Source organism: Equus przewalskii, chromosome X, assembly GCF_037783145.1.
Source record: "Equus przewalskii isolate Varuska chromosome X, EquPr2, whole genome shotgun sequence".
Classification (NCBI taxonomy): Eukaryota; Metazoa; Chordata; class Mammalia; order Perissodactyla; family Equidae; genus Equus; species Equus przewalskii.
The window spans coordinates 6242593-6725504 of NC_091863.1; the positions used below are offsets into that span (position 1 = coordinate 6242593).

At 45.7% G+C, this 482912-nt stretch overlaps 4 protein-coding genes, 1 long non-coding RNA gene and 1 pseudogene across 40 annotated transcripts; 4 read left to right on the top strand and 2 right to left on the bottom strand.

The window, feature by feature from the left end:
• The first annotated feature begins 19976 nt into the window (after window positions 1-19976).
• LOC139081088 (uncharacterized) lies at window positions 19977-22175 on the top strand. Its single transcript, XR_011536056.1, has 2 exons — window positions 19977-20116; window positions 22057-22175. It is a non-coding gene; the product is annotated as an uncharacterized lncRNA (long non-coding RNA).
• Window positions 22176-37904: 15729 nt separating this feature from the next.
• Window positions 37905-248697, top strand: TBL1X (transducin beta like 1 X-linked). Of its 21 annotated transcripts, none has more exons than XM_070604923.1 (19): window positions 38091-38267; window positions 119687-119760; window positions 159706-159844; window positions 185074-185265; window positions 188188-188276; window positions 198505-198612; window positions 222223-222368; window positions 225209-225467; window positions 228086-228218; window positions 228621-228762; window positions 229744-229807; window positions 229940-230037; window positions 233243-233303; window positions 236954-237075; window positions 239486-239560; window positions 239948-240075; window positions 241792-241957; window positions 244136-244237; window positions 245252-248697. In XM_070604923.1, the coding sequence occupies exons 6-19, from the start codon at window positions 198555-198557 to the stop codon at window positions 245276-245278; spliced, it is 1581 nt and encodes a 526-aa protein (XP_070461024.1). In that variant the 5' UTR covers window positions 38091-38267; window positions 119687-119760; window positions 159706-159844; window positions 185074-185265; window positions 188188-188276; window positions 198505-198554; the 3' UTR covers window positions 245279-248697. The 21 variants fall into 21 exon arrangements, with proteins under 21 accessions (XP_070461019.1, XP_070461028.1, XP_070461024.1 ...); XM_070604924.1 differs by lacking the exon at window positions 38091-38267 and adding an exon at window positions 38960-39009; XM_070604914.1 differs by lacking the exon at window positions 38091-38267 and adding an exon at window positions 39810-39948 and having other exon boundaries at window positions 222187-222368.
• A 2541-nt stretch (window positions 248698-251238) lies between these two features.
• Window positions 251239-299952, bottom strand: GPR143 (G protein-coupled receptor 143). Of its 2 annotated transcripts, XR_011536009.1 has the most exons (10): window positions 299580-299942; window positions 296914-297023; window positions 295862-295956; window positions 289712-289804; window positions 286968-287077; window positions 284866-284974; window positions 281712-281829; window positions 280089-280332; window positions 252245-252434; window positions 251239-251359 (listed from the first exon to the last, which is right to left on the bottom strand). XR_011536009.1 is itself a non-coding variant. In XM_070604932.1 (9 exons), exons 1-9 carry the CDS (start codon window positions 299887-299889, stop codon window positions 252340-252342), a joined length of 1284 nt encoding a protein of 427 aa, XP_070461033.1. In that variant the 5' UTR covers window positions 299890-299952; the 3' UTR covers window positions 252021-252339. The 2 variants fall into 2 exon arrangements, 1 of the variants encoding a protein (XP_070461033.1); XM_070604932.1 differs by lacking the exon at window positions 251239-251359 and having other exon boundaries at window positions 252021-252434; window positions 299580-299952.
• A 17735-nt stretch (window positions 299953-317687) lies between these two features.
• On the top strand, window positions 317688-446311 carry SHROOM2 (shroom family member 2). 15 transcript variants are annotated; one of them, XM_070604938.1, is made up of 11 exons: window positions 317688-318001; window positions 380935-381086; window positions 392300-392428; window positions 395444-397757; window positions 399022-399119; window positions 406728-406880; window positions 426295-426894; window positions 431340-431864; window positions 432995-433166; window positions 440616-440888; window positions 443532-446311. In XM_070604938.1, exons 1-11 carry the CDS (start codon window positions 317852-317854, stop codon window positions 443796-443798), a joined length of 4833 nt encoding a protein of 1610 aa, XP_070461039.1. In that variant the 5' UTR covers window positions 317688-317851; the 3' UTR covers window positions 443799-446311. The 15 variants fall into 15 exon arrangements, with proteins under 15 accessions (XP_070461039.1, XP_070461034.1, XP_070461036.1 ...); XM_070604933.1 differs by having other exon boundaries at window positions 317722-318001; window positions 440619-440888; XM_070604935.1 differs by lacking the exon at window positions 406728-406880 and having other exon boundaries at window positions 317722-318001; window positions 440619-440888.
• A 5553-nt stretch (window positions 446312-451864) lies between these two features.
• On the top strand, window positions 451865-458220 carry CLDN34 (claudin 34). Its single transcript, XM_070604949.1, has 2 exons — window positions 451865-452003; window positions 457257-458220. The coding sequence occupies exon 2, from the start codon at window positions 457279-457281 to the stop codon at window positions 457924-457926; it is 648 nt and encodes a 215-aa protein (XP_070461050.1). The 5' UTR covers window positions 451865-452003; window positions 457257-457278; the 3' UTR covers window positions 457927-458220.
• A 3057-nt stretch (window positions 458221-461277) lies between these two features.
• On the bottom strand, window positions 461278-481331 carry LOC103544555 (THO complex subunit 7 homolog pseudogene; annotated as a pseudogene).
• Window positions 481332-482912: the final 1581 nt, after the last annotated feature.

Here is a 482912-nt window from a genome sequence, read left to right on the forward strand (position 1 = left end):
GCTCTGGGATTTCTCCTGCCCCTCCGAATGGCCCGCAATTCCAAGTGTGCTCTTGGAATCATGGAAGATTCTTCAGGTTTTCAACATTTCCTGTGAAAGAACCAGTAATTCCTGGAAGGAGTGACTCTTCGGGCCTTATTGAGTAACAAGGAGAAAGGAAACTGGATGTACAGCCCGCAGGGGCAGACCCTGCCCCACTGGATCTCAGGCTTCGAGAGGGATGCAGGGGCAGAGGGCAGGGAGGAAGGAACGCTGGACAGGGGTCGTCTCCTTCCTGTGTTGGGACATCAAGCACTCAGGCCTGCCGGTGCTCATGTGCTCTCTCTCCCTTCCTCCTCCTTCCCTCTCCCCTCCCTCCCTTTTTCCCTCCACCCCTCCATCCCCCTCCATCCCTCCCTCTCTTTCTCTGCTCCCTCTCCCCTCTTCATCCTCCTTGCTCCTCCCCCAGTCCCCATGACAGACAAGACCCAGAGGGCCTCATCATGCTTAAATAGAATATAATCCCTTTACACTCACTTAGGTGGCAAAAGACTCCTCACCTGTATTTGTCATCTTAAAACAACAGACAAGAGCATGCCTCCTAATTCGTTTGTCAAACATCTACATAGCGTTCCCTGTCAGCCTGCCACTGTTCTAGACCCTCCTGCAAATATGACCTCATTTCATGCTAACAACCCCTGAAGGAGGTGCTGTTTCCATCCCCACTTTACAGATGAGAACACTGAGGCCCAGCGGGGGTCAGTGTGTAGCTGGGGTGTGTCCCTGGGCAGTGGCTCCAAACTCCATACCCTCAACCTAGAGGCGGCTCCCCGCCTCTGGGGGATTCCTGCACAATTAGGCAGAGAGCTGGAAAGGTTTGGGTGTTTCACTATGAAGTGGTCTTCTCTGAAAATAAAGGGTGTGGGTGTGAACTGAATTTTGCACCGTGAGTTTAAATCGAGAGCCGAACCTGAGCTCAGAGCAAGTTCTGAGTTCTGCCTGCCCCCTGGGGTTTCCATCCTGACCAGAAACTAAACCCCAGACCGACTGCCCCCCGACTCTCCCATTGCAGCCTGAGTCTAGTTCTGCTGTTCACCCTCGCCCTGCCAGGACCCGCGGGAGAGCCAGCTAAGACGACAGGCCATCGCTAACTGTCCAGTGATACCTTTGAACATGAAACTCCCACTTAGTGACATTCCAGGTAAATTTTAGTCCATACTGTTTTCAACTTTGAACCTTTATTCTGCTTCATCCGTTCTGCTGTATTCGACTTTCCTGCTTCCAGGGTTTCCAACATGTTGTTGAATTTCAAATCCCTTGTCTGTGTCTTGCTAGGAATCAGCAAGCTCATAATTAATAAGATCTAGTGAATTTGGACTCCACTGATTTGCATTACATGATGATTTTGACAGAAGCTGGGCGAGAGTGATCCTTCACTCCATGAAGAAAAGGCTGGCTCATCATTTTAATGGCGTAAACATCGCGGGGACTAGATAAATCGACTTTTCACGGCCTGGACCTTTGATGACCGTTTCCATGTATGTAAACAGCACATGCTGTTTCATCTATGTAATCATAGCTGATCTGTGCTTTTCAAGACTGTCACTTTAGCTACCACATCCTTGGGTAATACTAGCAGCCTCTTATTTTTTCGCTTTGTTGCTACATTTGCGTTGGCCCTGTCATCTCGTCCCCAGAGCCTCCTGCAGCCCACACAGACCCGGGAATGGGTAAACACCTTCCCATCTCTTACAGTCCTATGCATCTTGCGAGTCAGCAGTTCTGAGATGCCGGATCCTTTACGTAACCACTAACCCTGGGTGGAGAGACTGCTAAAAAGGAGAAAAAAGGTTTTCTGAATCAACGAGTAAAACCCTGCTGTGAATTTCCTAAAGATAGCATTGACAGGATAAATAAATATTCCAAAATTGGAAACAGAGACATTCGAGATAAAGCCTCCCATTTCCGGAGACAGTGAAGGGCCAGAGATTTATATTCTAGTCTGAGAAAAAGAACTGGAAATTTCCAAAGTGGACATGAGCAATGAGGAATCCACATGCTGGTGACATTGCGATTACCTTTGAATTAATTGTTAGGAAATAAATAAATATAAGGATGTGGCTTTTGAGTTTTAATATGAATTTTCAATAACTATTTAGGAATAATTAACTAATTCAAGACAAGTGTTTTCAAAAGTCTATTAGAACACAGCTCTGAAAAATTAATTGGCACAGATTCTTCTTGATTCTCCTTCTAACCAAAACAATAAATTATTTTTCATGCATTTAATAAATATTAAATAACTAGAAATTGGGTTTTCCCTTATTGTGGTGCTGATATCTTTAGCATGCATCCAAAAATGTGACATTGGATATTCCAGTTTTATTCCTGGGTTCTAGCATGGTAATTAGTACCTCATTTCCCTGGTTTTCCCCCCCAAGCTCCCAAAAAAGTGCCACACTAATTTTGAATTATTCTCATTTGTTCATTAAAGCCAGCCCTCCAAGGACATCTTTAAGATGCCAATTTATTAAACTGGATTATTATATGTTCTTAAAGAACATATGTTCGTTAAGAGTAATTGTTTTAAACTATTTTAAACTCAGAACTTTTCCATGAATTCATAGCAACCTCCCAAATAATCTGACTCGCTGTCATTTTATCCTTATTCCTGACCCACCCTTTTTGAATGAGCACAGACAAGCAGGAGCCATCCCGTCAGTAACCTCAGAGTGCACGGAATGAACACGTTCCAACGAGAGATGAAAACTTTCATTTCTGGTTGCGTACTGCACTGCATCTGGACAGCTGTGACTTAACCCACCTTGGCATCCAGTAAACAGTTGAGGCCTAGACTAAGGTAGGCAAATGGCGTGACTGGAGGCCCCCTCTCCCCTATCCAGAGGGGACGATCTTGGCGGCCAGGAGCCATGTCACTCAGCTGTCATCCTTGGGGCAGCCCAGCACCTGGGGAAGAAGCTTCCCTGGCAAGGTGGCTGCACGGATGCAGAAATAAACCCGTGTCGCAAGGTTGGCACCTGCCCTCCACGTCCCAGGCCCTCTTGCCCACCCGAGCCTCCTCTCCCAGCCTCCTCCTGTTCCCCAACAGTGTTAAGGTGGAGGTGCTGTCTCTGCAGTGCGAGGACTGAGTTAGGGTGACACAAGCAGCAGGAGGAGGCTCAAATGGCCAGACGGGCTCGCATTCAGGCTGCGAGGACACTTGTGAAGTCTTATCAGACCCATCTTTCAGGTCAGGAAGGTAAGACCTACTGAAGTTGAAGGGACTCCCCAAGGCAGCCTGACTCTAAGAGACCTGCAGGCGCTGGAGCCCAGGTCCCCAACTTCCTATGCTTCTGCCGTGAGACCAGGCCAATGAGTTTATGTCTTGATGTTCATGGCTTACAGGAGAATGAGACCAGTAAGAATGTTCCAAGGATATTTGTACGAGCACATTCAGCACAGTCCATAAAAGCAGGGGAGGGATGTTGTTGTATCTGTCTCCCAGGGCTGCCGTAACTGGTACCGCAAAGTGGCTGACTTCTCACAACAGGAATCTGTTCTCTCCCAGTTCTGGAGGCCAGAAATCCGAAATCAAGGCATCCTGCAGAGCCATGCTCCCTCTGAGGGTTTGAGGGGCGAATCCATTCCATGCCTTTCCATGGCTCCTGGTGTTGCCAGCCGTCCTCCGTGTCGCTCAGCTTGTAGATGCATCGCTCTGATCTCTGTCATCACACCGTCTTCTTTATTCCTGTGTGTCCCACGTTATCTTCTCTCTGTGCACGTCTGTCTCTGTGTGTCTTCTCCTTTCCTTATAAGGACACAAGCCATATTGGATTAGAGCCCACCCTGAGCCAATAGGAGATCATCTTAACTTGATTACATCTGCAAAGATCCTATTGCCAAAGAAGGGAGCGTTCACAGGCACTGGAGACTGGGACTTCAGCATGGCTTTGGGGAACATACAATTCAGCCCATAACATGCCAACAGTGATGCTGTGTGTTTTCTCCTGTGCTCATTGGATGACTTCAAGCTCATGGAAAACATCTTGCTGCCCGAGGCTGGCCCTACCCATGGAGACAGCAAACAATTTCTTGTAGGTCCTTACAACTTAAAGGTCACCAGTTGGCTCTAGAGTCCCAAATCTATCTAGGGACACTGCTAAATATCTCACAAGGTGCAGGATGGCTCCCACCACAAAGAAGGAGCCAGCCCAGGACATCACTAGGGCTGAGGCCAGAGGAACTGCCTCAACCCAGAAAGGGATTTTTATGAAACTCTCCTCAAATTACTTGGTTTGAGGAACCTTCTGTCTTCTGCCTAGATGGACCGTGTGACACTGATTCTTTTAGTCCACTAGCAAAGGACACAGAGCAGGTAAGTTTTGACAGTGGATGGAAAAGGTGTCAGAATGTCTGGGATGCAAGAGGCTGCCTGATTGCACAGAGCAGATCTAGCAGAGAACATATGGTTTTGAGCTGGCAGATCCAGAATACAGAGACGTCAGCCCCAGGGAGAAGCAAATCTCCTAGAAAGGAACAGAGGACAGCTAGAAAATAAATGTTTGCGCTTAAAACTCTGCTAGTGAGTGGGCCAGCCTGGTGGCGCAGTGGTTAAGTTCGCACCTTCCACTTCGGCGGCCCGGGGTTCGCAGGTTAGGATCCCAAGTGTGACCTACACTCTGCTTGGCAAGCCATGCTGTGGCAGGCGTCCCACATATAAAGCAGAGGAAGATGGGCACTGATGTTAGCTCAGGGCCAGTTTTCCTCAGCAAAAAGAGGAGGATCAGCAGCAGATGTTAGCTCAGGGCTAATCATCCTCAAAAAAATTTAAAAAAAGAAAGAACGAAAAAAAAGAAAATCCTAACAAAATAAAACCCTATTAGTGAGAGTAGAGCACAGTTAGAGGTGAGCTGCTGTGAGAAGGGATGACCTACAGTTGACTCGAAAGCTTGACTTCTCGGATTACATGGGGTGACAAAGACAGGAGCAGGCCAGTCGGAGAAGCGTCTGGTTCATTAAATAATTTGCGGGGCTGAATTGTTTGTTTGTTTGTCTTGACTGCACAAACTGCTTCTCTAAATGGATGTTAGGTTTCTGCAGGATTCTCCTGCCCACTTTAACTTTCCACCATCTTCTTTATACATTTCATATTTGCTTGGTTATTTTATTTATTTCTTCAAATGCTTGGATGTATGATTCTAAATGTCAGCAGAGCGTTCTTACAAACCCAGGCCGGCTTCCAACACTGTATTTTGTCAGTGATTTGCTTGGAACACGAAACGTATTTTTCCATGAAATTAATGTCCTAAAATGGTGGGCTGTTCCAGGCCAGCTGACAAAATCTCCTCGTACCCACACTCTCCCCGAGGACATAGCAATAGCAGCATAGAACCTCGTCCGCTCCTCTCACAATGTTTGCCTGGAGAAACGCGTCTGGCGGGTGATCCAACCTGGAATTTCAGATCCGCATGTGCCACGATTCTGTATTGGGTGAGATGGAGGGCCAGGGAGCAAGGAACCCTTCAGCAAACACAAGTAGCTTCTGTCTCCTAGCACAGGGGTCCCAGCTGAGGCACCAGCAGCAGGCATAGGGGTTTCAGAGGTCTGAAAATTACAAACCGAGGCAGGGACTTTTCATGACAAGAAAGACAAGCTCGAATGGAGGGAGAGGATGAGTGCCGTAGGCAGAATAAAGGTCCCCAAAGATGTCCACGTCCTGATCCTCAGAGCCTGTGAATCTGTGGCCTTCCATGGCAAAAGGGACTTTGCAGATGTAAGTTACAGATCTTGAGTTGGAGACAGGATCCTGGGTTATCCAAGTGGGCCCAACGTAGCCACAAGGGTCCTTAGAAGAGGGAGGCAGGAAAGTCAGAGAAAGCGAAGGAAATATGAGGATGGAAGCAGACGTCAGAGGCAGAGATTGGAAGATGCTACACTGCTGGCTTCGAAGATGGAGGAAGGGGCCAGGAGCCAAGGAATGCCTCTAGGGCCAGGTGCCTCTAGAAGCTGGAAGTGGCAGGAAAACAGATTTTCCCCAAGAGCCTCAAGAAGGAACCAGCCCTGCCCATCCATTCTAGACTGCTGGCCTCCAGAACTGTAAGAGCATAAATGTGTGTCATTTTAAGCCACGTGAGTTTATGATAATCAGTTACAGCAGCCATGGGAAACTAACGCAGTGAGGATTAAGGCTCAGCGATGGACGATGGGGGAAGCAGAGGATGCGGAGGAGGCGTGGAGAGCATTCTTTCCTCCCTCCTCCCTCCTGCCACCTCCATCCCCCCAGCCACTGTGCTGAGGCAGAGAACTCAGAAGAGTGGAGGTCCCACTCCGCCCCCAGGCCTCCCCTGCACCCCTCCTCTCCTGCTGGCTTTCACCACCACCCTCTTGACCCTTCACTGTTCTCAGCACTCACTCTTTATTTTCTTTAGTTTTTTTTGTTATGGTAAATATACATAACGTAAAATTTGCAATTTTAACTATTTTTAACTGCAATTCAGTGGCATTAATGACGTTCATATTGTTGTGCAAACATCACCAATATCCATCTCCAGCACTTTTTCATCTTCCCAAATGGAAATTCTGTAACAATTAAGTAATAACTCTCCATTGCCTCCACCCCTCCGCTCCTGGTAATCTCTAATCTGTTTTGTCTGCATGAATCTGCCCATTCTAGATATTTCATGTAAGTAGAGTCATACAATCTTTCTCCTTTTGTGTCAAGATTATTTCACCTAGCATAACACTTTCAAGGTCCATCCATGTCGTAGCATGTATCAGAACCTCGTTCCTATTTTTGGCTGAATAGTAGTCCATTGTGTGGATAGACCACATTGAGTTCATCCATCCATCTGTTGATGGTCACTTGAGCTGCTTCTACCATTTGGCTATTGTGAATAATGCTGCCATGAACACTGGCATAGAAGTATCAGTTTGGGCTCCTGCTTTCAATTCTTTGGGGCATATACCTAGAAGTTGAATTATTGGATCATAAGTAACTCTATGTTTTTGAGGCATCACCAGCTGTTTTCCACGGCAGCTGTACCATCTTACATTCCCACCAGCAGCGTACTAGTGTTCCAATTTCTCCACATCCTCGCCAACACTTGTGATTTTGTTTGTTTGTTTGTTTTAATTATGACCATCCTAGTAGGTGTGCACAGCACTCACTCTTGATATAAAAACACAGCTGAATATCTGCACTGGATGCTAGAGAGCAGGGAACTGGGTGAGGAGGAAACACAGGAAGATTCCAGGAGGGAGGTCTTCAGCACTAACAGCAAAGGGGGCGGGGGTAGAATCCTCGAGAGTCCCACAAAGGAGCCCTTCATGGGTATCAAGCACAGGAACAGGAATCATAAGCTGAGCCGTGGGCTTCCCTGATCTTTAGGCTTGCCAGAACATGGAGGCCCAGCCGTCTCCCTTCACCGGCATCTGGCGGACCAGCACAAGGAGATGCACCTGCGCATCTTTCACTCTATGATGATCTTCACAGAACAGGAGAACTCAGGGAGAAAGGGGCCATTTTCTGCTCAACTGACATTACTATTTGATGGGCCTTAGTCTCTGAGCATCACAGTGGGCCATCAATTAACTTGTAAGATTGTCCCTACAGACTGGATCAATTTGTGGCTGGAGAGTTGGAGAGAGTGGAGATGTGGAATCAATAGGCCATTATGCAGCCACTTAAGAAAGCTACTCTGCCAGCAACACGTTTTCTGAAGAAACGTCCAAGAGAAAAAAGCAGTACATTATACTGCATAGCATGTTGTGGATCAGACACGATCACCAATTCCATGGACCATTGAGGAAGTTTGCCTAGTGGTCTTTTTCCTCCGTTATCATAATAGACAATTAAATGAGAAGCAATTTTACATCTGTAAAAGATACAAATAGAGAAAAATCTATAAGACTTGGGTGTTTTCACAGTTATCTTTTTTTTATTGTGGCAAAATACACATAACATTTACCATCTTACCCATTTTTAAGTCAACAGTCCAGCAGTGTTCAGTATATTCACACTTGTGAAACAGATCTCCAGAACCTTTACATCTTGCAAAACTAAAACTCTATGTCACTAAGCAACTCCCCTTTTCTCCCTCCCCCCAGACCCTGGTAACCACTGTTCTACTTTTTGCTTCTATGAATTTCAGTACTTTAGATACCTCATATAAGGGGGATCAGACAGCGTTTCCCGTTTTGTGACTAGCTTAATGTCCTCAAGGTTCATCCACGTTGTAGCCTGTGATAGGATCTCCTTCTCTTTTAAGGCTGAATAATATTCCACTGTGTGGCTAGACCACATTGTGTTTATCCATCAGTGGGCCCTTGAGTCACTTCCACTGCTTGGCTATTGTGACTAATTCTACCATGAACATGGTATATCTCTTCAAGACCCTGTTTTCAATTCTTTTGGCTACATATCTATACACCCAGAAGTGGGATTGGTGGATCATATAGAGTTATCTTTTGGGACTACAAAATGACAAAATTGTCAGTACGAAGACCAGTTGACAAACTATATTTATGCACCAGAGGGGAGCTCATCGGAGGGAAATTTTCTAGCTCCTTTTATATCTCATTTACAGTTTATCATGAGGGTTATTTCTTTTTTAACTTGTTATGGGAGAGTACACACAGAAACCTATAAAAACTTTAAGTGTACAGCTCAATGAGTTTTCTTAAACTGAACACACTTGTGCGACCCACACTCATGTCAAGAAAGAGGACATTACCAGACCCAAGAAGTTCCTTTCCACTCATGACCCCCAAGCATAACCCCTCTCCTGATCTCTCAACCTACGTAAGCACTGCTGATACACTATCATAGAGAAGAAAAAAGAATTTAAAAAAAGAAGAAAGAAACCTGAGGTTGAAGGGCCGGCCTTTCCTTTAGCTGAGTGACATTAGGCAACTCGGGTGACAGCTAAGTCTCAGCTTTCGGCTTTCCACAACGGAGATGCTCCTAACCGCCCAACTGCGGGCCGGCTCGGCTCTGTCACGAGGGCCAGAACCTGGTTATCGAATTTTATCACAACTAAGAGAAAGCAAGGTTCTCTTGGGGTTTGATGTGATAGAATTTCAGGGTCCATCCTCTCCTCTTGGGGATGGAAATTCTAGAAGAGCACTTGTCTCTCAGTCATGTCCACTCTCTGAAGCTTACTTGGGATTTTGCAGTGGGAGAAAGGAAGCGGAAGGAGAGACAGGATCTAAAAGGCCTCCTTCCTGTCTCGGAGGGGCCAGCCTCAAGCTAACGGGAAGGGAAGAGTGGGTGAATCAATGCCGTACGAAGGGAACGTCAGCTCTGCTGCTGGCCGTTCTTTGTTAGTCCAGGTGGCTCTTTAATTTTCAGGTTTATATTTAGCACAATTTCTGAAAGTCTCATTAAGTGAGGCATGGACTCATTCCCCCACCTGTAGGTGTGTGTGACTTGGGAAAGCTTGCAAATCTCCATAAATAAGTAGGGAGTGAGCCCACCTGAAGAGCAAGGATTGTCCACACCCAGGCTGAGGCTCCCCGCTGGCATGAGGTGATGCCCACGATTGAGATCTCCCCCCTTTTATACTGAGGGGGCACGGGCAAAGCCTCTTGTTTGCCTCCAAAGGGAAAACAGTCCCTGGACACATGGCACTTTGTGGGAGAACACATTTCAGTGAACGATCACACGGCTTACCATTAACCATGATGTGAACATAAACAGAAATGAAGATTAAAAAGTAAAAATAGCTCAAATTTATGTGTACTTTGTAGATACAGAATTTATACTTAATGTTTCCTCAGGTTACCAAGTCAGTTTTGTAGGAAAAAGAAAATCTTGCTATCCCCATCTTACAGATAATCCTAGTGGTTAATTGGCTCGTCTAAAACCACCCAGTCAGTAAATTGCAGGGCCTGATCTTAAAAAATGGATCTATGTGGCTAAAATTAAAAAGACCAACCATACTACACATTGGCGAGGATCTGAAGACACTGGAATTCTCGTCCACTGCTGGTGGAAGGTAAAATACTACCACTTTGTTCATTCACAAACTTTGTTTCTTAAGAAGTTAAACATGTACCTACCATGGGATTCAGCCATTCAAGTTCTGAGTATTTACCCAAGAGAAATGAAAACATAAGCCCATACAAAAACTCAGCTTTATTTGTAACAGCCAAAAACTATAAACAATCCAAATGTCCATCAATAAATGAGTGGGTAAACAAACAGTAGTACATCCATGCAATGGAATATTATACAGCAATAAAAAGGAATGAACTATCGATACACAAAACAGTGTGGATGAACCTCAAAATTATGCTGACTAAAGGAAAGAAGCCAACTGAGAAAGAATATGGATTGTATAGTTCCATTTATAGAAACTCTAAAGATGTGATGGAGAGCAGAGCAGTGGTTACTTGGGAATAACGGAATGGGGAGGGGCTGAAGGGAGGGATTACAAGGAGCATGAGGAAACTTTTGGGGGTGTTGGCTATTGTGATTGGCAGAATAATGTTCCCCCCAAAGATGTCCATGTCCTAATTCCTGGAACCTGTGAGTATGTTACTTTATATGGCAAAAGGGAATTACATTTGCACAGGGAATTAAAATTGTTAATTCTCTGACATTAAGAGAGAGAGGTTTTCCTGGATTATCTGGGTGGGCCCAGTGTAATGACAAGGGTCCTTAAAAGTGGAAGAAGGGGGCACTGGCCCTATGGCATAGTGGTTAAGTTCGTGCGCTCCGCTTTGGCAGCCCGGAGTTCATGGGTTCAGATCCCTAGTGCGGATTCACACACCACTCATCAAGCCATGCTGTGGCGCTATCCCACATACAAAATAGAGGAAGATTGGCACAGATGTTAGCTCAGGGACAATCTTCCTCACCAAAAAGAAAAAAAGAAAGAAAACTTACAAAATGCATCTTCATTGTGCTGCTTCTTTCCATTCTGACACGTATGCTGAATGTATAGGAAAATCACCCACATCGATGGATTTTCTTGTGCACATTATGCATTATAGATCAATATATCTCTTCTCCAGTCCACAGCTCTGCTCACACTCGTACCTGAGGGATACTGTAAACTCATTTGACATATCTGACTGTGGCTTACTTATGAGAAAGCCTGAGACAATGATCTAACTTGTTGATAACATAAATACCTGTCTACAGTTTTTCTCTCCTCTTAGATATTAAGATAACTAAGTTATTAAATTGCATCAGAAACTGAGCTGGAAATTGTCATAGAGGTTATGACCGAGGCCGGAGCTTGTCAACAAGACTGAAAGTCTAAGCACCTCTGGTATAAACAGGAGCTGGCTGCTGCAGAATTCTTTCTGCGTGCGCCCGTGTTCATCATGGGTGTACTTCATTGGAGTAAAGTGGAGGTAGGTCTGTAACAAATTGTTAGCTTTGAATGTAGCCTTTGAGTTAAGAGTCACGGGAACAGGCAGGTTCCAACATGCACACAGGTGGGATTCAATCCTGGTGTGCCAGGCAGGGGCCTGCAGGAAATGCATGGCATGCACAGAAGGGTTAATGGAAGAGAGTTGAATGAGGGGGCCACGTACAAAGAAAGGTGAGTGGCGTCAAGGGAACCCGACTAGAAGCTGGAGGGTAAGGGAGCTGGGTGTGGGACACTGTGTTGTTGGCTCTCAATTAACTATTCCTCCTGGCCCCTGTCACAGGCTCCTGTAGGTCCCCTTTGACCTTAGGCTTCATCAAATGACTTGCTTTGGCCGATGGAATGTGAGCAGATGTGACGTACGCCACATTTAAGCAGAAGCCTTAAATGTACTGGAGTGGTTGACACACTTGGGCGTGTGCCCTTGGCCTTGAGAAGAGCAGGCTCCAGGTATGGGAAGACGTGGCACTGAGCCAAGTCCAGCCTGGCAAAGCTCAACAGGGCCAAAGTTGATGCTCAGCCTGTGTGCATCGTGAGCAAGAAATGAGTGGTAGCTGCAGCAGAAGAAGCTCACACAATACACCTGGTGATGCAGTTCGCAGGGACCAGCCTCCCTGGCACACAGCAGGGTGCAGCAGGGCTCTGAATGCACAAGGGGGCCACTGGAGAAGAGCCACCATGGGAGGTCATGGTGGAAGAAACCTAGAGAGATTGCTTCCACGGGGGCTGAGTGCAACAGACTTCAAGCCATGTGGAGGAGGTAAACCTCACAGGCTAAATGAGGGGAGGAGTGAGGAGCAAGGAGCAAGGCAAAGGCTCTGAGCTGGAACAGCATCGCACTAACACTGGAATTTGTCTCCCCGCCTGACTTTCCACTGGATCCATATTCCAGGCTTCTGAGGAAAGGGGCCACCACAAGGATTACATGAGATACTCTGGGCTTCAAGCCGGGGCGATGTGGTCCCCTTCCAGCAGAAGGTCGCACATACAAGACCACCCCAGCTTTGACTTGTGAGGGCTGGCAGTACACCCAGGGCAATGCCCAAGGGAGAGGGTATGACAACCGCACTCTGCATGGCACAGTGGTGACCCCAGGAAGCTGTCTGTGACAAGGCTGACATTTCCCCACCCCTCTATACATTCCTTCACGTCAGGAGCCCAGCCTTGCCCCTCTGTAGACCACAGTAGTGGGCACGTTCCCAAATGTGCACTCGTCAATGTTTCCAGCGGTGGGTGTGCCCCACCCCCTCACCAAGAGATGTCATGGAGATATGAAATACGGTCACATGCCTGTCACCTTGTTGGATTCTCTGCATAGCTGATGCTGGACTGAAGCAAGAAACAGATTTTCTCATTTGTCTTGGTGGCGGTCTGACTTCATCTTCACACATCATTGGAGATGAAATCTTGCTGAGGAGTTTGATTTTCTAAGATTTTACCTTGGGTCCTGCACAGGAGAAGTACAGGGTCTTAAACAGGAAGGCATAGGTTAGCACGCAGCGTAACAAAGCGCTCTGCTGAGGAAGTGACACTGATGGTGACGTCTAACCGGCTGACACAGGCAGAGGGTAGGGAAGAGCATTCTCGGGAGGTGGAATCGTATGTGTAATTCCTGAGAGAGGATGGAGAAAGGGCCCGGTCCCAGAGGGTAGAGGGGCTCAGGAAACATGACACAGGAGGCCATTTTGTCATTCCGCACCTACACTGGACCCCCTAAAAGGGGATGGGGAAGCCAGCTCTGTGCTTAGAGTCAGAATCATCCAGAACCTGGTGGCCATTCTAGCTTTAAGAACGAGCGCAGCCTGGCTCCCACCCCCAGTGAAGCTGATTTAATTAATTGTTCTGGGGTGCGGCCTGGGCTGCGGGATTTTTTGAAGCTTTCCATGCTCAGCCAAGATTGAGAACCGCTGACCTACAGTAGCGGCTCTCCAACCTCAGCGTGCACCAGAAGCACCTGGAGGGTTTGTGAAAACACAGATTGCTTGATCCTACCCCTAGAATTCCTGATTCAGGGCTTAATAATGTGTGTTTCTAATCATTCCCCAGGTGATGCTGACGCTGCTGATCCCAGGACCACATTTTTAGAACCATTAATGCAAGAGGGGCAGGAGACACCTGAGAAAGACCCAGCTGTAGGTGCTGGGGGTGGGGAACCAAGGTGGGTCTACTGGTGAATAAAAGGTGGCAATTCCAGGAAACCTGCAGCGTTGGGGGGGGCGGGGCAAGGGAGGAAGAGAAATTCGACGTGGCGCTAGTGGGTGGGCATTGCTAGAGTATATACAGCCCGGCAATTGAAAGTGCTTCCCTCCAGGAGTCCTAGCAGGTGGCCTGGTACAGAGACATCATCTGCAAGAAGCAGGAGCCATGCCTGGGCCATGTCCCAGTCTCTGGAGGCCAGAACCAAGGCTGTCCCTGAGAGACAAGGACACAGAGAACTGAGCACGGCCCAGTCACGGGGCAGGTGGTAGCAGAAGGAGACAGGGCCTCAGGAAGAGGGAGAGACAGACTCCTCAGAACCCAACTAGCGAGCAGGTACTGAGAGCCAGAGCTGCAGGCGCTGCAGGTTCAGGCTCCGCGACTCATCCTGAGAAGCCCAAGCACCGCCCACTAAGACTTTGGGGGCCAGGAGTTGGCATACATAACCCACCTCTCCCTCCTCCTCTGGTCCAGCTGCTCCTCTTTCAGTTTACGTAATAGTGCTTCAGGGGGACTTGGGGAGGGGAAGGCAGCATGGGGTGGGAGGAGGAAGCTCTAAAGAAGTGCGGCCAGTTCAAAGCTGGCCCGGAGTCCCATTCCCCTATTGTGCGCACCTTTTGTGATTCTCTCCCCTTTGTAGTTTATTCATGCGACTTCAGTGGCGAGGGGGTTGGTGGGAGAGAAGTCAGACGGATGCCCTGCAGAAGGCCTTCGCTCTCACTTCCCAGACGCATTAGGGGGCTGCTTGATTGTCGCAGTGACAACACCCACTCTAAGCTCTTCACTTCCTCGAATCTCAACCCCAGGCTCCCGGCAGGTCCCCTCTACTCCCCAGGAAGGGCAGGTCCCTGCCCAGGGCTCCCCCACCCCTCTCTGCAGGCCCCCGGTAGTGCACTCCTTCCACACTAGTGTCCTTCCTTGGGCTTCCCGCTTTTCCAGGCAGGAATCATGTCCTCAGTGTCTCGGGTTTTCCTGAGCACTTAACCAAAAGTGCTCTTGCGATCCCTCAAATGTTGGCTAAATGCACTGGCTATTGATAATATTCTGATTGCAAGTTTCCGCAGCATGTCGGTTCTCAAACTGTGCTCCTCAGACCAGCGTCAGCATCTGCTGGGAACTTGTTAGAAATGCAAATTCTTGGGTCTCCCCCAGACGTGTGGAATCAGAAATTCAAGGGTTGGGGCCCAGCCACCTGGGTTTGACAAGTCCTTCCAGAGATTCTGCTGTGCTTTCAACTTTGAGAGTCACTGCCCTAGCCTGACGTTTTGTGGGGATTTGGGGGTTTTTTTGAGGAAGATTAGCCCTGAGCTAACATCTGCTGCCAATCCTCCTCTTTTGCTGGGGAAGACTAGCCCTGAGCTAACATCCGTGCCCATCTTCCTCTCCTTTATATGTGGGACACCTGCCACAGCATGGCTTGCCAAGCGGTGCCATGGCGGACATGGGATCCTAACTGGCAAGCCCCGGGCTGCCGAAGCAGAACGTGCGCACTTAAATGCTGCGCCACCAGGCCAGCTCCCCATTTTGAGTTTTGAGGCAATCAGCCCCTTAATACTTCCCAGGTCTATTACCCCTAATTTTTCGGTGGTTGTTCTATTTTGGATTTTGCACTGAAGTCCTCAAAGTCATATAATCACTACTGTGTCTGCTCACGATCTCCCTGATCACTGAGAGACATATTGCGGTGGAATCATAGTGGCTCCAGTCTGTCGAGCAGTTACTGGGCACTAACCATAGTGCTGAACGCAGAAATCATCTTCCTCTCAAATAGGCCCTGGGGGAGAGGCAACATCAGCCCCGCTTTTCAGAGGCAGGATCTGGAGCACAGCCGTGTCAGTCCCTTCTGCGCTGCATCCCCACAGCCAGCCAGGCTGGACTCAAATTCAAAGCCAGGCTGTCTCGCTCCAAAACTGGTGCTTGTAACCCCAGACTAAATAGTCTCGGAACCTTGGATTCTGACTTTTAAAAGGCACCAACTGTTTATTGCATTCAAATATTTTGCCATAAAAGCAGCTGGATGGAGCTGTGGTGAAGTTCCACCAGCGGAGGCTGGAAGAGCATTAGACGGGTTCCTTCCTGTGGTTTTGTTCAACCACGCAACGCATTTGTCCTACAAGCTTATTTGTGGAGCTTATTCTTTTTGTTCTGGGAAGACCAACACCTCTCTAAGGAACAGAGCAGACTGTGCCAAAAGGGCATCAAGGCCTTCCTTGTCGGCGTCGTTGTGGCCGGCTGTGAAAGCCACCGGGCCTTTCTACTCCGCTCCAGGCTCCCTGCTCCATCCACCTGGCCCTGGAACCAGCTTCTACCTCTGCCTTCACGCCACTTTGCCCCCTCCCAGCGCCGGACGCCCTCCTCAGGGGCTTCCAGCTGACCCTTCCCTTCCACTTCTCGTCTCCATAGCATTTGGAGCACCCACTAACCATCTCTCTGATGTTGGATGTGGCACCACTGTTGTATTTGTGGACCCCAGCAAACACTGGCCATTCCCTCTGCTGCCTCCTGGCCCTCTTGGCCGTCCACCGATAGGGAGTTATCACCTAGGGCCTGAGCACCACGAAAACTGAGGGAAAGAGGATCAAGTCCTCTGCCGCCATCTTTCTTCCTCCTCTGAGGTTCTTACCTCAGTAACTGACTGATTGCATTAGGCCCTAAAACGTTTCCATTTTTAGGACTTTCCTAATAAAATGGTGAAGTAAAGCTATAAATCTTTGTCATATTTGTTTGGATTTTTCCATTGTGCTAAAATATACACAACATAAAATTTACCATTTTAATCATTTTTAAGTGTACAATTCAGTGGCATTGAATGCATGCACAATATTGGGCATCTTTCACCACTATCCCCTTCCAGAACTTTTTTATCATCCCCAACTGAAACTCTGTTCCCATTCAATAATAAGTCCCCGTCCCTTCCACCCCTCCCCCAGCCCTTGGGAACTACTATTCTACGTTCTGTCTCTACGAATTTGCCTATTCTAGGTACCTCGTATAAGTAAAATCTTTTTGGATGTCTGTCTTTTTGTGTCTGTGTCATTATTTTTGGAACAAGGAAGATAGTGATAGGTGTGGGGGCAGAGGGTGGAGAGCGACAAATGGAATTAGTCAACGGCTAGTGACAATGGGTCCTATGTGAGTCCTTGTGTATGAGTTATTTATTGCTCCAGAACAAATTACAACAAATGTAGTGGCTTTAGACAAGATACTTTCATTCAGCTCGCATTCTGTGGGTCAGGAGTCCAGGCACAGCTGAGCTGGCTCCTCTGCTCAGGCTCTCACAGGGCTGCAGTCCAGAGGTCAGCTGGGCTGTGCTCTCATCTGGAGGTTCAACTGAGGCAGAATGGGCTCCCAAGTTCCCTCTGTTGTTGGAAGAATTCATATCTCTGCAACTATAGGATTTGGGTCCCCAGCTTCTTACGGGCTGCCCTCGGTTCCTCGCCACATGGCAGCTTACTTCCTGAAGCCCCCAAGGAGCTTCTCTAGAGGTTAAACTGATAACTTAATCACAGGAGTGACAACCATCCCCTCTGCCATAGTCTCTTGTTGGAAGCGAGTCACAGGTCCCACCCACACTCTGGGGGACACTGGGGATGGGAATCATGAAGGCTGCCCGGCACACCTTTGAGGTGGGAGAAATAGTCACAGAAAGCCAGCGAGGGGGAAATTTTGCTCCTTCCTGAGTTTTCCTGAGGTTGCCCAAATTCAGTCATCAAACCTCAAAGAGATGCAGTCAGACCTTTCACCCCCAACAAGATGGGGCACTAAGTGTTTTCTAAGAGCTTCTGATGGAGGCTGTATTGAAGCAAGACCAAGGGAAAGATTAGTTTTGTCTTACTTAGTCATCTTCCTCCACCTGCAAGTTTCAGCCCCAAAATAGCTTGGAAAAAAAAATCCTGGGTTATTTACATTAGCTATTTTTAACAACAGTTCTGTTTAAAACATGCAATATCTCCTGAAGCCCTGTTAGAGCCCACTGAACCTGTAGCAAGATGTTGTATTTATTTTTGTAGCTATTTTCAACTGCTTAGAGAACTTTTTGTTTCCATCTGAGCTTTTAGAGGAGGCGAAGCAGGTCAACATGTCTGGCTGATTTGTCAACTGGCTGTGCTGGGTTCTTAATAAAATGGTGCTAAATTCAGAGCTACTTATCAAGTGTCTCTTTTCATGTGGCTCAATTTTTCCATTACTTGAAGCTCCCAAATGCTAATAAACCCTTAATGCACTATTTTTGGTGGGAATGAATGCATTATGCTTTTCAGAGTTGATGTTTTCACATTACTTGAAAACACTCTGCAAGAGAGGAAAAGCCACCCTCGAAGGGCATACATTGGATTTTTGTCCTATTGATCTGAAGCTGTTTAAGCAGAGAAGGGGGAGGAGGGGAGAAGGTAACTGCGACAAAGGGGAAATACACCCACAGATTCTGCCCACTTCTTCTACCTGCTGTCTTTTGGCTACAGGTTCTTTTTACATCTGTTTGTTTCACAACCACTAATCGTACATTTTCAAATGGATCTAATGAAAAAGATGTGGCTGGAAGACAGCGAAATGACTCTCTAGGACTCTCTAAGAGAATACACTTGTTGCTCATCCAGCCATAGTTAGAATAAACATTTTTCCATAGAGTCGGTTGAAACCAAAAGCCCTCATTAAAATCTGATAGATTTTATAGAACATATAAGACTAATCTACAGTGAGAGAAATCAGAAGTTAGCAAACTTCTGCAGGAGTATCGACTCAGAGGGGAATGAGGGCCCCTCCTAGAAAAGCTCCATGTCTTGATGTGGCTGATGGTTATGCGGGTGTACACATGGGTACAGGACACTTTCTGTATGCAAGTTCTACCTCAGGGTTGAAAGACAAAATTCCAGCCTAACCCAAGGCTGGTGCAGTCGACACCACAACAGAAAGGAAAACCAGTGACTAAAAGTCAGTAGAATCATTCAGATCCCTGATCTAGGCTATTCTCCCCTCCCCACCCCCACCACACCTCCCTCTGCCATCCTCTCCCCTCCAACAGTTATTTGTATTGGATGTTAGCATGTTGCATGTATTACTTTATGCTTTTTCAACCAGCTTCTGGCACAAAGATGTAGCATGTTAAGAGTTTAATATCTGATTACTCATATTTCCCTCCTCAGTGTTTTCTAACTCCATCCTTCAACGTAGGAGAAGAAATACAAAATGCGTCTCTCCACCTTGCTCTTGCCCGACAGGCTCTTGTCAACAGCAGCTGCCCTGTACTTCTGGGAACAGTAAAACCAGTGGGTCCATGTGGCTTTTAGTACGCTACAAACGAATCTGATATTGCTTCTCCTCTTTCTACTAGCTAAATTGTTATCTACTGCTCCTATTAGGGAAAAAATGGCTCTTTGCCCTAAGAAGCTCAAGCAAACAGTGTCCAGGTTTCACTCTGGATGGCCGAGGGGACATTCTGACAAATGCCTGGTGGGATCTGAAACTACACACTCGAATATGTATGTTTGCAGTGGGTCTTTTGCGGGCCTGTTTCTCTTTGCTGTCTCTGAAATTAACTGCAGCCAAATAGCATGTGGAAGAGCCTTTTGTGTTTCTGCAGTCCAACAGGCAAGTCATTTTTGGTTACTTTTTCGAATATTAAATAAATTTTATTTTGAAAAAAGAAAGGTTTAGATTTTAGTGATTTCAATGGCGCCTTTTCCCTGCTTTTTAATTAAGAGGAAATTCACATAACATAAAATAGTAACTGTAAAGTGTACAGTTCGGTGGCATTTAGTATATTCACAGAGTTGTGCAACCCTCACCTCTATGGAGATCGGAAACATTTTCATATTCCCAAAGGAAACCTCACACCCGTTAAACAGCCGCTCCTCATCCCGGCCGCCCTTGCGCTGGCTCCAGGCAACCGTTAATCTGCTTTCTGTCTCGAATGATTGACCTGTTCTGGACATTTCCTATAAATGAAATCATGCCTTCTGTGACCTTTTGTCTCTGACTTCTGTCGCCCAGCACATTCTTGGGGTTCGTCCAGGTTGCAGCAGTGTCAGTCATTCACTACATTTATTTTTAAATGAAAATAACTTTAAATGACAAATTAGAATTGGAAACATACTTTTGGGTGTTCAGCCATTAACGGAGCACCTACGACGTGCAAGGGACTATACTGCACCGAGCACGATGTGAAAGTTGTTCTCTCTGAAAGAAGCCAGACCCGGTGGTGCGGCGAGCTAGGACAAAAGCGCATGCGTGCCCCACCCCCAGCCCCGCTCTGACGTGTTTACCCTCGGGAACCATTAGAGGGAGGTTCCCACAGCGGCCGAAGACTTTCACCTTTGAGGGAGTTGTGCTCCCTCCCCTTCCACCTTTCTTCAGAGCAATGTCCATTTCCCTGGAAACCACGGACGTCATTTTAGCACTGTGATTTTAACACAGGATAGGTCATAAAGGAGAAAGCAGAGCCCTCTGATTATCCTGAAGAAGAGTGAGCACCGAGGAGCCCTACATGCTCACAGGGGAGAAAGGACGCAAATGCAAATAGAGACAGCTGCTGTGTGCGATGGCACAGGCGACCTGGCTTTCTCCAGGTAGAGAGGCGGCCCTGTAAGGCTCAGAGCTGTGAAAGGCCCCAGGAGGCCACCTGAGGGGAAACGGGCCCTGCCAGAACAGTGAGACTTGGTGGGCAGGGGAGTCTGGAGAAGGCAGGGTGATGGCCTTCGTGGCCAAAGGGAAGATTTGAGACAAGACCTGGCTGCAAGAATACAAGACAAGGGGCAGGCCATTTTGTTTAAAGTCAAACATTTGTTTGGAAATGAGCATCCGGTAGATGTCATAATTGGTCCCTGTGAAAGAGAAGCAAGAGGAAAGAAACCCTTCTACTTTCCTTCCTCCAACCTCCCACAGCCACTGTCTGATTCCTAGCCTGCTCTGGCTAATGTGGGAACGATCACAGATGACCAGTATGAGGTCTTCCTGCACCCACAGGCTGCAGGATCTGGCTTGCCTTATGACTCCAAAGGAATTTCCCATCATGCCTCTTTTCCCATTCTGCCCTTACAGGACTCTTCCGACTCTCTCAACAGTTCTTTAGTGTGGAGACTTTGCTCTCGGTGTTCTCTCTCTCTTCCACACATATCTTCTCTCCCCGTGCCCCTGTGGCAAGCTCTTCCTCACTCTTCCAGACCCATCTCTCCAAAACGCAAGTGGAGTGGCACCCTCCTTTGTATCCTCACCACGTAGATCATACTCTTGGGATAATTATTCTATCAAATAAGACATATTACCCCTGCCCGACTACACCTTGGACATTGCAGATGATGCTGGAGCCTCAAGGACCTTCCAACTTAGCTGGAGAAAACAAGATATAGGGTGAAAACCTCTGCTGAGATCAAAAGCAGAGTACAGCAAGTTACCCACGATTGGTGCCGCCCCTCAGTGTTCCAGATCTTCAGGGAAGATAGAAATAGCCCAGTGCAATTTTAAAAGCAGTCAGGGAATGAAGCAGGTGGGGAAGAGTAGGGAGGTCATGGCGGAGCAATTGAAGAACAAAGACACGCTAGAATTAAAGCCGTAGTAGATGATGGGCACAGGCAGTTCCAAGAGGGTTGGCTGAGTCCATTGTGGGTAATGAGGTCCTGGGTGGGGGCGGCGGGGACTGAAATGAGAGGGCAGGTGGTAGACAGGCTGCAAAGGCAGAGGGGCTGGAGTGGACAGCTGGATTGGATTTGTTGGGGGTCGGGAGGGAGAAGTAGTCACAGATGGTTTCAAGGATAGAGTTCAAGTTACTGGGAGAATGTTGTCTATCTGCAAAAACTGGAAATTCAGAAATGGGGACAGCATTTCCTCATTGGGTGAAGGGCGTGATTTGGGCCACATTGTTACTGGGACGGGATGGGTACACACCCCCAAGCCCCTCAAGGCTGAGTCACCCACCTTTGGTGCTGGGAAAGATGACAGCAGCATGACGCACACAAGAATTATGGCTGCTACCAGGCACGGAATGTGACACCAGTCACATTTGTTTATGGAACACTTAGCTCTTTTGGGGGCTCCAAAGACTAACGCCTGTACACCCCAGATGTTACATATTTCTATGAACAGGCTAAATAATGCATCAGCCTCCACCAGACCACTCCTAGCCGTGGAAACGGTGTCCTACTTCTAGCTCTAACAGCAGTTCAGCAAAGTGACAAACACTGTTCGCAGGCCTGCTGAGCTTCTCAGGAGAGCCCCCTGCATCTCAGGATGTCCTCTTCTGGCCATAGCACTAGGGTCAAAGATGCAAATGCTGAAATCCACAGCCCGGTCCACCCTCTCCAACAGAAGACCAGGAAGGATCTCTTTACTGTTTTTATTCCTGGGGAGGATGGGGCGTGGGTAACTACTGGTAGACGGTGAACATAAACCTAACCCCCACCCCTGGAACCTCCCAGAAAACCAGCCAGCAAGTTAAACCAGGTTGAAGGAGTGGAAACAATGGAAGGTTCCATGTCATATAACAGGTTTATGCTACTTTGATTCTTTTCAGGCCAACACTGCAATTCGGATGGTCTGATTTGCCAGCCTCAACGTTTTGGTCAACATCGTTTCCCTCATTACCTGAAACGGTGGAACATCATAAAGTCACGTGAGATGTGCCTTTGAAAATTAGATGTGGGTTTCTTTCATTTTAATATTTCTGCACTTCATTGAATGAAATTGTAAGTAGGGCAATTTCAAAAAGAAAAGAACACAGAATTGTGAGCTTTTCAAACACCCACTAGGCAAAGTCCAAATTTAGAGAAATAGATGAATTCTTATGAAATTAACCTTTCCCACACACACACTCAATTCTCCCGTTTACCACTCACAACTTTTCTTAGTTAAGTTTGTCTCCTACTAGAATATAAGCTTCTAGAAGGTAGGACTGTGTCTTATGGTTTCATTCTTTCCCCTACAGATCCATAAATGTTTGTTTGAACAGAGTTAAACTGACATTACTAAAAGTGTTTTTCATTTCAGTTTGTTTATTTTTGCTAGAGGATGCACTGAATTGCTATTTTAGGAAGAGCTCATTGCTTAGGAAGTCACAATTGTATGAAGTGAAGGAATTTCTAAAATCGTCCAGACCCAGTAAGAAGTGGTAACTAATGCAGTTTGGACGGTTGGGTCCTTCTTTTCATACGAGTTTCAGTTTTCAATGATTTTAGTATAAATATATACTGACAAAATTTTTACCTGCTTTTGAAATTAATTTATCCAATTGGTATTTCCAGTCATAAGTATTTTATAGGGCAAATAAAATATACAACTTCATGCTTGTAACTCCATTGCTGCCATATTTGTGCCACTTCTGAAATTTGTACATAGGTTCTGGCAGTGCCGTTTTCTTCACGCCAACTGAATGAACAGTTAAAAGAATCTAAAGTGTTTAAACCTGAATGATTTTTTGAGGTTGTAGGAGAAAGATCTCCTGCGGGAGAAAAAACCCTTATCTTTTCCGCTTGTATAGACTCTGACACAAATACATAATTTAGAGAGGAAAAGCATAAATTAGCACATGTATATTTTTGAGCTAAATTAATTTTATGTGTAATCTCTAATGCAATTTTCGCAGTGGTCCAGTGACGAAAGTAGCCAAGGGTTATTATTACTGCTGTGTTGTGATCTCCTCCCTATTTACGAAGGGAAAATCTTTGAGTTCAGGCGGATTGCATGATTTGCCCCATCCACCAGGCTATGCAGTGGCAAAGTCAGGTATCCAGGCTCTCGGCTCTGTGATCTGGTGTAAAATATTAAACTCGGATCCTTCACAAACCCAAAAGGGTTTGCTGAGTGTGCTTAAGTAGAAGCTAGGTCCTGAGAACTCAGTGGAAATGAAGCCCTTGGAACTGACGCAGTGAAATTAACCATTCACCTGTGGGGGCGGAGAAATGTCGCTGTGGCTCAGGAGGGGAAGTGGGCGGTGTTGGAGTCCAGGCCCTGCCTGGCAGATTGCAAACCATACTTGGTCTTGCTGGAACAAGATGACCAACCCACGGCTAGCAGACACTGCCAGCCTGAACTGGCTGTGGGGATTTCTCAGGGCGCTGCCTTGGAATTCCTTTGCCCCTTTTTCTTCTTTCTGTCCAAATCCTTTGTCTTCTTCCTCTAAGTGGGCAAGAGATGGCATGAAATACTAGGTACATCTCTCCTTAGTCATTTCGTTTTGTTCTATATTCTCCTTCAGATAGTTGTTTCTAATCCCCACCTCCTTCTTTAGACCAGTAGTCTCTGGTCTCTCCCAGTTTAGTGTTTTTCTGGGATGGGGGCCAAATGTGTGTTAGTTGGCACCCCTTCCCCATCCCTCCTCTGCTGGGCCCCCCAGCAGGATGGCAGAGAATGGGGAAGTGCTGTGTGTTCAATGCAGGGGGGGCCTGGGCTGTCTTCCAGCTGTCCACACGTACCTAGGGGACCGCAAGTGGGAGGGGCTGAAGAAGAGAAGGGTGGCTTTGGGGTCAGTGGCCACAGGCAGCTCCTCTCTCCTTCAGGGTAGGACCCCCTCCGCCCCGCCCCGGGGACCCTGAATTCCCTGCTGGCCAGCAGCACTGTTCTCGGCCTGAAAATGTTTCTGGAGCCTTTGCTGCCCCTCCTCTAGAAACACCTTTCCCTTCTCCAGCTCCTTGGACACAGTCACTGAACAGCCCCCTTTGAATGCCGTGATGATGTTGTCGGTGCACGAGGGCGAAGCAGGAGCCTCCAGCCACGGTGGTCAGGCTCACCTGTCCCCCAGGGATGGTCAGGTTAGCATGCCCACTCGAGGTGCCTGCAGAAGGAGGGCCTGGCTAGGGGCATGGCAGCAAGCGTGCAGCCAGCCCAGAGGGAGAGCAGGGGCTGGTTCCAAGAACTGTGAACCCTGGGGTCTTCTGCATCTGTAGTGGCCGCCCTTGGGGAACATGGACACATCCTGGCTTGGGAGGGAGGTCCTGGCCAGCCCAGGATTGCTGTCCACTCCTCTCTGTGCCGCTGAGTGCATTTGATGTAAAACAGTTGTTACAACCAAAATTGAAAGGCCTTAGTGGAGTACACGAGAGAGAGAAGGAGGAGGAGGAGGGAAAGAAAGAAGGAAGGAAGGAAGGAATGGAGAGAAAAGAGAAAGAGACAAGAAAGGGAGAGAGAAAAGAGATAGAAAGGAAGCAAGAAGAGAAAGCAGAAAGGAGAGAAGAGAAGAGAGACGAAGAGAGAGAGAAGGGAGGGAGGCTTGGGAGCCATCTGAGCCACCAGCCGGCAGTGAGCGGCCCTCAGCCCCTCAGTGCACAACCGCACCAGGCCGCTGGACCCTGGCCTCGAGGCCGCCACCCCTTGCTCGCCGCAGGGAATTTTCCTCCCTCCCTCGAGGAGAGAGAAGCTGCTGACCGGTCTTCCCCAGTAGCAGATGCGTGACTGCAGATTTCCTCTCCATCCTTGATTAAATGGGCTCTCAGGACCATCAGACCCAGATCAGGTGACCTTGGCTGGAGGGAGCCAGGTGCCTGATCAGCCTGGTGCCCAGGCCTCGGGAGCCAGGGCCAGACCATGGTGGGGAGGGGAAGAGGCCCGAGGTCTTTGGAACCACAGCCCACCTGCACCTCTTTTATTCTGCACTCCTTTTGCCTCCAGTTGGCCAACTGCATGTTTTCATTTTTGTGAACATGCTACTCTGCTAACTTGTAACTGGTGTGGAGACGGCTTTGAATACCAGACACGGTTGAAGAAGCTCTTTCCTTCATCAGCATGGCCACCGATGAGTGGTGTAGGTCCACACCCAGCAACCGAACCAAGCCACCAAAGCAGAGCAGGACAAACTTAACCGCTAGGCCATGCAGCCGGCCCCTCTGATGCCACCTTTAATTCTCTTTCTCTTTATAGTTCTTTCCCTCACTTTTTTTGTTTGTTTATGACAGCTTTATGGAGATATAATTCCAATACTGTTAAATTCACCCTTTGAAAGTGTACAATTCGGTGGGTTTTTCTTATATTCGCAGGGTTGTGCAACCACTATCCAATTCTAGAATGTTTTCGTTACTTCAGAAAGAAACCCTGGGGGCCAGCCCGTGGCCCAGTGCTTAAAGTTCCAGGTGCTCCACTCTGATGGCCCTGGGTTCACGGGTTCGGATCCCGGGTGCAGACCTGCTCTACTCATCAGCTGTGCTGTGGAGGCATCCCACATATAAAGTAGAGGAAGATTGGCACAGATGTTAGCTCAGGGCTAATCTTCCTCAGCAAAAAAAAGGGGAGAATTGGCAACAAATGTTAGCTCAGGGTGAATCTTCCTCACAAAGAAAAAAAAGAAGAAACCCTGGGCCTATCCCCATGGCCAAGTGGTTGAGTTTGCGCGCTCCTCTTCAGTGGCTCAGGGTTTTGCTGGTTTGGATCGTGGGTGCGGACATGGCACCGCTCATCAGGCCATGCTGAGGTGGCATCTCACATACCACGACCAGAGGCATTCACAACTAGAATCTACAACTATGTACTGGGCGGTTGGGTGGGGGGAGGGCTTTGGGGAGAAGAAGAAGAAGATTGTTAGCTCTGGTGCCAATCTTTAAAAAAAAAAAAAAAAGAAGAAACCCTGTGCCCATTAGCAGTCACTACACATCTTCCCCTCCCCCCAGCCCCTGGCAACAACTAATCTGCTTTCTCTCTCTATGGATTTGCCTATTCTGGACATTCCATATGTTATGGGCTGGATTGTGTCCCCCCAAAATTCATATGTTGAAGTCCTAATTCCCAGTTCCTCAGAGTGTAACCGAATTTGGAGATGAGGTCTTTACAGAGGTGATGAAGGTAAAATGAGGTCATTAGGGTGGGCCCTGATCCATTGTGACTGGAGTCGTTATAAGAAGAGGGGATGAGGACACAGACGGGCACAGAGGGACAACCGTGTGAGAACACAGGGAGAAGATGGTGTCTACACACCGAGGAGAGAAGCCTCAGGAGAAACCAGCCCTGCCCACACCTGGATCTTGGATGTCCAGCCTCCAGGACTGTGGGGAAATAAATTCCTGTTGTTTAAGCCCCCGCAGTGTGCGGCGCCTCATTATGGCAGCCCAAGCCGACTGCAACACTTATAAATGGAGTGATGCAACACGCAGCTTCTTGGGTCTGGCCTTCCCTCACTTTCCGACCGGTTGACAGCCCTCCTCCATCCTACCCCTCACTCTCCTCCTTTTTATCCCTCTCTTGGGGTCTCATCAACTTTCTTCTTTGGAAAGGCTCTAGTTCCTCGCCACTATTGCCAAACAGTCCCAATGGCCACTTATATCCTGGGACAGCAGCAAGAAAAACTTAAACATATTGTTGAGGCAGAGCCAAGACACTAACTTAATTTTTAAGATATAGGTTATAGGGGCCAGCCTGGTGGCGCAGCAGTTAAGAGCGCACGTTCCGCTTCTCCGCGGCCTGGGGTTCGCCGGGATGGGTGCAGACATGGCACCACTTGGCAAAAAACCATGCTGTGGTAGGCGTCCCATGTATAGAGTAGAGGAAGATGGGCATGGATGTTAGCTCAGGGCCAGGCTTCCTCAGCAAAAAGAGGAGGATTGGCAGTAGTTAGCTCAGGGCTAATCTTCCTCAAAAAAAAAAAAAAATGTAGGTTCTAAGTGATCTGAACTTAGTGGCTCAGAAACATAAGTTGTGGCATTCACAAACACATTTCCCTACCACTTTCATTTTTTAGCTTCGAAGATTATTTATTTCTAGTTCTCTTCATAAATGACTTGGATTTTCCTCCACGATATTTTGGATTATATTCAAGGCATGTCGTAAACATTTTCATGCAATTTACTCTTGCAAATAAAAAAGAAATTCTGCTTGGTGGTCCTATGTGTATATATCTGATAAATTCAAGGCAATTCTCCAATTCCGATATAGCAATTGGGTTCAGCCAGAGAAACAACTGGTAGAAGATGCATGCTATGAGATTTATTGCCGGGACTTGGCTCGTGCCATTGTCAGGGGTTGGGGGGCCCGCAAGTCGGAAATTTGCAGAGCATGCAGTTAGGAAGGGCAGGTTGGAGCTCTCGCGGGAACTGACCGAAACTACCGTCCCAGGAGAAATTTCTTCCTTTTCAGAGAAACCTCAGGCCTGCTCTGAAGGCCTTGTACCTGATGGCATGAGGCCTACTCAGATCATCCAGGATAATCTCTCTTGCTTAAAGTCAACTGATTACGGGCCTTAATCACAACTACAATATACCCCCACAGCAACGCTTAGATTCATGTTTGTAATGATTGTGTCTTCCCAAAGAGGTGTGTTCAAGTTGTAACCCCTGGTTCCTGTACAAGTGACCTTATTTGGAAACAGGGTCTTTGCAGATGGAATCAAATTAAACGAGGTCATACTGGGGTAGGGTGGGCCTCAGTCCAATGAGGGGTGTTCTTGGGAGAGAAAGGAGAGGAGATTTAGATACACACACACACACCCATACACACTCACGCACACGAGGAAGAAGGCCATGTGAAGATGGAGGCAGAGATCGGAGTGATGCAGCTACAAGCCAAGGAAAGCCAGGATTGCCGGGCATACCCCGAAGCCAGAGGAAGCCAGGAAAGATGCTTCCCTAGAGCCTTCAGTGAGAACAGAGCTCTCTGGACACCTTGACTTTGGCCTTCTGGCCTCTAGAACTATGAGACAGCAACTTTGTGTTGTTTTAAGTCACTCAGTTTGTGTTACTTTGTTACAGCAGCTCTAAGAAATGGACATCATGTTTGTGGGAATAACTTTGGGCTGTGGCTTCGCCAAGGTGACACATCAAAAGACCCCAACACTTGCATTCGCTTCCCATCCCTCTACCCTAACCCTCCTCTCAGCTCATATTCTGGTTTGTGGAAAAGACAGTTTGAACAAAGGAACATGAACATGTTGGCCCACAAAAGAGACAGCAATAGAGCCGGGCGGGGGGTGGGGGGGGTCGGTGCCCACATCTCAACGGAGCGCGAAGTACACTGAGGGCCTGGGGTAACCGGAGGAGGAGCAATTCCCACAGGAGAGACAGGAGGCAGGAGCAGGCTGGACCATTTAGGGAACAGCACGGCTGGTTCTGGTGGGGTGGGCAGGAACCCACCTAAGTGAGAGGAGATCAAGTCTCCCAACTCTTATTAATTTTTAATTCGTCTTTAAATAGACAAGAAATGCATGCATGTATCTATCCTCTGTCTGTAGGGTTTAAATTTTTTATATAAAAAGTTTTTCTTGTCTCCTCTCCAGAGGTCATTGCTATTCTCCAGTCATTTCATTCTCTGTTTCCTAAATGTGTGATTGTGTATATGTGCACAAAGAGAAGTGTTTTATATTTAAAAATAATTCTCTCTCAAGTCAACCAAAATGGAGCATTTCTAATTTGTTTAAGCAAACTTTTTAAATTTTAGAATAATTTGGAGTCACAGGAAGTTAGGGCTGAGAGCTCCCACTTACCCCTCACCTCACCCAGTTTCCTCCATTGTTAACGCCTTAATTTCCATGGTCACAACTTAATTTGTCACAACTACAAACCCATCTTGGTCCAATGCTGTGAGACTCTGTTTGGATTTCCTGTTTTTCCATGAATGTCCTTTTTCTGTCCCAGGATCCCATGCAGGCTGCCACGTTGCATTCAGTCATTACATCTCCTCCAGGCTCTCCATCCTTCTTTGTTTTTGATGACCTTGACAGTTTTGAGGGATGCTCGTGAGGGATGCTGTAGAATGTCCTTCAATTTGGGTTTGTCTGATGTTTTCCTCATGAGGAGACTGGGCTTATGGGGTTTTGGACATGCTTAAGTTGTTATTTGCATTTCATTGCATGTATAATGTTTCAAGAAACATTAGTGTATCTTAAAACTAGAATCACATATTTAACACAGTAGCCATAATACCTATCTTTGTCCTCTTTATATAAAAATACAGAAAGTCAGGGGCCGGCTCTGTGGTGTCGTGTTTGAGTTTGGCGTGCCCAGGTTTGCAGGCTCGGATCCTGGGTGTGGAGCCACACCACTCATCAGCCATGCTGTGGTGGCAACCCACAGATAAAGTGGAGGAAGACTGGCACAGATGTTAGCTCAGGGCTAATCTTCCTTAGCAAAAAAAAAGAGGAAGATTGGCAACAGACGTTAGCTCGGGCCAATCTTCCTTGGCAAAACAAAATACAGAAAGCCATGCAGTCACCATGTCATATTCTTAGCTTATATGTGAAACCTTTCCATTTTCAACTTCTCCATTCTGGGAAGAACTTTAACACTTAAAAATTCAAACCACTTTGGAATTATCTAGTTATCTGAAAAAGTTATTTTAGTCATCCAAGGAGACCTCTGCAAAGGAAAACTACCCTTTTTGGAGCGTACTTCTCGTTTTCCCAGTCCAGAAAGCATTCCGTACTTTTCAGCCACTGCTCAGATGATTCCTTGGAAAGCTTCTGTCTGCTGAAGTCTGCCACATATCTGTGTGCTGGTGTGGGCTTCTGTGGGTGGGGGGAGTTCTATCCTAAAGAGTTATTTCTAGAAACGTGACTGATTCTCACTGTTATCTGAGAAGTATATTAAAATGTTCTTTCCTTCTCATCTCCCTTGGGGACATTTTAAGATTGTACATGACGTATATCTGATCTTATCAAATGGCTGTGATCTAGTGAAAACAACAGCAAACAAGAAGACTTCCTCATACAGGTACTGGAGAAAAGCCCTGTGGTCTAATCCCACTGAATTTGATGTGCTTTCCTCAAATTTACTGGGTTTTCTTTTTTCAATTTTTTTTTGAGGAAGTTTAGCCCTGAGCTAACATCTGCCGCCAATCCTCCTCTTTTTGCTAAGGAAGATTGGCCCTGAGCTAACATTGTGCCCATCTTCCTCTACATCACATGTGGGACGCCTGCCACAGCATGGCTTGATAAGCAGTGCGTAGGTCCACACCTGGGATCCAATCCAGCGAACCCTGGGCCGCCAAAGCGGAACGTGAGAACTTAACTGCTGTGCCACGGGGCTGGGCCCCTTTTTTTTTTCTTGAAGTCAAGTTTATTGATGTGTAATTTACTTACAGTAAAGTCCACTCTTTTAGAGTACATTTACTATGAGTTTAGACCTACATTTACAGTCCTGTAACTAGCACCCAAATTAAGATACAAAACAGCACAGTCACCCCCTAAAAATTCCCCATGGCCCTCTGAAATCAGTCTCTTTCCCGACACCCAACCCCAGCAACCAAAGATAAGTTTTCAGGCCGAGTAGTTTTGCCTTTTCCAGAAAGCTATATAAATGGAAGCATGGAGAACGTCGCCCTTTGAGACTGGCTCCCTTCACTTAGCGGTTTACATCTGGGATTCCTCCAAGCTGTTGCACAGGTCCAAAGCTGGGGCCTTTCCAGGCTTCGTTAGTCCTCCACCGGATGGATATACAGCATTTTGTTTATCCGTTCTTCTGTTAAAAGACATCTAGGTTGTCTCCAGGTTTTGGCAACTCTGAATAAAGCTATTTGCATCCAGATTTTTGTGTGAACCTATGTTTTCTTTTCTCTCGCGTGCCTAGCGAGGCGGGAGTGCGGGAGTATATACACACGTGACATACATCTGATCCTATCAGGCTGCTGTTCATTTCGTAAAAACAACAACATCAAAAAGTCTTTATGACAAAGCACCAAAGAAAAATGCAAATGCTCCACCTCCACGTAGTTTCACCCGTGCTTTTCTCGAACCTGCTGGATTCTCTTTGTCAATGTGGTGTCGAGCTCAACTACGTGGGAGATGACTTCTGTGCAGCAACCATTTACAAAATCATCCTCTCTCCCATGCTTGTTCTGTACAGCGAGTTTTAAACACTGAAACGCAGAAGTGGAAACAAAGGGAGGGGGAAAAAAGCACAAAATTCCTTATAATGAAATATGCTTACCAAAAGAGAGAGCGGGGAGGGACATCTTTTGAAAATTACAGTCTCCTGTTATTTTGTAACCATAACAGGCTGTGTTGTTTGGGGAAAATCGGAACTCTTGCCTGCCGTGTGCATTCGGAGTGGACCCAGGCAGCGTTTCCTCTTGTTTTGGGTGTTGCTGGGTGGGTGGGCTCTGAAATAATTCACTGATGGGGAGGCAACGTGGTCGGTGTCAGGAAGGCCACAGCTTTGGAATCAGAGTTCCTGGATTTGAGTTGGCTTTGCCCTCCCTTTAGTGTAAGCCACTCTACCAGGCCACTGAGCAAGGTCGAATATGGCCCCCTAAAGATGTCCATGCGCTATGCCCTGGGACCTATGAAGATATCACCTTCCATGGCAAAAGGGGCTTTGCAGATGTCACTAAATTAAGAACCTTGCAATGGAGAGATTACACAGTTTGGTTTATACAATTTGGCCCAGTCTAATCACCAGGATCTTTGAAATTGGAAGAGGGAGGCAGAATAAGAGCAAGTGGGGATAATGCGACATGAGAAGGACGACCTGAAGGAGGTCATGTGCCAAGGAATGCGGGCTCTAGACGCTGGAAAAGGCAAGGAAATGGTTTCTCCCCTAGAGCTTCCAAAAGGAACCAGCCCTGCCGACACCTCGATATTAGCCCAGTGAGACCCACTTGGGACTTCTGACCTCCAGGAGGCTCAGATAAAAATTGGTTTTAAACCCCTAAGTGTGCGGCAATTTGTTACAGCAGCCATAGGAAACTGATACAGCCACCAAGCTCTCTGAGACCTGACATTCCTCCTCTGTAAAATAAATCTGATCATAATTGGATCTCCCAACCACTTCATAGGTTGCTATGACAATGGGTGAGGCCACCTTTGAACATGTTTAGAAAACTGTAAGAAAACTTTGTTAGATAAAAGAAACATACAGTTCCTCTCACCTCGATTCTTCATTCGCTCACCACTGTCTGCTCCCATCAGGATATACTGAATTTCGCTGAATCCCTCTCATGACCTTTCCCCTCTCTGAGTGGGTGGCTGTGCCGGAGGCTCCAGGCATTTCTGTTCTTCTAGAATCCATCACCATCCACAAATGGGGTGAGCTTGGTTCCTAAAGATAATCTATGCTTCTTTTCACCATCTATTTCTTCCTCCTTTTCTTAAATATAAAAACAAGGTGTTCCTTAAATTAACTTATTCTGAAATTTTTTTGAAAATACACTATAATAAAGAAAAAAATTTCCTCGGAAGATGTTAACAAGTTATGTGAGAAAGTGTGAATCATTCAGTCTCCTAGAACAAGGGTCAGCAAACTTTCTGTAACAGGCCAAAGAGTAAATGGGCCTAGGGTCTGTCTCAGCCGCTCTCTGTTGAGCCTGTGAGCAGTAACAGAATGGGCGTGTCTGTGTTGCAATGAAACTTTATTTATGGACACCGCAATTCAAATTTCATATGATTTTCACCCATGACAAAGTGTCATTATTCTTCTGACTTCTTCCCAATCTTTTAAGAATGTATCCTTTGCTTGGAGACTGTGCGGAAACAGATGTGGGAGCTGCTGTCTGCCAAATCCCGTCCTAGAGCAGAAGCTCCACCAGGGCGGGGGATTTCGCCTGTCTTAATTACTCCTTCCCAGTGCCTGGCAGGGTCAGATGCTGTCTTTATCCAACATTTTGATATTTTGCTCATCATGGAGTTTTTCGGCATTGATTTTGAGGTTTTAAATTATGGTATTATCATTTATCTTGAGGAGTAAGTTTTTGGCGCCCCCTTAAACTCACTTCCTCCTGGTGTTCTGGCCCATGTCCCATGGGAAGGGGTCCATGGTGGTGGCGTGAATGAATCCAGGTCGGCAGAGGGGCAGTCGCGGACTGTGAGCTCCAGCTTGCACCTTCTCCTGAGGCAGGAAGGTGCTAGGGGGAGATTTCAGGGGCTCCGTGGAACTTGCCTGCGGGAAAAACTCCGCAGCCTTATGATCACTAACCGCTAACTGAAATCTAGCATTTCTGACAACTATAAATAGAGTATGGAGGACGAATGACAGTGGCATTAACAGTATCTTTAATTTGTTACCAATTTGTCACAAATAGAAGTCCAATACATTTTCAGAGCAGGTTACAGTGGGAGCAGATTCTCTTTATACTCAGCACTACTTTGAAATGACAGAAGTTATTAGAACCAGCTCTAGAACTTTCCATTGGAAGTATTGAAAAGGAAGCACATATATTACTATAGTAGAATTCTAAAAGATATTTGATAATTATATTTTGACATAATGGGTCACTTTATAATTGTATGTATTATTTTACGCATTTAGTCCAGTCTTCTCTGAATAGTGGAGATAAAAATCTCTGCCCTCCAGTATTACTGGGAGAATCAAATTCGATATTGTGCATGAACACTGTCGTGCCAAATGCAAGGTGCTTTCAGGATGCAGATATAAACTGAATGTGACATTCCAAATGGAAAAAATAGCAACAAATCACGTGCATTAGTTTGGTAGGGCTGCCATAACAAACCACCACAGGCTAGGGGCTCCAACAACAGAAAGTTATTTTCTCACAGTCTCGGAGACTGGAAGTCTGAGATCAAGGTGTTGGCAAGGTAGGTTCCTTCTGTGGCCTCTCTCCTTGGTTTATGGACGGCCATCTTCTCCCTGTGTCCTCACCTAGTCTTTCTTCTGTGCATTTCTGTGTCCTAATCTCTTTTGTGTGTGTGTGAGGAAGATTGTCCTTGAGCTAACATGTGTGGCCAGTCTTCCTCTATTTTATATATGGGACACTGCCACAGCATGGCTTGATGAGTGGTGTGTAGGTCCACACTTGGGATCCGAAATTGCGAACCCCAGGCCACCAAAGCAGAGCATGTGAACTTAACCACTACGCCACAGGGCCAGCCCCCTAATCTCCTCTTATAAGGGCACTAGTCGCATCGGATAAGGGTTTACCCTAGTAACTGCACTGAAATTGTTTACCTCTTTAAAGGTTGCATCTCCAAATACAGTCACATTCTAAGGTACTGGGGTTATGACTTAAACATATGAATTTTGGGGGGAAATAATTCAGCTCAAAACATCATATTAAGAAAAAGGATTGAGTACCTACCTGGGTCAAGGGGAGAAGAAGTGGCTTTCACCTGCCTCATCTCTCATCCATGGCAGGTGATGGAACTCTTTGTCCTCCCTCCTCCTGGTTTCTTCTCCGAGTGGACCTCACATGCTACAACCTTGTACAACCAGTTCCCTTCCTAGTTTCGGTTCCAGTCTCTCTAAGGAAAATTAGAAGCAAAACTCCAAAGCAAAGAAAGGCCAAAGGTTTGTAAGCGAAGTTGGGAAGCACACTCCCCTTTCTTGTTTCATAAGGGAAGCTCGTGGTGGACACTTACTCAAAGCAAAGATGCACTCCTACAAACATCAAGGAAAGATCATTGCTGTGTCGAGCATATCTTCAACTTCAGAGTCTTGGGAGAGCAAGACCTTACTTCTATTCAGCCTATACATACATCTGGAGGTTGCCGAATTACACTTCCATGTGCTTCCCATTCTAAAGTAATCCAGGGAACAGACATGAATAATTTGCCAATCAGGAGAGGGACTTTATGCATGGCAAATAGTCAATACCATTGCTTTTCAAAGCAACCTGGGACTTTGCTTGGCCTTTTCCACTTGCACCTGGGGATCTGTCTATACTATCTGCTCTTTCTTTTGAGTGGCTCACATATATCACATGATGAATTGGGCAGGGATCTTACTTGACCTTTCCCCAACCCCTTTGCTAAAGAGATGATCAGATCTCTTCCAACTTCCTCTAGTTGGTAAAACAGAGTAGGAAAGGAAAGGGGCAGGCATTAAGGTTGTAATTTCACAGTGAGGCGGGTGGATTGCAGAAGTTTGGGTCGATCTTCGGAGTCTCAGGGCTTTCTGAGTAGGCCAGTCATAGAAACAAACACGGGCCTACGTGTTAGGACTCTCTGAAAATAAGGTGGGTCTGGGGAAAATTAGATATTGGATTCAATGAACACTGGGCAATAAGTCTCATGAGAAGTTTAACACCTCTTCCTACTGTCTTGTGTCTTTTTTTTCAAAATACTAGACTTTTTTTTAAGCACAGTTTTAGATTTACAGAACAACTGAGCACATGGCACAGAGATTTTCCATATTATCAGCCTCCCCCCCCCCCCCCGTTTCCAGTGTTAACATCTTTCATAAGTGTGGCATATTTGTTACAATTAATGAACTAGCACGGGCAGGGGCCATGGTTTACCGTAGAGCTCACTCGTGGTGATGCGCAGTTCTACGTGTCTGGACAAATGCATGAATTGCATGTATCCACCATGACAGTGTCATACAGAATAGTTTCACTGCCCTAGCAATCCTGTGCTGCACCTAGTCACCCCTCCCCCCCATCCCCAGAACCCCTGGCAACCACTGATCTTTTTAGTTTTGCCTTTTCTAGAATGTCATACAGTTGGAATTATACAGTACGTAGTCTTTTCAGATTGGCTTCTTTCACTTAGCATTTAAGGTCCTCCATGTCTTTTCACGGCTTGATGGCTCATTTCTTTTTATTGCTGAATAATATCCCACTGTATGGATGTACCACAGTTTGTTTATCCATTCACTTACTGAAGGACATCTTGGTTACTTTCACTGTTTGGTAACTGAGTAAAGCTGCTATAAACATTCCGGTGCAGGTTTTTGTATGGACATAAGTTTTCAACTTAGTTAAGTAAATACCTAGGAGCAGGATAGCTGTAAGTGCTGGTATGACTATGTGTAGCTTTGTAAGAAAATGCCAAACTGTCCATGCCGTTTTGTATTCCCACTACTGATGAATGAGGTTTTCATTGCTCTGCATCCTGTTAGCATATAATATTGTCATTCTTTTTTTATTTTGGCCATTTTAATAGGTGTATAGTGGTATGGAGTTGTTTTAATGTGCAATTTCTTAGTGATACATGGTGTTAAGCATTTTTTTATATGCTTATTTGCCATTTTTGTATCTCTTTGGTGCGTTCTTTTCAGATCTTTTGCTCATTTTTAAGTTCGATTGTTTGCTTATTGTTGAGTTTTAAGAGTTCTTTGTATATTTTGGATACAATTTTTTATCAGATATGGATTTTGCAAATCTTTCTCCCAGTCTGGGCTCGTCTTTTCATTCTCTTAACAGTGATTTTTGCCGGGCAGTTTTTAATTTTAATGAAGTCCAATTGGTCAATATTTTTCTTTTGTGGATCATGCTTTTGATGTTCTATCTAAGAACTCATTGCCAGGAGCTGGCCCGGAGGCCTAGTGATTAAGCTCCATGAGCTCCGCTTCAGTAGCCCGGGTTCACAGGTTCGGATCCCAGGCGCAGATATATACCACTCATCAGCCATGTTGTATCGGCAGCCCACATACAAAAAAGAGGAAGATTGGTAACAGATGTTAGCTCAGGGTGAATCTTCCTCAGCAAAAAACCAAACCAAAACAAAACAACTCCTTGCTAGACCCAAGGTCATCTAGATTTTCTCCCATGTTATATTCTAGGAGTTTTATACTTTTGTCTTTTACCTTTTGAGTTTATTTTTGTGAAAAGTGTAAGCTCTGTGGCCAGATTAATTTTTTTTTTTATTTTGCATATGGATGTCCAGTTGTTCCAGCACCATTTGCTAAAAAGGATCTTCCTTCCCCACTGAAATGGCTTTCCTCCTAGGTCAAGGATTAGTTAAGTCTGCTGGTGTGGATCCTTCCTGCCTTTAAGGAAAATTCCGGCTACTCCTTAAGGGGAATACTGATAGCATTTGTTGCAAGCAGCTTCTTATATTCCAGGTCCCCCCAGTTAGCAACCAAAAATCATTGCTTAGAACATAGACGTTGGGCAGCGGGTCCCTGTGGAAATCATCGCGGCTCACGTCCTGCATATTAACCTTTGCTTTGGCCAGAAGGCGCTAGCTCCTTCCCTGTTCTACTTTCTTTCCTCTTTTCATTGTTTTCTCCCACCTTATAAGACTGCACATTTGAAAAATCTGCAAAACAGGTTAAATGAAATAGTCTACCACCCACCTACCACCCATCTAGCATTTCAGGAAGAGGAATTTCGGTGATGTTATGATAAACGTAAGGGGTCTCTTTTCCTGTCTGCGGTCTTACCAAGTCCCCTGGGGGTCCTAGGAGTCTATGATGAAAGCGCTCCACTCCTTACATGCAAGAAGACCCTTGGAATTATTGGGACATAATCAAACAGCCAAGGTGCATTCTGAGCTCCCTTGCAGCGTTAGTTCTCGAGGACCAGCTGTAAAGACTGGTCACACTGGATCACGTTTGGGGCGAGGATTTCCACCACTTTCTCATACTTTAAGTGATTGGCATCTGCCAAGTAATCGAAACATACAAAGAGGCCTTTTCATCAAGTTCAGTTCGGCATTTCCAGGCAGCTAAAGACAAGCGGGGCTGGCAAGCCAGAGGGCCAGCTGGGCTGCGCGGCTACTCGAGAGTGTGCGGTAGCCGAGGGCCGCGTCCCCGTAAAACCAAGAGCAGTAATGATGTCAACTTGTTATTTACTTTCCAAATCTGAATGACTGAGCAAGGCGAAAGGAGAATCAATCAACCACAATGTGACCCTACAGGCGGAAAAAACGCAGCGCTCCCACCAGCAGGCGGTGGGGGAAGGGAAGCACGTGTAACCGGGGCAGGGTTGCATCATGAGCTCGCTCGGGTTTTCTATTGCACCCTTGGTTTTTCGATTGCATGTAATACCTCAGCATCAGTCTGCACGAGCCCAGGGAGCCCGGGAGCAACGACGGGCAGGCTCCAGGAAAGGCCCCACCACGTCCTTTTGGGGGGTCTTGAATGGCAACTGACACATAATAAGACACAATCTATTCTGCTGATTCACAATTATGGAGACTGTGTAAGTGTATTTTTTATTGATGTGCTCTAATAATGGTGTAGCAACAGTCGTTTTACATCATTGACGTTTTACAGCAATATTTGGCAGGGTAATTTTTAGGTCTGCCTTTTTGAGGAAGGACTAGCCCCTTAAAAACTCACCTGGGGCCCCCTCCCCACAACAACCAGAACAACAAATGGTCCAGTGTCCCAGAAAGGAGCAAGTGAGGTTACAGTTTAAAATGCTGAGTGTACTGGGCTCTTGGCGCGAAGCTCGTTATACACCAAAGGGAGGGGCGAACTTACTTTAAAATATTCCACAAAGCAGACCCCAGAGGTGCTGGGGTTGGGGGTGCGGGTATCTTTAATTGAATTAAGGCCGCGAGCGGGGGGCAGTTGTCACCAAAGTGGAGGGAAGGAGGGAGCGCTGGGGACTTGGGTGCACTAGGGCTCGGCCGAGTAAGCCATTGCAACATGAAACACTTTGCAAACGCCAGAGGTCTGAAGCCTGCGGGTGGGGGTGGGGGGGTGAAGAGGCCCCGCGGGCCCGGGTCCCCCCAACCCCCCGGAGCCCCCACAGCCGAGCTCCTGGCTTCCACCCCTGTGTGTCCGAGTTTCTTTCTCCCCAAGCATTTCTGCCTCTTCCCGGGAGGGGTTTGCCAATGTCGAGGCTCAACCTGAGCCCCAACGTTTTGGGGTGGGAGGAGACACCATCGGGGCGTCTTCTAGACGGCCGAGTTTGAGGGAGCTGCACCCTTGGCCAGGTTGCAGGGGGATCTGTAGAGGCAGCCGGGCGGCGTCTTTTTTGAGATGGGGGAGGGTAACATTCTAGCAGCGGCCGGGCTCCCCTCTCCCCTGGAAACCTCCGGGGTGGTGGCCCGAGTTCCGGTCCCCTCCAGGCTGTGGGGGAAAGGCTGCGTTTGGGACTGAGTGGGGGGCAGGCCCGGGTTCCCTTCATCTCCAGTGGAGGCCACGGGGAAGGGACAGGGTTCGGAGCAAGGAGGGAGAGGCCGGGGTTCCCCTCACCCACCCTAGGCGTGGGGGGCAGGGGAGAGCTTGGGGAGAGGGGCTGTGTGGGGTCGCAGGTCCCTCTGCCGTGGGGGAGGGGCAGGATTGGGACGCGGGGCCTCCCTAGAGGCCGTGGGGGAGGGGCCGTGGGGGGGGCGCAGACTCTCTTCCTTCGCCGGGGGGGGGGGGGAGGGGCAGGCCTCTTGTCCCCACTCTCCGAGAGGAGGGGGGGTTTGGGACGCGGCCCCCCGGGGCGCAGGGGAGGGGCTGGGGGGAGGGGCCCCTGGCCGTGCTCCCGGCCCGGGTCTGCGCGCTAGCGGCCGCTCCCCCCGGAGGTCACTGCCCGTGCCGGGCCCTCCCGCCGTCCCGCCCTCCGCCGCCGCCGCCGCCGCCGCCGCCGCCGCTCCCGCCCCAGCCCCCCCGGCGCTCGGGAGCGAGGAGCCTCCAGCGCCCCCGCCTCGCCGCCGCCGCCGCAGCGCCCTCGGCCGCCATTCGGCACCCGAAACTTTCCAGCGCCCGCGCCTCTCGGGGACTCGGCGGCGGCGGCGCTGGGCGGCCGGGGCGGCGGGGGCGGCTCAGGCGCCGGGCCCTCGTCGGCCGCCGCACGGCCCGGGCTCGGCGACGGCAGGCCGGAGGGAGGCGCGGAGCGCAGCCGGCGCGGCGGTGCCGCCACAAGTTGCGCTGCCCGCGGCGAGGTGAGTGCGCGGGGCTCGGCCGGCCGGGCCGGGCCGGGGCGAGGGACGCAAACTTGTCCGGTTGTCCGGCGGGGGGCTCGGCGATTGGTTCCCCCCGGGGGGCTTCCTGGCGGTTCCGGACGCCTGCCCGCTCCGGCCGCCTCCGGGGCTCTGGAGGGGCAGGTCCCTAACTGTCTGTAGGGCTCGGGCTGGTGTGCGGCGCGCTCCCTGCAGGCTGAACAATACCCCGAGGTGGCCGTTCCCCAAAGTGCCGGCGCGTCCGGGGCGGGCGGAGACCGGAGGGGGCTCCATTGTTTTGGGGAGGGGGAGGCGGTCGGTAAGTTTGGGGAAGCGCTGGGTCTCGCCCTCGGTGCCCCTTTGTCTGCCGATCGTGGGCTGGCGGGGCGAACCTGCGGCGCCGCGGGCTACCCCCGTGGGGGAGGGGAGCCTCATTCATCCCCGCGCCGGCCGGCGGGCCCGCCCCGGACCAGGTGGAGGCGCGGCGCCGCGCAGTGGAGTGAGTGGCGGGCGAGGCTGCGCTGGCCCCGCGGCTGCTCAGTTTCCGAGGCGCTGAAACTGTCAAGGAAGTCGGGAGCACCCCGGCCCGAGCTAGGGGCCCGGGCGGGGGTCCACATCGGTGGTGAAGGGGGCACCCCTGGTCAGGCGGAGTCTGCAGAGCGCGGCATTGGGAGGGTGCAGACCTGTTGCTCCCCGGCTCGGGGGAGGGGGTGCCCCCAGATCCGCTTCCTGGGTCCTGCTCCCCAGGGGACTGCCCCACTGAGGGGGTCGTTACTCCGAACAGGGTGCGGGATGCGCCTCCGGGTGTCGGTGGTCGATGGGTGTGTGACAGTTTGGGGTCGCTAGAGGCCCGCTAGCGCTGGGATAGGGCCTGGACTTCACGTGCGTCGCCCGTGCGCCGTCAGGCCCCGGCCCGGGCTTGCTGATTGCACGGCCGGCCTCGCGTTCTCTGAGCTAACAGCGTTGGAAATTCCACAAAGTTAGAATGGGAGGTGTTTTTTTTTTCCTAGTTGGTAATACTGTGGAGCAAAACCCAAAAAGAAACAAAAACCCACCTCCTATTGCATCTGCAGCTGTTTCTGCTTTGCATTGTCACATGTGGCTTGACCTGACTTCTGGATGTTTTTCTCTCCTGACGCGCCGCCCGAGTCCCTGGTTTAACCTGGAAGGGGAGGAGGAGGGAGAGGGAGAGGGGGAGAGGAGCGCCCTTCTAAGGTCCCAAGTGGTGGCTTTGGGGTAGCAGATGGCTCTTGATGATTTTATGAAAAGTTTACTACTAGTCATTCCTAGGATAGACGCGATTGGGGCGGGGGGCGGAAAAGAAAGGAAGGAACCAATAATGTTGAGTATGGAACAATTAAAACGTTAAGACGATGGTTTTATTTTAAAGGATGTTAATGTTTCAAATGTGCTGCAGATTTTCGTGGAAAACCACCCAGCTGACTGACTAATCCAGGGATAAAAGTTGAAGTTCATCATTGACCCACTTATTAAAATAGCCCCTTGAAGGGATTCTCGCTGTTAAGTGAACACACACCTGTGGGACAAAAATGGACATTTTTGATGTTTTATTTGGTGATGTGCATTTTGCCCCCTTAGTGGGCTCAGAGACTTAATGTTTGCTAGTAGTTTTAAAGAAGATGCAGTTTGCAAAGAATAATGATCATTTTATTATGGAGATATCTGAAAGTGAATGTTGCAAAAGCTGGGGTCCTTTTGTCAGTTATGTGAACCAGATCAGTAGCTGAGTGCAACAGCATCTTAGTGAGGCTTCAGAAGTGTGCCCAGCTGCTGCTAGATGCCATGTATTCTCTAGGTCCCAAGGACACCAGGAGCAAGGCAGGCCCCCGTGAGGGGACAGTGGGGCATGAGGGAGAGGCTACCTCACCACCAGCAGGGCCTGTGTCACTGGATCCCTTGGGGTTGGCTCTCGTGCTTCTGTCCAGGCCATGGTCAGTCCAGGAATTATCATTATCAACACCCCCATTTGAATTTCACACGCTGATCCCTCCATCTCCCAAACCTTACCCTTCCTGGAAGCTGGGGTGTTTTAATGGACTGGGTAGAGAGTGCATGGTGTCATAATTGGTTTTGAATCTTACCTTCATCTTTTGGGGCCTCAATTTTCAAATCTGTGTGATGGCATCAAGATTCTGCCTGGATGGGCTGTTTTGAGGGTTTAAATGGGCTCCATAGCTTGCAAAGAGGTGACTAGAACCCCCGAATCTAACTCCATCGTGACAGGTACTGCTTAGCTAGAAAAGCAGCCTTTACCCTCCTATGGCTTGAGCTAGTGAAAGGGCTCACCCTGTCATGCTCTGACATTGACCTTGAAGGCCTGCACCTCTTCTGGGCGTCATTTTCTGTGTGTGTAAAAATAAAAAGGGGAACTGAAATCGTGGTATTCACTGGGTAGTGCAAAGAAGGAAAAAGGGAATATGTGTAAGGTTTTTGAAAACTGTAATGCTGCCTGTAAATTTTAGGTATTGCTATTGTACAAATAGAATGATTGTCTTAGGTTACTTGCATGCGATGCACTGAAGATTTTATAGGTGCTTAACGCCCTGCGTGTAGCAATTATTTCCATTCTGCAAGCAGAGGAGACTGACGCCTAAGGATGTTAAGTAACTTGCTGATAATACATAGTGGAGGGAGGATTGTCTCATTGCCCAAGCCCAGCTTTTCAGCTTGGCATTATTTTGACTTCCTGTCTACCTCGTGTGAATTTTCCCATTTGGAGACAAAAGCTCTTCAAATTACCCCCCCCCCCCACACACACAGGAGAATCTGTGTTGAAATCTGCATGTACATATAGAGAAATCTCAGCGGAATCACGAAGTGAAGGGATTGTTTTCTTCTGTAGCTTCATTGCCCAAATGGTAACCACTATCCACAGGTGCATATTTAGGTTCAAATTAATTAAAATTCAATAAAATTAACAATTCTGTTCTTTCAGTTGCTCTAGCCATATTCTTGTACTCAAGAGCCGCATGTTGCTCGTGGGCACTATATCGGACAGCGTAGAACTTGCAGAAGGTTCTGTTGGCGGGTGCTGCTCTCTAGTTACCGCAGTGAAATAGTAATAAAGGAAACAATGAAGAGAGTTAGTGTACTTTTTTGTTGGGGGGGGGGAGAGGAGAGGCTAAAAAAGTTTGGAATAATTCGCATGTAGACCTTAACAAAAAGAAAGAAAGACCCATTTCAGCCAGCGATTTGTCCAGGAAAGTGATTTCAGTGGATGGATTCTTAACCTGAAATTGACAGCTGTGGTTTTAGCTTGAGGTGCTTTGCATCAGTTTGAAATTAGAAAAGCAGATCTCCAAGCCAGAGTCCCTCACTGAGTGTTTAACCTTGGGCAAGGCATTTAGTGTCTCTGTGCCTCAGTTTCCCCATCTGAAAAATGGCATAGCCCTTCCCCAAGCTGCCTGCCTAGGTGAATTGTTGTGAATGTCCTTTGGGATGGTGTGGAGCCCCAGGTGTCACCATCAGTGAGGCCCTGGTGTGGGCAACTAAGAGGTGGGCCATTTCTGATGCGGTTAGACCCTTATACCTCGGGCTCCTCCCCTCCCCTGAAGTTGAAGTCCTAAGTATTAAGCTTCAGTCTCTTGAGGTCACAATCTTCCATATTAAAAGGCTGATAAAGAATCCTTCCAACAAAGTGAGACTTCACAATAGTCACAGTATTTAAGAAAAATGGCTGAGTACTCGCTGTTTCCTGTGCACCGGGTCCCTGAGTGAGGGTGTTATTTTTATTACTTACTTGATGTGTCCTTTGCACAGTTCTTTGTATTTTTATAGCAATGGGTTAGAAATTGTGTTTGTAAATGAGGATGGAGGAAAAACCCAATTTTGTGTCTGTCAAGAGAGGTGACTTCTCAGTTGTCCTCACTCAATTCCTCTCAGCACTCTGGTGTGAAGGGCCAGCCTTCGGCTGAAAGGGTGTAAACACCTGGGATGTCCTCGATTCTCTTCCAGAGGTGGGGAAGGGGTCTCTGCAGAGGGAGGCCGGGCCAGAATAGCTATCCCATGGAGGCCCTGAGCGTCAGGAGTTCCTCTCTCTGTTACCTGTTGGGTTGGAGAACCCATCAATTCAAACCTGGGCCTGCTTCCTTTCCCAGCTTTCCTCTGGGGTGTCAAGATTGCAGGGCTCTGCACACGTGGCCTAGAGGACAGTCACAGTTGCTCTGCCGTGGGAGGCGAGACGTCCCAGCTGTGGTTTCCGGATACCTTGTGTTAGCCCATTGGCTGAAAGGATGTGGAGATTCTTTCCCCCTTAGGAAAAAAAAGTAGTATGCCGCATCCAATAAGTTGTTAATCTTTCACCACCAAAGACATTTGAAAAATAATTTCAATCAGGAAGCAAGACTAAAGTCATTTTGTAAACACTTCTTTTTTCAAGTTGGGAAGATAAACTTTTTTTTCCATCACTATTTTTAGTGTGAAGGAAGTCACTGGCCCTCTTGAGCAGAGACTGGATGCGAGCCTGCCCCTGGGGTCTTGCCCTCCTTGGCCCTTCCCTCCTCTCCATCCTTTCCGAGGGGCTCTGCCAAATGGACTGCACTGGCCAGACTGGCAGAATGAGGTCCAACAAAACCAAAATAAAAGCTGGATGTGGGAAGAGACTAACAAAGTCAACATGTTTATAAAGGGCAAAGAGAGCCTAGACTGAGAAAATGAGTTTAAAACCTCAGGGAAAAATGCAGTCATTAAGGAATTCGCTCCCCCGGCGGCTTCTTGACCAGGGAGCGGGCAACTTGACTGAAGATGGTTGTGTTCCCCGAGCTGGCAGCCTTTTGCGAGGCAGATCTGTACATTATCACAGCTATCAAATATTTATTGCCAATCCGCTGCCTGATTGAAGATTGCAGAAGTGAACTGGAAGCCATTAAAGAAAGTGAATTGGAGCAAATTTAAAGTTTGAACAGAGGAGAGAATATTTTTGTGTTACAAAGGAGGTTGGGTACCATTTTCGTTGCTTTGGTTTGTTCTTGGCAGATGGGAACAGAGAGATGGAGATGGGGCACGACACACAGGTTCAAGAGAAAGGGAAGTCTTAAGAGATGAAAGTAGAAGAGATGGTTGTTTACCAGAGTCGCATTTTCAACATTGACCTCTAGAATCTTGCAGTCAGCGAATGGTTCTCAGTTGAGGCAGTTTGCTCCCTACTGTCAATGGGCAGTTTTGGTTGTCATGAGTCGGGGGAGGGGGATAGTGGGTCTCCTGGCATCTGATAGGTTCTTGGATGCTACTAAACATCCATAATGCACAAGACAGCCCCCACCACAAAGAATGATCTGGCCCCAAATGCTGGTGATGCTAAGGTGGAGAAACCAGCCCTGGATTATACAGTCCTGATTTGGTCAAGATCCATAGGGCAGGTGGAGGCCAAGAAAGGATATCTGTCAACTCTGTAGTTCTCAAGGCACCCGTATGGTTTTTTGGAGTACCCCGGGAAGTAAATTACAACATAGCACCCATTGAGATGACAAGAGTTGCAGCTGCTCGCAGGAGGGGGAAGGAGGAGTTGGCAGTGAAGGGACTTGAAGGACAGTAGAAACAAGGCCAGGAGGTATTGGGGGAGGGGGCAGCCGCCAGTTGCTGAAGCTCTGCCTCACTGCCAGTAGTTTAGAGCCTCTGATGCAGGTACATCTTGAACGTGTGTTTTTTGACTTCTTGGTTTTACTGATGTCGTCACAGATTTCCTAGGTCTTACTTTTGGTCAGCTTCTTGGTCCTTTTGGTATTTATTAGGGAAAAAACAGCACCTGTGTAATGTTTGTGCAGATCCTCTTTGTACCCAGCGGTTAACCTGGAATTTGGGGTCCCCCGACCATGCGGGGTGCTCAGGAACTTTGGAGGGTGGGGCCACGTGAGCATCTGAAGTTGTCGCCCTTGCATGACTCTGGATGCTGCTTCAGGCTCCATCCCTTCCTACGACCGAGTTAGCAAACACTTTGGAGCAACTGGGCGCTGAGGAAACACTCTTCCAGATATCAGCCGGAGGGCCGAGTCTGGTCCTGCTGCCTGCCAGGGCCTCCTGAGCCAGCCCGCGCCTGATGTCCAGGTGACCCCCAGAGGAGCTCCAAGCCCAACCCTGGTGGGGGCCTCCTGGGCTCCTGGTGGTCATGGGGCGGGTGACACGGCTCTGAGGGAAGCCTGGTTTGTAGCCAGCTGGCCATGCACTGACTGCGTCTTTGGGCAGATCACTTACCTTCTCTACCATTAGTTTTCTCATTGAGAGAAAGAGAAAATAAAATTTATTTCTCAGGCTTGTTGTATTGAAGGAGATAGGATTATTTTCATGCGCGGAGCCCAACATGCTTGTATTTTCCTCCCCTCTGAAGTTGGAAACTGAATGTGAAATGTATCTTTATAATGATGGTCTCCTGCAGTTGCTTGCTTTCTTACCTTTTTTTTTTTTTTACCCCTTTTATGTTAAGTTTTAGGGCTAATTTGATATATTTATATAATTTTCTAAAGTATTATGTGATGTAATTGACTTTTCCCTTTCGGTGTGTGGTTTTCTGAATTCAGCGCGTGTATAGATTTGTGTAACCACCATCATAATCAGGATCAGAACGACTCCATCCCCCAGCGATGCTGGTGGTGCTCTCCCTCTGTGCTTCCTCCGCAGTCACCCCTCTCAGCCCCCGTCAGCTCCCTTCTCCAGGTCCTGGTAATCACATTTTAACTCAGGATGAAATGCCTTATGGTGAATCCCTCCACTCTTCTAGCACCTTCCTTGACACTTCTCTCTGATGAACATGACGCTTTTGCACACTCGGGCCCGTGTGCTTTCCTCAGAACAGCAGGATTTGCACCGTAGATATTATCAACAGCAAGGAAAAGCTAAGCCTACCACTGCGGAATATTTATAAGAAGCCATAGTGAAAAAATACCAGGTGTCTTGTTGGTGCTGCCAAAGATTGGCTGTTTTTCTTATGTATTAATTCTGGCCGCCAAATTGGTTGAGATGGGACATTTTTTGATGGACTTTCAGAGACTGGTTCCCAGATCTGTCTGCACAGTCCCGCCGAAAGATATTTACTGTGTAAAATGTGTCAGAAGGTTACAGTCATGTCTTTAGTTTCAAAAACAGGACTCACAGGTTAAGAGGTGTTGCGCTTTTCCCAGTGGGGTAATAATGTGAATATAAAACTGCCTAAAAATATTAAGTTGTATTTGCATTAGTTTGTTGTAGAAATAAAATGAGTTCCTACCTCTGTGCTTCTATGAGTTTGTTAACCTGTATTTTCCTTTGGATCGTAATTTCGCTATTAGTGATCTATTAAATGTCATGTCTTCTAGAAGAATCCTTGACCTGGTGTTTTGGCTACTTGCGTCCTGCCTTGGGTGGTCTGCCTGCTTGTGTGGTCATTTAGCCCGTGCGTGTCCTCACTTGGAGAGTGAAAGGGTTGACATGTGGATCTTGAGGCTTTGCCTGCCTCTTGTGTGTGAGGATTTTAATCTGGAAAGGGGACACTACTTAGATGTTGGGTAGGCCTTTTTCTTTTCTTTCAGGCTGGTTAAGGATTATGGTGGTTTTATGCTAACTGAAACTTTGGGTAAACTGACATTTATGTCCCATGCATTGAGTGTCGTTTTACCCACGATTAAAATAAGAAACATTTAACTTAACATTGATTGGTTAGTTGCGTATTTTACTTAAAAAAACAACAGCAAAACAATCCAGCAATTCAGAAGACACTTTGGGCTGTTGGATGTTTCTGAATAATTCTCGTGAGCGTTGTAGTTTCCCAATCTCACAAGACTGTGAAATAGGCACAAACAATGCTCACAGCAGAATTCAGTGTTGATTCTTGAAGAGGGTGTCTGCCTTGAATTCCTGTCATTTTTTTCCTATCGTGGTGGATGTAGCTGGAATGCATAAAAGAAAACACGAGAGTTTTCTTTGCTTGCTTCCTTTGAGCCTAGAACCTAGAATATGACCCCAAATAGTCAGCACTGAGCACTTTCCTTTCTGGAACGCTTGTCACCAACCCCCAGGGAGGAGAATACAGAGGCAGGAGGAAGTGAGGACCCCCCCCCCCCCCCCGCCACCTGATCACCTTCCCACTCTCCAAGAAATTGAAGACTTCCTCAAGTCTGCTGAGAACTGGGCACCCAACATCATCCATGCTGGAGCTTACTGTACATGATGCCATTTTATTTCTTAAATCAGTAATAACACATACTTTAATGTGGTAAGACCATAGAAATCATCATTAAGAACTGGAGAAAAATTCAGCACCACCGATGAGCCCTTTCCCATTCTGGTGCCCTGTGGGTGATTCTTAGTTTTAGCCAGGTCCACTGTGCTCCACTTTTTCTGGTTATCTTGACATCCATTTGAAGATGAGAAATGAGAACGTGGAGTGGAGGTCTGTTACCAAGGTCATGGGATGCAGAATCTGTAGCAGCAATATGCAAACGTGTTTCCCAGCATCTATAAAGTTCCAAGTGGTCGCAGCCTTCTAGGTTGTATTTCAGAAAAGCAGCTGAGCAGAGAACTGATGTGCCTACCATTTGGTTCATTTAGAGCATGGATTAAACTTGGGTCTTGGCCTTAGATTCTTTTTCCAACGGAATCTTATCAGGCACTTTAATCCCACACAACTTTAACGCCAGCTCTGTGTTGGTAAAGACTCAAGTATTCACAATTATCAGCTTGCAAAGGGTGATTGCCAGTTCCTGACAGTCACAGGTTAGTCTGAGAGACACGGTTTGTTTTAACTCCTAATTTGATTATGAAAAAATATCATATTAGGTTTGTATTTCTAAGACCATGGGTGATTCAATGCCAGTTTCAACTGTTTCCAGGGATCTGTAACGTAATACTTCAAAAAGCCTAGCCAGAAGAAACAACATACAGTGTTGGAGGTGCACCCAGCTTAGAAGTTGATGAAAATAAGAATGATCTCATGTGTCCAGTGCATGACAGAAATTATTGTAGACCAGATGAGAACAAGAAGAGGCCTGTGGAAATTAGAGTTGCCTTATGAATTTCATGGGACCTCTGATAAATTCTCTGATAAATTTCATGGGGCTCTGAGTACATTTCCTTTAAACCAATAGTCTCTACATTTTGTTGTGGGAGTCGGGAGAGGAGGACCCAAATGCCTTGTCTCAGGATTTAATGCCCAAAGCGGTCTCCCGAGTGGATTTGCTGTCGTCTGGCAGGTGCAAAGTGAGATTGTTAGAGTGTGGGAAGAAACTATCAGAATGTCCACTGACTTTTTATCTAATACTGAAAAAATGACTATTTTTGTGGTCTATGAAAAATGCATATAGTGTTAGTTGCATGTTGTACATAGTTAATAAAGAAATGACATGAGTTGGGGGCACATGCTTAAAACTTTTTTCTGATAGGGATATGCAGTGAAAAAAACATTTAGACTTTACCCCAGAGGTGGGGAGACGGGGTGATATTGAAGTCCCTGAATGCAAGTGAGATACTTGGCTTCTGCTGCCAAGTTGTGTGTGTGGGTTGGTGGGTGTGTGTACGCACGCACACACGCGTGTGCACATCAAGTGGCTTTGAGATCTATGAGCTTAAATATTGGACGTCACTCCAGAGGTGCAGCTGTTAATGAGGTGAATAAGGGAAGAAAGAAGATGCAGTGACAGGGTCCTGTGTGCACTTTGGATCTACTGGACTTTTTGTGCTTTACAAGCTGAAAAAATATTGGTGTTTTAGAACTAGATGACAACGTCTCGGTTGCAGGTGCCTGAGGAAGCTTTGGAACAATGCTGTGCTTTTGAAGCATTTCATGCCTCTGCAGTGTTTTCATAATCACTTCATGCTGTTTATAAATCAGCTGCTTCCATTGATGTTTTGCCCTTGGGGCTCCTGAGAACCAGGCGTTTTGTTGAAGAAGAGGTTCAGACTTGAAAAGACAGCACCAGGAGCTAGTGCGGGAACCGGCTTGCGGTAAAAGTCCTTGGGTGCCTTCAGCCTGGCTGTTTGCTGTTTTCTTCCCAGAGACATATTTCATCCATCATAGTTGTTATTAAATTTTTTTTTTTTTGCATTTCACATTAGCGACTTTTTTGAGAAAAAGCTGTCATTTTAGTTGATGCTGTATTAACTGGTGTTAGAGGGAGTAAATAAATATAAAAATTATACTACCCAGACCACATTGTGGGCTATGGAGGTAAGAAATAGGATTCACCTGCAAATTTAAGGCCTCTGCCTGGGCTCATTTGCTGAGAATGGCTCAGGGTTTGGTTTTCATGAGACTAAATGTCAACCACAAGTAGTTCCAGGATTTCCACACCAGCCGTTTTGTTTATTTGTTTAACTTGAAACGGTGGCTGTGTTAGCTTGGGTGTTTGTGTCTAATTTTTGGTGTTCGTGCCTATTTTCCCTCTGTGAATATTGAATTTGCAGGGTAACTTGTATATAAAGCCAAGGGCGGAGACTGGCACAGGGCATTCAGAAGCCTACAGGTAACTATTCTTGTTCCTTTCTACAGACCAACAGGACACCTGGTGTCACATGTCATTAACACTCTACTCGACATTCATTTGTCCTTTGGTAAACTGCAGTTTTTATCTTCCACTCAAAAAAAGACCGGATTGTTTCTCTTTATGGTGATGTTCAGAAGGCACCTACTGTAAGGGAAGAGAAGCAGAAAGTAGAATTTTTTTTTTTTTGAGGAAGATTAACCCTGAGCTAACATCCGTGCCCATCTTCCACTACTTTACATGTGGGACGCCTACCACAGCATGGCTTGCCAAGTGGTGCCATGTCCGCACCCGGGATCCGAACCGGCCAACCTCGGGCCGCCAAAGCGGAATGTGCACACTTAACCGCTGCGCCACCCAGCCGGCCCCAAGAAGTAGGATGTTTTAACATCTGTCCTATGCACCTTTGTCTCTGCTCTTCAGAGATCAACACTGTTAAGCTCTTATGCCAGATTGAGTTGTGAGTGTCTTTGGGAATGTGCTTTATCTGTCCCTGAGCCTGCCCCTTCAAGAGAAGAGAGAAATTACACACAGTATTTGGCTTTCAGCTAGACTTCTTGAGCCTTGTCCAGTCTTGACTTCATATTGCAAGCAGGTCAACCAGTCACCAGTGAGTCGCTTCAGCTCTGGACCAGAATCCTCTTCTGTCTTTGTTGTGGAGTGACAACACTAATAATTTTTCATGTGATTATTTGCCAGTCATATTACTCTGCATAAATATTTCGGAGCTGTATCTCAGAGACTGGCCCTGACCTGAGGCTGTTCTCAGAAGCCCACACCAAAGTCGATTCTATTTCCTGAATGCGTACCTAACACGCTCATGAAGTGCAGATAGCCATGTGTCATTTCTGGGAGCGTGAGGCACAGGCGTAGAAGCAGGAGTGTAGGCGAATAGTGGGGCCTGATGGGAAAAGCCAGCAGGACGTTAAATCCGCGAGTACACTTACCTTCGAGAGAGAATATCAAAGCAGACGAGTGTAGAGTGTTGTTGAAGTGCCATTTACATAATTCAGATCAAGGAAGGCGGTTACTTCTCCTTAGGAAGACTGAGTTAGTAAAATTAGCTATCTTTATTTTTCCACAGAAATAAAAATCAATTGCAGCTCAAATAATCGTATGTGAAGCTTTGTAATTGGAAATTTGAAGTTAGCAAAATTATATAACCCTGGTTAATTACATTAGTGTACTCAGACTAAATATAGAATAAGATTAGCTCATGGAAATATTTCATTTTTATCTCAGGCAGTATAGCTCGTGTTCACCCAATAGTTTCTAGTTATATTTTGTAATTTTTTGATCATTCTGGAAGAGTTTTTCAGACAAGTTAGTTGAAACAGGAGGCTGTATGTTATCATTATTTCCTAATTCATGTGTACATATAAGAGGCACACAGACTAGGCTGTCCTTCGTGGATTTGCATTTCCTGGGCACTCTGTGCTCCGTGCCCAGCGCAGGTGAGGGAGAAGCTAGGGCTCCCGCTTTGCTGCGGGGCCTTGGCTGTAAGGGAAGTTTGGGCTCCATTCATAGTTCGCTATCTAAAAGTAAATGTTCAACCTTCTCTAATTTCCTGTTGTGTTTGCTTTTCCATTGGATGTTCTATATCTGGACGACAAATGTGTTTTTCTGTGTGGGTTTCCAATGGCCCAGATGTTCATCGGATTGAAATTTGTCTGCGTCCACACCACTGGGTTGGGCATTTGGTAGCGTTGGGTGTTTTGTAGCTCCTGGATTTGAATTAGACATGTAGATTCAGGTCAGGCAGTCATTCCCTCTGCAAGCCATGTGTTACTTTGTTTTGCTCGGGTCTGCTGGAGGTGTTTGCTTTGCCTTTGGGTTGCTGCAGAGGCCGGCCTGTGGTGATGTTTAATTTAACGTAGAACTCTCAAGTCCGACTTAAGACCAAGTTGATTTTCTAAAACAACTTCATTGAGGTATAAATTACGTGCCATAAAAACACCCATTGTAAGTGCACAATTTGTTGACTTTTAGTAAATCTACCCAGTTGCGTGGCCATCATCATAAACCAGTTTTGGAACATTATCATTTCCCTGTGTGATCACTCCCATCCATTTGCTGTCAATCTCGGCTCCCACTTCCCAGCCACAGGCAACCACTAATCTCCTTTCTGTCTCTAGAGAGTTCCCTTTGCTCAGAACAGGCATCTGTGTGCTTGCTTGAGTTTACCCGGTGGTGAGAGAGACATTGTGAACCTTCCCGCCCCCTCCCCAGGACCAGGGATAAGTGGGGAGGCGGGGAGGAAGGCCAGGATAATAGCATCATGCCGTAGTTTCCAGTTTCGTCTTCTGTAAAGTCAGGACAGTGACGGAATCGTTGCAGGCCTTCAGTGTGGAACCATGTGGGAAGTAATGGGCTCAAAATCTGGAGGAGCTCATCATAGCGGGGCCTGTTAATGGTGAAGAATTGTGCATAAAGGGCCCCGCTGAACAGATGAGCAGCCTAGGAAAGGAGCCTCTACAGTGATGGGCTCAGTTCCTGGAGACCCCAGCACACAACCACAGGGCAGTCGCCCTTTCCTGCTTCCACCTGTCTTTCTTCTTGAAATCCCCTCCTTGTTTCTTTCGTGGCATTGAATGTTAGGCTTTGAGGGAAGTTCAGTCTTGGCAGGGGGTGTGCCTTAGCTCAGTGGTCCTCCACCAGGGGCTCCATTGGGGCCACTGGACGAGGTCTAGAAACCTTTCTGGTTGTTACAAATGGGGAAGGGGTGCTCCCGGCATCTAGTGGGTAGAGGCCAGGGATGCTGCCAAACGCCCTACACTGCAGAGGATGTCCCCCGTGCCAACAAACAGTAATCCAGCCCAAGAGATCAGGAAATCAGGGCCGAGGTCAAGAAACCCTGCCTTAGTAGCTTTGAATCTCTGGGGGTAGGTTTAAATGAGGTACTTAAGCTCTTCAGTAAAGACTTATTGAAGTTGAAGGGCTAAAAATGCCATCGGGCTTACAAAAGAAGTACAGGCATCTTTCAGTCTGCATCCAACCCAGGGAAATAGGGATTTTTCTAAAGCAAAGGATAAACAAAATTTTTGGAGCCAACTTAAGAGGGAAGAAGATTACTTTCAACCCCTTTAGAAGTATTCATTTACAAATAAACAGTGAAATTACAATGTAGACAGAGAAATCTGGGGCTATCTCTTGGCTTTGATCTGGGAATCAGATTTCATCTTTATCTGTTCCCAAAGAACTGAAAAAGGAGAGAGAAGGATCCTGACCCTGCAGAAAGAGTCTAAAAATTATGTCTGTGAATGGACGGGGCTGCTTCCAGCTGTCACCTTATCATGGAAAGTGTTTCCATAGTGGCTGGAGGAGTGGCTTCTGTGAGCCTAACACTTCTGTGCATCTGCCTATGGGCCTCTTAGTTTCTATAGGATTTTCTGTTGCTCCCCTGAAATCTACACAGTGTCATAAAAGCCAGCCCACCGCTGGCCCCCAGGGCTGTGCCCTCTGCTTTACCGGCTGCATTTTGTTTTCTTGGGCCGATCTGCCTTTGAGTCCCCTGAGAAAGTCAGGGCCCCCGCCTCGGCCTCCCAGCCTGCACACCCGCCTCCCCTCTCCCCCTCAGGCCTCCTGCGAGAGCTGCCCCTCCTCCCTGCAGCTCTGGTTCTGCCGGGTGGGGCCTCCTCTTCCCCGCGCCCCCTGCACCCTGCCTTGCTCCTGCACCTTCCTCTGAACAGATCTCTTTTCTTGCTTCTTTTTTTCCCCGTTTCTTTTGCCTGTTCTAAGCTCCTCCTTTTTCCAAGGTAATACATGATGAGATGCTAATTTCCATGAATTCAAGCCATGGGGAATTCTCTCTTCTCCCTCCTCCTCTCGCAGGATGACCAATATTAACGTTAGTCCACAGTGTGACATTATAGATTCTGTTTCTAGCGTGTTCAGCTGTCCATGTACAAATATCTAGTCTTGTGTTTTTATTTAAATGGGATCATATTATACTTGTTTTGTTCCATCCGCTGTCTTTCTTTTTACAACTTTATTAAGGTATGATTGAAGTACTGTAAACCAGACATAAAAAAAGATATTTGTTATCTTGATTGTGGTGCTAGTTTCACAAACATATGTACATATACAAGATAACAAATATTTCCGTCACTCCCAAATTTCCTTGTGCCTTTCTGGAATCTCTCTCTGCTTCCCTCCACCCCTGCCTCCAGGCAACCATTGATGACTGACTCACCAGGACTAGCTAGGTTAGTTTACATTTTCTACAGTTTCATACCAGTGGAATCACACAGTATGTATGCGTTGTTTTGCCTGGCTTCTTTCATGCAGCGAAATGATTTGGGCTTCATTCATGTGGTGGCCATGTATTACTAATTCCTTCCTTTTCATAGTGGGGTAGGATTCCATCGGATATGGATGCATCACAGTTTATCCATTCACCAGTTGTTGGACATCTGGGTTGTTTCCCATTTTTTGGCTATTATGAATAATACTGATGTAAGTATTTTTGTGGCCATACCAGTGGTTCTCGGACGGCCATTGTGTGCCGGAACGCCCTGGAGAGCTTGTTAAAGCATGGCTTGCCAAGCCCCATGCCCAGAAGTTCTGATTCAGTAAGTATGGGTGTAGCCCAAGGCTCTCGAATTTCCAGCAAGTTACCAGCTGATGCTGATGCTTCTGGTGTAAGGACCACACGCCCTTTGAGGGCCACTGCCTTAGAGGAAGTCTTACACATTTTGATTGTTACTCCTTTGTTATTTGTTCTAAATATTTCTCTTCTAGGAGCATTTCTTGTCCTGTAACATTGCTTGTGGTGGTTGTCACGAAGCTTCCCATTTTTGTGGTTGAATGTGTGAGTCTTTTCTTTGGCTTCCTTATGTGAGGGGGCTGATACCAAGAAGAACTCGGGGTTGGTGGGTTGGGGTGTTGCTGTCTCCAAAACGTCAGCCATGATACCCCCATCGACAGGGGTCTCCCCTCATTGGACTCTTTCAGGACCTGACTTGTGCCCTCTCTCTTCTGTTGCAGATTGCTGGGGTCACTTTCCGAGGAAATGGCCCAGCAGTGCGGTCAGCACCACCCACGTTGGGCAGGCTTGGGCCCAGGCCCTGCGCCAGCTGCTCCCTGGTGCTGGGTGTCCCCGGAACTTGAGGGTGAGGCATGGCTGCTCACCTGCCTTTCCTCTCACAGGGAGACAGATCTGTCCTTTCTCCATCCTCCCATCTCACACAGCCAGGCCCAAACCAATAACCGTATATTCTTTTCAATATGTATTTCATTTTCATTTCAGTTTGCTTTTCAGGAGTCTAGTCTGGGTCAGCTAACTTGCAGCAGCAGACGTTATCAGTAGATGTTTAGTACCATGTATTTGTTACAGTTATTTTTTTATTTGGGGGAAGGTAATTTATTTTAGAGAGCAGCTTTAAATTACTGAGAACTATTCTTTTTGCAAAAGCATCTTTCTGAATTTTGCTCCTGAGTCCATTGCATATACTACCTCAGGCCACCTTTTGCTACTGACCTCAGCTTATTCATTTCCGAATCGTTACTCAGGACAGTTGTGGAGTGTATTGTTGTGCAAGATTCCAGCCTTGTTAAGTAAACTCATCTCCTTGATGAACGTTTTCATCACTCCAAAAAGAAACCCCACGCCTGTAAAGCCGTCACTCCGCAATCCCCCTCCCCTAGCGTCTGGCAACCGCTGATCTACTCTCTGTCTCTACAGATTTACTATGCTGGACATCTCCCATAAATGGAATCATGCAGTATGTAGCTTTTTGTGCCTACCTTCTTTCACTCGGCACCGTGCTGTCGAGGTTCGTCCCTGTGGTAGCGTGTGTGGTTCGAGTTTCCTGGTAAACGTTTTGTGGAAACTGGGTAGTCCAGGAAGGCTTGGAGTCGGGGGTTGGGAATCGAGGTGGAGGAATGTTAGGGGATGAGTAAACCACACGCACGGGCTGCTCCTCTCTCAGATTACATTTAAAATGGAAAATGGTTCACAAATGGAACATTGTTTATTTCCTGGTCAGCTTCCAATCTGGCATCAACTGTCATCTTCTTGCTGCTCTCTCTCTTTAACTCTTCCATCTTTTCCTCTAAAGATCAACATAGAAAACAATTTGGATCAGTTAAAGTGGCAACTGCTGACCCCTCTTCCGTGCTGCATTTTTTGGTGGGATTTAGGAGGTCCTTTCTTGGGAAAAACCATGGGAAGCTTGCATTTCCGAAGGGGGTTGTGTGAAGTTGCTCTGAGGTCATGGGGTTCCGACCAGCTAGACTTTGTCTGCTTTCTAGGGCCTCCCCAAAGCTACAACCCCGACTTACACGGTAACAGAATCATAGTGCTGTTTACTTTTCTGAATTTATGAGCCTTATGTCTGCGTCGGACGGTTGTTACCATTCTGGGGGCGGGTTGGAGAAGATGGAGGCTGATTTTTCTCAAGCCATCTGTGGGACTCAACTTTCTGGGGCGTCTCTGCCTACCACGAGGGGCTTAATTGGTAAGGCTGAAGGTCATGGGTGTTTTCTCAGTTGATCTTATAAGTGACTGTATTAGTCTCTTCTTACTGCTGTGACAAATGACCACAAACTTACTGGCTAGAACAACTCAAATTTATTATCTTATCGTTCCAGAGGTCAGAAGTCTGATGTGGGTCTCACAGGGCTAAAATCAAGATGTCAGCAGGGCTGTGTTCCATCTGGAGGCTCTCAGGGATAATCCATTTCCTTGCTTTTTCCAGCTTCTACAGGCTGCCTGCATTCCTTGGGTTGTGGCCCCTTCCTGCATCTCGTAAGCCTGCAGTGTAGCATCTCTCTGACCATTTTTCCATAGTCATATCTTCCTTTGATTACAGCCTGCAAAGATTCTCCACTTTTAAGGGTGCATGTGATGACACTTGGTCCCACCTGGATAATTCAGGATCATCTCCCCATGTCAGGATCCTTAACTTCATCCCATGCGTAAAGCATAAAGTCTCTTTTGCCAAGTAAGGGAACATTTCACAGGTCCCAGGGATTAGGGCATGGGCCTCCCTGGGGGCCATTATTCTGTCTTCTCATTGACACTCTTCAATGAGAGACTTATTTCCTTTGTTTCCATCTCTTAATTTGTTCCTCTGAAGCCTGTAGGGTTCGTATATTTATTTAGTGCTCGCTTTTTGTCTCTTGCGTGATTCAGAAATCAAGGTGCTGTGGAACCATTTGGTCTGTATGCCTGCCTTTCCCTGAGGTGCAGCCACTCCTTGATCTTGATTGACCTCTAAGTTGAGCCAGGACTCGTTTTCCATCTTGGAAAGAGCCGGGATTGTTGGTGCAGCTTGAGGACACACTCGTATGTGTAGGCCCCCTCTTCTTCCCAGGCCACCCTTGGTTCAGAGATGTCTTGGGGACTCTGCCAGAGCCATTTGCTGGACTTGATGTCTCAGCGTCTGAGTCAGCTGTGGGAAAGACCACCCTGGCATGAGCAGAGGCAGCATGTGGGGCCCGGCCCCCAGGACTTCAGAGATACCGTATGTAATTTTTATGGGGCCTGAATTGATGGCCAGTGGGCTTGTGGCTCCACAAAACTGTGGCAGAAGACAGGTAGGGATAGGGACAGAAGACTCATAATAATATAATAATACCTACTTGTTAATCAGCATTTTGGTTCAAAAAATATTTTGGAAGTGTATTAGTCAACCTTCTGCTATGCCGAAGTTAGATAACAAACAGCCCGCAAATTGAAAGGCTTGCAGCATGAAGCACTTACTTCTTGCTTTCTATTCAGTAGGTCAGCTGTGGCTCTCCTGGGCTCAGCTGGGTGGGTTGAGGAAGGCTAGGTCAGGCTCTGGACCAGGTTTAGGGCTGAACTGTGTCTCTCTTCACTCTAAGGCCCGTGGACAGCTAAGGCACGCCTAGGGCATACCGTGTGGTATAAGAAGAAGGCAAGTGAAACCATGCTGGCACATTTCAAGCCTCTGCCTTCAGCACCCACTGACATCCTGTGGACCAAAGCAAGTAACATGACTGGGTCCAACATCCAGGGGTGGGGAGGGCTCGTCTAGTCAGGAGGTCCTGCAGAGTCTCACGGCAAAGGGAGTGAGTATATATTTGTATTACGGAGAGAGAGGAGGGAGGGAAGAAGTGGGATTTGTGTGTGCGAGGGAAGATGACCCCAGTGGGTGAGAGTGGATACACCCAGTTGCATCCAGGAGAAGAGCTCTGTAGGCAGATGTCAGAGGCAGCAGGTGCTTGTGAAATATGTAGCTTTCTGGGTACCATCTTTGAACAGTGGTTCTCACCTGGGTTGGGGGTGGGCAGTCATGTCCCCCAGGGGACATTTGGCAGTGTCTGGAGACATTTTTCGCTGTTACAACTAGCTAGGGGAGAGTGCTCCTGGTGTCTAGTGGATGGAGGCCAGGGATGCTGTGCAACAGCTTACAATGCACAGGACAGGCCTCCCCTGCCCTGCCCCCCTCACCCCCCACCCCACTCCATGGAATCATCTGGTCTGGGCCCAAATGTGGGCAAACAGGCAATTTCCAGGTGATTCTCATGTACTTTGCAGTTTGAGACCACATCTTGCGGGGCTGCCCCACCTGGGAGGGGGAGTTGGCGATCCTTTCCATGGAAAGACGTCCAGACTTACTGAGGAGAAGGGACTTATTTACTGTCTCACAGATGGCTGGGTAGAGGCCAGTTAAACCCCAAGGCTCTTGGCTAGGTCTCTTTGATTTCTGTGGTTTTTTATCATTTGCTTTGTACTGTATTAATTCTTTGAGTTTTATTAATGCTTTACTATTGCTCAGCCTAATAAATAGACCATTTATTTGGTGTTGAAAAATCTGTTTTTTATTAGGAGATTTCCCTTACGAGCTTAGTATTTTTTTCTCCAAGTGGCCTTTTGCCAATTATTTCTCTTACGCATGTATTTTATTTTCCTTTTCCTCACCAGCAAGATCGCAAGTTCTTGATGGCAAAGATCACGCCCTAAATCTCCGTTCTGCCCTGCGCAGTAGTGAGCAGATGGTAATTGTCCGTCAGTTGCTCATGGTGTCCATTGCAGTGCACACTGCACTCTGTGGTTAAGGGTCATTTATCAGGTTTCCGTGGACCAGCCTTTTATACCTTGCTATAAATCCAGTTTCCAATCTTTAGGGCCCAGTAGTTAGCCTGTTGATGCTCGGTTGCTATCTGGCAAAAAGGAGGCTTTGACCTCATTGGAGGAAGGGAGCCATGTTGTTGAGAGGCTGACAGCCTCATTCCTCCTCCTGCGCTCGTGTGGTTTTGTTTTGGTGATTGAAATGTTGGCGGTATGAGTGTAATCGGGGTACCCCTTGCCAGCAGGACACCACAGTGCAGCGCTGTGAGTTAAAGTCTCTCTGAGCCCCACCTCCGTTGTGTACAGCAAGCGAATATAGATTTTCTTGTAAAAAGCCAGTTGGGGAAGCGTTTGCTCCAGAAGATGCTGTGTCACCTGGAATTTGCCATGATCAGGTCAGCCAAGTACTGCCTGCCGCTTGGAGCTACCAACAAGTTGGGAAAATAACTTTGTTATGAAGAACTTTTTGTTTTTCGCTTGAGTAATGTTTAATTGAAATGGGTCTCCTTGTATGTATCTGCGGGACAGTAGTGTGAGAGCAAGGCTTTTGTTCTGCCTGATTCCACACGGGGGAGAAGACATTTACTGGCTTAGGGGATGCAGAGAGAGGGTCAGGGCCCTTGGAGCTGGTTCCATTCTTCAGTTTTCTTTTTTTCTTTAATGGGACATAATTGACATATAACACTGTGTTAGTTTTAGGTGTACAATACAATGATTTGATATATGTATACATTATGAAATGATTGCCGGAATAAGTTTGGTTAACATACGTCACCATACATAGTTACAATTATTATTTTTTCCCTTGGGATGAGAAGATCTACTCTCTTAGCAATGTTCAGATATACATAACACTGTTGTTAACTGTCATTACCATGCTGTACATGACATCCCCAGAACTGAGTCATCTTATAACTGGAATTTTACACCTTTTGACCAGATTCACCCATTTTCCCCACCCCCTCCTCCTGCCTCTGGCAACCACCCATCTGTTCTCTGTTCTTTACGAACCTGTTGCGTCACCGCTCTTCTCCTTGGCCCTTGGGAAACCAACTTGGTGTGTCTGACAAGCCAGATGGCCAGCAGTTCACACATAATAAAAGAGGAGATGAAAGTGTAAGTATGTGAGTGAAATTAGGAGGGGGGCTTGGCCTCGCTAACAGATGAGGAAGGCCCTTTATGTGGATCCTGACTGCCACATTTCCACGGGCAGGTCTAGCAATTTCAGATGTCCTTATGCTGCCGATCTGTGCTTTTGTCTAAAATAAAATTTATGTAAAAATGAGCCGACCTCTTGAGAGTTGAAACTTAGCAGTTAGAAAACCAGTGTCAGTTTTGGGAAAGGAACTCCCACCTCGGCAGATCTGGCCCTTTTAAAGGCATCTGGCGTGTCACTTGCGCCCAAGAACTGGAGCTGGCATCCACTTAGGAGGAACTCAAACTTCTCTTTCGGTTCTGCATGCTTGTATCAAGACGTTTTGAGTATTAATTCCTGTCACATAGCAGGAGAGGGTTCATGTCATCCCTGTATGCAGAGAGTAGAATGTTGTTGAGATTGGGAATAAGGGTGTGTGGGGGCTGTATGTGTCTGTGTGTGTGTGTATGAAGGGGAGAAAGGAACGGGATGATGAAACCATTTGGAGTGCAGGGAATATGTCAGCAAAACATGCTTGCAAGGGTAAATAATAAAATTTTGGCAGTAGGCTGTGTTTCTGAGCTGTGACTCAGAGGGGGTGATTGAGAGAGATTCCAGTGGTCGTTTAATCCATCCTGCTTCTTATCGGTGCCACAGGACAGTGTCTCAATTCAACTTTCCAGAATACTCTCTAGGAATTCTTTATGCTCAATGGAGATGATATTCTTCCACTTGCTTCCCTGTGCTTAAAGGAACTGGGAGCTGGCATTATCGTCAGATGAGCAATCTCCATGTCCCTTTGATGGCTGTGTCCTCCTTAGTGGTGGGATGCCCATGATTTTCCTGCCTACTCTGGCTTCTTGCAGGGCACCTGCCCTCACGGTCCTGCTGTACAACACCTGTAATGGGAAATGAAGACTTTTGGAGATAGGTTGATTCTCCTGTATGGAGGTTGGGGTTATTTGAGCCAATGTAGTCAGTTCCTGAAGTCATCTGTGATTTACTGGATTAAATCAAAGAAGACCCATGTAATTATAGATTTTCATTTTTTGGGGTCCAATATCCAGACTAATGTATCCCTGGAAAGAACCCTCGAATGGGAACAGAATTACTGAATTTTAGTCCTAATTCTGTCATTAACCACCCTTGTGACACTGGCCCCAAGAGAATAAAAGAGTCATTGTCATGTTTCTCCTGTCGACTGAGACCTTGCGTCGTTGCAGTACCAAAACACGCTGGATCGATTTTCAAGACTGTCTGCAGCTCCTAGTTTGACTTAGTGGAATTACAGGGATTGCTCTGCCACTCATGCTGGTAAAAATCGCAGATGATGCAATGCAGTGGCTAAAAAATTGTCTTTGAGATCTTCTCTTGTCACCTTATAGGGAATGCTCTATAATATTTACGTTCACTGGAACTTCTAGTGACTAAACTGCCATGAACAGGAACCAGGAAATGCCACCTTCCAGCAAATTCTGTCCTGTAGGGTTGTCTTATAATGAGGTGTGAGAGCATTTCCTGATTATCTAACCAAGTGGATGTGACATTAAAGGCCGATTTGGAGCCTGTCAGAGAAAATCAAGTTCAGACACTTAGTCTAAATAGAAGTAAGGAATATGATTGCCTTTATCTCTTTCTCTTAGTTCTCTTTGGAGGATGCACGAGCTTGTACCTTGGTGACAAACTCCACATATAGAGGGATATTTTTTCCCCTGAGAAGTCTTTGGATAGTCAACTCATAGACTATTCAGTGTAAAACCAAAACAAACATAATTCTTTTGTATCGTTAAAATATTTAGCTTGAGAAGCTTCATTGAAACTTGATGATGTCTTGCGAATTTGTGTAAGGAGGATTAGGTACCTTTTAAAAAGATTCCTTTCTGTTCGCTGTGCTTGGTCCTTTTCAAGTTTGGATTAGAACAATTCTCCAGGAAAGCCGACGTGTTAAACTGTGGTTCACTCTTAGGATCACTCACATTACAAAAGAAGTTCTACCTTTGGCCTTTGTTTTCCGCTCATTTGCTTTCTCGGAGACATTTCCACAGCTGGTCTTAGAGGAGCTGTGGAACAGGAAGCTTTAACAGATTTTTTCGTAACCAGCATTTGCTTCTTGCCCTGCATTTTTGCCATCCATTTTCCACTTAAAAAATGGAGACGCGTTCCAGAGCTCCTCCTGAGAGATGCTGAGTCATGGAACTTGCAGGGGACTGCTGGCATGCCTGGTGTGACAGATGGGCTCGAGAGACATCAGCCGACATGGGGAAAGGATTTATCTCTGCGCCCCATCGTCTGTGCTCATTCTCGTTGGCTCCAGCTCTTTCCTTTCCTAGCTGCCCTTGATGTTCATTTGAACGAAATTTCACCTCTACAGAAGGGCTCTGGGCAGAGATGCCCGCCGCGCCGTGGCCTAGCTGGCTCTAATGTTGTGAAGGGGCAGGAATGACAGAGGAATGGGGAGCAGGGAGAAGTGAGCAAGGCCGAGGTGACAGTGACATGTCATTCTGTTAGAGACTTGGAGGGATGTCTGTGGAATATGAAAACATGGTAAGATTGTTTTAGGTCTTTTTCAGGTCGAGTGGAGATTAGTCCCGTGGCTCCATCTTTGAGTAGGTTTTGTATCCAGTTGATTCTCATCGTTCTTGGTAGCTGTGTGTGAAGTCACTGAGACTGTAGACACTTTGCTCCTAGGGGAAATACAGGGTTAGGTCCCTGTCAGCCTCTGGTCACAATATTTTCATCACCCAGTCAGGACATAATCTTGTTATATGTGTTTCTGTTTGAAGACGCTTTATTGAATATATCTTGTTGATTCATTCACAGTGAACTCAGCCAACAGTGCTGTAACTTGTAACCTTAGGAAGCTTATGTAAGACACATATTTTCTCCGTAAGACACACCCCAGCCTTCGTGCCCTTAGGAACACCAGACAGCACTTCAGCACCATGCTTGGGGGCCATTCTGAACAGTGACATCACCAACAAAAAGCACAGAAATGCGAAAAATGTGGCACTCGATAGACCACGGAAAGGACACTTGTTTACAGTCTGGAAGCTGGAACAAGAATGCAGAGTGCCGTCTTGTTCAGCCTCAGCTGGGAACGTGTGCTACAGTGACTTAACTTTTCCCGTGCTCTGCACGTGTCCTTGAATGACCATGACGTGCCCTGGGTATTGATGCCGGGGTTACAGGTAAGTTTTAGCAAATAGGCAGATTCACAGATCCATAGTGTATATCCCTGTGCATTAGATACACACACGCATATTTATGTTTTGAGAGAGATTTTAACCATCTCAAGGCAATCAGCATTATAATAGTTCTGTCTGTTTGGCCCTCTGGAGATGGAGTTCGGGGTGTAGATGTTTTAATGGGGGAGAAGACCTGAGAAAGGTAAATGGGGGACAGGATTGAGTACGGAAAGCCTCTGGACCTTGAAGCATATCTGATAAAGTTTGGAGCAGCCAGACGCTGAGCTTTGGAGCAGACACTACCTGTTAGTTAGAGAGAGATGGCCACGCTCAGTCATGGGGCAGCTCAAGAAGAGCAAAGCCAGGGTGGATTAGCAAATTCTTTCTTGAAAGGAAATTAGGAGTTTTGCGCCTCCCACTGTTACAGTTGGTAAACCAAACTTTTGATTTCAGTTGTATATATAAAAAAAATCTTTTGCACCCATATTAAGTTGAACTGATCAATGTGGCTGTTTTTGATCAAAAGTCGTCAACTACTGTCAGTGTCTAATGGTTCAACTCAACAGAATCTTTTCATGGTGTAATGATGCTATTTGAAATGAGGATAACACCACTGTCATCTTCGCTAGTTGAGGAACTCCACCGTACCTCATCTGAAACGTGATTTGCCTCACAGTGGAAGCCAGTCAATGGCATCCGAACTCACTGATGATTCTTGGTTGGTTGGTTGGTTGGTTGGTTGTATTTGGATGGCCCCCTGCCCCAGATTATGGTGGAAAGGGAATCAAGGTATTAAAAAAAAAATTGTTGAGTTTATGAGTAGGTGTTGCTGGTGTGTATATATTTAAGGTTGTTTTCATCCATGAAAATGAGCTTTTTCTGGGCAGCTCCTTCCTTTTCCTTCAGGTTTTGTGAGTGCTGAATACTGAAGTCCTGTATTAAAATTCCATTATTGGAGGCCGACCCTGTAGCCAAGTGGTTAGGTTCACGCGCTCCACTTCGGTGGCCCAGGGCTTTGCTGGTTTGGATCCTGGGCGCGGACCTGGCACCACTCATCAGGCCATGCTGAGGTGGTGTCCCACATGCCACAACTAGAAGGACCTATAATTAGAATATACAACTATGTACTTGGGGGCTTTGGGGAGAAGAAGAAGAAAAGAAGATTGGCAACAGATGTTAGCTCAGGGCTAATCTTAAAAAAAATAAAATTCCATTATTGAACAAATGTTTTAAGGAGAAACAACAGCCTTATGACTACAGCTTCTGAAGTGATAGGAATATTAAGTAACATTAGGTTGAACATGTAACTACCAGTGTATGAAGTAAATAACTTCTCAACTTGGTTTTAAAACCAAATGAACATAGTTCATTTCATTAAAAATATCCAACTGAAAAAGGATGGGTGGCATCTAATGGTAAAGTGCTTTATTCCTATTTAGAATTCATATAGATAAGTTCTATAAGCAATTTGATCTTTTCTCTTTCAGGTGAGATAAATCCTGAGAGTCATTCTTTTTTTTGGTGAGGAAGATTGGCTAACACACCAATCTTCCTCTTTTGTATGTAGGTCGGTGCCACAGCTTGGCCACCCATGAGTGGTGTAGGTCTGCACCGGGGAGCCAAACCTGGGCCACAGAAGCAGAGCACGCTGAACCTAACCACTAGGCCACAGGGCCAGCCCCTGGGACTCATTCTGTAAGAGATAGTCACCCTTACTCTACATTTGTAGGTGTGGTCCATGTCCTTGAACCAAGAATCACCGGGACCACGCACACCTGTAGTTGGACAGAGTTGGGTTTGTTGACTTGTTGCTGTGAGGAGACCATGGGACATCTCAGTAGGAGGATGTTAGGAAGGACCTAAAAGATTTGGGCTTGTGGCAGTGATTTGGTTAGGGTTTAGGGGGTAAAGGGCCTTGTCTGGTGGTGGTGGTCTCTGAAACTGTTGATGTTCCAACAGGAGAACGCCACTGCTTAACTGTGAGTGCCAGGCCAGGTCCCAGCGGTTGGCAGCTGCTTTTCTCTTTCAGTTAATACATATTTTATAGAATAGATGAGTGACTGATTGAATGGATGTGTGCTTAAACATCAGAAACATCCAAATAAAAGAATTGTCCTAAAGGGGCTTCTTAATGATCACTTTTAAAATAATGCATTGTAATATGCATCATTTTAAAAAGCATGCGTTGTAACAACTGGATGTGGTCCTGGTGTCATCTCTTAGCCTTTGATGCTAACAGAAGACCAGCTGTTTCCTCCAGACCCCTATTGATGAGGGCAGTGGAGCATGATTCAGGATTATGGAAACCTCAGCCTGGGTGAAGGTTGAGTTGTAATGATGGCACTTCTTTGGTTCATATTTTAGAGCATTGGGTATATTCTTTTTGATATTCTTGTGAATATTTTCTTAATTTCATTTTCAGATTGTTCATTTCCAGTATTTGCAGAATATTAAATTTTAATGCAATAGAAGACTTTTTTCTTGCTAATTAGAGGAAGACATTTTTTTCCTGGTCCACTGCCTGTGTTTGTGGCAATGAGTTTTTATCGACTAGGAAGACCTTTATAGGGTTCATTTATGCCCCTTGAGTTTGCTGTTTTTAGTTCTTCAGAACACCAGGAGGACGCCCCCGTAACAGAGACTGTTTTAGGTTTTTAAAAACGTATTTAATTAGCTTTTTATTTTAAATGATTTGTTTTGCTTAATTGTAGACCACAAGAAGTTGCAGAAATAGTGCGAGAGGTCCTGCGTGCCGTCCCCCAGCTTCCTCCAACGGTGGCATCTTACCTCATCTTTGAGCAGTAGGGAAACAGGAAGTCACCGTGGTGCCATACAGTGAACTCGTCCACAGTCCTTACTGGGAGTTCACCAGTGTGTGCGTGTACTCATTTGTGAGGTACATTTTAAAGATGAGCGTGTGTAATAGCTTCTCTTTCAAAGCTTAAATGGAACATACGTTGAGCAGAAGGGGACAGAATGAGTTGGGGGCGATACACAAAAACCCAGTAATCATCAGCTTGACTTTTCTTTTTTTTTTTTGGTGAGGAAGAGTTGCCCTGAGCTAACATCCATGCCAATCTTCCTCTAGTTTGTATGTGGGTCCCCACCACAGCATGGCTGACAAGTGGTATAGGTCTGCACTGGGGATCCCAACCTGTGAACCTGGGCTGCAGAAGTGGAGTGCGCCAAACTTAAAGACTGCACCATGGGGCTGGCCCCACCTTAACTTTTCTTAGTGGCCAAAGTGGATGGGACAGGTGACAGCACCCCAGGAAGGCAGGAGGTTAAAAACTGGATGTGTTTGCTGCTCCTGCATGTAAGGGGCATGCTACTTTTGTTGTCGGTACTGAAATAAGACAAACTATTTTCCCCTCAAACTCCACGTAGACTGATAGAGACTATAATGGTGGGGGGACCCTGCTTATCCCAACCTGCCATCACTGGTCCTGGGTTCACTTACGTAAGCAGTTCACACATTCCTTCATTTGTAAATGGGCGGAACAACCTCTTTTTCCGCCTTCGGTGATGGTAGTGTCGGCTTTGGTAGGATCCACCCCACTTAGACCTCACTTTGGAATTTCTCTCTTCTTGTCTGCTGGGGCGGGTTGCCACTCGTCTTGCTAGGGGACTGGGGATGTGAACTCACCTTGTAGCAGACCTGGGTCTCCCGGCACCGGGACTGTGGCAGGATGGTTTTCTTTCCCACCTCTCTTGCCGTGAGGGTAATTAGATTGGAAATGGTTAATGAGTGTAATGAGACACCCCAGAGTTGTGTAGCTGCAGTGTGGGGAGGGGATGGCTGCACTTTGTCCGCAGGGTTAGATGCGAGCTGGTCAGGAATCCAGTGTGGTAGCTTTGGGTCTGGCGATCGAGAAGCTCCTATGAGCGAGGCGTGGAGTGAAGTGGCAGGAGCCTTTATGACTTGGAGAAACCGGAGCCAGGCTCGTTGATTGGCTTGCACCCGTGAGATACGATAAGACTGGACTGGGAAGTTTGTTGTGAATGTCATCGATGCCAAGGAGCCTGTCAAACGTTTATGGTGGCTTGGGGGCTAAATAAAAAAGGGTTTAATAGACAAACCTATAGAGACAGAAAGTCAATTAGTGGGGGCTGGGGGCTGGGGGGGGCTGGGGCTGAGTAGTGACTGCTCGAGGGTACCGGGCTTCTGGGGATAATGAAAATGTTCTAAGGTTGGTTGTGCTGCTGGTGGTTGCACAACTGGGTGGATATACTGAAAGCAGTTGAATTGTACACTTCCACTGGGCGAATTGTGTGGTATGAGATTTGTATCTCAAAAGCTGTTTAAAAAGGGTTTGGACCACCGCTTTCATACTTTCAAGCATGCTCTTCAAATATCTCTCGTGATCTCGTGCGGTCGAAGCTCCTTCTGGTACACAGACTCTGTGTAACTTCAGTGCAGAGACAGCAGTTTCAGAGTGACTAGTTCCAGAAAATGTGTCCTTGTCTGTTATCTCCACACGGTCACAATTAGGAACGAGGCGTCCACAGGGAGCGGTGAAAACATGGCTGATATCAGAGGAAGTGGGGCACTATCATCTCTTTATATCTTCCCTCTTCTCTCCCCTTCCCCTCCCCAAAACAAACAAACAAACAAAAGACAAAGAGAAAGCGAGAGACTAGTGGCACAGCTGAATATGCTCCAGGCCTTTAAGAGAACTCAGTACGGGAGGGAGGGAAGAGAAAGCAGAAATGTAGCCGCCCACCCTTCCTCATCAGCCAAGAGAGAGATGAAGGTAGAGATGGCAGAGGGCGGACACTAAAGCATCAATTGACCCTTCAGAATTGGGGGAAAGTTTGAAAAATGTGGTCCCTCAAATCACCCTTATCATCTTTGGTGAAAGTGACATAGGCGGTTCCCTCACTGAGTGTTTGGGGAGAATGCGGGGGAAGTTTACAGTGCATGTGCTTGCACAGCCATCACCAGTCTCTGTTGCTCTCCGATGAATCTTGCTTGGAAATGGTTAGAAGCCCATAGTTTGAAGTAATATGAACTATTTCTCTAGTCATAAACTTAGCAAGATAAAAAGCACATCCAAGTGGTCACTTAATATTTCCCAATACTCTGCATTTTTGTCATGAGCTTTGTAGAATTGGGCTGGTGCTTAGTTAAACTAAAAAGGGAATGGTCGAAATGGCACATCAGGGTTTAGTCTCCTGAGGAAATGTTGTCTGAACAGCCGTCTTTTGCAACTTTGCAAAAGTTAGCACATCTTTGTTATGAGTTATAAATGCTGCACAGTTGCAAGGGAGAGCAGAAGAAGCAGGCCCAGGGACTGAGAGAGGAGAGCGAGGAGGAAGAGCCCCTGATAGAACCAGTTCCCCTTTTGTGTGTTTGAGAGTTTAATCCACCGCCAGGGGATTTCTGTGTCACTTCCTGTGCTGAAACCAGAGTGGCCTGTCCTGCTTTTGACCTTTACTGTGTGAACCGTGGCTTCATTCATGTGTACCTGGTTCATTCTCAGTGCCAGGGTCCTGTCCCTAGATTGACACCTGGACCTGAACTTTGGGGCTCGAATAGGGATGTAACTGAGCCTTAAGGGAGACAAGGATAAAAATCATTAGTAGGTAGCCGGGACCTTTCTGGGTGTCTGCTCTGCACAGGGCAATGTCCTAGGCACTTTCTGTAGTTCCTTTTGAGCCTGCACGACAAGTCTGAATCATTGGAAAGACTCTTCCTGTTTCACGAGTGGGGAAACTGAGGCCAGGGCAGTGACGTACCCAGTCCGCAGCTCTGAACTGTGGAGCTGAGAGCTGAGTGGTGGCAGGTGGGTCAGTGTGACTTGAAGCCTGTGTTCTTTCCAGGACACTACTGTGCTTCTACACTTTGGAAGGTTTCCCCCCTCATTCATGGCCCTATTCAGTCTTAAGATTCCACACTACCTGCGGGAGTCTGTGGTGGATGGTACAGTGGGTAGAGGCCAGGGTTGTGTACATGGGAACCCTGAAAAAAATGAGTGTCCGATTCCAGAAACATCTCTGAGCCAAAGCTTGAGACAGGCTTCCTTTAAGACAGGGGCCAAATTTGGCCCGCCACCTGTTTTCGTACAGCCTGCGAGCTAAGAATGGTTTTATATTTTTAAATGGCTGAAAAAAGAATAATATTTTGTGACACATGAAAATGATATGAAATTCAAATATGAATGTCCACAAAGTTTTCTTGGAACACAGCCACACCCGTTCATTTCTGTGTTGTCTAGGGTCGCTTTCTCTCTACAAGGGCTGTTGCAGGAGAGACCCTCTGGCCCCCGGAGCCTAGCAGGTGTACTCTCTGGCTGTTTACAGAACCAGTGTGCAGTCGCTGTGTGCTTTCAGGCACGTACCACCTCTCTGCTGTGACTTGCACATCCTCCTCTCTCCTGATCTTTTCCTCATTTGCCCCCTATTCCCATCTCACCTTGCTTGCTGAAGGCTGATATTCCACAATTAGAGAGTCATTTGTTTCCTATGAAACTTTGTCCCAGTTAAAATGCCAGTCGTCCCGGGAGAGGTAATACATTAAGCCTTACTGGCTATTTATACCACAGGATTGGAAGGGATTGTACTGGCTTTGTCAGAGCAGAGCAGGGCTGTTGCATCAAATGCAGGGGTACGGGGTTCCCCCATGTGTGGCAGGATAAGAGGGAAGGCTTAGTCATCCAGAAGAGGCCTTTTTGGTTCATCGCTTACTTTTTCGCGTCCCTCTCAGTCACCCAGAAGCTGGGAGTGTTCGTGGGCGAAGGCCTCAGCTAAGCTCCTCTGTAGGAATTGTCAGCTTCAGAGAGCCACCTGTCCTGAGGACACCCCACCTGCACCGGAGAACCCGGTGACAGCTGCATGACACGACTGGTGTGAGCGGAATTGTAAGGCAGGGCCCCCAGCTAGGAAGTGGTAGAGCTGAGATTTGAGATGGACAGTCTTCTGCTTGTCCTCTGGTGCTCAACTACATTCTAGCACCTTCTGCGGAATGCCAGCTTAACATACTAAGGATGATGACCCATTAAAGCCGAGACAAAGGTGAGAACACGTGAGGGAGGTGCCACTAGATTTATATCTTGCACGTGGTACATGGTCCCCCATCCATGGAAGAACTCCGTTTCCCCCCAGAAACAGCATTACAGTTGAGATGCACAATACCACAGTGTACGATTGGCGCGTTGTGGCCTCCTACTTGTGTATTTTTCATGGCCAGTTTACATTTCAGTTACATTTGCAGGCTTTACAAGGCCATGCTAGACTAGCTGAGAACTTGACCGTATTTTTATAGCCTTGTTTCCAAGAGAAGAACATTTCTGAGTGGGAAGCCGATGAAGACTTGGACTCTATCCCGTTTGTAATTTGGAGGCCGCATTAATTTCAACATTTTTTCCTTAAACTTGTTTCGTTTTGGTGTACACAGTAGGAGGGCAAAGTATTCTGTTAGCTCCGGTGTCTTTGTAAGTGGCTTCCTTCCTTCGCATTTTCTTTCTTGACTTCTCAAAGCATTGGTAACGTAGGCTGGAGGGATCCACGTCTTCCCGTTGGGCAGAGGTGTGGAGAGGGTGTTGGGAGGAGAAAGGATACAGATTAGCTAGAATTTAAAAGCAATGGTGACAGCCCAGGTAATTTTTCATACTAACCTACTTTAAAAGCTGCCAGAACAACTGGAGAGTGGAAAATCTCTGGTTTCTCTTGTCCTGCTCTGACAAGATCTAAAAATAACTCAGTGAGGAGATGGGCATACGGCCCTTTGATCTCCTTGGCCTGGGATATTTCTTGGTAGGACCAGAGGCTTACAGGGACCAGGTGCTCTCCACTGCTTGCTCTGGTGGTTGGAGTTGATGGGTGGGCCAAGAACTGTAATCGTCCTTCGCCGTTGAGCTGTGTGATCTGTCCCTGGTTTCCATCGCTTGTTTCTCTAAATATCCTCTCCCCACACTTTCCCTTTACGTAACTACAAACTGGAATATGTGTACGGAGGACCCGAACAAGACAAATCACACCTTTATACCAAGAACCGTTGGGCTGGATTTGTTAGCTGTTTATCCAGTGCCTCCTGTTCCAGAATAAGTAGAACAAATCTTTGACCCCCCCAGAGGGATTGCAGATTAGGTGAGCAACACAAGGACAGGATTTGATTTCATTTCTAATAGAGGTGTCAGTGCCCTGGGGCTCTGGAGAGTCAGTTGGAAATCTGTGGTGGAGAGCTGCTGAGATGGCCTGGGGCGAGACGCAAGAGCTGGGGAGGAGCCTGCCTAGGGAGAGAGCTGCAAAGGGCTTGTGTCCACAAGAGCCGGAGGAGGGACCGGAGAGGACCAGGCGCTGTCAGGGCTGACTGCTGAGGAGTTTGGCGAATCCAAGTTTGGTTTTCAGGGTCGGAGCCGTGCGCCTGCAGCGGGCTGAAGGTAGCCTCAGTGGGATAACAGGTGAAAGGATGGAGACGGTGGGTGCATATGTCTCCTTGCAGAGGTCCAGCCCTGAAAGTCAGGGGAGAAGTCTGGCTGGGAAGCTAGTGTGGGGGAAGGAGTTTTAGAGAAGGGGAGGCTTAGTGGTTGGGTGAAAACTAACGGGAAGTGAGATGTTGAAGAGATAAGATGAAGGATGGGGAAGGGAAGCGGATCTCCTGCAGGAGGAAAAGTGTGAGGTGTTGATGAGCCTTGGAAAAGGAGGAGCAGGGCCATTTCTCTTGAGACAGACGAGAAGGCAGTAAACGTTAGGATTTTTGGAAGCAGAAAGGAAGATGATTCCTCTAAAAGGTTTTACTAAGAGATGACTGAATGTGAAGGTCTTAGTTTTCAAAGGGAGCTGGAGTGTGGTGGGGAGTCCTGGCTCAAAAAGCCAAAGGTGGCGGGACCAGCTGATGCAGGAGGCAGACAGGCTTTCAGACTGTACTTGGGAACACAGGTTGTGTGCTTGGGGCTGAGAGCTTGCTTGGTGGCCAGTGGCGACTTCCCCTCTTGCTTCACACCCTCCCCTATCGCCACCACTGCTTAGAATCAGAATAGCCCTCGTTTAATCTACTTTAGATAAGGCTAATTAGTTTGGCTTTTAACAGCCAGTGGACTGGGGCATAAAGCAGGGCAGACTGAAAGGGCTTGCATGAAGATGGTCGAGCTTAAGGCTGTCCAGGGGAACTCTGCCACCACGGAGACGTTCTGTATCCACACTAATGGACAGTCTAGTATGGGAGCTACTGGCCACATGTGGCTGTGGATTCCTTGGACTTCTGATGAGAAGGTAAGATGAGGGCTCCTGTCATATCCGAGTAGGATGGTCTGTCAGCAAGGCCTCCAGGTGCTGTGGCTTGGGTAAGGCTGAACGAGGCAGGTGGGGAAGTGGCCACGACTGGGGCGGGGGGAGAAAAGGCCCAGATGCTCATGGCCCCCACAAACCAAAGCGGGTTCCCTATATTTACCCGCTTCTGTTTTTGATTGCTTATTAATTATGCCGTAAATGACGGGAGGTTTGGGACTGTGATTTTGTTCTTGGTCTGGTACTAAGCCTGGGAACGTGATCTGCACCAACAGCCTTCCGATGATTCTTTGTGTCGAAGGCCGTGGGGAATGAAAGCAGTGGGAGGTGAAGTTGAGCTCCTTGCATTTACGGAGGGCGGGACACCTCCTCCATGCCAGTCAGTTTCTCCGGCGCCATCTCTGAATAGCGACTCTAACCAAGCCCTCCGCCGGCTCTGTTGACATTCAGCCTTGAGGAAGGAGAAAACCATCTCATAGTTTCCATTTGTGAGCAGGGTTCTCTGAACGTGTTGAAAACGGGGGCTTAACGTTGTGAGCTCAGCAAGAATTCATGTGGTTTGGAATTTACTTAAAACTGCAGGTTTTGTAAGGAAAGAAAATCCCTCACCTCTGCCTTCTACAGCCTCTTCACTTGCCTTCAGTCTAGCACTAGAAACACAAACAAAGCCTTACCAAAAAATCAACAAAACCGTTCTCTTGATTGGCAGCTTATTGCCCCATTTCCGCTTCTCCGGAGACCCTCCCACCTTGCCCTCTTGGACCGCGTGCGCCTGGCGCCTGCTCCACGTGGAAGAAGCTCTTCTTCAAGGTCACCCAGGAACGTGGCCTCGGGGTGCCCTGGCCCTGCCCCCAGCCGGCCTGCCTTCTCCCTGCCCGTTCCCGTTGTCCCTGGGACTCCCCCAGCACGCCGGTGGCCAAGCGCCCAGCAAGGGGGCAGGCGCTTCAGCTGGTCCCCTGCGGTGACGCTGAGGGCAGACTGCTTGTGCCCAGGGCTTCATTATTTGTCGCGGAGCCAGGGGTCCTGAACCTTCTTTTTTGTGCGTGGATCCCCTTCAGCTGGCTGTTGAAGCCTCAGAGGCTTCTCAGAGTAGTGTTTTCAAATGCCTTAAAAAATAGGCTCGCAAAGGAAGCGATTGAAGTACTGTCATCATGATATTAGAAACGATTTACTTGTTGAATAGTAATATGTGCTTTCCCCCCTTTCGCTGTTTTATTGTGGTAAAACATGCATAATGTAAAATTTACCATCTCAATCGTTTTTAAGCGTACGGTTCAGTGGCATTAAGTCCATTCACATTGTTGTGCAGCCATCCCCACCATCCATCTCCAGAACTTTCTCATCTTCCCCAACTGAGACTGTGTTCCCATTAAACACCAACTCCCCACTCCTCCTTCCCCAGCCCCTGGCACCCACCATTCCACTTTCTGTGTCTATGAGTTTGACTGTTCTGGGGACCTCATATAATGAACTCATATAGCATATGTCTTTTTGTGTCTGGCTTATTTCAGTTGGCATAACGTCCTGAAGGTTCATCCATGTTGTAACCCTGTTTCAGAATGTCTTTCCTTTTTAAGGCTTGAATACTATGCCATTGTGTGGCTAGACGGCATTTAGTCCATCTGTACACCTGTTGATGGACACTTGGGTTCCTTACACCTTTGGGCTATTGTGACTAATGCTGCTATGAACATGGGTGTGCAAATATCTCTTTGAGCTCTGCTTTCAGTTCTTTAATGTGTGCTTTTTAAACCTTTTAAATAACACAATCTAGCAGTGGTTTTAACCCCTGCCGTCGTTTTGGAGTTGTGGTGTCAGAATATTTTAAAGTATCTGAGGGGCCATCTCCATGGCTGAGTGGTTGGGTGCGCACGCTCCACTTTGGTGGCCTGGGGTTTCGCCAGTTCGGATCCTGGGTCTGGACCTAGCACTGCTCGTCAGGCCATGTTGAGGTGGCATCCCACATAGCAGAACTAGAGGGACCTACAACTAGAATATACAACTATGTACTGGGGGGCTTTGGAGAGAAGAAGGAAAAAAATAAAAAGTATCTGAGACATCCATAACATGATATGAAAATGTCTACAATTTCTCTTGGTGAAAATCTCAAGAGTCTGCTAATTCCATGAAGGTTCGTTGCCTGCGTTTCTAATGGAATTCTGTGAGAGGGTAGTGACAATAAAGTTCTTGCTCCCTGCCGCCCCTCCAAGTTCAGTGACTCCCCTGCACTTTGGCCTGCACGTACATTCCAGCCAAGTCAGGAGACTGACTTTCCCAGAACACAAGTGGAACTGCCTGCCTCTGTTGCTGGGGGAGACTCCATCCCTCTGCTCTGTGACCTTCGACTAGAATCCCATCCACCGCAAACACCTGCTTCTCCAGCGGCTTCTGCCTCCCCCCAGTCATTTCTTCATTCGTTTAGAGGGATTTGGTCCATACTGTCTGTTAAGCGCTGCCCTAGGTCCTAGGGATACACAGCAGTGAACAACACTGAAGAGGTTTGTGTTGCCATGGCGTGCGTAGTCCAGCCGGAGAGGGAAAGAGAAGCAAATATGTGCACACAAAGATTCTTGGATTACAACACTGATAAGTGGTGTGGGGAAATCCAGGCGGCCATGAGAGCCAGTGGTCAGGGCCCCTTAATTAGTCACTGAGGAAGAGACATTTAAGATGAGGCCTGAGGGATGAGTGGAGGAGGAGGAAATGGCTGGCTAAGGAACAGCTTGTGCAAAGGTCCTGAGGTTGGCCTCGAGTGGGTGAGCAGAGGGAGGGAGAATGGCCAGGGCCTCTTTGCCATGAATCTGTGGGCTGTGTTAAGAAGTTAGCTGTCTTGTCCCGAGAGTATTGGGCAACATTGATGGGGAGGAATGACTAAATCTGCACGCTGAGGTGGAGAATGACTTGAAGGGAGTCAAACAGGGAAATGCCCCTAGTGGAATATTCTAGAAGTATAGTTACTTGGATGCGGGACATGGAGAGGAGGGAGTCAATTACAGACAAAACTTGGGAACTTGTTGGGTTTCTTGATTTCCGCCAATTGTGAGAGATTTCCCTCCTCTTGTCTCTCCTTCCGTGGAAGCCCATAACACTATGTATCACAGTTATGCGTTTATATTCCCATCTTCAAGTGTAGTTTTTTGTGTACTCCTAAATTCCACTTAGATTTGAGGTCAGGGACTAACTTTCCTTGCTTTGAATATTTAAAACGTTCCCCCTAATTGTTGAATTGCATGTATGCTTTTTTTGATCCTGCGTTCCTAGGTGCTTGGACACATTTCTCAGTGGGAAAGGTGAAAACATCGCTGACTGGTAACAGCAGATACTGTGGGGAGCCCCCTGCGCCCACGCTCCTGTCACTAGACTTTCCCCGGAGTAGCCAAATGGTATATAACTGCTTAATAAGGAGACCTTTTTGCTGAGATTTACATTATAGAGTTTTGCTTTTTAAGAGGAAATAATCTGGATTTTAGTAGAAAAATTGTGTAGTCTCCTGAGTGTTGTTTTGCCTTCACTTCTGTCCTGTTTAAGAGGTGATTGTGGACAGGAGAAAACCCATTTCATGTGTAACATAAATGTGTGTTGGTATGTAAAGTATACGGGACACATAAAACAACCCCAACCGGGCTGGCGTTTACGTCAGTATGTAAATCAGACTGTTTGACATGCATGTTGCTCTCTGTACTTTTCCTGACTTTTTTGCACAGAGAAAATAATTTTTCCCAGAGAGATTTTGGGTTAAAACAATCCCCAATACTGTTTGAAATGCGAGATGTCTTAGATTTATTTTTCCTCTTTTTGCCTGAGAGGGTTGGCTGCTTAAGCGTTTAGTGATGTGAGCGTGCACGAGAACATTCCTGCCTTATTTTTCCTTCTAGTCCTGTTTCCTGTGTGAGAAATAGACTAATGAGTGCAGCTGTAGCCACAGTTCCAAATGAAGGGGTGGAGGGGGGCAGGGAGGGAGAGAGAGAGAGAACACAGTCTCTTTGTGAAACCCAGTGCACTCCCTCCCTCACCAGAAGTCTGGCTCCGTGAGCTTTATGGAGCTTCTCTCTGCTCTCTTTGGGGGCAGGAGGTGGAGATGAGTTCAAAATGAGCAAACAGAAATAGCAGAATAGACTGCATGTTTTTTATAGATGAAGCCTGCATTTTTTCCCATTCTGGTTTTGAATCCTCTCTGAGTGGAAGAAAGATTTCAGAATGCATCAGAGAGGTTTATGTTGGGAGAAATATTGATGACTGTCTGGTCTGGTCTTTTCCTTTCGTAGATGTGGAAACTGAGGGAGGGAGAGGCTGCCCACGGGATCTGCCCCTGGGTCACTCAGAAGCAGAGCTCGGCCTAGGCTGGGACTTTCCCGCTTCCAAGCCCTGGGATCTCTTGTCTACACAGGGGTGGGCAACCCTTCTGTAGAGGGCCAGATGGGACTTATTTTAGCCTTTGCCGGACGGCTGGACAGCCTCTGCAGCATCTCCGTTCAACTCTGCGTTGTGGTGCAAAAGCAGCCTAGATGCTATATAAACAAATGAGTGTGGCAGTGTCCCAGTAACATTCCATTTATGGCCACTGGAATTTGAATTTCATACAATTTTCATTTCTCCTGAAAGATTATTCCTCTTCATTTTTTCCCCCCACTAACCATTTAAAAAATGTAAAAATACTCCTGAGCTCGTGGTCCGTATAAAACGGGCAGTGGGCTGGCTTTGGTTCTGGGCCATAGTTTGCTGACCCCTGGTCTACAGCATGTTAGCTGTGTAGATTTCTCTTCTTAAGAACTCGCATGTTTAGAGCTGTTTATTTCTCAGCACTCTCTCCCAATTTTTTTGGCATGCACTGCACTCACTGCCCTTGTCCAAAGACGGTGGATTTGTTGATTGTGCATGTTCTGGGAGGAACTGATGTTTCATTTCTGTGGGATTTTGTGTTTGCTGTATTAATCTATTGGTCAGTTGATTTATTTATTCAGTGAATACTTGTTGGTAGTTTAACCTGTGCAAGCCCTGGGCTTGGTGTTAGTAATGTCTGGACCAATGAGAGAGTCGCTTCCTGCCCTCCTGGAATTGACCGACTGATGGAGGAGGTGGGCATTGAAAAGCAGTTACAAACCCTACATGGCTACCAAAGGGGGGGGGTCCTGTGTGATGGGGGAGCCCCTGCTCTAGAAGCTTAGAAAGTTGAGACCTGGAGGTCAGGTGGGGGTTAAGACGGGCCGTGAGTGGGCAAGCCCTCCTGGGCAGCCCGTCCTGCAGGAGAAAGGGGCTAAGGGCACACACCCAGCCTACCCTCTTTGTGCCTCTCCCTCACTGCTCTCCAGATGTTCAGGTGGATGTTCAGGCGGGGATGTTCAGGTAGAGATTGTTCAGGCTGACGTTCAGGTGGGGATGTTCAGGTGGTGATGTTCAGGCGGATGTTCAGCTGGAGATGTTCAGGCGGATGTTCAGGCGGGGATGTTCAGGTGGTGATGTTCAGGCGGATGTTCAGGTGGAGGTGTTCAGGCAGATGTTCAGGCGGGGATTGTTCAGGCAGATGTTCAGGCGAGGATGTTCAGGTGGAGATTGTTCAGGCGGACGTTCAGCCAGGGATGTTCAGGTGGATGTTCAGGTGGGGATGTTCAGGTGGGGGTGTTCAGGTGGATGTTCAGGTAGGGATGTTCAGGTGGATGTTCAGGCGGGGATGTTCAGGTGGACGTTCAGGTGGATGTTCAGGTGGGGGTGTTCAGGTGGATGTTTAGGTAGGGATGTTCAGGTGGATGTTCAGGTGGGGATGTTCAGGTGGACGTTCAGGTGGGGATGTTCAGGTGCGGATGTTCAGGTGGACGTTCAGGTGGGGACATTCAGGCGGGGACATTCAGGCGTGGACCTTCAGGCAGGGATGTTCAGGCGGACATTCAGGTGGGTATGTTCAGGCGGAGCAGGGAGCTTTGCAGAGGTCGGCTTTTGGAGAATGGCTGTAGCTGGAAAGCATACCCCATCTGAAGAAGTCCTCTGTGTTTCCTCAGATACCAGGGTTTACTTTTAATGTAACAGGGATTATTTAGGGAAAAGGGCCAGAGTGATTGTACAGAGCCCTTTGAGAAAAATTACTATTCAGATCTCATCTCTGCTTTATTAATTGTAGTGTGATTTAAAAAAAGAAGATTCATCATCCCTTTAGCCCGTATTTAATCAGTGACCCTCAATGTGTATTTTTAAAAAGTTTTTGGGTATTTTGGTTCATTTTTGTCAGAGGTCAGTGAACTTGTGTGTAAAGGGCCAGATGGTAAATATCGTGGGCTTTTCAGACCATATGGTGTCTGGATGTTGTATGTCAAAAGCAGCCATTGGTTATATGTATGGACGTTCACATTGTGGTGCAGCCAGTCGCGGGAACTCTGCATCTTGCAAAATTAAGCACTGTATGCATTGAACAAGCACCCCACAGCCGCCCTCCCCAGCCCCTGGCAACCCTTCTGTTTTGTCGCTGTGAATCTGACTCCTCTAGGGACCTAATCACCGTGGAGTCAAACAGTAGGTGTCCTTTTGTGTCTGGCTTCTTTCCCTGAGCATAATGTCCTGAGGTCATCCATGTTGGAGCATGTATCAGAATCTCCTTCCTTTTTAAGGCTGAATAACATTCCATTGTGTGTATATAACACTAAATGAGTTATCGAGAGTAGATTTTCTTTGCTTAAAGTCATTTTTAGCTCAGCAGAGTTTCCCAGGAATTGTCCTAATGAGGGAAGTGTTAGGAACACACGTGATTTCCCATTTGAAGAGTGAGGCGTTCTTCAGAGGCCCTGGAACGCACTTGACCATGAAGTGTAAATTGTAAGCTAGTGGCATCTTGAATAAGGGAAAACGTCTGTGAAGTAGAAGAATTCTGTCAGTTTAAGAGCGGAAATCGAGAGTGGCAGTCCATCTGTCTTTCCAGAGCTCTCCAGTGTCTCCTCCTTTGCCCAGCTCTGTCTTTGGGCCCCTGAGGAGGTGACCCCACTGCTGCAGATTGGATTTCTTGGGGAGCAGACTGCGATGAGGATTGGCATGCAGAAAGTTCGTGGGGTGCAGGGCTCTCAGCATCCTCACCTGGGTGTGAGGGAGGTGGGAGGAAGCTGGATTGGGCAGAAGGAGAAGCCAGGCTGCAGTGAAGTCACAGGGCCCCAGCTAACCCCAACGGGGTGCTCTGAGGCTGTCCCCACTGGAGCTGAGGAGGTCTTCCTCAGCCCCACCCCACCATTGACCATTCACTGGCCCTGACTTTGGGTGAAGGCAACTCCTGGCTGTTGGGGGAGGGGGTGCCGACAGGAGGGAGTGCAGCACATTGCAGCAGCCATTTTCCAGATAAAGTATGTTGACCATTCCTGAGAAACCGGCAGCAAAAAATACTGAGTCGAAAAGTTTTCTGATTGTTTCATTTCTTTGTTTGTTTCTCTTGGAAAACTATTTAAAAATCAGTATAGGACTTGTTAAAGTTAAATCACAAAGGAAGTGCCTCAGGCAAGATTTGATTAGGGCTCTAAGTCTTGGCCAAGTGTTTTTGAAAGTCAAGTTTTATTGGGCCACAGCCACGCCCATTGTTTTCCCTTCAGACTGAGGCTGCGTTCATGCCTCAGGGCAGAGCTCTGGGGAGTAGCAACAGAGGCTGCTCCACCCACAAAGTCAAAGGTACTTATTATCCTCCCTGTGTAGGGGACATTTGCCCCCTCTGCATTCTGCTGTGGCTGGGGTTTTCTTGGACCCCAACGTCAAAGGCAGTCTTCTGAGGGTGATGGCCACATGCCGCATTTGCCTACAGTACTGCATTTCAGGCGTGTTGGAGGAAGGGTCCGGGAAGTGGTGTCCGATGACTTCAGACTTCCTGTGGCCGGAGGGTGCAGGGGTTCGATCTGCAGGTCCACACGGCCTCTGCCAGGCTGCTCCATGCACCGCCAGAGTTGGACTGGTTGGAGGGCTGAGACACACCGCCTTCAGTAGGGGGTGCTTCATTTTCTCCCGTGTAATTTGGGAACAACATGTGGAAGAATGGGTTAATGTCTAGAAACAGACCAAATTGCAGAATAAACAAAACCAATGATGGAATAGAAAGCCACATGAATATGGGGAGAGCATTTATGAATTTCTCTGGTTTTAGGAGACTTAAAAAGGTGATTTTTAAGAACGAACATGAGGGCCAGTCCCAGTGGCCTAGTGGTTAAGTTCAGCTTGCTCCACTTCCATGGCCCAGGTTTGGTTCCCAGGCCTACACCACTCGTTTGTTAGTAGCCATGCTGTGGTGGTGGCTCACATACCAAGAAAAAGAGGAAGATTGGCAATAGATGTTAGCTCAGGGCGAATCTTCCTCAGCATAAAACAAAAACAAAAACCCAAACATGAGAAGAATCCTGTTTCTAGTTGATGACTTTCAAAATTTTTAAGCCGTATGTTATTTTAATGGAATATGGGGCTCTTTTTCTCTCATCTTTCTCCTTTTCTTTTGTTAAAGTGACTAGCTTCTGGGTCTACTTGACATTGTGGAGGGGTACCAAGTCCAGAAAACTTGGTTTTATAATAATGATTTTTCTTCTGTATTCAAATTTGTCTGCTTTTAATAAATTGGCTGAAATTGAGTTTCCTTAAATTTTGCTAGCACAATTTAAAAGCAATTAAAGCAAATTCAGTTATTACATTTGAAATTATTGTGTGGGTAAATTATAATTTAAAATTCAATTTATACTAAATCCTACACTTTAATGAACAGACCACATCACACATTTTTATGTTCTTGAATTATCCATGGATTTAAAGCTGTGAAGTGGTGTTCTTTTTTAAAAGTACTGCGTGTTTCCTTTTTTTTCCTACCTTGTCAAAAATACTTAGACTTCTCTTTCAGAATAAGGTGAGAAAATCCCCTTGGCTTTTCAATTTTAAGGAATTATACTTATCTTTCCATCACAAATTTGCGTTTATCTAGGTTGAATTCAACCCATAAAATCTTAAAATGTAACAGGAGGAAGATATTTCTGTTTTTTTCCCCAAAATGCATGTTTTTTTACCCATTCACCTTAATTCCTCTCCCACTACATTTTTAGATGCTTTCAATTAGAAATAGCCCCCCCCAACAATGGAGTAAGTTTCACATGTGAAGATCTAAACACACTCACTGTGAAAGCGTTTTCTCATTCGTAAGGCGTTTGTAGAGCGTGACCAAGTAATCATGGAGCAGGGATGGGTGAGTTTATGCGAGAACTTCAGGGGATGTGATGGCAATGGATGAGGTGCAGGAGGGTCCCAGGGGTGCTCAAGATCCCGATGAGGGGGCGAGGCTTCTGCTGGGGGTGAGAGCAGTGTCACCTGCTGTCCCCAGACATCTCCCTGGGGCATCTCGTAGGCTCAGCGCACCTAAAGGATTATCTGTGTTCCCTCCCCTTTTCTCCCCTGCCAGAACTGCCACAGCTGTAGCCACTGTTATTAATTTGGGAATAATAATAGCATGACGTAACAAGGGAGTCAGGAGGTTCACGGTAAAAGCTTCAGGCCCCAGCGGGGTTCCTGATGTAGATCTTCCTGCTCCAACTCTGCACCGCCCTCTCTCTCCTCCACCACCCAAGGGTCCGGCCTGCCCTGCACCGCCCTTCTCCATCGTTTTGCAGAGGACGCCGCATCTCCTCCCTCAGTTGTGCTTCTCAGCCGGCCTGCTCGTGGTAATTCCTGGGAGCTCTACAGAGTTCCTGTGTCTGCTTCCCCCTCCGTAGAGGTGGGTTAGATTGGCCTGGGGTGCTGCCCAGTTTGAAAAAGCACCAGTGTTTTTTGAGTACTTGCAGTGTGTGAGGAGCTTCGTTGGGTATTGCACAGGTACTACTCAGGGAGTCCGACCAGCCTGCGTGCCGCGTTATCCTGTTATCCAGGGAAGAAAGAGAGGCCTGGAGAGAAAAGAGACCTCGTGTCCAAACACATCTGTTTTTCCTATTTAATAGGGGACAAAGGCAGGGGAGGGAGTAAGACAAATTGTGAGCCTCCTTCCCTTCTGCTTTTCCAATCCAGGAATTAGAGAGGAGAATTTTTAGTTCTGCTCAGCATTCCCACATCTCTTCTTGGGCCTGGCACAGAGCATGACAGAGCATGAATGGGCCTGCTAGGGCTGCCATAACAGAGCACCATAGACCGGGGGCTTAAACAACAGGTATTTCTCACAGTCCTGGAGGCTGACAGTCTGAGATCGAGGTGTTGGCAGGGCTGGTTTCTCTCCCTGGTGTGTAGACGCCGCCTTCTCCCTGTGTCCTCACATGGTCTTCCCTCTGTGCATGTCTGTGTCCTCATCTCTACAAAGACACCAGTCAGATTGAATTAGGACGCACGCTGATGACCTCATTTTTAACTTAATTACCCCTTTAAAGACCCTATTCCAATTGCAGTCACATTCTGAGGTCCTGGGGGTTACAGCTTCGACATGTGAATCTTCAGGGACACAATTCAGCCTCTGACAGCATGAACACTTGACACAGTTGTGTGTTGAGTGTGTGAATGCGTGCTTCCTTTCTGCATCCTTTGGGACGATTTCCTCTACTTTCTAATTTCATAATCATACATTCTCTTCCCTGTCCTCCGATTTTTTGGAAAACTTCTGCTCCTTGACTGTGTCTAAATAAAACTCCATTCACGTAGATAACGCAGTTCAGAGAGTCTTCTGATCTTAGGGAGCTAAGTAAGGAAAACAGCTTTGGGGAAGTTCTGGTCTCTTTCTGAGCGAAAATCTTCAAGGAAAGACACACTTCCCTTTTTCAGGTGTTGAGAAAATGCAGTTTTCAAGTTCTAACCATGAAGACAATCATCAGATTGCTCTGGAATCCTCTGTGGACCTTCCAGCTGCTTATATGAGGGGAACTTAAGGACAGGGCAGTTTCCAAGGCAAAAATGGACTGTCTCGCACACAGTAGACCCAAAGTAAAGACAGTGATAATTTGGTATTTATGCAGTATTTTGAGAACGCGAAGGTTCAGAATGCTAAATTACCAGGCCAGAATGATCAAGCTACAAGAAATTCAACCTTGGACATTGGCTCTGCTCTGGTTGTCATACTTGGGGCTTCTGTGAAAGGAGAAGCACTGGGCAGACTTTCTCGGGCCACGGTTGAAGTTCAGCCCAAGTCGGTGCCACTAATGCCTCTCGAGAGCTAAGGTGCTGATGCGGCTTTAGAGCTGGATGCTGGTGACGAGCAGAGAATGTGTCCCTGGAGCCTGATGTGGGCGTTGGCCGTGAATCATAGTGGGGTGAGCAGAAGGAATGCTCCAGGAACCTGTTGGCTGGAGTCAATGTTTCGTCAGATTGCCTTTTTCTTCATAGCCATCTAATCATACTGAAGACTAGCCTGAGAGATGTTGAGGTGAAAAATGGCGGATGACAACTTTCATTCTCTTCTGCTGTGTTTATGATGACTTTTTCACAGCAAGAGCAAAGTCAGCTAAGGCATTTTCATGAGTATAAGATCATTATAGAAATTTCGTTTGGTGATGCTCCTATAATCGTAATTTCTTTGATCATTTAAGCTATTTTTTGACTTACCAACATAGAGTTGTCACTTATTGGCCACATATTTTACCATATAGTTCTCTTTACATGCTTTCTCTGTGCAAAATAACATTTGTTTCAGTGCCAAATCATGTTGCTGTATGATTTACATACAATGACATGCACTTACAGCTTTATTGAGATGTAATTCACATGCCACACGATTCGCTTATTTACAGTGTATAATCGATGGTTTTCAATGTCCTAATTTTCTTTTTCCCAGCACAGTGTTGAGTATTTCCCTTTTCTCCTTTTTCACTAAAATGGCTGTGGCATTGGGGAGAACTGTAATCAGAGCCTCCCTGTTTGAATCCTGGCTCCCATCGCTAAGTGGGGTCATTGGGACCTCCCTTAATAGGACTTTAAAACCTGCTTCAGGGAAAGTACTCAGAAGAGGGCCTGGTGGTTGGTTAGCATTCAGTCAGTGTGAACCATTTCTGTTACCCCCTTTTTAAGAGGTGGGACACCTGAGTTTCTGTCTTTTCACAGCTTGGTATTTATGCAGACCTGCTTCCAGAAAGCTTCCCGCTTGAATTCTTAGGCTCCCCCCTACAGAAAACTGCGAAGCCTGCTTTGTCTCGGGTGAGCCTGGTGACCTCTGCATGCGAGGGGCCTTGCTGTGTGCACTGTGTGCTTGGGAGCTGTGTCCGTTTTGTTGTTATTCAGGAGACGGGGAAGACCCTTCCAGTCCTCTGTAAGGACACTAAGGCGTCCCGCACAGATGCAGCTCTCTTACAGAAGGAAGGAAACAGAGTGGAGAGTGTGTGCAGCTTGCACTCTTGGGGGTGTGCTCAGAGTGTGCCTGTTTTGCCTCTAGAATTGTAACTGGAAGTGAGTCTGAATTCCACTTCATGAGCACACCCCCCGAGGCCTGCCCTGCGCGCCTGATTGTCGTAAGGCCTTTGCTGTTGGAATAAGCAGGTCCCTGGCGCAGGGGCTTTAGGGTCACACAGACCTGTAAAGACACGGTGAGGAGTTCTAGCCAAGAAAGGTTTCTGGTTTTGTAAGAATAACCATGCACTCTTTAATGTCCAAATGATGGAACATGGCTTTAATTTCTTGACAGAATTAATAATAAAGGACCGTGTCCTTTATATATTACTTGTTTAGGTATAACTATATTCATCTTTGGTGTTTAGTATTGAACACAGTGTTAAAGAACACTGTGCTTTATGTTCTATTTGTTTGGAGATAAATATCCTAGTATTGGGGCCGGCGTGGTGGTGTAGCAGTTAAGTTCACGCAGTCCTCTTCTGCGGCCCAGGGTTTGCTGGTTCAAATCCTGGGTGTAGACCTATGTACTGCTCATCAAGCCATACTGTGGCAGGCATCCCACATATAAAATAAAGGAAGATGGGCACAGATGTTAGCTCAGGGCCACTCTTCCTTAGCAAAAACGAGGAGGATTGGCAGTGGTTGTTAGCTCAGGGCTAACCTTCCTCTAAATAAATAAATAAATAAATAAATAAATAAAATCCTAGTCTCTAAAGTTCAGTATCTAGGAGTACCTCCATACATTATTACTTGAAAATGATATATAGAGCAAGGTGTTTTAATGGAATTATGGGCATAGGAGATCAAAGTGATGTGGTTGGAGTCACGTTTAACAAACCACCCACAGAGTATTGGTGCCAAAGACGAGTGAAATGAGAGGGGCAGTCGTGACTGTTGAAGGTCGTGTAATGTATTCCCTAAGCCTTTTTGAGTGATTTACTCTTTACACTAGGATGGCTTGAAATTCATCAGCCTGAATTAGCCATCATGGGCCCCAGCATCCATATTATACTGCTATGGATGCAGTTGCACTGGGGGTTTTGTGGTTTGTTTTTGGTTTTGGTGAGGAAGATTGGCTCTGGGCTAACATCTGTTGCCAATCTTCCTCTTTTTGCTTGAGGAAGATAGTTGCTGAGCTAACATCTGTGCTAGTCTTCCTCTGTTTTGTATATGGGACGCCACCACAACATGGCTTGATGAGCGGTGTGTAGGTCCATGCCCAGGATCTAAACCTGCGAACCTTAGGCTGCCAAAGTGGAGTGCACGAACTTAACCATTATGCCACTGGGCTGGCCTACACTGTGTTTTTTAATGAACTATGACAACTTGAAGTGCACAGTAATAGCCATTCTTCTATCCTATGATGACTTAAGGACATACCCTTTATGTTTGTAAAGTACCTTATAAGCATGTATTACAATAGTTATTATATGGCCGTTATATAAAGCCATCAAATTTTAAGAGTGTTGGACAATTATTGTTTGGCCGAGTGTGAGAATTGAGCTCTTTTATTGTGTGATGTAAGTGTTACATTGGCAATAGCTGTAAAGTTAAATAAGTTCCACTTGTATACACAGGTAATTGTTACGAAATAATTTCCATGGAATCCGAGTATAAACGTTGACCCAGAAGCCTCTTTAGCTTAGCTATGAAATCAAAGCGCAGCTCAGAAGGCACATGTTGCTATTCAAAATGGAACGCTTCCCGGCCACTGTGGTGCATTTAACCTCAGCCGAAAGGGACCCGAGCTGCAGCGGGAGAGGACTCGGAGGTCAAAGACTGCTAATTGAATTTTCATGATAAAGGCGACATTTTCCAGCTATTGGATTGAGGCAGTGACTTTAATTTCTCTTCTAGTGGTGGGACAAGAGCTGTCTCCCTTTAACAAGAACTGAAGTGCAGAGTCGGCTGAGTAAAGGCTTTCTCTTGTTTTGAGTATTTCTAGAGTGGTTTTGAGGTTGTAAGTTGCTGGTCTTTCTTTTTCAGTCTTGAAGCAATTACTGAAAGGTCAATCCACTAATTCCTTCCAGAGTCACCCAAGACCTTTCATGTAATCATTTGGAACTTGATTCTGAATAGCCAATATTTATTGAGTGCTCACTCTGAGCAAAGCACAGTGTGGGGCTGGGTAGGGAGTCTAAGGGATCTTGGTCTTTACCCTGGAGACATCTACCATCTTGAGTAATCTGTATGTGTTAACCACAAAAATGTCCTGGCATTCTTGCTTGGGCATATTGACGAACTTGTAAGGTAGTCTTGCTTCTTATTGTACCTCGCTCTCTAGCGCGGTGTTGGCATACAGTAGGTGCTTAATAAGTACTTGTGGCATGAGTGGAAGAGTAACGTTGACCTGACTGCAGTCTGTATTGCCTTGTGAAAGGCTTCAGCTGTTTTGAGGCTCATTAGTCCCTGATGTTTTGATAATTGACGCTGCTCAGGACATTGAGGATTGATCACCTAAGAGTTTTGAATCTCTTCAAGCGTGGTCGTCTTAGTCTGTTTGGGCTGCTGTAACAGAATACTGTAAACTGGGTGGCTTATAAACAACAGAAATGTATTTCTCACAGTTCTGAAGGCTGGAAGTCCAGGATCATGGTACAGGCAGATTCGGTGTCTGGTGAGGTCCCACTTCCTGGTTCATAGACGGCCATCTTCTCACTGTGTCCTCACATCATAGAAGAGACCAGGGAGCCCTGTGGGTCTCTTTTGTAAGGACTAATCCCAGTCATGAGGGCTCCACCCCATGACCTTATTACCTCCCAAAGGCCCCAGCTCCAAATACCATCACTTTAGGCATTAGGTTTCAACATAGGAATTTCGGGGGACACACAAATATTCAGTCCATAGCAGTGATGATACAAAAGAAGGACGACGTTGATGATGGCTTGTCAGGCATGCCATCTCCTGAGAGACAATGCTGGTAGACAGAATAAATGAAAGTAGTTCTCGGATTCACAGATCAGACATGGCTTTGTGCAAACCTGCTGTAGTGGTGGTTCGTGGTGAATGAGGTGAGAATAGCTCTTAAATTCTGCCTCTGGTGCCACCTTGGAAAAGAGAGTTCTCATTCTTTAAGAAAACCTTTGTTGAGCAACGACAGTGTCTCAGGAATAACTAGTTCTAGGTATCTTGGGGAGCTAACACCATAGTAAGGGAAGCTTGGGTAACTGGGAGCACAGGAAAGTCACTTTACTGGAGACAAAGATTTTTGGAAAGGTGGTGACATTTTCACTGGGCTCTTGAGAGGGGTCTCATGTGCACTCGGAGCCGTGGTGTGAGGAAGAAGAGCTTTCCAGATCATCCAGTTGGCGTGAACATGGCTCAGTGGCAGGATGGAATGAATAGCACAGAGTAGGCCATTTTGGGTGTCACTCAAAGATGTTTGAAGGCAAAGAGGCAGCTGAACGTTCAGAGGATGGATTGGGCATTGAAGACCAGTCTTTGGAGGATGGAACATAATCTGTAAGACTGAAGGGAGACCACTGAGGGTAATTTTTTTGGACGGGGCGGGACGCCCTGTACCCAGGAAAGAATGATCTGAGAGTGTCGTGTAGATCAGAGTTGGCACACTACGCCCATTTCTTACAGCCCCCAAACTAAGAATGGATTTTACCTTTTTAAAGAGTTGTAAATGATAAGTAAATAGCAATACACAACACGGAGCCTGTGTGATCCACAAAGCCTACAGTATTTATTATCTGGCCCTTTACAGAAGTAGTTTTCCGAGCCCTCTTGGATTAGAAAGGAGAAGACGACCTGAAAAAGACGTTTTGTCCCTACGGTAGGAGGAAGTTTAACTTGTTTGTAGCATGAGGGTAGGGGTCCTTCGGAATTAGAGATACGGAGAGACGAGAGATGAGGATGGAGTGGATAAAGTGGGGCCCAGAACAGGCAGGAGAGAGGATGGAATCAAGAAAAAATGTTGGTGGGATTAATTTTGGGAGGTAAAGGCTGATTCTTTCTTTGAGACAATGGGAGGGAAAACTACGTGTAGAAGATTAGCTAGTAGGTGGAGCAGAGGAAAGTGGAGACTCTTCAGAAATCTCAGGGCAGTGTGATCTGCGCTGGGTTTGGGTGTCAGCCCTTGAGCAGAGTAGAAGATTCTGGAATGGATGCTGTGAAGAAAGAAGTCCCGAGACAATTAACATTTGGTTTAGGTCGGTGAAGTGTCACGTGTTGCATTATGTGGTGATTATCTCTACTCTGTGGACTCCTCCCCTGACCTGTGAAGTGTTCAGCTGCCAAGAATATCTTGATAGTTTTTATTCCTCAGCGCTTGGAGCAAGTGCCTGGCACAAAGGTAAATGGTGTTCAGTCATGCTTGCTGAATGAGTCAACGAGTAAGTGCTGAGTAGCAGGATGGGACATTACATGTGGGAATGTCCTTGCTCAGTTGTACCCGTCAGCCCAGTTCATGAGTCAGGAGAACTCAGTGAACAGCCACAGACCGATGGGGTCCACAGCACTTTCTGGAGGGATGGAAGCTTTCTGTGTTCTCTGCTGCCAGTGTGGTAGCCCTTCAGGGGTGGCTGGTGAGCTCCTGAAATGTGGCTTGTGGGACAGAAGAAGTGACTTTTAAATTTTATTGACTTGTTTTATTGTGGTAAAATATATATAACATAAAACTTACAGTTGTAACCATTTTTACATGTCGAGTTCTGTGGCTTTAAGTACATTCGCATTGTTGTTCAACCATCAGCACTGTCTATCTCCAGACTTTTTCATCTTCCCATACTGAAACTGTCTTCATTATCTATAACTCTGCGTTTCCCCTCCCCAGCCCCTGATCATCTCTATTCTGCTTTCTCTCTGTGAGTCTGACTACTCTGGGTACCTCATGTGAATGAATCATACAGTATTTGTCCTTTTGTGATGGGCTTATTTCACTTGGCCTAATGTCCTCGAGGTTCATCCATGTTGTAGCGTGAGTCAGAATCTCCTTTTTTAAGGCTGAATAATATTCCATTGTGGGTATATACTGCACTTTGTTTATCTGTTCGTCCGTCGATAGACACATGAGCTGTTTCCACCTTTTGGCTCCTGTGAATAACGCTGCTTGAATGTGGGTGTACACTTACTTTAATTAATTAAAGTTTGCATAGGCCCCTGGAGGTTCCGGAGGCCACTCATGGGAGAGGTGGGTGGCATGAGAGGACTCTCAGTGTTGAAGGCTTTGGAAGGAAAGTGATTTTTGGTGACCATGAGCAGGCCCAAGATGCCCACTTTAGGGGGTCAGCATGTCTCTGAATCAGAGTTGTTGGTGTTGAGAGCCAGGACGCTGACTCAAGGCGTTTGTTAAGTGTTAACTGCTTGGGATGTTTGTGCTGTGTTTGATGTCTGGGGGTTCAGTTAATGATTTCAACATAATGATTTATGGAGACTGAAGATTAGATTTAATCTGTCTGGTTTTTTGTTTTTTTATATGTTTTCCTCCCTCAAAGGTCCGGGTCTTAGTGGTAGTCATGCTGCCCTTTTAGTTTTAATAATTTCAGCCTGCTTTATGGTGCTTTTCTTGTAGTAAAGGGTTGATGGTAGGTTCCAGCTCTGTCTTACGTGTCAGTGTCCTGGATGGTATTTGCTCTTGCATTTTTTGTGGTTTGGAGGGTGTCACGCGTCCAGACCCCAGACTGTGTTTATTATCCACCGATGAACCTGAGCTCCGCGTGATTGGCCTTGGTAGGTGAGCGGGGCCAGGGAAAGGTTGCATGGCTGGATGCCAAGGTGTGTGTGCACCTCTTGGGGAGAAGCAGACCGGGGCACCTCCCCTCGGCATGAGATAGGGTGTAGGACAGTGGAGCGGATGGAGTGCTTAGTTGTTTGCTCCTGCAAAAGCTGCAAGGGAACACAGTTCTCAGAGAACAGGAGGGTCGAGGAGTGGTGGGTTAGGGTTAAAGTGGCAGGAGACTCAGAGAGGAAGGAATGACAATCTGGATTTCTGTCCCCTTTGTGGATCTTTTAGTGGCTGTGATGAAGAAAAGGATAGATTGTGTTTGGGGATAAAAAGGAATGTCTGAGTACATTGTGTACTTGTTCAAACGCACAGAGCCCTTCTTGTGACCTTCATCACAGTATTGTGGTTCCATGGAGGTCGTGGGTATAATGGAAAGTGTGTTGGTCTGAGAGTGCCTTGGATCAGGGTTGAATGAGGCTCCTCCGTTGTGGCACCTTGTCAAGTTAACCTCTCTGTGCCTGGGTTTCTGAATCAGGAGAATGAAGTTGACAGTACTTACTTTATACGGTTGTTGTATGGATTCAGTGAGCTGACACAGATGAAGATCTTAGTGCATGGGCACTTGGTAAAGGTTAGTTGCTATTATAAATGTGGGATATTCTGGGATGGTCCCTCCTCCCCCGTTCTCCTCATGACTAACGACTGCTTGTTCTTTAAAACTTGCCTTAGCTTTCACCTTCTCCAGGAGTCTTCCGTCTCTCACCCGGAAAGCTTTTTCCTTCAGTGTTTTGTTACAGCACTTCTGTGTTATTTTATGATAGTCGTTAGATGTCTCTCTCTCCCCACCAAACTGTCCTTTGTGTCATGCCAGGGCCATGTCTATTCATCACGCAGCCCTGCACCCAGCACCTTCGCAGATTAGTGGAGACCGGTTTGTCGAATCTTCCCACCCCACTCCCTAGGGGAGGGGCCTGACCCATCAATTGCAGATAATCCTCTTAGACGAGAGGCTGAGAGTTAGAAGTAGACTGACCCAGCGGGCTCAGGAAGGTGCTAGGGAACAGATGTGGCTCTGGGTAGGGTCTTAGAAGATACCCATAGTTGCTAACAGAATAGGATATCCAGACGATTTGTACATATACAACAGGCGATAGTTATAGCTCAGAAAGAATTAGGCACAGGAAGCGGGGTAGTTTAACATGAAGTCATGGGGCCTTTCCACACTGGGGACAGAGGTCATAGTAGCGCGTCATCATCATCACTATCCCATTGTCAGAGCTAACACTTACTGAGCTCTTACTGTGTGCCAGGCAGGAGGGTCTAATGTAGTAAGTGGGTTACCAACACACAGAATCAGGCATGGAGTGCAAGTTACAAGAAATCATACACTGGGTGGCAGTGGAGTCCTAGGACCGAGGCCTGCTGGAGCCTGGGCATCACAGTCGGAGGAATGATCAGAGCCAGACAGGCAGCCCGGGCTTCCCAGCACCCTCGTGGCTCTGCTGGAATTTGTTCTTCGCACTGGAGAAACCAAGTCACCTGGCGGCTGAAGGCGAGCCAGACAGAGACTGTCACCCAGCAGGGCCCAGCTCTGGCAGCAGTTTCTTCAGTGAAGACGAAGTCTTCCTGTTTGTTTTCCTCTTACAAAGTTATCTTCTTTCACGGGGTTAAATTAAATGCTTTGGGCTCGTTAGTAGAAGGCTGGAGCAGCTGAGGGAAGTGACACCAAAGGAAATTATCTTTCCTTCAAATATGTGCTAATTTAGAGATAGCAAAATGTTTTATATTAACAATTGACAAAAGATGGGGTTAATCACAAACAAGTCTAAATTCAGTGGGCTAGGCAGCGTTATTTTTCCTTGTAATTTTTTTTTTCCCCCTGAGGAAGACTCACCCTGAGCTAACATCTGTTGCTCATCTTCCTCTTCTTTTCTTTTTCATGTGGGCTGCCATCACAGCATGGCCACTAACAGTGGTGTAAGTCCACGCCCAGGATCCAAACCTGGGCCACCAAAGCGGAGCGCACTGAAACTTAACCACTAGACTAACGGGGCTGGCCCATCTTCATAATTTTTATTAAGGATAAAAGTGGAAGAGAAGATGCTCGTGTGTTCACTAATGCTTGGGGTGTTCTTTGGAAACCCTTCCAATTTAGTGACAAGCCCCAGGGAGCATTACTGTTAGTCAGCCTAACTTCTTATATTATTAGTGTATCCCTCTCTGATTGTCATTTAAAGGACGTAAGAATGCCTTTTCTATCGATTTAATCAAGTATGAACGCAGCATTAATTTTATCCCAGTTTCTAACTTTGCTTCTCCTTTCTAATTGGAAATAAAGGCAGAATGTACTTTTTGCGTTAAGTGTAGGTAACAAACAATGAAAGAGAATTTTACTCACTGGGATAAAAAGGAGCTTGGGAATCAAGCAATGTAAGAACAAAACAAACCCAAACGAAAAAGCAAAAATGTGTCTGGTGGAATTTAACTACAATTAACTGTACTAATTCAGGGTTGTTGAAACAAATGATCATAAGGCTTTTTTTTTTTTTTTAGGTAATGCAAATCTTTAGGGTTTTTTTTTTTTTTTTTTGAGGAAGATTAGCCCTGAGCTAACTACTGCCAATCTTCCTCTTTTTGCTGAGGAAGACTGGCCCTGAGCTCACATCCATGCCCATCTTACTCTACTTTATATGTGGGACGCATACCACAGCATAGCTTGCCAAGCAGTGCCATGTCTACACCCGGGATCCAAACCGGTGAACCCTGGGCCACCGAGAAGCAGAACGTGTGAACTTAACTGCTGCGCCACTGTGCCGGCCCCCATAAGGCTGTTATGGTGCATCCTCTTCATTTATGAATTTCTTCTTCACTAAATGTTGAGCACCTAATGTGGGGAAAGTCAGTATGTTGGGCTTGAGCCACTAGGGCTAGATTTGGCAAATGAATTCTGTTTCGCTGATGAGTGAAAAAAGTTTCTGCCTTGCTCGTTGGAACGCTGGATGGTTAGATTGAATTTAGCTCACAGATAGAGATGGGCCTAAGGGTAGATATTATCAGAAGGAATTGCCTTAGAAGAAAGGGAAAAAAAGATTCAAAAGGAGATTAAGCATTTCTCATGGGTGAGAGTTTATTCTCTGGATTTGGCCCTCTTTTTATGTCTGTGTGCGTTTATATTTTTCGTAGTACATATTTATTTATTTAAAAATTTAAAAATACAAAGAGTACTGAAAAATATGAACAAGAAGTAAAAGCCTCTTTCTGCCTCTCAGTCCCACCTCCCAGAGTAACACAGTTGATAGTTTCTTGTGTATTTTTCCAGATCTCTTACATGCACTTATAAGTGCGTGTGCACATGTGTATGTGTGTGTGTGTACTTTTATGGCTTGGTTTGCTGTAAAGTACACACACATGCACTCTAAATACACACACGCTCTAAATAAAGTACAGACACACGCACATCTTGAACATATTGGTCTACCAGTACACATCTCCTTGTAGATGAAATGCGTGTCCACTAGGGTTCTTGGTTTTAGACCACAGAAACGGTTTCTGGCCAACTTAAGCTAACAGAGTTTATTGCGATTGCTGGACCCTTAAGAATTGGTGGAGGGCAGCGAGGCCAGTCTCAGGAGCAGCAGGAATCAAGGAAGCTCTGCAGGATTGAGAAGCAGGGAGCACGTAACACAGCAGCTTTCACTGTGGCAGAAACAACCTGGCCTGGAAACCATCAGGCTAGTGTAACCGAGACATAGGAGAAACTCCAAAAACCTCTCTGTTCTTGAGCCAGTACCTCAGGATTCAAAATGTGTGTGTGTGTGTGTGTGTGAGAAAGAGTGTACATGCTCAGTGAAAGGATGTATCCAGTTGGTTGAACTGGATCATGCTCCATCTCCAGGCTAGACCACAGGCCAAGCAGAGCAAGGATCTGGTCACCCTAGTCTGGAGTGGGAATTGCCCTCGCCAGGTTTTGAGGGGCCTGAAGCAACTAATTAGAAATTTTTTTAAAGTTGGCAGATACTGCAAATAACACATTCTGGGAAAATAACATTTATGAATGAACTAATTGCCTGACATGCCTCTGTATATTTTTCTTAAGCTGTGTCTTCTTAGGTCATTTATTTCTGTGACAGTGGTTTTGTGATACCACTTTCTGTAGAGGAAATAGGTGATTCAGAGTTTCCTGTAGCCTGGTGACCGCTTGTTGCTGCTCTTATGGTGGCTCACCACCTGTTACTGGTAATGGCATGTGAACTCTTGGCTTGGTAAATTTTGGAAAATCTCAAGTAATTTTATTTGATAAATGATAAAAATTGATAAATGATTTGAAAATTGATAAAAATTCTCTGGAAGAATTTTCCATAGACTAGCTTTTGGCTTTGATCATTTCCAACCTTGTTTCTCCTCCACCCTCATGCTGTTGACACCATGATGTGCTATCTGGCACTGCCCACTTGTGTCCTGACGTTGGATCATTTATCCTGAAACACACTGTTCCTGGAAGCCATTCTTACGCCAGTACAGCTCACAATAACCCACTGTACCAGGGGATCCTGCGAACCTTGCAGCTACACCCCGCTAAGCCAGAAGGCAGTGTCGCCATGGCTCTCCTTCCCGTCTTCCTCATGTGGGGGTAGAGAGAGCAGAAGGAGAAGTGGATTTAACTGGTTACTGATGGTAACATGAAGTCTTACTTTCACAGATTTTCATAATCTTATCAGCTTGTGAACACTTCACTTTGCCTGCTCTCAGAATCTTGGAAGAGACCAGAGCAAGAGCGGACTGGAGCTCCCTTAGCGTCGTGGTCCATTCTCCTCTGTTCTCAGCACTATTCATGAGATGAGAAAGGAAAAGAAGTTCCCCATAAAGAAACCCGGGTTCCCTTAGGAAGAGGAATAGGCAAGGGGCAGTTCAAACCTAATCAGCTCCCCCTGAGCTGGACTGTAGTAGACTGTGCTGGAATTATAATGGGATTCCTCACGACTCTGTATGTTTGGTGTTTAGAAGAGCCCCGAATTGCGAGGACTTCATAAGTGGGATTCCCTCAGAGGCTGTAGGGTCCCAAGAAGCTGTGGCTTAGCCAGCGCAGTGACAGCTCAGCCGTTCAGTCCACGGGTGCTCGCAGGGGGAATGCAGTGCGAGCCACGGGCCCCTGGCCCCGGCCGTGGTCATCGTGCTGAACATTGGTCTGCGCTTTGCGGTTTTCCAGAGGCCTTCGTCTCGCTTGGCCTCCACACATGCCTGTGAGACGGCAGGACGGGCCTTGTTAACCGGTTGAGGAAGGAGGAGAGGAGAGCGCAGTTTGAGGGTCATGGAGTGACTATGGTACGTGATGACACACGGACCCGAATCTGTGCCTTGGGATTCTGGTGGGACGAGCCTGCTAGTCACCCTCAGTGCCTCCCTGGACTTGATTTTGTGATTCTTGTGGGTGAGCCTGTGGGTCTGTTGTGGGTGGAACTAGGGGACAGAGCAGGAAATCAACTGGCTAAAGGAAGGCCAGGAATCCAGGTCCAGGCCATCCGATCTTGGCCAAGTTTAAGCCCTGTGTGTGTGTCAGTTCTCACGGCGGCAACAGTGCTGGCTGATGTTGGAATCCAGTGTGTGTTTTCCTGATTGTGAGTAAGAGCTTTGGCTCCTTTCTTCTCCTCCTCTTCCTCCTGCTTTTCTCTTACCAGCTCACATCCTGGAAGGGCAGGGATGGGGGGCGGTATTCAAGCCCACTTGGTTGATTGAAAGCAGACCATGGGAGGCCAGGAGAAAGAGGCAGCAGAGACATTGAAATGTGCTGCCAGCATCCTGGTGGTGTGCAAGTCACTGCTCTGGCGCCTTGCAGCTCTCTTGGAGTATCAGTGCTTATAAAGGACAAGCATGGGGACTCTCTGTTGAATCTTATTTTTTAAATTACCTATTCGGTTTAACTTATCTGAAGTTTTCTAGGTGCGAGATGTGGTGCCTGGCAATGGGGAAATAGGAAATTTCCAAACAAATGTAAAATTCCAATACAAAAATTGATAGCCATGTACCCTGGTCCTCCATCCCAGCCAATTGATGGCTTTTGGTCTCCTAACACCCATGCAAAAAGGTTCTTGAGATGGCACCTTGTTTAACTGAGCACTGAGAAAAATCCAGCTCCTCGAAGATTAAGTGTGAGAAAGAAAATCTAGTCTAGGAAAATTGAGCATTTAATCAACACAGCAAGTGCCCTGGAAGGGTGACGATGTAAAGAGGAGAGCTGCCAGAAGGAGAACACTCTCCATGCCCCAGATGGAAGCTCTCTTCCAAGCTGTACAGTCCAGTGTGGTGGATTTCAAGTGGCCCTGTACATACCCCCAGATTGCAGCAGGCTTTGGCCCGTGGGAAGCTAGTAGGTGGGGGCAGGATGTAGTCTTCAGGGTAGGGTTTAATAGGAAAGTCTTCTCTTAGGCTTAAGAGGTGGTGGGTCTTGTACAACTTCAAGGTGCTACTTGGGGTTTCTCTTGAGGAAGTGCTTTCCCTAAGAAGAACAAGAAAATCACGGGTGCTCTTACACATCGCTTCCCGGAAATCCGAGAGGTGAAGGCTTATCCAAGGAGCAGGTCACTGATCTTGAGCCAGGAGAGCTGAATACAAACAGTTCTGTGCAGACTTGACTAGGGTTTAAACTCATATGTTTAAAAGGGTCATCTGTTTTTAAAAACAGCACCAAGAGCCAGCCCTGATGGCCTAGTGGTTAAAGTTTGGGGTGTTCCACTTTGGCGGCCTGGGTTCGGTTCTGGGCGTGGAACGACACTGCTCGTCTGTCAGTAGCCATGCTGTGGCAGAGGCTCACATAGAAGAATTTACAACTAGAATATATACAACTATGAACTGCGGCTTTGGGGTGGGGAAAAAAAAGAGAGGAAGATGGCAACAGATGTTAGCTCAGGGCAAATCTTCCCCAGAAAAAAACCCAAAAAACCAAAAATCCAGGGCCAGCCTGGTGGCCTAGTTAAGTTTGGTTAAGTTTGGTGTGCTCTGCTTCCATGGCCTGGGTTCGCTTCCTGGGCACTGACCTACACCACTTGTCTGTCAGTGGCCATGCTGTGGCTGTGGCTCACATGCAAAAAGAAGAAGATTGGCAGCAGATGTTAGCTCAGGGTGAATCTTCCTTAGCAAAAAAACAAACAAACAAACAAAAAAACCCCAATCCCCCCTACCCTCCCACACTTACATCCTGGCAAGGACTGAGGGGAGAAGTTTTTCCCATATTACTCAAACCAGTAATACTACTTAGCATTCTTTTCTTCTTCTTCTTCTTCTCCTCCTCCCCAAAGCCCCCATAGTTGTATATTCTAGTTGTAGGTCCTTCTAGTTGTGGCATGTGGGACACCGCCTCATCATGGCCTGATGAGCGGGACCATGTCCACACCCAGGATTCAAACCGGCAAAACCCTGGGCTGCTAAAGTGGAGCGCCCAAACTTAACTGCTTGGCCTTGGGGCTGGCCCCACTACCTAGCATTCTAAGAAGCATGTCAGTGCTGTTGTGAATTATTGTAAAGTATTCCAAACTCCTGCTAATCATTAGGGATTTCCTGGGTCAAAAGCATGAGAGATACGACTCTTGCTTTCCCATGGGATCTGTGAAGCTTTCTGGGGAGGTGTCCTAGCTGGAGAGCTTGGGGATGCATGATGTCCATGGAAATTCTGGCCCAGGCTTCACTGTGACGCACTGGAGGTCACCTGAATCATGCCAGGCCTTCCTGAGTCTGCAGAGAAGGATGGTCACGCCTGCCTGGCTCTGGGAAAATCCAGAGAGACCCGTGAAAGTGCGCGGTTAACTATAAATGTCAAGCCCCACACAGATGCGAAGTCAGTGGTTTTTTTTAACCAAATAACTTGAACTTTTATTTCAATGTGCAGAGTGACTTAACTAGGAATTTTGTTAAAGACAAATAGCAGCCAAGCAGAGCTGGTGTGGGAGAGCAGAAGAACTTGGTAAAGCCGAGGGTTACAGGCAGTTCTTTCCCCGCAACTTAATATTTTCAAAAATTTCACACCCACGGAAAAGTTAATATGTTCATCAGCTGTTAACATTTTGCCAAATTTGCTTTTTCTCCCTTGTACACTAATTTTTTTCTTTTTTTTTCTCTCTCGCTTTTTCTTCTGAGCCTTTGGAGAGTAAGGATGTTTTTTACTACAAAAAACATTTACGTGGTCCAAAAGTCAAAACTGTTAATAGATGTACTCAAAATTCCAAGCTTCCATCCCACTATTCACCCATCTCTTTAGTCCATTTTCATGACTTCCTGCTTCTTTTCTATGTTCCTTTTTGCATTTGTCTAATTTTTTTAAAGCCCACTTTTAAAGATCTATTGATAATTCTTACATTTCTCCAAAGTGTCACCTTCTTTAGTAGGCTTTGTGACTGATCATTGTAGTGGTGGTCTTGACTGTATGCAAATGAAACGCAGGGCGTTTGTACGTGGAGACAAATTTTGTGAGAACTGATCAGAAACTAGGGCAACTGCCAGTAAAATGTACTTTAATCCGTCAAACGTCTGCTCAAAATCTGCATCTCGTTCAAGTCGAGCTAACTCATGGATGCATCCCATTTTAGTATTAAATGTTTTCCTGTTTATTCAGCGTGGTTGGTAGGATTCTTAGTGCTCTCTGGGAATTATAAGGGTTTCTCCAGTGACATGGTGAAAAGAGATACAACTGGGACTGTTTGTGATCATGATAGTCACGCTTATGTGTGTGTAACACAGGGAGTTATCACAAAACAGCGATGCTAACCTTGATCTATACACATGCAAACTAAGGAAGAAAAAATAAGACAGTTTAAGGGGTAAGCAGTGTCATTTACATGAAAAATACCAGGCCGTTCTCATGCTTGAAGATATCCGTTGTGCCCTCAGTAAGTCTCTTAGTACTAAAAACCCAGAGAGAGTGTTCAGGGCTCAGAAAGCCCTTTTCCCCCCAGACGCCAGAGTCTGCATTTCCCTTTGTTTCTGTCTTGTCTTTGCCTGTTGCTGCCCTGGGCAGCATCTTGTCTTCTCCCCAGGCCCAGAGCTGGGCCAGCAGGCTCTGCCACCAGGAGGTGGGGTCCACCTGTGTTCCTCCGTGGCAGGGGTCTCAAACTGCAGCCCCCTAGACAAACTCTGCCGACTGCCTGTTTTGTTTTTGTGAGGAAGATTGCCCCTGAGCTAACATCGGTGCCCATCTTCCTGTATTTTTTTGTATGTCGGATGCCACCACAGTATGGCTTGATTAGTGGTGTGTAGAACCGTGCCCTGGATCCAAACCCGCGAACCCTGGGCCTCCGAGGCAGAGCACACGAATTTAACCGCTATGCCACTGGGCCGGACCGGACCCCCACTGCCTGTTTTTCTATGTCCTTCGATCTGAGGAAGGTTTTTACATTTCTAAATGGTTGAGGGAGATCATCAAGAGAGGAATATTTCATGATACATGAAAAAGATATGAAATTCAAATTTCGGTATTCATAGAATTTTGAATTTTGTCAATGAAAACTTGGGGGAAGTTTGTTTTCTCTCTTGTTATGTAATCTCTCCATCACATTCTCAATTTTGTCTTTTGTTTCTCCAATCCTGAAGTATTTCCTGTCTAGCTCTTTCCAGAAAGAGTCCGCTGGCCCCAGCTCTGTGGAATTAGACCTTTCAAACAGATGTCAGAGAGTGTGCGTCCTGAGCTGTTTTAAAAGCCACTCAAATTCATGTTTCCTGACTGAAAGTAAGGGGGATTGTTCACTCCCTTCTGTACCAAGCAGGCCTCCTTGCAGCCTGGAGTCTGTCGCACCTTGTGCTCTCTGTACAGAATCCTTTTTGCGATGGCTTCACCTGCCACTAGTTTCTGAGCGTGGGTGTGTGTGTATTGGGGGGTCCTGTGTGACTTGGACACCTCATAGTCTGGATTTAGTAATGCACAACAGTTAATTCGCTTTGCAACTTTGGAGAAGAAGAATACGGAGTCGGCTCCCCTGTGCTCAGGTCCTAAAAGCAGTGTGAAGATGCTTTCATTTTATTCACCTTTCAGCGGGGTGAAGGATGCCTGGGAGGATGGCGGAACCAGATCCAAGAGTGTTCTGAGAACGCAGGGCAGAATGGACAGAGGTGGCACCTTGTCTTGCTCTCTGGCCAGCCTGGAGTATCGTCTTGGAAATCACTAAGAGCTCCTTCACTTCTTATCTTAGTTGTTTTTGAAAGGGGCTGCGGGCCTGGGATCCCAGAAGTATTCCTCTCTGGTTCTGCCACAACGTTCTGTGCCATAATTGAGAGGAGAAAGAGTCAGATAGACGAAAGCATGAATATTGGAGTCGTTAACAGGAGAAAATAGGAGCTTTGATGTAGGCTCTATTTCCAGCAACCCATTTGGCTCTTTGTCCACAAGCCAAATGAAAATAAACAGTCATTTAAAGGTAATGTTTATGTAACCTGCAAAAATCTCAGTCAGATGCGGAAGAGATGGGATCTGGGTTAATGCAGGACCGTCTCCCGCACTCTCTCCCTGATTGCAGGCTTCTGGGTAAAGCTAATGAAAGAAGGCAATTTCGATTTTTGTTAGACTCTTCAAAATCATCTGGGTAAAATATTGACCTTTTTTTGGCGTGGAAAAATGACTTCTACAGATTTCCTTTGTAAGAGCTTACATTTTGGTCATTTTAGTGGAATGTAGGTCAAAAAAGCATAATGCAGAATTTATTGCATTTTTAAGACCTCCAAAAGAAGATAATTCTGATTGTGATTCATAATAATCTGGGGAAGCAGATTGTTCTGGTTTCAGGGACTGTGTGTGCCTTAAACAATGTCGGGCCACCCTCAGTCTGGGGACTTTTTGGTAGCTCAGGGCAATGGCTTTCACCCGGGGGCAATTGTATCTCCCAGGGGACGTCTGGCAATGTCTGGGGCCATTTTTGGTTGTCACAGCTAGGGAGTGGTGGGGAGGGTGTTCCTGGCATCTAGCTGAGGGAGACCAGGGATGCTGCTAGACATCCTGCAGTACACACCAAGCCCCAGCACAGAGAATGGCCTGGCCCTGAAGGTTGCTAGTGCCGAGGTTGAGAAACTCAGGACCGGAGGAGGTCTGGAGCCTCACTCCATGAGTTTTTAGTGTAAAATATTATATACGTATAGAGACACACACACACGTGCACACATATGCTGATACCGCCCCCAGCTCACTGCACACATGATGTGTGCCCTGGTATCCGGTTTTAAAATGAATACCCCACATTTCCCCCAGGGATTGTAATTTCCTGTGCTCTGCTAATATGTTGGTGGTGACAGTGACATTAAGACCAAAGGGCCTCTTGTTCTTCTGCTCGAAGGTCCGAAGTAGAGTTAATTTCGTACTTTCAAAATGTAGTTTACAATGTTCTACGTTTTACGTGGCATATTCCAACAAACTTTTCTTTCGTGCATCTGAATTGGTTTTGTTGTGGGGTTCCCTTTTCCAACTTCCTAGAACAAAAGCAGTGATGGGTAAAGAGAGGGGGACTCTTAGGCAGACACAGCCCCTGTAAGTACGGAGGAAGAATTGTGTTGGCACGGGGTAGTTTTTGGAACCGCTTGTGTTCCAGAATGTTTGTGGAGAGGATGTAGGATATTTCTCCATGTTTAGCTTTGAATATGGAGTTTAAGAAAAGGAGAATAGTGGATTCATGGTGCAAACGTTTCCTAAGCACATGTTATGCCAGGCACTCAGCTGGCTCCAGAGTTGTAGAGAGCAACAAGCATCATTTCTCCTTGAGAACTTCAGATCTGGTTGGAGAGGCGGGCGAGGTAGCAGTGACCCCATTGCAGGGGGAAGAGCTGTGATGAAGATGTGGGCGTCACTGGGCGCCCTGAGGAGGACCTGCTGGACATGTGGGTGTGAAGCCCTTAGATGAGGGAGGAGGTGAGGTCGGTGGTGTCCAGGAAGAGGTGGGCCCCAGTGGGCAGGGCCACGTCACGCAAAGCTTGGCCTGGCTTGCCCAGGAGCCTGGCTTCATCGGAGCACAGGCACCGAAGCAGAGCCAGAGCGAAGGGTCCTCGGATGGACCTCCATTTGGGGCTGTGAGTCCTATGGTTGTATTTCTCTTGGCTTCGAGATAATAGGTTTCTGGTTTGGGTGTTTTAGGAGAAAGGAGGTGGAGGCATCTGGGGACTGAGCCGACCCTGCAGGCTTTGAGGGGGACCTGATGTGCAGTGGGAGAGGGAGTGGTCTAAAACTGAGTCCTGGCTCTCATGCTGTTTAGCTCTGTGATCTTGGGAAAATCATTGGCCTCCATCTCTCTACCTGTGATTAGGGGATAATAGTACCTGTGAGGACTAAATGAGATAAGGGTAAGAGTTTAGTGTCTGTGTGCCTTCTGAGGTCAAGCTCATGTGAGTAGGAGTTGGCTGGGCTCGCACTCACTTCTGGTTCCTGAAATCGCTCCGCCCTACACTGTTAAGTTGACAAGGCGGAGCCCATAGATGCCCTCTCCCTTGAGCACAGTCCTCTGCAGATGCTGAGGTGGAGGCCATAGGCCTTAGGAGCACAACATCCCCACCAGGCTGAAATGTGTGGATTTGCCTAGAGCACTACCGGTCAAAGTGGCAACAATAACGTGGCTGTTTCCAGTCACCGTACCAGCTGCCATCACCTCACAGTGGTACCGTGTTTCACAGGCTCCAGGTTCTTTTTGCATTTCCCAAAATGGCCCTTGATAGTTGTGGTAGGCAGAGTCATGGCCCTCAAAAGATGTCCCGGTCCTGATCCTGGAACCTGTTACCTCTTCTGGTGAAAGGGACTTTGCGGATGGGATTCCAGGATCTTGAGATGGGAAGATTATCCAGTTGAGCCCAAAGTCCCCATAGAGGTGCTTCTAAGTGGACGAGAGAAGCAGGAGGATCAGAATCAGAGATGTGTCCACCGAAGCAGAGGTCGGAGCGATGTGGGCCCACTGCGGCCTCTAGAAGCTGGACAAGGTGGGGAAATGGATTCTCCCCTGGAGCCTCCAGAGGGAACACAGCCCTCTGGCCCATTTTAGATATCTGACCTGCAGCACTGTCAGAGAATAACTCTGGGATGCTTAAAGCATCTGTGGTACTGTGTTACAGCGGCCATAAGAAGCCAGTGCAGTGGATAAACCAGCATAGGTGGTACAGTTGGGGGTTAATACGGGGGGGACAAGGGGTTCAGCTAACGAGTGGCGGAAGATCAGGGCCTAGAACTTTTGCTGGGTCCTGCTGTGGCCTCCTTCTTCCTTGTGCAGTAAGAAATACAGCCCGACAGTGGGACGTGTCAGTTGTTGTTTTCACGGATGCTTGTTCTTGCAGTGTGACGTCTGCTGCCCAGATTGGCCAGACCTGACCACGTTCTTCTGAAGAGCCTGGGAAAATAATGACCCTACAAAATTCTGATTTTATAATGATGCTTCAGTCTGAGATAGAAGAGTATATTCACAGAAGTTAGCTGAAATTAAAGTGCATGAGTGACGTAGATCTTCTTTTTAGCAGTGTGTAACTTCACACTGTTGGGAAGAAACTCTACAATAGGTTCATTAGCTGTGGGACAACTTTTAAAATATATTTCAGTGCCATTCTTGAAGCTTTTGTTATGTGTGATGACAGAAAATTGAATTTCTTTTTTTTTTTTCAAAGATTGGCACCTGGGCTAACAATTGTTGCCAATCTTCCTCTTTTCTTTTCTTTTCTTTTTTTTTTTAAGGATTGGCACCTGGCCTAACAACTGTTGCCAATCTTTTTTTTTTCTGCTTTATTTCCCAAACCCCCCGCTCCCCCCACCCCGTACATAGTTGTATCTCTTAGTTGCAGGTCCTTCTAGTTGTGGGATGTGGGACGCTGCCTCAACGTGGCCTGACGAACGGTGCCATGTCCGCACCCAGGATCCGAACCCTGGGCCGCCGCAGCAGAGCGCCCAAACTTAACCGCTCGGCCACGGAGCCGGCCCCGAAAATTGAATTTCTTAATCCACTTATATTGAATTTAAAATCCCTTTAACTCGGGGCTTCGGGTGTCAGTATTCTTGACTCCTAACAAGCAGCTATTCGGTGGGATGGTCTTCCGCACTCTGTTGTGACTGTGACAGGAAACGTTTTATGTATTTCGGTTTTCATCACAAACCAGCTGAAAATGAAGTTTTGTATGAGTATGACTTGATTCCATAAAATTTATTGTTCAGGTGCAATTTGAATTAGAAAGCCCTTCCATAGGGCTCTTCCCAACTTAAATTATGTGATTATACTTTTGACATTAGAGGAAATGCACTTATTTAAAATCCTTTGTATCAGAGCAAATAAAGAGTTTTCATTTTTTTAAAAATTGGAAGTTGTCTCTAGTTTTTCTCTTGTACAATGACAATGTAATTATGTTTTGTTTAACATTTATACACACATACGTAGATAATCTTTGCTTCAAGGATCTCAGAGAGCTTTAAAAAACAGCTTCATTGGGGCCAGCCTGTGGTGGAATGGTTAAGTTTGGCATGCTCTGCTTCAGTGGCTCAGGTTCATGGGTTTGGATCCCAGGCACGGACCTACACCACTCATCAGCCGTGTTGTGGCGGTGACCCACATATAAAAGATAGGGGAAGGGCCAGCCCAGGGGTGCAGTGGTTAAGTTTACGCATTTGGTTTGGTGGCCTGGGGTTTGCTGGTTTAGATCCCGGGTGTGGACCTATGCACCATTTGGCAAGCCACACTGTGGCAGGCGTCTCACATATAAAGTAGAGGAAAATGGGCATGAATGTTAACTCAGGGCCAGTCTTCCTTGGCAAAAAGAGGAAGATTGGTGGCAGATGTTAGCTCAGGGCTAATCTTCCTAAAAAAAATAAAGGCAGGGGAGAAGATTGGCACAGATGTTAGCTCAGGGCAAATCTCCCTCAAGCAAAAAAAAAAAAGAGGAGGATTGTCAACAGATGTCAGCTCAGGGCTAATCTTCCTCAGCAAAAAATAAATAAATAAAAATAAAAAAGCTTTATTGAGGCATAATTTACATACTACAAAATTCACCTGTTGCAAATGTATAATTCCATGATTTTTATTAAATTTTCACAATACAATTTTAGAACATTGATCATCCCCAAAAGAAACTCTGTGTCCATTGGCAGTTCTCCCCTCCCCCCAAGTCCCTGGCAACCTATTTTTCAAATGTCCAGAATTGCCTATTCTGGGCGTTTCTGATAAAAAGAATCATACAACGTGTGTCTTTTGTGTCTGACTTCCTTCATGTAGTTTAATGCTTTCAAAATTCATCCATGTTGTAGCATGAATCACTACTTCCCTCTTTTTTATCGTCGAATGATATTCCTTTGTTGTTAATATACCACATTTTGCTTCTCCATTCATCAGTTGACGGACATGTGGGTGGTTTCCACTTTGGGGGATTATGAATAAGCTGAACATTTGTGTACAGGTTTTTGTGTGGACATATGTTTTCATTTCTCTTGAGTATATTCCTAAGAGTGGAACTGCCGGGCCATATGGTAACTCTAAGTTTAACTTTCTGAGGACCTGCCAGACTGTTTTCCAAAGTGGCTGTATCATTTTCCATTCCCACCCACAGTCGATGAGCATTCCAGGTTCTCTACATCCTCACTAACACTTGGTATCATCTCTCAAAGAACTTTCTGGACCTCTGTTAGAACGCCTAGAGTGTCAGTTGCTGTGTAGGAAATTAAGGATTTTCCTTACCCGCTTTAGAGACTAGGAGTCCCTTGAAGAGAGGAGCTGGGCTGTCCTTCGCATACGCAGTAGTATAATAGTGGTCGGTCTGAGTGGGTGGGAGACTAAAGGAATTAATGAATGACTGCTAACAGAGAAAGGAAGGGTGGGGCACTGACTCCCCCACCGGCCTGCGTAGACTCAGGGCTTGGGCCCAAAGGGTTAGTGGGGACTTCCAAGTCCTGGTGCCCTGCTGTTTCTCGCCAGGAAGTGAGTTTGCAGACAGTGAAGCTCTCTGTCAGGTCGTCACTCTTCAGTCTGCGTTTGCGCAGCCCTAGCTGGAGGACCTGCTTGGATTTGTAGGGACAGGCTGACAGGGGAGGCAGTCGGAGTGAGAGGGGGGCTTTCAGAACAGATGTTCTGAGGGGGGAGTGAGGTAACGCTGCAGTAAAACACAAAATGGGGTCCTGTCAACGCCTCAGGGAACTTGGAGCAGATTCTAAGGAGAGAGAGAGCAGGGCCTCATCTAGGGTGAGGTGAGTGAGGCCCCTCGGGCACAGAATTTATGGAGGTGTCCTCACCCGCCTCACCCCATCCCAGCCCTGAGTGGCAGATCTCATTCATGCGTTCATTCTTTCAATGGCTTCTCATTTGAGGTGCTGTAGAGTCTACACGTGGATTGTTCTGTAATCTCCCTGAGGCATAGAACTATTTCTTAAAGTGATTGTAAGGTGCACCTAGTCAGCTGTTTCTGATACAGAGTGCTAAATGCCATGAGATGGTATGAATGTAGTACAGTGGGAACTCAACATTGAGAAAAAGGGTGTCTTAGTTACCGATGGCCGCTGTAACAAATGACCACACTTAGCGGCTTAAAACAACACTGATTTATTATTTTACAGTTCTGGAGGTCACAGGTCCAAGATGGGTCTCACTGGACTAAAATCAAGGTATCTGCAGGGCACGTTATTTTCTGGAGGCTCCAGGGGAAAATCTTTGTTGTTTTTAATCGCCTTTTCCAGCTTCGAAAGTCTGTCTCTGTTCCTTGGGTCATGGCTCTGCCCTCCGTCTTCAAGGCCAGCAGTAGTTGACTTCCTCACACTGCATCACTCTCACTCTGGCTGTCCTGCAACCCTCCTCCCGATTGAAAGGCCTCCTCTGATTACATCGGGCCTCCCTGCATAATCCAGGGTAGCTTCTTTAGATTAGCAACCTGAATTCCACTTGCAACCTTAATCTCCCCGTGCCGTGTAATCTAGCATATACACAGGTCTGGGGATTAGGATGTGGGCAGCTTGGCTGGGGAGGGGCGTTATTCTGTCGACCACAGTTGGCATCTGGTTCCAGGATTATAGTAGTTTGTTCTTGAAATGGTGTTAGCCCTTACCCCTGCTCTTCTGGCTATGTTGGAACCAGCATTCAGGCAGGCAACATAAGGAGCTTGGGTCTGTTTTCCGGAGCAGCAGTGTCATCCATTACATATTTTTGAGTGATGAGATAAGATCAGACCTCTGCTTTGGGAAGATTCATGTGGTTTTGTGTATTCGCAGGGGGAAAGATCAGGCAGACGGAAATTGTGTACAGTTATCCAGAGGGCAGGGCACCAAGTAAGGGAATGGCAGTGGGTGTGGGGAGACATAATGTTAGGGATGCTGTGGGGTTGAAATGATGGGACTTGGCATCTGATTGATGGAGAATTTTGGGGATGGGGAAGGAATGAGTCCAGGATGGCAGAGCGAAGTTTTGGGCCTGGGAGTAAAGGGTAACAATTGGTGAATCAAAGGAAATAGTAAAGTGAGGCTAGGAGAACAGTGAAGGTTACATGTGAAATAGTGACCTCTGGGTGCAGGACAGGGATCCAAGTGGAGATAGGAAATAAGCAGAGGAAATATTGCCTTGAAATGGAGCTTTAGAGTTACCTGCCAAGAGGGCCGCCATGTTAGATGACATTACGAGGGAACAAAGCTAGAGGGAAAAGATTCAAGGACAGAACGTTGGGAAAATACCTATTTTTAATGGATGGGAGGATGAAGAAGAACCAGAGAAACAATCTCAGGAAGAGTGTTAGAAAGTAGAAAGAGATTGACTCATTCAACACAATTGAGTGGCTACTATTTGCCAGGCACTGAGGAACCAAAAACAGATGCAGTTCCTGCTCTCCTGGAGTTTCCAATCCAGCTATATTGCTCTGGACCCATTCACTTGATGAGTGTGGCCATCACATAAGCCAGTGGAGGAGGGGGGTACAGGAACAGTAATGCCAGATGTTCCTGAGAAGGAAGAGGCTCAGTCATTGCATTTGCTGCCTTTGTTGAGGTTATTGATTATTTCAAGACAGCGGATGTAGGAAGCTTCCTTTGATGAGTCCATGGTTCTAACCGTGGGCCGTTTCCACCCACTTTGCCGTGTTAGGACCTCCAGGTTTAATGACTCCCCTCATCTTTATGCAGAAACCTATGTCTGGGACCTTGACATCCCATTTTATCATTCTGGAACCTAGGCCATTTTGATTGTTAACTTGTCTCTAATATCTGGAGTGGCCATATAATTTGTTGTCCAAATTTGGACACTTTTGAGAGAGAAAGGAAGCACTATTAATAATTACCTTGAGACGACAAAAATCAATCAGGACCATCTCAAGCAAAAAGACACATGAATATGTTGCTATACTGAAATGAAAGTCATTTTTAGCTCATTAAGATGTTCCTGAAATTCTCAACTCAAATTTGTGAAAAAATTTTAATGCCAGATGTTTTGTAATTTTTTCTTAGGAAATCTGGAAATGTGTTCGTACACACACCAGGCCTTGTTCATGGACTTAAGTCAGGTGTTGTGTGTGCAGTATTCTGCAAATACCTGTAGACCCTCTCGTGATTAATAGAAACACAAATAATTTCAAAGGCATCGTTGAATGTACTGCCTTTATGTAGTCTTGCCATTAGATATTTTTTCCTTAAACGTTAGGTAAGGGAAGTGCAGCTTTCTTTTTTATGTAGGTGGTCCACAAAACTTTTTGACACTTAAGAAAAATGGTTCTCCTTGTCTATCGAGTCATTGCTTACGATAGCCAGGAGTTGAACACAGCAGTGAAAGATCGAAGTATGACCTAGCCCATCCAGTGGGTTACTAGGCACCTGTTAAAAATGGTGTTTTAGAAGTGATGTATTTATTGGCACCAAAATATGTTTACAATATACTGCAACATGTTTCTGTGACCCCAAGAGACCCGGAGCCCAGTTGGTACTAGGAGCACTTCTAAAGTGTGTCCTTGGAGTAAGCCAGGCTGTGGGGAGATCTGCGCGCCGTTACATGCTGTTGATCCGCTCGTAAATTTGACTTCCGTGGCTGTGCTTTGGCGTTGTCCAGTTCTCTAACGCTGAGGGTTATTTTAAGTAGCCCAATGAGACATCTCGTGGACAGCATTTACTGAGCATAGAGTTGTACAGAGTCCACCAGTTCCTCTCTGGGACCCGTGGGAGAAATTTTGCACATGTCCAATTCTTGATGCTGTGTTTTTAATACTTCTTTCTTTTTTGGGTACTGTGAATCAAGTATCTGATCATGTTTGTTTGAATGGATGTCTAGGAAACTCGGGAACCCGTTGATAGTTCCCTTCCAACAGTTGTAAAGTTGTGCAGTCTCCCAGTGGCAGACTTTGGGTACCGTCCTCACCTCTCAGCTTTGTCTCATTTTTCATGCCATTATCTTCTCTTTGCCCTGATTTGCCCAGTTAGTTATTTCATTTTTGCTGTTTTGTGTGTGTGCTTTTGGAGCTCACGTCAGATCTTTTTCTTCTTCTTGTTTCCCAGGTGGGGAAGTATTGAGTATTTCAGCATTGTGGCTTCTTGGAGGTGGTCGGCTCACAGTAGCTTTTGAATTCTGATGTGTTAGCGGCATCTTATTTTAATCTAGCTGCTTCCTGTTGGAATACTTCAGGACAAAGCTTATTTCTAATTTTAGTATGATGAAGACTATGAAAAGCAGCTGATGCGCAGACCCTAGGTGAAGCTTTGTAGGCTTTTCAAGTCTGAAAAAATCACTTTATGAAAGAAAGATTCGTAACAATTAGCAAAACTCCTGAATCATTCAATTTTACTGGAAAAATCACTTTTTAAACAGATTCTTGGCCTTAAAGGTACAGTGAGGGGAGCGGAAATTCTTTTTCCATCTCCATCAGTGTGGTGGAGCTGTTTCCTCTCCACTCCATTGAAAACTGGGCCTCAGAGCCTTGAGTTTGCTTTGTAACTTTTATTGAAAAGCAGGAAATGAAAATGACTTTTTGAAAGTAAAAGTTCTTAAATGCCTCCCACAATAAATATAATGAATAAATAATAAGTATAAAGAAATAAGTATAAAGAATTAGTGCCGAAAAAATAACTGCTTCTCGATTTATGAGAAGGAAAGATTTGGAATGATTTTTCGAGATCGGTTCAGAGCCTCAGCTGTTCTGTTCATAGTAGTTAATAATAAGGGCCTCTGATTTATAGCTTTGACTGGCCAGGAGGTGTACCATGTATTTAACATAGAATGTCTCTATTTCTCCCACAGCCGTGTAACTTAGGTATCTTTCATCCCGTTTTTACAGGGAGAGGGAATTATGAGGCTCACAGGCTCTTGTCCAGGCCACACAGCTACTTAGTGACAGGGCTGTAAGCTGAGTCTGTAGCGTATGGACTACAATGACAGAAGCAATTTTAGCCAATACTACATTGTGTTGACTGTGCCAGGGAACACAGTGTGTTCCTTCTATGTGAATGGTGGCCTCCGCCCCTAACGTCGTTGTGAGGGCTCAGTTCTCCCCACTGTACAGATGAGGAACTGGAGGCATGAGGATACCTGCCCAAGGGTATGCACACAGCTGGCAAGGGCTAGGGCGATTCTCGCACCACCCTTCTGGCCTCGGCATCCGTGCTCTTCATCGCCAGGCCAACTGCATCCCAGTTAGAATAGGAGGAAGTGTCCATATCCCAACCAGAAAAGGCCCTGACACTAAGCTCCATCTCAGTGCTCACCTTCATCATGGAAGCAGATGGGTGTGCCTGGAGGAAATGCCTCTGGCAGCAAGGGTGGGGTTCGGTGGGGAGCTTGCAGAGAGAGTGAGATGGACAGGGGATGCGGAGATACCAACCGCGATGCAGTTCTAGGCATCGGACACGTGGGTTCTCTCAAAGGGCGCAAGGCTGAGGAATGTGAAACCAGTTGGGAGAGCTTACTAATAACCTGGGCAGAAGATGGGGGAGTGGAGCCAGACAGATTCCATGGTGTTTATGAGGCAGATGGAGACAGATTGGAGAGGTATTTGTTAGTTGAGTTGCCAGGGCTTGCCGGTGATGGAAAACCCCTCATCTGTGGTTGTCCCACCTATTGACCTCAGATAACAACCACACTGCCCTTCATCTCAACTCCTTCCGTTGGCCAACTCCCATGGAATTATGTTGTTGTTCTTGAGGCACCTGTTGGGGGCTGACCTGTGCCTTGTAGAATGTGTGACAGCACCCCTAGCGTACCCACTACATGCCAGGAACACCCCTCCCCCATTTGTGGCAATCTAAAGTGTCCCTAGACATTGCCAGATGTCTCTTGAGGGTGGAAACACAGTCACCCCCGGTTGAAAACCACAGCTTAGGGGCAGGACTGACCATCAGTGTAAACTAGAACAGAATTCCCAATGGCCCACCACCTCCCAGTTGTTGCATTTAACACTTAAAAATAAACGTCCGTTTTTGGGAAAGCCTGGAGCTTTGAAGGCATTTACTTCCAAAGGGGTGCAGATCAGAAAGTTGGAGAATTTGGGTCCCTGCCTTCAAAGATTCTTCAGCTTCTTTTAGTATAGTGAAACTTCTGTGTATTTGTGTAAGAGTGTTGGGTTTTTGAGTTTTAGTTTTTTAATTTTTGTTTTTATTTAGGACATCTTCCTAATGTCCTGAATATGGAGATGACGCTTGAAGAAGCACTTCGGTTTGTGAATAGGAATGTGTGTGTGTGTGTTTTAATACTCAGTTCTTGAATTAGCTGATCATTGACATTGGTGTCCCAGATTTTGAAGTATTTATGTAAGCAAATAGTTGAATTTAATTGTTTGACAGAAGGGATTTGCTTGCCATATTGTTAAATGAAATTGAAGACAGTGCAGTTGACCTTTCCAGGTGTGGGGGGGGAGTAGGATGTGTTTTTGTACGTGATGCAAACTGAAATGTGAACAGCAGGACCATGTGGTGTTCAGAAACTTTTATCATAATTTCAGTGGATAAATAATGTGCTTGACAGTTACGTTTAAAATTATGCCTGATGCTCATGCAAAATGTGGGCACAGTGCTTTGGGAGATGAGGAAGAGCTGAATTAGGAGTCTTTTCTACCTCGTGATGCACTATGTCATCTATAAACAAAAAACGGCTTGGTGTCATGTGAGGATTATCCTTATACAGTTTGGTATCGTGTCTGGGGAAGAGATTCAAATTGCTGTTGATTGACAATTTACTGAATAAGAAAGATCATGTTATCTTAATACTTTAATAGGTCATTTTTAAATGGTGTGATTCTTTTTCTCTCACTAAAGATTAGTTTTATGCCACTAAATAAAATTTAATCTATCACTCGGATTTAAATAATAGTAAATGCTTAGAAACAAATATTGTGCAGCTGATAGCTTGTTAAAATTTGCTCTGGGTTTGGTTTTATTAGCTCTAGGTGGATTATATAATTATAAGCCCACTTGGGTCATGTTATTACCTTATCTCACCCGAGTTTCACGTGACAAATCCTGTCTTGGTCTTCCTGTGCGGAATTTCTGTGGCCTTTCATGGTAAGACTTGGGAGAGTGATTCTCATTTGTGGCCTAGGGTTGACTCTGGCGGCCTGGGCCGGTGGGTTGGTGATGCATGGGTCTGTGTGTTCACATACATCAGTACGAGCTGAGAAGTATTGATTTACCAGTTCTACAGGCATGAAATACTTGTTATTAGTGTCATAATACATTAAGGAAGAACTCAAGTTTATATAAATGTCTCGTTTAGTGTCTCTTTTTCTCCTGATTTGAATAGCTCATACTTTTACACTGAAGTTGTAAATCCTACAAGCATAATATGTCATAGTTTGTAGGAATGAATGGATATTAAATGTCTTACCTGAAGAGCAGATGATGTGTTTTACCCATTGATCCTTAAATAAAAAATGAGCTATTTCCCCTGAATATTTATTTCCCTTACTTACAGCACTAGTATGTTTATTTTTCTTCAGAGTTGAAAAAAAAATACTGACTTTTTTTGGGTTTTGATCCTGCTCTTTATTTGTTTAAACGAACGCCTGTTACATGCCTGCTGTATTGTGGGCACCAAGCTTTAATGGAGGTGGTTCCCAGGGATTCACGGGAAACCGCAGGCTCCCCGGCTTTGGGGCGGGGCGGAGGACTGTGACGGTTGGGTTTTATTCTGTTTTCTGTCTCAGTCACTGCTGATGCAGTGTCTAGGTAACAATTTGTTAGGTTTGTGACGATGTCGAATGAGTGAACGGATGAGCGAATGCACAGAAGATGCCCCGGTGTGCCTCTCTAGTTGTGTCTCGTGGAGCGCGGCGCAGCGGAAGTGGGGTTTCCTGTCAAGGGGCGGGACAAAACGTGCTCCGGCCGAACGAAGCGTGATGGCGGCCGAGGGCGCTCTCAATGCAGTAGTCGGGTAGCGTTCAAAGAAGTTGCCGTCAAGAACTTGCCAGTTGCCTTGTCTGTCCCTCGTTTTAATGCCCTACGTCTATTTTATGCTGTGAATGTTGTAAGTATGACAGAAATTTCTGTCTTGTGAGGTACCTCCATATCTCTCTCCCCTCAGGAAAAAGGCGGGACCTCTGTTGCCCTGTAAGTCCGCAAGTTCTTACAAGGAAGGAGGCCATAAGGAATTAAATCATAGAACTTCATATTGAAAATAGTAACGGTGGGGATTTAGAAATCGCCCTCATTTTTTTCTTCTGAACCTATTGTCTTAGAGTTGGCACTAAAGCCGTTGCTTTTCCTTTGTCGTCTTTTTTTTTCTTTTTATCATAGTCTTTAGATTTGTACTGTCTAACATGGCAGCCATTGGCCACATGTGACTGTTTAAACGTAAATCAATGAAAGTTAAAGAGAATGTAACAGTCATTTCCTCAGTTGTACTAGTCGCATTTCGAGTGCTCAGTAGCCACATGCCTTATGGGACAGTGAAGATGTGGTACAGAAAGTTTTAGCAGACAGATGAGATTGTGGTTACTTAGACTTTTGCCTAATGGATATTCCAGGGAAGATAGAGGGAAAAAAAAATCTCAGCTGAAGCAGAGAGAAATTTCACACTAAGTGACTAGAACAGTGAATAAAAATTAAACATATCCAAAAAAATTACTGCATGAAGACTCCTCATCGTGTCACTTTAGAATGTTAGGGGTAAGGTAGTATCTAAGCACTTTCCTGGGTTTAAAGAAAAGTCGTGTGAAGGATCTGGAATCACGATAACATCAGATTTCTTAACAGCACTGGAAGTTAGAAAACAGACTGAGCATAGAATTCTATGAAAATAAGTTTTCACTCAGAATTTACTCCGAATTTTCACTAGGTGTTAATGAAGAATAGAATTAAGTTATTTGTACATATTCAGGATATCAATACAATTTAGGTTTTACAGTACACTTCTCAGGAAGCTACTGGAGAATGTGTCCCACCAAAATGGGAGAATAAACCAAGAAAGAGGGAGATATGGGATCCCAGAGACAGACGGAATTCTCAGGATATTGGTGTGGTTTCAGGGCTCTTTAGCAGGCCTAATGCTGACAAGTATAGATGGAACAGAGACAGGAAATTTCGGAAGGAAGGTCTGGTGTGTATGTATTCGGGGAGGGGGTGTGTGGAATGGAGTTGGAAAGATATGGAAGTGACAGATTACCCTAGAGTTTTGATTATGTGAAAAATTGAATTGAAAGATTGTGGAGAATGTTGGAAGAATCACCCAGGAAAACTAAGGAAATAAAAACAGAGGCAACCAGTGACTCCAGGAAAACACAAAAGTTGTGCAAGGCAGTAATCATAATCATGCTGTACTTCTCAGCAGTGCCCATTCCACTGTCGAAATAATATATAGAGAGCATAGATTTAACCAAAAACGGTTACAGTATTGGGAAAATGTGGGAGAGTAAGCACAGGATTGGTGATGGGAATTTAAAAACCCAAATTCCTCATCTATATGTGAGAAAATCAAGTAAGTAATATCTAAAGTTGCTAGGGAATATTATAAGCAGGTTATTTAGAAACGTGGAAGTCAATACCAGGGAACGTTGCCAATAATTAAAACAATTCTAAGATTTCAAAGCTGTTGCTTTGGTAAGTAGAATTGGCGATAGATGGTGCTAAAAAGCTTGTTATTAAAAAGAGGAATCTTTTGCTTCGCCGGTAGTTTACTTTTTAAAACTTTGTATATGTATTACTTTGAAAAGAATAAAAATGGTTTGGAAAATGAAAGTTTATAGGATATACCTCCTGTAAAGTTATAGAAATTTTGGTAGGGTCCACCTTGGCAATATTGCTATTTGGGCAGATAATTCTTTGTTAAGGGGGGCTGTCCTGTGGCATGTTTAGCAGCATCCTGGCCTCCCTAGGTGCCAGTAACATTCTTCCTCCAGTCCTGACAACTAAAAATGTCTCCAGACATTGCCCGGTGTGCCCTGGGAGGTGAAGTCAGCCTCATGTGAGAACCACTGATTTAAAGGATTTAAACTCTGTTGTTGAATGAATCGTCTCAGTATATAAAAATGCTGTTCAGTATTGGTAATGCAGGAAACAACGGCTTCATCACACCCATCTGGAACCCCGTAGCACATGAAGTGGTTCAGAATTCTCTGGCTGCTCCTGCCCGTACCCAGCTTAGCCCCTGGCGCTCGGCCTGGTTAATTCAGGGCTCACTATAAAAACAAAAGGGCTCAGGAGGAAACTGCAGCTTCTCTGTGGTGCTTGGTAGCTTCTGAAAACATTTTAGATTTTTCACGTTTTCATGATGGTACAACTTGAATTTCTGCAGAGTGGGAATGTTAGTCATTCCAGCAACTTTGGAAGAGGCTGCACCTTTGGATACATTGCTGTGCTCAGCTGGCTGCAGGACAGATAGATACACACATTCCTCTTCTCCCCCCTCCTCCATCAATCCTGTGGCAAGTTCTCGGTTCAGTTCTTTGGGAGTGTTTTCCCTTAGAATTTGCAGAGGAAGTCAACAGGAAAATGGTTCCTCAGATTTTCTGATGTGGATGAAACCTCATAAATAATTTAATACTCTCATTTCACAGCTGAGGAGTCGCTGTTCCAGAGAGAATTTCTTATAATTAATTAGGAGCAAAGTGAGGCCTGTAACTCTGCTTTTTTCCTTCATTTTTTAATACAATGTACGTGCACGGTAGTGCTGTGGAATGAAGACAGAATGGAGCAGTGAAATGGATCAGGCGTCTGGCAAGTTTTGACAACATTTTCACAGTTAAGAGTCCTGAGCACTGTTTGCTGGGGGTATGACCCCTTGTAAGCTTAGAGAAAATGAAAAAAAAAGAAAAGAGACATGAAGTGTAGTATCTAAAATCTTTTCATGAAGTGCTCCATTACCCAAATTCCTGATGGTCCAGACTGTGCCTCACTGGGGAATGGGGGTCTAGGATGATGCAGGAGCAAGACGCAAAAGAAAGGCTCCTGTCCCCCACCCCGCCCCGGTCTCCTAGCACTTGTCATGGGGGCGGCCTTTGAGCCAGTGTGTACCACCACCACAGCTGTTCTTACACTGGTGGCCAAAATAGTGAAATGGGTCCGTACTAGTTGGGTGTGGAGCTCCTTCTGGGATGTTCCCTGTATCCTGACATTCCCGGAGATGGTTTCCCTGCCCCCACATGGTTCAGCAGATACAGGATTACCTGCTGGCCCAGCTAGGGGGCCCCTGGCTCCAGCTTGGCTGGAGCCCTGTGGGTCGTCGAGCTTTGGAGTCGCCCCTGCTGGGAGTGTGCCGTCTGCAGGGCCATCTTGCCCAGGTGGCCCCTTCTTCCTGTACCGGATGGGGCAGCCCATTATGTCCACCGACCAGCCTTCTGGTACTCTACCTGTCAGCATCCTCTTTCCCCAGCACCATGACATGGTTAGAAACCTCAGAGCCCTCTTCTGGCCCGGTTCGTTGCCTCCAGCACCACTCAAGCTGCAGCCCCTTTCCCTTCCTCCTCGCCCGACTTCCTGGGCCAACAGGATGGCCGATTCCTGTGTGAAGCCTCTCTAGATTTCTTCCATGCAACGAGAATATGAAGACATGATTCCTTGTCATCCGCTGCCCTCCTTGTCATCCGTTTCTCAGCAGCAGTTATTTGCTAATTGCTCCTTGATTTTTGAGAGACACCTGTCACTAGAAGCCAGGGACAGCACACTGTTCTGGATTTCCTCCTGCCTTGTCACACATTCCTCTGCCTCACTGACCAGCTCCTTCTCTAGGCTTCGATTCTCAGCTTATAGTCTTTAGACCAGTAGTTCTCAACAGGGCGATTTTGCCCTCCAGGGGACACTTGGCAATGTCTGGGGTCAGTTTTGGTTGTCACAATGTGGGAGGGGAGTGGATTGCTGCTGGCATCTAAGTGGGTAGAGCCCAGAGATGCTGCTCAACATCCTACGATGCACAAGGCAACCCCACAACAGAGAAATCTGATCCCAAATGTCAGCAGTGCCAAGAATGAGAAACCCTGCTTTAGACGTTCCTGTCCGCGCCCAGAGCTTCAAAGATCGGGGTTATAGGATGACTCCCCAGCTCAACTCTAACTGTGACCTCTCCCGCTTGCTCAGGCTTGTGTATTTAACTACCTAGTTAACAGTCCACTTGGAGGTGGAATGGGCATTTCAAAGTTAACACATAAAAAGTCCTGATTTCTCCTCTCCTCAGCCTTCCTGCATCCCAGGAAATGGCTCCGCCTTCCAAGTTGCTGCTCAGGCCCTGAACTAGACGTTGGCCGTGGTTCTTTCCTGCCCGTCCCCATCACGCCTGCACTCTACCACGAGTCCTTAGAGCTCGTCGCCAGAGTGTCTGAGAGCCCCATCTGGCCTCTCCTTTGCATCCCTCCTCTTCCCTGCTCACACCATGCGAGCCGCCCATTTCTCTGCTGAGCAGGAGCTTCACTGGGTTTTGTTCTAAGCCCGATGGGAGCCCCTGAGGGTTTTTAGGTAGAAGGATGATCAGATTTTCTTTTCTCATGAAGTCTGGTGCTTGGTGAACAGTGTGCAGTGTGTGGGGCATGCGTAGGATCACACTCTTTTCCGGGGCTGCAGAGTCCTCTGTGATCTGGGACCCGCTGCCACTCTCTTCTGCTGCCCAGCGCACTGGCCTTCCTCCCTCTCTCCAAGGTCATTCTCACCGCGGGACATTTGCACGTGTGCTGGGCCTGTAGCCTGGCCTCTCTTGCCCCTGTTCCAGCACTCCCTCCTCAGAGAGCTCCACCCCAGCCCCCAGTGTAGAGTACTGCTTGCCCCCTCATTACTTTCCATTTCCCTACCTAGTTTGACTTTATTATTTCTCTCATCTTCAGTGATCTTTTGTGCATTTGCCTCCTGGTTTTTGTCCCTGCTCCTCCCTCACCAAATCCCCCTTCTCACTGCCAGGACGGATTAGTCCACAAGATCAGAGACCTTATGTGTCCCTAATACCAGAGCGGCATGGAGCGCCATTTCCATTGTCCCCAGGACTGAATGAGTAGTTGTCGTCAGTAAGAATTTGCTCAGTTATGTTGGATCTAGAAATACCCGTGTTTTCACTTAGCATGGTTTAGGATGGTAGAGAAAAATGTGGCTATCATGAGAGCAGAGTAGATTTTTCGGTACTGAAATTCTCAGGTGACATGATCACAGTCGGTTCTGAGCTGATGGAAGTTTTGAGCAGATTTGTGTGAACAGTCTCATTGCATACTTTAAATGGAGATGGAGGCCTTACGTTCACCAGCGATGATTGTCCACCGTCTGATGTGGTTATTATTTCAGCTTCGTGATACCCCTAATTCGGATATTTGCCTGCTTATGGAATAGACCAGAATATACTTCAGGATTTTTTCACTGACAGTTTTTGCCTTACTTTGGATATTTTTCATTAACAGGTAACTGAAGACAGAAAACAGACCTAAAAATAAACCCCGGAAGGAAGAAGGGACTTGCCTACATTTGGCTCTGAGTAAGTGGAATTGTAACTTACTACATGATGGATGTCCTGTCAGCCTCACCTTATTTTCTGTGCTTAAAAATTAAATATTACTGTGTTGGCTATATGTACTGGAAACAGTGATTTCTCAAGATTTCTTGTAATGTGTGGTTTTGCTAGCAAAAAAATGCTATATATTTGCATCAGCACTTTATAACAAACTGCTTTTTTATTTAGCTTCTGAAAGTCAGAAGTTTTACGAAAGAGAAATCGAGATGATTATTCAAGTGTATGCTTTCTAGAGAAGCATTGTTTCTCTCTTCTTTCTCATATACATTGAGGTACTTATTTTTCCTCAGAAGGCTGACTTATGACAAACAAACAAAGGTTTCTGCCTTTTTGTCTGTTACAGGTTCCCTTTGTCTTATATCTTCTTCTCAGAATGTGTTTGGAAAACGACAGGCAGCTATGTAACTACTTGTAGACCAGCTAGAATTTTCCATAAAAACCTAGTTTGGCACGATCCTGAGGCAGCATGGCCTGTGATGTAGGCCCCCAGGGAGGCATTTTCCTTCAGTCTGAGCCCTACATGGACTGTTGTCAGGATAGAGAGAATCCAGACTCACCCAGAAAGGGGCCTTCTGAGGTCTGGAGCTGCCATATTGGCTGTTCTGTTTCACCCAATTTATAGTGAGGCCCGATTCTCAGCTAAATCAAGTGCATCCTTTTCAGACCACTTTGAGAAATCTTCCATTTCCAGGGTTACTTTTCTTTGAATCTGTTACTTCTGGAACATTGTGGAGTATACAAAGATGTGTGAGATATGTCTTGGTTTTTGGGTGAGACATTACAGATGCACCAGAAGTGCGGGCGGGCAGAAAGCCGTGGTGTGGATGGGTGTCCCGTGGATGGTACAGGCATTTCTTGCTGTGGGAATTCCGAGAAAGGGCCTGCCAGTGTGTGTGGAACAGCCTAGGAAGGCCGGAGCTTCCTCTTGGAAGAGAGACTTGACTTGGGTTTGGTGGTGGGTGGGATTTTGATACATGCTGAAGAAATGTGTTCTAGATGGAAGACTCTATGGCCAAAGGTAAGGAGCCAAGAATAAGGAAGCATTTTGTTTTGTTTTTTTTAAGGGAAAAGTTGACAATCCAGTTTGGTTGAATGGAGGGTAGTGATGGGGGAGCAGACAAGGCGTAAGGAAAAGGCAAGGACTTTGAACTTGACCTGCCTACACAGTGCCCAAAGGAGACTTTGATTCCCATTCTCTTGGCATTAGAGCTGCCGTCTCTGTCTACCTGGACACACCTGAAGGATATGCCTGAGGGATACACCCCGTCAGTAATGGAGGGGCAGTGTGTAGTTTGAAAGAGCACCAAAGGGGTCTCATGATCAACCCCCATGGGGGAAGAAAGAATAGTAAATCATAACCAAATGCTTCTATAATGCTTACTGTGTGCCAGACACTGCCATTTTTTGGTAACAACGTTATTGAGATGTGATTGACGTAGGTGACAGTTCACCCATTTGAAGTGTACAATTCAGTGGTGGTTAGTGTATTTCACAGAGTTGTGCAACCATCACCACAATGGATTTTAAAACATCTCTTCACTCCCCGGAGAATCTCAGACCCATTAGTAGTCATTCCCCATTCCTGCCTCCCACAGCCCCTGACAACCACAGTCTACTTTCAGTTTCCATGGATTTGCCCGTTATGGAAGTTTCGCGTAAATGGAATCATACAATATGTGTTCTCTGTGGATGGCTTATTTTTACTCAGTGTAATGTTTTCAAGGTTCACCATGCTATAGCGCATGTCAGTACTTCATTCCTTTCTGTTGCCAAATGCTATTCCATTGTGTGAGTAGACCACGTTTTGTGTATCCGTTCATCAGACACTATTTTTGAAGGCTTCTATTTTAAATAATGTTAGACTCAAAAGAAATTGCAAAAATAGTACAGTGAGTTCCAGAGTACCCTCCCCAACCTTCCTCCAGTGATAACATCCAACATGAAGATACTGCGTCATCAAGAATAGGATATGGACATTGGCACTGTTGGCACAAATGCAGACCTTATCAGAATTTCACAGGTTTTACATGCACTTGTGTGTGTGTGCGCCCGTGCATGCACACATGTGCAGTTGTGTGAAATGTTCTCACATGTATAGATTCGTGCAACCTCCACCATCATCCTTTGCAGAATAAGGAAAGCTCCTTATGCTACTCCTTTATGGTCACCCTCTCCATCTCCTGGTGGAACCACTGGGTTCTCTATCTCTATCGTTTTGTCTTTTCAAGAATGTTACATAGGGGCCGGCCCGGTGGTGCAGCGGTTAAGCGCGCACGTTCGCTTTGGCGGCCCGGGGTTCACCGTTTCGGATCTGGGGTGCAGACATGGCACCACTTGGCAAGCCATGCTGTGGCAGGCATCCTACATATAAAGTAGAGGAAGATGGGCACGGATGTGCGCTCAGGGCCAGTTTTCCTCAGCAAAAAGAGGAGGATTGGCAGTAGTTAGCTCAGGGCTAATCTTCCTCAAAAAAAAGAAAGAATGTTACATAAATGGAATCACACTGCACGTGGCCTTGGGAGACTGCTGTTATTCACTTAGGCTAAAGCCTTGAGCCCCATCCGAGTTGTTGTGGGTATCAGCAGCTCGTGCCTTTTTAATACTGAGTAATGTCCCCTGGTATGGATGTACCAGAGTTTATCCATTTACTTGGTGCACGGGTGTTTGTGGTCTTTCCAGTTTGTGGCTGTTATGGCAAGTAGGTCTGCTGTGAGTGTCCACGCACAGGTTTTGGTGCGAACCAGATGCTGTTAAGCCCCCATGTATTTCTCATGCAGCCCAGTGAAGTCAGTGCCTTCGTGGGCTCCCCTGTCCAGACAAGAAAACTAGGGCACAGAGAGGCTGTGAGCCTCCTGGGGTTGCAGCGGGGAGCCCGCAGTTGAAATGGCCCCCGTGTGTGTTCTCTCCATCCCTTTGCTGGCTGGCGCCCTGTCAAACCCTGGTGTTCGGCAGGTACAGCGGTCGTGCTGGGCTTCTCAGCCTTCGGGACCCCATTCAGGAGAGAGAGTTTGCCCTGGCCCAACAGGAGGAGTGCCAAAAGCACAGGCTGGGCCCCGAGCTGGGCCACTGGGGATGAAGTCTTCTCTTGGACTTCACAGACAGGGACAAACGAAAACAGCCCCACCACATAAGGAGCAAAGCCCATTGTCCTCTGGAGCTGCTTCCTCTTTTGAAGACTACTGAGTATGATGGAGAGAAGGAGAGTCAAGTTAAGGAGACAACTTCCAGGCCTCTTCACAACTGGGACCTCAGAGATCCCATGAGGTGTTGTCAGCTTTCAGGGTGACCGAAGTCAAAATCAAGGGTCCCTTGGCTACGTGCCCATTTTATTGCTGCAAAGGACCACCTGGCTGCCCTGACCAGAGGCCGGCTGTCCATCCACACTGTTTCCTGTAACTGCCTTCAAGGGGCCAGCTTGTTTCCAGTGGAGGTTTGGCTAACCTGAGCAGTGCAAGGTGGAGCAGCCTTTGTTCCCCCGTCATTGTTGCCATCAACACGAGGACAGAGGAGGGAGAGGAACAAGGGCCAATTTGGAGTCCTGCAGCTCTCGCTTCCCCTCCTGCTTCCATGACCTGCACCCCCTCGGACTTCTGGGAAGTTAGTTAGCTCCCCTGAGCTCAGTCTCCTCTTCTGTACAGTGCCGAGTTAATCCCCACTTCGTCGTGTTTTGGTACAACGTAGGAAATTGTGTGAGCACATCGTTGAGTCAATGCATGTTTCTGCTCTGCCTCCTGGTTCTTTTCCGACTTCCCCTTCCTTATTCTCAGCCTGGAAGTGATTGAGAACCCCGAAATACGCAACGTTTGCTTTTGGGCTGAGTTCTCTTTGCCCAGTATGTGTGTTGTGTGTTGCTTGTTCTAAGCACTTGCCTTTTGCTTTCTCATGTGTCTGATTGCTGTTCTTTTTGGGATCTAAGTAACTGGGATAGCTGGTTCCTTTTTATTTGCCAGTTCCTTTTTATTCATAAAATCCAAGAAGGGCACAAAGGCTCCCGGCAGTTGTAATCAGAAGGAGCCGTGACTCTGAGAGAAGCAGTGCCCTGGATCCTGAAGAATTTCCCGTTAGAATACATTAGAACTGGACGTTGTAATAAGCACAAAACAGGGACTCTGGCGGATGGCAGCTGGACAGTCCACCATGTTAACAACTAAACCAGTTGCAGGGCGTTTTCATAGGACGTTGGTGAAGGCAGCGCCCCAGAGGGGTTGTCCAGCAGGCCTTTGGCGGCAGTGAGGGATTCGTGAGCTGTTGCTAATCTGTGCCTTTTCGAAAGCGCCCAAGCTTCGGAGCGCCCTCGGAACCGTAGCTTGTTGATTTAAAGAACGTGAATTCCATGTGGATAATGCAGGAGAACAATTGCTTTTTGTGGTCTCCAGCTGATGAAAGGTCCTTGAGGAAGGGTTGTTTGATAATATAATTCAGCTCTTTTTTCCTCCCTTTCAGTCTGTGGTTCAGATTTATTTAATGTTCTTTTCTTTCAAACAACATTTGTCTTCAGCTGCTTCATCGAACACCCAGAACACTCACGTGCAGCCCTGCAAACAGCCCTCCGGGTTAGCAGGAAAGCTGCTTTTTCTCCCGAGAAGCTGGGCATTCCTTTCCTCACGAACACAAGCCGCCTGGGAGAGGGGTGTCGGCAGCCATGGGCTTCCCTGCCCGTGTCACGCTCGAAAGTCTGCTGAGTGTCTTCAGGATAGAATTTGACTCAGACGGACATTAATTGCGTTCTTGATTAATTCAATTCAAGAATAAACTCTTGAAATTGGCTATTGATTCTGGTTGTAAAATGGCCATGGAGGGGCCTGAAAATGATGAAAGAATTCCTTTGTTTCTGACATTTTTCACTACTTGTGGCTCTTATACCACATCAAAGTATGCCATTTTTCTTAATGTTTCCTTTTGGTTTTCTTTATAAACATGGGCAGTTCCCAAATATCTCTTTCTCAGTTTAGGATAGTGGTTCTCAACCGGAACACTTTTTCCCCCAGGAGACACTTGGCAAAGTCTAGAGACATTTGATTGTCACAAGTGGAGTGTCTGTGTGTGTGAGATCCTGGCATCTAGAGGGTAGAGGCCAGGGATGCTGCTAGACATCGTGTAGTGCACGGGACAACAGCCTCTCCCACCCCATCCCGTACCAAGACTTATCTGGCCCCAAATGTCAGCGGTATTGAGGTTGGCCAGTTTGGGATATGGCCAAAAACTTTGAGTATATAAAATATTGCCCTCCCTCTTCTTGCACAGTAGTTTAGCGACTGCTGGCACTGGCTATGAAGCACCACGGGAAGTAATTAGATGCTTTCGGTCCTCCTACAGTGACTGTAATACTCAATATAACTGTATATTTGCAAAAGAATAAGGCTATACACTTGGATTTCTATTCCTAAATTATGTTTTTCTTTGCATTAAGAAATATATTTTTGACAACGTGATTGTATGTGCCATTCATAAACGTCAATTCAATTTAACTTCATTTAATTTATAGTCTATTAAGAAGGAAAATAATTTGCATAATTTGTTTTTTATTGTCAGTAGTAATTCTGAATTTTATCACTTAGAATAATTATGGAATTCTCCAAATTTCCCACCTTTATAAGACACCCATATGCACAATTAGCAAATTGTTAAAGGAACCCCCAATATGAAAATAGTCCCCACAAAAAGACTATAACTGAAAGATCATGTCTTACTTAATCTCTAAGTCAGAGTTACCGAGGAGTCTTTCTTATTGTGATAAAATATACATAACATTCAATTTACCATCTTAACCATTCTTACGTGTACAGTTCAGTGTCATTAAGTATGTTCACATTATTGTGCAACCATCACCACCATCCATGTCTAGAACTTTTTTATTCTCCCTAAACTGGAACTCCATCCCTGCTAAACAGCTCCCCATTCCCCTCTCCTGCAACTCCTGGCACCCACCATTTCGCTTTCTGTCTCTATGAAATTGACTACTCTAGGTACCTCATGTAAGAACTGTACAATATTTGTCTTTTTGTGCCTGGTTTGTTTCACTCAGTATAATGTCTTCATGGTTCATCCATGTTGTAGCATTTGTCAGAATCTCCTTCCTTTTTAAAGCCAAATAGTATTCCACTGTGTGTATAGACCACGTTTTGTTTATCCATTCATCCATCGATGGATAGTTGAGTGCTTTACAAAAACATATTTTAAAGTTGGACCCATTATGTCTGCCTTCTGACTACTGTTTAGATATAGAAAATGATTCCAGTTGGCGTGTGGTGAAATCAAGTTGTACCTACGTAGAAAACTCCACAACTTTCCTCATAGACTTCCTCAAGTGCTGTCAACACAATATCCTACTGTTTTAGGAGCTCCCCTTCTGAGATCAGCTCATGTGGTCATCCTACCTACTTCTTTGTTCGCTTTAGCTTCCAAAGGAGAGAGCAGTAGAAGAAATACTTAAAGCGGTAGCTGAAGGGTCCAGAATGGCACCTATGCCAGTCCACTTCCTGCCAGGCTCTCTCGCCGTGAGCTCTCTTCCTGCCGCCTTCCCCTCCTTTGCTTATGGCCACAGCTCTCTACAATGGGCATGTATAACGGTACTCAGCTTGTCCCTGAATTTGCTTTCCACTTTCCACCTCCTGGGACTTTACTTCTCTGCAAAAGTATAAACGTTGGCTCTGTGTGTAAACGTTTGAGACATTTTGCAATCAGCATGATGAAATCTTATCTTTATGTGAAAGGATTCTTGATTATTCTGAAATGTGGTGTCTGTGACTTAAGCATCATCTCCAAAAATCAGTGCTCTCTGTTGGGATCTGACTGTGCTGGCACGTTCTCGCACCCTGAATCCTAAAGCAACTGCTCCTTACTTACAGGGATAGCTTTTCAACTCTGATGAGTTTATAACTTTATTCACATAGAACAATAGAAATGGATTTCTTTGACATTTTGCTGCAAAGTAGGACAATAGAATCGATATGGATTTCTCTGTTCATTTGTCTGGCTGATGCTGAGTGCCTTCAGAGTGCTGGGTGTTGGGATGGAGCAGGATGCTGTTTGCTAGGGCTGCCACTACAAAGCTTGGATTTGATTTGGGGTTCGGAATGGAAAATGTAGGGGGCAGGTGGAGAGCTTGAAGTGAGCTTGTTGAAATAGTAAAAATCCCATTAAAAAATCTATATTTTCTGCAGGAATTTACCTTACTTAACAAAATGCCTGCCTTTCCTATTCTTATTTATTTATTATTGGGGTCACATTGGTTTATAACATTATGTAAATTTTAGGTATACTTCATTATACTTTGACTTCTGTGTAGACTGCATCGTGTTCCCCACCCAAAGTCTAGTTTCCATCCGTCACCGTACCCATGTGCCCCTGTACCCTTTTCGTCCTCTCCCCACCCCCTTCCCTTCTGGTAACCACCATTCTCTTCTCTGTATCTCTGTGTTTGTTTATCTTCCACATATGAGTGAAATCATACAATATTTGTCTTTCTCCGTCTGCTTATTAGCATAATACCCTCAAGGTCCATCCATGTTGTTGCAAATGGCATGATTTTGTCTTTTTTATGGCTAAGTAGTATTCCATTGTATATGTATACCACATCTTCTATATCCATTCATCAGTCAGTGGGTACTTGGGTTGCTTCCAAGTCTTGGCTATTGTGAATAATGCTGCAGTGAACACAGGGGTGCATGTATCTTTTCAAATTAGTGTTTTTGTAAATAAATATCCAGAAGTGGAATAGCTAGATCATATGGTAGTTCTATTTTTAATTTTTTGAGGAATCTCCATACTGTTTTCTATAATGGCTGCACCAGTTTGTATTCCCACCAGCAGTATAGAAGGGTTCCCTTCTCTCCACATCCTCTCCAACACTTGTTATTTCCTGGCTTGTTAATTATAGCCATCCTGACGGGGGTGAGATGATAATCTCATTGTGGTTTTGATTTATATTTCCCTGATGATTAGTAATGTTGAACATCTTTTCATGTGCCTGTTGGCCATCTGTATATCTTCTTTGGAAAAGTGGCTGTTCATATCCTCTGCCCATTTTTTAATCAGGTTGTTTGTTTTTTTGTTGTTGAGTTGTTTATTTTATATGTATATATATATGTTTCTATATATAGATAAAATATATATAAATAAATATATATAAAAATTATTTTATATATAAATAATTTTTTGGGCGAGGAAGACTGACCCTGAGCCTAATACCTGTTGCCGATCTTCCTCTTTTTTGTTTGAGGGAGATTCACCCTGAGGTAACATCTGTGCCAGTCTTCCTCTATTTTATATGTAGGATGCCTCTACAGCATGGCTTGATGAGCAGTGTGTAGGTCCATGCCCGGGATCCGAACCCGCAAACCCTGGGCTGCTGAAGCAGAGCATGTGAACTTAACTACTACGCCACTGGGCCAGCCCACTATATTTTTTTTAATATATTTTATATATAGAAGTTCTTTATATATTTTAAATATTAACCCCTTATAGGATATTTAATTTGCAAATATCTTCTCCCAGTTGTGAGTTTGTCTTTTCATTTTGTTGATGGTTTCCTTGGCCGTGCAGAAGCTTTTTAGTTTTATGTAGTCCCATATGTTTATTTTTTCTCTTGTTTCCTTTGCCTGAGGAGACATTCAAAAAGATGCTGTGAAGACCGTTGTCAAAGAGTGTACTGCCTATGTTTTCTTCTAGGAGTTTTATGGTTTCAGGTCTTACATTCAGGTCTTTAATCCATTTTGAGTTAATTTTTTGTGTATGGTGTAAGATACAGGTCTGCTTTCATTCTTTTGAGTGGGGCTGTCCAGTTTTCCCAGCACCATTTATTGAAGAGACTTTCTCCATTGTATGTTCTTGGCTCCTTGGTCGAAGATTACCTGGCGGCATTTTTAAGTACTTCAAGACGCACATCTACCTTCTCTTATTTCAAACCAGCTACCTAAGGTGCCGTCACCTACTTTTTGTTTGTAAACCTAAGGAAAAGTGTCATTTGTAAGGCCAGTCCTCACAGCAGGAGGGTTTTCTGGCTTATACACTAGGCTGCATTTAATCTTTATTTTATATTGCTGATTAAATATGATTCAAATTTTAATTTACAGTTTCTTTTTAAAGTTAATTACCTTATTAGGTGCTTTCCTTTAAAAACCTGTAGATTGGAGGCTCTGCATTTGACAGCAATGGGGAGCAGGGTGCCTATTGGCCTTTAATATTTTTTACATCCACTTTAAAGACATTTTTCTGTGTGACCACACAGTGTTTGATTTACAAAATACGTATTCCTCTAAAACACCAAATTTTAGCTGCAAATATCATGTATGCAACTGAGTTCTTTTCACAGTGTTTACTTACATGGAATATTGTTGTTTTGCACTCTGTAGCTATTTGTCTTTGTCAGCAGATGTAGGTAGAGTATTAATCTTGTATGAAATTCAGATAATCAGAGAGCAGATGGATTTATGGCCCTCAAAACCTCTAAACTCTGCAGCTGTGGTGAGCTGTTGAACTATGAATAAAGAAATTCTGGACTGTGGCTAGCAAGGGCTGGTGTGACCTGATTTGCCACAAAATACATCAGCCTGTGAGGGCTCGATTTCTTGCCATGTGTCATCTGTGGTTTGGTCCTGATGCTGTGATACTGCAGTACCGGCTGCCTGTTAGAGAAGAATGTGGGCTGAGCCGCCTGCTTCACGGGAGGAGCCGGGCCGGGGGCAGAGCGACTCCACACCCCCAGGAAGCTTTGGGGGTCCCAGGGGCACAAGCAAGGTCTTGGGTCTATTTAGTCTCTGGAGGATGAGGAGAGTCTGCGCCCCAGGCCCTGTGTCAGCCAGGTTGGGGTACAGGAGAGGCCCCTCCTGGGTGTCTGAGGAAACGCAGCCTGTCCGTTGAGTACAACTCCATCGAGTGGATGGCAGCATGTGCAGAAGGTAGTAGGGTATATGGGGCCAGGCAGGGATTCTGAAAATGGCTAAATCAAGAAGTGTTCTGCGTAGGAAATGCAGAAGCAATTTTGAAAATGTTACCCCTCTGTCAATACTGCAAAAGCAGTTGGGTACCCGCCTGCCCCCGCCCCCCAGCACACGTAGACTTCACTTCACCAGAGTGGAAATATCCTGTGCTTGATGGTACCCACTGTCAGAGAAGTAAGTGAGCATCATTAGTGCATTCATAATTTGCACCCTGTGCTGGGAGGGTTGTAGCAGCTTTAGCCAAAGCCTCTTTTGTTGTTGTTTGTTTGTTTGTTTTTCTCCCCAAAGCCCCAGTACCTAGTTGTATATCCTAGTTGTAAGTCATTCTAGTTCTTCTGTGTGGGACACTGCGACAGTATGGCTTGATGAGCGGTGTGTAGGTCCGCGCCCAGGATCTGAACTGGTGAACTCTGGGCCGCCAAAGTAGAGCGCGCAAACCTAACCACTTGACCACGGGGCCAGCCCTGAAAGCCATCTTTTTAAACAGCTTTATTGATAATTCATATTATCATCAGATTCACCCGTTTGAAAGTGCATGATTTGTTGTTGTTTAATGTATTCAGAGTTGTACAGCCATCACCATAATCTAACTTTAGAGCATCTTCAATACACCCGTTACCAGTCACTCCCGATTTCTTCCTCCCTGCCCCTCGCCCCTGGCAACCTCTAATCTCTTTTCTGTCCCTATAGATTTGCCCATTCTGGACATTCACATAAACGGAATCCTACAATATGTAGCCTTTTGTGTCTGGCTTCTTTCACTCTGCATGATGTTTTCAAGGCTCATCCATGTTGTAGGGTATACCAATGCTTCATTCCTTTTTGTAGCCAAATATACTACTCCTTGTATGGATAGACCCCATTTGTCTATTCGTTCATCAGTTGTTGGACACTTGGGTGGTTTCCGTTGTTTGACTATTGTGAATAATGCTACTGTGAACATTCCAGTGCAAGTTTTTTTGTGGACATATACAAAGGAAGGTCAAGATGACCCAGTGAACTGTTGGCTATCAAAATAATATAGGAAGATTTTTAAGATGAAATGTACATTTTTTTTAAGTTAAGGATTTTGGAGATAAGTATACTTTTAAATATGTTTTAATCTATTCGCACCCACAAAAGTGTAGCATAACGGGGCTATTTCCTGTTTAGAAGGGAATGTGTCTTTCACAGGCTGGGGATGAACTAGCGCGCGTGAATGTGCTCTCTCCGGGAGTCAGGCTGGGGCGGTGTGTCTCCATGTTTGGGCAGATACCAGGACTGTTAAAGGTAGCGCAGCATCTAGGCACAGGTTTATAGATGGACCTGGACAACTCCAGGAGTACAAAACTGGGACCAGACCCATCGGAAAAGATTGGATTACAGGATGAGATGAAGCAAGTCATTTAGGCGGGGCCACAGATCTTGCTTGGGTGAATAATTGAAGTAGGTGTCAACCATTTCCTTTTCCCCAAATCCATAATTTTAGACCGGTATAAATATCTTCCAGGTTTATACTTTTTTCATTTATTGCATGTAAATTTGGAGTAAATGCCTTCTCTCTTGACATCCTGTTTTTAAAAAATGTAGTTCTTAAAATTGTGAGCTTATCCAAGATCAAGTGGTCAGTTTGTAGAAATTCCAGTTCCTTAAATCTTTGAAAAGCACCGCATTTAAAGAAAAAGGTTGTTGGGGCTGGCCTGGTGGCGTAGTGGTTGTTTGTGCACTCTACTTGGCCCTGGGTTTGCAGTTCAGATCCCCTGCATGGACCTACACACCACTCATCAAGCCATGCTCTGGCCACGTCCCACATACAAAATAGAGGAAGATTGGCACAGATGTTAGCTCAGGGACAATCTTCCTCAAGCAAAAAGAGGAAGACTGGCAGCAGCTGTTAGCTCAGGGCCAATCTTCCTCACCAAAAAAGAAGGGGGGTGGTTATTATTTTCCAAGCCTATATTCTCAAATGTGCCTGGCATTAATTTGAATTTGCCCACCAGTTATTTTCTTCAAGAAGCATGCATGAGTGTTAGAACAGTAAGAAATTTTTGAATGACCTAGAACAGCGCCCCCCCCATAGAACTTTCTATGAAGATGGAGCTGTTCCATATCTGCACTGTCCAGTGCAGTGGCCGCTAGCTGCGTGTGGCTCTTCAGCACTTGAAATATGGCAAGTGTACCTGAGGAACTGAATTTTAGATTTTATTTATTTTAATTTGTTTAAGATTAGATAGCCACGTCAGCCAGTGGCTACCCCTTATGGACAGAGCAGTTTGATCAAGAGCTTTATTTGATGGATGTGTATAGTGAGGCCCATGATGGTGGTCTTTGACAAGGTGAGTTTGTAGAAGAGCCAGACTAACCTGGGCCTTTATTTTGGGAGATACCTGGAAACCAGTGTGGTACCTACCTGTTTAGAACAGTAGTTCTCTAAGGGGGTAATTTTGCATTCACTGCCCCTCCCCAGGACATCTGGCAATGTCTGGAGGCATTTTAGGTTGTCACAACTAGGGGCTGCGGTGCTACTGGCATCTAGCACATAGAGATCAGAGATGCTACTCACCACCCTACAGTGCACAGGACAGCCTCACAACAAAGAATGATTCCGTCCCAAATGTTACCAGTGCTACAAGTAGAGAAAGCCTGCTTTAGATTCACGAGGCTGGCATGGTCCTTAGATAGGAGCTAGACAGCTACTGACCCAGTCTTATAGATGGAGAGATGGAGCTTGCTCATGGGGTCAAGCCTGGGGCAGGTGCACAGCCTGGTGGTACCAAGGCGAGGACAGTCAGCCAGGCGTCTGCCTTCCACATTGTTGTACATTAAGTATCAGAATAGAAAGTTGATGTTTGTTATGAGTCAAAACGGTGACACAGCAACAGTCTTACGTGCCTCAGTGGCCCTCAACTGTGTACGCCCCTGTTCACCAGCATAATAGGAGATGGCTATGTTGCCCAAATGTGTCCTCATCACTTCTAGGTGTGTTTACTTACCCCTCTGAGATGTTTAGAAAGCATTTGGGAAGTTCCTCTTTGCAAGCCAGTCTTGGCAATGTCTGGCAAAAACGGAAACGATTTGTTGGATAACTGCTAAGGAACTTTAACTTCTTCATAAGTGCCCTGATGAAATGCTTAAGAATGCTAACCAGTAAACCTGCCCCCCCCCAAACATGCCCATTGAAGGTGGTCCCCCTCACTTCCCAAGTCCTCCCTCAATCAAAGTGCTGCGGTTGAAGGTGGCCCTGATACTGAGAAACACGAATTGTCCGCGTCAGAGTTAGTAATGCGCACACATTTGAACGTTCACATTGAAAATTCATCTCTGCCAAGCTGGAGCAGGCAGGAAGGAACCCTGAGAGGTGGAGGGCTGAAACAGGGCTCTGTGGATGGTGTGAAGTGGAACGAGATGATGGAATCAAACAAGCAGAGTCCTGTGCCTGAGCACAGATGGTTCGCCTGTGGCAGGATACAGGGGCAGCTTTGGCAGGGCCACCGCTCCTGGAAAAGTGGAGTTGAATTGGCCGTTTCTTTTAAGGATACTGCAAATTTCTGCAGCTTCTATCATCCTAAGGAAGCCTGGACAGTTTGCCCAACAGATAATATTGATAATAAAAACAAAGAAATTAAAGTGTGATGTTTCTAGTCCGTGAAAATCATTTTTATCCTATTTGCAAAACCTATAGATTTAAGTAGGATAGACGTGTCAGCAGCTTAATAAGACAGTTATCCAAGGAGTTGAATTGAAGTCATTCACAAAAATAAGCTCTCTGGCAAACCCAAAGCCCCAGGGGAATTTTGGATCTTATTTAATGCAAAATTCCTTGAAGCAAAGACTAGCAGGCATTATGTTATGGTTCTAGGCGGTTTATTGTTTTTTCTTCCTAAATATTTGTGAATGTCTGAATTACTCTGTATGCCAACCATCGAAAGTAAAAAACCACAGAGAAGAGGAGGGAGGTGTCAGATTAATTCCTTTTCAGCAGAGAATTGAAGCATCTTGTTATAACAGAATCCATCTCGACAACAGGGTGATGCAAGAAGCTGAAACAGATGTGAAATATGTGACATGTGTGTCCACCATCAGTACATTGGGAAACCCTCTCAAAGACGTCATGGCCAGCGCTGATTTTAAATTTGAGATGATGGGAGCTTTAGGTCACCTGACTGTGGGGTATCGAATGCACAGCTTCTAGGATTTCGATTTTACCTCTTTTGAGGACTTGCCTTCACATTTCTTGCGTCAGTACTTACTGATAGAACTAGGAATTGGAACCAGAATAATTAGATTGATTCTGCAGATCCCCGGACGTGAGCTGAGAAGGCGTTGGAAAGCGTACCCTGTTTGTTCTTGCAAGGCTGCAGGAGGAAATGATGGGGAAGTGAATTGCTACGATATGGTTGTCATTTTCCTTTACACAGCACAGTATACCCTCTGCATTTGGGGATTCCAGATCTAGCGGGTGAGATGTCAGGATCCCTGTGTGGCCACTCCTAGGGAAAATTCTTTGTTTTCGCTGAGCCCCATGGGAGACAGAACTGCGCATGGATGTGAAAGAGAAGTGGTGAGCGATTTGGGGATGAATGCCGTTTTACAACTCTGCTTTCGCTCAACATGTCAGCCTTTTAATTTCAGCCTGTTACCTCTTCCCTCTGCTCCCCCGGGAAGAGAGCAAAGTGGGGAACACAGAGCCGTTTCTCCTGCGCTGGATTCTGAGTGCTCTTCAACCACTGTGACTGAGAGGAGGTCGAGGAACAGAAGAGGTGAAGATGGAGATAACTGAGGGAATCTTTAAAGGGCTTTGTGAAAATAGAGGGCGCCAGGCTGGTGCTGGCTTTGATATAAGTTAAAATCATTACATGTCCTCAAACCACTGTCATTATTTGTGGTGTTGTGGTTCTTGCTGCTATTGGAAAAATTATTGCACCATCCATCTTGAGTCTTTAGAAATTGCAACATAGAGAAGTTAAAATTTTAAAGACCCCTTTCATGTGAGGCCTGACGATATAATCATTCAGAAACAATTTTTTTTTACCTTCCCAATAAGCCATCTGAGTGAGTCCCATTAAACTTGCATGCTTGCGTATCTATACATTCTTTTCTCGTAGTCTCTTCAGTGATGACTGGCTCTACCTTTTTTTTTCTTATTTTGAGTAAGATTAGCCCTGAGCTAACATCTGTTGCCAATCTTCCTCTTTTTTTGCTTGAGGAACATTAGCCCTGAGCTCACATCTGTGCCTGTCTTTCTACACTTTATATGTGGGTTGCCACCCCAGCATGGCTGACCAGTGGTGTAGGTCCACACCCAAATGTCAGTAGTGCCAAGACTGAGAAACCCTGCTCTAGGGTTGCGCTTGCTCAATGCTGCACGAAGGGTTATCCGCCACAAGATTGTCTCCTTGGAGAGGCCAAGTCTCTGTATTGGCCAGACGTGCGGGTCTCCGAATTCTGAAAGGAAGTTGGAAAGGTGAGAGTCAAGTCAAAGGAAGCCTACACCATGTAGAACAAATTAGAGAGCGCTCCAAGCTGGTTGGGGCCGACTCCCCAGCCCAACCTGGCCGAGTCCTGACTGTGTTTCTCGTTGTGTTTTTCGTTTCGATTCTGCCGAGGTTTCTCCTGAAGGATACTGACTCAAGCCTGCTCCTCTGATTTCATTTCTTTCCAGTGCAATTTAGGTGAAGCTGGAGCAGAATGCTCCCTGAGGAGGGATTAGGAGAATCAGGCCCAGCCTTTGCTAAGTAAACGTATCCAGAAACTTCAGCATCTTTACCAGAATGCGCCTGTTTCTCTGAGTATCGTGGGGGTTGGAGGCCGTGTAACAAATGACTGTGGCTTCAGTTGCACAGATTAAATGTTGTAAAGGTTCCCAGCCAGTACAGTCACATCCTTAATTATTGCTTCAGAACTGTAAGTGAATGTTTTGAGTGTTTTCATAGTAGCTTTAAGTGTGAGCTCCAACGTTGTGGTCAAATCGTTGGCCTCGGCCTACATTACATTAATTAGGTGGAGAAGCCGAATGCTTCTTGCAAGCAGTCTGCTGATGCTCCCTTTGGGAACCTAATTCCCACAGGGCTAACCATAGGAAAGGGTAATATTTTCAACATGCTGATTCCATTACTTCATTCTATTCGAGTGCTGCCAGTGTAGTGCATATAAGAAAGAATTCCTCATTTTTATCCAATTGCGTGTATGTCCTTTATGCTTGTGATGTTATTGATCTGATCAAGCATATAGGGAGATGAGGTTTATGAATTTAATTAAGATTTATTCCAAGAAACTCAGCTGGATGATTGCTTGCCATAGGTCATCATGCAGTGGTTCTGCATGTCTTGTTGCTGTTTCTGTTTGAAAGAGGGTAGTGAGTAAAATTGGATATTGAAGTTGATTGCATTGATTAAGGATTGGGACAAATGTTGCATATATAGTTAGACGCTTGCCTGCTAATCCCCGACATATACACTCATAGCTTATTAATGTGGAAATATTCAAACATAATGAAAAGTATGTAGAATATTTTGGTATATTCCTGTGTACCCTTCACCCAGCTTCAAGCACTGTCACCATTTCATTAGCTTTTCTCATCTGTTTCCTCACTGTCTTTTTTTTTTTATTAGAGTAACTCAAAGCAAATCCCAGATGCCACATTATTTCACCCATAAATATTTTCGGATGTATTTCTAATCTAGAAGGATTTTTTGTGTATATATACCATGATACCATGATTATCTTGTATGAGTTTACTCTGGCTGCCATAACAAAGTACCACAAAGTGGGTGGCTGGAAACCACAGAAACTTGTTCTCTCACAGTTCAGGAGGCCAGAAGTCCAAAATCAAAGTGCTGGAAAACTTGGGTCCTTCTGGAGGCTCTGAGGGACAGTCTGTTCCATGCCTCTCTCCCAGCTTCTGGTGACTCCAGGTGTTCCTTGGCTCCTGACTGCATCAGTCCAGTTTCTGCCTTCGTCTTCACATGGCCTTATCCCACAGGTCTCCATTTCCACATCTCTCCTTTTTCGTGTAAAGAGGCCAGTCATTGGATTTAGGCCCCCCCCCCCCAATCCAGTATGACCTCATCTTACTTGATTCTATCTGCAAAGATCTGATTTCCACATAAGGTCACATTCACAAGTACGAGGGGTTAGAGCTTCAACATATGTTTTCAAGGGACACAGTTCAACCCACTATGGTGACTATGTGCATATTCATCCCTGATCCAACTGGAGTGAGTTGTTCTTAGTTTATTAATGCACGAGTTACCAGAAATCCTACTGGAGCATGGTGGGGTCATCCTACCGATGGTTGCTGTTGATTGAGAGGTGCCATCCCATCCCTAGGAGGGAAGTGACTGTATTTGCTCATGGTCACACAGGTCTGAGCAGTGTGGCTGGGGAAGAACCCAAGTCTGTCTGGCTCCAAGTCCCAGGAAACTGGCCATGGTTTACAACTCAGGTTCGTGAGAAGTGTTTGCTTACTTGAACTTTTGGAACATAAACTGTAAATCCGCTGATCTTTGTGTTCTTGTAAGGCTGTACATCCATTTCCTTATATTTATTTAAGAAAATTGTTGGTGATTAAAAAATACACTTTTTTAAAAATTAGGGTTTTATGTACATTTTAAAACTTTGCGTTAGTATGTATTTAGTGTGTTTCTTTGTTTAAGTATGCAAAACTCGGCCATCCTTCTAATTTATAAACCTCCCACCATGCACATCTGAAGGGGGCTTTCCATAGGGTTGACCCTTCTTTTTCTCCCGAGATTGCAGACTGATGCTTGGAGATAAATGAATTTGCTGGGTTGTCACTCCTAGGTCTCAGTGATGGGTCTAGAATGTGTTTGTTTGTAATTTCAGGTCCTGTGGATTTTTTTCTACAGTAGTTCATTATGACTCTTTTTAACACTTTATTTTTTAGGCAGTTTTGGGTTTACAGAAGTCATTTTTCTTTTTAATAGAAGTATTTGTGGGCAATGAACTTAGCCATCACCTTACTTATATTTATAATATCATTTTGAAATAGATACTCTCAGAGAACTTTTGCTTATAGTCAGGCTAAGAATTACACAAAGTCAAGCGGTGATTCAGAACCTCCTCTGGATCCCTGGGAAGTCACTGTGGGGACGCAGCCTTCTGCTCAGGAGATGCTGTTGGGATCGGCTTTCTTGCTCGGGGGCTGCCCGCACTCCTGCGGACACACACAGCCCTCGACATTTTAAGTGCTGTGCTTGCTGTTGCTTAACTCCTCATCAATCATTGCAGTCAAGTTCTTTTTCAAAACTTGCATTTTTAAGATTTCTTCTTGGAAGTTTTCCTTCTAAAAGGCTACAAATGGAGCTAACCATTTAAACTGTACACTGTGAACCGTATATTAATTTTTGTATCAGTAACATTTAAGAATCATCTTATAATGTTTGTATGGGCTCATAGTATCTCCCACCGAGATATTTACCAGTTACGGACATACCTCAGAGATACTGCGGGTTCCGTTCCCGGCTGCAATAAAGCAAGTCAGACACATTTTTTGGTTTCGGTGCATATAAAAACTATGTTTACACTATAGCATAGTCTGTTAAGTGTGCAATAGCATTATGTCTAAAAAAAAATGTACCTACTTTAATTAAAAAATACTTTGTTGGGACCGGCCCGGTGGCGCAGCGGTTAAGTATGCACGTTCCGCTTCAGCGGCTCAGAGTTCGCTGGTTCAGATCCCGGGTGCAGACATGGCACCACTTGGCATGCCATGTAGGCGTCCCACATAGAAAGTAGAGGAAGATGGGCACGGATATTAGTTCAGGGCCAGTCTTCCTCAGCAAAAAGAGAAGGATTGGCAGTAGTTAGCTCAGGGATAATCTTCCTCAAAAAAAAAAAAAAACTTTGTTGGGGCCGGCCCCATGGCCAAGTGGTTAAGTTGACGCGCTCCGCTTCGGTGGCCCAGGGTTTCGCCAATTTGGATCCTGGACGCAGACATGGCACTGTTCATCAAGCCATGCTGAGGCGGGTCCCACATGCCACAACTGGAAGGACCCACAACTAAAAATATACAACTATGTCCTGGGGAGCTTTGGGGAGAAAAAAAGAAAAATAAAACTTTAAAAATAAATAAAATAAATAAAAAATACTCTGCTGCTAAAAAATGCTAAGCATCATCTGAGCCTTTAGCGAGTTGTAATCTGCATTTTTTACAAGACCCTCCACCATCTGTGAAGCACAATAATGCGAAGTGCAATAACATGAGGTCTGCCTTTTACTAAAGGGACAAAAGTCGTGATTTATGGGGAAGAAACCCAGCAGATGCCACCACTGGAGCCAAGTTATTAAGGTTAACCTCATCATGAATAAAGCATAGTGACATCATGTTATGTCCTGAGAAGGACACAGCATCACTTCTGTGGTATCTCTGCTGAAAATGCATGACGTACATCTAATCAAAAGAAGAATTGGACAGAGCCAGACAGAGGGGCGTTCGACAGATTAATTTCCCCTGCTCGTCCAAAGTGTCTGAGTCTGAAAGAAAGGGCAACTCTCTCAGATCAGAGGATGTTAAGGACATGTGATGACTGAATGGAATGTGGCACCCTGGATGGGATCCTGGGACAGAAAAAGGACATGTGAAGTTTGACTAAGGTCTGTAGTTTACTTAACTGTCTTGTACCCGTGTTGATTTCATCGCTTTGATCATTGCGATGTTTGTGTAAGATGTTAACATAGGGGGAAGCTGAGTGAAGGATATACGGGTACTCTGGACTATTTCCACAACTTTCTGTAAGTCTGAACTTGTTTCAAAATAGAGTTTTTTCAAAGAGAATCATTTTAGATATGATTTTATGTGATTAACTACCATTTTGGTTGGCATTGCCGTAACCTTTTGCATTTCTGTTTCTTTGTAAAGAATGTACATCAAAAAGTATCTTCACGTGACAGTATCAACCAAGACCTTAGTTTGAACAAAATGTCGTGGAGGTAGGACTAGTTTTGCATTGGAGTTCTGAACATTTACGAGTTTTTTTTTTAGGAAATCCATTTTGTAGTGTTCCTCTCCTCTCCTTAGAAGAAAGATCACACATGTTCAAAACACAGCATCGTTTAAATGCATTTGCATTTTTAAAGGTTTTTGGTTTTGCCTTGCTTTTTATGAGTAGGGCTGTTCTGGGGTATTCTGAATCTAGGTTTTAAATGGCTACTGTGTCCCATTCTGTGTCATCTGTAGTTTTGTCCTCAACCTCACTGGGAGGGGCCCCTCCTTCCCATTTTAGAAGTCTTCAAAGAAACCAGTGAGTAGATGGAGCTGGTTGAGTCTTGGTTGGCATATTCCACAGGACAGAGGATACTCTGGGGGAGCTGTGCCTCCCTCAGAGACTCAGGGGCTGCCCCCGAGTCATGATGGAGTGCATGGGGGTGGGTCGTGGGGAGAGGAGTGATGGAAAAGATGGGTGGTGGGGTGGGGCCAGGGGTGACCCAGCACGGAAGACCTGGGACAGGTCCCAGAGCAGGTCCGACCCTGGGCTCTGCCATCCCAGCCAGAACTCTGCTACTTGGGGACTCCAGCTCACTCCATGTGTCCTTAAGCAAAAGCTCCGAGTTTTAAGCCTCAATTTTGTGCTCTGTCAAAGGCTAATAACATCTTTGCCTTTGTATGAGGATTAAACGCAGTTCGCCATGGAAAGCAATTCTCACAGTGCCTGGCTCTTCAGCAGACATTAGGCCAATTTGATGATGTTATCTTCCGTCATCATTTTATAAAGCAAGAGAGATAATTGAATTGGACGGCCTGCTGTCTGCCTTGCCTTCTTCAGATGCAATGCTGTGTCCCAATTTACTGCTTTCCTTGTCCCAGCTGATTTAAGCTGTCTCTTACTGTTGATATATTTAAATATTTAAAAAATAAATCCTTGTTATTCTGAAATGTATGTGTTCATTCAAGGATCATTTACTGACTGCTTGCTTTGTGCCAGTTATTACAATTAAGTGGTGGTTGGGGGAGGGTGCAGAGAAGCAGCGGATCATCAAATATAGAGTGCCCAGATGGGACCCAAGGCCCCACCCCTTCTGCTAGGGAGGAAGGACCACTGAGCATCCTGCTGCAGGGTGGTGACAGATATGTGGGGCTGTATCTGCCTTCTCGAGGTCAGGGAGGTGATGTCTGAGCCAATGCACAAGTGAGGAAGAGGAAGATTTTGGGGTCCAGGGGAAGGCATCCTCGGCTAAGAGGGCAGCGTGAAGTCCTGGGGCATGTCTGCGAAATGGGTCCTTCAGTGCAGCTGGGACAAAGGAAATGCCCAGGGGCCAGGGGCTGGCATGGAGTATGGGCTGGGCATCAGCCAGCTCATTTATTAATGAGTAAAACAAAGCTACTTGCTCATCTGAGGATGATTTTATGTCGGTAATGTAAACTATTTTGAATAGGAATATAAATAAAATTAAATTTTCCATGAGACAAATGCATTTGTTTATTCCCTTAAACATCTTTAAATTTTCTTATCTATTGATGTCATTTTTTTTATGGCTGACTCCTGTTCCTGTCTTCTGTTTCTGCTTTTTACTTAATAATCTTTGACTTTTTGACATTTATTGTGACCGACTGCTCTGTGTCCTCACCCTTCCTTCATTTATTTCCATGTGTCCACTCTGTTTACCACCTGAGTGGTTGACCTTTTTGCCCAGCGCTTACTAAATGGCATTTTAAAGAAGTGACATCATGCCACTGCTTCCGGAGTGTAGCTGTGGCTGTTTGTACTTGGGACTTCTCACCCACCTGATCACTTAGTTAGGAAATCTTCACCCATGGGTCATTATTTCTGTGGCAATCAAAGAGACTACCAAGTAATTACGAAAACTTTCATGTCTGGTCACATATTCTATTCTTTTTTTTTTTATTGTGGTAAAGTACACATAACATAATATCACTTTAACCATTTGTAAACATACAATCCAGTGGCATTAAATACACTCACAGTATTATGTAACCAACCATCTATACCTAAAACTTTTTCATCATCTCCCCCAAAAAACTCTGAACCCATTAAGCAGTAACTCTCCCTTCCACCATTGCCGTCCCTCCAGCCCCTGGTAACCTCTATTCTACTTTCTATCTCTATGAGTTTCCCTGTCCTAGGTCCTGCATATAAGTGGAATCCTACAATATTTGTCCTTCCTTGTCTGGCTTATTTCCCTAAGCATACTGTTCTCAAGATCCATCCATGTTGTAGCACGTATCAAAATTTTGCTCCTTTTTATGGCTGAATAATATTCCATTGTATGGTCACATATCCTTTTAGAATAGTGGTAAGTACACTGCCCATGTTGGGGCAGTGAGGCCATGGTGCTCATGAGTCTATCCATTTTCCATGCTGTACCATGGGCTTCATGGAAAAGACTGAGGTTTTACATACGTTGCCTGTTTTCACAGTTAGCTTCTGAAGAGGTGGCGTGGGGATATGGTGCCTTGTCTCTTTGATGCTGTGGTAGTGGAATTGCTCCTGTCTGGCTGAGTCAGACCAAATCAAGGCAGTTATTCATTTATTCATTCAGCCAGCATTGACTGAGCTTGTCCTCTGAGTCAGGCACGGTGGTGGGCACTGGAGAGAAACTAGTTAACCTAACTGACTGGTGCGGGACCAGTCTCCCGATGTGAGTTTGTAGCTTCAGGGTGGACTTAGCTATTCCTCTATGTCTTTCTTTCCCTCTCAAGGAATTGTCACACTTTTTAGTTTCAGATAAAGGGGTTTAGTATTTGTTTCTGTATATCTTATCCAGTGCCCTTTAAACCCATGCTTCCTATTTTCTCTTTTACATGAGAACAGCCACAGCCATGAAAAAGATCAGTTGAAGAGTGATTCATCACCACCATTTGCAACAGATTTCTAAGTAGGGTTTGCTGGGTCTCTGATAATTGCAATACAATTAACATAAATCCTTTCTACTTGAGGGGCAAATAAATGCATGTGTCTGTGGTGGGAGGTGCGTGCGCCTCTCTTTGGCTTCCGGGGGTCTGTAGCTACCCCATCGTGGTGTTTACGTATCCCTAGGAAATTAAGACCCTTCCGATGTGAAGGTGATGAAGAATTAAGCTGTGATTTTTCTGTGTTCTCTATTGTAGAGAAATTGGGCCTATTTTCACACTTTCAGTGGTGGCTAAAAGGAAACACGATGGCAGATGGAGGCCCGGCCCCTGACCTAAGGGATGCGCTGGGCAGTCCTGCTTACTGACACCGAACCACACTCCTCCTCTGAAGGCAGGGATCTGTCCGCGCCGAAGGGACTGTACACCCAGGGTTTAGCCTGGTTTCCTGCCCCGGATGCTTCAAAACCCTCTCGAACACAAAGCAGTCCACTCAGATATGCTCTACGTAGAGAACCTCTCGTATGAGGGAGGGAGGGATGGAAGGGTGTCGGCTACTAATGCTCGCTCGTCTGTTTGAAATGTCGCCCAGCTTGAAGGATGCCAGGTGAGGGTCCTTTAGCAGATGGGCACCTCCCGTTACCCCAGATATCACCCACCTCGACCTGCCTCTGTGATCTCGCGGGTTGAGGTCTAAGCCCACGTGGGGACCACAGGAAAGGCCCGCCCTAGCATTTGGTCTCAGGCTGGGTCCTGGTAACCCTGTTAGAGTCCTCCGCTCCCTTCTCCCCTCCGCCCAGTGTCCTTTCCCCTGCCCTTCCCTGCCAGCACCCATTCCCCACCTGCACTCATCTCCCTCCCCTCCCACACCCAGTGGGCTCACATCTCCCTCCCGGACCTCATTCCTTCCCCAAGCCCACCCTTTACCTAGGAGTCTTCTGCTCTACGGCCATCCCTCTTCCTTCTGCCCCCTTTCCCTCATTTCCTAGCTCCTCCCCCCAATCCATCATTGCTTCCCTTCTCCTGTGCCCACACCCCACCCTGAGCTCCTCCCCGGAGCCACTGCCCTCCTCCTTGACCACCTCACCCACCCTGAGAGGGAGACAGGCTGGCTTTGTGGAGCCCCTTCCCTCACTTGGCTTCCTTTTGGGAATTTTCCAGCAACCCCAGGCTGGCCATGCCTAATGGAGCTGAAACTGCTCCCAAATCGGGGTATCACTGGCCTGGAATCAGCAAAGAAGTGGTTTTAGCAGAGAGACGCTGTTGGTGCCCAGTTATTCCAGGAAGGGCATTTCTTAGGATATAGCTTTCCAAAAGGTGCTCTTACTGTGTGTCCCAAATCAGAGGGTGAGAGCTCCAGGGTGAATTAAAATTCTGTTTGTAAAGCAGGGCGCCCTCCAGCAGGAACTTGAGGTTCCCGAGAAAATACCTTCAACAGTTTTTTTTAATATCAGTGCGTGATAGTGTCATAACCGCCCTGGGTCTAGGGATCTTTATTTGAAAAGGGACACAGTTTGCGGACTCATTTTTCGGCAGCAAGTGATAATTGTAGTTCTCAGGAGTTCCTAGGGGGCTAAAAAGGCAGTGCTTTGATAGCGCCGGTATTAACGAGAGCCTTCCCTTGGTCTTGGGGAAATTTCTCTATGAAAGTGTTCCCTGCAGATGCGCCTCCCGCCCTCCCTGGTTTACTCTCTTTCTGGGATTTTATAGGAACTTGTCCCTGGCCGTCTGTCTCTGTGGCGCCTTCACTAGATAGGAGGAGAATCATTCTGGAAACTAATTTCTTAAGAATCCACAGGAAATAGATTTTAGCCTCAAGGGATCCTTGCATTGTCTTCTGTGAGATGAGAGCTTCCAGCAAAAGGGATTGTGTGGGAGCCAAAAACTTGGGGGAAGATTTGTTGGTTGTGCTGTCAAGTTGGCTCTGACTCCTGGCGACTCTGAATGAGTGACATCCACCATCCCCTGTCCTCAGCAGCCCCCTCAGCTCCTGGAGTCTCACACCTATTATGGCTTCCTTTATGGAGTCACTCCATCTCATGTTTGGTCTTCCTCTATTCCTGCTGCCTTCTACTTTTCCCGGGATTATGATCTTTTCCAAAGCATCCTGCCTTCTCATGATGGGCCCAAAGTAGGGCAGCCTCAGTTTCATCATTTTTGCTTCCAGCAATCGTTCAGGATAAATTTGCTCTGGCACCCACGTCTTCATCTTTCTGGCATCCGGGGTATCCGTAGAGCTCTCCTTCAACACCATATTTCAAGTGAATCCACTTTTTTTCCTGTCAGCCTTCTTTACTGTCCAGCTTTTGCAGCTGTACATACATAGTAATCGGGAGTAGGAGGGGTTGGAGAATCTTGACCTTGATCTCCAATGATGCTTCCTTACACTTGAAGAGCTTTCCTAATTCTTTCATTGCTGCCCTTCTGAGTCTCAGTCTTGATTTCTTGGCTGCAGTCTCCATTTAAATCGATGACTGAGCCAAGGTAAACAAAATCTTTAACAATCATGTTGTCTTCATTGTCTACGGTAAAGTTGTGTAGTTCTTCTGTAGTCGTGATTTTTCTCTTTTAGATGTTCAAGTGCAGTCCTGCTTTGACACTTTCTTCTTTCACTTTCCTCAGAAGTCGTTTCCAGTCATTGCTGTTTTCTGCCTGTAAGACGGTGTCATCTGCATATCTTAGATTGCTGATATTTCTTCCACCGATTTTCGTTCCTCCTCCACGAGTCGAGCTCGGCTTTCCGTATGACATGATCTCTATGCAGATTAAACAAAACTGTCTGACACCTTTGCCTAAAGGAAATCATTATGTCTCTCCATAGTCTGTCCTGACAGTGGCCTCTTGTCTACCATACAGGTCACAGTCAAGTGCTGACCAGCCCACTTCCTCCAGAGCAGCCCAGAGCTTTTGATGGTCCACGCAGTTAAAGGCTTTACTGTCGTCTATAAAACATAGACCATAATCTTCTTCTGAAATTCTTTGGAGCACTCCAGTAGCACAGTTAGATCCGTGTACCTCTCCCTTTTTGAAATCCAGCTTGGCCGTCAGGCATTTCTTGGTCCATATGAAGTATGAGCCTTTGTTGCAGCACCTTGAGCATCCCCTTACCTGCACGGGAAGTGAGAGCGATGGTCCTGTAGTTACTGCCCACTTGGCAGCTCCTTTCTTGGGGGTTGGGATGTATATTGGGTGTTTCCAGTCTGTAGACCGTTGTTTTGTTTTCCATATTTGTTGATATATTCTTGTTAGGATTTTGACAGATTCACTCTCCGTGGCTTGAAACAATTCTGTTGATATTCCATCTACCCCTGCTGACTTACTGCTTCCCAGTACTGTCAGAGTGGCTTTCACTTCACGTTCTGGAATCATGGGTTCTTCCTCATAGGAATCTTCTTCAAAGGCGTCTGTCCTCCTCTTATCTCTTCTGCATAGATCTTCAGTGCACCGTTTCCACCTTCCCTTTATTTTCTCCTGATCAGATAGTGTGCATCCCTGTTGGTTGTTCATTCATAATATGGTTTAAATTTCCACTTGATTTCTTGAATCTTCTGGAAGAGAGATAGGGTGCTGATAAGTCAGGTTGTTGTTTTCAACATTTTCCTCACCCCTCATCCTGATTTCGGAGAGAAAAGATCTTTCCCTAGAATCACTCTGTAGTACCTTGCCGGTTTGGTTTATTTTCTTGTCTTGAATTCTTAGCATTTACCTACTAGGCCTCCCCTCTCCACTCCCCTCCCTCCCTCCCCCGCCCTAATTTGCATTTAATCTCTGTAACCCTTGCCGTAGCAATCTGAGGTGTCAAAACTCGAGTTTCCTTCTCACCGCAGGGTCAGCTCCCAGAATGGAAGGGGCTTGGTTTCAAAGGCTTCCAGAGCACAGTTACAGTCAAATCAAGTAAGTTTCGTGATTTTAAGATGTATACACGTCAAAACAGAACAGAACAGACGGGCCAGATGAATTCCCTCCCTTTGCTAAGTCTCTCACCTCTGAGATGTTTTCCCTTCTCGCCTTGGTATTTGCACAGCTGTGCTTTTTGTGTCGTGAGGTTACAGAAATTCTTCTTTTGAGTGAGAGCCGCTTTGGCAGCCTAGAATGGTGAGGGGCCTGGGAGCCTCACAGGGAGGCTGCTTTTGCCTTTGCAAAGCCCTCTCCTGCCCTTGGGAGGTGGGTCCTTCCCTCCGCCCTGTAAGAGACTCATGTGGTCCTTATCCCAGTCTGGCGCTGTCAAAAACGTGGCTCATCCGAGGCCGTGTCCAGCTGGGAAATGGTCTAGTAACTCAAATCGCACAGGTTTTCTCACCAGTAATAAGGTTAAATCAGCGTATTGGTTCCATTTGGTGACAGCGTGGTGTCTAACAATCCTGCTGATAAGAGGGAGCTCATTATTTCGTGCTTGAAATGTAAATACTTTTTTGCCCAAATGTTGATCTTGATTCAGTTTTTCAATTTAGAGGGTTCATATAATAAGTAATTCCCTTAATGGAGTCACTGATTGCATCGCTCCTCGAAACGGCCTGTTTGGTGTCCTTTTCGACGTCCTGCTGACTTTTAGGAAAAGAGCGATGAAGATGAAACAGACTCCTTCACCATGACTGCAGTCCCTAGGACGTTTTAAGAATTGAAAGCCCTCAGTGGGAGCAAGCACAGCTTATACATTGAAGTTCTTTTGCTTTCTAAGTGCACGAGTGCCCGCATGGGTTGCTCACCAGCATGAGTTTACAACAGTGCCAGATTTTCACAGTTGAGATTTGGCAGCGACGTCGCTCAAGTCCAAATGGTCGGCATACACCTGGGTGTGCTTGTGATGATGTACCATGAGATCATGCAGTAAGCGTTAGAGATGTCATTCCTGGAGTTTTGGGTAATTTTGTTTTAATTTTTTAATTATGTACATAAAGTCATTCTCCTAAACTTAAGAAGAACTAAAATCAAATACACAGAAACCCTGTACATGTGGGGTTTTTTTCCTGTCTAGACTTTGTGACATTTCACCATTCACCTAAGCTAAACAAAATACATTATTTTGTAAATAAAATCAGAAGGAGACTGTTTAGCCTACGTAAAGGAACTGACTGTTGTGTTAGCTAATATGGAAGAATATTGCAGGCAAGTGTGTGGCTTCATCAGTGAAGAGCAGACATGAAGTTTTTAACAAGTGCTCGAAAACATTGAGCTAAAGATGCTTGCCATGTGGCTCCCCCTCTCAAGTTGCTTACGGCCAGTAGGAACATAAGAAATGCTGATAATTGTCACACCAGCCAGTCCTGTGAATCTGAGTCTCCATAGCAAACATGGGTCAGTGAAACTGGCCATTTGAATAGACAGGCAGTTCTCAGTTGGGGGCGTTTTGCCCCCTGGGGGACATTGGCAGTATCTGGACATTTTTGGTTGTCACAACTGGGGTTAAGGGTGCACTGGCATCTTGGGGGTGCTAAACATCCTACAATGCATAGTGTAGCCCCCACCACAAAGAATGATCCACCCAGGATATGCCAGGAGTGCCCAACTTCCTCCACTTGTCACAGCCCCAAAGGTCTCCAGACGCTACCTAGTGTCTTCTGGGGGCATGATTGTCCCTGGGTGGGAACCTCTGCCCTCAACTCTGAAGCTCTGAAGTCACCCGTTGAATGCCCTGCCCTCCTCATGGCCTCTTGAGTTCAGGGAAGTTAAGTGGCCCCTTGGAGCTGGCAGGACTTTTTGTAGGGGCAGAGGTAGAGTCTGAGGTTCTCAGTCCTCATCGTCTGGAGCGCGGTCCAATGACACAGCACCCAGTTCTGTCGTAGCCTCTGGAAGTGCATGCGCTAGCATCTTGGGGTAGCCTCTCCAGGTTGCATACATTTTATATTTTTTAGCTGTCACTTTAAAGTCATTTTTGGAGGCTGGTGAAATGACATCTGAGGTGCATGTGCATGAGAAGTGCATAAAAATGGAAAATTGTCATCAGGCTTTCCTGATGTAAATCCCAGTGCGGACTAGGTTATCTCTAAGGCATCCGCAATAATCCGCAATGCTCCCCGAGGTGGCCTGCAGCCATATTTTCTCTCACTTAAAACGCGACATGAGGGGCTGATGGCCAACCCAAGCAGAGAGAGCCGATATAGTCATTAAATGTTTCCATGTAGTTTCCCCCAACCCTTCTGGGGAAGACCTAGGAATCAGCTGGAGGACCCTGAAACCCCAGGACCTGTGCTTCCTCTAACACTCGTTGTGGCTGGAGTATCTAGTTCTAAAGAACTGGGTGGAGGCTATAAATTTTTGACATTGGTTCTCAAATATTCATAAAGAAAAAGTCATAAATGAGACTAAAGTGTTAAGGAAAAGAGCTGAGACCCAAGTGGATAGGAGATTTCAGGGTAAAACAGTTAAAACTATAGACTCAACGCCGATAGAAAAGCAGGAGAGTGTTTAAAGAAACTCCAGGCTTAAGCGTATCTGCCGCTTTGTTGTAGAATATGAGTTTAATTGTCCTTTTCAGAGGACTCAAGTGCCTGTGCCGCTAAAGTTCTTAATGACCCGATAGAGTGCTTTGCCTTTCATTTTCTTTATGAAATTCTGTGAGCATTTTTCCTCCCGAAGATATTAATTGGGAGCAGCAGTGACTGCCCACTCTCTCATGGTCCTTCAGCCCACACACATACTCAACTGCCTACTGGCCAGAGTGTATTCTAAATGCCAAAAGTCACAGACACTGACAGAATACTTTTTTAAAAGAAAGAAATGCATAATATGCCCAAAATTTATGGAAAATGTTTAGATCAAGCAGTCCTCAAGTCCAACGTGTCCTTCAGGAGTTGTGCAGTGGGACAGCCCTCGGCGTAGCCTGGCTCCCAGTGGTGTAGGCTCCCGTGTTTTAGTGAAGTGCAAACCCAAGGAAGGAGTTATAAGGCAGCCTGAGTCCTGTCTCTAGGCAGCATTCTCCTTCCGTGCGTATGTTAATTGTTGCCACTAATAGGGTTTTATAAATTCAGTAGTCAGTGTCACTGTTAGTTATGGATTGAACTGTGTCTCCTCCAAAAAAAGATATGTTGGAGTACCAAGCTCCAGCACCTCAGAATGTGACCTTACTTGCAGATAGGGTCTTACAGAGGTAGTCAAGTTAGTGAGGTCATTAGGGTGGGCCCTAATCCAACATGGCCAGTGTCCTTATGGAAACAGGAAATTTGGACACAGGTGCATGTGAGTATGAAGATGGCCATCTACAAACCAAAAGGAGAGGCCTGGGACAGATTCTCCCTCCCAGCCCTCGGAAGGAACCAACCCTGCTGACAGCTTGATCTCAGAGTGCTAGACTCCCGAAGTGTGAGGGAATACATTTCTGTTAAGCTACTCAGCTTGTGGTCCTTTCTTATGTTAGCCCTGTGAAAGTCATACACTGGGACTAGTCTTTCTGCATATTTCAGTCCATGAAATGTACCCAGGACTTGTAGGGCAACTCCTCAGTCTATGGAAATGGAGAGGAAAAGGAATATTGTAATTCAGTTAACTTGATTCCTTCTGCAAAGACCCCGTTTCCAAATGTGGTTACCTTGCGAGTTGCTGGGGGTTAGGACTTCAGCATATCTTTTTTGGGAAACACAGTTCCACCCATAACACCATGAATCCAAAGGTTCTATCTTCTCATCCTAGACAGTGCCACCAGGTTCAGCAGAACCGCCAGGCTGGAATTGGTGGAAGAGAGTCGTTCTCACCAGGTTAGGTCATTGCAGGGAGAAGGAGAGAGACTTAGAGGCATAAGAGCAGATGGAGTCTCTTGTTGCAGGTTGTGAGCTTTGAATCTTTGAGGTTTTATAGAGGGTTAACTTTATTTTCAGAAGTGTCCTCTTGGAAGTCTCTAGGCTTCTCATCGTGATCCTTTCCCATTTCCTTGTATGGCTCTAGCCATATTACTACTTCGGGTGCACTTGATTCAATGAGTTATTTATAATTCAGAATTTGTTTCTGGATATAGGTCTTCCCAAAGCTAAAAAAATGATTACCTATGTATATGGTACAAGTTTTGCCCATAGGTAAGAGTGTGTGATTGACAAGCAATATCTTGATCGGAAAATAAAATACATCATAGATTGGAATACGAGGAAATGAGTTTCTTTTGTTCTCTTAATCTTCATCATCTTAAATGTAGCATTTGCACCAAGCTGGTAGTGGATGGCCAGGCTTAGAATCATCCATGGATGCATTGGGTGTGGGAGTGCCTGGAGCAGATCCACGATGAAGCGAAACATGACAGTGCAGGTGTAGAAAGGTTCACACTGGGAGGCAAAATAACTGTCTCCGTCACGAGATGGACAGTGTCCAGGCGCTCGCAGACATTAGAGGTGGAAGAGAGGTAGAGACCATGGACGAGTACCCAGGGTTTTATTTGGCCAGAGCTGGATGTGAGTCTCCAAGAGCACTGCGCTGCATACTGGCAGACAGTCTTCCTGTAGAAAACGCTAAGTGGACTTGGAATTGAGCTTCTTTTTTTCCCACTGGGGCTGCTTGGTGGGAAAGGGAAGAATAAAACCCTCTTGGATTCCCAAGAAAGCAGTAGGTGTTATTCAAAACTTAAATGTGTACTTTCCTACCAGCCTCTAGTTGCTAAGACTTGATTTTGTCTTGACGAGGATGACGAATTAGAGGATGGTGACCAGTGTTTCTCCACCATCTTGGAGCCCAATGCAGGATGATCACTGCCACTTTAGAAATGGAGTGTTTAAGTAGATACAGGGAAAATTCTCTTTTAGTTAAAGATCATGAACATTGGACTTCTCTAGGGTATTAGTGAAACATTTTTTTTTTAATCTTTATAAAATGAAGAGGTGCTCATCTCTCTGGGACTGTTGATCAGTATCTGAGCCCCACAGAAGCCCAAAACAGAGTGCTCTAACCAGCAGGAACCCCTGTTCAGTCAGTAGCTCTCTGCTATCAATGGATGCATTAAACCCGCGTCCATGATGGGAAATCAATATTTGGCACTGCTGTATCTCTTTCACTTGGATCAATAAATCTCACTAGGACTTCATTTGCTTTTAACTGCCTATGATGGAAACCTAGCAGGACATTACAGCTTGGAAAAAGTACCAGAGAATGGATCGTTCCTTTACAATAGAGAAAGATGCTCACCCTTCCACTTTGGTAATGTTGGTGAGCATTTCTGACCCCAGCTGGTCCAATGGAAATACTTGTTGACAGATTCATAAAATCAAAGAGGACCATGAGCTTGCCTTTGTTGTCCCTAGATCCGTGGAAAGCCATACTTTTTCATAGAATGTTGTTATAATATTATAACTGGAGTTAATTCAGTGCAGCCATCACTTGCTGAGTATCTCCTGTGTATCAGGCTGGGCCCAGGAGGTGGACTGAAAACTGAAACATAGTTTTTTATGGTCTGATTGGGTAGGACAGGCCTGAACATGGCCAGACCCCTCAGTATTGTGAGAGCAGACAGAAGGGTCTGATTCTGCCCTAGATAATGAAGGAGGCTTAAGGACAGCACTGACGTTTCAGCTGGGCCTGTAAGGAGAAGTGGAATTTTAGCCAGAGGACAAGGTGAAGGATCTTAGTAGAGGGAACAAACCTGTCAGGGCACGTGGAGTTAATTACATGTGTGGGGGCCACTGGAGGTTCTGCTGAGTGAGGAATGGTGGACTAGATCAGCTTGTTGGGGCATTAGCTTTGGCTGTGGTAGGCTCTGAGTCTCCGGGCTCAGCAAATCTGCGACAGACTGTGACAGAAATCCAGGGGGGTGTTCAGGGCCTGGAGGGCGGCAGTCATGCGAACACCATCAGCCTCCACCAGCTAAACTCTGTCCTCAGGGTGGGGCCAACGTGAACATCTGGGTCATAGAGCTCCAGGATTCTCGTGGCCACATGTGGTCTCTGTGGAGGGCTTCAGGAAGGGGTTGTGGGTTGAGGGTGGGCATCTCCTCGTAGGAATGCACTCCCTGGGCTGGGGACACGTGTGGTTTTTGTTTTATTCTGTTTTCATCCCATGAATTTTAAAGGTGTGGTTATAGCTGTCCAGTGTGGGCAGCCTCTGTAAGAACAGAACTTGTTTCTGGAAGCAAGTGGCCAAGGCAGACCCGGAAGTGTGACTTGGGGATGAAGATCATTCAAGGAAGTAAGGCAGAGTGATGTCGTCTATCCAAGTCCCCCACTTCACATTTCTGGGATCTCCTTCCCCTGTTTGCTCTGCTTCAGACGCCTTTCCACCCACTGCCCACTGTAGGCGAGGGGGTGCAAGGTCTCAGGTGGGCAGGAAGAATCCCAATGAAGAAGGCACTGGAATTGCAGCCCTGGCCTGCAACTGTGTGCATGTGTTAGATAGAAACAGTGAATATGTCTACGGGAGATCAAAGGCATAATTACCACATGATTTTGGTTTTCTTCTTTTCCCTGTTATCTCATGTAAATGCTGTCTCACTGAGGGAAGTGGTTATAAGCATGGCAATATTCTATGCTATGTATAGTTCTCACTTATAGAACTATCTAGAATGGCTCATAGTACTCCTGAAGCTCAGTTAGGGGACTTCAGTGCTGTGAAGCATAAAATTTATGATCATCAACTATGGATTCTGGCTCTGTCTTCAAGTTCCTTTTCTTTTTTTTTGTAGACGGGGAGCAGTTGAATTTCAGCTTGTCTTGCCACCAGTTTTCTGGTTTCCTGACCAAGCTGAGTAACTTTCAGCAACGCATTGGATCCCTTACAAACCCTTCCTCTTGATTTTGGGAATTCCTAGCTCAGAAAGCTTTGTTGTGAAATCGAATCAACAGCAGTAACTGGTGCAGGATACGGTGTTATCTGCTTTGAATGTATGGCTTTGAAGTTGAATGTCAATATATATTTTTTAAAAGATACTTAATTAATTAGATAAAAGTCAAGAGGTGATTTCTTTCACACCAGATGGATGACAACTAATGGGTAGAGTTGACTAAAATTTCTCCTTTTTTCTCATATACCAATTCACTGAATTTCTATTTTTATAAGATATATGCTATTTAATAAATGATAATAGATCATGTTTTTTCCCTTTTATAAATGTCAGGAAAGCCTTGATGATTTTAAGTCTCTTAGATTTTCTAATAACTGGTCCTGGTTGGCTGGATGTGGAATAGAATCCAGAAGTTCTAAAAGCAAACTTAGTTCTTGATTAAATATTGAAATGTTTGTCATTAATCCACGTGGAGTTGGCATCCTTGGAGCAGTGTTGTGAACGAGAAGCCCCACTGCATAAAAGTTGAATGACACACCAGAGACATCGGGAAGTAAATGAAGACTCCTTTACTCTTCAGACATCCTAAAAGATGAAAATAGGGGCCAGCCCCATGGCTGAGTGGTTAAGTTTGCGTGCTCCGCTTCCAGGGCCCAGGGTTTCTCTGATTCGGATCCAGGGCACAGACCTAACACTGCTCATCAAGCCATGGTGAGGCGGCATCCCACATAGCAGAGCCAGAAGGACCTATAACTAGAATATACAACTATGACCTGGGGCGCTTTGGGGAGAAGAAGGGAAAAAAAAAGAAGATTGGCAATAGAAGTTAGCCCAGGTGCCAATCTTTAAAAAAAAAAAGATGAAAATAAAAGCAGGTGAATATGCAGGCACACAAATTTGAGTTGCTTACTGCCCTTCTAGATAAACCAGTCTTTCTCCTTTAAGGGAAGCCATTTTAGAATTTTTAATTAATTCTTCAAGAGGACTCATTACTGGGGATGGGTAAAGAGCTCATTAGAGTAATGGTTTCTCATCTGTTCTGTGGTTTGATGTCATAGACCCTAGGGGCCAGGCTAAGCCGTAGTTGCAGTGTCTCTTTTCTTGATCTGAAACCCACACACCACTTTAGTTTGTAAAATAATTATCTAGTGATATTAAACACAATAAAAATTATACTGTTTTTAAAAATCTAAAAATGTGTATATGGACACATATATAGATGCTAGTCGTATAAACAAAACATGCGTCTATACGTACATTTGTGGACAGCATTTTGTAATCCCTAAAACATCAAATCTGTAATTTGGAATCTTGTACATCCTCCCTCTCCATTCCCACCTGAACCCCAGGGTGCTCCCAAGACATGGAGGGAACGGTGGAGGCAGGCATGACAGCAGTTGACCCGGGGCCACCCTCAGGGTGGGCAACAGCTGAACTCCAAACCTAGGACCGAGGCCAATCAGAGGGGTCTTTTCCTCCCCACATACTCTCTGGAAGAGTGAGATTCAAGCTGACTGTTGGTGGTCGTGTGAGTTTCTCAGGGCTGCCAGAACAAAGGGTCCCACAAACTGGGTGACTTAGAACAACAGAAATATATTCTCTCATGGTTCTGGAGGCCAGAAGTCCGAAGTCAGGGTGTCACCAGGGCTGCTCTCCCTCTGAAGGCCCTAGGGGAGGACCCTTCCTTGCCCCTCTGCTAGCTGCCAGTGGTTGCCGGGAATCCTTGATGTTCCTAGACTTGTGGACACATCACTCCGTTCTCTGCCTTCTCCATGTGTCTCTGTCTTCACGTGACCATCTTCTTATAAGGACACCAGTCATACTGGATTAGGGGCCCACTCTACTCCACTATGACTTTGTCTTGATGAATTACATCTGCAGCGACCCTATTTCTAAATCAGGTCACATTCGGAGGTACTGGGGGTTAGGACTACAGCATCTCTCTCTTCTTTTGAATTTTTTTTTAGTCAGTCACCATATATATGTGTCCCTTTACCCCTTCTGCCCACCCCTCCACCCCCTTCCCCTCTGGTAACCACTAATCTGTTCTCTTTCTCCATGTGTTTGTTTATCTTCCACATATGAGTGAAATCATATGGTGTTTGTCTATCTCTGTCTGGCTTATTTCGCTTAGCATAATATCCTCAAGGTCCATCCATGCTGTTGCGAATGGGACAATTTTGTCTTTTTTTTAATGGCTGAGTAGTATTCCATTGTGTATATAAATACACCACATCTTCTTTATCCATTCATCAGTCAGTGGGCACTTTGGTTTTTTCCAAGTCTTGGCTATTGTGAACATAGGGGTGCATAAGTCTCTTTGAATTGTTGATTTCAAGTTCTTTGGATAAATATCCAATAGTCAAATAGCAGGGTCATATGGTATTTCTATTTTTCATTTTTGGGGAAATCTCCATACTGTTTTCCATAGTGGCTGCACCAGTTAGCATTCCCACCAGCAGTGTATGAGGGTTCCCTTTTCTCCACATCCTCTCCAACATTTCGTATTTCTTGTCTTGTTAATTATAGCTGCTCTAACAGGTGTGAGGTGATATCTTATTATAGTTTTGATTTGCATTTCGCTGATGATTAGTGATGTTGAACATCTTTTCATGTGACTGTTGGCCATCTGTATGTCTTCTTTGGAAAAATGTTCATGTCCTCTGCCCAGTTTTTGATAGGGTTGTTTGTTTTTTGTTGTTGAGTTGTATGAATTCTTAATATATTTTGGAGGTTAACCCCAACATCTCTTTTTTTGGGCACACAGTTCAAGCCATAATAGTGGTCATTCCCCACCCCATCTCACCCTACCTTTCTTCTTCTGGCCCCTCCAGATGTACTCTGAGATGGCTATCTGGCCATGCATGACTCACGCCCATGGCCATTTGACACTTTTAGAGGGCAGCTGAAGAAACCCAGAGAGTTAAAATTCTTTGTCTTTAATAAAATTAGCATGTAAATAGAACAGAACTCCAAGTGCAGTGTTCCGTAAAAGGCCGGTGTAACTGCAGTCTTGGTACGCAGAGCATGTTCAAGCAGTGAGGTCAAAAGCCAAAGTCAGAAGTTGGAATTGCCTTGGGGGACTTTTTATTCTGTGTTTTTCTGCCAAAGATCTGCAAACTCTACTGGTCTCTCCCTCAGGAGGCAATTTTCCGTCTATGACGGTTCACAGAGGTGTAGGGCGGCTTTTCTGGAATGTGGAACTCATAGTTCCGTGCACTGACTGGGAGTCTCGCCTGGGAGCCTGCTCTGGGTCACACGTTGGGGGCTTTCTCACATGACTGGGCGGGAGGAATGCTGCATGGGAGGGCAGGGTTCTGGTGGTGATGTTGCCTGCGGGCCCCTTGCCTCGTGCCCTGGAATACTCCGTGATCCAGCCATGCAACCTTGGCTCTGTGAGGGCCAGGGTCGCCAGGGGAGGCCCCAGAGCCTGGCGGTTGTGAGCGGAGCCCCAGTCCTGTTCTAGCGGTAGGTGCACAGGAAGAGAAGCAGTTAGGCCCTTGGGTTTTGGATTCCTGGAATCAAAAGGCCCTTCCCTGGAGTCTTGTCCAGTTTTCTCTGAAAGAAATTATGTTGTGGGCAGGTCTTTGGTGCCGAGTTAGACTTCTTTCGAGACTCTCTGGCTCTTTTTAGGGAAACGTGTTAAACAAACAACAGGTCTGCTCAGAAATGCTGTGTCTTTGGGCATCTCAGAGCGCGGTAGCTGAAACCTTCACTGTGGCATTTCCTCTCTTGGCGGTGGTGGCTTCCGATGGTAAACAAGGGGGGACCTTGATGTCCTGTCACTGAGCTCGGCCCTTGGAGACAGACTTCGGGCCCTAGAGAATCAGCTTCCAGTAGCAGTTTGACAACAGGGACTATGACTTCGCATCCTAATGACAGCCCCCAAACAAGATCCAGCTTCATAATTAGTGTCCCCATTAGAACATGTACGCATCCAGTGGTGACGTTTATTCCAGGCCTTAGTGTCAGACTCATGAAAAAGCTAACCAAACAGAAACGGGAATTTTGCTTTGGAGGAAAAAAAAATCTAAATTCTCTTACATGAGATAACATGAGGAGTTTAAAGGCACGCAGGAACTCTGCCTTGCAGGTAAATCTACTCTTCCAGGTGATGCAAAATGGAGCCCAGCTTCTGACATCTTTCTGTCAAGAATTTGCTAAAATAAATCAGACAAGTTTAGGATTGACCTCATGGTAAGAACTTTAACAGAAACCCTTCTTCTAATCTAACGAAAAAACCACTCGTACGTTTGGACATGGAAGCGCATAGCTGAGGGGAGCAAGGTCCTTGCTAGGGATTCAGGGGAGAAAATATCAGTCTGGTTTCTAAGGCTGTGTGAATCTGGGAGGTAAATGATTTACTCAGTAGGCTCAGGGTTTATTAAAAGAGAACTATTTGATGGTGGCAGGATAGATCCGTTTAATTTGCTAGATCTTTTGGTTTTTTGTTTGCATGCTTGTTTGAAGGTAAACAAATGGAATTAAATAATTATTGGCTTGGAGGGAGTGGAGGGGTAGCGAATGGATGGGATTCGTTTCTAAGCCGTTAGTGGGCTCCAGTTTCAGCCCCTGTGTTAGTCATTTGTTGCTCTGTAACAGATTACCCCAGCGTTCAACAGCTGAAAGCGACAAACATTTATTTTCTCCCTCCGGTGATGCCGGTGTTTCCATCCTTACAGCTAGGGGCCCTGACCCTGACACCCAGGGCTTAGAGGGCATCCTGCTTCTTGCTTTAATTTTTCTTCGATGACTTCTCGTCTTCCCTGCTTTTCAAGGCTGGCTAAGGGGGATAACCAAAAATTCCTGAGAGGAAAAGCTGAAAATAAAATAAAAACGGAATCTTAAAGAGGGTGGCACTTTGATTGGTGGAAATGGGGACCTTATAATTATAAAGGTTGCATCTTGATTGGACCGTGTATGTGTGTCCTCCAGGGTTGCCAAGGCTAATGTTTTTGATGGGCTGAAGATCTGCAGTGAGGCGAACTCATCACTATGAAAGAGTTATTATTGTTGGTTTTGCACAGTGACAGCTGTTGACCCTGATCGACTTGTTTTGTTGATCCACGTACGCAGGTCTGCTCCCCAGGGAAGTGAGCCACTACATAGATGGCAGGGACCGCTGTTTCTGTGATGATTTCTCTCCATCACAGTTGAGCCGTCTTACCTGGAGGACTGAGACCCATACCTGGTCAGTTCCTCAGAAAGCATTGGGTAAATCAGGGAATCATAAGAAATGATACACGTGTACATTAGCTGAAGGTTTTTTATTAACTGTATTTCAGGCTTTTTCAAATTTCACCCCTTTTTCCATTAATATCCTTTTCCTGACCCAGGATCCCACGCAGTGCACCACAGTGAATTTAGTTTTCATGTCTCCTTAATTCCTCTAGGCTGTGCCGGTTTCTCAGATTTGCCTTATTTGTCATAACCCTGGTCGCTTTAAGGAATACTGGTCATGAATTTTGTAGAATGTCCTTTGATTTGGGTTTGACTGACGTTTTCCACATGATTAGACTGGGGTTATGAGTTGCAGGGACGAAGACCACAGAGGTTAAGTGTCCTTCTGATCACATCGCATCAGGGGTATGTGTGTCAATGTGACTTAAATCTGATGAGGTAAACCTGATCGCTTGCTCAAGGTCATGTGTCCCAGTTTCTCCACTATCGAGTGACTGGTTTTCCCTTTCCAAATCTGCTATTCTTTGAAAGCCCATAATCAGGGGTAGGGGAAACATGTTAAGCCTCACCTCCTGGAGATTGTTTTGTTTTAAATTAGAGTGCGTCAGTGCAGGTTTATTCACCAATCTCTTGATAGAAGGGAATAGAGCTTTTTCTTGGAGTGTGGATCTAATAATTCTAGTTTGGGATCAACTTTCCTCATAAACCATACCCATGATGCACCCTCTACAATTTCCAGTGTTGGTTTCTCTAAAGTGGAGTGGGAATTTAAAGAGATTGTGAAACCATCTCAGTGCAGAATCCATCTACAGATTTATGACCTTTTCCTACATCTCTTGACCATCGCCCACCCTACTACCATTTTGATGATACATTTTCATTTGGTGATCTGTCTTGGTTAAATCTATATAACAAAGCATCCAAAGCAGTTTTGGTGGAAAAAAACAGTTTGTGCTCCTCGTTTGTCAGATTACATAATACTCAATTACTTTTCATAAATGCAATAACAAATCCAATTGACATAAGCAGGTTTGGGACCAGTCGACACTTGGGTTTTTAGGAAGGTACACAGGTGACTGGCTCAAGCAGAAAAACATCAGCCCCCTGGAAAAGAAAGAGGCCCAGCCCAGTGAGCTTGGGGCCTGTGGGCAGCTGTCAGCACGTCTGCAGCATAGGCAGTCTGGTTAATTCAGCGAGAAGGTCAAGTGGAGGCCTTGTTAAAAGAACTTCTCTACGTATTTTTAGAAGCGGCAAATATCAACCATAAATATTTAATGTTGTGTTTATAGACTTTAGCATCATAGAACTTCAAAAAGGTGACTCAGAGGAGGTTGACGAGCGTACACCTAGAGGAGAAGAGAATTTCCCCAACACGTCGCACTCTACCAGGAAGGCCGCCCTTGACGTTCCTAGGAAAGGAGTAAATAGGTAACTATCTTCTTCTTCTTCTTAATACTCCCCAGATGAAGTATTAGTCATTATTCTTTGCTTGCCAGGGTTTTCGTAACTCTTTTCTGATTTTAAAAATAATATGCTGTAAGCAACATGAAAAAATAAAATCAAGCATGAAAAGAAAATAAACACCTCTAAATCTACCCATCGAGGTCCCCCAGCAGTGTTTAGGTCTGTTTCCTTCCAAATGTTGATGTGTGTGCAACGTGCTGCACAGTCAGCTGTGTAATGCAGAGCTTCCACTTAACCTTACAGAGCGAGCATTAGATCACCTCCCAACATTTATTGAAAATATTTTTATGCATCTATCGCATCAAGTGCACGTTCTGTAATTTATTTAACACGTGTTGTTGGAGATTTAGATTGCTTCCAGTTTTTGCTTTAGGATAGATTGCTGGAAATAGAACTGGAGGGCTCTTGAGACCCATTACCGAATTGCTTTCCTGAAAGCTTGTGCCAATTGTATAGTAGGGCCGGGGGGGTGGGGTGCAGTTCCCATGATCCTGGTCAACTGAGCCCGAAATGCTTGGCATGGTTTTTTTTTTTTTTTCCTTTTTTTTTGTTTTTGTTTTTGAGGAAGATTAGCCCTGAGCTAACTACTGCCAATCCTCCTCTTTTTGCTGAGGAAGGCTGGCCCTGAGCTAACATCCATGCCCATCTTCCTCTCCTTTCTATGTGGGACACCTACCACAGCATGGCTTTTGCCAAGCGGTGCCATGTCCGCACCCAGGATCCGAACCAGCGAACCCCGAGCTGCTGAAGCAGAACGTGCACACTTAACCTCTGTGCCACCGGCCTGGCCCCTTTCCTTTTCTTTGATTACTAATGAGGTGGAATATTCTATCGTGTTTGTCAGCCATTTGCATTTCTTTTTCTGTGACTTGGACATATGCTGCTTTAAAAGGCATATCTCAGGTTCTTTTCGGAACATGACACTTTCTGGGTTTCACTTGAATGCCAGTTGCTTTAAGATTGCCACGTCAGAGTTTCAGCTAAATGGGCTCTTTCTGATGTTTGCTGGGACATTAGTCTCCTGACTTTAGCCAAACTGTGAGTCTACGTATTAGGGCTGCATGTTAAACAAGAGGTAAGTCCAGAAAGCAAGAAGGCGAGTTGGCAAATTAATTTACTAAGATGGTACTTACACGTGCGCGTCTCTCAGTAACTCTTTTGCCCCTTTCCTTAAAGGAGTTCATGTGTGTAAGAGTTAGGACCACTTGTAAATGAGAGTTGACGTGTTGGAATGTCACACGGATGTGTGGGTTCGGCTCATCTCATATTCCTAGTGTGCTTATCAAAAGACAGTATTTTTATAGAGTGACAGCTGTAGGAAAAGCACAGATTCTTATGTTAGCCAATAAAAGATTTTTTAAAATATAATTATAAATTGGCAAGCTCGCCAGTTTGTTTCTACTTGTTATTAGCCAAAGTTCAGTGTTTCCCAAGGGGGGGTGTGTGTGTGTGTGTGTGTGTGCGCGCGCGCGAGTGAGTGGGTGTATATTTGTGACATATGTTTTATTATGCAAATTAGTTAATTGAGTATCTAGTATGTGACAAGTTCTGTGCTATCTTTGAAGCATTGGGCTGTTTTATAATGTACCCAGGACCAGGAGAGAATTGGTTTTTTTCTACATTACTCCGAAGTCATTATTCAGACTTCTACGCATCAGCTGTTACTACTCTCCTTTCACTGTTTTATGACATCACACAGTTAGAAAGCTTTCCAAAATCAACTTCAGTCCTCCTTTTGTAATGTTTAAGTGTAATTCCGATTTTTTATTCTCTAAAGAAAGCTTTCCAAAATTTGAAATGCAATTAGTGAAAGGGGAGGAAAAAGATGATTCAGTAGTGATCGATAGATTGGTAAAAACAAATGCCGTGATGACTTTGGGGTGCAGTATGTGTCCTTTTACAACATAACAGATGTAGCTCCTTAATAGTGTTTGTATATTTTTGCTCAAAAGTATATTGAATAGGTAAGAGTCTAGCCAGGCCTCGAATGAATCATCTCCTGCCGAATTTCAATAGATGGGATAATCCATGGGGAAATGCCCAGATTTCCCTAGGACCAGGCATCTTCTCAGGACTCAGGATTCTGTTTCCTCTCCGTGTTTTACTCCCACAGACTGGGAATTTTCTTGGTCCTACAGTGTGCAATAGACACAGCAATTGGGAATGGAAGGGCAGCAGCTCTCACTCCCCAGTTCCCTTCCAGCTTACGGCTGCAGCTTGATGGCTCACTTTGAACTCAGTTTCACAGGGCATGTGGGCACATGCGCAGTGCCTGTTTCAACCCCGAGCAAGCAGAATCTGTATTCTCTCCACCAAAATAATAATATAAGTAAAAAGCACTCTTAGAATATTGCATAATTTACATCCTGCAAAATGAATTACTTCTCCTTAATGCCCACCCGTCTTATGGGTGGTTTTTAATTAGTTCAAAATAGAACTTTAAGTGGCAATAATATTCCTCTTGCTAGAACAAGGACAGTCAAGTGTTCCATTTGTCATCGTTGATGAGATGCGTGCAGTTACCCCGGTACTAAATGCTCGAGCATCTTGTACGTGTTGATTCTCCTCTGCTTGTAATGAGTGGGCCTTAATTAAATCTCGAAGTGACAGCTGAAGATTTAAGGGGCAGGATGTCATATCCAAAAGGAGATTTACTGTAACAATAATAGCAAGAGGAGCTACGAGGAGCCCTAGCCAAGCTTTTTGTTCAGGGTCATCCCTGAACATCCCTGCCATCTTAGTGGCTAGGATTTGAGCTGTACTGTTAACAACTGCACGAAGCCTATTAGTGATGGCATCATCACTTTTGTGCTCCCATGGCAACCTGCTAGGAAGGGTGGCACAGGTATTGTGATGTCACCCCCATTTTATAGACGAGGCTGTCTCAGCCAGGCTGGGTCCTTACCAACTAGATCATCACGGCATTTGTTTTTACCAATCTATTGATCACTACTGACCTGCAGCGAGGTCTGTAAGTTCAGAGCCCACTACGCTACCTGCTAGGCCAGGTTGCTCCCAAATCAATATGTATACAGCAGGTGGAGGTGAGCGATGGGCTGTTTGCTCACCACGTGAGTGACCTGCTGATGACCTTGGCATTCTGAGACCCCCAGGCTTTCACCCCAACCTTGCTCAGGTGTCTAACGGAACTTCTGATAATTCTCTATATGAAAAATTACTTGAAACAGAAAAGCTAGTCTTCAGCTAGAACAATTTGTGATTATTAACCTGTTTCAAATTGATCAAGGAATAAACATGATTTTATGGGCATATAATTAAAAGTTTGCAGTGGGCACAATCAAAAGAGAAATCGTGTAGCCTAAAAAAACTCTCTGCCTTCATGTTGCCGACTACAGTCAACAAATTTAGAGCCTAGAAGCCGTCTAGATTTGCGCTGTCTGATGGAAATAGAATGCGAGCCACCAATGTAATTTACACTTTTCTAGTAGCTACAGTAAAAAGTAAAAAGAAGCGAGTGAAATTAGTATTGCAGTATATATTTTAAAATATATTAGGTTAATATTGTGATACATATTTTAATATATAATAATACAATAATATATTCTCTTTAACTCTCCATGTCCAAAATAGTATCATTTCAAAAGTGATCCATATAAAAAAATATCCATGGTATATGTTGTGTTCTTTTGTTGTATTGTCTGAAATTCAGTGTGTAATTGCAGCACGTCTCAATTTGGACTCAGCACGTTGGTCTGTCTTAATCTAAGACCCCACGCTCCAATCTCTGTCTAACATTTTGAAAATTAATTCAAAATAAGAAAAATAATTTGCAAGCAGTTAGTTGCACTCTTTTTAGGAAGGGATAGTTTTAAACTTGGACAGTTTGTGGTTATTAATCTATTTGGATTTGGTCGAGAAAAAAATGCAATTATATGTGGGCATGTAATCTAAAAATTTGCACGTGGATCAGTTAAAGAGGAATTGTGTGGCCTGGAAAGTCCTCATAACCCTCTGTCCTACAGACCACAATCGAAGGATTTTAGCTGCTGCAGGCTTCGAAGTGACCACGCTGACCTGCACTGTCCAGTAAGGTGGCCACTAGCCACGTGGAGCTGTGGAGCACCAAAAATATGGCTACTGTCACTGAAGAACAGACTTAAAATTTTATTTCCTTTTGACTGATTTAAATTTAAACATCAAACTTTGATTAAGTTACTGGAAAACTTTAAAGTATATTGGGAACCAACCACGTGAGTATGTGAATCTCTATTTTCAGCTGCACATTTTCTGAACCGTTAACAGCAATCCAGTATTTCCAGTGAAAAGTTAGTGTCCTAAGTGAGATGTGCCGTAAGTAGAAAATACATAAACCTTTAAAGATTTGGAGATCTAGTTGGAAAAAGGAATATAGGAGATCTGAGTAATTTTTTATAGAGAGTACATGTTGAAATGATGCTATTTTGGATATACTGGGTTAAATTTAAATTTAAATATGTTATGAAAATTAACCTCACCAGTCTCTCTTTACTTTTTTTTTTTTCCAAGTAGATGCCACAATTTTTTTTTCCCCAGGGAAAGATTTGCCCTGCGCTAACATCTGTTGCCAATCTTCCTCTTTTTTTCTTTCTTTTTCTCCCCAAAGCCCCAGTGCATGGTTGTATATCCTAGTTGTAAGTTCTTCTGTGTGAGCCACTGCCACAGCATGGCTACTGACAGACGAGTGGTGTGGTTCCATGATCAGGAAACGAACCCAGGCCACCAAAGCAGTGAGCGCCAAACTTTAACTGCTAGGCCATCAGGGCTGGCTCCCCCTTTACATTTTTAAATTTTAAAATTGTATATAAGCTCACCTTCTCTTTCCGTTGGACAGCACAGATCTGATCAGAGTTCTCACATAGCAAATGTAGAAAAGTAGTGCTGGAAGTTCCAGGCTGTCAGGCAGTGATAAGTCCCGACCTGAACCCAGGCCCCTGCTTTCCCTCCCGCCCTTGTGTAAGTGTTCCGTACACTCATGGAAGTCGACATGTGATGTCGGGCTCTGTGTTGAGTCACGTCAAGCGTGGCAGTCTCACCTTACTGACTCTTGATGCACCCAAATGTGAGGTTTGGCGGAGTAAGGCAACTCCAGGAAATAAATTTGCAAAGTGGAGTAGCAGGTGATATTTATCAAGATGTGAAATTGCTGGAGTAGCAACACCCTGTGAAGACTTAGGTTTCTGATTGGGAAATCATTAGTAGCTGTAGTTTTAATTCTTCACTCCCTTTTCCCCATTGATGGATCTCTCTGTTATATGAGGTTAGTTAGCAATTCCCTGAAGTTAGTTAACCTTCCCTGAAGGTAGGATAGAAGTCAAGAGATGAATAATTCAACAGTCAGCTGGTGGCCTAGGATGTAACTTTTTTTTTTTTTGAGGAAGATTAGCCCTGAGCTAACTGCTGCCAGTCTTCCTCTTTTTGCTGAGGAAGACTGGCCTTGAGCTAACATCCGTGCCCATCTTCCTCTACTTTATATGTGGGATGCCTACCACAGCATGGCTTGCCAAGCGGTGCCATGTCCGCACCCAGGATCCTAACCGGTGAACCCTGGGCTGCCAAAGCAGAACGTGCGCACTTAACCGCTGCGCCACTGGGCTGACCCCAGGATGTAACTTTTTATAGCTTTGGTGGTGGAGGTGAGGGACCTCTTGTTCCTTGAAGCATTGCATCACAATGGGGGGCCCAGCATTCTGTCCTACCGTGTGTCTGGGATGGCTGCTCCAGCTCCTGCCATCATGTCCACCTTCCAGTCCCTGAGAAGGAGTAGGGAGGGCAACTTCATTTGCCTGTAAGGACACAGTCATGAAGTTTCATATTTGATTTCTGCTTATAGCCATTGGCCAGAACTGGGTCATATGGAAACTTATCCTTTTGGGAGGAGTGTGGCCCTCTACCCACATAAAACCCACGTGTTTTGTTCTCGAAGGATAAAGGGGAAAAATGGGTAATGACAGTCTAGCTGACCTTACCCTCATCCCTTCCTTCACTCTAGTGGGGAAGGTGGCATTACTAAAGCAATCATACGTTAGATGCAAAATCTAGCCTGTGGGACAGAGAGCCATATATGGTGCAGTGAGAGCTTCTACAAAGGGCCTCTCTGTCCCATCTTTTGAAGCCCAGCTTTGAGAATACTTCTGTCTCTTGGCCACCACTTCCTCTGAGTTTTAGCCAGCTGACCAAAGGCCTCTTTCTTTGTCCACAAAATAGGAATATGATCTATTCTGTGTTACAGAGATTACAGGAATAATGAAGATGAAAGGTAGAGTTTGTGTGGCCTTTCCATCTGAGGTCAGAGACAATCTAATGCAGTGTTGGGAGTTATCTTTTCACATGAATGAGTGTTGTTTTGTTTCACAAGCTTCTTGTATAGGAAAGGACTTCATCTTCTCTCTCCTTGATACTTCCCCACTACATAACACATTGCATAATATTTGCATGCATTGAGCTCCCCCCCCCTTTTTTTGGTGAGGAAGATTGGCCCTGAGCTAACATCTGTGCCAGTCTTCCTCTATTTTTTGTATGTGGGACACCGACACAGCATGGTTTGGTGAGTGTTGTGTATGTCTGTGCCTGGGATCCAGACCTGTGAGCCCTGGGCCACTGAAGCAGAGCACACAAACTTAACCACTATGCCACTAGGCCAGCCCCTGCATACATAGAGCTCTTGATGAACATTTCTGTTCTCTGGTCGTTTACATTCACTTCGTCTCTCAGTGTAACACATCCAGCTGACCAACAGATATTTATTGAGCACCTTCTGCGTTGTGTCAGGAACTCTTCTAGGTGTGGGGAATGTGGCAGTGAACAAACCAGACAGAAATCTTACATTCTAGTGGGTAAAAATATGTGCTGTGTTTGGGATGTTGGATGTTGTGGTGCCCCAATGAGAGCACAGGGATCACTGTGACGTCTCCATTTTGTTGGACTTTATGATTGCCAGAGGTCGGCAGTATTGACCAAAGCGCAGACACTAACAATCATACACCCCCAGAGAAGAAGACAGTAAAAGTGTTGAAGGATTGATTGAATGTTCTTAAATGTTATTATGGTATATTTGAATGATTTGTTTCTAATTCTGAACCATGTAATTAGAAAACTAAAGTTCACGTAAATTCTTGTGTGTTTTCAAGAAATATGTAAAACACCACTTTCCTTTATATAATAGTACCTGGTTGGGGGAAAAAAGACTATTTAGTGTACCTTTGCTGATTAGAAAGATTGTAAAGAGAAATTGATTCCTTCTGGAGTTTGTGTAGAAATGAGCAAACATAAGGATTTTCCCTGGGCGTGATCTCTCTTAAACTACTGAGAAGTTTGTCGGCATGCAGGCTGAATAGTGATTTAGAGGAGAATTGAGCTGATTAATAAGAAGGCCCTCATTTGGTTTTAATAACATGTTCTGACCCAATAAGGAAAATTTGGACTGTGTTTTCTTACAGTGGCAGTGCTGTGAAAATTTATGCAAATGGGGTACTTTTATTATTACTAAGGCTTTCATAGTACTTTGCTGTCCAGGGAGCTTTGTAAATCATTATAATTATTTTTTCCCGGTATATTGGTTCTAAATACTCCTCTTGACCTGCCACAGCGAATTTCCATTCAGTGAGAATCATAGCGTTAAATGGAGGTTTGTGCCCTGTAGAAATTAAGAAGAGAGACATGCAGATAGAGCCAGCCCTTGAGGTTGCAGTGTGTGATGAATTACTTCCTTACGTTTGTGGCGGACTTTATACCCCTGATGTGCACGTGGGAGCAGAACTGTTTATGACAAGTGCTTAAATGGGGACTTCATCCATATGACACCATTTTGACTAATTGAGCCATGAAAGTCCAGTAGGAATGGTACAATGGGGGAGATGGGATGAACAGCTACAAGACACCATATTTTTTATTTCACCTACTAGTTTTTGACTGAATTGGCTAGTTTTTTGGTGTCTGGCAGATATGACTTTTCGTGGCAGGCATTACGATGGAAAAGTGTTGCTGATGATGTGTCTGCTGCATTTGAAATAGATGTAAATCCTTGTAAATCCCAGGCCCGTGCATATGTGTCTGATCACTTTGGTCTTGTTCTTCTCACCCCACCCCCCTGTGTCCCTCCACAAAGCCTGCTCTGATGGTGGACATGGGTGCTGTGGGAGCAGAACAGTGGAGGCCCACGTGCAGAGTGCCCTCGAGGTAGAATAGAAGGTCAGGTTCATTGAGATCTGTAAGGCACAGACCATCCTTGGGTTTTTGTCTTTTGTTTTGTTCCATCTTAATGGAGAAGATGCTCTAAATATAAGTATTTTTGTAGTAATTATGGTGCATTGATAGTGGTATTATCTGACCTGTAACTAATAAAACTGAATGACATATTTACAGTGTTTTAGTCTATTAAGTTTGGGGAGAATATATTTGTTTCCACTGGGAACTGATCTGTGGAGACTGAAGGAGTGGGGGTATGAGAGGTATTTTTTTGGGACAGTACTTTTAGAAAAGAGAAATGTTAAAGCTCTCTGGATCGCCAGCCTGGGAAGTCAAACTCCCTGCATTGATGCCCTAACAATGTGAAGAGTCTTGGAATTCTGGAAAAATATACGCAAGGTTGGGTTCCTACCAGTAGAATGAAGATGTCTTAGGAGCAGAAAAAGAGGTTACACTTGTATAGAACGTGAAAACTGGCAGCAGAGAGAATAGGTAAGTAAGGGGATAGAAGAATGGGTTTGTGAACCTGGGCACTTGGCACCTGGGACTGGATAATTCTCAGTGGGGGCTGTCCTCTGTGTAGTGGATGTTGAGCAGCATCCCTGGTCTCCACCCACTCGATGTCAGTAACCTTGCCCGCAACAGTTTTAACAACCAAAAATGTCTCCGGATGTTGTCCGGTGTCTCCAGGGTGTGGGGGGTGTGAGTAGGGCAACATTACCCCTAGTTGAGAACCACTGGGATAAAGGATCTTGGGTCTTGCATTTGGAGGGTGCATCAGAAATGTAAAGAAATCATTGGAGCACATTCACGTAGGTCCTTTCATGACAATACATACTGGATACCCAGGGAGCCCAAGAGACGAAGAGCAAACCATTCCTCTTGGGGTCAAGAAGCCTTTGACTTGATGATCTCCTGGAGGAGGTGGAGTTGGGGACAGGATAAGGGACTAAAACCAAAGAATCGACATTATGTATTTTTAAATTTTATCATATTTCACAGGTATATATCTCGCTTTGCAGATGCCTACATTTAGGAAAAAAAACTTTCATAAATGAATTTCTGTAAGCTAATTAATATATGCAGCGAAGTGGAGAACTTACTTATGGAGGGCGGGCCCGTGCCTTTGCTTGGAGGAAGACTCCCAGCCAGCAATTTCCCCCAGTGGTTCCGGCACCATCCACACTGGTAGTGTATCTGGCCTAGTTTCTAGTTCTCTTGTGTAAAAGCTTAAGGAAACCCGCACAGAAATCTCATTTCTGCATCTCTCTAGATTTCCACCTTTACCCTGAGTCTTCTTGGTCATCTTGCCCACACCTAATCCCATGACTTTTATTAAAATGACTCACACTTATTCTGTCTATAAAGCATTCAACTTCATTCCATGAAAACCAGCAGCTGGCTCTGTGTGCGCTCATACTTTGTCAGTTTGTGTGATACCTAAAGAAGTTGGTAGTTACAACAGCAAGGATGGCTGAGCGAGAAAGGGCTGGAGGAATCCTGGACCAGCTTTGGGAGACAGCGTGTCCAAGGTGGGGGAGGAAGTGCTGGGTGGTTCTAAGCACTGCCCTCCAGCTGGGAGCATCCACCCCTGTGCCTTGGGCAGCAGTCTGGAAGTTTCTTCCCCAGAGGAAGTGAAAAGCAGGAGAAGTGCATGTCACGCGTACCTGGGTGCTCCCTTGCCCATGCTGTGCACACGTAAGTCAGTGCCTGGCAGGCACCAGCAGGCTCAGTCGAGGGCAGCAGCTGGGAGTGGCAGAAGCCTTTCCGAGAGCTGGTTGCCATTTATCTTTTTATGGTTAGACCTTACAGTAAAGAGCGAAGTCTAGTAATTACATATGTGTTGGACTAACTCGGTTGTAACTTTTATGAAATGACCATATTAAACTCTTACATGTAGGCGACATGGGGATGCTCTGCCATCTGCTCATAACTGTATAAATTTAGAGGGATGTGATACCACACAGCTTCTACTCCACACCCACTTTATGGTTGTCATTAACACTTATCATAAAAGCCCTGCAAGACCCGAAAATGGCCCATGAGTCATCAGGAAGAAAATATTCCCCTGCGTTTTGGTGTTGGGTACATCTTATTGTAGTCTGAATTTTCTTTAAGTTTATATATTTGGCTGTTCGCTCATGTGTCCTAAGCTATTTATTAAGCTTCTTTCTTGTGTCGGGCATGAAGCTGTGCTTTGTGGATGCAGAGGGTGAGCTAGACAGCCTGCAAGCTCAGCGTTGTGGAGGCAGAGGCCCCGGCCCCGCTGGAGCTTGATGGTATTTGGGAGACCAGTAGCAAAGAGAGAAACAAACAAGAGACTTCGATGCTAGTAATGCATAGTGTTAATGAGATGAACGGGGCTACATGACCGAGTGGCTTGGGGTGGAGGGGTTCCATGTTAGAGGTAAGAGGCCTCTCTGAAGAGAGACAGATGCGTTGAAGTCTGGGGAGGCAGCTGGGAAGAGCTGGGAGAAGAGAGTTCCTAGCGGAGGGAACAGCACATGCAAAGGACAGGCAGCAGGACTGAGCTCCTGGGAATTGAGGGATGAAATGGAGGCCAGGCCAGCATGATGGGAGCAGGCGGCCGACAGGGAGATGAGATCCGAGGTGTGTGCGGGGAACGCCGTGCAGTTCCTTGCAGGACGTAATGATAATGGTGATGAATTTGGATTTGAGACCCTCCTGTGGCTTCCTACAGCAGTGACAGATGGCTGGCTGTAGGGTGGGAGAGGGACTGTAGTCGCTCCAGGTGGGTCCCAGGCAAGAGTCAGTCTCATTTTCTACTAGTGTAGCTCAGAGGAGCCAGGGAGGATAGCACAGATTCGGGACACTTCAGCGGAGAGCGCCAGTAGACATGCAGCTGCCCTGGTTGGAGGAGCGAGGGTCTGCCACGTGACCACTGAGTGGAAGGCAGGTGTCATTTACTCCGACAGTCGGCTGGAGGAGGGACGTGTGGGTGTGAGTGGGTTCCACTGTGGACACGTCGTGTTTGGGATCCCAGTTAGACCTCCGAGTGGACATGTCATGCAGGTGGGTCCAGGATGACCCTGGGAGGGGCCAACGAGGACCCGAGGCGTGCATTTGGGGTTCAGATAGAGCCAGGGACTAGATAAATTCACTGGGAAGATGGATGGTGCTGCCATCCTGCCCAGAGGCACTCAACTTTGCAGCCAACAGGAGGTGCCCAAAGGTCAGAAAGATGCTTTTCGGAAACTTAAAGTGCCCGAAAGGGTTCCGAAGTCATTTGATAACCCCTTGTATTTTTGTAGAGACTTAAGAGCTGTAGGAGATGAGAATTTAGTGAGCCTGCCATCTGGAGACACTGAGAGAAAACGCATTCATATCATCTTCTTGAATAGCTCCCACTAAGGTTATGCTTACACTTCCTTTTTGTCTGACTTGGCAGCTTTCATCTGAGGTGGCAACGAGTGATTCAGCCAAAGTTAACTAGATCTAAATACCTGCTCTTTTTCTTGGGCTTCTAGAGTTTCTGCTAACGACCACAAGTACAGTCCTGAGCATCGTATAACAGCACAATGTGTTCATTTTTTTCGAATGACTTTTATGATTAACCTTGATTTAACAAGAACTTCTATCCCATTTCCCAAAGATTAATATGAGTTTAATTAACCAAAATGTGTTATTGTGCTCCCAGTTAGCTAAATTTTCTAAGGACGGAAACTGGCCTAAGAATTTGTAGGTTTGACTAACATTCAAATATTCCAGAAACTACCACGATTCTGTAATTGGTTCTAGAGTATGTCTTTGCTCCACCAGGAAATATCTCAAAATGTCACCTGTGAATTTGGAGATAACTGAGTACATTTTTTATTTCACATTTAAGGATTTGGCTTATGAAAAGAAAGCAGATAGTTATTCTTGACTTGATTCTTGACTTGCTAGATTCAAAATAAATTGGCTGATGCCCATTTTAACTGTTAGAACCATTTTGATGTTTCCAGATTTGTCTTTAACCAACAGCAGGTTCTTTGGAAGAAATAGATTTGCATTGAAGGTTTTCTTTGAGATCTGCTTTATTATGGCAAAATATATGTGACATAGAATTTACCATTTTTAACCATCTTGCAGTGTACTGTTTAGTGGCAGTAAGTATATTCACCATCCCTCTCCAGAACTTTTTCATCTTGCCACATTAAAACTGTGACCCAAGTAGTGGTAACTCTCCTCTGTTCCTCGCTCCCCCAGCTCCTGGCAACCACCATTCTACTTTCCATTCTCTATTTTTAATTACTCTAGGTACTTCATGTAAGTGGCACCATATAATATCTGTCCTTTTGTGTCTGGCTTATTTCACTTAGCATAGTGTCTTTGGGCTTCATCCATGTTGTATCATGTGTCAGAATTTCATTCTTTTTAAAGGCTAAATAATATTCCGCTGTACGTATGTACCACATTTTGTTGATCCATTCATCCATCAGTGGACGTCTGGGTTGTTTCCATCTTTGGGCAATTGTGAATAATGTTACTGTGAACATTGGGGCGCAAATATCTGTTCCTGCTTTCACTTCTTTTGGGTGTATACCTAGAAGGGGAATTGTTGGGTCATATGGTATTTCTATGTTTAATTTTTTTAGTAACCATCATACTGTTTTCCTGAAGGTTCGTTCTGAAGTAATCTTTGTGAAATATGATAGAAATGGAATCTAACTTTGACTCTTGTTTATCTAACACAAGAGTTAGGGAACTATGGCCAGCAGGCCAAATGTAGCCCATTGCCTGCTTTTGTACGGTCAACAAGCTAAGGATGGTTTTTACATTTTTAAATGGTTAAAAAAATCAGAAGAAGAATAGCAAGTCATGATGGATGAAAATTCTATGAAATTCAGATTTCATTGTACATAATTAAAGTTTCCATGGAACACAGCTGAACCTATCGATTTATGTATTGTCTATGACTGTTTCTTGCTACAAAGGTAGAGTTAAGTGATTCTCGGTTGAGTAACAGAGACTATATGATCCATGAAGTGGAAATTATTTACTCTTTGGCCCTTTAAAAACAAGTTTGCTAACCTCTAATCAAACAGGTTAAAATTATAAGAAGTCACACAAACATATTTATATCTGTTGACTGCTCTGCCCGTGGACGTGTCCCAATAGATACATCAAGCTGACCACCCAATTGATCATGCTGTTCTAAACCTCATTTCTGTCACTTTTTCCCATTTAAGCATTGATTCTTGTTGCTTAAGCCCCCAAGGAAACTTCCTTCAGTGGGAGATGCAGTGTGAAACCCTCTTTTGTGAGTTTTGAAGACTTACCCATTTCAGATACATTTCCTTTTCTGTTGCCAGTTCCAAAATTTGGATCCCTCTCCTGTCTTTTAAGGAACTCTCTCTTTCCTTTGAATAGGAAGTCAATCTCTTTATAACAGGGGAACCAAATTAGGAAGATTTCTAAAAATTCACTTACTTTTTGGGGGTGGGGGAAGGAAGATTAGCCTTGAGCTAGTATCTATTGCCAATCTTCCTCTTTTTTCTTGAAGAAGATTGTCACTGAGCTAATATCTGTGCCAATCTTCCTCTATTTTGTATGTGGGATGCCACCACAGTGTGGCTTGATGAGTGCTGTGTAGGTCCGTGCCCGGAATCTGAACCTGCAAACCCTGGGCCACCAAAGCAGAGCATGTGAACTTAACCACTACACCACCAGGCCAGCCCTGCACTTACTTTTTTATACACTAATTTTTGGACAAGCTTTGTACCCTACTAAAAGGCACTGTCTGCTATTTTTAATCTGTGATATTTCTATAAAACCGTGTAAATGTCATACTGGGAACTGTAGGGTGTTTTCAGCAGTTTTTTGCAAAGAGCCTTTCTGTGCAGTAAGGGCTGTGTGTGACTTGTGAAAAGTTCTATTCACACGCCCAGAAATCTGAAATAACATCGGTTTCCTCTGTTTAACATCATCTTTCATTTTAACAACATCTTCAAAATATCATTTTATGGTAACACTTTATTCAGAGTGTAGGATGTTGTTGGAAATATCAACCCCAGAGCTTCTTCATGTACACACTCAACTCTATTACAGGTACCTACATAAGGATGCACTTAATGTATTATTTTATTTAATTCATGAAGGTGATCTTAGGAACTGAGAGAAATCTGAACAGGCTGGAAGGAAGTCAGGCTAAGCTTAAACTAGGAAATACACTTAAATTCTATTCTTCCTATATTTAGTTTTTATACGAAATGAGATGTTTGCATTTCCTCTTTTTTAAATTGTGTTTGAAATTATATTTGTGCAAAGAAGAAGCTTATTGCCTGCTAGACTGGTAAAATGGGATCAATAAAAGAGAAAAGAGTGGGCAGATAAAATCATTTGGTAAGTATAGCAGGAAGATGCCAGTCAACATGCTGTGCAAGAATTTCAGTGTCTACACTCAGTCTCATCTGATTTTTTTTTTAAACCCTATTCTTTTTTCCTTTCTCAAACATGCTTGCTCGTTTAAAAATTCAGTTGTTTGAGAACCAAGTAATATGTTTCCATTTAAGAAAACCATGGAGAAATGTGATTATGTTCCATTTGAAATGAAAACTTCATTCACTTCCACTTTTACTTGAATGGCTGTTTTAGTCCCTTTTAAGAAACTGCTCAAATGTATTCCTTTGGAGGAGGGACTCGGGAAAATGTTTCTAGGTTCATCTTGGCTTTTTTGGGGGTGGGTGGGTGGTAAAATACACATAAGATTCATCTTGTTTTTATTTTATTTATTCATTTATTTTTTTAAAAAAGATTGGCACCCGAGCTAACATCTGTTGCCAATCTTTTTTTTCTTCTTCTTCTTCTCCTCCTGAAAGCCCCCCAGTACATAGTTGTATATTCTAGTTGTAGGTCCTTCTAGTTCTGCCATGTGGGACGCCACCTCAGCGTGGCTTGATGAGCAGTGCTAGGTCCGCGCCCAGGATCTGAACCGGCGAAACCCTGGGCTGCTGAAGCAGAGCGTGCAAACCTAACCAATCAGCCATGTGGCCAGCCCTTGTTTTTATTTCTATTTTTTAATCTGAGAGAATGATTACTAGAACAAAAGGAACACAGCAGCCTTCCAATGACCGGTGTTTGCAGTGATTCCCATTCTGTGATTATAATCATAACTGTTATTCCTTACAAGCCTACATGTCTGGCTCTATGTGTATTTGAATATGTGAATTTGTGTGGTGTAGTTATAAAGCTCTATGCTCATTTAGTGGCACAGAGAGGCTAAGTTATTCACTGAGGCACCCACCACCCTCAGTGAGGGATTCTGGGATTTTGCCGAGGTCACTCCAGGGCTACACCGCTTCTCAGAGAGTCTGCTGGCCCATGTGGTAAGGGAGACGCCACCTTTCCCAGGCACTGAGTGTAATTTCTGGAAAACAAGGGCATGTTGGAATCCAGAGAAGAGAAAGCCAGCTTAGACTGGGGATAAGTACAGTGTGATTGAAACGGGCAAGCAAAATACAGGCAAGAGTTTGACCTTGAAGGCAGATGCAGACTGGTAGAAGAACCAGCATTTTTTTATCTTTCGTTTTTAAGAGTCCCTTAAAAGTGCCAGCTAAAGATAGGCATTGTGGCGGCAGTGGAAAGCTGATGGCATTTCGGGCCAGACCACCTGAGGTCACTTCCAGGTTCTAGCCTCCCTGGCGATGCGCTCTCCAAGTCTCTGAGATACTGGAGGATGGTGACGATGTGGGGACAGAGCTGTGGTGAAGACCCTATTTGTGTAACTTTGAAGCACGACACAAGTGCTCTGTGTTTCTCTTTCTACCCCGTGTGCACACTTCAACATACATATTCCTGATGGGGCGAGACAAGATTCCCCAGAGTATTGTGCGTGACATCGGCACCCGAAGCTCAGACTAGACAGCCAGAGGGGAGTGGCCGTCAGAAGCCCACAGGAGTCTGGGAATTCTGACCGATCAGCAGAGGTTTGACTCATAGACATTTTTAAAATCATGTGCTCTTTTTTCTGTCTCGAGATTCAGTCGCCCTTTCAGATTGTAGAAAAACACGAGTCTTTTTGACAGACATCTGACCAGACCCCACACTGGCCCTTACTTCCATGAGCTCTCTTGTCTCCCAGTGTCCCCTGCCACTCGTTTACCGAGCTCAGGAAGCCCGGCCTGCCTTGTGGGGTTTATGTCAGAGTGGTTTTCAATTAAAAGATAGATTTCTTGATCATGCTTCAAGCAAATTGTCTGAAATATTTGTCTCCCTAAATGATTTCATACTGCGAACTGCCTTTTGTAGCCACCACACATGAGAATAAACTGGCATCATTGCAAATCAGCCACATGAAACCGAGGAAGAAGAAAAGGTAACTATTTAGCTGTTGTGTCCGAGAGAGCCCAACGGTGTGTCCTTCCAGCCCTGTCTCCAGGGATCTGACTGAATGCACCACACGTACAATTTAGCAACGTCCAAGAGTAGGAAAGGGCCCGGAGGAATCAGAATGCTTACAAAGGTAGCAACATTCATTTTATGAATTGGAAAATGTATATGTTCAGTAGCTAGGGTCGTGTGAAATTGGGCCTGATGTGAGAACGCACAGTTAAAGCACACTGTACATATTTCACTACAATTTTACAGTCATTTATAGTAATAATGATTGTTGCTTATGATTTTGCAAATTGCCATACCAGTGATGGAATAAAGGAGGCATTCCATCTTCAAGGCAGATCAACTGACAGAGTAAGAATTTTAACCGGAATTAGGATATGTAGAAATTGCATAGGTTTTACTCCTAAAAAACTGGATTCCATGCATCCAAAAAGAAATTCCTTTTCCGTGGTTTCATTTACTCAACGCGCCATACCCTCTGCTGATTTCTTGGTGAGAGGAATGACTCGCTTGGTCATTCTCGTCATCCGTAAATAAATGGTCTCTATAAATAAGATATTCACTGTTGATCTAAGACTCTGTGAGTCTGCATTTGACATAATGGGAGAGATGCAAGCATGAGCAAAATGCAAAACCCGTGATGGCTCCCTCTTCCACCTACAATGTTCTAGACATATAGACTAACTGTAGGAAAGTCTGGTGTGAGTCGGTTGGAAAAAATTAATTACCATAGAAGCTCCAAAAATGTACCCAATTGCTTGTAGGTACAGTACTTTTGCTGAATAAGTTTCATACTAACTCAAAGTATTAAAGATTAACCAAATGAGGAGTTAGCATCATGTGTAATGGGTGCATTTTGTATATGCAAATTGTCATTCAAAGTGTTTGAAAGACTTCTCCTGATACGTTGTACCATCAGTTGCAAATTCCTCTTTATTCCCATTGTGCAAAAATAAATTACTACCTACCTCTCTCCAAATGATTGTAAATCGTGAATTGATGTGATCTGAAATGATGAGAACACTCACTGGCTGTGAAAGCAGTCTAGACTGTTCCCTCAAGCTCTCTGGACCTCAGCCTTTTCGTATACAATGGGAATAACAAGGAGGGCTCCTGTGAGGGTTAAGTTATATAGTGGACATAAGGGACTTTATAAAATGTACACTTCCTGTGCAAATGGGAGGGCACGAAGTTATTTTATATAGGTGAGTATGTAATCAGCCTTGCTGTTCAAGAAGTTTAATGATGAAAACCACTGATGTGTACTTCCCATGACTAAACTAAAAGATTGTGGTTAGCAAAATTTATTTGTGTTAAAAGTAACACACGTGTAGAAACTTCTAGAAGGCTACAGAAGAAGCCTACTGTTAGAGGCTGTCTTTGCACAGTGAGAGTGGGAGGACTTGGAGAGGGTTGCAAGACTTAACATTTTACCCTGATACCAGGATTTCTCAACCTCAGCACTATTGACATTTGGGGCCAGATAATCCTTTCTCTTGGGGGAGATCTCTTGTGTGTTGTAGGGTGTTGAGCAACATCCCTGGCCTCCACCCATCCGTTAGATGCCAGTAGCACCCTTCCCCCTAGTTGTGACAACCAGCAATATCTCCGGACATTGCCAGCTGACCCTTAGGGGACAAAATTACCTGCAATTGAGAACCAGTTAAAATCTCCCCTGTGAACATGTATTACTTATATAATTTTAATGACATTAAAAAAAATTTAACCCAGAAGAATTGAAAACTTAGTCCACACAAAAACCTGCTCACGGATGTTTATAGCAGCTTTGTTCATCATTGCCAAAGTTGGAAGCAGCCAAGATGTCCTTCAGTAGATGAATGGAGAAATAAACTGTGGTATATCCAGACAATGGAATATTATTCAACGCTAAAAAGACATGAGCTAGGAAGCCATGAAAAGACATGGAGGAACCTTAAATGCATATAACTAAGTTAAAAAAGCCAATCTGAAAAGGCTATGTAGTGTATGATCCCATCTCTGTGACATTCTGGAAAAGGCAAAACAATGGAGACAGTAAAAAGATCAGTGGTTGCTAGGGGTTGGGGGAGGAAGGGATGAATTGGGCACAGCACAGAAACTATTAGTTTCAGGGCATTGAAACTATTCTTTATGATACTATAATGGTAGACACATGTCATTATATATTTGTCCAAATCCATAGGATGCACAACACCAAGAATGAACCCTAATGTAAACCGTGGACTTTGGTGATTAAGATGTGTCAATAAGGTTCATCAGTTGTAACGCGTGTACCCTCTGATGGGGGATATTGAGATGGGGGATATTGAGATGGGGGATATTGAGAATGAGGGAGGCTATGTGTGCGTGGGGGCGGGGGGTATATGGGAAATCTCTGTACCTTCCTCTCAGTTTTGCTGTGAACCTAAAACTACTCTAAAAACTAAAGTCCATTAAAAAACAATAATTTTTAAAAGGCAAAAAACAAAGATGTCCTTTCCAAACTCATGAGATGATTCTGTTCAGTTTCACATTTCTGTGACCCATAAAAGAGTTGGGAAGTTTTTCTGAGACTTCTTGCATTTGTGTTCTAAAAGCAGCATCTTCGGGGCTGGCCCCGTGTCCAAGTAGTTAAGTTTGTGCACTCCGCTTCGGCGGCCCAGGGTTTCACTGGTTCAGATCCTGGGCGTGGATGTGGCACCGCTCATCAAGCCATGCTGAGGCAGCATCCCACATGCCACAACTAGAAGGACTCACAACTAAAAATACACAACTATGTATCGGGGAGCTTTGGGGAGAAAAAGGAAAAAAAAATCTTTAAAAGCAGCATCTTAACATACTGTGATGTTTGGATGACCGTCCCAAGGACTCCTGGTGGCAACTGTGTGAGTGTCCCAGGGACCAGAAACCTGTGCTGCAGCCCACCCCATGCTCCTGCTCCCCCTCCACTGCAGTCGTCCTTAGTGACAAAGCACAGACTGGCTTCACTTCTGGACTAAAGCACTTCTTCCTTTGGGTGTTGGTTTCTAGAATCACCCTGATGGTGTTAGGAGGTTGTCTAATTTAGTAATGAGTTATGAGTGCACGACTTAATAAGTCTGACAGGATATTGCCCCAAGGCAGGGGTCAGCAAACTACTGCCCAAAGGTCAACCCAGCCCCAAGCCTGTTTTTGTAGATAAAGTTTTATTGAAACAACCCCATGACGATCATTTACATGTTGTCAGTGCTGCTTTTGAGCTAGCAGAGTTGAGTGGTTCTAACGGAGACAGCATGGCTGGAGAGTCCGAGATTCTTCCTGTTTGGTTCTTTACAGAAGAAGTGTGCTCACCCCTCCTCTGTGGCTCTGGAATTTCCCCTCTTCTGTTGCCAGATCTAGGTATGTCTCCCAATTTTTGAGGTCAATTTCAGAAAAGGGAGCGTTTGTAAATAGAGCAGCCTAACTAGACAGAGAACAGGGAACACCAAGAACATTTCATCGTAAGCGTTTTGGGAGTTCCTGAGTTTCTCTGCGTGTAAGATGCACATCATGTGTACCAGCACGTATTTATTAAAATGCCTGGCTGGTGCACTTTTTCATCAAAGATACAAAACACTATAACTTTTTCTTGTTAAAAAAATGAAAGGAGCCAGCCCTGATGGCCTAGTGGTTAAAGTTCGGCACTCTCCGCTTCGGCAGCCCAGGTTGGGTTACTGGGCATGGAACCACACCTCTCGTCTGTCAGTAGCCATGCTGTAGTGGCAGCTCACATAGAAGAACCAGAAGAACTTACAGCTATAGACAACTATGTACTGGGACTTTGGGGAGGTGGGGAAGGAAGAAGATTGGCAACAGATGTTAGTTTAGGGTGAATCTTCCCCTGAAAATAAAAAAAAAAAAAATGGGAAAGGAAAGGAAAGCTTCAAAGATAAGGGTCCAAAAGAGAGTAGCAATATTTCAGGTTAAAAATAAGTAAATAAATAGAAGAAATATTAGCAGCATTCATGATAGAGGTGCTTGGTAGAACGTCACAGTTTTATGTGGGATGTTGTCCCAGGTGCTGTTGGGGCCACTGTTTGAAGGTTTCTCAAGACACAGAGTCTCAGGCTGAGATTTATGTGGGTTAGCTGGGGTTACAGATCAGCTGTGGGGGAGTGGGGAGCAGAATGGGGCTGAGCCTGGAGCTGCCATGCCTTCTGCAAAGCCATTTCTGCCCCATCCCTCCAAGTCTGCCACCCTGATCAAAGCAGAGCTTCCCCTGGAACACGTCGTCAAGAGCAGAGGCCGTGACTTGTCAGGAGTATATTCCTCAATCCCCTGGAGGCATCAAGTGAACAGCAGCATGCCCCCTCAGTGTGATCACGCGCAGACTTTGAAGGAGCTAATGGTGCGGGCTCCCTGCGGTCTGCTGCAGCAGCCCAGGACCTCTGTGCTGTGTTCCCTTCACTTAGGAATCCCTTCTTGAAGGCAGATCGGTCTCCTCCGTATCTGGGAGTCACTCCACCTTACATTTCCTCTTGTACGACTTCTTCACCTCTAGAACGTCTTCCCCACACTCACTAAGCAGGTAAGAAATGGGAGAAATCACAAAGAAGGAAAACCATAAATTGAACAGAATACATGTATTCAAAGACAATACATGTCAATAATACATGATCAATATATGTAATATATATGAGATATATGTACATACAAACATGTATTCATAGACAGAATATATACTTATTCAAAGTGGGTCTGTTATAGACAGCATAGGGTTTGGTCTTGCTTTTTTATCCAGTCTCACAATCTCAGCCTTTTAATTGGAATGGTTATACCATTTACCATCGGCTATTTGTTTTCTATTTGTACTGTTCTGGACTTTTTTCCTCCTGTTCCTGCATACGTTTGCATAAATTGAGAATTTTTATGATTCTACTTTACTATTAGCTTATTAGCTACACCTCTTTTTTGTAGTGTTGCTCTAATGTTTACAACATGCATCTTTAACTTATCACTGTCTACATTTGGGTGGTATTTCCCCCCATGTGTAAGAATAGTTACCCCTATATGTACCATTTCTGCCACTCATCATTCCTTTGCACAATCCATCTGAGCTCGTTCTCCCCCGCCTTAAAGAACTTCCATTAGTATTTCCTGTAGGGCAGGTCTACTGGCACTGAATTCTCTCTGCATTTGTTTGTCTGGAAAAGTCTTTATTTTGCCTTCATTCTTGAAAGATATTTTGTCTGAGTATAGAATTTTTGGTTGACACATCCTCTCACTCTTTAAAGATTTTATTCCATTGTCTTCTGGCTTGCATTGTTTTGACAAGAAGTTTGCAGAATTTGTTATCTTTTGCCCCTGGATGTATTTGTGTTTTTTTTCTAGCTGCTTTGAAGAGTTTTTCGTTGGTGACTTGCAGGAAATTGATCATGTCTTCTTGGAGTTTTCTCTGGTGTTTATCCTGCATGGGGTTCGTTTAGCTTCTTGGCTCTGTTTTACCTTTTTAAACCTAGAATTTCCCAAACTTGTTCAATCTTGGGATCTTTGCTTTAAGTAATACATTATCATCTCTAAGAACTAGTGTTTCAAGAATGAACACTAAAATGAACCCTAACCCCACTTTGGGAAATGATGATGAAAATCAATATTTATTATTTTTGCATGTTTGTAACTCCATATTATAGTTGTAACTCCATATTGTAGGATTGTAGAGAATTGGGTTACCCAGAAGCTCCTGAGCATTTCCCTGGTAGTATGTAGAGTGTGTAGAGATTATTAGCTTGTGAAAGGGGTACGAGCAGTATCTGTCTGGGTAACTGCCAGCTTTATGGGCATGCTCCAGTAGCAATGATTTTCCCCATCTCAAGTGGAGGTCACAAATTTACCAAACTCTTTTTCTCTCACATTTGTTCAGTAATGATCCATTGACTAGTTAATAAATGCTAAAAGAAAGTTGATGGCACACCCAAGATTACCATCTACGGATAACAGTACTGAAATGTTAATTCCAAAAAACATTCAAAATCTAAATTTTTTCTATAGCCGCTCCACAGCAAATTTTATCATTTAACTATACAGAGTGTTTTTAGAAGGAAAACATTTTAAGATGTTACTTGTTTTTAATTTACAGCTTTCTGGTATGTTTATGACATATATGCTTATTTTTAAAGAACATTAAAGACTGGGCCTTTGGAATTTGTGTACAAAATTAATGTCATTAATTATTAAGAAAACAATACATTTTTTTCTGTGTCATAAATATAACTTTAAAAGGGAAGTGGTCCCTTTGGGGTTGTCTCTATGGTTGACATATAAACAGAGACAGGTACACATTTACTACAGGGGCAGAAAATAATCTGTCTAAATAAGAGGGTATTCCAAGAGTGAGTGTTTTTAAAGATGAGATGATAAGATATGAGGAAGTAATCAATGCATAGTGACTTCTTACCTCACAGTACCCATTTTCCTAGTTGGGTGAGTGAAAAGAGAAATGAGGATGATGGCCTGGTTTTAATTCCCGATGGATAAGGGCTCATCTAGAACTGCCCTACTTCTTGACACTATTATGATATTAAAAGTAACATTTATTTTTATAAGTCATTAGCATCTTGGCACACTTGCATTCATTTTAGTCAAATACTATCATCTTTACATTTCAAGCTTCCAAAGTCTAAAAAAATTCCCGTTGGTTTTATATTTCTCCTGGAGAACACAGTCTTCCACCAGCAAAGCCTGCACTTATTGGAATGCCTAGTGACTGTTGTATTCAAAGTTCATCAGAAAGTTGTCTTTAAAATGTCAACACATTGTTGAAAAGTCTTTCCGAGGGAAATTTGGGAGAGTTGGGCAAACCATCGCATATTGAACATGGAGTATCATCATCTTTGTGGATGCCTAGATACATGGAGGATCAAGATGAAGAAGGTGGTTCACAAAGTTTCTGCTGCCTACGGCTCAGAGCTGTGGGACAATCACGACAGTAGAGTGATGATTTAGTGTGTGTGAGCACCTGGCATGGCACTGTTGTCGGTGGTGCCTGGGATGCATAAGTGAAGACCCATCATGAGATTGTAGGATTCTTTATTTACTGAAAGAATTCAATGAGTTTAAAGCACTTAGAGCCAGGCAGACAATAGGTGCAATTACGTGTTAACTATTATTGTTTTTTAATAACTTTATTTAACCGGGTGTCACCAATCCTGTTGGATTGTGGAACCATTTTTAAGGTGATGCATACCAAACGCATACTAACAATCTGGAAAATATCCTTCTGAAGAACATGCTTTGGCAAACTCTACTTATTTTAAACCTCCAGTTGCTAGGCTTCCAAATTCATTTGGTTCTAGGTTTTCCTGACAGCAACCCCACACATCCTTGTCCCCATTCTATGGAAAATGATGCAGAGGCACTTGCTGAAAAGGCCTCCTGCCCCGGGTATCTTTCCCACCTGCCCTTCACAATGTGTTAGATTCTGAGGGTCAGGAATGCTGCTGGTATGACCTAGCTGGGTAGTTCTGGCTGAGGTCTCTTGAGGCTGCAGTCATCTGACGGCTCAACTGGGGCTGCACCATCCACTTGCCTGGTGGCTCCCTCATGTGGCTGGCAAGTGGTGCTGGCTGTGGGCAGGAGGCTCCAGTTCTGCCCCATGCTGGCTTCTCCACAGGCAACTGGAGGAATTTTATTATACAAATTCGATTCTGTTTTATCAAGAGAGAGAATCAATATTTGTACAGTTAAGCATTTAATTTACGATCAATAAAAATGTATGTTTATCCTTTTGACTTAGTGATCCATATGGGCTATTTGTTTTGTTTTGTAAATTGGGCAACCAAGAAGAAAGTATTATGACAATCTATGAAAATATCCCTTAGACAATTCTTTCTGAATTTAAGATCTGCATGAAAGTGTTATTTCACCTTCTAATATTTCACAATAAAAATCAAGCAGAAGTCATGAAGAGGTGAACTTAGCGATTCTAAAATATGTTCTATTAAAATAAACTTTCCCAACCTTGGAATAATTGACATTTTGGTGTGGATCAGTCTTTCTTGTGGGGAGACTGTCCTGTGCATTGTGGGATGTTTAGCAGCCTCCTTTGTCTCCACCCACTAGTTGCCGGTAGCACCCCCCACTCCAGTTGTGACGACCAAAAATGTCTCCAGACGTTGCCTAATATTCCTTGGGATGGAGGACACACTTGCTCCTGGTTGAGAACCACTGTGCTAAAGTATGGATGCATTGTGATAATCCCATGCCTTTAATAGGGATTACATGAGTGGATCAATATCAGATTTCAGTGTAAGCAGGTACCTGGACATCCAGTGTCAACTCAAGTGGTCCTGATGCATCTAAACAGAAGTATAAGCAACTCTGAACTCAAAACTTTGATGCTAAACCACCAGGGGTTAGAAAGACAGCCAGGGCTGAAGGCAAAAACAAACAAACAAAAAATAAATCCAATGCCTCCAGTTGCCTGGTATTCTTTGAAAAGCTTCTGAGTGGCAGAGTTATTTGGTTTGCTCCAAGCAGAGAAATAGTGTGTTCTTCATCTTTGAGCCAGGGCTCCATATGGATTTGGTTGACATGGGAGAAGGCTTAGTCTGCGGTGGCAGCAAGTAGGTGAACTGTTCGGACCTTACCACAGCATGTGCTTGTCACACAGACGGTGCTTGCTGTGCAGGGCTGCAGCTTTGGTCATTTGCCAGCTGTGGCTCTTGTGTCGGCAGGTTTCCCGGCTCCCTCCTGCGCATCCATCCCCTGTGCCAACTGCCCTGCCTGCTTGAGCTAGACCATCAGCTCCTGTCCCCAGGTCCCCGTGTTCCCAGGTCCCAGCTCGCTCCAGCTCGGCCTCCCTCCGCCTGTTCTGTTTGCATCTTTCAGTCCTGGAGACGAGGAGGCTTCCTCAAAGGACGATAAAGGTAAAACGATGTGGGGCAATGCCCCTCCAAGGTATATACCCCAAGGGATGGAGAACGGGCTCAAACACATACCTCTACACAAATGTTCATAGCAGCACTATTCACAAGAGCCAGAAGGGGGACACAAACCAAGTGCCCGTCAGCTGATGGTTAGATAAACAAAATGTGGTCCATCCATACAATAGAAGAGTATTCAGCATAAAAAGAAATGAAGTACTGATCTATGCTACATCATGGCTGAACCTTGAAAATTTATGCTCAGTGAAAGAAGCCAGACACAAAAGGTGTTGTATGATTCCATGTATATGAAATTGTCCAGGATAGGCAAATCCAGAGAGACAGAAAGCAGACTGGCATTTGCCAGGGCTGGGGGAGGGTAGATGAGGAGTGACTGCTTCATGGGTACAAGCTTTCCTTTTGGAGTGATGGAAATATTTTGGAACTTGACAGAGGGGGTGGCTGCACAACACCGTGAATGTACTAAAGGCCTTTCTACCTCCTACGTGGAAGAATCGCCCGCATACGTCTACACTGTGTCATGCCAAGAGCTGAAAGCAACCGGAAAATTATAGTCCTTTTTATATTTATTGTTACCTTTGAGAATAAGGAATGTATTGCTTTTGTTAAAATTCTTTGCATTTCACACAAATCTCTTCCAATACATAAACTTTTTGCCAACACTGTTGATAGTGGTTCTGTCTGGGGACTAATAATGGGAAAATCAGTCTGACCAGATATTAGAAGGTCGCATTTCTCATTTTGATTTATTGTTTCTAGCAGTAAACTGATTAATTTTGACATGTTGCATAACCAGAAGAATGTTACTAACTAAAGTCATATTTCCCTTTTTTGTGTGTTTATGACACTCAGATGATGTTAATTACACTTACTGAGTTGAACAGCATATATAAAAGATAATCTTCAATTCTAAGACTCTAATTTGTAGGTTACCATCTGTTTTGGACCAAAGAATAAGAATTTGATCCTAAAGCTTTTTTCTGAACAGCTTGTAATAAGAGGTGTTTACATATTAATTACTTATTGAATTATTATGGATTTTGACGTTTTAATTTTCAGGCAATTTGGGGCTTGTTGTGGTGACATCTGCTCATATTTTGATACTTTATGGTATTTAGCAATTTCATCATAAGGCTCTTTTTCTCCCATGGTGATTTACAAGCCAATCCTGAAAACAGTCATTTGCTTTCTGCTTCAGGTTACTATAAGGAGTATTGTCCTATTTCATCTCCACTACAGAATTTTTTTCATAATGAAATGTATTTCTATTTTATAGGCAAAATCAGTGTTCCCTTGTGCCTGCTTTACTCTGGTGCCCTTTAATTTCTGTTCAAAGAGTTGTAGAGGAATTTTGTTTAAATCTCATTTTTCTTTGGTAGTAGATTTTTCTTTAGTTGTCCTGCTTATTAATTTTATCTTATATATGCTTATGATGTTTTTTAAAAATGTATTGCAATGAAACTTAAGGGCCTATGAACCTGCCTATAGAATGTTTTTACTCTCCTTTCTTTTAACAACCTGACTATAAACATGAATCAGTGGGAATAATTTGCTTGAATTTCCTTAAAACGTTCCATGAGGTTCTGTATAAATTCACTAAAAAGAAACACCTTCATTCTAGCTTCGCTCGTGGATTTGAATTTTATTAAACCTGGTACCTTTTTATTAAGACTACTGAGTAAGAATTTAGAGAAAATGGCAGGCATTTAATTTCCTTAGTTCTTGAATTTGTAGATGACAGTAGATAATTTAAACTTTGTAGGAGGCTAGATTCGTTCTAACCAAAGAAATTTTATAAGGAAGAAGGTAAATATTGCTCAGTAAATGGTGATTGACTGCTTAGTGTTTATATTGACTGAAAAATACAAACAAGTTTTTCATATGAAGGATTATTTTATGAGAGAGAAACCTGGCTTCTTCAGAAATCAATACAAATGGGACCCTTGTGAAATGGAAATTGAGTTCAGGCAGACGTCAGAGACACTGCGGGTTCAGTTCCAGACCACCGACCGCAGTCAAGCGAACATCACAATAAAGCAAATCACATGAACTTCTTGGTTTCCCAGTGTATATAAAGGTTATGTTTATACTACATCATAGTCTATTGTGTGCACTAGCATTATGTCTAAAAAACAATATACACACCTTAATTTAGAAATACTTTATTGCTAAAAAATGCTAACCATCATCTGAGCCTTCAATGAGTCATAATCTTTCTGCTGATGGAGGGTCTTGTAAAAATCACAGTATCTGCGAAACACTATAAAACGACGTGTGCCTGTACAATAATGGAAAAGTTGGGACTTATTGGTCAGTGCCTTTCTTTTGCTTTATTTTAGGGAAGCCAAGGGGGGAAAAGATTCTACTGTTGTTTCTGTGTTTGTATGAGCACAGTATAATTAGGGTGGATATACACACACAAATATGCACGCTGTGGTTATGGTAAATGTAAGCTCACACCACGTCTAAAGTTTCTCTACTGCATGTTTTCTTCTCTTAAAGGTGCACGCAGTTTAATTTATTAGTTGCGTGGGATACAGTCCCTAAAGCAAAGATATTTCAAATGGGCAGTAATTATCATTAAATGTTAGCAGTAGTAATATCTGAGCTAAAATTAATTTTATCTACTTTGAGACTCTTTGCTCTCAGAATTTCTACATGTACAATAATACCGACTAGTCATTTTAATTTCTCTTTTCACTTTGAAAATGAAACTGCATAGTCTGTGTTAAAGTTTAAGATGGGGATTATGAAACAATAAAATATGTTAAGTTTGAGTTGGATGAAAAAGAAAAACAATGTCATCCATTTGAAAGGGAAGACATAAAGGAATAGGAGAGGTCAGAGGTGAATAATTCCCAAAGAATGTTACGGTTTTTTTCAAGTTTCCCCGTTTCTCACCAGGCGGCTCCTGGCAGACGCTTTGTGGTTTCTCTGATTGGATGCTGGGGAGCCCACTGTTCCAAAGGTCCACACATGAAGTCACCATAAAGGTAAGCGCCCCACCTGCCACTGGATCTTTGTCCCTTTTACTGAAGTCCGTTTCAGAAGCAGAACTGCGTCTTGCCCAAACTGAACATCTTCTATTTTAAAATGATTTTTTCAGGAGGAAATTGAAAGTCTTTCTCTTTGCTGTAACTGAAGGTAGTAGATAGAGCATCGTTAAATTATTATGGGCTGTATAGTCAATTCTACATGAAGAATTGGCCTTTTACTGCCTTCTAAGAATTTTGGCTACTGAGCATGCCACTACGAACTTTTCTGGGTCTTACCAGCAGAGGATGACACCTTCTAAAATCAATCTCTCCTGTCAACATTGTGAATTAAAATTTTTAAGCTGAAAAATTAATTGTAATTGGGCACCTGAGTATAGATTTTATTTGGCTCCTGTATCTTAATTCTATGCTTTATTAGTTTCTTAATACGATTTGTATCTATCTGCAAATTGATTTGCTAGTTAACCTTGAAACTTATTAGAAAAACACAGAGATTACTATTTATAGGTCTAGTGAGATGAGAGGGTTTCCAGAAGAGCCACCCAACCAATCATAGGTGCACAGGTGTCTGGAGTTGAAGCCCACATCCCAAATTAAAACAATGCCCACCCCCCCCCTTTAAAAATAAGTTCTGTAAAAGTTATCTTTGGTAAATGGGATTTTAGTGTTTGATTTTATTATTTATTTTTTGTATTTTCTGGTTCTTTAATTTTTTTTTAGAAAAAAAGCCCCACGGCACTTCTGTAATTTAAAAAACCTTATACAGATAGAAATTTGGGGAAGATTTTTTAATTTATTTTTTAAAAAACCATCAGAACCAAAATGATAGACCTAAATTTAACTAAAGTGTCTTATTGAGGTATTTTTGTTTAAAACCAAATGTCTAAAAATTGTTTTAACAAAGTAAACCTGCATAAGAATCTTGATTTTTTAAAAAAATTTAAAAACTGTAATTTGTTAATAAAAACAAAAATTTACAAAATGTTAATTAACTTGAGTGTGTGATTAGCTTTAATGTAATATAAGGTTTTCAAGGTTCATCCATGTCATAGCATGACTCCTTATTTCGTTCTTTTTTGTGGCCAAATAATCTTCCATTGTACGGGTAGACCTCATTTTGTTTATCCATCCATCAATTGGTGGGCATTCGAGTTGTATTTGCCTTTTGGTGGTTCTGAATAAGCTGCTGTGAACATTCGCGTACACGTTTTTGTGTGGGCGTATGTTTTCATTTCTCTTGGGTAGGACACCTGGGAGTGGAATTCCTGGGTCGCATGGCAACTCTCTAACATTTTGAGGAAGCGTCAAACTTTTCCAGAGTGACTGCAGCATCAGTCAGTATTTTTCGAAATGCAGTTGAACCACATTCTGAAGGTCAGAGGGAAGATGGAAGAGGAGGTCTGGTGCTCATCAATGTTTGGATTGGGTAGTAATTTGGTACTTAGGGGACATAAACTCCAACTGAGTTGAATTGAGCACACATTGAATTCCTCCTGTGCGTGAGGCCTTGGCATGTGACTGTATGGGTGACTTTGGGGTTTTGTGTAGCCTTTGATAACTCGTGCAGTTCATACATGCAAATGGCCATTGGAGATTATGCTGGGAAATGGCACTGTGTGGCTTACCTCCCACAGTACCTACTGCGCAGCAATAAGATTGGGAGTCACCTGTAAATCACTTGCCCTTTCTCTCTGTATTGGGGGCTGTGCCTCAGAAAGTGAGGGCTAATAACTCTTTCCAGTAGACTTAACTAGTTTTGACAGGGGTCCTCCTTTGAAAGCCACTCCCAGCAGACCGTGGCAGGGGTGTTTTCTTGGCTCTCAGTTTTAAAGTGGTTGGTATGTTCATGAGGAACATCAGCATTTTGGGGGCATCACCTTTAGCTTATCAGACAGGAAGATTTCCAGCCGGGAAGCGACAAGGCATTTATTCTCTACTGTAGAAACTGGGAAATCTTCGAGAGAGCTGGGAGCATTGAGAGAAGGGGTGGCGAACACTTTCTGTCCAGGGCCAGAGAGTAAGTAGGTTAGGCTTTGTGGGCCGGCTGGTCTCGGCTGCAGCCATTCAGCTCTGCCGTTGGTGTGTGAAAGCCGCTATTGATTGTACATCAGTGGACAAACATGGCTGAGTGCCAATAAAACTTTATTTCTGGACACTGGAATTTGAATGTCATATCAATTTCATGGGTCATGAAATACGATTCTTTTGATTTTCTTTCAACCGTTTAAAAATGTAAAGACCATTCAAGCTCACAGGCCTTGAAAAAGGAAGCAGCAGACCAGAGTTGGCCTGTAGGCCACAGTTTGCGGACCTTGCCCTAGAGGAACACACGTCCTTTTATTTCTGCCTTTTCTCACTGCCCCCCTTTGAGCCGAAGGACATCTGGAGGTGCAGCTCTGCAGGCTCGTGATATGCTTAAAACAGAGTGCAAGCTGCACTTACTTGGCGAAGGCGCCACAGATGTTTGGGGAGCCAGGACTTTGAGGAAGTGGAGGACCTTCCTGCCCGTCATGAGGAGAGGCTCTGGACCTGTGTAACAGCCCTGACCTGGGTTCTCAGCCAGAGGCAGGCCTCCCACCCTCAGGGGACGTTTGGTCAAGTCTGAAGATATTTTTCAGAGGGAGGGGTGCTACTGGCATCGAGTGGGTAGAGGCGGGGGATGCTGCTGCACACCCTACAGTGTATAGGACAGCCCCACAGCAAAGGTTTATGTGGTCTCAAATGTCAGTAGTACTGAGATTGATAAACGCTATTCACTGCTACTGTTAGTATTTTATTTTGTATTTTCAGTTTTATCAGTCATGGCTGTGGAAATTTAAGCCACTGAGCATTTGATTACAAAACTGGGTTCCTATGCTGACGTAAACACGAGGTCACTGGACTCTTATCTAATACTTGGGTTCATAATGCTTTAAGTGTTTTCCCCTTTTTTTCCTTGAGGAACATGGTCCCTGAGCTAACATCTGTTGCTACTCTTCCTCCACTTTGCCTATGGGACACCACTACAGCATGGCTTGATCAGCGTTATGTAGGTTTGCACCCGGGATCCAAACCCACAAACCCTGGGCCACCGAAGCAGAGTGCACAAACTTAACCACTGTGCCACCAGGCCAGCCCCAGGTGTTTTCCTTTTAAAAAAAATTTTTTATTCATTTAAATTGAAGCTTCAAAAACTACTATAACACAAGATTTATGAGATTCAGGCCACCTCAGTGGGTGAGGCATCTCCTGCCTTTATATCTACAGAGAAAGCTGCAGGGTTTATTTTTCAAAACTCCAGGAGACACATTTTATGAGTAAATGAGCTTGCTTATGACTCCACCTACTGCAGGAAAAGGAATCATCAAGGCCAAAATAAATCCTGCGTATGTGGGTGAAAATCACAGTGTTTTAGAGGTTTCATACCAGCCTGGGTGTATTCCTGAAATTTGAGGGCCAAGTGCACATTGTGGACAAACTGTTTGCAACTTCTCAGTCTTAAAGATAATTAAAATCTGTAAATTAATTTACAAGTTAATTGGAAGTGTTAGCTTAAAGACCAAAGTCATTAGGAAAACAGGACAGGCTACTCTTATGTGGAAGCAATAGCTGTCATTGTCTTCTAAGGCAGTCTGCTTTGAAATCTTGGGTCCATAAATGTGCACTTACCTATGTAGAGAGGAGAAGAATATAAAAGGAAAATTGTGCTGTTTGTCTTATGTACATTGTCTGCCTTATATGTGATACGGACTTTCATACCGGTGGTTTGCTGTTACTAGGTTGAGCATTTTTAGGAAGACTTCCTTCTGGGTCTCCTTGCCCCACAGGCAGAGAAAATGTGCAGAGTAGTTAGGCTGGTGAGTTCAGAGGGTTTGAGAGAGAACCTGGTAGCCACTCAGGAGGCATGGGAGGTAACTCCAGGACGCCTTTTCTGTCATGTCAGCATCTGCTGCTGATATACACAGGGATTTTGGATGAAGGCCCCAGCCAGCCATTAATTAACCCTGAAGGGCAGTCAGACACAGAAAGGACCCTTTCTGAATACCTCACCCTGGGGATGTTTTCTTATTCCTTGAAGAGCAGCATTATTTTTCTAACACAAGACCCACCCCCCCTGTTCTCTCAACCCTGTACCCCCATTTCCTACTTAGAAGTGCTGAGTTGTTCTCACACTGATTATTTCTGAAGACATTGCCAGGTTTTAATTACATTTTAATGAATGTGAGAACAGTTCATGCTCATAGGAGAAAATTTGGAAAATACAGAAAGGCGCACACACATCCTCAGATATAAGCGTAGCATAATCCCACCTCTGAAGATAGGTGTGAGAGTATTTCAGGGGGTATCTTCCATTTGTGTGTGTGTGTGTGTGTGTGTACAAAACAAAATTTAGTGGCTGCACATTGCATCTTGAAACCTACTTTTTTCACATAGCACTATATCATGGACATTTTCCCCGGTCATGAAAATTCTTTTAAGGACTGTATCTGATGGCACTGGTTTATGCCCATATTTAAATGGCGGTGCTACTGCTAGGCATATGAACTCTGGTAATAAAGTAATATAGTTATAATTTTGGATTATAATATGATATAATATTTATAAATTTGGACCATGTGACTCAAAGTAAATAAATATAACTGTAAAATTAGTGAAAAATCTTATCTTTTGGGAGAACTTTTTCTTACTGTAAAATAATATACATGAACTCATTGGTAAATGAAGATAATTCCATGAAAGAAAGCAACCGAGATGAACCAGTGTTAATATTGTCATGTATTTCCCCCAATCTTTTCTATGTATATTATTTTCCTATAATTAGGATCAATCTATAAATGTTTAATCATATTGTCATTGGACAACAATGTTTCCAGAGCTACATCCTGGCTCAGTTACAGTTACGCAGGAGGAGGAGATGTGCAAAGTGATAAATCAGCCTGCTTCATCTCCAAAATAAAGTGGTCCTCAAGCAGAGTTTAGGAAAGGATTTCGATGCGAATGTTGATACGTACATCAAAAATTTCATCTTAAACCGACCACTGATGGTGGAATAAAAATGAGCTCAGTTCCTGTTTGCAGAGATAAAGCGAACAGCGAGGTCAGAGCCACTGCGTTAGAGTCGACAGGGGATTTCTTCGTGTCCGTGGAGAAGCGCAGAGAGAAAATTGCCTTTTGATGATGAGGTCATTTCGAGCAGATTTGCCAGCTGCTCTGGCTCTCAGTCCTCAGTCTGCATGGAAACAAGGCCCGGAGACCTGAGCCTTATCCAGAAGATTACTTTAAGCGATGGATTCTTCCAGCATGCTCGCCAACAGGCTAATAACAGAAACGAGAAATGAGACAAACTTTCTTCCGTCCCTGGAGAAACAAAGGGCTGCTTTAACAGATTTTAAGAGCTCATTTCATAATGGGGCAGATTGTGAAAAGAGCAGCTTTCTGCTGAAGTGGGATGCGATGCGCACCACATTCCGCCCCTCCGAATCAGCGTGTGTGGAGTTCGCTGTTCCGAACAACGCTCTCCCCCTAGGGGCCAGGCGCGCACTCGCCCTTTGGTTTTTAACCACCAGCGCCAACTCTCAAGTCGGTCTCTTGTGATTATATCTTTTAAGATAATTAAATAGCAATTAAGATTTTGTTGTTTTGGTGTAGTCCTCTCCCTTCCCAGAGAACGAAAGCATATTAAATACTATAAATATAAAATAAAATGAAACTCTTAAATGGCACTTCTCTTGGCGACTGAATTTTGAACTATTTTGTGAAGGGAACCGTGATTCATAGGAGCTTTTGCCACCTTGAAATTAAATCGTAAAAAGAAGAAATACTGTAAATAATTTTCCCTTCAGTTTCTTGGCGGCTTTAACCCCAAACTATTATTTATGTTGGAATACTTAGCTCTAGTGGGGAAACTCCAGAAATGTCACCAGCCTGCACCAATTTCTTCTTTAAGCAGCACTGAGGGAATGTTGTGGCTTTAAACCGAGGTGGAAGGCGGTTATCTGCTTTTTGCGCAATCACAGCTCCAAAGACCTCAAATCAGCCTAATTGAAGGTGTCTCAAATTAAAACTGGGTCAGGCAAGAAAATAAACACAATTGCACTAATTAAGAACTCGTTCCCTGCCCTCCCCCCGCTTTTGTTCAAGGCTAAGGAGGATCTACCAATGCCGCAGAAGCTTTCTTTTATCCTAGAACTGGAGAGGCCGGAAAGCATCCACTGGAGTTCTCAGAACTCGAGGCTGGAAATGGATGCCTTTCCAGAAGCCAGCTAGGTGTTAAAACATGAGTTGTGTCTCCAGCTCTACATATTAGAAAAGAAATACCCCATCACGGTTTCTGGGGCTAGTGCCTTTTTTTGACGGGCTTTTTTAATAAGCACCACCTTGCCTGTTGGGAAGTCACCCATTAACCATTCCGAGGAGACCAGCTCTGAGTCGCTCTCTGGCGCGGGTGGTGTGTTCTCCTTGTCCCTCCAGAAGGCCTTTTCAGGGCGCTCCTCGGGGCTGCTTGCCGTTGACTGAATAAGAGGAATAGCTAGCACATCTTGGATCTCTTCTGAGCATGGGGCCCTGCTCTGAGAAGTGATGTAAAAGCACTTAACCCTCACAGCCTCTCCCAGGTATAGGGGCTGTTGCTGTCCTCAATTTAGAGCTGGAGAAACAGCCACAGCACCTGCCGTGCGAGCCACAGCTAGAAAGGGAAGGAGACACGATGAGAAATCAGGCTGTCTGGCTCCTCGCCAGATGGTTTTTGTTTTGTTTTCCCTGCTGCTTACAAATCAAAAGCCCTTTCAGAAGTTAACTCTGTATTGGAGGAAGCATTCCGATCCCTGGATTGTAAATTGTTAGAAATTTAGAGAGAAAGTGAATCTGTGATCAGAAAACAGAGAGCCAGAGCTTAATCAAAGTTTCCCTGTTGGAAAAAAAATGATGCATAAAGAAAAATAGAGGATTGGGCTACCAAGAATTGTTTGTAATTCCCTGGATCTTGAGGCTCTTCTCACTCTCTGTCGTCCTCTGAGAACAGGTGTGCAGACACCTATATTGATTACAAACACCTGGGGGCGGGGAGGGTCCGCAAGGCTCTGGGTGCAGGTGTGTCGTGTTGTCTGTATGCATCTGGATGCCTTCTCCTTAGAGAACAAGAAAGATCTGGATGCTGAAAGACAAAATCAGTATTTGATATTCTTATGAAAACACTGATAAGTTTGTAGAAAGATTTTACATAGGCGATTTGAAAAAGCAAAGCTCTTATGGTGCATTTTAAATGATCACTTTTAATAGCTTGGCGGTTTCCTTCAAGCCATGTCTGTGAGCTAGCTCCACATTGCTGGACAGCTTTATAAATGGAGTTCCTTTCAAATACAAAATGCTTATTTTTCCTCTGTAGCAGTGGTTCTCAACGAGCAGCAGTGCAATTTGCCACATCTGGCAGTGTCTGGAGAGGTCTTGATCATCACAGCTACGGGGGTGGGGGAGGTTGTACTGGCGTCTAGTGGGTGGAGGCCAGGGATGCTGTTGAGCCTCTTGAGTGCACAGGACAGCCCCACTGCAGACAGCCGTCTGGCCCCAAGTGTCAAAAGTGCTGAAGCAGAGAGAAGCTGGTAGTTACATTATACTGTTTCTGAACACGCGACATGACAGAATAAGAGAGAAAGGGGTTAGAGGTGGTGTCTGAGTCTGTTCAGGTTGCTATAACAAACACTGCAGACTGGGCTGCTTAACCAACAGACGTTTATTTCTCACAGTTCTGGAGGCTGGGAGTCCAAGATCAAGGCCCCAGCAGCCTTGGTGTCTGGCGAGAGCTGGCTTCCTGGTTCATAGACTGCCTTCTTCTCACTGTATCCTCACACACAGAGAGAAAGCTCTCTGGGGTGTCTTCTATAAGGGCATTAATCCCATCATGAGGGCTCCACCCTCAAGACCTGATCACCCCCAGTGGTCCAACTATTCACCATGGGGAGAACCTAAAAGTCTGAATTCGTCATTGGAACTGAGTCGTCATCATAACGGCAACACTCAGCATCACCAAGAGTCTGTTCAGAGCGACAGGATTCTGTAATTTATATTTTTGTTCTTGTTTACTTTCTCCTCAAATAATACTTTATTTTTTCATTTGGTTAAGCTCTGGTTTCATAGCTTTTTATTTAGTCTCTAATATTTTCCTAATGCTGTTTATGAGTGAACTCCCTAGAGTTCAAGCAGAAATTCCAGGACAAATTTATATTTTGACTGATACAGAAATATCACCAAATCAAGTAAAGTCGTTGAGTATTTTTGCATGGCAAAGTTCTGGTGACTACAAAATAAAATTTTGTGGAGACTATAAAGTGAGACCTGGAAGGACCCAGGAGCAGCTGTGTTAGTTATTCACTGCCGTCGAACAAACCACCACAAACTCAGCAGCTGGAAACAACATGCTTATTTTCTCCCAGTTTTCTTGAGTCTGGGGTCTGGGTACGGCTTTGCTGGGTCCTCTTCTTAGGGTCACGAGGCTGCAGGCAGATGGTGGCTGGGCTGCATCCTCATTTGGAGCTTGAGGGGAGATCTACTCCCAAGTTCACGTTGTTGGCAGAATTTCAGTTCCTTGTGGTTGTCGGACTGAGGCCCACAGCTTCCTGAAGGCTACCCCCTAGTCCCCTGGGCAGTTCATGCGATGGCAGCTTTCATCTTCAAGGCCAGCAGGAGAGCTTTCCCTCCAGTCTGCTCAGTCAGAGTCTTATGTAATGTAACATAATTATGGGAGTCACAACTGGTCACCCTTGCCGTGTAATGGAACCTTACCAAGGGAGTGGCACCCTTCTCCTTTGACATATTCTGTGGGGTAGAAGCAAGTCACGGGTCCTGTGCACATTCAAGGGGAGGGGATTATATCAAGGTGGGACTCACTGGGGGCCATCTTGAGTATGACCTTTACAACAACCTTTGGTTCAAATCCTCCCAGCTTGAATGCATACTTTGTCCTTTTATCTTTTTCCTAAAGCAAGCAAAAACCTAATTCTCATTTGATGATAAAGTTTTGCCGCCAATAAAGACGCCTGAAAATGTGTAACATGGACTCTGAAGACAGTTCCCAAACAGCCTAAAATGTTGGTATTGGCGACATCATTGAACAAAGTTGTGGCCTTTCTTGGCTACTGCCATTTGGAGTGACCACTCTTATTGCTCTCTGAATCCTGCTTCGTCCATGTACAAGAGTTCTACTACTTGATTGACTTTTGTTCTCTGTGGGCTGGCTTGTTCATAGGTCTAACCAGAGGATCATTATGGAAAAACTCAGACTCTATCTTCTTGGCTACCTCAGACATAGAGGCTCCCAAAATTCTCACTATATCCCCTAACCTCCCAAGTTTCCTCCTGCAGTGAGTTTGGTGGCAAAATACAAATGATATAGGCTTCCTGACTTCCTGAGACCTGGCCTCTTTATGGAAATGATGTCAAGGTGACATACACATTTCCTTAGCTCCTCCCTGATCTTTGTCCTCTTTCTCAGTGCTGCATACACTCTGGAGGTAGAGTGACCATGGAGTTTGTCATGTAAACTTTTATGAATGGAAGGTACCAGAACAACAGGTGCAGCTGGACCATGTGGTCACCCTTCCTAGGGGTGCTGACATGACCACTTGTCTACTCAGTAATGTTCTCCATCTGTCTGGAAAAGCACTCAGGGTCTAGGACAGCTGCCTCTGTCAAAGAGCACCTCCAGATTCCAGTCATGCTCCTTATCACATGCTTTGTGATCATAATGCACACGAGATTTTTTTTTTTCTTTTTGGTGAGGAAGATTTGCCTGAGGTAACATCTGTGCCAGGCTTCCTCTACTTTGTGTATGGGATGCCTCCACAGCGTGGCTGATGAGTGGAATAGGTCTGCACCCGGTATCTGAACCACAAACCCAGGCAGCTGAAGTGGAGCATGTGGAACTTGAACCACTCGGCCAAGGGACTGGCCCAAGTGCATACATGATTTTTATTGAATAAAAAGTCGATTATTTGTTTTCATTTTGTTGCCCGTGTATTTATCTTCATTAGTGTGGTTTATACCTGACTGTGTCTCTGCCTTATAAAATACACCAATACTTCTTTTTACAAATTTTGTGTAATCACATAATCACAAACTAAAATATGAATCAGGCGTTAATTACCATCATGGGTATTATTTGTTTCAATTGTCTCAAGAAGAATGTATTTTAAAAAAACATAGGCAGTGATTCAAAACTCTCTTTCCTCTTTCTCTCTTGCCTTTCTAACAGAAGGTGGCTCCCACTTCATAAAGACCTCATCGCCGCGAGGTGAGGCTAAGATGAGCATAACCAGTGACGAGGTGAACTTTCTGGTGTATCGCTATCTCCAAGAGTCAGGTAAGAGGGTTGGTTTTCTGTCGGTAGGAATCTCATCTTCCACATGCTACATGCAGAGCCATCAATCATTGATCAAAAAACCGGGCTATACCAAAAGAAGAGCTAAGAGCATTCTTATTAAGAGTGTTCAAAGGGAGAAGAGAAGATTCTGGGGCTGACCCATCCCCGGGGTAGGATGAGGGAGTATGTCCTTTCTTCCCTTGACATTTCTGTTCAGATGAAATCAGATTGGAATTAACATCAAGAGCAGTTGTGATAGACATGGAAAGTGGGGAGCAATTTGGTGCTCCTGGCCTCTGCCATAGTGAGGGCATTTATGGGCTGGTGTGTATACATATATATGGTGTATGTGTATATGTAGTGAATATACATGAATGAATATACATGGGGATTTCACGTCGCATTATTCATGGAAGGTGTACCTTCTTTCTATTTATGTATTAGGTCATTTGGATCAACTAAAGCTGATTAAAATAGAAGCTGATATAAAAAATTGATATACAAAACAAAATATGTACTACTTGACACCTGCCAATCAGGGAAATCACTACCACCGCTCTGATACCTTAGCCTCGGAACTTAGGGGAATCGCTCATCTGGAGATGTTCTTGCGTCACAGAACTGACAGATTCTCAGAGGTGTCTGCAAGTGAAAATTCCATGTACCAAACCCTGCTTCCCTGTAAACTTTCAGCATTCAATTCGAGATTCTTTCCTTTTAGAAACACCTCTGCACAAAGATAGGATGAAGGCAAAAATGCAGTGAAAATGTGTGAGCAAAGCCCAAGCTGCAACTGTTGTCCCTGTGCTTGTGTGTATGTGTCAGGATAGATAAAGGGTGTGAAAGAAGAAAAGAGCTTCTGCGCCGAACGCAAACCCCGCCAAACCCCATCCCTGGGGCCCCGGGGCACCAGCCTTGCTGGCCTCTTTGAATAAACACAGAGATCTCCATCCCTCCCCTAGAAAGGCCAGCCTTCCTTATTTAGAGTTTGTTTACACGTCTCTCACATTTGTTGGTAAAGTTTCCGTCACCAGGCAACTGAGAAGGAGAGCTGGGAGACAGCAATGCATAGAATTTCATCAGTGTCGATTTTATGTAACATCTCCTCAATTCCTGTCCTAATTTGTCAGTCCTTACAGTGAAGCGCCATACTTTGAGTTGGTATTTAAGAAAGAGATTATTGCCCTTTCTTCTCATGATCGTGCGTATCCTGGAGTTGATTGGAGTCACCCACGAGGACATTTTCAAAACAAGAAGGGAGAGAAGAAATGCCCAATGTTTAAGTGTTCATTTTGGGATTGTTTTATATGTTTATCTCAAATCCTAAAGTTTGGGTTAAGCAGATATTCCTTGAGCTCCCACCAGGTACAAAGAGCACGTTCTCCTCAGCCTATTAATGTCTCTTTTCTAGTTGAAAAAGGAAAAAAGAAAAAAAGAAAACACGTCCTTTGCTCCTGCTTCCCCTTCAAGCATCTGCTCTCTCTGCCTCTTAGAACCATCAAACTCCTTACAAATAAGTCCTGTGTTCCGATAGGTGATTCACTCCTCAACTCCTCCCAATCTGGCTTTCTCCGCTAGAAGTTGACAGGAAGTTCTCTGTTGCCAAGTCTTACTTCAGTTGTTGTGATCCTTATGTTGTGTGTACGAGAAAGTGGGTATGCAAGGGAGAGGGGTGATGACCTTGCGGGTTGGGGGCCAGCTGGTTCTCCAGTAGATCTGCTCTTTGCCTTGCCGACCAGGGGTTAGACCCAGAACATCCCACCCTACCTTCGGGTGCAGTGAGGGACAAGTGCCCTGGCACCATGGTGTTCCTGGTGCTAGCCACCTGAGCTCGTGGCAAGAGTCCTGCCCCTCTGCTCTGGAGCCAGCAGACCCAGTTCCTCTCAATCCTTCTGTCTCCACCAGCTTCTCCCTTCGTCTTGTGCCCCATGTATCAGTTGTATTGGTTAGGATGCTTTGAGCTGCAAGTAAGAGAATCCCCAATGGGACGTTTACATCTTGGATAGTGGGAAGGCAAGGTGTTGAAGATGACACTTTCCTGTAAGTGTTATGAGAATCCAGGTCACATCTCTTCAAACTCAGGGAAGAATCCCAAAAGTGAACTTCTTTCCTTCCTCTGCCCCCAGAGGCAGAATTCAGACCATCTTAGATCCTTCTCTGGCTTTCACCCAACTGTATATTCTGCAACCTTTAAGGAAGAGGGGATTTCATTGCTGTCATTGTTAGTTGTCTGAAGCAAGGGCCTTGCCTGGAAAAGGACTCAATAGTGCTGATTTGTGATATCTCACAGTAGCAGGTTCATGGCAGTCTGAAAGATGAAACTGGTTAGTAGTCAAGGCTTTTAATTAAGTGGTAAGAAACTTGAATTGCCAGCCCCAGCACCAAAATGGCCTGGTTGATTTTTGCATGAGTTACGGCCATCTGCCTTTGATGGGTAAGAGTCCATTGGCCTCTGTCTTATGGGGGTGAATTGTGTTGTCTGGGCGATTTTGAAGAGGCAGATTGTGGCAGGACGCTCTTCCCACTGAGCCCTAAGCTCGCCTCGGGATCTGAGATGGCAAGAAGCAAGGGAGCGAGCCCTGGGCATGTGTTTCAGCCTGCACAGGCTTCTGCCAGCAGCTCCTCCAAATATTGGATGAGGCATGAGTTGTTGTCCCTGCTTCTTTCTGAGTATGGCATGGGAGACCAACCTCCATTTCAACTCCGTATGAAAAGTGGGAAAATTTAATAAGTGAGGCCCTGTGAGCATATTAAATATTTCCTCTGGGGTTTCATCCCCAAATCCAAATTATAAACCTTTTCTCCCAGATTCAATTGGGCAGGGACCCAATGGACACTAGCTTTGGTGGAGGAGGGCCCTTTATGCAACCAGGGAGGTTACCCACCGGCAGGTGCCCAGACTCTGGGGAGAGAGCTGAATGAATGGGTTTGGTGATTTGTCATAAAAAAGTGAGTGTCTGTGTTATGTCATGTACACAGGGCCGACTCCATGACTGATGGATGGAGAGAAGGTCTCTTGTGTAGCTGGGTCAATGTCACAATCTATTGTGGAAAGGAGAGAAGGTCTGGGGCTTTGAGGCCAGATTTTCCACAGCCGTTAAATGATGGCGAGTCTCTTATTGGTCTCAACTAGCAACCTTGAAGAAGACACATCTGACCTTTCCTTGTCAAACATGGCTGCTTCTCCATCTCGCCCCACCTTCATCTCTTACATCTTTTTTTTAAAAAAATTAAGGTATAATTTTCATGCCCTAAAATTCACCCTTTTTAGAGTACAGGTTTGCAACGTTTGCCAAGTGTTTACAGTTTCATAACCACCAGCACAATCAGGATATGGAACAGTTCCAGCACCCCGCAAAAGCCCCCCCGTGCCCCTCGTAATCAACCCCTCCCCCCACCACAGCCCCTGACAGCCACCACTCTATTTTCTGTCCCTATGGTTTTGCCTTTACAAGAATGTCATATAAGGGGAAGTTACAGCATGCAGCCTTTAGTCTGGCATCTTTCACCCCGCATAATGCATCTGCGGTTCATTTGTGCTGTTGCACACATCAGTAGTTTGTTCTTTATTGCTAAGTAGTACGTGTTCCTTTTTAAGGATGCGTGGCAGTTGGTTTGTCCCAGTCTCCTGTTGGAGGACATTTGAGTTGTTTCCAGGCTTTGACGACTAGGACTGAAGCCACTAGAAACATTTGCGTACAGGTTTGTTGTGTGCACGTAGGTTTTTGTTTCTCTTGGGTCGATGTCTAGGAGCAGGATTGCTGGGTCATATGGTAAGTGTAGGTGTAAGTTTATCAGAAGCCAGCGCCCCCTTGCAGTCTCTCTGGGTAGCGAGGCACTTCGTGCGCATCAGTGCCTTCGTAGATGGGATTTGAGTTGTAGAGCTGCTGGGTGCCTGTAGTGCGGGGCCTGTTGGAAAGTAGGTAAAAGGACATCAGCCCTGGCAGATGAATCTGCAGGATACTAGTGACAGTTTACACTTCCTCTTAGGGTTTAAAATTAGCCTTTGTGAACCTGCATGGGACCACAGTTTCCGCCACTGACTTTCGTCCAGATCTGCCGAGTGAGAGAGCGTCCACATTTGCACACCTTTTCCTCTTTCAGCAGTGCAACTTTCTGCATAAAAATAGAAAACTCTGCAGCCCAGCCAACCCTCCAGGGATAAGACCGGGCGTCTGAGCAGGACCTGTGTTCATCTGTGGGGCTCCCAGAGACACAGCAGGCTTGCTGCGGGTGGGGCCCTAGGTACAGCCGATGCTGAGGCTTTCTGCGCATTTATGTGCCCACACATCCAAGCTATTGAAGTCATGGAAAACCTGGGGAAGTATTTCCCCATCTCAAGTTTTGTGACTGATCCACCCACTAGCAAGAACAGGCAGACGCTTCAGGAAAACCACTTGACCGCTGGGGTGTGGCTGTGCCAATGGAAAGAAACACACACGCGAAATCGAGTTTCACTGATGTTCTGTCAGGTGAGGCTGTGTTACTGGGTTGCGTGTCCCCGATGGCTGTCATTTTAAACATTTTAGATAAAGAAAGGAGCCATCATTACGGTAGGTAGTAAAAATTCATTTATCATCTATCACAAATCCCCAGGGTGATGAACTTCTTTCTTCATTGGGAAGATTTAAAGACCTTTGAGTATGACTGAAAACTCCATATACCCTGGAACTTGTTTTCAGATTTTTTATGATTTATAATCTAGAGGCCCCTTTGTTATACATATTTATTGCGTCCGTTAACATCACAATATATGCGTTATTCAGAGAGGAGCATCGGCAGTTTTCAAAAATGAGAATCTACACCCTAGACTGGTGCCATCGTCCTGAGAGCCGATATCTGTGCGCACGTGACTAGCCAGGTAGAATTAGGGATGTTCTCTTTGATTACATAATGTACACATAGTTCTGGATTATGTATCATCCTTATAAGTAAGGGGGAGAGTGAAATAGTTTGTACCCAGATTTTCAAGGTTTAAAACAGAATTTAGATGGCGTTCTCATTCGTTTTATGGAGCATCTATGCCAAGAAAAATAATAAAGATTTCCTCGCCAGGTGGCACACTTTTGTGCCCTGTGACGAGCCTCTGTAATGTCATTGTGGTTAGGACATAAGAGGAAGAGTGAGTACGGAGGCCTCCTCAGCATTTTCTCTCCCCAGGAAGCCCAAGCGCAAAGCTGAAGGTGGTTCTGTTCTAAACACACAGAGAGGTTTTACTTTCTGGAAAGGTTACCTAGCAGTTTGAAAAGCATCCATGTCAGCATAGCTGCTCCCTGGGACCTGGTGGGGAAGGAAGCCTGTTTGGGTAAGAGAGAGCCAGGCTGTAGTGGATGAACCAGCGAGGTCCCTGTTGGAATGGGGACAGGGCTGAGAGGGTGGGTCCCTGTTTGCCAAGGGGCCACAGTCGCTGCCAAGCTATTTCCACTGAAACATTATACTGAGCATGAAGAAGTCCCCTCGGAAAAAGCACCAGGTGACATGGGGCCTGTAAAAGAGCATGCTTTTTAAATCCAGCCAGTCCGGCTTCAAGAAGGGTTCCTGGGAATTTCAGCCCGTCGGTGGAGCAAGCACTTCTCTGAGGCCCTGACTCCTGAGCGGAGAGCTGTCAGTTATGTCAGGAATTCCCGTCCCCCCTCTGCTGGCCTCTCGTGTAATTTTGTTAGAATCTCTGCTTCACTAAAGGTTGAGCAGTTTGAGTTGAGTGTCATCTCTGACCCCAGCTCATCGTCCCCGATTTGGGAGCTGCTGTAGGTTGAGGGGTGACGTGTTGGAGAGCCTCACAGAAGAGGTGTGCTCTCTTCCTTCAAAGATGAGCTTCACCCTTTGGAGGGCACTGAAATGTGCTTTAAAACAGTCACCGTGGGAACAACCCACCTGGCCGTGGATGAGTGAATAGATAAGCAAAATGTGGTCCATCCACACAACGGAATGTTATTCAGCATTAAAAGGAAGGATGTTCTGACACGGCAACATGGATGAACCTCCAGGACATTATGCTCAGTGAAATAAGCCAGACACAAAAGGACAAATACTGTGTGAGTCCACTCACATGAGGTCCCTAGAGGAATCAGATTCATAGAGACAGAAAGTAGAAGGGTGGGTGTCAGGGGCTGGGGTTGGCGGGGAGGGAATGGGGTGTTAATCTCTAGTCGGGACAGAGTTTCAGTTTGGGAAGATGAAAAAGTTCTGGAGATGGATGGTGGGGATGGTTACACAACAATATGAATGCTCTTAATGCCACTGAACAGTACATCGAAAAATGGTTAAAATGGTGCATTTATGTCATGTACATTTTGCCACAATTTTTTTGTAAATCACAGTATTATGGTAAGAAGTTTCATGTATAGATTATTTTCGAGTTTGGAAAATTAGTCTCAAAACAAAAAGAAGGATCCACCTGAATTCCATAGTAACGTAATTGTAGTAGTTCCCCCTTATCCGTGGTTTCAGTTACCCACAGTCAACCTCGGTCTGAAAACGTTAAATGGAAAATTCCAGAAATAAACAATTCATAAGTTTTAAATTGCGAGCTGCTCTGAGTAGCCTGGTGAAATCTCATGCCGTCCCACCGGGGACAAGACTCAGCCCTTTGTCCCGCGGATCCACGCTGTAGAGGCCACCCACCTGTGAGGCACTTAGTAGCCGTCTCGGTTATCAGATCAACTGTCACAGGATCCAGGGCATGTGTTCCAGTCACCCTTATTTTACTTAATAATGGCCCCAAAGTGCAAGAGTAGTGATGCTGGCAATTCAAATATTCTGTTACTGCACCTAATTTATAAATTAAACTCTATCATAGGTCTGTATGTATAGGAAAAAACATTTATAGAGTTCGGTACTTTCCATGGTTTCGCACATCCACTGGGGGATCTTAGAACATATCCCCCATGGATAGGTTCCGTGTACATTTAAGGGCTTTTTAATAGAACTGTACAGTTTGGGGCAAATCCTTGGCACACACAGGGTCATTTGTAAGCTAGATTGGTGTCTGACAAAATCTGGTTACTTTTTAAGATAATAGAGAAAATCAACTTTATTTGCAGCAGCAGCACACTGAAAAGGTCCCCAACATCCTCAATGGGTGATTGGCTGCACACACAGTGCTCCGTCCTTCCCCTGGAGCCCCACTCAGCAGTCAAAAGGAATGAACTATAGATACATGCCACGACCTGGCTAAGTCTCCAGAGAAATGTGCTGGCTAAAACTAGTCGACGTCAGAAGACCACAGACTGTATGGTTCCATTTCTAGAAGACTCTTAAAATGCCAGGACTGTGGAGATGGCCGCCAGGGGTTGAGGTGGGCTGGGTGTCACTGCAGAGGGCTAGTTTGGAGGAGTTATTTGAGCTGATGGGAGAGTTCTCTGTCTCGATGTGAAGGTGATCGCACAGATCATGTGCACACACACATGCAGGTCAGAAATGGTGACAGCTCGAGAGTTGCAGTCTAGTGCCCAGTCAGCTTCTTGGTTTTGATATTGTACTACAGCAAGATCAGATGTCACCCTCGAGGGGAGGCTGGATGAAGTGTACACTGGACTCCTCTGTTTTCACAACCTCCTGTGAGTCCGTGATAATTTTGAAATTATTAAATCAAAAATAAATTAAACTGAAAGTATATGTACTTCCATTGTCGGCTGAGCTTTGTGTGTATGTGTGAGAGAGAAAGAGGGTGGTCAGTAATACAAAGGCAGCCGAGACATTTTAATTAGATTTTGCAGGTCATTAGCCATAGTGTGGGCCTAGATTTTGATGGGGATTTTTTTTGTACAGTGGGTTCAAGGAACGGCCATATTAATTTAGAAATGGACAGCCATACAAACCGTCACAGGCTTTTGGAAACAGAAAATGAAAACTCCTCGGAAGGTGAAGAGCAAGTGTGATACACATAGCTCTAATTTTTGCAGCCTCGGGAATTCAGCAAACGGCATGGCGTTGTATGCCTTGCCCACCTGGCTGGCTCCTCCTGGGTAATTATCACGAGAAGCTATTCTGCATTTGGTTGGGACCATAGTCGCTGGGCAGGCTGTATTTTTACTGGGGGGCGGGGGGTGGAAGTCTATGCATGGCTGCTTTCCCACCCTTTTTCAAGAGACTCTTAAAAAGTTTTTAAAATATCCCCTTAGGAACTTTGGCTCGAGGGAATCTGTAACATGTACGTGGTCAGCCTGAGAGAGGCGGGCAGATCTGATGGCCTTAATCCCGAGAAATTCTGAAGGGCCACAATGAAACGCCTTATGTAAAGGCTTTCAGCCCGTTCGTTAGATCTGGGTTTCTCACCCTCGATGCTGTCGACGTCTGGGGCGAGATCCCTCCTTATCCTACGGCGCTGTCCTGTGTTGTAGGATGGTGAGCAGCATCGCTGGCCTCCACCCAGTAGATACCAATAACACTCCCCTTCCCTGTGTTGTGGCAACCAAAAATGTCTCCACACTTTGCCAAATGTCTCCTGGAGGGCAAAATCACTCCCAGTTGAGAACCACTGATTCAAATCCCTTAGTTGTGGGATGTTTTTTCTTCCAACTAGTTTTTATTGGTAAGTGGCGTTTTAATGGCATTCTCATTTCTTCACCCTTTGTCTTCTTCTTGGGCTGCATTTTGATTCCTTCCTCTGCAGAACTCAAATAGACATTAACAGTGAGCAAAATGCAGTCTCCATTTTTATTAAATTTTTCCAGGGTATTTTTCCCCTCAAGGAAGTGGAATGTCTGCCAAAAGCATTCTCCAGCCGATAATAAAATAATTGGGAGTAGCAGACTTTCGATCTCATTTTTTTTGGCTCCCGGTGAGGAGGTTAGATAACCAGGAAAAGGGTGTTCCTCTTAACATTTGTGAAGAATGGCGTCTACAAAAATGATTAAGCAGCTTTGCCCACTGTAATCCCAGCAGCTGACAAATTACCCAGTAGGCTCCGGCGTGTTTCCTAGGACTGGAATGCCTTCTTATGCAAGACACGTTCCCACGGACTCGGGAAATCGTTTTAATGGTTCAGCTACCTTAATTTAAACAAAAGTTCAGGGCTTATTGTTCAGCTGAGTCTCTAAAAATATATTTTGACTGCAGAGGCTCTTTTACATTGCTAATGTGTGTCCCTGTTTAAAAAGAGAATCTTGATGCGACAGTAACCGCGAGCGTTTCTTGAGATAATGGTAGGCTTTGCTTTAGAAATAATAAAGGAAAATATTAGTTTCATCAAGTAATAAATGAGGAAGACCTGGATAATTTGTCCACATTACTAGAAGGTGAAAGGACTTTAAAATCACGTAAAACAGTAACGTCTTATGTCTTAGTGTTTTCCCATAGGTGTAAGCAGTGCATTTGTGGTGGTGTGTTGGAGTCCCCCAGACCACCGTCAGGCTCTGATTTACAAGAAGGATTCACAGTTTATTACAGCAAAAAGATACAGATAATGATGTACAGCGTGGTAACTGTAATTAACAATTCTGTGTTGTATACTTGAAAGTTGTTAAGAGAGTAGATCTTAAATATTCTCTCCACACACGCACACACACAGAAGATAACTATGTGAGGTGACGGTGTGTTAACTCACCTTATTGTGGTCATCATTTCACAATGTATACTTACATCAAGTCATCATGTGGTGCACCTTAGCCTTACACATGGCTGTCCAAACTGCCTCAGTTCCGGTCCAAGTGTAAGTCTGGGTAGTGGTTGCATGTCAGTTATTTGTGCGTTTGTGTGTATGTTGTACTTCAAATCTAAAAATAACTTTTAAAAATGGAGGGCTGGGTAAGTAGCTAGAGAATGTATACCCATACCTTTCATATAGAAAAGAATAAAACATCCCCCTAGGTAGCTTTAGGCATCAGTACTTCACACTCCTCCACCAGCTAAGCATGTCCATGTTGCCTCTGCAGAGCACAGCATGCAGGATGCCGGTCCTCAGCTTCCACTTCTGTGCATGGGTGTTAAGAAGGAACCTGTACTAAATGGGAGTTGTGTCGTCACAAACCCTCTTGTAAGGGTGCTAGCTGCAGGCGACTCCTTTTCATTCAAAAAGGGTGTTTTCCTAAGCTGTTCTTTGGGTTTGATGATAACCACTTAGAATAACCAAATGGAATCAAGGAACAGTTGTGCTGCCATGTGTCCCAGATGTTCACAACCATCCCAGCTACTGCTATTCCCATGCAGTTTCCGTTGTGCGATCTTTTCTAAGTTCTAATTTGGGTGTGTGTAAAACTGAGATTCAAGATTTGCCATTCTCGTGCTCGTTAATTTGTTAGAGGGGAAACAGGTGATCAGAATGAGAATCACTTGAGTGTTCATAAGTGACAGTTGTTTCAATATGTGTCTTGCTCAATATAGGCAAACAGTTTCCATCGGTATTAACATCAAAAAAGGTTAGCTTCTGTTGAAGATGCCTTAAAGGCTTACACTGTCACTTACTACTTTAAAGTTGGTGAGGATATGAAAAAGTCTGAGATGGGTCAAGTTTCCTTTTTTAGCTAAGATGAAATAGCCACTTAACAAGGTGCCTGTCTTCAAAGTTCGTACACCATTACAGTTAAGACCTCCCTGCTCTGAAATTCTAATGTGACCTTAAAAGTGGCCGGCTTTGTTACATTTTATTTCCTGCCAGCTTCCCTCCCCTTTCTGCCTTCCAGACTGAGGAGCAAGTCATCTGGACTGTCAGGCACAACACTGTCCCTTTTCTCCCAAGTCTCTCTATGTTGCTTTACTGGTGCCTCCTGCTCCATCCACTTCTTAAATGCCTTTGTCCCGAAGGTGGTGTCCTCTGCTTCTCCTCCCACATCTATGTCAGCGGTCAATATGCTGCTCCGTCTGCAAGTCTGAGTGTGCGCTCCAGACCTCTCCATTGCCTTCCATGCTGCTCCTTTGGATGTCTAGTTCTCGGGCATTCCTTAATACAACCCCACACTTATTATGGTCGCCATTTCCTGACCACCAGCCCTGCTCTCCAAAGCAAAGCCTCCTCTACCCTGTAATTATCCCACTTTAGTATAAAACATGAGAATCGTGTTCAAATATTTCTTTTCCATAGTGTCTTTCCTGCTACCTCCATTTTCAATCCCCCTCTGCTCACATCTCCAACAGCCAGCCCCTGCCCATATCTTGCAGTGTTACTTCTGTCCCCATTGTCACTGCTTTGTTGTGGTAACAGTAGCTCACACTTATTGAGCACTTACTATGTGCCAGGCATGACTCTGAGCACTTGGTCGATAAAGCTGTAAACCCCAAGGAAGCAGATACAGCTGCATCCCCTGTTTACAGATGAGAGAGAGCCCCAAGGGGTCGAGAAGGTGCCGACCTGCCCACGTCACGTGGCTAGGAAGTCAGAGCTGGGATTCAGAGCATGCCATCTGCCTCCAGAATCTTCCTCTTTTAAACGATTTTTCCTGACTTTGTTCATGTGGTGAAATCGTTGATTTATTTTCTGACATTAAACCCTGCGTTCTTGGAATAAACCCCACTTGGCCCGCACATTTTGTCCTTTTTAAAGATCACTGAATTTGGTTTGTTAATTCTTTGGTATATTCGCGTTTATCTTACCGAGAGAAACTGGGCTGTGATATGCCTTTCTGAATGTCCCCATTAGGTTTGGCTGTTAGGGTTATGCTGGCCCCATAAAACAAGTTGGGGGCTCAAAACCACTTCCCTAAGGAGCGCTTGGCCCCATCTCCTAGCCAGGTCTCTCCCCTCCATCTGGGTGGAGGGCACTGTCTGTAAAGGGCCGGACAGTGAATATTTTAGTCTCTGTCACAACTAGTCATCTCTGTCTTTGTAGCACAAAAGCAGCCATGGAAATTACGTGGACAAACGAGAGTAGCTGCGTTTCAATAAGACTTTATTTATGATGCAGGCGAGGGGCCGGATGTGGCCCACAGGATGTAGTTTACAGACCCATGTCCCAGACGGCTAATAGTATTCAGGAGTTTCTTCCCCTCTGGGTGACCTGGAGCCCAGTGAGTGGACAGTGAGTATTCATTCCTTCCTTCTCTGAAAACTTCTGTAGCCCTCCCCTGCCTCAACTTGTGTTTGCTATCCTCAGTTCTTCGTGCACCCTCTGCATCATTTTTGCATGCACCTCAAGTATTTTATTAATATTTATTACCATTTCTCCTTAAATTGAATCACATTTTTCTTAAATGTACCAATATATCTATTAGTTGTGCTTGCATGATACACATTTAATTAAATAACTGTTAGATTTTAAAATATTTGCCTCTGTGCTACCTAAAATTATTTTGGGGCCCATCAGAGGTATGGGTGCCATCAGGGAATCCTCGATGTCCAAGAATAGAGCATTTGTCATGATTTTCAGTTCCACAAGTGTCTCTTAATGGCTCGTCCATTGAATGGTGGCATTGCCCTGGGTACTGGGGTTGCAAGGACAGATGAGAGAGGCCAGTTTAATTTTTTCCTCCTCGCCAAGGGAGGATCACAGATATTTGAAGAGCATCTGTCGCAGAGGCTGGTAAACGTAATATTGGAGGTGTGCGAGGAGGGAGCCCGGAAGAGAGGAGGTAGTTGAGCTGGTTCTGGAGCTAGAATTTTTCAGGCAGAGGCAGAGGAAGAGCATTTCAAGCAGAATCAAGACCTGAATGAAGGCCCTGAGTCACGGCAAAGCCCGGTGTGTTAGGGAAGAGGGAGGAGAAGAAAATACTAGAAAGTTGGATTGGCAGCAGGTTAACCCCAGGCTGAAACGTTTGAACCCTGTCCAGTGAGAAGCCATTCATTAGTTTTTGAAAATAAATCTGGAGGCAGTGTGAGTAAAGGAAGACGGAGCTGCCTAGTGAAAATTGAGAATCAACCAAAATGGTGCTATTGAGACCAATTAGCACCCAGAGAAAATGCTTATATTGTGTTAGGTAAAGACGAACAAGGATACAAAATTCTAGGACCACAGGAATTAATGTGAAAATTAATCTGCACAGGGAAAAGGGACTGGAGGAAATTCCCCCATGTGACAGCAGTTGTCGAGTGTATAATAATGTGACTTATTTCCTCTATCTTCCAAATTGTTTTCTGTTTTTCCCAAAGTCATATGTTAAGTTTTTATTGTAATTTTATTTAATTATTTATTTATTTATTTTGGTGAGGAAGATTGTCGCTGAGCTAACATCTCTGCCAGTCTTCCTCCATTTGTATGTGGGATGCTGCCACAGCATGGCTTAATGAGTGGTGTATATAGGTCCACGCCCAGGATCTGAACCTGCGAATCCCGGGCCGCTGAAGCAGAGCACTCAAACTTAACCACTACACCACTGGGCCAGCCCTTCCATTGTAATTTTTAATGGTACTATCCATTGTAAATCTCCAGTTTGGGGGTTCATGCTCCTATTTCCCAGTTTCTAAATATTGAATCCATGGTTCACGAAGGTTTGACACTGTTGGCTGTGGTGCCAGAAGGCTCCATCCCTCAGCCTTGCTTTTCCAAGTGGCCAGTGGCAGCTGGAGCTGAGCTTTGTCCACACACTCTGTCCACTGTGAGTCTCTGAGCATCTCAAGAAGAGCAGCCTCCCTGGCTGGCCCCTCCTGGGGAGCCGCCTGCCCCCAGCCAGTTGCTGGCCCGGGAGGAAGTAGCAACCTTCGTTTATAGCCTGACTAATGCTTTCTCCTCCTGCATGCTTCCCATGTGGAGAGGATATTAAAAGACTTGGCAGGGGCATGCAGTCTGCAACAGTCAGTGGCCTGAGCTGTACTCGGCCGCCACCCCTGGGGTCCAGGCCAGATGTTATAAGTGAAACCCTATTTTAACGAGGTCCTCCTGGTATTTCTTTTGGGTGCCATCCAAGGCAGTTCCATTTTACACTAAATTCCATGTTATGGCGGGTCATCTAGAACAGGTCTGCAGCACATAAAACCATTGTCGCTGCACTCAGTTTTCTGTAGCAAAATGTCAGGATTAGGAGAGAAGGTGAGGACTGGGTCTTGGGGATTTTTTCTTTTTTTAGTTTTCAATAAACACATTGAAATGTAACACTGATAGGAACATGTGTGGCCATTTGGACTGCAAAATCAAAAAGAATTCTCTGCATAGTTTTGTGCTTTTTGCTACCATGGATACAACTAGAGTTTACATACGATAACAATTGCTTCTCCAGCAGAAAATTTCATCCTCTGGTGACACTAATCCATCAGTTCCAAAGGAAGAAGTGAACCAATAGTAATTTAGCCCCCAAGATGAGAGTATGACTTCTTATTCTCCCACCTTTTCTGTTTACAAGCTTCTGACTCTATGTGTGTGTGTGTGTGTGTGTGTGTGTGTGTTGTCTGTCTGTCTGTCTGTCTGTCTGTCTGTCTGTGTTTTCCTCTGTTTGACTTGTTTGACTCAGCTACCACTTCATCACCCTTGGCCTCTCTTCCATGTTTATTTTATCAGTGCTCTCCCCACCCCCACCACCTTGAGTCAACCTGTTCCCACACTGACCACCTTGAGTCACCCTGTCCCCACCCTGAGAGGAAGGCGGGCAGCTTTCCAGGCAGCTGCAGTTCTGTTGCAGAAATCTTTATGACCCAGGAAATACTGATGGAGGGGAAGCCGCACTGACTCCCCTGTGATTAGGGATGTTACAGGGCCAGCGATATTTGCAGGAACAAAAGGAAGTGCTCCGTATCAGTTAGCAGTCCATGGTGTGTTCAGAAGGACTCCGCTGTAAAGTCCCTTCTCTGGAGCCAGGTAGGTTGAATCAGTATGTTAACCAGTGGCTCTTGGGTATTCATTAATCTTAGGGCCCATTAATCATGGGCTGGACCAACCACCAAGGTTGTCTATCCCACTCTCACAAGGCGGCTTTTGTGGGCGCGTGAAAATCATGTTACAAATCTTCCAACCACAAAGTCCATCATGTGTGTTTTCACTTCCTGTCTAATAGAGGACGTCCCCACCTGCTCACTCCCCCTGTTGTGTTCCTAAAGGCCCAGGCCCAGTTCCTTCTCTCTCTCTCCCCCTCTCTCTCTCTCTCCCTCTCTCTCTCTCTCCCTCTACTCCTCCCCCCCCCCCCCGCTTGTCCTTGTGTATGATGAGGTTTCTTGTGGCCCTGCGTGGCTCAGTGTGGCCCCTTCTCTTTGGAATTGTAAGTGATTCTTCTTTCAGTGACATTAACCTCTCCATGTTGTCACTCAGCCACCTCCATACATTAAAATCCTGGGGGTTTGAGTGGGACAATGAGGTCATTTTTTTCTCTACGTAGAATTTTAGAATTGAAAGGGACCTTGGAGATCATATAATTCCACCCGCTCGTTGGTCAGAAAAGGAAGCCAGAAGAGTGAATGAGGGCAGACCCAGCCCTTGCTCTGAGGGCCTGGGGAAGTGTGCCCTCTCCAGAATCGAAATGAAACCGCGCAGCATTCCTCCATTACTACATCGGATTTTGTGTGTTTGCTGTCTCCTTTGCTAACAGAGCTCTCTTTATGGGAGTGTCGTCAGCAGATACAGTTCATCTTTGTTTGCTTTTTGTAGAACAGAAAGCAATTGGCTAGTTTTCGCAATGTTGACCTTGTTTGCAACTTACTTTGCTGAAAGTGTAATGTGAATGGTGTTACTGATTAGATGATTTTCTTCCTTTTTTTTAAAAAAAGCTACCATTTTGAATCATTTACAGGTTTCTAAACAAATCTCACAGTAGTGTGTGGGTTAAGAGCATGGACTCAGAGGTCAGATGGCCACCTGCTAGTTGTGTGCCCTTTGAGAAATCACTTAACTGCTCGGTGACTCAGTTTCCCCATCCATAACATGCATTTAATAAGACTAACTCGTAGACTGTTGCTAACTCTCTGAGCTAATTTATGAAATGGGCTAATACACATAATAAGCGCTTAATCTCATTACTTTTATTATTGTTATTCTTCTCAAATAATATAATAATTTTTATTCGGGTTTATACACATGGCCAAGGGCCCTCTGGTGTTTTGAGACCGGCTTGTATGACAGTCTTCTTTGTCTAAAAACTGTTTTCCCTGGATTGTGCTGTTGTACCTAAATCCTTAATTCTTGTCCTTCTCCTTTAAAGTCTTTGATTCTGAGAATAGTGAGGACTCAGTTCTATTCACTTTCTTACCACCCTTCATTTATATCAGCCTCACCAGTTTTTCTCTTATCTGTTCTGCAAGTCCCTCTTGAGCACCAGCTGTGTACTGACATGGGGTGCCCTGTGTGTTAGAAAGTGAGTCAGGATGGGCTTGCTGCCTTTGAGGAGCTTCGTTCTTCTTGGGAGGTGTGGGGTGCACGTGAATAAAGAGAGCGCTGGCTGCTGTACCGCGGGAGATAGGGCGGGGCGGAGCACTGCGGTGGCTCAGAGAAGAGAGCAGTCACTTCCTCTGAGAGGACAGAGAAGGCTCCTGTGGAGGAAGACTGCCTGGCTGCAGCCACGATGGCTGAGAGGCGTCGGCAGTGGTGGAAAGGGAATTCAGGAACAGGGTTTCTCAGCCTCACACTCCGGACAAGCTTGGACTGGATCATTCGTCTTGGAGAGCCGTCCCGTGCATTGCAGGGTGTTTAGCAGCATCCCTCATCTTTACCTCCTAGATGCCAGTAGCACACACATACACACCCCATTGTGACAACTGAAAATGTTCCCAGATAGTCCTCTGGGGAACAGAATCACCCTCACTTGAGAACCACAAGCCACTGATCTAGACCAAGAGACCAGAATAGGCAGAGTCATCCCATAGGAACGCTGATATGTGCTGCAAGCAGAGCCACCCTGGGGAGGCAGTGAGCGATAGCACGGGCTTTGAACAGGCTGTGAGAGGCTTCGAGGGCCATGCGCAGCCCAGGGGTCCTGTCCCAGCCTGCAGCCTCTTAATTGCTCTTAAGAAGAGCACTAGGCTCCTTGGCAAAGTTACTATGATGGCTTTGTGTTACATCGAGTAGCACCTGTGAAGCTCATGGGCTGCTGCCCGCCATAGAGGAAGCACTCATTTAATGTCAGCTGCTGCTGTTATTACCGTTATTATCAGACCTAGTCCCAGAAGAGTGTCTCAGTGCCTTCAGGCTGCTATAACAAAGCACCATAGACTGGGGTACTGATAAACAGCAAACATTTATTTCTCACGGTTCTGAAGGCCGAGAAGTCTAAGATCAAGGTGCTGACAGATTCAGTGTCTGGTGAGGGCCTGCTGCTGGTTCATGGGTGGCCATCTTTTTGATGTAATTTCACATGGTGGAAGGGAGCAGAGGAACTCTGTGGCATCTCTTTTTTTTTTTTTTTAATTTTTTTTTAAAAGATTTTATTTTTCCTTTTTCTCCCAAAGCCCCTCCCCCCCGGTACATAGTTGTGTATTTTTGGATGTGGGTCCTTCTAGTCATGCCACGTGGGATGCCGCCCCAGCATGGCCCTCTGTATGTGTGTATATGTTAATGCACAGACACACATGTATACGTACACACATATATATGCACACACACGTAAATGTATATATCTAAATTGGCACGCTTTTCCTGTAAAGGAGCAGATCGTAAATATCTTGGGCTTTGTGGGCCATATTGTCTCCATCACACCTACTTAACTCTGCCATTGTAGCGTGAGACATATATATACATATATGTCAGCCATAGACAAATATATCACCTCATGGGTGTGGCTGTGTTCCAATAAAACTTTATTTATAAACACAGATGGTGGGCCTCCGTTTGCCTACCCCTGATCTAGACGATTAAAAATAAACATATTATGCCCCTTGGTTTTGGATAGTTGTCAGTATTCCAAGTATGCGAACCTGTTAAATATTTAATAAAGATTCTGCTTTTAATGCCTTAAATTGGTGCCTTTGGTATTTGTTTCTGCTGAAGATGCAAAACCAGCCGCACAGCTGCCTGAGAGTTACGTGTGTGCTTTTCTCTGCTGAATAAGCAGTATATCTAAGGACCGGTGAGTGGTAATGTAGCAGGTTTTGCTGATGAATTGGGCCAACATTAAGTGGGCAGAATGGTTCACTGTACAACTCAAATGGTTTGTAAAGCCATTTGTGAAAGAGATATGATTTAGCGGTGTTGTAATTGCAAGAAACACAAGGCATGTGCTTGGTTTGTTTTCAATCTATTTTTATTGCCTAGTTGGGGGAGACAAATTCACGTCCGGCTGTTTTTCTCTCTCCTGAGACTGTAGCAGCTTTCATTCCAAATGGACAGGACTTTACTCTTGAAGATCTAGCCATGCTTTGTATAAAATATAGTCCTTATTTTAAGCCTTTCCTCGCTTATCATGATTATAGCTTTTTTCATCCTTGGAAATATTTCTACCTCCTCTGGTTATTCCCCATTACTCAGTGTTGTCTGAATTCTGTGACCAATTGCGTGTAGAGGGCGACTTGCTTTTCAGTGGCAACAATCAACCCATCGTGTTTATAAATCAAGCAGAAATGTGAGTAGAGTAGACCTGTGGCTAGCATCCTTTTAGAGGTTTAGTTCCCCTGGGTCATTGGTTCGCAACCATAGTGGGGTCAATTAGGCAATATCTGGAGACGTTTTTGGTTGTCACGACTGAGGGTGCTACTGGCATCTAGTGGGTAGGGGCCAGGGATGCTGCTAAACATCCTGCAGTGCACAGGACAACACCCCCATCCCCCAGACAAAGAATGATCTGGCCCAAAGGTCAGTCATGTCACAGTTGAGAAAACCTGCTGTTGAGAGATTCCTCAGGGACACATCTTACTAAGTAGGTAGCAAGCCTGCTGGCTGCATTAATGACTCCAGGCTGGCCGAGCAGTAGACACTAGGGACACTAAGGCTTTGCCCTCACTCGGGTTTTTCATCAAGGTACCACCAAACTCTTTATTCTGTTCGTTTTTAACAACTTCCATACCTGCAATTAAGGCAGTCTGGAACATTCCGGTCTCTGTTACTGACATTCTGTTCTTTGTTCCTGCTGTTGTCGCATTGGGCAGAACAGTTGTGTTGAAAGCTGTGGGAAAGCTGAAAAGGCATAGGGCACAGAAGTCATACCACTCTGGCAAACTGCAAATGAACATGCTCATTAGCCTTGGACTCCAATTGGTAGGGGTGGGGTGCTGGTGGCGGTGGAGGCCAGGCCAGCCCAGGAAGAGAAGCATCCTGCCTAGGGATGCCCATCTTCCAAGATGGCGCCTTACACAACACCTTGGCACGTGGCAGAGCTCCAGCAGCCATGATCTAAGAGGAAGTGCTCAAGCAGGCCTTGCTTACATAGTCTGTGGGCATCTCCCTGGTCCACAGTGAATGAATGGCAGATCCAGAAAGTATCCTAGCAATCATTTCATCCAGTGTCCTCATTGCATAAAGAAGGAAACCTGGAAAAGTGATGTTTCTGCTAATTTGTGGTCTTCTGTCTAGATTCAAAGTGTCTGCGGGTCTGCTGCTCTCACATCTGGTTCTCCCATCAGCTCTTTGAGGTACTTTTTATCCCCACACCATAGAAAAGGAAATAGAGGCCCATCCATGTGAAGTGACCTGGCCCACGCACTCACTCGTTCGTGGTGGAACGACGACAGAACCCAGTGCTCCTGAGTGCTCCTGAGCTTTTCTCTACCCAACCCTCTCGCTTGCCTTCATGAAATCAGATTGGCCAGAAATCAAGAAGAAAGTCTTACAAACAAATGGAATGACACACTGTTGATTTAGAGCGCACACATAAATCCATCCAAAGAAATGTGACTAATGTAAATTTAAGCAGATAGGAGGACTCCTTTCAACAGTGATAGGGCACGTTACAGCAAGTGTTTCCAAAGATACCTACTTTTCAGTCATGGTTTACTGTCATCTCCAATAGAGGACCCAGGTATTAATCAAGGATGTTCAAACTCATGGTAGCCCTCGAAAGCTTTATCCTGCTTAGTCATCATTTTCCTTCAGTGGGGGAAATTTGTTCTAGCATTTAGCTTTCAGCTCTCTTCTTTGCCGAAGACTCAGACTCCCACGCCCTCAGTTCATCTTCCCTGCTCCATCCCCTTCTTTCAGCAAGCCTTAACTGAATGTTGTCATCAACATGTTCTAGAAATGGAGTCTACATTGAAGAGAGATAAGAAATTTATGCAACCAAGCCATATACTCAACATTTAAACACCTGGATACAGAAAGAAATCAAGGACATATTCAAGCCTTGGGTTAGGATTGAGTTTGTACCCTATATTTTTGCAAATTGCCTGCGCTTATATCTGTGGCTGCTGCTAATCAGAGCCTCTAGAGGTCCAGGTGGAAATGGAGTTGGCATCCACCTAGAGAATTTAAGAATTTTGATTCCTATGCTTGTAGGTCTTAGGATATAGGGTAAAAAGATGAATCCTGGAATCACATAGTCTATAGAGTTGAAATTCTAAGTCAGCCTCTCATTGCACATAGGAGTCTTGGACAGGTTATCTAATTTCTGCAAGATTTGCCCTCCTCGTGTCTAAAACAAGAACAGCACCAACTCTGAACACCTGCTGTGAAGAAGGAGCTAGTGGACACAGAGCTTCCAGGTTTGGTTAAAGGAGGTAGTGTGGTCGGAATCTGCTCTGCTTCATGGACCTTCAGTAGCAATTCTATGGCCCTGTGTTGCTTGAGGGACTGAATGAATGAGTGAGTGAAATATACTGCTGTAAACTGAATGTTTGTGTCCCCCCAAAATTCATATATCGAAACCTAATCTGCAGTGTGAGGGAATTTGGAGGTGGGGCCTTTGCGAGGTGATTAGGCAGAGGGCAGAGTCTTCATGAATGGGATTAGGGCCCTCATAAAAGAGACCCCAGAGAGCTCCCTCACCCCTTCTGCCATGTGAAGACCCAAGAAAAAGATGGCCATCTCTGGACCAGGCAGCAGGCCCTCAGCAGACATCAGTTCAGCTGGCACCTTGATTTTGGACTTCCCAGCCTCCAGAGCTGTGAGAAAGAAATGTATGTTGCCTGCGCTTCTCAGTCTGTGGTATTTCGTTATAGCAGCCCGAACGAACGAAGACATATGCCAAAAGCTTGACTTCTCTGCCACAGTCGCTTCATCGGTCACTGAGATTTATTTGTCAGAAGCGCTCATCAGCAGTTAATGCTGTGCTCTCACCGTAGCACTCAGTAGTCATTTCTAGGTGGAGTGTCGTGGTGGGCTAAGAGTGGTGGCCCACTGCTTGAGTTGGATCTCGGCCCCAGCCCTGTGAGCAGAGTGCTGGGGTCTGTCAGTTACCTTCACGGGATCTCGGGACCTGATCTGTAAAGGGGAAAGGAGCAATGAGGGATTGAGTGCAGAGGGTTTCCAGGAGGCCTACATGAATTCGTGCAAGTTCTTGGAGCACTGCCTGGCCAAGAGTAGGCACTGTGTAAGGGCTGGCTGTTTTCATTGTTACTGCAGTGGACGTGGTCCTGCGCTCGACTTTTTAAAGATACCAGGAGGATCAGAAGTGGCCCTCGCAATCCAGTGTTCTCTCCCATCAGCTGGTCAGGACACAAATGGAAGAGAAGGCAGGGGCCGGCTGAGTCAGGTCTGCAGCCATGAACAGTTATGAATTCTTAGGAGAGAGAGACTACTATGGCCAGAATATATAGGGAAGATTCCGGGAGATGGGGAGTGAGGCCAAGAATCCACTTGGGCCTTCTCCATCCATTGACCCGGGATTTTCCTAGCCTACACCTTGCCGGAAACTTGAGTGGTAACAGCGTGGAGATAAGACTGTGTAGTGTGGCAGAGACCCAGGGAACAAGGTCGTTGGTTAACACGAGGGTGGGTTGTTCTGTTTTGGTAGGAGTGGGTGGGGGAAAGGAGAGTGGAGAGAGAAAACAAGTTAGAAGGAAAAGGTAAGGCCGATTAGAAAGGACCTTTGCTTCCATGCTCCAGAGAGCAGGAGCGGAGGAGCCACGTGGGAGAGAGCCTCTGCGGGGCTCTCCTGTGCAGTCTAATTTGGGTAGCTACATGGCTATGTGCAACTGATTGTCAACTTAATAGCAGCTACCATATTACTCTACGAAGTAAACAACATATTTTATATATTCTTCATAATCGGGCAGTGAGGAATGAACAGGGGATGGATTGAGGAGGAGAGAGAAAAGGGAAGGAGAATGCAGACACAGAAATCTCCTTTCGTGGAGGAACATTCCCATCTGGTGAGCATTTCGTTTATTGCAAAGTCTGGTTATATTTTGATAAGAAGAGGTGGAAATGCCAATGCTGTTGCATCTGCTGGGAGCCGGGGCCCATTGGCTGTCCCCATTTGGCTGATGAAGGTGGTGTTCTGGGAACGGGAGTGTGGGAGGCAGTGTGCAGGCTGCAGAGGCGGGGCACAGGGAGCCCCCGGCGAGCCCCAGGCAGCCCACCAGTATGCAGGGCAAGGGAGCTGGGAAGGTGCTCATGGGAGACACACCCTAGGAGCGAGATTCCCGGCATCCCTGCAAGTGAAGGAGCTGACAGAGAGTAGAAGGGAAACTCTGCCAAGCTGGTCATGCCAAGAAAGGTCGGAAGAGTTCAGCCTTGTGGAATAACCAGATTCTACACCTGCAAACCGGCGTTGCCGTAGGCAGTGGGCAGAACATCCTAGCAAGGGGGTTACAGTGTTCACTCAGAAGTCCTGCTTCCTTCTCCTTTGCCTGATCAGTGGAAAATATAAACAGGGAGAGAGTTCAGAGGTATGCACTGGGAATGCCTTTGGCCCCACCCCACCTCTAGCCAGGGAGCCGAGCATGGGGGTCCGTATCACTCACACAGGTCCCCAGAGCCCCTGTTGGCCTCCACTCCCCAAGGATTCCAAGCTCCTGGGCACCCTCGGCCGCCCTGGACCAAGCAAGGTGATGATAAACCACCAAACTGGGTACTCCTTTGCATAAAACACCTGCAGCAGCCTGGGACCCCAGCAGTAAGATGCCCCTTACTCTCCTTGAGGAAGGGCTGGTGCAGGTTCCCAGTTGCCCTCAGACCCCCATGTGGACCCCCAGTGCCTCCTTCCCTGCCTGTCCCGTTGCCTTCTTGAAAGAGGCCTTGTTTCCACTCGCAGTAGTCATCCTTCATCCACACCCTACCTGTGAGTCCCTTCAAATCCAAGCTTTCCATTATCAGTAGCTGCCTATGGAGGCAATCAGTGAGGAATGTTGGGGGCTGCAGGGGAGAAGCCAGCACATCTTAGCCTGGGGAAATTCCCAGTGTTTCGCTAAAACGATTGTGGGCCCCACCGATCGGTCCAGAATAGCCTCTTTTTCTTTGGACATTTGGTTGTGAGATTCATTTGTCCCCATGTACTGGGAGTGCTTGGGGCCCGGCACTTGCCGACCCCAATCTTCTTGGGTTGAAAAGGTGCCCTGTGTGCGCTGCAGCTGGGCTGGGGACGCAGAGAGACCTAAGCATTGAGCTTCTGGAGAGTGGTGCGAAGCCAGGGAGACGGCCTAGAGTCAGATTTCTGTAACAGAAACATTTACCCAGTGCACACTCTGTCCTCTCTTTTGCTTTTAATAATGCTAAAACGGCTCTACCCTTTAAGCTGTGTTTCTGTCCTATACAAACAGAGCTCTTCCTCAGTCTGCATCCCTGCCCTTTCCTGCCCGCTTCACCCCACATCAGAAGCCGGCTGTCCCGCAGCGATGTCCGCCCCTGCTAGTTAAGCGCGTTTGAAATCGGTGGTGCCACCTTTCAGGGTCAGTGGCTGCGCCTTCTGCTCTTCCGTTCAGGTCTCACGGAGCCCTGGCTTCCCTCTCCTGCTGCAGGTTTCTCCCACTCGGCATTCACGTTCGGTATCGAGAGCCACATCAGCCAGTCCAACATCAATGGGACGCTAGTGCCGCCAGCTGCCCTCATCTCCATCCTGCAGAAGGGCCTGCAGTATGTGGAGGCTGAGATCAGCATCAACGAGGTACGTGCACCCCCAGGGCCCCCCAAGCCAGCAGCCCCCAGGAAACATGGCATAGCTTGGGCAACACGCGCAGATCTAATGCGCAGTTCCCTAAGGTCTTTGACAGCAAGTTGCAGCGTTTATTTTTTCACTTTGTGTTAATATTTATTCAACTAGGGGATGGTGCTGATGTCGATACACACGGAGCAAGCTTTCGATGCCCCGTGCACGTCTCTGTTTTCCATAGACATGTGCAGAATTGCTGGCGGTTGACCGATCATCACAGTATCACAATATCTTGCCAAATGTGAAAGGCGCAGCAGTTTTCAGCTGCTTTGTACTTCAGAGCGGGTGTTCGCCTTGCACATGTACAGAAAGTGCTCCCCTTGATTTCTCTGAGCAGGTCGGTGAAAGAGGGACCCCGTGACACATTGAAGTAGCATCTGTATTTCTTGTGACCCCTACAAAGGGCACAACCAGAGAATCAAGGAAAGAGAGATGGCGACTGTTGTGTTCAAGAGGATTTCAAGTCGTGATCTTATTATTCAGCTCATTGTAGAGCTGGTGTGGGGAGAGTGGAACAATAATTATAAGTTAAAATCACACCAATTTTTAAAATGGGTTGTTTTGGTTTGAAACAGCTCCCCAACGCTCCCTCCTGTTTTGCTCTTGGGATTCTCCTGTGAAGATGCCCAGGGCTCCGCGTCATCTGTGCGACCTTTCTCTCAGAGATCCTCCGAGTCCCTGATGTTTACTCCGCACTTTCCAGCTCCTTCTTTGGCCCTCCTTCCTCCCACCTTGATCCAGGCACGCTGTTCTGCCCATATTCCCCGCATTCCATCAGGATCCCTCTCGCACAGCTGAGGCCATCAAATGCCCATGCGTGCCCTCTGTACCACCAAATTTCCAAGGGTAGCCAGCTCCTCAAAAGACCCGTTCCACAGGTCACCCCACCCTTGGGCCCATCTCCCTGAATCCTTCCAGGGTTTCCTCCATCAGGTCCTCCTTTGACTTGATCTCGTCCTTACAAACCTGTCTTATTCATAGCATTTAACTCTGTGCTCTTTCTTTTCTGACATTGGTCATCTCCTCTTTCCTCGTCTTATACCGGGTGCCCAGAGCTCTTCCACAGGTTCCTTGAGGCCCCATCTGGTCTCTTTTTCCAACCACAAAGTGTGGGGATAGGAGTACAGGCCTCCGGAGGCCCCACCAGCCCTCGGATGGTGTGATGCTGTGATTCGACTTCCCTGCCCTTCTCCCCGCCACCCCCCTCCCAGGAATGCAAATTCCATTATGTCTAGAGGAGAATGAAGGTCCTTTCCTCAGTCACTTAGGTTTCAGGTCGTTAAAAGTGAGACAGCATGCTCCCAGAGTTCAGGCTAGGAGGTGTTGTTATTACTCTGGTCACTTACTACTTTGTGCAAAGTGATCATCCTTTTGGGACATGAATATGTGAAGAAGGAAAGTGACAGGGAAGTGTGCTCACCAGTCAGTCAACATTGGCCACTCCACAGCCAGACCCGGGGGTACAGTGGCTGATGAGCTACATGTTTTGCATTGTTTTATGTTGTTTCCTTATTTTCTAATACTGTCACCAGAAGTCCGCTCGAGGGGTGGTGGATCGTGAGATGCTCTCCCGCTGAAACTCAGGTCTTCCAGTTCTTCCTATTTCTGAAGTAATTCAAGTTCACAACACACAGAAACGTGTTTGCACTTGCAAAAGACAATCCGGAGGCACTGAGTTTCATGTGATTTTAATATTTGGAGCACTTGCTAAGGAAAAAACTTTGTCCTGTATTTTTAAGGGGGTATGGAAATTTTTTTCATGGGTGATGGAAACCAGAGAATCAAAAGAAAGTTCAAAAAATGTGAATCAGAACTAAATGATAATGAGCTTTGTGTGACTCTAATATTTGGAGCACTTTCTAAGGAAAGAACTTTTCTCCTGTATTTTTAAGAGGGTATGGAAATTTTTCCATCGTAAATGGAAACCAGAGAATCAAAGGAAGTTCAGAAAACATGAATCAGAAGTAAACAATGCTGTTGTCAGTATATCATGGCTATATTTAGTCTATGCCCTGAACCCAAAAAGTCATTTCAAATGGCAGCAAATGCGTATTTGATTGAATCAGATGGACAGATGTCCTAGGAATGAAATCCTGATTGGTGCAGGAGTCTCTAATTTGGGCTTGAGGCTTCCGAAGAGCTGCCTCTCCCACAGGAAAGGTAGTTATTCTCAGAGACTTCCCACACTTGTCCCAGCATCTGGGCAGGCTTCTCAACCTTGGCGCTGTTGACATTTGGGGTCCCATGTTTTTTTGTTGGGGGGGCCACCTGTGGTGCACTGTAGGATGTTGAGCAGCATCCCTGGTCTCTACCCACTAGGTGCCAGCAGCACCTCCCCAATTGTGACAACCAAAAATGTCTCCAGACATTGCCAAAGTCCATGAGGGGGCACAGTCTTCCCCCCCACAATGAGAACCACTGTATCATCAGGGATGGCACTTTTTGTCATGAAATCAAGTAGAAAGGTTCAGAGGTGCCTAATGCCCCCATTCAGTTTTGTGTTTAGCAAATATTGGGTCTCCCCCTGAGGGCGACCATTGCTCTCAGGTCCTCCAAGGATGCTCACCCTGGCCTGCCCCCTATCCCCACCCTGCCCACCTGCCCCGGCCCACTGTGGATCCCATCACATTGCTCTGGGCGCCCGGTCCATGCCGGCTCCCTCCGCGGCCCCACACTCCTGGGCCTGCACTTCTGCTCCACTGTCCTGCACCTGTCTTGCCTGCAGCACAGAGGGCCGATGCCCAGAGATGCCGTGTGGCGGGAGCTGACAGCTGTCCCCTTGGCTTTCTCCCCAGGATGGCACGGTCTTTGACGGCCGCCCCATAGAGTCCCTGTCCCTGATCGACGCTGTGATGCCTGACGTGGTGCAGACACGGCAGCAGGCCTTCCGAGAGAAGCTTGCTCAGCAGCAGGCCAGTGCGGCAGCAGCGGCGGCGGCAGCAGCCACGACAGCTACAGCAGCCACTGCGACCCCAGCAGCTGTTTCCCAGCAGAATCCACCAAAGAATGGAGAGGCCACGGTGAATGGGGAAGAGAATGGAGCCCACGCAATAAGTAAGTGCGGGCTCCGGCGTTTGCAGGCTTGAGCTTCTGGTAGTTTCTCTCTTGCGTCTGAATGTGGGCCAGTCCAGAGGACTCCTTCAGGGTCTGCCTGCTGTCGTGTCTTATGAGCTGCTTTCTAACGCTGGCTTACTGTTCGGCCCAAGGGCTGCACGCTCCAGGTTTTCATCAGAGTCCTTAGATGTGACGTTCTTTATTCACACATCCTCAATTGTAGGCAGTCCTCCTCCTTTGAGAACATTTCATATGACAAGGGAAGGACCACGTCATTACTGTCCAACAGAAAAAGGTCTCATTGGCGGAGGCCCCTGATCCCATCGGCCAGCCTTCTGTGTTGAGGCTGTTCAGCCAAATTCTGGTCTAATGGTTGAGCTCATGGGCTCCCTCACTGAGAGGGCACCAGGGCCCCAGACAGCAGGTGTCATCTTCCTGGGTCTTTGCAAAACCCTGGAAGGTTAGTCCCTGTTAGGTATTTGCCCAAGAGTATGTGCACGTGAGTCAGAGAGCCCAGACTTTTACCCGAGAACGTGACTCCACTTTGACGTGCTGCTTATAAACTTAGAGACTGCTCCAGGATCTAAGTTCAAAACATACTCGTGTGTGTGCACATGCATGTGTGCATGTGAGGGTGTGCATATGTATTATGGATACGTGTGCACGTCATTGTGCTCATATACATGTGAGTATGTGCGAGTGAATGTGCATACATGTGTGCATGAGTGTGTCCATACAAGTGCATGTGAGGGTGTGCATGTGAGTGTGCGAATGAACGTGTGCATGTGAGTGTGTGCGAGTGAATGTGCATGTGCATACATGTGTATGTGAGTATGCAAGTGAATGTGTGCAGGTGAATGCATACATGTGCATGTGAGTGGGTACGAGTGAATGTGCATGTGCATACATGTGTATGTGAGTATGCAAGTGAATGTGCATACATGTGTATGCAAGTATGCAAGTGAATGTGTGTGTGCATGTGAGTGTGTGAGAGTCAATGTGTACGTACGTGTGTGTGTGTGCACATGTATCATGCACATGTGTGTCTTCTCCTTTCTTTAAACATTGTTTTCCTCTGAACAGCCGTGCTGCCCTAGCAGTCTGGGAGAGTGGAGATGGCCGTGGTGGTGATGCCTCACCCTGTGGGCCCAGTCTCCATGGCTTCCTCGTGTGCAGCTGGCCGGCCACCTGGCCACCTCAGATGAGGCTGCAGCTCGCACCCAAGCACCAGGGCAGGCTGTCATCCACAGGCACAGCGAACGAACTCTTCAAGTCTCTCCGGCTAGTTTTCAGATCTAGCACTGAGAGGAAAGCCCATCCGGGCTGTAGTGCAGGTTCCGTTACAGTAGGGTGACTTAATGGCCATCTGTCTAGTGTGAAATGAAAAGACGTCCCCGGCAGGCTCCCTAATCAGTAGTAACAAGGTCCAGAATGATGGGGTGGGGAAAGAAGAAGAAGAAAATATGTGGTTTCTACCCATAGGTCATTTAGTGGCTGTCCACTCACGTGCAGTACAACCCTCAAGTTTTCACAACTAAGATGGAAAGAAATGTAATTGTTTTCTTAGTCTTCCATCACAGAAACTAATTTGTAATTGGTGAACTTCGAGCAATCTGTATGTCTGCCAAGAGAGAAATTTTGCAGAATTTTAAATGGCACCGATTTCTTTTAAATCTTAAGAAACTCTAATGGAATGTGGCTGCATAGAGACGAGTGTGCAACATACAGCCTGCAGGCAACTCGCAGACAGAGGGCCTTCAATTCATTAGTACCTGTGGGTTCCTTTTTGCCTGAGGGCTTGCTGCCCCCCTCCCTGGCACACCTTCCTCTGCTTTCCGACTTTTGCTTTCTCCCTGAAGCCTGGTGCGAGTTCTGCACTTTATTCCCATCTTTCTGCAAGGCAGGCCGTGGCCATACCGGAGTGTGTGCGGTTACATTTCATTCTGACCCTCAAGAATCTTTTTCCTCCTGCCACTTTGGGGAAGAACAGCCACTTTCCAGAATGGTTCCCTTGAAGATGGCATTTAGCATGGCTTGTCTCCACTGTCATCAAGCATACCCAAGAACCCAGAATCAGGATCCCACGGTTCATCCAGGGTGGGCTCATTCAGTTAGAAAGGCTGGCAGTTCTGCTTGGTTTGAGAAGTCTGACACAAAGGTGACTGCAGTAAGAAAAGAGCATTTGAGTCCCAAGAACATGAGGGTGTTTGAAGGCAGGCGGGGGAGGATGTTGGGTATACTGGTGGGAGCTTCAAGATGAAGAGGTGACACCTCAGAAGGGTGCTCCCCAGTAATTAATGACTTGTCCCATTGGAGAACAAAAATCGTCTGCTGGCTCTTGTCATCTCTCTCCAGTCTTGTTCTGGTTGTTGCTAGACCTTAGTCTGGCCCTACTTATGAAGAATAGATAACAGTTTTTATTCCTCTATCAAATTTGGAGACTGTTGAAACAAAGCAACATATTATATTTACTGAATTGCACAAAAGCTATGATTTAGTTATAATCATCAGAGGTAATATTACTTAGTGCATAAAAAGAAGGTATTTCTAAAACGTCCCCTGAGAATGAATTTCTTTTGTATTGATCAGCTGTGGGTTTTTACTGTTTCCCATGACAGATAATCACTCAAAACCAATGGAAATAGATGGGGACGTTGAGATTCCACCCAACAAAGCCACAGTCCTCCGGGGCCATGAGTCCGAGGTGTTCATTTGTGCCTGGAACCCCGTCAGTGATCTCCTAGCGTCTGGGTAAGGATGGCAGCTGGGTGTGCTCCAGAGTCTGGGGTTCCAAGATGCTCGCTCTTCTCTGGAATTCTGCCTCATGGGACACACGCTTCCCTCTGACCTTGTTTGTGGTGTCTTTCCAGTGTGTGCAGCCTGAGGCCTGGGGTGTGTGCCCCACTCCTCCTTAGACTATGGGAACAAGAAGTCCTTGTTCCAAGCCTTTTCTCAGTGGGATGGGGAGCAATGCCAAGACATTTAAAATGACTAATACAAAGATCAAGAGGAGAAAAACGCAGTGAGCGAGGGGTATTAAAAAGATGGAAGGCCACAGGCCACAGATGGCTGACCTAGCCAGACAGCAAGTAGTGACGAGCTTCAGTTCCCCTTGAAGCGAATGTTGAACGACTCCATGTTTTCATCCTACAGATCTGGAGATTCGACTGCAAGGATATGGAACCTTAATGAAAACAGCAATGGGGGCTCCACCCAGCTCGTGTTGAGGCACTGTATACGAGAAGGGGGACACGATGTCCCAAGTAATAAAGACGTGACCTCGCTGGACTGGAACGTAAGCATCTGCCGCCTCCCAGATGTTAAATCTGTAACATCTGCCAGGCGTCACGGCGAGGGCTGCGTGTTGGAGCGTGTGCGAGCGCAAGGACGCAAAGGGTCCCGTTTGCCAGCCGCCCCGGGGGCTAGTGTCATGGGGGCTCTCTGTTTCTGAGAGTTCCTAACGAGGCTGCATTGGGCAGACAGCTAGCTGGGTGTTCACTAGTCATTCCGCATATGTCTGTAAGATGAGTCGGATGGTTTTATCGGGGCAGCTAGGCCAAGGGGAGCCCCAAGATGGTTGTGCTGGGAGATGTGATGAGCAGCCAAGGACAGATGACCTTCCCCCTTGATACTCCAGCAGCCGGTGTTCTGTGCATTTATACGGGGGACACACACAGGGCTTTATAACTTCTTCTGACTTTCTCTTGTTCTTGATAGTGTTTCTGGACATTCTGTCATTTCCTCACAGACTCTACTCTTCTCTATGTGCAAACACATTTTTAAAAGCTTACTTAAGTCTCCAAAAGTCTCCTTATAACTTGTCACATGGGATTTTTTTTTTTTAAGATTTTATTTTTCCTTTTCTCCCAAAGCCTCCCGGTACATAGTTGTGCATTTTTAGTTGTGGGTCCTTCCAGCTGTGGCATGCGGGACGCTGCCTCAGTGTGGCTCAATGAGCAGTGCCATGTCCGCGCCCAGGACTCGAACCGGCAAAACCCTGGGCTGCCAAAGCAGAGTGCACAAACTTAACCACTCTGCCACGTGGCCTGCCCCTGTCACATGGGATTTTTAATTATGTCATCAGGTGTGAGTGGTTACATTGTATTTTCCTTGCTCCCTCACCTCCTTGGTTGCAACTCCTATGTTTTAATTTAGGAACAGTGTGAGCTAAAGTTAGTGTCTTACCTGGGAACTTATTAGTGACTTAAGAATATCTTCGATTTTTCAGTCCTGCCCTCCTAAGCTGTTTTTGTTGGTCTGTGTTTCTGGCCCACAGAGTGATGGCACACTGCTGGCCACAGGTTCATATGATGGTTTTGCAAGAATATGGACGGAAGATGGTAAGTCCTGCCTCCCTCGGGTTGGGGTTGGAGAAGAGGTGCTTCAGCGTGTAGTCTTCGAGTGAACAGACTATGACTTTGAAGTCAACGACAAACAAGTTTACTGTTTTTTGTATGTTTTTTACATAACAGGTAACCTGGCCAGCACCTTAGGCCAACATAAAGGCCCCATCTTTGCCTTGAAATGGAACAAAAAGGGGAATTACATCTTGAGTGCTGGTGTAGACAAAGTGAGTAGTAGCTTAAAATACATCTCTTTGATCTAGAGATGCTGATTTATTTTTAATCTCTAGATAACATCGTGGTTTCTTTGAATTCTAAGACTTTCTGCTTCCCCTTAAGAAATCAAAAGAACTTGTTTAGATTTTGTTTATTTTCTTGGTTTTGATCTTACTGTTAATTTATAACACATCATCTTTTAATATATTAAACTGTTGCACAGACTTTGTGCATAGCTTCCCGCATTTGTTCTAAGGCACATAAGTTCAATGACAGGAAGAAGAGATTTCCAAACTGCGTTTGCTAACACTCAAAGAGGCAAGCTGGTGTGGGGTGTGCTGTGCATACACTTGCACCCACTGAGTGATTTTAGAAGCACAGACTGTTTTCCTCACCAGCCTTCTGTTTTCCTCCTTTGGTGGATTGTTACTTCCCATTGTAGACTGCAGATTTCTCTGAGAGCAGTAGAATAGACACACATACAAGAGTGCCTGCTCCCAACAGCCTGCGGGGCAGATGCCAAGTTTACAGGCTTTGTCCCTGGCCGGAGCTACCAGGCGGAGGTGATGGCACTAAATGCGAGTGGCTGCGAACACCCGGGTGCATCTAGCAGCCGTCACCAGGGGAGGGAGCACAGGACCAAGAGTAGGGAGGTGCAGGCGGCGCCCCGGCTCTGGGTCTGATGAATCCAGCCCGTCTCAGCCTCTCTGGGTTTCCTCAGTTGTTGAGTGACAACAATAACTTGGAATGAACGGTGTGCCATTCCTGAGACTCAGTAGGAATTCCAAGTCATTGCTTTGGAAAAGAAGTATTAGCAAGAAATGAATAAGAAGTGGGGCGGGGAGCACGTTTTCACATCAGTTTGTGTTTCTACAACTAGAAACTGTGTCTGAATACTGTACTTTGCTTTGGTCTCTAAAAGCTTCACATTTTCATCATGGCTTCAGGATAATTTGAAACCCTTAGTAAGTTGCTGCTTTCTATTCATTCATGTTCTAAAAATTAATATAAAATAATAGACAGACCTGTAAACATTGGCACGCTCTTGGAGAAATCATAGTTGCATTTGGCGAACTGCAGCCCACGGGCCAGATCTGGCCATCACTTGTTCTTCTTGAGGCACACCTACACGCGTTTGTGTAGAATTGTCCATAACTGCTTTCACACGACAACAACAGAAGTGACTCAGAGACTGAAGGGCCCTCGAAGCCTAAAGTATTTACTATCTGGCCTTGACAAGTTTGGTGACCCCCGCACTAGAGGAGAGCCCTCTAGGTGAATGCATCATTCATTCTTGATCTTTCTCTGTTCTAAGCCAATAAACCCTTCATTCAAACTCGTTAGCCTAATGTCTAATATTGAAAAAGCTGAGCTGCTGTGGTTGACACACTAAATGTTCTCACAGAAACACCACCAAATTTTCCGTGAGATGTTCTGGTTCAGATATTGCGCACACACAGCACTTTGTCGTGTCAGCAATATAGCTGATTGAATTATTAAAATGATTTGTGCAAATGATCACTAACCTTTAAGAAGCACTTTACCTACCGCATGTGTTGGCCCATTCGATGCTCCCAAGATGGGAGGCAGGCCCTGGTGGGGTGGATCTCATTTCACAGGGGGCTTTGCTCATCTACTCGGGACACACTGGCCTAGACTGGAGGTGGAGTTGGAACTCAGGCCTTGGGTCACTAGTCATTACTGTCCTTTGACTTTCACAGAATTCTAAAGAGTTCTTTGCATCCTCACCTCCTTATTCCAGGGGCTATTTTTTATATTTATTTCTGATTTTCTAGCTGTTTATCCTTTTTGACTCTACCAGATGATGAGCTGTGTGGTCAGTGAAAATGCACTTGTGAAATTCTCTTAGTCCTTGGGTCATACACTATCTGCCATTATTAGTCAGCCATGGCGGGAATAATAGTAATGTTCTTGAAAGTAATACCCAGGGAGGAAATGTAATTTACACGATTGCTGGCCTTGACTATCCGTGCATGCTTAACCCAAAGTGGCTAAAGTATCTTTCAGATTGTTAAAAGCTTTTGTGTAATCTATGTTTTCTTTTGTCCCGTGTATAGTTAATGTAAACATTAACAAACAAAACATGATACAATTACTGATGTGGTATCTGAAATTCTATCAGAATTGTGAAAGAGTTTATATATTCTCTGCAGTACCAGATTTGTTTGTGAGTGGCTAAATTAAGAAAAGAGTTACAGTCCACCAAACAAACAAGTGTTAACTGGCCTAGAGCTGACCCCAAACTTCGAGAACCAAGTTTCAAAGATACTGACAGCTCTGAGTATTTCCTCTGAAAATTTCTGCCATCAACACAGCACTGTGACCAGTTCTTCTTAAAGCAAAATCTTTATCGTCATTGACAGGGAGGTGGATAGGTTCCAGTTAAGTTGAAAATTTCAGTTGATTAAGACTCAATTCCGATGGTGTTCATTGAGCTGCCTCTGGCTGCCTCCCTGGGTGTCTTCCCAACATCAGTAAGCTCATAAGAATTCATGATTTACTTTGTTTTCCAGGGCAGAGGTCATTTTACCCCCTTATTTATAGACCAATAAATCAGCCTCACCCCTGCGTAATTCAATTTCTCTGCTGTACCCAGTATTCCCAATTCAGGGGGTGACGGTCAGGGGAATTTTCAGAAATGCCGGTTTCGGTAGCTCTTCATTTGGAAAATCCCAGAAAGATGTTTACATATGCTTTGTTCTAGGTTTTTCAACAGTTTTCCATGTTTGAGGATGAGGGGGAATCCCCACCAATTTTGGTGGTTTTCAGAGTATCAGTTATGGCTGCTGTGTCTCATGGAGCAGCCCTCAGCACCTGTGGCTGTTGAGGTCATAACATGTGGCCATCCAGATTAAGTGTAAAACTCACACTGGGTTCCAAAGACCTAGATGAAAAAGAGAATGCCAAATATCTCATTAATACTTATATACTGATTACATGTTGAAACAATAATATTTTGGCCATAGTGGAATGCAATAAAATATATTGTTAAAATTAGTTTTACAAGTTTCTTTTTTTTAGTGTGCTTGCTAGAAAATTAAACATTTCCTGTGTGATTCACATTCTATCCCTGTTGGACAGTGCTGGTTTAGAAGGAAGAGGGGCTCGCTGCCTTTTCTTGTACAATAAATTTTTCTGAGAAAACTTTGCAAGAAGAATAGTTACTAACTTCTTCTTTTTATTTGCGGAGCGCAGACAACAATAATTTGGGATGCCCACACAGGAGAAGCCAAACAACAGTTTCCATTTCATTCTGGTGAGTTGTGGGGTTTTTTTGTAATTCAAAAATAATAATTCAGAGTCTTATGAAATGTCCCAAAATGTCATCGTGACTGATTGGAGGAAGGAGGCCATGGAATCTGGCTGGTGGGAAGGAAACCCATTTCGTGGCAAGTATTGCTCTTAAGGTTTACAAGATACAGATGCTGTCAACACCCACCTGCTCAAAAGTTGGATAACACAACAGCGAACCAACCATAGCACCAGTGTGGACTCCTTTCTCTGGCTGTCTCTTCAAGAGGGATGTTGTGTTGGGGATCCCTGAGACCACACCCAGATTCGGCAGTTCGCGGGGAGGGCTCACGGAACTCCGCATATCCATGTACTCACAGCTGACATTTGCAGCAAAAGGATGCAAAGGGAGATTTTCGAGCACAGGGCAATATCCAGAGTTCCCAAAGATCCCCTCCCAGTGGAGTCACACACAGGACATGATGAATTTCCCTAGAAACACGTTGATAACACATGTGAAGGGTCTCCTACCTGGGAAACCCATCAGAGACTCAGTGCCCAGGGTTTTCCCTTTGAAACTGATCTCGTAGGCACCCTCTGCCTGGCAGGTACCAAATTCCAGACTCCCAGAGGGAAAGCAGGGATTCGGCATAAACCATGTTATTTGCACGAACAGTTTAGGCACAGAAGTGCTTCTCATGAGTTAGACAGTGGTAGGAGCCCTCTGCGCGTCTGAATTCCCAGACATGGGCCAAGGGCCAGCCCTGCCAGTAGGCCTTCCCATGGAGAGTCTTGGCTGCGTGGGCATGTGGCCGCTACTCTGGTCCTCACCACGTCCCCGTGTGTGTTGGGGCCACATGGGGCAGCCAGGGGTCCAGAGACTCCAGTTTTGCAGATTCCCACCTGATAGTACATGCTCTGTGCAACTCAGTCCTGTTGTTAGATGTGGCCTCTCCGCTTAAGACATGGACAGACAACCACACCCTCAATTAATAGACCGTCAGAAGAGACTGGCTTAAAGTTGACAGAGGGAGTAGATGCCACTTCCCTTCTCGAAGTGTCTGTTCCATTTTGAGGGAATCACTAAATGTATGGGGTGAACGTTCAGTGTTAGATCGAGTGTCCCTGAGGTGGTGCTCAGGAAGGGATCAGCGTGTCTTTCCTGATGGTAGTTTGGGGAGCCCGGTGATGGGTGATGGAAGGGCTCACCCCGAGACGGCACAGCCCATCCTGGTGCCCAAGGAAGGCTCCAAGCAGGGGACCTTGGTCCTCCGGGGAGCAGACTATGAGCCAGAGGTCCCAACGAGGCAGGACTGTGCCAGATGCATAGATGCCAAGGTCTGTTATCCCACGTGGTCTTTGAGCAGTGCCCCTCCTGATGGAGGCAGCTCACAGCCTGAGGCAGACCCAGGAGGCTGTGTTTACACCCTGCTGCTTTGGAGAGGTGGCGCCTTTCTTCCGGGGCTGTCCTCAAAGTGGTCCCCAGTGGATACACCTCTTGAGGCTGCTGGTGACTTTTGTTATTGGTGTTGCTTCAGTCTTACACCATCGATAGTGTGGAAGTTGCTGCACATAGTACAGAACATACTTCTCCACCAGGACATGGGCACGGCTCTGAATGCAGGCAGGTTGGGATCCCAACCAACGTGTGTGTGTGTGTGCGTGCGTGTGTGCGCACATGCGTGCGCCAGAGTATACATAACATAATATTTTGTATTATGTTATAAAATACAGCCATGAGGAGAGCCTGGGTGAAGGGTACATGGGATCTCTCTGTACTATCTTTGAAACTTCCTGTGAATCTGTAAGCATTTCAAAATTATGGTTTTTTTTTAAATAAAAGCAAAGAAAAGCCTGAGTCTCCCGAGAATAGTGTTGGCTGCTGAACCTCACTGGCCCACGTGTGGGTCGGGCGGCACACAGATCCCCAGAATAGCTTAGCCCTGTTACTGTCACTCACCGACACTGGGTGGTGAGATCATATCGGGGGCTCCAAGGGTCCTGGTGGCAGAGGCCGACTCAGAGTCGTGCCAGCTACCTGAGTACAGAGGGTCCCTTCTTTGGATGACAAGGGTCAGTAGACATTAATTTTTATGGCCAGGTGCTGGTCACCATTCCCTGAACTGCCCATCCAGATCGTCACATTTCCAGGCGCATTAATTGCATGCCTGGAAGGCAGTGGCTGGCCCAGGAATTTGAGATTTTGCTCATGCAGTGTTGTAAACAAGAGCCTCTGTGGGCTTTGCTCTTTGGCCCACGGGATCATCATTCTGAACAAACAGGTTGCTTCCTTCATTCCACTGGGCACACGTGATAAATGTCCCGGGGACCGTGGGGCTGTCATGAAACATTCTGCTGGGGATGTAAAACAAAGAGATCCCCAGGGGGCCGGCCCTGTGGTGTAGTGGTTGAGTGGTGCTCTGCTTTGGTGCATGGGTTCATGGTTTCAAATCTTGGTCGTGGACCTACATCACTCATCAGCCATGCTGTGGCAGTGACCCACATATAAAGTAGGGGGAATATTGGCACAAATGTTAGCTCAGCAACAATCTTCTTCAAGCAAAAAAAAAATGGAAGATTGACAACAGATGTTAGCTCAAGGCTAATTTCCTCAGCCAAAAAAAAAAAAAGAAGATCCTCTCTGCTGTTGGAAAAGCCAGTGCTGACTCTCAGCCAAATCCTCTCACCATAATCTCCACCTGGGGCTGGAACAGGACATGGAAGCTAATAGGATCCATCCCTGCAATTATGGAAGGTAGACATGTGGAGGGGTGCACCTTTTATTTAAAGCTGAGGAAAGGAAGGGGTAATCCAATTGTTAGCATATCCTGAGTAAGCTGGATTCTTCTTCCAATTCAGTGCTGACTTACCTTTAAGAAAACACACAGGAGACAAGGTTATGTATTGATCAGTTGGTGAAAATGCTGTGACCAGAGGCTTGCAGGAGCCTAACTCCCTATTTCCCCTAGAAGCATGAAAGTGTTGGGAAAGAACAAAGATGTTGAGTAGTGTGATGGGGAGGTGAGTAGAAAGGGGAGAGCACCGTGAGTCAGGAGGGTGGTCACCATCCCCCAGCCCCTCAACAGAGCTTGTGGGGCCACCTGGACCTGAGAAAGGCCCAGGAGCCAGATAAGGTGTTCATCACAAGTCCTGAGCCATGAGCCCAGTTGTGTCCCCAAAGGGGTTCTTGTCAACTCTTAAGCATCCTCCAGTTGGTGGGATGTCTTATGTGTTGTGGGAGATGTTTCAAATCAGGATATCTTGATCTAGGATAAGAAATCTGCTTCCTCTCCTTTTCTCTCTTCCCTATCTAAAACAAATCAAATCAGCCCACGCCAGCGATATTCCTGGAAGCTGTAAGGTGCAAGAGCGGGTGGCACATGCTTCTCACCTACCCCTCTCACCTGTGCCAGGGGAGCAAGAGACTCTGCATGCCATGGGCACTTGAAGTGTCATGGGGTCTCGCTCCAGAGTTTCTCGTCATCCCTCCAAATGCGGAAGGAGAAGTCTTTAAGGCCTAGGAGGGAAAGAGCTTGTGTTCACACTGGGAGTATTTTTTTCTCATCATGTTACTAGATAAGGCTTCTTGACTGTGCTTTTAATTGTTCTGAATCAACTGAGCTCTGTGCTCAATCAGTAAATGCAAATGTCCGCCCTCTCCTCCCTGCTCCACAGCCCCTGCTCTCGATGTAGACTGGCAGAACAACACTACCTTTGCCTCCTGTAGCACAGACATGTGTATTCACGTCTGCAGGCTCGGCTGTGACCGCCCCGTCAAAACCTTCCAAGGACACACAGTGAGTGCCAGTTCTGATTATGGGACTTGAGTTCATGAGAATATGCTGGGAGTGGGGAGCCATCGCCTCTCTGCCTAGGATTAAAAGATGCTGTGACTGCAGGCCAGTTCCTCTGCAGCCCTTTGCTACGTGTGTTGTTGTAACTATCTCAGGTGGTTGGATTAGCCCAGTTATGAGCAAGCAGCAAAGACTTTAAAGTGGCTATTATAAAAATGTACAAGGACATAAAGGAAAGGATGCTTGTAATGAGTGAATAGATTGGGAATGTCAACAGAAAAAGGACAGCTATATTCTTAAAAAGCATTGAGATGAAATTCTGAAAACTGAGAGGTATAATGTCTGAAATGAAAATTGTAATGGGTGGGTATAACAGCCTATGAGAGATTGCAGAAATAAGGTTAGTGAACCTGGAGAGAGATCATAGAAATTAGCCAGTTTGAAGAATTGATAAAAGATTGAACAAATGAACAGAGGCTTAATGACCTACAGGACAATATGAAGCACTCTAGCATACATGTATATTGGAGAGAGGAAAAAAGAGAATGGAACAGAAAAATTATTTGAAGCAATGATGGCCAAATTTCCCCAAATTTGGTGGAAAACTTCAACTTTCAATCCAAGAAGCTCAAATGCCAGCTGACTTCTCATTGAATTCCTTAGTGTGGCACAGGAGGCTTTTCACAGCCTTTTCCCAGCAGATCTTGCTCGTGTCCAAAGCCCCCTATACCTCAGCCCTCCTGGAAGACCTACTGGGTTTGAGCACCTCACACCTGCAATGCTCCCCTTCAACTTTCTCACAACATCCCATGCCACTAATTTAATGGACATAAATTCCATTGTCCTCGGCACTTACCTGTTTCCTCAGTACCCACCTTTTCCACTTCTGTCCCCACAGGTCCCTGCTTCCAAAAAAAGGTGCTTTCAGAGCACAGGGATCATACGTCATGTTAACATCTCATTGTGGCTCTAAACTGACCCTTCTCTTTATTTTTCTGCTATGAGTGTGTTTCTCCTCTAACTCAAGACTATTCCCAGGCTTTTAATAGGGCTGCGTGTGAAGTCTTCGTGACTGCCAGCCATCACACCATTTGGGTCTTTTTGCAGCTCATCATTCAGCACAAGACGTGAGTTTAGTGTAGTGGAGTCTCTTTCTTCCCAAGACCTGTGAGCTGCCTGGGAACCATGACTGGGGCTGTAGAGGGAGGGAGGGAAGACCACACTTTCAGGAAGGAGTTTGTTCCACTGTGGAGGAATAAAGGTGGTTTCGATGGGGACGGTCAGTGGGGACCAGCTCCACATTCCCAGGCCCTAAGAGATCCACCCATGGGTTCTCCTCTCAGCAGGTGCAGTCGGAGCCACCCAAGTTGCCCTTGTCCTGGCAAAGCCTGTCCCTGGGTCAGCACCTCTTATCAGACACCAGGTTCTTTTGCTGTCCTCCTAGACCTGCTTTCTCATGCACGTCTGTGTGTGTGTACACACACACAACCCGTCCCCTCCAGTCCAACCCCTTCGTCCTTCCCTGACTCACCCAGTGGTCTGCTCCATGGACTCCAAGCTTCCTTCCTCCCTTTTCTCTGGGCCATTCGCTGTTGGTACCACGTGGAACGTAAATGTGGTCTTGTCACTTCCCCACTTCACGCTTCAAAATTTGGTGTCCATAGCAGGAAGCATGACCATAAACTTTATCATCCAAACCAGAGCACTTAGGAGTAGAAAATTAATTATGAGTGTGAAATTAGTTAATTGTTAGGCTGGGACAGCAGGCAGGCGTGGGACTCTCCTGGGCAAATGGGGCCCTCAGTCACCCTCGTAGAAAGCCCAGGACCCACGCCTTGCTCCCACCGTTTCTCCTTGGCTTGCCATGCCCAGCATGTATCCCCCCACCTCCAGACCTGGCCACAGTGTGGCCCCTCCGCCCTTACCCTCATCCTCCAGGATTTAGCCTCTGGTGCGTCAGACGCTTTGTTTCTCTACATCCCCCCACTCTCCACACAGCACCAACAGAGAAATGTCTTGTACGGATTTAGACAGAGAGAGTAGCTGTTGTATTAAAAGTGCGTAGGAAATTGATTTTAAAAGTCAGCTTTGAAGTAGCAATGGTCTTGTTGGTTTTACGTGCTACACTTATTACGTGTAAGTTTGTTGGGCTTCCTTCCTAGCTGTGATTTTTTTCCTTAGAGAAATATGGATGAGGGTGACTGGTTGTGTATGGTATATGGCTTGCTTTTCTATAAATGAGAAAGGCAGAGTCAAAGGAGAGGAAGATATCTGGCTCCTGGGCTGGCGTTCTTTGAGATCCTGGGTGGGTACAGATGCTCTTCGCGAGCTGACGAAGTGCTCCTGCCCCCTGCTGGAAGGTTGCCTTACTACTCACAGGCCTTTCTTCTTAAAACCCTTTGCTCTCTTTCAGAATGAGGTCAATGCCATCAAATGGGATCCTTCTGGAATGTTGCTAGCATCTTGCTCTGATGACATGACATTAAAGGTAAAGTCGTGGGAAAGGATGGCTCTTTGATCGGAGATGACCCCATGTACTCAGTACGGGTCTTGCAGTCCCTGCTCCTCTGGCTGATTATTTCATTATGAGCAGCTGCTGCCTCTGTCGTTTTCCCCATTGCTCCCTCGATGGTTTGCTCTCCTCCAGTTAACTCCTGTTTATCAAAGCTCCTGCCGAGAATCCTTCCCTTCCCTGTGACCTTTCTCACGGCTGCCCCCTAGCATTTTGCCCACCCCTTTGCGTGCTGCACACTGCACGGATGGTGCGCTTCCCAAGGGCCAGAAACCTAATGAGCGCTCACAGAATGAATGATGTTGGACCAGTCCTGGTCGGAGAAACAGGGTTTGTTCACATTGTTCCTGATACGTTTTCTAGATCTGGAGTATGAAGCAGGATACATGTGTCCATGACCTTCAGGCTCACAGCAAAGAGATATACACCATAAAATGGAGTCCCACCGGACCAGCCACCAGCAACCCAAACTCCAACATCATGCTAGCAAGGTAAGGGGGCGGCCTGCAGCCCAGTCTTTGTTCCCAAAAGCAGCCTTGCTCCCTGCAGCTGAGCTAGATACACAGCCAGTAAAAGTTATTCGTATCCAGGGGAAACAAAATTTTGCTAAGGTGTGTTGCAAGTTTGTTTACTCCCTTCCTTCCAAGCTAAATGAAACAATAGCTCACTTGGAAGGGGCCCGCAAGATATACATATCACATGACCCCTGACCTGCAGTAAGGAGGGTTTCAGCCACGAGGCTGGTGTGGCCAGGCTTCCAGCACTGGGCTTTGGGGAAGGTTTTATTATGGCAGAGAAGGGAAGCAGCGTTCCGCTCGGACCTTGGGCTTGGTTGACATAGTGCGACTCCGAGCTGCAGGTGGCGGGACTTCTGAGTGGTGATAAAGGGTCCCCAGCCCTAGGCAGGTCTGACCAGCCCGTTTCTATAGTGCACCCCCTCAGACACCAGCAGGAGGGAAGAGTGGTTAGAAGGGACCACAGTGGCCTCCTCAAGCCACATCCCTTTAGGCTGCAGTCACCAGAATTGTCTCATCCCACCACTCCTCAGGCCCCATTCGGGATCTCCCATTCTGCCTTGGTACTGTGTTTTAATGAGAACGTTTAGAAGAACAAGCTGAAGAGATTCTGAGGCTGATGCTCGGATACCTAGGGGTCTGGAAACCATGATCCAAAGAAACAGAGGTGTTTGTTTAGCCCGGAGAAGACAGGGCTCCAGAGGGATGCTTCCCTCCCAGGAAGCAGCAGGGGCTTTATTCCGTGCCTTACAGAGAACAGAGTTGTGGGGAGAGGTGACCAGTGGCACCGTCCCCTGTAGCTGAGGAAGCACCTCCCCTCCACAGCGTAGCAGTGGGGGCAGGGCGGCCTCGCCAAGCAGCAAGCACTTGTTGCTGAAAGTGCGCCACCCAAGGCCGTCTCTTAGAAAACACTGGAAAGAATCCCTGTGTCAACTGAGAGGCTGAACCAGAAGAACACAAAGGCCGTAATTCTCTTATTTCAAGTAATTGTCCTAAAATCCACTTAAATGACGATGATACAGAACACACTGCAATCATTTTTTTTGATGACTTGGAAGGTGCTTTTGTGTCACGTGGTACCCATGATGAGCATAAATTTTCCTTTTAGTCAATGAGTATAAAAGGGCCCTACCAGTGCCTAATGCGTCCCTGTGGAGAGAAAGACTGCCAGATGGCAGCCTTGTGAGATGCACTATTCTTTTAAACTTGAAAATACCCAAAACGCGCAGCCCTCGGCAGTGTGACTGCCTATTTGGAGGCGATTGTATTTTAATCCCGTTGGATTAAAATTTCTATTCACTCATGCTATTTTTTCAAATTTCGCTATCAGCATTATCTCAGTTGATAACAATAGATGTTGTGTTTTAAATTATAGGAGCATTTTAAGAAATGTGGTAAATATTCTACAAAACTATTTGTCATTCGTACTTATAGAAAATGCAGATATCAATTTGTTTCCCTAATAGCACCAAGAAAAAAAAGAAAAGAAAGGAAAGATTTGTTTTATAACTGTGGCTTTGTTTTCAATACGTCTGAGTCACATTTTAGAAGAGAAAAAGTATACCATTTATTTTCTCTTGAAACATAAAAGCTCGGAAAGAAAAACAGCTCACAATGCCTGTTAAATGTCTTAGAGAAACAGAAAGAAACCACCGTGTTTCTGTGCTGATGTTTTCTCTCTCGTCTTTCTAGTGCTTCGTTTGATTCCACGGTTCGACTGTGGGATGTCGAGCGAGGTGTTTGCATCCACACGCTAACCAAGCATCAGGAACCTGTCTACAGTGTAGCTTTCAGCCCTGACGGGAAATATTTGGCCAGCGGCTCCTTTGACAAGTGCGTGCATATCTGGAATACTCAGGTAATGCCCCGATTCCTGTGGCCGAATCCTTTCTGAAAGCAACACCCAGAGAATCATATTTTCGGTGACCCAGGCTCAGAACAGCACCTGGGGATTTCATGCTCAGGAATGAGTTGCCTCAGACGGAGCCTTGAAGCAAACCCCACCTCCCCAGGCAGACCCCAGGCCGAATGCCGTCTGCCCTGTGCTCCGTATGGGCTGTAGGTCTTCCCCCCAGAGACCCCCACTGTCCTCTGTTACTTCTTCTGAGTCCCTGGTGTGAAACCTTCTACTTGCCTCATCCTTTTCCGGGGCACAAACAGTTATTTCTGAAAAGTGTAGCCCAGTCATCTTATTGCCAGAGATGCTGCCCTCTGGGTACTAAAGTTGGGGCGAGACATGTCTGTCCATCTGATCTTTCTGGGGGACCAGCCAACTGAGACAAGGCCAGCCCTGACCTCCCCCGCTCCACAGCAACTTCTGTAGCTTCTCCGTGGAGCGAGTGAGGGAGTACGAAGGAATATTTGTCTGCTGTTGTCATGACAGTTCAGTTCTTCAAATGGAAATATTTTATGTTTGGGTAGCAAAGGTATATCAATATTGGGTTGTCCTGTTAGCAGGACTAAAAGGAGACAGTATTTGAGTAAATGTAGCCACTAGGGGTATCTCTGGCCACGCTGAGGATAAGAGAATTCTGAATATAGAGTGGAAATGGACGAGAACTAATAGAGTATCAGGTGTTCTGTTGGGCAGTCAGCTCCCGGTTCTCCTGCTGACGAAAGAGAGAAATGGTAGGATGGCTGGAGTCACTGCAAACGGCCAACGATCTCTTTTGGCCTCCAGTGATTGATTAACTGGCCTCCCCTCTCCCCTCTTAATCGACCCAGCTTGCTGATTCCCTTTGGCTTGTTTGACTTTCAGATGGGTTTGCATTCTCAAGTCCATACCCCCTTGTGGCAGGGGAAGGTGATAGATGAGCCAGGTTAACTGGCATGGAGCAGGAGGAGGTCCACTGAGACCTCAGGCTTCCCAGGGACTGCCTGACATGAACCACATCCTCTCAGGCAGAGAGAGGTAATAGTGGACCCTATGTGGCCTGGCATGGAGCTGAGCCTCACAGCCCTAGATAGGCTGCTCGGAAAACATGCATCCCGGAAATAAGGTGTGAGAGTCTGTATTCGTGAAACACATACTAGAAATAGTGATGGATCTGTAGAATGACATCATTGACAAATGACATGATTGGTTAGGTACCGCCTACTGTCAAAAATTACTCATCAAATTAGTTCACTCTGTTTTTATTTTTTGAAGATTGGCCCTGAGCTAACGTCTGTTGCCAATCTTCCTCTTTTTCTTTTTCTCCCCAAAGCCCCAGTACATAGTTGTATATCCTAGTTGTAAGTCATTCTGGTTCTTCTGTGTGGGACGCTGTCTCAGCATGGCCTGATGAGCGGTTTGTAGGTCCACGCCCACGATCTGAACTGGCAATCCCCAGGCCGCCAAAGTAGAGCATGCAAACTTAACTTCTCGGCCATGGGGCCAGCCTCAGTTCACCCCTTTTTTTTTCTCTCCCCAAATCCCCCCAATACATAGTTATATATTTTAGTTGTGGGTCCTTCTAGTTGTGGCATGTGGGACGCCACCTCAATGTGGCCTGACGAGCAGTGCCATGTCCTCACCCAGGATCTGAACCAGCGGAACTCTGGGCCGCCGCAGCGGAGCGTGCAAACTTAGCCAGTCGGCCATGGGGCCGGCCGCCTCACCCCTTTTTTACAAATCACAAAACTCTTTGAGCCATTTTAAAGCTCATTTTAATCCTCAGTGAAGTGGATGCCTTCTCTAAATATAGAAAAATATATAATATTGTTGACTTGTTCCTCACCTAGTTCCTGTCTTGTACGAAGGGCTGCCTGAGTCTCCTGCCACCAGTCATTGGCTGGCCATGGCCCTGGGAGGGTGACCTGGGCTGAAATGTGGAGGTGGATTCTGTGGGCAGCCATAGGTCACTTCCACTCCCCATTGTAGCAAGTCTGAGAGAGACATGTCTCCAGCCACCAGTGTTTTCTGAAAACTCTTTTAACTTCCATTCATGTGAAAATTTTTGTGATAACGCATGGGGGTGGCGAGGAGTGCCCATCCCGCCACATCAGTGTGCTAAGTGCCCCCTGCGTCATGAGTGACGATTGCTTTGCTTTGCAGAGTGGAAGTCTCGTCCACAGCTACCGTGGCACTGGCGGCATCTTTGAGGTTTGCTGGAACGCCCGAGGGGACAAAGTGGGCGCCAGTGCGTCCGACGGCTCTGTAAGCAGCACCTATGGTTTGCTGGGGAGTGGAGGGCGGAAAGACGCAAAGCCAGGCAGCTGACACCATGTGTGCTTCCGGGGAGTGTGATGGGTCCTTGTCTTCGAGGGCCACAGCAGGCACTCAACAGACGTGTACTGGGTGAAGGAAACTTCTGGGTGGATCCTGTTGGGTTGGCACCACATCTGAGAATGGCCGTCTCTTCCTCCCTTCCAGAATGTCATTCCAGTGGACGTTTTCTCAGTGAAATTGGTGGTTCTCAACCAGGGTGATTCTGGCCCCCTGAGGAGGATAGGCAATGTCCGGAGGCATTTTTCTTGTCACTATTTTGGTGGGGGGGTGCTACTGGCATCTAGTGGGTGGAGGCCAGGGATGCTGCTAAATCTCCTACAATGCACAAGATGGCACCACAAAAGAAGTATCTCGCCCCAAATGTCATTGGTGCCAAGGCTGAGAAACTTGCTCCTGCCTTAGTTCTGTGATTGTGCCCCCAACCTGGGCCCTCTGGTGATAAAGGCGTGACCTCTGATTCCACAAGTCTCCCTGGTTTCAGTGGCCCTTTTCTGATCACGTGATCACACAGCTTCTTGATTCACCCCTGAACTTGAGATTGCTCTGAGCTCTAAGGCAGGGGGCAGTGGGCTGGCTGGCCGAGTGTCCACATGGCCCCTATATGTTCTCACAGGCTTGAGTTGTCATCTGCCCTGCCACATAGGTGTCTGGTCTGTGACACCTGCTGGTGGTCACTGTCACCCCATTACTTCCTAGCATTGCCCTTGACTTGGCTTTTCCCCTTTGTGCTATTTGCTTGGGGTTGGTTGGTCAGATCCTCAGACACTAACCTGTTATTAGAGCTTCTCTGAACCATCATGACTATGTGCCAATAAAACTTTATTTATACGAAGTGAGTAGTGGGCTGGATTTGGCCCGTGGGCCATATAGTTTGCCAGCCTCTGCTCTAAAAACGTCATTGTGTTGTCTCTCAAGATAACAGCGCCTTCTCTTTCCTTCCAGGTGTGTGTTTTAGATCTGCGAAAGTAAACACAAAATATTGTAGAAAAAAGCAAAGAGTTCTAACGGACCAGCAGCAAACGTGTGGGGTTCAGCACCCTCAGACAGTCCTGTCAGCTCCCAAACTGTACGAACTTGACTTGGTTAGAGTGGACTTTGGAATCCACTCATCCCTGGCCGCAGGAGTCTATATTTTGTCGTAACCTTCATCAAGAAGTTTCAAACAGAAACATACACACAGTCATATTGAAAGGGGAAAGAATGGTTTCCACCTGGAACGTTCAGCCTGCACACGAAGCTACCAGCCAGACAGTGCACGGTTTGGGTTCCATCCAGAACAGGCTCTGATGGCTAAGAGGAAAAAAAAAAGCTGTGCCAAATAAAGAAAAAAAGAGAAAAGTGCTGTGATAAACCAAAAGGAAAGGGGAAAAAAATTCCTCCATGTGGAGGGTTTTTTTTTCCCCTTAACAATTTGGACACTACAGTTGCTCTCACAAAAAATGTTCAAAGACCAGTTTGTACCGATGAAACGTGCATTTGTAATCCCAACACTTTGTATTTTCTAGAATCTTCTTTGTCCAGTGGTTTTTCTATTGGCTGGAATCCTGTCGTTTGGGGGCCTTTCATCTGAGATGGAAACTGTGTTTGGCTTGTTGCTTCCTTCCTCCTGTTTTCTGCCCCTCCCCGTCTTTCCTTTGTTCGGTGTGGTTGCGATTTGCAGTCCACGCTCAGTAGATGCAGCCTCGTGGACACGACGACAAAATCTTTGACACGACGATAAAAATCTTTGACGGACAGCTTTCTCCCTCCCCCGGCCCCCACCCCCCTCTCTGTGTCCCTCTCTCATAGTTGCTTCAGATCCTAGGTCTCAAGGGCACTTTGGGCGCATAAGTGCTTTATGTAAGAAGGCAGGGCAGGGGGACTTTTTACAGAAGAAAAAAAATGACTTATAAGAGAAAGAGCCCGGAGTATTTTTGGAAAAAGAAAATATTTTTATGTTAAAGCAATTTTAAAATCCGAAAAGGGCCATCAGACATAGAGAGCTTTGTGTGATTCATATTTTAAATAAGTTTTAGGAAGCCACAGGCAGGGGCTGAGGTAGCTTTTCCCTCTCCCTTCAGCTTCATGAGAGGTGGTTGGCACTCTGGGCAGAAGAGAGTCAGTCCTTGGCTCGGCAGCCACAGAAGAGGCCCCGCTCTGTGGCTCCAGGACGAGCAGGCGTCCTTTGGGGCACGGCCACCTTCGGAGCTGGCAGGAGAGAAGCGAAAAACAGGACCCTCTGGCCCCGAGAAGCATTCCCCAAACCTGACGGTACCGAAGAAGCCATCAGAACCGACAGCCCAGCTCAGGCTACATCTTTTTTGACATATTTTTCGCAGCAGTGTAACTACCAATGGCCGCTTCACCGAGAGCAGGCTGGCAGGTCCTTGCCAGGCTGACGATGAGGGCCCCTGGATCTCACTTGGTCTGTTAATGACAAAAATGCACGGAGATGGAAGATTTTTCAACCCTGAAGGTAAATTCTCTAGGTAGAATGTCACTAATAATTTCTGCCATTTTCATCATTTCCTTCCCTCACAAGGGACTAGGAGAAAGCTTTTCTTTATTTTAATAGTGAATCTTTTTACTGTTTTTAAAAAGTTAGACATGGTTTTGTGTTCCTAGAGGAGTTTCCCTTCCTTGGATCAGGTGACCTTTGTACTCTTGTTGTCATACCCCGCCGCTGACCCATCGGTTAAATTAGCCGGGGAAAGGACTGGAGGCCTGGGCGTCTTCTCTCATCCTCTGCCTGCGGGTGGAGGAAGGGATGGGGAGGTTGGCCAGGCCTGGGGGCGCTGGCAGTGGGCAGGTTTCAGCGGGGGTGTGTTCCAGCAACGAAACAGGATGTTATTCAGAGGTGGCGTCCATCCGTGGAGCCACAAGGCCACCGTCAGGGCAGAGTGCAGGCCTCCTGCAGAACTTGGAGGGTGCCGGGACCAGCTGTGGGAGCCAGGCCGCGTTCGTCCTTCTCAGATCACGGGTGGGCCTCCACGTGGATATGCGAATTACTCCAGCCCCAGCTGTGGAAGACCAAAGAGCGCTCTGTTGATTTCTTCGGTAGTTGATTCAGACTCTGTTACTAAACGCTTAGCAAAGGTCAGAGTTCTGTGGGGTCACCCATCTTTGAAGCTAGCAGGCACCCCCAGGTACATTGATAGTTTCCTGACCCAAGAAATCATTAGGCTTGGGATGTAGTTTGTGGGGGTCCAGATGAACACCATCTTGACCCCTCCCCAAATAAAAATGTATTCATCTCTGCAGAGCCTCAGCTGTCGAGGGTCGGCCCGTGGTCAGGACACGGCTTGTATGTGACAGGCCGCACACTGCTGTGGGGTGGCGATGGTAGGACGTACTATAAGGGGCTCACTAGACAATCCACACGTAAAGGTCGTAGCCAGGGTCTCGCTGAAGTGTTGGCTTTAGCCACTTGACAGATCTGAACCACTTGGGAATGGTTAGGTGGGAGCCAAGGGCTGCGAGGCATGGACCACATGGGCTTGATCCTCTGCACAGAAGTGAACCTGACAATGATGGAGGCAGACTGTCCACATCCCTGGCTTCGTGACCAGCCATCGGAGGGGAGCTCACCGCAGGCCACACGGGGGACCAAGCCTGAGAACGCAGTCGGCGCCCCTCAGATCCATCCCCGTTCTCAGCAGAATGACAGCTATTGATTGCGCCTCTGATGTTTGCCTGCCAGTGTACGCCCTGCCGGAAAAGTCAGGACCTTGAGCTTTGTCCTCAAGGGGTGGCCCATGGGAGTGATAGTGTTTGACGTTGTTTACAGCGCTTAAAAATTGTGAGTGATGCTCAAGTCTTAGTGACCAAATTTAACCTTGATTCTGAAAACAGACGTATCCAGAACCTTCTGTTGGGTTTGAAGTGACCAAGAGCACACCCCGCACACACCTGGGACGGATGCTGTGCCCCACCCCGGGGACGTTACAGGGTTTCACCCCTCTGACCCCACACGACAGCTAGGACTTGACTTTCGTTTTGTCTCTAAAGATAGATCACGGAGCCAAGGGAAGTGCACTTTGTCAAACGTAAGCGTCTGCTTTGTTCCTTGTTATTTCTCTCTTTTCTAACCTTTTGTTCCACCTTTTTTTTAATCGTGTTTCTTGTCAAATGCAGAAATGTTACTTCCGCCACTCTCTGATGTTTCGAATTCTGGCTTCTGCGGTTTTTATTGTCTGTGTCAGACGTGCAGCCAGATGTGGTTCTCTGTCAGCCTTTCCCAGATTCTGTTCCATCCACATTGACCCCCGTTCTGTTCTCCCTCCACCCCACTCACCCTCACGCTCTCTGAGAAAAAGAATCACCTTGTGTGTTGTAGCTCATTTGTTTCAAGAGAGAATCAACAGATCATATTCAGTGTGTTGAATAAATTGCTCTATTTTGATATTAGAGAACTTGGTGGGTGTGTTTTCTTCATCTCGCCCGGGAGCTCTTGGGCTCACGTCAACACCGATGAGTGAATTTCTCAGAAGAAAATAACTTAAATGCTTCTTTCAGGATTGCCCTGCTGAAGTGGGGCAAAGTGGCCTGACCCCGTGCTGTGGGAGGAGCCAAAGCAAATGAATTTTGTCAGTGGGTTGGTTGGTTGGGAGTCCGAGTTCAAGGATTATCTCTGAGTAATTAGAAGATCCTCAAGTCACAGGCTATGGGGGACTTGACCTTTCCTTGAGCACGATGCTGACTCATGCTCAGCAAACATTTATTGACATCTGCTCTGTGCCAGGCTCTTCCAGGTGTTTCCCTTTATGCCGCGTGAATCAATCGGTGGGTGTTAGGTGACTGAGTCGGTTAATGGGTGCTGCTATCCCCGTGGGGGGGGGTGCAGCTGACTCTGAGAGGGGGTGAGGCGGACTGCATTTTGCTGTACAACTGAGTCACAAAGCAGGTCATGGTGTCATTTTCCTTTAATCCCAACTTGATCCCGCACTAGCACAAAGCAGAGGGCTGGAGCCATCCCTGCCTCTCTGGGTCCCACTATTGACTGGGGTAGAGCCTGCTTATTTTTCTCTTCTTTTAACCAAGTTGACCAGGCATGTTACCCCGTGGTGGATTTGGGGGCAGTTCTGAGCACCCTGACCCCTGCTACTGAAGCCACAGGAAGGGCCTGGGAAGAAGCTTGAGGCAGACACACAGCAGGCAGGCAGCACACTATATGACAGAGCGCCCCAGGATCACGGCATGTGTGACGTGTGGCTTTGGTGGCTTCCGCAGCAATGCTGGTAACGTTAATAGCTTTAAAGGGGTTTCTTTCTGCTGTAGAGGAAGCCGGATTGGGGCCACATTGGTGGTCCGGGCTCGGTGCGCCTTTCCTCTTTACACGGAGCCCTTGGCTGCAGTGATTCGAAAAGTGTTTGCCTTCGTTGAAGCTCCGCTTATTTATTTTGAAAATCTAAGCTTCCACTCACTGAACAGAGAACTTTCTTTTTTAACGGCCCACATCGTGGTGCTGTTCCTAAAGGATGCTTGAGACCGTTTGTCGTATGCTCAGAAAGTCGTCTGTACCTGTGGCTGCCAACAGTTGGTAACTACTGACGGAGACCTGGAAATCACTTTGTGACATGCACAAAAAGAGGCAGGAAGTGGCGGGGAGTGGATTTCTGCCCTTACAAAACACAAAATTTGGCTGGATGATTTTTTCCCAGCTTGGCTCCTTTTTCTCTGAAGTGTCTTAGCCACTGGCAAGGTCACCAAGGCCAGAGGTTGCAGTTCCACCTGGAGGGTGCTGGGGGCAGGGCACAGGGGACCCTGGGGAGAGGGCAGGGACCATGTTATTGACAGTGTTCCCTCCCACTTGAAGTTAGTGCTCCGGAGAATGGGGCCTCTGATTAGAAATACAGTCATTCTCAAGCAAAGTTATGGAGAAACACCCCAGGAGGCCATCTGTTCATACGCACACAACTGTAAAGGACCAGGCGATCATTGGACTAGGGAGGCGTCAACTCATGAAGTAGTTTATGGTGTGACTGGCCAATAAATTAAAGTCAAATAGAAGCCACCTGATAAGAGCAGCCTCATCTTTCACCCAAACTACACTCGCAGCTACACCTGTGTCATGTGTGGCCAAGCCAAACTCCCAGCTGGTGGTCCCAGTTCCCTCGCCTCTTCAAGGACTTCTCCCAGGTCATTGTCCCCTCCCTCACATCATCGTTACTGCTTTCTCTTCCCTGGATCGTTCCCTTTAGCCTCCCAGTGTACTCTAGTGTCTCCCATCTCTAAACAGTAAAGACCAGACATCCCTCTGCAGCAACCAGCCCTATGGGGAAATTGCCTAAAACCAAGCATTGTCCATCTTCTCGTTCATTTGTTTGCTCAATTACGTCTCTCTTATTCCCTGGACTGACTTGCTCCACCACGTCGCCGATGCTCATCTGTGCATCCCCAGTGCCAAGTCATAGCTCAGCGCCTGGCAAGGAGCGACGAGAAGGTACGGACAACCTCTCACTCAGCTCGGCCCCATTGAAACCTCCATGCCAGCTGGTGATGCCGATCCCCAGCTAGGAGGAATTACATTAACTGGACAATCAGATCAGTCAGGGTTCCGAACCTGACTCTGGCACATGTAAGCCAAAAAGAACGGGTGAGGACACTGGGCAGCTCTGCGGAACCAGGCTTGGAGGCCATGCAGACAGAACAGCCAAAATAAGGCTACAGGATTGGACCTATGCAGGTAACATGGGGCACGGCCACAGCACCGGGGGTGCTACCCACACCCTCATACTGAACCAGCCCCAAAGCACACCCAAGCTGCCTCCCAAAGCAGACACGTCCGCTGCCCAGCTGCTGCCACTCCCCCTCCAGAAACACATCTCCGAGGCCCATTCCCTGGGGCACTGGCTTCTACCTCAAAGACTTGGGACACGTGTCTCATTGGCTCTGCCAAGTCCTGTGCCCTCTTCTAGCTGAAAGGGAGGCTGGGAAAGTGAGAAGCTGGCCTCTTGGCCTCTGGGGTGAGGGTGGGACTGAGCCTCACCTGCTTGGGGAGCATCCTCCAATGGGGAGAGGCTTCTGAGGCCGGGAGCAGACCAAATGTCACCATGCAGATGCAGAACACATCTGGAAAAGCAAAAACCCCTTCAGGTCATAATGCTTTGGATCAAAGTGGGTGTGCTCCAGCACAGGCCCACCCTTAGGGATGTGCAGCCCCCGGGCACTACGGTCACGGTCACCGTGTACCCTGAACCCATCTGCAGCCATGCGACTCTCCAAAAGTACAAGTCCAGAAACATCCTGGACAGCTTTCCTAGGGGAAAGGGAGTCCTAATCTCATGTGAAGGAGGTGTCATGTGGCAGGGCTGTCTGCAGTGTCCTGAGACAATAGTGTTATCTTGTTTTTTTATAGACATAGCTGGGTGGCTTGCAAATCCAATGCATACTACAATATTTTCACCAAAAAAATATATATACTATATATTTATTTCAGCTGATGGAAATAAAGAGATTTAGGCAATGATCTGTGCATAAACCAGGTTCCAAGGATTCCTTAGACTGTCATTGCTCGACACAGCATGGGGACCAAGGGCTCAGTTAGTGATTGGAGCCAGCCCCCCTCTCCGCCCCCTAGTGGTGCAGGAAGATCGTGCTGTGCTGCCGCTCCCTGGTGCCCCCCACTCGTCCTGCTGCTGCTTACCTCACTGCCGTGTGGCATCATCACTCCCTCACTTAGGAGCGCTCGCTAGAGGCATTATACAGACAGAATGCAAGTCAGGCTGGGAGCTCGGTTGCAACTACTTTATTAACTTTTCCCCAGGACCGGGATCCGGCATTTACATTACAGCCAGCCTCAGAAAAACAGAGGGCAACTAAGAGTCTAGAGAAGCTGCTGTTTGGTTTAGAAGGCATTTTCCACTCCCAAGCACCAGCTCGTGGATCAGTTCTCATCACCAAGAGGACCCTCGGGAAGAAGTTCTAATATGGGGTGAGGTTGGGGGGATGCCACACCTGGCAGTGTGGTGACAGGAAGGCGAGAACAGTTCAAAACAAAGAGAGATGTCAACTTTGAGGGATGCGGGGTCTGGACCCATGTCACGTCCCTCTCATAGGTCTCCCTGGGTTTGGGAAAGAGATTTGACCTCATTTTCATGGCGGGACCCACTTGCAATGTGGATTTCAATTGTGCTGGCATCGGAACCTGGAGAGGAAAAGAGAAAAAACTGATGGCGTCAGTGTCCTAGAAGGTTTTTCATAAGCTTCAGAAATGCTGTCTATTAAAAAGAATAATAAAGTTACATGATACGTTCACCTACATTTGATTAAGTCATTTCAAAAGATGAAATAAATCCTAGAGAATCACCAAAGGCACCTGATGTGTGATTCTGCGTCCATCTTCAGGCCCGCCCCTGCCCCTGGCATCCCTTTTTCCAAACCTCTGTGCTGGACAGCTAAACGTGCGTCTCAGAGAGCCGAACCACATGGACGCTGGAGACCAAGTCGAGACCACCCCTGTTGACTCGGGCAGGCTTCGCAGCCCTGTGACACATGCTGTCGGATTTAGACCCACAGATCCCTTCTGTGACTCAGGCTCATCACAGGGCCCCATGGTGGCCTGGCCACCTGACCCCAACTCCAGGAGGTGCCCAAAGGGAGGGAGCCCACTGCCCTCTGTCAAACTAAGACACCTTCCAGTTGTCTCTTCAGGGATGAGACCACAGGGTTTGAGGGCAGAAAAAAAAAGTGGGTAACCATCAGTAGAATGAAAGCAAATGTCACTCCTGCCAAAACAGTACTCCTGGAGGTGACACACCTGCCTCCAGAACCCCGGGGACCCTCTGGAACAGATGGCAGAGTTATTCTGCAAATATTCAGGAGGACCAGCTGTGTGCCAGGTCCTAGGCTGTGTGTGTGGGATACCAAGAAGAAAGACACAAAGAAGGTGGCCTTTTCAACTGTGCATGGGGCAAGTGGCTGCCCTTCAGGAAAATCTCCACATCCTGAGGCCCCTCTACCAGTGCCCTTGCTGACCCCTGCAGCCTCCTCTCGCGTCCTTCTCACTCCCCACCTGCAGGCACACTGGCCTCTCTTCCACGCGCCGAGCTCAGGCCTGCCACCAAGGCTTTGCACAGCCCTTTCTCTGTTTGTCAGCTCTTCAGGTTTCTTTCTGGCTCACTCCTCACTTCCTTCAGGGCTCAATTCAGATGTTATCTCAGCCTCAGGGAGGCATGCAGAACCCCTATCCAAACCCACTCTCCTGCCCCCGCCCTATCTGCTTTTCTTCATAGTACTTTTGCTGCCTGGAATATTCTATTATTATTTGTGTTTTCCCTTCTCTCTCTCCTACAAGAGTGGAGAGTCTCAATGGACAGGGACTTTTTGCATCTTTTTTTAGAATTGTCTGTTTTTTGCTGAGGAAGATTAGCCCTGTGCTAACATCTGTTAGCATTATATGTCTTCCTCCACTTTATATATGCCACCACAGCACGGCTGACAAGTGGTGTAGGTCCATGCCCAGGATCCAAACCCGCGAACCCAGGCCGCCAAAGCAGAAGACACCAAACTTAACCATGATGCCACGGGGCAGCCCTGACTTTGTCTATCTTACTTACCATAGGTTCAGTAGTGCCTCAAATGGCACCTGGCACCTGGAAGGTGCTGGATAAACCACTGTTGACTGGATAAATAGGACAGGGCATGCGCACTGACACCAAGATGCAGCACTAGCACCTTGGAGCATTAATTAAGAATGATGAGCATAAAGGAGGACAGGAACAGGCACAATGTAAGGAGAGACACATGCAGTTTTGGAGGACACTTAAGGAAGAAAAGAGGGAACGTTAAATGGATAAGAGGAGGGGAGAAATTATGGCAACAGGAAAGATATGCTTGGGAATGTTGGGGGAAGCCTGAGTCACAAGAAGAGATGACAATAACACCAAGAAAACACAAGTATGGGACTGCAGTGTCGTCCCCCCGCAAAACCCAGCATGGCCTGTGGGGGGAGGCAGCACTCAGATCTGTCAGACTAAGTATGATGAGCTCCACAAAGAGGGTAAAGGAATTCAGAGGGTGCGTGGAGGACTGGCATCAGGGCCATGGTCCTGGCAGCCAGATCCTGAGGAGAGTTTGGGTTGTCAACAAGGATGGCAGGAGGAGACCTCTTGTTGGAACGGTGGACTTTCTTTTCCTGGAGACTGGACACCAGCTGGGAAGACTTCTAGCAGACACTTCCAGTTTCAGAACCGCATTCCTGCTGGAGAGGCTGATGGCACTTCAAAAAGACTTGATTCTCACAGGGTCACCCACTGTTTATGAGGATGTCCTGGGCTCATGGGAACTTGTGTGCAATTTCTGTGGTCTTTTGAAAAAGACTCTGGGTTGTAGTGTCATATGATGGCTTGTGATCAAGGTCTGGGCTGGGGACACTCCCCCGTGACCTTGCACTTCGGGACATGCTCTGGATCTCGTGACTTTTTAAATGTTCCTGGTTCTTTCATTCTCCCCCTGGGGCTCCACAGAGGAGATCCAGTTGTGCCATAACAACTTTCTCAGGCCCCAGTGCTGCTGGAGCCGAGCCACCTGAGCCAGCCCTGCCTGTGCTAAGTTCAATGGGTGCTCGAAGCTGTGGGCTTTCTAGCAGGCCTGGGTTTCCATGGGTTTTCTCTTATGGTCTTAAAGGTCTCCACAAAGAGAGAATGTGCTAGCTGAGCAAGCCTCTGAGGAGAAAATTCAATGAGGCCATCGGGGTATGGGAGTAATTCTCTATTGGTGCAAGAAATGCAGGTGCCAGCGACCTCATGGTGCCCAAGGGCCAAGCCCCTTCCTAGCAACTCTCTTTAATGAGCCTTGCAAGCCCAGACAGGTTCTTGGGAACTTCCTGGCCCCGCATAGATCTAGGATTTGGGAAGGCATGTTGGACGTTTCCTGTGCCCTCAGCTGCTATTCCTGGATCCCTTGAAAACCATGAAGCCCTACATCAGAAACCCAACCAGTGGGCACTGAGCATGAGCCATAGAGAACATATGACACCTGGGCTTAGATCCCCTTCAAGGTGTTGCATTTGATCTAGCCAGCCTGGCACAGGTGGAGGCCTTGGGGTATACTCTCTTCCACATTCCTCTAGCAACTACAATCCATGGGGCCACCAGGGTTCTGTTCAAGGGGAGAGCAACTGACAGCACAGAAAATCATAGAAGACAAAGAACAGAGATGTATGAGAGAGAACAGAGAAATGAGGAAGTGTGGGAGATACAGGGAATTTGGGAAAAGAATCAAGAATTATGGGAAAGGACAGAATTGTGGTGGGGGGGGGGGACCAGAATAATGGGAGGCAGGGAATTAAGAGAAAGACAAGAATTGTGATAGAAGAGAGAATTGGGGAAACAAGGGATTATGGGGAAGAACAGAATTGTAGGGAAAAAAATAGGAATTCTGGAGAGAATGAGGAACTGTGGGAGAGAAAGGGAATTTGAGGAGAGACAGAATTGTGAGGGAGAATAAAGAATCATAGAAGAGAGAATTGTGGGAGAAAGAGTATTGTAGGAAAGAACAGAATTGTGGGAAAGAGTGGAGAATTCTGGGAGAGACATGGAATTGTGGGAGGGATAAAGTATTGGGGGACACGGATTATGGGGGAGAAAGGAGAATCGTGGAAAAGAATGGAGAATTGTGGGAGACAGACAATTATGAGAAGGAATTATAGGGGAGAATAGAGAACTTTAGGAGAAAGAGAATTGTGGGAGAGATGGAATGTGGTAGAAAACAGCTTTATAGAAGAAAACAGATTTGTAAGAGACAATGAAGAATCCAGAATTGTGGGAGAAAAGGAGAAACTGGGAAAGAGAATTATGAGAGAAACAGGCTATTGTGGGAGAGACAGAGAATTGTAGGAAATACAAGGGCTCAAAGGAGAGAAAGGAGAATTGTGGGACAAATAGAGTATTATAGGAGAGATGGAATTGTGGGAAAGACAATGGATTACGGGAGAGAATGGAGAATTGTGGGAGAGAAGGAATTATGGGGGATAATAGAGAATTGTAGGAGAGAATTATAGGAGAGACAGTTTGGTTGTAGAAGAGAATGGAGATTTGTGAGAAAGAACAAAGAATGAAGACTTGTGGAGAACATGGAATTGTGGGAAAGGGAATTGTGAGACAAATAAGGCACAGTGGGAGAGACAGGGAAGTATGGGAGAGACATGGAATTGTGTGAGACAGGCAACTGAGAGAGAAGAAATTATGGTTGAGAACAGAGAACTGTAGGAGAAACAGAATTGTAGGAGAGATGGAACATAGGAGAAAACAGAATTGTAGAAGAAAATAGATTTGTGAAAGACAATGAAGAATCCAGAATTACGGGAGAAAATGAGGAATTGTGGGAAACAGGGAATTGTGAAAGAAATAAGGTATTGTGGGAGAAACGGAATTGTGAGAAGAACAAGGGGTTATGGGAGAGACAGGGAATTGTGGGTGAATTAGAGTGTTATGGGAGAGACAGGGAATTGTAAGAGCAACAAGGGGCTATGGGAGAGACAGGGAATTGTGGTAACAACAAAGGGTTAGGGGAGAGAAGGGAATTGTGGGAGAGGAAATAAATTATGGGAGAAATAGAATATTATGGGAGAGAGAGGAAATAGTGGAGAGAGGGATTATGGGGGCAAATGGAGAGATTATGGGGGAAAAGAGAAATTGTGGAGGAGACAAGGCATTACAGGAAAGACAAGGATCATGGGAGAGAAAGGGAATCATGGGAAGGGCAAGGGATCATGAGAAAGAATGAGGAATTGTGAGAGAGACAGGGCACTGTGGGAAAGACAAGGGGTCATGGGAGAGAAAGGGGAATTGTGGGGCAAATGGAGTATTGTGGGAGAGACATGGAATTGTGGGAATGACAAGGGATTATGGGAGAGAAAGGGGAATTGTGGGAATTAAAAGGAGTTATTGGAGAATAAGGGGAATGTGGGAGAGATATGGAATTATGGGAAAGAATGGAGAAATGTGGGACAAACAGGCAATAGTGGGGAAAAAAAGGAATTATGGAGAACAGAACTGTAGGAGAATGACTGCAGGAGAGATGGAATATGGTAGAAAACAGAATTGTAGAAGAAATGGAAATTGATGAAAGACAAGGAAGAATAGAGAATTGTGGGAAAGAAAAGGGGTTATGGGAGAGAAAGAATTGTGGGAAATAATGAAGAATTGTGGAAAAGACAATGGGTTATGGGAGACAAAGGGGAACTGTGGAACAGCTAAGGAATGTGGGAGGAAAAGAATGGAGAATTCTGGGAGTGATAGAGAATTGTGGGAGTGATGGAGAATTGTGAGAATGCCAAGGGATCATGGGAGAGAAGAGGGAATTGTGGGAGAGACAAGGCATTCTGGGAAAGACAAAGGATAATGGGAGTGAAAGTGGAATTGTGAGAGAAGGGAGAATTGAGGAGTGACAGAGAATTGTGGGAATGACAAGGGATCATGGGAAAGAAAAAGGAATTGTGGGAGAGTCAGGGCATTGTGGGAAAGACAAGGGATCATGGGAGAGAATGGAGAATTGTGGGAGTAACAGAATTGTGGGAGTGACAAGGGATCATGGGAGAGAAGAGGAAATTGTGAGAGACTGGGCACTGTGAGAAAGACAAGGGATCATGGGGAAGAAAGGGAAATCCTGGGAGAGAAGGGGAATCATGAGAAAAATGGAGTATTGTGGGAGAGACAAGGAATTGTGTGGAGAACAGAATTGTAGAGAAACAACTGCAGGAGAGATGGACTGTGGTAGAAAACAGAATTGCAGAAGAAAATGTAGTTTTGTGAGGGACAAGAAAAACTTGAGAATTGTGGGAGAGATGGAATTGTAGGAGATAAAGGGGAATTGCGGGAATGAAAAGGGGTTATGGGAGAGTAAGGGGAATTGTGGGAGAGATATGGAATTACAGGAGAGAACAGAAAATTGTGAGAGAGACAGGGCATTGTGGGAAATACAATGAATCATGGGAGAGAAAGAAGAATGGTGGGAAAGAGAATTTTCATAAAGACAAGGGATAATCTGAAAAAAGGGAATTGTGGGAATGATAAGGGGTTATGGGAAGGTAAGGGGAATTATGGGAGAGGCAGAATTTTGGGAAAGAATAGAGAATTGTGGGACAGACAGGCAGTTGTGGGAAAAAAGCAATTATGGAGAAAAGAACTGTAGGAGAACGACTGCAGGAGAGATGGAATGTTGTAGAAAACAGAACTATAATAGAAATGAAGATTTGTGAGAGACAAGGAAGAATAGAGAATTGTGGGAGAGGAAATAGAATTGTGGGAGAGAAGAGGAATTGTGAGAGAGTATGTGAATTGTGGGAGTGACAGATAACTGTGGGAGAGACAAGAGATCATGGGAGATAAGAGGGAATTGTGGGAGAGGACATTGTGGGAAAGACAAGGGATCATGGGAGAGAAAAGGGAATTGAGAGAGAGAAGGGGAATTGTGGGAAAAGTGGAGTATTGGGGGAGACATGGAATTGTAGGAATGACGAGATTATGAGGAAAAACGTGAATTGTAGGAATGACAAGGGGTTATGGGAGAGTAATGGGAATTGTGGGAGAGACATGGATTATGAGAGAGAAAGGAGAATTGTATGTGAGAATGGAGAATTGTAGGAAAGAAGGAATTATGCCAGAGAACAGAAGTGTAAGAAAAACAATTGCAGGAGAGATGGAATGAAGTAGAAAAGAGAATTGTAAAAGAAAAAAAAAGTTTTGTGAGACAAAATAAAGAATCGAGAATTGTGAAGAGATGGAATTGTAGAAGAGAAAAAGATTATGGGGGAGAGAGTGGCATTATGGGTGAGACAGGGAATAATGGGAGAGAATGGAGAATTGTGAGAGAGGAGGAATTGTTAAAAGAACAGAGCACTGTGGGAGAGACATGGAATTGTAGGAAGGCAAGGGGTTAGGGGAGAGATGGAGAATTGTGGGAGAGAGAGAAAATTGTGGGGGCCGGCCCCATGGCCAAGTGGTTAAGTTTGTGCACTCCGCTTCAGCAGCCCAGGGTTTCACCAGTTTGGATCCTGGTTGTGGATGTGGCACCGCTCATCAAGCCATGCTGAGGCAGCATCCCACATGCCACAACTAGAAGGACTCACAACTAAAAATATACAACTATGTACTAGGGCTTTGGGGAGAAAAAGGGAAAAAATTTTTTAAAATCTTTAAAAAAAAGAAAATTGTGGGAGAGAATGGAGAATTGTGGGAAAGAAGGAATTATGGGGGACAACAGAACTGTAAGAATAACAATTGCAAAAGAGATGGAAAGTTGTATAAAACAGAATTGTAGAAGAAATCGAGTTTTGAGAGAGACCACAAAGAATTAAGAATTGTGGGAGGGGCCGGCCCAGTGGCACAGCGGCGAGGGGCACATGTTCCACTTCAGAGGCCCGGGGTTCACTGGTTTGGATCCCAGGTGCAGACAGGGCACCACTTGGCAAGCCATGCTGTGGTAGGCATCCCACATATAAAGTAGAGGAAGGGGGCCGGCCTGGTGGTACAGTGGTTAAGTGTGCATGTTCCACTTTGGCAGCCTGGGATTGCCAGTTCAGATCCTGGGTGTGGACATGGCACCACTTGACAAGCCATGCTGTGGTAGGCATGCACGTATAAAGTAGAGGAGGATGGGTACAAGTGTTAGCTCAGGGCCAGTCTTCCTCAGCAAAAAGAGGAGGATTGGTGGCAGATGTTATCTCAGGGCTAATCTTCCTCAAAAAAAAAAAAGAATTGTGGGAGAGATGGAAGTATAGGAAAGACAAGGGATTATGGGAGAGAAAGGAGAATTGTGGGAGAGATTGGAGAATTGTGGGAGTGACAAGGGATCATGGGAGAGAAAAGGGAATTGTGAGAAAAATGGAGTATTGTAGGAGAAACATGCAATTGTGGGAACCAGGGATTATGGGAAAAAACAGAATTGTGGGAATGACAAGGGGGTATGGGAGAGTAAGGAGAATTGTGGGAGAAACATGGGATGATTGTAGGAGAGGTGGAGAATTGTGGAAGAGAATGGAGAATTGTGGGAAGGATGGAATTGTGGAGGAAAACAGAACTGTAAGAAAAATAACTGCAGGAGAGATGGAAGGTGGTAGAAAACAGAACTGTAGAAGGAAACAGCTTTGTGAAAGACAATCAAGAATCAAGAATTATGGGAGAGAAAGTAGAATTAGGGGAGAGAAGGGGCATTGTGGGAAAGTCTGGAGAATTGTGGGATGGACAGAGAATTGTGGGAATGGTGAGGCATCATGGGAGAGAAGGGAATTGTGGCAAGAATGGAGTATTGTGGGAGAGACATGGATTACAGGAGAGAAAGATTGTAAGGGAGAATGGAGAATTGTAGGAAAGAAGGAAGTATGGGGGAGAACAGAAATGTAAGAGAAGCAATTGCAAGAGAGATGGAACATGGTAGAAAACAGAATTGTACAAGAAATCGAGTTTTGTAAGACACAATGAACAATCAAGAATTGTGGGAGAGACAAGGGATTATGGGAGAGAAAGAATTGTGGGAGAAATTGGAGGATTGTGGGAGTGACAACGGATCATGGGAGAGAAGAGGGAATTGTGGGAGACATAGGGCATTGTGGAAAAGACAAGGGATCATGGGAGAGAAAGGGGCATTGTGGTAACAATGGAGTATTGTGGGAGAAACATGGAATTGTGGGAACCAGAGATTATGGGCAAAAACAGGGAATTGTGGGAATGACAAGGGGGTATGGGAGAGTAAGGAGAACTGTGGGAGAATCATGGAATTGTAGGAGAGGTGGAGAATTGTGGAAGAGAATGGAGAATTGTTTGAAGGATGGAATTGTGGAGGAAAATATAACTGTAAGAGGAATAATTGCAGGAGAGATGGAAGGTGGTAGAAAACAGAATTGTAGAAGGAAACAGAGTTTTGTGACAGACAATGAAGAATCAAGAATTATGGGAGAGAAAGTAGAATTGTGGGAGAGAAGGGGCACTGTAGGACAGTGGAGAATTGTGGGATTGATGGAGAATTGTGGGAATGATAAGGCATCATGGGAGAGAAGAGGGAATTGTAGAAGAGACAGGGCATGGTGGGAAAGACAAGGGATCATGGAAGAGAAGGGGAATTGTGGGAAAAATGGACTATTGTGGTAGTGACATGGAATTGTGGGAGTAACAAGGGATCATGGGAGTGAAGAGAGAATAGTGGGAGAGAAGGGAGAATTAGAGAAAAGACTGGGTTATAGGAGAGAAGGCAGAATTGTGGGACAGATGGGGCACTGTGGGAGAAAGAGAGCAAGAGAGCAAGCATTGTGGGAAAGACAAGGAATTGTGGGAACAAGGCATTATGGGAGACAGGGGAATTGTGGGAATGAGATGGAGTAATAGAGTTGTGGGAGACAAAGTATTATGGGAAAGACCAGGAATTATGGGAGAAATAGGGCATTGTGGGAGACGGGAAAGAATGGGGAATTGTGGGAACAACAAGGGTTTATGGGAGAGACAAGCCTTGTTGGGAAGAGAAAGGATCATGACAAAGGAGAATTGTGGGAGAGACAGGGTATTGCAGGAAAGACAAGAGATCATTGGAAAAAAGGGAACTGTGGGAATAACAAGGGGTTAAGGGAGAGTAAGGGGAATTATGGGAGAGACATGTAATTGTGGGAGAGATGGAGAATTCTGGGAGAGAATAGAGAACTTTCGGAAAGAAGAAATTGTCAGGGAGAACAGAATTGTAAGAGAAACAATTGCAGGAGAGAAGGAATGTGGTAGAAAATAAAACTGCAGAAGAAAACAGTTTTGGCAAAGACAATGAAAAATCGAGAATTGTGAGAGATATAGAGAATTGTGGGAACAACGGGTTATAGGAGAGTCAGGAATTTTGGGAGAGATGGTGAATTGTGGGAACAAGAAATAGTTAGGGCAATAAGAGAATTGTGGGGGAAATAAAATATTGTGGGTAAGACAAGGAATTATGGGAGAAATAGGGCATTGTGGAAGACAAGGGAGAAAATGGGTAATTGTGGGACAGACAAGGAATTGTGGGAACAATAAGGGGTTATGAGAGAGACAAGGGACTTGTGGGAAAGACAATGATCATGGCAGAGAAGGGGAACTGTGAGAAAGATAAGAAATTGTGGGAAAGATAAGAGATCATGGCAAACAAAGAGGAACTGTGGGCAAGACAGAGCATTGTGGGAAAGATAAGGGATTATGGGAAAAAAGGGAATGATGGGAACAACAAGGGGTTATAGGAGAGAAGGAGAATTGTGGGAGTGTATGGAGAATTGTGGGAGTGACAAGGGATCATGGAAGAGAAGGATGAATTGTGGGAGAGACAGAGAATATTAGGAGAGACATGGAATTGTGGGAGAGAATGGGAATTGTAGGAGACTATGAAGAATTGTGGAAGTGACAAGGGATAATGGCAGAGATGAGGGAATTGCGGGCGAGACAGAGTATTTTAGGAGAGGCAAGGGATTATCGTAGAAAATGTAGAATTGTGGGAGAGAAGGAGAATTCTGGGAGAGGATGGAAGATTGTGGTTCAGAACAGAGACTGGTGGGAGAGACAAGAAATTATGGAGGGAAGTAGAATTGTGGGAATGACAAGAGATTATGGGAGAGCAAGGGGAATTATGGGAGAGACATGAAATTGTGGGAACAACAAAGGGTTAGGGGAGAGAAGGGGAAATTTTGGGAGAGAAAAGGAATTATAGGAGAAACATAATATATGGGAGAGAGGGGAAATAGTAGACAGAAGGATTGTGGGGGAGAACTGTGGAAGATAGGCAAATGTGAGACAAGGGAATTAAGTGTGGCTGGAAACAGAATGTGGGAGAAACAGAATTGTAGGAGAGATTAAATGTGGTAGAAGACAGGATTGTTGAGGAAAATGGATATTTGTGAGAGACAAAGAAGAATCCAAAATTGTGGGAGAAATTGTGGGAAAGAGAATTATGAGAGAAATAGGCTATCGTATGAGAGACGGGGAATTAGGGGAAAGATAAGTTTTCATGGGAGAGAGGGAAATCGTGGGAGAAATAAAGTATTACGGGAAAGACAGGGACTTGTGTGAGAAATGCAGCAGTGTGGGAGAAACAGAACATTGTGGGAGATAATGGAGCATTGGGAGATACACAATTGTAGGAGACAAGGAATTATGGAGGAGAACAGAAAACTGTAATAGAGAATTGTTGGAGAAACAATTCTGGAGAGTGAGAATGTGGTGGAAAACAGTTGTAGAAGAAAATGAAGATTTATGAGAGACAATAAAGAATCCAAAATCATGGGAGAAAATGGGCAATTGTGGGATGGAATGTGGAAACATGAGAGAAATAGGGTATTGTGGAAAGACAAGAGATTATGGGGGAAAAGGGGGGGTTTGTGAGAGAGGCAAGGTATTGTGGGAAAGACGTGGATCATGGAAGAGAAGGGGAATTGTGGGAAAGGGAACTGTGGGAAAGACAAAGATCACGGGAGAGAAGGGGAATTGTGGAAAAGACAGAATTGTGGGAAAGACAAGAGATCATGGGAAATTGGAGAAACAGCGCATTGTGGGAAAGACGGATCATGGGAGAGAGGGGAATTGTGGGAGGGAACAGGAATTGTGAGAAAAGTGGAGTATTGTGAGAGATGTGGAATTGTGGGAATGACAAAGGATTATGGGGAAAATGATGAATTGTGGGAATGACAAGGGGTTATAGGAGAGTAGGGGTAATTGTGGGAGAGACATGGATTATGGCAGTTAGGAGAATTGTGGGAGAGAATGGAAAATTGTGGGAAACAAGGAATTATGGGTGAGAACAGAACTGTAAGAGAAAATTGCAGGAGAGATGGAATGTGGAAGAAAACAGAATTAAAGAAAATGGAGTTTTGTGAAAGATAAGGAAGAATTGAGAATTGTGCAAGAGACAGAGAATTGTGGGAGAGAATGGAGAATTGCAGGAGTGACAAGGAATCATGGGTGAGAAGAGGGAATTGTGGGAAAGATAGGGCATTATGGGAAAGATGGGATTATGGAAGAAAAAGAGGAATCATGGCAAAAATGAAGTATTGTGGGAGAGACATGGATTACAGGAGAGAAAGAATTGTGGGAAAGAATGGAGAATTGTGGGAAAGAAGGAAGTATGGGGGAGAACAGAAATGTAAGAGAAACAATTGCAAGAGAGATAGAACATGGTAGGAAACAGAACTGTACAAGAAATCGAGTTTTGTGAGACACAATAAAGAATCAAGAATTGTAGGAGAAACAAGGGATTATGGGAGAAAAAGGAGAATTGTGGGAGAGAAAGGAGACTTGTGGGAGAGAATGGAGAACTGTGGGAGAGATCAGAGAACTGTGGGAGTGCCAATGGATCGTGGGAGAGAAGAGAGAATTGTGGGAGACACAGGGCATTGGGGGAAAGACAAAGGATCATAGGAAAGAAAGGTGAATTATTGGGAAAATGTGGAGTATTGAGGGAGAGACATGTAAGTGTGGGAACAAGAGATTATGGAAAAAGATGGGGAACTGTAGGAATAACAAGGGGTTATGGGAGAATAAGGAGAATTGTGGGAGAGACATGGAATTGTGGGAGAGGTGGAGAATTGTGGGAGAGAATGGAGAACTGTGTGAAGGACGGAGTTGTGGGGGGAAACAGAATTGTAAGAGAAATAGCTGCAGGAGGGATGGAATGTGGTAGAAAACAGAATCATAGAAGGAAACAGAGTTTTGTGACAAACAATGAAGAATCAAGTATTATGGGAGAGAAAGTAGAATTGTGGGAGAGAAGGGGCATTGTGGGAGAGTCTGGAGAATTGTGGGATTGATGGAGAATTGTGAGAATGACAAGGCATCATGGGAAAGAAGCGGGAATTGTGGGATAGAAGGGACTTGTGGGAGAGAAGAGGAATCGTGAGCAAATGGAGCATTGTGGGAGTGACGTGGAATTGTGGGAATGACGGGATTATGGGAGAGAAGAGACCATTGTGGGGGAGACAGGGCATTGTGGGAAAGACAAGAGCTGATAGGAGAGAAGAGAATTGTGGAAGAAAAGGGGAATTGTGGGAAGAATGGAGTATTGTGGGAGTGACATGGAATTGTGGGAGTAACAAGGGATCATGGGAGAGAAGGGAGAATTATGGGAAAGATGATGGGTTATGGCAGAGAAGAGGGAATTGTGGGACTGACAAGGGATCATGGGAGAGAAGAGGGAATTATGGGAGAGACAGGGAATTGTGGGAAATACAAGGGATCAGGGCAGTGATAAAGGAGTGTGGAAAAAATGGAATATTGTGGCAGTGACATGGAATTGTGGGAATGACAAGGGATTATGGGGGAAAAGGAGAATTGTGTGAGAAAACATTGTGGGAATGACAGATAACTGTGGGAACAAGGGATTATGGGAGAGACGGGAATTGCAGGACAGACAGGGAATTGTGGGAACAAGAAGGAGTCATGGGAGTAACAGGGAATCGTGGAAGAAATAAAGTATTTTGGGGAAGACAAGGAATTATGGGGAAATAGGGCACTGTGGGAGATGGGGAAAGAATGGGTTACTGTGGGAGTGATGGGGAATTGTGAGAAAAACAAGAATTTATTGGAGAGACAAGGCTTGTGAGAAAGACAAGAGATCATGGGATAAAAGGAAATTGTGGGAATAACAAGGGGTTAAGGGAGAATAAGGAGAATTGTGGGAGAGACATGTAATTGTGGTAGAGGTGGAGAATTCTGGGAGAGAATAGAGAATTGTGGGAAAGAATAAATCCTCAGGGAGAACAGAATTGTAAGAGAAACAATTGAAGGAGAGAAGGAATGTGGTAGAAAGGAAAATTGTAGACGAAAACAGAGTTTTAGCAGAGACAATGAAAAACTGAGAAATGGGGGAGACACAGGGAATAGTGAATATTAGGGGTTATGAGAGAGTTGGGAATTTTGGGAGAGACAGGGAAGTGTGGGAAAGACAAGGGTGCAGGGGATAGAGGAGAATTGTGGGAGAAACATGGAATTGTGGGAATGAGAAGGAGTTATGGGACTAAGAAGGAATTGTTGGAGAAATAAAGTATTGTGGAAAGGACAGGGAATTATGGGAGAAATAGGGCATTGTGGGAGACCAAAGAGAGAAAGGATAATTATGGGAGAGACAAGGAATTGTGGGAACAATGAACGGTTATGGGAGAGACAAGGGACTTGTGGGAGACACAGGGCATTGTAGGAAAGACAAAGATCATGGGAGAGAAGGGGAATTGCAGGAAAAATAGGGAATTGTGGGAAAGACAAGGGATTATGGGCAAGGAAGAGGAATTGTAGGAGAGATAGGCCATTGTGGGAAAGATAACAGATCATGGGGAAAAAGGGAATTGCGGGAATGACAAGGGGTTAAGGGAGAGAAGGAATTGTGGGAGAGTATGGAGAATTGTGGGAGTGAAAAGGGATCATGGGAGAGAAGAATGAATTGTGGGAGAGACACGGAATTGTGAGAGAGAAGGGGAATTGAAGGAGAGTATGGGGAATTGTGGAAGTGACAAGGGATAATGGGAGAGACAAGGAACTGTGGGAGAGATAAGAGTATCTTAGGAGGGGCAGGGAATTGTGGGAAAGACAAGGGATTATGGGAGAAAAAGGAGAATTGTGGGAGAGAAGGGGAATTGTGGGAGAGAATGGAAGATCGTGAGTCAGAACAGAGAATGGTGGGAAAGACAAGGAATTGTGGCAGAGACACAGCTAGGCCACTCACTTCTGTCTACTATGTTCTGAATAGGCCACAACCCTCCTGCCTGGGGACACACCACCTATGTTCTAACCATGATCCCTTCAGTTTCCCCACATGCTCTGTGCCTCAGCTCTCCCCAAGGGCTACAGTCCTGTGATCCAGCTTGTCTACAGCAACATCCCCACCTCCATGGCCAGGGCCCTCTCCTTGGCCACAGCCAGGGATGGCCTACCCTCTTCATTGCCCCTCCAATTCAGGCCTCTGCCCCACCCTTTTTGGCCCCACCCCTCCACTCAGCCTGCACCCTTCCCTCCACAATAAGGCCTGCTTCAGTGCTCCACTAACCCCTCCTGCCAGGGCCCATCCCCTGAGCTCTGCTCTGGCCCCACCACTCCTGCCAGGGCCACAAACCCCAGTTCTACTGTGGCCCTGCCCTCCAACCAGAACCATGCCCCTCCTGAACAGGGGCACCTGGTCCAAGGTGACCTTGGAGGCGTGGTGGGGTGGATCTCCTGAGAAACACACCCTCTGACACTCCCAACCTCCTCACCCTTGAAGCCAATGACAAGATTAATGTAGGCATCAGATCCTGAACTTTTCCTTTCTGAGCACAGAGGAAAGTGCCCTGGTTAAAGGAGGGTCCCATATTTGACACAAAGCTTCTTAATGCTCGTGGAAAGAGTAAATTACGATATTTTAAGGTTTTCCAGTGTTCATAAGATAAAAACCAACGAGGTTTTTGTTTGTGAGAAGTACCATTTTTCTTAAGGGAAATTCCGATTCCTTATAAAGATATTTTGAATGAAGTTGTCTTGAAGAATTACACACAGATCCTCTCAATGTACTGTACCCCATTGCTACAAGTCACAAAGCATGATCATCAAAACAATTCCCCACACCCATGAATTGGGTTAGTCCTACAAGCAGATCAGAGTGTCTTTTACTTAAAGACTGTTACTGGGAGTGATGTCATCATCATGGTGGAGTGAACTCTTCCCTTAGGTTCTCCCACATAAGATACAATGAAAAGGACATAAGACAACAGAGGACATTCACACAGCACAATAGACATCTGAGAGACCCACGCAGCCATATGTCTGAAGGTGGAGGTGCTGGACCCCACCCAGGAGGGAGTGGAAGGAGGTAAGGGGATCTCCTCTACCTCCCTGGCAGCTACCAAGGGTGCAGGCTCTGAAAGGAGATCTGGAAAGGGTGGCTCTCCAGGGGAAGGCCTTTGCTCTCTGAATTTCTGCCCAGCCATAGGAAAGGTCCACACAGAGGAGGCTAAGCTATTGTAGGGGTGTCTTCATCAAGCCAGCACCCCAGGAGAACAGATAGCGAGGGCACAGTGAGAACACTCCTGGGATCATGCACACGAAAGAAAGTGCCCCTCCCCTCACCCAGCACACCAGCTTGGTTGGTCAGCCACAGCAAGGGACCCCCACCAGAAAGCCTGCACATATGTTAGTAAAGCAGCAGCTGCTAGTGGGAAATCACAGATGGGCCCTGTCAACATAGATTCCAAAGGACAGGCAAAGATGCCAAAGATAACAACGGGCTCAGAATAAAGAGCTCCTGGCCACCACCAACCCCCAGTGGTGGCAGGTGGAATCTGGGATCAGGCACTACCACTATGCAAGAGCACAAATGCACCCCATCAAATATCTGAGGAGGTATATTAATACTCCAAACAATGAGGAAAATGACAAGCACCCAGAGATCGATCCTGAAGGCACAGAAATTTTCAATCTAAATGACAGAGAATTCAAAATAGCTATCATAAAAAAACTCAACAAGAGTGACATCAGCAACATGACGGAGTGAGCTTTCCCTGTAATCTCTCCCTTTCACCATGCAATGAAAAAGACATTCATACTCCAACAGAGGACATCCAAACACAACCAAAAGATGTTAGAGAGACCCACACAGCCATACGACAGAGGGCAGAGAGGCTGGAGCCCCCCACGGAGGAGGTGGAATGGGATAAGAGAAAACTTCACTCCCTCCCCAAACCACTGCAATCTGGGACCATGGGCAGCCTCCGAGACAAAGGAATGGGGAAGGGGACATTCGTTTGTGGGAACGTCAGGATCCCTGAGGGCCCTCGAAGCCTAGAGGGAAGCCCTCTATGGGGGCAAAAGCTTTCATGGGAGCGGTGACCTTATCAAGCCAACATCCCAGGAAAGCAGATAGCAAAAGCAGAGTGAGAAAACCCAGAGAGCACGCAGGAGAAAGTGCCCCTCCCTGCACTGGCCCAGCACCAGCTCTAGCGCCTTTGATCTCAGCAGACTCAGAATATGCGGCTCTTGACCCCCACCCAGTGGTGATAGGTGGTAACTGTGACCAAATAACACCAGGATGCAAAAAAAACAGAACCGCCCTCTTGCAATATCGAACATTATATTAGATCTCCAGACCAGAGAGAAAATGACAAGCACTCAGAAATCAGTCCTGAGGACACAGAATTATGTAATGTAAATGAGAAAGACTTCAAAATAGCTAGCATCAAAAAACTCAACAAGTTGAAAGAGAATGTAGAGAAACAATTCAATGAGTTCAGGGGCTACTTCATAAGAGATTGAAACTATAAAGAATCAATCAGAAATATCAGAGATGAAAGACACAATGGAAGAAACAAAACAAAATATGGATTCTCTGAACACTCAAGCAGATATCATAGAGGAGTGTATCAGCATAATTGAAGATAGACATGTTGAAATGCTCCAGACACAGAAGGACAAAGAACTAAGGCTAAAAAGAAATGAAGAAAGTCTCCAAGAAATATTCAACTCAATTAGGAAATGCAATATAAGAATTATAGGTATTCCAGAAGAAGGAGAGAAGGAGAATGCAGCAGAAAGCTTGTTAAAAGAAATAATAGCAGAGAACGTCCCAAACCTGGGGAAGAAGATGGAAATCCACGTGGAAGAGGCTACCAGAACTCCCAAATATGTCAATGTAAAAATACCTACTGCAAGGCATATAGTAGTGAAACTGGCAAGAGTGAATGACAAAGAGAATATTAAGGGCAGCAAGGCAGAAGAAAATAACTTACAAAGGAACCCCTATCAGGCTTTCAGCAGATTTCTCTGCAGAAACCTACAGGCTAGGAGATACTGGAATGATATATTCAAATCTTTGAAGGATGAAAACTTTCAGCCAATAATACTCTATCCAGTGAAAATATCCTTCAGATATGACGGAGAAATAAAAACTTTCCCAGACAAACATAAGCTAAGGGAGTTCGTGGCCACGAGACCACCCCTCCTACAAGAAATCCTCAAGAAGGCCATCATACCTGAAAAACAAAAGGGAGAAAGGGGTTAAAAAGCACAGAGTAAGGAGATAAATAGCTAAACAGATTCAGAGCAGGACAGCAAATACTCCAGTATAGCATTAAAGACAAAGGGAAGGAAAACACGAAAAACAAAGATAATCTTGTCATTTTAACCACAAACTCACAACACAAGATGGAATAAGATGTGAAAAAAACAACTTAGGAGAGGAAGAGGAAAGGGACTGAATCAGTTTAGTCTAAGGAAATAAGAGGCCATCAGAAAAAGGACTATCTTATCCACAAGATTTTGAATACAAATCTCATGGTAAGCACTAAACAAAAAAGCAGAACAGAGACACAAATAATAAATAAAGAGAAAATAAAGAAACACAACAATAAAAAACTATATAACTAAATTGGTAGAACAAAATACACAGGACGAGAAACAAAGGAAAAGCAGGAGAACTGGAAAACAAGTGATAAAGTGACAGCATTAAGCCATCATATATCGATAATCACGCTAAACGTAAATGGATTGAATTCTCCAATAAAAAGACACAGAATGCTTGGATGGATTAAAAAACAAGACCCAACAATGTGCTGCCTCCAGGAAACACATCTCAGCTCCAAGGACAAACACAGGCTCAGAGTGACAGGATGGAAGATGATACTCCAAGCTAATGGCAAACAAAAGAAAGCAGGTGTTGCAATACTTATATCAGACAAAGTAGACTTCAAGATAAGACAGGTAAAGAGAGACAAAGAGGGGCAGTATATAATGATCAAAGGGACACTCCACCAAGAAGAAATAATACTTATAAATGTCTATGCACCCAACACAGGAACACCAAAGTACATAAAGCAATTATTAATAAACCTAAAAGAAGATATTACTAATAACACAATAATAGTAGGGGACCTCAACACTCCACTCACATCAATGGATAGATCATCCAGACAGAAAATCAACAAGGAAACAGTGGAATTAAATAAAAAGCTAGACTAGTTGGACTTAATAGACATATATAGAACACTCCATCCAAAAACAGCAGAATACACATTCTTCTCAAGTGTGCATGGAACAATCTCAAGAATAGACCATATGTTGGGAAACAAGGCAAGCCTCAATAAATTTAAGAACGTTGAAATAATAAAAAGTATCTTTTCCAATCACAACACTATAAAGCTAGAAGTTAATTACAAGAAAAAAGCTGAGAAAGGGACAAAGATGTGGAGACTAAACAACATGCTATTGAACAAACAATGGATCATTGAAGAAAGTAAAACAGAAATAAAAAAATATCTGGAGATAGATGAAATTGATAACATACCATATAAACTCACATGGGATGCAGCAAAAGCTGTATTAAGAGGAAAATTCATCACAGTACAGGCACACCTTAACAGGCAAGAAAAATCCCAAATAAGCAATCTCAAACTACACCTAATTGAATGAGAAAAAGAAGAACAAACAAAGCCCAAAGTCAGCATAAGGAGAGAAATAATAAAAATCAGAGCAGAAATAAATGCTATTGAAACAAAAAAGACACTAGAAAGGATCAATGAAACAAAGACCTGGTTCTTTGAGAAGATAAATAAAATTAACAAACCCCTAGCCAGACTTACAAATAAAAAGAGAGAAAGCTCAGATAAATAAAACTAGAAATGCAAGAGGAGAAATAACAATGGATACCACAGAAAAACAGATCATAAGAGGATACTACAAAAAACTATATGCCAATAAAATGGACAATCTAGAGGAAATAAATTCTTAAATTCTTACAACCTCCCAATGCTGAATCAAGGAAAAACAGATAATCTGAAGAGACCAAACACAAGGAAAGAGATTGAAACAGCAATCAAAAGCATCCCCAAAGAATAAAACCCCAGGATCCGATGGCTTCCCTGGGGAATTCTACCAAACTTTTGGACAGGATTTAATACCTATCCTTCTCAAGCTATTCCAAAAAATTAGGGAAGATGGAACGCTTCCTAACACATTCTACAAGGCCAATATCACTCTGATACCAAAGCCTGACAAGGACAACACAAAAAATGAAAACTACAGGCCAATATCGCTGATGAACATAGATGCAAAAATCCTCAACAAAATATTGGCAACCCGAATACAGCAATACATCCAAAGGATCATACATCATGATCAAGTGGTATTTATACCAGGGACACAGGGATGGTTCAACATCCACAAGTCAACCAATGTGATACACCACATCAACCAACTGAGGAATAAAACCCACATGATCATTTCAATAGATGCAGAGAAAGCATTTGACAAGATCCAACAACCATTTATGATAAAAACTCAACAAAATGGGAATAGAAGGAAATTACCTCAACATAATAAAGGCCATATATGACAAACCCACAGCCAACATCATACTCAATGGGCAAAAACTGAATGTCATCCCTCTGAGAACAGGAACAAGACAAGGATGCCCACTATCACCACTCTTATTCAACATAAGGTTGAATACACACTCTTATTCAACTGGAGGTTTTGGCCAGAGCAATTAGGCAAGAGAAAGGAATAAAAGGAATCCAAATAGGGAGTGAAGAAATGAAACTCTCACTGTTTGCAGACGACAGGGTCTTATATATAGGAAACCCTAAAGAATCCATCAAAGAACTATTAGAAATAATTAACAACTACAGTAAAGTTGTGCAGTACAAAATCAACTTACAAAAATCAGTGGCATTTCTATACTCTAATAATGAACTTACAGAAAGAGAACTCAAGAATACAATTCCATTTGCAATTGCAACAAAAAGAATAAAGTACCTAGGAATAAATTTAACTAAGGAGGTGAAGGACTTATACAATGAAAACTATAAGACATTACTGAAAGAAACAGATAATGACATAAAGAGATGGAAAGAGATTCCATGCACATGGATTGGAAGAATAAACATAGTTAAAATGTCCATACTACCCAAAGCAATCTACAGATTCAATGCAATCCCAATCAGAATCCCAATGACATTCTTCATGGAAATAGAGCAAAGAATCTTAAAACTCATATGGGGCAACAAAAGACCCCAAATTGCTAAAGCAATCCTGAGAAAAAAGAACAAAGCTGGAGGCATCACAATTCCTGACTTCAAAATGTACTACAAAGCCATAGTGATCAAAAAAGCACGGTACTGGTCCAAAAACAGGCACACAGATCAACGGAACAGAACTGAAAGCCCAGAAATAAAACCACACATCTATAGACAGCTAATCTTCCACAAAGGTGCCAAGAACATACAATGGAGAAAAGATAGTCTCTTCAGTAAATGGTGTTGGGAAAACTGGACAGTCACGTGCAAAAGAATGAAGGTAGACCATTATCTCACGCCACACACACAAAAAACCTCAAAATGGATAAAAGACTTGAAGATAAGTCCTGAAACCCTAAAACTCCTGGAAGATAATATAGGTAGTACACTCTTTGACATTGAACTTAAAAGGATCTTTTCAAATACCATGTCTTCTCAGACAAGGAAAACAAAAGAAAAAATAAACAAGTGGGACTTCATCAGACTAAAGAGCTTCTGCAAGGCAAAAGAAACTAGGATCAAAACAAAAAGACAACCCACCAATTGGGAGAAAATATTTGCAAATCATATATCCAATAAGGAGTTAATCTCCATAATATATAAGGAACTCACACAACTGAACAACAAAAAAATAAACAGCCCGATCAAAAAATGGGCAGAGGATATGAACAGACATTTTTCCAAAGAAGATATACAGATGGCCAATAAACACATGAAAAGATATTCAAACATCACTAATCAGGGAAATGCAAATCAAAACTACACTAAGATATCACCTTACGCCTGTTAAAATAGCTATAATCACTAAGACTAAAAATAACAAATGTTGGAGAGGGTGCGGAGAGAAGGGAACCCTTATACACTGCTGGTGGGATTGCAAGCTGGTGCAGCCACTATGGAAAATAGTATGGAGATTCCTCAAAAAACTGAAAACAGACTTACCATATCACCCAGCTATCCCACTACTTGGTATCTACTCAAACAACTTGAAATCAAGAATCCAGGGGCTGGCCCCGGGGCAGGGTGGTTAAGTTTGCACGCTCCGCTGCAGGCGGCCCAGTGTTTCGTTGGTTCGAATCCTGGGCACGGACATGGCACCGCTCATCAAACCATGCGAGGCAGCATCCCACATGCCACAACTAGAAGGACCCACAATGAAGAATATACAACTATGTAATGGGGGGCTTTGGGGAGAAAAAGGAAAAAAATAAAATCGAAAAAAAAAAGAATCCAAAGTTAGGGGCCAGCCCGGTGGCGCAGCAGTTAAGTGCGCATGTTCCGCTTCTCAGCGGCCCGCGGTTCGCCAGTTCAGATCCCAGGTGTGGACATGGCACCACTTGGCATGCCATGCTGTGGTAGGCGTCCCACATATAAAGTAGAGGAAGATGGGCATGGATGTTAGCTCAGGGCCAGGCTTCCTCAGCAAAAAGAGGAGGACTGCCAGTAGTTAGCTCAGGGCTAATCTTCCTCGGGGGAAAAAAAAAGGAATCCAAAGTAACACATGTACCCCTATGTTCATAGCAGCACTATTCACAATAGCCAAGACATGGAAGCAATCCAAGTGCCCACCGACTGATGATTGGATCAAGAAGATGTGGTATATATATACAATGGAATACTACTCAGCCATAAAAAGACAAAATCATCCCATTTGCAACAACATGGATGGACCTGGAAGGAATTATGCTAAGTGAAATAAGCCAGACAGAGAAAGACACCAGATGATTTCATTCATATGCAGAACATGAACAAACTCACGGACAAAGAAAACAGTTCAGTGGTCACCAGGGGAAGGGGGGTGGGGGGTGGGCACAGGGGGTGAAGGGGAGCACTTATGTGGTGACAGACAAGAAATAATGTACAACTGAAATTTCACAATGATGCAAACTATTATGAACTCAAATAAAAAAATATGTGGAATAGGTTTACTAAATGGCAATCTTTAGAGAAACATTATTTGGACCTTTAACTGATACTTCCTTTCTCCTTTATCAGTTGGATTAATGGACATAACCCCAAATAAGAAGAACAGGAGTTTACAAAGTGATGGTATGGGGAGAAACCTTCATAAGAATAGAGACCACAAAAGCCAAAATGCTGTGACAACCACAGAGGAAACAGATTCTTACAAAGAGAAAAGACTCGAGTACAGGTAACCCTTCATTAGCACCAGCACCGTGACAGGTTAAAAGCAACCTCCGCATTCTTTTTCAGTATAAGCCTGGAAGTGTGCGGGCTGAGAACTCTTCAAGAAGCTTAGAACCCAGTTTCTTGGAGACAATTTGTGGTATCACCATTTGATAAATTGGAGTCATTACTCTTATTGTTCACACGTGTATATTTAAAAAAGGAGTCGTAGTTCTTGTTCTGAGAAAACCCTCGTAGCTGTATGTGGAGTAAGTTTTCTCTCTACCTGCTCAGGTCCCAGTGCTCAGGCTCCATCAATAGGGAAACAGTTTGCGTAAGGGTTTTCCCCGACTTTACGCACGGAGGTAACATTATACGCACGCTGAACTCACTCAAATTCAGCTCCGCTCGGTGAGGGGTGGAGCAGGCAGACGAGTGGGTATACGTGAGGACTCACGTCGTCCCACAGTTCCCTCTGCCCAGCTTTCCACCAACGAGCCTGTGCCCACAGGCAGGGAGGGAGGAGAACTCAAAACATTCCTGCAAGTTGGCAAAGCCTCTGGAAAGAATATTTGCAGGACATTCGAGGTTCTTCCACCATTGACAGAGAAGTGAGGCGTGTTCTCAGGTGACAGGCAAGGGCCCAGAGACATACTGGCCAGGGAAGAGTTAGAGGGAATCCTAAAATTGTCCCCCGAGGACAACAGTGATGACAGCCAATGGTCAGACGTGGGATCTTCGTAAATGTGCTGAAGTGTCCTAGGCAGCAAAACACTTAAATGATTCCACTTCTGAGTAAAGTCCCTCTCAATTCTTTTTAGCATAATGTACGCAAATTCTTGCATAGGATTAATATACAAAACGGTGACAAGTGTGCCTTATGGGTAATTTTCAGAGGTTCCGAGGGTGACGAGATAGAAACTGCAGACCCTCAGCACCGCCTTAGCGGCACGTCTACATCAGACGTTTTCGCAGGTGGCAGTGGTTGACTGCAAACTTGCTGTGTGCGTCAAAATCCTCGACAAGCCTGACCCAACAGATGTCAGCTAACAACACAGCACTGCGGCTCTAAGTGCACAGCTGCTATTTTTACAGAACTCCTTTCCACAATCAAAAATACTGATTGCATTTCTTGCTTTCCTCAAAAGGCTTGCCTTATGTGCTTTCTTTTTTCTCCAAGGTTTTCCCAAACTGGCATTTCCATTGATTATTCTATTCTTAGTTTTCTTTTAATTCCCTCCCACAGACTGTGAGATCCTTGGGGGCAAGACTTGCAGGTCTCTGGTCCCTACGCCCCACAGCTCCCGACCTGGAGGAGCTGTTGGCAGCCACCAGTAGTTATTAACAGAACAAAGAATGGGTATATCCGTACAACGGAATATCATTCAGCAGTAAAAGGCATGAAGTTCTGACACGTGCTACAATGTGGATGAACCTTGAAAAGATGATGCTAACCGAAAGAAGCCAGACAAATGTCCATTTTATATGAAATGTTCAGAACAGGCAAATCCACAAAGACAAAGTAGATTATCGGTTGCCAGGGGCTGGGGGGAGGGAGGAATAGGAAGGGATTGTAATGGGTGTGGGGTTTCTTTTTGGAGTGATGGAAAAGTTCTGGAATTAGACAGTGGTGATGGTTGCACAACCTTGTGGATACTGTATACTGACAACCACTGAGGTGTTCACTTTAAAAGGACGAATTTTATCGTATGTGAATTATACCTCAATTTGTTGTTGTTGTTGTTGTTGTTGTGAGAAGGATTGGCCCTGAGCTGGCATCTGTGCCAATCTTCCTCTATTACATGTGGGATGCCGCCACACCATGGCTTGATGAGCGGTGCTAGATGTGCACCCAGGATCCGAACCTGCGAACCCCAGACCGCCTAAGTGGAGTGCACGAACTTAACCACTACACCACTGGGCCAGTCCCCACGAGGAACAGTTGTTTTTAATTGAAACATATTTGACATACCGCATTTTGCAAATTTAATGTGTACAGCACATTGATTTCATACACTTACATATTGTAATATGACTGCCATTGTAGGGATAATTAGCATCTCTATCATGTTACATAATTATTTCTTTTTAGTGGTCAGAATATTAAGTTCTAGTCTGTTAGCGAATTTGATGATTATACTACAATATTGTTGTCTATATTCACTATACTGTGCATTAAATCTCTAGAGCTTATTTACAACTCACTGCACTAAAAACAGTTTTGGGTGTCACAACTGGGGGATGGTGCTCCTGGCATCTAGTGGGTGGAGGCCAGGGATGCTGCTCAACATGCTACAGTGCACAGGATGGCTCTCAGGACAAAGAATCACCCAGCATTACGTGCCAACAGTGCCAAGGATGAGAAACCTGCTCTGAAGGAAGAGAGTAGGTGCGAAGGAGGTTGAACAGAGAAATCAGGTCCATTTCTACCCAATGCCAATGCCAGCCGAGGACAGGCAAAGCAGCCTCTCTGCCCCGGGACACACTCGGTCAAAGTTCCTAACCATTCTTAGCTCCTCTTCCCTCCTTTTTAGACACCCAGTGGGCTGCCAGAAAATGATAGCTCCCCAAGACCTCCTCTGAAGAATCCATTTGCTTCTACACCACGAATCATTAGGTCACTTAAAACTCTGTGGATGTCAGTGGTGACTTTCAAATCTCTTTTCCTCATCAGAAGATATTTATTTTATTTTATTTTTTTGAGGAAGATTAGCCCTGAGCTACCATCCACCGCCAAACCTCCTCTTTTTGTTGAGGAAGACTGGCCCTGAGCTAACATCCATGCCCATCTTCCTCTACTTTATATGTGGGACGCCTGCCCCAGCATGGCTTGACAAGCAGTGCGTAGGTCCACACCGGAATCTGAACCAGGAAACCCTGGGCTGCCGAAGCAGAACATGCAAACTTAACTGCTGCACCACTGGGCCGACCCCAGAAGATATAATTTTGCTAAAACAAAACCTTACAAGGAACCCTAACACAAACAGAGAAGAGTAGTACACTAGCAAAAATTTATCTCATAAGTTACAATTTGGATTACATAAAAATAAATGTGATCAATTAGAACCATAACACTGCTTTAGTCAACACAACACTCTGAACCCAAAAACTGAGGTTCCCAAGATAGTTCAACTTCAACATGCAACTGTCCCTGTGTTTTGATTGGATTACACCTTATAAAGGACATTTTGTTTTAAATGGCTAAGGAGCTGGAAGTGAAACCCTTTTCAGGTAGCTCGTGTTGCCATCTCAGGATAGTCTTGTAACCATGGGTCCTCCGGGATCAGTTCAACTGACCCCACCTTATCCACAGAGTAATTCAGAGTGCCTTTTCAGGAACTGAGACTCCTTGACCAGCTCAGGCCAGTTGAGACCACCACCCCATCAACTGAGCCTGTGCAGATGCCTGTTGAGGGACCTTTTTGATGTCAAGGAGCTAAAAAGTCCACCCTCAGATCATGCCAACAGCACCATTTTGTGAACACGTGTCCTATGAAGAGGCATGAAGCTTGACTACACTTGTGCAGATTATCAATTCCCTCATTTCTCCTCACCTCCAATCACCCATCCCACACTTCAAACCGCCCTGCCCTTCAGCCCATAATTTGTCTCCTAAGCCCTGGGTTGGGGAGAGCATATGCCCCTGTCTCCATGCAGGTCCATCTAGCAATAAAGCTGATTTCTTTCCCCACAAGCTGATGCCATAATAATTGGCTTTTTTTAATGGGCATTGGGCAAGACAACCTCAATTTTGTGCAGTAACGGTCTTCACTTAAGCAAAGAGGGCAGGCGAACGTTACTCTGAGCTAACCTGGTAGGACAAGTTAATAGCTGGTGAGCCTGGGGGGATTAGTATTTGGTTACCAATGCATTTGAGTAGGCACTATTTTCCTCAGAGCTTTTAACAGGAATTTTAGACTGGGATTTGAATCGTTTACTAGACACCTAAAGAACCACATTAGAGTTCCATGAAGCACAGTCTGAAGACCCCAGCACTAGAGTCTTTAAACGCAAAGGATAGATTGGAAGAGCCAGCATTGGCGGAGGGGCTTTTCATCTTAAATGCCCCAAGTGAGCTGGACCAATGAAACTACGCCCATAATCGACAGAGATCATGTCATACCACTCACTGACAGCAAATGTTAGTGAGGGGTTTGAAGTGACAATTTATCTCCTATCCAAAATGCCATCCAGCCCAGAGAGGAGTCGGTTATAACAATACAAGTACTTAATAACTAAACAAAAAGCATTATTAAAATATTAAAAGGCGATTGGGCCTGGCCCCGTGGCCGAATGGTTAAAGTTCCAAGCACTTCACTTTGGTGGCCTTGGTGCATGGGTTCGGATCCCAGGCACAGACCTACTCCACTCGCCAGCCATGCTGTGGCAGTGTCCCACATACAAAAAAATAGAGGAGGATTGGCATAGATGTTAGCTCAGGGCTAATCTTCCTTAAGGAAAAAAAAAGAGGAGGATTGGCAATGGATGTTAGCTCAGGCAAATCTTCCTCAGATCAAAAAGAAAAATTAAAAGGAGCAGTGGATGACGACATGCAAGATTAGCATCAATGTCAGCTAGTGTAACTTTCCATGCACACCCTGAAGTATGTTACATATATCACAGACACCTCCTCCACATATCACCTCCTTGTTAGATAAAGGATTTTCCTGGGGCTCCGCAGTCTACCTGCCCTGGCAGAGGGGGCATTACCTTCAGAGAGCATGCTCAGGGCCTCATCGGAAGTGTGCCCGCCAACATGCACCGTCTTCCTGGAAGTGAGGCTTTCATGGGGCACACAGGAGCCCTCTGGGGACCGGTAAGCCCGCTCGGTGGCCGAGGTCGTCATCGACTCCCACTGGATCTCCTTCCTGGGAGACTGAAAATCCAGGCTGCATCCTGTCCAGCCGTAGAAGGCCAGAGACAAGAGAAATCCTTGGGCTGGATTCAGTACCCCCTGGAGAGAGGACAAAAAGACACGTGGAGGTCAGTGCAGTGTAGTAGGAATTAGGTGCCTGAAAATAGAGGTGGTGGGGGAGGGAAGGAGAGAGGGAAGAGGAAGGAGACGAGGGAGGGGAGGAGGGGGAGAGGAGGGGAGAGGGAAAGCCTCGAATACAGGGCAACTGACTCAATCGTCTCTTCACCTCCGCCAGAGCCGCTTTGCTCTCCTGCACAGAGGGAGGGGCTCTCCCTCTTGTGCTTCCAAGTCAGAATTTGATTTAACAAAGGTTCCTGAGGCAAAAAATGAGTCTAGGAAACATTCCTACAGTTATGCATGGTAAGTACCCATGAAGTCAACCAAAGGAACCAAGCGACAATCCAAATCAAAGCCCAGGGGTGGAGGCAGTAATGCTGGTCTTATTATAAAGTCCTGTGACTGAGATTCTCTCCAATTCTTTTCTTCTTTTGGTGAGGAAGATTGGCTCTGAGCCAACATCTGTTGCCAATCTTCCTCTTTTTGCTTGAGGAAGATTGTCGTTGAGCTAAGATCTGTGCCAATCCTCCTCTACTTTATGTGGGATGCTGCCACAGCATGGCTTCACGAGTGGGGCTAGGTCAGCGCCCAGGATCCGAACCAGTGAACCCCAGGCCACCTAAGCGGAGCGCACGAACTTAATCATTATGCCACCAAGCTGGCCCCAGATTCTCCCCAATTCTGAAGCAACATAAATATTAATTCTGTGTAGGGCAACACGTACTTCCCTACTAACAGCTCATGTATGTATTTTTTATTATAAATACAATATAATGAAAACATGGGGGGGCTACACCTACAGTGTTTCTACCTTATTATCATTTCGTGTATTTCTATCCAACATTTTTTCACACGTGTTACTATGTAGTTACAATTAGTATAATTTTTATATCCTGCATTTTTCACTTGATACTAGAGATTTCATATTTGTCATCTTTAACATCTGCATAACATTCCATCAAGATGAAAAACCACAATTTACTTAACCATTCCTTTATTTTGCATTTGGGTTATCTCTAATGCTTTATAATTATGGATAATGTTACAAGAAATACATTCATCCCTATGGCTTTTTCATAGTCTGAAGTATTTCTTCAAGAGAAACTCCCTGCTATTTTGAGTCTGCCTGAAAGGCTGGACACACTGTGCCAAATGGGCTTAGCAGGGTCAGACCCACTTAATAACAATCCCAAAGAGGAAGGAGGTGAGCTAGCTGGGACACAAGCCACGGCAGGCAGCCCGGGAACCTGGTCAACTCAATACATATTTCAATAATAATGCACCATACTTCTCAGTGGGGTTTTTTCCTTCTGATGTTTTTTTTTTTTCAAGAAGAAAATTTAAAATCAAGATTGACCTACCATAATAAACCAGGTGGTCTTGGCTGCATTTCTGACATGCTTCAAAGAGCCTCCATTGATATCTGGTTGCATTTCAAGATAGAATAAAAGGCTTTCGTTGATGATGTTCGACAACCAACTGTTCGAAAGAAAACGGTCCAGGGTAAAGAGAACACGCAACAGAGTTCGTTTTCAAACGCCAGGGGTCGGCGAACACGCCTACCAAGACCTGAAAGTCGGGGAGGCGCGACACTGCAGCAGCAACGGGGAAGCAGCACGTCCAGCTCTGAATGCAAGAGATGAAACTCCTGGTCTCGGTCCAAAGCGGAGACCACCCAGCCCTTCCAAAGGTAACACCCCCCCACCACAGCAGCCGCAAGGTTCTGGTGCATATCACACAACCCAGGATTCCCCGTTCTTCATTTAATGAGTAACCTAACGTTTGAATGGAGACCAAAACAAATCTTATCTTGACATGTTATGTTCAAAGTTTTTGATGTTATTGTTGGTAGGCCAGGGAAGTCTGAAACGGCAAGCTCAGTGTATTTTTAGAGGGAGCTAATTGACGTCTCTCCTAGGAGAATGTCCAAACAAACCTCCTCATATCAGACAGATGATGAACACCACAAAGGCATGTCCTGTCTTTTCAAGTATCGCTTCACCGAAGCGAAGGGTTTCCTGACTCCAATCTCTCTCGCATGGGTTACAGGTCTGTTTCCATAGCGTCCACCTGACACGCTGGGGCAGAACACGTGTGGGGGAGGAGAGGGAGGAGAGAAAAACTGCTCTCTACCCCCTGTTGACTGAGCTATGAGTCATCACACCAAAGATGTACCCTTGCCCTTGTCAGATCCAGGAATCTTAGCATCAAGACTGATGCAAATGGGTGGATTTAAAAGGCATCAGCAAGTGCTTTATCTCAAGGTCAACCCTAGCAATGGGACAAAACAACAGACTCATATGCTTGGGAGGTATCAAAAGGAAACTTGGGACTTTTTGTTCTAAGACCTTTATATATAATCAGAGTAGATTTGAATATCTTTCAAGAAGTTCATGTATTGCAGACTCGCCTTCCTGTCTTGCGTGCATCTCCTCAAAGGGCACCTACCACAGTTTCCAAGATTTCCTTTCCAAAGACTCTTCCCTTTGGAGCTTTCAAGACACACGTGGAAAAGCAAAATGGCAAGGTGTTTGTCCATCCCTTCCCAGTGACAATTAAAAAAGAAAAGTAAACCCTAAAGAGTCCACTAAAAAACTTTTAGAAATAATAAAGGAATACAGTCAAGTTGTGGGATACAAAAATCAATGTACAAAAATCAGTTGCGATTCTATACACTAACAACGAACAAGCAGAAAGAGAAATTAAGAATACAATCCCATTTACAATTGCAACAAAAAGAATAAAATACCTAGGAACAAACTTAACCAAAGAGTTGAAAGATCTGTACACCGAAAACTATAAAGCATTGTTGAAAGAAATTGAAGAAGACACAAAGAAACGGAAAGATATTCCATGCTCTTGGATTAGAAGAATTAACATTGTTAAAATGTCCATACTTCCTAAAGCAATCTACAGATTCAATGCAATCCCTATCAAAGTTCCAACAACATTTTTTACAGAAATAGAACAAAGAATCCTAAAATTTATATGGAACAACAAAAGACGCCGAATAGCCAAAGGATTCCTGAGAAAAAAGAACAAAGCTGGAGGTATCACACTCCCTGATTTCAAATTATACTACAAAGCCATAGTAACCAAAACAGCATGGTACTGGCACAAAAACAGACACACAGATCAATGTAACAAAATTGAGAGCCCAGAAGTAAACCCACACGTTTATGGACAGCTGATATTCAACAAGGGAGCCAAGAGCATACGATGGAGAAAGGAGAGTCTCTTCAGTAAATGGTGTTGGGAAAACTGGACAGCCACATGCAAAAGAATGAAAGTAGACCATTCCCTTACACCATGCACAAAAATCAACTCAAAATGGATTAAAGACTTGAATGCAAGACCCGAAACCATGAGACTTCTAGAAGAAAACATAGGCAGTACGCTCTATGACATTGGTCTGAGCAGCATATTTTCAAGTCCCATGTCTGACCGGGCAAGGGAAACAAAAGAAAAAATGAACAAATGGGACTACATCAAACTAAAAAGTTTCTGCACAGCAAAGGAAACCATCAACAAAACGAAAAGACAACCTAACAATTGGGAGAAGATATTTGCAAACCACATATCAGATAAGGGGTTAATATCCAAAATATGCAAAGAACTCATACAGCTCAACAACAATAAAACCAACAATCCAATTAGAAAATGGGCAAAAGATCTGAACAGAGATTTCTCCAAAGAAGATATACAGATGGCCAACAGACACATGAAAAGATGCTCAACATCATTAGCTATCAGGGAAATGCAAATCAAAACTACAATGAGGTATCACCTCACTCCGGTCAGAATGGCTATAATTAACAAGACAGGAAACAACAAATGTTGGAGAGGGTGTGGAGAGAAGGGAACCCTTGTTCACTGCTGGTGGCAGTGCAAACTGGTGCAGCCACTATGGAAAGCAGTATGGAGTATCCTCAGAAAATTAAGGATAGATCTACCATATGATCCAGCTATTCCACTGCTGGCTATTTATCCAAAGAACTTGAAAACACAAAGGCATAAAGATACTTGCACCCCTATGTTCACTGCAGCATTATTCACAATAGCCAAGACATGGAAGCAACCTAGGTGCCCATCAAGGGACGAATGGATAAAGAAGATGTGGTATTTACACACGATGGACTACTACTCAGCCATAAGAAATGACGAAATCCGGCCATTTGTGACAACATGGATGGAACTTGAGGGTATTATGCTGAGTGAAATAAGTCAGAGGGAGAAAGTCAAATACCATATGATCTCATTCATAAGTAGAAGATAAAAATGACAAAAAAACCCCACAACACATAGCATTGGAGATTGGACTGGTGGTTACCATTGGGGAAGGGGGGAGGGGGGAGGGCAAAAGGGGTGATTAGGCTCACATGTGAGGGGATGCACTATAATTAGTGTTCGGGTGGTGAACATGATGTAATGTATACAGAATTCGAAATATGATGTGCATCCGAAATAAATAAAAATTAAAAAAAAAAGAAAAAAGAAAAGTAGAAGAAAGCTTACCAAATAACGAAAACCAGCATTATTTTGAAAAATCGGATCTTGATCGCGGCTCCCATCCGTCTCTCGTTCTCTGTGTAAATACCTTGTCTTCCTTTTAGTAAAGAAGCCACTGTGAAGAACAGAGGGGGACTGCATGTCACCTTCATTATTTACATTTACAGAGTGACAAGGAAGGGAACCGAAACAGAGGTGAGCCCATGAGCAAAGCCAGAAGACCACAAAGCCAAGCACGCCAGGCTTTCCTCACAGCTTCCAAGTTGCAGTTCTCATGGACTTGAGGGAATATATATATTTAAAACTTTTACTTTGAAATAATTTTAGATTTACATAAGATGTGCAAAGATAGTACAGTGAGTTTCTGTATACCTATACCCAGCTTCCCCCAAGGTTAACATCTTATATAACCACCACCGTCCCATTTGTCACAATGAAGAAACTGACATTAGTATTGTACTGTTAATTAAATTTGGGATTTTACTAGTTCCAGAAAAATATTTTTAAAGGTTTATATTTTCTATTATAAGAATAGTGCACAGGGCTAGCCCAGTGGCGTAGTAATTAAGTTCACGTGCTCCACTTCAGTGGCCCGGGGTTCGCAGGTTTGGATCCCGGGCATGGACCTACACACCACTCATCAAGCCATGCTGTGGCAGCATCCTACATACAAAACAGAGGAAGATTGGCATAGATGCTTGCTCAGAGACTGTCTTCCTCAAGCAAAAAGAGGAAGATTGGCAACAGATGTTAGCTCAGAGCCAATCTTCACACACACACAAAAAATAGTGCACATTTCCTATTTTAAAAGGTTGAAAGATTTAAAATTTCTCCTTATACACAAGTTGGAAAATATAAAAAAGTTTAGAACAGACTTAATGACCCATGGTCCACCCAGAGACAACCACTGTTAACATCTTAGTATACTTCTTTCCAGTCTTTTTTCTATAAGTCACTTCCACTTGTTTGATGTAATCAAACCACTATTTTTATGCAATTTTGTAAAAAGAAAACATAGCTATATTTAATACACTATTTTTTTTTTTTTTGAGGAAGATTAGCCCTGAGCTAACATCTGCTGCCAATCCTCCTCTTTTTGCTGAGGAAGACTGGCCCTGAGCTAACATCCGTGCCCATCTTCCTCTACTTTATATGTGGGACACCTGCCACAGCATGGCTTGACAAGCGGTGCCATGTCCGCACCCGGGATCCGAACCGGCAAATCCCGGGCCGCTGAAGCGGAACGTGTGCACTTAACCACTGTGCCACCGGGCCGACCCCACTATTTTTAAATATAGATATGAAAAGAGTGGTTTAAAGGGCTGTAATGATTGCCTATTCCTAGTGGTAGAATCCTTTAAAAGTTTTAAAGTTCTACAATGGACAGCTGATCCTCAAGCGACCTTTGTGTTAAGGTGCGCTTCCTTATTCTCATTCTGCGCTTGAGAGATCCACACGGCTTGAGGAGGTTGGACACTGGCTCCAGCTCACACTTCCTTGAGGATGGGGTGGCAGCTGGAATGTAAGACCCCAGCCTCAGCCCAGAGGTCTTTTCAGAGCATTTTACTGACTCATAATATCCCTCTTATCCAGTTCTTACCATTGCATTTGACTCATTTCCTGCACTCTACTTCCTGTCTCCTGTCCAACTGGGAAAAGACAGGTCAAGTACATTATGGGACATAATGTACATTACCAGGCTCATAACTCTTCATTTCAGACTCCATACCTTCCCCCTGCTCCCCTTTCCTCTCCTTCTGCTCCTGTCTCACCTCCACAGTTGTCCAAGGCCACTCCTGGGGCCTCCAGGGCACGCCAAGGGCAGAACCAGGATGAGCCCAGAAGGAAGCGAAAAGTCCACTGGTCCTGGCCTTGAGCTACCAAACGTTGGCAAAGAGCTTGTATAGCCTGTAACTAAGTAGGCTTGCTCACTTTCATGTATTAAACCTGCTCACTTTCTCCAACTCTTCTGCTTATGTCTCTGGAGGATGACGAATGAGGTCAATTGTCCTAGATAATTCCAGGAGGACAATGTGTGTCATGATCTGAGCCCAAGGCGTGGGGCTGTACCCCGTGGCGTGCACCCGGGGAACTTCCCCGTTATTCACCTGCAGTCACTGTCTTTTGGAACAGAATGGGGTTAGCCACAAGGACGAGCAGCAGCGGCAAGTATGTGGTGACATAGTGGGGGATGGCGTGCTCCGGACCCCTCTCACACCTGAGGGAGGAAAACCAAGTCATTCTCCAAAACAAAGCTTTGCCTAAAATACGCCTACTTATCTGGAAGCCGAGATAAGAGGATGCGATTGTAAAGGGAAATGCACAAATCGACTTCTGACTCCGCCCAAAGGAAATCTGACTCATATCTCCTGTCTGTGAACAAGCGACACATCCCCAAGAACAAAGGAGATCCATCATGTCTTTAGTTGTGTCACAAATGAGAGGATCTCTAAGGCACTCCGTGGGGGGAGCTTTTAAAGGTCCCTACTGAGAGAAGGAGAAAAAGGAAGACACTCTGGGAGGGTGGATTCCCCCCACTGGGTCTTCTCAGGGGAAAAACACACGACTCCAGTAAGACAAAGGCCCTCAATAAACTAGGTAGTTTTAAGCACTTACTCCATGCTACGCCTGGACGATGCCATGAATAAGATCCAGTTCCTCTCCTTGAGCAACTGAGAACACCCAAGCCCCACATTTCAAAGCACAGCTGTCCTCATGGTTATGGACAACATTTCAGTGGTTCTTTTCAGGGAGAAGGACCAGGATTGCCATTGAGGGGTCACGGGAATTGCTGGTCACCACAGGACATGGTGGAGTGCTACACACAGGTATGTTACCAAGGTAGGAACTCTCAGCTAAGACATGCATAATGTAGAAGAAAAATGGCAAAGAGGAAGAGAGCATCGAAGGCCAAGGGGAGAGAGGACTGCTCAGGCCCAGCCAAAGAGTGAGGTGGAGAAGCAGATGAAGGCCCAGGCCCCGTGGCCACAGGAGGTGGAATGATTAAAATGCAAGTACTCGGGCCGGCCCCGTAGCCGAGTGGTTAAGTCCACACTCTCCGCTTTGGCAGCCCAGGGTTTTGCCGGTTCGGATCCTGGGCGTGGATATGGCACCACTCATAAGGCCATGCTGAGGTGGCACCCACATGCCACAACTAGAAGGACCCACAACTAAGAATACACAACTGTGTCCCAGGGGGCTTTGGGGAGAAAAAGGAAAAATAAAATCTAAAAAAAAAAAATTCAAGTGCTTTTGTTTTAATATGCATGGAGTAGTCAAATCAGAAGGGAAAAAATGGCAGAAAATACAAAAAAACACAATGCCCATCTTTTCTTGCCATAAGAAGGATTACACCACCCCCTCATGAGGCCACCTTCCTCTTGTTAATAGGAGCTTTCATCGTCAGCTGTGAAGGCTAAAATGCGGTCTGGAAAGGCTTGAGGGGAGAAAGAGAAACAGGAGGAGAAAGAGATGCGATTCCGATGCAAAGACTGAGAGCAAATGACAAATGAGAGAGGGAGGACAGGAGCGTGAAGAATGCGAGGGTTCCGGGCCATGGGCTGTCAAGATCAAGGGATGATGGATTATGATGCCGAAAAGGAGTGGCCTGAGGACCACGGGGGCACCTCTGAGTTCCTTGTGAGCCCTGCAGTGATGGCTCCCTCAGGCTCAGATGTAACTTTTCCTGGAGTCTCAGGGTCCCACAGGTGAAAGTGACGGGTGAAAACCCCCTTTCCAATTAAGTGCATTCTATTATAACGGCTGCTGACATGTATTTGTCCTTTTAAAGTTCCTTGAGAGAGCAGGCCGTACGGATGGATCTATACAGAGCTCTGCGAGTATGCACTGTCGACAAGGCAACGCCACTTTGGCAATGTCTAATTGAGTAGCTGCAACAAGTACAAAAAGGGGGAGAAATTGTCTACACAAGTCAGCAAACTTTTTCTGTAAAGGAACAGAGAGTAAATATTTTATGCTTCGTGAGCCAGACAGCCTCTGTTGAAACTACTCAACTCTGACATTGTAGTGCGAAAGCAGCCATAAACAATACAAACACAAATGGGCGTGGCTGTGTGCCAATAAAACTTTATTTACAAAGGCAGGCAGAGGGCCAGATTTGTCCTGAGGGCTGTGCAGTGCTGATCCCTGGTATACACTGCTCTAAAGTCACAGACAAAGACAACTGTCCAGCCTCTGTTTTCGGTTTCTCTTTGGAAGTTAGAGTATATATCCCTGGAGGGACCTCGGGGCTTTACAAACGGTTGCATTGATGGGAGTTGAAACTTGGAGAAATGAGACCATCTCAGTGGCCCCATCTGCCCGTGTCTGTGTTCAGGATAGCTGAGAGCACAGCATGGAAGAGAAGTGAGAAAGCGAAGCAAGCAGAGGCTTAGAATCAGCTTTCCTAAGAGCCACTTTTTCATTCTTCCATGTCATCTCGAACTCATTCTTAGACTGTTAAACCTCCCCTGCTCATCCAGAGGAAGCTGGTTTGAAAAATAAAAATGAAGGAGTGGGCACGAGAAAGCTGCATCAACATGAAGGGGCACCTACCAAAGCTTTGCACGCATACTTATGTGGAGGAGACATTCCTAAAGCTCTGCGTACGTACCTGTGTGCAGAGGCACCTACCCACACCACCGTGAGAGATGGCAGGGAAACTAAGGCAAGGGCGCAGGGAACTGTAGGGAGCCCCCAGGGCCTCAGCTGTACGGGACAGCCTCACACAGCCTGAGACAAGGGCCTGAGTGCAAGGCGCCCGCCCTGGGTCAGCGCCCACGCGTTTCCTGCAAGAGAACACACAACGGGTGAGGGAGCGGGGCGAGCTGGGCTGTCGGGAGTCCGGGCTCACCTGGACACGGAGGGGTAGTAGAGGATCACCACTCCCTCGACGCAGAGCAGCGTGGCCAAGCCCCACGCCATGATGCGGTAGAGCAGGATGGTGCTAGGAGGGAAGCAGAAGGGGCGGCCACACCTGAGAGGAGTGAGGATGAGGGCCGGCAGTGGAAACGACTAGACCAGCTCCCGCGCTCCAGAAAATTCAGGAAAACGCACACAGAACAAAACCCTCAGCAAAGAGTTGCCTTATTTTGCCTCTGAAGTTTTTTTTAAAATTGAGGTATAACTCATGTAACATAAAATTAACCATTTTAAACTGAACAATTCACGGGCATCTAGTACATTCACAATGTTGTGTAACCACCACCTCTATCCACTTCCAAACCATCTTCATCACTGCAAAAGGAAACCCGCCCCCATTAATAGTCACTCCCCATTCTCGTCCCCTCAGGCCCTGGTAAGCACTAATCTACTTGGTGTCTCTACGAATCTGCCTGCTCTGGACATTTCATCTAAATGGAATCACACAATATGTGGTCTTTTGTGACTGGCTTCTTTCACTCAGCATAACGTTTTCATGGTTGAGAGGAACAAGACATGGGAACTTCCTAAGTGCCCGGCTCACCCAATAAGCAAGGAGCAACTTATCCCCAATCCTTTCCGAAGTTACCTCCCTACCGAATATGCAACTGTTTTAACGCTCAGTCCAAACCAAGAAGAATGTCCCAAGAAATGAGTGGTTATTTGATGTTCCAGGAGAGCAGGGAGCTTTCCCACCTCCCCCCACCCCATTCCCTGCATAGTTAACATTCTTGGACAATCTCTATCACTCATCTTTGTACTTACACATCCCCCACCCCGTTCCCCCAAGGGATCCGGGGCAGCCAGCCTTTGGGTCAGGAAGACGGAAGACCTGCGCACATGCACAGCTATCTGACTGTTCCCATCCAGCGTTTAATTTGCCTCTTCTGTCCAACAGGACAGAAGCCCAGGGCTCCATCAGAGGGTGCCCGCCATCACTCACAACTCCACCAGACTCCTGGCAAATAGCACAATCCCCGACTCATCAGCAGTTTAACTCTGAAGATCAGCTGTGTAGACAAAGGAGCAGTCAGGGATCAGTGTGAAAGGACGCCCTTGTACAAGGAGACACGAGGGAAAAGAGATGAGACGGCACACAGGAATGAGCCGCAGGGAGAAGCAGCGTTTCCCAGCCAGCTCTCTGGGAGGCCACGAGGCAAGGACTCCAAGCTGTTCTGCCTCCCACCTTCCAGCCAGTTCTGGAGCAGCCCTGCCCTGCCTCTCTCTGGGTCTGAGGGAGGTAGGGCTGTGCCTTGCCCAGAAGTCAGAGGCTTTGCACAAGACTCAGAACCCTAACGAGCAGCTTTCTGCAAGGGGCCAGACAGTTAAGAGTGTGGAATGTCTTGGGGGTTGGCTCCATGGCCAAGTGGTTAAGTTCGTGCGCTCTGCTTCGGCAGCCCAGGGTTTCGCTGGTTCGGATCCTGGGCACAGACATGGCACCACTCATCAGGCCATGCTGAGGCGGCATCCCACATGCCAGAACTAGAAGGACCCGCAACTAAAAATATACAACTATGTACTGGGGGGCTTTTGGGAGAAAAAGGAAAAATAAAATCTTTGAAAAAAAAAAAAGAGTATGGAATGTCTGCATTCCAGACCCTAACCTCAGGCTGGAGGGTGCAGTGGCATCATTTGCTGAGGTGGGATAGAGTGGGTCGGAGATGAGGCCAGGCAGGTCCGGGGTGGGCACTCGCCAAAGCCTGGTCGACACTCTCCTGGCCCCAAAGGGCCTCTCGGGGTGGGAGTCAGAGCCGGGCCAGCTCACACAGGTGGCACTCACTTCAATAACTAATACAACCCAAAACCCACACCAGGGCAGGAGTCAGAACTCCAATTCATCCACGATCAGAGCAGCCTGTGGCTGAAGATCCTCGTTCATTTATCTGACCACTGGACAGTGTTCATGTCCCAGAACACAAAGGTCCTCCCCAGAGCCCCTTTGCTCTCACACTTTCATTTTCTCTGAGCAAGTAGTGACCTCAGTTCAGGGCTTTCCCCAGGATCTCAAGCGCCTTCTGTTACTGTTCAAAATCTGTACATCCCACGCCTGGAAAGAAAGTAGCAGTTTAAATTTTAACTTTCAATCTGTCTTAATGACCTTTCTCAGGATTAGGATGAAAAGAAACAATTCTCCTGTGCCAAAGAAAACAGCTAAGGACTGGAAGGACCTAGAAGGGACTGTGGAGTTTACTTCAGCCATACCTACGAAGCCTGGTCCCCTGCCCTGGACTTCCTCGGGACCCCTCCCCGCCAGCTGCAGTCTCTTAATTGCCACCCTTGGCCCTGGGCTCTGGAAAGAAACTGGCTCTTAAAAGAAGAGCTACAGAGGCTTCTGGACCCATACTCTCAGCTATGGCTCAAACCACCCAGTGCTGGCCCCTCAGAGACCTCACACCAGGAAGCATGACTCCTGCCAGGGACCAGGTGGGGGCTGCGTCTCCAGGGCTACAGAACACCTGTCTCACTTCTCTGCTGTGCGCTCTGGTCCTTGTCACCAGGAGAGCCCACTCCACTCCCGACAATCTTCCTAGCCCTTGAACCCTGCCCCTGTTCCTGCCCTTGGGAGGCCTCTGGATGTTTCATCTCCTTGGATGTTTGCCTCCTGCATTATGGGTGGTCCTTGGAAGCCACAATCTGCCCGGCATCCTCTCCTCCCTGCACACCCCCATCATCCTGCCTATCCTAACGCTGAGCTCCAAAATCAATTCCAAACACTCTTCTGGGTGTGAGGGGGGCTTCTTTTTTTTTTTTCTATTTGGTGAGAGAGATTGGCCCTGAGATGACATCTATTGCCAATCTTCCTCTTTTTGCTTGAGGAAGATTGCCCCTGAGCTAACATCTGTGCCAATCTTCCTCGATTTTGTATGTGGGTTGCAGCCATAGCATGGCTTGATGAGCAGTGCTAGGTCCACGCCCAGGATCCAAACCCACGAACCCTGGGCCACTGAAGTGGAGTGCATGAACTTAACCACTATGCCACCAGGCCAGCCCCTGAGGAGGGCTTCTTGATTGCCTGTCCTGGCCTCTCAGGGCTCTGCCTGTCCTCTCGGTCCAGACAGTTGTCAGGTTGCCCCGTCTTACCCCAGTCCCCTGTGGGTGGGGATGAAGCAATGCTTCCTCCTATGACAGCAGGAGGCAGACACTTCTTCCAGCTTCCTTTCCAGGCTCCAAGGTTCCTCTTATCTCCACAACTGCTAGTCTGTGAGACTTCTAGTTGTGTCACAGCTCCAATCCCTCCAAAACTGAGTGAGGGAGCCATCGTACAGGGACACACACTCACTTCAGGGATGAGGCCTTCTCATGCTGCTAGCTGCCTACTCAAAGCATTTTCCCTTTTTTCCTTAGTAATATAACCTGGATGTCATGCAGAGCAACAGCCTGCTTGGCTAACAGACTATATTTATGTCCTCCTCTTGCAGATAAGTGTGGCCATGAGACTAAATTCTGGCCAACAATATGAATGTGGAATTGTTGGTGAAACCCTCAGGGAGGCTGCTTAAAGGGAGCTGGCTCGGGGGAAAACAGACCCCTTTGCATTGCCCCCTTCCTCCTTCCTGCTGTCTGGAATGCAGATGTGATGGCTGGAGTTCCAGCAGCTATATTGAGCCATGACACCTTGAGGATGGAAGTCACATAATAGGATGGTGGAGTAGGAAAGCAGAAGCAGTTTGGGTCCCTGATGTCCATCATAAGAGCTCTGGATTCCCTATCTCTGGTCTCTTTTAGCATGAAAGAGAAAGTCCTATCCTGTTTAAGTCACTATTATTTTAGGTATTTTATGTAGTCAAAACTAATCCTCACCGATACACCTGGTTGGCTACCTTGGACCTTGACTATCTTCCCTAGAGAATCTTCACAACCAGGTAAATCTAGGTTTTTACAGACGTGTAAAAGCTTAGGAACTAAGGTAAAAAGGTGGAAGGAACAAACACAAAAATGAAGTAAGCACTGCATTTCAGGCCAGAGAGACCAAAGTTAACGATGATGTGGTATCCATAAGGACTATACGCCATTTCAGAGCAGGGGTCTACTAAGATTGCCCAGTGTACTCTATGGCCTAAACATGATGCTTATTTGGCTACTGATGTTGGTTTTAAAAGTGAATTTATTCCACAAATGGTGCGGGGACAACTAGATATCCACACACAAAAGAATAAAGGCGGACCTTTTCCTCACCCACACACCAAAATTAATTCAAAGCTAAATAAAAGTGTTCAAACCATAAAACTCTCAGAAGAAAACATAGGCGTAAATCTTTGTCACCTTGGATTAGGCAATAGTTTCTTAGATGACAGCAAAAGCACAAGAAATAAAAGAAAAAAATAGAAAATTGGACGTCATCAGGGGCCAGCCCCGTGGCTGAGTGGTTAAGTTCACTCGCTCTGCTTTGGTGGCCCAGGGTTTCGCAGGTTTGAATCCTGGGCGCGGACATGGCACCGCTCATCAGGCTACGCTGAGGTGGCGTCCCACATGTCACAACTAGGACTCACAACTAAGAGTTCACAAGTATGTACCCGGGGGCTTTGGGAAGAAAAAGGAAAAATAAAATCTTTAAAAAAAATTGAACGTCATCAAAATTACAAACTTTCGTGTTTCAAAAGACACCATCAAGTAAGGGAAAAGAGAGCCCACGGAATGGGAGAAAACATCCGTAAATCATCCATCATAATAAGGCCCTTGTATCCAGAATATATTAGGAACTCCTACAACTCAATATAAGAAGACAAATAGCCCAATTAAAACATGGGCGAAAGAAATGAAAAGCTATTTCTCCAAAGAGGGTAAACAAACGGCCAATAAGCACATGAGAAGATGCTGAACATCATTAGCCACCAGGAAAACAAAAGCAACAGTGAGATACCACGTCACACACACCAGGATGGCTAAAATATTAAAAACCAAACAAATACACAGCAAATAACAAGTGTGGTTAGCAAGGCTGTGGAGAAATGGGAACCCTCATGCATTGCTGGTGCCGACATAAAGTGGTGCAGCCTCTTTAGAAAGCAGTTGAGCAGTGTCTTACAAAGTTGTACACAGAGTTATTGTATGACCCAAGAATTCCACTCTTAGGCGTATACCCATGAGTATATGATGAAAACGTATGTCCAACAAACACAAATTCATTGCTGCATTATTCCTAACAGTGACAACAATGGAAACCACCTAAAATGTCCATCAGCTGAGAAATGACTAAAACGTAGTCTAGCCATACAATGGAATATTACTCAGCAACGAACAGGAGTGAAGCACTGATATGTGTTACCACATGGGTAAACCCTGAACATGCTATGCTAAGTTTAAGAAGCCAGACACACAAGGTCACATATAGTGTGATTCCATTTATAAGAAATGTCCAGAAGAGGCAAATCTAAAGACAGAAAGTTGATTCGTAGTTGCCAGGGGTTCCAGGGGAGGGGAGATTGGTGAGTGCCCAATAACTAGTACAGAAATTTTGGAGGAGTGATTAAAATGTCATAAAACTAGATGCTGGTGACAGTTGCACAATTCTGTGAATATACTAAAAAACAATGTATTTTACACATTTAAACGGGTGAACTTTATAAAGCTGTTTAAAAAAAAAAAAAAAAAGCAAGCAAGATTCAATTCAAAGCCACCAGTGCCAATGTCCTAGGCACCATGCAATTTCTCAGCTGGCGGCCACCGCAGCTCCAGCCCCCTCAGGTTCCATAGTTAGCATAAAGTGTCAGTACATATTCGGAAGGATTTTTTTCCTTGAACTTTTCCATACAATCAAAAATTGTTTATATTCATGCCAATTTTTTTCAGCATTTGTCCAGTTCCAAGCATTTAAATTATTGAATTACTTGTTTTCAAGGTTTTAAAATGGTCATTATTTTGAATCTGCATTTGGCTTTTTATACTTGATCTTAGCCAAAAGGCCAAGAAGCAATATTGGCTTTTTATAAACGCGAGCTGCCATAGATTTCTCGGGGAAGGGGCCAGCTGACAGATTCCGACCGACTGTGTCTGCTGTACTGAAAAATACTTCGGAGCACTCAATAGTATCTCCTCAAACCACAGAGCCTCGGGCAGAGAGCCCGCGGACTTCTCTGAATACCTCAGTCCCGCAGATCTCCGGATCACCAGATAGGCGTCAACCGCATAGCAAAACAGCCACCAGAAGCAGGCACTGTACAACAGCTGGATCCACATCTGTAATCAGGAAGAGCCTGGCATCAAAGCTCCTGGAAACAGGCACCAGATTGCCCCCATCCGTGAAACGAGCTGGCAGACGCCCTCTTCCTCTGACGTCAGGAAGCGGCACATGAAAGGCCTCCGGAGACACGCGGACAGTCTGGTGAACCAAGGGGGGCTGTGCCTTTGTTCTCTGCCTGCTCAGTGGGACTGGACGAGCGAGCCCTGCCTTCTGCTACACTTGGAGGCACAGCGGAGAGAGGGCTCAGGCTTGCGGCTGAAACCGGCATGAGGGCTCACAGGGTCTTTGAACTAGCAGCTCTTTTGCTGAGAACAAATGAACACGGGCAGGAAAGACCTTCCTAGGAGAAGGGAAAGGAAAGGGGCCCCGTGTGTTAGAGGCAGCAAGAGATTGATACTCCTCATCAGTGGGGGCTGAGACAGATGCTCCAGCGAGACGCAGCTGGGAAGCACGGAGGGGAGGGAGGGAGAGAAACTGACAATTCTGCTACAGACGGTAAGGTCAGCATAGCATCCACGTACTTTAAGATCACTCCCTTGAGCGTTAACCCAGTGAACAGAGCAATGTGTGTGTGTGTGTGTGTGTGTGTATCTCATTATGTAAAATACATCCAATAAATCAATAACTTCCTTTTTTCTGGCCAGCTGGTTTTGATTATGGCACTACGGTAAAGATTGCATACGTGTGCTTAAGGGTGGGGGGAGAAACCCCACTACAGCAGTGGTTCTTAAACTTGAGCGTGCATCAGGAGCCCCTGGAGGGTTTGTTAAGTCACAAAGGTCTCCCCTCCCCTCCAAGTTCCTGATGAGTAGGGCAGGGCAGGGCTCTGAGAATTTGCATTTCTAACAAACTCCAGTGGGTTGGTGGGTGGGTTGGGACCACACTTTGGAGGACCACAGCATAAGAGGAGAACAGGGAGGGAGGAGGGGCCAAACAAAGGGAGGCGTACTTACTGCGCTCCCCACACAGAAGGCGGCAGGCCAAATGTCTGTCCTGTTCACGTCTGAGATGCTTTCAACGAAATCTGGAAATCCTAACCACACCGTAGACCGGACTACGATCCCTAAGGGAGAATTAGATGATGCTTTGTTTCTGGTCCTAATTCAAATCTAAAGCTGACTTGTCACTCCGTAAAAACGATAGATAGATAGATAGATAGATAGATAGATAGATAGACAGACAGATAGATAGACAGATAGATAGATAGATAATTGATAGATAGGAAGGGAGAGAGAAGGAAGTGAGGGAGGGAAAGAGAGAAGAAAGGAAGAAACACATTGGTGTGGGCAGAAAGAGAGAGGAAAAAAGTAAGACTGAGTTACTCAAAAAATTAATTACTATTATGGTGGCAAAGCACTTAGATTTCAACTGAAACCATCGTTAGCCAGAATCATGTCCCTCATCTCTGTATTTACTTGGCATTAACAAGCGATTATGTGAAGAACGAGCTTTATTTCTTGGCTATATTTTTAATGTCCATGTTAACTATTCCTCATATAAAAAAGAATGAGAAAGCACAATTCTGAAGTTTAAAAAGATAGTACTTTCATTCTTTAAAAAAACACACTGAAGATTTTCACAAATTAGTTCTTGATAATTTGCTCTTGACGTTTATTATTTGTGAGTTTTCTTTGCTGTTAGACCCAAATATCTAATTCTCCTCAAAACAATACACACACACAAGGTATTTTATTAAGAGTCTTTGTTAGGTAATGTGATACCCTTTGTTTAAGCACACACTATGTAATACACTGCTAAAGGGGAAGGAACTATCCACAGTACAAAGTTAGACATATTTACTAGTGTACACTAGTATCTAGTGTAACACACTACCAAATATATACTGTCATATACTAGTAAATATATACTGTCATACACTACTAAACATTTACTGTGTAATACACTACTAAACATATACTGTGTAAGACACTGCCAAATATATACTGTGTAACACACTAGTAAGTATATACTGTGTAATACACCAGTAAATAAACACTATGTAATACACCACTAAAGGGGAAGAATGAACTAGATAGCTTAAGATAGATCTTCTCACTGTCAAGCCACTGCTAAGGAAAATACTGCTTTTCCTCTGTGAGTGCCGTGTTGACTCCAGCACATAGCCCTCCTCTGAGCTCCATCAACACCCTATGACCTAGGCACTGGGAGTTCTTATTTTTCAGTGAAGGAGTCCAGTGACCCAGCCTTCCCCTGACTTCTACTGCTGCTCATTGGCCCACAACACCATCGACCTCCCTTCTAAAGGTGGAAGAACATACAGACATTATTTCAGTGACCCTCAAAAGATGTTTGGGTGCATCTTTATTTCCAGATGTTCAAGTTACAGGAACTAAATTACTGTTAAGATACTTTTCCAAAATGATTTAGAAGAATGGGGAAGAAAACCAATTTTTTATTTAATTATCCTGCACTAAAATGGTTTTATCCTTAATAGAAAACAAGTATTGCTTCCTGTCTTAGTCCTCAAGTCTGAGAAAGCGACTGGAGGTTCCACAGCATTTATTGGAAGTCAAGGTTCCTGAGCATCTCCCATCACGGAGAATGGGAGGACTGGGCCCTGGGACACACAGCCACCCGTGCCCAGATACCTGCTCAAGGTGGGGTATGAACTGCTGCCCTCCCCTCTGGGCACGCACATGGAGGGCAGTTCCAACCCTGCCAACAGCCTTTGCTTCAAGAGCAAGCATTACCGAAAAATTCCAAAATGGTCAGCACCTGTCAGCCGACTGCAAAATGTGGACAGTGTTTGGATCCTGATGCGAACAAACCAACTGAAAAATAACATTTATGAGACAACTGAACATACACCAATGATATCAAGGAATAGGTTTTCATTATTTTAAGGTGATAGTGATATTGGTGTAATATATATAAATATGTGTGATATATATATTTAAATTCTTATCTTCTAGAGCTATATACTGAGATCTGTATGGATGAAATGATACAAATTCTGGGATTTGCTTCAAAATAATCCAGTGGACAGTGGGATAAGGGGATGGGGTGTAGATGAAGCTGGGTGATGGGAACCGGGGGGCTCATTATACAGTCTCTCTACATTTGTATATGGTAGACATTTTCCAAAATAAAAAGTTAAACAAAATGGTTGGCAATGTCTAGCTTAGAGGTCTCACTGGTCAAATACTTATGGATCCATTATATTTTCTGGGTTTTGCTTAACGGCACTGTCTAAAGTTTCCCTAGTAAGCTTGCAATAACCAAAACAATAAACTGGTTTTTTAAAAAACAAATGTCCCTTGGACATAATTTTCACCGCCCATCTTGTTTTGTAGAGACCCCTAGTAGTTCCGTCCAGTCCCGAGGGAGCCGCCTCCCGTTTCGTCCTCGTCTGCGCTCGCTCGGAGTACGCAGATGCCCTGCCCATCTCCGCCCGCCGTGCGTCCCGACCCGGGCAGCGACCCGCTGCCAGCCTGGGCCGCGCGCCTTCATCCACGCGCCAAGCAGGTCCCACCCTAGGGCCGTGCGCCCTCGCCCAGACTCGGGGGCAGGTCCCACCCCGGGGCCAGGTCCCACCCCGGGGCCGTGCGCCCTCGCCCAGACTTGGGGCAGCTCCCGCCCTGGGACCGTGCGCCCTTACCCAGGCAGCCGAGCCAGTCGCAGGCGGTGGCGGCGCGCAGGATGCGGGCCGAGGCCGGCGGGGCTGTCGCGGGGGCCCCGGGGCCCGCGAGCCGGCGCCCGGGCAGCAGCTGTAGGAGGCCGAGCGCCAGGCGTAGCGCGCCGCTGCCCAGGCACAGCGCGTGGAAGGCCTGCGGCTGGAAGCCCAGCACGAGCTGTGTGGCGGCGTCCCGCGTGGGGCAGCAGAAGGTCCCGAGGCGCGGGGAGGCCATGGGCCGTGCTCCGGATCGCGGCCAGGGTCTGCCAGGACCCCGCGGGCCGGCCTGGGTCATGTGCTGGGCGGGCTTGTGGGGGAGGCATCATGTGCCCTGGGCCTCTCTCGCAGCCCCCGCCCCGATCCCCCGCGCTTGCAGAAAAGGCTCCCTGGGGGCCGCGCGCCCTGTGCAAGCGCCACGAGGCCTCACGAGGGGGATGCTTGCTTGGGAGGAGGACGGGTGGGGGAACGAGATGCCAGAGGTCGGGGAGGTCGGCTTTCTCCCCTTTCACCCAGCCTCCCCAGTGGTTTCATTCCCAGAACCTAGAGCCCCCAAAACTGCCATCTCGTCTTAGCTGCTCTTACCAGGAAAGCATACCTCATGTTGCAGATTTTTCCTATTTGGGACTCCGCCATCCGTGATTTTGATGCGTTACAGGCACCAGAACACGTTCATAAACTGTGACCGATGTGATTCGTATTAAATAGTGCTCTTTTACGGCCCCTCTGCGCCATGGAAACAATCCCACAGAGGCAGGATTTTCATTTCTTTTTTTAAAGAGTGGCACCTGAGCTAACATCTGTTGCCAATCTTCTTTTTTCTTTCTTTTTCTCCCCAAAGCCCCCAGTACATACTTGTACATCCTAGTCATGGGTCCCTCTGGTTGTGCTATGTGGGACGCCACCTCAGCGTGGCTTGATGAGCGGTGCCATGTCCACGCCCAGGATCCGAACTGGTGAAACACTGGGCCGTGGAGGCGGAGCACGTGAACTCACCCACTAGGCCACGGGCCTGCCCCTGGGATTTTCGTTTAAAATCAACAAATAAATCTTAAAGAGGGGCTGGCCTGGCCGAGTGGTTAAGTTTGCGTGCTCCGCTTCGGTGGCTCAGGGTTTCACCCATTAGGATCCTGGGCGCGCCAGGTCGGATCCTTTTGAAGCGGTGGCATCTGCAGCCCTTTGTTAAAGGCTCTACTTCCCATCAGGCAGGGCAGCCTCTGTCTGCCTTCCACGGGTGCCGACAGGAAGCCTAGGCCTGTGGTTTTCCAGGAAGAAGGCATAGGAGCTGAGCCCAAACTTTGCCTTCCTTAAAACTGCAAAGCTGGTGGTAGAAATGTACATGAGCCGCTGGGGTGGGAAGGCATGTGAATGTTTGCAATGTAAGTGTTTAATGAGAGAAGACGCAGGAAAACGGGGGGACGCCTTACCTTTGGTTGAGTGGGAAAGAAATGAGAGAAAGGGGCCCATTTACTGGGGGGAGAGGTCAAAGGTGTCTGCTTCTGGGTTGCCAATGGGCCTGTTAGGTTTGTTGATGACGATAAACCTGATAGAACTGGGTTTTTTCTTTCTTTTTTTTTTTTTTAAAAAAAGCTTTGGTTAAGAGAGCCATAACCTAGAGGGCTCTTTTATTTTTCTTAAATGGGGAAATTACTTCGACCTAGAAGAGCTTTTTTTAAAAACTTCACTCTATATTTATTATCATTAGTACTGATATAATTTTGAAACTTTTATGCATATAGAATAAAGCATGAATTACTCCCTTGGGGAGGAGATTGTTACAAATGAAGATTCCTAGGCCAGACTGGCTACAGCTGGGCCTCAGAGCAAACGTGTGGAATGATGGATATAAGGCTGAATTTCTTAACTGTCGAAAAAGTAAGAAAGAACTTGAAATTAGTATGAGAAATAAAACAGATGACGGAAACTTTTTCGTGAAACAGTGCAACTACAATATGCGAAAAAGTAGACAGGTAAAGCACACACACTTGGGAAGTGGAAACATCTCGAAGTACCGTAGATGTGAGAAATAGAAAGATGACACTGCAGAGCCATAGTCAGCTGAGCATGGACGTTGAGATACTTGTCCGGTAATTATCAGGCCTTGAAGTATATGAAGTCCATTTTTGCACCCCCACCCTCTTCTCTCCCTCTCAGTTTTCCACCCTGCATTTTCACAGTCTGGGCGGCCCAGGAAATGCCCTGTTGTCTCGGCTTTCCCTTGGCTCCACAATTCACATTTGCCTGCTATCCCCACTTGATCAGATACACCAGCCGCTGGGAGAGGCTCAGGGGGTTTCTCTTCCGGGCAACTTCTTTTTCACAGTGAGTGCCCTGACATCCAGATGTCTCAACCGAAAGGACTGAGTTCATAGTGAGAACCTCAGGTATTCCACAGAGCCCAGAGGAGGAGGTAGCCAGGGGCAGGTGGATGGTCTGTTCAGATGTGCTCGTAGCAGCAGCCGAAGTGAGGAGAGTGTAATTCACAAGAACGTCACTTCCCGTTTTTGGAGCTCATCAGTGGGCAGGCACTGTGCATTTTACTCATTGTCTGATTTAATACACAGAACGAGCCTTTCGGCTAAGTTTTACGGATAAACTGAGGAGGACAGTATGTAAATTAACGGGCACAGCTATGTTCCAATAAAACTTTGCAAAACTGGCAAAGAGCTGGACATTGTGGCCCCTCTAGGTCCACCCACAGAGGCTCTGGCTTATCCAGCAGCTGCCTTGAAGGGCTGGACAGCTAAGCCCTAAATGCAGGGAGGTTAACACCTAGTGGGACAGGCAAAAAGGCCAATGAGAGAGCAGAAGCAGGAAGGTGCTGGCAGATAAATTGCTCATATTTCCCTCCTCCCCCAATGGATGTTTCCGACAAGTGGTTTCATACAGCCCTGAGCAACCAGCTGTGTTTCTTGGAAATCTGTGGCCAGTTCATAAAGGTACCACTATTAATTTGCTCTTTCTCCTACCCTGCCTTCCTTCCCTTTTGTCCTCACTCCTGCTGTCCTGGGATCCCATGGTGTCCCCAGTAAAGCTTTAGCACACAATTTGCCTTAGCCCCTGCTTTCTAAGGAACCCAGGCTAAGACATCTGCCTTCCTGATAAAGGATTTCAGCTGCTCCAGCCACAGGCCTCCTTTGGGTCCATTTGATGATCAGTAGCATCTTGGCCTTTCAATTCATTTCATTCAACAGAAATTTATTGAGCACCATGTGCAAATTGATTGAACAAAGATAAAAAGACAGTGTCCAATAAATATGGGAGTGCTACCAGGCCTTAATAAAGAAGAACGCAGAAAGGACAAAGGCATTGCCAGCACCAAATAAACTAGTCATAGATATAAGTGGAGGACGTGGAAAGAGATAGAGGTGGAGTATGGTTTAAAATTAAACTGTACTTTTTTTTAAATAGACACATAAATGATGTCACCTGAGAACAGAATTCATCAACTTTAATGTGCATTCCCTTGCAGATCTCATTGCAGTTAAGTTCGCATGTTCTGCAGATTCTGATTCCGGATGTCTGGGACGAGGTGCAAGACTGTGTTTCTAGCAAGCTCCCAATGATGTGGATGCTGCTGGTCAATGGCTCGTACTTTGAGCAGCAAGGCCCTAGAGCTTGTATCTCAACCTGAAAAAGAAAGGGAACATCCAGGCCGTATTTAAATTTGGAGAGGGCTTAGTTCAAAACAGATGCAGAAAAACTGATCAACATCCAACTAAGCCAAAGAGCATTGTAAGGCCCCAGGGAGTGAGGACTGTTTGGGACCAGCTTCGGACAGAAGTCAGGATGCTGGGAGGAAAAGGAAGCAAATGAAAGAGGAAGAAGACAGATAAGGACTGGGAGGGATAAACGAAAGCGATTTCGTGTTGAGAAAGAGAGAATGTCCTTTCAGGTTGAGAACATTCCCCCAGTCTAGATCAAAGCAGAGGCCGGGGCTCTGATACACTCTGACAGAAGCGCTTTTTGCACAGATGAGCAGCTCAGTGCCCTCAAATGGACCAATCTAATTGCAAACGAATCCCACCTCATTGACACCATTTTAAATGCTTTCTCTCTGAAACCAACTAGCCAGTCATTAAATAAATAAAGCTCAAATGGAAAGCAAAACAGGGTTCACTTGACAGAGATTCGATTTTCAATTCACAGCTAAATTTGCTGGAACACAGCTATTCTGTGAAGAAAGAACAAGTGTTAACAGTCTCATGAAGTAAACGTATCAAAAGTAACAGTATAGTAAGCTGCAATTGACATTAGTGATGGAATAAACACCAAGGAAAAAGAAAAGGAAACAAAAATACATTAAAAGCTGCCTGTGGTATCAGTAGTTAATGCTATTATTCTTAAATAAATGTTTAATGACTAAGAGAACAGAGCCACAAATAAATGGGCAAGCATGAACAATTAAGGATAGTTCAATGGTGAGTTAAATCAAGGAAAGTGTTTTACATGTAAATCCACATTTTGTTCTTTTTCTGATGTGCATGAAAGCATAAGTAATTCTACATTCCTTCATGGTTAGAAACAATTATTCTTCCATTTACATATCTAAAGACATTTCTCTAGCATTCTTATAATGAGGAATGGCAGCATTTCAGTTCAATTCACCTTATCCTATAAACTGACATTTGGATCTTTCAGCTCAAAAAGAGAAAAAGTTGTTGTTTTTAATGAAAATTTCCAACACTCAAAAAGCAATGTAATGATTTTGAGACCCAGATGCTCAGCTGTGTATTTGAGGTCAATTGACAAACACTTAAGGCCGATTCAAGGCAAATTCTTTTCTATAAATCTGCTCTCTTTGGAGTGACTTTAAGAGTACACACACAGGGGCTGGCCCGGTGGTGTAGCAGTTAAGTTCGCATGTTCTGCTCTGGCGGCCCGGGGTTTGCTGGTTTGGATCCCAGGTGCAGACCTACACATGGCTTGTCAAGCCACGCTGTGACAGATGTCCCACATATGAAGTAGAGGAAGACCGGCATGGATGTTAGCTCAGGGCCAGTCTTCCTCAGCAAAAAAGAGGAGGATTGGCAGCAGATGTTAGCTCAGGGCTAATCTTCCTCAAAAAACAAGAGTACAGACACACATTTTTGTTTAAATGTATACACGAAATTATCTCTTAATAGAATTGTAGAAAAATTGTACACACTTGATTGGCAGCCAAATTGAACTTAGAAAAAGTTTTATTTGTGCTTTTAAGAGCATGAATGATGGAAAAGATCTATTCAATCAAAAGTCAGTAAATCTGGGGCTGGCCCCATAGTCTAGTGGTTAAGTTCACCATGCTCCACTTTGGTGGCTCGGGTTCAGTTCCTGGGTGGGGACCTACACCACTCATCGGTGGCCATGCTGTGGCAGTGACCCACATACAGAATAGAGGAAGATTGGCACAGATGTGAGCTCAGGGTGAATCTTCCTCAGGCAAAAAGAGGAAGATTGGCAACAGATGTTAGCTCAGGAAGAATCTTCCTCAGGGAAAAAAAAAGTCAGTAAATCCATTCCAATTTGAAATTATGCCCTGAATGTATAGATGTTCTTGAATTTCTTATCTCCTATAAAGTCAAAAGACATCTATCACAAGTTCTTGGTGGGGGAAGAGGTGACAGACAGGACAAAGTTTCTCCTTCTGAGGAGACAGAAGGGAACAGGGATGTGGATCACTATTAGAAAGGACTGGAAAGAAGGCTAGAGTCTAAAGCTTAGCTGGTTAGAAACCAGGAGGCACCATTTCTGACGTTAAATGTGCAGTCTTAGTGACTAAAGATGCAAGATGCAAAGGAAGATTTGAAAACATACCATGAACACAAAGATAACAGTATGACTCCGAGTCTGGTTCTGATGCTTGCACTGTCTTTTCAAACTGTTTATTGCCTTTCAGTATGCCTTGTAATTATTTGTTGAAAGCTGGACATGATGCACTAGGTGAAAAGAATTGTGGTAAACAGGTCTTTAGTGGTGGGGTGGGAAGATGCTGGGGGAGGAGAAGCATCTTTTAGTGAGCCTGTGCCCCTTGGCTGTGAACTTTACAAACGCCTCTCAGTTTTTTCCCCTGCCATTGATGGGAAAGGATGTCTGGAGGAAGCGGGAGTTTGGTATTTCCCTTCCTCCAGGGCAGTTAGGCTCTGACAAAACCTCAGTAAGTTAGGCTCTGATAACTTCAATAGGTTACTGTCACATTTCTCTTGAGGGCAGATCTTGTTCGGAAGAACAGAATGTGCTGGCATATATAAAAATGGCCACTCTCCCCCTCCCTCTGACAGAGGAGTGAGCAGATTTTTCTCCAGTCTTCACTGGGAGACCCTGGTAGAGCTCTAGGAGGTAAATTTCATAAAAGTGTGGGGTCCCCTGGAGTTTTTAACTCACAGACTTGTCCACACTGAGCCTCCAGCAATTTGTCAATTACTGTTCAGGTTTTCCTACCCCAGCATGGTTCCTCTAGAGGTTTCTGCTCATGGTTTCCATGCCAGCAAGTTGTGGTTCTCTGCATCTGCTTGCCCATCTCTTCAATTTTGGGGGCAGCAGTTTTCTCTGTGACCTCGCTTCTCTGACAAATCTAAGAAGAGTTGTTGATTTTTCAGCTTGTTCAGCTTTTTACTTGGTAGGATGAAGTGTGACTGCCAAGCTCCTCACATGCTGGACCAGAAAGTGGCAACACACATTTATTATTCCCCAGTTTCTATGGCTCAGGAGTTCAGGCACGGTTTAGCTGGGTCTCCCATTTCAGGGTCTCTCAATGGCTACAATTAAGATGTCTGCCAGGGCTGGGTCTCATCTGAAGGCTTGAGTGGGGAAGGATTCACTTCCAAGCCTAATGTTAATTGGCAAATTTCTGTTCTTCCCGGGCTGTTGGCCAGAGGCTACCTTCAGTTCCTTGCCACATGGGCCTCTCCACAGGGCAGCCTACAACAAGGTGGCTTGATTGATCAGAGCCAGCAAGAAAGATACTGCTGGCAAGATGGAAGCCACAATCTTTTTTTTTTTTTTTTTTTTTAAAGATTGGCACCTAGGCTAACAACTGTTGCCTATCTTCCTTTTTTTTTTTAAGGATTGGCACCTGGGCTAACAACTGTTGCCAATCTTTTTTTTTTTCTGCTTTATTTCCCAAACCCCCCCAGTACATAGTTGTGTATCTTAGTTGCAGGTCCTTCTAGTTGTGGGATGTGGGACGCCACCTCAACGTGACCTGACGAGCAGTGCCATGTCTGCGCCCAGGATCCGAACCCTGGGCCGCCGCAGCAGAGCGCGCGAACTTAACCACTCGGCCACGGAGCCAGCCCCAACCACAATCTTTTTTAACATAAACCCAGAAATGATATGCCATCACCTTTGCCGTTTTCTACTGGTTAGAAGTGAGTCACAGGTCCTGTCCACACCCAGTGGAAGGGAATACACAGAGTGTGAACTCTAGCAACTGGGGCTCATTGGGGAGGCCATCTTAGTGTCTGTCCCCCATAGCTACTCCTCAGGTTGTCTGATGGGGCAAGGGAGTTGGAGGGTCCACTCTTGTCAGTCAGCCAGGAAGGGCTTCCCCTGGGGTGGGCATTTCAACTCCCAGGCACTTCTGGTCCCCCAGGCTCTCTGCGTGGATTGGCAGAGTGAGTTCCTGCCACCTGAGGGCATCCTCCTGCAAAGAGGTGCAAGGCTGGCTGTTGAGGCTCAAGGAATGTGTTAACAGGATGCAAGGATGACATGGCTGGAGTCCAGGCAGCATCTGCTACCCTCTCTATCCACAATTAAATTTGCTTGCTTTGACCTCATGAAATGGACAAAAATGCTCAGGTTTGGCTACAAAGCTTTAAGCGGGTAAAAACTGTTGCAGTGGCTTATATCTTGGCTCTCAACCCCTTTCTCTGCCCCCTGGGGTGGAGAAATCAGTAGCTCTGCAAATATTCCAGACAGTGAATGGGTTTTGAACCCGGGCTTGGACCCCAAAGAGCCTGATTTGTGGTTGTTGTTGGGTATTAACCTCACCCGACAAAACAGGAATCTTGGCTCCTGAAGGAACCTGCTCTTTCCTCCGAACAAACAGAAATTCATGGGCTGAGGAATAGTACTGAAGAGGACGGCTTCAGCTCTGCCACGGGCAGGTGACGAGTCTGGGAGGGAAGCCTCACGGCCTGAGAAGAGCCGTGGGAAGGACAAGGGTGGGGCTTGTGTTCTGAGAAGAGGAAGGAAACTAAACTAATATTATTATCTGACTGCCTTCCATGAGCTGGCAGCATCAGCTACTTAGCGTCTTGCTTAACTCTCACCTCCACCCTTGTGGCTCATCTTTTTCTCTCTCGTTTATGTATAAGGCACCGGAAGAGGTGAGGAAACTTGTCCAAGGTCACGGAGGTGGTAGAGCTGAGAATCAAACCCAGGCAGGTCAGGTCCTAAGCACTTCCTCCAGAGGGAAACCCGAGATTCACTTCCCTGTCACCATGAATGTCTGCAAACTAGTCAGACCAAGAAACGCAACTTCTCACCCTACCATCTTGAAGCAACAGGAGTCCACTTTTGAGAAGATGGAGGTAGGTCGCAGACGGCCGAGTCTGATGCCATTTGACTATCATCGCACTGTCAAGGAAGTGTGTGTGTGCATGTGTGTGTGTGAGTATGTGGTGGGGTGAGGTGAATAGGATGGACATGCATATATACATGTTACATATTTCAAACTTTGTTCAAGTTTTATGTTTTCTTTTGTAGCACACTATACTAATTAAATGAAACGAGATGACTCATTTCTGGGAGGGCTATATGCTCTGAAGTCCTCATCCACACCAGACTGTTAAGTCTCACATATCGACCAAAAAGGACTAAATACGCTCATTAACCACAGACTTTGGCTAATTCTGAAATGACTGCTTCGCTGGTACTCAAGTGGCCGTGAGCAGGGAATAGGAAATCCACATTAACCTCAAGAGCTTGGCTCGCGGTTAGAACTACAGCAGTTGGCAGATCATACAACCTTACGTCAACCCTGTCGCGCACGCTGCAGAAACATTTGTCTGAGACACCTGCTGGAGCACACATTTCAGTATCAGAAAGACTGAAAGGCACTCACAGAGAAAATGTGGTAAGCGAATCCTCTGAGGGGAGCCTGAGAGTTTACGTGTAATGGCTCTTCCCCCCGAGTCTTTGGGTCGCGTTGCCTTGCCCTTGGTTGAACACTTAAACTAAACTATGTGTTTAACTTGAGTCTCTTGAACTTGTGACATTTCTTTAGTCCATCACAGGGGTCAGAAAATTTGGTAAGGAACCAGACAGTAAAGATCTTAGCCTTGGCAAGCCACACGGTCTCTGTCACATTTACCCAACTCTGCCATAGGAGCCCCAAGGTAAGTAAATGAATGGATGCGGCACTGGACCAATAAAGCTTTATTAACAGAAACAGATGGCCAGCCCTCCAGCCATAATTTAGCAACCCCCGGGCTTTTCTATCACACTAAGCAAAACAAAATAATAACAAAATAAGAAATACGTATGGGCTTTTGTGATGTGTATTTGCTAGATTTTTAGAGTATTTGATTCTGCTTTAGAAAATAAGAGAAACTATGTGAAGTAGTATCTTATGAGATACATTAAACGTATAAGTAAGTAGAGCGTATGTAAGCTATACATAGATATGGAGGGATGGAAGGACCAAGTAGGCCCCCAATATTAGTGGGGTCTTAAATTGGGCATCGCTGGGGGCCGGCCCGGTGGCACAGTGGTTAAGTTCACACATTCCGATTCTCGGCGGCCCAGGGTTTGCCGGTTCGGATCCCAGGTGCGGACATGGCACCACTTGGCACGCCATGCTGTGGTAGGTGTCCCACATATAAAGTAGAGGAAGATGGGCATGGATGTTAGCTCAGGGCCAGTCTTCCTCAGAAAATAGAGGAGGATTGGCAGTAGTTAGCTCAGGGCTAATCTTCCTCAAAAAATAAAATAAAATAAAATAAAGATTTAAATTGGCCATCGCTGGTGACACCTATTATGACCACTTGCGTCCTCTACCTGAGAAACACAGCTAACACCCACGGTTGCTGAGCAGGTTACCTAGCAAGCTATAGCTGTGGTGGGCATGCTTGCCCCACTGCCTCTCTGACAGCCCAGCGGTATTGAGTCCAGGCACCTTCCACCTGCTGATCTGCCTTGCTCACCTTCAACTGTGGTCCCTCTAAGCGCAGTCAGCTGGGCAGGCTGTCGTGGCAGAGAGAGAGAGAGAAGCACTTCATGTAACTGACGATAAGGTAGTGCGGCCCTTTCACCCAGCTAGCATCCTGCCCTAAACACATCCACCACCCACCTTTCCTCCTTTCTCTCAGTATGTTTTAAATTGACAATCAATGCTGTGATCTGATCATCTTCATTTGGTCTCAGGGATAGCCTGCTGGGTTATGAACTTGGTGGCTAACCGTTGAATCACAGTGATTTCCCACAGAACACCTTCTCGCTGTAGCGAGAAACCTGGCATCATTTCCTTATCCATGTGATCAAGATGACTGTCACCTATGACAAGCCATGTGGACGTCAAGTACCTCCTGATGTGGTGCGCCGAGGTCACATTGCTTCTGTGTGTTCCTCCCCCAAATCCATAACCCAGTCTAGTCACGAGAAAAACGCAGACAAGCCCAAACTGTGGGACATCTTGCAAAATACCTGACTCGTCCTCCTAAAAACTGTCCAGGTCATGAGCCAGAAAGCTAGAGAAACTCATGGGCCAGCGGAGACTCAGGAGACACAGCAACTAAATGCCACGTGACGTCCTGGGACAGAAAGAGGATATCAGTGCACAAACTGGGGAGATGCGAATAGAGCCAGGAGTTCAGTGACCAGTAATGTCCCGGGGAAATGTATATAGGCTCTCCGTGTACTATCTTTGCGCCTTTCCTGTAAATCCAAAACTATTCCAAGATAAAATAAAATTTATTTTTAAAAAGTCAATCACACGATATTTCCTGTGGCCCTTCCACGTGTATAATTATGCAAAAGTAAAGAGTTATCATGATCAGTTAAGTTTTTAGAAACTTCCTATGTCTGCCTGGAAAAATTGTGGTAAAATTTCTACCACCTTTCAGACAGCTGTCCTCCGTTACTTCCTGTTATTTCTGCACCTAGTCAAATACTCCTACATTCCTTGAAGTTCAGTCAATAGATCCAACTGAAACAAGTATTTTGGCCAGCGGCCAGTGAAGGAATTTCCCGCATCCCAATCAGCAGTCCCTCCAACACCAAAGAAGCTTCCAGCGCCCCTCCTTCCCGCAGCACCCGAAATTCTTTCAGCTCTCAGGACGCACAGATGGTCCCTTTCTCCCTGTGTGTGTGTGGTTGTGGCTGTGTTGTGGGGCGAGAGGGAGGGAATGAAATCACATTCATTAGGCTCCCGCAGGGTGCCGACTCTCCAGGTTCTGTCATTTTATTCCAATGGTTCGCAGAGATGCAAGCCGCCTCGGCATTGCCCGGGGGGCTTGTTAGAAATGCAATTTCACTCGGCCTTCCACGAGAGCCTCGTGTCAGGATCTTTATTGTGTATTTTTCCCCCTCAGATGTGGAGTATGAAGCTAGAAAGGCATTCCACAATGACACAAATGATATCCTAGTGAAAGAGCAGAAGCTTCAGCCTGCATTTTGGAAAACTAGGATGTTCAACGATGTCTCACCGAAAGCTCAGGTACAGAATTATTTTTTGCAGCTTGGAATTTCCTCTGTTGGCTTTCACTAGAATCAGCTGGATGATCTATGGGACTCAGGTATCGCATTTTTATACTGCGATTTAGTTCGCAAAGCTATCCCCAAGTTACAAGCAAGTTGGTCCCAGGTGGTGTTCGAAATTTGAAAAAAAAATCTTCCCCAGATGCAATTTGTAAAGAAAAGTAAGGTTGCCAGGCTGGCTGCAAAACTCTTGCCCTCTCTGGAGCCCCCGGCCCTGCCCATGGGCTGAGCTCTGATCTGGGACCCCCAGGTCTACGTCCTTGACCTCAGCTGATGGTCACTTGGAGGGTGGTGGATCTGGCTGCTTTTTACCCTTCCTTTCCTCCCTCCCTGCCTCCATCAGTTCTCCCTAATTTTGAAACAGAGGTTAAGCTATTGGCCTCTGCCCTCCCAGAAATCCCTGGGCTTCTCCACAAAGCAGAAATCCCCATGTCGTACCAGGGACCCCAGGGAGAGACAGCTGATCCTTCACCTGCTGCCTACACATTTGTATGACTAAGGGAGCCACTTAGATCTTGAGACCTTGATGAGATCTCAAGACCAAGAATGATGACAGATAATTTATACCTCCACTACTCTTTCCCCGGGTAAAACTGTTTTGTCTCTTGCAAAGAAGTCGCTACCATTCAAAATCCTTGCTTGGATCACAGCAAATGGGACGGTTAACAAGAGTAGTGAAGTCCTGGGTCAGGCCTGAGTTTGTGGTTTTAAGCTGCTAAATTTCGGGATAATTTGATACACAGTGACATTCTCAAGGTGCTGGGAGAGTTTACCCACCCACCACTCAGTCCTCGGTGACCTCTCATGACACTGTCTTTGCCCTCTGCTCATGTCGGCACAGAGAGTCGATCTGAAATACAACTTGAGAATGAGATGCTAATCTCTCTCTTTTGTAGGTATTCCAGATCTTTGTGAGGGCTTCTCTGGGAGCTGTCCTCACTTGGCCTGAGGGTGGGACAAGCCTTCCCCAAGCACCACCCAGGGGTAGGCTGATGACTAGTGTGTTCTGCTGCTTCTCAGGAACACAGAGCAACCAGTATGAACTGTGGGCTTTAGCCAGAATTCTTCCAAACTCACAGGAAAAGTCCCATTCATTGTCTTGGAATACCTTCGAGTGATTTCCATTTGGATAATGTCAATAAGCTGACTAATGTTCCCCAAAGATGACAGGTCCTAATTCTTGAACCTGTGACCTTGTTTGGAAAAAGGGTCTTTGCATATGTGATTACATTAAGGGCTTTGAGATGAAGAGATTATCCTCGATACTCTAGGAGGACCCTAAAGACACTCACAAATGTCCTCACGAGAGAGGGACAGGGGGAGATTGGACCCAGACAGAAGAGGAGGCTGTGTGCCCAGAGGCAGAGATTGGAGGGATGCGGCCACAAGCCCAAGGAAGCCGGCAGCCACCAGAAGCTGGAAGTGGCAAGGAACAGATTCTCCCCTGGAGCAGCCAGAGGAGGTATGGCCCTGCTGACAGGAGGGCAAAAATTTCTCCTTTCACAGTTTATGGTAATTTGTTACAACAGCCCTAGGAAACTAACACAATCTCCCAACCGCATCTCAGATTCAACCTGCCCAAATGAAACTCATGGCCTCCCCTTCCTGTTCTTCTGCCTCTGATTTCCATGTATCGGCCACTCAACTCAGCTACTTCAGCCACAAACCCAGGAGTCATTTGGGGGCTATCCAAACCATAAACACACACCCTGGGAGGAGGGAGCGGAGGCTCGGAGAGATTCAAAATGAACAGGACTGGGGGAACTTCCGTACTCATTAACAAGAGTTCTGCCTTTCAGGCCCAACGCTTTCAACTTCCCCATAAAGAACATTCCTTCTCTCACGGGAGTCCCATTTGCTGAACCCTGGCCCCCACTTCCTCTCAGCCTTCAAGATAATAGCTCAGTCATTCCATCCTGGACGCACTTTGAAGTACTTCAGAGAAAAAATCGGGCAGGGATGAAACAAAAGAGTTCTACTTTTGTGTCTGTTAGAAATTTCCACAATTAAAGATGTAAAATTGAAAAAAATTCAACTATGGTTTTATTAACTTTTTCCCCTTCTACTTTGATTTCTCTCCTGCTGAAACTTTGGCAGCTAAAAGCCAGTTTACACTTAATTGTATTCTAATTGTTTCAAGGCATTTCATTCATATTTTTCTTCACAGCTAATGTTTCATATTTCCTGCATCCTTTACATTCCTTAGCAACCCCTCCCCGGTATTGGGCAAGTAAAGAGTGCTAAGAACTAGATGCTCACTGGCTACTTAATAACAAAAAAAACAAACAAGAAAAATAGCCAATGGCTTTCTAAAACTATATTTTAAAATATAAAAACCTTTTAAATGGTAGCTCCGGCCAGATACTCCCTCCTTTTAAGTCTTACTCCTGATTTGAAAAGTTGAAATATATATATATTTTAACCATTCTTTATTTAGTCCCTTCTAGCTGCCAGATAGGCAACTTGGCCCTTTACGCACATTTTAAAGACCGGGTCCTAAAGGTAGGGAACTGCAACTGGAACAGACCAAAGGAGCACCCTGTCTTAGGGGCGAAGCTGCCACACTGTACGCTTCTGCCTCTTTCCTGTTTAGTGACGGGTGTTTGGAGATCAAGGGAACCTCAAAAGGTGGCCAAGGGTCCACATCTGACAGAGGAACGTCAGCGCACTCGCGCTATGAAAACTGCCCTCCGCTACCTGAGCTGGTGATGGTCCCTGTGAGCGGAAGGCCATGAGTCCTTCTCTGGGACCTGGGCTCAGCGACCTCAGGCAAGTTATTTCACCCCTCTAGGTCTCAGTTTCTTCCTCTGTAAAATGGGGTGACGCATGCCCTGAGAAAGTGTGCTGAGAGGACCTGAGTCCATCTATTATAATATGGCTGGCACACAGCAGGTGCCCTGTGAATGAGAGTTACTATTGCTTAGTTACTGTGGCTTTCTTCCTCAGCTAAAGGCACTGGGCCCTAGGAAGCAAACTCCAGAGGTGGAGTCCACAAATAGGATAATGGTGCCAGGCACAGGTAGAGACCAACTGTCTCTCCCTCTCACCCCACCCCCCCAACCCGCACAGAAAGAGGAAGTCTCTCCCCAGAGATCTGTAAATATTCCAACTAACAAGATCCAGGGTAAAATCCTTATCAGGTGAAGGGGGGAGTTTCTGCTCCATTTAGCTTTTGTCACTGGGCTAAGATCTGCAGCTAAGTTAAATTCCAATGTTTATAATAACAGCTTATAGAAATCAAGAATAAGATGACAAACGTTGACGACTAAGGGCAAAATCATTGTGCCAAAGTTTTCCTTTAACTGCCCTCTCACCTGTGCTCAGATCTTGACTGACCATCTACAGTCTGAATTCACAGGGACCCTCACACAGATATACTATAGGTCAAGGAGGAAATGGCTAATATTGCTTTTTTAAAAAATATCACATTAAAAGGTGTTCTGGAAAGCTTGACCCCACTAACTGAGCTACCAATATGAAAAGTAAAAGCAAAATTTTGGAAGTCTATCCTCCACTACATTTTACAATTATAAGTCTCTTTTCTTGTTAGAACAAAATACTAAAATAATTTGAGCTTTATTTCATATAGAGGATTAGCTATTGATTAAATCTCTGAAAGTTGCCTATTTGCCTTTTATTCGTTGATTAATTCATTCATTGTTGATAAAGTGAAAGCCGAATTCCTTTTAACTTCACCTCTCTATCAAAGGAAATAAACCTAAGATTTGAAAAAGTGGACCCCCCACCCCCGGGGCAACCAAATGCCTAGATGTGGATGCTCACAGGGTTATGCTCTGTGGGTCCAGCAGAGTATATGCTCACCCTTGTGCCTTCTGAGCACTGAAGCTGAACGTCCAAGAATCGAGATGCTACATACAACAAATGTGCCCTGGCTTTCAAAAGAACAAAAGCTAGATTCTGACAAACATAATCCACTCTTGGGAATTCGGGCTGAGTCATGAGTTCTTAGAAAAGAAAGCTGTCACCACTAGAAGTCTACATGGGTTCAATGTTACACATTTCAGTCACAAGACATTGATATTTTCACAAGACATTTGGCAGGGTGTTGTAATGATATACCGGACATGATACTCAAGTCTAGGTGTGATGGTAACCCCAAAAATGGTGATGAAAGGACTTATGTGGGCCTGAGAGGAGAGCATCGACCTCACAGCAGGCCACACAAGTCTTGGGCCAGTCCCTTTCAGCATATTTATTAATGTCAATATAGACAGAAGCCTTATAAATATTCAAATGATGCTAAGCTGGGAGGGATGCCCAATGTGAAGATTTAAAAAAAAAAACCTCAGCAAAATAATGTTTAGTAAGGATGAACGTAAATTTGCACCTAAATTTAAGGAGTGAACAGTATAACCCTTTTAAGTGACAGATGGGTAATCTGACAACGATTATACAATGAATATAAAATATCAAAGACGACTGTGGCTGCAAAGTCTGCGATTTACGGACAATGAAATCACTACCTCTGCTTTAGCGAATCTAGTGGTCGGAATCTCAGCCCCAGGTAGGAGCTGAGATTTCAGTCAATACCAGCTTGCGGGGAAGCTGTTTTGGACAAGTGCACTTCCAAAAACTCTAAGGTCATTTATATGGTCCTTTATCTTTTGGTTTATCATATCCATCCACTTTTGAAATTTTTTATTTGGAGGTAATTATAGATTCACATGGAATTGTAAGAAATAATATAGGGACGTCCTTTGCGCTCTGCCTCTTCCAATGGTAACATCTGGCAAATCTATAGCACAATATCCCAACCAGGATATTAACAATGATACAATCCACCAAGCTTGTTCAGATTTTCCCAGTCTACACGCACTTGTGTGTGTATTTAGTTCTGTGCTATTAATCAATCTGTGCAGATTCGTGTGACCACTACAGCCAAGATACACTTGAGACTGGTTCTTAAAGGCACACTCCTTAAGTCTCCATTTACAAAGAAAAAATCACCCCATTCCTCTAACTAAAGGCATACTTGACACCGTAGCTTAGAAGTTACTTAGGGAGCAGTAAGCAGTGCTCAAGTACCAGGGCAGGTGCCCACACTGTTATTTCAATCGCCTGGATAACACACAAAAGAGCAGCCATAGACTGCAGACCGTAAAACGCAAACCCCTCACATGACCGCTGAAGAAACTGAGACTAGAGTTGATATTCTTAGTCCCGCCTCTACCAGGGCAGAGCCCAGACCAAGACCCAGGGACCCCTAACTCTCCCTGTCCAGTGCTCTTCTGGCTTGTCCTTACTGCCTACTCCTAGCATCATCACCTGCTAAAAGTACCTGGATGGAGCTGCTCCGAGGAAACAGGTGTTCAGCAGCGTTCAAGCTACGTAACTATAAACAGACATCACGGTTTTTTTTGCAAAGCATGCAAATAACTATCAATGTCGATATTTCTTTATACCGGAGCTTCATGGAAATGGAAAAGGGGCAGGAACAGGTGGCATCCCTTTTCTATCCACAAGCATTCTCTAATTTCAGACCACCCCCTCCCCTTTGTAGGAGATGCAGACGTTGGACATTCAGTCCTTGTGGCACAAGTCTACGAAAGTGAGAACAGGGTTTGAACGTAGACTTCTTGGGCTCTAACTATGGGAAGAGCCAACAAGAGGCCCTTCCTTATCTGGGCTAGGCGCTGCAGGAGGGAATTGGTGGGAGGATGGGCATTCAAACTCTCTGCTCCTGCCCGGACTTTCCAAGCACCCCTCCTGAGGGCCAGCGCTGTGGCCCAGGCTGCGGGGGGCGCCCCTTCCCGGCTCTCCCGCTGCCCGGCGGGACCGGGCCAGGGCGGGCGCGCGCAGAGGGCCCCCGGGAGCCGCCGTGCCAATGCCCGGGGCTGGGGGAAGCGCGTGCGCGCGTGCCGACGCGGGACCGCACGGGCGCCCCCGCCCTCACCTGCACCGCCGCCCGCTGCCCGCGGGCCGCGCCAACAAAGGCGGGGGCGCCGGGCCGGCCGCGCGCTCCAAGATGGAGGGCGTCGGGGGCTCCGGCCACCCGCGCGGGCGCTTCCGCCGCCTCACCTGCCGCGCCCCGGCCTCCCGGGCAGACGGCGGGCGCGCTCCCAACCTCCCGCGGCCGGGCCTGCGCCACCGCCCGCCCTGAGCGCGCGCTCTGGCCCCTGCCCCCTGCCTCTGCCCCCTGCCCGCGGCGCCAGGTCCGGAGCGCGCGCCCCCGGCCCAGCCCCTCTCCGCGCCCTCCCATTCCCGGGCGGCCGCGCGGGTCCCGGAGCGCGCGCCTCCCCCGCCCCTCCCACCCTCCGGGCAGCTCGCCGGAGCCCAGGCGCGCGCCCCGCCCCCTGCCCCGCCGCGCGGCGCGAGCCCCCGAGCGCGCGCCGGCGCCGCGGCTCCCCGCCCGCCGGCCCGCCCCCTCCCGGCGCGCCCTCCCCCGCGCCCGCCGCCCGGCTCCCTCCCCGGCCCCGCCGGCGCGCTCCTCCCAAGTTGCCCAGCAAGTTCGCCAGTGGCCGGCGGCGGCACGGGCGCCCGGAGCCTCCCTCACCCTCCGCCGGCCGGGGCTGCCCGGAGTGCATGGGCGCGGGCCGGCAGGGCCCTCCGTGCCCCGCTCGATGGAGGGCGCCGAGTCCCGCGCGCGGCCCGAGCGCCTGGCCGAGGCCGACGGCGGGCGCCTGGTGGAGGTGCAGCTGAGCGGCGGCGCCCCGTGGGGCTTCACCCTGAAGGGCGGCCGCGAGCACGGCGAGCCGCTGGTCATCACCAAGGTAAGGCGGCCGCGGGACCCGCACGGTGACAGCCCGGAGGCGGCCTCAGGGCGGGGGACTCGTCGAGGGTAGGGGCGCTGGAGGGGGCGACCCGTCGTGTCCCCGGCCCCGGGGCGCGCGTCCGCCCGGGTCACCTGCGGGAACGTGGTACCGGGACACGCATAGGTGTGTGGTCCGGGCGCCACCCCGGCCGCCCTGCGGCGGCTCCCAGCCCTGCTGACTCCCGGCGCCCCACGGAGTTTAAATGGCTCCCGTTCCGGGTCCCCTCCCCTCCCCCTCCGGGAAGGGGCCTGGCACAGTCCCCTGTCACTCTTGGCCTCGCCTGCAGCGGCCTGCACCTGTGGGGCTGTCCAGAGGTCGGGGAGGAACATCCCACGTGCCAGGGGGTGAACAGAGCGCTCCCCACCTGTGTTTGCCTCTCTGGGTCCTTGGTCCTGCACCCCTTATCGCTAGGAAACCCAGACTAGCTTCTTGGTTCCCATCAGCCCATCAATTTTTACTGACTTTCGCGTCCAGCCCTAGAGCCATGGCGGTCTGGATACCTGAAAAACGGACAGAAACTTTTCAGTGTCCTTCATAAAAGTGGGATTTGAGTTCCGTTAATAAGAAATTCCTAATGTGCCTCATCAGAAGCGTGTTGTGTGTGTGTGTAGGGTTTACTTCAGAACTTTGAATTCTCGTTTCGAAACAGAAAACTCATCTTGAAATTTACCAGCAGGACCTGTATAGACCTGTAAAAACACACAAACAACAAACCAGTCCTCCTGTTTTCTTCTTGTTAAAAGTGTCTATTGGTCAGTTTCTCCGGAAAGGGCTGGGCTGGGTCATTCCTAGGAACAAAGTTCCCTTGAAAATGTAAAAATTCTTGGCAACTGAGAGAATTTGAAGGTGACTTATTGGTTTTCTCTGCTTTCCTGCTTCACCACAGCAGGAAGGAATAAAGGGACTGCTAACCTGCCCGGCTAGTAATGAATTTGGGAAGTGGTGTGGCTGTCTTGTTTAGATAGCAAATGCGACAGCAAACTTTTCTATTCTACATTTTCGCTCATTTTTATACTTACAAAACTAGGGCCTTTTGGAGGAGGCTTGTTTAGAAGTGCGTTGAATTCACATTGAACTGGGGAAAGAGGCTATCATTGTTAGAAATTTAACCAGTGTGTAACCTGTTATTGGACTGGATTCTTTGGAAAGAGAGTGGACTTTTGGAGGAGGCTTGTTTAGAAGTGCGTTGAATTCACATTGAACTGGGGAAAGAGGCTATCATTGTTAGAAATTTAACCAGTGTGTAACCTGTTATTGGACTGGATTCTTTGGAAAGAGAGTGGACACTCATGGTGTGTATGTCTTGCCCAGGAAGGCCACTTTCCTGCGGATTTGTAGATTAAAGCATATTCGCCTGTGCCTTCTTAGTAAAGGTTTTATGGGGCATTTCTGTTGGTAAAAGTTAAAAAGATACCAGGTAAATCACTCAGACCTTTTGCTTGTCATGTATTTCTTTTTTAAAAAAAGATACACGATTCCACATAGCTTCCTCAGACTTGTCTTTATAGCAGATAGAGTAAGTTGTAAAACATTATTTAAGGTGAAGTCTTGCTTTCTGGGCTTATGCAGTATAAGAAAGTTGGAAGTCACTTTAAAATTCAGTTGTTTTGCTAGAAGCTGGAGAAAGGGATCCTAGAACAACTCCTTCTTCCTACAGGTACCCCAAGTTCTAAAAAGCCGGATGTATTCTTAGTGGCCCTCTGTTCTCCTTGTCCAAGAGGCCCCATTCTAGAAACTGAAGGAGGTGGGCCCCAAAACCCAGTGGACACACACTAGGGCCTTTTTGAGGCATTTGAGGCAGTTTGCTCCTGATCTGGCTGTTGGTTAGCTCTCATGGTAGTTGCTAAGGTTTTTTGGGGGAAGGTTTGTGGCTAGGCTAGTAGTGGTGTACGTGCTCAGCCTTTCCAGATTGTACTGCAGGATTTTGCAGAAATAAAAATGTTTGTGATTCTTATCTGAGACGCTCAGACATCCTTCCTTAAACTGCTTAGTTTTTATAGATGTTTCAACGAGACTGGAGATTTGTGGTTTCTTTGCTTAGGATGGAGAGGATTCAGGACAGTTTGGGACTTTGGTACTAGATTTCCATGGACAGTTGTGTATACATGTGCGTGTATATATATATATTTTTAAGATTTTATTTTTTTTCCTTTTTCTCCCCAAAGCCCCCCGGTACGTAGTTGTATGTTCTTAGTTGTGGGTCCTTCTAGTTGTGGCATGTGGGACGCCACCTCAGCATGGCTCGATAAGCACTGCCATGTCTGTGCCCAGGATTGGAACCGATAAAACACTGGGCTGCCTGCAGCGGAGCACACGAACTTAACCACTTGGCCACGGGGCCGGCCCCAACATATATATTTTTTAACTGCACGTTGTATTGGCAATATTTTGCATACCTGTCTTTTCTCCTGGATTAAGGCATCAGTGTTACTTGCTTACAATTCAACAGGTGGTAATTAACTGTCCTATTATAGGAAAAGATGAAGGAGAGGGTGTCCACTTACACCCGCTTAAAGAATCGAAATAGACTGTCGTGGTGGAGACTGGGGAAAATTGTTCCACCACCAGAATTTGGATTAATCCAAGCTTTGACTCTTCTTTTCCCAATAGAAAATCTTTAGGGATCATTAAATAATAATTCTTCTAATAGTTTTTTTGTTTTCTTTTTTGCATTTAAAAAACTTTGTTATTAAATAGTTACATATTAGAGCCCTGGGATATTATATAACTTCTTTTCTATTTGACAGAATCTGACTTGGTAGAAGCTTGATCTAGTGTGAGAGGACACAGTCTTGTTATGATAATGAGGGTCTCATTTGAGAGCCTCATACGAGTGTACATCTTAGAACAGGAAGGGATAGCAAGAACAAGGCTGGTTCAACCCCTCATCTTCAGATGGAGAAGTTTTAATAACCCATTTTATAGATGAAACAGCTGAGGCCAAGTGAGGTTAAATGACATGCCCTGCAGTCACAAACCTGGCAAGTCTTGAGAAGGGCCCTGAGGACCAGAACTTGACCCTGAATGTTGCTGCTTCCCCTCCAGTCAGTGCTGTGTGCTTTCATCTGGAGTCAGTTGCAATGCCGTATTAAATGACTTGTCACATCCATTAGTTGAGGGTTTTCAGCCTTGGCACTATTGGTATTCTGGGCTGGATCATTCTCTGTTGTGGGGCTGTCCTGTGCATTGTAGGATGTTCAGCAGTGTCTCTGGCCTCGACCCAGTGGCACTCCCTTCTCCAGGTGTGACAACCAAAAACACTGTCTGTAGACCCTGCCAAATATCCCCTGGGTGCAAAATCGCCCTTGCTAGATTAACTGTGCATCACCTTTGCTTTTTAAAGGATTTTAGCTTTTATAGCTCATGCTTAATTCTTTTTGAACGCCCTGGCCTGTAGGGGGCGGTGTGCCTGGAGGCCCCTGGCATAGCCAGCGGTTGCGTGGAGGGCTGTTTTCTTCTCGGGCGCTGGCCCTGATAATAGGCTTTATTTACATAGTCAAACTCAAACAAATACTTGCTTCATCTGCATTTTTGTAGCTGGAAAGAGGAAATGGAAGCGGGAACTCCCGGGTGCTGTGTTTTATGGACATTCAGCGGGGCTGGTCTTTCTCTGGCTGTAGTCTGAAATTGAAGGGATACTCACTTCCCCAGGAGTGGCACTCTTGGAATTTGAAGTGCATCTGTGAAGTCCCACCAGACCTCTGCTGAAAGGTGGCAGCTGGATTTGTGACCTCTCAATACATTTTACTAGGGCTAGAAAACACACAAAACCCCATTTTTCCATGCTGCTGTCGGAGAGGGAACAGAAAAAATGTCCGTGTCCTAAGAAACTACAAAGACTTGGACTTGTTATCGTGTCTGAGACTGCACTTTGGTGGGGGCGTCTCCGGGCCTGTGTAAGTAGACACGGCATTGTATGTGGTCCCCCTGTTTTTGCATGTTCCTTTCCCCATCCATTCAGCAAATGTAAAACTTCAGTGAGGGTGGGGGAGGGGCCTGATTTCTGAAATGTCACTGGAGGGGCTAGAATTCCATAAAGGAGGTTGGGGATTCCTTAGGAAGCATTTAGTGCGCCAGCTGGGTGTCAGCAGGCCCCCTGCGGCCTCAGGAATGTTTGTTAAGGGGGAGGAATGAAGCTCCAGCTGCTCCTTGTTGCCATTTCTTAGAGCCCCCCTCCCACCCCCCCATGCCAGAGTCTTAGCCAGAAGTGCCAGAGAAGACATTAATTTGGGCCTGGCCTGGTCCCAAGGGCGGCGCCTTTGGGAGCCTGTTGATTTTCAGGTTGCCTTTGGGGAACCAGCCATCCTGGAGGGGGCGGGAGAGCTGTGGCTTGGGATGCCCTGCCTGACTTGCCCTCTCATGGGGCTTCAGAACCTTAAAAACATGAGACAAAGCCCGCAAATGTCTTCCTAGTTCGAATGCTGAAGGTGGGATGGAAGGGAATCAGGGCACATTTGGGGGGTGCAGTACACAGCCAGGTGGCAATGTCCTCTTGGTAAACCCTTAGCCCGAGTGCCTGGTAGCAGAAGGCTCAGGCTGAAGACTGGCCACTGCTAGTGGGTGAGGCAGGGAGGCACCGAGCCACCTAATGTGCCTTCCTTAGTGGTTTGAAAAGGGGCTCCGCTTTGTGGGGTTGCACTGAGTCACGGTCATTGGTTACCCTGAGATTGGGAGGTCTGAGCGAGCGGTGACCTTGGTCAGGACAAATTATTGTCCTGATGTCCTTACATTTGCCCCTGAGAGCCAAGTTCTTTGTCAATTATCAGTAAAGGTTTTGAAAAAAGAGGGATCTGTTGAATTCAGCAGTGGCTCAGGAACCCATGGACCTAAACTCAAGCTCCTCCGTGGACTTTGCTCGATTTCTGTGTTTAAGCCCTGTTCCGCATCAGTTCCTGCACTCAGGCGTGCTGCTGCTTTTCCAGGGGCCAGATAGGAATAGGTGGTGGGTGGGCGAGGCCTGGGGCTCCCTCCGCAGCACACCCAGTGCTGTGGGTGCTGTTGTGGCCACAGCAGCTCGGGGTTCTGGGATCCCGGCTGGGTTCGGAGGCTAGCTGCTGCATTTTCTGAGTTATTGTTTGGATGAATGTCATTCTGAATACTCATTTGTATTTAAGAATTAATAGTACTATTAAAAAAAAAGAAGGTGAGTTTCCTTTCCTGTGCTGAAAGACTCTTTCACTGGGTAGATCTGCTTTGCCAACTGGCATTCAAATGTGTCTTTATTACCCCGTCCCAGCCTGTGCCTAACACCGCCCGCTGAGTTCTCCTCCTTGGTCCTCCAGAGGTGTTGTGGGGGTGGGAAGTCAGGCAGAGAGCCGAAGGCTGGATCCTAAGGTCTGGTGCTTGGAGCTTTGAGGTTCACCTGGTGGAGGAGTCTTCCTCTCTTAGAAGTTAATTTAGCCTGACTCATATCTATAAATCCAGAGGCTTCGACGGTATGAAAAGCTATACACCGAAGCTGTGCACCACACTTCTGTATCATGATGGATTTGCTCTTCTTGGTTCAGTTATGAGTGTTTCTTAACGTGCCCTAACATTCATCTTGGAAAAAAGAAAACTAGTTTGCCCGAGAGCTGAATGTAGACTAGTATGGTACTGAAAGGCTCATAAAAATAGTCGTTTTCACTTTGTCCTAATGAGCTGGGATTTCTTAACTCACCTATTTCATGGCCAAAGAAACTGGGCTCCATGCTTGGGAAGGGCTGGTTTTTCTATTTGGAAAGCCTTCTGGAATTGTCCTCTTGCCAAAGTTGTTTTGTGTCAGCATGCAAATAAACCTGGATTTGTAGGTTTCTTTGGGGCTCTGTGGAGCTTTTCTTGTACACGGGGTATGGTGTAAACATTCAACAAGATAATTTAAGGATTTAAAGGCTGAACAGACTTTTTATTCAGGTCTTGTACTTTCAAACCCTGTCGTCAGGAGTGGGGCAACACTTTGAGGAGAAATTCTGCAGGTTCTGCAGGCCACAGCTCTTCCAAGTGGAACCTGTCACCCGCATGAAAGATTTTGAAAGAGCTCGGGTTGCATGTTTGCTCTTTTTGGCCTTTTTAAAACCTTGCCAGTGTCCGGCACAGGTTGGGTATATTCTGGAAGAATTGTTTTCCTGTTACCTCATTGGATCAAACATTTGCCCTGGCCTTTGGTAGCTCGAGCATGTTTGGGTCACCAGTGTAAATGTTAAGGCTTCTCTTTGGGGGAACATATCTTAGTAGAAGGGCAATAAGGTATCATTAGAAAAAATAATTGGAATAACTTCATTTGTCTGAACCTCAAAATCCAAGATGTTCTGAATTGCAAGGCAAAAGTAACGTTTTTTTCTGCATGTTGAGAACCTGGGCAGTTTCTTTTGTCCGGAAGATTGGCCCTGAGCTAACATCTGTTGCCAGTCTTTCTCTTTTTGCTTGAAGAAGATTGTTGCTGAGCTGACGTCTGTGCCAGTCTTCCTCTGTTTTATGTGGGATGCTACCACAGCATGGCTTGATGAACAGTGCTAGGTCCGGGCCCAGGATCCGAACCTGCAAACCCCAGGCTGCCGAAGCAGAGCGCACGAACTTAACCGCTACACCATTGGGCCGGCCCCCTGGGCAGGTTTTTTTTTTTTTTTTTTTTAAATCTCCAGAGTATTAAGTTGTGGGGAATGTCGGCTGCCTCTCTTGGATGGGGAAGGAAAAGGAAGAGCAGTGTGCGCGCTGGGCTGGAAAGGGTTGGGAATTCTTTTGGCCAAAGGTGACTAAGACTCTCAGGTCAAAGGCGAATTGTGAAGGTCAACAAGAACCCAGGCAGGGAGATTCCAACGCTCTAAAGGCAACATTTTTACTTATTCATGGAAGGAAAGGGACAAAATGTTAGTGTATCTTTTTGAGTTTTGTTTTAATTTTATCAAAGTGGTTCTTGCACAGTTTAACTAATCCCCTAGTTCTTTAGGGCTTGTTATCATACCAGCAGCTCTCCCCACTGCCATCTCCCCTTCCCTGGAGACAGCTACTGCAACTTGGAGCTGATTTCTTTTGGCATTTGCTTATATTGTATAGTGCTGCTCCATTTGTTTGTTCCTTTTAGGGGTAGCTGTTGACTTCCCACTATAGAACTTTGGGATTTAGCCCTTTTTCCACAGTACCTCCTTCCCACCAACTACCAAGGCATGTTTCTAGGGCCCCCACATCCCTGATGTAATTACATCATAATTTTGGTTAGAAGAGGGTTTTTCAGCCTTAAGACTATTGATATTTGAGGCCAAATGCTTCTTTGTGGTGGAGGCTGTGCTGTGCATTGTAGGATGTTGAGCAGCATCCCTGGCCTCCACCCACTAGATGCTGGTGCCACGCCCCACCCCAGCTGTGACAACCAAAAATGCCTGCAGGCATTGCCAGATGTTCCTTGGGGGACAAAATCACCCACATGGGGAACCACTGGGTTAACAGTATTCAGTGCTTACATTATTTTGATTGCCAGTGCTATCACTGCTGAGCCTGGTAGTACGTACTATGGTTATTTTTCCTGCACAAGTTTTTATAATCACTAAGGCTAATGATAGCTTTGTTTCTTTGCTTAATTCCCTATCACTTATCATTAATTCATTCTCCAGATCTATCCCAGTTGTGAAAAATCTCTTAATAAATTCTAACATACAGGGGGTGGTCTTTTGAGATCTTCTCTGTCTGAAAAAGTCATGATTTTCCCTTAACAATAAATGGCTTGCTTGGTGTCGAAGTCTCTCTTGGAGACAGTTGTCCCTCAGCACTTGGCACGTGGTGCTCCCTTCTCCACTGGTGTTCAGGACTGTGGGAGAGAGGACAGCCTTTTCTGCTTCTTCAGCCTTTGCACTGGCTCTAATGGTTTCTTATTTTTTACTTCTTTATATTTTTGTTCTTGGGAGATTTTGTGCAACCTTACCTTCCAATCCTTCCATTGATTTTTAAATTTTTGCTCACAGTTTTTCCAAATTCCAAAGTTGTTTTGTTGTTGTTCTCAAATGTTCCTTTTTGATACCATACTGATCTTGTTTCTTGGTTCTTTCATATTTTTGATGATATTAAGCTGGCTGTAAAAATGTCGTCTTTCTGCATAGATTCAGTTTCTGGGCTTTGCTGCTTTTGGGGGCTGTTTTGGCTTCTTTCTTCCCTGTTAGAAGCTTTCTTGAATGTCTAGTGGTCCTGGGCCGTCTGCAGGAATTAAAGAGTGGCTGACTCCAATGCTCTGTGGGGGCTCTGTGCATGTGGGGAGTGATCTGGTAAGGCTGCTTCCCTGGGGACTCCTTGAAGGCCACAGCTTTGATTGGGCTGGCTATATCCTTGTCAGACAGTAATATTTTCCTCTACTGAAAGTAAATTTCCAGTATCAGGCAGATTTGAAAGGTGAAGCGAGGTCTCCAGTTTAGGGGACCCTTGCTTTGCTCAGTGAGGTGAGAGTGGTCACCTCTGCCCCCCATCTGGAGGGAGAGTCTTCGCTAGAGCTAAGTGGCAGGGCTTACATTCATAGGTGGCTCTTGCACTCGGTCCCTAACATTTCCTAATCCTTAATCCTACAGGCTGTCAAACCAGAATCATTCCTGTTTTAGTATGTTATCATGGGGATTAAGTGAGGCAACATGTCAAGCTAGCTCTGCATCCCTCCTCCCATGCTCCCTTTTCCCTACTAATCCTGCTTCACTAAGAATTGAGAAAACTATCAAAAATAGTGTTAATTTATTGAGCCACTGATTTACTATGAAAAGACTTTAAGCTGGATTTTGTATGGCAGCGTTTTAATCTCTCCTAGAGATTTTGTTACTGATTTTGACTGTTTAGTATGGGATTTGTAGAAAAGCATTTCATTAAAATACACATCTAATGCCCAGCACCAATACATTAGTTGTGCTATTTACAGTCCACTGGAAGCGATTATTTCCTTCTTCCCCTCCCAATTTGTTTTTAATAATAATGTTTCTTCTTTTTATAACATTAATGAAGGGTAGCCCTTTTAGATCAATGTAATATTCAGAAGAGTAGGATTTTAGAAAAGTGGTTTTGGAAGTAAAAATAGTAGGAAATATGAAGGTGAAATATCCCCATGATAACAGACTCCATTTCTTCACTGCTTTGCTCTCTGGCAGGAGAAGATCTTTCAGGGAGTAGAGTTGGACCCACAGGCGTGGCAGAGACCCTGTCTCCTCCTCCTTCTGGACACACTGCTGGACTACATTTCCAGCTTCCTTTGCAGCTAGTTGTGGCCGTGTGACAGTTCTACCCAATCAAATGCAAGTGCAAGTGTCATCTGCCATTTACAGTCTGCCCTACTGCCCCCCTCTGGTTGTCTGGGATGAAGATGGCCCTAGGGCAGAGCCTCATCAGCATGGGTCCCTGAATGACTGAGGAGATAGCTGTCCATGACATGCTTACCCTCCCAGTGGTACCATTACCTGAGCAAGAAATAAGCCTCTGTTGTATTGGGGCCGTTACGTATTTCTCGGATTACTTGCTGTAAGAGTTAGGCTGTTCTAACAAATGAAATCTGGAGAAATCAAAAGTTTTCCTTTTAACAAATCACCTAGCTTTAAGAAACTGAATATGGCATGCTTAGTTGACCCCCATATGGGAGGGAATGATTACTTACTTTGTAGAGGGACCCACTGTGGGTGTCCAGTTAGTAAGGAGCTTATTCTTTGCACACTCGTGACAGAACATGAGACCTGTATGCCCATGGTTTCAGTTTATTTCCACCTTAGCTTTCTCTCTCAGCTGATTATTTAATTTTCACTGTCTCTTGCTTTACTTCCCTCCATGCAAATGATTGCCCTGGAGCTATGGAGAGGTGGGGCAGAGGCAGGGAGAATCCCCAGTCCAGATAATCAGCCCTCAGGTCGGCCTGGCCAGTGGAGAGGAGGGTGGGTGGCCCGCTGTTGGTGTGATGTCGGGGACTGGACTTTTCTCCTTGCTGAACCGTCCTTTCGTTCACTGCCTTGGTTAAAGTGCGGATGATGTTGCCTGGGAGGGTTACACATTAAATCTTCATTAACAGAGTTACCTTTATCAGATTAATTAATTATAATCTTGTATGGCAGACTTTTTCCTCTGGGGAATAGAATGTTGACACATGATTTAGAACATGGAAGAAAGGGAGATAAAGATGAGTGCAGAGTAAAAGCAGCCTCAGGGGGAAGGTGGAGCTGGTGTGGGGATCTGAGGGTTAGGTGGCAGGGCCTGCTGAGGTGGAGGAGAAGGAGGGCCTCTTCCCTTCCAGCACCTGGAACGCCTATGGAAAGCTTGGGAAAGTGACGTGGGCGAGGACCGGAGACCTGGAGCCTCAGGACTGGTAACCCTCCCTGGCTTTCCAAGGAGGTGAAGGTGCTTCTTTGCCTATGGCTTGCAAATACTGAAGCCGATGAAATTTTGCATTTACGTTAATTGTGCCTGTGTTTGTAAATTTGTAAGCATGGTGATACTTATTTGTGCTAATTGTACATGTGCTCGTAAATTTGTAAGCATAGTGATTTTTTTCTTGGTGCAGAAACATTAAAACCATCTTGAAAAAATTGAAAATAAGGGGAAAAGATTGATCAGTAGCCCCAAACATAATAATCTTATTTCTGGTGGTACAGCTATATTGATTTATTTTGTCTCTGTGGAATTCTTTGCTTTGCACCATGTAGATCCAATTATTAATTGCTTGAAGGTAATTCTCTTAAGAATTACATCGTCGACAATCTTTGGAATCAGATGAAGCTTAAAGGAAGCTTAGTTTTGTATATACCACTAGGAATTTAAAAAATGACATGTTTGGTTATTGTAGAATATATTGAGTTTTATCATTTAGCTTTTCCTAGACAGGCATATTAAAAAAAACAAAACCCTTAACTTCTGGAAAACTAAGTACTTTATATTATTCAAATATGTCAGTCTTTAAAACAGCTGTATGCTTTTTTAATATGTGCAACTTTTCTTTTTAATTTTCCTTAATGTTTAGATGCCCTGAATCTTGAATGAAAGTTAGGAAAGAAAACATCTGCACTTGAAAAGATAGGCCTGCTGCTGCTTGAATCATATTTATTTTGTGTTGATTTAACCAGAGATCTTACACAGCTGATGCCACTGGGGTTTACAAGCTGGTGGGGGCGGTTGGTGGGGGGTGGTGGGCCCGGCGCTATTCCCACTCTTCCGCCCCATTTTCAGTGGCTGGTGTTTTGGAGAAAAGTAATTAGAACCTCATACCACTCTGTGTAGTTGTGAAATTTTACCCGCAAAGGCAAATTTTTCATTCTCTGCTGGTTACTGAAGATGCTCCTTCTTGTGCCCTGAGGCAGGAACTTGGTTTGCTTTTATAGGGTTCAATTCTCAAATTACCCATGCTGTAATTGCAGGTCTGAAAAAGATGTCTGATTTGTGTGAAAACTCGTACCCCTTTCTTTCTGACCACTGTACCAGTGGCCTTTGCTGGCCCTTTTCTCTTGTTGTCTGCTGCAATGCTGGTTTCTCTTGAAGGTCCTTTCTTTATCTCCCCTCTCTCATCTAGGTGGTCTCATGTGCCTCTTGGAAGACAGCTCGTGATCTCCATGTGCAGTGCCAACTTCTAGAACAGCCCTTGGGGTGTTGCTGAGGCCCTGCAAACTCAGTGTTGTCTAGATGGAGATCTTTCATCTTCCTTTACCTTCCGTAATTCTCCTCCTGCATTTCTAGACTGGTCAACAGGTTTATCCCCAAATCTAAAAGTCATCCTTGATGTCTCTCTCTCCTTGACCTTCCACAGCCAACTGATTGCCAAGTCCTTTGGAGCCCAAATATCTTGTGTTTGTTGCTGCTTTTTCATCCCTGCTTCACTGCCTCCATTTTTGCTTGACCAAAAGTCACAGTAGTCTCCAACTCTCCATGTGTCAGACTCTTCTAGACTTCCAGCTGTAGATGTGCCAAAGCAGTAATCTGGTTCTCATGCTCTTGCTGGAAAGGCCTCAGTAACCCCTCATAGAACACTTTAGCTGGGTATAGAAGGTTCTTCCTGTTTTTAGCTCCTGCCTATTTCCAAGCCTCATCTTCTGCTGTCTTCTCTCCCACCTTGATCCTTTAGTCCTGCACTGTCCCTTGTGGTAGCCCCTTGTCATATGTGACTGTTGAGCAGTTGAAATGTGGCAAGTCCAAATTGACAGGTACTGTAAGTGAAAATACTGGATTTTAGACTTAGTCTGAACGAAAGGGTGTAAAATATCTCATTAATACTTTCTTTAAGGGGCGGCCCCTTGGCTGAGTGGTTAGGTTCGTGCTCTCCTCTTCAGCAGCCCAGGGTTTCACCAGTTCAGATCCTGGGCATGGACATGGCACTGCTCATCAAGCCATGCTGAGGCAGCGTCCCACATAGCACAACTAGAAGGACCTGCAGTTAGAATATACCACTATGTACTGGGGTGCTTTGGGGAGAAAGAAGAAGAAGAAGAAGAAAAAAAAAGATTGGCAACAGATATTAGCTCAGGTGCTAATCTTTAAAAAAAAAAAGATTGAAAATAATAATTTCTTTATATTGATTACATATTGAATAATATCTTGGCTTCAATGGGTTAAATAAATAAAATATATTAAAATTCACACATTTACTTTTTAAAATGTGGCTCCTACACTATTGAAAGTTATGTGTGTGGCTCTTGTTAGATTTCTGTTGGACAGCTCTGCTTTAAACCCTTGTTAGGCAAAGTGTGGTCCTTGGGAACTTGGGAGAAATGCTGACTCTCAGGCCCCACCCCAGACCTACCAGATCAGAATCTGCATTTTCACGAGGGTAAATTTGCCAAGCATTGCTTTGGGGAACTATTTGCTGGTCCCCAACATCCTATGTGGTTTGAGGCTCTGCGAAGTTTCTTTCTCTTGCTTTCTCTCTGAGGCATTCAGAGTTGAATGGAGGGCTTCGCTCACATTGCACCTCCCAGGCAAAGTGGCCCCTGGCCCTCGCTCCCCACGAGGCGCCGTCTTCCCGTGGTGCTCTGCATGGGCCTGTTTAATCAAGGGCCTTGCAGCATCCTTGAGCCTGATTGACTGGGACATCCCGGGAGTAGAGACCGGCTCTTGTTGATTCTTGGAATCCCGGTATAGCTCCTGGCCCGAGGTGACAAGGCGCTGGTCAAGCGTTGATCCCTGTAACAGGGTCGGCCTCAGGCCACTGCTTTGCTTCAGGCTTGGAAGTTTGGGGGTGAAGGTCAGAGTCCCCCCACGTCCAAGCAGGTCAGGCAGGGCACCTTTTCCGTGAGCCACGGCCAAGGGGACCTGTGGGGAGGCCTTGGATCTAAGGAGACTAAGGAAAGGACTTTAGGTGTTTCTAAAGAACAAGGCCTTGGATGTTGTAAAGTCATTAGGAAACGGTGCTTCCACGGCCTCACGGCAACGTGGCATCGCATGGAGGGCGTCATGTGCAGTGGAAAGAAAACCAGTGTACAGAACTGTACGAGTGGTCTGACCTGGAAAGGAGGTGCCCCCTGCCCCACCAAAAAAAAGTAGAAGCAGAGAAATCACAATGGTTGTGTGAGAATCCTGAGAGGAAAGTGACTTGTCCTTTCCTCTTTTCCACATCGCTTTCAGCGAGGTGCTGCTCGGTCCTGAAAAGGCATGCTCACGCATTTAAAGGAAGACCTGCTGAAAGGCCCCTGGGGTAGAGGACCAGCTGGCTGTCCCCTGCTCTCCCCTGTCCCCTGCTGCATTTCCCTGTCTTTACTGCTTCCCAAGTCCCTTTTAACCAGAGTTCAATGTCATGGAGAGGTTGGGGAGGTGGGTAGCTCAGTGAGTGCGAGGAGGCAGAGAGCCTGCTTTGTGACCATCCTGGGTGACAGGAACACCTGAGCATATGTAACCCCAGGCTGTCGGCCTGAACAAGCCCAGCCTGGCGCCGTGGGGAGGGTTGCCTTCTGGATTCACATAGTGGCCGTGACCTGACTCCTTTGCAGTCCTGGCGGCCCTGAGAGCGTTCTGATCTCTGAGGCTTTGAGAGTTCCTTCCAGGTCTGCACCCTCTTGGATTAGAGGTGGACTGAGTGCTTGAGGAAGCCATTCTGTTTCCTGGGGTGGCTGGAGGGGGTGGGGGAGGCCTGCCTGCAGTTCTTTTCCCTTGAGTTTTTAAAATTTTTAAAAATTGAGATGTAACTCACCATAAAATTCACCCTTTCAAAATGAACAGGTCAGTGGTTTTTTGCATATTCATTTAGTTGTGCAGCCATCACTCTAATTCTATCTAAATGATGAACATTTTCGTCACCACTAAAAGAGATGTGTCCGTTAGCAGTCACTTCTCTTTCCCCTCCTCCCCAGGCCCCTGCAACCACCAATCTACTTTGTGTCCCTATGGATTTACGTATTCTAGATATTTCATATAAATGGAATCACACAATATGTGGCCTTTTGTATCTAGCTTCTTTCACTCAGCATAATGCTTTTGAGGTTCATCCATGTTGTAGCGTGTGTCACTACTTCACTCCTTTCTATGGCTGAATAATATTCCACTGTGTGGGTAGACCGAATTTTGTTTATCTGTTCATCAGTTGGTGGGCATCTGGTTGTTTCCACCTTTTGACGATTGTGGATAATGCTGCTGTGGATATTCACACATTGACACGGTAGCCTTTGTGTGGACGTACGTTTTCAGTTCTCTTGGGTGTTTTCCTCGCATTTCTACTTTGTCACACACATACCAGCCTTGGTACCTGTGATTCTCTGAGCAGAGGGGCGTCATACCTCTGATAAATCAAAAGAATAGGATTGGTCATTCTGGCTTTGAGGCTGTTTAAGCAGAATTAAAACTAACAATTTTAAAATCTTAAAATGAACAGTTTTCAAAACTCTTGGGATTTTTGTTTTAACACCACCAGAGGGGATGTGGACCCCTGCTCTGACAGACGTGGTCGGGTCTCACCTGGCCCCTCAGAACACCGCAGACACCATGTGCCTTGGTTCTCAGCGTCGTCTTTGTCCTCAAGATGCAGCTAACAGTTTCTAAAGGCTTACCATTGGCTGTTGCTGTTTGCTTTCACGCACGTGTGGAGAATCTCCAGCAACCCTATGAAGTGGACACCGTCATTTTCCCCATTTTGCAGATGAGGGTAGAGATTTGCCTAATGGGGAGACTGTACCTGTTGCCCTGGCAGGTGTGTTTGGGGCCCTTGCTCAGGTGTGTGCCACCTGGCGAGGTGGTCCTCAGAGGAGAGTGAAGCTGCAGCCTGTGTGCATGGGAGATGCAGACAGACCTTCTTGGAAGGAGAGCATCATCCCTCCCTCCTGGTGCCACGTTGACCTCCATTCTTCTGTTGGCATCATTGGAGGATGCCCTTTGCCCCATCTTGTGGGGTGATTCTGGGGCTCAGCGAGGCATCCCCTCCTTGGGAAATGAGCCGCTCTCTCTTTCCAGTAACACAGCTTCAAACGAAGATGAAAACCTCCAAGTCTTGAACCTTTCTGGTTCTGTGTCATGAACCCATACTACAGGGGAATCCCTCATAAACTTAACCTTTCCAGGGTTGGGAGGCTTTGATATTGTCTGTATATAGCATTGTAGAGTTTATAGAGTTTGCTGTTGAATATTTCATTTTCTTTCCCCCCTGGTTTTGTAACAAGCCCGCTGGGAGGTTTGGCTGAGGCTCTTTATATTCACAGGTGGGAAAGCAAGGCCCCAGCGGCCCTCTGCAGGTCATCGTAGGTGGTCAGGGGAACTAGGACTCTAGCCTGGGCCTTTGAGTGCAAAAATGCATAGCTCTTTCTTCCATATGACTTAAAAAAAAATCTTTCTTAAGATTAATTTTTAAAGTATAAAAATCCTCAGGATTTTATAAAATTAAATGCCCCCTGTTCTCTGAAATCCATATGAAGTGCTAGAAGTCTCAACTTGACAGTAAAAATGCTCCATATTTTTAATATTTGGATGATTGTCTATAAATTAGAGCTCAGCAAACTTTTTCTGCAAAGGCCCAGAGAGTAAATATTTTTAGTTTTGTGGCCCAAACTACCACTCTCTGCAGTTACACCCAGAAAACAGACATAACCAATATGTCAACGAAAGGGCCTTGAGCCAATAAAGCTTTATTTACAAAAGCAGGAGGTGGGCAGCATTTGGCATGCTGGCTGGGGAATTGCTACCCCCAGCAAGCAGTGGTTTTCAAAGTGTGGCCCCCAGACCAGCAGCAGCAGTATCACCTGGGAGCTTGCTAGAAATGCAGTCGTGGCCCCCACTCTAGACCTGCTGAATCCTAAACTGGGGGTCGGTTGGGAATCAACCAGGCAATTCTGATGCTGGCTCAGTTGTGAGAACTGCTGCTCTGAAGAGGTGAGGCCCTTCTGCCATTTGCATCAAAATTAACAAGTATAAACCCGCTGGACCACCATTATGGGGCCCAGGAATCTGAACTTTAACAATGGTCCCAAGATGGTCTTATGCACATGAAGTAAGAACCAGTTTCTAAAACAACACTTCTCCGGACCAGTGGAGGAGATGGGGGAGATGTCAGGGAATTTTTTCACACTAGGGCCTGGACTTCAGTGAGGCGGTTAGTGAGAAGGGGGGTGAATGTGGCAGATTGTGGTGGGGGTGGTCTTGTGTTACCTTATTATGGCTGTGCCCTGAGTCCCTGGTCCCAGAAGGTGGATTTCTTTCTAACATCTCGTGTATCCGGAAGCCAGGAGTTTCTGGAATTTAAATTAAGCCCTTCTGCTAATGACTATCACACTACCGCGTTTGCTCATGTATGTTCAAAACTGAAAATGGGTAGAGAACATACTGTGTGATTCCGTTGGTGTCAGATGTCCAGCACAGGGAAACACATAGAGACAGAGCAGATTGGTGGTTGTTGGGAGGGCGAATGGGAAGGGATGCTAACGTGCATGGGGTTTTTTCGGTGGGTGATGAAAATGTTCTAGAATTAGTGGTGATGATTGCACAACTCCGAATATACTAAAAACCACTACATTGTACATTTGAAAGGGTAGCTTTTATAGAATGTGAGCTATAGCTCAATAAAGCTGTTAGTTAATAAAAGGAAACGGTTGGAGGTGTTCAGCCTTATTCTTGAATTGCACAGACTGGGAAGGCCCCTCATAGACCTGTCCTCTGGGTAGTTCCTCAATGGCCCCGCATCATGGGCATCATAGGGATTCATGTGTGTTGTGTTGGTGTGCTGGGGCTGGCCCAAGGGCAGATGGCCTGGGGAGAGAGTGTTTCCTGACAGCTGGAAGGCCCCTGGGCTTGGGGGGCCGCTGTTGCTGTTAGAGGAAGGGGAGGAGGCTGTGGCCGGCAAGGCAGGCAGGAGTCCAGGCCTTGCTCCAAGGGTGCTGGGAGCCAGGGAAGGTTTTTAAGCAGGAGGTGGTCACTGCAGGGGTCTCTGGCAGCAGAGGGGCAGGTGGGTGCAGGAGTGCAGGGAGGAATCGGGAAGCCTTGAGCTACTAGTGGCAATAGGGAAAAGTCAAGGGATCTGAGTGGTGCCCCTGAGGCACAATAGGGTGCACCTGGTGTTTGGATGGAAGATACTGGAGATGGCACCTGAACTAGGTGTGTGGCTGCAGGTGCTGCTCGTCTCTCCTTGTCCCACCCGGTGGAGGCCAGGGCTGAGCAGGGATGAGAATCCTGCCTCCTAGATGTGGGTGGTACCTCCAGTGAGCTCTGTGGAGGGAACAGGTGCGTCCAGGGCATACCTGGCCATTCTCTTTGCCCAGGTGTGCTTGGGTGATGGGCAGGCGCTGTCTCAACAAGCTCGCTCAGGGCCACGTGGAGCAGGTGTGCCGGGCGCCTCCCCATGGGCCTCTGTCCTTCCCAGTGGTTCCCGACAAACACTTGGCTTGCTTTGCTCCTAAGTGTGTTTTCCATTCTCTGTTCTAACTGCTTCTAAAGGAAAGGAAGCAGTTGGTTGGAAAAAATTCCCTTTTGAGAGTAAGAATTATTAGAAAGTAGTTGTCCTGCTAAACCATTTGAGTCACTTTGACTTAAATTTTCTTTTTATGAAACATCATGAGTTGAAAAGGATGTCACAAACAAATACAAGAGAGCTGTTGGTTGGGCTTCTCTGGAAAGGAAGATTAGAGTCTTTTTCCTTTTTCTTTTTTAAAATAACATGAAGCCAGCAATTCCTGGAGGGGATTAAATGTCATAATCATCATTTCAGTAGCTCAAGAAGTGAGGAGGTAGCTGAAGCATCCCTTGTCCCTATCACTGACAAACAGTTATGAAGAGTGTCGCTACATGGAAGTGTATTCAGTCTTAAGGGATTATAGACCGTGGGTAGAAATGGCCTCTGTACTTAATAGAGAAGGTAATTTAAAAGTTCAGTCTGCGTGGGAGAGACAGTGAATATTAAACAGCTCTGGGCTGAGCTGCCTGAAGTCTGGGGACCCAATTCCAATAGTAGCTTTTAAAGCCAGACCTGCCCTTGGGATTCAGCCCCAAGCTGTAGCCCAATATAAGTAGTACTAATTTCCACGAAACTAACTCATCAAATGAATTGCCTGTCTAATTTTGCCCAGATTAATAATCATTATGGTTATGTGACTACTGCCAAATTAATTGTAGTCTCGAATAAAATTGTAATAGAATAAATCTTTTCAATGTTTTGTTTTCAAAGATTTCTTGTTGTACTGAATCATCATAAGATTTTATTGAAATTGCCTCTATAAGTAATAAGATTTTATTTTTGTAGTTATGCCTTCCGTTCAAGTAAAAATGTATAGTGTGCCATGAAAACTTCAAGTATTAGTTGCTTTTCTCAGACAGAGTCAGGATCTGCACAAAGTCACTTTTTTTCCATACTTTGTTTTGCTTTGGGTAGTAATCATGAAATTGTGTTTCACATTTAAATAGAGAAACAACATTTAGGTTTTCGGTGAACGAAGTTAGTATATTCTGGGGTTTCCCTCAGATCTCTTTAAGTTCAACTGTTTAAACATTAAAAGATCATTGATTGCTAGTAAGAGCAGAGAACATAGAAGTTGGGATACATAAACCTAGGAATCTTCCACTGATTCTCCCCACCCCCAGGAATCATGCTTTTGGACAAAAGTCATTGCATGGAACCTGTCTTGGCTAGCTCCCAGAATTCAGAGCCTCCGAGTCCAGGGAATGATAGAAGCATTCTGGGTATTGGAATGCCAGCCAGTGGATCAGTAGCCCCGCTGTGCTTCTGTGATCCCAACACACAAGAATTCCGCCCTTTTGAACTGTGCAGGCTCTTAGCTGGGCCGGCCGGTTAGTGTGGCCGTTTCCCCGGTTAGGACGCTGCCTCACGGTTCTGAACCTGGGGAGTGTGGGGAGAGACGCTCCCAGGCACACATTCCCCGAAGTGTCCTGTGGGCTGCATCAAGCGGCTGCCCCCCGGCCCTGGGCCTTCTCCAAAGGCTCAGGATGGGGAGGACGTGGGGGGTTTGCTTTCGTGAAGGGACTGGAGCAGTTTCAGTTCCTTTGATGAAGTCTCTCGTTTTCACATGCAAGAGAGTAAAAGGAGGAAAGATTTCTCTTGGATGAAAGTTCACTGTTCTTACGTTGGGAGCTTTGGAAAAATAGCACTTAAATATTGAAATACAAAGGTTATGGAATAATATGTGCTTGGAATAACATTAAAGGACTCTAGAAAATTCAAGTTTAAAAAAATTCTCTTTGAAGTTCAATATTAAAGAAAAAAATTGACTGCTCTTGAAAAAAATGAAAGGAATTGCGAGGAATGTATTTTAAGCCCGCTTCATTCACGGGAGTAATTGCCCCATGACTCTTTCTCCCTAGTTAAGGGACCACGTTCACTGTGTAATTAGTCCTTGCTTTCAAGAACACAATATTTGTACAAATAATCCCATGACAGCACGAAATTTTCACTTTTAAAGCTTTCTGGGTTCTCACAAAGTGATGAGACTTTTTTGGTGTTCTATCCCACAAACTCAGTTGGAGAAGAGAAAACTAAGGAGCTGGCATTTTAGAGAAAGTTTCTCTCGTTACTACTCCTCCTTTCTCTTTCCTTGTTTACGTCCACACTGATAAAAATGCAGCCTGGCCTAGCTCATTCTTCAGGAACCTGGGTGTTCGGGACAATCTGCTCAGTCCTTGGGAAATGGGCATTCCATAACATTTATTTTTATAGACCCTGCATGCTCTAGCTGTGTTCCTGGTCCCCTAAGCGGGGCGGCGGGTGGAGGGGTGGGGTGTGGGTTACAGTAAGAAAAAGTGAGGAGCTGCTTCCCTCTCAGTTGGTGCTCACCCACCCTGTTTGCCCAGGCCGGGCACCTGCAGACCTGGGAAAAGGCAGGTGCTCAGGCTGCAGTTCCGTCAGGCTCCTTGTGTGTTTTGAGTTCTCCAGGTGATTCACTTTGACCTTTGGCCTCCCGCAGCTGCTCTGGCCCCCTTAGTGCCTGCTTCCCCCAGTAGCAACTCCAGGGTTCAGCAGCGAAGGCCAAGGTTCCCAAAGCATCGGCGTCCCCACCTCACTGCTCAGCACCTGACACATTTTCAGTACTCAGTGAAGGTGTTATGCAATGACCTTTGTCAAGGTCAAAGGTACCTTTTTTTTTTCACGTTGGGTTTTGCCAGCAGGTCTGTGGTCATCAAAGCCGCATTCTTCATGGATAACTTAGCTGTACACATCACAGCTGGGCCGGGGTGATCAGACAGAATAAACTTGAACAATAAGATTATTGTAACATCCAAATGTTATTCCAAATAACTTTGCTAGCTATCATTTTACTTTTTAAAAATCTCTGTTTCTAGGAATAACTTTATTTTCAGCTCTTATTGATCACTTAAACAATATCAACCACAAAATATTACTATATACATTGTCACCTTTCACAGGATGAGCAAGATTTGGAAAAACCCACCCAAAGGCTCGAGTGCTTTTGAAAGGGGGACAGTGGTAGAGCACGCCACGTCTTAGGGCCTCTGTTCCACGTTAAAACCTGAGTGAAAACTGACTCCTGGAAATGTTACCGCCGGTTTTGGGTTTAGGAAGAGGATGACTTTACATTTCCTCGAGCTGCAGTGGACTGAAACCCTGGCTGCACACTCGACTCACCTGTGTGGCTTTGAAAGCTGTTGGTGCCCAGGCTACACCCCAGACCAGTTAAGGCAGGATTGCTGCAGGTGGGCTCAGGTGTCCTTGATTCTGGAGCTCACCAGGAGATTAGCTTGTGTAGCCGAGGTGGAGAACCATGGGCTTACATCTTCGCCTTAACTTGTGCTGATAGGTTTACAGACAGGCACCAAGAGTTCTCTGCAAAGCTCAAGAAGAAAATTCAGTTCACTTGGCCGGAGGCCTCCCCCCACCCCCCCCGCGCCCCTCCCCTCCCCCCCATGCCCTGACCAGGTATGTTTTCCGAGCTGCAGGAGGCCGTGTTGGTTCCGTTTGGGCCAAGTCAGGAAAGCAGGATCAAGCAGGGCTGGGCTCTGGTGGCCAGAGGGGTCACAGGAAGGGAAAGGCGGCAGCCTCTGTACTGAGGCTGGAGCTGAGGGGTTTTAAACCAGAAAGAGAGTTGGGGTTATGAGCTGTGTTTTCTGGGGTACTGGCTACCAGCTGTGGACCTGCCAGGTGCCAGGCCAAATGCTTTACAGCAGGGAGTTCCTGGGTGGGGTCTGTGGATCAGCAGCATCAGCCCCCTTTGGGAGCTTGTCAGAAATGCAGAGTCTCAGGCCCCACCCCAGGCTGGCTGCATCAGAAACTCGGGGTTGGGGCTCAGTGAGCTGTGTTTTAAGGACCTCCAGGGAATCCTGACTGTGAGACCAGCTGTATATCTCAGCTGTATATGCTTATCTCATTCATTCATCACACCTGCTCTATGGAAGCGCTTATGATTTTTTTTTTTTTTTAATGTTCCACCATTGGAAATCGAGGCTCGGGGATATGTTAGGCCAGAGTTGGGAAGGTGTTGGTGGCAGACCTGCGAGCTCGTGTCAGCTGGGTGTCTCATGGCTCTGGAGGTGGGCTCCGGGACTCAGGGTTGCTCATTTGAAAGCCCCGCTATCCAAAGTTGCTCATTTTTACTCCATCTACTTCCAGATTTGACAGGATTCACTGAAATAAGGTAAGTGTGTGGCCAGCAGTTGATGTTAATAGATGGTTAGCTTTTAAAAACTTATCTGGACCTTGTGGGGGGGTTACTTTTTCTTTTTACTTGATGCATGACTGTAGTGTTTTTTTTTTTTTTAACAAAATCCTGTATGTGTCTACATATATACAGTTTTGTAATTGGTAAAGCAATGGTTATTTTCATTTTGAACAAGCAAACAAAAAAAGTCAGCGAAGTGTAGCGTAAGGACCGTAGAATTATGAGTTGGAAAACTGGCTGCTGCCCCCTCCCTGTGGATTGGCATCGGAGAGTCCCTGAGTCTCTGAGCAGTTTCCCCACGTCTAAACTCGGGGAAGTTACACTGCACAGGCGGGTTTGGGTAGGGGCCGGAGTGTTGTAGAAATATTACAGCAATGCGCACGTGGTGCTGACGGTGGGGTTACCAGCAACATGGGGCAGATTTCCCACTTTGCAAATGTCCTTGCAGTAGGTGTGATTGGTTTGACCAAGAGCTGATGCCCGGGGTCAGTGGTCGTAATGACCAGAACCATCCTTTGGCCGTGGAATCCCAGAGATGCCCAGTCACCATGATGGGAGAGGTGCTAATTGGGCCACTGTTTGTCCAGACAGCAGGTGGCTACACACTGTTTCCCTTTCAGTTCTTAGCGTGACAAGCGCGCATTGAGTGTTCTGCGGCCAAAAGATTGGAAGCCAGTCCTAGCACAGGAAACTTTTTTTATACAAGAAAACCAGGACAGAGAACCTCAGGGTTGAGAAATTGCTTTGGTTGAAGATGAGTTATAAGAGACTTTTCTCAAGTTAGCATCTAAGATAAGAAGTATGATTCAGATTGGAAAAAGAGTACACACCAATATGTCGTCACAAAGTTACCTGAATATCCTTATTACAACATTCTAATTGGGGTAGGTGCCAAGGTTAGTTAGTGTGCATGTTTTCAGGCTGAGAAAGCCAAGGACTGGAACCTAGTGCAATGTGATTCAGGTGTCAGGTTCCGTTGGGAGAGCTTTTTTTTTTTTTTTTTTAAAGATTAGGACCTGAGCTAACAACTGTTGCCAATCTTTTTTTTTCCTACTCCGCCCCAAAGCCCCTGGCCCCCAGTACATAGTTGTATATTCTAGTTGTGAGTGCCTCTGGTTGTGCTATGTGGGACGCTGCCTCAGCATGACCTGATGAGTGGTGCCATGTCCACACCCGGGATCCAAACTGGCGAAACCCTGGGCCGCCGAAGTGGAGTGCGGGAACTTAACCACTCGGCCATGGGGCTGGGCCCAGGAGAGCATTTTGACCCAGTTTTTGAGGATCGTCAGTTAATAGTTTCAGAAAATACGTCAGATTATTTCAGATTCCTAGGGGCATGTCCAGGTGCTTCCGAGGGCTTGGGCCTGGAAGAGGCAGGGTAGGCACTTCTCTTTTGAGCTTTGTCGGTGAGCATGATCAGGTTGGTAGCAAATGGAGAGAGACCTCAAATCCTGTTGGATTCGGAATGCTGTGCCAGCATATATGTCTGATGTCTTTGAGAACTCTGTGCTGGTCATTAGGAGAGCTGGTGGCACAGGCAGGCTCAGTAGTTGGGAAGCCCTTTATTCAGAAGTAGCAGACTGGGTAGAGAGTGGGGACAGCTAGAGTGATTGGGAACTCCCTAGCAAGCTGGAAAAGGCAGCAGAAGCCCGAGTAGGGAGCAGATGTGCGTGTAAACCTTACGCGTTAGTGTGTGGGGGCCGTGAATCGCCAGGCTCCGCTGCTTGTCTAATGTGAAAGTATGCATCGAATACTAAAGTATGCATAGCACTATGGGGTGGCCGTGTCACCCGCTCCGAGCTAGCTTTGCCCTGATGCCGCCTGGCTTGCTGATTTACAGGTGTTCCCCTGGCCAAGGTCAAGACGTCAGATATTGCTATCTCTTGTTTTGTGTTTAGGCCGTAGTGGAAACCCACCTGGTAATGGGTCAGAGGGAGGGTGAGGACTTGTTTATCCTGGTTTGTGCAGCAGAAGGTGGCCAGATGTGAGGGTTTTCACGTGACTGCGCTTCTTGCAAAGGAGAGGGGAGATGGGAGGAGGGAGTTGCCAGCACCATGGGGAATATTTTCCATCTACTTATCGTGTCTTCTGGTATCCTTCTGGCAAAGGAAGATTGCAGGCAATTCTTAGACTCTCTTGACTAGGAAATGACACACCTGAAAACACAGCATCCTCATAGAAAGCTGCACTAAGCACTCTTAACTGACTGCGTGTGCCAGCAAGTTCTCATTTGGGAACGAGATCGACCTCATTGGGGACTGGGCGTTCTGTACCAGCCGTTTCTCACTGCCCCGTGGTGAACCGAATGCACGCACTTCTCTCCAGTTTTTCTCTCTGAGAGCTTTCGCATTAAGATAGAGACCTACAGTCAGGGATGGATAGCTCAGCATTGGTTGCTGTGGTCAGGGGTTGTAACTTCTTGGAACTTAAACTAGAGAAGATCAAGCAAGGGTAATTGATGAGCTCTTCAAAAAGTCATCTGATTTTGCTCATCGGTGCCCTTGGGCATTCCTCCCCAGTCCCCTTATCTCCTTCTTGCTTTTGTTTGTACAGACCTTGTCACTTCCTTTGTCTATTTTAGCACCCTTTCTTTTTCCCTACCTGGTAGGTCTCATTTCTTAGTCACACCCCCTCCGTTTCTTCATGCGTCATCAGCAGACCCTGATGACATCTTGGGGCAAGAAGGGGCTTCTAGTTAGACACCCTCATCTGGTGGAGAAGACACTGACCTCCAGGGAAGTAAAGGATGCTCCCCAAGGTCACACAGCTGTCACAGCAGGATAATGTCTAACTGAACATAAGGATGCCTGAAAGAAGGTCTGTTTGGGGCTGTTTCTTAGAATATATATATATTTTTAAAATAAATATATATATGCTACAAAATTATATAATTACTTCTAAAGAGTCATAAAAACAATGGCAGTGGATATTGATTAAAACAACAATCATTCCAGCCTGGGCATTCTGAGATTCATGCAAAATAAATGCTCCCCCCCCCCCCCCCCCCGGCCTCACACACATCCTGGCAGGGGAACACAGTGAAGGGACGGCAGAGCCTGTCACTGGGTTTCCCTGTTGCATGGCCTGGCGAGGTGGGGGAGGAAGCAGGTGTTTGCAAACGGCTCTGTCTGTGTCTGATGACTGGCACGGAGCGCAGGGGCAGCTTCGCACTGGATTTGTTCTGAAACTTCAGACCCTGCAACATCTGCACGAAGAACTAGGAGGCTGCGTTAGAAGGTGTGCTGCCAGCGTGTCCTACTCAGCCAGTCAAGGTCACCTCTGGTCATTGTGGTTGATTCCAACACCCAAAATTCTACGGAGAACTTTTTATCATTATGGAAAGTAGATTTTGTCGTGTTAACCCTGAAAACAGCTCACTGATGGAAAAAACACAATACCAATATTTACTGTAAATGTGATGACCTAATATTTTCATTTCAAATCTGGGAGTCAAGAAATTTGATGCCAAAGGACCTGTGCTTCGTGGTTGCTTGGAGGAGCAGAAGCCCATAGGAAGAAGGGGCGAGTTGTGTATGTGCACATATGAACGTGTAAGTGGAAATAATCTCTGGGATTCAGTCTGTTGGTCTTCTCGCTCGCTCTATCAATTTTAATTTTTGAGCCTTGCTATTCTAAGGGAACAAGACCAGCACCTTCACCCTCTTGGGAGTGCATTAGAAATGCAGACTATAATTTAGAAAAACCATGTAGCTATACTGGACTTGAGGAAAATATGACTATGATCCTTTTACCATCTTTAGCAGGGCCGTGAAGGGCAAAATGAAAGAAAAGCAGAGTTCGTATATATTCCGTTCACCTGAAAGTAAAGGCTGGCTTCGTTGGCTTTTAGCACAAGTATACGCTAGGAGAATTTCAATTTTAGGAAGTGCTTTTGGGAGGCTTTGAAAGAGCACTTGCCTGTCGGTTTGTCTCATGCTGGCCCAGAGTAGCCCTGCCCGAGGCCGGGATGGAGAAGCCCAGCACAGCTCCTGCCCCTGCTCACTGACGAGAGCCCACTGCCCTGGTTTTCCTTTGGAGAATGAGGGCAGGAGTTCGTGAGGCTTAAAGCTGGAGTCTCCTGAACCTTGCCGTCAGAGCGGAGAGAGCCCTGGGCACCTTCCTGTGAGCCTCAGGCAGCTCGCCCGAGGGTGCTTCTCCCGGTCCATTGAGCCGCTCTGGGGACCATCTGGCGAGCGGGCAGGGCAGGGTGAAGGAGGAGCCGCAGACCCCGGAAAGCCCAGCCCGGCCCGAGGCAGCCTGCTCCATCGGGTGGGCCCAGTCCCAGTTTCTTTGTCCCACTCCTCTTTTTTCTTGACAGGTGAGCTCAGGTAGAATATGTAAGCACTGTCAGCCTCAGTTTCCTCATTTATAAAAGGGTGATGGCAGTCGGGGGGGGCCCTACCTTGCAGCATTATTTCTGCAACCTCTAGGGCCTGATGTGTATTGCCTGACACTTAGTGCTCACCAGATTGGAGCTAGAAATGACTAAGAATGTCTCTGACCCTGGTTGTGCATCCATGGAGTGTCTGTCTGCCCTAGCTTTTCTCTCTGTGCGCTGGCCTGGGGCAGCCTTGCTCGACTCCCTTGCTTGCCTCTTTCTTTCTTTTTCTCTGCCTCGCGCTCCTTTCTTTTACAGCTTTATGCAGCTATATAATTTTCATCTTATAAAATTCACCCATTTTCAATGATGTTATTTTATTTTATTTTTTTTTAGTAAATTCAGAATTTAGTGTGCATCCATCACCACAATCCAATTTTAGGACATTTCCATCACCCCAAAAAGATCCTTTGTACCCATTAAGCCGGCACTGCCTGTTCCCACCCCAGCCCCGGGCAACCACAAATCTCCTTTCTGTCTGTGGACTTGCCTATTCTGCACATTTCATATAAACGGAATCATATACTATGTGGCCTTTTGTGTGTGGCTTCTTTCACTCAGCATATGGTTTTCAAGGTCCATCCATGTTGCAGTGTAGCATCAGGACTACAACATCCATGTTGTAGTGTACATCCGGATTTCGTTCCTTTTTCTTGCTAAATACTGTTCCATTGTGTGGATGGACTACATTTGTTTATTCACTTGTCAGCTGATGAACGTTTTCAATGTTTTCCCACGCCGTGTTGAACTATGTGGGTGGTTCCCCACCTCCTGTGGGCACTTGCCAGGGGGGGAGGGGTGTCCAGGCTCTGTGGCCAGGGGGAGGTAGGTCACTTAAGTCTGTGGAATAGCAATTCCATCACTTGTAAGGGATTTTTTTTTTTTTTGATATGTCATAGGATTGTTAGAAAAGTCCAATAAACCAAATATTTGAAAAATGTGTTTTATGTCGTCTCTCTCTGACCTCAGGAAGTAACTCTAAATTCTTGTAATGTGGAGAAAAATCCCCAGCTTCATTAAACTGACAACTAAATGGAGAGAGGCTTTGGGAGGCATATTCTCCATAGAGTTTTTCTTAAGATAAAATGTGTGGTGTGCACGTGTCCCATCTTGCCCTTCTGAAAGTGTGGAATGTGTCACAAACAGGAAAAAAGCGCTGTTTTGGTCGTGGTGAGTTTCAGGGTGTCTGATAGTGGGCTACGCCCTGAGACAGAAGTCCTCGTCTTGTGTTGCCTGTTTTCTTCGTGGAAAGGACACGAGGTGGTCTGACACGCACCACCCTGTGTCCCTCATGCTCCTCTGCCTCCTTCATGAGGTCAAGGGTGGCAGAGCCCCCAGGTCCTCTGAGGCCAGGCAGGGTGCCTTCCGCAGGGCTCTACAGTCAGTCCTCCCAGCCCAGGAGTGTGGGTGACGCTCGTCCCAGTGCTATGGATCAGGCCACAGGGTTATGGGGGTCATAGTTTGTCAGTGAAGGAGCCAGAATTGGGTGGTCCTGGACACTTCCTTAGGGAGTAGGAGCCCTGGGTAAGGTCGGGATTTAAGTACAGGGGTCTGCTGGCACTGGCTTCTTTCTGCGCACCATGACAGCTCAAACTGCTTATAAAATGCCTGCTATCTGTGCGTTTTATGATGGTCCACGTGACTCGCAGGGAGCCCGAGGTCTTAGGAACCCCATGACGTAGATCAACTCTTCACTGCTGGGGAAGAAGGAGGTCGAGTAATTTGCATGGAAGTATCTAGAATAGCAAGCAACTCATCACAGTAGATCCTTTGTTTCTTCTCACAAACTTACTGCCCGTCCAGTGCCAACCTAAGCCCTCCAGAGACCTGAGTGAAAATAAACAAGCCAAAAGGAAACAAAAAACCTTCAGAGAGTTTTAAGACAACCTCCTCTTCATGCCCCAATTTAATTTGGAAAATATTTGCATACGATGGTCAGAGAGTGGGCACTTTCTCCAGAACCAGCCTCAGCTATGTCACCTACGTGCGAGAGCTATCATCCGCAAAGAGGCAACCAGTAGCCTTCCATGGAAGGAACTGGAAACCAAACAAGAGGCCTGGACGCATTAAAACAGGGGTGTCATTTTCTTGACTGAAATTTCACCAGGTGCGTCTTGCTGTTGAGACAGACATCGTTGAGCAGGATTAGGTTACACCAAATATCACTTATTTCTACCACCTCCTAATTGGTGTGCTTGACTCCACCAACCATCTGTGTATCATGTGGGCCAACAGGTTTTGGGTTTCATAGCAACGAGGTGGCGTGGGGAGGGCGAGGGTTTCCTCTGGTCACTGTCTGTGATTTGGGTGCAGAATATTTGAGTAATTGGCCACCTTCCCTTCTCACCTACATCTCCTACCCGGTCTAGAATCTGGCCAGGAAGGAAACCTCGTTTGTTCATCTGATTTGTCCTAAGGTTCGAGAGCTTTCCCACCCTCCCTAACACTCCAAAGAGTGAGTCTTTGAAAAGCACGACTGGAACTCCTACCTGCCTTAGGTGCTTCTGACCTGCTTAGACCCAACCATGAGGCCTTGTCAAAGTCCTTTGAGAGGAATTTTTTTAAAAAGGCTTTAAGGAATAGAATTCGGTTGAACAGTGCAGTGGAAGTTTTGACATATGTATAGATCCATGAAATTGTCACCACAGTCAAAGGGTGAACAATGGGCGTCACCTCAAAAGTGTCCTCGTGTCACTTTGTAATCTCTCCTTCCAGCCTCTTCTCCCAGCCGTGCACAGATCTGCTCTCCCTCCCTCCCTCTGGGTCAGTGCGCATTGTCTGGAATTCGATATGAGTCCTGCAGCAGGTCCTCGGTTCTCTCTGGCTTCTTGGAATAATGATTGTGAGAGTCGCCCATGTCGTGGGATGTATCAGTAGATGTGTCCTTGTTTTCCTGAGAAGGATCACATTGGCACGTTGCGAGTCATATGCTGGTGATTGTTTGTTTCTTTTAACATTAGAAGCTAATTTTTAGGAAATAGTGGAAAGGAGAGCCAACAGGAAGAACAGAGACGATTTCCCTCATCTGTGAAGACTGACCTCTGAAAGACACCTCTGTGGTCTGATGGAGGAGAGGTGCTTGTGTCTTTTCTGACTTGTGAGTTTATTTCAAAGGCCATGGAGCTCTACCTTCAACATTGGCTTCACTTTCCCACTTTAGATAAGATCTATTTTCTGCCATATTTGAGGTCGTTGGAGACCTTTAGTTTATCACCAGCAGGAGGACACTGGAAGGTTTTCAGTGATTAAGGGATACAACGTCAATCTGGAAAGAGAACACAGACTCCACGAAGCCTTGCACGTCTTCATTTCAGTGCACCATTTCTAAGCCCCCTTGCTATACTATAGCTTTTAAAAATTGAAAGAATGTATATGTGCTTGGAGGCAGTCTTTTATACAGAAAATACTGTAAATTGAACTCCTGCACATAGTTATTCCTATCTTAAATTCTTCTGAATATATGTTAAACAAAAAGTTTAACCTCTGGATTAAAATCTGCTGCTGCTCTTTGCACAGTTGCTGAGTGGAAACAGATTCAGAATTCTATGAAATGATTTAGACCATGGACTATTCTGTAGCAATTCAAGCTGCTGTTTATGAGTTTACAGGAGGGCAAATGCTTATACTTTAATGTAAAATTGCGCATGGAACAGAGAAGGAGGAAAAAGAATCGAGAGTACATCAAGATGCTAAATGTGTTTTTTTAATTTATTTTTTTATTGAGGTTGTATTGGTTTATAACTGTAATTTCAGGTGTACATTATTATATATCAGTTTCTGTAAGACTGCGTCATGCTCACCACTAACAGTCTAGTTTTTATCCATCATCATACCAGTGTGCCCCTTTACCCCTTTTGCTCACCCCTCCACCCCCTTCCCCTCTGGTAACCACTAATCTGTTCTCTTCATCCATGTGTTTGTTTATCTTCCACATATGAGTGAAATCAAATAGTGTTTGGCTTATTTTGCTTATAATACCCTCAGGGTCCATCCATGTTGTTGCAAATGAGATGATTTTGTCCTTTTTTATGGTTGAGTAGTATTCCGTTGTATATATTTACCACATCTTCTTTATCCATTCATCAGTCGATGGGCACTTGGGTTTCTTCCACGTCTTGGATATGGTGAATAATGCTGCAATGAACATATAGATCTCTTTGTTGATTTCATGTTCTTTGGATAAATACCCAGTACTGGGATAGCTGGATTGTTTGGTGTCTCTGTTTTTAATATTTTGAGAAATCTCCATACTGTTTTCTATAGTGGCTGCACCGGTTGCTAAATGTCTTTTGGATGTGGAATATGGGCAAGTCCTCCCCTCCCCACTTCTTTATACTTTTATGTAATTTAAAACTTTTCTGTAGTGAATACTTTTGAGAAAGCAAATGAATGTGGTACACAACTTGCTTTGCAAAACTTGGCTTTTTCAGCTAGGGTAACTTCAATGACTAAAAGATTATTTCTCTCTCAAAAATTCCCGATTGCGGTGAATATGGTAAAATAATACATATGCAAAGATTTTTCTAATGCATAAAATATTACATAGAATAAATTATTGTACCTGCCTTTTGATGTGTTTGTCGTCTTCTCCCTTTGGCCTATGTAATAAACGATGAAAACCCTGTAGAGTTTCTGCTTGGGGCCGCCTTGAATTCCTAGGAAGGGGGAGAGGAGAAAATAGTTGGAGAGATGGTGGAATAATAATAGCTTTTTCCTTTTTATTCCTCCCCAAAGCCCCAGTACATAGTTGTGTGTCGTAGTTGTAAGTCATTTTGGTTCCTCTATGTGTGATGCCACAGCAGCATGGCTTGATGAGTGGTGCTTAGGTCCGCGCCCAGGATCGGAACCCAGCGGACCCGGGCCCGCTGAAGCGGAGCGTGCAAACTTAACCACTCAGCCACGGGCTGGCCTCAGTTTTTTCTTTCTTTGGTCTGCTGTGTGCCAGATGCAAGATGCTTACTGCATTGTCTCTCACCCTGAGGGCCCATGGTTAGTATTCCCTTTTCCTTGCCCCAGGTCACACAGCTCAGCAAGTGGCAGTGACAGTTTGAGTCTGCATGTGTGAGTTTTTCTGGCATTGCTGGGCACTCTCTATCAGTTATTTTGAATGTCATGTTTTCTGTACCAGGACACACAATCTTGGTCCTCTGTGGTGTGTATGTACATGGTATAGTAATTTGGCAACTTCTTTAATCAGCCATGGTGTAAATTTCTGTGTTGTAAATTTCTCTTATGACTTCCTGAGATTCCTTTCTTTCAATTCTTGTTAAAGCAATGTAAATTTAGGGAGTTTGGATCATTTGCCTCTTAACTTATTGTTCCACTTAATGATGATACATTTTTATTTAAAGAAATTCCTGAAAGTCCGTGTGGAATTCTGAATAGTTTCTCTGAAATATTCTTGTATTTTTCCTTTGAACCACGGCAGGCATGTGCCTGTCCTGGGGTCCTTGCCTGTCCTAGGGTCCTCATGAGAGAATTCATACTGCCAGGCGTGCGGTGGCTGGATGATGGTCCCCTCCTTGCCCCGTCTCCTGAAGTCTGAAACCAGCGCCTAATCTGATGGCACAGATGCTTATGATTCAGGGCTCTCAAAGGGATCTCCCCCCAGTTCCTCTCCCACCAAGTGAAAGGCTAGGGGGAGGCCTGCAGGTTTCCTCTGGTCCTTTGGTTTCTGCAAGAATGCAGACCCAGCCGCCCTGCCTCTGGAATGCTATCTTGCATTCCATGCTGGTGGTGAGGCGGGGAGCCCTGGGGTCTGTTGGGGTCCTCAGTCTCTGTATCTGTCTGTCCCTTCATCCTTCTCTCACCATTTCCCTACCTACTGCCTTTTCTGGGGGTGGGGTGGGATCTGTCTTAGGGAAAGAAAGCTGGAACTTACCCCAGTGCTTCCGCTGCATCCTTTTCTGACATTGTCCTACACATCAGGTGGCCGGGATGCCAGCCACCTGGCAGGGGCTTGTAATCTATTGGGTTCCTCCAAGAAATCTGAAAACCTTATAGGAATCAGGCTTATTGTTGAAGAATCCTTGAAGCTCTTCTGTGGTTTAAGTGTACAGGATTTCCCTAATACATTTTATTTAGCAACTTGTATCTTAAAAAGTAGAGGATGGGGCCTGGCTGCGTGGCCAAGTGGTTAAAGTTCCTCGTGCTCTGCTTTCCAGCAGCCTGGGTCCACCAGTTTGGATCCTGGGTATGGACCACCTCCACTCACCAGCCACACCATGGAGGCTTCCCACGTACAAAATAGAGGAAAATTGGCACAGATGTTAGCTCAAGGAGAATCTTCAAGGAAAAAAAAAAAGTAGAGGATGATATGCATGTACATTTCTTAAAGGCCTGCTGATGATAAATTTTCAAGTTCTTCTCAGGGAAATAAGGCAAGGCATAAATTCAACTCGCGTTAATGATTCCATGAGCTGGAAGTTGTCGTGTTTAAACCAGGAGCCCTGCCATGTTCAGCTTTCCCTATTTCTCCAGGCCTCTGGAAGGCAGTGCAACAGGGGTGTGTGTCTGGCTACTTTCTGTCGTGTTTCTGCTTCCCCAAAGCTGTCTCTGAAAATTCTCTCTTGTAGTGTTACCCCAACAGTTCCCCTGGGCATCGAGCCTCGGGTCCCACAGCTGCTAGAACTTAACCTTGGAGTAGTGGAAAGGGTTTGGCATCTTGGTTTCCTGATGCCTCTGCTGGGATGCCTTTGATCAATCAACATAACCTTGACCCCAGGGGTCCTAGCCCTCTTACCAAAGGATGAGCTGGCTGGGTATGGTTCTTAAACTGTAGCTCCCAAATGCCAGCGTTGTGATGGTATTAACATAAGAATGACATAACTCTGCACGCCCTGAGAAGGGGCTGATTCCGTCCTGGAACAGATCCTTTGGGGATGTGCTGCTGCATGTTTTCTGAATGTCACGGATCTTATATTTTTTTGAAATGGTAGGCACCCTCTATTTTTTAGTATGTACATTTTTGGTAATAAAATATAACTTGCATTCAGAAAAATGACCCCCAAAATGACTGGAACAGCTGGATGAATTTTCATGGAGTGAACACAACTATGTAACCCACTGCCCAGATCAAGAAATAATAGAACATTCCTGTTTAGTTTTAGGAATGTTCGAGCTCCCCAGAGGTGCCCTTGAGCCTTTCCCCCAAAGACATTGCTGTCTTGAGTTGTCATACCAGAGCTTAGTTTCACCTCTTTGACCTTTATATAAATGGAATAAATAAATTTATTTGTATCTGGCTTTTTTCACTCAATCTTATGTTTTTGAGATTCACTCATTATTGCTGATAGCAGTAGTCATTCATTCACCTTCCTTGCCAAACTTCAGGGCTTTTTTAAAGGGTACTTTTGAAAATTCTTAGTGGCTTTGACCTTCTTGTGGTCCCTTTTCATCCTTCCCCAGAGATTAGCCATCTTGAATGCAGATTTGGCATCCGTGTTGCCTCAGAGACTATGCCCAGCTGCTCTGTGGTTGGTGTCTGCCTTCCAGAAAATTCATTGTTTTCCCACAGACACTTTGTAACTATTTCAATAGAGGGTTGGGATTCATGCTAGCTGCTTCTGGGTTTCATTTCATGTTTGGCACACTTGGAGATTGTAAAGGTGTGGTGGTGTCTTACAGATGGAATCTAGACTCCGAGACACATCAACTTGCCACTTTTAAAAGGGTAATGCAGCTATCGCAATGTCACCTTTGATCTGTTGAGTTTTCTCATTTTGCTTTCTTAAGGCTGTTAACTGTTTTTACTGTTCTGCGCTTGTCTTGGCTTCAGCCCAAAGTCCACGAAACGAGACAAGTCCTGTAGAGTGAGCCTGGCAAACCAAGCTGAGAGCATTCAAACCCAGTGACAAGGAATCAGACCGCACGACTGTTGTACATCGGTCTGTTGGCCCTTCCTTGGTTGGGGCCTTGTTTTTTATACTGAGATAGAGCTTGAGGAGTGACATTCACGTCGGGGACTTCCAGGGCACATGGCCTGGTCTGCTGGAGGAGAAGGCTGTTTCCCAGTCTTTTGCAGTGAGTGACCACGGTGTGTTGGAATGCAGTGTGCACCAGAGGAAGGGGGGATTTTTTTTCTCTTTGGTCACAATAGCTGTGTGGATCCAGATATGGCCTGGAAAATACCAACATTCTTCTGCGGTATGCAGCACAGGTGAACATAAGAGATGCAGTGTTATGGGGGTGTCCCGATAAGTTGAAGTCTAATAAAAGGGAGAAGTGAGGGGCTAGAGGAATAATTAGGTAAAAGCTTTTATTGGGAGGATAACCGATCAATGTCCACTTGTATAAACTGTGTGGTTCCTAGGAAGTCCATGGGGCGAAGCTTGGCTGGTTCTGAATTATGAATGGTATCTGGGATTTACTTCCTTTGGTATTCTTATCCTCGCTAGCAATTTTGCAGCCTGCATTCTGGTGTCATGCCTAAATGCCTGTGCTAACTTAGGTGTGAAAACTGCTATAAGCAATGTTCCCTGGCACTTCGTGTTGGCTAAGTCTTTCAAAGGATTTCTCCCATTTGACTTACTCGTGTCCCCAGTAAACGATCATTTTGAAAATAGTTTTTCACTTTAATTTTTTGCATCTGTAGCTGCATTTCTCCTCACCCGTAATGCAGGAAAGGGTTAGAAGGAGGAATATTTTATAGACTTGAAAAGCGAACGTCATAAGGGGGTTAATGCCACCCATGAGTCGCAGCAGAGGTTGTGAGGATTAAAAGGAGACCGTGTATAGATTTACAAATGCACGTTTATGAATTCACCAGTGCATGGCTAGGTCACAAGGGAGCCCGAATTTGTGTGTGCTTGGTGAATGTTGATATGTTAAAGAAGTTAAGTCAGGTGTCTGTTGAGAGACAAGGTCTAGGAGAGAAAATTCTTTGCTACAGGGATATCAGGAGAAGAAATAGAGGGAGACTTTATCATATACTGTTTTGTGCTCTACCACTAATTAGCTGTGTGACCTTGAGCAAGTTACTTCGTATCTCTGAGCCAAATAAACTATTTGTCCTTTGACCAACTTTTTAGCCTCCTGAATCTGTTTAACTGCACGATGGGGGTGTTCAGATACATCTCCCAGGGTTGTGAGAAACTTTAAATAAAAATGTGTGCTGAGAACACGCATGAGTGAGACAGTCAGTGAAGGGTGTTTTGTTGTTGTTTCTGGAACACACAGATTCCGTTCCATTCGTCCACCTTGATCACCTAAAGGGCCAGAGCAAATGAGCATCCACTCAGGTAAACGTTCCCACCCAAAGTTTTTCCGTCTGCCAGGAGCTGACAGTGCAGCCAGGCCCGCCCGTGCGTACAGTTTAAAAACAGATCGTGTGCAGCCCTCTCTCCTGGCCTCCCTTACTGTGGCCCATCTGCAGCTCTAAATGGCCCCGGGTGCTTCCTTTGGCAGCTGGTGCAGAAGGGCTGCAGGCCTGGCACGTCCGTCTAAGGGTCCAGGGAGTGGGGAGCATCGTCCTCTGTACTTAAGCACACATGCCAAAAGAGAGACCGGAGGGGCCGGCTGGCAGGAGTGGTCCAGATGGAAGCTTCTACACACTGGCTATCTCCACTTCACAGTTTGTTGATCTTGTTCCCTCTGCAACATGCTCTGCTTTCCTTTCTGAGCTCCCCATGACCATCCTGAAACACGCCTTTCCATGTCATTGATTTCAGAGGCTACCTCAGATTTGACACCAGAGCCGCGGGTCCCCTGTAGGGGCCATTGGTGGCCTCGCAGCACTTCCTAAGCGGAGAGGGCATAGCTTGGAGTTTTGGGGATAAATGAGGTTTCACCTCTGCCAAGGGCTCACGCCGTCAGCTCCTCTGGGGATGAGTGTTGTCAGTTTTACATGTCACCTGGAGCGTGTCTTTATTGACCCCTCTTTCAGGAGCCTTCTGCAGTCAGTATATGGCTGAGTCCCCTCTCTCTTCCACCCCCATCCTCTCCAAGTATCTGGCTCTGGGAGGAAGCGCTATGGGAAGACAAAGGAAGCCTCTGGCATCACTTGAGGACCTCCAGTTCATTTCAGTGAGCTTGGCCCGCCTGTCTGTTAGCGTTTGGGCAAGTGGTGAAGATTAACACCAGCACACAAAATAGGATACTCTTTCTTGAGGTTGAAGGGAATGGAGACTACTATATGCAATTTAGCAAAGTATGGATACGTTACATTGTATTAAAAAGTGCACATTACTGTATCATTTTTTAGTTTCTCAGAACAGGTTGACACAGAGCAGATGCTCTGTGTACTCTGTATCTATTTTGGTGAGAGAGTATTGGACAGTGACTTCTCCCCTCACAGCTGGGGAGAGCTTAAGGTAATACTCCTCTGCTTGACAAGCAACTCTGACATTTATGAGATGCACACCCAGGACCCCAACACGTTCATTGTCCCTCTCGCACTTGGTGGGTATCTTAGCTCCAGGATGGGCTAACCCCAGAACAGAGTAGCTTGACAGCTCTTATTGGCTCATTCCCGTCTGCAGTGGATGGGGGGCTGTTCACTGTATAGACCACAGCCCCTACCATGGTTGGGTCCACTCTCTGCTCTTCCCCCACACTTGGGTTTCCGCTAAGAGCCATCACTTAGCCCCCGACCCGGCCTCCATTTTCCCTTTGTGTCTGCTGCTGGTGCCGTGAGGAATGTCTTCATGAAGAAACAGTTTTATTTCTTGTTTGGGTTGCTTTGCGTGTTACTACTTACATATTGGATGAGAATAGAGAACTATGAAGTCAGATACTGGCTGTCAACTAGACTTAGTTCTTAAGTAATTCCCTTCAGCTTCATAATTTTGCATAATTCAAACTCTCCAATTGGGAAGGACTACAGACTAAATTTCATGGGCTTTGGGGTCTCCTTGTGTTTATCAAACCAGTGAACACTAAATTAGAAATAGCTTTGGGTGATCTGTCTTTCTCTTCTACTCTGTTTAAATATGTTTGTTATGGTTCTGGAATTTAAAAGGATTTTCGAAACGTTTGTCCAAATGCTTCCCACATGCATTGCTGATTGCTTTTGAGTATGGTGGGAGTCAAATGACAAGGTACTGCTCAGTTATACAAATTTTGGTTTGTTTGCTCATGCATTTGTTTATTCAGAGAGTATTTGAGTACTTACCATAAGCCCGGCTCTGACCTGGGCTGTTTGGGAAGACTTCCAGGAAGAGGTGTTGGTTCTGATTTGGTTAAATCACAGAGCAACTTCACTTCATAATTTGTGTCCTGAACTCAGCAATATACTGTTTTTTTCAGAGTTTTCAATCATGTATTCACTGTAAGTTTTTTTTTAGTAGTCAACCCAAAGTAAGGCAGGACAAACTTTATCAACCTCAAAGGATTGTTATTTCAAAATTGCCCATTAAGTTATGTATTCAAATGAGCATATGGTTAACATCTCTTACTAAAAAGACAGCTTATAATTGCGTTAAGTGCAGAGAGAGATCACACGTACTTCCCAGAATTTTGTGTTTAACTGAATTCAGTAAACTCAACGTTAGTGAAGCATTATTGATATCAGTGTCTAGTCATCCACTGAGATAGAAGATGCACAGTACTTGCTCATTTTAAAAACTGAGTGCCCTTAATGGTCTTGATCTTGATGTGCAAGCAAATTCTCTGTTTGCCTAGAATGGTGAGAGAGACAAGGGGGCTGCGTTCGACGTACTTTAGATGCCCTCTGGGTTTCTTTTGATCACTGTAACTTTGTTCATTTTATTCCTGAGCTCTGTGCTGACAGACTCCTGAGTGTCGGTGGCAATAAATGACAGGCTGCATCGATGGAACTTTGGTAGAGTTATTTTTCGAATATTGTTAAGAGCGGCTTCAGGTTATAAGGTCAGTTAGTGGCTTGCTGGCTGGCTGCTGTGTGAGTTCATCATCTCTTCAAAAGCAGCTTCTTGGCTCACTTTCCCCTTCTTTGTAGCACCCCAATTTCCTTATGAAAATGATCTGTTCCCTATTATTAAGTCTTGACATCCTCCCTGTCACTGTGGCCTTTTAAGGGTCAGCCAAATCTCTTTGCTTCCTGTCCCTGGTAGAGCCCCGGTGGCCTCATGATCCCTGCTTTTGCCAGTTTCTTTTTTTAAATTAAACTTTTGAGAGTCGTAGATTCACTTGCCGTTGTAAGAATATGGAGACATGCCGTGTACCATTTCCCCAGTTACCCCAATGGTAATACCTTGCACAACAACTCTAGTGACAGTATCACAGGCTATTGATGTGGATACATTCAAGATACAGACCATTTCCATCTCCGCAAGGATCCCTTATGTGACTCCTTTATAGCCACACCCTCTTCCCTCTTGCCCCACCCCCACCTTAACCCCTGGACAGTTTCTATAGTTGTATCATTAAAGAATATTACATAAATGGTGGGGCTGGCCTGGTGGCATAGTGGTAAGTTCATGTGCTCCACTTTGGTGGCCTGGGGTTTGCAGGTTTGGATCCCAGGCGTGGACCTACACACCACTCATCAAGCCATGCTGTGGCTGTGTCCCACATACAAAATAGAGGAAGATTGGCACAGATATTAGCTCAAGGCCGATCTTCCTCAAGCAAAAAGAGGAAGATTGGCAACAAAGGCTAGCTCACGGCCAGTCGTCCTCACCAAAAATAAAGAATATTACATAAATGGTGAAATTATACAGTGTGTACTCTTTTGGCCATCTTCACTCAGGATAATTTTCTGGAGATTCATCCAGCTTGTGTATATCGATGGTTCATTTTATTTTATTGCTGAGTAGTATTCCATACTGTTCACCTGTCAAAGGACCTTTGGCTAGTCTTTTGTCTGTCAGACCCCTAGGACTTCAGTCTTGGCCTGGGGCAGCTGGGAAAGAAGAGGGGTGGAGCACATCCCACATCCATCCTGACCTGCTGGCTTCTGCCCTGATGCCATTGCTGCTGTCTACTCTCCTCTTCAGTCTCTGGAACCTCCTGGGGCAGTTTCCCGTCCTGTGGTTTCTAGGATTCCCCACCTCCCTGTAATAAAGCCCACTTGGCTTTTGAGACCCAGAGCATCTCAGTCGGAGCCCTAAACTGTCCAGAGCCCAGAGATTACTTGGTCAAATCTGCCCCACCTCCGTCCGGGAGGCCAGAGCTCAGAGAGGGAACAGTGCAGCGCTGCCCCCTCCGATGTTCGAGTTCCTCACCCGTCCTACAGTGTTTTCCTGTGACATCTGTGTGTGTGGAGACCGTGCTGTCATTCCAGGCACACCAATAGGAATGTGGGAAGGTGCAGAATTGTATGCACTGTACTCTGTCAAAATCCTGCTGCCTCCCCTTTCTCCTTACACTGTCTTCTTTCAGCTTCTGCCTTAGGATGCCACCTCTATCCCACTTTCATAAAGATGAGAAATTGAAATCCTTATTCTCTAGCAAAACTCTGTAAATCAAGTACTGACTGTTTAGCCTGGAATTCAGCTTGCAGCCGAGGATGTTCCCCAGGTGACCGGAGTCTATTTTAGAGTCAGCTTCTAGTTTTGAATTCACAGGAGTTCTGTGTAGTGAGAGAGAGGCCTAACACTGCCCCATTCTGCTCCTTCAGAGATTCATGGTCCAGTAGGAAGGGCCTGCTCCGCAATGGCAGTCTCTGTCCTGTGAGGTTGATGGAGATGCACTGAAATGTGGGGTGTGGCTGAGCAGCTGGCTGAACCGTGCAGAAACTTTGGAGGTCAGCCCCGGAAAAGGCCGTGTGGTAGTCAGCGAAGACCCCCCCCCACCTTCCGGCAACACATTCAGCTAAAGCTTTCATTAATTGGAACATCCAATTAACCAGATTTCTTTTCCAGGCTCTGCTTTTAAGAAGGATCCTGCGCCCTCCTCTCTGCCCTGGCAGTTCAGTGGCTACCAAATGCACTGCCTTCTGATGCTCAAACCACCTGTACGAGTTGTCCTGCTGAGATCTGACAGCTCCTTGCTGGCTTTTCACAGCATCTGAAGCTTCCTTCTTTTTGCCACCACCTTGAATTTCTGCCTGAGCTGGGTCTGCTGAAGGCTTTCTGTTATGCCCAGTCTCCCCTGGAACATGCATCACACCCTATGAGCACACAAATCTGCATGAATTGCAATTTTAAAGACTGTTGAATTAGACACACAGTAAGAATGATGATTGTAGAATTGGAGTTGCAAAATCTTAAAGCTAAAAGAGATCTTAAGAACAGTCAGGATTGAACTGATGATTTTATGGATGAGGAAACTGAGGCCCAGAAAGGGTCAATGGTTTGCCCTTACTATGTGCTTGTATCTCTGGGGAAAGCTGGAAATTTACGCTCCTTCTGCAGTCCCTGGCACCCAGCCTGTGGGGTTTTGACAGTGGATGGTGTAGTCCTAGTATCTGCCTCAGCCTGCCCCACCCCCTCCATCATGCAGTTGCAAACAATCTACAAAGGTAAGCATCTTTAAAGCTTTGAGATCCTCTCGGTGGGATTTGTGGATTGTATCCTTCTTAAGAGGAAAGCCTGTTTCTATATGATGTGTTTCTTGGGTGTTCACAGACCCGGCATCATCAGCTTATAAGGGAGCCCTGGTCTTTTTATCTGTCAGCATCTTGTGGAGGGCCAGGGTGCACCCATCTGCCTGCCAGGCCTCTGGAAGGCAGGCGCCAACAGGACAGATGTGCATGAGCCACCAGTGGAGGGCCTGCTGTGATTCTTAGGGAAGCCCGGGCTTGGGACCTCCTGGTCCCATTCTGGAACCTTTAGGTGGGCATGCCAGCAGTTATTTGTGCTCATCATGGTAGCATTTTTCTTGTGGCAAGAGGAGGGTGTGTTAATTTTCTGGGGCTGTCGTCACAAAGTACCATAAACCTGGTTGCTTAAAACAATGGAAGTTTATTGTCCTGCAGTTTTGGAGGCTGGACCTCAGAAATCAAGGAGCCAGCAGGGCTGTGCTCCCTCTGAAGGATCTGGGGGAGGGTCCTTCCTGCCTCTTCCAATGTCTGGGGGCTCCATGTGTTCCATGGCCTTCCTTGGCTTACAGAAGCATCACTCCAATCTCTGCCTCCATCTTCATGTGATCTCCCCTGTGTCTGTGTCCATATTTCCTTGGCCTTATAAGGGCACCAGCCATTGGATTGGGGCCCACCCTAATCCAGGATGGCCCTGTTGTAACTTGGTTATATCTGCGAAGACGACCTTATTTCCAGATAAGTTCACATTACAGGGTCTGGGAGTTAGGACTTTGACATATCTTTTGTGGGGGAACAATTCAGCCCATAACAGATGCTAATAATGTTTTTTCTTGAGATATAATCTAGAGTCTAATGCGGAAAAGTGCTCAAATTGTAAGTATAGACTGATGAATTTTCACAATTGGTCATGTATAATCACATTTTTGGGTTTTTTTTTTTTTTTTTGCTGAGGAAGATTCGCCCTGAGCTAACATCTGTGCCAGTCTTCCTCTGTTTTGTCTGTGAGTTGCCACCACAGCATGCCTGCCAACAAGTGGTATAGGTCTGCACCCAGGAACGAAAGCCAGGCCCCTGGAGCAGAGTGTGCTGAACTTAACCAATAGGCCATGGGGCTGGCCCTGCAAACCACACTTGTAATCTCCACTTAGATGAGGGAATAGAAGAGAGAGTCTTAAAAACACACACACACACTCCACACCTTTTAAGGAAAGCCTCTGTTGCAAGGCATTATCTTCAGGCTTTTTAGGCTGGTTTGTGCTTTTAGAGTTCACTCTTACACATTGTTGACACTTTGTGCCCAGTGTGCTGCAATGAAATACCCGGTGATGGGGGTTAGGAAGGAGTTCCTGTAAGATTTCTGAGTCTTAGTTGTACTTGATGTGATCGGTTTCATTTAGGAAAATGTCATTTTGAACAATTTCGCTTTTTAACCCAGTGGCTTCTTGAGAACCTTGTGGTAAGCAGTTGTTATAAAACAAATGGCAGTTTTAGTAGGAGTAATCAGATTTAAGTTAGACATTCTGGGAAAAATTCCTGTATCGGGTAAACTTCAGCTATGGCCACTTCCATCCTAAACGCACAAATCCCACTGTGCCCTTTCCTGGCCCCTGTAGGAGAGTACTTAGCCCTACCTCAGGCGGCTGTGTGTTTCGATTTTGGGTGCCTGGACTATAAGGGGAGAGGAGTCTCTTCACTGGATGGTGGAGGGGGCTGCAGCCCACCTCCAGTCCCAGCCTCTGTCACACACAGTGAGAGAGCTGAGGCCCTGGAGCCCGCCCTGAAGGCACTGGATGAGGGCTGCTGTGGCCGTCCCTTTAGTCTGCATTTTGTCTCATTTTAAAGCCACGGTGGCCACTGAGTCCAGCTCTGCCCTGCTCGTGCAAATCACATAGGCATAGGAACTGTCACAGCAGGTCACTTCTCTCTTGATCCCTAGTGTGCTTTTCTGGAGAGTTGAGACAAAAATACTTGCCTGACCTCCTGTCTTACAGATGTTCCTAAGAGTGGAAATCACAGCCGGCAGATGGACAATTTGGAACCTTCAGTGTGGTGGGTTCTGCAGAAACCAAGCAGGGAGTGAGTGAGAAATGACTTAAGCAACACGGGATGGACTTGTAAAATTGGGGTTGTACTATGGGAGTTAGGGTGCGTTAGATTGATGAGGGTCAGAAGAAATGGGAACGTGGGAGCCAGATCTTATTGCAAAATCCTCCTTGATGATTTTGATTCCAAGCGAATGGCACAAATAATTACCACGTTTCACGTCAAGACCATGTCAAAGAATGCCGTGCATGGTACTGAGATGTTCAAGGGCCCCTTTTGAAAGGAGAACAAGAACATTAAAGTTTACCTTTTATGATTTGCTGATAGTTTAAGTTTTATTTTAAAAATCACATAAGCTTTCTACCCTTTACTTTAAAAAAAAAAAAAAAGGCATTCTGTGTTACAGTTGTACCCTCGGTGTCAAAATATGGTGAAAAGACCCTTTTCCAGTTGTGTAGCTGTTTTAGCCGTGTTCAGAACCTGTCGCTGTTACCTACGCTGGTGGTGTTTTCAGAATCCCTGGGCAGAAATCTTATAGTCTGTTATGGGAGATAGCGGCCTCCCTCTCTTTTTGAACACAGTGCTTAAAAATCCCAAATATTCCCATATCAATCCTAAAAGATAAATGTGTACCCTGCATCAAATTTTGTCCCTAGAAGGATGGAATAAAGCACAGGGGGTGGGATGAAGCCAGGGTGTGGCCAGCTTCAAAAGTGGCCTTGATGCTGAAGCTTTGCCATGGTGAGGGGAAAGCAGCTGGAGCCAGGGAGAAACGATGGCTCCACCCCTCCCTGGTGTACTTAATCCCGGGGGCGTAGCCAGCTCGCGTTGCCTCCCTGCCTGGCTCTGCACACTAGGCCTATCATAAACTAGGCACAAAACTAGCTCACTGTTTTTGGTTCCCTGGTGAATAATTCAGTCTTTAACCTGGGAAAAAGTAGAGGTGAGCTACTAAGCAGATTCTGACATCCTGGTAAAAGGTCCCCTGTCGTGCCACCCCCACCCCCACCCCAAGCACAACCAAAAAGCTTCTGAATTTGCTCTGCCTTGGCTGCGGCACCACTGGGTCAGAAGAATTAAGTCATTTTAATTGGAGTCTTTTTTTTTTTTTTTTAGACTCAAGACCATTTCCGTTTTTTCCCTTAACTGTGAATGAACTTGGGAGAAATGAACATAACATGAAGGAATGAAGTTTTTGCCTGTGGAGGCTGGCTGCTGGAAAAAGTCAGCCCAGGGGTTCTAGTTTTTGTGCAGTCTTGTCTTGATTAGAGTAGCATAAATCTTAAGTGTTTTCCTGTTTTTTAGGTGATAGAGGAGAGTTACAAGTTAAAATCAAACCAAAATAGGCAAATTATCTAACTTCATCGTGGAGAAATAATGTTACTGATGAGATGAGGAATGTGTTAAAATGTAATGAAAAAAACCCCCTGCTTTCATGTAATCCCATTGCGTTTAAACTATTTAGGTTTTATAAGTAACTCTCACTGCCCTCCTCCCGGATGTTATTTGTAAATGTGCATTATACCATTATACTCACGTCAGCGAGGAGGGCAGGCCTCAGATGAGGACAAACGTCATGACTCGTGGGAGCTTGTCCATTTGTAGGGCAGATGCCCTATGTCTTACCTTTTTTTTTTTTGTTTTTTTAAGAGATTGGCACCTGAGCTAACATCTGTTACCAATCTTTTTTTTTCTCCCCTTCTCCCCAAAGCCCCCCAGTACATAGTTGTATATTCTAGTTGTGGGTCCTTCTAGTTGTGGCACGTAGGACGCCGCCTCAGCATGGCTTGATGAGCGGTGCCATGTGCGCACCCAGGATCCGAACCCTTGAAACCCTGGGCCACCAAAGCAGAGCGCGCGAACTTAACCACTCGGCCATGGGGCCAGCCCCTGTCTTACTCTTAAATAAAAATGTAAATACAACAAGACATTATTTTTCTTTGTCTGTTTTTCAGACATGATAATAAATATACCGTTCAGTTGGTTTTTGTAAATTACAAAACTAACAGTTTTGCTGCTTAGAACTATTCCTTTTGGTGTTGATTTTTAAAAATTACAGGCATTAAAGGAAAATGACCTGGACTTCTGAAGAATTATGATCATTCGAAACTATGGCCGTCTTCTGGATGAATCGTTCCAATTTTCTAAGTACCTCAGCCCAGGCCCTTCACAGGAACACAGACCCCTGCCAAGATATGTGAGTGTGCTGCTGTCCCGAGTGCCCAGCTCGCCACGTCTGGCTCCGGCTGGTGGCTCTGCACTTGCCGGGTTCCGTGACTCTTCACCTCTCCCCGTCCTGGCTGCACAGCAGCTGCATCCACAGGCACGGGTCTCTGTTCAAGGCTGGAAGAAAAGGCAACCAGGTGATTCTGCCCCTTTGATGGCAGAGACAGAGGCTTTCCATCTCCTCTGTCAGGACTGTCACGGCCACCCCTCTCTGCAAGGGGGAGTGTGGCTCTCCATCTCTGCAGTGGATTCTGACTCTGGGGAGAGCAGGGCTGTTGGCCACCAGAGATTGTCTGATTTGCATCATGGCGGGAGACCAACACTGAAAGATGCGATCAGGGATCCTGGATAACTTGGGACTTTGAATGAAGGCCTGAAAGAGAGGTCGAGTTTGGAGAAGCAGAAAGAGGACTTGAGGATCGGCATTTTAGCAGAGCCCTGGACGAAAACAGCGCGGGGACGTTGAGAAGACTGCCTTGGTGTGTGCTGGGTTCCTATGTGGCGCCGTGGACTCTAAGGCAGAGGAGGAGCTGTGCACGACAGAGAAGGATGGGAATTACCCAGACCGAGGCTGCCCATTGTGGGTCACACCTATGCGACCCTCCTTCCGTTTTTTTTTTTCCCCCCGGGTCTCACCTAGTTTTAAAAGCAAAGGAGTGCCAAGATTTGATGACATACAGAGAATACCTGTAAAAATCTTTCAGCTTCTCTGAAAAAAAATTGGAAGATCTGCCCATACGGGGTGCTGATTTCCCCAGGGCTCCCAGTGGCCAGCACTGACTGGGTGGTAGGTGCACCTTCAGAGGGGAGCACCCTGCCGTTTCCCCGGGGGCCCCTGTGGAGGGCTGCGTCTTTTGCACACCAGCCGCCTCCCCACCCTATGAACACCTGTGTGCAACCCAGAGCTTCATGCACTCCCATACCACTTAGTTAGGCTCCGCGGGCTGGGCCTTGGACAGCTGTCTTCATCTGTTGGGGCTGATATAACAAAAATACCACAGGACGGATGCCTTATAAACAAGAAACCTTTATTATAGTTCTGGAGGCTGCAAGTCCAAGATTAAAGTGCTGGCAGATTCGGTGTCTGGTGAGGACTCGCTTCTCTCCTATCTTCACGTGGTAGAAGGGGTGAGGGAGCTCTGTGGGCTCTCTTTTATAAGGGCAATAATCCCACCTTTGTGACCTAATCCCCTCCCAAAGGCCCCACCTCCTAATACCATCCCATTGGGATTAGGATTCAGCATGAATTTTGGGGGGATTTGAACATTCAGTCTATGGCAACATCACTGAACAAAGTTTTTCAAAAAGAGAGAGAGGGGCTGGCCTGGTGGTATAGTGGTTAAGTTCGTGCATTCTGCTTCAGTGGCCTGGGCTTCCCAAGTTCAGATCCTGGGTGCAGAGCTAGCACTGCTCATCAAGCCATGCTGTGGTGGCATCCCACATAAAATAGAGGAAGATGGGCACAATGTTAGCTCAGGGCGGATCTTCCTCAGCAAGAAGAGAAAAGAGAGAGCCCTTGTGATGGGTGAGGTCACCCGTCTTGTACCCAATAAGAAGAGGAAGGTTTGAGAGGAACTCTGAACCGCCCACAGGAAAGGTGAAATAACCTTGGCTGGATTCCCCTGGACCCAGCCTCTCCTGCTCTGTGCCGCCACAGCAGCGTTATCTGGAGGAACAAGCGCTGTGTCTTTGAAATAGCAGTAGGCTGGGAACGTCCATTAAAAATAAACAGCTGCGTGTTCTGAAAAGCGGGACACTTTGTTCTCATGTCCAGCAGTTCCTTTTCCTGTTTCTTGATTGCCTATCAGCTCTTTCAGATTGCTTTTTCACTTTGAAAGCAGCAAAATTAAGTAATTCTAGTCATCTCCGTTTAACTGGCCCTTAAGTGTTCCCACTACTTGTTCTCAAAAGCTCTGTGAGAAAAGGGTTAGGATTGGGGCCAGTCTGTGTTCCCAGACTGGGGGGGAGCCTGCTCGGGGTGCCTTTGCCCCGACAGATCTTGGTGCTTCTAAGACCAACTTGAAAGAACAGGACTGTGGTGGGTTTTTTCCTCCCATAGTCATAGGACGAAAGCAGGCTTTAGACAGGAACTTCGCTATCTCACTGATTATTTTCCTCTCTCTTACCCTTTCCAGAAATGTTGCCCAGTGCCTTGTGACAGATGTTGGTAAAGGAGGGCAAGAGGCAAAGATACGATTTGGGTTTTGTCCTCCAAGAGACGCTAGTCTTGCTGCCGGGCTAGAACCCATAAACAGGATTTAGAGCAATGAATGGAGATGCACCCGAGGTAGTAGGGAGGCCAGGGAGGGTGTCGGTCCCATAGTGGAGGCAGTGGCGAGCTGGTGTGACGGGTCAATGGGTGAGCAGGGGCGAGCCAGGCAGAGTGTGTGCATGTCGGTGATGGGGGTGGGAGTGTGACTGGAGGGGACCCAGTCAACACAGCCTGGAGGCAAGAAAGACCATTTTCTCTGGGGAGAAAGGACAAAGCCTTCTTTGTTGTGGTGTGTGATGTCTGGGCAGGGCCACTGGTGTCCGGAACCACAAGGCCTGTTTGGCATGGTAACAGGCTTTGTGAAACGCAGCGGCCCCACCTGGCCTGATTGGCTGGCCTTCTGCATTGCTGCTAGAGACCAGAGAGAAGATGCTTTGTGTGAGGGAGGTGGCTGGCTGTTTCCTGCCATGGAGGATGGGTTTTACAGGGCAGGAGGTTGAGATGGCATTTTAGAGATGTCTGGTTTTCTTTTTGTGCTCCACAAGAGCTGTAATGGCCGTCTCAGGTACTTCATCCTTTCTCTGGAATAGTGGTTCTCAACTGGGGTGATTTTGTCCCCCAGGGAGCATTGAATAATATCCGGAGACATTTTTGGTTGTTACAGCTTGGGGTGAGGGATGCTATTGGCATCTAGTGGGTGGAGGCCAGGGATGCTGCTAATAAGCATCCTGTGGTGCACAGCACAGGCCCCACCGCACAGAATGATCCAGCCCCAAAAGTCAGTAGTGCCGAGGTGGAGAGACATGGCATTGTATTCCCTCGTTTGGCTATCCCATGTTTTATTTATTGGACATCTGGATTGTTTCCAGTTTTTAGCTATTATAGACGTATGAACATTCTTGAATACAGGTCTTTTGGTAACATGCAGACACATTACTGAGTTGTAGGTTATCCATTCTGTTTTCCTATCGATTTGTGTATCCGCCCAGTATGCGAGAGTTGCAGGTGTTGGAAGCAGCCCAAGTGTCCATTGACAGATGAATGGATAAAGAAAATGTGGCATATATACACACAAAGGAATATTACTCAGCCTTAACTAGGAAGGCTGCCACACATCACAGGCTACAACCTGGATGAACCCTGTGCTATATCAGACACAAAAGGACAAGGCAGGATGACTCCACTTACACGAGGTATCTAGAGTACGCAAATTCACAAAAGCAAAGTAAAATGCTGGCTGCCAGGGGCTGGGCTCGATGGGTTTAGTGTCAGTTTTGCAAGATAAGCAAATTCTGGAGATCTGTTACACACGATGTAAATATAGTTAACACTGCTGAACTGTGCACTTAAAAATGGTTCAGTCGGGGCCGGCCCGGTGGCACAGTGGTTAAATTCGCACGTTCCGCTTCTCGGCGGCCCAGGGTTCGCGGGTTTGGATCCTGGGTGCGGACATGGCACCACTTGGCAAAAGCCATGCTGTGGTAGGCGTCCAAAGCATAAAATAGAGGAAGATGGGTATGGATGTTAGCTCAGGGCCAGTCTTCCTCAGCAAAAAGAGAAAGATTGGCAGTAGTTAGCTCAGGGCTCATCTTCCTCAAAAAAAAAAAAAAAAGTTGAGTAAATTTCATATTATGTGTATTTTTTTTTGCCATAACTTAAAAACAACAAGAGTTGCAGGTACTTGAGTCCTTGCCCAGCTCTTTTCCTTCCAGGTACTCTGTTGGCATGGTGGCAACTGTGCTCCTTTCCATCTCAGGCTGGTGGGCTGCTCTGAGCTGCTCTGCCCACTGGGCCAGAAAACTGCCTCTTCCCGCCAGGGTGCGCTCACTCAGGGGAGGAGAGGCGCCAGGAGTGTTAGGAGGTATGAGGGAAAGGAAATGTTAAAGGAAGCAGGGCTTGTGTAATTGTGGGAGAAGGTCTGCAGGGGACAGTCAGGGGATCCAGGACGGAAGGAGTGCCTCTGAGACGCTTCGCCAGCCAGCGTGGGGAGCTGACAGACAGTCACCTCTGAGAGCCACCCTCTGTAGACCTGAGCCAGGCATCTCCTGGAGAGGCCGCCATTGGTCGCAGGGCCCCAGTAGGAAGAAGAAGGGGATGGAGTGATGGAGTGAAGACAAGCTGGAGGCCCCAGAGCACCTCTTGATCTGTTCCTCGCCAGACGTGACTGTGATGTCACCTGTAGAGAATAGTGGCGGCTCCATCTCTCTTGCCTTCCATCCTTGGGCAGATTCTTTTGCCCAACCTAACAAACCACACAAAGGTGGAGATTCTGGAAAACATAGTTCTCCTTTTAACCAAGAGGACCGGGTACTATGCCTAAGGGATAACCCCCTGACCTGTGCATAGTGTATAGGTCCCTTCAAAGGTCCATCTGGGGAAATGCACCTCTTTCTTTTTTTCTCTTTGCTAGGTTGCAGATCCGCAGCATTTAAACCATGACACGTTTTCATGAGGTATTTGTGTCTTAGCCTGAGAATTTACCATTTAAACCATGTTTGCTTTTAATGGCGGAAATGTGGCTTGGTCTCTACATAATCCTCTTAGGCTAAATTTTTATTTTAAAATACCTCATTTATAAATTGCAACTTTCTGAACTTTAGAAGTTTTCTGTAATGCTGTAGTAGCTAGATAAGGGAAAAAGGAAACTTTAAATTAGGTTAAAGTAAACAATAAGAACATCTAGAATAACTGAGCTTTAGGTCCCCCCCCAAACAATCTTATATAAACGGACTTAGAGGGGCCGGCCTGGTGGCGCAGCGGTTAGGTGTGCGCGTTCCGCTTCAGTGGCCTGGGGTTCGCCAGTTTGGATCCCGGGTGTGGACATGGCACTGCTTGGCAAGCCATGCTGTGGTAGGCGTCCCACATATAAAGTAGAGGAAGATGGGCATGGGTGTTAGCTCAGGGCCAGTCTTCCTCAGAAGGAAGAGGAAGATTGGCAGCAGTTAGCTCAGGGCTAATCTTCCTCAAAAAAAAAAAAAAAAAAAAAGGACTTAGAAACCACTCCACCTAAGTAGCTTGGAGTATTGTAGATGAGGCAGTCTCCCTTCACCACTTCAGCTTCCAGTTTCCTCCTGTTAAAATCAAGGATGGGATCACTTGTCAGTAAACTGGAGAGCTGAAAGACAGCCTGAGTTGTACTCCCAATTTGGACACTAACAAGCTGTAACATAAATGAAATGACTTGTAAATATACTTGTACAATGCTTGAGAGTTTACAAAATATTTTCCTAATTGTCTCACTTTTATTCTCCTGAGAGTCCTGGGAGACACCCAACTCTTTTTTTTTTTTCATGATTTTTTTTTTTATTAAGATTATGATAGATTACAACCTTGTGACATTTCAGTTGTACATTATTGTTAGTAATGTTGTGGGTACACCACTTCACCCTTTGTGCCGTCCCCCCACCCCCCCCTTTTCCCTGGTAACCACCGATCGGTTCTCCATGTCTATATGTTAACTTCCACCTATAAGTGGGGTCATATAGAGTTCGTCTTTCTCTGTCTGGCTTATTTTGCTTAACATAATAACCTCAAGGTCTATCCATGTTGATGCGAATGGAACAATTTGGTCCTTTTTTATGGCTGAGTAGTATTCCATTGTGTATATATACCATATCTTCTATATCCAGTGGTCAGTTTCTGGGCATTTAGGTTGGTTCCATGTCTTGGCTATTGTGAATAATGCTGCGATGAACATAGGGGTGCATGGGATTCTTGGGATTGCTGATTTCAGGTTCTTAGGATAGATACCCAGTAGTGGGATAGCTGGGTCATAGGGTATTTCTATTTTTAACTTTTTGAGAAATTTCCATACTGTTTTCCATAGTGGCTGCACTAGTTTGCATTCCTACCAACAGTGTATGAGGGTTCCTTTTTCTCCACAACCTCTCCAACATTTGTCACTTTTGGTTTTGGATATTTTTGCCAATCTAACGGGTGTAAGGTGATATCTTAGTGTAGTTTTGATTTGCATTTCCCTGATGATTAGCGATGATGAACATCTTTTCATGTGTCTATTGGCCATACTTATATCTTCTTTGGAGAAATGTCTGTTCATGTCCTCTGCCCATTTTTTTGATCGGGTTGTTTGTTTTTTTGTTGTTAAGCTGTGTGAGTTCTTTGTATATTATGGATATTAATCCTTTGTTGGATAAGTAGCTTGTAAATATTTTTTCCCAATTAGTGGGCTGTTTTTTTGTTTCAATCCTGTTTTCCCTTGCTTTGAAGAAACTCTTTAGTCTGATGAAGTCCCATTTGTTTATTCTTTCTATTGTTTCCCTCATCTGAGGAGTTATAGTGTCCAAAAAGATTCTTTTGAAACTGATGTCAAAGAGTGTATTGCCTATATTCTCTTCTAGAAGACTTATTGTTTCAGGCCTAATCTTTAAGTCTTTGATCCATTTTGAGTTTATTTTTGTGAATGGTGAAAAAGAATGATCGATTTTCATTCTTTTACATGTGGCTGTCCAGTTTTCCCAACACCATTTGTTGAAGAGACTTTCTTTTCTCCATTGTAGGCCCTCAGCTCCTTTGTTGAAGATTAGCTGTCCATAGATGTGTGGTTTTATCTCTGGGCTTTCAATTCTGTTCCATTGATCTGTGGACCAGTTTTTCTACCAGTACCATGCTGTTTTGATCACTGTAGCTTTGTAGTATGTTTTGAAATCGGGGATTGTGATTCCACCGGCTTTGTTTTTCTTACTCAGGATTGTTTTAGCAATTCGCGGTCTTTTGTTGCCCCATATGAATTTTAGGATTCTTTGTTCAATTTCTGTAAAGAATGTCCTTGGGATTCTGATTGGGATAGTGTTGAATCTGTAGATTGCTTTAGGTAGTATGGACATTTTAACTATGTTTATTCTTCCAATCCATGTGCATGGAATGTCTTTCCATCTCTTTATGTCGTCGTCAGTTTCTTTCAAGAAAGTCTAAGACACCCAACTCTTAGCACCATTTCTTCAGGCCACAAAACCGAGACAAGGAAAAAATTAAGGGGCTTTCTCCAAATTGCGTAGTTAAGTGAGAGTTAGAGGCAAGATTTGAGTACTAGATTGTCCCTTATCTTTTCTTTTTTTTCTTTTTTAAAGATTTTATTTTTCATTTTTCTCCCCAAAGCCCCCCGGTATATAGTTGTGTATTTTTAGTTGTGGGCCCTTCTGGTTGTGGCATGTGGGACGCTGCCTCAGCATGGCCTGACGAGTGGTGCCATGTCCGCGCCCAGGATTCCAAGTGGGAGAACCCTGGGCTGTCGAAGCGGAGCGCGCGCACTTAACCACTCGGCCATGGGGCCGGCCCCTGTCCCTCATCTTTTTAAAACCTTCCCTGATACTTGGCCGGCCCTTCTCCACCTGCAGCCTAGGATTTCATTCTTCCCTCCCCCTGTGCTCCCGGGCCCCAGGCATGTCTCTTACTGCACTTGTCACGTGGAATTTCAATCCGTCAGAGTCCAGTTAGGAGCTAGAAACTGCATAGTCGATCTGAACAGGGACTGCTTCACGTAAAGCAGGACTCAGCAAACTGGCCAAATACTAGTACACCCCTTTGCTTACGTCTTGTCTGTCGGGCAAGGTTGAGCAGTTGCCATAGAGACCATATGGCCCCAAAAAGCCTAAAATGTTTACTATATGCCTCTTTATGGAAAAGGTTGCTGGCCCCTGATGTAAAGAGCCTATTACCTATTAACAGCTTATTACTGAGTAATTATTAACTAGTTAACTACTAGTACTATGGGAGAAAGAGACCCCTAAAGAATGTGAGAACAGCAGCTATAAGGAACAGATACTAGCTCCAGGACTGAGGCAGATTTCCTACTTAAGGAAGAGTGACATTTGGAACTGCCCCCCTCCAACTCCCCAGGCCGAGATTTGGATCTTGATGGAGTGCGTGTGACTGAAGCCCACTGGACAGTGGAGAAACTCACTGAGTGCCACAGGCCAGCTGGCAAGCAGGAAACTGCCCCCTGGGAAGCAGGCAGCTCACTGGGCAGCTGACTGGGGTGCTGGTGGAACTCCCTGGGCAGCTGGCTGGCATTCCATGGAACCTCCTGGGAAGCCACCCGAGGTGATGCTAGTAAAACTCACCTGGAAGCTGCCCACTAGAGTGCTAGTGGAACTTGCCAGGAAGCTGCCCATGGGGTTATTGCCACTGGGCATTCCATATGACTGCCATGTTCACAGGAGCAGACTGAGAGGAAAGCAGGCTGGAATTCAGATGGGAAGCCCTTTCCTCTTCCAGCGTCCTTCCAGTGCCCTCTAGTCACAGCACTTACCGTGGTATTAGCTGGTGAAGGAGAATGTTCATAGGGTCCTGCTCCAGTATCACAAACTAGGGCAATGAAGGGTGGGTTTGGAGTTGAGAGGCAATGTGTTGCTAACTGGCATAGTGTTGGACTAGCTTGTTTGCAAATCTTTCTCTTCCTGGATTGTAACTTCCCCTGACATGGGGTGGTGTTCAGAGAATGCTCCCTGAATGGTGCTCTCTAGAGACTGTCCCACAGGATCGGCCTATGTTCTCTGGAGTGCAGTGCTGACCTGATGATCAGGCCTCTGCGAAGCCCTGAGGCCCTAGATCTCCACCTGCCCCGGTGGAGAAGGAGGCACACACCTGGGCTTAATCCAGCCCCCAGGGAGGCCGTGGACCCTTGGCTCAGAATGAACATTCCTCCTTTGGTTCCCTGTCCAGCTGGCCTGGATCCTGAGCTGCCACTCCCCACTGCCTGGTGCAAATTCTCTTCCCTTCCCGTTTCTCATAATCGCTCCTTGAGCAGTCAGCCCCTTTTCCATTTCAACTTCTGGTTGCTGATTGCAGCCTCCAAATCTTGTCCTCATCTTCTGGCAGAGTCTTGCCTTAACGGCTTTGGTGGCCACATACCCCCCTTTGCACAACGCTCATCTCCCAGCCATCGTTTCTCTTTCACACATCTCATTGGCCTGGCTCTGTCCACTACCCATTCTCTTTCCGCTGGTCTGGCGCTGTCCCCTTGTCCAGGCCACATCTGCCTTTCTTTGTGTTAAGGCCTCGTGATCCCAACCTCATTTTAGGGAGGGCCGAAAGGAATGTTTAGAATCGTCAGAGCAGACCCTTAGGTTCCTAAGTACTGGACCAAATACCGACTTGCTCATCTGGGTCCAAAGCATATGAGGGGGGTTTTGGTTTATTTTGCAAGATTTTTTTGGTCAACCATGAGGAAAGGAATTTTTCCTAATTGAGATTTTATGGGTTGTTTTGAGGATCAGTACACAGACATTTAAATTTGTGCACAGTTTTTAACATGTACGAAGATCTAGAAAACCACATAGGCCTGATTCTTTTTTTTTTTTTTTAAGGAAGACTAGCCCTGAGCTAACATCTGCTAATCCTCCTCTTCTTGTGGAGGAACACTGGCTCTGCGCTAACATCCGTACCCATCTCCCTCTACTTTATATGTGGGACGCCCACAGCAGCATGGCTTGCCAAGTGGTGCCATGTCCGCACCCAGTATCTGAACCAGCGAACCCTGGGCTGCCAAAGCGGAACGTGCACACTTAACCGCTGCACCACTGGGCCAGCCCCTTTTCTGAACAGTTATTTCAGTGACTTTCCAGCTCAAAATGTGAAGTAGCTGTTATGTCACGAGTCCCACTCATTTACAATTTAGTATCATAAAGACTACATGCTCAAATTTTCGGTTTTTCCTGGAACATTAACAAAATTATTAGGGAAATGACTGTTGTGACCAGGGACGGGGAGAGCCAAGGTCAAGGAGTGGTTTTCTTTAGGAAACATTGCTACTGAAAAATAACATGGGCATAGAAGCAGTTTTAAATGTTCAAGACATATTAAACGTAGGACTGTGACTTCCAGTTGCCATTTAGTATGCTTTGTATTGTCAGGTATGAAAACTATGCCCCTGTGGCATGTTAAGCTGACACTCAAGACAGGCAGAGCCTCCTGGAAGTCAATATCCCACTGTTTTCTGGCTGTACCAAAAAATAAACAGCAAATGATTTCACTGTGCGTTTACACTTCACAAGTGGGATGCAGTGGGATTCCCTCCTTAAACGTATTTCTAGAGCTACTACAAAACTTGCATTTGCAAAGTAGTTGATGAACTCTTCCTCTGGGTTGTACAAGAAGGGAGGCCGGCCCGCTGATAAGACCTGGTGCGTGATGTTAATCAGACTTGGCTGCCTTCTCTGCTGCTTCCTGAGAGGCTGGACTCTCCTCAGTTTCAGTTGCTCCGTTTTCTGCAGGTAGACCTTCTTTCGTTTCTTGATTAGCTGCTCCGCCCTGTTTTCCCTTTGTACTTTTTTGTCTGAAGACTTATCCTATCCTGCTGCCTTTTTCTTTCATTTCCGCTTTTGCACAAGCAGGTTTAGCTGACAACTCGCTGGTCTCCTCTGGCTGCCCCCCCGCCCCCACCCGTGAGAGCCTTCCCGAAGCCGGGCTGTGTAGGTTCCCTGCTCCTCCCTCCATGGGGGCCAGTAATTATTACAGTCCACTCTCTGTACCTGCAGGTTCCACATCGCGGATTCAACCAACTGTGGATCAAAAGGCCTATGATGGTTGCACCTGTACTGAACATGTACAGGCTTTTTTCTTTCGTTATCCCCTAAACAATACAGTGTAACTACTACTTACAGAGTATTAAGTATTATAAGTAGTCTAGAGTCAAATTAAAGTATACAGGAGGATGTGCGAAGATTATATGCAAATACTAAGCCGTTGTATATGAGGGACTTGAGCATCCGGGTATGTAGTTTGGTATCCCTGGGGGTCCTGGAACCAGTCCACCTTGGATAGGGACGGACAACTGTGTTTGTTAAAAGCCTCAACACGTTTGGGGGGAGGTTTTCGATTTTCGATAGGCTTCTGTTACCAGAGATGCATTCTCGGATTATTTCACAGTTTGATACTTTCCTGCATGAGTCAGGTTTCCTTTCTGAAGCAACTGAGCTCCAGGAGAGTGAGTAAAATAGGCAGACTAAGGAGGTAAGCTCGGTGATTGTCCCATCTCACAAAGGGCATTGCTGTGTCATGCAGTTATTGTGGGGAAGGTGAAACTTTCTTGAGATAGTCGTGACTGATCAAATGCAGGTGTGATTCACGGCCTTTGAAATATGATAGTGAACTTAGTTTTCTTCCTCCTTTCATTGTGCTCGCTCTGGTCAGTGTGACTTTCCACATCACTCAAGCTCAACGTCTTGTCTTGACCTCTTCCCTTTTGCCCTTCCCATCCGTCATGATTGAATTGTTAGTTCACAACTTCCAGAGCCCTTGGTCACGTTGGCTTTCTCTTCTCTGTTGGTTTGAGCCCTTGTTTCTGTCCAACACAAAGCCGGACTAGGTACCCAACAGGATCCTCTTCCTTGCCATTTTGTTCTTAGGCAGAAGAAATTCATTTTATGTATACCCATAAGATTAATCTTCCAGAAGTATTTGCCTGAATAATAAGGTCACTCCCTACTTCCCCGTCTGCCTTCTCTGGGCCCCCACTGCATACAGGATGTGGTCCAAATTCTGATTCAAGGTCAGGTTCCTCATCTTCCCCTTTCTGCCCTTATCTTTAAACACTCCCCTGTGAGAGAGCTTTACGCCCTGCCAGGCTGACATTCCTCAGACACGCCTGGGCTTCCTGCCTCTGTGCCTGCCTGTCTTCACGTCAAAACCCCCCTTTGGAATGTCCTCCCCCATCTGCGCTCGTTTCTCATTGCTGTTTGCGGCCCTTTCTATTCATGAAACGTTTTCGTCTCCACCCCAGACAGAGGTGAGCATGGCCCCTCACACTCCCACTGCACTGGACGCACTTCCTTTCAGTGTCAGTCTGGTCCCCTAGTAGAATAAAGATTCTTTTGCCTTTGTGGGTCTTCATTCTTGATCATCTAGTAACATCCATTCAATGAAGTATGAAAACTGTTCCAAAAAGACTTTCATTAACTGTTTTTTTCCCTCCTGTTTCCAGGGAAAATATTTCCATAAGAACAATAAGGCATTCTGCACATTGTGGGACATCTAATTGGGGCTGTAAGAGTGAGTTTTCCAAACAAAATGCCAATTAATCACTCAAGCTGGAATATTTGGCCTGGGATGTGAACTTGGGGCTTTCATTCTGGGAGTGCAGAGAGCGTGGCACATGGGACCAGCATCATGGGTGTGGAATGATCACCTGCCTTTCTGCGGAGGACTTTCCTGAGTTGGAGCAAGTGAGCCCAAGAATTTTCCCTGACTGCTGTAGGACAGCACTGCCCTGCTCGTGGTGCCTGCATTCTGCAGATGTTAGGCGGTTGCCTCTACTAGTTACAATGCCAAGGACTGTCTTTATTTTGTGATGCATGGGACTGGGGCAAAATGAGCATCAGGGTCTGTAATGCGTGAGACACTATGAAATGCTGGCAGGCAGAGGCATTATCCTCTGAAGCCAGTGCCAACTTTAGGTTTGTTCTTCACCAAGTTCAAGCCTAATTAATTCTACCTAATGTGAGAAGTTTAGGGTAAAAAGTATAGAGTGGAGGTTTTCAGAGCTGCTTTTTCGTTTATGACCACTTTCCCCAGAAGCACAATAAATATCAAAGAGATACTTTCTCTTGGCAGGGAAGTCAAGGGGAAAAAACCCCCAGCTACTTTATTTCCCAAACCCAGAGCCATTTTTGCTGGGAACTGTAGGCGGAGTGTGGTTTAGGGCGAGGCTGTGAATCCTTCGGAATGTGGTCTCCATTTGTAGAGGAGGAGCTGTGGGAGTCTTTAGAGATGAGAAGAAGAAACAGCCTTCACGGTGAAGTCGGAGAGTAACGGCAGTGCTCCATGAGAGTCTTGCAGAACTCATTCATACAAGGGTTTGTGAGGAGACTGAAAAATCCGCTGGGTCGTGGCTGGTGTGTCACCTCCAGGACATGGCTGCCTTCAGACAGTGTCCGAAGACCCTGCAAATCGTTAGTCATAGTAGTTTTGCCTAAAGATTTTCTTGTCCTACTTGATTTCAGAGGTGTCAGTGTAGGGAGAAGGACACGTATGCTCAGTCTTGTCCTGGGTCAGGATCATTGTCTTCTTTTTTAGATACTGAGGAATGCATAACTTTCATTATGGTAAAATATGCATAACATAAAATCTAGCATTTTCGCCACTTTTCTGATTCACTGGCATTATGTACATTCACATTGTTGTGCAACTATCATCTCTGTCCATTTTCAGAACTTTTTCGTTTTCCCAAACTGAAACTCTGTTCCCTTTAAACACTAGTCCCCCATACCCCCTCCCCCCACTGCTGCTAACCTTTGTTTTACTTCCTGTCTCTGTGAATTTGCCTGTTCTTGGCACCTCATATAAGTGGACTCATACAGTATTTGTCTTGTTTTGACTGGCTTATGTCACTCAGCAGAGTGTCCTCAAGGTTCATCCGTGTTGTAGCATGTGTCAGCATGTCTGTCCTTTATCAGGCTGAGTAATATTCCGTTGTGTGTTTATACCATACTTTATGTATCCATTCATGTGTTGATGGATATTTCAATTGTCTCCACCTGGAATGCATACCTGTTTAAAGGCAAAAACAAAATAAGATTCTGTCCTTAGAATTTTCTTCTGTTGCTATTTATCCTGAATAAGGCCAGTTGTAGACAATTTCAGCTAAAAATTGTTAGGAACTGATTTGTTACACCTAAGCTAAGCTTTGAGTTGAAAGTTTGTCATATTAGACTTAAAAAAAATACATTACTGTCTATAATCAGTAGTGTCTGCATTACAGGTAAGGTATGTTATCCACTGTAAGTACAAGGAAATGAGGAGAGAGATCAGAATTCTTAGAGCCTGGGGTTTGTAACCATGGAACACACATGGGTACAAAAGATTTCTGAGGGCTCTGAACCCCGTGGCGTTCCCAACAGTCAAAAAAAGGTTACTAAAGACAGCGAGTCTGAGAAGAAAAGATGTGCCCCCGGATGTCAGGATGTCAGAACGGCCTTGGAATCCCTGGGCCCCTGGAGTTCTGAAAAGCCTGTCTATATAGTTTGCCTCCTTATGCACTTCCCATTCTCACTCTTGGGGCTCTAAGGCTTCCCACACGGCCTCGATGCCCTCCTTTGGTTCAGTGGGGGAACAGGAATGGACTGAGTCAGCCACATCACCGGTTAGGGTGCACAGATGTGCGTGGATAGTTCAGCTGCAGCAGTTGGCAGTGCCCTGTTGATGCGATGCTTCCTTTCCCTCCTCTCCTCTCGGTCCTCCCAAGGTGCTGCCTGGAGCAAGAGCCCTTCCTCTGTTCAGACACACGCCAGGGCTGCCTCTGCCCGGAGGCCACTCCATGTCAGGTACCCTGTGCCTGTCCGTTTTGACGCCTTTAGTCGTGTGTCAGCTCCCCTCATGGTATCTGTCCCCTTCTCCAAAATCTGCACTCCTTCAAAGGCCGCATCAAGTGCCCCAGGCTCTGGGAAAAGCTTCCTTGAGCATCCACCCGAAGGAGAGCTAACAGTCCCAGTCCTCCGGCACTTAATTGCCTTATTCTTGTGCCCCTCGTATCTTCTACACCGCCACTCAAAGCATGGTCCCACCTCCTGGGGGCTTGTTACAAAGGTCTTAGAGATGCAGAAGCTCAGGCCCCACCGTGGAGCTGCGGAGCCAGCCTCTGCATGGTAACAAAGCCCTAAGTGATTTGTCGGCACCTGCCAGTGTGAGAAGGGCTGGTCTACAAACGTAGAAATGCCTTCAAGGTAGGAACTACATCTTCCAAGACCTACCCTCTCCCCAAGGTATCTGACGTGGTGTTTCGTGCACAGTACTCGCTCAACGGATATTTACTGAGAGAATAAATATAAATCCCCTACTCATGCGTATGGCGATGTTTTTTGCCCTCACATCAATGCATTTAACTAGTGGTATTTAGGTAGAAGTTACTAGGTGGAGACCTGAGGTGTAGCAATAGTCAGATGGTTACTCTCTGTGCAGTCTGACTTTCTATATTCTAGATTTTACCTTCAAAAATGATACACCCAGTGCTGTGGTGGGGTGGGAGGACATAAACAATCTAGACCCTCTTTGAATGACTGCCACCTGTCTTGGGAGTCTGCAGTCCTTGTTTGGGGGCCGGGTGCTGCTCTCCACCTCACCCACCATGGAGCTGCTGGTTCCGGTAGTGCCCCTGAGTGGTCCAGCTGGTGGGCCTCGCCTGGGGGCTTATGCTCACGCTGCCAGGGTCGCCCCCCCTCCTCGTTAGCTGTGTACTTTGCTTGTGTTGGCTTCTGTGACACTCACTCACTCTTTCTCCTCTCTCCTGTGCTTTCAGCCAACCCGTCCTCCACCAGACCCCGAATGTTGAGGGCCCAGGGTTCTGTCCTCTGTGGTCATCTGTCCACGGGCATTTTTTCTGTCTAGGTGGCCTCCTTACCTCCTCCAGTCTTTAAATACTCTCTGCTGCTGGTCACTCCATGTGTAGGCCACCTTTCCCTGGGCACCCTTCTCCCACAGCCAGCTGCCCACTGGACCCTGCACCTGGATGGCCCCTGGCCTCTCACACAGGACATGTCAAAACCTAAGCTCTTCACCATGTGTCACCTACACCTTGTCTATACGTGGCCGAGTGTGTCATGTTGGGCAGTTGGAAACTTATTTACAACCTATTATGATGTTGGGATAAAATCGTCTGGACTTTTGGAATCAGTTGTTAATGAATTGCTTTGTATTTGTTGGGAGTGGTCGTTTAGTTCATGGTGTTGACTTGCAATGAATAATTGCTTTATTTACTTAAGAGTTCAGCTGTCCTCGGCTCTAGGCGGAGATTTTAGGACACTATCCTGCGGTTTCAGAACCGCGGCACTGATATGCTTGTAACCATTTGTTTTTTTTGCTAGTTTTCCTAGCAGTTTGCAAAGACAATTAGTGACTTTTTGGTGTAAAACAGGAGTTGGCAAACTTTTTTTGTAACAAGCCAAGTAGTAAATGTTTTTGGTTTTGAAGGCCACACTACTCAGTTGTCTCCTGTAGCATTATGTAAACAAGTGGGTGTGGTTGTATTCCAGTAAAATTTTATTTACCAAAAAAAAAAAAAAAAAAAAAGACAGCTGGCTGGGTTTTGCTCATGGGCCATGGTTTGCCAAGCATTAGTACAGAAAACAGACAGACTGGGCTCATTGATGCTGAGTTGGATTGTTACTGTATAGGAAAAACTAGGGTAAAAATTTAAAGATCAAGATTTCTCAGGATAAAAGTTATAAAATGGATAATATTCAAGCTTTTAAGGAGTCACTTAATACACATTCATGTATATTGAATACACATTCATGTATACTACTTGGTTTAGCACCAAGTAGTAAATATCTTAATATACACAGCATGGTATAATAATTTAATGAAGATGATAATGAAAGAAATCAGATAATCACAAGTGTTACCAAGGATGTGGAGAAATTGGAACCTTCGTACACAGATGGTGGCATGTAAAATGGTGCAACTGCTTTAGAAAATAGTCTGTCAGTTCCTCAAAATATTCACCATAGTTACCATATGACCCAACAATTCTGCTCCTAGGTATGTACCCAAGAGCAGTGAAGACAAAGGCGCACACAGAAACTTGTACACCAGGGTTCATAACAGCATAATAGCCAAAAAGTAAAAACAACTCAAATATCCATCAACTGATGAATGGATAAATGAAATGTGGCCTATCCATACAATGGAGTATTATTCAGTCATTAAAAGGAATGAAGGGGGCCGGCCCCATGGCCGAGTGGTTAATTTGAGTGCTCTGCTTCGGTGGCCCAAGGTTTCGCCAGTTTGGATCCTGGGCGTAGACATGGTGCCACTCATCAGGCCATGCTGAGGCGGCATCCCACATAACACAACCAGAGGCACTCACAACTAGAACATACAACTATGTACTGGGGGGCTTTGGGGAGAAGAAGAATTTAAAAAAAATGAAGAACTGACACACGCTACAGCATGGATGAACCTTGAAAACATTATGCTAAGTGAAAGACGTCAGACCCAAAAGCCCACCCAGTCTGTGAGTCTACATATATGAGGTGTCAAGAATAAGCAAATCATAGAGACAAAGTAGATTTGTGGTTGCCAGGGACTGGGAGGATCAGGAAGGGACTGCTAATGGGCACAAGGTTTCTTCTGGGGTTGGGGAAATGACCTAAAACTGATGATGGTGATGGTTGCACAACTCTGTGAAGGTACTGAAAAGCCATTCACTTGTGTATTTATACGGGTGAATTATGTGGTGGTTGAGTTATATCTCAGTAAAGCTGTTACAAGAATAGTTTAACTAGGTACGAGATTAATATATGAGAAATAATTAGTGAAATGAAAATGATCCATCATTATCATTTAGATACAGGAAAATAAATCGATATCTTCGGATCCACTGTTTTTGGTTGTGTGTGTTCCTGAGCGTCCCATGCACTCTCCCATTCCCTTGGAGGATTGGAGCCCAGTCCTGGCAGAGGCAGAGCAGGGTTGAGGGGTGCACTCCTGTCCCCCACGTGGGAATCAGGGCAGCCTCTGGGGCCCAGATGGGTCCTTTTACTCTTGGGTAATCCAGAGGCCAGTCATAGAACCTGTGGGTGGCATGTGTCGTGGGCATGTTGTATTCTTGGCCAAGTTCTGGGGACTGTACTTTGCTCATTCTGGAGGCTCATGGGACGTGCTTCTTTGTTGCAGATTGAAGAAGGAAGTAAAGCTGCGGCGGTGGACAAGTTACTGGCTGGAGACGAGATCGTTGGCATCAACGACATTGGTCTCTCAGGGTTTAGACAGGAAGCGATTTGCCTGGTGAAGGGGTCCCATAAGACCTTGAAGCTGGTAGTAAAAAGGTAAGACTTGTGTGTCGTGCTGTGTTTACCAAGACACACAGAAGTGAGTAGAACAGCAAAATGTGACGTCTGGTGTCTTACCTGTATCATTTCTGGCAGCACTGATTTGGACGTGTGTGTGTGTGTGTGTGTGTGTGTGTGTGTGTACACATGTGCATGTAATCATGTGGAATTATCTCTCTTGGCAGCACTGATTTGGACGTGTGTGTGTGTGTGTATGCACACATGTGCATGTAATCATGTGGAATTATCTCTCTTGGCCAGGAGTGAAATGTGTGTGTGCGTGCATGCATATAGAATTATATCTCTTGGCCAAGGATGAATACAGCATCAAAAATTTAAAAGATTCATTCTTATAGTACTACTAATTGTTGACTTTGATTTAAGTGAACTTTGAATACTCATATCTTTCCTTTGGCACTACGTAGATTATTCTCTTGGCAGAGAGAAAACTGTGCTCATGTTCCAAATGGAGTGAAATATCATTGCATGTTGTTTACACCAGGTGGCAGGCTCTTGCTTTTTTGGTTTTTATGCTAAGATGGTGTCACTGCACATACACTTAGAAGTCTGCAATCAGGTGTTTCTAGTGCTGTGCTGAGGCCTGAGGGGAACGAGCTGCCTGTTCCTAGAAATTAGATTGCCGATAGGAGTTGGGATGATTCGAAGAGGAGAGAAAGCAGAACTAGGCACGTGATGCTTTTAGACACAGAAACTAGGACAGTACCCCTGGACATCAGAAAGGTATTTGTGATTTGTTATTTTCATATAGAAGTAATTTTGTAGTTAGATAATTCACAGTAAAATGTTATGTCCTGTCCGCTGTAAAAGTGACATGTCCGTTTTAGCAGAATCGGTGTAATCTTTCCAAGGTTGGCTGTAAATTTTTAAAAATAGACTCAAGCAGTTGCTTCAATTTTTAGCACAGACTTTAAGACATAGCCCCAAAGGACTTTATTTTTTTGACCAAAACAGTATCCAAGGAGGAGATTCAGAAATGAGGAAGGAAAACTTCATTCTTTACCATGTTAATTTAGCAACCTCGTTTCTAAGTGGTATAGGCTGTCCTCCTTGTAAATCAGAAAAATGCAAACTCAGAATGGCAGTTTTGGAGCCCTTTGGGGAGGATGAGATGTGAGAGGTGCTGTCACATTGTATGATTATTCCCTTGTGGTCACCTTATCAACCCTCCTAGGGCACCCAGGATGTGTGTTCTCACGGGATTCAGTTAGACTTAGGCCACTGATGGTGATGGTAAGGGAAGCTTGATCCGCAGGGGTAAGACAGGAGTTATAGACCATCTCTGGGAATCATCACCCAGCCCCCAGGCTGATTAGGGTTCTTCTCTTCTTGTGTCTCTCATATTGTCTCTGTGGTAGGGCTGCCAGAGCCCCCAAAACACTGGGCTGGCTCGTTGGCTTACCGCCCGTCTGTGGGGTAAGCACCAGCTTAGTGAATGCTGCCAGCGAACTCTCTCTCACCCGGGCCTGCTTAGTGTAGTGCCTGGTGCACAAGGGACAATGAGGGGTTTGGGTTTATTGAATCAAGTTGACTTGAACTGCATCTGGATGGGCATCACTGGAAGATCTCATGAGGATGCTGACACTGAGGTGCTCATTCATAAAATAGCCACCCAGCCCTGGGGAGGCAGCAGCAAATAAAACAGAGCCGTTGTCATGTGCTGGGGGAGAGAATCAGGGTGCAAGAATATGTTCACCGGCTGCATCTAACAAGGTGAAATGAAATGTGGGTCAAAATCAGGTCTTCTAGGGTCCAAAAAGCAGATATATAGTAACAAAGCTGGTTTAGCAGTAACAGATGTAAGGAAGGGAATTTGTACCCCAGTAGAAAGTTGGATGAAAGGCACAAATAGGCAGTTCCTAAAATGAGAAGTGCAAATAGGAAACAAGCATATTGTTAAACAAGATGTTTAAGTAGGACCTGCAAGCTTATTTAAAAGTGAGACACTAGGTTTTGACTGTCAAGTTGGCAAAGATCTAATAGAAGAGCAGTGCCCATTGTGGGTGAGACTGTGAGAAATAAGCACTTACTTGTTCTAATGCTGATTAGACTGGGAATCAGACAGCTTTTCTGGTGAGTAGTTTGGCAACATGTTTCAGAAGGCTTATCTTGGACCCAGATTTCATTTCTGGGATCCTAGATGCTCAGCAGAGGGAAGTTACTGAAATGGGTTAGGGACCCTCCTTACTGTAGAGGGATGCCATTAAGAATGATGTCAGCCTTTACTGATGTGGAGAGAGGCCCCACGGAGTCCAGTTGAGGGGAACACACGAAAGCAGTTAGAGAATTGTGTGTGTCCCATTTTCTAAAAAAAAAGTTTTCGTTTTTAATTGTGGTAAAATACACATAACACAAAATTTACCATCTTAACCATTTTTAAGTGTATGGTTCAGTAGTGCATTAACTTTTATAACAAAAATATATCGAGCTTGTTGTGTTTTTAAAGAGGAGAAGCCTTTGGGGTTCAGTGTGCCTGTGTTCATAGGAGTCAGCAGGAGGTTTGCTCCACAGGAAGCGGTCAGCTGTGGCATCAGGTTCTGTTCTGGGCAGTTCCCCAAAGGAGGTTTGTTTATTGCACTGTGATCAAGGCAAAGAGAATGACCCTAAGGGGGCGGGTGTTGAAATGCTGGCTGTAATTTACTCTAACGCTAACTTTTAATTCTGTATTTATTTAGTTCTTAAAGTAATACACAGGCATGGTGAAACATCCGTGTTCAAAAGAGAATTGGGTGGAATATGTAAACCTCCCCCCTCACCCCCATTTTGCCTCTTCAGAGAGCAGCTTTGCCACTACTAATATCTGGGGTTTCCTTTAAGACATGTATTCGTGCTTGTGTATTTACGTGTATATCTATGGAGATTGTTCCATGTTGAGTGCACTGAGGTCTGACTCATGATTTCTCTTAACAACCCCATGATGTTCCACAGTCTGGATGCTCCACTGTTTAACAGATCCTCTGTGGGTGGACATTTATGGTGCTTCCAGTGAGTTCCTGTAACAGATAGTGCTGCAGTACAATGTCTTAGTACCCAAATCTGCATACGTGTGCCTATAGATCATTAGGATAAATGCCTAGCATGGGAGATTTTTGTTTGTTTTGTTTTGTTTTGCTGGGAAAGATTTGCCCTGAGCTAACATCTGTTGCCATCTTCCCCTCTCTCTTTTTTCCCCCCTCTCCAAAGCCCCAGTACATAGTTGTATATTGTAGTTGTAAGTCCTTCTAGTTCTTCTATGTGAGCCACCACCACAGCATGGCTACTGACAGACGAATTGTGTGGTTCTGCACCCAGGAACCAAATCCAGGGCACCGAAGTGGAGTGCACCGAACCTTAACCACTAGGCCATCAGGGCTGGCTCCAGCATGGGAGTTTTTGAGTCGGAAGGTTTGTGCATTGTGGACTTTAGACACCTCCACATTTCTCAGACCACTTGTTTTTCCACATCATTTCTAGCAGAGGGTATTTTCAGGGTTTTTTTTTTGTTTTTTTTCTTTGTGACTATGATAGGTAGAAAATGGTTCTATTGTTTAAATGAACATTTCTGTCATTATGAGTGAAGCTGGGCATCATTCCATGTGTTTAGAAGCTTTCTTTTGAACTAGAGGAGTGTATTTAAAGATATAGACAGACAGTCTGAATTCTTTTCAAAGCAAAGCATCTGTGCCACGTGAGAGCTGGTCAGTAGAAGGAAAGAGAGGCCATGGGGGCCTGCTAGCTGATTGGGCATCTAAAGAACTCTCGAGAAAAGGGATCAAATGTTTGCCCCGAAGGATTGATGGGAGCCACTGTGTAGAATCCTGTTTTTTTTGGTGAGGAACATTGGCCCTGAGTTGACATCTATGCCATCCTTCTCTATTTTGTATGTGGGATGCCACCACAGCATGGCCTGATGAGCGATGTATAAGTCCTTTGCCCAGGATGCAAACTTGCAAACCCTGGGCCACAGAAATGGAGTGCGCAAACTTAACCACTATGCCATTGGGCAGGACCCCCAGTTTCCTTTAAATGAGTGATACACAGAATGATTGGTTTATATAGAATTGAATGTTTTAAGTATTATGTATATAACAAGGTATAAATGCAAACCAAGCAATTTGTTCAAACATTTTTTTCAAACATACTTTTGATAACATGTTTAAAAGTTTTTAAAAATAATTTTCTATTAATTTTTAATACTGTATGTAAGTGTTATTTTTGACTATTAGAAAAAGTCTGAAATGGTGCTTTGTTTAGAAATGTGAAGGAGGGGCCTGCTCAGTGGCACAGTGGTTAAGTGCACACGTTCCACTTTGGCGGCCCGGGGTTCACCGGTTCAGATCCCGGGTGTGGACATGACACCACTTGGCAAGCCATGCTGTGGTAGGCATCCCACGTATAAAGTAGAGGAAGATGGGTACGGATGTTAGCTCAGGGCCAGTCTTCCTCAGCAAAAAGAGGAGGATTGGCAGCAGATGTTAGCTCAGGGCTCATCTTTCCCCCCAAAAAAGAAAAGAAATGTGAATGAAATTTTCCAAACTGGTTGGTTAATATTAGGATCTGTTGCTGTCATCTAGCACATGGTGAATTACTGCTGTAATCCTGAAGATGCTTATAATAAGGACCTCTAAAATTCCAAACTCTCTATCATTTTCCTTATTACAAAGGTGCCAACCAATGAAATGCTTTTAAAATGATTTTTCTTACATCAATAACATGTACTCTTCTCTAAATTTTTTTTTTGAGAAAGATTAGCCCTCAGCTAACTACTGCCAGTCCTCCTCTTTTTGCTGAGGAAGACTGGCCCTGAGCTAACATCCGTGCCCATCTTCTTCCACTTTATATGTGGGACGCCTACCACAGCATAGCTTTTGCCAAGTGGTACCATGTCGGCACCCGGGAACTGAACCGGCGAACCTCTGGCCCCTGAGAAGCGGAACGTGCGAACTTAACTGCTGTGCCACCGGGCTGGCCCCTTCTTCTCCAAATTTAAATGTCTGCTCAAAGCTCACCATTCTCCTTTCTCTTTCCCCAGGTGTCCACTAGTCTGACCTCTGTCTCATAGATTAGTTAGCATTTTCTAGCATTTTATGAAGAGCTGCAAAATGGATCGTATACTCTTAGGAAAAAGTAGCTAGTTTATAAAAAGGCACTCTTTAAATAATTCATAGGCTGAGCCACAAACACACAAATATCACATGTTGCCCTACCTGAGCTCGTGGCCAAATGATCGATTAGCTTGCTCAACCCTTGTTTAACATGATTCAGCTACCACCTGCCCACCCCAGGCTTCCTAAGAAAGGGTGGCTTTTCTGACAAAGACTTACATCGGGTTAGGGTCCCGACGGCGAGAGTGGCCAGCGCAGGTTCGGTTGTTCCAGGAGGTCATGAGGAATGGGGGCTGTATGCACCTCAACGTGTGATACGTACTCCTGGTTTTGTAAACAAAATGGGAATAGTGGTCCACATACTATCTCCCTCCCACTAGCGACAGCTGCTGTGTGTCTTTTATTGCAGAGGCTTGTTTTATTTCAGTGTGTGTGGTGAGCAGGGGACCGAGCAGCCAGGATAGGATTGCGGTAGGCTGCTTTTACAAAGCAGTGGCATCTTGTTTCATGGGGCCTGGGCAATTCGTATCTTGTCATCGTTTAGAAGCCGGGGCTGGGAGAGCGTTGTGTTAGGAGACGTGTGGATCACTATCTCTCTCTAGTGAAGTTTCTTTTCCAGACAAATGAGAGCAAGCACTTCCTTTCTCCAGAGTGGTGTCAGCTGGAAGCAAAGAACTGTAACCATAATCCCCACCAAGTGCACATCTGTTCTCCTTCACGATGCACAGGCGGTATCTGCAGCTAGTGAGACATCAAGGGGGAGGGGGTGTCTGCCCTGGCGACAGATCAACTCTCGGACCAGGAGGAGAGGCTGAGTAGAAAGTTCTTGCCTTACCCTTCCTCCCAGGCACTTCGTTGCTCCATCTTTGCTTGATCAAGGAAGTACTGCTCGCAGGAAAGTTCAGGGTAGATGTGGTAACCTTTTCCTTGTCCCGCTGTACAGTTGTCTTCTGTACTGTTTTCCTAGGTATCCAGGCCCCACCCTGGAGATCCTGGTGGGTGGGTCTGGAATGGAGCCCAGCGCTGGTATTTTCACAGAGGGCCACAGGCTGTTTTGCTGGGCAGCCACAGTGGTTATACCACTAGCTTAAGCAAATGTCCTTGGAAAAGGTTAAGAGCAGAAACTGGGTCACCTGTGGCATTTTCCTGATTAAAATACCTGAGTGGGTAAGACCCCCACTGTTGGAGATGTGTGACAGGGCTGGCCTGCTGGATGCCCTCGGTGTGTCCGAGCGCTGGGGTTACTGCACTCGCTGTTGGATGCTGTAAGATGAGCACAAAAAGCTCTGCCTGGAGAGCCCTGGGGCACAGGGATGCATGTTTCTCACTTCAGACCCAAATTGCCACAAGTTCAGCTCCTAAAAAGTATGTATAATTTCAAATCATTTGAATATTGTGCCATAAAGGATTTTCTAAAGCTTGCAATCACTCTTTTAGTTTTTCTTCCAAATTTACGTGGTGGTGTTAGTTTTGCTTAGAACAAAGCACGCCTGCCACGTCATCATCAGTCTTGAGCCATCTGGTGTGGCAGGCAGTTTTGCCAAGGCCAAATTATCGATAGGGTTGATTCATGTTATTTCCTGCCTCTTTGCCGGCAGCCTTAAACCCTTTTGTTACTCTAATTACGTCCACTAAGCTTGCATTCAGGAGCAGATTAACACCCCAGCAGAGGAGGTTCTTTGCAGGAGGCCGTGAGGGTAAGCCAGACTGTGTGGCATGGTTACATATTGGAAGAAAGGAGGTTTCAAATTCAGAGACAGCGCCCATGCTTGCTAGGAGAAAGTTTCTTGCAACATGCACTGGTTTCTGGATGTCAACACGTTGCAGTGAATTCTACACTAAGCCAGTATTGTGCTGTGCTCCCCCCGCTGCTGGCTTCTTGGAACTGTCCTTGAGCAGGTGGCTCTGAGAGCGGCTCCAACGTTGATTAGCACAGATGTTCCGGGAAGCAGCTACGTGCAATGGTGGGGCAAGAATCCCGGGATGGCTAGGACATCAGCAGGTTGTGTCTCTTCCCCCTCCCCTCCCCTCCAGAGAGCTCTTCCTGGGGCAGAAAGTGTGTGTGTGCCCATGGAGGGGACGCTGGTGGGTGTTAGCAAAAGCCCGTGCTTTTGGAGGGTGGTCTGAGATCATTTGTTCAAGTTTTTGGGGAAAAGTTTCTATTTTGGGGATTATGGCCGTTTGCTACTGTGCTTTTTTTCTTGCTAAAACAGAGTAGACCCAGAGGTTTATGCTGGACAGACATCCTGACTTGTTTGGGCTGTTGTCCATCATTGTTTTTTTTTTTTTCCTCCTTTTTTAAAATTGAGATGTAATTGACACATAACGTATTAGTTTCAGGTGTACAGCATAATGATTTGATATATGTATGTATTGCAAAATGACCGCCACAATAAGTCTAGTTAACATCCATCACCGCACATCGTTACAAACTTTTTTTCTTGTGACAAGAACATTATCTTTCTTATTAAAATCAGGAGAAAAAAGGAAACCATGTATATCAGAATTGTTTTATTTTGGAAAACATTCCTTCTATTCAGATTTAGATTTAGTGTATGACTTAAGTGATTTAATCAGATGAATCTCTATTATGTGCATGCCCCCATCACCGAGTCCACCCAGGGCCCTCGGAGCCAGGATCCCTTTCCTCCCTGTTGACCTCCTTGGCCTCTCAGCCAGTGGGTCTGGTACCGTCAGACCATCCGAGCTCATGGGGACCGAACACAGGCTGTGTTTATTTTGTGAGGCCTCGCCTTTTAGCTTCATTCAAAAAAATTAGGAAAATAACCCAGTATTCATGTGATTTTTTTTTTAAATTTTGGAAGGGAAGGAGGGAATTTTTCTATTCTTTGTGTGAATGATAAACATTTCATTGAAGCACTTACTTTAATAATTCTTTTTTCAAAATGAGTTTTTGGTATCTAGATCTGTTCTTAATTTGCAATGATATATTGGCATTTTTTATATTTCTGATCTAAATGTCATTCTTTCAAAAACAAACAAAAGACTACCTAGCATATATTATTTTTAAAAACTGAAGTAAGTTTAGATGAATTTGGTGTGCATTTGTGGGAAAGCTTTCAGAGGAGCCCTCATTAGGATGAATAGTTTCATCCGGAGGAACAGAAAAACCAGTGTTAACAGCTGGTACTGTAGCTTTTCAGTATTTGTATGAAAGGAAAATTACGCGAGATTGAGGAGCACATTTTGGAAGAGTGACACTGGCCTGGGAGAATGCTCGCAAAGCCAGGGGGGCTGCGGAAAGAAGGGCCCACGAAGTCTGCAGGAGGCGTTCAGTTGTCTAAAAATGGATGGAAGGAAATGCAGAGATGTCACTGGTTGTCTTTAGGTCATGGGTTATTTTCCTTTGTCTTCTTATTGGCCTTTTAATTTTTAAATGTCTTGTATTTTCTAAAGTAGGCAGATATTTTAAGATTTACAAACATCAGTAGCCATTTGAGTAAGAAGGATTTCTTCCTGGTCTGCTGGGCTGACCATGGTGCTGACTGTTAGTCTCGAGTGGGCGTGACTGTGGACAAAGCCCCGTTGCGTTTCCGGAGCTCCTTGGATTGTGGAGCTCCATGCCCAGGAGGGTCAGCCCTCCTCCCCGGCATTGTTGGTCACTGCTGCTTCCTCCCTGGCATCCCTGCCCACGCTGCCCTGCGAGGAAGCACGACCTTGGGCCTCGGTGGAGCTGTGCAGTCCTTCGGGCCTGTAGTGAGCCCTGGCTCCCTCTCCTTCCTGTCAGCCTCTGGAGCTGCTCTCCTGTCAGCCCGTCCTGGCTGTTTTTAAGGCCAGAAATTGCCCTCTCTGTTCCTGCCTCCTGGTAGGGGCTTTCTTACTGGTCTCCTGAGCCAGCTTGCATCTGATTTTGGCCCTAGGAGAGAGCATTCCTTTTGCAGCTTTCCCATTGATTCCTGTGTGATATTTGCCACCGGACTGTGTCTCCCAGTGATGCTAGGACCTGGCCTGACCTGGTCCCACCATAGCAGACATGCCGATTTGAAGGAATGGTTCAGGTTGTGTTTATCACTTCTGATGCTCCCAGCTCTGTTAGGTGGTGAGGGTGCTCCACCACGTACTGAGGACAGTGTGGTTGGTGTTCTCTCCCATCCCGGCGCATCCTGTGCCCTGTGTACTCATGGCCCCCACATTCCCAGAGACTGGGTGGTTTAAAGCTACCCTAGTGCGTATCTTGTGTAGGAAGAAACACCATAATCTTGTTGACATGAGGATCTTAAATCTGCACTTGTTTTTTTCCATCTGGGAGTGGTTGAAACTGAGCCAAAGGGATGATGAGTGTGCGAGAACTCTAGGTGGCACCAGAGTTCTCTGTCCCCAGAGCCTTCCTGATGGAGCCACCAGTGGGCAGGTGGTGAATGTCCTCCTCTCTCTTGTCAATACAAATCCAGCCTTTTCAGGCCATCAGAGGGGCTGACAAACAGAAACCATTCTGAACCTTCCTTGATTCCCAAATATGTTCATTATGCATGAGGAAAGTCAGAGGACCTGACAAAGGCACGTGTGTTTTAGGAACATTTCGCTGTCCCCAGTAGCCGTGATATCCTGTTATAGCTTGTGGGTATAACCCTTTTCACTGTGTTTTCATTTGTTTATTCTTTTTTTAAAAAAATAGCCCTATTTAGCACCATAACTTGACTGTGTCATCTTGAAATAGAGACATGTATCTCTAATTATCTTTTTAAAAAGGAGGAAACACATTTACCGTACTCACTACTGCCCAGTAAACTAGCTTATACCCCAGTCACTCCACTTGTGGAGGTGAAATGTGCTGCCACAAAGTGTAAGGTGTTTTCTTTTCCAAGCCCTCTTTTTCTTCTTTTTTACCTTTGCCTCCAGTTTCAATCAGTCTAGTTTATTTCCTTCATTAATTAACTCTAAAGGAAGATGAGAGAAGTTGTGGATACTATAGCACAGAAAAAGCCATCTACAAATGAAATTCACGTGGCCAGAACCTTCCTTACAAGGATTTTGAGAAACTCTATGAGGTATGGTCTTCGTTTTACATTCCCTTTACTTCTGAGGTGTGATAAATTCGTCTATTTTATGTTTTGGTTCATGGGAAACTATCGTAAAATCAACATATTTCACATTTTGCCACCCATGGCTTTTTCCTTATTAATTACCTGAGTCATCAGAAGGTTTATGTTATTTTTCTTTGATAGTCTTTATTGCAGTGTAATCGTTAATGTTTTTGCCTACTTGGAAGAATGTTTCATCTCCATCAGGTACCTAAAGAGGCTCAGTTGAGCTCTTCTCCATTCTGGATTGGGCTGTCAACTGTCCACAGTGAGGCTAGTTCTGTCCTAAATTGAGGAAGTGAGGAAGTCTCCTCACACGGCAGCACAATCCTGGAGGCTCTCTTAGGTCCACACAGCAGCTGCGGGGATTCCCAACTGGACTTAGGGTATCACACCTGGACAGGTGTGGCCAAAAAGCTAATAAATCTCTCATGGGTTGGTGGGGACTCTGGAGAGGGAGCCGGGGAAGGCTCACACCATGTTGAGAAGCCCTGCTAGTAATGGACTGGAGCCTGTTGGTCTAGGACGTTGTGATTCACGTGATGGGGACCCTTAGTTGACTTCACAGACACTCTCGGAGGCTCAGGGGCATATACGGCTACTAGTCTTAATTACAATATAGCTGTATTTCCTTAGTTAAGGAGTAAATAGACAGAAGCCGTCTAAACTCTGTTCTCCAGCTGAGCTGGGGACTCACTGAGCCTTTCTCCAGCACTATGCCTTCTCAAGGGGGCTGAGGGCCTGTGTAAAGCTTTGCCGAAGTGGGAAGGATGGAAGTTTCTGTTGTCTTGTTTGTGAGGACGGCAAGATTTATTTACTTACTTAAAATGAATTTGGAAGACTTTGGTTCACATTTTGGAGCTGGTGCTTCTCACTCTGCACCAGGGTCAGTTCTCCATTAACAAAAATGTGAAGACTGCTTGTGCCCAGATACAGTGGGAAGCGCCTGAAAGCAACGCTATAAATCGTGCAGTGGTAGCCGTGACTTAGTTCTGTCTCGCCCTCCTCTTTTGGCACGGAGTTGTCCCTTGTGTGTGGTCCCTGAGTCGTCTGCCTTCTTTTTCAGGAGGAATGAGCTGAGCTGGAGGCCTCACTCCTGGCACGCCACCAAGTTCTCCGAGAGCCACCCCGAGACATCAGCATCTCAGTTCTCCACCAGCGTCTACCCTTCTTGGCACGGCCGACACCACGCGAGGTAGGCTCTCGTTTCCTGCTGGGATGGGAAGTTTGTGTGACATTCTGCCAACACCCATAACTTCCCAGCCCTGTCACGATAGTGCCTTTCTTGACTTTAGAATGATTTTGTTTTCCAGATGAGAAAAGGCCTGTGACACACCATTACTGGTAGGACTCGAATATTTTTTCACTGAGTAGGCAGGTGTACAATACTTAAAAATAAAAAATAAAACACTAAGAGAAAGGATGAACAAGTGTGCTTTGTCTTTGATGTCGTTTAATTGATAAATCAGGAGCCTGGGGATTTCCCTTTTTTGGCTGAATCCCTTTAGGCCGGCTGAGTTGGTGGTTCTGAGCCATGTGGGATGGCAATCTGTGCCACTCACGTGTCCACAGCCTCCATTCTTCTCTTGAGATTTTTACAGGTTGGAAAGCAGGAGCTATTTATGGGCTGGGCCGGGTGTATTTTGCAGGAACTCCCCAGGCAACTCCGTGAAGCATCAGCACCCTCTCCTCAACCCCCAGGGTGCTGCTGTGGAGGCGTGGAGGAAGCCAGGGGCTTCCCAGCCCACATGCCAGGGCTGTGACCCGCTTTGAGGGCCTGGTAGTGGTTTCCTGCCATGCATGAGACAGAGGAGGTGGGAGTTGTGGATTGGTGGAAGGGGGAGTGCTGGCTGCCCTGGAGCCCACATTTCAGGGTAGAAGGGCTAATACCCACTGAGCATGTGACAGCATCATAGGATGCCGGTTTAGTGAGGCTCCTGCTAGTCACAGGGCGCTGACTGGTCACCTCGGATTAGTGGCCAATGTCTTCACTAGTCTCCTGTTAGAAGGGTGACCATAATGACAGATAGTGTGTCTTTGGTGTGAGTGTGTATGTGTATCTGTGTGTTTATGTGCATGTGTATCTCTGTGTGCATTTACGGTGTGTACATGTGTGAGTGTGCATGTGTATCTATATTTGTGTGTGTCTGTGCATGCGTGTCTGAGTGTGCATATGTATCTAAGTGTGTTTGTGCCTGTATGTGTGTGTGTGTGTGTGTGTGTAGCTAATGTAACCATCTCAAAATCAATTGTGGGCTATTAGTAAATACCAGTCTGCTGCATAATTGCCAAGTAAAGTATTTATGTGATGGGAAGGAGATAAGTCCCAAATATTACCTATTTAAAGTGACAGGAGAGGATGGTGTTTGGAACCCAGGGTATTTTTGAAAAACCACAGATTCTCAACTGAGTGGTAAAACTTAAGTGAAAAGTGGGCCTTTTATTTCATTATTGAAGTGACTTAATGTAATAGGATCTCCAGTCAGCCCATTTGGCAGTGCCTTGATTACAGAAACACACATGCTGCCCACATCTGTGTGGACAGAGTGCTTAGCATGATTTATATCTGCTTGGACTTAGGAGCTCATGGGAAACCACCTCAGGAATGGGGTTGGAGGATGGAGAGGAATGGGCTCCGTTTCTGAGAAGGGTCCCTGCTCTCGCCTCACGAAAGGTGGTGTAAAACCCAAACGATCATCTTCCTTCCTCAGATGATGAGTTAGCCGGTGCACTGCCTGTGACCTTGCCCTGCTCTCATGTCTTTCTTTCTCCTCCTCATTCTTCCCAAACCTCAAGTAGCCACGGTTTGGTTTTTCTTGAGGCGTGACTATTCTAGCTTTGTTGCTCTTTCATGTTCACCATTGAGAGCTGTCAGCCTCACATGTACACCATTACTGTGTCCCAGAATGAATAATGCCTCAATTAACCATATATCACCTGGCTTGTTGTAATAAACCTGATTTTTTATATCCTCCTCTTAGACACCATCCTAGTTATGAACCTGTATCTTTGGTGTCTGTGTCCAGCTCCAGTGAACTCTGAAGGTTTAATCAGTCACCTCAACACAGCAGCATCTGTCTTGCTGATAAAGCCTGTTTCTCAAGTTATCTGTCACAAGTGCCATTGACTGGGAGTTGAGAGAGGAGCTATCAATACTGTAATATTTGGGTTTGGAAAAGTAATGTTATCCCTGAAGTTTTCGTTTTTCTTGTTCTTTTTGTGGAGAAAGATTCACTCTAAGCTAACATCTGTTGCCCATCTTCTTTTTTTTTGCTCGCCAAAGCCCCAGTGCACAGTTGTATATCCTAGTTGTAAGTCCTTCTGGTTCTTCTATGTGAGATGCCACCACAGTATGGCTACTGACAGATGGGTGTGGTTCCACGACTGGGTAGCGAACCTGAGCCACTGAAGCGAAGTGTGCTCAACTTTAACCACTAGGCCATCAGGGCTGGCTTGAAGTTTTCCTTTTAATTTGAAAATCGCTCTCATTTGATTGCCTCTCTTGTGTTAATAATCCACAATAAGAATCATTGCATATACTGAACCAGGTCCACAAACTTGTTCTGTGAAGGGCCAGATAGTAAATATTTCAGGCTGTCTGGGCCAGTGTCTGTTGCAGCAACTCAACTCTGCCACTGGAGCTTGAAAGCAGCCACAGATTACGTGTAAACACATGGCCAGCTCTGTGTTCTAATGCAACTTTATGAACGCTAAAATTTGAATTTCATATCATTTTCACAGGTCATAAAATATCCTTATTTTGACTCACCCCCACCCTAACCCCAACCATTAAAAAATCTAAAAACCATTCTTAGCTCGTGGGTTTGCCACCGCCACACTTAACTAGTGGTTGGTGGTAAGCGATCACACAGGCATGCCGGCCGGTGACCGCTGTGGGCTTTGACCACCTGCAGGCATTGAGAAATGTATGGGGGCATTTGAAGGTCTCTGTTTGGGAAAAGGCATCACATGAGGAGGACTTGGGCCTTTGAGCCTGCCCTCAGAATGTTGCTCTTTGAAATGCTGTGATTTGGATGTGGGGAGGTCACACTTTGGCTCTGGGGATCCCATTCCGGAAACAGTTATCAGGGCCCGGCATCTTGATGCCTGCGTAGGGCCAGCCGTGTTCACGGTGCTATCATCTCAACTGCCCTTTGCTGTAACTCGATTCTAAAGCCAACTGTTCCCTGTGGTTCTTCTCGTTTCCTAGTTCTTCCTCCCATGACCTGTCAGGTACATGGGAGCAGACAAATCTGCAGCGCACCTCTGACCATTTCAGCTCCCTGGGCAGTGTCGACAGCCTGGACCACCCTTGCCAGCCCTACTCCTCTGGATGCCTCTCGGCCGCCAAGTCCAACAGCAGCATCGACCGCCTGGGCGGCCCAAACCAGCGCGACTCGGCTTATGGCTCGTTCTCCACCAGCTCCAGCACGCCTGACCACACCTTGCCCAAGGCCGATGCCTCCTCCACAGAGAACATCCTCTACAAAGTGGGCCTGTGGGAGGCCTCCAAGCCGGGCAGCAGCCGGCAGGGCCAGGCCGCCGGTGACCCTCAGGGCCTAGAGGACAGGCTCGGGTATTTCCCACCCAGGGTCCTCTGTGACAGCAGCAAAAGCCCCAGGCCAGATGATAGTCCTGAGCCCAAGGTGGCCTCCTCTGGGAGGTCCAGTTTTGGGCCGGTCTGGTATGTTCCCGATAAGAAAAAAGCACCTTCTTCCCCTCCCCCACCACCTCCCCCTCTCCGCAGTGATAGCTTCGCTGCCACCAAGAGCCACGAGAAGGCCCAGGGCCCCCCATTCTCAGAGGTGGCTGACACGCAGCACTTTCCAGGCCTGACCTGGGCTCAGCCCCGCAGCGACTGGAGGCCAGAACCTGGCGACCAGCAGCGAAGGCTGGCACATCCCACCGACGGGAGGAGACCTGGGGGGTCAGTCTGGGCCCCGGATGCACCCTGCGAATGGCCGGCCTCTGACCATGAGGCCCCCAGCATGCTCCAAGCCTCTCTGTCCAGCACAGATGTGCGTTGCCCACAGCCTTCCTATGGGTACCAGCACCTGCGCCAGTACAGCGACGAGAGTCCCTTCTTGTACGAGGGCCCCAGCGCCACCACGTCGCCGAGGAAGCAGCTCCACGTGGCCCTCACTGGGGGCTTCCAGGACGACAGCCCCACTCAGGTCAGGTGGCCCAGCGCTGCCGACCAGAAGGGGGACAGCAGTGGGCAGAGCCGCTTCTGCGCCCCCATGAGGCAATGCCTTCAGGGGGGCACCAGGGCCGCGCCGCTACGGGGGGCCGGTTGGCATCCTGCCACACAGCCGCCGGGCCCCAAGCCCCGGGGCGGCCTGTCTCTGCTTGAGGGGTCCCGGGGCGCCCCTGTGAGGGCAAGCGGGGACCCGGAGGGCCGCTCCCCAGGAGTTATGGAGAGAGCTGGCCTGAAGAAGGCGATGACCGGCCTCCCGTGGGCTGATGGAGAAAGCAGCAAGATCTCCCCTCGGCAGACCCCCATGCTGCACTTACTGGCCCAGGAGGGCACCCGCCGGCCCGAGGACAGCCAGGAGGGTGACCCGGAGAGGCCGCCACCCCTCGATGCCCAGGGGGGCAAACCCACACGGAGAAGTGACCGGTTTGCCACCACCCTGAGGAACGAGATCCAGATGCGGCGAGCCAAGCTGCAGAAAAGCAAAAGCACGGTGACTCTGGCTGGCACCAGCGAGGGTGAGGAAGAGGCCGCAGGCGCCGGCCCAGAAGGTTCTTTCCCAGGCACCTATAAAGACCACCTGCAGGAGGCCCAAGCCCGGGTCCTGAGGGCCACGTCGTTTAAGCGCCGCGACTTGGACCCCAGCCCAGCTGACCACTACACAGGGTTACCGGACCACAGCACGGACCCCGACCCTGTCCCCCGCTCCTGGGAGGTGAGCCTGGCCAAGCCGCCGTCATCTGCAGGTGGCATGCCACATGTTCCCCGCATAGGGGGCCGGAGACGGTTCACGGTAGAGCAGAAACTGAAATCGTACTCAGAACCAGAGAAGATGCATGAGGTGGGGCTCTCCGGGGATCACCGCCCACCCCAGCACCCCGGCACATCCCAGGAGACCATGGGCACCTTTGCCGACAGGTGGAAGTTTTTTGAGGAGACGAGCAGGCCTGTTCAGCAGAGGCCTGGGCAGAGGCAAGCGCTCTGTGGGCTCTCGAAAGAGAAGCTGGAGAGGCCGCGGACGGGAGGCCACGTATGCGAGGATGCGGAGCCTTGCTTCCAGAAGAGGGCCCACACGACCTCCTTTGGAGAAAACGCTGACGGTCACAGGACAGCGGGGAAGCTGGGGAAGTCAGAACCGCCTCAGAGACTTGGAACCTTCGCAGAGTATCAGGCCTCTTGGAGGGAACAGAGGAATGCCCTGGAAGCCAGGAGTTCAGGGAGGTATCACTCAGCGGACGACATTCTGGATGCAGGTCTGGACCAGCATGAGAGGCCACAGTACATTCACGAAAGGTCCCGGTCATCGCCGTCCACAGACCTCTACAAACAGGTAAGCATCGCGTGTGAGCAAGGACAAAGCCACCCCCTGACCACCATCTTAAGGCACACATTGGACACCCCTAAATATGATGGTCCAGTGTCAGTGTGACTTGGGTCCAGACGTTTGAGCATTTACACGCATCTGCTCTTCCAGCATCGATTTGTGTGAAAGGTACCTGGGGACAGAACTGACTTGTCACAACAATTTAAGTGCCATATTTTCACCCACATCTTGAATTCCTAGCCTCCTCGTTGTCTCTTGCTTCAGCTGTCTTTCCCCTTGGTTAGCTAGTCCCTGCATTAACACCAAGGAAAGAACTAAGGGGAAACGAGAGAAAGTGTTAGGTTCTCCTCTGAAATGAAAAGGGATGCTTTATGTAAAGGCTTAAGACAACATATGATACCCACTTTTCAAATATCGACATCATTTAATATTTTTAGTATTTTTGTTTTTTTGCAAATATTTTTTAAACATTGCTCTGGGACAAATGTAATTAAAAATGCAACGCATTAAACTATTTCACTTTTTTTTGAGGCAAGAGTTTTGATGGTAAAAATTCACTTCAGGGCTTCTGGAAAACTGCATATTCATATCCATGCTTCAAAGTCAACAGCCAGTCTCTCCCTCCCTCCCCCTGCTTTTTCTGCCTTTTAAATCTGCATTTATATACTTCAAAGAAAAAAATTCTTGCAGCAACAGATGCAGTTTCTTTTAAAAAGAGCCAGTAGTAGGTTTAATACACACACTTCGCACGTGCATGTAAAGAGAGCTGCGCGGTTCTCTGTGGCATCCTGGTGCTGAATGGCCATGCAGACACTGCAAGCGTTTGTTTCTGCCATGGCAGTGCCCTGGGCTGTGCACTGTGCAGCGTGACCTTGGAGAATTCCACGCTTGCTCAGTCAGGAGAGAAGAATCCCAGACTCGGACAAGTCCTGGGGCTCGAGGCTTCACTGCAGTGAGTTGTAACCAGCTGTATTTGATTTGGGTTTTTTGGCCAATTGTGTCATACGGTTTTACAGACCTGACGTAGGAGTTCTGCTTCCTGGCCAGAGCTGAAGTGGACGCACAGTCTAGTTGAGTCGTTTCGATGAAACCTTTTGGGGAGCTGAGCTGGCCAGTCCCGTGGCTGCGTGTTGGTAGAAGACAGTAGGCTGCGTCAGTGCCTTTGTGGTACAGGCTGGCAGGCGAACCCACAATGAGGGGGTTTGTAATAATAGATGTCTTGAAGAAGGCAGCCTGATAACTTGGTGTCTCATTGTGCTGCCCCTGGCAGGAAGCTTCCGTTGAACCACGACGACAAGCAGAGGACCCTGGTGAGCACAAAGAACTTTCCCCCACGGTCAGGGCCGAGGAGGGACGTCTTACCCCGAGGTAGGTGAATTTTGGATTTAGGGTTACTAAGAAGGCATCTTGGGGGTAGGCTTCTTTATGGTGGGTGAATGCTTGGTTAACGTGGCCAGGCATCTGGTTTTGGCCAAACCCAAAGTGGCTACTAGCTGGGTGTGATTTCCAGCATCCCTGGCTGCGCATGACCATGACCCTGGCCCTGCACGGCTGCCGGAAGAATCCCAAGGGTGGCAACGCCTTCTAATGCCATCGTGGCACTTCTGGTTCTTAAAATGGCTGCTGTGTTTTCCGTACAGAGAGGTTCTTTATGTTGACAGGATGAGAACTCCAGTGTAACGTGCTTGAACGGAATGCTTTTCCCAGAAAGCTGACTGAAGGGATGCTTTAACAATCCAGCATGCAGCTGGGGTGCTGGGGCACATCTCTGAATCGGAGTTGTCTGGAAGGATCATCAGAAAGGAATAGGGCAAGCCTTTCTAAATTGGGCTTAATGAGTTAATTTTGAGCTTTAAAATAGAAATCAAGTCAGTTGGCTCCCCAAGAGAGGATCAGAGCATCTGAAAGAACTGTGGATGGCAGGAGTGCAAACAGTGCTGTGTGCCATAATTCTAAAATGTGGCGAGTGTAGCTGTTTAATTGTAACGACAATGGAATTTAGATTGAATACATCGTGTTGTCTTGCCCTTCATACATGAAGAGGGTGGGAGAAGAGAGCATAGATTAGATCACATAGGAGCTGTGGTGTAACTGTATTTTCAAAGGGCCGGTGGAGGAATGGAAAGACATGTGTGCACAATAGGGTCATGGAGGGCAGATTTTTCTGTTGCCTTGAGAATTTCAGGTGATTGGTGCAGTGTGCAAATTAAACACTAACCTCAATATTCAAGGTCCTGTTGTAGAAATAACCAATTTAAATGTTTGCTTTTGAGAGCCTTGTGTAATGGGATTTATTTCATTTGGCTTTAAACTGAGTGCTTTTCGCCTTATAGGAGAGGACCAAATATTTACATGGCTCTGAGAACAGGAGTGGTATTTTGTGTATGCTTGTGTAGGAAGTTGCTGCAATTACTTAATCTATCGCTAAAACCAAGAACCCCTGGGTGAGAAAGGCTGGTGAACAATACACCTACAGAATTTCCCGGTGTCTGAGAAGCACAGCGATAGTTTTATTACTATGGATTCTGAGCAAGTCACGTGCTGGGCACCAGCTGCGATCTTTGTTCAAAGCCGGCTTCCGGGCCCTGCTGGGCTGTGAGGGCGCCCCTGCACTGCAGTGCGGGTGGGGCGCTCCGTGCGCCCTGCACACGTGGGATCGGCATGGCTCCTGCGCTCGGGCCCTGAGCGTTCAATTTCAACTGCGGAGGGGGCGTGTGGTGCTTGGAGTTTAGTGCCTCTGCTGTGAACAGAGAGGCACGTTGAATAGCTGTAATGTACAGATTGTGTGTGTGTTTTGTTGATGGCACTCTCGATCATGAAAGGGTCAAGAGGAAGGGGGAGGGTCCCTCTGCCTCATTTATCATGGCCCTGTCTTCTAGCAGACTGCGGGGCCGCTCTGAAGAAATTAGTTCCAGAAGCTTTCTGCTTTTGAGCTACAAACCCAGCAATTTTCAGAATTGTTGTCTGCGTTTTTGAAGAGTGGTGAGACTCAAATGAAATTCTAGAATAAGAATGTTGAAAAGCCGTTCTCAACTTTTTCCAGAGAATGTTTGTTTTCTGAAGTGTTGGCAAGTAGTGGTGCACTTGAAACATTAAATTTGAGAATAAAAGAAACGAATATTCAGGCAAAGACTGTTCTCTGCTCACCAAAAACAAAATCTATAATGTAAAGATTTAAGATGACCAATGTTTTGCATAAATTTAAAGTAATGTAAACATGTCTATATAAAGAATATAAATTGATATAAGTATAACATAAAGACTATAAATATAATTTTGTTGTGATTTGTTGGGATGACAGAAGAGTGTCAGGATGAGAATTATTATTCATGCAAATCTGATTGAGAACATTTTTGAGATTCAAGATTCTGTGTTCTATATGAAGACAAGTAGGACAAAGGTTTTGTCCCCAAAGGACCTTGCAGTGTAGGAGGGAAGAGGAGACTCCCATACTTACCAGTGAAATGATGATACATCATTGTGATTTTTGTAAAAAGTTACATGGTGCTTTAGGGTGTTGGAGGAAAGAGGGTGAGATAACTTTCTGGCTGAGTTATGGGGAAGACAGGTGGTGTTTGAGCTAAAATAAAGCCAAACCAGAGGGAACAAATCTAGCTGCATTTGGTTACCTCCAGCTTTTCCTGTCATGAGCAGCCCACCTTACTCACTCTGTCCCAACCCATCAGCTCCCACTGTTTCCAGAGGTTTTGCACCACATCTCCAAGCTCAGTCGTTATGACCAACAGGGGCCGGCTTTCTGCAGACATTCTACCCCGCTGACTTGGGGTTCTTGAACGCTGGCTGTAGCAGTTTGCTTGGGCTGCCATAACAAAATGTCAGAGACCAGGCAGCGTCCACAACAGGAATGTATTCTCTCGCAGTTCTGGAGGCCAGAAGTCCCAGATGAGTGTGTGGGCAGGGTTGGTTTCTCCCGAGGCCTCTCTCGGTGACTTGAGGATGGCCACCCTCTCCCTGTGTCCTCACGGCCATCCCTCTGTGTGTCCTCGTCTTCTCTTTTGTAAGGGCACCACTCGGACTGGATTAGGGTCCGCCTGATGACCTCATTTTCCTTAATCACCTTTTAAAGACTATCTCCAAATACAGTCACCTTCTGAGGTCCTGGGGATTAGGACTTCAATGTGTGGATTTGGGGGGAGGGCACAATTAGTGCATGACACTGGGAGAAATGTCTCTGCTTTCCCTTATACCTTCTACTGACCACTTCTGTCAACTACATCAGCTCCCTTGGGAGGAGCCATTCCATCACTGAGCTGATGAGCATGTATTTAAAATAAAGGGAAGAGGGGAGCTGCCATCCTAGTGTGCAGCTGGTGAAGAGGGGAATTTGGCGAAACCTCTTTGGAGGGCTCTCTGGCGGCGTGTGACTGAATCTTTACAGTTGCACACACCTTCTGGCTCAGTAATACTGCTTTTAAGAGTTGACCCAAGCGGATGCCTGTGGGCACCCTGAAAAGAGGCATTCCCTGCAGACTGCGATGGTGTGGGGAGAGGGGTGACCCTGGTGCTCTCCTGGCAGATATGTTTGCGGTGCCCTTCACCAGTTCTCATGGAGCTGTCCCCCCACCTGGAGGGCTGGTAGCGCCTCTGACTGAAGAGAGTAGAGATTGAACTCTTATGCTCCTCCAGCATTGTCCTGTCTGGGCTCTGATCTGAGCCATAGCTCCTCCGTTCGTTCACCTTGCTGCAGATGCCTAAGCCCCTCCTGTACGTCCCCTGTGCAGTCCATCTCTATGTGACCAGCTCTGCTTCCAGACTCTCTGAGGTCAGTGTTCTCCCCATCTCCGTCCAAGCTTTCATCATCTGCAGCCTGGACTACGGCAGCTGCCTCCTTGCTGCTGTCCCTGCTTCCATGGCTGACCCCCACAGTCCATTCCTCCCCTAGCACCTAATAAGCTGGTCTTGGAATATAAATCAGATTATAGTTGTCTCCCTCCCCCAGCCACTCAATGACTTCTACTTGCACTTGGAATAAAATGCCAACTCCTTACTATGGCCTGCAAGGCCCTGTATGCCCTCTTTTCTCCAAGCTGGCCTTTGTCACTCTCTCTTCCCATCCCCAGGCCTCATTGCCACCTTTCTGTCCTTTGAACAAGCCAAGCTCATTTCTCCCTCAGGGCCTTGATGCTTGTAAGGCCATCCTTGGGATGCCATGAGCCTTCCTCAGGGCACCTGCCTAGCAAATGGCAGCTGGGTGGACCTGCATGGCTTGGGAAGGGGACCCTGTGTAAGCATACTGACTGATAGATGGACCAGTCATTAGCTGAATGAATGGAGAGATGGGTGGATGGATGGGTTGGTGGGTGGATAAATAGATGGGTATATAGATGGATGCATGAGTACATGGATGAATGGGTGGGTAGGTGGGTGGAAGGATAGATTGGTAGATGAATGGGTGGGTACTAGCCTAACATTCCTTGAGTCGATCCTTCTTGATCATGGTGAGTAATATTTCCGTGTTGGCACATTCTGTATGCTGAAATTTTATTTAAGATTTTAGTGTACATGACAGTAAAACGGGCCTTTCTTATCTTTCTGTGCTGGCATAGCATTTTGAATCAAGACATAAACATCTCAAAATAAATTTGGTAGTGTGGACTTGTTTTCCAGTGTCGAATTTTAAACCTTGTAAGAAAGCTAAGTTTTGCTACATTTGATTATTGCTCCTTGAATTTGAGAGTTTTTCATTGAGGATTGTGTTCTGGGAGGCTCAGGAGACTGAAGCTAAAAGGAGATCTGGGGTGGTGCTGGGCAGCTCTAGGTGCTGGCGGCTTCCCTCTTCTCTACTTTCTTCCAGCCGTTTCCACCCCCGCCTTTCAGAGCTGCTGCCAATGGGCTGGCATTGACCTGCAGGCTTGTGTTTTGTTGGGACAGATGAGGAGGTGGAGAATGAGAATTCCAGGAACAGCCACAAAATGGAATCCATATGAAATCGAGCTCTTTAGGGAAAATGTGCTTTAATGTTAAATTCTTAAACGAAATCCACCTGAGGGTCACCTTGCTGTGTGTTTTCCCTGAGAGGTGGCTTGGTGTACAGAGGGTAGTGTGAAGACTGTTTTTCATTTACTAAACAAGCTGCTTACAAGTAGATTTCAGAGTGAGTAAGAGAGATTCACCATCTGAGCTCTACCCTTCATTTGTAGCTTTAGGGAAGATACTTACTTTTCCTGGCCTTCAATTAGCTAAGGGGCAATTGAAGCTTTCCATTTTGAACTGCTCCGCTGGGTAATTATGAAGCCTGCCTGGGATAACAAGACGAAACTTCAGCTTGGAAGTTTTCCAGGGCTGGGCCTGGCATCGGGCATAGCTGCCTTCCAGGACAGGGCAGTGCCCTGGACAGAGCAGTTCTCTTTGTGTGTGGAGTACTTGCGGACATACCTCCGTCATCTCAGAAATGAGAAGCAGCAGCTGTAGGAAACACAGTACTCAGGTCTGCTGGTTTGTTTTCTCGTCTCCATTTGTAGCTGCATACATTTTCTCCTCATATTTGTTCCCGTGTGGATTTAGGAAAGGTAGAGTCAGGACAAGCGACTGCAGATTTGTTTCCTTGCTGGATTGGACTTGTGACTGCACATTGTTTGGAAGGAAGCATTTTAAGGCAATAGTTTGAGGGTTACAGGGTTTGGGGGTGGGGATGAGAAAGCGAGACCAGGGAGACAGGTCCACAAAGCACCAACATGGAGGGAGAAAGTGGGCTGAAGGAGGGCAGGAGGTATTAACTACTTGAAATGCTGAGGGGAAGAGGGAGGAAGCATGGATGAACATTGAACCCAGACATCTGAGTTCTGGATGGGAGGGGAGGCAGAGTCTTCTAGAAACAGCATGTCTGGAGGCAGCTTCTACCTTCTGATCCGATTCTGACGGAATTGCTGCGATCATGTGACTTCTGGTGCTTTCCCAGAACAATGCACAGCCCTCCAGAAGCTGCCCCTTCATCCTCAGCACCCGCCCCCGGTGACTGCACAAGAGCTCCCTTGTTAGCCAGGCAACAAGCTGGGAGGCCATGGAGCTCTGGATGCGGGGATTTCCACAGCTCCTTCTGATACAGTAACCCTCTGCTGTTTGATCTTACCGTCTCTTTCTTGCTCCTTCTGATACAGTAACCCTCTGCTGTTTGATCTTACTGTCTCTTTCTTACTCAGCTGACTGCTCTCTTCAAAGCTCCCGCCCTTGTTGGTTAACCTTGGTTGAATTGGCATGTAAAGGTACTCTTCAGTGTTTTTGCCTTGCTCCAAAAATCCAGCTAAACACACCCACACCCTTTATCCTCTCTTGGTTCTTCCAGCCATGCTTCCTTCCTGTGTGCTGTGTTTTAGGTCAATTTACCATGTTTTAGGGCTGAGATGGTCTGGGCAGCACCCATTGGCATGGCCATATGGATTGAAATACTCCTCATGTTAGAGCTATTCAAATTGGCGAAGGCGTGGGCGAAGCCTTCTCTGACTACTTTGGAGATGATCTTTGCTACCTTTTAATTCTTGTCAGCTCTTCTGGTTCATTGTCTAGTTATGGTACTGTCATCTTGACTCAAGAACCGAATTGTAAAGTGGCAGATCTTGGATGCCTGTTTCTTCTAATGGGACTTACTGCATCATGCTACGTAATCTCTATTTAGTTGGCTTTCCTACCGTTAATGAGTGAAGTCAAATGTCTGAATCAAGCCAGTATGATCAACCTGTGTTAGAAATATAAGCACATCTCATCCATGAACTGTGAACATCTGCTTTCAGTTCCTCCCCTGCAGAGGGTACAGAATATGAGAGAGCGCCATCGTGTTCTTGTGGGTGGTGTCATGAGTAGGCATCATTGCAGAAGTGGACATTATAAAACTGTGATAGAATGAAAACTCGCTTCACAGACTCGAGCAAGGTCATCCCTGATGACCCACGAGGGTCTGGCTGAGTCAACACATTCCTTCCTACACCTGCCTGCCTCCAAGCCTTCTTCAGCATCATTTGTTTTCAGGACCTTTGGAAAGCAGACCTCCATTTCAGGCTGTCTCTTTGTTTTGGGCAGGGGCAAAGCAGCTTAACTGCAGCAAGTTTTCCCTGTGCTATCTCTGTTGGCATTTTTACATTAGGATTCTGAAATCATAGTGTCTGGAGAAGACCACTGGGGAATCTCAGGCCCGCCAAGGGTAAGCAAGCTCCCTCACAAGATGACTGCAAGGACTGGGCAGTGTGTCTGGTTCTCAGTGAGTCCCTTGGGACTCAGTCTTTGTAGATGCCTATACATAGGGCCACATTGGCTCTTATTTGTCTCTGCAGTTACTGTAAATTTCTTGCTTTAACGTTTAAATTAGTCTAAATTACTTTTTTATTTTTTGAAATGGAGTTGCAAAGATTTTATTTATTTTTAAATTGTGGGAAGATCCACATAATGTAAAATTTACCATTTGAATGTGTAAATTCAGGGACTTTTGAGTGCATTTGCAACATTATGCATCCATCACTGCTATCCAGTTTCAGAATATTTTCATCACCCCAAAAGGAAACCTTGTACCCAATTAAGTGGTCACTCCTGAAATGGGTTTATTTTTAATGTTTAACTTGAAATGCTACACTGTATGCGCTTGGACTGTCTTCCTAACGCACTGTGGCCGTTAGTTAGAGGTGAGATGGATACTTGGCGGTCAGAATTCATTTCCCACAGACTCAGCGTGTTAAGTGGTTGGTAGATTCCTGCAGCTAGTCTCAGATATCAATTTAACCCATAAATTTTCTGAAGGTCCATACATTTGAAATAAAACAGGAGAATAGTCTATGAGTCCTCCTTTTCTAAGCAATCTAAAATGTGTTAAAATATTTCCAAGTGCATGTTAAACCTGCACATACCCCAGGAATTTCCAGAGGAGCAGGTCAGAGCCAGGAGAATGTTTTCTGTCTATATCCCCCAAGAGGCTTCCCCCAACCCCCGCCCCCACTCAAGCATCCCTCTTTCCTCCTACTCCCACCACAGAACTCACCAGCACCAGAATTCAGAGGAAAGGCTGCTGAAGCAGGAAGACAGAAGCATGGATAGTGACGGAGCGGTAGCTGAAAAGTCTATCTACTTTAGATTTTTTTCAAACCTAGCGCTTGGAGCATATCCTTGGAAACACACATTCTCCTTGTGAGTTGAATTTTTTGTGTCTTCATTTCCATTCTAATCTTAAAATTCGTATCAGGATATTCTGGGTAATGTGCATGACCACACCTTGTGTGTGTGGCAGTGTCTCATTGTCAGCAGTAATTACATAATTGTCCCTGGCTGGGAGGAAAGAGTAGGTCCAGGCTTACATGGAAACCAAGCTCTCCTTCTAGAACGAGGGACAAGATGTCAGGGTGCCATGCCGACAGAGCTCTGTGTCCCATCAGTCAAAAGACAGGTGATGAGGCCTTTTGTGGCATCTGGGAAACCGTGGTACCTGAACCCAGAAGAAGTGACACTGATGTGCCTGGGACCATGAGAGTAACAGTTCATTCCTAGCAAAGCCATGCCATCCCTCACGTTAAACTAACATTGTCTTTATAGTTTTGCACTCATATAGCTTGCAAATTTGTTTTGTATTTTATAGCCTAAAAGCTATAAAAATAAGGAAAATAGTTTATATTTAGAGATATTTAACAGTATAAAAAAATAATCTAAGCCACATGTGATTCCGTGTGTATATAACCCCGGAATAGGCAAATCCATAGAGACAGAAAGTAGGTTCGTGGTTGCCAGGAATTGAGGCATGGAGGGAGTGGGAGGGACTGCTGATGGGTGTGGGGTTTGTTTCGGGGTGATGAAACTGTTCTGGAATGAGGATATGTCAGAGGGACATGGAAACCAATTTAAAGGGCTTCCTGTGGCCAAAGCTGGAATAATTCAAGCAACAAAATAAAGTACTACTGGATTATAGCCTAATATATAAAATAAATATCCTTAAGCCTGTACCAATATACGTAAATGATTGAATAACTTAATAAGTGGGGGAGAAGAGACAAATCTCCTGGGTCCAGCCCCATGGCCTAGTGGTTGAGTTTGGCGCATTCTGCTTTGGTGGCCTGGGTTCGGTTCCTGGGAGTGGACATACACCACTTGTCGGCAGCCATGCTGTGGTGGCGACCCACATACTAAATAGGGGAAGATTGGCACAGATGTTAGCTTAGGGTGAACCTTCCAGATATCTAATTAGATATGTGATTAGATAATTAGATATGTGAACTTTATCTCAATTTTTAACAAGTTTCAGTCAACACTGGGAATCCACAAGAAAAAAAGGTTTTTTTTTTTAAGTTTAAAATGAGTCTCTGCGTTACTCAAGTGTGAGAAATGCGGCTGCAGCTCGGAGGTCAGCAAGTCAATATCTTGGCTTTGGGGCATGTTGTTCCTGTTGTGGGGACTCACCCCACTCGTAGCATGGAAGCGGCCATGGACAGCATGTAAGGGAGTGGGCGTGGCTGTGCCCCAAGAAAACCTTACAGAAGAGCCTTGCCAGCCCTTGGATTTGGTTGAGGGATGGTCTTCAGTGGGTGTGCTTCCTGGACTGGCAATGGGGGACCTGCATGGTGGTCAGTCTGGACGTTTTCAAAGAAGCTTTTTAAAATGGTTTTCCTACAGCATGATATCCATTTCTCCTGTCATTTCATTTTACTTTTGTCTTGTTTGGTTGTTTAACTTTGGGAGTTTGCATTGTTCACCCCAGCAGAGGTGGCCATGCCTCGTTCACAGTGTGAGAGTATAGGAGAGTGCAGGATGGTATAAGCACTGGCTCCTGTGTGATGTTCCGACTTGTAGGGACAGCATGGGGTAGGGACGGCATCCTTGGATCATAAGGGCCAGGCATGTGGCTCAAGACAGATGAAATGATTGGGGAAAGGTTTGAGGCTTCACCAAGACTGCCTGAGAGGCTAGGAGGAAGAGTTCTTTTGGAATATAAGTACACTAGGGTGCTTATTTTGTTCTGTTCTGTTATTTGTGGGCTTTTTCAAGGGCGCAAACGTTCTGTGTCAATTAAAGGCAAATTTGTATGCAATTTATTAGAAATATTTACAATATGAGGTCTTAATAGTATTAACATAGCGCAAGCTATGAAAAGCTTTGAGCGTTGTATACGCCCTGATAATGATGCCTTGTTCTAGGAAGCATGGATATATGAAAACCCAATTGTAAACCTTAATCTTATAACAGTGCTTTCTCTTTAGAAATAATTCATTGAGAGTCTCCTTTAAAAATGGATTCATCGAGCACAACCAGCACCCAGATCTTGATTTCCAATTCCTGTCGCTAATAGAAGGAACCAGGCCTCCTTAGAGAAATGGCTGGGGCTTGAGCAGGGAGTATACAGAATGCGCCTGGAACATCTCGTAGTGCCAAAAAGTAAGGAAGTACTAACAAAAACAAACCACCCAAGCAACAATGAGGATATGTCAGAGGGACATGGAAACCAATTTAAAGGGCTTCCTGTGGCCAAAGCTGGAATAATTCAAGCAACAAAATAAAGTACTACTGGATTATAGCCTAATATATAAAATAAATATCCTTAAGCCTGTACCAATATACGTAAATGATTGAATAACTTAATAAGTGGGGGAGAAGAGACAAATCTCCTGGGCCCAGCCCCATGGCCTAGTGGTTGAGTTTGGCGCATTCTGCTTTGGTGGCCTGGGTTCGGTTCCTGGGAGTGGACATACACCACTTGTCGGCAGCCATGCTGTGGTGGCGACCCACATACTAAATAGGGGAAGATTGGCACAGATGTTAGCTTAGGGTGAACCTTCCTCAAGCAAAATGAGGAAGATTGGCAACAGATATTGACTCAGGGTGAATCTTTCTCAGAAAAAAAAAAAAAAGCCACAGAAGCTGTCACCTAGGTAGGAGGAGCGACAGGTAAATGCAGTGTGGTACCGTGGGTGGGGTCCTGGCACAGAAAAGAGACATTAAGTGGAAAGGAAATCTGAATAAAGTGTGGACTTAGTTAATATTAATGTGCCCCAGTTTGGTTCATTAATTGGGACAAATGTACCGTAGTGATGTAAGATGCTAACAAGAGGGGAAACTGGGTATAGGGTATGTGTGAACTCTTTCCTAAAGTTACAATTTTTCTGTAAATCTAAAACTATTCTAAATGAAGTGTTTATTTAAAATTGTGTTCTTATAATGCATTATTGAGTTACTCAATTTGTAAATATTAGGAGCACACCTTTCGAGCAGGAAGTATGATGAACTATCTAATCGGCCACCAGCTTCTTACTGGATACGTTTTACGAGGATGGCCTTGCACCGCACACTGAGTGTTCAGGGTGTGGAGATGGGCTGGGGTGCATGGCACCCTCTCTTAGTGATGGGAGTCATGTACTTGGTACAATAACATGTGGAGATAAAAAGTAGGAGAAAGAATGTGGGCTTTGGGGTCAAAGACACAGGTTCAAATCCTCATTTACCTCCTCAATGTGATTACATCAGGCCACCTAAGCCTACTAGTAACTTCATGTTCCTGGATGATGGGACGTCCATGGCAGCCTTACTTGCAGACTAATTTAAATGCTTAATTGACATAACATTAATGCATCAGCACAGTGCCTAAGATCAAGTAGGTGTGAAAAAAAAATGAAAGTTGCTCTTACTCAAATAGCAGTATTACAGGAGATGCTGCAAGGTAGCCTGTGTTATTTGGTCAAATGAGCAAGGCTCGGAAGTAGAGGAGGTTGATAGAAGCAGATGGAAAGAGAAAGTCCACCCTGAAGGGTAAGTGCGAGACTGGGGAGGGTCGGAGCTCTCCCTATGGGCAGGGGCTGTCAGGGACACTGGTGGGAGGGCCGCTTCCCATGGGGGATGTGAGGGCTGCTAGGAGTGGAGGGGGGGCGCAGGGACTTTAAATACAGATCATTGTGAAGTGACAATTGGGTACGTCAGGGTCAGCCTGCAACTCCTTTGTCTTCCTCACTGAATGCCTTGTGAACAGTGTAGAACTTCCGGAAACACTTCGTTGGTGGATTACATTCCTAATGAGTGTGTAATATAAACCCAAGAATACAGATAGATGTAAAATAGGCTATTCAATGTGTGGTTTTTTTTAACTTCGTTGTTCCATCTAACTTTATTATGATTGTGGAGTTGAACCATTTATCACACACATTATGTGATTATCTAGCATAGTTATATAGATAAAGCTGTGTAAAATTTGTGCAGTAGGCTTTTCTATATTTCCCCCTTTTAAATTATGAAAAGGAAGACATCCAAGCCTTCTGGGGTTTAAAAGGGTAGGCCTTCAGGGGTCTAAGTACAGAAGCCTTGGGAAGGTTTCCCCTGAGGTCAGGAGTTGTCAGTGAAGTAACACGAAATACAAGAGAGCCTTGAGTCACGGAGGTTAGAGTTGACGGATCCTGCATGAACTTGTCCATCACGAGGCAGCAGGCACAGACAGGCTGTTGTGAGCCTGGCTTTGAAACTCCTCTGTGCTGGAGGCAGCAAGACTCAGGGGCCGTGGCAGAACGGAGCTGTGGGTCCCTGACGGAAGCACAGTGCTGGGTTCGCAGCATCCGCCACGCTGAGGAGGGCAAGTGGAGAGCCGGTACGAGACCGCTGTGTTCGTGTTTTTAGGGCATCCTATCCCATCCTCTGGTTTCCTAACGCCTATGCTATTTGCTGGGGTTTGTGGTTCCGAATGCCTCTTTTGTTCTCCTGTCTTGAAGAGCAGGTTGTCAGCTCGCAGTGCAGGGGGGAGATCTGGGGAGATCTGCACACAGTCTCCTTGTTTAGTTGTTGTTCTGCCTGAAGATGACAAATACTGCAAATCGGGGCGCAGATTCCGGCTCGAGCTCTGCATGCGTGCACGTATGTGTGCGGACATGCACGCCGGGGCCGTGTGTGTGCTTGTAGCTACATGCTGTTTTGGCAGCTTTGGTTTTCACAGCTGGCTCTAAACGCATTGGAACTAGAAGGCAGTGCCTCTCACTACTGCGTTCTGGGCTGCAAGCCGCAACCCTGGTGTGACTGGCAGCCCCTGGTATGTGGAGGCTGCTTCGTGAGAGATCCGCAGACCTGCCTTCCCTGCAGAAGGGTCACCCGGGGAGGCTCGCTCGGGACTCTGGCACTGCACGCAGACCCGTCTTCCTTGCTGTGCCCGTGCTTTTTCCACGGAAGTAAGAAATAAGCATTTTCACGACTGAGGCATTGAATGTGGATATTGAAAGGAAATGGTGAGTCAGCCACATCAAAATAAAAAAAAAAAGCCGTGAAATCAGGTATGCATGTTTAGTCATGAAAAAATGCTCTGTGAGTAAATGCACACAGAGCCTGCTAATTGCAATGAAAGAATGTCAGTGGAGAAAATGGAATCAGTGTGGTTCTGAGCATTTTCCAGTTCTTGGATTTTGCTCTCTCTGGTGTGATTGTGACAATTTAGAGACATGCCATTTCTTTACAGATTTTCCTGTACATGTGCTGTGGGAGGTTTTTTTTTTTTTGCCTTTTATATCGTGACAAAAGGAACAGATTATTATTAACTTTGGCTGTATTTCTAAATGATTGAAATGCCTTTGCTTTACTAAAGGATGCTTTTGTGTGTGTGGAGAGAGGATGTCATTTTCCAGGGAAATTGCTGCATATATATGTGTGCACACACGCACACACTCAGTTTGGGTCTGCATTTACTGACTCACACGGATAGGAGTCATTTTGAAGGTGCATGTTTAGTGGCCATGCTGGGTGAAAGGCAAAAAGGAAAAGGAGTTTGAAGAAGGGCTTTCAGAAATTTACCTGGCAGCATTTATAATTAAACAGCCAGCTGCTTTACACATTGTCTGAAGACTTATAGAATGAAGGAATGAAAAATATTTTAACGTGTCATATAAAATAGCTGAAGATTTGGTACAGATTTGATGAATGGCTGACATATTTCTTTTCCTTGCAAAACAGAATCTTTGAGGGCGTACTCTATAAGTATTTTTTATGATTATGTTGCAGAAAAGTATTCCATAGATGGTAGAAAGAGGGACGTCTCTATGCTTGCTTTTGTCGTGCATAGTGGAAAAAGCATTTTATGCTTTCACACACACGCACACACACACACACACACACCCACACACCCTATGCCTTAAGGAAAAATACTTGAGGCTATTCTCATTCATAGATGGATGAACAAAACAGACACAATTTCTGCAAAAGAGCACTAGAAATAACCATACGTGTTGGTGTTGACCACACCGGTTGCATAAGGCCTACACTGCCAGCTGGAGTGACAGCTGACTGTGGAAAGTGTACACTAGCTGCCACTTGTTTTGTATGGACTGGCTGCTCCCTCAGAATCCACTTTGGGCATTTGAAGGTTGGGGAAGCTAATATTTTGTGTGATGTTTAGGATGCATTTGCTTTACTCTGACTAACTTTAATTCTTTACCTCTTATATGCATTAACATTTAAGAAGATCAAGGTGGAGAAGCCCTTTAAACAAGAGCTGGCGTTTTGTGTCCACCGGATCAACTGTCTCTCCCCGGTCGCTGGACACTTGTTTTCTAGCTGGCTTTCCCTGCAGCGGGTTAGATAGTCAGGTCATTTCTGGGAGGCTCGTAGACATCCTTGGATGTCTAAAGAGATCCTAGTTTTTCACCTTTAAAAAGTATTTGCACAATCCTTTGTGTTAATTCCTTAAAGTTCACAAAGCCTTTTCACATATGTATCTTGGGCCTCACAACATGGATCTGTGTTCATTTTACCATTAAGCAAACTGAGGCTTAAGTGACTGGGCTCACACAGCTAGTTGATGGGGGCCCTTGCATGCAGTATGGCGGGTTCCTTCTAACTCCTACCACCTCTGATGTTGAGAGTTCCTACAGATAAGCACGCCCTGAATGTAGACCTGGTACAAGATGCCACACCTGTTCTTGTATTAACATTCTTGTCCCATGTCCAGTGTGCCCACAGTGCAGTGAGAAGGAGTTCCAGGGCGGGCTTCTAGGGGTGGTGTAGTACAAAGAACCCCTAACCAGGCTGAGAGACTGGGGACACAGGTTCCAAGCTGGCATGGAGGTGACCCCCTGTTTCTTCGTCCATAAAATAAGAGTTTGGATTAAATGACTTTTAAGGTCCCTTTCAGCTATAATAGTTTTTGATTCTCAAGGAGAGAAGCCAGGGACTTGAATTCCCCTTAAAAAATCCCGCATCCTGGGGCCGGCTCTGTGGTATAGTGGTTAAGTTTGCATGTTCTGCTTTGGCGGCCCGGGGTTCACCAGTTTGGATCCCAGGTGTGGACCTGCACCCTGCTTATCAAGCCATGCTGTGGCGGGTGTCCCACATATAAAGTAAAGGAAGATGGGCATGGATATTAGCTCAGGGTCAGTCTTCCTCAGCAAAAAACAAGGCCTGGCGGCACATGTTAGCTCAGGGCTAATCTTCCTCAAAAAAAAAAAAAAAAAAATCACACATCCAGCCCCATGGGTTATGTTGTTTTACTCATTTGCCATCAATATTCATGTGAATGAAGACGTGCAAATCTATATGAGACACACACGTGTGATATCTTTGTGATCCATTTACAAATAAAACAAGGTCTTCTCAGCAGACTCCCTGTTCTGCCTGCGGGGCTTTGTTGACGCAATGCCAGTGCCCTTGACAGTTAAACCTGCTTAGGTGTTCTGTGGGAAAGCCTCATCAAGTCACCTGCTCACAAATGAAGTTCTTTTGGGTATGACTTGCATGAAATTGATTATTTAATGACTTTGTTAAAAAGTCTAGCCAGTGGGCCCATAAACACACTTGGAGGCCATTAAAGACAGAATAACTAGAAATTCTAGGAAGATAGTTAACATTTATACACACATGTGTATATATATATATTTTGTGTATATATATATATATAGACACACACATATATACGTATATTATAGACATTTTATGTAGTAATAAAGTCTATAAAGTAAATTTTCATGTACAATAAATATCTGAAGCCCATTGGGTAAATAATCCATTTCCAAATATGGGTCAGCTGAGTAACAATAATCAGACAATCTGAGATGTGGGATTTTCGGAATTTGGGTCACATGCGTTTGTGATCAAAGGAAGACCACCAAAGCAAATGATTTCCTCTTAGTTTATGGAGATGACACGCTATTCTAACTGTATTTTAATCTCTTTTACCATAGGGTTGCCCAAAATTCGAAATGGCTCCTTATTTCGTAAGCTTGCTGTATGTTCTTGAGAGCCAGAATTATACTCACCTGGGAGTACAGCTTCCTAGGCTGTGGGATACAGTTTTTAATCATATTTCCTTTTTTAAAACATTTATTTTACTGATTGAAAGTTGTGGAGAGCAGAACAAAGACGTTAAACATCACCCTCGACCTCAGTGTCCAGCGACACCGCGGTGGGCCGTTGAAGTGTCCCCACTCTGGAGTCCTCTTTCAGTGCGAATGTGAATTTACTGCATGGCATTCTAAGATCTGACTGCCCAGTAAAGGTACTGCAGACTTTCAGGGTTGTTTCCAGCCCTTCACAATTGTAAGTAAAACCACAGTGAACATCTCGTAGTGAAACATTGGTGCTCTTTCAGGCTGATTTCCTCAGGGTAAAATTCTAGACAAGGAACAGCTAGGCAGGCTTTTGGGAGAAATACCCGAGTTGCTCTCCGTAAAGGGTGTACTATTTATACCCTGTCACCAACAGCCTGGGACAGTCCTGCTCCAGAAATTTTGTCCATATTAGACATTTAAAAAATTCCATGATTTGATAGGCAAAAAAGTTTTTGTTTTTAACTTGCATTTCCTTGGTGACTAGCAAAGTTGAACTTTTATGTGTATTGTCTAGCCATTTGTATTTTTTCTTTTGTGCATTACTGTTCACATCTTGTGTTCATTTTTCTCTTGAGGGTGGGGCCTTTCTTTCTTAATTATTGTTATTTAGGTTGCAAATAGATCCCCAAAGTATGTTGTATGCTTTTCAAACGTTTATGGTTAGTTACAGTTAGATTTTTTTTTTTTTTGGTGAGGAAGATTGGCCCTGAGCTAACATCTGTTGCCAATTTTCCTCTTTTTGCTTGAGGAAGATTGTTCCTGAGCTAACATCTGTGCCAATCCTCCTCTATTTTATATATGGGATGCCACAGCAGCATGGCTTGATGAGCGGTGTGCAGGTCTGTGCCCAGGATCCGAACTGGTGAACCCTGGGCTGCTGAAGCAGAGTGCACGAACTTAACCACTACGCCACCGGGCCGGCCCCTACAGTTAGATTTTTTTTAAGGTACAAGTGTGTTTAATTGTCATGTCATTGCCCTTGTGCTTGATGGCTTTGTGCAGTCCATTCCATGTTCTGCTGGCTCCTGGCGGCTGTGTGCTGTGGTTAGCATGAAGTCATGACCCGGAGCTCTGTGGGCATGAATTTCCTGTGAGGAGTAGACTGCCGTCTGAAATACCCTCCAGTGCAATGCAAAGAAGATAAAACTGCTAGGGAAGAGAAGAAACGAGGGCTTTCAGGTGACCATCTAATGTGGTATTGCAGAGCGAAAGCAGGAGTCAGCAGACGAACGTCTCAATCCTCATGAGTCACTTAGGCTCATGGGCCTCAGTGTCCTTGCGAGACGGGTGCGTGGTGCTTACGCTCTTGCAAATGGAGGTTGCTAATAGAGTTGTCTCTGCTGAAGAATTGAGAAGTGTCTAAATTTCCAAAAACTCCCACTCATCCTACCTCCCTTTTTGTTCCGGTTGACAGGAATCCCAGGGTCACGTTGGAGCCACAGCTGTCGTAACTGCGTACATTCCAGGGTCTGCTCATTTGGGCGCTTTTCCTCGCTGGTGTCTCTCTACTTTTTGTTTATATTTTCTTTCATTGGGATATTCTTATGTTCATTTTAATGCTCCTGTTGTGTTTCCTTTGGCGAGCCACCTCAAACCATATGATCCTTCAGTGTATAAATATGTCGAAATAAAATAAATAATAGGCCATGTAATTGTAGCTGTAAACACATTCGAAGGAGTAAAGGGCTTCTCAGTAGCCAGTTAATATTTTTACTATGGTCGTTTTATGGAAAAATTGAGTTACTTCGAAGTGCCCTTAATGGGCAAGTAAACCTAATCGAGTCTGCCGGTCGGGTCTGTCTCTGCAGCGGTCACGGCAGTGTGGTGGTAAACTGGAGGAGGGGAGTCAGGAGTAGAGGTGGGCTGTCCACCTCGCGTTTAAGACGAGGTGGGAGCATGGTCATCCCCCAGGGCTTTCGGCTCTAGCACACGGTACTTGTAAGGGGGTGTGTGTGTGTGTGTGTGTGTTTGTGTTTCTTTGCCCCTGTGTTTGAATTACCACTAGATCAGAAGAGCTACATTCTCAGTGGACAGGTCTTTAGGCGACATCAGTGTATCATCTTAACTGTATTTGTGTGGTTAGGTGCCATGCAGCCTGTGAAGTCGAATCGGGTACAGAGAGAACCTCCCTTGAGGGAACTTATACTCTATTATTGGGGAAAATAATGTAACGAATTACCCTAGACTAGGTGCTTAAACAACAGACACTTATTTCTCTCAGTTCTGGTGTCCGGAAGTCCAGGATCAAGGTGCCAGCCAATTCAGGTCGTGCTGAGACCCGTTTCCTGGTTTGCAGACAGCTGTCTTCTTGCTGTGTCCTCGTGTGGTGGAGAGCAGAGAGAGAGGGGGAGCTCTCTCATGTCTCTTCTTATAAGGGCACTAATCCCTTTCATCGGGGCTCCACCCTCACAACTTAATCACGCCCAAAGGTCCCGCCACCTAATACCATCCTACTGGGGTTTAGGATTTAACGTAGGAATTTTGGGGGGGCACAGACATTCAGTCTATAACATAAGTGTGAATGGCTGTGGTGAGGAGTCATGAGAAGGCCCAAGATTGCCAGCCTTGCCTTCCTCTCCTCCCTCCTTCCTTCTTGTTACCTCACTGAGCCTTTGCTTTGTCGGGCACTGTGTTAGGCCCTGGAACACAGGGGTAGGCAAAACAAAAGTGGGTGCTGTCAGTCTAGTCGGGAAGAGCTATATTAAACGAAAAGAACGCAGGTGAATTAAGTACAGTTTGGGGACAAACGGGTAGAGATTAAAACCTGATGGGGGTTCAGAAGAAGAAAGGCTTATTTTTGTCAACTGGAAATGCTTCAGGGAAAAGGTTGTACTTCATTTGGATCTTAACGAACAGGAATGGTGTTTGTGGGGTGGATTCTGAAGAGTGGGACTCAAAGCGGAGATATGGGGCTGCAAGGCATGTATGACAGGAAAGGGCCTTTAGGTAAAACATATGGTGTGAGAACAGGGGCCACCGAGCAGTGGCAGGTGGTTTGGGGAGGACGGGAGGGAGCCTGGAGGTTCAAAGCATGCAGTCTGGCCTCGATATATGGTGGTGGGAGGGCGGGTGGGGTGAGAAGTTTCAGGGGAAAGGATTAAGCATTTCTACTCTTCATGCTAATTATGAGTAAAATGTGTGCGTGTGTGTGAATTTCAGTAAGTGGAGGAGAGAGGGAGATTGGAAATGCCCACCATGGGTCATCCATCACACAGAACACTTTATTTACCACTCTGGAAAAGTTGCTGCAAGATGGCTTTGCTGTCAGGAAATTTAACTTGCAAGAGTTGTAAATAGATTCACCCTCTAATTTGCTAAAATGGGGTGTTTTGCCACTATAATTTCAGTATGGTTTGATTTGTAGTTTTAAAGAATTTTAATCCTTTACATCTGCTGCATAAAGCTGGCCTTCCTTGCAGACGAGAACACAGTAATTTACAAGGGTTTCGAGCAGGGCCGCAGTGACTGCCGTGGAGCAAGAGGGAACTTTCTGGGGCAGTGGAATCATTGTTAGACTTGATTGTGGTGGTGAATGCACAACTCTATACGTTTACCCAAACTCGTCAAACAGTACACCTCAAATCAGTGCATTTTATGGTATGTAAATGGTACCTTGATAAAACTGGCCGGATGTGGGGAAGAATAGAGGTGAAAATGTTCTGTAATGTGAAAACCTCCTCGATCCATAGCTAGATTTCTAGGAATTCAAACATGTTTTTTTAAGAACTAAAGTGGTTCAGAAGGAGGGTGTGTGGATGTAGTGACGAGAATTAAGGTGAAACCCAATTCATAGATTGCCTGTTACCTGGGCCCTAACGTGTGTAGCTTTTAAGGTTTTATCAACATATGATCATACTTAATAAACGTTACACAACCTAGATGCTCCTCAGACTATTACTGAAGTAAAGGAAACGTCTGCCGTAATAAAATAATACTTATCACAGTGACTCAGATCTGACTTTTCCTTTAAACTATAACGACTTCAAGTGACAGTTTGTGGAGCTCCACTCTGGTTCACACGTGGACGGTCACGAGACCATTGCTCCCACTGGCAGCTAAAAAGGGGCCAAAAGAGTTATAAGCTCATAACTTTAAAAACTCATCAGACCCTCCCCCGCCATGTAAGTAAAGTCTCTCCTTTCTCTGTCCCTTCCAATTCTCTTCATGTCCTTCATCCTGCTTATGAAAATGAGCAATTACATATGTTTGCATTTTTAAATTAATATCTGCCTTGCCTTCTAGAACAGGGGTGAGCAGACTATGGCCCGGGGGCCAAATCCCTGGGGCCCAGGGTTTGAGAACCCTTTCTGAGTGGAGGAATATGGATTGGTCCCTCCAGGCCTGGAGCCAGGGGGTAGGCAGTCTCAGCATTTTTCGGACGATGGTGATCTAGTTTGGGAGGGGCATGCCAAGCCAAGGATCAAAACTTCAGGAGTAGCTTTCAATATCCAAATCAAGTGGGTGAAAAAGTGAGAGATCGGGAATTTGGGGGGTGAGGGGGGAATCCCATGAAGCAGGGATTCCCAACGCTGGCTTGATGTCCAGATTGCCTGGAAGAATTCGCAGGCATGCATTTCTCCTGGTCCCTACCTCTGCCCAGGCCTGGCTTTCTGGTGGAGTAAGTTTGAGGAGAGCTTGCATTTGCATGTCTAAAATCATCCCCACCACTCCTTTAGAATACGCTTGAGGAGAATTGGATGCGTGCGCTTGAGGAACAAGATTGGCCGTGATACAGAATGGGTGACTTGCAGTGTTGGATGCCTGGGGGTTGACTGTACATGCTCTTCCGTAGATTCATTGGAAAGTTTTTTCCTTAAAAACCTTTAAAACCAAAAAATAAAAATAAAAACGTTGCCTCGTTTTCCTTCATCAGGACGGGCCTTACTTACTCTGGGTGGGAGGGAGGTGAGGGGGTAAGGACAGAATATGAAGAAGACTTGTGTATCTGCAAGATATTTCCTTTTACAAACATTGGGACAAATATGGAAAGAATAACCTCATGCCTGGGAGGGTAGAAACATGTCTCATGTTCGTTACATTTTTCTCTGTTCTTCCGGTTTGGGATACTTGTTAAATGTACCCCTTTGCCTCTCTAGACAGCCCCTCAAACCAGTAATAGTAGTTTCCAATGCGGAAGGAGCTGTCAGGGTCAGAAGGCAGACGGAACTTTTTCCTGTCGTCTCCTGTCTATGGTTGGCACTGTGTCCTGGTCAGATATTGGTTGACCCGTGCTGAGAGTGGGCCTGGCTGGCTCCGTGTGCAGCTGAGCCCAGGGATCCGAATACTCATCGGAAGAGATGGCAGATCTCCGCTGGGACTGTGGGGTCACTTGGGGCGTACCTGAGGACGCTCTTCTGTCCTGCAGCTTCAGAAGACATATCGTGTCCTGCCAGGTCATCTGGTCAAACTTGCGGGGCATACTCAGATTGCTGTCTATGGCAGGTAGCTGAGCAACATCGTTGGCCAGCCCTGCTTCCCCTAGAAATCTTGATCTGATCAGTTTGGCCAGTTTGAAAAAATTCTGGATCACTATCAGGCTTGCCCATGCTTTGAACTTTGTGTGTGATGTATGTTTTTGGGAAAGCAAGTAAGACAGAATGTCAGAAAACTTTGCAAGAGATCACATGAAATTATCATTTTTATTCCATTCGTCTGTACCTCTGATTCTGTTCTTCTGAAAAATAGTTTTGGAACAGAAACTGGTTTGGAGCTTTGATTGGCAGAAGAGATTTGCTTGATTTTGTCAAAAAAACTTGCGAGTGTCACATCTTGGGACCAAGAATGAGGGTCTCCAGCCACAGAAATAGCAGAGGCCTGGAATAGATTCTCAAGACTCATGTTCTGAAAACATAGAGTTGGATACTTGAGGGACTGTCACAGCTGATAATCTCCAAATCTAGATGTTTTCTGTTAGTGGACACTAGCCCCTCAGGAAAGCTGTCCCTCTTCATTTGGTTTTGGATAGTCTGTGAGTGGAATCTCTCTTTTAATCTCTTCTCTCCACTTAACCACAAATGACTTATCTGTCTCTCTAATTCGACTTCATTTCTGTTACTATCCAAGTTCCTGCAAACACAAATAAAACCCAAAGGAAGTAGCAAACCTTTCTATCCATCTGTTAAGACGTTGAAGAAATAACATTCATCCAATTTTCTAAAGTAATTGCATTCCCCACCTGGCATTAGAATCACGGAAGAGAGCCTGTTTGGCGCTGGTGTAGAGAGAAAAGCTTTAGAGGAGATGTTGCAGTAAAGAAATGACTAAAGATGATTCAGGGCTCTTGTTCTCCCGAAAAGCGGTTCTACAAGACACAAAATTGGAGCAGAACTTGTGGGCACAGCTCTCTCCTTCATCATCACCAGCATATCTGTCTGTCCATTTGGTAAATATTGTTTGCATGCCTGGAAACTGGGAGAGAAGGACAATCAGATAACCTATATACCTTGCAGAGGCTCACCATCTGGGGAGTCCCATGGTAGACTGGTGTTTCCAAGGAGAAGAGTGGTCAAGGCCATTATTCTGGGGTGTTCGTGCTGTTGGAAATGTTTCTCATGTGTTTCTACCGATTTATTAGTGGATTAGTTGGTTGATTGGTTGATTGCCTCTCTTGGGCTCGTGTATCTTGCCCACCATCTCCTTTTGGGGTTCTCCTATGGGGTGTCTGCAGACAGAAGAGCCTTCTGCCTGTGCTTTGGCAAGGCAGTGTGTCTGTTGGGAATTCCCTGGGGGACAGGAAGATCACCAGGGTCTTGTTCAGGAGACTTGCATTTGGAGTGCTGTGGGTGTCCTGTCTCTCCCCAGCCACCTGGTCCCCATCCTAAGACTTGGTAGCATCTTTGTTCTCCAGCATCAGACAACCCTGACCGGTGGTATCCAGTGCATCCCACCAGGCTGAAGGGCAGATAGACTGTCTGTGACTCACACCCGAAACCAACGGAAGTATGCTTTCTAAATCCTAACCTCAAACTGTGAATGTGGAACTCGAGAGTCAACTGTTCATGGAAGCCTGGCTCTGTTGCGAAGGCAGCACCTCTGGGTCCTGCCCGAGTTGTCCCAGGAGGTAATCTTCCTCTCTGCAAACAACTTAGGCCCTGCATCTTGGCTTTGCAACACACTCTCTCAAGTATGATTCTTGGACCACCTCGGATATACCAGGCACGCTGTCCATTGCTGATCTCGACAGTATGCTAGTTTTGAGTATGGCAGAAGTTAGTCTTTTGCGTAATATTTAAATGAGGAAACCCCCTCATGTTGTAATCCACTGGAAGCTTGCTCTCTCTGTCTCCCTCTCTCTTTGTTGTTAAAATGAGGTCGTTCTATTGCACAGAGTTCCGGTGGTGCCCTGGATTTGTCTGCTGCTGGGCTGCCCTTGCCCACTCAGAGGCCTGCGCCAGCTCCGCCTTAGTGTGCTGTGAGGTGTTGGGGGGCTTGGTGTCACAGAGGCCTGCGTTCGGGTCTGCCCTACCACAGACCAGCCCTTTCCTGTTAGGTGCGCACATGCCTTATGTCACAGAGCTAGGATGTGACGCCGAGATTCAAAGTGTCTGCCCAGTGAAACCCCAAATCACATGTGGGCCAGTAATTTACAATGAACTCAGACACTAGAGTGCCTTAGGAGTAACAGCCTTGAGCGACAAACGTGTACACAAGTCAGAACTGGCCAGGCGTCCCTTTCTGATCATTGACCCCTTAAGTCGTTAGGAAAGGAGGACCCTGTCGTGTGTGTTCCTTAAGTCATCCGAAAGAGTTGGCAATTGTCCTCTCTTCCTTGGTGAAGATGATTGTTAAGCCTCTGTACAGAGCAGTGCTGACTAGTGATTACAGAGGAGTTCAGAAATGTGTAGTTATGTTGGAAATGTTCAGATGCAAGGTTATTTCACTGAGACACTAACTGCCTGCATCTCAAAAAGAAGAAATGCGGCTTCCTTCCTTACATTGTTCACTGTGACCGAAAGCAACAGATGCATTTATATGTCTAATGGGCATTCAAGGGACAGCGTGACAGTGCGCGGGAATAAATATTTGCGTGTAGGACCCTGAAGAAGATGGCCTAGCTCCCTACCCTCCGTAGAAGTGCTTACAGCCCAGTTATGAGAGTGGAGACCGGCGAACAGTGGTCATTGGAGAGGGTGACAAGTCATATGCCAGGGGTGACCTAGAGGTAGGGAGACAGCAAGGCTGGCCGAGCTGAGGGCCTGTGTCTTAAGGAGGCAGCTGTGCAGAAGGATGTGGAGGCAGGGAGCAGAAAATTGAGACCCGGAGAAATGCGTCCGGTGATGTCACAAGACTCGTCACGAACAGATGGAATCTGGAAATAAAACCGCCACCTCTAGGATAGGGAAACCATATTTAGACACCAGGCTGGCTCTCTCCATACCCAGATCAAAAATGTAGATTTGAATAATAGCGGTGTTGGTGGGATTTCAAGAGCATTTAACATATATAGATAGATCTCTCTATCTAGCTATGTATTTTTTTTGTGCCTAACAGTGATTTTTGTCCTATCATAGGGTGTTTGCACTCCTGAGCAATGTTGAACACCGCCTTTTCCCTGGGTTTTTCCCCTCAGATGAGTTGTGCTTTGCTTTGCAGTCCTGTTGCAGACCGGTCCAGTGGAATAAGAACAGGGTGGCGCTGGGCCCCAACCCCAAGAGGGTTGCAGGTCTCCGGGAACCTCAGCTTAGAGCCTCCTTGTCCTCCTCCCTCCTGGGGCTGCACAGCAGCTCTCCCCTTGGTAACATGTCGTTAGCATGTTGTGCATGAGAACCAACAACCTCACCTGCATATCAATCGCTGGAACTCTGGACTGCAGCTGCCTTTGTAATTTTCCGTTGTGTGGCTCGACTCACTGCTCCAGTGTACACCCAGGAGCATGTGTAGGGTGATGCTGAGTTGCTTTTGCTGGCAAAGTCCTTAAGTCGTTTCATTTTCTTGTGCTTTCTGTCTCTGGATCTTGCTATCACCATTGACTTTATCCTTGAAAACACAGAAAAAGATATACAAAAATATACACACTGATACACATCTACAACACAGACACATGCAACATACATGATACAGATGCACATAAACACGCACGTTATCCACATTCTCTACAAAGTAGTCACTTCGAAACCTGTTAGAAACACAGATTGGAATATGACCCTGCATGACCCCAAATTCTCATTTTTGGCCTCTGTGTGTGTGTGTGTGAGAGAGAGAGACTCAGATTTCCTGAATTCTTATCAACTGGGATAATAAACGCCAGTTAGTGGTTTTGTGGCTTTGACTTTGCGAGTTTGTGGGGGGGGTGGGGAGGGGTCAAGAAAAAATAAGGGATGGGAACAAACTTGGTGCAGAAATTTCTGTGCTAATGTCAATCTAACTAAAGTTAAATGTTGGGAGCGTGGTGAACTACACTTCTAGAATGAGAAGTGACCATGCAGCGGGTACTGCTCCCCTAGAGAACAGAGTGCCCTCAAATCCTGCAAAGGACAGATGCCCATTAGGAAGACAGGAAGGGGCCCGGGCGCCTTCTGCCTGAGAGAGAACCAGGAGCCGACCTGTCCGGCCGGCCTTCTGCTCTGAGTCCTTGTTTACTTCTCAGTGGGGCTTTACTCCCACCGGTGAATCTCTTCCATTTCTGGGTAGATCTCAGAGCAAGTCCTGTCTGAGGCACTTGTAGATAAAACTCCTTTTTAATTAACATAATTAAATGTGAATCCAGATGGCCAAAGTCACTCAGGTTTTAACAGTAAATTGTAGCTAATTTAATCCTCTGATTCTGAGGTGGTGGATATTTATTAAATAACAGATACTAGGTGCTTTCATGTGGGTCTGTGGATGCTAGGTTTCAAGAGTTTTAGTAGAAGGAAAAACAAGTTCCAGCGTACCTCACCTCTTTGAAATGAAATATTGGGAAGCCGTTCGTGAATTGTCATGAATTAGGTTTCACGGTCCTAAGAGGCACAATGGCTTAAATGGAAGGGAGACGAGGGCATTCACTCTTCCACAGCAGGCCACAGGTATTAGGGAGTGACAGGTGACAGGATGTCTTCTCGGAATGGGCTGTTAATTTGACAGTGTTTAAATGCCATTCTGTATTTTGTAATCAAACAGCTGCTTGACTGCGTTGTTCTCTAAACCCTCCATTGCCGTGTTCTCGTTATTTTGATAACTTGTAGTTTCTCTTAGTGTGTACCTAATGCACATTTTAAAGAAGTGTAACTTTCTTGAGCTGGGTTAGTATTTTCTTAAGCTCTTATGCTTGGCTGTTTTGTTACAGCTTGTTCTCTAAGCTTAGGCTGTGTCTTCAGCCTCCTGGAAGCAGAGAACAAACCTGTCCTCTTTCGGGGTCCCAGCGGTACTTGAGCACGCTGTCCTCTTCCAGATGCTGGGGACTTCCAGAAGGCTTCGGGGCAGGGTCTGGCTGTCTCTCTGTTCTCCGTAGTACAGGGTGGGGAGTGCAGCCCCAGCTGGCTGACAGTGGGGAGGGGGAGGGAGTTGGCCTGGTCTGGATTCTACTCTAGAGCATCCATTGAACATGGAGGGGACCTTGCTCCTGAGGGCATAGCAAGAGAGACATGCACAGGCCTCTCAACTCCCAGTGCAGTGGCCTGGATGGAGTTGGGCCATCTGTAACACCTGGGCCAGGTATCGTGTCCCAGGAGGCAGGCAGAGCACCTTTTGGGCCCCAAGGGGGCGCTGGGTGTCTCGGGGAAGTTCTTCTATCCAGCTTGTCAGTTCTTCGGTTCCATCTCTTATCGGCACATGTGCTCCACCTGCTGGTCCTCCACCTGCTGGTCCTCCATCTGCTGCCCTTGTCAGGGTCTCTAACAACTCAGAGGTTGTCTTCTCAACAGAAAACGGCTCTTCCTTGAGTGGAAGAGCCCATCAGAGGCTCGTTTGATTACTCTGTTGGGTTGGAAGAAGCAGTGTGTCGGCAAAGGCATGGCCGGCTGATTTGCTGCAAGTTTGACAGTTGTGAGCTCACAAGCTGTAGCTGTGGCACAGATAACCATGCACATGAATGTGTGTGTATCTAATGTGTGTGCATGAGTTTTTAATACCTCGCCTCTTATGACGTGACCTGCCAGTCTGTAGCCTAATGTGCAGTACGTGTTTGGATTCGATCCTTTGCATTAGGAATTGTGGTGGGGACAGGTATGGGAAAATGCATACGGATTTAATGCCCTAGACTGGTTTAAGGAGATAATCAAGATCTGCGTCTAGTCCCCTTTAAGGAGAGGATGTTAATTGGAATTGTTCCCTGTTTTTATTCGTTCTTCCTCTAGACAAGCAGATGCCCAGTGTCGAGAAGACAGTCCAGGAGACCAGCGGAACCTGTCCCAGGTCTCTGAGCTGCCTCACGTCCCGGGAGCTCCAGAGGCGCCCTGCGAGGGCCGCGGCCGCGCGGGGACCCTCCCTCGCGATTACAGATACTCGGAGGACAAGGCGCCCGCGACCCCGCCGCCGCCGCTTGGCCCAGGCCCCACGGCTCCGGCGCAGGCCCTACGGCCCGTGAGCGCCAGGAGACCGGGCCCGCAGAGGCCACTCAGGGGCCCCACCGGCCCTGCTGCCGGTCCCCGCAGCCGGCCCCGCCCCCTGGCGTCCCCTGTGGCCCTGGAGGTGTGTGTGGCCCGCCTGTCCCTCTCCTGCAGCCCCTCTGCCTCGGTGGAGGAGCCAAGCAGTGCCCAGCCCGCGGACGGCCCGAAGGCCGCCGCTGAGCACGACAGGCAGGATGTAGACGAGCGCGCAGCCTGTCCCTTCCCATCCCAGTGCCGGCCCCTGCCGCCCGCAGCCATGGACACCTCTCGCTCCCCTTCGCCTCAGTTCGCGCCCCAGAAGCTGACGGACAAGCCTCCCCTGCTCATCCAGGACGAGAATTCCACAAGGTACTGTCCAGGCGCGGTGGCCCTGGGCCTTCTTCCCCTCCTGCAAGCCCCCTTCCCACTGCGGGAGGTTTTCCATGCATCTTTCCTGGGCGGTGTAGACTGGCACCTTGCGTCTGCTCCAGACAGTGCACTTAAGTTGGTCCTGGGGACTAACCACGTAGGGGAGAACCCACAGCTCCAGTGTCAGTTGGATTTTTAACTTGTTGAGGGGGGTGTCCTGTCCCACAGGGAGCAAGGGGGGTGTGAAGGCGGTGGTGGGGCATCCCCTGTCCCCTTCATCCAAGCCCAGCACATTTATATCTGCCTTGCCCACAGGCGTCTGCACACTGGGGCTGTGTTTTCCCTAAGCACCTGCTATTTGTAATCGGGATCACGTTTGATCCCAGCATGAGCCCTTCAGGCAAAATTGATGTTTGTCATCATATCCGATTCTTCTTCACTCCTCTTTTTCTAGATCTTCACATGTGAAAAAACTAAGCTGATATACACCTTTTATGAAAGCAGAGGAAACGGCAATCACATTTCGTGGTGCTGTTGTCAGAATTTCAGTCAGGCACCTGGCCAGTCAAGAGCAGTGACCGTTGAGCTTTCTTTACCCTCCTCTCTGAGTGCCTCTGAAGAGCTGAGAAATAGAAGAAGTGGGAAAGTTTCATCCCATTCTCTAGAGCAGGGGTTCTCAACCTGAGGCAGGGAGATTTTGGCCCCCAGGGGACATTTGGCAATGTCTGGAGACATTTCGGGTGCCACAACTGAAGGAGGGCGGTTGCTCCTGGCATCTAGTGGGTAGAGGCCAGGGATGCTGCTCAACATTCTACAGTGCACAAGATGGCCCCACAGCAAAGAATGATCTGGGCCTCAGTGTCATTACCATCTAATACAGTGGCTAACAGTCACACGTGGCTGTATGAACGTAAGTAAGTGAAAATTAAACAAAATCCATTCCTCAGTTGTACCACATGTGGCTAGTGGCTACTACACTGGACAGCATAGATAACGGCTGTGTCTATCATCACAGAAAGTTCTGTTGGATCTCCCTGCTCTAGAGTCTCAAACTGTTTCTTTTAGCTTCAAAATAAGTCAGCAGAGAAGACGTTATTGACACCGTCCTATATCTCCAATGTCTCATCGCAACCACAGCTTCAGCTGTGGGCCAGAACTGTGCTTGGTGTCATACAAAATTAAGTTCTGAAAGGAAGGAACAGCAATAAAGTGTTTGGTCTGTTTGGTGGGTCAGGTGTATGATATTGTCACCAGCTGGTCTAAGCATGGTGTGCTGCTTGGAGAAACAGGCCACATGCTTGCACTCATGACCTGTGTTGCCTCCAGGAGGTGGGTGGTATTTTGCATTTTTTCTTGCCTGGAGTGTTGATTTTTTTCTCACTCCATATTTTCTCTGAGTTTGAAAGGGATTTCAACAAACTGTGACGATATTGATTGAAGATCCTAAGGAGGGGTCTTTGGGCATCCACATTTAGTGTTCCCATCCAGCACATCATCTGGGACAAAAGTTGTCTTGGAACCATGTCCCCTGCTGTATAAGCCCTCACAGAGGGCCTGAATTCCAGTCAGTGTCCAGAGCCATCTTGCTATGTGTCCTCTCTGTCCTCCTCCGGAGCACGGTAGGGCGGATGGGGGCTGTGCCACCGACAGAAGTTGCTACCAAGGAAGTTGCTCATAACATACTGAACTAAATGGCACCTTCCCCCAGGGCACGTGTTATTGGTCAGGCCTGGTATGAGAGTGTGGAGTCCCAGTGACATGCAAGACGAACGAGAGGCCGGTGCTCAGCAAGAGCCCTAGCCCTGCCCTGTGCCCATGATAACTAGCAATGGTCAGCAAGTGAAGTGTGCCCGGGATGGGGCCTCTTATGCTGCTTGTCGTTTGGGCACAGCTCAGAGACACTCTCCTCCTGACTTCTGGGGACTGATTTCTTGAGCCTTAGCTGCCCACCTCGTCTCCTTCCATGTCTCGTCTCTCCCTCATTCCAGTCACCTCTATGGATCACAAGCGTGCATGTGCTCCCTGCCGCTGGGGAGCTGGCCGGGGTGGAGGGCGGCGGCCTGTGTCTGCATGCCATGCCTTCCTGGGTTCAGCAGACAGTTACTGAGCAGCTCCTGAGTGCCAGGCATTGGCTCGCAGCGGGGATGCCGAGCGAAAGAAGATCAACGTCCCCACTCTGCGGGGGTTCAGAGTAGTCGTTCATTCCAAACAAACATGCATCAACTCCTGTCCTAAAACTGGGAAGCCTACTTTTAAATCTCTTAAAATTCTCTGAGGGTTTTTTGCTTTTAACTACAAAGTAGATCTAATGGCCAGCAGTGTCTTCAGTCACTGTCAGTGGTAGTTAGAGATTTGATCGCTCCCAGAAGTGTTAGGAGAGGCTTCCTGAGGCCCGTTTCTGTGTGGGAGCGTGTGAGAACAAAGAGCCAGGAGGGCTGCTTCGGGGTCGTTTTGACTGGATCAACTGCAGCACCCATGTTTGAGAATCTCCTGCGTGGGTCGTGAGGTCTCTCAGACCCAGAATGGCACGCAGGCTGAAGGGCTCCCTCTGGAGTGGGGGTGTGAGCAGAGCTGGTTGGACTGTTTAATGTTGGGGGCTGGACTGCCGTGAGCAGCAGGTGAGTCACCTGGAGGGAGCTGGCACTCTGAGAGAAGCCGCGTCACGGCACGGAGAGGTGGACCGGGACTTGGCATACCCGTCCTCCTCTGGCCCTCTGGGTCCTGCCTTTCCATTAGGAACTGGAGAGATCCGGTTGCGGTAAGGTCGAATCCACTGGGTTTTGTCCTCATTTTGAAGTAAAAGTTCATCAGACTTTTTTGATGCAGAAGTTGGGACAGTTTTCAAGAGGAGTCTGAGACGATTTGTGCTTAGAAATGCCCAGGGAGAGATGCTTCGTCAGATAGTGTATGTCCACCCGGGGAGGATTTGCTTTCTCTATGTCTAATATGTCTTCCTTCACTAGAGATCAAGTTTCCACGAATGGGGGAAGGTGCAAATACAGGCTGACTTAAAAGTCAGGAGAAGGTGATCGGTGGGTTTCTAAGCGTGGAATGAAAGGAATGAAGAGGAGTTCTTGTTTGTTTGTTCTCGCTTCGATAAGATGCCAGAAGTTTCCTTCTGAAGGTTAGCATATCTCAACAGTATTTACCACAGAGTTAGACTGTTTAAGGGTTTCTACTGGAGGAGAGAAGAAAATACAAAATTATTTCGTTTTAGCCCGCATACCACACCCTCATGAACAGGGAAAGAACCGCACTGTGTTCCCAGCCACCAGCGAAAGGGTGAGAAACAGCCTTTAATTTAGAGCACCGGAGCGTCCCTTGTGCTACATAAAATTAGGTCCCTTAGGGTCACATGGTAGAAGTGATGTTTGGCTCACTGAGTTAGGAACAAGTCTGGAGTTTGGGTTATGTGATTTTGGCTTGTTTTTCCTTCCCTCCTGAGCACCATCAGATGGTTCTCTTTCTCCAGTATGTCCTTTAAAAATACTTGAAACAGATTCTTGTGCCGGTGGCCCTCATCCACAGGGTCCCCAGCTGTGGTCAGTGAGGTGAGACTGAGGGCGCCAGCTGGCACTTGGGTTGTCCCAGATGACTAAGCTGCTTTTACCACTTTCTCTCTCTTCCTTGTGGGAGTTCAAGGTGCTCTTCCAGCTCCTTTCACCGAGAAACGTTTTTTTAAAAAAAGAAAAATGTGTCCTTAGTGAGTCATTTAAAATAATCCAGAAGCAGTGTGTCTGTGTTTACTGCTGGATCCCTATCTCACTGGTATGAAAAGCTGTGCAAAGGGCAGCTTGAAGTGTTGGGTGGTGGAAGACAAGTGGCGGGTGACACCCAGTGTGCACAAGCATCTGAGGAAGCTTCAGATTGGGGCAGGGAGCGGGTGGCACTCAGCGTCCGCTCAGTACATAGCCATCCTGTATAAAAGTCCTCCCTCAGCCCCGAGGGCCGCGCAGGCACCCATGGTGTGCACTGACGCTGTTTTGAGAGCCCCTGACCAAAGGCACTGATGATGATTCTGTGAAAAATGCCTATCTGTTGCAGGTTTCCCCTACAAAAGAAAATTTAACTGGGCAGGGCTTGTTAAGGTTTGCACTGTCATTGATAAGAACAAATGAGTGTTACACCATCTCCTATTGGTAAGCCCCAGGGAAACACCCTTGGGCTCCTGTAGGGGTGTAGGTGACTATTTGAAAATGGAAAGGCTCCTAGACACTGAGGGTCAGGATGCCAAGTTAGGGGTAGCAGGGAACTTCTTGACCTCCTCTCCCCATCCTGGGACATGCAGTCACAGAGGCTCCTTCCAGCGGGGTGGCCTCAGTCTTTGAGTCTCAGGGTTCCCTGTCTGTAAGGAGAGGCGAGGGGGCCGACTGGTTCTAGTCCTGGGTAGGAGCCTGTGCCTGAGTGCACTTTGTGTTTTCAGCAGACGGCTCTTGTCTTAGCAGAATCGAGCGGGTGATTGACAACAACACCACGGTGAAGATGGTGCCCATCAAGATCGTGCACTCGGAAAGCCAGCCAGAGAAAGAGAGCCGCCAGGGCCTGGCCCGTGCCACCGAGCTGCCCGAGCTGCCCAGCGGGCTGGAGAGAGACCAGATCAAGACGCTGAGCACGTCCGAGCAGTGCTACTCCCGCTTCTGCGTGTACAGCCGCCAGGGCCCCGAGGCTGAGCCCCAGCCCCCTGGCGCCCTGGCGCCCGCCGCCAAGGACAGCCAGGCCTCCCCTCCTGGGCTCAGCTACGTGAAGGCCAAAGAGAGGACGGCCGAAGACCTGAAGTCAGAGGAGCTGGCCCGAGAGATTGTGGGGAAGGATAAGTCCCTGGCCGATATCCTGGACCCCGGTGTGAAGATCAAAACCGCCATGGACCTGATGGAGGGGATCTTCCCGAAAGACGAGCACCTCTTGGAAGAAGCTCAGCAGCGGAGGAAGCTGCTCCCCAAAATCCCCTCTCCTAGAACTGCAGAGGAGAAGTGAGTAGATGCTGCCCTGGGTTCGCCGTTTGGCCGTGGGTGGTTCTGCTTAAAGGCGGAGGGGCGTATCTGTTGTTCTGTTTTCCTGATTGCTTTGGGGGCACAGATTTTCGTAAGGACTGCCTGATGCTTAGCACTTTTTGGCTTTTTTGTGACCCTCGCGAAAGAGAAGTTAAGGCATTAGGAGGAGTTAAGAAGTTAAGGAGAACCCGTTCCTGGGGACAATGGGCTGCAGGTTCTGGGAAAGACAGGAAGATAGTGCAGCTCCTGCGCTTTCTTGGCTGGAGGCCAGTGTGGTTTACGGTGATCCGCGCAGGGCTCCTTTCTCACAAGACAGCAGTTCCCAGCTGGGGGCCGTCGTCTCCCCCCAGAGAACAGTTGGCAATATTGGGATACAATTTTGGTTGTCACATCTGGGAGAGGTGCTTCTGGCATCTACTGGGTGGAGACCAGGGATGCTGCTGAACATCCTACAATGCACGGGACGGCCCCCACGGCAAAGAATGATCCAGCCCCACGTGTCCCTAGTGCTGAGGTTGAGAAACCTGTCGTAAGAGGAGTGAAGGCTTAGACTACTGAGTATGTGTGTTTGTTAAAGAGGAGATAGAGATGTCGGTATGTGAGTGAATGAATTGCTTTTGATTGGTTTTGTAAATGGCACATTTCATCCTCTCTCATTCAGCCCCCTGCAAAGGTGTGTGTGGTTACGCCTGCCCTGTTGTTGATGCACACCATATCCGTAGGTATCATTTATTGACAGGCCGGAGTGCCAGTGCAGTGCAGCAGGGGCAAGACGGACCAAAGCAAGAGGGGGCAGGCATGGCTGCTGGTGGAAGGTGCAGGGGGCCTGATCTCTTAGAGATGGCCTGTGGCACACACATCTACATAGACCTCAGGCTCCCTGTCAAGACCATCTAAAAACTACATTTCACAGACTTTATGTGTATCCGTATGGCGAGGATTTTTCTAACCACATCACCTACTTTTTTCCCTCCTTATGCTGTCTCATCTCCCTGGCTGGCGTCCTTCTGCTAGCACCACCGTTTGCTTGTCACAACCCAGGTTGTGGGGCTATGGGCTTGTCTGTGCATACGATCACAGCTAATTGAAGTCCCAACATTTTTACCCAGGAAGGAGGAGCCAAGTGTGCCGGCGGCTGTGTCCCTGGCCACCAGTTCCACCTACTATAGCACGTCGGCCCCCAAGGCAGAGCTGCTGATTAAGATGAAGGACCTTCGGGAACAGCAGGAGTCTGAAGAGTCCTCAGGAAGCGACTTGGACCACGACCTGTCAGTGAAGAAGGTAGGAAAGCCGAATCCCGAACGAGAACGTGCCAGGCGGCGGGCAGGGCAGTGCACTTCTCCACACCCAGCGTGGGCCCCGCATCACTTGTCTGTGGGCATTTGTGCTTGGCTTTATGCAGGACAGTGACCTTTGGGGCAATGTTAGTAAGCCCTTTGTGGTTAAGTGTTCTTTTCTAAAATTGGGCCTTTCCACCAGAGTCTCTCTGCCATTTTGTAATGAGATCCAATGTCAATTAAGTGAGCACCATTCTCTTTCATTTTAAGTTCAACTGATATGTCTCTCTGCCCCAGTTAAAAAGCAGGGGACTTAAGTGTGTGACCTTCAACAAGTCATATGTCCTCTTAGAATATCAAGTTCAAATATTTGTAATCAGATCATCATAAATCCAACAGTGGGTTGGAAAGTGCTTTGTCAATCAAAAAGAATCATTTTGGGGGCCAGCCCTGTGGCATAGTAATTAAGTTTGGCACACTCCACTTTGGTGGACCGGGTTCACAGGTTTGGATCCCAGACGCAGACCTATACCACTTGTCAGCCACGCTGTGGTGGCAACCAACATATGAGATAGTGGAAGATTGGCACAGATGTTAGCTCAGGGCTAATCTTCCTCAGCAAAAAAAAAGAATCATTTGATCAACTCCAAAAACTTGCCCAGGCACTTCAGGATACAGCAGTAGACAAAACAGAATAGAGTCCTTCCTTCCTTGAGGGAGCTTATGTACTCACAAGATGGATAGCCAATGCATAAACAAATGTACAATACAGGATCAGCAGACTGGCCTGTGGGCCAAACCTGGCCCACCACCTGCTTTTGTAAATAAAGTTTTATTAAAACACAGCCACATTCATTCATTTACATATGGTCTCTGGTGGTTTTGCACTAGAGCAGCAGAACTGAGTAGTTGAAATAGTGATCATATGGCCTGTGAAGTCTAAAATATTTACTGTCTGGCCCTTTACAGTGAAAGTTTGCCGGTCCTTCATCAGGTGACTAACACATCAGGTGGTAAGATAATTAAAACAGAGTGAAGGAATAGAGAGAGACAAAGGAGTATGATTATAGAGAGTGCTCTGATGAGGTGATGATTGAACTGAGACCTGGAGTGATGTGAGGGGCAGGCCTTGTGGATGTCTTGGCATGCCAGGGAGGGGAGCCAATAAGTGCAAAGGTCCTGGGGTGGGAGCCTCATGGCATGTTGGAGAAGCAGCAGAGGCCAGTGGCTGGAGCTGTGTGGACAGGAAGGAAGAATCGGAGATAAAGTCTGAATGAGGTCAGGGACTAAATAGTGGCTCTCCATGAGGTCATGGTAAGGACAGAATTATTACTGTTAGTGCAAATGTCATTACTACTATATTAGCTTTAAATCTTCATGGCATGTCAGCAGACCAGACCTGTGACATCTAGGTGATTACCTGTTTTTACAGGAAGGACTTAACATAAAGAGATGAAGGAATTGCCAAAGAAAGTTTCATAGGCTAGCATGTGCTGTTTATTCCAGGGGCCTTCAGCTTGCCTAAATAGTCAGTGCCAGGAAAAGAAAAGGAGGGAACCAGCATTTTTATGAACGTTTGCATATGCTTAGCACTTTGGAAATGGCTTTCATAAAAAATACTCATTTTTTTTTACAAGACTTTTACAAGGGATTATATTGAAAGTCTGCTTATATCATTAGTGATTTTTAAAATGTCACTGTTTGATTTCAAATATGATGGACAAATGAGTTCCAAAAGAAATATTGTGACCCACGCATAAAGGAAAATGACTTTCAATTTAGGAAATGATAGCTTTTTGGTTCAAGGCATTAAAAAAAGGAAATGAAAGGGGCCCCCCCTGTGGCTGAGTGATTAAGTTCGAGCGCTCTGCTCCAGCGGCCCTGGGTTTCGCCGGTTTGGATCCTGGGTGCAGACATGGCATCGCTCATCGGGCCACGTTGAGGTGGCATCCCACATGCCACAACTAGAAGGACCCACAACTAAAAATATGCACCTACGTACTGGGGGCTTTGGGGAGAAAAAGGAAAAATAAAATTAAAAAAAAAAAAGGAAATGAAAAATCAGAGTTTTGTCGTGGGTCTCTTAGAGGCCCTGTATCTGGCTCAGGCTGCTGTTTGCTTTATTCTGGTTGCACTTTCCATTTTTTGAAAAATAAACAATCAGGGCCAGCCCTAGTGGCCTAACAGTTAAGTTTGGTGCGCTCTGCTTCAGTGGCCTGGGTTCGGATCCTGGACGCAGACCTACACACTGCTCGTTGAGCCATGCTGTGGTGGCAACCCATGTACAAAATAGAGGAAGACTGGTACAGATGTTAGCTCAGGGACAGTCTTCCTCAAGCAAAAAAAAATAAACAATCAAAAATGTTTTTAGTTACTCTCATAAAACTAAAAAGGTGTACAGTTTGGACACTTGTCATTCAGCCCATGCCCTTGATGCAGAGAACTCCGTTCTTAACGGTCCTCTTCTGTTTTCCATGATGTGATGAAGCTGGGCGGCAGCCCACCATGGTGCTGCCTGATGTCATCTGTGCTGCTCTCTCCATTTGCTTTGGGAGGCACGAGAGCTAGGATGCTTCCTCACCATAAATGGCTGCTTCAGAGTTGAGAGGAGTTACTGTGAGCTTGCCCACCCCACCCCCCTTTGATTACATTCTTTTGTTTTCTGGTGAGGAAGATTGGCCCTGAGCTAACATCTGTGCCAGGCTTCCTCTATTTTGTATGCGAGACGCTGCCACAGCATGGCTTGATGAGTGTTATGTAGGTTGGTGCCCAGGATCCAAACTCGCAAACCCTGGGCCACTGAAGTGGAGCACTTGACCACTATGCCACTGGGTCAGCCCTATCGATTACATTCTTAAGCTGACTGACATTTTTAGTTCAATAAGCATATGTTGGGCAATTTCACCATAAGCAGCAAACACTATAAATCACAATTCCCTGTGGCGTTAGTGACTCAGTAATCCTGCTTTTCTTCTTGATTGGACACAGACAACTTTTCTCCCTTCTTTCCAATACCCGCAGATTTACTGTGTCATGTGGTTGTGCAAAGTGTGCACAGGGGAGAAGAGGAGGTGAGCGCCGTGCAGGTGCACTTGCTTGGCCACTTAATGGTAAAACAACAAGATTCCTAGACCCCGTGCACTAGAAGCTCCCAGAGGGCCCGAGGCTGTCAGCGTGACAGCGTCACAGGGTGGTCACAGAGCCCAGTGCCAAATCAGGTGACCTCCTGTCTTAGGAGAAGATGGAAGACGGAGCCCCCAGGCAGGGATGCAGTGAGGGAATTGTGGTAGCCAGTAGGAAACGTTACACTAGGAAGGCAGAATATGTTTCTATACCTGGGGCAGCTCCGGTGGACTGCCCAGAAACTGTCTCATCTGAGCTATGGGACTTTTCAGCAGAACCAAAGATGGCTGATTGGTTGAAGTCTGGAATCTTTGAGGGCTATGGTTTTTTCCTGGAACCAAGAGCTGGGTGCAAGGCCCAGAGGGAAAAAGGCTTTGTTTCCCCCACAGAATGGAGCAGAAGGCAGGTATCTGGGATGAACCAGGGCCTACCCGAACAGAGAGGTGAGAGGTAGCTGTGTGCCTGCTGTGAGACCCGGGGGCCAGCCTCTGCCGTCGCATGCCCTTTTCCAAGGCCCCCTGGAAGGCTGCGTGCTTCAGAACATAAGTGGACAGGCTCATGGGCTGCTTGGTCTAACATGGCGAAGCCTTCAGCACCCTGCATATTGGTGATTGGCATTGGTTGATGTGCAGCCCTGGGCCAAGTCTCCTCTCAAAATCTTTTTTTTATTTTTTCTTGTCTTTTTGAGGAAGATTAGCCCTGAGCTAACTACTGCCAATCCTCCTCTATTTTCTGAGGAAGACTGGCCCTGAGCTAACATCTGTGCCCATCTTCCTCTACTTTATATGTGGGACGCCTGCCACAGCGTGGCTTGCCAAGCCATGCCATGTCCGCATCCAGGATCCAAACCGACGAACCCTGGACCGCCGAAGCGGAACGTGTGCACTTAACCTGCTACGCCACCGGGCCAGCCCCTTGTCTCAAAATCTTTGAAAGCCGATGTCTGTACTTCATGTAATGGCCCTTTAAGGAAGAATAGGAAAGTTTTCTACTAAAAATGTATGCAAGACTTATAAAGGAATTCGGACTCCTTCCAGAGCGCCCAGTTTCAAGTTAGCCCAGCTGATACTGTAGGTTTTAAAGGCGTGTCTTTGTGCATTGGCATGAAATCTACATTATGATAATTACTGGAGAACAATGAAACTGAAAAATTACCAGTAGCACTGGCTAGGGGTCCTCAGACATCCACAGTGGTCTAAATTACTGGAAGTATTCATTCAGCTGAGGATTGGCGTCAGGCAAGAATTTGGAAAGTTCTCCATCCCTGTAATCTATTTTGTGCTTTTCCCTCAAGTAATGAATATCTAAAATATGGCCACATTCTCAGCTATGGGGTTTGAAGTTGATTTAAACAGTCTTTCCAGATAGGGAAATAAACAGACACAGATACACAAGCGTGAACGCACACACAGGTACATACTCACCCTCTGAGAGAAAACAGCAAAGAAATCTAGATGCATACAGTCAAATTACTAGGGGAAGAGAATGTCTTGACATCCTGAGCAACTAAAAGCTGACCTGGAAAGGCCATTTGTAAATTCCTCGTGGTCTGTCTTAGGAGAGAAACCATTCCGAGTAATCAGCGGCGAGGATGGCTAGCCTTTTTTTTTTTTTTTTTTAAAGATTTTATTTTTTCCTTTTTTCTCCCCAAAGCCCCCCAGTACATAGTTGTATATTCTTCCTTGTGGGTCCTTCTAGTTGTGGTATGTGGGACGCTGCCTCAGCATGGTTTGATGAGCAGTGCCATGTCCGTGCCCAGGATTCGAACTGACGAAACACTGGGCCGCCTGCAGCGGAGCGCGCGAACTTAACCACTCGACCACGGGGCCAGCCCCGAGGATGGCTAGCCTTTAAGACTGTCTCCCATTTCAATCTGCTGGACATCCAGACCTACTGATAAACCTAAGGCAGATGGAACCGAGAGGAGGCAAAGGCCCGGTTAGAGCTTAGGCCTTTCAAATTTGTAGACTTTTTTTTTTGATACCTAAATGCTAGATGGCGGTTCCCTTTAAAAGCATGGTGCTGACGAAGACCACACGCGGCCAGGTAATGGGAAGCCAAGGGTCCCGCGCCAGTGCCGCTCCGTGTCTTCCTGCAGCTGCTTGTTTTCCATCTACACAGTCACGGGGATTGGGGCGCTTTCTAGCTGATTGTCATTTGTGACATCGGGGCAGCTTCTCATCCCTCACTTCCAGTATTACCGATAACTACTATGGACAGGGCACTTACTGAAGGCGAGCCCGGGGCTAAGTGCTTTCCCTATGGGAAGGTGATTCATCTTCATGTCGCTCCTAGAGGTAGGGGCCGCACTTCCCCTGTTCAGCTGTGCACGTGTCCTGGAGAGCCGAATGCGACTTTGCTCCCTCCAGGCATGTGCCTTCTCTCCACCAAGCTCTGCAGACTCCATCTGGGGTCAGAGTCTGTAAATTGCCCCTGGGGAAGGGATGGCATGGACGATTTCCATAGGTCCACTGTATATAAAACAGTGCTGTTATAACAGAGTGAGCTTTCAAAGTCCTAAGGGGGGCCTGACCAGTGGCGTAGCAGGCTCCTCTTCAGCGACCTGGGGTTTGCAGGTTTGGATCCCAGGCAGGAACATAGCACTACTTGTCAAACCATACTGTGGTGGCATCCCACATAAAATAGAGGAAGATTGGCACAGATGTCAGCTCTGTGACAATCTTCCTCAAGCAGAAAGAGGAAGGTTGGCAACAGATGTTAGCTTAGAGCCAAACTTCCTCACACCCAAAAAAGAAAAAATCCTAATGAACTTGAATATTCAAATTATTTAATCTTCGTTTCGGTTTGTTTACCTGCACACTACTTCAGTTTCGGCCCCCTTCCTGTGGGCTAACCCAGTGGTGTGGTGGCATCACTAAGCCCAGATAACTGTCATGTTAACAGACATGAGACTGGGTTAGCCGAGCGAATCTCGTGTGGGGCTAGTGGCAGCAGGAGTCCTCAAAGAGGACAATGTGTGTCTGACTTTTCTCCTAACCCCTGGCTCTTCATAATTCACTGTGTGGGGGCAAACGACCCACTGAATCTGCTGTGGGTGGGTTTAGGGCAGAGAGACGTCCGTGATCGTGAAGTGGTTTTTCCGGGGGACACTCTGCACTCGCCTGTGATACTCCTTTTGAGCCATCCCTATAGTTTTTCTCAAATATGATGATGAGGAAGCGGGTAATCTGCTTTGTCTGTCACTCAGATGACACTGTATGGTGCTGCCTCACTTCGGGATGGTGGCCGATTGAAAGGTCTTACACATTTTGTCTTTTATTTCTGCTCTTTAAGGATTACTTAAAGGACTGGTGGGAGGGGAGAAAGGGGAGTTAGTGTTTAATGGTCAGAATTTCAGTTGGGAAGATGAAAAAGTTCTGGAGATGGATAGTGGTGATGGTTGCATAACAATGTGAATGAATATCCTTAATGCCACAGAACAGTACACTTAAAAATGGGTAAGATGAGGGCCAGCCCAGTGGCGCAGCGGTTAAGTGCACTCGTTCCGCTTCTCGGCAGCCCAGGGTTCGCCTGTTCAGATCCCGGGTGCGGACATGGCATCGCTTGGCAAAAGCCATGCTGTGGTAGGTGTCACACGTATAAAGTGGAGGAAGATGGGCATGAGTATTAGCTCAGAGCCAGTCTTCCTCAGCAAAAAGAGGAGGCTTGGTGGCAGATGTTAGCTTAGGGCTAATCTTCCTCCAAAAAAAAAAGAGGGTAAGATGGTGAATTTTGTGTTGTGTGTATTTTACCACATTAAAAAACGTGAGTCATTTATTTGCATTTTGGTCAAGTTGAAATCAGGAGGTTGTTCTAAAAGACTGTTTTAAGTTCATTGACATCTCTTTGTCTTAATTTTGAATTGCTAATTCTTTGTGGAGGACAATTTTTAATCATGGAATTCAGGACTGGACATGAGACTCAGTAACTTCTGTGCGTGCAAGTCTTTCAATTGGGAATTTCCAAAGTGTGAAGCACAGACCGTCACCCAGGCCCTGACACTCCTCACAAAGATGGAGGTTGAGATGAGATTCACTGAGAGCCCCGAGGGCCTGCTCCTATGTTGTCTGATTGCTAGGACCTTAATAGGATCAGAATAGGTTTATTTTTATTTCTAAATTAAATGCCAATGATTTAATCAGGACTCATTGTCCGTCCCCGAGTCTCATAAATCCTCTATTATTTGCTGATGCAAAATAAGCTCTCCCCCCGTTCAGCTGAACTGCACACACATCACTCATGTTGACACCATGCAGTGCTGCAGCAGCTCGTGGCGCCAGGTTCGGGGTGACCCTAACGAGTGATCGCATGCTGCCCTGTGCCCCCACAGCAGGAGCTCATCGAGAGCATCAGTCGCAAGCTGCACGTGCTCCGGGAAGCCCGGGAGAGCCTCCTGGAGGACATCCAGGCCAACAGCGTGCTTGGGGACGAGGTGGAGGCCATCGCCAAAGACGTCTGCAAACCCAATGAGTTTGACAAGTTCCGGATGTTCATCGGGGACCTGGACAAAGTGGTGAACCTTCTGCTGTCACTGTCAGGCCGCCTGGCCCGGGTGGAAAACGCCCTCAATAATTTGGACGACAGCACTTCTCCTGGTGATCGGGTAGATACAAACTCTTCTGACCTGGCTATGGCGGGCTGGGGACGTGGGAAGGTTTTCCTTGGGGTGTTGTGAGTTAATGCCTGGAAGCCTCGCAGAGCTCCTGCGGCAGCCTGTCCAGTGAAAGATGCTTTCGAAATGTTGTGGGCTCTCTCCTCCCTTTCCTTGTAATGGCGGGAAGAAGGTCCCGCCAAGGAGCAGTGAGTTGGAGCCATTGTCATTGGACGGCAGGGCTGCTGTGATCCTCAAGAAGAACTGGGGATTCTTTTTGACATCTTTTCATAGATTCCCATTGATCATTACTAATAATTGTCTCTTCCTAGAAAATAGACTTTTTAACTTTTCTTGATCAAGTAAGTGCTTAAATGGAGCATCCTCTCCCTGGCAAATTGTAAGCACTCAGTGATAATGATATTTATTATTACTCCTGCTTTTACTTAACAAGAGTGCAGATAGCAGTCTAGAAAGAGTCAAAGGACTTGCCTAACTTTTCTCCCTCTCCTGAGGTGTGCAACTTGGGACATTTCTTAGTGGGTCTATTTTTCAGTTTTTTCACATGCAAAATATGGAAAATAATATCTACCTTATTGGCTTTACTTCATAATTATTGGTAAGACATCGTAAGTTCTCTAAAAGGGGAGCAGAAAAGGCCCCCTCCCCCTTGCTCCGGAGGAGGTGGTTTCCGGTTACGTGGAAAGATCTTAGAGAGCGTAGCTTTGGGGCTGTTGCTCTTCTGTGCTGGGCCAAGTCGTTAGTAACCATCACTGAACATACTGTATAAGGGTTTAAAAGGTAACTGGGGCTTTTGACCCTGATCCCCTTGGGTTATGTTCATATTCCATTTTGCTGTTTTTGCCATCTTTGCCAAATTTATCTGAGAGAACTTAGGAAAATAACATGAACAGGAAAGAGAGACTTGCTTGTGCATAATTGAAATATCAAATTCTCAAGTACTGATTTAAATGAAAAAATAGTATTGCCTTTGCATCTCAGCTCTTGTTTCATCCATCTTTCCTTCCCTGTGTGTGGAACCGACAAAGGCTTATGTAGAATTTCAGGGAGATAGAAGGAAGCGCAGCCCTGGGGACCATGCACGCGGTCCTTCTGGGGACCAGACTCCGTAGCCCTCACTACGTCCTCAGTCTGTTTTGGAGATGAGGCGTGGGCAGGCTGTTATCCCCTTGGCTGTGCATAGCTGATGTGGCTTCACCTTCCTGGACCCGAAGGGAGTGTTCCATTGCCCCGGCCAGCTGCAGCGCAGGGGTCCGTCTCCAGTGTAGCTGGCGCTGGATGAGAATCGGTGTCGGGCAGCTGAGGCTGGGGAAGCTAAGGTTTTCAGACAGACTTGGTGACGAGCTAAAAGACGTGGAGTCGGGTTTTAGAAGGCTTCCTCCATCTTTCCAGGTAGAAAGTGAACATGTGGGCAGATGCGGACGCCTGAAGTCCTCCCCTCCAATCTGCAGCTTCCAGTCACCAGTGAGCCGGCTGATTTTAATAGCCTGAACCGCATTTCTAGAATCAGTTAACGTCTTTTCCCTTTTGGTTGGGATGCATGGCTTGGCCTTGCCTCTTTCCATGAAAACCCACTGTATCTTTGTTTCACAAGCACCTGGAGATCAAGGTGTCCCACAGAAGTGGGCGGGTTGTGTTTCAGAAGCTGAAAGGTTGTGCGGTCGGGCACTTCCGAAAGCCACACGCCGACAGCACTTTGTTTTCAGCCACTGTTTAGGCACAGTAACAGCCCATCTCTACCGAGCTCTTTCTGTGTGTCGGCACTTTGCAAAGTGCTGCTGCATCGTGGACGCTCATGCGTGGCCAGTGGTAAGCGTCCGTGGCTGAGCCGCAGAGCTGTGGGATAAGTGAGTGGCTGTCCTGGCGCTCACATAAAAATCACACGGAGGAAAGGAATTGCTGGCATCCCCCAGCTGACAGTTGGAGACATCTAATGCACTCCTCTCTCCTTGCTTAGTTCTCATTAAACTTGGAGACTGTGGGGAAAGCAGATGCGTGCTCTGCAGGCAGAGAGCGCGACTGAGTGCTGCGTTTGGAGAATAGGGTTGTCTGTGTCCCCCAGAGCAGGAGCCTTGGAAGGAGCTAGGGAACCTACCCCACGGCCCTGCATCTCACTCCTCCCTCCCACTGCTCCCTCCTCGTCCTCTTCTACAAGTCCACTCACAGGCTCCTTCTTCTGCCAGAACGCCTTAGAAATCCTGCCCTGGAATTTCTTTAGAATCTATCCCTTTGCCAACTTTGCCGTGATATTGACACAAAAAGGCCATTAACACACGTAGAATCTCTAAGTCCTTTGCACCTTTTGAGCATCTCGAAATTCTGTAGTTTTTAGTTCCTTGATTTCTCTTCTGCTCGTCATGGCTATTTCTGCTGGCCGTTCGAGGCTGGTGGGAGGAATGGGAGGTGGGAGATGTACTTACGGGAGGGCTGGGGCCAGAGCCTGCCGCAGCCACAGGTGCGTTGTGCCCATGTCCCCAGTATTTCTGTGCCGATCCTATTGGGTCTCTGGTCCCTAACTTTGGTGGCATCAGGGTCTCCACGGGACCAGCTCCCAGAGTTGCTGGGGTTTTCAAGGCATTGGCCAGAGCCCCTGCTTTAGCCCTGGTCCTCAGCGGCTTGTTTCTCTCTCCACAGCAATCGTTGCTCGAGAAGCAGCGGGTCCTCATCCAGCAGCACGAAGACGCCAAGGAGCTCAAAGAGAACCTGGACCGCCGGGAGCGCATCGTGTTCGACATCCTGGCCAGCTATCTCAGCGAGGAGAGCCTTGCAGACTATGAGCACTTCGTGAAGATGAAGTCAGCCCTCATCATCGAGCAGCGGGAGCTGGAAGATAAAATACACCTGGGTGAAGAGCAGCTGAAGTGCTTGTTTGACAGCCTTCAGCCCGAAAGAGGCAAATAAGAAGGCCGTCCCTGGTGGAGGCCGGAAACCGGGCCTTCAAGCCGCATTCCTGAGGATGCAAGTGAAAACCCCAGCCTGTATTTATATCTCGTAGAGAGACTCCTCCGATAGCGAAATGGCTGTTAGAAGAGCAATAACTTCCGTGTCTTTGGGATGATTTATTTAATTTTTCAGTTTCCCTTTTGAATGCTGAGCAGAGTGGCTCGCTGTTAGCCATTTTCCTTTCCCAGTAACCACTCGTGGCACTAGGCTCCAGTGGACGGCAGGTTTCCACAGTATAGACTGTGGGCTCCGGTCCCGTAGTGCATGCAAGTGGCCATTTTGAGCAGTAGGTCTGCCCTTCCTCCCGTCTTCACATGCTTGAACCAACCACTCAGGAAGCAACCAAGTGAGTCTTGTAGGTGCATGAGGGGGAAACCCTGGCGCACATCTTTTGTGATCCATCCAATGCATAGGCCGCCATGTTTTATCTCTGTCCGTCCAACGGTGTGGAGCATTCATTGTCTGTATCATATAATGATGTTCTCTGACTTGGTAAAAATCACGATGATGATGATAATTTATTAACATTTTGGAAAGGTGAATAGTTTCCAAATGGTTAAAAACCAACTGTGAAATGAACAACCTACATGTTGGGTTCACTCATTCTAAAATTGCCACTTAAAGAAATAGTGTGCATGCTTTAAAACACTCACACACAAAGCAAACAGAGAGCTTTAGTCCTTCTCACCTGACATCACGGGTCAGATGTTTTCCTGCAAAGTGAAGTTACTTGGGGAAAATGTGTCTAGTAGTAATGTGCTTGCTAGATATTTGTTTCACGAGACCAACAAGATATTTCTTAAGTTACTTTTTCCCCAGAACATGTATTTTGTGTGTGTGGTCATTAATGATAATTGGCTGCTTTTCTCTCTTTTGCCTCTTTAAATCTGTTGCCATGCCATGAGGGCCACATTCTGTTTACTGTAAGAAGCCTCGCTCTGGTATTTCAGAGGTCCCATGGGCTGTGTAACTCCTAAACCTGATCTTTCTGTGCCACAGAGTTTCTGTGCTCTGCTTACTGGTTGAAATTGCAAGATTCTAAAGAAAGTCTATTTACTAAAAAAGCATTGTCATGCTGTCAATTTCCAGTGGACTTGGAGAAAATATTTGCAAATCACATACATGAAAAGGATTTTTATCCAAAATGTACAACGAACTCTCAAAACTCAACAGTAAGAAAACAGACAGCCCAATTAAAACAGGGGCGAAAGACTTAAATAGAAACTTCACCAAAGAGGATATATGCATGGCAAATAAGCACATGAAAAGATGTTCAACTGCCAACGGCTGCGTTATGACTGTCTGATTATCTAATCCTTGAAGGGCCGGTGTCTGTCTTCACAAATGCTCATCTGATTAAATGCATGCTTAATGGTGCGAGAACCCCTCGGATGACGTCACGTTGAAGTAATATTCGGACAGTTTGATCGAGGGATCATTTTAATCTTCATTCTCCCTTATTTCCATAAAAGAAGTTTTCCAACAGGCAGGAAAACGTCCCTTTGTCAGCAGTGACCACCGCCTTACCGAAATACACACTCACACGCAAATGTCTTAAAGGACAGGAGTCCACGCTGCGTGAGCCCGAGGGGTGAGCTGGACTCATGAGCTACAGTGTTGACGTCGGTGCACTGCGCAGCGTGGTCCACACTGGCGGACTTCAGTGAGGCTGGCAATAAATGTTCTTTTTGGCAGCCCACCCACGCCAAAAAGATAAATGCCTTTTCAAAAAGTTTGTATTCCTATGAAATTAAGCTATTTCTGACTTGAAAAATCCCTGTTCTGCCTGTGAAGTGTCCTCCTCCTTTCCACCGGGTGTAGTCACTTGCTGTGAGGACTGGTCGCATCAGAAGAGGTGGAGCTGGCTGTCCATGGACCTCTGTCTTTCTCCCTTGGGGAGACAACCACAGTAATTTCAGTGGATTTTGTTTTTAATTTAGATAAAGCTTTTATCTGTGATTCTTTCCCCTCAAATACAGTATTGTGATCATTTTGATGATGTGTATGTAAAATGTGAGTAATAGAGTTTGTGTGTCTGTCCCCAGCCTTTAGATGTCCTTCCCGCATACGTAGCAACGTAGAGTGCTAGTCCCCCTTTCCAAAGCACGTGTAATCACCACTGTCCTGTCTGTCCCCCTGTTTGCCTCTTCAGTGTCTGGTTAGCGGGACCCAAAGATTGCAGTGAGTCGATGTACATAGCTTTGTATATAGTCATATTATTGCAGATAAAAGCAATCTGGTGCTCATGTTTGCCCTCGGCTTCAGGTGGTCGCTCATGCCTCACCCCGTGTCCTAGCTCAGCTATGGAATGCTCTGTGTAGCGAGATGTCAGTCAGGGGGCTTGCCTGTGGCTTTTATCCTGCAGTCCACCATGGAAAATGTGTGCAGATGTCCTGCTCGACACTGGCCACTTACCTCTCGATGGATCATCCTGCTTGACTTTAACAAAATAAATAGTGTCTTTGAGTGAATGGAGCATGTCTTTGATTTACCTCCATGACATCTTTTTTTAGTCAGAATATTATCACCATATGTCATATTCTTAAACCGTTGATAAACTGTGGGCTGGATTCTATGTATGTCTGTGTGTAGCTGTTTGTGCCAGTCCGGTTAGGGCCAATGAGTTTGCAGTGGACATGGAGGTGTGAAGAACTGGGGCCGTTGATGGACTCCATCCCCCACACCGGTGTCTGCTACTACTGAGTAGCACTAAGGCGTCCTGGACCCTGGAGCCAAGCCCCTTCTGTCACTTCCTAGTCATGTGGCTGTGAGCAAGCGACTTAGCCTCCCCAAGCTTCAGTTTCCCCTTTTGTCATTGGAGAAGAGCTGGTGTGAGATCAAGTGAGCTGATGTGTGTTCCCCTGCTGAGAGCTCTCGCCTGCTGGGGAAGAGTGGTCGCCCTGAGTAGTGGTGTCGTCATTCTGGTCTGGCCCCGGGGGAACCCTGCCCTGCCTCGGAGCGAATCTGTCCAACTACCCAAGAGACCTGATTTCTTTTGGTGGGTAGGATTAGAAACGCTTCTACTCTGGAGCAGATGGTTTGTGGGAGCTGAAGCTGCAATTGAGAGGGAGGGATTCTTTCTAATAAAAATTCATCAAAATTAGAATATTTAGAATGGGAAAAAATTCACACAAATGAGAGATTTTAAAAAGTGGACAAATATGCATTTTGTTTTTGGCTTCTACCAGGCTGCTTCAGCTTGTCTAATTTGCATTCCTAAATGATCACGAAATTAATACACAAGGGCAATTCAAATGCAGCTGCAGCCTGCTGCTGGGATGTTGGGCTGTGCAATTGTGTGATCTGCTGATCCTGTGCCACCTTCCATGACCCGCTGATGACGGCGTACAGGATTTTGTCCCCGCGCACTCGTGTGCTCATGCTGATGTACTGCATTGGTGCCAGTTTCATGCATGCTTTGGCGTGGGCCCATCAGGTTTCTTCAGGATGAGCTGTGTTGGGTACACTTGAGACATGGAGACCCGTCAGACACGTGCTCCGTTTTTAGACCTCTTTGCTGTCCTGCCACAGGTCTGTACCCTACAAGCACAGGCATTCTGAGTATGGTTTTTTTTTGCACTTCCCATTAAAACCAATGCACGGTGTGTTTATTCTTGTATCTGCTGCGTCTTGAGTCACAGCGACCCACATAAACATAGCCCACTAAACCAAAGCTGTGTTATCCCCACTCTGCTGCCTCTCAGCCAATCCCCAAAATGCTCATGGCCTTTCAGTGCTGCCTGAGACAGGACAGAAGGAGTGAGATGGAGAAGAAGGCAGAGATGAAAGGGATGGTAGACTTAACTGAAGGCAATGAAATAGCTTGCTTTGGCAAATTTCACCAAAGCAGAAGGCTGTGGGAGCGCGTTGCTGGAGCCCACCACCCCCCACCCCCCAGGACCTTGGAAGGTCCCTGCCGTGAGAAGCCCTGAAGTGTAAGCTTTATGAGCTCCCACCAAGTAGCGTTATGCAACCAGCAATGGCAACGTTGAGAGGCGTCCCTGCACAGTTGACAGCACCAGCAGTGAGACCTATCGATGTCACATGTAGGGGGTGCTCTAAGGACACAACCTCTCAAAGTGAGGGATTTTTTTTTTTTTTTTTTGGTTGGGAAAGATTTGCCCTGAGCTAACATCTGTTGCCAATCTTCCTCTTTTTTTTTTCCCTCCCCAAAGCCCTAGTATATAGTTGTACATTCTAATTGTCAGTCCTTCCAGTTCTTCTATGTGAGCTGCCGCCACAGCATGGCTACTGACAGACAAGTGGTGTGGTTCTGCGACCCGGAGCTGAACCTGGGCCGCTGAAGTGGAGCGTGCTGAACTTTAACCACTAGGACATCAGGGCTGGCTGGAGAAATTCTTTTAAAAAAAAAAAAACCAAAAACACATTAGTTCTCTTAAAAGATGCCAAAGTGATGAGAGAGAAACCAGAGGGGCTGTTCAAAGTCAGAGGGAATGAAGGCAACCTAACAACAGAATGCAACACGTGATCTCGGATTGAATCCTGGGGCAGAAACAGGACATTAGTTGGACAATTGATGAAATTTGAATAAGGTCTGTAGATCATAGTATTTTGTCAGTGTTAATTGCTTGATTCTGATCTTTGTACTGTGGTTATGTGTGTTTCCATTTGAGAAGTCTGGGTGGCGAATATCAAGATGTTTGTGCTATTTGTAATTTTTTCTAAATGAAATTACTGCAGAGTGACGTTAAATTTTTTTTTTCAATTTTAAAGGAGGTTTTCCTTTTGCCTCATCCAAAGACCCTTTTCTCGCATGTTGTCGTAGCTCTAGCACTTTCATCAGGCGTCTTGAGCTTTAAAGTGGAGTTCCAATGTTTTCTCATAAACAGAATGCAATATAACCTGACTCAGCATTGGGTCATGCCTGCGTGTGTTTCGGACCCCAGCACCTGTAACGCTTTATTGAGTTTGAGTTTCCATAAGACACTTGCCAGCTAAACCTTAAGCCCTCAAGGGTGGGTGCCGTGCTTATTTGTGCCACCTGGTACAAGTGGGTGACTAATTTATGCAAGATGATTAAACGAGTGAATAAGTAAAGCAGTGGGGCGGGATCCGGATTCCTGAGCAGCACTTTCCTCCTGAGCGTAGTGTATTGAGCACCCGCTATGTAGCAGGCAGGTGCGGTCACGTGGTGGAATCCGTGCTGACATGATGCACTGAGGGCTCAGGGAGTCACAGATAACTGTTAGTGGAAAAGAAACACAAGGATTGCTTTAGCTGCCTCAAAGTTAGGCCTCAGTTTTGCTTCCTGCACCTCTCCCCCTTCCCCTTCTCCCGTCAGCCTCTTCAATGGCGGTGTCCGGAGAGGAGTGTTGGGTGTGTCACAGGGACGGGACATTGGGGGAAACCCAACGGGAAATGCAGGTTTCTTTTTTTTTGTAAAGATTGGCACCTGAGCTAACAACTGTTGCCAATCTTACTTTTTGTTTTTGTTCTGCTGCTTCTCCCCAAATCCCGCCAGTACATAGCTGTGTTTTAGCTGTGGGTCCTTCTAGTTGTGGCATGTGGGATGCCACCTCAGCATGGCTTGATGAGTGGTACCATGTCCATGCCCAGGATCCCAACCAGCAAAACCCCGGGCCACCGAAGCAGAGCGCGCAAAATTAACCACTCGGCCACAGGGCCAGCCCCCGCAGGTTTCTTCTGAAGCATGCCTAGTGTCATTACTCTCAACCCTGAGACGAGGAAGGAGGTAGAACTCACGCCAGGGCAGGAGCCGAGGAGGGATGCCGGTTCTCAAGGGCACCAATCAGGAGCAGCCCCTGCAATCTAAGTGCTGGAAGGACTCAGAATAGCCTGCTCCAGTGAAATGCTCCAAGGAAAACGCCTTTCCTTTTGCGCTGTCCAGTGAGCTTGGGCAGCCCTGCTGTGTGTTCCCCTCCTCCAGACTCTCCGAGCGTGGTACCATTCCCAAGGCAGCCTGCGATAAAGACCCTGTGAACTCGTCATTCGGGCGCCCAAATAGATCTGAGCTTGGATTGCTTCCACTCGTGTTTAAAAGTTTAATACCAATGAAAATGCCAACGCATCTTGAGAGACACAGTTCCAAGGCTGGCAACTGCTGTTGACAATGGTGGACTGAGTGTTGGCTGTAAGGGGCTCCCGTCCCCTGTGATGGAACAGAAGGCCCTATGCCTGTCTGTCTCTCCATATAAAACCATGGTCTTTAAATTTGATTTTGTATAAATTTTTACCCAAAAACCTTTAGCGTGATAGAAAATATGCAAAAACATAAATACATGTATGCAAGTATATGTGTGTGTACCCTCAGTGAACAGTATATATTTAACCACTGTTTGTGTTTAACCACATACTTGGCACTTGGACTCTTTGTGAAGAGCCACCTACCAATCACGACACAGCCAGCGTTAGATCGTGGGTCCCCTGGCTGCACTCTCCCCCCCGTCCCTTACTCCCGTCCCTGTGGCCCTGCATTCCCTATGGCCATCTCCACCCTGTGGCATGCCGACTGCCCCCAATTAGCTCAGGAGACATGGAAGCCTGTTAGGCCCTTACCTGTTAGGCCATTTCATCCCTGGAGTAGTCACTGTCCTTCCTGTACCGGGAGGGATGTGAGGCTCCTCAGAGGGACGTTGCCGCGGAAGCTAGCATGCTCACATGTCTCCCCCCCACCCCCCCGCCCCTCTTCCTTCTCTCTCTCCCTTTTTCCTGTTTTTTTTTTAAAGGAATGGGATTATGCTAATTACATATTTTTGAAATCAGCTTTTTATTTAGCAACATTGGGCACTTTTTTCCTTAATTCTTCAACATAATGTTGAATTTCTGTGTAATATTCCATTATAAGGATATAAGATGATTTACTGAACATATTCTCTAACTGGGGTTTTAGTATTTTTCCTAGTTGTCCCAGTTGTAACCTCAGTTTTAAAGTTCATGGGGGGGGCCGCCGCCCAGGGTTTCCCCGGTTCCAATCCTGGGCATGGACATGGCATCGCTCATCAAGCCATGCTGAGGCGGCATCCCACATGCCACAACTAAAAATACACAACTATGTACTGGGAGGCTTTGGGGAGAAAAAGGGAAAATAAAATCTTAAAGTTCATTGGGAATGTTTTCATGTACATCTTTATACATATCTGCACATTTGCTTGTGATAAATTCCTTATCATAGAGGCAGTGGAAGCAAAGGACTCTGGAGTTTTGACTTTTGTATAAAATTTAGTCCCAAGTGCCGTCTAGCTTATGAGAATGTGCCTTCCAGAAGCCCCATTTGAAGCTATCCTCGATCGTAGCAGGCCAACTTCTCACAAGTGGGGAATTAGATTCCATCCTAGCCTGCTCCCGCGTACCATGTTCCCACAGCCTGTGATCTAAGACTTCCCAGATGGAGGTCACTCTAGTTGCGGGTCATATCCACAGACTCAGGGCGTCTTTCCTACTGTGTTCGTTGTCAGTGGTCTTTCACAAATAGATCTTACCCACGTGGGTGCCACTTCTGCTAACACCTGCATGCATACGTTGCTTTTGCTTTTTTAAAAATGTCATTATCCTACCGAGGGTGAGCACAATGAAGTGTATTCAGGAACTGATAAACAGTAACGTACACCTGAAATCACACAATATTATAAACCATTATAATCCCAATTACTTGAAAAAAATTTTTAATAAAATAAAAATGTCATCTCCAAGTGATATGGGTTAGACACTATTTCTGAGGGACAAGAGAGAAAGTGATTAGGAGACAGGTCTGAATTGGTTAGATCTTGACAGTGGACTCCGATGGTCCGTTAGTAAACATACCCGCCCCTGGGCGGTGGGGGGCCGTGGCAAAAGAAAAGCTGATAGACAAAAAGGATACAAATGTAGAAAAGAAACCAAAGACAGTGCCAGGATCAAGAAAAGAATGGGTGCCGTCATGGTGTTTAGGACCTAGCAACTAAGAATTTTGAAGGTGAGGACAATGAGTGGTGGAATATGGTAACAGTAGAAGGCTGAGGAGAGGGCCTTGGAATCGGACGCCAGGCCCACAGTGTGGCTGAGAACTCGTATCTGCCCAGACTGAGGAGCCAGCCAGGAAGAGTCGAGGATGTCCCAGAGGAGCTGTGCGCGCATCCAACGGGCTGGCCTGGTGAGCTAGCTGCCTCGTCCCTGACGCCCGTTCCTTTGGAAGCCACGTCACTGGTGAGTGGAGGCTCACTTCTTATTGGTTGTGTATTTACTATGGTAAAATAGTCATAAAATTTATCATTTTACCATTTTTTTTAATGTGTGCAGTTCAATGGACATTCACACTGTTGTGCAACCATCCCCACCATCTCCGGAACTTTTTCATCTTCCCAAACTCAGACTCAGTCCCCATTAAACACTAACTCCTCAATCCCCCCTCTCCTGGCACCCACCGTTCTACTTTCTGTGTCTGTGAATTTGACTACTTTATGTATATCATACAATATTTGACCTTCCGTGTCTGGCTATTTCACTTAGCATAATTAGTCATCCACGTGGTAGCATGTGACAGAAGTTCCTTCCGTCTTCAGGGTGAATAGTATTCCCTTGTACGGATAGACCACATTTTGTCTATCCATTCATCCATGGATGGAAAACTGGGTCCCTTCTACCTTCTGGCTTTCGTGAATCATGCTGTTATGAACATGGATGTACAAAAGTCTGTTCGACTCCCTCGTGCGGCCGGAATCCAGAAGCACTGCCTCAGTTTCCTTCTCCTCCTCCCCTCTCAGTCCAGGGGATGAGGTGCCCGTCCGCTCCCTGGTGACTCTCCTACCACGAGCTTTAATTGCGCTTGCTCCCACTTTACCCCCAAATGGTGTGTGGTAGGAGGATGGAATCTGCGGCCAGCTGCCTGTCTCCACCACCTACTTCCTGTGTGACTTTAGGCAAGTTACTCAACCTCTCTTTTCTCAGTACTTTCACCTATAAAACAAGGGGAAGAATCCTGCCCGCCCAGTAGGTTCCCCAAGACTCTTTCAGGGTGCTCAGTGCAGGGGTGGGGTCCACAAGGTCAAAACTATTTTCATAATGCTACTAAGATGGTAGATGCTTTTTTCACTTGCATTCTCTCATGAGTGTACAGTGGAGTTTTCTAGAGGCTCCATGACATTTGGTGTCAAAAAGCTGAATGCAGAAGTACATGTGACTCCAGTCACCTTCTGTTAAGCCTGACATTAAAGCGATTCGCAGAACGATAAAAACGATGCCCTCTAAATTTTGTTTGATTTCGAACATATACTTTTCATAAAAATCCTTATGTTAATATGTAGTGGTATATTATATGAATTAATCTAAATTTCTCACTTTTAATTTCTAATATGGTAATATCTGTAGATGCAACCTGTGTGAACGAAAACTCTGGGGTCCTCAATAGTTTTTTTTGTTTTTATTTTTTCCTATTGTGGTAAACTCTACATAACATAAAATTGCCCATTTTAATGATTTTTAAGTGTACAGTTCACTGGCATTAAGTGCCTTCTTATTGCAGGTCAACCATCACCACCGTCCATCATCCACCTCCGGAACTTCTTCCATCATCCCAAACCGAAACTCCATCCCCGTTAAACAATAGCTCCCCACCTCAATAACTGTTAAGTGTAAAGGGAGGAGACTTTTGGTCCTGAGACCCAAGCGTTTAGGAACTGCCTGGAGCGGTGCCTGGCCCCCGGAAGTGCTCTGGAAGGATGAGCTGTTCTCCACCGCGTGCTCCCCGGCGAGAGGCTGCCTCTGAGCCGGCTCTGTGGGGAATCACTGCGGCTGCTCACCTTCGATGGCGGGTGGCGGCGTCGGCGGGGCCTTGCTCCGCTCCGGTGCTCCCCCTCCTCTCAACTCACGAACTGGTTAACCTTGAAAACGAATGTTTCTGGCAAAAAATGAAAACCGGGGAAAAGGGGATGTACCTCCAGGGCCCTACCCCAGTCCCGCTGCCCAGAGATAATTTTTAACTATTTCCAGCACCCAAAAGTTCTCTATTCATATGCAAACATGTTTTGTATATTCATATGTATTATGTTTATTCATATATAAACATATATTATATGTTTTCCTTAATTTTCACTGAAATGGAAACGTTTCTAATACAAACTCTACTGCACCACACATTTTTACTAAGCAAGGTATTCTGAATAGCTTTCCTTACCAGCACCCACCTCTCCCTCCTGCCTCCCTCTCCCTGATGGGGCCCCCACACCAGTGGTGATAAGGAATGTGCAAAGACCTACCGTGGACAGGACATTGCCCTCCCATCCCATACCTGCTCCCCCTCACAGACACTGCCCCCAGTGGGTCCAGGTGCTGTCCTTCTAGAATTTGCCGTATATATTCACGTGCATGGAAAGTAGATACATCTTTTCAGATTTGCACAGAAGAGACTATGAAATACACATTATTCTGCAACATTTACCACCAGTGAAGGATCTTTCTACTTCAGCGCATGCATGCGCGTGTATATGGGGGGGGGGGGGGGGACGGGTGGAGTGGGGGGAGGCGGTGTACTTATCTCAAACCTGGATCAATACAGCAGCCTCATGGCTAGTTTCCTGGTCCCACTGTTGCCCCCTACAGGCGATTCTCTGCCATGCAGCCTGCCAAGCTGGGCAAGCGGAACTGCTCACCCTCTTTTATGCATGGACCTCTTTAACTTCTAGTGAAGCCTATGGACTCCCTCCCAGAAAAGATATTTTAAAATGCATTTTTAAAATGCCCAGGGTTACAATTATCTGGAAACAATTATCAAAGAAAATTTTTAAACGCGGACATGGTAACTTATGCCACCACTCTGTCTGCAGCGCCTACAGTCTTCCGTTCCTTCTCTTCCAGCTCGCATTCTGGCATGCGTTGACACAACTGCTCCCTTGCAGATTGCCTGCCCCCTTCCCTCTGAGAAAACCACCTCCCTCAGCAGACGCATGTCACTCTAGGTCCTTGTTCCATTGGGTTTTTCAGCAAGAGGACTGAAGCTGGAATGCACAGCTGTTCTGAAGAATCTGCCGATTTGAGTTGAGGACAAAGTGACTTCTCTAATGTGACTTTGCTGGCACCAAAGGACGGCTTACCCTTAGGACAGAGTCTCTCGTCCCCATCCCTGGGATGTCAGAGGGCGCCCATGACTTATGAATTTTCATGTCCTTCAAAGCGTTATTCTCCTGAACGTAGCATACTAAAGGTGGGTGGGCTTGAATTGTCCCATGTCCCATTGCAACAGAATGAGCCGACTTCTAAGTCTGTGCCAGCTGAGGTGGTGTGCCATCTCTTTCACACACTTGAATTTCCTCCTTTAATAACACGTTTGGTTACCTTGAACATTTCAATCCTTCCTACCAGCCCATGTGCTCCAGTAGCCAGCTCCCAACTGGCAGTTCCGGCGGTCATCTCAAAAGAAGCGCTCATGGTCAAGTAACTCTCTCAACCCGACTGCCTGATTCCTGCCAATGTGCCATTTAAATTGTTCCTTCAAAATAACTTGTTCAGGATTGTCTGGCCAAAAAGAATGATCTTTATAAATATGACATCTGCCAGGAACGTTCTGGCCATGAGAAGGGATTTCTGGTATCAGTCTGGAAAGATCACCCATTCTGTCCTTCCCTCCCTCCTGGGACCCCCCCCCCCATAACAAAGTCTGGACCATGCGATGCTCTCCACGAGCTGGCTTCAGAGTCTGCTCTGCCTCACTCTCTACCCATCTCTATGCTTATATCACTGCGCCCCCATTTCTCTCCAGTTAAAAAAGTGATAGACTTTTTACCTTGAAACATAAAAAGAAAAGAAAAATCACTAGTAATCCCAATAGTCAAGAGGCATCTTGTTTTGTATCTTTCCAGCGTATTTGATGATGGGCAAAAGTAAGATCATACTACATCCTTACAGTTTACTATCTGCATTTTAACTTCAACCCGCCATGGACGTTTCCCCACATTACTAAACATTCTTCTGCTTTTATATCTGCTAAGTATGACGGTGAATGAATTCCTTTAATACCTTCTAGATGTTACAGTGTATTTATGTACCAGAATTAATCTTCCATTGCTTCACAACTTTCGTGAAGTCTTTTTATTTTTCTTCTTTCAAACAATCATGCTCATGACGGAAATATACAAAAATATTGAACAACCAGATGTCATTAAAAAAAATCATAGTCTGAGATTAGAAACGCCATGTTGAGTGAAAGAACCAGTCACACAGAATGCCTACTGCGTGATTCCTATTTTGGAAAACAGGCAGGATTGAACCAGGGATGCATGCTGAAGTGGAAAATAGTAAAGATGAGGAAGGAAGTGGTGACACTGTCTGTCTTAACTGAGCAGTGGCTCCTTGGGTATTTGCCCTGGGATAGTCACTGAGCTAAACACTTTGATTATGTGCGCTTTTCTATATGTATGTGATTCTTCATGATAAAAATAGCTTTAAAAATTCACAATCCTTCTAATCCAGTTAAAAACTAGCATCTAGACTGCCAGTTCTATTCATATCCATGACTACATTGCACGCACTGTTTTGTGACTTGCTGTTTGTACTTGATATATTGTAAGCATCTTCCTTTTGGTCACGTTATGTTTTAAGAGCACTAGGATGGCTGTAATCAAAAAAACAAAGTACCAAATGTTGGAGAAGATATGGAGAAACTGGAACCTTTGTACATTGCCAGTGGGGATGTAAAATGGTACAGCCACTTGGGGAAACAGTTTAGCAGTTTCTGAAACGTTAACCACATGAGCCTCTAAGCCCCCAGCTAGATAGCTCCACGAGAGGAATGGGGACTTATGCCATCCAGAGTTTTATAGACAAATGTTTAAAGCAGCATTGTTCATAATAGCCAAAACTTGGAACCAATCCAGATGTCCAAAAACTGATGAGTGAATAAACACAATTCCATCCGTACAGCTGAATACTACTCTGCAATAAAAAGGAACAGACCACTCACACTCCTCATGCATGCTACAACGTGGATGAACCTTGAAAACATGATGCGAGGTGAGAAGAGCCAAACACAGATTATTGTACCTCGTACGATTCCGGTTTTATTTTTAATGTTGGTGTGTAGCTCCATTGCACGGATAGAGCATGACTTATTTAACCAAGCCCCATTGCTGGACTTGCTGTTGTTTCCCATTTTTCAATATGACCGTGCTGTGATGACCATCTTTGTGACTAAATATTTGTGGCCAATCTTAGTTATGTCTTTGGACAAATGCCCAGAAGTGGAACCGCCTGTCTGAAGGTTTGTGCCTTTTAAGGCTTTCAGTAAATATTGCCAAATGGCCCTTCACAAAGTTTGTTCAGTTGGCGCTCCAATTGGCAGAGCGTGAGCATCACATGTCTCTGCTCTCAAATATAGGACTTCCCTCTCGAACATGGCACTGCTCACCCACGGGGGGCTGTTCCAGGCCCCAGGGTCCCACCCTCATAATGTCCTGTATTTGTTTGCAGTTCCCCTGGGTACGTGGCCACCATGATCCTGCTCATCAATAGTGCCCATTGCCAAGTGGCAGGTTTCGCTGTAGCCACCGTGGGATGGATCCTCTCCACCATTTGCATGGGCTTTGCGGAGTGGCGAGTGTGGTACATGAACAACACCTCACTCCTCCCCTCGGGCCTGGCCCGTGTGGGAATGTGGAAAATCTGCATTTACTACCATGCTGAGAACTTCTACAGAGCCACATCGTGTTACCATTACACCTACTGTGATACTTTTCTCCCTCTTGATATTCGTATTGCTCAAAACCTCCTGCTGATCGCCAGCATTCTAGGGCTCTTGGGGAAAGCCTCCATCACCTTTGCACTTAGGAATGTGTACATGGGAATTCTTAGGAAGAATGCCACCTGCAATGCATTTGTTGCTTCAGGAATTCTGAACATAGCTGCTGGTGTCTGTATCTCCGTAGCTGTGACCTGGAATTACCACTCAGTGATGAATGAAGAGGAAATTGCCTTCCCACCATATTTCTATGTGCCCTTCAAGCCGGATGCTCAGGAAATTGGCAATGCCATTATCGTGGCATGTCTGGCTGCCTTCCTGATGTTGTTAAGTGGACTGTGTTTCCTCTCTTATAAATTCCCCCTGGACAGCCACGTGTGTCCTGAAATTTTAGAAATATAAAATTCCTGGTTTCGTTGGCTTTGCGCATCGAAGATTACCAGGAGTTTATGGGAAGTATTATCAGGAGGCTCTATCAAATATTTCCAAGGACTCACGACCATGGCAAAGGTAGATTTGGACAGAAATAGCCCACTGTTTCCTTCTGTGTCTGAATTTGGTTCATTGGTTGGTTGAATTAGGAGCTTCATTGAAAAAAACAAATCTTGCCCACCTGCCAGTTGGTCTTATTGGATCTGGATTTTAACTATTGTTGGATAAATAATCAACCTAAACAATAAACCTACTATATGGAAAGAAGAGTTTCCGAGATTCTCGCATCTCCCTCTTAAACTTCTGCTAAATACAACCGACCTTATTTCCTATGGCACGATAATAACATCTCTATCATATAAAATTTCTAAAAATGTGCAAAAGTAGAGGGAATAGCATAAGGAATACCCCCATGTTCATTACCAGAATCCAGTTATCGAGATTCTGCCATATTAGCTTTCTCTCTCCTTTCTTTCCCCCCGTTAATCTATTTTTCTTTTTCCGAAGGATTTTAAAGCAGACCCCAGACATTATGTCCCTTCATCCCTACGTACTTCAATATTACTCTCTTAAAAAATCGACGTTTCCTTGCAAACACATATTATACCTAAAATAAAGATTAAGAATTATTCCTTGTTATCATCAAATACTTAGTCAGAATTTTTTAATGCCTCAAAAATAATTCCATGGGGCCGGCCCCATGGCCTAGTGGTTAAGTTGACACACTCCACTTTGGCAGCCCGGGGTTTGCCAGTTTAGATCCCGGATGCAGACCTATGCACCGCTTATCAAGCCATGCTGTGTCGATGACCCACATATGAAGTAGAGGAATACTGGCACAGATGTTAGCTCAGCACTAATCTTTCTCAAGCAGAAAAAGAGGAAAATTGGCAACAGATGTTAGCTCAGGGCTAATCTTCCTCAGCAAAAATATAATAATAATAATAGCTCTACAGTTTTATTTTTTCTGCATAAGGGGCTTACTCTGCCTCTTAAGTATTAATTTTAAAGCACTCTCCCTACTGCACCCTCTCTGCCCTTTTTTAAAAAAATAGTTTTGATTTTCTGAAAAAAGTGGGTCAATTGTCCTGTCATTAACATTGTTGCCTCCGAGGCTGGGTTAGATTCCGGGTCAGCTCTTTGAGGAAGACTGTTTCAAAGGTGGTGCCCTCTTCTTCACACTGAATACATTGTACCAAGTGGCATGTGGTAATTGTCCTTTTTAATGATGCTAAGATCACTGAGTGATGCTAAGATGCTCATGGTGGATCCACAAGGGAAAAGCCCGATCCCTCTTGTAAATTTCATCAAACTTCCACATAATGGTTTCATCTATTGATAGTCCCTGTTTGAATCAGTTATTGTACTAAGGATTACAAGTGGTAACTTTCTAACATGAACATTCTTGCCGGATTTATTAGCTGTGATGTTTTTGTAAAGAACTTTCTCTCATCAAGTATGGCTACTTGGTTATTCTAAAATTCAACTGATACAAACAAGGCAAGGTAAATGCTTCATTTTTTTCCCCTCTAATTGTTAAATTTCTAGAGTAAGAGGGGAGAATGCCCTAATTACCTTTGATGTTGATCAATGTGTTTTTTAAAAATTGGTTTTATGAGCCAGCCCTGATGGTCCAGTGGTTAAGGTTCGGCACTCACCCCGCTCCAGCAGCCCGGGTTCCCTTCCCGGTCACAGAACCACACCACCCGTCTGTCAGTTGCCATGCTGTGGCGGTGGCTCACATAGAACTAGAACAACTTACAGCTGGTATATACAACTGTGCACTGGGGCTTTGGGGAGAAGAAAAAGCAATTGTTTTTGGTACTATCTCGGTTTTCCTTTCTGTCTTTTTGTTCTGTGAGTATCAACTCAACTCTTGAGTATGAACTCATGAGATTGTTTCCATGTTTTTATTAGGGAAATTTTCAGATGCATTCAAAAGTAGCCAGACAATTATCTTAGCTTCAAGAATTATGGGACCGGCCCTGTGGCCAAGTGGTTAAGTTTGAGCACTCTGCTTCGGCAGCCCAGGGTTTCACCAGTTCAAATCCTGGGCGCGGACATGGCACCACTCATCAGGCCATGCTGAGGCAGGCGGCATCCCACATGCGACAACTGGAAGGACCCACAACTAGAAACGCACAACTATGTACTGGGGGGCTTTGGGGAGAAAAGGAAAAATAAAATATTTAAAAAAAAAGAAAAGAAAAAATAAATATGTGGCCAATTGTGTTTCATCTCTACCCTCACTGACTCTCACCAACTCCAGTCTTGGATTATGTTGTAATAAATCACTGGCAATGTACTATTTTATTCATGAATACTTTAGTATGCATTTCTGAAAGATAAGGACTTCTTTTTTTTTCATGTAACTACATTGGCATTATCACACCAAAAAAAGTTAACAATGGCTTCTCAAATTTCCCTAATTGTTTCATAAATGTTTTTAACAGCAACTTGTGAGTTTCTATGTATTCAAAGTGTTTCACTCAATTGCATTTGTTATTCCTTTTATGATCAAATTGTCCCATCCTTGGCAATGGAGCCACAGGGACATGTGTCCTTTGACATATCTCTATTGGTATTATTTTAAGATGAGAAAAACACCTTTATTCAAGACAATCATAACATACTATTTACCTCAAACCACTCTTCACTTTATCAATAAAATTCATGCTATGAAAATGATTTTCTAGAGAATAAAAGGGTAGAGAGAAGGACATATCAACAACAGAATTAACAACTACATTCATCAAATGTTAGAGAGGTGTTGAAATGGAAGCATAGTTATTTACTCTATGTCTAACTACCCTTTATACCTGTGGTTCTTAACCTCATAGAAATTCTCCGTGGAATAATTCCCATACACACAAAACTTCGCACAGGTTCACAACTCTCTTGAAACCTATTCATGAATCTCCTTTTCAAAATAAATGATAATTTCCAGAAATTGATTTATTATTTCATGGACATTCTAGAAACTCCCCCTTCTCATGATTTTCAGCTTATTTTTTAATTAACTTTATCAGTTAAAAACTTAGTAGAATATTAATGAGTACTGACATATCCTGCTTAAAATTATTTTGTTAAACAGCTTTGAGTGATGGTTCTTAAGGTTAAAGTTTAAGAATAAAAGCATTTTTAATAAAATTGAATCATGACTAAAGTCATTTTCCTTTCTTTCAAGAAACATGACTAGAAAGCATATTAATATTTGGAAGAGAAGGATTTTACTGCAGAAACACTGTCTCAGGAGCCAAGCAAATTCTAAATGCAGTGAGACCATTGAGCCATCTTTATAAACTCAAGAACAGGAGCACGTTAGCTTGTTCGTGGCCTGGAACCAGTTTGCATGCTTGTTTCTCAAGCTTCTGAGAGCTTGCCATCATTTTCCTGAAGTTCATGGACGGTGAAAAGAAGAACATGATATTGTTTTCATCTCAGTTCCGGCTCATCTTTAGTATTTTCTTTAGTATGTTTGAAAAAGGCTCTAAGTCTTTTCCCAGAGCCTGTTGTTCTTTTCTGCTTCATGCCTGTTTGGATGATGCTGGAATACTTTCAGAAAAGCATTGGGTTCCTGACTATTTTTTCCATGCTCATTTTGCTTGAGAGAATCTGCATTTTGCCTTCAGCATTTTCCTTTCATGTTCTGCAGCTATGCTACATTCTATATCTTAGCACACTTTTTCATAATTCTTCAGTTCTCTGGGATTTGGATCATGTACCAGTGAGGTTTTGCCGATTGAAAAGCCGCATTGTGACATTGTGCTCAGCGTACATTGGCACCAGCCATATCCCTCCTCCTGGGATCCAGAGTTGCACCATTTAATGAAATTCTTCACTAGCTGATTAATTCTCTGACCGTCCCCACCAATTAAGAGGTGCTTTCTATGACTCACAGTCAGTCATAGGCCCCTGGCCTGCATGGTGGTAGTGATGATGGTTCCTAATAGTATCTTTTATTTTATTAAAAGTATTTTAAATAATATTTTATAACATTTTTATTGAAGCATAAGTCACAAACCATGAAATTCACCCCGTAGCATGTACAACTGTTTTTTAGTGTATTCACATAGTTGTGCAGCCATCACCACTATCTAATTACAGGACATTTTCATCACCCTAAAAATTACAGAACATTTTCATCACCCTGTTAGTCATTGAGGCTTTCTTTTTTGTCCATCCACAAGATGTCCCAGGTGCACCTTGTACATTTCAGGCCCAAGACTTTGAATCAGCCATGCCATTCCTTTGGTGAGCCCTAGACGTGGAGATGGTATTTAGAAACCACAATTTGGGAACTGGTGGTGTCATTCTACTGGGTTGTCATTATATCTAGATATTTTAGTGGACAGAACTAGGATATATTAATTTTTAAGAAGAAAAAATTATATTATGAAATTATTTTCAATTCAACCTTAACTCACAGAATTTTTATTTGGCTGCAATTTTATACTGCATTTCTTTCTCTCAGATTGAAAACCCAACAATATTAACATATTCTTTTGCTTTCTTCTATGATATATAAAATTTTAAAAATAATATTACTAATATCATTATTGGCCATAAAACTACTTAATAAGATTTCTTCTAAGCCCTGTTTGTCTCTAGAATTTATTGTAATAGGTATATATAGTCAAAATGCTGCTTTCTAAAGTTGTTTGACATAATGATGGTTGTACCATTAACCACTAATGATGGTTGTATGGTTATATCACTAACTTGGTAAGCAGTTAAGTTGATTCATTTCATCTTCTTTTCTATTTTTAGGGATCATTTTTGTGTTTTTGACAGTTGTATTTTTTTAATATGTGAAATATTTACATAATTTCAAAGTGAAAGTTATTTAACCAGGTTTATTCAGAAACAATCTGAATAAACTTCTGTTCCTACCCCATTCTATGCCCTCCCATCTTAGGTAACTTTTTAATTTTTGGTTTACTTTCCAGTGTTTTCTTTTGTGAATATAAGAGTATGTGTTCATATTTATTCCATCTCTTACAAAATGCAATCATAGTATTCATCGTATTTGGCACCTTGCTTTTTTCACTTGACAGTAAATTCCTGCAGATCACTCTATTTCAGTGTGTAGAGCTCTTTCTCACTGTTTTTATGTCTGTATAGTATTTCATTGTGTGGATGTATCCTAGTTTATTCGACCAGTTTCGTGTGTGTGTGTATATATGTATTATAACTTTGTGCATACATCTTTCTGTATTTTTTCCAGTGTACCTTCAAGATAGATTCCTAGGACTGCTGGAGCAAAGGGTCAATGCTTCTACAGTTTAAAATTATATATTGCTAAGTCTTCTACTATAGGCATGATCCATTTTGCTCTCCCATGAGCTGCCTGTGAGAATGTCTGCTTCCTCACAGCCTTGTCAAAAGAACACATTGTAAAGCTTTTGAATTTTTCTTCAGTATGATAGGTGAGAAATGGTATCTCACTGTCATTTTTATGAGTCTGATGTGCTGCTGACTGCACCAAGAAGGCAGCTTCTCGGTGGCATTTTTTTTTCTTTTTATTAAGATTATGATAGTTTATCGGTGTCATTTTTAACTTATATTTCTTTTATTAGTGAGACTGAACATTTTTCCAAATATTTAGGCTATTTTTCATTTCTTCAATGATATGTCAGTTATCTGCTGCTGTGTAGCAAATGACCCCAAAACTAAGTGACCTAAAGCAACATACATTTATGATCTCACAGCTTCTGTAGATAAGTAGTTTGGGCACACCATGGCTGGATCCTCTGCTTCATGGTCTCTCACAAAGCTGCAATCAAAATGCGAACCAGGGGGCCAGCCCTCCGGACTGGTGGTTGGGTTCAGTGCACTCTGCTTTGGCAGCTGGGTTTGGTTCCTGGGTGCAGACCTACACCGCTTGGTGGCAGCCATGCTGTGGTGGCGACCCACATGCAAAAGAGAGCAAGATTGGCATAGACGTTAGTTCAGGGCAAATCTTCCTCAGCCAAAAAAAAACCAAAAAAAAAAAGCCAACCAGGCCTGTGGTCTCATCAGAAGGCTCAGTGGGGAAGGATCCATTTCCAGTGCTCACTTCCATTGTTGTTGGTAGGATTCACTAGTTCCTCACAAGCTATTAGACAGTCTTCAGTTCCTGGCCAGATGGGCCCCTCCATAGAGCTTCTCAGAACATTGCAGCTGGCTTCAGCAGAGCAAGTATGTGAGAGAGCAAGAGTGAGTGCCAGCAAGGGAGAGAATGCCCACAAAATGGAAGTCATGGGTTTTTTAATAACCTAATCATAAAAGTCACATCCCATCACTTTTGACATTTTCTACTCATTACAAGCAAGTCACGAGGTCCTCAAGGGGCGGAGATGAAGGGAATGAAGATGAGGAAGATAGGGATCATTGGGGGCCATGTCACAAGATTCCTACACAAACTGACTCATATGTATAGCCCATTCTTCTCTTAAGTTGGTGGTAGTCTTGATTTTTAGGAGCTCTTAATATGGTAAGGATATTTTTCCCTTTGCCTTTTGTGCTTTCCCTTACAAATGCCTTTCTTAATTTGTCGCCTTTGTTTGAACTTTTCTTATGGCATTTTTTTGGTTATACAAATGTTTTCTGTAAAGTCTATATATTGTCAAATTTATCAGTCTTTCTTTTGTTGCTTCTAGTATTTGAGTCATAATATAGGCTTATTTTTCTCACTGCCGTGTTATAAAGGCATTGGTTTATATTTTCCCAGTACTTGAATGGTTTAATTTTTACTGCATTCATTTGGAATTTATCCTGATGTACAGTGTGAGACATAGGGCTAAATTTATCCTTTCCAAATGACTCTCCTTTTGTACCAATACCACTTAATTAAAAAAAAAAACTTTTTTCCTCCATTGGTTTGAGATGCTATCTTTTTTTCATATACTAAATTTCCATAGATAATGGGTCCATTTGTGGATATTCTATTTGACTCCTTTAGTGTATTCATGTAATAATATGCCAACACTATACTGTTTTAAATTTTAGAGTCTCATTTTAAAATAATATGGACTTTCTTAGTTGTTTCTGCTTATTTTTCAATATGGATTTTATGGTTAACTTGTCTTACTCCAGACTGGGAAAAAAAAATCTGTTAGTATTTTTATTAGGATCATGCTAAATTTATCAGTTAACTTAGGGCTAATTTACATATTTGTAATGTTGAGTCTCCTTATGCAAGAACATGGTATGTCTTTCCCCTTTTGTTCAAGTCTACTTTTGTGTTTTGAGGAATGCTCAAGGTAGTTTCTTTGCATTGGGTTGTTTCCAGAATGGGGCAATGATGAGAAAAGATACTGTACATATTTGCATTGAATTTATGTGTGCATGCAAGTTTTCATTTCTCTTGGGTAGATATCTTGGAGTAGGATTGCTGGGGCGAATGGTAAGTCTAACTCATTCTTAGGATTTCAACCCATATTTACTTTCTTCATTTAGCATTTATAGTTGTGTGGGAGTGGTAAATGTTTCTTCTCTTGGTGACTATTAATGCAACAGTTAAGATAATTTTTTGAAAATTTGCATTAGGAGCATAGGCCTTATTGATATAAATCTAGGTAGCTGCTCCCAGAATGCCTCCCAACAGGTATGCCCTTTGTGGACTGTGGAATGTGTTTTTCTCCCAAACTTCATGGGTGGTCCAACTAGCTCCCAGGGTAACTTCTAAGCCCCCCAACACCCTTATTTGATTATACTCCCAAATCATGCAAGGTCAACTCAGGAGAGAGACGACAAATTCAGCTCATCCACTCACTGATTATTTCTTTCACCAAACATTAATTGGATGTCTTTCACATGAGAGGTGCCACCAAAACATTCAACCAAGAGCTTTGGAGATAAAACATATACAAGACACACACCCTCTACTAGTGCTGCTTGACTGCTCACAGCTCTTCAGATGTTTAAAAGGCATCAATTAAAACTAAAGGAATGATCAACAACAACAAAACCAAACAACCCAATTAAAAAATGGGCAGAGGATCTGAACAGACATTTTACCAAAGAAGATATACAGACGGCCAACAGGCATATGAAAAGGTGTTCAACATCACTAATCATTGGGGAAATGCAAATCAAAACTACAATGAGATATCACCTCACACCCATCAGAAGGGCTATAATTAACGACAAGAAATAACAAATGTTGGAGAGGATGTGGAGAAAAGGGTACCCTCATAACACTGCTGGTAGGAAAGTAAACTGGTGCAGCCACTATGGAAAAGAGTATGGTGATTTCTCAAAAAATTAAGAATAGAACTACCATATGATCCAGCTATTCCTCTTCTGGGTATTTATCCAAAGAACATGAAAACACAAGTGTGTAAAGATATTTGCACCCCTATGTTCATTGCAGCATTATTCACAATGGCTAAGACTTGGAAACCCAGAGTACCCATCAATGGATAAATGGATAAAGAAGATGTGGTGCTTATATATATATATATTATATATATATATATATATATATATACAGTGGAATACTACTCAGCTACAAAAAGGAAGAAATCTTTCCATTTGCAACAAAATGGATGGACCTTGAGGGTATTATGCTAAGCGAAATAAGCCAGATGGAGAAAGACAAATACTATATGACTTCACTGATAAGTAGAAGATAAAAACAACAGCAGGTGAGTGATGTCAGCATCATGGTGGAGTGAGCTCTTCTCTTAGTCTCTTTCCCCTAAGATACAATGAAAATGACATTCATAAACCAACAGAGGACATTCACACAACACAGTAGACATCTGAGGGATCCATACAGCCATATGCCTAAAGGTGGGGGTACTGGATCCCCCAGGGAGGCAGTGGAAGGAGTTAAAGAGATCTCCTCTCCCTCCAGAGCAGCAGCGATCTAGGGCATGGAACCTTGTGTGGCACCTGGCATGCAACACTGAGAGGAGAAGGGGAAAAAGGCAGCCCTCCATGGGAATGCTTCTACTCTCAAAGTTGCCTCCCAGCCTGTGGGAACGCTGCACACCAAGGCAGCTAAGCAATCGTAGGGGCATCCACACCAAGCTCAGCAGCTCAGGCAGGCAGACAGTGAGTGCAGAGAGGGGTCCATGAGACTGCACATGTGAAAGAAAGCACCCCTTCCCCCTCCCCCCAGTGCACCAGCTTGGCTGATTGGCCAGAACAGGGGTTCTTCACCAGAACACCTGTGCATACATGTGTAAAACAGCAGTGGCCAGCAGGCAAATGCAGACAGGCTCTGTTAGCACAGCTTCCAACGGACAGGCACAACTGCCAGGGGTTGCAGAGAGCTCAGAAGACACAGCTTGTGCCCCCCCCCCCACCCCAGTGGTAGCAGGTGGAATCTGTGACCGGATACTACCACTATGTGACAGCAATAGTCCACCCCATAAAATAGCATGAAGAGGTACATTAACACCCCAGACCAGAAGGAAAATGACAAGTACACAGAAATCAATCCTGAAGTCACAGAAATTTACAATCTAAATGACAGAGAATTCAAAATAGTTATCATAAAGAAAATGAGTTACAAGAAAACTCAGAAAGACAGTTTAATTATCTCAGGAATAAAATTAATGAACAGAGGGAATTCTTCACAAAAGAAATTGAAACTACAAAAAAAAATCAGAAATGTTGGAGATGAAAAACTATAATGAATTAGATAAAGAAAAATCTGGAGTCCTTAGAAAAAAGGTGCTATTATGGAGGATAGAATCAGTAATTTAGAGGACAGAAACATAGAAATGTTGCAGATGGAGGAGGAGAGAGAACTAAGAAGAGAAATGAAGAAATTCTCTGAGAAATATCCATATCAATTAGGAAATGCAACATTAGGATTATAGGTATTCCAGAGGGAGAAGAGAAGGATTTCTTTATATATCAAAGAAATAATAGCTGAGAATTTCCCAAACCTGGAGAAGGAGCTGGAATTACATGTAAATGAAGCTACTAGAACTTCTAATTACATCAATGTAATAAGACCTTTTCAAAGGCATATATTAGTAAAACTGGGAAAAGTAAATGACAAAGAAAAAATATTAAGGGCAGCAAGGCAGAAGAAAATAATCTACAAAGGAACCCCTATCAGGCTTTCAGTGGATTTCTCAGCAGAAACCTTACAGGATAGGAGAGAGTGGAATGATATATTCAAAATTCTGAAAGACAAAAACTTTCAGCCAAATATATTCTATCCAGCAAAATTATCCTTCAGATATGATGGAGAAATAAAAACTTTCCCAGATAAACAAAAGCTGAGAGAGTTCATCGCCACAAGACCCCCCACACACACACATAAGAAATGCTCAAGAAGGCCCTCATACCTGAAAAAAAAAGAAAGTGTTTACAAAGCCTTGAGCAAGAAGATAAATAGACAGACAAAATCAGAAAATTGCAGCTCTCTATCAGAAGAGGTTAGCAAACAAATATAACATTAAAGATAAAGATAAGGAAAGCATCAAGAATAACTATAATCACTTCATTTTAATCACAAACTCACAACACAAAATGGAATAAATTGTGACAAAAATAACTTAGACAAGGAAGAGGAAAGGGATGGAACTTGCTTAGACTAAGGAAATAGGCTATCAGAGAATGGAATATCTCATCTATGAGATATTTTATACAAACCTCACAGTAACCACTAAACAAAAAAACAGAACAGAACAGAGAAATGATAAATAAAGAGAAAACTGAGAAAACCATCATAGAAAAACACCAAAATGAACTGACAGTCAGAAATACACAGGACAAGAAACAAGGGAAATACAGAACAACCAGACAAAGAGATAAAGTGGCAGTGTTAAGCCCTCATATATCAATAATCACTCTATAATCAATAATAAAACAATAATCAAATGCAAATGGATTGAATTCTCCAATCAAAAGACACAGAGTAGCTGGATGGATTAAAAAACAAGACCCAACAATATGCCGCCCTCCAGGAAATACATCTCAGTTCTAAAGACAAACACAGTTCTCAGAGTGAAGGGATGGAAGACGACAGTCCAAGCTAATGGCAAACAAAGGAAAGCAGATGTTGCCATACTTAGATCAGACAAAGTAGACCTCAAGATAAAAAAGGCAATTAGAGAGAAAGAGGGGCAGAATATAATGATACAAGGCACACTCCACCAAGAGGACATAGCACTTATAAATATATATGAACCTAACACAGGAACACCAAAGTACATAAAGCAACTATTAACAGACCTAAAAGGAGAAATTAACAGCAACACAATAGTAGTAGGGGATCTCAATACTCCACTTACATCAATGGATAGATCATCCAGACAGAAAGTCAACAAGGAAATAGTGGAATTTAATGAAAAACTAGACCAGATGTACTTAATATACACTTAATATGTACTTAAGATATAGAGAGAACACTCCATCCAAAAACAGCAGAATATAGGGCCAGCCCAGTGGCGCAGTGGTTAAGTTTGCATGTTCTGCTTTGGCAGACTGGGGTTCACCGGTTCAGATCTCGGGTGCGGACATGGCACTGCTTGGCATGCCATGCTGTGGTAGGCGTCCCACGTATAAAGTAGACGAAGATGGGCATGGATGCTAGCTCAGGGCCAGTCTTGCTCAGCAAAAAGAGGAGGACTGGCAGCAGTTCGCTCAGGGCTAATCTTCCTCAAAAAAAAAAAAAACAAAAACAGCAGACTACTTCTCAAGTGTACATGGAATATTCTCAAAGATAGACCATATGTTGGGAAACAAGGCAAGCCTCAATAAATTTAAGAAGATTGAAATCATGTCAAACATCTTTTCTGAACACAGTGCTATGAAACTATAAATCAACTATAAGAAAAAAGCTGGGAAAGTGACAAATAGGTGGAGACTAAACAACGTGCTACTGAACAACCAGTGGATCATTGAAGAAATTAAAGGAGAAATAAAAAAATATCTGGAGACAAATGAAAATGAAAATATACCATATCAACTCATATGGTTTCGCAGCAAAAGCGGTCCAAAGAGTGAAATTCATAGCAATACAGGGCCACCTTAACAAACAAGAAAAATCTCAAATAAGTAATCTTAAACTACACCTAACAGAACTAGAAAAAGAAGAACAAACAAAGCCCCAAGTCAGCAAAAGGAGGGAAATAATAAAAATTAGAGCAGAAATAAATGAAATTGAAACAAACAAAGACACAGAAGAAAGGATCAATGAAACTAAGAGCTTATTCTTTGAGAAGATTAAAAAAGTGACAAACCCTTAGCCAGACTTAATAAGAAAAAAAGAGAGAAGTCTCAAATAAAATTAGAAATGAAAGAGGAGAAATTACAGCAGATACCACAGAAATACAAAGGGTTCTAAGAGAATACTAGGAAAAACTATATGCCCACAGATTGGACAATCTACAAGAAATGGATAAATTCTTAGACTCATACAACCTCCCAAAACTGAATCAAGAAGAAATAGAGAATCTGAATAGACCAATCACAAGTAGGGAGCATGAAACAGTAATAAAAAACCTCCCCCCCCAAAAAAGTCCAGGACCAGATGGCTTCTGTGCAGAATTTTACCAAACATTCAAAGAAGATTTAATACCTAGCCTTCTAAAACTATTCCAAAAAATTGAAGAAGACAGAATACTTCCTAACTCATTCTATGAGGCCAACATCACCCTCATCCCAAAACCAGACAAGGACAACACAAAGAAGGAGAATTACAGGGTAATATAACTCATGAACATAGATGCAAAATTCCTCAACAAAATATTGGCAAACTGAATCCAGGAATACACTAAAAGGATCGTATACCATGATCAGGTGGGATTTATACCAGGGACACAGGGATGGTTCAACATCTGCAAATAAAACAATGTGATATACCACATTAACAAAATGCGGAATAAAAACCACATGATGCTCTCAATAGATGCAGAGAAAGCGTCTGACAAGATCCAACATCCGTTTATGATAAAAATGCTCAATAAAATGGATATAGAAAGAAAGTACCTCAACATATTCTTTTTTAAGATTGGCCCTGAGCTAACATTGGTTGCCAATCTTTTTTCTTCTTCTTCTTTCCAAAGCGCCCCAGTTCATAGTTGTATGTTCTACTTGTAGGTCCTTCTAGTTCTGCCATGTGAGACACCACCTCAGCATGGTCTGATGAGCAGTGCTAGGTCCACACCCAGATCTGAACCAGTGAAACCCTGGGCCTCCGAAGCGGAGCACGTGAACGAAACCACTCGGCCATGGGTCCGGGCCCTACTTCAACGTATTAAAGCCATACGTGACAAACCAACAGCCAACATCATACTCAACAGGGGAAAACTGAAAGTCATCCCTCTGAGAACAAGAACAAGACAAGGGTGCCCACTCTCACTCCTATTCAATATAGCACTGGAGGTTTTGGCCAGAGCAATTAGACAAGAAAAGGAAATGAAAGGTATCCAAATTAGCAAGGAAGAAGTGAAACTCTTACTGTTTGCAGATGACATGATGTTATATATAGAAAACCCTAAAGACTCCATCAGCAAACTACTAGAAATAATCAACAACTACAACAATGTTGCCTGCCGCATGGCTGCAATGTTGCAGCAATGATTTTGAATACAAAATCAACTTACAAAAATCAGTTGCACTTCTATGCTGTAATAATGAACTAGCAGAAAGAGAACTCAAGAATACAATCCTATTTACAATCTCAACAAAAAGAATAAAATATCTAGGAATTAATTTAACCAAGGAGGTGAAAGACCTATACAATGAAAACTATAAGACATTATTAAAAGAAATTGATGATGGCATAAAGAAATGGAATGATATTCCATGCACATGGATTGGAAGAATTAACATAGTTAAAATGTCCATACTACCTAAATAAATCTACAGATTCAATGCAATCTCAATCAGAATCCTGATAACATTCTTCACGGAAATAGAACAAAGAATCCTAAAATTCATATGGCTCAACCAAAGACCCCGAATTGCTAAAGCAATCCTTGCAAAAAAGAACAAAGTTGGAGGCATTACAATCCCTGACTTCAAAATGTACTACAAAGCTATAGTAATCGAAACAGCTTGGTACTGGCACAAAAACAGACACACAGATCAATGGAACAGAATTGAAAGTCCAGGAAGAAAACCGCATATCTTCAGACAGCTAATCTCTGACAAAGGAGCCAAGAACATACAATGGAGAAAGGAAAGTCTCTTCAATAAATGCTGTTGGGAAAACTGGACAGCAACATGCAAAAGAATGAAAGTAGATCATTATTGTTCACCATACACAAAAATTAACTCAAAATCATAAGGTAAGGTAACTCGAAGGTAAGATGTGAAACCATAAAACTTCTAGAAGAAAAGACAGGCAGTACACTCTTTGACATCAGTCTTAGAAGGATCTTTTTGAATATTATGTCTACTTGGACAAGGGAAACAAAAGAAAAAATGAACAAATGGGACTTCATCAGACTAAAGAGCTTCTTCAAGGCAAAGGAAACCGGGAACAAAACAAAAAGACAACCCACCAACTGGGAGAAAACATTTTCAAATCATATATACAACAAAGTGTTAATCTCCAAAATATATAAAGAACTCACACAACTGAACAACAAAAAATAAACAACCCGATCAAGAATTGGGCAGAGGATATGAACAGACATTTTTCCAAAGAAGATATACTGATGGCCAATAAGCACATGAAAAGATATTCAACATTGCTAATCATTAGGGAAATGCAAATCAAAACTACAATGAGATATCGCCTTACACCTGTTAGAATGGCTTTAATTACCAAGACAACAAATAAAATATGTTGGAGAGGATGTGGAGGAAAGGGAACCCTCCTACGCTGCTGGTGGGAATGCAAACTGGTGCAGCCACTGTGGAAAACAGTATGAAGATTTCTCAAAAAAATAAAAATAGAAATACCATATGACCCAGCTATCCCACTACTGGATATCTATCCAAAGAACTTGAAATCCACGATTCAAAGAGACTCATACACCCCCATGTTCATTGCAGCATTATTCACAATAGCCAAGACATGGAAGCAACCCAAGTGCCCATCAACTGATGAATGGATAAAGAAGATATGGTGTGTATATATTTTTATATATATATATATATATATATATACACAATGGAATACTACTCAGCCATAAAAAAGACATTATCATCCTATTTGCAACAATGTGGATGGACCTTAAGGGTATTATGCTAAGTGAAATAAGTCAGACAGAGAAAGACAAACACTGTGTGATTTCAGTCATATGTGGAAGATAAACTAACACATGAACAAAGAGAACAGATTAGTGGTTACCAGAGGGGAAGGGGGTTGGAGAGTGGGCATAAGGGATAAAGGGAAACATGTATATGGTGACTGACAAATAATGTACAACTGAAATTTCACAATGTTATAAACTATTATGACCCCCAAAAATAATAAAAACAGCAGCAACAACAAACACATAGATACGGAGATTAGATTGGTGGTTACCAGAGGGGACTGCGGGAGGAAAGGAGGAGAAAGGGGAGATAGGGCACATGTGTATGGTGACAGATGGTAATTAGTCTTCGGGTGGTGAACATGATGTAGTCTACACAGAAATTGAAATATAATGATGTACACCTGAAATTTATATAACATTATAAACCAATGTTACTTCAATTAAAAAAAACTAAATGAATGACTGAAAAAATAAGGCCTTAATAGGTTAAAAATTAGACATACTTCAATCTCAGAGCCACCCACTCAGGGTCATATTGAGTTCACAGGACAGAACCAGAGGGCTAATATGGAATGTCCTTTCAAAGAATATTTATTTAAGTCTTTGAAAGCATAGTGTTTGAAAATGTCTCCCCACTGTGACATAGGGCTATCAGCTATTTAAATATGTGTTCCAAAAACATTGCCTATGGACCCACGTGGGCACGATGCTCTGCTCGGATGTTAAACAGACTCTTTACCTTTGGGCTTTATATTCTGATTTGTGGGCAACAGATACTTCTTTTCTGATGGAGATTTTTGTAGCATTTTAATAGCATTCTTTAGTAAATCTCCTTTCCTTGCTGACCATTACAGTCACGCATCATTTAACGACCAGGACACGTTCTGAGAAATGTGTTGTTAGGTGATTTTGTTGTTGTGCGAACATCATAGTGTACTTACACAATCCTAGATAGTATAGCCTACTACACATCTATGCTAAATGCTACTAATATTATGGGACCACCGCCATATATGCGGTCCATCGTGGACTGAAATGTCGTTATGTGGCACATGACCATAATTGCATAATATCCTTAGCTCTCAAGCCTTGGGAACTGGGAAGAAATCACAGCCTTTTGCATTTAGTTAAAGGTTCAATGCTTCCTTCCCATGTCTTTGAAAGGCGTTGGATGGCCCGTCTGAGTCCCGTTCAGACCTTCAGGGCTGGCCTTGGACAGATTCCCATGTGTTCTCCATGCAACTACAAGAATGGCTTGTAAGATGATTCCTAGGTAAACATCACATTTCCCCCAATGAAATCTTTCCCTGTAGTTGGTCTAAGTAAGGCCAACCTTACATACCAGAGCTTTGAAAGAGGATTTGTGTAATTTGATTGGATTGCAACCAAGGGTTACTTGGAAAGTGGACGCTTTTAGAAGACATGCTTGTGAGGAAGGCTTCCTTGAGCCGGTGCTCTCACAGAGGTGAGATGGGGACAATGCAGGGGGCTGCACGTCTGCCACCTGGTGGTCACAGGGGGAAGCGACTGAATTGGCTTGGGCTGTGGAAAGTGGTCCCTTGACCCTCTTCTGCCTTGAATCTCAACAGAGAGCAAGCTAATGGGTTGTAAAGACTTTAGGTGTAAAAGGCAAGGGGACCACCATGGCAGAGTCTGTTTTGGGGGGGCAGTATAAAAGCAGAAAAGGGAAAAAGGAGTTTCAAGGCCTTCTGAAGGACCTTTTGGAAAGATTCTTTAAGGGACTCACTATATTTTTTACAGGAATAAGCAAAGAGAATGAGTTCTGTAAGGGCTGATGGCATTTCTCTCATTCTTTCTCCCCCATAGAGCTCCGCCCAAGGTAACCAGGAACCAGAGGGATGCCATATGGCATTTAGGCAGGAGGCAAGAATCCAAAAGTACCAGGACATTTCTTGTTGAGACCAGGAAGGAAGGAGTCACTGGTGACAGCACTCCCAGAGCAAGGGAGGGCGGCACAGGTCAGTGCTGGCAATTCCTTCATCCTCCCCAGCCTGCTCCTCAGTCCCAGCCCGGACTCTGAGGAAACAGCAGTAAGTGTCAGTGTCATAATGCCCAGTGAGTTGAGCATTTCATGGGTCATGAACCTTTCACCTTTCTCTTCCTGACAGGCCTAGGGAAAGTGCTAGGTTGGCTTGAGCACCAGGAAGCACGGTGCTCCCGTGGCAGAGAGACAGGTGGCTCCCAACTGCCACATGAGGGACTGAAACTCTAAGTATTAAATTAAACCTGTATAAATGTACAACCTTAAGCCTAATCAGGTGACAACCATATTTAAGGAAGAATGCAGAGGAGGAAGAATGGAATTAACCTTTGCAACCAAAACAAAACAGAACAATGCCATATATGAGGGCCTTATGTCAATATCTATCCACGGGTCCTTGTTCAAGCAAACTTAAGGAAGGCGCATTCCAGTTGGCCTGACCCTGACTCCCATCGTGGGACATCTTTCAATCCACTGTGGGAATTCTTACAGTTTTCCTACTTAAGACTCTCATGAATTACAGTGACTATTCGGCCTAGGACCTCAAAAAAGAAATTTTTATTCTAGAAGGATTTCTCAACTCTTCAAGAGGTATTTGACTACTCTGATCCTTCATGTTGTCTCTTGTCACATGCCCCGCTTCTCAAAATTCACCCACCAGCCCTGGTAGTCATGGCAACTATTGACCTTAAACAAATAGACAGCCAGTTATCTCTCTAGCGAAAATTGGTTTATTCGGGATCAACAAAGAATTGCAATTCAGGATCTGCAACCATGGCAAGTCACATGCTAGTTGCGAGCAACAAGGGGAGGAAAAACTCTTTTATAGAGGGGAAGATGAAGTTGGAAGGGCTATTGTAAACAGAGTCCATTGGAGGAACTGAAGTTGGGCATGTCGTGGCTTCTCACTGGCTGAGTTGTGACAGTCTCTCATTGGCTGAGCGTCTTGCCAGTCAAGAAGAGGACGTCTTTCTTCCTTCTGTTGGGCTCTGCCATGGTGGTAGGGCATGAGCGCTCCCCATTCCCTCCTCCCAACTAAATTTTGAATGAGGTTTCTGTTTATTAATTTTCACAAAACATAAGAATGTTTGGATTTACTTATTTCCCTTACAACCTGGCAGTTACTACTATTTGTACTTCTGAGAAGTCCTCCTTCTGCCTTTTTTTATTTGTTGAAGGAAACCACTATGGTTGGGTTTTTTTTTTTTTGGCCGTCGTTAAGGAGAGCCTTGAGACTTCTTGGGGGTATGAAAATAAAGAAAGGAAAACCTCATTTAAAGTGGAGTCAGGGGTGCCAGCCCGGTGGCACAGTGGATAAGTGTGCACTTTCTGCTTCTTGGCAGCACGGGGTTCTCCGGTTTGGGTCCTGGGTCCGGACATGGCACCGCTTGGCAAAAGCCGTGCTGTGGTAGGCGTCCCATGTATAAAGTAGAGGAAGATGGGCACGGATGTTAACTCTGGGCCAGCCTTCCTCAGCAAAAAGAGGAGGATTGGCAGATGTTAGCTCAGGGCTAATCTTCCTCGGAAAAAAATAAAATAAAATAAAATAAATAAATAAAGTGGAGTCAGGAAGCCCTGAAGGGAGAGCTCTCACACGCATATGCCTGGTTGCAGCTGCATAACCAGCAGGAAGAAAGAAGATAAGAATTATTTTAACAAGGTCTGTTTGTATAGAATTCTTTTTTTGGTTTAACTTTCATTGAGGCCACATTGGTTTATAACACTGTGTCAATTTCTGGTGTACGTTATTCTATTTCAGCTTCTGTGTAGACTGCACCATACTCGCCACAAATAGTCTCACTTTGTGTGTATAGAATTCTTTATTTAAAATTCTCTGGGTCTCAACTTCTTATCTGTGATGATAAGAATGTTACTTTTCCTCAGGTACAAGAGAGGACGTTTTTTCACATGGGAATTTCATCTGCTTTTACGAAAAGGAAGGAAGAGCACTGTGCTCCAGCAAGCACGCAGTAACCGGCACTTGCAGCCAATGAGAAAGCACCGCAACCTCAAAGGCTTGTTCTTCTCCAGTGAACTCTGATTCAAAACAGCCCTCCCCAATTTACTCCTCAAATCTGCTAAAAGCTGACCTTCCATTGTCCCTTCAGACTTGCCATGGTTCACCATGGCCCGCTTGTCCAGAATTGTAATTCATCTGCTATTCCCGAATAAATTCATTTTTTTAGCTTGCCTCGGTTTACCTCTTTATTTAGGTTAACAGGGGTCATGTTTAATCGTCTCATCGTCTCTGGAAGATGTTAGATGTCACTGGATGGTCGTACAAAAGAGGTAAGCCCAGGCTGTCTTTATTTTGATATGAACGACAATCATCGCATTTCAGCAATCTCGACTAACCTCTGTGCTGTTGGCTTTTTTAACTGAGGCCATCTGAGTATCACCTGAATGTGAATTATAACTCAGAGCACTGAGTACTGTCATCTCCACCGTCATGTCTCTCTCTAGAAACAGTGACATGTCTGAGCGTGAGTGTGGGAAAATAATATGGCTAACTAGTGACATAGAAATGGAAGTGATGGTGTCACCAAACCACAGGGTGTCATTCCTTCAATAAATCGAACACATCTTTGTTCTTTATAAAGTATCTGCTTTTCTGCGATACCTTTTAATTGTAGTAAAATATACATAACCTGGAATTTTCCATTTTAGCCATTGTTAAGCATACAGTTCAGCAGCATTAAGGACATTCACGGTGTTGTGCAAACATCACGGCTATCCATCTCAAGAACTTTTTCACCTTCCTCGACTAAAACTCTGTCCCCAGTGAACACTAACTCTCCCTCCCCCAGGCCCTGGCATCAGCTGTTCTACTTTCTGTCCCTATGAGTTTGACTCCTCTAGGGACCTCATCTAAGTAGAACCACACAGTATTTATCCTTTTGTGACTGGCCTATTTCTCTTAGCGTAATGTCTTGAAGCTTCATCCACATCGTAGCGTGTGTTAGACTTTCCTTCCTTTACGAGGCTGAATAATATTCCATTGCATGGCTAGACCACATTTTGTCTATCTATTCATCCATCTATGGACATTTGCGTTGTTACCACCTTTTAGCTCTTGTGAATAATGCTGGTATAAATATGAGTGTGGGGATATCTATTCAAATCCCTGCTTCCTCTTCTTTCGGGTATATATAAGTGGAATTGCTACACCATATGATAAATCTATGTTTAATTTTTTGAGGAATTGCAGTACCATTTTCCACAGCAGCCACACCATTTTACATTCCCACCAGCAATGCACAATGATTCCAACTTCTCCACATCCTTAACCATGGTTGTAATTTTTTTTGATAAAAGTATCAGCTTTTAAAAGGCCTTTAAGGGCCAGCCCGGCAGCACAGCGGTTAAGTGCGCACGTTCCGCTTCGGCAGTCCGGGGTTCACCGGTTCGGATCCTGGTGTGGACATGGCGCCACTTGGCAAACCATGCTGTGGCAGGCGTCCCACATATAAAGTAGAGGAAGATAGGCGCAGATGTTAGCTCATGGCCAGTCTTCCTCAGCAAAAAGAGGAGGATTGGTGGCAGATGTTAGCTCAGGGCTAATCTTCCTTTAAAAAAAGAAAAAAAAAAGGCCTTTAGTCACACTGGGATAAGGGAGACTCAGAGGCGAGTATTTCTATTTTCCCATATGCTGCTGTCCTTCAAGATTCACTTTCATTTTTTATAGGACATAGAGAAGGCCTCTGATGGCCATTATTATAGTTGACATGGAACTTGTCTATTTTTTGGTACTCTGTGGATGTGAATGAATGTCATCCAATATCGGGAGAGCCAGGAAGCACTGTATCCACAGCAAGAGCTCTGCAGCCTGGCTTCGCCATTTATATCTATGTGACCTTGAGTAAGTTACTTAGCCTCTCTGTGCTCAGTTCCCTCATCTATAAAATGAGGATCGGAACTGTACATCTATCATTTGGCTGTCATTATACGTGTGTGAGAAATATTTGGTGAGAAGCAGGGATGTGTGGGCCGTGCCCAGAGCCCCAAACTCTACCTAACTATATCTCTTATATTCTAGGTGGCTCATCTCTCTGTGGGTCTTTTAACGTTGACTGGACCTTTTCCCCTTCCTGATCAACATTTCCTACTGCTGCAAAGAATATTTGCCATTCTCCAATCTTCTGAACCCTTGAGTCCTTCTACATGGTCCATAGGTAAAATTTTAAAATTAGGTATATGGAGTCTTCCAAATGTGGTCTTCAGAAAAACACATCCTCACCCCACTGGTTTCAGACACAGGCACACCAAAACTTCCCCAGACTGGCACATTTTCCTGCAACGGTAACATTCTCCTTCGTGATTCCCTCACGCCATCAAACTCACTGGTCCTGTGGTCCATTCCCTCAGACCTCCATTGGCAAGGAAGTCTTATTCCTGGAGAGAGAGTTAATCACATTGGCAGTCAACCCCGAACCCAGCTTGCTAATGGAACTTCCCGAGGAGGAGAACCGCTGCCTTCACGCAATTAGAAAGCACACTCTCCAGAAGACTGTGGGACAGTGGGCACAGAGTTGGGAATATCAGGCTTCTCAGCAAGGAGCTATAGTTTGGAGGCCCCTAAACTCTTCTGCATGGGCAGTTGCTTATATTATCCACATGCCAGTCCACTCCGAGCAGACCCTGCCTCATTCCCTTCTGCTATTCAACAGCGGGAGAAGCTCTAGGAATACCATTTTCTGATAATCCCTGCCACTTGCTGCCAAGGATTCGAACTGAAAAAGACATCCAAATAAATTGGTCCACAGTCTAGATTTTGCCTCATAGAAGATATTTGCTTCATGCAAAATATATCAGGATATTTTTACATTGCACCCAAAAGAAGCCAACATCTAAAGGTGGAATTTTGAGCAAGTGATAGGTAAAAAATAGCACCCCTGAACTCGTTCTTTTTAAAAATTCTTTTCTTTTCTTTTCTTTTGGCAAAGAAGACTGGCCCTGAGCTAACATCTGTTGCCAATCTTCCTCTTTTTGCTTGAGGAAGATTGTCCCTGAGCTAACATCTGTCCCGATCTTCCTCTGTTTTGTATGTGGGACGCTGCCACAGCATGGCTTGATGAGCGGTGTGTAGGTCCACGCCCAGGATCCGAACCCGCAAACCCGGGCCACTAAAGCAGAGTGCACAAACTTAACCACTACACCACTGGGTCAGCCCCCCTAAAAAAAGTAAATAGGCATGATTTGTTGTGTGTAATATATTCTAGATTGTCAAGGTCATGTTCATTCTGTTTTTAATTATAAAAGTATGTGTGTTTTTCATTAAAAACTATACAAATTATAGGAAAATACATAAATAAGAATGAAAGACTCTATTACTGTCAGTTGCTCTCCCTAGAATTACTCTTTTGTGACATCCTTCTAAACTTTTTAAGAATGTATGTCTTTTTCTATCTATTTGTATCTATTTGTATATATATATCTATTTGTGTATATATACATTATCTATTTGTATATATATAAAGAAAATTCTATCTGTTTTTCTTTTGACACAAATGGTCATACTATATGTATTGTTATTCATTTTGAGTTTTTTGGGTAAAATACATAAACTTCTTCAGACAGTGCATATGGATTGCCATTCTTGGTAATGACTGTATAACAGTCTGCTATAATCCTGGATGTACCATAATTGATTTAAGCATTCCTCTATTAATAGACATTTAGGTTATTTCCAATTTTTCTCTATGACAAATGGTGCTGTAACTAACATTTCTCTATTTTTGCAAACGCTTATAAATACCTTAGTATTAATTCCTAGAATTGGAATTGTTAGATGAGAAGTATGAACATTTCAACTTTTGAAAGATATTGTCAAATTGTGCACCAAAATGCCTTGCAAATTAATGTTCCCACCATGGTTATGGATTTCTAGGCTTCTTTTATTCTTACACAAAATATTTAGTACACTAACTGAAGGTCAATATTATATAGAACACTTAAATATAACTTTTAGACAAGAAGGACGAGATGTAAATACTTAGCACTTTCAAAACTGTGGCTCATTCGTTCTGTTTATTCTTTCTCTTTGGCGTTCCTGGCTTGACTTCGTGACACCTCTGCCTCATCTTCAGTCAACCTGAATTGAAGAAATTGTTCTTCAAACTGACGGGCCTCTTTTGTAGTTATTTGACCTGGGCTCTTGGCATAATTCTAACCAGCAGCAGATCCTGGCGCGTGTGGGAATTTGACAGCGACATTGTTCCCGTTGTGTTCATTGGACTTTGGGACGTTTTCTTTTCTCAATCGTTTAACATCTCTGGCTCAATGGTTGAGGTGCCAATGTATTGCAAGATGAATGGGAGCTGGCACATTGCAGATGAAATCTGGTATGGGCAGGACCTGATACTGTTGGCGAATTTTATGACATCAATAGCTCTGATTTTTAGCTCACTCGCACTTTTTATCGGCTGGATCCATGCCCCATACCCAGACTTCCTGCAGTCTTCTTACAATGCCTCTGCCTTCTTCCTTTTTCTCAGCTCTAGTTGTACCACGATTACAGTGAGCTGGAATTTCGCCATGGATTTTTATGGCAAAACCACCTTTACCTTTCCACCTAGCTTTCCTATTAAGAAAGAAATGCTAAGAAAGAAACGCTTCACCTACATGTTCCCACTAGGGATCACAACTGCCATCCTCTCGCTAATAAGCGCCACCATGTTCTTCTGTGAAATGTGTTCACTAAAACACTGGAATCAAGTGAAACCCATGGCTGCGGGCAAATGTTCAAAAGAAAAGGTTTGAAGGAAGGGTACTGTCTGGAATGGCTGGCAAAGTTTTCTTGAAGAAATTTCCTACATACACGTCATATTGTCGAATTCATCTACTCATTTAAAATAAAATATATATATTTTTAGAGTGTATCTGAAGCTTATATTCTCCTCTCCTGCTCTATTCTGCAAACTTCTTTTCTTTGAAGCTTTTCACTTCCTCAAATCTGTTGACAAATATATTCTGTACACATGCTGTCAAAAATCAAAGGCAGGAAGGAGCTGGCCTGGTGGAGTAGTGGTTAAGTTCATGTGCTCCACTTCAGCGGTCTGAGGTTCACAGGCCCAGATCCCAGGCGTAAACCTAGCACCACTCGTCAAGCCATGCTGTGGTGGCATCCCACATAAAATAGAGGAAGATTGGCACAGATGTTAGCTCAGGGCCAATCTTCCTCACACACACACAGAAAACAACAAAGGCAGGAAGAAATATTGATATAATGCAAGCACATGGGTACAGCATCAATGAACACAATCAACTCTAAGCTGAATGAGAAGTTATAAATAAGGTCACATATGCACACAAGAAAACAATCATGGTTAGACCTTAGAGATCTTTAAGACATTATAATCAGTTAGGTTATAGCAGGGTTTCTTAACCTCAGGACTCTTGACATTTTGGGCTGGTTCTTTGGGGGTAGGGGCTGTGCTGTGTGTTGTAGGAGGTTTAGCAGCATCCGTGGCCTCTACCCCCTAGATGCCAGTAGCACTCCTCTTTCCCCTGAGCTTAGACCAAAAGTTGTCTCCAGACATTTCCCAATGCCTTTTGGGGGCAAAATTGCTCTCCATTGAGAACCACTGGGTTAAAGGTAGCCAAGGAACCTGGCTAATGGACACCATGGCATGTTGAGAGGGTTGCAAGGAAAACTATTTGTCAAATAAAACTGCTCAGGCTCAATATACCATAGCATCCATTTGCCTAGGTCTTCGGATACCTTTAACTCAAGGGTCTCCCGGGGGCGATTGTACTTCCCTCTCTCAGGGGACATTTGGCAATATCAATGAAAA

Coding starts and splice junctions, on each gene's coding strand:
- TBL1X (XM_070604912.1), top strand. CDS start 198,555: ATGAGCATAACCAGTGACGAGGTGAACTTTCTGGTGTATCGCTATCTC. Junction 229,808..229,939: donor AAGAATATGGACGGAAGATG/GTAAGTCCTGCC, acceptor TTTACATAACAG/GTAACCTGGCCAGCACCTTA. Junction 239,561..239,947: donor CTGATGACATGACATTAAAG/GTAAAGTCGTGG, acceptor TACGTTTTCTAG/ATCTGGAGTATGAAGCAGGA.
- GPR143 (XM_070604932.1), bottom strand. CDS start 299,889: ATGACCCAGGCCGGCCCGCGGGGTCCTGGCAGACCCTGGCCGCGATCC. Junction 281,830..284,865: donor ATGCTGGTTTTCGTTATTTG/GTAAGCTTTCTT, acceptor TCTTTCGAACAG/TTGGTTGTCGAACATCATCA. Junction 252,435..280,088: donor CCTGAGCATGCTCTCTGAAG/GTAATGCCCCCT, acceptor TTTCCTCTCCAG/GTTCCGATGCCAGCACAATT.
- SHROOM2 (XM_070604938.1), top strand. CDS start 317,852: ATGGAGGGCGCCGAGTCCCGCGCGCGGCCCGAGCGCCTGGCCGAGGCC. Junction 397,758..399,021: donor CCACAGACCTCTACAAACAG/GTAAGCATCGCG, acceptor TGCCCCTGGCAG/GAAGCTTCCGTTGAACCACG. Junction 399,120..406,727: donor GAGGGACGTCTTACCCCGAG/GTAGGTGAATTT, acceptor CTCCCACCACAG/AACTCACCAGCACCAGAATT.
- CLDN34 (XM_070604949.1), top strand. CDS start 457,279: ATGATCCTGCTCATCAATAGTGCCCATTGCCAAGTGGCAGGTTTCGCT.